Raw genomic sequence first — 494,433 nt, 5'->3', positions numbered from 1 at the left:
ACCATTTTTGTAAATTGTATTTTCTTGAAGATACATGCATCACAAAAAAGATACATTAAAAAAACATAAGAGGTTTCCATATACCCCCCACCCCACTCCTCCCATACCTACAAACTCCCCCATTATTGTGGCACACTCATCATGCTCGGTGAACACATTTTGGAGCACTGCTGTACCGCATGGATAATAGTTTACCCTGTGGTTCACACTCTCCCCCAGTACACTCAGTGGGTTATGGCAGGATATATTATATCCAGCATCTGACCCTACAGTATTATTTAGGACAACTCCAAGTCCTAAAAATGCCCCCACATCACATCTCTTCTTCCCTCTCCCTGCCCTCAGCAACTACTGTGGCCACTTTCTCCACATCAATGCTACAATTTCTTCTATTACTAGTAACAATAGTTTTATGGTAGAATATCGGTAAGTCCACTCTAATTAATATTTTATTCCTCCATTCTGTGGACCCTGGGATGGTGATGTCTAGATCAAGAGGGGGCTTAGATTACATATGGATAATGAATGCAATTCTTCTGCCTGCAGTTGTAGGTACTCTTGGTTCCCTGGTGTGGTGGTTGACCAACTTCACCTCCCTGACCTGGGTAAGTCTAATGAAACTGAGAGCAGGAGTTGCAACTCTGCTGAGGCTCTGGGCCTAGCTGGCACATGTGCAGTCCAGAGATTCAAGTTCCCTGAGTATACACCATCCCTAGCACCAACCACAGGTTCAGTAAAAGTAACAGAAGAGGCATGTGTAGAAAGGTCACATCTGTGTGCAGCTCCATCACTCTCAGGAGCACAAATTCCAAAGTAGGGCCCATTGACATGGCACAGAACTCCAAATCCATCTGCCATGACCATATACCCTGTGGGTCTCCATAGCCTTCAGGAAAACCAATACCTAGGGTTGTATGTACTTTGGCTTTTTCTGAGGTCCTGCTGAGGCGTGCATAAATGCAACCCCTCTGATGACCTTCCAACTCTTTTGAAGACTCTTAGCCATATAAACTCATTTGTCTTTGCCATTTCCCCCTTTTATTCAAGGTCAAAAAGCAGTTTTTAACACATGATCATACATGTAGGCTGAGATATTCTGCTGGTCTGAGTTGACCCTTTTATTCAAGGTCTCTTTCTAGTTGCATCACCAGTTAGTGATTGGTAGTAATCCCTCAGTGCCAGGGAGGTTCATCCCTGGGAGTCATGCCCCACACTGGGGGGAAGGTAATGCATTTACATGCTGAGTTTGGCTTAGAGAGTGGTCATATTTGAGCAACATGGAGGCTCTCAGGAGGAAACTCTTAGGCACCCTGCAGCTCTAGACCTAGTTCATATTGCAGGTACACAGGCTCATAAGTATAGTCATCCATATCAAGGGCTCATCATTGGACCATCCTTCCTTTTTGGTCTTTGCCATTGCACTTGGGGGATTATTGTTGTTCCATTGGGGAACTAAGTAGGAGCCCTCCCTCAGTTGTCATTTGTAACTGTAACTACTATGAAAATACCCAACATATATTAGAACATTTTTATGTCCCCTATATACATGCCCTGGAGAACTCCTATGTGCGCCTCATCAATAACTCCTCACACCAGTGTTCCTCCTCTGCCATAGTTGAACCTCTCTAATGTGCTTTTTATTTCACCTATTGTGTCTTTCATTCCCTTGAGCTCTGTTACTTTATTGCTCAGGATTTCTTTTGATTTGTTTTGTTTTGTTTTGTTCAGGATTTCAAATTCTTCTTTGCAGTTGCTCAGGGTCTTCTTGATATCATTTATCTCTTTAGTCATATTGTATTTCAACTCATTAATTTGCTTTTCAAAATTTATGATCATCTCTCTAGTTAGTTCTCTCAAATCCTGTGTCTCTTCTGGGGCTGTGATGTATTCCTCTTCTTGGGTCATTTCTTCCATATTCTTAGTATGGTTCATAATGTTTTGCTGATGTCTAGGCATCTGATTAGGATGTAGTTAACTCAGATGCACAATTTCTTTCTCTTTTGTAAGGATTCAGTGGCAGAGGCTGTGTGTTACCACTGCCCTTTGATTCTTGACTTGACCTGGGTTGTTAGGATTGTCCCTGCTAGTTGCTCAAAACTGGGCACTGGACCCAGTAACTGGTTTTAGACTCACTTCCTAGGGCCTTGGGGAGGGAGACTATAGAGACCAGAAAAAGCCTCTTTTACTTATTAATTTTCTCACTTGCACATCCTTCATCTGCCAGCAGATGGCACTCTTTGACTGCTTTAGCTCAATGCCTGGTCAGAGTGTGTTACAATACAGATCAAATCAATGTGATAGAGCTTCCTCTCTGGAGGCTAGGAGCCTTGTAACTCAAACTTTCCCTCAGGCAGTTTTCTAGCCTTCTCTAGCTGCCGCCTCCCTTTTCCTGGCTAGGAAATATTTCCACTCCCCTCTAAGTCCTCAAAAATCAGTCCTTGCTGGCTCCCAAGGCATACAATGGTATTGCCTCATCTGGCCTGGAAGGGCTCCTGGGACACAGCAGACCAAATTCGTGGGTCAGAAGCTGAGTCGGCCTTAGGCTGTGTCCCTCTCTCTCCCCTTTCCTGGGGAGGTGCATCCTGAACAGTCAGTCCCAGCTAGGAGGGAGGGAAATTGCAAAGATCAGATTTCTCCAGTCCTGTGCCAGCTCCCAGGACAAACCATGGTGTGGTCCCACCCGGCCTGGAAGGGCTGGTGGGTCACAGCAGACCAAATCTGGGGGTCAGAAGCTGAGTCAGCCTTAGGCTGTGTCCCTCTCTCTCCCCTTTCCTGGGGTGGTAGATCCCTGGAGCTCCCTTTGTCTAAAGCACCCGGCCCAGAGGTATGAGAATTCTCAAGTGTCTTTAGTGTGGGGAAGGGTGCTGGCAGCATCCGCTGGTTTCAACTCAGAATTTTGTAGTTGTAATTCCCATAATTTGTTCCTCTTTCATCTGGGTGGTGTCCAGCCTTCGCCTCGTGTCCTAAAACCTAAATGATCTTTTTTTTCTAGGCTATTTCAGCCTGTCCTCTAGCTATTCTTTTGGAGAAGAGAGTCCCGTGTTTTTCTAGTCCATCTTCCTGCAAGTCCCATTGTTCCCATATACCACTCTATTATTTTATTAACACCTTGTAATAGTGATGTACATTGTTTTTTGGGTTTTTTTTTTTTTTAAGTTCCTTCCTTCTTTCCTCTCTCCCTCTCTCCCTCCCTCCTTGTTATCTGCTCTCTGTGTCCATTTGTTGTGTGTTCTTCTGTATTTGCTTGTCTTCTCTTTGGGTGGCACCAGGAACCAATCCTGGGACCTTCCAGAGTGGGAGAGAGGTACTCAATCTCTTGTGCCACCTCAGCTCCCTGATCTGCTATGTCTCTCCCCTCCTGCTGTTTTGCTGTGTCCCTCGGACCTCCGATGTGGGAGAGAGGTTCCTTGTCACTTGCGTCAACTCAGTTTCTGGTTTCTGCTGCATCTTGCTTTGAGTCTCCCTGAGTCTCTCTTTTGTTGCATCATTATCTTGCTGCGTTGCTTGCCGTTGTGGGCCTGGCTTGCCACATGGGCCTAACTTGCCGTGCAGGCATGCCTTTACCAGGATTAAACCTGTGTCCTTCCATTTGGTAGATGCTTCCCTGCTGAGTCTCTTATTGTCTCTCCTCTATATCTATTTTTTGTTGTTGTTTTTGCATCATCTTGTTGTGTCAGCCCTCCATGTGTGTGGTGCCATTCCTGGGCAGGCTGCACTTTCTTTCGCGTTGGGCGGCTCTCTTTATGGGGTGCACTCCTTGCGCATGGGGCTCCCCTACGTGGGGGACACCCCTGTGTGGCAGGGCACTCCTTGTGTGCATCAGCACTGCACATGGGCCAGCTGCACACAGTTCAAGGAGGCCCGGGGTTTGAACTGCAGACCTCCCATGTGGTAGACGGAAGCCCTAACCACTGGACCAAGTCTGCTTCCCTCTATGTCTGTTTTTGTTGCATCATCTTGCTGTGCCAGCTCTCTGCTCAGGTGAGCTTGTTGCAAAGGCCCATGCACTTGTGTGTGGGCCAGCACTCCTGTGCAAGCCAACAGTCTACTTGCTGCATGGGCCAGCACTCCACATGGGCCAGCTCTCCCCTTGGGTTACCTTGTCACATGGGTCAGCATGCCTTCACCAGGAGGCCCTGGGAATCAAACCCTCAGCCTCCCATACGGTAAGTGGGAGCCCAGTCACTCGAGGCACATCCACTTCCCCGTTTGTTTTTGTTTTTGTTTTGTTTTGTAAGATTTTTTAAAAAATTTCTCTCCCCTTCCCTGCCCCACCCCCCAAGTTGTCTGCTCTCTGTGTTCATTTGCTGAGTCTTCTTCTGTGTACAGTTGTAGTCTGAGGTAACAAGCATGCTACCATCGTTGGGCAGGCCCAGCACGTTGAGATGAGGCCTCGTCTCCTGCTGGGTGAGTGCTTGGCGCGGGTAGATTGTCGCCCCCCTGCTACTCTTGCCCTTAACGGCTGCCTCCTCTATCTCCACCCAGCATCCGGTCTCCATATGGGCCGCCCTAGGGTAATCGGCCTGCCTCTCTCGCGCCTCACCAGAACCCAACCCACAACTTCCCCTTATCTTCTGCCCCAGCCCCCATATACCCCCCGCCAGAATGATAACCTCGCCTCTGCCCCTTTACCTAGCAACAGCCTCCAACAACCAATCGGAGGTCGCCTTCAGCTTAAGCCAATCCGCACCCCACACGTCGCCCCTTACCCTCGTACCTCACCCCCAACCGTCCCCCAGCCAATTAGCGGCCTCCCCTCACATACATTGCCTTATTTGGCTTAGCTTTGCTACCGCCAGCCCCTAGCCTATATAAACGCTTGTCTTCCTCAATAAAGCAGACGCGTTGCCACCACTCTCTGTCTCCGCAGCATTCTTCGTGCCACTGTTCGTCTGCCCTTGACACCGCCCGCTGTCCGCCGTGCACCCTCAGTAGTCTTGTCAGCGGTACCTGGAATCTGTGTCTCTTTATGTTGTGTCATCTTGTTCTGTCAGCTTTCCGTGGGTGCGGCACCATTCTTGGGTAGGCTGCACTTTCTTTCGTGCTGGGCGGCTCTCCTTATGGGGTGCACTCCTTGTGCATGGCCTGGCACTCCTGCGTGCATGAGCACTGCGCATGGGCCAGCTCCACACGGGTCAAGGAGGCCCGGAGTTTGAACCGCAGACCTCCCATGAGGTAGACGGACGCCCTAACCACTGGGCCAAGTCCGCCGCCTCTTACATTTTTTAATGTAACATTTTTTGTGATCTATGTACCTTAAAAAAAGACAATTTAATAATAATAAAAAAAATTAATATTACAAATCTAATTCTAAAATGAAAAATTCAATAGTAAGGCTAAAAGGAAAAGTCAAGGAAATCTCCTAGAATGTAAAACAAGGGGACAAAAAGATCAAAAATAAGAGAAAAGTTGAAAGACATAAAGGACCCATCACGAAGGGTCAATATCCACTTAATAGGAGTTTCAGATTGAGAGTAGAGATAACAGAGAGAAGGAAATATATAACAGAACTAAAGAGAAATATGTCTTTGAATTGAAAGTTCTCATCAGCTGTTCGTCATATGAATGATAAAAGAAAACATTACTAGTCATATCCTGGAAAACTTCACAAATCCAAAGATACAAAGAAGCTTCTAAAAGTTTCCAAAAAGAAAAAAAAAGAGGCACCATCAAAGGAATGAGACCTATGTTGGCATCACACTTCTTTTCTTTTTTAGGTACCAGGGCTGGAGATTGAACCTGGGACTCATATGTAGAACGCTGGTGCTCAATCACTGAGCTACACTGGCTCCCCCAAGCTAGTTTTTCCCTTTGTTTGCTTGTTTGTTTGTTTTTAGGGGGTACCATGGCTCAAATCTGGGGCCTCCTACATGAAAAGGCTCTCAACTGCTTGAGCTACATTTGCTCCCCATCATTATACTTTTTATGTTACATTGGATGTGATTAAAGAAAAATTTCACTTGATATCCTCCACCATCTGCTATCTCTCCTATATTCCATCTCCCTTTCTTTGATCCACAAAGTGTCTAACTCTTAATTTCTAATACCTTTGTTTAGTTTTCCATCTGGTATTCGTCCCTGAAACTATTACCTTTCTTTTCTCTTTCCCTCTCTCACGAAAACAATAGCCTCTTAGTACGTACCACATTCCTCCCATATTCAGTCGTCTACCTCATTATAGGTACTTTCCTACTACTATAACTCTACACAATTTACATGATCTAACCTCCATCCTCCCAGAACTCATATTGTTGCTTTGTAAACATATATTACGAATACTACTTCACACTTTTTCCTTCCTTACACAATTGACTTTCCCCAGCACTAATACTTTCCTTTAAAGTGAGCTTAACTAGCAATAAGAAATTGGAATAAGAAGAACAAACTGACAAAGAGAAGATATAACACTTACGCAAAAACAACAGCTAATTAATCTCCAAGACTAGACAAAGAAGCTAAGGAACTGATTAAACCCGTCAAGAAAAAATGTTGACAAGACAGCAACAAAAATCTACAAACCAAACCAGTAACCAGGAAAACATGGCTGAATCCAATCAACAAACTGAAAATCAGGAAGGGGGGCAGGACTTCGCACAAGCAATGAAAGATCTCAGAACATTTATCACCGACAAATTTGATGAAGTAATGAAAGAGGTTAACAGCGTGAAGACAACACTTGGAGGGGAAATTGCAGACATGCGCAAAAAAATAACAGATATGATGGAAATGAACACCACAATTCAAGAAATCAAAAATACACTTGCAGCAAATATCAGCAGACTAGAAGAGGCAGAGCAGAGAATTAGTGATGTGGAAGACAGTGCATTGGAAATCAAACAGATAGTAGAAGTGGTCAATAAAAAGGTAGAAAAAATCCAGATAGGACTTAGGGACCTGAATGATAACGCAAAACGCTCAAACATACGTATTATAGGCATTCCAGAAGGAGAAGAGAAGGGAAAGGGGTCAGAAGGACTGTTGCAGGAAATAATGAATGAAAACTTCCCAAATCTACTGAAAGAGACAGATGTACATATCCAAGAAGCACAGCGCACTCCACTGGTCATAAACCCCAACAGGCCCACCCCAAGACATATACTTGTCAAATTATCCAATGCTCAAGACAAAGAAAAAATTCTAAAAGCAGCAAGAGAAAAGAAAACCATCACATACAAGGGAAACTCCATAAGATTAAGTGCTGATTTCTCATCTGAAACGATGGAGGCAAGAAGGCAGTGGTATGATATAGTCAAGGTACTAAAGGAAAAAAATTTTCAACCAAGAATACTCTATCCAGCTAAACTAGCATTCAAAAATGATGGAGAGTTCAAAATATTCACAGATAAACAGAAACTGAAAGAGTATATCAACAAGAAACCTCCCCTTCAAGAAATTCTTAAGGGAATTCTGCAGGAAGAAAGGAAAAAACAGGACAATCAGAGATGGAGGAGAGTGTAAAAGCAACAAGAAAGACAAAAATAGAAGGGGAAAATAAAATAATACAAACAAAATATAACAAACACAAATCCAACCAAAATATGGCTACCATAAATAACTCTCTAAACGTAATAACACTGAATGTCAACGGATTAAACTCACCTATCAAAAGATTCAGACTGGGACACTGGATAAGGAAATACGACCCATCTATATGCTGCCTACAAGAGACACATCTTAGACCCAGAGACTCATGGAGGTTGAAAGTGAATGGCTGCAAAACAATCATACAAGCAAACAACAACCAAAAAAAGGCAGGAGTAGCTATATTAATATCAGACAAAATAGACTTTAAATGTGAAACAATTGTGAGAGACAAAGAAGGATACTATATTTTAGTGAAAGGGACCATTTGTCAAGAAGATCGAACAATCATAAATATTTATGCTCCTAACAAGGGCGCCTCTAAATATGTGAGGCAAACGCTGGAAAAACTAAGTGAAAGAATAGATGCATCTACAATTATAGTGGAGGATTTTAATACACCACTATCAACTCTGGACAGAACACCTCAAAAGAGAATCACTAACGAAACAAAACATTTGAACAGTATATTAGAAGAGCTGGATCTAATAGACATATATAGATCATTACACCCAAACACAGCAGGATATACATTTTTCTCAAACGCACATGGAACATTCTCCAAGATTGACCATATGCTAGGCCACAAAGAAAGGCTTAATGAATTCAGAAAGATCGAAATCATACAAAACAATATCTCTGACCACAGTGGAGTCAAGCTGGAAATTTGCAAGGGACAGAGACCCAGACTTCACACGACAATTTGGAAATTAAACAGCACACTCTTAGAAAAACAGTGGGTCAAAGAGGAAATCTCAAAAGAAATCAATGACTACCTTGAAACAAATGATAATGATAACACAACATACCAAAATTTATGGGATGCAGCAAAAGCGGTACTGAGAGGGAAATTTATAGCCATAAATTCATATATCAAAAAAGAAGAAAGAGCAGAAATTGAAGAATTAACTGCACATTTGAAGGAATTAGAAAAACAACAACAAAGTAACCCAACAGGAAGAAGAAGGAAGGAAATAACAAAGATAAGAGCAGAACTAAATGAAATAGAAAATAAGAAAGCACTTGAAAAAATAAACAAGACAAAGAGCTGGTTTTTTGAGAAGATCAACAAAATTGACAAACCTTTAGCGAGACTAACAAAAAAAAAAAGAGAAAAGATGCAAATACACAAAATAAGAAATGAGAAAGGTGAAATCACCACTGACCCCACAGAAATAAAGACTATCATAAGAGGATACTTTGAAAAACTATATTCCAACAAAAATGACAATTTAGAGGAAATGGACAAATTCCTAGAAATACATAAGCAGCCCATACTGACGAAAGAAGAAATTGATGATCTTAACAAACCAATCACAAGCAAAGAGATAGAATCAGTCATTAAAAATCTCCCAACTAAGAAGAGCCCAGGGCCAGACGGCTTCACAGGTGAATTCTACAAAACATTCTGGAAAGAACTAACACCAATCCTGTTGAAACTATTCCAAAAAATCGAAACAGAAGGAACACTGCCTAATTCCTTCTATGATGCCAACATTACCCTAGTACCAAAGCCAAACAAAGACACCACAAGAAAGGAAAATTACAGACCAATTTCTCTAATGAACCTAGACGCAAAAATACTTAACAAAATACTTGCTAATCGTATTCAACAACACATTAAACGAATTATACGCCATGACCAAGTGGGATTTATTCCAGGTATGCAAGGATGGTTCAACATAAGAAAATCAATCAATGTAATACACCATATAAACAGATTGAGAGAAAAAAACCACATGATTATATCTATAGATGCAGAAAAGGCATTTGACAAAATACAGCACCCCTTCCTGATAAAAACACTCCAAAAGATCGGAATACAAGGAAACTTTTTGAACATGATAAAGAGTATATATGAAAAACCTAAAGCCAACATTGTTTACAATGGCGAAATCCTGAAATCCTTCCCTCTAAAATCAGGAACAAGACAAGGATGCCCATTGTCTCCGCTCCTATTTAACATTGTCTTGGAAGTACTGGCTCGAGCACTGAGACAAGAACCAGATATAAAAGGCATTCAAATTGGAAGGGAAGAAGTCAAACTTTCATTATTTGCAGATGACATGATCCTATATATAGAAAACCCTGAGAGATCTTCAACAAAGCTCCTAGAACTCATAAATGAGTTTAGCAAAGTCGCAGGTTATAAGATCAATGCGCAAAAATCAGTAGCATTTCTATACACCAATAATGAGCAAGATCAGGAGGAAATCAAGAAACAAATACCATTCACAATAGTAAATAAAAAAATCAAATACTTAGGAATAAATTTAACTAAAGAGGTAAAAAACTTATACATCGAGAACTATACAAGATTGTTCAAGGAAATCAAAGAAGACCTAAATAAATGGAAGAATATTCCCTGTTCATGGATAGGAAGACTGAATATTATTAAGATGTCTATCCTACCAAAACTGATCTACACATTCAATGCAATCCCAATAAAAATCAACACAGCCTTCTTTAAGGAACTAGAAAAACTAACTATGAAATTTATTTGGAATAAAAAGAGGCCCCGAATAGCCAAAGACATATTGAAAAAGAAAAACGAAATAGGAGGAATCACACTTCCTGACTTCAAAACATACTACAAAGCTACAGTAGTGAAAACAGCATGGTACTGGCATAAGGAGAGACACACAGACCAATGGAATCGAATTGAAAGTTCAGATATAGAACCTCATGTATATAGCCATATAATATTCGATAAAGCCACCAAACCCTCTCAACTGGGAGAGAATGGCCTATTCAACAAATGGTGCCTGGAGAACTGGATAGCTATATGTAGAAGAATGAAAGAGGATTACCATCTCACACCTTATACAAAGATCAACTCAAGATGGATCAAAGACCTAAATATAAGAGCCAAGACCATAAAGACCTTAGAAAGCAGTGTAGGGAAACATCTACAGGACCTTGTAATAGGAAATGGCTTCATGAATATCACACCAAAAGCACGAGCAGCAAAAGAACAAATAGATAAATGGGACTACCTCAAAATTAAAGCCTTCTGCACCTCAAAGGAGTTTGACAAGAAAGTAAAAAGGGAACCCACACAATGGGAGAAAATATTTGGCAACCATATATCTGATAAGAGACTTATATCTTGCATATATAAAGAACTCATAGATCTCGAAAACAAAAAGATAAACAACCCATTTAAAAAATGGGAAAAAGATTTAAACAGACACTTCTCCAAAGAAGAAATACAAATGGCTAAAAAGCACATGAAAAAATGCTCCAAATCCCTAGCTATCAGGGAAATGCAAATCAAAACTACAATGAGATACCATCTTACTCCCATAAGATTGGCAGCCATGAAAAAAACAGTAGAATACAAATGCTGGAGAGGATGTGAAGAAAGGGGAACACTCATCCATTGCTGGTGGGAATGCAGAAGGATCCAACCATTCTGGAGGACAGTTTGGCAGTTTCTCAAAAAATTATCCATAGATTTGCCATATGACCCAGCAATACCACTGCTGGGTATATACCCATCAGATCTGAAAACAAGGACACAAACCGATATATGTACACCAATGTTCATAGCAGCATTGTTCACCATCGCCAAAAGTTGGAATCAATCCAAAAGTCCATCAACAGATGAGTGGATCAATAAAATGTGGTATATACACACAATGGAATACTACTCAGCTGTAAGAACCAATACACTACAATCGCACGTGATAAAATGGATGAACCTTGAGAATCTTATGTTGAGTGAAGCAACCCAGGCATTGAAGGACAAATACTATATGACCTCAATGATATGAAATAAGTTAACTGCCTCAGAGAGCTAGAGTCTGGAAAAGTGGCTCACTGGAAATCGGGGGGTGGAGGAAGGATGTGAGTTAATGTCTGTAGGGGTGGAATCTGTGATGAGCTGGGGGTAAGTATGAGCACAAAGAAGGGACAAAATGGGGGCAAGGGGTTACCTTCGGGTGGGGTTTTCTGGGTTTGAGGGGGGCTGGGGATGGGAAGAGGGGTAATATGGTCCAAGAAATAGGTGGGAGGGAGGGGCAACATACAAACATGGGAGAGTGCCAGAAGTTCATTGAGAACTAAATGTTGAGTAAAACGTATCAAAGTATAAGTAGGAGGGTTACCTGGTTAGGACGCTCAGGGGGTATGGTCTGATGCGGGAGGACTCCGGAGGGAATAGCTGAAGGCTCATTTCGCCAAGGTGGGTTCTACCATTGGGTGGGGTGGACCCATATCCTGGGGAAGACTAATGCCGTCGAATAGAGAGAACTGTATCTCTTGTGAGAAAGGACGGCTCCCAGGGCATTAGATTGGCAGGCGTTGTGGGCCCTAAGGGGAGGGGAAAATGGACGTGCAATGGATGGAACAAAGGTAAATAAGGGGGCAAAAGAGGAGTTATGTGAGAGTACACGAGGATGAATATATAACAGCTAATATTACACCAAAAACATATAGGGGACGACAGACTAATAATGAAAACCATAAGACAAAACATAGGATAACTAAAAAATTTAGAAAACTGTACAACCTAAAATATGGACCACATAGTAAGCACAAATGTTACCTTGTTTGAAAACTATAGTTTCGGAATCTGTACATCAGTTTCAGGAAATATGATATGAATAAGTTAAAAGATTATTGCTGTGGAAGGGAAAAGGTTTTGTGGTGGATCTGGGGAAATACTGTATATTGTATATATGAATTTTGGTGATCTAAGACTCTTCTGAAGCTGACATTATGTTGGGATTCACTTTACGGGAAGTTTTGGATCACAGAGTGGTTCAACAATGGCAGCGGAGGAATACTGATATGGGATGTTATTGACAGGATATATATGGTTGACAGGAAGTTATACAGGGCATATGCCCAGGGTATATGGTAATGTCTATATATACTCATAGTGGAAACAATTAAAAACAACAGCTGGGGGGGTACTGGGCTCCTGGCCGGGGGGTCACTGTTGTGGGCCCTGGGAGAGCAGCGGCAATCCTCCAGGTGCAACGGCAAGAACCAGGAAGGAAGGAGGGCCCAACAGTGGGCTCTTGATACTAATGGCTACACTTTTGAGCCTATGCACCTGCAATAAGAACAAGGCCTAGAGTAGCATTGTGCCTGGGGGTTTCCTCCTGACAGCCTTCATGTTACTCAAATGTGGCCACTCTCACAGCCAAACTCAGCGTGTAGATGTGATGCATTCCCCCCAGCGTGGGACACGACACCCGGGGATGAGCCTCCCTGGCACCGAGGGATCACTACCACATACCAGCTGAAGAAGCAACTAGAAAATGACCTTGAATTAAAGATTCAATGCGGAACAGCAGAATATACCTATCTACATATAATAACATGACTTCGGGAAGCGGTTTGACCTAATGTAAGGGGGAAAAGGAAAGGAGAAATGAGATTATAAGGCTGTGAGTCTCTAAAAAAGAGTCTGGAGGTTGTCAGAAGGAATACCCCTATGTACAACTGAACAGAGTCTAAGAGACAGATAAGGTAGATACAACCCCAGGTTTTGGTTCTTTTGAGGGATAAAGAGACCCACGGGTTCTATGGTCATGGCAGAAGGGGTTCACTGCCACGACAGATGGCCCTTCTTTGGAGCTGGTGTTTCTGCGTGATGGAAATGGACTCAGAGGGGATCTCTTTTCACAAGACTTGCATGTTACTTTATTGGAATTGTAGTTGGTGCTGGGTTTAAGATATATGTAGGGGATTTGAATCTCTGGACTGATAATATGACACCCAGGCCCAGAGCCTCAACAGACTTCAGCTCCTACACTTTGACTTATTGGACTTACTCCACTCAGCTAACATGGAGTTGAAGGTCAACCACCACAACATGGAGCCTAGAGTGTCTACAACTAGAAGCGGGAAGAGTGCATCCAGTACCCATGTGGAATCTAAGCCCTCACTTGACATAGGTGTGCAATGGACACAACCAATCCAATGTCCACAGAGAAAAGGTGGAATGGGTGTGGGAACGGTAGCCATGGGGGCTGCTGGGTGTGGGGAACGGGAGGAAGAGATGAGATGTGGAGGCGTTTTCGGGACGTGGAGTTGTCCTGGATAGTGCTTCAAGGACAATTACGGGACACTGTAGATCCCCCCAGGGCCCACTGGATGGAACGTGAGAGAGTCTGGGCTATGATGTGGACCATTGACTATGGGGTGCAGTGATGCTCAGAGACGAACTTACCAGGTGCAATGGATGTATCACGATGATGGGAGAGAGTGTTGCTGTGGGGGGAGTGGGGGGCGGGGGCGGTGGGGTTGAATGGGACCTCATATATTTTTTTTAATGTAATTAAAAAATAATAATAATAATAATTAATAAATATTAAAAATAAAATAAAATAAAAATAAATAAATTAAAAAAAAAAAAAGAAAACTTTTCATGCAATTTAGGATATCACAGCTTGGTTGAGTGATTCATGAATCAGGCAGCATCCCATTCAGAAAGTAGAAGGGAGCTCTACCAAGAAGTAGAAAGGGAAAGTTCATACAGGGTGAATGTAGAAGCAAGTGAGGAAGTGTTCTGATTGTCTGACATAAAGTTTCCATTTTAAATAGGAGGGTCTTACAGAGAGGGGAGCAGATATACATAGATTAGTTTGGTATGCTTGTGTATTCTGATAAGCTGCCCGTACTGGACCAAAACTAGTTTTATAACCTGGTATGGTATGTTCCCTTTTCTCTGAAAACCTGTGCAGGTCAATTGCTCTTGCCTTCTGAAAAAGCCCTTCTTGGAAAGGGGTCTTCTTCCAGCAATGCCTAATGCAGGTGGCTATTTTATTTTATTTAACAGTGTTCATGGAAACATGGCCAAAACACTTCAGTTACCACCATTGATTTTCTTTCCTGCCAGGTTGTTGAGAAGGCTTGGTGAGTCGTTTTGTTCCATTTTTCCTTTTTATTTTTCACATTGATTTCCTTTCTAGATTGCAGTGAAGTTTGTTGAGTGGCTGTTCAATTACATTTAAGACCCTTGGAATGGGGTTACTTACTCAGTTGGGTTTTTCAGTGCAGTTTTCTCTCTGAGTCAGGGTGTTTACTATTTTTATTTTTAGTCTCGGTCCATTAGAGACAGCCCTTTTCTATCTCATTTTCCTTTTGATTATCTATCTTAAGAGCAAACATCTGCTTGGAGGGTGAAAAGGAATTTGAAAAGAATCATGAAACACAGTTTGTACCAGAAATAACATGTAGACAGATAATAACAATTAAAAATATAAATACAAATAGTACTATTAATAGTTTGTCCCCATATTCCATTAAGTCAAGAATTTAGGTCAGAAAATAGGTCTGTCCGTTGATATGCTTGAACTTGTCTGATATAATGAAACACCTTAATCTGGTACTTTAAAATTTTTAGGTTAATTTGTCCCTGTGCCATATTTATGAATATAAGTGCAACATTGTACACAGATAGCCAGGGTATCTAGAGTCTGTCTGTTTTGCAAGAACACTGATGCTAAGCTACTGACTTCAGCCTGGAGGGCCTGATGAGCATTTAGATTAGTATTAAAGCTCTGTTTCATAACCTTAGGTATATTTATAACTGCTCATTCTAAGCTATATGTTCCTACAGTAGGACAAGAGATTGGGGCCCAAAGTACAAAAGATCCCAAGTTAGCTTGACTGGCATTTGGGGTAGACAATATATGCAAGGACACAGGATCTAGTCCAATTTACAAGTAGGTAGCAAAACCCATGCAGTTATCTGCAGTTTGCAAAGGGGATGCAAAATAGCTTAGACAGTGAACAGGAGCAGAATCTGATAACCTATATTCCTATAGAACAGGAATATTCTATAGTTTTCCACTGAAACATAAAATTTCTCTCTACAGTCCTCCTCCTTTTGACCAAAGATAACCCCAATGACAGATTATTCTTCATCATAAAATAAAGCTCATTTCATTAGATTTGGGCTCTTTATTTACCAAAATGCAGCAGGAATGGTGTTTAACCATAGAGGAATTTTATTTTTAACTCCCCCCCTTGCAGCTTGCTTGCTGTCTGCTCTCTGTGTCCATTCGCTGCATGCTCTTCTGTGTTTTTTTTTTTTTTTTGCTTGTCTCCCTTTTTCGTTGCATCACCATTGCTGAGTCAGCGCTCCGCGGCGCTTGTAGGGTGGGCGGCACTCCACAGCACTTGCAGGCCGGGCGGCGCTCCACAGTGTGTGGGTGAGCCTGCCTTCACAAAGAGGTTCTGGGATATGAACCCAGGGCTTCCCATATGGTAGACAGGAGCCCAACTGACTGAGCCACAGCCGCTTCCCCATAGAGGGTTTTTAAAGTTTGCTTTGATGATAATTTTCATAAGGAAATTCTGACTGGACTTTTAAAAGCCTCTGGAGGCTAGGAAGTCAAGCCAAGATTCCACTTGTAGTACCTATAGATTTGAGTGAATTCCTCTTTCTCAAGGTCCCCAAAGTATCATATGGTTCCTATGTTTGTCAGGAAATAATCTTTTTTACTAACCTGTAAGGCTGGGAACCCTGGAGACAGGTACTAGATGGGTTTTGTAACCATTGGCTCCTTAAAGTCAACCTTAGTCCCTTAAAAGTCTCTAGTCATGTTTAATTAAATGAACATCATTCTCAAACATGACATTCCAGTCAAAACAATGGTTTTATAACCATTGTTGCCAATGGTTATAGAGATCCTGACTAAACCTATGCAAATAATTACATTACCATAAAATATGAATATTCAATAAGAGTTTCTGAGTACTGGGGAGGTCAGGCAGGGAGAAAAAGCTTTTTTATGAATTATAGATAGCTTAGGGGAAAAGAGTAAGGATTTCCTTGTATTTAGAAAAACAGAATATTAAAACATGAGCAATAATCCAAACAAAACTATAATGACTGTGTATCAGTTCATTCAGTCCTCAGTAATCTTTGTCCTGCTCAGTCTGGTTTTGGCAATTTCATGAATTCACTGTCTTCACTAGAAGTCTGGAGATCTTGATTCAGGCCAGTGGTATAGTCTCAAGGATATTTAAACAATGTCATTAGTAGCCTGTGCCTCAGAGTGCCTGGTATAGTCCTTTCCATGGTTCTCTAAGACAGTCCTTTTTTGTTGAAGATGATGCAATGTGGTCTGTAGCTGATTGCACATAGTTTCAAGGAAGCATCAGAATAAAAACTATCTGAGGTAAGGAGAGATTTAAATGGCCATAGTTAGGGGAGCCAAGGTGGGTCAGTGGTCCAGCGCTGGCTTCCCACATACAAGGTCCCAAGTTCAATCCCCAGTCCCCAGTCCCTCAAAAAAAAATTGTCATGGTTAACTTATTGCTATTTTGCAAAAATGAATGATCTGATGAGATTATTTTATGAAGAACTGAAATTATGACCTATAATACTACTGTTGTCTAATATTGGGCAATCAGTATTAGGACATCTCTTGGACAGTGAGGATGCTGACAAATTTCTAGGAACTGTATACAATTTCTGAAATGTTTATATTAAAAACATTTTACCCATACCAATTTAACCAGCAGGTTGAATATCCTGTTAATTTGACAATATTTCCCATGAAATGCATAAAATAACAAATAAACCTATTTCTAGCCTCTCTTTTTACAAGGTAAAAGAACAAATCCCCTTCCAGGGTGTGATGGTTAGGCTATGTGTCAGCTTGGCCAGATAACTGTGCCCAGTTGTTTGGTCAAGCAAGCACTGGGCTAACTGTAATACAAGGCCACTTATGGACTTTAGTCACCATTGACTTTACTGCAGTGGTAAATCATAGATAGCTGGTTATAATTACATCAGTCAGGGAGACTGCCATCAGCTTAACCCCATCAGGTGAACGCCTTAAAAGGGGAAGTGATTCTAGCATTGAGAGAGAATTTCCCAGCTTGCCTTTGGACAGCCAACATCTCCCAGAACTCGTCAAGAACCTTCATTGGACTTTCATTGCAGCCCCTGGTTGCAGCCTGCCTGTGGAACTTGGACTTGTGAATCCCCATGGCTATGTGAGACTCTTATAGAATCGCATACTGTTGACAGATATCTCTTGTTGATTCTGTTTCCCTACAGAACCCTGACTAATACACAGGGTCTCTCTAATAAATCCCAAAGGCAGTTTGCAATCAAAAAGACATCATATTTAGGGTTTGATTTTGGAAAGGCAAAATGTTAAGAGTTGTCAGGATTGAACATAGAAATACAGAACTCACTATTTATATAAATGATTTTAGAGTCTTGAAATTTCTTGGTCCTTTTCTTGAATGCACCTCTGAGATGAGTAAATTTGTCTAATTGGAACATGTCCTATAATGGCCATGTTAACTCAAGGTTGACTTTGGTGAGGTTTTGCTATTTTGTTATATAGAGATAGCTTCTGGCCCCATAATTTCTGAACATGTAATATGTCAGGGTGCCAGAGGGTAGAGAATCAAAGTTTTTAGAGGTTTAGAATCTCATCTTTACCTTTTCACTTCTTACCTTATGTATGGGACAAAGAAGCTGGCAGTAGCAAAAGTGAAACTGCAGATTACACCAAAAGGTTAGGAACTTGGTGTTGGGATCCAGGGTGACCCTAAGTCTTCAGCATGTAGCCACCTGTGTGACCTAGGCATAAAGGTTAACAACCCTCCTCAGAGGGGAGACAATGCATAGATGATATCATAATCTATAATCTCCTGAAAGCAGTTAGCGCCCTTCATAAACGTCCTTCCTATGGGCATAGTGAAAACATCACCAAAACCCATGTGCACCGTCCAGGACCATAGCAGGATCTCTATTTTCCTATCTTATGGAATGTCCTTGTTATCACCCCCATGGAATGTCCTTGTTCTCAAACCCCTTATATCACCTCTCATTTTTCTTTTCTCTTTGCAGAGTGCTAATTCATTCATTTTTTGACCTGCCGCCGTCAAAGAATATCTCCTGTCCATAAGTCCCAATAAAGCTTATGCCTGACTAAATGCCAGGTGTGTTCTTTGGTTTTGTGGTCTCACCAACTCATGACGTTCACGAATTGGGTTGTAACTCTTGGGCTCAAATTTTGAGACTTTTTGTCAGTAACATTGGGTTGTTAACCTGGATACAGCATTTCCTAGCTTGTGTACAGAACAAGTAAACCAGCAGTAGAAAAATGAAACTGTGGACTTGGGCTTAACAAGATTGGCCCACTAACCTTTGGACTAAAAGCTAGTGAGATTGGGGAGTTCATACACAAAAGAGAATGGAGCTTGAATCCAAGAGGGACTCACCCACAGCTCTTGGAGATGGTAAGGAGGACAGGGAACTCAAAGGGTACAAAATAAGTGCTTTTGCCCATCTGATTGTATCCAGAGTCTTCAGCAGTAGCCTTCAGATCCTGTCCTCGTTGCCAAAACTGACAAAAGAAAAACTTTTTATGCAATTTAGGATCCCACAGCTTTACTGAGCAAGTCATGAAAAGTAGAAGGAAGGAGCTCTACCAAGGTAGAAGAAAGGGAAGCTTGAATAGGGCAAACTTGGAAGCAAGTGAGGAAATGGTCCGATTGGCTGGACACTAGGTTTCCATTTTACATAGGGTAAGTCTTACAAAGTGGGGAGCAGATATACACTAATCCATATGGTATGCTTGTCCATTCTGATAAGCTGTTTTTATAAAAAGCTAATTTTCTCACCAGTTGTTGCTTATCAACAACCCTGTAGGGTGTGTTCTGTTTTCTCTGAAATCCCTTGCAGGTCAATTGCTTTTGTCTTCTGGAAAAGCCCTTTTGGAAAGGGGTATTCTCCTGGGAATGCCTAATGCAGACAGCCATTTACTTAACAGATGCTAGAAAACTTTTTGAAATTCTGAGAGAGAATGATTTTGAGCCTAGAGTTCCAAAACCGGCAGTGTCAACTTCCTGTGGCTGCCATAACAAATCACCACAAACTGGATGGCTTAAAACAATGGAAATTTATTCTCTCACAGGTCAGGTGACAGAAGCCCACAATCCAGTTGATGGCAGGGCCGCATCTCTGGAGGCTCTTGGTAAGATTCCATTTCCTCTTTTCTTCCAACTTCTGGTGGCTCCAGGTGTTCTTGGCTTGTGGCGACTCCAGTATCTGGCTCTATGATCACACTGCCATTTCTTCTTTGTGCGTCCCTATAAAGACATTTGGATTTAGGACAACCCTGAATAATCCAGGATGATCTTATCTCAAAGCTCTTAATTTAATTATATTGGCAAAGACCCCTTTTCCAAATAAGTCAAGTTTACAGGTTGTAGGGATTCGGAACTGGACATATCTTTTTAGGGTCTACCAGTCAATCCTCTATACCAGCTGTCTTAGTTTGCCAGGGCTGCTATGACAAATACCACAAACTAGTTTTGGCTTAACAACAGGAATTTATTAGCTCACAGTTGTGAGGGTGGAAGTCCTAAATCAAGATATAGCAAGGTTTGCTTTCTCCTGGAGTCTGTAGTGTTCTGGTGGTGGCTGCTGGCAATCATTGGGGTTCTTTGGTTTGTATCTTCTGCCTCTCATCCTAAAGTGATGTTCTGGTTCTCCCTTCTTACGCTTCTCCCTGAGGTCTTCTTCAACCTCTGGCTTCCAGTTTATTCTCTTTATGAGGAGTCATAGTATGGATTAAGACCTACCCTCTTTCAATTGGGCCATTTCTTAAATAAACATATCTTCTATTGTTTAAAAATGGGTTTGTACCTACAGGAATGTGGGTTAAGATTAAAAACATGTCTAAATTGGGATACATAATTCAGTCTATTAGTTAGCACTTAGGTGGGGAGCAGAATTTTTTTTTTCCTTCCAAGGACGAAAGAAATATATCATTCCACACTCTTCCTGAAAGAATTGTTTAAGGATATACTGCAGCATGATGTAACAGAAATCTAAGAAAGAGGAAAATATCAGATCACCCAAACAGGGTAATCAAACTAAATCCTGGAATGCTAGTTGTGCAATAAGGTCTGAAAAGCAAATAGGGTGAAGAGAGTATATTAAGATTTAAAAAAAAATATTGAATTAGAAAATCACGATAAATTCTAATTTTCTTTCAGGAGATATCATTTTAGTGATGTGTAATTATTTCTCCTCTATAGGTCCATTCTAGTTGATTCTGGTATGATTTTTTTTTTTTTACATCATTAGCACACTACAGATAATTGTCCTTGATTTTCAGTTTTAAAGAACTTTAGAGAACAGAGTAGACATGTCATAAACAGTGCCAATGACGAAGAAATGGCATGCTGAGAGGTAGAGATGGGGAGAAAAGATAAGGGGATGTGTAGGGGTGCCGAGTCCCTCATCTTACCCGCAGTAAATCAGGCTATACTACCTGTGGGGTGAGGGACTCGGCCTGACAGGCAGGGGAGAAGGCAGCTTGGAAGGGGGTAGGAAGTGGCCTTACGTTGGGGGTGAGATGGGGGAGGAATGCAGGAAATAAGGTGGGGGGTGCGGGGAGGGGGGCTGAGCGGAAGGGGCGGGGCTGAGCGGCGGTGGGAGGAGCGTGTGTGCGCGACGCCGGAGCTGACCTGTTTCCTCGTGAGCCGCAGAGCGCGTGCCTGCCGCCTCGCCTCGCCGTGCGCTCCATGGCCCTCGTGCGCCGCCTGACCGTGTTCTGCCCGCTGTCCCGCCGCCACATGGCTCCGGCGGGCCTGCAGCTCGGCAACCGGCTCATTCACTCACAACCCCCTCGCCAGAAGCTGTCGGCCGCTGTGAGTTGGGGCTCCGCGGCAGGAGGCGCGGCCCAGGCCTCGGTGCCCGAGGGGGCGGGCGGTGGCTCCGAAGCCTCGGGGCGTGGGGGGGACTCGCCTTGGCGGGGCCGCCCTTGGAGAGGCTTGGACGCCTCTCGGGGTCGAGGGCCCCGCGGGGCGGGGGCTGGAGGGCGCCGTCGGGGGCTGTGGCGAGGGCCTGCTTGGGCCCGAGGGGCGGGAAGCGGGTGGCCCCGAGGAGCGCGCGGCCTCCTTCGGCCTCCTTCGGCCTCCTTCGGCCTCCTTCGGCCTCCTTCGGCCTCCTTCGGCCTCCTTCGGCCTCCTTCGGCCTCCTTCGGCCTCCTTCGGCCTCCTTCGTTCACAGTCTTCCAAGGCCCTCTTCAGCCTGAAGGCCAATCGTTTTACCTAAAACGATGGAAATCGTGGGCCGCACCTAGGTTTCAGAGTCCAAGGGTCGGAAACCGAGAACCGTTAGGAGAAAAAAAAAGGTTTCTTTAAAAGTTCAGTTGGGTCATCCAAGAAATAAATTCCTGCAAGAGCGTGAGGCTTCTTAGATTTCATCAGGCCACGGTTTCTAGGACAACTGCCAAATTCTTCAGAAAGTTTTAGGCGGTTTTTGTTAGGCAGCGAGTGAAGTCCAGGAATCCACACTCCTTATCAACGGTTTTCACCCTCTCTTCCAGGACCTGGGTGCTGGAGTTGTGGTGCTTTTCACCGGCGTGTTAGCCCCGATGGCCTGGGTGTTGAGCAACCTGAAAGAGTTCAGAAGACAGTAAATGGAAGAAGATATAAATCAGCCCCTAATGCCCCAAAGCTTTCAGACTCTGACTTTTTAAAATGAGCAAAAATGTTTACTTGAGTTAATGATGCAACCATTGTGGGTATGCAGTTTCATAACCATATGTTTATGATAAATATTTTGTATGTTTTTAGTTCTGTGCATTATATAAAGATGAACTGCAGTCATTTAAACATGTTCAGTTTAAGTTTCATAAATTGAACTACCTACTCATGCTTGGTGTTTCGTGTGATCACGAATTCTTTCCTAAACATTATAAAGGATGCTGAAAATTTACTGATGAAAAATACAATAATGAGAACCGCTGTGCAAGGGCAGACATAGCATTTTTCTGACCCAGATAGTGGCATCAAGTGATATTTTGTAGGAACAAATGCTTGTATTTAGTGTCATCTGCCTTAAAAGATTAAGTATGTAGCTGTAAGGTAAGAGTTGTGAATTTAGCTAAGTGATTCTTCATACTGTTTTATATTCTACTGGTACTGCCATTTAGAGAACTGAGATCCACACTTTATTCACTGTGAGAAATAGAATTTTTAAATTAGTATCTTAAGTTTGCCTCTTCAGATTTCTACATTTTAGGATTTAATGAGTAAATACATTCGTACTAGTTGTAATTCTATTAATTTGGTTAATCTCCCTTAGTCCTACTTAAGATTTGAAGAATCATATATGCTTTTGTTTGAATTCTTTCTCTGCATTTATGGTGTGAGCTTAGCATAGTTCAACTCTGAGCCTCAGCTTACTTATCTGTGTAATGGGGACCTAAAATTACTATCTTGAAGGAATGTGTGGGGAATAAAACATTGAATAAAGATAAAGCATCTCCCAGGATAGTGCCTGAAACAGAGTAGTCAATAATTAGAAGTTTTCATTACTAGAGTTTGTTTACTAGTCATAAATTGAAGTCACTGTTAAGTTTTCTAATATTCATTCATTCAACAAATACTACGTTCCTGTGATATACCAGGTATCCTCAGAAGTTAGTAAACCAAAAATAATTCCCTGCCCTTTTTGGGTTTACAGGGCTTAGAGGATTTACGTTCTACTTACTTGAATATTGTTATATTTTCCCTTCAGAATCAGTATTGGCTAAAATAATTTTTCAGAAGATCATGAAAAGGATGTGTGATAACTCCTAAAATTTAGGATGTAGGTTCAATGGCTAGTGGAAATCTTACCAGTTTGTTTAGATCCACCTTCCCAGTTCACTGGGGGTAAACCTGCTCTTACACATTGTAAATGAACTCTGGCCCATCATGTCACAGACTCGCTTACCTTTCTGATTTCTTGTATTCACCAAGACCTCTCTCATGCTGCCCGTTTTGAACTGAGTTTTGCCGTTTTTTGATTCTGTTGGCATTGTACTTCAGCTTCTGACACCTGCATGATCCAAGTGAGAACAAAAGACAGGATTACCTTCATGCTGGCTAGAAGTTTTCATAGAATTTTAGTGCCTAATATTCTGAACCATTTATTTGACACTCAAATCTATTTATTGAGATACTCCCATGGAATAATGTTTTGTATAAGGAAATGGTAGCTCACATTTAGATGAAGGAACTTTGATACTTTGTCTTAATTTTTTAAGCATAAAGATGTCACATGGAAAGTAATTCTTAAAGTAGGTCTTATTCCCAGTGTATGAAACATTTTGGGAATTTCTCTTTTGAAATTATTTTAAGAATAATATAATTTCTTAAAAATAATAGTATTATTTTGCAGATATCTTAGGTGTGGCTAAATCTTTATTCCTGGAGGTTGGATTTTGTGGAATAGCAAAACGTGAGATAAGTTTGGGGAATAAGTGAAGCATTAAAACTCTTGCTTTAAAATTGAGGCTTCCTTTTTTTTTTTTTTTTTTGGTGAAACAGGGAAACTGCAGAAGATGAGATTATGAAATTTTTTTTTTTTTTTTTAAAGATTTATTTTTATTTATTTAATTCCCCTCCCCTCCCCTGGTTGTCTGTTTTCTGTGTCTTTTTGCTGCGTCTTGTTTTTCTTTTGTCCGCTTCTGTTGTCGTCAGTAGCACGGGAAGTGTGGGCGTCGCCATTCCTCGGCAGGCTGCTTCCCTCCTTCGCGCTGGGCGGCTCTCCTTATGGGTGTACTCCTTGCGCGTGGGGCTCCCCTACGCGGGGGACACCCCTGTGTAGCAGGGCACTCCTTGCGCGCATCAGCACTGCGCATGGGCCAGCTCCACACGGGTCAAGGAGGCCCGGGGCTTGAACCGCGGACCTCCCATGTGGTAGACGGACGCCCTAACCACTGGGCCAAAGTCCGTTTCCCATGAAATGTTTTGATAGTGATGTCAGTGCTAGATTAAGTTTAGAGTTTTTCCTGTGTGTCTCATCTCCACCACCAGATTTCAGATTCCTTGAGGAAGGGAATGACATGGTATTTTTTATTCCCTAAATAAAGCACAATAGGGAAGCAGATTTGGCTTAATGAATAGAGTGTCTGCCTACCACATGGGAGGTCCAGGGTTCAAACCCAGGGCCTCCTAACCTGTGTGATGAGCTGGCCCATGTGCAGTGCTGATGCACACAAGGAGTACCGTGCCACGCAGGGGTGTCCCCCGTATAGGGGAGCCCCACGTGCAAGGAGTGCACCCCATAAGGAGAGCCACCCAGCATGAAAAAAAAAGCGCAGCCTGCCCAGGAGTGGTGCTACACACACAGCTGGTGCAGCAAGACGACGCAACAAAAAGAGATAGATTCCCAGTGCAGCTGACAAGAATACAAGCAGACACAGAAGAACACACAGAGAATGGACACAGAGAGCAGACAACGATGTGGGGGGAGTGGGGAACGGGAGAGAAATTAAAAAAAAAAAAAACAATAGAGAAACTAAACTATTTACTATTTGATGAGGAGCCTGAAATTGCGCCTTCATTTGGCAAAGATTTAGTGAACATCTATAATGTATTCTGTTGTTGAGAATAGCAACATACAGTTCCTATTTTGTTTTCCAACACTTAGCTCAATACCTGGCACATACTCTGAACTTTTTTTTCTTTTTAATTTTACTAAAGTAGATTTAAAGAAAAATCATGCTGAAAAAAGAGAGGTCCCACATGTGCTCTTATTAACACCTTGCATTAGTGGGTTACTATTGTTATAATTGACGAAAGACTATTATAATTGTACTATTAACTACAGTCCATAGTTTATGGTTCACTGTGTTGTACAGTCTTGTTTTTTTTCCTAAATTTTTATTCTGGCAGCATATACAACCTAAAAATTTCCCCTTTAACTGCATTCACGTATATAATTCAGGGCTCTTAACATGTATTCACAATGTTGTGCTACCATTGCTGCCACCCATTACTAAAACTTAATGATCAACTCAAATAGAAACTGTGCAATTTAAGCATTAATTCTCTATCTTCTACCCAATCCCAACTCCTGATAAACTATATTGTAATTTCTGACTCTGAATTTGCTTATTTTGATCATTTTTTTTAAAAAGATTTATTTATTTCTCTCCCCTTCCCCCTGCCCCAGTTGTCTGTTCTCTGTGTCTATTTGCTGCGGGTTCTTCTTTTGTCCCTTTCTGTTGTCGTCAGTGGCATGGGAATCTATGTTTCTTTTTGTTGGGTCATCTTGTGTCAGCTCTCCGTGTGTGTGGCGCCATTCCTGGGCAGGCTGCACTTTCTTTTGCACTGGGCAGCTCTCCTTACGGGGCGCACTCCTTGCACGTGGGGCTCCCCTATGCGGGGAACACCCCTGTGTGGCAGGGCACTCCTTGCGCGTATCAGCACTGTGCATGGGCCAGCACCACATGGGTCAAGGAGGCCCGGGGTTTGAACCGCGGATCTCCCATGTGGTAGACAGATGCCCTAACCGCTGGGCCAAGTCCACTTCCCTCTTTTTTTTAAAAAATTTCTCTCCCCTTCCTGTTCCCCACCCAGTTGTCTGCTCTCTTGTGTCCATTCGCTGCATGTTCTTCTGTGTCTGCCTGTATTCTTGTCAGTGGTACCCGGAATCTGTGTCTCTTTTTGTTGCATCGTCTTGCTGCATCAGCTCTTAGTGTGTGCGGCACCATTCCTGGGCAGGCTGCACTTTTTTCATGCAGAGAGGCTGCACTTATGGGGCACACTCCTTGTGTGTGGGACTTCCCTATGCAGGAGACATCCCTGCGTGGCAGGGCACTCCTTGCGCGCATTAGCATTGTGCCTGGGCCAGCTCATCACATGGGTCAGGAGGCCCTGGGTTTGAACCCTGGACCTCCCATATGGTAGGCGGATGCTGTATCCGTTGAGCCAAATCCGCTTCCCCTGATCATTTCATAACAATTGAGATCATAAAATATTTGTCCTTTTGTGTCTTGCTTATTTCACTCAACATGATGTCTTTTGTGTTTACCCATGTTGTCACATGTATCAGAGCTTCATTCCTTTTTCATGGCTGAATAATATTCCATTGCATGTATATACCGCATTTTTTAAAATCCATCAGTTGATGGGCACTTGGGTTTCTTACATTTTTTGGCAATTGTGACTAAAGCCACAAGGAACATTTGTATGCAAGTATTTGTTCAAGTTCCTGCTTTCAGTTCTTCTGGGTATATAATTAGAAGTGGGATTGGTGGGTCATGATAATTCTATGCTTTTATTTCAGAGGAACCATCAGAAATTCTTAACACTGCCTTTGCTGAATTTTATAGGCTTTGTTATGTTGTGTTTTCATATCCATTGGCCTCCAGATATTTCCTGATTTCTCTTGTGATTTCTTTGACCCATTGGTTGTTTAAGAGTGTATTATTTAATTTCCATATTTGTGAATTTTCCAGACCTACCTCTGTTACTGATTTTTAGCTTCATTCCAGTGTAGTCAGGGAAGATACATTGAATAATTACAATTTTTTAAAACCTTTTTATTTTATGTATTTATTTATTTTTGGGTACCAAATAACTTTATTTGAAGGATTGGTACCAATGAAAGAACTTGGTAGACGTTGATACAACTTATAGAAAAGGTCAACCCAATACACGTGCACTACTACCCTGTGGCTCTGGGGAAGCCAACAGAAGGTTTAGCTCTCATCACTGCTTCCCAGAGTGTGCTTGTCAAAGAGATACTCTGCCAAGCCAGAATCCGGGCCCCCATCTTGCGCAGGTTGGTTATGTAGTCACCCAGTTCTTTGATGGACTTCACCTGCTCATTCAGGTAATGGGTCTCAATGAAGTCTCACAAATGGGGGTCATTTTTGTCAGTAGCCAGTTTGTGCAGTTCCAGTAGTGACTGATTCACCCTTTTTTCCAAGTGTAATGCACACTCCATTGCATTCAATCCGCTCTTCCAGTCATCTCGTTCTGGTTTCTTGATATCCTGAAGGAAGATTCGGCCGCCTCGTTGGTTCTGCAGCTTCATTAGTTTCTCAGCATATTCCCTCTCCTCATGAGATTGGTGAAGAAAATATTTGGCAAAGTTCTTCAAAGCCACATCATCACGGTCAGAGTAGTAAGACATCGACAGGTAGACGTAAGAGGCTCCAGGTTGATCTGGCGGTTGATGGCGGCCTCCGAGTCCTGGTTGTAGTTCTGGTGCACCTGCGATGGGGATGTGGTCGTCATGTTGGGCGGTTGAGAAGCGGCGGCTGCGCGACACTGGACGGACGGTGGCAAGCAGCTGGGGGTGTTGGCCGACAGGGGCGAGCGCCGGGTTCCGTTCAAGCACTGTTGAAGCAGGAAACCACGGCGACTCTCCACGAAGACGTCTGGCCAAAACCTTTTTATTTTGAACAACTTTCATAATGTCAGGACAGTTACAAAAATAATAATACAAACCTGATACAAAGGACTCCCAACATATTCCCACCCCCCCACCTGGATACCCAGCTCCACCAGTTTTAAAAGTTTGCCATATTTGTCCTGTCATTCTATCCATCTCTGTCTATCCATTTATCAATTCCTTTTCTAAACACTGGAGTGTAGGTCATATACATCCTGCCCGTTGAATACTTGATCCCGCCACGTATGTTTGCTGAGAAGGATATTCACTTGTGTAGCCACCTTAAGTACAGTTACCAGGTTCAAGAAATTTAACATTGATATAAAGCTTACATTGATGTAAAGTCTATATTTCAAGTTTTTCATACGTTCCATTCCTTTGAGCCTTTTCTCCTCCCTTGTTAGATCCCATATAGGATCGTGTATTACATTTAATTGTCAGTCTCTTTAGTTCAGGGGTTCTTTACCTATTCTGTTCCACAGACCCCTTTGCTAGTCAGGTGAAAACCACAGACCCCTTTTCAGAATGGAGCGGCAGATAGTTTTTTGACACTCAACTAGCACTGGGTCTAACTACTGTAATTTCTAGGTATGGATGAACGTAAGTGATTTTTTTGAGATATGCCAACAACTGTAATATGATATGAAATGAATACTGTAATTTATTGTATACATTCATAAGTGAAGGAAATGTTAGATTTCAGTTAGAGGTTAGAGGAAATAAAGACAATAAGTTGATTTTTTTTCCAATTCAATGTCATGAACCTCTGGTTAAGAATCCCTGCTTTAGTTGCTTTATTTTTTTAATTGTACAGCATATAATTTTCCCTTCTCAACCACTCCTAAGCATACCATTCAGTGGGATTAATCACATTCACTGTATTGTTGTGCTCTCACACTTACAACTAAAATTTTCCCACATCCCCAAACAGAAATCCTACACTCATTATGCACTAAATCTCCATTTCTTCTGCCTCTTGCCCCTGGCAACCTGAACTCTTAACTTCTGTCTTCATGAGCTTGCATATTCTCCAATATTTGCTTTGTAGTTACAATGGAGCTTACATTTTAGCTCCTCATTCTAACTCTTGCTTGCTTTGATACCAACAATAACTTTAATAGTATACATACGCTATGTTCCTATACTCCTCTGTTCTTCCACCTTTATGTAGTTTCTTATCACATATCTGTACATTATGAGTATAAAAACCACTGATTTATCATTACATGTTATGCATTTACATTTTAGATCCTGTAGAAAGAAAAGTGGAGTTTACAAACCAAATATGCCATAATAGTGCTATTTTTATTTACCCATGTTACCCTCAACTGGAGATCTTTATTTCTTCATGTGGCTTTGATCAGTTGTCTACTGTCCTTTCCTTCCAACCTGCAGAACCGAACCACAGACCTCCCATGTGGTAGGTGGGAGCCCAGTTGCTTGAACCACATCTTCCCTACCAGTTGTTAAATAGACTGTTTTGACCCAGTTGGGTGCGTTTGATAGCCTTGTCAAAAATCAATTGACCATAGATGTGAGGGTCTATTTCTACACTCTAAATTTGCTTACATTGGTCAGTACGTCTATCTTTATGTCAGTTCCATACTGTTTTTATCACTGGAGATTTGTAATATACTTCAAAGTCAGGTAGTATGAGTCCTCCAACTTTGTTCTTCCTCCTCAAGATGTTTATGGTTATTTGGGGCCCCTTACCCTTCCAGATAAATTTGGTAGTTGGCTTTTCCATTTCTGCAGAGAAGGCTTTTGAAATTTTTTTACTGGGATTGCATTGGATCTCTACATCAGTTTGGGTGGAATTGACATCTTAACAATATTCAGTCTTCCAGTCCATTAGTACACACTGTCTTTCCATTTATTTAGGCCATCTTTGATTTCTTTTAACAATGTTTTGTAGTTTTGAGAATACAGGTCCTTTCCATCCTTGGTGAAATTTATTCTTAAATATTTGATTCTTTTTGTTCCTATTGTAAATTAATTTTTCCCTTATTTCCTCCTCAGATTGCTCAGTACTAGTGTATAGAAACACTACTGATTTTTTTGCATATTAATCTTGTATCCTGGCACTATGTGTAACTTGTTTCCTAGCTCTGTTTTACAGTTTTCAGGATATTTTATATACAGGATCATATCATCTGCAAATAGTGAAAGTTTTACTTGTTCCTTGTTAATTTGGATGCCTTTTATTTCTTTTTCTTGCCTAATTGCTATAGCTAGAATTTCTAGCACAATACTGGAATAACAGTGGTGACACTGGGCATTCTTGTCTTGTTCCTGATCTCAGCGGGAAAGCTTTCAGCATTGTTCATAGGTTTCTCTGGGGTTTTTCATGTATGCCCTATATCATGTTGTGAAAGTTTCCTTCTATTCCTATCTTTCAGAGTGTTTTTATCAAGAAAGGATGCTGGATTTTGTCAAATGACTTTTCTGCATTGATCGAGATGATCATGTGATTTTTATCCTTCAATTTATTAATGTGGTGTATTACAATAATTGCTTTTCTTGTGTTGAACCCCCCCCCCCGTCACACCAATTTATCATGGTATATACTTTTTTTTTAACAAATCAATTTTATTGATACATATTAATAAAGCATAAATCCATCCAAATGTACCAATCACTGGTATTTGGTATAAACACATTGTTGTGCATTCATTGCTTCATTTATTATGAGAGCATTTTCATTATTCCAGTAATTATAATAAAAAAACAAAAACAGACAAAACTCATCACCTCTTAATCTATGCTCCTTCTGCCGTACATATCTATTTCATTTTTCTCTCTCGTTTAGTAGTATTTACATTTTGTAAAAACAGTCTTATATATGTAATATTACCCATATTCATATCTCACATGAGGTTTCACCATGTTATACTGTCCAATGTTACATTTTTTTAGCTTTCTTTCTAATAATATACATGACCTTAGACTTTCCCTTTCAGTCATTGTCATAATCATATAATAGCTCTGCTAGTTGCAAATACTATGATGTCTTTTCACCATTTCTATTCATTTCCAAAGATTTACAAACAACCATCTACTAATTCTGCACAGATTAACTCTCAGCTTTTCTTTCTCTATATAATTCTTTTAATGTGCTGTTGGAATCATTTAGCAAGTATTGTGTTGAGGATTTTTGCATTTATATTCATTAGAGAAATTGTTCTATAATTTTCCTTTTTTTTGTAGTATCTTTACTGGCCTTAGAATTAGGGTGATGTTGGCTTTTAGAATGTGTTTGATAGTGTTCCTTCCTGTTCAATTTTTTGAAAGAGGTTGAGAAAGATTGGTATTAGATTTTCTTTAAATGATTGGTAGAATTCACCTGTGAACAATCTGGTCCTGCTTTTCATTTTGGGGAAGTTTTTGATGACTGTATCAATTTTTTTACTTGTGATTATTTTGTTAAGGTCTTCTGTTTCTTCTAGGGTCAGTGTGAGTTGCTTATATGCTTCTAGGAATTTTCCCATTTCATCAACATTGTCCAGTCTGTTGGTTTACAGTTGTTCATAGTATCCTTTAATGATCTCTGTTATTTCTGCAGAGTCAGTGGTAATGTCCCCCTTCTCATTTCTGATTTTATTTATTTGCATCTTCATCTTTTTCTTTTTTAGTCTAGCTAATGGTTTGTCAATTTTGTTGATCTTCTCAAAGAACAAACTTTTGGTTTGTTGATTCTTTATATTGTTTTTTTTTTTTTTTAATTCTCTATTTTATTTATTTCAGCTCTAATCTTTGTTATTTCTTTCCTTCTGCTTGCTTTGGGATTAGTTTGCTGTTCTTTAAACTAAAAAACTAGAAAAAAACTAGAAAGTTCCTTCAGGTATGAAGTTAGATCTTTGATAGTTCTTTCTTACTTTTTTAATACAAGCATTTAATGGCTATAAATTTCCCTCTAAGCACTACCTTTGCTGTATCTCATAAGTTTTTATATTTTGAGTTCTTGTTTTCATCTTGAGATATTTACTGATTTCTCTTGCAGTTTCTACTCTGACTCAGTGATTGAGTACATTGTTTAATCACCACATATTTGAGAATTTTCTTTTTCTGCCTCTTATTGATTTCCAGCTTCATTCAATTATGATCAGAGAAAGTGCTTTGTATAATTTCAGTCTTTTTAAGTTTATTGAGATCTGACTTAATACCCACCATATGGTCTAGCCTGGAGAAAGATCCATGAGCTCCTGAAAAGAATATATATCTTGCTCTTTGGGGATGTAATGTTCTATAAATGTGTTAGGTTTACTTCATTTATCATGTTATTCAAGCTCTCTGTTTCCTTATTTATCCTCCGTCCAGGTGTTCTAACTATGCAGAGAGTGGTGTATTGAAGTCTCCAACTGTTATTGTAGAAACATCCATTTCTCCCTTCAGTTTTGCCAGTGTGTACCTCATGTATTTTGGGGCACCTGACTTAGGTGCATAAATATTTTTTTGTTGTTATTTCTTTTTTGAATTGTCCCCTTTATTTATATATAATGACCTTCTTCCATCTCTTGTAATAGTTTTACATTTAAAATCTATTTTATTTGATATTAGTATTGGTACTCCACATCATTTTTGATTATTATTTGCATGGGATATTTTTTTCTAACCTTTCACTTTCAACTGATAGTCTCTTGTAGACAACAAATAGATGACTCGTTTTTTTTTAATCCATTCAATCAGTCTGTACCTTTTTTTTTTTTTTAAGATTTATTTATTTATTTCTCCCCCTACCCCGCCCTGTTGTCTGCTCTGTGTCCATTCGCTGAGCGTTCTTCTGTGTCCACTTGTATTCTCATGAGGTGGCACTGGGAATCTGTGTCTCCTTTTGTTGCATCATCTTGCTCTGTCAGCCCTCCATGTGTGTGGCACCACTCCTTGGTGGGCTGTGGTTTTGTGCAGGGTGGCTCTCCTTGTCCAGTGGCCACTCCTTGCATGGGGGGGACCCTTACGTGGGGGCATCCCTGCGTGGGCCAGCATTCCTTGCATGCTGCAGCACTGTGCATGGGCCAGCTCACTGCACAAGCCAGGAGGCCCTGGGTATTGAACGCTTGGATCTCCTATATGGTAGGCGGATGCTCTAGCCGTTGAGCCACATCCATTTCCCAGTCTTTGTCTTTTGATTGGTGAATTCAATCCATTAAGGTTCAATGTAATTACTGTAAAGGTGTTACTTTGTTTTATCCTCTGGCCTTCTTTTGTCACATCTTACTACTAACTGTTTTTTTAACCCTTTTAGTTACCCTAACTTATAATCTTCATTTCTTCACTCTTCTCCAAGCCTCCTGCCCTTGTCTTTTCCCTCAGGCTGCAGCGCACCCTTTAGTGTCTCCTGTAAATCTCTGTGCAAACTCTCTCAGTTTTTTCTGCGAAGACTTTTAAACTCACCCTCATTTTATTTTAGGGTTGGCAGGGAAGTAAAGAAGAAAAGACGGGAAGCGGACTTGGTCCAGTGGTTAGGGCATCCATCTACCACATGGGAAGTCCACGGTTCAAACCCCAGGCCTCCTTGTGTGGAGCTGGCCCATGTGCAGTGCTGATGCATGCAAGGAGTGCCATGCCACGCAGTGGTGTCCCTGCGTAGGGGAGCCCCATGCACAAGAAGTGCACCCCGTAAGGAGAGCCGCCCAGCGTGAAAGAAAGTGCAGCCTGCCTAAGAATGGTGCTGCCCACACGGAGAGCTGACACAACAAGATGATGCAACAAAAAAGAAACAGATTCCCGTGCCGCTGACACAATAGAAGCAGACAAAGAAGAAGATGCAGCAAATAGACACAGAGAACAGAAAACCAGGGTGGGGGAAAGGGAGAGAAATAAATAAATAAATCTTAAAAAAAAGAAACAAAAAAAGAGATAATATACACCCAGACATGGGCGTGGATGTGCCACAGGGTGAGACATGAGTGTAGGGCCCCAGGGTAGGTGGTTTTTAAGGTCTTTCCTCCTCCCTGTTCACCACATTAAAGAGGGATTTCAGCTATCTGCTGTTCCAATTGGCTGCCTTCCTACCTTTACCTGTTAGCTTTCTTTTTTTCCCCCCTATTTATTTATTTATTTTTCTCTCTCTCTTTTTTTTTTAATGTTACATTCAAAAAAAACAAGAGGTACCCACATACCCCCTATTCCCTTCACCCCACTCCTCCCACATCAACAACCTCTTTCATCATCATGGGACATTCATTGCATTTGGTGAATACATTTTGGAGCACTGCTGCACCACATGAATTTACATTGTAGTTTACCCTCTCTCCCAGTCCACCCAGTGGGCCATGGCACTTAGTCTTCTTGAGGTTCCCTTGTGTTACATTGTTTTTTTTCTTGCTGCTCTCAGAATCCTCTCTTTATCTCTGGCATTTGACCTTCTGAATATTAGGTGTCTCAGAGCAGGTCTGTTCAGATTTAATCTGTTTGGGATGCATTGTCCTTCTTGAATACTGATATTCATGTCTTTCATAAGGGTTGGGGCACTTTCTCAACACTAATTTTGCCCCCTCTCATTTTCCCTAGCTCTCTCTCACGCACATGCATACATATATATGCAAGCAAAGAAATTGTGATAAGAGTTTTTCCTTTCCCTTTATGGAAATAGTAGAGACCTGATGAGTAGAGGGAGTCCATTGATAGTCAGCTCCAGCTGAGGCTGTGGAGTTTGGAAGGGAATGAGGTGACATCATTTGTTTTCTGAAGGAGATGGCAGGTAAACTGTAGCATTTGATGTAATTGATGAATTCCAAAAGAAATATTAGATTATGCTTGTAATCTGATCTGTACCTGGGCATGATTGAGTTATGATTAGCGTGTTGTGTACCCACCCCTTGGTGGGTGGGGACTCACAGATAAAACGCATGATGAAGAACAGAGTTGGGGATTTCTGAAGTTAGAGTTTGATGCTGACGACCTGGGAAGTCAGCATGCAGAGGAAAGAGAAGCCAGGACCTGGAAGGAAGGAACCTTGAAGCCAGAGTAAAGCAAGCTCCAGGAACGTAGAAACCCAGGAAGCCTGAGACCTTGCAGACATCAGCAGCCATCTTGCTCGAAATAGACTTTGGTGAGGGGAGTAACTTATGCTTTATGGCCTGGTACCTGTAAGCTCCTACCCCAAACAAACACCCTTTATAAAAACCAACCAGATTCTGATATTTTGCATCAGCACCTCTTTGGCTGACTAATACATAAATCAAGGAGTGAGGTCTTAAAAAGAACAACTTCTTAGGAAAGAGGAAAGTTATTGGAGAGAAGGCAGGAGTTGGGGAAAAATATAGTGATTACCTGGGACACATTTTGAAGGCTTGACCAGTGAGATCTTGCTTATATTATATAAAGGGAGAGAATTAGCTGTAATGGAGCACAACTCCCAATCTTTCATCTTCACATTTTGGTACACATTTTTGAATCCTAAACTGCTTTAAACCTCTAGTTGAATCCAGTACATATTGGGTGGAATGACAAGCAATGCAGTTTTTGGAAAGGGACAAACTCTTTGCGTACCCCCCGGCTCCCTGCCTTCCTACCCTGATATGTATCATGTGGAGATATATCGTGATCATCAGAATACTCTCCAAAATGAAAGACCACAAGAACAACTCCCCTCATTCTCACCCACTCCCACAGGGTAGCTCACAATACTTCTCATGGAACCAGAAGGACCCCTGCCACATTGGGATGTATTTACTCATAAACACAACAAAATACATCTTAGCCTTTAAATGTTGAAGAAATTGGAAAATACTTATAAAATCAGATATTCACACTTTTATTTGTTCATTCATTAAAAATTACTACAAACCAGCTTATTAGTAAAATAAGTAGTGGACAGAAAGTAAGCCACAGCAATTGGACTGTCAACTAATTCTGGTTATATTGTATCTACTTCCTGTAATATTTATGCCCTGGAGACCCCTGAAGTTTTTCCAGATGCTTTTATCTTCTTTACTAAAGCTTCCCTCCAGGGACAAGACTAACACTTCTCAGTCTTATACCTTGTGGGAAAGCCAGAACAAACTTCTCAGAGGCTTGTATTGACTTCTTTTTTAGGATTGGCACATGTACTGAACCTTTAGGTGATTACAAGAGTTTTCAACGCAGGAAGAGAAACTTGTAAATTTTAGCCTTTGGGGAACTTCTTCCCTGGAATTAGAGAATGTAGGATGAATGATACTGTCTTGTTAGGGGTAGCACTATATACTACTCAGTGTGGTTTCCAGAATTATGTCCTCATTTCAGAATAATCTGTTGGAAAAGAGGAAACTCTGGAGAGATGCTGCCCTTGAGGTCTGGGGTAGAATAAAGAAAGAAGAATGGTGTGGAAACTTGGATTGGTATATCAGGAGGCAAAGTCAGGCACTAGAAATGTCACCATGCATGTCTAGCTACATCCCTTTCTAATGGAAACTACCCCAGACTTAGGTTTAGGTGAGGAGGCATTACTATACTTTGTATCATTTGACCCAATTTTCTCCTTGGATATATATTGATTGGACTAGTTGCTCATCAAATATAAATCAAAGATAAACTGGGCCTATCAGAGTCTCTCTCTTTTTCTCAGAAATTTGAACTTAGATACAGGGACAAAACTATATAATAAGCAGTGGGAGATGAAACTCATAAGCCAGAATGTGGAGGAGCTGGAGAGGCTGTAAGAGGCCATATGAAATCCAGCCTTAGAGAAGCAGACTCTAGAAGAAAGTAGAGAAATCCAGGACAAAGGAAGTGAAAGAGTGTATGAGAGTCATGTTCACACTAGCACACAGGAGTGAGGACTCCTGGACTTTCATTGCTGTGATCTCTGCTTTAAATCTAGAACTTCTTCCAGCCTGCATCTGTACTTGGGTTTCTGTGTGTGTATATCCATGAGAGTCTTCTTCTTATTTATAAACAGCTTTTACTAGAACTAGGTGGAGTGTGTCTTTGTTAGTTTTCAAAAAAGCTAACTAAAACAGGTAAGGTTATACACTGGTGAAGACTGAAGCAAAGTTGGAGCAGGGTATAGATACCCGAAATATCATCATTTCTAAGGATTTGGTAAACAGGCTAGTAAACTTTTTCTAAAGTTGGTGAATTATGGAGATTTCTGTACTGAGCCATAAATGTTAAAAGTTTCATGACTTTAAATCCAAAGATTCCCTTACATCCTGCAGACTTTTATACTACACCTTATTTGGTGTATTCCGATTTTAATAAGGTTAAAAATTGTCTTGGCTGTCACCCTGACCTACTTTATCATGCAGCTTGTATTTAAAGTTATTCATTAAATCAATTGTTGTGGCTACTTGGGATTTTAATTTGCAGAAGCAGATTTTAGAAATCTGAATGCAAGATGTCATTAGTGATTTGGGGATTCTCAAATATTGATATTATCTTACATTATTAATCTCATAATGCAGAAGTTTATACAGAGCAGAATTTTAATCCCAGCTCTTTCACTTTTCAGTTTTGTGAGTTTAGGCAAACTACATCACTTTTCACAGAAAATCTTAGAACTAAGATATAATATCCAGTTCCAAAATCAAAGTAGTTAATCATTTTATAAAGATAGTACATTAATAAATTTTGCTGTAAAAGATTCAAATTATGTAGAGATATGTTATAAAAAAACATGACGACTACCTTCCCTCATTCCTTATCTCACTCCCCTACCCAGATTTAGGGCCTTCTCAGAGCTTTTGCACAGGCTTTTCTGTCTGTCTGAAAGACTGCTCCACACACACTTTCTACCCCCCACCCCCCAGTGGCTAATGTTTATTTTCAGGTCTCAGCTTGAATGTCATTTGCTCAAGGAAATCCCCATTGTATACTATCTAAGTAGGTCTTTCTGCCTCCTTCTGTCATTCTCTACCAGTGTACCCTTTGCATTTTCTTCACCATTTTTTACACTAAATTGAAATTATATATAAGTATTTTTGTTTGTCTGCTTCCCCCATTTGACCATAAGCTCCATGAATGCCAGACTTTGACTGTTTTGTTCATCATTGTATACAGTATCTATCTAGCACAGTGCTTGGCACATAGGAGGTACTCAAAGAATATTTGTTGAAAAGGACATTCTGGGACATATGAAGAAATTGGAATATAAACAGTTTTACTGCAATGCTAACTTTCTTGAACTTGATCCTTAACATGGTTACATAAGTGAATATCATTGTTCTTAGGATATATTTATGGAAGTATTCAAAGAACATGATATGTACAACCTACTCATATGTTTAGAAAATGATTGGACAAATAGGTGATAAACAGATAAGTGGATAGATAGAATGATTCAACAAATGTGGAAAAATGTTAAAAGTTGGTTGATCTGAGTTTCTGGGTGGGAGATATATTGTGGTTCTCTGTATGGGTTTTCTTTTTTGTAACTGAGCTGTAAGTTTGAAATTATTTCAGAGTAAAAAGTTAAAAAGTATTTGTTGGGGTGTGGGTGTGGCTCAAGCAGTTGAGTGCCTGCTTCCCACATGGGAGGTCCTGGGTTTGAATCATAGTGCCTCCTAAAAATAAACAAACAAAAAAAGCCCAAACAAATTAAAAAACCAGCTCAGGGGAGCCAGTGTTGCTCAGTGGTTGAGTGCCTTCTTCGCACACACAACGTCCTGGGTTCAATCTCTGTCCCCCCACAAAAGTATTTGTTGAATTGAATCAAAGATACTTGTATGATGTTATGTTTTAGATTGCATTCAATGCATAAATTTTTAAAATGGGTTATAATGCAGTCACACTGTAGAGATATTCTGGAGGAATATGAAAATGACATACAAATGTACAAAATTAATATGGTTTCTAGAATTTTGAGTTTTGAAATTTTAATGATTTGTTGATATTTGTTATTTAATATATATTTATTGTGTGCCTTAGAGTGTCAGTGGTCAGCAAAACATGTGATCTCTGCCCTCATGAAATTATATTCCATGTGGATGAAAGACAAAGGTGTTAACTACCTCCAACAGAATGAGCTGCAAGAGCATGAAGCAGGATTTGCAAAGCAGGTAAGTGAGAACTGGTTTTGGAACTTTTATCTGACCATGTACCTCCAGCCTATAAAAGAAATTAGAGAGGGCAAGACGTGTTGTTGGAGGCATGAAGGGGCTATTTGGAGACACATGTCGATGTTATGAATCCTACCACCTCCCCTGCCGTGAAGCAGTATGTGGGCTTTTCTCTCACAGGTAGGTGAGAGAGCTTTAATGGAATCAGTCACTCAGCTTCCTGAAGCTTGGGGTTCACACACCTAAGAAATTGAAAGAGGAAATCTAAAGTCTGGAGCTGCTCTGCCAGGGGGTTTAAATGAAAAAAGGACTGAATTTGGAAAGTAACAACACTTCTACCAATAACAAGACTAAGGACTAGACTAAACGAAGGCTACCAGAAGAAGAGAGACAAATGAGGCTGTCTTAAGATTCTGCCTTAAAGTTACTCCAAGAGTTGAGAAGATGTCCATAGAAAGGAGCTAGATGTGTACCCCCAGGTGCCTAAAGGAGGAATACAGCCGGAAGAGATGTTTTTCCATGTGTCAAGGAAACTGACAGTGAATGAATTTCAAAAGAAACTACAGCAGTGTCCTCTAGAAAGTGTCAGCTCAGAGAGATTTAAAGCTAGATTTCCAGGATAGTATGAGTCAAATAAGACCTTTTTTGTACCTTAACTCTTCTCTGCCTCTTTTAGGACAACCAGGGGCAATTAACTGAGAGAGAAAGAAGGAATGGACAAGGTAGGCTAGGAAATGAAATGGTCAACCATGCTGCATTTCTGGGAGAAGGGAAAACCTTTAACTGTAAATAAAGTTAAGGTATTTTTTAAATGGTCTTGGAGTGGACATTTTAATATTAATTTCTGAATTCAGTTTTCATTGTCAATATGTATATGTGTATATGTTTGTGTATATATATGCATATGTATAATATGTATATATAAATAAACTTCTGGTTCTTAGTAATATAGGGTATGTAATATCTGTCTGTGCCTCTGACAGAGAGGTTTATTATTGGCCAAGTGTGACACTCACATATCCCAGCAGGCTGCAAATTGTCTGAGATATTTACTCCTATACCGTTCCATGCCTTGGTTTTTAAAATGAACTTCAGAGCAGTTTTGAGAAGAAGGGAACATTATTTCCCTACTCTGAATGCGTAATAACATTTGCCAGATGTGGTAGACAAAATAATGGCCCCCTGAAGATACCCAGGTCCTAATCCTCAGAACCTGTGAATGTTACCTTACATGGAGTATTAGTCAGCCGAAGGCGTGTGGGCTCAAAGTACCAGAAATCTGTTGGCTTTTATAAAAGGTATTTATTTGGGATAGAAGCTTACAGTCAACAGGCTGTAAAACATAAGTTACTCTCCTTACCAAAGTCTGTTGCCACGGGTTGGAGCAAGCAGGCTGCCAATATCTGCAAGGGTTCAGACTTCCTGGGTTCCTTTCTTCCCGGGGCTCTTTTGTTTCTGGGCTCAGCTGCTCTGCTTACTCCACAAGGCCAGCTGTAAATCATCAGGCTAATGGCTCATCTCTCTTCCTAGGGCCTCTGCCATGTCTAATGGAACTTTCTCTCTTTCCGCACGTATCAGCTTCTCTATGTTTTTACTTCCCGGGCTCCAGAGAAATTCCCTTCTCTGTGGTGTGGTTTCTCTGTGAGACTCCACCCACAAGGGGGGCGGGGACTCAATGTCCTACTGATGTGGCCCAATCAAAGCCTTAATCATTATTTAATCAAGTAAAAGCAAAACATCTGAATCCAATATAATCTAATATGCCAGAGGAACAGAACAGTTTACAAACATAATCCAATATCTATTTTTGGAATTAATGAACAATATCAAACTGCTACACACAGGGCAAAAGAGACTTTACTGATATAATTAACTTAAAGATCTTGAGATGGAAATATTATCCTGGACTATCCAGGTGGACCTGAGATAATCAGAAGGGTCCATATAAGAGAGAGACAAGAGGTCAAAGCACAGGTGGTGGAGACAACAGAAGCAGAGGAAGAAAAGGTGATGTGATGCAGGGCCATGACCCAAAGAATGAAGTAGGCCTTCAGAAGCTGGAAATGCAAGGAAACAGATTCTCCCCTAGAGTCTCCAGAAGGAACCAGCCCTGTTGAGACCTCGATTTTAACCCTGTAATACTTGTTCTCTATTTCTCACATCCAGAACTGTTTCAAGCCATAAGTTTGTGATAATTTGTTACAGCAGCAATGGGAAACTAATACACTGTATTTTAGTGTTGATAAAAAGATGGAAAGAAGCCTAGAGACAATTCTTTAAATATTTAATCTCATTCATGGTTAAGCATCCTGGCTTACTTTGGAGTGACTCTAGGAAATTTAGAGAATTACTTGGAATTCCATTTACAGGTAAAATTGGGAAAAAAAATTAAAAGAATCTTCTTATAGATGTAGTTCTATGACTTGACTGTAGAAGAGAAGTATATCTGTCCCATGCCCATGCCCATATGCACACATCTTGCGTATAGGAGAATATACATGTGGTAGTCATCTATCACAATAGTAATCATTAATGCTTATATAAGACCTAACGGTTTCATGTCATTTTCACATACATTTTTCATTTTCTTATTCATTCATTCAGTATTTAATGAGTACCTTCTAGGTACTAAGGACTTAAAAATGAATGACATTTCACATTTATGAGGTAGTTATTATCTCCATCATGCAGATGAAGGAACTCAGGCTCTGAGAGACTGACTTCCCAAGGTCCCATATTCAGTAAGTGGAAGAGTCATTTCTGGAATCCATTACTTCTAATGCCAAATCCCATCCATTTTATCTTCCTCCTCGTCAATTAATAAAAAAAGTTACAACTGACTTTCATCAATAGTAAACATTCTCTGAACTCCTTCGTGTTTAGTCTTAAATAAATTTGGGAGGTTAGACATGGTAGAATATCTAATCTTCTGTTTTATAAATTTTTTCAAATTCCCCCCGCCCCCCTTGCAGCTTGCTTGCTGTCTGATCTCTGTGTCTATTCACTGTGCATTCTTCTGTATGTCTGTATTTATTTTTATTTATTTCCGCCCCCTTCGTGGCTTGCTTGTTGTCAGTTCTCTGTGTCCATTTGCTGCGTGCTCTGCTGCGTTTTTACTTGTCTCCCTTTTTGTTGGGCCACCTTGCTGAGTCAGCTCTCCATGGCACTTGCGGGCAGTGCTCTGCAGCGCTTGTGGGCCAGCGGCTCTTCACAGCATGCAGGCGAGCCTGCCTTCACAAGGAGGCCCCAGGACACGAACCCAGGGCCTCCCATTTGGTAGACGGGAGTCCAACTGATTTAGCCATAGCCACTTCCCTAATCTCCTGTTTTAATATGCTAAAAGCTGCTGGGAGCAATATACCAAAAATGGGTTGACTTTTTTAAATTAAAAAAAAATTTTTTGAGGAGGTACTAGAAATTGAACCTGGGATCTCATACATGTAAAGCAGGCCCTCAACCACTGAATTTCACCTGCTCACCAATGGGTTGGTTTTTACAATGAGAATTTACTAAGTTAAAATCTTACAGTCCTAAGTCTGAGAAAAATGTCCAAATCAAAACTCAAAATCCTGGACTCCTGCCACCCAAAAGGCACAGTGGCAGTTCTGCCAGTCTCTGTCTTCTCCTCCAGGCTCACTTTCTCCCCCAGCTCAACTGTTGGCGATCAGGCACATGGCAGGGTTCACTCATCTCTACCCTCTCCTCTGGGCCTTGTGGCTTCAGCTTCTTGCTCTCCATGGGCTTTCTCAACCCCTCAGGGACCCCTTTCCATGCCTCCGTGCTCCTCTGATTCCAGCCTTCATCCTTTGGGACCTCTTTCTCAGTCTCTCAGGGTTTCTCTCTACCTCTCTGTCCTTTTATTCTGCATCTGAAGTTTTTTTTTCTCCCTCTTTTATAAAGGACTCCAGTAAGAAGATTAAGACCCACCCTGGGTTATACCCTACTAGAGTAATCTAATCAAATGGCCTTGAACTGATCTAATCTAATCAGAGTTTCACAATAGGTTCAGTTTAAGAACATAATTTTCTGGAATCCACAAGACTCAAACCAACGCATCTTCCAATTTTATTTCAGTATATAATGCTGATACAGATTATAATACATAATTCAAGGTAGAATATGATGAATATAACAAAAGAAAGATGAATAAAATGCCTTAATATTTATTTGAAAGGCTGAAGAATATCTAGCTGGGGTAGAAAATCAAATAGAAACTTCTCTTTCATGGAGAATGTGACATTTGGACTGATCTGGAAAGATATTGCTATTCAAATGTCCCTAAGACAATCCTCAGGTTCAGTGATTCACAAGAAGATCTCAAAGAACTCAGAAAAGTCATTATTCTCATGGTTATGTTTATTACAGACTAAACTCCACGAAGGGAAGAGATTCATGGGGAAGGGTCCAGGAGATACCAGGTGCAGTAAACCATTTGTCCTCTTCATAAGGGAATCATGTAGACAGAGCTTATGCTACCAGCAATTATAGGTAAAAACATGCATGGAAGGTCATCTAGGGAATATATCTGAGCCTTGGTGTCTAGGGTTTTTACTGGGGGTCTGTCACACAGTCATGGCTGACTGTCTGCCTGGCTGACCTTAGTCTCCAGCACCCCCAGAGGTCAAGCTTGATATCTGATACCAAATGGCCTAAGGCCCCCACCATAAATTTCATTGTTAGCATAGACTATCTGGCATGGTAAACAAAGATACTGTGGCCTGGCAGGACATTCCAAGGGCGTAGAGGTTACCTTTCAGAAGCTGGATAAGGGCCAAATCTTTTTTTGGGCAAAATTAATCACATATTGCACAGATGGTGTAGAAAAATTACCTTCCATATGCTGGGATATTTTTGGATCTTTCTCATGGCCATTTTATTTTGTGAAAGAGATTATGGGTTCTTTCTTTCTTTCTTTTTTAAAAGATTTATTTATTTATTTAATTTCCCCCCCTCCCCTGGTTGTCTGTTCTTGGTATCTATTTGCTGCATCTTGTTTCTTTGTCCGCTTCTGTTGTCGTCAGCGGCACGGGAAGTGTGGGCGGCGCCATTCCTGGGCAGGCTGCTCTTTCTTTTCACGCTGGGCGGCTCTCCTCACAGCGCACTCCTTGCGCGTGGGGCTCCCCCACGCGGGGGACACCCTTGCGTGGCATGGCACTCCTTGCGCGCATCAGCACTGCGCATGGCCAGCTCCACACGGGTCAAGGAGGCCCGGGGCCTGAACCGCGGACCTCCCATATGGTAGATGGACGCCCTAATCACTGGGCCAAAGTCCGTTTCCCTATGGGTTCTTTCTATGCCTAGCATTTACCATGGCCTACTCTGCATCTGAAATATAGTTTCTACTCTGTTGCTTATATGAGAAATACTTTTAGTTTGAGACTACTTTCCTGACGGAAAAAATTTTCCTTTCCTTCCGGTTTTGCATCCCTAGTACCTGGATAGGGTCACTTCTTTTAAAAGATATTGAAGAAGTCTTAAGCTTCTTTCTTATGAGGAACCTTGATCATCTTCCTCTTTCACTCATAGTTGTATAGAAGAACAACTGGAAGTAATATATCTTTACATCTCAGATTCAGAGAAGAGTTGATTAATTATTTTGTGTTCCAACTTTAGATTGGCTTTTTCCAATAAAATCCTCCTTGTGTAAGGAATAATGGATAATCTCTTTAGGCAAGCATTTGAATGGATCAATTCTAACTTTTTATCTTTTTATCAATGAGCTTATGATTCATATTCTCAGGAAAGAGAGAGTCTGAACAACATTTTGAATCATGTTACTTGGTCATGGGAGGATGGGTATCTTGACAAACAGTCCCATTAAGACTACATGAGGGTGGTGGACTTGGCCCAGTGGTTAGGGCCGCAGAGGTCCGCGGTTCAAACTTTGGGCCTCCTTGACCCGTGTGGAGCTGGCCCATGTGCAGTGCTGATGCTTGCAAGGAGTGCCATGCCATGCAGGAGTGTCCCCCGCGTAGGGGAGCCCCATGTGCAAGGAGCGCACCCCGTAAGGAGAGCTGCCCAGCGCGAAACAAAGTGCAGCCTGCCCAGGAATGGCGCTGCCCACATGGAAAGCTGACACAAGATGACGCAGCAAAAAGAAACACAGATTCCCGTGCTGCTGACAACAATGGAAGTGGACAAAGAAAAAGACGCAGCAAATAGACACAGAGAACAGACAACCAGGGTGGGGGGGAGGGGAAATAAATAAATACATCTTTTTTTTTTTTTTTTTAAAGACTACATGAAATAGGTGTGGATAAGATGATTCCCCAAAATAAAATCTAGTAAAAAAAATAGGTAACAGATATTGGGCCTGCCAAAATAAGTTGCTTAAACCTGAAATGACAGAAATAAAATTAAGAATTCTTCAATTTATGATCAGGAGAGAGTGACAGGGTCAGGATTTTCCACGTCAGTGTAAAAAGCTAGAAAACTAAAAAAAAAAAACAAAAAACCACAGAAAAACTGTTTTCAGACACTGTTCAATATTCAGTGCTGAACTCTTATCCTGAGTGAAGTGGAACAAACTGAACAATAGTCTTTGTTTTCTGCATGGAGACAATTTCCAGATAGTGATAGGGAAAAGGGATCCCAAACAGAGCCTGGTGGTCTTGCTGAATTGAAAAGACAGAGATTGGAGTTCACGGAGACTCAGCAGCAAGAATTTGTGGGGGAGATTATCAGAGATGAGGGAAAGTTTCAGAGAGAGCTCCAGAAATCTGCAAATAGCTCATGTTAAATCTGGATGAATACCAATTTGAGCATGTTAGGCTGAAACTCAGTGAGGGTAGGCAACGGAAAACTTCTGGGGGAAAATCAGTTACTTTAGAGTTGCAAGCCAAACAATTTTTAGAGCTCACACAGGGATGGGGATTAAGTTCCCACCAGTCAAGTGAAGAGACTGGTTTGAACACCTAGGGGATTCAGTAGAGACCCCGGAAGGCTCAATTGTTATTGATGAGGCTAAACTAGTCCAGAGTAAATGCTCCCGAGCACCTGTCCTAAAAAATCTTAAAAACTAGCCTCCAAAAGAGCAAACCAATCCACCAGTAACTTATTGCTTGACAAAAAAGGCCAAACTCTTTAAAAGAATATAACAAAACCAGCACTCAACAAGGTAACACTCCAATGTCCAGTAAAAGTCCAGTAACTTTATGTCAAATAAAAAATAACTAGACATGAGGAGAAGCAGAAAAATGTGACCTATATGTAGAATAAAAATCAGTCAATAGAAACAGACCTGGAAATATCAGAGATGACAGAATTAGAAGAAAGGGATGTTACAAAAGCTATTATTAGTATTCTCAATATTCTCAATGATTTAAAGCAGAGGTGGTTAAACTTTTTCTTAAAGGGTCAGAAGGGAAATATTTTAGAGTTTGTATGTCATGCAGTTTCTGTCACAATTGCTAAACTTTGCTATTGCAATATGAGAACATCTATAGACAAAATGTGAACAAGTGGATCTGGCTGTGTTCCAGTAAAACTTTATTTGCCAATAAAGGCAGCTGGTCTGTGCAGGCTGCCTTTTAAGGAAAACATGAGCATAAAAGGATAGCAATTGAACATATAAAATGAATCAAATGACTGTTCTGAGATGAAAAATGCAATGCCTGAAATGAAAATTTAAGGAAAGATTAATGGCACATTATACACTTCAGAGGGAAAGATCAATGAACTTGAAGATGTAGCAATAGAAAATATATAAAATGAAGCACACAGAAAAAAAAATGAACAGAGCATCCCTGACCTGTGGGACAATATAAAAAAGTCTAACATATACAAGACAGGGGCTGAAGAGAATAGAAAAATATTTGAAGAGATATTTAAGAAGCTGAATAAACACAAAGCAAACCACATCAAGGTACAAGATCATCAGATTGCTGAAAACCAATAGTAGAGATGAAATCCTAAATACAGCCAAAGGAAATAAGGCACATTACAAAGAGAGGAAGAAAGATAAAGAGTGACTGCAAACTTCTTTTCAGAAACAATGAGTATAAAAGAGAAAAGAAAACTAAATAGCAAAACCCAAAATAAAACACTGGATGACAACTTTAAAATCTTGTTACAGGAAACAAAAAACAATAGTTGCTCACCTGGGATTTTATACGCAGCAAAAATATTTTCTAAAACTGAAGGTGAAATAAAGACTTGCAGACAAACAAAAATTGGGAGAATTAGTTGCCAGAAGACTTGCACTTAAGAAAGTGATAAGGGAATCTCTTCAGGAAGAAGAAACATAATGCCATATGGAAACTTGACTCTACTCAAAGGAAGAAAGCACAAAAATGGGAAATATGGAGCAAATAAAAAGACATTTTTTCTCATTTAAAAACGTCTTTAAATGATAATTGATCTTGGGTCAACACTTAAATATAAAACTATAAAACTCTTAGAAGAAAACAGGAGACTATCTTCAGAACTCGTATTAAGTAATGGAGTCTTAAATATGATAGGAAAAGCGTAAGTAACAAAAGAAAAAATAGATAAATTGGACTCTACCAAAATTAAAAACTTTTGTGCATCAAAGGACATTATCCAGAAAGTGAAAAAGATAACCTACAGAGTGGGAGAAGATATTTGGAAATCAAATATCTGACAAGGATTTAATATCCAGAATATAGGGAAGCAGACTTGGCCCAATGGATAGGGCGTCCGCCTACCACATGGGAGGTCCACAGTTCAAACCCCGGGCCTCCTTGACCCATGTGGAGCTGGCCCATGCGCAGTGCTGATGCGTGCAAGGAGTGCCCTGCCACAGCAGGGGTGCCCCCCGCATAGGGGAGTCCCACGCGCAAGGAGTGTGCCCTGTAAGGAGAGCCACCCAACGCAAAAGAAAGTGTAGCCTGCCCAAGAATGGTGCCACATACATGGAGCGCTGACACAACAAGAAGACGCAACAAAAAGAAACGCAGATTCCCGGTGCTGCTGATAAGGATAGAAGCAGTCACAGAAGAGCACACAGCGAATGGATACAGAGAGCAGACAACTGGTTGGGGGCGGGGAGGAAGGGGAGAAAAAAAAAAATCGTAAAAAAAATCCAGAATATATAAAGAATTCTTACAATTCAACAATAAAATGCAAATGACTGAATTTAAAAGTTTGCAAAGGATTTGAATAGACTTTGTTTCAAATAAGATCTACAAATGCCTAATGAGTACAAGAAAAGATGCTTAACGTCATTAGTCATTAGAGAAATACAAATAAAAAATACAGCGAGGGGAAGTGGAATTGGCTCAACTGATAGCGTGTCTGCCTACCACATGGGAGGTCCAGGGTTCAAACCCAGTATAAATGCTGTGAAAAACAGTTTGACAGATCCTCAGAAAGTTAAGTAAAGAATTACCAAATGACCTGGCAGTCCTACTTCTAGGTTATTTATCCAAAGACTTGGAAGCAGGGGCTTGAACATATATTTGTACACTTATGTCCATAGCAAGTGCCAATCAAGGGATGAATGGATAAATAAAATGTGGTGTATATTTACAATGGATATTATCTCTGCAGAAAGGAATTAAATTCTGACACATGCTATAACATGGATGAAACTTGAAGGCAGTGAAATAAGCCAGACAGAAGAGGACAGTATTATATGATTTCATTTATACAAAATACTTAGAATATATAAATTCTTTGAGACAAAAAGTAGATTACAGGTTTCCAGGGTAAGTGGGAGGTGGAAATGGAGAGTTAATGCTTAGTGGGTGCAGTTTCTGTTTGGGATGATGAAACCTTTTGGTAATGGAAGTGGTGATAGTGGTATCACATCATGAATGTAATTACTACCACTGAATTGTCCACTTGAAAGTGGTTAACATGGGAAATTTTATGTTATATATGTGTATATATATAAATAATAAAAAAAGTCACATATTGCCTGACTCCATTTACATAAAATTCTAGAAAATGTGAACTAATCTATGTGACAGAGAGCAGATCAGTGATTGTTTGAGAATGGGGAGTGTGGAAATATGAGAAGGAGGCCTGACAAAGGACACCAGGAAACTTTTGTGGATGATATATATGTTCACTTTCTAGATTATGGTGATGGTTTCATGGCTGTACGCATGTCAAAACCTATCAAATTGTATACATTAATATGTGTAATTTATTGTATGTCAATTATACCTCAATGAAGATGTTTTTTTAAAAATTAAAAAAGTATAATTTATCATTTAAAGCAAATAATATATTGTGGGGTTTGTAACATATATAGAAGTAAAATATATGGCAATGATAGCAGAAATGATGGGAAGGGGAATAGAAGTATACTATTGTGAGATTTTTACAATATGTGTGAAGTAATATAACTTTATAACTGGAAGGTAGATTGTAATAACTCAAAGATATGTATTGCAAACCATAGAACAACTGCTAAAAACACAACAGCAGCAGCAACAACAAAAAGTATAGCTTATAAGCCAATAAATGGAAAAAATAAGATGTATACAGAATGCAATTGAAGGCATGAGAAAAGGATAAGGTAAAAATGATCCCATGGAACAAAGGGAACAGAGAGCTAGGTGGTTAATTTTCAATCCAACTGTAGTGATAAGTATATTCAATGTCAAAATTTGAAAAACTCCAATTAAAAGATGGAAATTTTAAGACTGGACGTAAAAGGCAAATTCAAATATATGTTGTAGCAGTTTGATATAGTTATGAATTCCAAAAATAGATATTGGATTGTGTTTGTAAACTGGTCTATACCTGGGTGTGATAAAATTATGATTAGGGCTTTCATTGGGCTATATCAATAGCCACTGGTGGGGACTCACAGGTAAAAGGAGAGATTTGAAGGGTTTTTAATATTGGAGTTTTGATGTTGGAGTTTGATGCTGAAGTCTTAAGCTGGTGCCCTGGGAAGTAAGCACACAGAGGAAAGAGAAGTAAGCCCCAGGAAAGGAGGAACCCTGAGCCCAGAGAGAAGCAAGACCTGGGAAGAGAGGAAACTGGGAAGCCTGAAACCTCACAGACTTCGGCAGCCATCTTCCTCCAACATGTGGAAATAGATTTGGTGAGGGAAGTAAACTATGCTTTATGGCCTGGTATCTGTAAGCTCCTACCCCAAAGAAATACCCTTTATAAAAGCCAACAGGCTTCCGGTATTTTGCATCAGCACCCCTTTGGCTGACTAATACATATGTTTTCTGTAAGAAACACACTTTGAGTATAAAAGCTAAGCTAGATTAAAAGTAAAAGGAAGAGGGAAGCAGCTGTGGCTCAATCAGTTGGTCTCCCGTCTACCATATGGGAGGCCCTGGGTTCGTGTTCCCGGGGCCTCCTTGTGAAAGCAGGCTTGCCTACATGCTGCGGAGGGCTGCCTGGCTCGCCAGTACTGTGGAGTGCTGCTGGCCTGCAAGCGCTGTGGAGTGCCGACTTAGCAAGGTGACACAACAAAAAGGGAGACAAGTAAAAACACAGAAGAGTGCGCAGTGAATGGATACAGAGAGCAGACAACAAGCAAACAAAAGCGGGGGGGGGGGGGGCGATAAATAAATAATAATGCAGACCTGCAGAAGAACGCACAGCGAATGAACACAGCAGACAGCAAGCAAGCCGCAAGTGGGGGGAATAAAAAAAAGTAAAAGGATGGAAAAAGTATACCATGCAAACATTAAATATAAGAAAGTTGAAGTGGCTATATTAATATCAGATATAGTATTTCAGAACAAGAAATATTATCAGAGATAAGGGAGATTTCATATTGCTAAAGGAACTATTATTCAAGAATACATAACAATCCTAGATCTGAATGCATTTAATAATAGCTCTTCAAAGTACATTAGGTAAAATTTGACAGCTCTGAAAGGAGAATGAGTAAATCCACAATTATAGTTGGACGTATCAACACTCCTTTGTAAGTGATTGATAAGACCAATTGGACGGGAAATCAGTAAGGATAACATATTTAAAGCAACACTCTCAAACAACTTGGCCTAATTGACATTAGGTTAATTTACACCCAACAACTCTGAAATATGCATTCTTTTCTGGTATACATGGGACCTTTATCTTAGATCATATTGTGGACCATAAAACAGGTCTCATCAATACATGTAAAACAACTGAGGTAGTAAAGAATATGTTCTCTGACAACAATCAGACTTTAAACATAATGCTTCTAAGTAACCCATGAGTCAAAGAAAAATAAAAAGAAAATTAGAAAAAAATCTTGAACAGACTGAAAATGAAAACAGCATATCAAAGTTTGTGTGTTTCATGTAAATCCTAGCTTTGGTGAAAGTTTAGGATTTTAAATGCTTATTTTTGAAAATAAGAGTCTAATATCAATGGTCTAGGTTTCTACTTTAAGAAGGTAGAAAAAGAAGAACAAATTAAACCCTAAGTAAGTAGAAGGAAGATACTAAAGTTTACAAAGTAAATACTAAAGGAAAGAGTGGAAATAAATGAAATATAAAATGAATAAACAATAGACAATATCAATGAAGCCAAAGATCAATACAATTGATAGACCTCTAGATAGATTGATTAAAAAGAAATAAGGGACAAATTACCCATATCAGGAATAAAAGTCCAGCTATTCCAAAAGATCCTTAGTCATTAAAAGAATAATAAGGTAATAATTTGAACAACTGGTATGTCAATAGATTCGAAAACATTGAGGAAATAAGCAAGTAGTTTAAAAAACACAAATTATCTCAACTGACTCAAAAGAAATAATAAACTTGAGTAGCTGTATATAAATTAATAAAATTGAATTTGTAATTAAAATCCTTCTACAAAAGAAAATTCTAGGCCTAGATGGCTTTACTGGTGAACTCTATCAAACATTTTAAGGAAAAAATACCAATCCTACTCAACTCTTTTGGAAAGCATAGGAGTAGGAACATACTTCCTAGCTTATTTTATGAGGCAAACATTAACATTTTTAACAAAACCAGACAAAGACATTGCAACAAAAGAAAACTACAGATCAATATCTCTTATGAACACAGGCTCAAAAACCCTTAGCAAAACATTAAATAAAATTCAGAAATATTTTAAAAGGACAATGTTACACAATCAAGTGGACTTTATTCTAGGAATGCAATGTTTGTTTACCATTCAAACATGAATTATTATAATGTACCACATTAACAATAAAAGAGAAACAACATAGAATTACATGAATAGATGTAGAAAAATTTTGACTAAATACTAAATTCATTCATGATAAAAACTCTCACAAAACTATGAATAGAAGGAAACTTTCTCAGCATGATGCGGGCATTTACAAAGAACCAACATCTAATACCATATTTCATGGAGAAAGACTGATTACCAAGACTAGAAATAAGGCAAATATGTCTTTCTTAACTATTTTAATTCAGTATTCTTCACAAAAGCTACTAAAACTAATAATTGAATCTAGCAAGGTCATAGACTATAGGGTCAACATATAAAAATCAATTATATTTCCATATACTAGCAATAACCGGTGCACTCCTTGCGTGTGGGGCTTCCCTATGTGGTGGACACCTCTGTATGGCATGGCACTCCTTGCGTGCAACAGCATTCCGTGTGGGCTAGCTCATCACATGGGGCAAGGAGGCCCTGGGTTTAAACCTTGGACCTCTCATGTGGTAGGTGGATGTTTTATCCATTGAGGCAAATTCTCTTCCCCATCCAAAATTTTAAAGCCTAAAATTTTTAGACCTAAATTTAACAAAATAAGTATAATTCCTATACTCTGACAACTGAAAACACTGCTGAGAGAAACTAAAGACTTAAAATGATAGAGAAATATATTATGATTAATTTGAAAATTCAGTATTTATCAGAAGTTAATTCTTCCAAAATTGATGTATAGACTCAAAACAATTCCAATAAAAACCCCAGCATGGTTTTTTGGAGGACATTATATAGTTCAATGGGTTTTGACAAATGTATACAGCTGAGTAACCACACCCTAAATAAAGATACAGAGAATTTTCTTCATTCACCAATATATCCTGTGCCACTTCCCAGTGGAACCTCCCCCTCAGAATGAGTCAACCATTGAGTTTCTGTCACTACAGAGTAGATTTGTCTTTTTTAAAAGAGTTTTGTGTAAATGGAATAACAAAGTATGCATTCCTTTGAGTTTGAGATTCACCATATTTTATGTATCAGTGGTTCAGCCATGCATGTATCAGTGGTTTATTTTCTTTTAATGTTTAATAGTATTCCACTGCATGGATATATGAAAATTTGATGGACATTTGGGTTGTTCTAACGTTCTGGCTGTTATGAATTAAGCTGGTATAAATACCTGTGTAAAAGTCTTTGTGTGGACAAACGTTTTAGTTTAGTTCAGGTAAATACTTAGAAGTAGGATTGTTAGGCCATATTGTAAGTGCTTATTTAACTTTAAAAGAATTAGCCAACTGATTTCCAGTTTATCCATGGCACTTTGCATTTCCACTATCAATCAGTAAGAATTGCAGTTGTTCCATATCCTTGCTAATACTTGATATTGTCATTTTAATTTTAACCATTCTATTGTGCATCTTCTGGTTTAAATTTGCACTTCTCAAATGGCTAATGGTTTTATGAATCTTTTCATGTGACTTGTTGGCCATGTATATATCTCCTTTTGTTAATGTCTGTTCAAATCATTTACCTCTTTTTAAATTGAATTGTTTGTCTTTAGTGATTGAATTTAAGGCTATTTGTATTTATATTTCCTTTGTTAAATTGATAACACAGTGAATATTTTCCCCTGTCCATAGCTTGCATTTTTGTTTTCCTAGAAGTATCTTTTATACAGTATAACATCATTCTAATCCTCAAATTATTTCTACAGTTTTCAAAAACAGTGACACACAACCATAGATATCATAGATACTAGAATGTGAAACTAGCATAAACAAAAGACCACAGTAAAACACCTAGGAGCTCCAGAATGTAGAAGTAATGGATTCACAGGGTAAAATTACTGTGCCTTCTGAAAAAAAATTACTGTGCTTTCTATGTTAAGTAGATAAAAGAAAATTGGAAAATTTCAGCTAAGGGATGGAAACTGAATTAGTGCTACATCGCAAATTTGAGAAAGAACCAAATATGAATTGTAAAACATAAATGCAATAATCTAGATAAGGAACTCTGTGGATGGATTTAACAGAAAGTTGATCAAAATTCAAAGTAGAATTAGTGAATTGGAAGATAGGCTGGAGGAAATGGTATAGAACAAAGCACACAGAAACAAATTTATGTAAAATACAGAAGAGTACATAATGGACATAGAGGATATCTTGAAAAAAAAATGTAACATACATGTTCCTAGAATCTCCAAAGATAAGGAGAGGGGAAACAGGATATAAACAATATATGAAAAAAGCCAAGGAATAAACATCAATTGAGTTCAAAGAACATTAAGGAGGATAAATTTTAAAAAGTCCACATACTATTATCATAAAATTTTAGACAATGAAAATGTCAAGAGATTGTTAAAAGAGCCAATATTATCTTCAAAGGGATAGCAATAAGACTGACAGATGACTTTCCACAGGAATAATGGAAGTAAGAAAGAAAAAAATTTAAATGATATAAAGACCTGAAATAAAATAACTGCCTATTTACAATTCTATTTCTAATAAAAATATTCTTCCAGAATAAAGCTGTTCAAACAAACAAAAACTGAAATAATTTGTCATAAGTAGCACAGTAATGAAATAGAGAGGGTATTCTTTATGCAGAAGGAAAATGATTCTAGATGTTTGTTAACAGATTTAGGAAAGGTTTTAGAACCCTACAAAAATGGTCAATATTCTAAAGAATATGGAATGATTGAAAAAGTAATCATAATGTAAAGTGGAGTTTAAAAAATATATGGAGGAGAGAAGTCCCATCTCTTCTTCAGATAGCCAGTTCTCTTGGGGCTCAATGAGGACCTTCATCAGAGTCCATGGCTTGCAGCCTGCCCCACGGAACTTGGACTCATGCATCCCCATGATTGGGAAACTCCATTTGACAGAAAAGGGATGACTTCAAAGCAGGGTATTTTTGAGAAGGAACTGTATCATAGCTTGAAAATGCGAAGTTTAATGGATGATCCCTGCTTATTTTCATTTGGAGAGTTATGGCATAAAAAATTACAGGTGAGAAACCAGAAGGAAAGCCATTAGAAGGATTTAAGCCAAGTATTACATACCCACAAGAATGCACCCACCCAGGAGCAGAATTTTTCCATAGTAGAAGGCATTTCCATAAATATGACTTACAGGATTATAGTTTGAAAAGTCCATTTTGAACAATCATCATTGTTTCATATGGAGACAAAATGTATGAATGTAACCAGTGTGAGAAATCTTTCAATTGGCACTCCCAGCTTATTAAACATTACAGAATTCACACTGGAGAGAGTCCCCATGGATGTTATAAATATAGGAGAGTTTTCAGCTTGATGCCTCAACTCATTTGGCATCAGAAAACTCACACTGAAGGAAAACCATTCTTTGGCAATCAAGGAGAGAAGTCTTTCAGTCACATCTTTGATTTTAATGTGCATCAAAGAAAGCATAAAGGAAAAGTCAATAACCAAGGATTGCCAGCAGCCAGACCCAGAATGCCACATTCTTAGGAGAGAAAGCATTATTTGTGGGTGCCTCAATTTTGGACTTCTCGTAGACTCAAAACCAAAGCTACATGATAAAGATGATGAGCTTATGTCAGCTTGAGGCACTAAGTGAATGCAACTGTGAAGAACTGCAGAACACTTTCCTCCGGACTGGGATTAATGATGAAGTAGATGATGAAGACCTGTGGGATGGTGGAACAAGACCTTAAAAGTCTTGTCCCTATCTCACCATTTGGAGAAAAGTTGAAAGCTCCTTTTTGACAAGACAATGAAATCAACAAACCTTTAACAATGGCAAAGGGATTTTAGTCCCAGCTGACCCCACCCCAATTAATATATTGGAGTGATAGCTTTGGGGCACCATACCCCCAAGAAGCTTTTAACAAACAGCAAGAACTAGAAGAATCATTTTTCTCAAAACTCCAGAAAACAGTTAAAGGGCTGCAGGAATAGGGTGGGTGCTGAATCAAGAAAAAGGTTACTTAAAAGTGGATCTTGTGGTGGCCTGGCTGGCCCTCTCCCATTCCCTCATTGGCTCATTTTGGAGCCAGCAACATTCCCAGTACAGATCCCTGGTTCTGGAGCCAGCAGGAGCAGGCTAACCTTTAGGCACATATTGGATTATGTATGTCTCACCCAAAATGTCTGGCAGTGGCTTGAGGAACTCAATGTACCAGAACTTGCCCTGTGTATTGAAGGCAACTAAGTGAGTGCTCCTACAGAATGCTGTAGGAAAGCAGTCAAGTAGCTTCCTGGGGCAAGGTATTGGTGGCTGTAGGGCATACAGTGTAGTGCCTGGGACAATGAGGAAACTGTTACCTAGAGAAGAAGAAACATTCATATCCATGTAAATGGGGGAATTACTAGGGTCTCACATGCATGTCCAAGTCAACACACATGCCCAGAAAGGATCAGGGGGGTTGCTATGCTTGGCTTGGAGCTACTTTACAAACTCATAATATGGGTAAGCTCTGAAGAAGAACACTTGCACAGGTCAGTTTGTAAAGACTAGCAAAAGAGCTTTATTTTTTGTTGTTGTTGTTAGCTCCTGGCATTCAAGGAAAATGTTGTCAGAACACTAGCTGGATACAAACTTAATGATCAGATGCCTCAGTGTCTAAATTCCAGTGATAATACATTAAAATAACAAAATTTCAAGGTTTTAACAAAAGGTTACAAAGCATACAAAGAGACAAGAAGTGATGGACCAGGCAAAGGAGAAGATTAAGCCATTAGAAAGCATCAGTGAGAAGGCTCAGACCTGGACAATTCAGACAGACTTTTTAAAAAAAGGAATCTAAATATGCTCAAAGAGCTAAAGGAAAACATGGACAGAGAAATAAAGGAAATTAGGAAAACAGTAGTTGACCATAAAGAGAATATCATTAGAGATATGGAAATTATGAAAAGGAACCAAGGAGAGCTGAAGACCACAGTAGCAGTAATTAAAAAACCCTAGATGGGTCCAATAGCAGATTGAAATTGGCAGAAGAAATCATCCAGTCTGAGGAGCAGAAAGAAGAAAGAAGGAAGAAAAATGAAAAGAGCCTGGAAGACCTGTGGGATACAGTTAAGCATACCACAGTATGCAAGAGGAAGGCAAGAAAGCAGTGAGACTATTTGAAGAAATAATGGCTAAAAACTCCCCAAATTTAACGAGAGACATGAATATACACATTTGAGATGCTCACAGAACTCCAAACAGGATAAACCCAAACAGACCCACAGCAGGCCATGTTATAATCAAACTTTTGAATGCCAAAGGTAGAGAATTTTGAAAGCCACAAAAAAGAACCAAGTCACACACAAGGCCTTGCAAAAGAATAAATGCTGATTTCTCATCAGAAACCATGGTAACAAGTGGGAAGATATATTTAAAGTGCTGACAGCAAAAACTGCCATGATGAATTCTATATATGGCAAAACTGTCTGTCAGAAATGGAGGAGGGATTAAGACATTTCCAGATAAACAAAATCTGAGGGACTTCATTGTCAGTAGATAAGCCTTACAAGAATGCTAAAGGCTGAAAGTAATGGACAGTAGAGAATTGACTGATGTCACATGAAGAAATAAAGATCTCCAGTAAAGGTAATGACTTGCAAAATGTATTTTGCATTTGTAACTCCACTTTTTACTACCTACAGGATCTAAAAGGCAAATGCATAAAACAAACAAAAAACGAAATTAAAATTTGTGACAACAATAACATAAGTCAGGAGAAAAGTAAATGGAGGGAAGTGGATGTGGTTCAACTGATAGAGCTTCCACCTACCATATGGGAGGACCTGGGTTCAATCTCTGGGGCCTCCTGGTGAAAAAGAAGAAGAGAAAGTGTGCCTGCGTGGTAAACCAGTGCCTATGTGAGTGCCCACATGATGAGCCAGTGCCTGCACGAGTGCCTGCGTGAATCCCCGCGTGGTGAGCCAGATGCCCTGCACAAGTGAATCATGCAGCAAGATGATGATGCATCAAAAGAGAAACAAAGGGAGAGAGGACTGGGCAGCGCCCTGGGGGGGCTGGCCCTGGGATTAGAGCTGCGGGGCTCTGCACGGGAACGCTAACCTCGCCCAGGGTGAGATGCTGTCGGTGCCCAGTAGTTGTCTCTTAACAGGTCTTCAAGCTTTCAGACAAGATGAGTGATAAACCAGACTTATCCGAAGTGGAGAAGTTTGACAGGCCAAACTGAAGAAAACTAACACTGAAGGAAAAAATACTCTCCCATCAAAGGAAACTATCCAGCAGGAGAAAGAATGTGTCCAAACATCATAAAATGGGAATCTCCTTGCAAGAGCAAATTTCAGCATTGTCTGGATGTCTTTGTTATAGGATTGTTTTTTGTAAACTAACGTGTTTGTAGAGAATTTAGGCATCTTTTTCAATCTTCTCATCCATACTCACTAGTTAAAGGGTATGGGGTAGCCAATGCTCCATTACTCTCATTTTAAAACTCCCATTGGTGCATAAATTCTGATAGCTAATGCTATCAGTAATCTCTCCATTGATGATCTTGGTATATGTAGTCCTTGTACTCCCTACAAGTTAGGTCACTTTTAACATCCTCCAATGGTTGCCTCCATTGTTCCATAATTTTCAGGAAGTTGCATGCCCTAGCAGCTTCTTAATTTATTTTCCTTTCAAATGTAGCAATAAAATAATATAATAATTAAAAAAAAGAAAGGAAAAAAAAAAAAAAGAGAAAAAAGGGGAGAGTCAAGGTGAAGCACCACAGAAACCAGGAATTGAGGTGGTGCAATTAACAGGGAAACTCTCTCTCAATCAGGTCTCCAGGACCGAAACCAGGGAATCCTAGAGGAGAAAAAATGAGAAAACAACATAGACAGCAAAAACAGCAGGGCAGGAGGAGGGGAGGGGGGAAAATAAATAAAAATAAATCTTAAAAAAAAAACAGTAAATGGAGTTAATGGTTTTTTTCTAGATTTATTTTTTATTTCTCTCCCCGCCCCCCAGTTGCCTGCTCTCTCTGTCCATTTGCTGTGTGTTCTTCTGTGATTGCTTCTATCCTTATCAGCGGCACCAGGAATCTGCATTTCTTTTTGTTGTGTCATCTTGTGTCAGCTCTCCATGTGTGTGGCGCCATTCTTGGGCAGGCTGCACTTTCTTTCACACTGGGTGGCTCTCCTTATGGGGCGCACTTGCTGTGTGTGGGGCTCCCCCACACAGGGGACACCCCTGCATGGCATAGCACACCCTGTACTCATCAGCACTGCACATGGGCCAGCTCCACATGGGTCAAGGAGGCCTGGGGCTTGAACCATGGACCTCCCATGTGGTAGATGGACGCCCTATCCATTGGACCAAGTCCGCTTCCAATTAATATGTTTTAAAGTACTTGTATTGCCCAGAAACAGGTTTAAAGTATCAATTAACTTTAGACCTTGGTAAATCAAGAATGTATATGGTAATATTTGGACTTACCACTAATAGAATAGTAAAATATTGTATGCATTTTAAACAAACAAAGATGGAATAATAAAAATTCTTTAATTCATCAGAGTGGGCTATTTATGCTCTAGTAATATTCCAAAATCTTAGGGGCTAAGAGAAAGCAAAAGATTTATTTTTCACTCATGTTAGATGTCCATCATGGATTTTCATTTTGTAATCTGGGCTGATGGAACAACCATTATCTGAAATATTGATAGTAAGAGGGAAAATATGACCTTGGATGGTCTCATAGGAGTAATTAAAAACTTGGACCAGAAGGGATGTATATCTCTTCCACTCACAATTCATTGGCCCAAACTTACTTTATGACCCACCTAATCACAAATGTTCCAGGAACTGCAGTCCTACTAAGTGCCCAGAAATAATGAGTGATAGAATTGGAATATTTAGCATCTGTAATAATGACTGTCAGAATACTCAATATAGAAGAAGAGAAGTAAAGAGAGAGAAGAAGGAAAATAGAACAGAAAAATGAATAGAAAACACAATAGGAAGACAATATATTTAGGCCTAAATATACTAATAATTATACTAAATGTAAATGGGCTAACTTCTCCAATTAAAAGGAAAAGATTTTCAAACTTGATATGAATCCCAGCTTCTATGCTGTTATATAAGCAATATGTAAATTAAAATGATGTAAGAAGTATATACTATACAAACACTGATGAAAACAAAACTGGTATAGCTATATTCATATCAAAGTACTTTTTCTTAAAGATTTATTTTTAGAAATTTATTCCCCCCATTGTCTGCTCTCTGTATCCATTCACTGTGTGTTCTTCTGTGTCTGCTTGCATTCTTGTCAGTGGCACCAGGAATCTGTGTCCCTTCTTGTTGCATCATCTTGCTGTGTCAGCTCTCCATGTGTGCGGCACCACTCCTGGGCAGGCTGCACTTTTTTCACATGGGGCGGCTCTCCTTATGGGGCACACTCCTTGCATGAGGAGTTCCCCCCCCCCCCATACACGGGGACACCACTGCATGGCATGGCACTCCTTGCGTGCATCAGCACTGCATGTGGGCCAGTTGACCACATGGGTCAGGAGGGATTTTTCATGATAAAAGATTCAACTCACTTGGAAGATTAACAATTTAAAATTTGTGTGCACACAATAACATAGCCCACAAATATATAAAACAAAAATTCATGGAAATTCAAGAGAAAGAAATCCACAATAATAATACTGCATTTTAATAAATTTTCCTTAGTGATTGACAGGACAAGCAGACAAGAATTAATTCAAATTAGAGGTGATTTAAACACAAGATCGATTAAACTTGACTTGATAGACCTACATGAAACATAATACTCAAAACTTGCTGAATACACATTCTTTGCAAGTACACACAAAAATTTATCAAAATTGACATGCTGGACTACAAAGAAAGCCTTAAAATGTCAAAAGATTGAAACCATACAGAGTGTATTTATTCTGTTTTAGAGATCAATTTAAAAATACTTAGACAATTTCTATATATTTGGAAATGAAGGAAAGTTAATGCTTTTAAATAACCCTGGATCAAAGAAGAAATCATAACAGAAATTAGAAAATATTTCAAATATTAAAAACTGAGTGATAAGGAAAATATATGTCAAAACTTTTTTTTTTTTTTGAGGTACGGGGGCTGGGAATTGGACCCAGGGCTTTATATGTGCGAAGCTGGCACTCAACCACAGAGCCACATCAGCTCCCCTGTCAATACTTTTTCATGCAGTTATAGCCTAAAATACTATATAATAAAGGCTAAAAATTATTAAGCTAAACACCCATGTCCTAAAGTTAAAGTAAGAAATGCAAAATCAATACAAAGAAAGTATATGGAAGAAAATAAAGATAAAAGCAGAAATAAATGAAATAGAAACCAGACATATATAGAATACCAGCAGGTTTTTCTCTGAAAAGATAATAAAATTGTTAAGCCTCTTATGAGTTTGCTAGAGAGAGATAGTGAGAGACAAGCAAAGAGAGAAAAGGAGCGAGAGGTCAGAAATAACCAATGAAAAGAATGAAAAAGACAGGTTATAATAAAGTATTATAAACATCTTTGTGTCAATACATTTGAAAACATTTTATCAAATGGCCCTATTCTGAGACGATATAACTTAAAAAAATATATACACTAGAAGAAACAAAAAATCGGGAAAGTGCTATACCTATTAAAGGAAATTGGGGCCATAATTAAAAACCTTTCCACAAAGAAAGTTTAAAGCTCAAATGACTTCATTGGTAAATTCTATACAAGACTTTAGGAAGACATAACACCAATTTTACAGAAATTATTTCAGGGAAAAAGAAAAGAAGAGCACTTCCCAATTTACTATCTAGAATTGCCTTGAAACCAAAACTGGTCAAAGATGTTAAATGAGAAAAAAACTATGAGCCACTCTCACTCATGAATAATGGCTTAAACAAAATCTAGCTAACTTCATTTAGTAACACATAAGAAGGATAACGTGTGAAGACCAAGTTGATTTTATTCCTGAAATGATATATTCATTTAACATTGGAAAAATCAATGTAATGTGCTACCTTAAAAGATTAAAAGAAAAAGATTGAAGGAGAAAACAATCATGCAAACATCTCAATAGATATATTAAACTATCTGATAAAACTCAGCATTTATTCATGAAGAAAACTTAACAAATTATGAATATAAGGAAACTTCTTTAACCTGATAAAATATTTCTACATAAACCTCTAGGAAACAGCATGTTTAGTGGTGAAATTTGAAGCCTTTTCTGAAATTGGGAAAAAGACTAGCATGCTTTTCTTCAATATTATACTGGAAATCCTAGCTAGAAGAAGGTATACAAATTGGAAATGAAGAAATAAATTGTCACTATCTTTTAAAACAATTTGTTTGGAACAGAAGATATCCATATAAGAAAAAAATAAAACTTGACATCTGCCTCATATCATAGCACAAAATCAATTTCACTGGATCAGAAGATGTAAATGTGATGGCAAAACAATAAATCTTTATAAAATAAAGTAGAAGAATATAAAAATGACTTTAGTGTAGGAAAGATTTTTAAAAACAAATAAAAAGTAGTAGCCATACAGGAAAAGACTGACAAATTTGACATTAAAATTAAGATTTTCTTTTCATCAAAGACAAAAGAGTGTAAACCTAAGTCACATATAACTGACAAATGGCTTGTATGTAGATGATATAATGTACTCCTACAAATTGGTAAGGAAAACAAATACAATCTAGAAAAAAAAGATCAAGGAGTTTTGTAGGAATTTCAGAAAGAGGATATCCATATGTCAAATATATGAAAAAGTGCTGAACTCATTAGTAATTGGGAAATTGTAAGTTAAAAGAGAGTTGCTGCACAATTGCCTGAATTGGGTTAAATTTAAAAGACTGACAATATCAAATCTGAGCAAGGATATGGAACAACAAAAACTGGCAGGAATATAAACTGGTACAACTATTGGGAAAACAGTTTGATATAATGCAGTACAGTTGAAGACGAGGAAGTCCTGTGACCAGCAGTTTTATTCCTGGATATGAACACAACTGCCATAATAGAGTACTACAAACTTTATTCTGGGTGGTTTAAAACAACACAAATTTATTCTCTCACAGTTCTGGAGGCTAGAACCCTGAAATCAAAGTGTTGACAGAGCTGGGCATCCTCTGAATCCTGTAGAAAAGAATCTTTCCTCTTTTTTTTTTTTTTTTAAAGATTTATTTATTTATTTAATTTCCCCCCTCCCCTGGTTGTCTGTTCTCGGTGTCCATTTGCTGGGTCTTGTTTCTTTGTCCGCTTCTGTTGTCATCAGCTGCACGGGAAGTGTGGGCGGCGCCGTTCCTGGGCAGGCTGCTCTTTCTTTTCACGCTGGGCGGCTCTCCTCATGGGCGCACTCCTTGCCCGTGGGGCTCCCCCACGCAGGGGACACCCTTGCGTGGCAGGGCACTCCTTGCGCGCATCAGCACTGCGCATGGCCAGCTCCACACGGGTCAAGGAGGCCCGGGGTTTGAACCGCGGACCTCCCATATGGTAGACGGACGCCCTAACCACTGGGCCAAAGTCCATTTCCCAAGAATCTTTCTTTGCTTGTTCCTAGCTTCAGGTGGTTTGCCAGCATTCCTTGGCATTCCTTAGCTTTTTTTTTTTTAAAGATTTATTTATTTATTTCTCTCCCCTCCCCCTACCCCAGTTGTCTGTTCTCTGTGTCTATTCGCTGGGTCTTCTTTGTCCGCTTCTGTTGTCAGCAGCACGGAAATCTGTGTTTCTTTTTGTTGCGTCTTCTTGTGTCAGCTCTCCGTGTGTGTGGCGCCATTCCTGGGCAGGCTGCACTTTCTTTTGCACTGGGCGGCTCTTCTTACGGGGCGCACTCCTTGCGTGTGGGGTTCCCCTACACGGGAGACACCACTGCGTGGCACGGAACTCCTTGTGTGTATCGGCACTGTGCATGGCCAGCTCCACACGGGTCAAGGAGGCCCGGGGATTGAACTGCGGACCTCCCATGTGGTAGATGGATGCCCTAACCACTGGGCCAAGTCCGCCGTCAGCATTCCTTAGCTTGCAGCTGCAGGATTTTAATCTCTGCCTCGGTTGTCACCTGGCATTCTCCTCTGTGTCTATGTGTCTGAATTTCCCCTTTATAAGGACACCAATTATTTTGGATTAGGGCCCACCCTAATCCAGTTTGGCCTTATATTAATTTAAATAATTCTATCTCCAATGACCTTATTTCAAATGAGGTCATATTCTGAGGTTCTGGGTGTTAGGACTACAACATATCTTTTTGGGGTACTCAATTCAATCCATAACAGGAAGCATGGGAACCTTCTGTGTACTGCCATGTATTTAAACAAGCTAAAGAAGTGATTTTTCTCCCCATAGCCACAGAAAGTTTCTAACTTAATTGTCCACCTCATTTTCTTCATTTGGTCTAGTGATTCCTTATTAAGCATCTTCTATGGAGAGGACTGGGTGTTCTGTTTGAAACATTGGCCTCTAGATGAGTGAAGATCCAGGTGCCCTGTGGGTTTACCTTGAGAATCTTGTGTTTGTACCATGTATAGTAATCCATGAGGGAATGAAGAAACATTTCATCACTGGGGATTGCTATGTGCCATATGACACAAGAGGGGATAATTTTGAACATCAGTAAAATTATAAAAATTATTGTGGCAACAATTCCTTTAAAATGTTTTTGACTGTATTCTCAGATAGAATCTAGTGACAAATTTTTTTAGTTTCCATTCTTATTTATTTATTTATTTTATTTTATTTTTTCCCCTTGTGTCAAGGGCTGACTTTCCATAGATCGCAGCGAGGGAGCTGCTCTGCTACTTATGAAACTCCGACCCAGGAAGCAGGTCGTCTACGAATGGTTTAGCACCAGGTTCCCCACGAACGTGCGGTGCGTGACGGGCGCCAATTATTTTTTAATCACCCTTGTATTCATATAAGGAGAAGTATGAAAGTAATTACCCTAAATAAAAGTCAAGTAGGGAAGTGGACTTGGCCCAGTGGTTAGGGCGTCCGTCTATCACATGGGAGGTCCACGGTTCAAACCCCGGGCCTCCTTGACCCGTGTGGAGCTGGCCCATGTGCAGTGCTGATGCCCGCAAGGAGTGCCCTGCCATGCAGGGGTGTCCCCCACACAGGGGAGCCCCACGCGCAAGGAGCGCGCCCTGTAAGGAGAGCCGCCCAGCGTGAAAGAAAGTGCAGCCTGCCCAGGAATGGCGCCACACACATGGAGAGCTGACACAAGATGATGCAACAAAAAGAAACACAGATTCCTGGTGCCGCTGATAAGGATAGAAGCGGTCACAGAAGAACACACAGCGAATGGACACAGAGAGCAGACAAGGGAGGGGGGGAATAAATTTTTTAAAAATCTAAAAAAAAAAGTCAAGTAATGGTTGTCTTTGGGGGCAAGGGAGAGAGTTCTGATACGGAAGGGCACGTTGGAGGCTTTTGTAGTGTTGGCAATGTTCAGTTCCTTGGCCTGGGCAGTGGTTGTAAGGGTGTTTGCTTCTATAATACTTTATAAAACAACATATCTATGTCTTGCATACTTTCCTGTATGTGCTATCTTTCACAATAAAAATGGTTTTTAGAAACCTGGGAGAAAGTAATAACAGTTTATGTATTTTATAAGTATCTTCTGAAAGAGGACAGAGTGTTAGAAAGTTCCCCGAGACCTTTGAATTTGATTAATTAGAATCAGTTTCATCAAGGATTAGGAGATAGAATGGTAGGTTTTCTTAAAATATGAGCGTTCTTTGAAGAAAGAGATCGATAATAACTGGCATGCCCACTTGTGATTTGACATCTACATACAGAGCAGTAGAGAGGAACTATGATGTTTCAGGGAATGGGGGTCAGAACCTATTGTACACAGTAGGATTCAGTAAATGTTTCTTAAATTAATCTAGGGCTTAGTCATTAAATGGGAATCTTTGTAGAAACTTGTCCTTATTTCATGACTTTCATTAATATTTTATTTAGAATAAAGATTACAGTTTGCTATGATTAACATAGGGAATAGGATTCTCTTCTTTACCAAAATGAGCAAAATGATAAAGACTTAGTTCCAGAAGTTTTAGCTGTCATGAGTAATTTAGAGATAAAGCTATTAAAGCATTACTCAAGTATGCTTGCTATTTTTCTAGGTGAAATTACATTTCAGAAGCACATTCGAAGGAATTTTGTGTAAACTCTGAATAGACTGGATAGAATATTTTATTTCAGCATTTTCCTTAGAATGTTCTTTTTATAAAAAATAATTTTTAAAAATCGGTTTAGGGAAGCGGACTTGGCCCAGTGGTTAGGGCATCCGTCTACCACATGGAAGGTCCGAGGTTCAAACCCCAGGCCTCCTTGACCCGTGTGGAGCTGGCCCGTGCGCAGTGCTGATGCGTGCAAGGAGTGCCCTGCCACGCAGGGGTGTCCCCCGTGTAGGGGAGCCCCACGCGCAAGGAGTGCACCCTGTAAGGAGAGCCGCCCAGCACGAAAGAAAGCGCAGCCTGCCCAGGAATGGTGCCGCACACATGGAGAGCTGATACAACAAGATGACGCATCAAAAAGAAACACAGATTCCTGTGCGGCTGACAACAACAGAAACGGACAAAGAGGAACACGCAGCAAATGGACACAGAGAGCAGACAACCGGGGCGGGGGTTGGGGGGAGAAGGGGAGAGAAATAAATAAAAAATAAATCTTAAAAAAAAAGTCAGTTTATTATTAGAAATTCAATAACTCTTTTTCATTGGGTTTTGTCATTGGATATTTTCCCCCTAAAAAATATTTACACTTTTGTTGGATTTTTTCCCCATTCTTTAGTTTTCTTTTCTTTTTTTTTTTTTAATTGACTTTGTAATAATATTACATTAAAAATATATATGTGAGGTCCCATTCAACCCCACCCCCCCACCCCCCCTCTCCCCCCCCAACAACACTCGTTCCCATCATCATGACACGTCCATTGGATTTGGTAAGTACATCTTTGGGCACCTCTGCACCTCATAGACAATGGTTCACATCATGGCCCATACTCTCCTCCGTTCCATCCAGTGGGCCCTGTGAGGATTTACAATGTCCGGTGATTACCTCCGAAGCACCATCCAGGGCAGCTCCATGTCCCAAAGACACCTCCACCTCTCATCTCTTCCTGCCTTTCCCCATACCCATCGTCCACCATGTCCACTTTTCCCAATCCAATGCCACCTCTTCTATGTGGACATTGGATTGGTTGTGTCCATTGCACCTCTATGTCAAGAGGAGGCTCAGATTCCACATGGATGCTGGATGCAATCCTCCCATTTTCAGTTGTAATCCCTCTAGGCTCCATGGTGTGGTGGTTGTCCTTCTTCAACTCCATCTTAGCTGAGTGTGGTAAGTCCAATAGATCAGATTGTAGGTGCTGGAGTCTGTTGAGGCTCAGGACCTGGCTATCACATTGTCAGTCCAGAGATTCAAATCCCCTAAATATATCTTAAACCCCAACATTATTTAGTTTTCTTTTCTGTCTCAATCCTTGGTCCTCTGTTACTCTGTCTGCATGCTATTGCGCTTATTGAGTTACTATTGTCCCTCTACTTTAACCAGAATTTTTTTTTTTCTTTAATGTACTGTGGCCAGGGAACTGAACCCAGGACCTCATATATGGAAAGCAGGTGCCACATCGCCACAGTGGCTTCCCTGGGTTGTTTTTTCTGTTTGTTTTGCTTGTTGTTTGTTTTTGTTTTCTTCAGGAGCATCAGGAACTGAACCTGGGACCCCCCATGTGGGAGGTGAGTGCACAACAATTTGAGCCACATCTGCTCCCTTAGCCATCATTCTTATGACGACAAATTTACAAAATGTGTTTCCAGTCTCTATCTCTCATACAAACTCCAGTCCAATATTGCCAGATTCCTTTAGGATATTTGGATGTTTCACCATTACTTCAAACTAAGTGTATCCTAAATAGAATTCCTAGAATCCCTCACTGACTTCTCTAAAACTTCCAGTTTCAAGCAGTAGACCTAACACATTTTTGGGGGGTGAGTGTGAAGATTATTTGGCTGTGAAATCTGTTACACTATTATCATCATGTTTGACTTGCCTCACCTAACTCTCACTTCCCACTGAAGTTGCATACACATTGGAATAGTAATAATAATATTTAACATTTAGTAAGTATTTGCTATGTGCAAGAAACTTTCCATTAGCAATAACTCCTTCTTTCCCTCCTCCAGCAGGCCCTGGCAACCACTAATCTACTTTTTGTCTTTCTAAATTTGTCTGTTCTGGACATTTCATATAATGGAACCATGCAACATGTGATCTTTTGTGACTAGCTTCTTTAACTTAGCATTAATGTTTTCAAGGTTCAACCTTGTAGCATGTATCAGTATGTCATTCCTTTTTCTATTTGGAGAACTTGTGGGTTTATAGAAAATCATATATCAAATACAGGGTTCCTCTATACCATCTTATTATTATAACACCTTGACTTAGTATCAGTACATCATTCCTTTTTATTGTTGAATATTATTTTGCTATATGGATATACCACATTTTATTTATCCATTCATCACGTTGTGGATATTTGGGTTACTTCCATTTTTTGGCTATTTTGAATAATGATATGAATATTTGTGTACAAAGTTTTTATGTGGCCATATGCATTTGTTTCTCTCGGGTATATACTTAGGAGTGGACTTGTTAAGTCATAGGATAACTGTTTAACTTTTTGAGGAACTGCTAAACCATTTTCCAGAGCTGCTGCAACATTTTATAGTCTAACCAGCAATGTAAGTGTCCCAATTTCTTCACATCTTTGCCAACACTTGTTATTGTCCATCTTTTTGGTTATAGCCATCTTACTGACAGTGAAGTGGTATCTCATTGTGGTTTTTATTTGTATTTCTATAATGACTAAAGATGTTGAGAAACTTTTCAGGGTTTATTAGGTATTTATATATCTTATTTGGAGTGAAGTCTATTTAAATCCTCTGCCCATTTTAAATTTGGGTTATTTGTCTTTTTGTTGCTGAATTGTAAGAGTTTTTCATAAATACTAGATACTAGATTCTTATCAGATATATGATTTGCAAATAATTTCTCCCATTCTGTGGGTTATCTTTTCATTTTCTTGGTAGTGTCTTTTGAAGCACAAAATTTAAAAATTTTGATAATGTCCAATTTGTCTAGTTTTACTTTGCTTGTACTTTGATTTTTGTAAACAGTGTGAGTAGGAGATCCATCTTCATTCTTTCACAGCACCATTTGTTGAAGAGACTATTATTTCCCAATTTAGTGGTATTTTCCCTCTTGGCTGTAAATGTGAGGGTTTATTTCTGAACTTTCAATTTGATTTTATTGTTCTTTATAGCTATCCCTATGACAGTGACATGCTGTTTTGATTACTGTGACTTTGTAATAAGTTTTTTTTAGGTACTGGGGCTGGGGATTGGACCCAGAGGGACTGGACCCCTTGTATGTATGAAGGTGGCACTCAACCACTGAGCTACACCAGCTCCCTGTAATAAGTTTTAACATGGAAGTGGGAGTCCTTCAACTTTCTTCTTTTCCGAGATGGCATTGGCTATCTGGGGACCCTTACCCTTCCATATGAATTTGATGCCTGAAGTTTCTATTTCTGCAAAAAAGGTTGTTGGAATTTTCATTGGGAATGCATTGAATCTGTAACTTGCTTTGGGTAGAATTTACGTCATAACAATATTTAGTCTTGCAATCCGTGAACATAGAATGTCCTTCTACTTATTTAGGTCTTCTTTGACTCTTTTAGCTGTGTTTTGTAGTTTTCTGAGTACATATCCTTTATTTGTTTGTTTGTTTGTTAATTATTTATTTATTATTTTTAAAGAAACTTTAGATTACATATATGTTACATAAGAAAATATACGGGATTCCCATATACTACACCCCTACCCCTCACACACTTTCCCACATTAACAACATCTTTCATAAGTGTGGTATGTTTGTGAAAATTGATGAACACAGATCAAAGCATTGCATGGACTGTAATTTACATTATGGTTTAAAGATGTAATATGCATAATGGGAATACCAGAAACAGAGAACACCTAGCTGGGTAAATACCAAAAAGTTTACACCTTGGCATGTCATACTCAAACTGTAGAAAAACAAAGACAAAGAGAAAATATTGAAAAAAATCATAGGGAAAAAACCATCATTCCTATAGCAGAACAAGGAGAAGAGTCACATCAGACTTCTCTTCAAACACCATGCAATCAAGAAGAGAGTAAAGTGAAATATTTAAAGTGTTGAAAGGAAACCATGCCATTCTAAAATTCCATATCCAGTGAAATTATTCTTCAAAAGTGAAGGAGAAATAAGGCTTTGTCAGACAAACAAAATCTGAAGGAATTTGTTGCTAGTAGATTTGCCTGGCAAGAAATGTTTTAAAAAAAATTTATTCAGAGAGAAAGAAAATGATGCATTTTAGAAACTCAGATCTACCTAAAGAAAGGAAGCATGTTAAAGAAAGAATAAATTAAGGTGAAATGAGATATTTTATTTCTCTTATTTTAAATTGACATAATAGATACCCATCTGTTAAAAATAACAGTAGTAACAATGTATTGGGTGGCTATAGTTTATGGATAAATGAAACTAATGATAACAATGATATAAGGGAGGGATTGGTAATACTCTGTTATGTATGGTTCCTGCATTGCCTATGAAGCATTATAGTGTTATTTGAAAGTAGTCTTAATTTAGTTATAAACTAAACTAAGTTTAGTTTAGTTTCCTAGGCTGATGAAAGAAGATACTATGAAATGATCAGGCTTAACAATGGGAATTTATTAGCTTACAGTTCTGAGGTTGAGAAAAATGTCCAGATCAAGGCATCGTGAAGGCTATCTTTCTTCCCAAAGACTGGTTGCTGGCAGTCCTTGACCCCTTTGCCACATGGCAAGGCTCATGGCAGTATCTGCTGGTCTCTCCCTTCTCTACTGGGTTTTCTTGCTTTCAGCTTCTTGATTCCATGGCATTCTCTCTTTCTCTGTGCATTCATTCCATTTATAAAGAACTCTGTAAGAGGATTAAGACCCATTCTGAATTAGGTGGGCCATACCTTAACTTAAGTAGCCTCTTCAAAAGTTCCTACTTAGAATGGGTCCATAACCACAGGAAATTTAATAACATGCCTTTCTGGGGTACACAGAGCTTCAAATCACCAAAACTGCAAACTCTATATCGCAACCACTAGAATATTGTTTGAAGATGTATAATTGATATGAAAAGAGAGGAGTAAAAATGGAATCGTATAAAATGCTCATTAAAACCAGAGAAGGTAGAAAAAGAGGGGAAGATAAAAAAGCAGAAAAAAACAAGTGCAATGAATAGAAATAGTTACAAATATGGTAGATATTTATCAAACTATATCAATAATCACTTTAAATGTGAATTGTCTAAATATATTAATTAAAAGACGGAGAAGAGAGAGTGGATTAAAAAAATAGCAATTGTATATGTTCCCAAGAAATCCACTTTAAATATAAAGACACAGATTAAAAGTAAAAAGATAGAGAAAAATATCCCATACTAACGCTAATAAAAAGAACGATGGAGTAGCTGTATTAATTTTAGCAAAGCAGACATCAAGGACATTTATTAGGAATCAAGAGGGGAATTATGTAATGATAAAAGGGCTAGTTCTCTAAGAAGATGTAACAACTCTTAATGTGTATGTGTCTAACAACGGAGCATTATTGTATGTAAGGCAAAACTAATAAAACTGCCAGGAGTTAATGGACAAATCTACTATGATGGTTGCAAACTTCAACATACCTCTATCATAATTGGCAAATCCAGCAGGCAGAAAATTATAAAGATATATTGGAACTGAAAAGCACCATCACTCAACTGGATTTGAAGAATATTTCATCCAACAACAGCAGAATACACTTCTCAAGGTCACAAGAAATGTACAAGATAGACCACATTATGGCCCATAAAACATATCTTAACAAATTTAAAAGTATATAAATCATACAAAGTATATCAGACCACAATGGGATTAAACTAGAAATCAGTAACAGAAAGCTTAAAAAATCCCAAAATATTTGGAGCTAAACCTACACACTTTAAGTAGCACGTGGATCAAATAAGAAGTCTCAAGATAAATTTAAAAAATGTTTTGAAATAAATGATAATGAAAATTAAACTTACCAGAATGTGTGGGATGTGGCAAAAGCAGTGCTTAGAGATAATTTATAACATTTAATGCATATATACAAAAAAAAAAAAAGATCTAAAATAAATAATCTAAGCTCTTATTTTAGGAAACCAGAAAAAGAAGAGCAATTTAATCCTAAAGAAAGCAGAAGAAAAGTAATAATAAAAATTAGAGCAGAAATCAGTGAAATTGAAAACAGGTAAACAATAGAGAAAATCATAGAACCCAAAAACTTGTTCTTAAAATGATCAAAAAAATGAATAAACCTCTAGCCAGGCTAACCACAAAAAAGGAGAGAAAACATAAATTATTAATATCAGAGACTATCTACTCAATAGACCTCCACCAAACCCAATGCACATTTGTGATTAAAAACTCTTAACTCTAACAACAAAAAGACAACCCAATTAAAGAATGGGTAAAACACTTCAGTAGACATTTGTGACAGTTTGAATTTGATGAATCCCAAAAAGAGATACTGTTTTTGAACTAATCCATTCCTGTGCGTGTTGGGGTCATTTTGGTTGGACTTCGTCAGTGAAGGGTGATACGGGTTGGGTTTCTGCTTCCTTGCTGGGCCTTCTATAAACAGAGACACAGAGGGAGAAATATACAGAGAAAGGAAGCTGCCATTTTTTTTAATCCTGCTATTCAAGAGAGGAATTGAGGATCACTAGCAGCCAAAGCGTAAGCATGAAGCCCCCAAGAGGGCTCAAGGCTGAAGAGTTGGGCCTTTGCCTGATAGCCCAGAGCTGAACTTGGGCAGATGGTGGAGCAGCCAAGACTGTGAGAGGAGGCATGGAAAGAGACAAGCTCTATGCCTGGTTGTACACAGCTGAGCTCTGGGATACTGAAGATTCTAGAGGGGAAGGCAGGACCTCGCAGAAATCAGCTGCCATTTTCACTATGTGGCAGGGCACCAGGCTCAGCAGTATCTGACTTTGGTGAGAAATTATCTCTGATGGTGCTTTAATTTGGACATGTCATGGCCTCAGAACTGTAAGGTTTTACTCTAAATAAATATCCCTTTCTAAAAACCAACCTGTTTCTGTACTTTGTATCAGCAGATTTGTGGCAAACTAAGACAACATTTCTCCAAAGAAGATATACAAATGTCCAGAAAGCATATGAAAAGATGCTTAACATCACTATCTGTTAGGGAAATGCAAATCAAATATGCAATAAGATACCATTTCACACCCACTAAAATGACTGCTATTAAAAAAAATGGAAAATAACAAATGTTGGAGAAGATGCAGAGAAATAGAAACATTCGTTCATTGCTGGTGGGAATGTAAAATGGTGCAGCTGCTGTGGAAGACAGTTTGCAAGTTCCTCAGAAAGCTAAGCATAGAACTACCATATGACCCAGCAATCATATTACTAATTATATACTCAGAAGAATTGAAAGCAGGGACTTGAACAGATATCTGCACACTGATGTTCATAGAAGCATTACTCACAATTGCTAAAAGATGGAAGCAACCCAAATATCCACCAACTAATAAACAGATAAACAAAATATGTTAAATACTTAAAATGGAATACTATTCAGTCGTAAAAAGGAATGAAGTTTTGATACATACTATAACATGGATGAACCTTGAAGAAATCATGCTGAGTGAAATAAGGCAGACACAAAAGGATAAACATTGTATGACCTCACTGATTTGAAACAATTAGAATTTGCAAACTCATAGAGTTGAAATCTAGATTATAGGTTACGAGGATATGGGGTGGGGATAGGGAATGGAAAGTTAAAGTTTAAAATGTACAGGGTTCCTCTTTGGAATGATGGAAATTTTAGGTAATGGAAGGTGGTTGTGAGAGTATAACATTGTGACCACAATTAATAGTACTGAAATATGTATCTGAATGTGATTAAAAGGGGAAATGCTAGATTGTCTATCTAGATGGTAACAGGAAAAAAGTTAAAACAGAAATCCCCAGAACTACACTATACAAACAGGGAACCGTGAACTTTAATTAATAGTACAATTATTTAAAAAGTGCCATCATCAATTGTAACAAATGTTCCATATCAATGAAGGGTGTTAGTGGTGGGGTGGTGTATGGGAATCCTTTATTTTATGCATGATTGTTTCATAAAACTACATGTTCTCTAATATAGAAAACCTCTTAGGTAAATATGATAGGAAGAAACTTCCTCAACTTAATCAAGTGTATCTATAAAATATCCTACAACGAACATAATAAATTTAATGGTGAAATTTTGGATACATTATAAATAAAATTTGGAATAAGGTTACAGTATCACTGGTTTTTAAAAAATAGTAATATATATTTTTAAAAGATTATTTATTTATTTATTTCCCCTCCCCCCTCCCCTGGTTATCTGTTCTCTGTGTCTATTTGCTGCGTCTTCTTTGTCCGCTTCTGTTGTTGTCAGTGGCACGGGAATCTGTGTTTCTTTTTTGCTGCATCATCTTGTTGTGTCATTTCTCCGTGTGGGTGGTGCCATTCTTAGGCAGTTCGCACTTTCTTTGGTGCTGGGCGGCTCTCCTTACAGGGTGCACTCCTTGCGCATGGGGCTCCCCTACGTGGGGACACCCCCGCGTGGCACAGCACTCCTTGCGCGCATCAGCACTGCTCATGGGCCAGCTCCACACGGGTTAAGGAGGCCCGGAGTTTGAATTTCAGACCTCCCAGGTGGTAGACAGATGCCCTAACCACTGGGCCAAATCTGCTTCCAGTATCACTGGTTTTTTTTTTTAAGATTTATTTATTTATCTGTTTCTCTCCCCTTCCCCCCCACCCCGGTTGTCTGTTCTCTGTGTCTTTACTACGTCTTCTTTGTCCACTTCTGTTGTCAGCGGCACGGGAATCTGTGTCTTTTGTTGCATCATCTTGTTGTGTCAGCTTGTTGTGTCAGCTCTCCGTGTGTGCGGCACCATTTTTGGGCAGGCTGCATTTTCTTTTGCGCTGGGTGACTCTCCTTATGGGGCACACTCCTTGTGCGTGGGGCTCCCCTATGCAGGGGACACTCCTGCGTGGAAGGCACTCCTTACGTGCATCAGCACTGCGCATGGGCCAGCTCCACACGGTCAGGGAGGCCTGGGGTTTGAACTGCGGACCTCCCATGTGGTAGACAGATGCCCTAACCACTGGGCCAAGTCCGCCGCCTGGTTTTAGTCAACATTGTTCTGGAGATCCTACCAAGTGTAATAAGATTAAGCAGTAATTATAAGAATTGGGATGAACGAATCAAAACTTTCATTATTTGTAAATGCTAAATTTGTACACATAGAAAATTTAGAGAATCTGCAAAGCATCACAATCAATAGAAGAGTTTAAGAAGGTTGCTGGACATAAGATCAATATAAAGAACAATAGTCTTCTTATATGCCAAAATAATAACAGAAAATGTAATAGCAAACAAGATCTCATTCAAAATAGCAGTAAAAATTATACAGTACTTAGAAATCAATCTGACAAAGATGTTCAGGATTCTTATGGGGAAAGCTACAACATATTGTTGAAAAACTAGATTCACTGAAAGTTAAATCATTTTTATGGATGGGAACACTCAAGATAGCAATTATCTCTAAATTATTTTAGAAGTCCAATGCAATTCCAATAAAAATATCAACAAGATTTTTAGGTAATTTGATAAGTTGTTCTATAATTCACATGGTGGCCCAAAATGTTAAGAATAGTCAAAGCAATTTTAAAGAAGAAGAAGGTGGGGGAACTTGCCTTATAAAGATTTATAAACCTATAGTTATTAAGGTAGTGTGGTTAAGACAGGGACATATGGCTAGAATCATGGATCAGAATAGAGAGTTGTCATGCAGTCTCATGTATATATAGAAAGTTGATTTATGACAATGTTGACCTGGAATTACAAATCATTGGGAAAGGATTTAATAAAAGGTATAGGATGATACTTACTCATATGGGAAAAAGTAGACCCTACCTCACACAATACAAAAAATAAATTTAAAATGAAATGAACACTTAAATGTGTAAAGTAAAACTTTAAAGCTTTTGGGATAAAACATAGGAATTTCTTTATAACCTGGAAGGTAGGAAAGAATTTGTCAAAGTATAAAAAGGACAAATTATAAAGAAAAATATTGATACGCTTGGCTAGGTTTACATTTTAAAATTTTTGTTCACTAAAAGATTGGGAGAAAGTATTTTCAATGCATATAAGTGACCAGGGTTTAGAATGTATAAAATATTCATACAAATGAATAGGAGAAGGATAAACAGCCCATTGGAAAAGAAGGCAAAGCATATAAACAGATGATTCACTGAAGAGGAAATATGAATGGTAAATAAATGTCAGAAAACATAGTCTCCCCAGTAAACAGGCATAATAAATGAAAACAATAAATTACCACTTAAATCTAATAGAGTGACAAAATGAAAAAAATAAGAAAATCCATATTTAAAGAGGATATGGAACAAAAATGGAACCTTCTTAAATTGATGGAGGAAGTTTCTTTTATCTGATATTAAAATAGTCCCTTTATCTGATATTAAAATAGGGACTATTTGTGTCTTATGCTTATTGTATGCATGACATATCTCTCTTTATTTCCTTGCTTTCAAGTTCTTTGTATCTTTATATTTAAAGTTTGTCTTTTTTTTTGACAATATATTTTTAGATTTAAAAAAGTCTCTGCCTTTGAGTTGCAGTACTAGAGTTTATTTACATTTAATGTAATTATTGGTATGGTGGGATTTAGATCTACCATTTTATTATTTGCTTGTCTCCTCTGAGCTCTTTTTTTTCTGGTTTAAAACAACAGAAATTTGTCTCATAGGTTTGGAGCCTAGAAGAATGAAATCAAGGTGCTGGGAGGGCCATGATTCCTCTATAGTATGTAGAGCTCTGGTTCTGGCTTACCAGTAATCTACGGCCTAACTCAATTTTTTTCTGAAAATGTATGTATGTATTTTTTATTAGAGAACCTATAGGTTTACAGAAAAGTCATGTAGAAAATAGAGTTCCCATATATCCCCTCTATTAATATCTTGCATTAGCCTTGTTACCATTGATGAAGGAATATTATTACAATTGGACTATTAACTATAGTCCATAGTTTACATTAGGTTCACTGTTTGTTTTGGATGGTCTTCATTCTTTCCTGAAGATCTATGTTTTCTTCTGGTATCATTTTACTTCAGCTTGAAGATCTTCCTTTGTCATTTCTTGTATTGTAGCCTGCTGGTGACAAATTCTTTTAATTTTCTTGTATCTGATAGTGTTTTTATTTTTCCTTCATTCTGAAGGATATTTTTCTTGGATTTAGAATACCCACTGGCAGTTTTATTTTTCCTTTCCCATTTTAAGATGTTCGCTACTTGTCTTCTGATCTCTATTTTTTCTGATTATGAGTCAGCAATAATTCAAATTGATGTTCCCTTACATGCGATGTGCTAGTTTTCTCTGGTTGTTTTCAAGATTTCTCTTTATCTTTGGCTTTTAGAAAGTTTAAATTTAATATACCTAGGTTTGACTTTCTTTGTATTTTTCTTGCTTAGGTATATGCATGGCTTTTTTTAAAAACATTTATTTATTTATTTATTTATCTCCCCTTCCCCACCCCCCCATCCCGGTTGTCTGTTCTCTGTGTCTATTTGCTGCGTGTTCTTCTTTGTCCACTTCTGTTGTTGTCAGCGGCATGGGAATCTGTATTTCTTTTTGTTGCATCATCTTGTTGTGTCAGCTCTCTGTGTGTGCGGCACCATTCCTGGGCAGGCTGCATTTTCTTTTGCGCTGGGCGTCTCTCCTTATGGGGCGCACTCCTTGCCCGTGGGGCTCCCCTACATGGGGGACACTCCTGCGTGGCACGGCACTCCTTGTGCGCATCAGCACTGCTCATGGGCCAGCTCCACATGGGTCAAGGAGGCCCGGGGTTTGAACCACAGACCTCCCATGTGGTAGATGGATGCCCTAACCACTGGACCAAGTCTGCTTCCCCTGCATGGCTTTTTGGATCTATAAGTTTTTCTTTCATAAAATTTGGAAAAATTTCAGTCATTTTCCCCTTAACTATTTTTTTCTGCCTGTCTTTCTATCCTCTTCTTATGTAATTACAATTACATCTATGTTAGACCTTTTGCTATTGCCTCAAAGGCCCCTGGTGCTCTTTTCATTTTGTTCCATTTTTTTCCCTCTCTTTTCTTCAGACTGGATAATTTCCATTGCCTTACCTTCAAGTTTAGTAAATATTTCATCTATTTTCTGCATTCTGCCAGTAAGCATATTCAGTGAATTTTTAATTTCAGATATTATAAATTTGAAAATTTCTTGTTGGTTCTTTTTTAAAATAAATAAAGTTTATATTTCTTCTGCATTCATATCTTTTCAGTCATTATGAGAATGTTTTCTTTTACACCATTGAGCAGAATTAGATGCTTTAAAATCTTGGTCTACTTATTTCAAAATCTGGGTCACATGGGTTCATTTTCCATTGGATATCTTTTTTTCTTGAGAATGTATCACATTTCCTTATTTCTTTATATGTCAAATCTGTTTGGATTGTATTCTGAACATTGTAGGTATTATGCTGTGGAGACTCTGAATTCTGTCATTTTCCTCAAAGTGTGTTCTTTTTTTTTTAAACACCTATCTAATTTAATGGACTTAAACGACAAACTAACTCTTCTGTGGCAGCTCAAATCTCAGTTTCGTTCTTTTATCCCTGACTGGGTTGTTGTTGTTTACATGTGGCCCTGCACATGTATGGTTTAGGGATCAGCTAGAGACATAATTTATATCTCCTCCACTCTGGTTCTTTCTTTCTAGTAGGTCCTGCCTTACGTTCTAGCAGCTCTAAGCTATGTGCTTCGGTAATTTAAACCAAAAAGGTTATGAGTATGCTCCTGGAGTTTTAGCCACCTTTTGTGACACCAACTTTGTCCAGCACTCAGGCTAAAAGCCTTAAGGAATGGGATGTACATGCCATGCATTCTTTTCTTCGAAGTGTTGATGTTTCTCCAGAAACTGTTTGCTTTTGTTTGGTCTCCAATTCCTTTAGTTTTTGTTTTTTCTTTTTCTTTTCCTTTATTTTTAGAATTTTATCTAAGTTTATAGTTGCTATCTTTGGGAGGGTAGGTCTGACAGTCATTATTTGTCCATACTAGAAGAGGAACCTGGAAGGAGTATGAATTGGTACAGTCATTTTGGTGAGGAACTTGACAGTATTTATTAAAAGTTGAAGTTGAGCATATCCTAGAGAAGTTCTTGCACATGTATAAGAATGTTGATTGCAACTTTAAAAAAAATAGCAAAAAATTGGAAATATCCTAAACATCCATTAACAAGAGAGTGGATTAATAAATTATAGCATATTTATAAAATGAAATGCTATACAGTAGTAAAACTGAACACATTAGTGATATATATATTAAGTCAAGATGCAATGTTGAGTAAAAAGTGGAAATTTCAGAAATATGTAATCAATGTGGCACTACTTACATAAATTGAAAAAATGTGAAATGATACCTAGTGTAGGATACAGGCATATATAGTGTGTTTGTAGCCACCCTATCTAAAATTTTACCCTATCCAAAATTCCAACCACCTCAGTGTTCTTATCCTTTTTCCCTTGGTTTACTATTTTTCCTTTTTAGTATTTATCAGTGCTTAAACTACTATACATTTTACTTATTTAACCTGCTGGCTTTTTTGTTTGTTTGTTTGTCTTCCTCACTAGAACATTCGCTCCCTGAAGGTAGAGATATTTGTCTGCTTTGTCACAACAGTATTCTGAATGCCTAGAATAGTGTTTGGCATATAATAGAAAATATTCCTGAAGGAATAAATGAATATTATAATATATGAGGGCATGATTAGCCATAGATATAGAATATGTTTTATTGGGGACTTCTAATGTGTCTAAAATGTTTTACTTCTGAAAAATAAAATAATACAAAGACAACAAAATACTAATATCTGTTGGAGGCAACAATGATGTTCATGATAAATATATTTTTATATTTATATGTTTGAATTACTTTATTAAACAAAAGAAGCAACAAAAAGTTCAGACATGATTTTGCAGAACATTATGCCATAGTAGTCAAGGGAAAAAGAGGGATTCATTAAGGAATTGGGAGATATTTCAAATGCTATAATTAGTCACCAACAGATAAAAGTCATTGTAATGGTCTATTAGGACATTATTAGTGACTACTGAAAAAAACTTGTTCCAGCAAGAGGCTGATAACATGTAGGTAGAGAAGAAATAGAGGCAGTAGGTGGAAAGATGGAGACATTTATTCAGTAGGATGATAGGTATAGCTTTTCCAGGATAGGGAAAATTTATCCATATTGGTGAACAGCCTGGAATGATCCACTGAAAAGGCAGGGACTTAAAATGCTGGAAAGGGAAAATATAATTAAGGATCAAGTTCTAGAATAAATGGGAGTGTTTCTAATTAGAGGCATAGATTAAGGGAAAAAGGGCATTTCATCTGGCGGTGAGAAGAATCACTACCTCTGCAAAAGAAGAAAAGGAAGAGAGAGATAGATGGGAATAAAGAGAAGGAAATTTGGTGTAGTTCGTATTTGTTTCATTAAAGTAGTAAGTCAGGCCATCTGTTGGAATGGGGAAACTGGGTAATAGTGAATTAACTTAATGGACATTTCAGAAGGTTGAAACTTTGAGAGCCTAGTTGATGATCAGGCATCAATTATATGAGTGATATCAGGCTTTGTAGGGGCTGCAACAGTCAGAACTAACCGCAACGGAATGGGTGCATTTGAGTGGCTTGAGCAGTAATACTAACAACAACACTTATGTACAATTTTTTTCTCTCTCTATTTTTTTTTAAATGTTACATTCAAAAAATATAAGAGGTCCCCATATACCTCCCACTTCCCTCACCCCACTCCTCCCACATCAACAACCTCATTCATCATCGTGGCACATTCATTGCATTTGGTGAATACATTTTGGAGCACTGCTGCACCGCATGGATAACGGTTTACATTGTAGTTTAGACTCTCTCCCAGTCTACCCATGTGGGCCATGGCAGGACATACAATGTCCAGCATCTGTCCCTGCAGTACCACTCAGGAAAACTCCAAGTCCTGAAAATGCCCCCCCATCATATCTCTTCTTCCCCCTCCCTACCCTCAGTATTATTAATATGTGCCAGTTATTGTTCTGGATTCTTTATGTATACTCACTTAATCCTGACAGCATCCCTTGAGATAGCTACATTATTATGGCCATTTTGCAGGTGAGGAAATTGAAGCATAGAGCAGTTAAGTAACTTTCCAAGGTCACAGAACTTATAATTTATTCCAGGACTGGAATGTAAACCTGGACAGTTTAACACCAGAGTCTGTGCCCTTATCAGCATTATACTCCTTCTCAAGGGGGTAAAAGGAGGTTTGGTGACAAACAACAGGATTAGTAAACTGGTGGAGGGAGGGTAGTTTTTCGAACTCATAGTATGTCACTTTGTTTCTGGGTTATTCAAGATGCCACATTTAATTTTTTTCCCCAATTAGTCCTTTCTTTATAAAAGCCTCAAGCCTCTCAGAAATTTCTGAATTAATCTTTGAACTTTCTTTTAATTACACAAAATGTTTGTCATCTTCTCAGGAATTTTCATCATTTTCCTATTTTCTTTGAAATAATTCCAACTTGTTTTTATTAAAAATTAACTCTTCAGCATCATTCATCCCTTAATCACTTGTCTTTGGGTACCTGTGACTAAAGAATGGGATTTCTCTTCAAGATGTGGTTTTGAGAATGAACTATGATACATGATGACCAGCCTGCTCAGCCAGACCAGCCTGCCAATCAGCCACGTGACAGAATCCAGTCACACAGACATCCAAATCACTTTTTAACCCTTTATAAACATTTTCACAAATACCATGAAAGTTGGCTGCTTTGTATCATAGTGACATCATAAATCTATATAGCCTTGCTAAATCAATCTGCTTTATCATTGCTCCTCAGCTTTTACAAACTTTTAAAATTATTTGAATTAAAAACAGTCTTAATGGTTGGCAATTTTACTGTAATTTTAAAAGGACTTTCACATTCATTATAACGATTTGATCCACCCAGTAACTCTTACAGGGTAGGTTTATCATTCCGATTTTACAGATAAAGAACCTGGGGCTTGGGGAGATTAAGATTGGAGTGAATGAGTGTAGACCTGAGTGTTGTATCTTTTTTTCTTATCCCATGCCCAGGCTCAGAATGTCTCTCCACTAAGTAATTGATTCCATAAACATCTCCCATAAATATGCATAGTTTCCTTTTCTGTTGCCTTCCTTCTCTATTGACTTGGGTCAATACTGTGCCCGTTTCCAGCCTGGGTGGTGTCAAGGAAACGCCTCAGTCCCTCCTCTCTCCTGTCTTTCACTCTCATTCTCTGGCCCTTTCGGCTTCATCATCCGTGGAAATCTCCGCCTTTCCCTAGCCCCAACTTCTAAAGTCTAACCAGAGCCCCCTGGCCGTGGGCCCTCCCTCCCCTAATCATCAGCAGGAGAGCCCATCGGAAGCGGGAGGCAGAGGGCACCGAGCGCGGCTCGCCGGGGAGCCCTGCGCAGGGCTCCTTCTGCAGGTCCTCCGTCGCGGTCCTCGGGGGCACCCTCGTCGCCCTCCGGCCTCGGCGCTCTCCACCCGCCCCGGACCCTCCTCCCGCTCCTTCCTCTCGGAGGCTGAGACCCAGCGTGGGACGCACCTGTGCTTCTCTCCGGCCACCCCGTTGAGGCACTGGGGGCTGCTCCTGGAGCAGGATTTACAGGCCCGGAGAACGCCAATGGGAGATCCAAATGGTCGGGGACTCCGGCACTTTAAGAGGCTTTTCTCTGGGAAACACCCGTCCCCTCCGAGCGCCTTATGAATGGAAATACTCCTCCCCCGGTCGAGCCCATTTTCCCATTTCACCAGGAGCCGCAGCTGGCTCTCTCCTTTCGGTCTCCCCGCCCACATCCACGCGGGCAGCTCCAGGAGGGGACGGACAGGAAGCCTTTGGCCGCCTATTAAATCCCACCCATTTCTCCGGGGGCGATTTCCTAACCTTCCGGGACCGAATTCTGCAATTTGATGTGCGTTTTGTCCGAATGGTAGCGACACGGGCCTAAGGGAGGGGGAAAGCGAGGGGGTGGGGGGTGGGGGGTATGCGCTCTTTTCCTCGCAACATCGCTGGCGGAGCGAGGGAGCTCACACGACACAGATTTTGGGGCAAAGCCTTTCCATCTGGACAGCACCATGTCCACCAAAGCGGAGCAGTGTAAGTAGCAGCCGGCGCGGCATTCCGGCCCGGCCTCCGGCTGGGAGCTATCGCAGTTGCGGCGTTTGCGGCTGCTGGGAGACCTTGGCATTGTGCTGGTGCGGGGGTGGGGGCTGAGGCTGGGGCGGGCTGGGGGTGCGGGGTGGAAGAGGTGGTGGGGGAGGGCGGGCGTTGCTGGCAACGCGGCGCTGTCCCTGGTGCTGAAACATAATGCGGGCTTCCTCCGGCTGTGGTGAGGTTCGCAAGACTAATGCAATTAAAACGGGATCATTATTGGGAAAAAGAGGCCTCGTATCTCTCAGAAAAACATTTCAGTATCTCTTGTTGGAATGGGGGAAGGGGGGCAGCGGCAAATCAGGGGCGGGGAACTGTCAGTTGCGACCAAAGCCTGCCTGGCCTTCTGAGCATGCCCAGTTCTTGGTGCTGGAGCCATAGGGGAGTTTGAGTCTGCAGTTTCTACTTCGGGTTGAAGAGGCAAGGGAGGCAAGGGGGAGGGAGCGTGGAGCCAGGAAGAATTCTGGATTCATTATGAGGAAAATTAACTCACTAATGCCAACACTAATGCTAAAGCCAGACACCACCTTAGGTCGAAGGAAGAGCCAGTGCCTGCAAGAAAGTGAGAGGGGCTCTGGGAAAATGATCCAATAATTTTTTCCAAAGAGCAGGTTTCATTTTTACGGCAGTTCATACAAACTATAACGTTTAGGGGGATGTTAGTTGTCCCAGTAACGTTTAACTGTGTGCCTGGTTGGAAACAACCTGCTGACTCCTTGAGGACAGAGGAAGTTTCTAACACAGTCCCTATGGCCTCTCTAATTGCAGTGCGCATATGTAGGCCTTCCATATGTGCTTGGAAGGTTGATTAATGTGAAATCTTTTCACTAGTGGACTTGAGGGATTCAGGAACTTAAACTTCTGACTGTAAATAAAAGAGACTTTATTAAGCACATATGTTTGAATTTTTAACAAATGCACTAGAACTTATTCATCTAAATGGCTCCTTTTTTCCTCAAAGCAGTATACTTATGCTGATAATGCTGTCACTACTTAAAAGTCTTGGTAATTCTTTGAAATGGCTATTAAAGCCATTTGATGAGACACACAAAAAATATTCTTATTATTTTTGGGCAATATCTTGTATCTGATAAAATGCAGTATGTCATTTATTTACTAGGTAGTTCTGAATGAACTGTAGGCTCAGAGAATTCCCAGGTTGTTGGTACATTAGAGATTATTTTTGCCCACCTATCATCCTGTGATTGTATCTCTTTGTGTTATATTTTGGAGTGTAGTTCTCTCACTAACTCTTTGACCTTGGGCATGATAATTGACCTCTCTGAACTTTATTCTCCTCATCTGTAAACTTGGAGTAAATACTGATGGGGTTGTTATGATTATAAATGGGGGAATACATATAAAAGATGAGCCTAGTACATAGCAAGTACTCAATAAATGATGACTATGATATTGACAATTATTTCTCCAGGCTTCCCACTTAATACTCCATTCCTTCTAAATATTTAGCAAGTTCTTTTGTAGTTTTTTGCCTGTTTCTGAAAGTTAAATCTAATCTCAAAGATAAAATTTTCTTCTACAAAGGCTTTAAGAAAAAAAAAAGGATACATTCTGCTTTAAGATATGGCAACATAGTTGGAATCAGTGTAGAACCTTCCACTTGAGGATATCACATCCTTGAAGGTTTTATTATAGTATCATTGTTAAAATACCCCACCTCCTGCCATTTGACTTTATAGTTACATATTACATAAGTAATTTCAGGTTAAAGCCAGCAAATTTCTTGTGATTTCTCTTCCTCGTTGTTTTTGAGATGCTCTGAATGCTTTGTCTTGTCTTTGCCCTGGAAATTAATGGCAGGATGAATAAAATCTACATATGTTCTTCGTTGTGTACTTCAAGTAGTGGGCTTCAGTACCTATTTTAGACTTGTTGGTAAAACAGATTTTTTTTTTCCATCTGTAGAGGATGTAAAGAACACCATATTTGGATCTAGAGAATGTGGATCTGAGTTTTGCATGCCTTTCTGATTAACTATGAGACAATGGGCAGTTAACTTACTAGTTTTGTACCTCAGAGTTTCTATCTGTAAAGTAAGGAATAGTAGTAGTAGCTGTTTTTGTTTAGTCCTAAGGTTTTTGGAGGGCAAAAGGTAAATGGGAGTAGGTTGTGAAAAGGATAAGGATGCTTTGGGTGTTTTTAGGTATCTTCATTTAGAGTGAAGGGAAGTTAAGAATCTGTTTTATTTCTTTCTTAAGTGCACTAACATGAGTGGGGTGATAATCAAGTGCACATTATGTACCTGAAAATGGAGCAAAAATATTAGAGGCTGCATAGTTGATGTTCACAAAGGATGAACACTTTTTATTAAAGATAAGCTGCAGATCTGTAGTAGTTTTTTACTGGACTCTGCAAGAATATGGAAGGAGAAAGGGAAGGGAGACACACTGTGTATGAAGACTTACCAGAAGAGAAGAGAATACAAGGGGTTATTTTTCTTTTGCATTCAGGACTATGAACAGTAACAGTTTTAGGACCAAAGGAAAGATTAAGCTTAATATAATGCCAAAACATCATTTCTATTACACTTCTTACTGGGGCCTCTTCCTGTAGGTATGAGTTTCTCTGGTACAGGAAGTGGACATAGTTAGGTTGAACCAGCAAGAGGAAGCACCTGCATTTCAATTCAAACAGATTACGTGATTTACCTCTGAAATATACTGTATCACAGAGATAGGCATAATGGTTTTAATTTTGTGTAATGGCATTTTCCTTTATAAAATAAGTGATAAAAGGCTAGTTTTAGCAAAGATGCAGTCTGTTTTTATATATTTAATCTGTTTTCTGTGCTAGGTGCAGAACATTACAACAGAAGGCAAAAGCCTCCTGGCAATTTCTCAGGTGACTGCACAAGAGTTAAATTTCTTTTACCCTTCAAATGCTTCTTTTTCTTACAGAGTTCCTAGTGAAAATGTTTATGTAGCTGCTGTAGAATCTGGAATAGTAAAAACTAGAATTTATTGTTCTTTAATTTGGGATTCTAAAGAAGTCTAACTTTCCCCCCAAGCTTTCTCTGTCTTCCTAGAGTTACAATAGACCAATCTGGAGTGCTTCGGGTGTGCTCTTTTAAAAGAAGCTCTGCTTTTGATGAGCTCAGAAGACTTGGGGTTCTAGAATCATGCTTAGGTTTGAATCCTGGCTCTGTCCCTTGCAAGCTCTGTGACCTTAAACAAGTTAACTAAAGTTTTCTTAACCTCAGTTGCATCATCTATAAGATGGGGATAGTAATAATCATTCTGAAGATTAAATTATGTCATCTGGAGAAGTGATTAGCAAGAATCCTGGCATATAATGAGGAGTTAATATATGCTAGCTATTATTATTATTGCCATCATTAAGTATAAAACCTGTTCTTGCTGCCAAAATGAGGATAAGTATAAATTTTGGTCTAGTTTCCTAGAGTGTAGCAGAAAAAAAAGTAGCCACGATATTATTTAAATGGGACATGGGCTATTGGACTATTTTTTAAATTCTTCTTACCTTATTCCCAGGCATCCTCTACAGCAGTCAGTCTGACCCAGTTTGGATGGGAAAGTGTATTAGTTTGCTACAGGGCTGCCGATGCAAAGTACCAGAAATTGGTTGACTTTTATAATGGGTATTTTATTTAGGGTAAACGCTTACAGTTCTGAGGCCGTGAAATGTCTAAGTCAAAGTGCCATCACAGATGGTTCCTAAGCAAAGTCAACTACTGGTGAGCCCGGTGTCCTGCCACATGGTGAAGATGGTCTCCCATCTCTGCCGAGGTCCCTGCCTTCCCCTCCAGAATCTTCCGTCTTCCACGGCTCAGCTGTGTGCAACCAGGTATAGGGCTTGTCTCTTTCAGGGCCTCTCTTAGTCTCGGCTGCTCTGCTTTCTTCTCTAGTCCAGCTGTGGGCTGTCAGGCATATGGCTAGTCTCTTCAGCCTTGAACTGCTGTGTATCTCTTGTATCTCTGTGTATCTCTTCCTCTGTGTCTCTGTTTATGTGAGGCCCAGCAAGGGAGCAGAAACCCAACATGGGTCACACCTCTGAGGAGGCCCAGTCAGAAAGGCCCCACACCCACAGAATGGGTTAGTTAAAAAACATAATCTTTTCCTTTTTGGGATTCATAGAAGAACTTCAAACTGTCACAGAAGAGATCCATGCATGGCAACTCCTTGACCTGACGTGTCTATCAATGCACTGGCTAACTACCTACACAGAACATTTCTAAGTCATGAACTGCCTACCTGTCACCTTTTGTGTTATATCATTGTAGCAGCTGGTAAACATAAATCACAAGAAACTTCAACATGCTTGTCAAACTAGAAATGGTTCATTAGCAGGTTATGCTAATTTGGATATAAGCTCAAAATAGCTAATTATATAAATGTGAATGTATAGTATTATTCATGCATTCACCTTACTCAACATCTTTATCCCAGTAACGAAGAATCTTTTTTATTACATTGGAAACAAACACTTTTAAGGGTAGAGGTAATTAGTATTACACTTTGAAGCTGAACTTTTCTCTCTCCCATGCATATTTAAGGGCTATGCTTGAAGAAATCAATAAAAGTTTTCTTTATTTTATGCATTTTATACAGTAATATTACTGAAATAGAAAAGTACTTCTCCCTTTGAATGGCATTGCAACCTGTGGTCATTTAAAAATCTTTGCACACATTGATAATTCTTATAGAGGAAACTCTAGTTTTATTTAAATACGTGAAAATTAGAGTATAGCTAGGAACCATATCTGTGGTAGAAGAAGAGCACATGGGTAATTTCTCCCCATCATTTGGTATCAGCTGCACAGTCCTCATTAAACTTGCCTCCTTTGGCTTCCATGACACAAAGAACTTGCTTTTATTCTTTCTGTTTTGGCTGTTCTAAAAAAGATTATTTTCTTAAAACTGTCAGTTCTTCCCGCCCTTTAAAAATTGGGTTTCCCTGGGATTCTGTCCTCATTTTCTTCCTGATCCCACTGAATCTTGATCTCATTCATTTTCATAGTATCAGTTATCTCTTCTATGCTGATGACTTCTGAATACACTTTTCTCATCCAAACATGCCTCTTGGACTATAGCCCTTTATCTCTATCCAGGCCTCTACAGGTATCTCAACTCCAAACTCATTGTCTTTTCTGCCAAACTTGTACTTCTTTTTATATTACCCATTTTAGATGCACCACAAGCTAATCATTTACCCAAGTAAAAAAATTGGCAGTGTTTCTTGACTTTTTCTCGTCCACTGTTACTCATCAACAAATCATCAAGCCCTGTTGGTTCTAGCTCATCCAAATCAATCCCTGCTATACCTCTTTGATCTAGTTACAGTGAACTATTTTTTCCAGTTTCTCTAATACATTATATTCTTTCTGCCTGAAATGCTTTCATTCCCTCTTTGATGCTCTTTTTTGCCTGCTTAATGTCTACGTATTGTTCAATATTTAACTTGGAAGCCCTGCCTGATTGCCACACTTTCTCTGTGTGCCCACTTGTGTGCTCACACTGTACTCAATAATTCATTTTCTTGTTAGTTGTCCTCCCATTTACTTTGTGTGTGGACTATGTTGTGTTCATTTCTGTGTTTCTAGCAGGCAACCTGTTGTCTAGTGTACAATGTTTGCACAAAACATGTTAATTGAATAAGTAAAATGATCAAGGGCTAGTGAAATGTCTTTTACAAAGGATTGGATAATCAAGTTTTTAGATATCATTAATTTGAAGATTTTACATTTTTGTTAATGTGAAGTTCTGCGTTCTGTAAAATTGTAGAACATTGTATAGAATGCATGTTTTTCAAATAGATTTACAGGTAAATAAAAATACCACTGTCAAAAGTACTTAAAATATATTTGCTAAATCAAATTTTGTAGTATTTATATAAAAGTCATGCTTTTTCCAAACATTCATTGTGATTTTGGCTCTTTTTGATTGGTTATATTTTTTATTACTATATTTAGAATAAATAATTATGATTCCTAATTGGTAAGCACTCTTAGCACCCAGTCCACTGTTTTTCTGAAGATAAAGTGACAATATATCTGGGACTTCTCAGTCAGTAGTTTAACTTGGATCCTTTGACAATACGTCTCTTCAAGTTTTATGTATTAATTACTCAATCAATAAATGGGACTTTCATTTTGTAGTTTTGTTATATTGGAAGTGTGCAAACATTTATTTCTTCCCAGAACAGATATGGGTATATTTGCATAAATTAACACATGTATTAGCTTATAAATAAAATGTTTATTGCATCAAAAAGTTCATTAAGCAAAAATAAATTCTTTCAGTAAACTAGCTTTCTGTAATGTGGACAGCTCAAGCATTTCATTTAGAATTTTTAGCTTCCTTCAATCCATAGGTTTTATTACTGTCTGGTTTGTCTCTCCTTTTGTTGCTTTCAAGACCAATGCATATAGTTTATTATGTGAGTCTCATTTAACTTTTTATTGGGGATTAATATTGGAAGTGTGTTTAGCATTTCATGTTATCTTTCATTTTCATTGGTCTCAGAATCTTGGTCTCCCACTAGAGTAAAACTGTAGTAAATGTGTATATTTATATCACATACTCATAGATATAATTGCTTACATGTACATATTTGTTTTAAGAAGTGGGAATATATTATAACTCATGATCATATAACCAATTTAGCATATCAGAATTATATGAATTTGAATCTTCTCTTCAAACTGTCCAGGAAGGAGCATTTATATATTTATTGTTTTGTAACTACTATTTGCTATTCATCTTCACATATGTATTTCATTCTTTTGATAACTTTGAGAGACATGTGTATTATATTAGTACCCTGTTTCATCTCTTCAATAGTCCTCAGAAACCTCATTTCTCTTTATTCTTACCATAAACATCCTAATCAGGGGATATGTTATCTCTCTGTTCTAACAGTGTTTTTTTTTTTTTTTGAGGTACCAGGGGTTGGGGATTGAACCCGGGACTTTATGTGTGGAAGCTGGTGCTTAACCACTGAGCCACATTAGCTTTCCTGAATTGGTTTTCTCATTTGTTTTGCTTGCTGTTTGTTTTTGTTTTTTTTTCAGGAGGCACTGGGAACCAACCTGGGTCCTCCCATGTGGGAGGCAGGAGCTCAACCACTTGAGCCACATCTACTCTCCCTATAACAGTCTTTTTTTTTTTAATGGTCTTTTTCTTTTTAAAGATTTATTTATTTATCACCCAGCCCCCCTGTCATTGTCTACTCTTTGCGTTAATTCACTGTGTGTTCTTCTATGTCTGCTTGCCTTCTATTTAGGTGGCCCTGGGAACTAATCCTGGGACCTTCTGGAGTGGGAGAGAGGTGCTCAATCTCTTGCGCCAGCTCCCTGGTCTGCTGCATCTCTTATTGTCTTTCCTCTGTACCTCTTTTTGTTGCATCATCTTGCAGCACCAGTTCTCTGCTTGGGCCAGCACTCCCTGTGGGCCAACTCCCTGCTTGGGGCAGTTTGCTGAGCAGGCCAGCCTGCCCTCACCAGGAGGCCCTGGGAACTGAACTCTGGACCTCCCATATGGCAGACAGGAGCCCAATCACTTGAGTAACATCCTCTTCCCTTAACAGTCTTTAGATTGGTTTCCCTGCCTACGTTTTTGCTTCCATCCTGTCTATCCTCATGTGGCTGCCTGAGAGACCTATATAAAATACAAAGACCATGCATGGCATTCTTTTAGATGTTAGAACACATATCATATGTGTTGAGGAATTACTCAAAATGTTAGCTATCATGCTTTATTTCCTGACTCTTTCCTTTCCTTTTCACATCTCTGTTTTTAAATGCATTCCAGGTTCTCAATGTCTTCCTTAAAATGTGGTACTTATAAAAGGACTCAGTCCCTCATAGGTATCCTCACTCGTGCAGAATATAGGACTTATATTTCAAATTGTAAAGATTTCTTTAGTTCTTTGTAAAATACGCTGGTCCACCAAAATTGCCAGATGTTTTCCGTAGGAATAGTCATAATGCTTGTTTTTCTTCATCCACTATCTGTGCAGTTGACAGGTATAGGGCTTTGTTTAACTCTATTAAATTTTATCTTATTAATCTTATTTTATCAGCCAACAGATAAGCCTTTCCTCCATTAGTTTTGTGTCAACTACCAAAATGATATCTGTTCCTATATAACTATACAAAATGAAAATGCTGATGAGGAGAAAAGAAACATAAAAGTCCCTTGATATGCCATTAAATAACTTGGTTCAAGTTTATGTTGAGCCAGTACATTTTAATTATGATTGTCATCAACTACAAATCCATTGTATCTTAGTACTGTACAATCTATATTACATTGTGTCCATTCATTTATTTAACAAATTTTTATTGAGTGTCTACAATGTGTCAGACACTGTATCTGGCACTATTGGAGAATATAGTTGGGTCCTTAAAGGAATCATAGTTTTCTGAGATGTATGTGCTCCTCAGCTCTCTGGTCTGCTCTGTTTCTTATTGTCTCTCCTCTGTGTCTCTTTTTGTTGTATCATCTCGCTGTGCCAGCTTTTCACGTGAGCCAACCCTCCTGTGCAGGCCAGCACTCCTGTGTGGTCCAGCACTCCTCTCAGACCAGCTTGCTGTGTGGGCCAGTACTCGGCATGGGCCAGCTCTCTCCTTGGGCCAACTTGCCCTCACCAGGAGGCCCCAGGAATTGAACCCTGGACCTCCCATATGGTAGACAGGAGTCCAGTCACTTGAGCCACATCTGCTTCCCTGTTGGGAGATTTTTGATAACTGATTCAATCTTTTAAAATATAATTAGTTTGGTGAATTCTTGTATTTTTTGTAGAGTCCATGTAGATTTTTTGTGTTTCCAGGATATTGTCCATTTCATCTAGGTTGTCTAGTTTGTTGGTATACAGTTTCTCATAATATCTTCTTGTGATTCTTTTAAAAATTATTATTGTTTTTATTTTTATTTTTTATTTATTTTTTAAAATATTTATTTATTATTATTATTTTTAATTACATTAAAAAAAATATATGAGGTCCCATTCAACCCCACCGCCCCCGCCCCCCACTCCCCCCACAGCAACACTCTCTCCCATCATCGTGATACATCCATTGCACCTGGTAAGTTCATCTCTGAGCATCACTGCACCCCATAGTCAATGGTCCACATCATAGCCCAGACTCTCTCACGTTCCATCCAGTGGGCCCTGGGGGGATCTACAGTGTCCCGTAATTGTCCGTGAAGCACTATCCAGGACAACTCCACGTCCCGAAAACGCCTCCACATCTCATCTCTTCCTCCCATTCCCCACACCCAGCAGCCCCCATGGCTACTGTTCCCACACCCATTCCACATTTTCTCTGTGGACATTGGATTGGTTGTGTCCATTGCACACCTATGTCAAGTGAGGGCTTAGATTCCACATGGGTACTGGATGCACTCTTCCCGCTTCTAGTTGTAGACACTCTAGGCTCCATGTTGTGGTGGTTGACCTTCTTCAACTCCATGTTAGCTGAGTGGAGTAAGTCCAATAAGTCAAAGTGTAGGAGCTGAAGTCTGTTGAGGCTCTGGGCCTGGGTGTCATATTATCAGTCCAGAGATTCAAATCCCCTACATATATCTTAAACCCAGCACCAACTACAATTCCAATAAAGTAGCATGCAAGTCTTGTGAAAAGAGATCCCCTCTGAGTCCATTTCCATCATGCAGAAACACCAGCTCCAAAGAAGGGCCATCTGTCATAGCAGTGAACCCCTTCTGCCATGACCATAGAACCCGTGGGTCTCTTTATCCCTCAAAAGAACCAATACCTGGGGTTGTATCTACCTTATCTGTCTCTTAGACTCTGTTCAGTTGTACATAGGGGTATTCCTTCTGACAACCTCCAGACTCTTTTTTAGAGACTCACAGCCTTATAATCTCATTTCTCCTTTCCTTTTCCCCCTTACATTAGGTCAAACCGCTTCCCGAAGTCATGTTATTATATGTAGACAGGTATATTCTGCTGTTCCGCATTGAATCTTTAATTCAAGGTCATTTTCTAGTTGCTTCTTCAGCTGGTATGTGGTAGTGATCCCTCGGTGCCAGGGAGGCTCATCCCCGGGTGTCGTGTCCCACGCTGGGGGGAATGCATCACATCTACACACTGAGTTTGGCTGTGAGAGTGGCCACATTTGAGTAACATGAAGGCTGTCAGGAGGAAACCCCCAGGCACAATGCTACTCTAGGCCTTGTTCTTATTGCAGGTGCATAGGCTCAAAAGTGTAGCCATTAGTATCAAGAGCCCACTGTTGGGCCCTCCTTCCTTCCTGGTTCTTGCCGTTGCACCTGGAGGATTGCCGCTGCTCTCCCAGGGCCCACAACAGTGACCCCCCAGCCAGGAGCCCAGTAACCCCCCAGCTGTTGTTTTTAATTGTTTCCACTATGAGTATATATGGACATTACCATATACCCTGGGCATATGCCCTGTATAACTCCCTGTCAACCATATATATCCTGTCAATAACACCCCATATCAGTATTCCTCCGCTGCCATTGTTGAACCACTCTGTGATCCAAAACTTCCCGTAAAGTGAATCCCAACATAATGTCAGCTTCAGAAGAGTCTTAGATCACCAAAATTCATATATACAATATACAGTATTTCCCCAGATCCACCATAAAACCTTTTCCCTTCCACAGCAATAATCTTTTAACTTATTCATATCATATTTCCTGAAACTGATGTACAGATTCCGAAACTATAGTTTTCAAACAAGGTAACATTTGTGCTTACTATGTGGTCCATACTTTAGGTTGTACAGTTTTCTAAATTTTTTAGTTATCCTATGTTTTGTCTTATGGTTTTCATTATTAGTCTGTCGTCCCCTATATGTTTTTGGTGTAATATTAGCTGTTATATATTCATCCTCGTGTACTCTCACATAACTCCTCTTTTGCCCCCTTATTTACCTTTGTTCCATCCATTGCACGTCCATTTTCCCCTCCCCTTAGGGCCCACAACGCCTGCCAATCTAATGCCCTGGGAGCCGTCCTTTCTCACGAGAGATACAGTTCTCTCTATTCGACGGCATTAGTCTTCCCCAGGATATGGGTCCACCCCACCCAATGGTAGAACCCACCTTGGCGAAATGAGCCTTCAGCTATTCCCTCCGGAGTCCTCCCGCATCAGATCATACCCCCTGAGCGTCCTAACCAGGTAACCCTTCTACTTATACTTTGATACGTTTTACTCAACATTTAGTTCTCAATGAACTTCTGGCACTCTCCCATGTTTGTATGTTGCCCCTCCCTCCCACCTATTTCTTGGACCATATTACCCCTCTTCCCATCCCCAGCCCCCCTCAAACCCAGAAAACCCCACCCGAAGGTAACCCCTTGCCCCCATTTTGCCCCTTCTTTGTGCTCATACTTACCCCCAGCTCATCACAGATTCCACCCCTACAGACATTAACTCACATCCTTCCTCCACCCCCCGATTTCCAGTAAGCCACTTTTCCAGACTCTAGCTCTCTGAGGCAGTTAACTTATTTCATATCATTGAGGTCATATAGTATTTGTCCTTCAATGCCTGGGTTGCTTCACTCAACATAAGATTCTCAAGGTTCATCCATGTTATCACGTGCGATTGTAGTGTATTGGTTCTTACAGCTGAGTAGTATTCCATTGTGTGTATATACCACATTTTATTGATCCACTCATCTGTTGATGGACTTTTGGATTGATTCCAACTTTTGGCGATGGTGAACAATGCTGCTATGAACATTGGTGTACATATATCGGTTTGTGTCCTTGTTTTCAGATCTGATGGGTATATACCCAGCAGTGGTATTGCTGGGTCATATGGCAAATCTATGGATAATTTTTTGAGAAACTGCCAAACTGTCCTCCAGAATGGTTGGATCCTTCTGCATTCCCACCAGCAATGGATGAGTGTTCCCCTTTCTTCACATCCTCTCCAGCATTTGTATTCTACTGTTTTTTTCATGGCTGCCAATCTTATGGGAGTAAGATGGTATCTCATTGTAGTTTTGATTTGCATTTCCCTGATAGCTAGGGATTTGGAGCATTTTTTCATGTGCTTTTTAGCCATTTGTATTTCTTCTTTGGAGAAGTGTCTGTTTAAATCTTTTTCCCATTTTTTAAATGGGTTGTTTATCTTTTTGTTTTCAAGATCTATGAGTTCTTTATATATGCAAGTTATAAGTCTCTTATCAGATATATGGTTGCCAAATATTTTCTCCCATTGTGTGGGTTCCCTTTTTACTTTCTTGACAAACTCCTTTGAGGTGCAGAAGGCTTTAATTTTGAGGTAGTCCCATTTATCTATTTGTTCTTTTGCTGCTCGTGCTTTTGGTGTGATATTCATGAAGCCATTTCCTATTACAAGGTCCTGTAGATGTTTCCCTACACTGCTTTCTAAGGTCTTTATGGTCTTGGCTCTTATATTTAGGTCTTTGATCCATATTGAGTTGATCTTTGTATAAGGTGTGAGATGGTAATCCTCTTTCATTCTTCTACATATGGCTGTCCAGTTCTCCAGGCACCATTTGTTGAATAGGCCATTCTCTCCCAGTTGAGAGGGTTTGGTGGCTTTATCGAATATTATATGGCTATATACATGAGGTTCTATATCTGAACTTTCAATTCGATTCCATCGGTCTCTGTGTCTCTCCTTATGCCAGTACCATGCTGTTTTCACTACTGTAGCTTTGTAGTATGTTTTGAAGTCAGGAAGTGTGATTCCTCCTATTTCGTTTTTCTTTTTCAATATGTCTTTGGCTATTCGGGGCCTCTTTTTATTCCAAATAAATTTCATAGTTAGTTTTTCTAGTTCCTTAAAGAAGGCTGTGTTGATTTTTATTGGGATTGCATTGAATGTGTAGATCATTTTTGGTAGGATAGACATCTTAATAATATTCAGTCTTCCTATCCATGAACAGGGAATATTCTTCCATTTATTTAGGTCTTCTTTGATTTCCTTGAACAATCTTGTATAGTTCTCGATGTATAAGTTTTTTACCTCTTTAGTTAAATTTATTCCTAAGTATTTGATTTTTTTATTTACTATTGTGAATGGTATTTGTTTCTTGATTTCCTCCTGATCTTGCTCATTATTGGTGTATAGAAATGCTACTGATTTTTGCGCATTGATCTTATAACCTGCGACTTTGCTAAACTCATTTATGAGTTCTAGGAGCTTTGTTGTAGATCTCTCAGGGTTTTCTATATATAGGATCATGTCATCTGCAAATAATGAAATTTTGACTTCTTCCCTTCCAATTTGAATGCCTTTTATATCTGGTTCTTGTCTCAGTGCTCGAGCCAGTACTTCCAAGACAATGTTAAATAGGAGCGGAGACAATGGGCATCCTTGTCTTGTTCCTGATTTTAGAGGGAAGGATTTCAGGATTTCGCCATTGTAAACAATGTTGGCTTTAGGTTTTTCATATATACTCTTTATCATGTTCAAAAAGTTTCCTTGTATTCCGATCTTTTGGAGTGTTTTTATCAGGAAGGGGTGCTGTATTTTGTCAAATGCCTTTTCTGCATCTATAGATATAATCATGTGGTTTTTTTCTCTCAATCTGTTTATATGGTGTATTACATTGATTGATTTTCTTATGTTGAACCATCCTTGCATACCTGGAATAAATCCCACTTGCTCATGGTGTATAATTCGTTTAATGTGTTGTTGAATACGATTAGCAAGTATTTTGTTAAGTATTTTTGCGTCTAGGTTCATTAGAGAAATTGGTCTGTAATTTTCCTTTCTTGTGGTGTCTTTGTTTGGCTTTGGTACTAGGGTAATGTTGGCATCATAGAAGGAATTAGGCAGTGTTCCTTCTGTTTCGATTTTTTGGAATAGTTTCAACAGGATTGGTGTTAGTTCTTTCCGGAATGTTTTGTAGAATTCACCTGTGAAGCCGTCTGGCCCTGGGCTCTTCTTAGTTGGGAGTTTTTTAATGACTGATTCTATCTCTTTGCTTGTGATTGGTTTGTTAAGATCATCAATTTCTTCTTTCGTCAGTATGGGCTGCTTATGTATTTCTAGGAATTTGTCCATTTCCTCTAAATTGTCATTTTTGTTGGAATATAGTTTTTCAAAGTATCCTCTTATGATAGTCTTTATTTCTGTGGGGTCAGTGGTGATATCACCTTTCTCATTTCTTATTTTGTGTATTTGCATCTTTTCTCTTTTTTTCTTTGTTAGTCTCGCTAAAGGTTTGTCAATTTTGTTGATCTTCTCAAAAAACCAGCTCTTGGTCTTGTTTATTTTTTCAAGTGCTTTCTTATTTTCTATTTCATTTAGTTCTGCTCTTATCTTTGTTATTTCCTTCCTTCTTCTTCCTGTTGGGTTACTTTGTTGTTGTTTTTCTAATTCCTTCAAATGTGCAGTTAATTCTTCAATTTCTGCTCTTTCTTCTTTTTTGATATATGAATTTATGGCTATAAATTTCCCTCTCAGTACCGCTTTTGCTGCATCCCATAAATTTTGGTATGTTGTGTTATCATTATCATTTGTTTCAAGGTAGTCATTGATTTCTTTTGAGATTTCCTCTTTGACCCACTGTTTTTCTAAGAGTGTGCTGTTTAATTTCCAAATTGTCGTGTGAAGTCTGGGTCTCTGTCCCTTGCAAATTTCCAGCTTGACTCCACTGTGGTCAGAGATATTGTTTTGTATGATTTCGATCTTTCTGAATTCATTAAGCCTTTCTTTGTGGCCTAGCATATGGTCAATCTTGGAGAATGTTCCATGTGCGCTTGAGAAAAATGCATATCCTGCTGTGTTTGGGTGTAATGATCTATATATGTCTATTAGATCCAGCTCTTCTAATATACTGTTCAGATGTTTTGTTTCTTTAGTGATTCTCTTTTGAGATGTTCTGTCCAGAGTTGATAGTGGTGTATTAAAATCCCCCACTATAATTGTAGATGCATCTATTCTTTCACTTAGTTTTTCCAGCGTTTGCCTCACATATTTAGAGGCGCCCTTGTTAGGAGCATAAATATTTATGATTGTTCGATCTTCTTGACAAATTGTCCCTTTCACTAAAATATAGTATCCTTCTTTGTCTCTCACAATTGTTTCGCATTTAAAGTCTATTTTGTCTGATATTAATATAGCTACTCCTGCCTTTTTTTGGTTGTTGTTTGCTTGTATGATTGTTTTGCAGCCATTCACTTTCAACCTCCATGAGTCTCTGGGTCTAAGATGTGTCTCTTGTAGGCAGCATATAGATGGGTCGTATTTCCTTATCCAGTGTCCCAGTCTGAATCTTTTGATAGGTGAGTTTAATCCGTTGACATTCAGTGTTATTACGTTTAGAGAGTTATTTATGGTAGCCATATTTTGGTTGGATTTGTGTTTGTTATATTTTGTTTGTATTATTTTATTTTCCCCTTCTATTTTTGTCTTTCTTGTTGCTTTTACACTCTCCTCCATCTCTGACTGTCCTGTTTTTTCCTTTCTTCCTGCAGAATTCCCTTAAGAATTTCTTGAAGGGGAGGTTTCTTGTTGATATACTCTTTCAGTTTCTGTTTATCTGTGAATATTTTGAACTCTCTATCATTTTTGAATGCTAGTTTAGCTGGATAGAGTATTCTTGGTTGGAAATTTTTTTCCTTTAGTACCTTGACTATATCATACCACTGCCTTCTTGCCTCCATCGTTTCAGATGAGAAATCAGCACTTAATCTTATGGAGTTTCCCTTGTATGTGATGGTTTTCTTTTCTCTTGCTGCTTTTAGAATTTTTTCTTTGTCTTGAGCATTGGATAATTTGACAAGTATATGTCTTGGGGTGGGCCTGTTGGGGTTTATGACCAGTGGAGTGCGCTGTGCTTCTTGGATATGTACATCTGTCTCTTTCAGTAGATTTGGGAAGTTTTCATTCATTATTTCGTGCAACACTCCTTCTGACCCCTTTCCCTTCTCTTCTCCTTCTGGAATGCCTATAATACGTATGTTTGAGTGTTTTGCGTTATCATTCAGGTCCCTAAGTCCTATCTGGATTTTTTCTACCTTTTTATTGACCACTTCTACTATCTGTTTGATTTCCAATGCACTGTCTTCCACATCACTAATTCTCTGCTCTGCCTCTTCTAGTCTGCTGATATTTGCTGCAAGTGTATTTTTGATTTCTTGAATTGTGGTGTTCATTTCCATCATATCTGTTATTTTTTTGTGCATGTCTGCAATTTCCCCTCCAAGTGTTGTCTTCACGCTGTTAACCTCTTTCATTACTTCATCAAATTTGTCGGTGATAAATGTTCTGAGATCTTTCATTGCTTGTGCGAAGTCCTGCCCCCCTTCCTGATTTTCAGTTTGTTGATTGGATTCAGCCATGTTTTCCTGATTACTGGTTTGGTTTGTAGATTTTTGTTGCTGTCTTGTCAACATTTTTTCTTGACGGGTTTAATCAGTTCCTTAGCTTCTTTGTCTAGTCTTGGAAATTAATTAGCTGTTGTTTTTGCGTAAGTGTTATATCTTCTCTTTGTCACTTTGTTCTTCTTATTCCAATTTCTTATTGCTAGTTAAGCTCACTTTAAAGGAAAGTATTAGTGCTGGGGAAAGTCAATTGTGTAAGGAAGGAAAAAGTGTGAAGTAGTATTGGTGATATATGTTTACAAAGCATCAATATGAGTTCTGGGAGGATGGAGGTTAGATCATGTAAATTGTGTAGAGTTATAGTAGTAGGAAAGTACCTATAATGAGGTAGACGACTGAATATGGGAGGAATGTGGTACGTACTAAGAGGCTATTGTTTTCGTGAGAGAGGGAAAGAGAAAAGAAAGGTAATAGTTTCAGGGACGAATACCAGATGGAAAACTAAACAAAGGTATTAGAAATTAAGAGTTAGACACTTTGTGGATCAAAGAAAGGGAGATGGAATATAGGAGAGATAGCAGATGGTGGAGGATATCAAGTTGTAGGGGAAAGGGGATAGTGTAGATAGGTTAAATCTATTCACAGAGAAATGAGGCAGTGGAGGGTGAGGAAACCCAGCAAATGTGAGGTATTTCCTGTAGGACCTATTGTATTGTTAAGGTAAAATAGTATAAGAAGAATATTGGGGACAAGAAAGAGAGGATTGAAAAAAAAGAAAAAAAAAGAACAACAACAACAAAAAATAAAAAAGAAAAACAAAAAAAAAACCAAAGAACAGAAACCCCGCCTCCAGGCTCGGCTGGGCTCAGCTGGGCTCCGGTCCCCCGCCTGCCGCCCGCCGCGGCTCGGCTGGGCTCGGCTGGGCTCGGCTTTCCCGCCCGCTGCCCGGCGGGGCGCAGCGCGGCCCAGCTCTCCTGCTCGCCGCCCGGCGTGGCGCGCTCGTCCGAGCTCAGCTGGGCCCCGCCCCCCCGCCCGCCGCGGCTCAGGCGGGCTCGGCCGGACTCGGCTACCCTGGCCGCCGCCCGCCGGGGCTCCGCGCGGTGCTAGCTGCCTCGGCTCTGCCTACCCAAGGAGGGAGTCCTCCACACGTAGCTGAGATCTCCGTGTATATTTCACAGATGGATCCTCTCTGTTACCTTCCCTCCAAATCGATGTCCAGACACCTCCGGACCAGGAAAAATCCCGAAACAGCCGGTCCCAAAGAGTCTCCGACGCCTCCCAGCCAATTCCCCCCAGGAGCTAGTAACCGGGAAGTTCACTCAGCCGCCATCTTGCCTCCCCCTCCTGAAAAGTCCCAATTTATATCTTATAGATCAGTCCTTTCCGTTACCTTCCCACCAAATCGATGTCCAGACACTTCCTGCCCTGAAAAAATCCTGAAAAAGCCTGGTCCCGGAGAACCTCCAGCGGTGCCCAGCTGCCTCTTCCCAGGAGAGACGGCAAGGCAAGCTCACTCAGCCACCATCTTGCCGGAAGTCCCTTGTTTTTATTTTTAAAGAAGCTTTAGATTACATGATCCTTTTTATTTCTGCAGGGTCAGTTGTAACATCACCTCTTTCATTTCTGATATTATTTATTTGCATCTTCTCTCTCTGTTTTTGTTAGTCTAGCTAGGGATTTGTCAATTTTATTGACCTTCTCAAAGAAACAGCTTTTGGTTTTGCTGATTTTCTCTATTGTCTTTCTGTTCCTCATTTCCTTTATTTCTGCTCTAATTTTAAAAATTTCTTTCCTTGTGCTTGTTATGGGATTGGTTTGCAGTTCTTTTTCTGTCTCCTCCAGGTGTTCGTTATGTCTTTGATTTTAGCTCTTTCTTCTTTTTAAACATAGGGGTTAACAACTATAAATTTTCTTCTCAGCACTGCCTTTGCTGTGTCCATAAGTTTTGATAAGTTGTTTTCTAATTTTCATTCTTCTTGAGATATTTACTAATTTCTCTCAAAATTTCTTCTTTGACCCACTGATTGGTTAGGAGTGGTTGTTTAGCCTCCACACGTTTGTGAATTTCCCCCTTTCCCACCCATTATTGATTTCCTCTTTCATTCCATTATGATATGAGAAGGTGCTTTGTATAATTCCTGTCATTTTATATTTATTGAGACCACTTTGTGATCCAACATGTTATCTATCCTGGAGAAAGATCCATGAACATTGTGAAGAATGTATAACTTGCTGATTTGGGATGCAACAATCTGTAGCTTGTTTATCAGATTTTTCAGGTTCTCTGTTTCCTTTTTGATCTTCTGTCTAGTTGTTCTAGTTAATGATATGAGTGGGGTGTTGAAGTCTCCAGCTATTATTGTAGAGATGTTTACTCCCTTCAATTTTGCCAGAGTTTGTCCCATGTGATTTGGGGCACCCTGGTTAATTAGGTGCATAGACATTTATGACTATTACTTCTTCCTGGTCGGTTGTCCCTTTTATTAATATATAATGACCTTCTACATCTCATATACTTTTTTTGCATTTAAAGCCTGTTTTGTCTGATATTAGTATAGCTATCCCTGCTCTTTTCTGGTTACTGTTTGCATGGAGTATCTTTTCCAACATTTCACTTCAGCTGATTTGTATCCCTGGGTCTAAGGTGAGTCTCTTGTAAACAGCATATGGATGGCTCATGTTTTAAAAAAAATTTTAATCCATTCTGTCAGTCTATATCTTTTGATTGGAGAATTTAATCTGTTCACATTCAATGATATTATTGTAAATGCATTATTTACTTCTACCATTTTATTCTTTGGTATCATTTTTCATATCTTATTTTCATATGTCTTTTACTATTTCGGTTATCCTTTCTGATAGTCTTCCCTTCTACAATCTCTAAGCCTCTCTCCTGTCTTTTTCTTTAGGGCACTAAGGCTCCCTTTAATGCTTCCAGGAAAGGTGGATTCTTTTTTACAAACCCTCTTAGTTTCTGTTTATTTGTGAATATTTTAAACTCATTTTCATATTTGAAGGACAATTTTGCTGGATAAAGAACTCTTGTTTGGCAATTTTTCTCTTTCAGTATCCTAATTATATCATGCCACTATCTAGTTACCTCCATGGTTTCTGATGGGAAATTCACACTAAGTCTTACTGGGTGTCCCTTGTATGTGATGGTTTGCTTCTCCCTTGCTGCTGTCAGACATTTCTCTTTTTCTTGACATTCTGAGTAGTATATTTCTTAGAGTAGGTCTATTTGGAGCTATTCTGATTGGGGTATGCTATGCTTCTTGGACAGGTAAATTCATTTCTTTCATAAAAGTTGGGCAATTTTCAGCCATTATTTCCTTAAGTGCTTATTCTGCCCCCTTTCCCTTCTCTCTTCTTTGGAGCCTGAACGACATGTACATTGTTGTGCTTCCTCCTATCACTAAACTCCCTGAGCCCCTGCTCAAAATTTTCCATTCTTTCCTCTCTCTCTGTTCTTCTGTCTCTTCAATTTTAGCTCCTCTGTGTTTTGCATCCTTATTCTTTCTTCTATTATTTTGAGTCTGCTGCTGTATGCCTTTAATGTGTTTTTTATCTCACCTGTTGTTTCTTTCATTCCCATAAGCTCTGTTACTTTTCAATTCAGGTTTTCAAATTCTTCTTTGTGCTTGCCCAGTGTGCTTTTTTTTTTTAAAAAAAAGATTTATTTATTTATTTATTTCTCTCCCTCCCCGCCCACCCCAGTTGTCTGTTCTCTGTGTCTATTTGCTGCGTCGTCCTCTTATGTCCTCTTATGTCCGCTTCTCTTGTTGTTAGTGGCACAGTAATCTGTGTTTCTTTTTGTTGCGTCATCTTGTTGTGTCAGCTCTCCGTGTGGGCAGCACCATTCCTGGGCAGGCTGCACTTTCTTTCGCGCTCGGCTCTCTTTACGGGGCTCACTCCTTGTGTGCGGGGCTCCCCTACACGGGGGACACCCCTGCATGGCAGGGCACTCCTTGCTCATATCAGCACTGTGCATGGGACAGCTCCACACGGGTCAAGGAGGCCCGGGGTTTGAACCGCGGACCTTCCATGTGGTAGGTGGATGCCCTAACCACTGGGCCAAGTCCGCTTCCCTCCCAGTGTGCTCTTGATGTCCTTTATCTCGTTATCCATATTGTCTTTCAACTTGTTGATTTGATTTAGGAGATTTGTGTGAAACTCATTGATTAGCTGTCTCAAATCCTGGGTCTCACCGCGTCTTTGATATATTCCTTTGCTTGTGCCATATTTTTTATTAAAAAAATTTAAAAAGATACTCAGATTATACAACTATCACATAAAAAATATAGGGGATTCCCATAGACCTGGCTCCCCACACCTCCCACATTTTCCCACAATGACAGCATCTTTCCTTAGTGAGATACATTTGTTGCGATTGATGAACACATTTTGGAGCATTGCCACTATGTGTTGATAAAAATTTACATTTTAATTTACACTCTCTTCCAGACAATTCTGTAGCTTATGGCAAGATTTATAATGGCCTGTTTCTTTCCTTGCAATGTCATTCAGGACAATTCCCAAGTTCCAAAAATGCCCTTTTTCCCTTCTCCCTGCCCTCAGAACCTCCAGATCAATGATATGATTTCTTCCATTGCTAAAATTACAATAAGTCTATAGTAGAATACCAGTAAGTCTACTTTAGTCCATAGTCATTCTCCAATCCTGAGGATTCTGGGATGGTGATGACCATTCCATCTATAATTGAGAAGGAGCTATGAACCCATAGGGCCAATGGATGGGACACTCTTGCTTGCAGTTGTAGACTCTTTTGTTTCCTTGGTATGGAAGTTGGCCATCATCACCTCCATGTTAGTTGTCCTGGGTGAGACTAATGAACTGAAGAGTGGGTGTTGCAACTCTGATGAGATTCAGAGCCCAGATGGCACATGGACAGCCCAGAAATTTAAGTCTCTTGGATCTACACCTACTAACTCTATTACTAAGTATAGGTTCAAATAGAAGGACAGAAGAGCCATGTTTAGGGAAACCACAACTGAGTCCAATTCTGTCACTCTGGGGAACATAAATTCCAAAGTAGGGTCCACTGGCAGGGCACCAAACTCCTGAGCTAGCTGCCCTGACTATAGTGTCAGAATGTCTCCAGAGCCCTTAGGTGCCCTGCTATTTGTGGGAGTATCTACTTTGGCAGTGAAAGAGATCCTACTGAGATGTACATAAGCATAATTTCTGGAATGACTTCCTGACTCATTTTGACGTCTCTTAGCTATATAAACTCATTTGTTTTTACCTTTCCCCCCTTTTGGTCAAGGTCTTTTTCTAGTTGCACTACTACTTAGTTCCTGGTAGTAATACCTTGGTGCCAGGGAAGCTCATCTCCAGGAGTCATGTTCCACGCTGGGGGGAAGAAATAATGTATTTATATGCTGAGTTCAGCTTAGAGAGAGGCCACATTTGAGCAACAAGGTGGCTCCCAGGAGGCAACTCTTAGGCACCCTACAACACTAGGCTAAGTTTCCATTTCAAGGGTAAAAGATCATAAGCAGTCATTAATATCAAGGGCCTGTCAATGGACCATCTTCCTTCACTAGTCACTGCCCCTGTACTTGGGGGATTCTTGCTGATCTATTAGAGAATGTGGCAGAGTTCCCCAGGATGGGAATTGATATTCCTTTGGTTATTGTGTGAATCTCCACCTGCTGTGACAATGCTCCATGAACATTGGAACACATTCATCTGTCTTATATGTATGGCCAGGTGAGTTCCTCCCATGTATACCCATCACTGACACCCTGTACCAATGATCCTCCCCTGCCACAGTTGTATCCCTTCAGTGATCCAAAACTTTTTAAAAAGTGAAGCCAATAAAATAGCCAAATATGATTAATAAGAAAATGAATAATAATGATAGTTTTTAAAATAAGAAATAAAATAAAAAAATTTGGAACAATAAAAAGAATGAAAAAACCTTAAGATTTTTTGACATTTTCCCTTTCTTCACCATAATATCTGTTGTCCTCTATGTACAGTGGCACTGTCTTCCATTTATTGCCCCAGTGTTTTACTTTTTTTTTTCATTTTGTCCTCAAAGAAATTTTAGGTTACAGAAAAGGCGTGTACCGAGTACAGGGGACTCCTATATATCCAACATCCTCCCCCTTTGCTCCCTTCTCCTATTTATAACATTGTATATGTGGATGGTACATTTGTTCCAACTGATGTACAAATATTGAAACATAGCTACCAACGTGGTCAATGGTTTACAATATTTTACATTTTGAACCATACACTTTTATAAACTGTGATGCAATTCAACATGGCCTGTATCCATCTCCCCCAAAATGCCTCTTGTTCCATCCCTATTCTATTCCTCCCTCCGCCTCCCCTGGGGACCCACGGCACCCACTAGGCTTCACTCCTTGAAGGGAAAAATTCACTGTTACTTGCAACAACTCTGAGGTCTTTTTTTTTTTAAGATTTATTTATTTTTATTTAATTCCCGCCCTCCCCGGGTTGTCTGTTCTCTGTGTCTATTTGCTGCGTCTTGTTTCTTTGTCCGCTTCTGTTGTCAGCGGCTCGGGAAGTGTGGGTGGCGCCATTCCTGGGCAGGCTGCACTCTCCCTCGCGCTGGGCAGCTCTTCTTACCGGGCGCACTCCTTGTGCGTGGGGCTCCCCTACGCGGGGGACACCCCTGCGTGGCAGGGCACTCCTTGCGCATCGGCACTGCACATGGGCCAGCTCCACACGGGTCAAGGAGGCCCTGGGTTTGAACCGTGGACCTCCCATGTGGTAGACGGATGCCCTAACCACTGGGCCAAGTCCGTTTCCCCAACTCTGTGGTCTTGACACACTGGTCTGCCCTCCTTCTTTAGGCATTGCCTGTTATCTTGAAAGACTCCTGCCCCTCTATTTGAGAACATAGCAGGCCTCCCCAGGATGGGAGTCCACCACCTTGTTGCTCATTATGTGGGTCTCTACCCACTGATATAAAACACTATGGCAAGGTGAACACTTACTCCCTAGAAGCCTGTCCCAGGTACGCCCTGTCCCAAATGCCTTCCACATCCAACACACCATACCAGCAACCCTCACTTGCCATATTGCCAAAAGAGCCTTCCAAACATTGTAGTTTCAGCCATGTACCTGCCAATCTCCACTTTTCACCTACTCCCTCTCCCAACCCTCCGCCCAGTTCCATGGACAGTCCAACCCCCTCTCCCCACCCCAACCCCCCCTCCTGAAAAACCAACACCATCTAACCTAAAATTATCATTATACCACTATCATGCTGCCCCTCCACTGTACAACTGCACACTTACCCCTTATCATAGATTTTCCCCATAGGGGTGCTGGCTGACAACTTTCTTCTCTTTCTATTTTCTGTAAACCTATCTTGCAGACTCTAGCTCTGTGAGTCTGCTTGATTTGCTTGATTTATATCAGTGAGGTCATGTAATATTTGTCCTTCAGTGCCTGGCTTGCTTCACTCAACATAAGGTCCTCAAGATTCATCCATGTTATTCTGTGTGTTAATACTGTATTCCTTCTTACAACTGAGCAAGATTCCATTGTATGTATATACCACAATTTGTTTATCCATTCATCTGTTGAAGGGTATTTGGGTTGATTCCAAGTTTTGGCAATAATGAATAAGGCCACTATGAACATTGGTATGCATATATCTGTTTGTGTCCTTGCTTTCAGTTCTTCTGGGTATATACCCATCAGTGGAATTGCCGGATTGTATGGCAGTTTTATAGTTAGTTTTCCGAGGAACTGTGAAACTGTCCTCTACAGTAGCTGCTCCATTCTACATTCCCACTCGCAGTGGATGAGGGTTCCCATTCCTCCACATCCTTTCCCACACTTGTAGTCCTGTTTTTATAATAGCCGCTTGTCTGATGGGTGTAAGATGATATCTCATTGTAGTTTTTAGTTACATTTCCCTAACAGCTAGTGATGTTGAGCATCTTTTCATGTGCTTTTTAGCCATTTGTATTTTTTCTTTGGAGAAGTGTCTATTCAGATCACTTGCCCATTTTTAAAATGGATTGTTTGTTTTTTTATTTTCTTTTTTTTTTAAAGATTTATTTATTTATTTATTTAATTCCCCTCCCCTCCCCTGGTTGTCTGTTTTCTGTGTCTTTTTGCTGCGTCTTGTTTCTTTGTCCGCTTCTGTTGTTGTCAGCGGCACGGGAAGTGTGGGCGGCGCCATTCCTGGGCAGGCTGCTCCCTCCTTCGCACTGGGCGGCTCTCCTTATGGGTGCACTCCTTGCCCGTGGGGCTCCCCTACGCGGGGGACACCCCTGCGTGGCGCGGCACTCCTTGCGCGCATTAGCACTGTGCATGGGCCAGCTCCACACGGGTCAAGGAGGCCCGGGGCTTGAACCGCGGGCCTCCCATGTGGTAGACGGATGCCCTAACCACTGGGCCAAAGTCCGTTTCCCGTGTTTTTTTATTTTCAAGGTGTAGGATTTCTTTATATATGCTGGATATTAGGCCCCTATCAGATATATGGTTACCGAATATTTTCTCCCATTGAATAGACTACCTTTCACTTTCTTGACAAACTCCTTTGAGGTGCAAAAGATTTTAATTCTGAGGAGGTACTATTTATCTATTTTTTCTTTCATTGTTCATGGTTTGGGTGTAAAGTTCATGGAACCATTTCCTACTACAAGATCCTGTAGAGGCTTCCCTACATTATCTTCCAAGGTTTTTATGGTCTTGCCTCTTAGATTTAGATTTTTGATCCATCTTGATTTGATTTTTGTATAAGGTGTGAGATGGTGTTCCCCTCTTATTCTTTTGGATATGAATATCCAGTTCTCCAACCACCATTTGTTGAAGAGGCCATTCTCTCCTAGTTGAATGGGCTTTGTGGCCTTGTCAAATATCAGTTGACTATGCTTGGGAGAATCTACATCAGAACTCTTGAGTTCCATTGGCTAGTATGTCTATTCTTGTGCCAGTACCATGCAGCTTTGACCACTGTAGCTTTGTAGTATGTTTATTTATTTATTTATTTTTTTTAAAAGATTAATTTATTTATTTAATTCCTTCCCCCCTCCCCGTTTGTCTGTTCTTGGTGTCTGTTTGCTGCGTCTTGTTTCTTTGTCCGCTTCTGTTGTCGTCAGCGGCACAGGAAGTGTGGGCGGCGCCATTCCTGGGCAGGCTGCTCTTTTCTTTTTCGCGCTGGGCGGCTTTCCTCACGGGCGCACTCCTTGCGTGGGGCTCCCCCACGCGGGGATCACCCTTGCGTGGCACGGCACTCCTTGCGCTCATCAGCACTGCGCATGGCCAGCTCCACACGGGTCAAGGAGGCCGGGGTTTGAACCGCCGACCTCCCATATGGTAGACGGACGCCCTAACCACTGGGCCAAAGTCCGTTTCCCTGTAGTATGTTTAAAGTGTAGTATGTTTTAAAGTGTGATTCCTCTGATTTAATTTTTCTTTTTCAATATGTCTTTTGCTATTTGGGGCCTCTTGCCCTTCCAAATAAGTTTCATAGTTTTTCTAATTCAGTAAAAAATGCTGTGGTGATTTTTATTGTGATTGCATTAAATCTGTAGATCAGTTTGGGTAGGACAGACATTTCAATAATGTTTAGTATTCCTATCCATGAACAGGGAATATTCTTCCATTTATTTAAGTCCTCTTCGATTCCTTTTAACAGTGTTGTATAGTTCTCTGCATATAAGTCATTTACATCTTTAATTAAATATATTCTTAGGTATTTGATTCTTTTAGTTGTTATTGTAAATGTTTTTTTTTTCTTGATTTCCTCCTCAGATTGCTCATTATTGGTGTACAGAAATGGTACTGATTTTTTCACATTGATCTTACAACCTTTGACTTTACTGAACTCATTTATAAGTTCTAGAAACTTTGTTGTGGATTTCTCAGGGCTTTCTATGTATAGGATCATGTTGTCTGCAAATAGTGAATTTTTACTTCTTTTTTTTTTCTAATTTGTATGCTTTTTTTCCTTTTTCTTGCCTAAATGCTCAAGCAAATACTTCTAACACTATGTTAAATGGAAGTGGTGAAAGTGGGCATCCTTGTCTTTTTTCCCAATCTTAGAGGGAAGATTTTAGGATTTCACCATTAAATATGATGTTAGCCGCGGGTTTTTCATATATTTCCTTTATCACGTTGAGGACATTTCCTTCTATTCCTATCTTTTGAAGTGTTTTTTATCAGGAAATGTTGCTGTATTTTATCAAATGCTTTTTCTGCATCTATAGAGATGATAATGTGGTTTCTTTTTTCTTTGATCTGTGTATTACATTGATTTTCTTATGTTGAAACATCTTTGCATACTAGGGATGAAACCCACTTGGTCATGATGTATAATTCGTTTGATGTGTTGCTGAATTTGGTTAGCATGTATTTTGTTAAGGATTTTATCATCTAGGTTCACTAGAGAGATTGGTCTATAGTTTTCTTTCCTTGTGACATCTTTGTTTGGCTTTGGCATTAGGGTGATGTTGTCATCATAGAATGAATTAGGCATTCTATGATGCCTTAGGAGTAGAGGAATTCCCCCTACTCCTATTTTTTGGAAGAGTTTGAGCAGGATTGGTGTTAGTTCTTTCTGGAACGTTTGTTACCAGTGAAGCCATCTGGTCCTGGGCTCTTCTTAGTTGGGAGACTTTTGATGACTAATTCTATCTCTTTACTTGTGATTGGCCTGTTGAGTTCATCAGTTTCTTCTTTTGACAGTGTAGGCTGCTTGTGTGTTTCTAGGAATTTGTCCATTTCCTCTAAATTATCCATCTTGTTATCATTAATTTTTCAAAGCATCCTCATATGATACTCTTTATTTCTATGGGGTCAGTGGTGATATCCCCTTCCTCATTTCTTATTTTATGTATTTGCATCTTCTCTCTTCTTATCTTTGTTAGTCTAGTTAAGGGTTTGTCAATTTTATTAATCTTTTCGAAGAACCAGCTTTTGGTTTTATTTTTTTTGAACGCTTTCTTATTTTCAATTTCATTTAGTTTCTGCTCTAATCTTTGTTATTTCTTTCTACTTACTTTGGGTTTGTTATTCTTTTTCTAATTCCTCCATGTGTGCAGTTAGATCTTTGATTTTCACTCTTCTTTTTTTAATATAGGTATTTATGGCTATGAATTTCCCTCTCAGTACTGATTTTGCTACGTCTCATAGGTTTTGATACATTGTGTTGTCATTTTCATTCGTTTCAAGGTAGTTACTGATTTCTTTTGAGATTTCCTCCTTGACCCACTGTTTGTCTAAAAGTGTGTTCTTTAACTTCCATAACTTTGTGCCTAATCTGGTTCTCTGACCCTTGCTGATTTCCAGCTTGATTCCATTGTGGTCATAGAAATTACTTTATATAATTTCATTCTTTCTGAATTCATTTAGAGTTGTTCTGTGGTCTAGCATGTGTTCTATTCTGGAGAATGATCCATGAGCACTTGAGAAGAATGTATGCCCCACTTTTTTTGGGTGTAATGTTCGGTATATGTCTATTAGGTCCTTGTCCTTTAATGTAGTATTCAAAATCTTTGTTTCTTTATTGATTCTCTGTTGAGATGTTCTGTCTAATGGTGATAATGGTATGTTAAGTCTCCCTGCTATAATTGTAGAGGCAGCTATTTCTCCACTTAGTTTTTCCAGTGTTTGCCTCATATATTTTGAGGCACCCTGGTTAGGTGCATAAATGTTTATGATTGTTCTTTCTTCTTGAAAGAACAGATTTCTTGGCAGATTACCCCTTATATTAACGTATAGAATCTTTTTTTTGTCTCTTACAATAGTTTTGCATTTAAAGTCTATTTTGTCTGATATTAGTATATCTACTCCCTCCCTTTTTTGGTTATTGTTTGCTTGTAAAATTGTATTCCAACCATTTGCTTTCAGCCTCCTTGCATCCCTCGGTTTAAGGTGGGTTTCCTGTAGACAGCATATAGGTGGGTCTTATTTCCTTATCCATTCTGCCAATCTGTGTCTCTTGACTGGTGAGTTTAATCCAGTAACATTCAATGTTATATATCCTGCCATAACCCACTGAATGTACTGGGGGAGAGTGCAAACTACAATGTAAACTATAATCCATGCAGTACAGCAGTGTTCCAAAATGTATTCACCAAATGCAATGGATGTGTCACAATGATGAAAGAGGTTGTTGATGTAGGAGGAGTGGGGGTGTGAGGTGTGGGGTTTATGGGAACCTCTTATATTTTTTAATGTAACATTTTTTTGTGATCTATGAATTTTAAAAAAATACAATAAAAATATAAAAAACAAAAAAATTCAATATTATTACTGTGAGAAATAACATGTTAGCCATATTTTCTTTAGGTTTATGTATGCTATATGTTGTTTTTATTTCTCTTTTTAGTTTTTACACTCTCCTCCAACTCTCTCCTGATTTTAAATTTCCACCTACAGTTTTCCCTTTAGTATTTCTTGAAGTACAGTTTTCTTATTGACATATTCTCCTAATTTCTGTTTCTCTGTGAATATTTTGAGTTCCCCCTCATTTTTGAATGCCAGCATTGCTGGACAGAGAATTCTTGGCTGGAAGTTTTTCTTTTAGCACCTTAAATGTATCATACACATGCCATCTTGACTCCATGGTTTGAGATGAGAAATCAATGCTTAATCTTATCAAGCTTTCCTTGTATGTGATGTTTCTCTTTTCTCTTGGCTGTTTTCAGTATTCTGTCTTTGCCTTGCATATTTGACAATTTAACAAGTATGTGTCTTGGAGTAGGCTTGTTAGGATTTTTACTATTTGGGGTGTGCTGCACTTCCTGGACATGTACGTCCATCTCCCTCAATAGGTTGGGAAGTTTTCAACCATTATTCCCTCTGACACTCCTTCTGTCATGTTTCCCTTCTCTTCTCCCTCTGGGATGCCTATAATGCATGTGTTTGTCCAGTTCTTGTTGTCATTCAAATCCTTAAGTTCCTGATGAATTTTTTTCTATCTTTTTATCTATCTGTTCTACTATATGTTGATTTCAGATGTACTATCTTCCACATTGCTGATTCTTTCCTCTGCCTGTTTAAATCTGTTGTGTGCCTCCAGTGTATTTTTGATTTCTTGGATTGTGTCATTCATTACCATCATATCATTATCTTTTTATGTATGTTTACGATTTCTTCATTATGTTCTCCTAGTGTCTTCTTAATATTCTTAATCTCTCCCTTCACTTCATTAAGTTGATTCATGATATTTGTTTGGATATCTCTGATTAGTTCTTCCATGTTCTGCACCTACTCCTGATTTTTAGTTTGTTCATTGGACTGGTTGAGGTCTTCCTTTTTCTTAGTATGGCTTGTAATTTTTCAGTGGTGTCTAGGCATCTATTTATCTTGATGGGTTTATTCAGTTGATTAGCTTCTCTAGTCTGTGGTTTTATTTTGTTGTTTTTGTGTGTGTGGTAAGGTGTCACTTTGACACTTCATTCCTCTGTTTCTATTTCCTTGTTGTCTATGTTCCTTTGAAAGAAAAAAAAATCAGTACAGAGAAAAGGGAAGAGAGAGAAAGAGAAAACAAATAATAGTATTAATAATATTAAAAGTAGGAGAGCAACTGTATCAGACCTAGGAAATTGAAAAATTAACATAGAAAGAAGCACAGAGGAATATGATTAGAAAAGTATGTGTGATAGACAATGAGGCGAGAAATAGAATAGAGAAAAATATATAAAATGAATTAAAGGGCTGGAATGGTGAGAAGATGGGGAAAGAAAATACAAAAGAAAGAAAAAAGTAAAAAAGGAAGTAAACAGAAAAAAAGGAGAGACAGAAAAATAAAAATAAGAAGAATTGGAGACCAAATTAAAAAAAAATGAAATGAAGGAACAACAGAAAACAAGAGATAGAAAATGAAGGAGAGAAAAGAAATAGTGTAGGTAGAGTAAATCAGTAAACAAAAGAAAAATAGAAAAAGAAAAGAAAGACAAAGAAGCAGAGAAACAAAGGAAGGGGATACACAACAAGCAAGAAGCAGGACAGCAGTGACTCATTTAAAAAAAGGAGTCAGAAAAATAAAAAAAAATTAAAAATCACAGGAAAACAGCCTTTTCTCTTAGACACCTAAGGATCTTCTCAGGTTGCTATTGTTCATCAATCACTCACCCTGCAGCCTGCCCTCAGCAGGGTTTTAACTGGGTTTTAGTGAGTATAATAAGGGACATTCAAAAACAGGAAACTCTTTTTTTTTTAATTTTAAATAAGTGATCCAAGAAAAGCTAGTACAAAGAGAACGTCTGTATGTTCCCTGTCATAAAGTTCCAGGTGGATGCCTGATAAACTGGTAGGTCACTTCGCAAGGAAGAGCCAGGAATTGAATTAGAGATCTTGTATATGCTACGCAGGAATTCTTTCACTGAGTTATTCTGCCTCCTTAGGTTTATGAGCCTTTTGGAAGGCTACCTGCCCTTTCCCCTCAGGCAGGTTAAATTCCCTGCAGTCGCTGGAGTCCTGCTGATCAGCCGCCTGTCTGCCCCCTCTCTGAGGTAATTTCTCTTTATCGAGGCAGCTGGGCATGACAGCCTCCCTGAGGAGATCCTCTCCCCTCTCCCTGTAGAGTAGGCTTCTGCTCAGTATTCAAAGGGGTCCCAGCTGGCTAAACTCATGGCAAAGAAACCACTGTCCACTCTCCCAGACCTCCTCTTCCTCCCAGGGAATCTGCTGTCACACTCCTGTTTGGAGCAGGGGGTCAGGGGCTCCACCAAGTCTGTCCTCCCTGAGGGCCGGGTATGTGTGGTGGTCCCAGCTGCTGAGGTAAGCAACCCACGATCTCCCCCTGGCTCTCCTCTGTCCAGTACCCTCCTAGATGACTCAGAGCACTTTCCGTGGGGGTTGACTTCTGCTCTCCTCTCAATTAGATACAATTTGCCAGGAGTTTTACCCTCCATTAATATCTTATGGGTGGGGGAGGGGAGCTCTTCCTGGCAGCCTGGGGTTTAATAACTTCTGGGAGTTGTGAAGCAGTGTCCTGGTTTGCTGTATCCTAAGGTAGGTCCCCAAGGCAGCCTCTGGCTTTTTTTCTGTTGTTTTAGTGAGAGCTAAGTATTACCTGCCTATCCCCTTGGCCATCTTCCCACAATTCAGGATTGTGGACCATATTTTCCATTTTTTTAAAAGTATGGCTTGTAAGTTTTTGCTGATGTCTAGGCATCTGATTATGATGTGAGTTTAATGCTCAATTTCTTTCTCTTGTGTAGGGATTTAGTGGTGGGAGGCTGATTGTTCCTGCTATTCTTTGATTCTTAGTTCAACCTGTTTTAGCTCTTTAGGATTGTCCCTGTTTAGTTGCTCAAATCTGTGCCATGGACTAAGTAATGGGTTGCAGACCCATTTCCGAAGGTCTTGAGGAGAGAGGCTATAAAGGCCTGAAAAAGCCTCTCATTTATTGACTTTTTATTTTTTATTTTTATTCTGCCCCAACCCCCCACCCCCAAGATGGCTCCTTCATCTGTCTACTCGTTGTTTGCTCCTCTTCCTCAGGAGTCACTGGAAACTGAACCCAGGACCTCCCATGTGGGAGGTGAGTGCCCAACTGCTTGAGTCACTTCTCCCTTTATTTAAATTTCCTCGCATGCACTTCCTTGGTCCACCAGCAGATGTTGCTCTTCGGTGGCACTCAGTTCAAACCCTGGTGGGAATATGTTCATTGCAACATCACATGGAACAACGTGATAGAGGATCCTGCCTCAAGGCTATTCAGAACCTTGCGAATCAAACTTTCTTAGACTGTTCTCCAACCTTTGCCGCAGCCCCCTCCCTTTTCCTGGGTAGGAAATAAATTCCATTCCCCTGTGTGTTCTCAACAACAAGTCCTGGTCAGTAGGGAGAGGGTTAGATTTCTTTAGTCCCCTGCGGGCTCCTGGGCAAACAAGGGTGCAGCCCAACCTGACCTGGAAGGGCTGTGTCCTGTTGATGTCCAAATTTATTGGCCAAAAGCTGAAACAGCCTTAGGCTGCTTCTCTCTCTCTCCCCTGTCCTGGGGAGGTGGATCCCTGTGGCCCTTTCTGTCTATTACTGCCAGCCAGAGGTTGGTGAATTCAAAGCTGTCTGCTCTAAGGGGGTACTGGCAGCTGTAGCTGCAGCTTTTATTCACAGTTTTCTCATGGAGATTCTTTCCTTTGCCCTTCTCTCTTCTAGGTGGTGTCCAGCATTCCCTGGTGTCTTGACCCCTAAAACATGTTTTTTTCAGTCTGTTTTTTGCTTGTCCTCTTAGCTATTTTTCTGGGAGAAAAGTAAGTCCTGTGTCTCTTATCCTCCATCTTCCTGGAAGCCTGGATTTTTTTTTTAAAGATTTATTTATTTATTTAATTCCCTCCCTCCCCTGGTTGTCTGTTCTCTGTATCTATTTCCTGCGTCTTGTTTCTTTGTCCGCTTCTGTTGTCATCAGCAGCACAGGAAGTGTGGGCGGCGCCATTCCTGGGCAGGCTGCACTTTCTTTCGCGCTGGGCAGCTCTCCTTACGGGCGCACTCCTTGCGCGTGGGGCTCCCCTACGCGGGGACACCCCTGCGTGGCAGGCACTCTTTGCGCGCATCAGCACTGCGCATGGGTCAGCTCCACATGGGTCAAGGAGGCCCGGGGTTTGAACCGCTGACCTTCCATGTGGTAGACGGACGCCCTAACCACTGGGCCAAGTCCATTTCCCTGGATTTTTATTTAAGTTTTTTTTTGCCTAGTATTTTACTTTCTTATCTTTTTTCCCCTATAATAATTGGGGTCTTCTTCTGTTACATATTTTTGTTTTTACATTGAAGTCTTAATTTTTATGTTAATTTTATAACCTTACTTTTCTAAATTACTTTCCTTTGTAATAGTTTTTTCATTGATTCTTTTGGGTTTTCAAGATATATAATCTACAAATGGAAAATTTTATCTTTAATTTTTAATTCTTAGTTGCTTTCTCCTTTCTAATTGCATTGCTGAATATCTCTGATACAACACCGAATATAGCAGAGATAGTGGCTGGTCTTGTCTTGTTTTAACTTTAGAAGGAAAGTCTCTATTATTTCTCTATTAAGTAAGATATGCTTTTGGGAAAGGTAACATACAAAAGAAATATCCATCAATCCCTATTGTATTGTTTTTGTTGTAACCTGAAAGAGTGTTAAATTTAGTCAAATTTGTTTTCTGCATCTGTGGAGACCATATGACTTCTTAAGTTTATCAGTGGGGTGGATTGGATTTCCTCATGTTTTATTTAAGAGTTTTAAAAAGATTTATTTATTTATTTATTTATTTATTTATCTCCCCTCTCCCCCCCCAGTTGTCTGCTCTCTGTGTCCATTCACTGTGTGTTCTTCCGTGTCCACTTGTATTCTTTTTTTTTTTTTTAAAGATTTATTTTTATTTATTTAATTCCCCTCCCCTCCCCCGGTTGTCTGTTTTCTGTGTCTTTTTGCTGCGTCTTGTTTCTTTGTCCACTTCTGTTGTCGTCAGCGGCACGGGAAGTGTGGGCGGCGCCATTCCTCGGCAGGCTGCTCCCTCCTTCGCGCTGGGCGGCTCTCCTTATGGGTGCACTCCTTGCGCGTGGGGCTCCCCTACGCGGGGGACACCCCTGTGTGGCACGGCACTCCTTGCGCGCATCAGCACTGTGCATGGGCCAGCTCCACACGGGTCAAGGAGGCCCGGGGCTTGAACCGCGGGCCTCCCATGTGGTAGACGGACGCCCTAACCACTGGGCCAAAGTCCGTTTCCCTCCACTTGTATTCTTGTCAGTGGCACTGGGAAACTGCATCTCTTTTTTGATGCATCGTCTTGGTGCGTCAGCTCTCCATGTGTGCGGTGCCACTCTTGAGCAGGCTGTGCTTTTTTCACGCAGGGTGGCTCTCCTTATGGGGCGCACTCCTTGCACGTGGGGCTCCCCTACGCAGGGGACACCCCTGCATGGCATGGCACTCCTTGCGCGCATCAGCACTGCACATGGGCCAGCTCCACACATGGGTCAGGAGGCCCTGGATTTAAACCCTGGACCTCCCATGTGGTAGGTGGATGCTCTTATCAGTTGAGCCAAATCCTCTTCCCTAAGAGTTTTTAGACTGATAATCATAAATTAGATTGGGCCATACTTTTTTGTTTGTTTGTTTTGGGGAGGGCAATTCTAGTCAAAATCTGGAAATAATATCATTCTCACTAGATAAAATGACTTAGAATTTTGCCTTTTTCTATGCTCCTGGACAATTAAGGTAGCATTTGGTTTATCTGATCTTTAAAAGTTTGTTAGAGTTCCCATGTGAAACTATCTGACCTGGTTCTTTTTTGTATAGAAACTCTAACTTTTTTCTCTATTTCTTCTATGACACTTGTTCAATTTAGACTCTCTGTCTCAGGTCAATTTTGGTAAGTTTTTTTCTAAAAAATTATTTATTTCATCTAGTTCTTCAAATTTGTTTGTATAGAACTATGCAAATGACTCTTAGAAATTTTAAAATTTCTTCTGTTTGTTGTTTATTTTTCTTCTCGGCATTTCTAATGTGGTATATTTAATGTTGTTTATTTGTGCTTTCTCCCTGGCTTTTTTTTTAAGATTGGGTTTGCCTATTTTGCAGATTTTTCCTGCTAAGGAACCAGTTTGCTTGTTTGTCTCTTTGTTTATGTTTGTGTATTTATTTATTTATTTATTTAATATTTCTACTGTTTTCTGGGTTTCTAACATTAATTTCTGCTTTCCTTATTAGTAATTCCTCTTTTCCTGATTTCTTTGTTTTACTTTACTGCTCCTTTTCTAGATTTTTAAAATTGGATGTTAATTTGTTTATTTTCATATTTATTGATATAGGCATTATATGCACTATAGTTTTCTATGACATTTCTTCTAGTTGTAGCCTACAGGTTCTAATAATGCCAGGTTTTATTATCAATTATTTTAAAGAAATTCTGCAATTTCATTTGTATTTTGCCTTTGACCTGAGAGTTGTTTAAAAGTGAGTTTGTAAATTTCTTTGTGGAAGATCCTTTTTGTTGTTGTTGTTACTGATTTCTAGTTTATAGCTTCAGAATGCTAGTTGAATTATTTATATTCTTTGGAACTTATTGAGGTTTTCTTTTGTGGCCAAGACTTGGTCAATTTTTGTATGTTCCATGTGTAATTAGAAGAAGTTTTAATAACTATTGTTGGGATTTACAGCTTGTTTACGTATAAGATCTATATTATTTATGTTATTTAGGTCTTCTATACCCTTATTAATTTTTGGTCCACTTCATCTTGGATTGTGAGAGGTATGTTAAAGTCTCCTATTAGTGTATTTCTGTTTCTCCTTATATCTCCTGTAGGTTGTCGCTTAATGAAAGTTATTGCTGTATTATTGGTTGCAAAAATATTAATAACTGTAATATCTTCATTATGAATTATAGCCTTAAGTATTATAAAGTGTCTTCCTTTTATCTATTTTAATGCTTTTTTTGGCCTGAATTCCACTTTATTAGATATTAATATTAGGAACCCTGTTTTTTTTTTATTTGCATTTGCCTGATATGTCTTAATCCATCCTTTTATTTTTAACTCTTTTGAATCTCTTTGTTTTAGGTGTGTCTCTTGTATTCTGCATAGTGTTGGATTTTGCTTTATTAGCCAATCTGAAAATCCTTTTCTTTCAATAGGTGAGTTAAGCCCCTTTACATCTATTGATATGATTAGTATGTTTGGCCCCATTTTTATTGTCACATTGTTTTATTTTCATGTCTTTTATAGCTATGCTTCTGCATTATGGAGTTGGGTTTATTTGCTCATTTGTTCTCTTGGTTATCTTTATACTAGTATCTTTATTAAAAAACCATTAGTCCACAATATTTGGTTGAATGTTTTTTTCCTAGTTTCCTACAATGAACAATATTGAAATTGTAACCACTTCCCTTTCTTATTTCCCAATATCTGATGTAAAAGTAATATCCTTTATTCCCAATTAATACCTAGAAGACAATTAGCAATTTTCATATATGCTTCTTGTTCTCTTGCCAATTTCTGATAATTGTACTGTGACTACTATATTCTCTCCCTTATAACTGTGGTTTGGCTTTGTTCTACAGATATAATTAGATTCAGTACTCACTAAGTTTTCTTATTTGCCGTCTCTTGGTCTTTTTGCTTGTCTGAAGTTCTTTTTCTATTTTTCTAAAGATTCCTTAGGAAAGTCTCACAGGATCACTGTTCCTTGAGTTCTAACATGTTCCTAATGGTTTACTTGCAACTTTGTGCTGCAGGTCAGTTTGGGTGGGACATAAAGCCCTTGACTCATATTTTTCTTCCTTGAATATCTCGAACTTATTAATCATTTTCTTCAGACATTAAGAACTGTTAAAAAGTCTAATGACAACCTTTTTAAAATTAACTTTTATTTTCATTTATTATATGCTGAATTTATTCCCAAGCCATAATTTTTTGTTTCTTCAGTTTCTTCTGGGATATCCTATTCTTCTGTGCAGCCGTCCTCTTCTGGTTTAGGAACAATTTGTTCTTTTTCAGGAAGGATTATCTCCACGTGGCAGAGGGTGCTTACATAGGGGTTAGTCCAATGATGAGCTTTCTAAGTATGGCGATACATCTTGGGGCTTTGTTCACCTGGATGTGGTCAATGATCAGAGACTCTATGTCTGAACCCTCCAGTTCAGCATTCTTTTCTGCATTTGAAGCCTGTCCAACAAAAAGTCAGCACTTTTTTGGGCCACTGACCCTGTGTGCCTACTTTCTGACCTGTGCATCCCCACTACCAGCTACACCATTGCAGTGACGGAAAGGCATGTACTGCTTCTGTAAAGTGACAGCTTTCAGATACTTGGTGGCTTTTTGAATATGCATGCCCTTGATGGCCTGGGCAATGTCTTGTATGATCTGAAAGTGAACACGGAGATTTAAATCTCTTGATTTGCATGATTTTGGGGGTTTTCTAGGTCAAATGAGTAACAAACCATTTTCAGAGATCACCTCAGGCCGCTTACGAGAAGTGGAAAGTTGATGACAGTCTTGTTTTCTTTCCCTCATTAGTGACTTGGTCTTTTGCCTGATTTCCAAAATGATTTTAAAATTTTATTTAAAGTAGTTTTACTAAAATATGGTTCAGTGTTGACCATACTGAAATGACTGCAGTGTATCCTTTCCATATGCAATTTTGAGATGCTTTTATTTTAGAAAAGTGTTCTAGAATTATGGTTCTTAGTATTTATTTTGTTCTGTTGTTGGACATTCTTTCTTAAAGACCCCTGCCAGACATCTGTTGGGTTTTTTAGGTTATCTTCTTTGTGGATTTTGTTCTACTGGATGCTTTTAAAATATCTTTCTTCATTTCTTTTGTGTATTTTTCAGAGGCACCTATATACCATGACTTTATTGCTCTACATGTGAACTAGCCTATTCATGGTAATTCCATATATATAGCCCTTCATTTGAAATGTCAAATATAAATAAAGAGTTGATAGCATTCAGTTGAATGTTATCTTATTTCTGAAAAATCCAAACTTATTCTTTGTTAATAAATATAAGCATATGATGAGATGATATCATTATGTCTTCCAGTGTAGACATGCCTAGTATCTGTGTATTGGAATATGTATTACTTTGTCTTCTTTTAAAAATTATGTACTTGGTTATATATAATAAAATTCACTAGTTTTCAAAGCACAAATTGATGAAGTTTGCTAATGATATACAATTGTATAACCACCAAAATAAACAACAATTCCTTCATCCTAGAAGGATTCTTTGTGGACTTTGTCCTTGATCCCTTACCCTATCCCTGTCCCAGGCATACCTTGATGTACTTTCTTTCACTCTAATATGGCCTCTTCCAGAATTTCCTATAAATGGAATAATTCAATAATTATTCCTTTTTATTACTTCTTTTATTTAGCCTATTGTTTTTGAGATTCATTCGTGACATTGTGTGTATTAACATTTCATTCCTTTTTATTGCTCTGTGGTATTCCATGGTATGTGTATATCATAGTTTGTTGATCCTTTCATCAGTTGATTGGCATTTGGGTTATTTCCAGTTTTTCGCTATTATGAAAATTGCTGCTATGATATTTACATAAGTGTGTTCATATGGGCATATGTTTTTATTTCTCTTGGATGAATACCTATGAGTGGAATTTAACCTTATAAGGACTGGCATACTGTTTTACAAAGTGGTTGTAACATTTTGCATACCCACCAGCAATGTAGGAGAGTTCCTTGTACTCTACACCTCACCAGCAATTGATAGTTATAGTCTCTCTTTTTTTTTTTTAAGATTTATTTTTTATTTATTTCTAGTCTTTTTAACTTTAGTCATTCTAGTGTTTACGTAACATTATCTCATTTGTGGTTTTAATGATCATTTTTCTGGTGACTGGTGATGCTGAGAAACCTTTCTTGTCTTATTGGCCATTTGTATATCTTCTTTTGGGTAATATATGTTACAATCTTTTGTCCATTTTTAAAATTGAATTCCCCCCCTTCTTTTTACTGAGTTTTAAGAGTTCTTTATATTTTTATATGTTCTGAATACAAGCTCTTTATGGATATATATTGAAAAATTTTCTTCCAGTCTTTGCTTACCTTTTTGATTTTTTCATTAACTAAATGATTTTTAAATAAAATTTATTGTGTTAACATATATACAACTTAAAATTTCCCATTTTGAACATTTTAAAATATACAATTCAATGGTATTAATTGCATTTTCAATGTGTGTGTGCTACCTTCACTGTACCCATTACCAAAACTTTTGATCACCCTAAACAGAAAGTCTGTACCAATTAAGTAAAAACTTTGCATTCCACTTTGCTTTATCCTTTCACTCCCCCAGCTCCTCATAACCTCCAATTTACTTTCTGTCTCTCTGTATTTGCTTATTCTAGGTATTTCATATAGGTGGAATCATAAATATGTTTATGTGTATGCAAATACCATACCATCTTTATTGCTGTAAGTTTGTAGTATATCTTGAAGTCAGATAGTGTAAGATCTCCAATTTTGTTCTTCTTTTACAAAATTGTTTTTTGGTGTTCTCAGTCCTTTGCCTTTCCATATAAATTTTAATATCAACTTATTATATTTTCCCAAAGAAGATTATATGAATTTTGATCTATTCATCAATTTGGGGAGAATTGCGACCTGAACAGCATTGAGTCTTCCAAACTTTGAAAATGTCATATATGTGCACTTACTTAGGTCTTGTTTGATTTCACTTTGCAATCTATTGTAGTTGACACATCTTTTATTAAATTTATTCCCAAGGTTTTTTTTTGCTGCTATTGTAAATGGCATTGTTTTTGAAATTTCATGTTGGTATAGAGAAATACAATTGATTTTTGTATATTGTACTTCAATCCTGCCTCTTGCTAAGTTTACTTTTTAATCTAGTAGCTTTTTTCAAATGTTTTGCTTAAGGCTTTCTGTGCATGTAACATGTTGTCTGTGAATAAAGATAATTTCACATCTTCCTTTCCAATCTGAATGCCTTAAAAAAACCCACCTTAATGCACTGGTAAGACGTCCAGAACATTGTAAAATAAAAGTGGTACGATTGGAGTCAATTTGCTAAATTTTTTTTTGTTTTTTTTTTGAGGTACCAGAGGCTGAACCTGGGACCTCATATGTGGGAAGTTGGCACTCAGTCACTGAGCCACATCAGCTTCCCTGTGTTTTTTAAATTTTATTTATTTTATTATTTTATTATTTTTAAATTTTTAAATTTTTAATTCATTTTTTAATATTATATTAAAAAAATATGAGGTCCCCATATACCCTCCACCCCCCTCACCCCACTACTCCCCCCATAGCAACATTCTCCTCCATCATCATGATTTCTTTTGTTTTTTAACTTTATTTTGTATATTTAATAATTGAAAATATAAGCAATAATTAAAAAATAAAAACACAGTTGAATGAAAATATGCATTTCTCAATTAAATGTACTGGATACATATACATTTTTAAAAAATCATACAGTAAGTTACAGGATGTATTTGGTTCATAGTAATGCAATTATACAGTATTTGTCCTTTTGTGTCTGGCTTGCTTCTTTCAACATAATGTCCTCCAGGTTCATCCATGTTGTCATATGCTTTACAATTTCATTTCTTCTTACAGTTGCATAATATTCCATCTTGTGAATAGACCACAAGATGGTCTATTTATCTGTTCGTTTATCTGTTCGTTAGTTGATGGACACCTGGGTTGTTCCCAACTTTTGGCAAGTATGAATAATGCTGCTATGAACATTGGTGTACAGATGTCTGTTTGTGTCACTGCTCTCAGTTCTTCTGGTAAATACCCAGTAGTGGTATTGCAGGTCATGTGGCAAATCTACATTCAACTTCTTTAGGAACTGCCAAACAGTCCACCACAGTGGCTGGACCATTCTGCATTCCCACCAACAAAGAATAAGTGTTCCTATCTCTGCACATCCTCTCCAACACTTGTAGTTCTCTGTCTTTTTAATAGTGGCCATTCTGATAGGTGTGAAATGATATCTCATTGTAGTTTTGATTTGTATTTCCCTAGTCATTAGTGATGTTGAGCATTATTTCATGTGTTTTTTGCCATTTGTATTTCTTCTCTGGACAAATGTCTATTCAAGTCTCTAGCCCATTTTTAAATTGGGTCATTTGTCTTTTTATTATTGAGTTGTAACATCTCTTTATATATTCTGGATATTAAACCATTATGGGACATGTGATTTCCAAATATTTTCTCCCATTGAGTTGGCCGCCTTTTCACCCTTTTGACAAAGTCCTGTGAGGTGCAAAAGTGTTTAATTTTGAGGAGGTCCCATTTATCTATTTTTCCTTTTGTTGCATGTGCTTTGAGTGTAAGGTCCAAGTAAATCACCACCTACTACAAGGTCTTGAAGATGTTTCCCTATATTTTCTTCTAGTAGTTTTATGGTCCTGACTTTTATGCTTAGGTCTTGATCCATTTTGAGTCGATTCTTATAGAGGGAGTAAGACAGGATTCCTCTTTCATTCTTTTGGTTATAGAGATACAGTTCTCCCCACACCATTTGTTTGGGAGACTGTTTTGTCCCATTAACATTAACTTGGTAGGTTTGCCAAAAACCAGTTGACCATATAGGTGAGGGTTTATTTCTGTATTCTCAATTCTATTTCACTGATTGATGTGCCAGTACTGTGCTGTTTTGACCACTGTAGCTTTGTAATATGTTTCAAGGTCAGGCAGTGAAATTCCTCCCACGTCGCACTTCTTTTTTAGAATGCTTTTGGCTGTTCAGGTACACTTTCCCTTCCAAATGAATTTGGTAATTGCCTTTTCTAATTCTGTAAAGTAGGCTGTTGGAATTTTGATTGGTATTGCATTGAATCTATAAATCAGATTGGGTAAGATTGACATCTTCATGATATTTATTCTTCCAGTCCATGAACACAGAATGTCTTCTATCCATTTGTTCAGGGGTTTTTTGACTTCTTTTGGCATTGTTTTGTAGTTTTCTGCATATAAGTCCTGTCCTTCTTTGGCTAAATTAGTTCTTAGGTATTTGAATCTTTTTGTTGCTATTGTGAATGGAATTTCCCCCCTGATTTCCTCCTCAGATTATTCAGTACTAGCATACAAAAATATTACTGATTTTTGCATATTGATCTTGTATCCTGCCACTTTACTGGATTCATTTATTAGCTCAAGTAACTGTCATGGATTCTTCAGAATTTTCTAAATACAGTATCATGTCATCTACAAACATGGGAGTTTTACTTCCTCTTTTCCTATTTGGATGCCTTTAATTCTTTTTTCTTGTCTAATTGCCCTAGCTAGAACTTCTAGTACAATATTGAATAACAGTTTTGACAGTGGACATTCTTGTCTTGTTCCAGATCTTAGAGGGACAGCTTTCAACCTTTCCCAATTGAGTATGATGTTGGCTATGGGTTTTTCATACATGCTTTTTATCATTTTGAGTAATTTTCCTCCATTTCCTATCTTTTGAAGTGTTTTTATAAAAAAAGGATGCTGGATTTTGTTGAATGCCTCTCTGCGTTGATTGAGATGATCATATGTTTATTTCCCCTTTAATTTGTTAATGTGGTGTATTACATTGATTGATATTCTTATGTTGAACCAGCCTTGCACACCAGGAATAAATCCCACTTGGTGTTGATGCACAAGTCTTTCGATAATGCTGTTGGATTCAATTTGCAAGTATTTTGTTGAGAATTTTTGCTTCTAAATTCATTAGAGAGATTGTAATTTTCTTTTTCTGTAGTATCTTTATCTGGCTTTGGTAATAGGGTGATGTGGGGTTCATAAAATGTGTTGGGTAATTTTCCCTCCTCTTCAATTTTTTGGAAGAGTTTAAACAGTATTGGTGTTATTTCTTCTGAAATGCCTGGTAGAATCACCTGTGAAGCCATCTGGTCCTGGACTTTCCTTTGCTGGGAGGTTTTTGATGGTGAATTCAATCTCATTAAATGTCATTGGTTTCCTCAATTCTTGTATTTCAGTGTAGGTTGTTTGTGCATTTCTAGGAATTTGTCTATTTCATCTAGGTTGACTTGTTTGTTGGCATACAGTTTTTCATAATATCCTCTATGATCCTTTTTCTGTCTGTGGGATCAGTTGTAACTTCCCCCCTTTCATTTCTGATTATATTTATTTTCATCTTCTCTCTTTTTTTATTTTCTTTGTTAATCTAGCCAGGGATTTGTCTATTTTATTGATCTTCTCAAAGAACAAACTTTAGGTTTTGCTGATTTTCTCTATTCTTTTTTCCTTTCAAATTCATTTATTTCTGCTCTAATCTTTATTATTTCTTTCCTTCTGCTTGCTTTGGGATTGGTTTGGTTATTTTTCTAGTTTCTCTAGTTTTTCAGTTAAATCTTTGAGTTTAGCTCTTTCTTCTTTTTTATATAGGTGTTTAGGGCTATAAATTTCCTTCTCAAGACTACCTTTGCTGTATCCCATAAGTTTTGATAAATTGTGTTCTCATTTTCATTTGTCTAAATATGTTCACTGATTTCACTTGCAATTTCTTCTCTGACCCACTGATTATTTAGGAATGTGCTGTTCAGCCTCCATGCATTTGCAAATTTACTTTTTCCTGTCTATTATTGATTTCCCAGTTTCATTCCATTATGATCTGAAAAGGTGCTTTGTATAATTGTAATCTTTTTATATTTATTGTGCCCTAACATGTGGTCTATACTGGAAAAAGATCCATGGGCACTTGAGAAGAATGTATAACCCTCTGAGTTTGGATGTCTGTTATGCCTAACTCATTTATCATGTTTTTCAAGTTCTTTGTTTCCTTGCTGATCTTCAGTCTAGTTGTTCTCTCTAATGATATGAGTGGTGTGTTGAAGTCTTCAGCAATTATTGTAAATATATCTATTTCTCCCTTCAGTTTTGCCAGAGTTTGTCTCATGTATTTTGGGGCACCCTGGCCTGGTGCATAGATATTTATGACTGTTATATCTTCCTGGTGGATTGTCCCTTCTATTAATGTATAATGGCCTTCTGTATCTCTTATAAATGTTTGCATTTAAAGTCTGTTTTGTCTGATATTAGTATAGCTATCCCTGCTCTTTTCTGGTTACTATTTGCAGTGAGTATCTTTTTCCAATTATTTCACTTTCAGCTGGTTTGTATCCCTGGGTCTAAGGTGAGTTTCTTGTAAGCAGCATATTGATGGCTCATGTTTTTTTTATCCATTCTGTCAGCCTTTATCTTTTGATTGAGGAGTTTAATCCATTTACATTCAATAATAGTACTATAAATGCATTATTTACTTTCGCCATTTTATTTTTTGGTTTTCAATGTTATATTTTTATCTGTCTTTTTTACTCTTTTGGTTATCCTTTCTCTAATCTTTCTTCTATATTCTTCTCCAGTCCTCTCTCTCCTGTCTTTTTACTTCAGGTTCTAAGGCTTCCTTTAATATTTCCTGCAAAGGTGGATTCTTTTCTGCAAACTCTCTTAGTTTCTTTTTGTTTATGAATATTTGATACTCACCTCCGTATTTGAAGGACAGTTTTGCTGGATAAAGAATTCTTGGCTGGCAGTTTTTCTCTTTCACTATCCTAATTGTATCACACCACTGTCTTCTCACCTCCATGGTTTTTGAAGAGAAATTCACACTAAGTCTTACAGTGTGTCCCTTGTATGTGATGGTTTGCTTCTTCTTGCTGCTCTGAGAATTTTCTCTTTATCTTTGACATTTGACATTCTGAAAAGCATGTGTCTTGGAGTAGATCTATTCAGATTTATTCTGATTGGGGTATGGTTTGCTTTTTGGACATGTAAGTTCATTTCTCTTATGAGAGTTGGGAAATTTTCAGCTATTATTTCCTCAAAAACTCTTTCTTCTCCTTTTCCCTTCTCTTCTCATTCTGGAACTCCTATGGCATGTATGTTATTGCATTTCACGTTGTCATTCGAATTTCTGACTCCCTACTCAATTTTTCCCATTATTTTCTCTGTCCTTTTCTCTCTTTAATTTCAGCTATTCTGTCTTTGGTATCACTTTTTCTTTCTTCTATCATTTCGAGTCTGCTATTCTATGTGTCTAATGTGTTTTTTATCTCACCTATTGTGTCTTTCATTCCCATGAGCTCTGTTACTTTTCTGTTCAGGATTTCAAATTCTTTGTGCTTCCTTGGTGTCTTCTTGATGTCATTTATCTCTTTAGTTATGTTGTCTTTCAACTCATTAATTTGATTTTGGAAGTTTGTGCACATCGCGCTAATTGGATCTCTCAAATCCTGCTTCTTTTCTGGTCTTTGATATATTCCTTTTCTTGGGCCATATCTTCCATTTTCTTAGTATGGTTCATAATTTTTTGCTGATGTCTAGGCATCTGATTAAGATGTAGTTTACTCAAATGCTCAATTTCTTTCTCTTTCTTAGGGATTTAGTGGAGGGAGGCTGTGTGTTACCACTGCTCTTTGATTCTTGGCTTGACTTGGATTGTTAAGATTATCCCTGCTGTTTGCTCAAAACTGACTCTGGACCCAGTAATTGGTTGCAGATCCACTTCTTAGGACCTTGGGGAGTGAAGCTATAAAGACCAGAAAAAGCCTCTCTTACTTATTTTTAATTTTCTCGTGTACACTTCCTTGGTCTGCCAGCGGATAGCGCTCTTTGGCAGCTCTCCTTTCAGTGCCTGGTCAGAGTATGTTTGTTGCCACACAGAGATCAATGTGATAGAGCTTTCTACGTGGAGGCTATGAGCCTTCTAAATTCAAACTTTCTCAGAGACAGTTCTCTGGCTTTCTCTGGCAGCCCCCTCACTTTTCCTGGGTAGGAAGTAATTCCACTCCCCTCTGTGTCCTTAACAATCAGTCCAGGTTAGTAGAGAAGGAGATTGGAAGTGTCATAAATCTTTAGCCCCTTGCTGGCTCCCAGGGCAAGCAATGGCACAGCCCCAGCTGGCCTGGAAGGGCTCCTCGGACACAGCAGACCAAATTTGTGGGTTAAAAGCTGAGTCAGCCTTAGGCTGTGTCCCTTCCTCTCCCTTTTCCTGGGGTGGTGGATCCCTGGAGCCCCCTTTGTCTGTGTGACAGGCCCAGAGGCCTGAGAATTCTAAAGTGTCTTTAGTGGGAGGGAGGGTGGGGCAGCAGCAGCCTCTGGTTTCAACTCACACTTCTGTCTTCCTGATTTCCCTCCTTGGTCCTTCTCTCCTCAGGGCAATGTCCGAAACTCTAGAAGATTTTTTTCAAGGTTGTTTCAGCCTGTCCTCTAGCTATTTTTCTGGAGGAGAAGAGAGTCTCGTGTCTTTCCAGTCCACCGTCTTCCCAGAAGTCCCCTGCATTGGCTTTTTGTTTGATTTGCTTGTTGTTTTATTTTTGTTTTTTTCAGAAGGTACCAGGAACTGAACCCAGAACCTCCCATGTGGGAGGCAGGAGCTCAACTGCTGGAGCCACATCTGCTCCCAATTTGCTAATATTGTGATAAGGACATTTGCATGTATGTTTACAAGAGATATTAGTCCATTGTTTTCTATTCTTATGATATCTCTGTCTGGTTTTGGAATCAAAGTAATAATTGGCCTCATAAAATGAGTAAGGAAGTATTCTTCTTTTTTCTGTTTTCTGAAAAAGTATGTGCAGGAATTATATTATTTTTTATTTCAGTTTTTGATAAAATTCACCTTTGAAACCATTGGGGCCTGGAGTATTTTTTTGTGAGAAGATTTTTAAATTTCAGGTTAAAGTTCTTTAATTAATATGGAGCTGTTCAAGTTTTTTCTCCACCTTGGGTCAAAGTTATTTACTTGTGTCAGCACTCAATCTAATCGAGACTCTTGTTTACATAGCATATTGCTCTTTTCTTAAAATATTCAGAACTCTCTCCTTGTCCTTTGCATTTGACAGGGTAATCATCATATGATATATGACAGGGTGGTGCCTCAATGACCTACTAATGTGGCTCAGTCAAAGCCTTAATCATCATGTAATCAGTAAAAGTGAAACTTCTGAATCCAATATAAACTAATATGCCCAGAGAAACAAACCAGCTTATAGACATAATTCAATATCTATTTTTGGAACTCATAAATAATGCCAAACTGCTACACTCCACCCTCTAAATTCCAAAAAGACATTACAATATTCAAAAAACCTTATTTCAGTAGCAATGCTAAGTACAAAATCATGTTATAATCAGTTTAAAGAAATACAGTTTGTCTTGGGACAAAATCCTGTTTGGTGTAGACCTCTGAAAACAATTTATCTGCTTCCAGTACACAAATGGACAGGATAAACGTTTCTGTTATCATAAGGGGAATTTGGGATGGAAACATGAGTCATAGGTCCTCTACAGTTCAGTAAATCTGCAGGGCATGCTTCAATAGATATCAAAGTCTATTTCTTCTCCCTGGGGCCACATGGGGACCCACCCTTTCCACAGTCTTGTCCAATAGCCATTTTCTTGGTTCCACCCTCATTAGGCATCTGGGTGTTGACCAAGCTCCAGATCTCACCCTCCAAAGGTGTTGAGGTGAATGGCACTTCTTTACCCAATCTTTGGGTAAGAGTCTTAACCCTCCAGTACAGTGAAGTGAAGACAACATCCTCCCTAAACTTTGGCAGACAGGCTCAACCCTCTCAGAGCAATGAATTGGCAACCTGGCCTTTCGTAATCCATAGGGGACAGGTCCACCTCTCTTAGACCTATGGGGTGGTGACCTTAAACTCCGTAATCCTTGGGAAATGTGCTCCATGCTCTCTGTACCCTGAGTTGGCAAAACTCTCTCTGAATATCAGGCAGGAACATCCACCCTCTTCAACTGCTGGGACAAACTTACCCTCTCCGTACACATGGGTGGGGTTCCTCTCTCAGCCCAAGGTGATGTCTTAATTCCAGACCTCAGCTTCCATGGTTTTCCCCTTAAATCTGTTTCTCCTTCACGCTCTCCTTTACATGTCCCTTTTAGTCTAGCTGACTGATTTTGTTCATACAGCTTTCTCAAAAAGCTTGTTGGTTTAGCATGCAAGAAGCAGGGGTCCAAGCCATCAGACAGTAAGATTTTCCACAAATCTTTCCTAGATAACTGCATCTTCAATCCTGATTTACAAGTTCCATGTTTGGTTAAGTCCTCAAATGGGGCACTATCATCTGGGAGCTTGATTTCCAGAGGCTTAGAATTTCTAGAATCAGTTTCTGTTTTCTTTGTGCCCAACAGTTCAGACCTCAGCTTATCTCTCTTGTCTAGCCTTTTACTATAAGTTGCAAGGAGAAGCCAAGCCACATTCTCCAAGTTTACTTTGGAAAGTTCTTCAGCTAAATACCCAGGCTTGCCATTTTCAAATTCTGCCTTCTATAAAACACCAGGAATTAATCTTGCTAAGTTCTGTGTAACTTTAAAACATGGATTGCTTTTCTTCCATTTTCCAATAATAGTTTCATCAGTTATTTCTAAATCCTCATATAAAGTCTCTTTAGAGTCCATGCTATCAACAGTCTCTTCAAAGCACTGTAGGTCTTTTCTACCAAGCATCTCACAATTCTTCCAAAAATTATCCCAAACCTGTTTATAAAACTGTTCCAGGATTTTGGTAATTGCAAAAGCACGACCCCAGTCTTCAGTACCAAAATCTGTATTAGTTGTCAAAGGGGTGTTGATGCAAAATACCAGAAATCAGTTGGCTTTTATAAAGGGTATTTATTTAGGGTAGAAGCTTTCAGTTTTCAGGCCATAAAGCATAATTTACTTCCCTTGCCAAAGTCTGTTGCTATATGTGTTGGAGCAAGATGGCTGCAGACATCTGCCAAGGGTTCAGGCTTCCTAGGTTCCACTCTTCCTGGGGCTTATTTCTCTTTGCGCTCAGCTGCTGTGCTTTCTCCACAAGGCCAGCTGTAGTCTATCAGGTAAACAGCTGGTGTCTCTACCAGGGACCTCTGCTGTGTCCAATTGAGCCTTCTCTCCCTCCTCACATATCTGCTTCTTTGTGTATTTACTTCCCAGGCTCCAGGATCAAAAATCCAACTAACCAAGGGAGTGGGGACTCAATGTCCTACTGATGAGACCTAATCAAAGCCTTAATCATTATTTAATCATTCTTTAATTATTGAATCCAATATAATCTAATATGTCCTGGGAAACAAACCAGTTTATAAACATAACCCAATACCTATTTTTGGAATTCATAAATAAGGCCAAACTACTACACAGAGTGTATTTTTCTTCATGTGTATCCTGTTTGGTGTTCTCTGAGCTTCTTGGATATGCATATTCATGCCTTTTGCTAAGTTTAGGAAGTTCACTGTCATTATTTCTTTGACTATTCCTTTTAGCCCTTTCTCTCTTTCTTATCTTTCTGAGACTCCCATAATGCATGTAGCGTATGCTTGATGGTGTCCCATCACTGTTTTAGGTATTTTCACCTTTAATATTTCTTTTGTACTTTCTGCTTTTTGGCTTGATTCATATCAAGTGATAAAAAGTATGGCCTTGTACTTTCTGAGATCTGCTTTTATTTTGACTTTCTTTTCCCTTTGCATTTTTTTTATGCATTGTTTTTTTATTTTATTGAGACATATTTACATACCATACAACCCATCTAAAGTGTACGTTCAGTGGCTTTTGGTATAATCATAGAATTGTGCATTCATCACCATAATCAATATTAGCGTACTTTCATTACTCCAAAAAGAAAAACACCCTACCCCCTAGCAGTGACCTCTCAATCCTTCTATCCATCCCCTGCCCTACATATCTGCTAGTCTAATTCCATCTCTATAAATTTATTTATATATGCAATTTTTGTGGATGGAGTCAAACAATATGCAGTACTTTCTGTCTGGTTTCTTTTACTTAGCTTTTTTTTTTTCAATTGTTGAATAAACATTAATGTATTACTATTCATTCACTATAGTCCATAGTTTACTTTAGGTATATTTTTGCCCAAATACCACCCTACTATTAAAATTTTATAATATTAATATATACTTTTTCTGATTCATGGAAGAATATTTTTTATTTTTGATATTAACCATACTCATTATCCACATTCATTAAGCTTTACAAGTCCCATGTTTCATCCTTTAGCTTTCCTTCTAGTAACATATACAACCCTAAACTTTCCCTTTTGACTACGATGATATGCACATATTGGTTGCCTTTACATCTATTTTGAATTTTATTTCTAGCAGTTTCTTCTCAGTGAAGGGTTTTATCATGGAAGGTAGCCTTTGGTTTGTTAGTTTTTAGAGTTTAGAGTCTGCTCTGTCACTATTAGATCTTATCACCTGCAGAACCCTCTCCTTGCTTAATCTGTTTTCAGATTGGGCCACTACATTTCCAGTGAGTCTCTGTTGAAATTTTGGGAATTCTCCTGTCCTGAACACTATTAGAGGCCCAATTGCCTTCTCTTTGGTTCTTCTTGCACAGCTGCTGCTATCGCATGGGTGTATAGCTGTCAGAAGTATGTACCTGTCCCCTCATGTTTGGTTCATGTGGATACCTTTTCACCTAGTTTTACTGCAGATATTGTCAGTGAGTCTTTGGTCTTGTTATCCTCATTGCTCTGATTTTAATGGAGGGACCTGGGTTGATTCAAATCTATGCTGCTGCCCTTGGACTCTTCCCAGAATCCTCCTGTTTTAGCATATTTAAGCTATGCTATGCTTACTCTTTTTTTGGTGCTAAATCCTATTTTTTGGAACTTAATATCTATTTATCAAATAAATGGCTGCTGCCTCTAGAACCAGATTTATGACTGTTTACTCCCTGTCTGTGGGTCAAATTGAAATCAGGATAACCCTTTATTACTACTTTACTTTTTTCCATTGTTATTGAGAGTATTTGATCAAAACTTGTAAAAACAAGAGACTTCTAACAATGGCAATATTGTTCTTTTTTTTTTTTTTACATCACTGGGTTTGTGCTTGCTATTCAGTTTTCTTTAAAAACAAATCAATTTTATTGATAGATATTAATAAAGCATACTATTAATTCTGAGTGTACAATCAATGGTATTTGGTGTAATCACAAAGTTGTACATCCATCGTTTCAATCATTATTAGAGCATTTTCATTATTTCAATAGTAGTAATAAACAAAAAACAGACAAACAGGAACATTCCTCACCTATCAATTTCTCTCTGTTTCCTGTGCTGTACATAGCTCCTGTTTCTGGCTATTCTTGCACAGTTATTTGTTTGTTTATTAAGCAGTTTTATTGAGATATAGTTACATACCATTTGATCTATCCAAAGTGTATAATCAATGGCTTTTAGTATAATCACAATGTTGTACATTTGTTATCTCAACAATTTTAGAACAATTTCATTACTCCAAAAAGAAAGACTCCGTGCCCCTTAGCATTCCTTACTCAGACCTACATAACCACTAATCTAATTTCATCGTTATAGAATCTTTTACATTTTATATACATGGAATCATACAATATGTAGTACTATGGTGTCTAGTTGTTTGGTCAAACAAGCCCTGGGCTAACTGTAATACAAGGGCATTTAATGGACTCTAAACAATTAGTGAGTTGATTGCATAAACGGCTGGTTACATCTTCAATCAACTAAGGAGATTGCTGTTAGCAATGAGGGATATCTCATTCAATCAGTTGAATGCCTTAAAAGGGGAAGTGATTTCAGCCTTCGGACAGAGAATTCCAATCTCTACTTCAGACTGCCAGTGTCTCCTAGGAACTCACCAAGGACCTTCATCAGAGCCCCTGGTTTGCAGTCTGCTCTGCAGAATTTGGACTTTTGCATCCTCACGGTTGCCTGAAACAATTTTATAAAATGTCATACTATTTACAGATATCTCCTGTCAGTTCTCTTTCCTTAGAGAATCCAGACTAATAGTAATGCCTTTTATTTCTTTTTCTAGCCTAATTGCTGGGGCAAGAACTTCCAATACAGTGTTGAATAACAGTGGTGACAATGGGCATCCTTGTCTTGTTCCTGATCTTAAAGAAATAGCTTTCAGCCTTTCACCATTAAGTAGGATGTTAGCTATGAGATTTCTATATATCCTTTTTTTATGTTGAGGAAGTTTCCTTCTATTCCTAGTATGCTAAATGTTTTTTCAATCAACAAGGGATGCTGAATTTTGTTAAATGCCTTTTCTGTATCAGTTGAAATGATCATGTATTTTTTCCCCCTTCATTCCTTTAATGTGGTGTATTGCATTAATTCATCTTCTTATATTGAACCAACCTTGAATACAGAAATAAATCCCAATTGATCATTGTGTATATTTCTTTTAATATGATGTTGGGTTTGATTTGCTAGTATTTTGTTGAGGATTTTTGTATCTATATTCATAAGGTATGTTGGTCTATAATTTTCTTTTCTTCTGGTATCTTTACTAGCGGCTTTGGAACAAGGATGATGTTGGACTCGTAAAATTTTTTTTGGAAGAGTTTGAGCAGTATTGGTGTCAGTTCTTCCTGGAATGCTTTGTGAAATTCCCCTGTGAAGCCACTGAGTCCTGTTTTTCTTTGTTGGGAAATATTTGATTACTGATTGAATTCCCTTACTGATTATTGGTTTGTTGGTATCTTCTATTTCTTCTTATGTCAATGTTGGTAGTTTGCTCATTTCTTCTTGGTTATCTAATTTGTTGGCTTATAGTTGTTCAAAGTATCCTTTTTTAAAAAATATATTATTATTATTTTTATTTATTTCTCCCTCCCCCCCCAGCTATCTGCTCTCTGTGTCCATTTGCTGTGTGTTCTTCTGTGACCGCTTCTATCCTTATCAGCGGCACTGGGAATCCGTGTTTCTTTTTGTTGCATCATCTTGTTGTGTCAGCTCTCCATGTGTGTGACGCCATTCTTGGGCAGGCTGCACTTTCTTTCACGCTGGGTGGCTCTCCTTACGGGGCACACTCCTTGAGCGTGGGGCTCCCCTATGCAGGGGACACCCCTGCATGTTAGGGCACTCCTTGTGTGCATCAGCGCTGCATATGGGCCAGCTCCACACAGGTCAAGGAGACCCAGTGTTTGAACCGTGGACCTCCTGTGTGGTAGGCGGATGCCCTATCCATTGCGCCAAGTTCGCTTCCCCAGAGTATCCTTTTATAATCCATTTTATTTCAGTGGCATCAATAATAATGTCTGCCTTTTAAATTTCTGATTTTAGTTATTGTGGCCTCTTTTATCCTTTGTCAGTCTTCCTAAATTTTGTCAATTGTATTGATCTTTTCAGTAAAGAAAAGGAACAACTTTTTGTTTTATTGATTCTCTTGTTTTTTATTCTCTATTGCATTTTTGTGTGCCCTAATGTTTATTTCCTTCCTTATGCTTACTTTTGATTTAGTTTGCTCTTTTTCTAGACCCTCCAGTTATGAGTTTAGGTCTAAGATCTTTATTCTTTTTGTTTTGTTTTGTTTGTTTGCTTTTGAGGTCCCGGGGTTGGTGATTGAACCCTGGACCTTGCATGTGGGAAGCCAGTGCTCAATCACTGAATCTTCTCAATTCCCCTGAGTTGGTTTTTTCATTTGTTTGCTTGTTATTTGTTTTTAGGAGACCCTGGGGACTGAACCTGGACCTCCCATGTGGGAAGCAGGTGCTCAACCATTTAAGCCACAGTCACTCCCTGATCTTTATTCTTTTATAACTTTTTATTTTGAAATAATTTGAAACTTTCATGAAAGTTACAAAAATAACACAAACCACATGCAGAGAACTCCAACATATCCTCACACACCATGAACCCAGATCCATCAGCTCTCTACCTATCTATCCATTATCCATCATCTATCTATCTATCTATCTATCTATCTATCTATCTATCTATCTATCTATCTATCTATCTATCTATCTATCATCTACCTATCCTATATATTTTCTGAACATTTGAGTGCATGTTGCACACATCATCCTCTTGAACACATAATCCTACCATGAGCATTTCTTACATACAAGGATATTCATGTATGTAATCATGTTAAGTGCACTTACCACGTCTAAGAAATTTAATGTTGATATAAACCGTACATTCTTCATTTCCATTTTTTCTTACATCCCAATTATGTCCTTTTCAGCCTTTGCCCCTCCATTCTTAGTTCCATCCTGTATCAGTGATTGCATTTACCTGTCATTATCTCTTAGTCTTTCTTTTAAAATTGTGGAAACATATATATAACATAAATATTTCCAGTCTAGCCTTCCCAAGCATACCATTTAGTTTAGAGTTTAATCAATTTATGTTTATAGTAACTACTGATAATGAAGGCCTTTCTTCTGCCATTTCGCTATGTGGTCTTTGTCTTATACGCTTTTTGTTCCTCAAATCTTCCATTAATGCCTACTTTCATATTTATTTGATTTTTTTGTATTGTGCCATTTTGAGTCCCTTCTCATTTCCTTCTGCCAACATATTTTTCAGATATTTTCTTTGTGGTTATTATGGGGCTTACCTTTAACATCCTAAATCTATAGCAATCACTTTTTATTTGGTGTCAACTTAATTTCAGGGGCTGGGAAGTGGATTTGGCCCAACAGATAGGGTGTCTGCCTACCACATGGGAGGCCCAAGGTTCAAACCCAGGGCCTCCTGACCCATGTGATGAGTTGACCCACACGCAGCGCTGATGTGCACAAGGAGTGCCTTGCCACACAGGGGTGTCCCCTGCATAGGGCAGCCCCAAGCTCAAGGAGTATGCCCTGTAAGGAGAGCCGCCCAGCATGAAGAAAGTACAGCCTGCCCAGGAATGGTGCCACACACACGGAGAGCTGACACAGGAAGATGACACAACAAAATGAGACACAGATTCTGGGTGCCGCTGACACAAGTGGACACAGAACACACAGTGAATGGACACAGAACAGACAACTGGGGGTGTGGGGAAGGGGAGAGAAATAAATAAAAAAATAAATCTTAAAGAAAATTTCAGTGGCATATCCATACACTGCTCCTATACCTATCTATCCTCCCACCTTTTTGTAGTACATGCTGCAAATTATATCTTTGTATGTTAAATGTCTCCAACCATGGCTTTGTTATAACTTGTTATGTATCTGCATTTTAGAATCTATAAGGAGTAAAAAGTGAATTTACATACCAAAAAATATAATACAGTAGTACTGGCATTTATAATTATCCGTATGGTTACCCTGCCAGAGGTCTTTATGCTACTTTGTTCCACTGTCTAATGTCCTTACCTTTTAGTCTGAAGAGCCCCCGTTAGCTTTTTGTAGGGAAGGTGTAGCGATGTTGAACTCTCTTGCCTTTTGTTTATATGTGAATGTTTTAATCTCTCCTTCATTTGTGTAAGATAGTCACTGGATATAGCATTCATGGTTGGCAATTATTTTCTTTCAGCACTTTAAATATTTCAATTCACTGTCTTTTTGCCTGCCTGTTTTCTAATGACTCTTACTGAGCATCCCTTGTGCATAACATATAGTTTTCTCTTCCAGTTTTCAGAACTCTCTCTTTGACTTTGGCATTTGAAAGTTTTCTACTATGTATTTGGTCGTGGTTCTCTTTAGGGGTATTCTGTTTGGGGTTCATTGGGATTCTTGAGTGTGTATATTCATGTCTTATGTTAAATTTAGGATGTTTTCTGCCGTTTTTCTCTTTGAATATTCCTTCCTCTCCTTTCTTCTCCTTTTTGACTCTTCCATATTGCATAGGTTGGTATGCTTGCTTGTGTCTCATAGGTTTCTTAGGCTCTGTTCACTTTTTTCATCTTTTTTCCTCCTGCTCCTCAGCCTGAATCATTTCCTTTTCTTGTCTTCAGGTTCACTGATTGTTTCTTCTGCCAGCTTCAGTCTGCTATAGATACCCTCTAGGGAATTTTTCATTTCAGTTATTGTGTTCAACTTCTGTATTTCTATTGGGTTCCTTTATAAAATTTCTCTCTCTTTTTTTGAGATTTTCATATTATTACTTCATTGTTTTTCTGATATCCTTTAGTTCTTTCTCCATGTTTTATCTCCTTGAGCATACGAGGGTATATTTTTAAAAATTTTTGTGCAGTATATTCAAAATCTTGTCTTTTTCATTGTTTTTTTCCGGGTTTTTATCTTTTCCTTTAGATGGGTCAACATATCTTGTTTATATATTCATCTTGTAATCTTTTGTTGCACAATGTATATTGTAATATTTTAAATGGTAGCTCTCAAATTTAGTTCCCGAGCTGTCTGTTCCTTAAGATTGTGTGCCAGCTAATGACATGACAGAGACTTCTTTGAGATACAGGAACTTTGAAAAACAAACAAGTGAAAACAAAAAACAGTTTTCACAATCTTTGCAAATTAGCTTTGCCTTGGCTGGTATTCTTCAGAGTTTAGTTTTCCTGTCAAAAAAATCAGCCCAAGGTGAAGTGAAGTGAAATGTCTCTTTTATGAGCCTGTGTCTTGGCCTTGACTTGTGCTTACTCCTGGCCTTTGTAATTGCTCTGTTTGCAGGAATTCTAGTGCCCCTTCTACTCCTCATGGAATAGCCCCATCTCCTCCAGGATTCTCTATTGCATTTCTTTTTTCTTTTTTTTTTTTTATAGTTCACCTAGTTTATTAGAAATGAAAGTTTATGGAAAAATTTGCAAGAAAATAAAATGACATGGAATAGGGGAAATGTGATGGGCCTGTGTAGGAAAATAATTGACTTGGATACTCCTTCAGAAATCATTTTGCAACTTCCCTTTGCTTCTTGCCTCTGCATCTTTTGTTGAAGTACCCACAGGACTTAGAATAAGAAAGGTTTATTCAAATTAAATAGTTAAGAATTAAACTTTTGTTTTATCAGTCAATCTCTGTTCTTTTATCTGTTTTTCCTAGTCTGCAAATCCTATCAAAAGGGCCTGTTCTCTAGAATCTTTTGCAACTCTTTTGGCACTTCTCTCTATTCTTTAACATTCCACATGATTATTGGAGATTATTGCTTTTTTTTTTTTTTTTTTTTTTAATTTTTTTATTTTTTATTGACTTTGTAATAATATTACATTAAAAATATATATGTGAGGTCCCATTCAACCCCACCCCCCCACCCCCCCTCTCCCCCCCCCCAACAACACTCATTCCCATCATCATGACACATCCATTGGATTTGGTAAGTACATCTTTGGGCACCTCTGCACCTCATATACATTGGTTCACATCATGGCCCATACTCTCCTCTATTCCATCATGTAGGCCCTGTGAGGATTTACAATGTCCGGTGATTACCTCTGAAGCACCATCCAGGGCAGCTCCATGTCCCGAAGACGCCTCCACCTCTCATCTCTTCCTGCCTTTCCCCATACCCTTTGTCCATTATGTCCACTTTTCCCAATCCAATGCCACCTCTTCTATGTGGACACTGGATTGGTTGTGTCCATTGCACCTTTATGTCAAGAGGAGGCTCAGATTCCTTATCTATTGCATTTCTTAAAGCACGTAATCCTTTGCCCGAGGCTGCTTTGATTTAATTTTTTCTTACACTGGTTTGGGTTTCCACAATCTGCTTCTGCCTACAGGGCACGTTCTGGGAAGGCAAGCCAGAGATGAGTTTCCTGCTTCAGTCTTTCAGGCTGCCATTAAATAGGCTGTATGCCTGTACCAACATACAGGCACCTTAGTATGCACATAAGTTACTCTGTTCCCTCCTGAACAAGGTCAAGGACCCGCAAGTGAATGCAGGTTGGCTCCACACTTTACCATGGAGAGATTGGGGAAGCAGTGAACAAGGGTACTCCAACCTTCTTTTACTATTTTAAAAGGCAGGCTTTACTTCAAATTCAAAAAATGAAACAGCAGACAAAGGCAGCTTAACAAGTTATGGAAGCATACTCCAAAAATTCTGTCCAGACACTTTTATCTCATCTAATCCTAAAAACAAACTCAGTTGTTCCTACAGTGTTCAGAAGGACACAGATGAGCACAGATTGGTTAAATGACATGATCAAGTGCTCCCTGTTAATGAAGAAAATGAAGAAGAAAAAATGCATAATCATACTCATATCTCATAAAATTAAACCCCATATTCTTTTTTTTTTTGTTATCTCATTTTTTTTTCTTTTTTTTGGTCTTTATTTTTTTAATGTTACATTAAAAAAAAATGAGGTCCCCATATACCCCCCACCCCCCTCACCCCACTCCTCCCATAACTCATGGGACATTCATTGTGCTTGGTAAATACATCTCTGAGCACTGGTGCATCACATGGTCAATGGTCCACATTATAATTTACACTCTCCCCCAGTCCACCCAGTGGGCCATGGGAGGACATACAATGTCCAGTAACTGTCCCTGCAGTACCACCCAGGACAGCTCCAAGTCCTGAAAATGCCCCCACACCACATCTCTTCTTCCCACTCCCTACCTTCAGCAGCTACCATGGCCACTTTCTCCAAATCAATGCTACATTTTCTTCAATTACTAATCACAATAGTTCATAAATAGAATATCAGTAAGTCCACTCTAATCCATACTCCATTCCTCCGTCCTGTGAACCCTGGAATGGTTGTGTCCACTTCACATCTATATCAAGAGGGGGCTTAGATTCCACATGGATGATGGATGCAATTGTCTTCCTTTCAGTTGTAGGCACTCTTGGCTCTCTGATGTGGTGGTTGACCTTCTTCACTTCCATGTTAACTGAATGGGGTAAGTCCAATAAACCAGAGTGTAGGAGTTGCTAGTCTGTTGAGGCTCAGGGCTTGGCTATCACATGGACAGTCCAGAGATTCAGGTCCCCTGAGTATACACTAAACCCCAGTGCGAACCACAGGTCTGGTAAAAGTAACAGGAGAGGCTTGTGAACAAAGATCACATCTGAGTCCAACTCCATCACCCAGAAACACAAACTCCAAAGTAGGGCCAACTGACATGGCACTGAACTCCATCTGCCATGACCATAGAACGTGTGGGTCTCTGTAGTGTTCAGAAGAACCAATACCTGGGGTTGTATCTACTTTAGCTGTCTCTGGGACTCTGCTGAGGTTGCGTAAGGGCGACCCCTCTGATAACCTCCCAACTCTTTTTTGGAGACTCATAGCCATATAAACTCATTTGTCCTTTCCATTTCCCCCTTTTATTCAGGTCAAAAGCATTTTTAACTCCTGATATTCTATGTAGGCCGAGATATTCTGCTGGTCTGAGTCAACCCTTTTATTTAAGGTCATTTTCTAGTTACATCATCATCTGGTACTTGTAAACCCCATATTCTTTTGTCACCTTTAGTATTGATATAGTACCTTCTTTGCTTTTGCTACAAAATATTACATATTATTGTTGGCTATAGTCTATAAAGTACATTAGTTATATTTTTCCCGTGTATCACCATATTCTTAATACCTTGTAGTAGAAGAAAATTCCTGTATTTATATTATTAAATACAATCCTCATCTACTACCAAAATCACTGTTATATAGTCTCTAGATTATCCTCCAGCTGTCCTCTAACTAACATTAACCTCCCTAGATGGCCCGTTTCAGACACAATCACATCCATAAATCAGAAGTGTTTGTTATACCTGTTATAATGTGCTACCCTAAACTCTATCCATTACCACATATTTACAATTCACCCTACTAAAATTCTACATACTTCCAGCATCAGCTCACCCTTCTCAACTCACATTCTGTCTCCCACCAACCTATACTCCATAGTCCAACTCTATGAATCTACTCATCATATTTGCTTTATGTCAGTGAGACCATACACTATTCTTCCTTTTATGTCCAGCTTATTTCTCTCAATATCCTCAAGATTCCTCCATGTTGTCATGTGCTTCCCCAATTCATTTATTCTTACAGCTGAATAGTATTCCATTCTATGTATAGACTGCATTTTATTTATCAACTCGTCGGATGCTGGCACTTAGGTTGTTTCCATCTTTTAGCAACTGAGAATAATGCCACTATGAACATCGGTGGCGAATATCTGCTTTCGTCCTTTCTGTCAGTTCTTCTGAGTATATTCCAAGTAGTGGGATTGCTGGACCATATGGCAGTTTTATATTTAGCTTTCCGAGGAACCACTATAACATCTTCCACAGAGGCTGCGCCATTTTACACTCCCGCCAACATTAGGGGCGTATTTCCATTCCCCCACATCCTCTCCAGCACCTGTCGTTTTCAATTTTTTTTTTTTTGACAATGGCCATTCTACAAGGTGTAGATCTAAATTGTAGTTTTGATCTAAATTTCCCTAATAGCTAGTGACCTTGAACATCTTTACGTGTGCCTTTTGGACATTTGTATTTCCTCTTTGAAAAAATGTCTATTCTTCTGCCCATTTTTCAGTTGGGTTGCTTGCCTTTTTGTTGTTAAGTGGTGTGATCTCTTCATAAACATGGAAATCAAACACTTGTCAGATATGTGGTTTCTGAAGATTTTTTTTTTCCCATTGAGTTGACTGCCTTTTCCCTGATAGCAAAATGGTTTGAAACACAATAGTGTTAATTTTGAGGAAGTCCCCTTTATCTATTTTCTTTCATTGCTGGTGCTTTGGGTGTAAGGTCTAAGAAACCACCCCCTACCACAAGGTCTTGAAGATGTTTCCCTACATTTTCTTGTAGGAATTTTGTGTTTGTAGCTTTTATATTTAGGTCCTTGATCCATTCTGAGTTAATTTTTGTATAAGGTATGAGATAGTAGTTCTCTTTCTTACTTTTAGATGTAGATATCCAGTTTTCCCAGCACCATTTATTGAATAGGCTGTTCTCATCCAGCTGAGTGGGTTTGACAGTTTTGTAAAAATCACTTGACCATGGATGTGAGGCTATATTACCTATCTCTTGATTTTATTCCATTTGTCAATCTATCTGTATGCCAGTACCGTGTTCTTTTTATTCCTATAGCTAGCCAACATGCTTTAAAGGAGGAAATGAGAGTCCTCCAACTTCATTCTTCTTTTTAAAGATATTTTTTACTATTTGGGGGCCCTTAAACTTCCAAATAAATTTGGTAATTTGCTTTTCCAATTCTACCAAGAAGGTGTTGGAATTCTTATTGGGATTGCATTAAATCTGTAGATCAGTTTGGGTAGAATTGACATTTAAGTGATATTTAGTTTTCCAATCCATGAACACAGAAGATCCTTCCGTTTATTTAGATCATCTTTGTTTTTCTTAGCAAAGTTTTATAGTACCCTGAATAAAAGTCTTTTATGTTATTAATTAAGTTTATTCCTAAATATTTGATTCTTTTAGTCTCTATTGTAAATGGAATTTTTGATGACTTCCTCAGATTGCTCATTAGTAGTGTATAGAATTGCTATTGAGTTTTATCTATTAATTTTGTATCCTGCCACTTTGCTGAAATTGTCTCTTAGATATAATAGTTATGTTTTTCAGGATTTTCTAAGTATAGGATCATATCATCAGCAAATAGCAAAAATTTTACTTTGTCCTTTCCTATTTGGGTGCCTTTTATTTTATTTTTTAATCTTGCCTTATTGCTCTAGCTAGAACTTCTAGTATAATACTGAAGAACAGTGGAGACAGTGGGCATCCTTGTCTTGTTTCTGTTTTCAACAGGAAAGCTTTCAGTCTTTCACCATGGAGTACAGTGTTAGCTGTGTATTTTTCATGTACTTTATCATATTGAGATAGTTTCCTTCTATTCCTATCTCTCAGAATTTGGTTTCCAAGAAAGGATATATTCTGTCAAGTACCTTTTCTGCTTCTATTGAGATGATTATGTGATTTTTCTTCTCAATTTATTAATGTGGTATATTATACTGATTGTTTTCTTATGTTGAACCGTTCTTGCATACCTGGTATAAAGCCCACTTGATTGTGATGTATAATTTTTAATGTGTTTTTTGATTCAGTTAACAAGTATTTTGTAGATTTTTGCATCTATATTCATTAGAGAAATTGGTCTGTAATTTTATTTTTTCATAATATCTTTATTTGGCTTTGGTATTAGGGTGATATTGGTTTCTTAGAATGAGTTTGATAGCATCCTCCCTATTCAATTTTTTGGAAGATTTTGATAAAGATTGGCATTAAATCTTTAAATGATTGGTAGAATTCACCTGTGGGGAAGCGGACTTGGCCCAGTGGTTAGGGCGTCCGTCTACCACATGGGAAGTCCGCGGTTCAAACCCTGGGTCTCCTTGACCTGTGTGGAGCTGGCCCATGCGCAGTGCTGATGCGCTCAAGGAGTGCCCTGCCACACAGGGGTGTCCCCCACGTAGGGGAGCCCCATGTGCAAGGAGTGCACCCCGTAAGGAGAGCCGCCCAGCGCGAAAGAAAGTGCAACCTGCCCAGGAATGGCGTTGCACACATGGAGAGCTGACACAGCAAGATGACGCAACAAAAAGAAACACAGATTCCCAGTGCCGCTGATAAGGATAGAAGCAGACACAGAATAACACACAGGATACAGAAAGAAGACAACTCAGGGGGTGGGGGCGGGGAGAAAATAAATAAATAAAAAATAAACCTTAAAAAAAAAAAAGAATTACCTGTAAAGTCATCTGGTCCTGGGCTTTTCATTTTGGAGAGATTTTAGATAATTATTTCAGTTTCTTTACTTGTGACTGGTTTGTTGAAGTCTATTTCTTCCAGAAGGGGGTTGTTTGTATGCTTCTAGGAATTTGTTTATTTCATCAACGTTGTCTATTTTGTTGGCATACAGTTTTTCATAGTATCATCTTATGACCTAGTTTATTTCTGCTGGTTCAGGGGTAATAAACCCCTTCTCATTTCCAGTTTTATTTATTTGCACATTCTCTTCTATTTTCTTAATTCAAATTTGTTGATCTTCTTGAAGAACCAACTTTGAGTTCTGTTGATTCTCAATTGAAAAAAATACCCCATTTCCTTTATTTCTGCTTTAATCTTTATTATTTCTTTCATTCTGCTTGCCTTGGGATTGCTTTGCTATTCTTTTTTTAGTTCCTCCAGGTGTGCAGTTACGTCTTTGATTTTAGCTCTTTTTCTTTTTTTTCTTTAAGATTTATTTTATTTATTTACCCCTCTCCCCCTGACACACCTTGTTGTTTGTGCTCACTGTCTGCTCTCTGTGTCCATTTGCTGTGTACTTGTATTCTCTTTAGGAGGAACCTGGGAACTGAACCCAGGACCTCCCATGTGTGAGAGAGGCATTCAATCTCTTGAGCCACCTTAGCTCCCTGCTTTTGTTGCGTCTTTCATTATCTTTCCTCTTTCTGTCTCCTTGTTACTTCATCTTGTTGTGTCAGCTCACTGTACCTGCCTGTCACCAGCTGCCTGTCTTGCTCGTCTTCTCCAGGAGGCACCAGGAACCGAATCTGGGACTTCCCATGTGGTAGTCAGGAGCCCAATTGCTTGAGCCACATCCTCTTTCCATTTCTTTTTTAATATAAGCATTGGGGTCTATAAATTTCCTTCTCAGCACTCCTTTTGCTGTATTCCATAAGTTTTGGTAAGTTGTGTTTTCATTTTCATTCATCTTTTTATTTGTTTTTTTTCTTTCACTTTTTTATTTTTTAAAAGATACTTCAATGACATAAATGTTACAGAGTATATATAGGGGATTCCCCTATGCCCCACTCCCCATACCCCCCACATTTTTCCACATTAGTAACATCTTTCATCAAGGTGGTACATTCATTGCAATTGATAAACACATTGCATTGCCACTAAGCATGGATTATAGTTTACATTGTAGTTTACACTCTTTCCCATTCGACTCTGTAGGTTATGGATATATAATGGCCTGTATCTGTCATTGTAATGTCATTCAGGGTGATTCCCAAGTCCTGGAAATGCCCCCCTATTACACCTGTTTTTCCCTCTTACTAACCCCAGAATGTCCGTGGGTCACTGCCTCCACAACAGTGGTATTTCTTCCATTGTTAGAATCACAATAAGCCTATAGTAGAGTACTAGCAAGTTTATTTTAGTCCACAGTTCATTTCCCAATCCTGAGTACTCTGGACTGGTGATGCCCACTCCACCATTAATTGAGGGGGGCTTTGATCCCATACATCCGATGGATGGGACTCTCTTGTTTGCAGTTGTAAGCACTCTCGGTTCCTTTGTATGTTGTTTGTCCACCATCTCTTCCCCATTCATTGTCCTGGGTGAGTCCATTGAAAGAGAGTAGGTGTTGCAACTCCATTGGGATTCAGGGATCAGCTGGCACATGGATAGCCTAAAGATTTAAGTCTTTTGGATATACACCTCCCAACTCTAGAACTAATTATAGTTTCAGATAGAAGGACAGAAGAGTCATGCATAGGGAAACCACTGCTGAGTCTAACTCTGTAGCACTGGGGAGCATAAAAACCATTACAGGGTCTGCTGACAAGGAGACAAATTCCTGAGCTATCTGCCCTGAATATAGTGTCTGGATTTCTCCATATCATTAAGAAGCTTTGCTATTTGGGGTAGTATCTACTTCAGCTGTAAATGAGATCCTGTTGAGATGTGTATAAGCACTATCTTTGGGATGGCCTCCTGATGCACTTTGAAGTCTCTTAGCCATTTGTCTTTAGCTTTTCCACCTTTTGATCAAGGTCTCCTCTCCCCGCACCCCCCCCCCCCACTACCAGATGCATTGCTTGTTGGTACTTGGTAGCAATCCCTTGGTGCCAGGGAGGCTCATCCCCAGGAGTCAGGTCCCATGCTGGGGGGAAGTTATTGATTTCATATGCTGAGTTCAGCTTAGAGAGAGGCCACATTTGAGCAACAAAGAGGTTTCCAGTAGGTAACTTTTAGGCACCCTACATCACTAGGCTAAATTTCAATTTCAAGAGCAAGGGCTCATAAGCATTGACATCAATATCAAGGGTCCTTCAGTGGACTATCCTCCTTCATAAGTCATTTTCCCTGTACTTGGGGCATTCTTGTTGTTCCATTAGAGAATGTGGCAGAGCTCCCTGGATAGGAATTTGGTATTCTTTTGGTTATTGTGTGATTCTCTACCCACTGTAACAATGCTCCATGAAAATTTGAGCACATTTATATGCCTTATATGTATACCCAGGTGAACTTCCTCTCATGTATCCTCCTCACTGACACCCCACACCAATGATCCTCACCTGCCACAGTTGTAACCCTTCTGTGATCCAAAACCTCTTAAAAAATGAAGTTAACAAAATAGCCAATTTGATTAATATGAAAATGAAATATGATAGTTTTATACATAAGAAGTATAAAACAGGGAAACGGACTTTGGCCCAGTGGTTAGGGCGTCCGTCTACCATATGGGAGGTCCGCGGTTCAAACCCCGGGCCTCCTTGACCCGTGTGGAGCTGGCCATGCGCAGTGCTGATGCGCGCAAGGAGTGCCGTGCCACGCAAGGGTGTCCCCCGCGTGGGGGAGCCCCACGCGCAAGGAGTGCGCCCGTGAGGAAAAGCCGCCCAGCGTGAAAAGAAAGAGCAGCCTGCCCAGGAATGGCGCCGCCCACACTTCCCGTGCCGCTGACGACAACAGAAGCGGACAAAGAAACAAGACGCAGCAAATAGACACCAAGAACAGACAACCAGGGGAGGGGGGGGAAATTAAATAAATAAATAAATCTTTAAAAAAAAAAAAAGAAGTATAAAACAAAAAATTAATAAAAATGAAATTATAATATTTTTAAAAATTGGGATATTTTCATTATTTTTATAATGAAAAAATATTTTTAAAAAAACTTTTTTTGACATTTTGCCTTTCATCACTGTAAGAGTGTTGTTCTGTATGTACAGTGACATTTTCTTCCAATTATACCCCCAGTGTCTGTCTGTCTTTTTTTTTTTTTTAATTTTTTCTTCAGAGAAGTTTTAGGTCACAGTAGAGTCATGTACAGAATACAGGGGATTCCCATATACCCAACATCCTCCCCCTTTTCCCCTTTCCTCCGTCAATAACATTTTATGAGTGGATGGTATGCTTGTTACAGTTGATGCACAAATATTGAAACATAGCTACTAACCATTGTCAGCGGTTCACATTATGGTTTATATTTTGGACCATATACTTTTATAAAATCTAATAAAATTTAACATGGCCTATATCCATCAGCACAAGATCATGCAGAACACTTCCATCACCCCCAAAATGCCCCCTGTTCCATCTATTTTTTTCCTCCTTCCCCCTCCCCTTCGGACCCATGGTGACTACCAGCCTTCACTCCTTGAAGGACAAGATTCATAGCTACTTGCAGCAATACTGAGGGCTTGACACACTGGTCTGTCTTCCCCTATTAGGCACCGCCGAAGCTCTCAAGTGACTCCCGTCCCTCTGTTTGAGAACATAGCAGGCCTACCTAGGATGGGAGTCCAACACCTTCCCGCTCATTATGTGGGTCTCTACCCACTGATGCAACACATTATGCCAAAATGATCACTCACACGCTCCCTAGAAGTCTGCCCCAGGTGTGCCCTGGCCTGAGTTCCCCCCATCCAACACCCTAAACAAGTAATCCTTCCTTGTCATATTGCCAAATGAGCATTCCCAACATTGTAATTTCAACCATGTACCCATGAATCCCCAGTGTTCACCTGCTCCCTCCCCCACCCCTCCCCCCAATTCCATGGACTATCCAATCTACCCTCCTCACCCTGTCCCCCTGTCAAACTTGCACCACCCAACCCAATATTATCACTTTACCCTGTCCCTTCACTGCACAACTACACAACTACATGCTTCCACCTTGTCATAGATTGCACCTGAAAGGGTGTTGACTCACAACCTTCTTATCCCTTTCTATTTCCTGTGAACCTCTCTTCCAGACGCTAGCTCTGTGAATCTGCTTTTGCTTGACTTGTATCAGTGAGGTCTGTAATATTGTCCTTCATTGCCTGGCTTGCTTCACTCAACATAAGGTCCTCAAGGTTCGTCCATGTTAATCTGTGTGTTAGTACTATATTCCTTCTTACAGCTGAGTAATATTGCATTGTATGTATGTACTACATTTTGTTTATCCATTCCTCAGTTGATGGGCATTTGGGTTGATTCCAACTTTTGGCAATAGTGAATAATGCTGCTGTGAACATTGGTGTGCATATATCTATTCGTGTCCTTGCTTTCAATTCTTCTGGGTATATACTCAGCAGTGGAATTGCTGGATCATATGGAAGAGCTATAGTTAGCTTTTTGAGGAGCTGTCAGACTGTCCTTCACAATGACTGGACCATTCTACATTCCCACCAGCAGTGGATGAGGGTTCCCATTCTATCTCACTGCTTGTGATTGGTCTGTTGAGCTTATCAATTTCTTCTTTAGTCATTGTAGGATGTTTGTTTGTTTCTAGGAATTTGTCCATTTCCTGTAAATTATTCATCTTGTTGATGTACAATTTTTCAAAGTACCCTCTTATGATCATCTTTATTTCTCTGGGGCCAGTGGAGATATCACCTTCCTCATTTCTTTTTTTATATATTTGCATATTCTCTCTTTTTACCTTTGCTAGCCTAGCTCTAAGGGCTTGTCAATTTTATCAATCTTCTTGAAGAACCAGCTTTTGATATTGTTTATTTTTTGTATTGCTTTCTTATTTTCAGTTTCATTTAGTTCTGCTCTAATCTTTGTTATTTCCTTCTTTCTACTTCCTTTGGGGTTAGTTTGTTGTTCTTCTAATTCCTCCAGGTGTGCAGTTAGGTCTTTGGTTTTAGCTCTTTCTTCTTTTTTGATATAGGTATTCATGGCTATATTCCTCTCAGTGCCACTTTTGCAGCATCCCATAGGTTTTGATATGTTGTGTTGTCATTTTCATTTGTTTCAAGGTAGTTACTGATTTCTTCTGTGATTTGCTCCTTAGCCCACTGTTTGGCTAAGAGTGTGTTTCTTAACTTCTATATCTTTGTGCCTAATCTGGTTCTCTGGCCCTTGCTGATTTCCAGCTTTATTCCTTTGTGGAATCCTTTGAGAGTTGTTCTGTGGTCTAGCACGTGGTCTATTCTGGAGAATGATCCATGTGCACTTGAGAAGAATGTATATCCCTCTGTATTTGGGTGTAGTGTTCTGTATATGTCTTTTAGGTTCTGCTCCTGTAATGTATTATTCAAAATCTTTGTTTCTTAATTGATTCTCTGTCGAGAATCTGTCTAGTGGTGATAATGGTGTATTAAAGTTCTCCACTATAATTGTGGAGGCATCTATTTCTCCACTAGTTTTTCCAGTGTTTGCCTCATGTATTTTGAGGCACCCTGGTTAGGTGCATAAATGTTTATGATTGTTCTTTCTTTTAGAAAGATTACCCCTTTTATTAATATATAATTATTATATATTTGTCTCTTACAATAGTTTTGCATTTAAAGTCTATTTTGTCTGATATTAGTATATCTACTCCTGCCCTTTTTTGGTTATTGTTTGCTTGTAAAATTTTTTCCAACCATTCATTTTCAGCCTTCTTGAATCCCTGAGTCTAAGGCGGGTTTCCTGTAGACATCATATAGATGGGTCATATATCCTTATCCATTCTGCAGTCTGTGTCTCTTGACTGGTGAGTTTAGTCCATTAACATTCAATGTTATTGAATGGAATTACTTAGATTAGGCATATTTTCTTTGGGTTTATGTATGTCGTATATTGTTTTTATTACTCTTTTTGTCTTTTCAGTTGTTCTTACATTCTCCTCCAGCTCTCGCTCTCCTGTTCTTTTCTTTCCACCTGCAGAACTCCCTTCAGTATTTCTTGAAGTGCAAGTTTCTCATTGACATACTCTCTTAGATTGTTTGTCTGTGAATATTTTGAACTCTCCCTCATTTTTGAATGCCAGTTTTGCTGGCTAGAGATTTCTTGGCTGGAAGTTTTTGTTTTAGCACATTAACTATGTCATACCATTGCCTTCTTGCCTCCATTGTTTCAGATGAGAAATCAGCACTTAATCTTATTGCGCTTCCCTTGTTTGTGATGTTTCTCTTTTCTTGGTGCTTTCAATATTCTCTCTTTGTCTTGAGCATTGGACAATTTGACAAGTATGTGTGTTGGAGTAGGCCCGTTTGAATTTATACTGTTTGGGGTGTGCTGCACTTCCTGGTATGTACATCCTTCTCCTTCAGTAGTGTTGGAAAGTTTTCAGCCATTATTTCCTCCAGCACTCCTGCTGTCCCCTTTCCCTTCTCTTCTTCCTCTGGGATGCCTGTGATGCATATGTTTGCACACTTTGTGTTGTCATTCAAGTCCTTGAGTCCCTCCTGGATTTTTTCTGACTTTTTTTCTATCTGTCTATGATCTGTTTGATTTCAGATGTACTATCTTCCACATTGCTAATTCTTTCCTCTGCCTGATGAAATCTTCTGTTGTGTACTTTCATTGTATTTTTGATTCCTTGGAGTGTGCCACTCTTCACCATCATATCCATTATCTTTTTATATATACTTATATGTTCTCCCAGTGTCTTCTTAATATCTTTAATCTCTTCCTTCACTTCATTAAGTTGATTCATGATATTTGTTTGGACAGCTCTGATTAGTTGTTCCATGTTCTGCATCTCCTCTTGGTTTTGAGTTTGTTCATTGGACTGAGCCAGGTCTTCCTGTTTCTTAGTATAGCTTAAATTTTTTTTTGTTGGTATCTTGTCATCTGTTTATCTGTTTATTTAGCTGTTTATTCAGTTGATTGACTTCTCTGTCTGCTCTATGTTTTTTTTTATTACCGCCCCCCCCCACCCCAGGCTTGCTTGCTGTCTGCTCTCTGTGTCCGTTCACTGTACGCTCCTCTATGTTTTTTTTTTTTTTTTACTTGTCTCCCATTTTTGTTGTGTCACCTTGCTGAGTTGTCTCTCTGTGGTGCTTGCAGGCTGGACGGCACTCCGCAGCACTTCTGGGCTGGGTAGCATTCTGTGCTGCTTGTGGGCTGGATGGCACTCTGCAGCGCTTATGGGCCGGTGGCTCTCTGCAGCATGTGGGTGAGCCTGCCTTCACAAGGAGGCCCTGAGACGTCAACCCAGGGCCTCTCATATGGTAGACTGGAGTCCAACCGATTGAGCCACAACCACTTCCCTGCTCTATGGTTTTATTTTGTTGTTTTTGAGTATGGTGAGGTTTGACTTTGTTCCTCTTAGTCTATTTCTTTGCCATTGTCTATGTTCCCTTGAAAAAAATGTTAGTACCAGAGAAATGGAAGGGATAGGAATAGAAAACAAGTTATAGTGGTGATAATAGCAAAAGGTAGGAGAGGGACTGTACAAGATGTAGGCAATTGAATAATTAACCTTAGTTAAAAGTACAGAAGAATAAGATTAGAAAAGTGGAAAAGAAACAATGAAACATGAAACATAATGGAGAAAAATATAGAATGAATTAAAAGTCCAGAATGAGAAGAGGGGAAAAGAAACAGTAGAAAAGAGAAGGAAAGAGGGAAAAAAAAAGTAAAAAAGAAAATAAAATGTGGAGTAAGTAGGAGAGAGAGAAATAAGTACAAGAAAATTTGAAGACCAAGCCCAAAGAGGTGGAATGAAAATAGAAAGTATAAGGATGAGGGAGGGAAAAGATATAGCATAAGTAGAGAAAATTGGGAAACAAAAAAATGAGAAAAATCTAAGAGACAAACATTGTAACAAAGGAAGAGGAGATACAACAACAAGAAATCAAGACAGTAGCTACTTTTTTTTTTTTTAAAGAAAAAGGGAAAGAAGGCAGGAAAAGGATAAAAAAGCCAAGATAAACATGGAAAAAAGCCTTTTCTCTTGGACCACTAGTATCTTCTCAGGCTATTGCTAGTCAACAATCACCCTGCCTATCTTCTGCAGGTTTTTTTTTTTTAAAGATTTATTTATTTATTTCTCTCCCTCACCCACCCCGGTTGTCTGTTCTCTGTGTCTATTTGCTGCATCTTCTTTGTCTGCTTCTGTTGTTGTCAGTGGCATGGGAATCTGTGTTTCTTTTTGTTGCATCATCTTGTTGTGTCAGTTCTCTGTGTGTGCGGCACCATTCCTGGGCAGGCTGCACTTTCTTTCACGCTGGGCAGCTCTCCTTACGGGGTGCACTCCTTGCACCTGGGGCTTCCCTACATGGGGGACACCCCTGCGTGTCACGGCACTCCTTGCGCGTATCAGCACTGCGCATGGGCCAGCTCCACATGAGTCAAGGAGGCTCAGGATTTGAACCGCAGACCTCCCATGTGTTAGACGGATGCCCTAACCAGTGGCCAAGTCCGCCGCCATCTTCTGCAGGTTTTAAGCCAGGTTTTAGTGAGTTAAATTAGGAAAGTGAAAAAGGAAACTTTTTTTTTTAAAGAAGAGAGCCAATAAAACCTAATACAGGGAAGCGGATGTGGCTCAATTGATAGAGCATCTGCCTACCATACAGGAGTTCCAGGGTTTGGTACCCAGGGCCTTCTGGCCTGTGTGGTGACCAGTGCTGCTGTGTACAAGGAGTGCTGTGTCATGCAGTGGTGCCCCCCAGCATAGGGGTGCCCCTTGTGCAAGAAGTGTGCCCCACAAGGAGAGCCACCCTGCACAAAAAACACTGCTCACCCAAGAGTGGCGCCACACACACACAGAGCTGACGTAGCAAGATGATGCAACAAAAAGAGACACAGATTCCTGGTGCTGCCTGGCAAGAATGCAAGCAGACACAGAAGAACACACAGTGAATGGATACAAAGGGCAGACAACAGTGGACAGGGAGGGGAGAGAAATAAATAAAATATATCTTGAAAAAAAAAGCTAATATGGAGAGGTTGTCAATATATTCCCTGTCATAAAGCTTCACTGGATATATGATGCTTGATAACCTTGTGTCACTCCTCAAAGAAGAGCTGGGGATTGAACCAGACACCTTGTATATGTTAGGCAGGAGCTCTTCCACTAAGCTAATGTGCTTTCTTAGGTTGGCAAGGCTTTTCAGAAATATATCAGCCCATATTCCCTCCCTGCTATCTCTGCCTCCTTTCTGATGTAAATTCTCTGTTTACCTGGGCTGCTGAGTGTGGCTGCCTGCCAGAGGAGCTCTCCCTCCCCTATCCCTGTTGTTTCAGGGTCCCTTTGAACATCCAAGAGGGGCTTGACTGGCTAAAATTACCACAAAGAGACCACTCTTCACCCTCTCGGACCCCTCCTCCTCCCAGGGAGGTCACTGCCACATTCCTTTTGGAGGAGGAAGCCAGAGGCTCCACTTAGGCTGTTTGTCCTAAGGGTGTGTTGTAAGCACCACGTCCAGCCACAAGTGGGAGAAACTCAAGATTTTTCGCAGGCTTCCTTTTCTTTCTAGCTTCCTCCTAGATGACCCAGAGCACCTCCCCCTCCCCCTGTATATCTTGAGGTGCTGCCAGGAAGGACGAAGTCTGTTCTCTCAGTCAGATACTTTTTGCCAGGAATTTTACCCTGGCCTGATATCTCAGGGATGGGGGAGGGGAGCTCTTCCCAGGCTGCTGGGAGGATCGATAATTCACAACTCACGGTTTGCTGATTTGGCCTCCTATTTGTGCCCACTCTCCCATGAGTTGTGAAGCAGTGTCCTGGTCTGCTGCCCCAAAGCTGGTCACCAAGGCAGCCCTGGACTCCCTCTCAGTTGTTTTAGTAAGAGCTAAACTTTATCTGCCTATCTGCCCCATGGGCTGTGTTCCCACAAACTGTTTTCATTCATCTTGAGGTATTTACTGGCTTCTCTCACAATTTATTCTTTGACTGATTATTTAAGAGCATATTGTTTAATTTCCACATATTTGTGAATTTTCCTTTTTTCTACCTGCTATTAATTTCCAACTTTATTCCGTTAAGATCAGAGAAAATGTTTTGTGTAATTCCAATGTTTTTTAAATTTATTGAGATCTGACTTATGTCCCAACATATGGTCTATCCTGGAGAAAGATCCACAAGCACTTGAGAAGAATATATATTCTGCTGTTTTGGTGTGCTGTGCTCTATTATTGTCTGTTAGGTCTAGTTCCTTTATCATATTATTCAAGCTGTCTTTCTTCTGTCCAAATGTTCTATCTAATGCTGAGAATGGTGTGTTGACCTCTCCAACTATTATTCTAGAGATGTTTATTTCTCCCTTCAGTTTTGCCAGGGTGTGCCTCATATATTTTGGGGCACCTAAGTTAGGTACATAAATATTTATTATTGTCATTTTCTTGGCGAATTGTCTCTTTTATTAATATATACTGACCTTCTTCATCTTTTATAATAGTTTTGCATTTAAAATCTATTTTATCTGATATTACTAACAGTATCAGTAGTCCAGCCCTCTTTTGATTACTATTTGCATGGAATATATTTTTCCAATCTTTAACTTTTAGCCTGATTGTGTCCTTGCATCTAAGGTGAGTCTCTTGTAGACAAAAAATAGATGGTTTATGTTTTTTATCCGTTTTATCAGTCTATAACTTTTGATTAGGTAGTTCAACCCATTAACATTCAGTGTTACTACTAAAAGGCATCACTTACTTTGTCCATTTTACTCCTTGGCTTTCTGTTGACGTATCTTGCTATTGCATGTCTTTTAACCCTTTCACTTTCTCTTATTTAAATCTTCATTTCTACGTTCTTCTCCAGGCCTCTTACCCTTTTCTTTTCCTTTCAGAGTGTAACACACCCTTTAATATCTCTTGTGGACCCAGTCTCTTGGTAATACACTCTCTCAGTTTTTGTTTGTCTGTGAAGACTTTAAACTTTAAACTCACATTCATTTCTGAAGGATTGTTTTGCTGGATAAAGAATTCTTGGTTGGCAATTTTCTCTTTCAATACCTTAATTATATCCTACCACTGCCTTCTTGCCTCCATAGTTTCTGATAAGAGGTCAGCAGTTAGCCTTATAGAGGCTCTCTTGTAAGTGATACATAGCTTTTCTCAGGCTGCTTTCAGAATTCTCTCTTTATCTTTGACATTTGACATTCTGAATAGTAGATGTCTTCGAGTAGGTCTGTTCAGGTTTATTCTCTTTGGGGTACATTATCCTCCTTGAATATTGATTGATATTCTTGTCTTCCGTAAGGGTTGGAACTTTCAGTCAATATTTCCTCAAATATTCTTTCTACACCTTTTCCATTCTCTTTTCATTCTGGGACAACTAAAACACATGTTTGTGCATTTGCATTGTCATTCAGTTCCCTGAGACCCTGTTCAATTTTTTCCATTTTATTTTTTTTTTGAGATACTAGGGCCCGGGGATTGAACCTGGGATCTCATATGTGGGAAGCCAGTGCTCAACCACTGAGCCACATGGCTTCCCTGAGTTGGTTTTATCATTTGCTTTGCTTGTTTTTTGTTTTTATTTTTTTCAGGAGGCACCAGCAACTGAACCCAGGACCTCTCATGTGAGAAGCAGATGCTCAACTGCTCGAGCCACACCTGCTCCCTTTCCATTCTTTTTTCTGTCCATTCTCCTATATTTTCAAGTTCAGATGTTCAGTCCTTGATTTCACATTATTCATTCTTCTAGTATTTCAGATTTGGTGTTTTATGCCTCTAGTGTATTTTTAATCACATCTATTGTGTCTTTCATTCCCATAAATTCTTTTTTTGCAGGCTTTCAAGTTGTTCTTTATGCACAAATAGTGTCACCTTAATTTCCTTTTTCTCTTTAGTCATATTTTTCTTCATGTCCGTAGGGAGATTGATGTGAACATCACTAATGAGTTGTCTTAAATCTTGTGTCTTATCCAGATTCTTGGCTGGACCATATCTTCCTGTTTCTTAGTATGGCTTATTACCTTTTGTTGATATCTATGCATCTGATTGTGTTAGTGATTATACTCTGTTGTTCAACTTATCTTTCTTGCCTAGTGGTTTTATTTCAGGACTCCTCTTTGATTTTTCATTCAGCTTTTTCTGAAACATTAAGATTGCTTGCTTCGAGTAATCAAAACAGGGTTAGGCATGTGGCGAGCTGGCCCATGCACCGTACTGCCATGCGCAAGGAATGCCGTGCCACACAGGGGTGCCTCCACATAGGGGCGCCCCACATGCGAGGAGTGCGCCCCACAAGGAGCCGTCCCACGTGAAAAAAGTGTTGCCTGCCCAGGAGTGGTGCCGCACACATGGAAAGCTGACACAGCAGGATGACACCATAAAAAAGAGATGCAGTTACCCAGTGCTGCCGGATAATGCAAATGGACGTAGAAGAACATACAGCGAATGGACACAGAGCAGACAACTGGGGGTGGGGGGTGGGGGGAAGAGGAGAGAAATAAATAAAATAAATCTTTAAACAAACAAACAAACAAACAAAAAATAAGGCTAGGGAACTGCTAACAAGGCATAGACAAGATCTATGGTGCCTGGAAAAGGGAGGAGAGACAGACTTGTTTTCCTTCGCTTTCCCAGCTGGCCAGCAGCAGGTGTTCTTCAGCAAACCTTTCCATGGAGATGACTCCTTCAGTTTTCATTGACTAGCTCTTCTGAACTGTGATGTGAAACTGATTTATAGTGGTTCTATTCACCAAAGACAAACCACATTCAGCTCTCAGCCCCACCCTCCCTCTTCCCAGGAAGGAATATGTCCTTCCCCCTCTCCGTTAGCTACTTAGCCACAGGTTTTACTAGGGCTGTTTGTCTTGGGGGTGGGGGTGGGTAGCACTTAGGGGGGCAGCAACTCAGTTTCCCTTTGGCCTCCTGGTCTCTCCACCCTCAATTCCTCCTTGACAATGCTTATGGCACTCTCCTGGTCTGCAGGTCCCCAAAGTGGCTCTTTTGGATGCCTTCTATGCTTTCTCCTGTATTTTACAAGAAGGCTGCACCCTGCCAGAGCTACTTTGATGCCATCTTCCTTCCAGCCTCTTTCTTTTACCATTGTTAAAGCTGAATGTTATGGACTTGGTACTTGCCCAGTTACTACAACCCTTTAACTGTTTTCCAGAGTTTTGAGGAAGATCCCTTTGCTAGCTTTTGCTAGTGGTTCAAATATTCTAGGGGCAACAGCACTCTGGATTGTGTTATGCCACTATGTTTGTTAACTGGTAGCTTTGATCTTCTTGTCTTTAAAATCCTTTGACTGTAACTTAGTTCTATTTCCGAAGTGTGTGATTTAGATGATTATTTCCATTGACTGTTTTAACCCAGAGATTCTTTCCCCCATTTTTTCATGACTAACAACTTCTTAATACTTTTTGTTCCACCTTAAATATCACATCTTCTCAGAGGTCTTTCTCTCCACCCTTTATGAAAAAAGCATTCCTTATCCCCTTCTTCATTCTCTATTTCATCTCTCTGTATGTTTCCTTACAGACTTCGAAAAATTATTATTTTAAAATTCGGCACATAGTTGTCTTTCAATTATTTGCTGAGTGAATGAAAGTAAACATTATATGTATACTACATGAATTTTAAAAATTAATACCGATTTCTTCAGTTTCGTTATCTGTAAAAAAAAAAAAAGGAAGGGAGAATGAAAATAGCACCTACCTTGTAGGATTGCTGAGAGGCTTAAAAGTTAAAAAAAGATAAAGTAATGAAAATAGTGGCTGACATAGAGAAAGCACTATAGTAATGTTACTTATCATATTTTTACGAGTCTTAAAATAGTTCTGAAAGGGTTATAGTTTTATATTGATTTATTGTCCAATTTTCATCCAGTTATGGAAAATGTTATATAATGGACTGAATTATTCTCGGATCCTGTGTGCTCTGAATCACAACATATCTCATTTCTAACTCCAAGAAGATTATGCATCTGAACTTGGATTTTAGCACTTTCATAGAAGAGAATGTACTTTCACAGAAAAAGTATGATCTGAAATATTGCCCAGAGTTTGTCCACGGAATGAAACATTTCAGAACCAGGCTGGCTGGCTTTTTATTTAGTCAATTCCTGGTTTATCTGTGTTTTCTTACTAAGCATAATTTATTTTCAGCACAATCATTTTGTTTTGAAATTTGAGTGACATTGACTAGAGAGATGATTGATAATTCAGATATCTTAAGTATTGCACTCAGCTGGCAAAACTTAAAAAATAATTCATAGTCATTAATCTTTGTGTATCTCTGAATTATTTAGTTTCCACCAAGTAACTCCTCAATTCTTAAAATATCTATGACTATAAAGAGCTCAATAGAGATTAGTAATAGAAATTAAAACAATGTAGTTTTTACCTGCTAAATTCACGACTGGTTTCCTTGAATAAATCAGTAGTATGCTTTTGTTTTTTTCTCTTAGTTTCAAGTACAGTGTTTTCAGATGTCTTGTCATCAGTAAGAAAGTACAAGTTTGTGAGTCACTCTGGGTGAGGTTAGGAAGTACTTAAAATTTGGTCTCTTAAATTGTTTAACTCTAAAATCATGATCTTAAGAAACTGCTCAGTAAAAGTTTTTTAAAAATAGTCTAAACTTCTGATTACAGAAAGCTAATATATAGCTTCACATTCCATTTTAAATTATTTGTAAAATCCAACAAAGAAGCAACTTGGAAAAAATTCACTACCTTTTTTTAACTTTCTCCATCAGAACATGAAATGAATCTGACTTTCAGAGTTCTTAACACAAGTTCTCCTTATCAATGGTACAATAGAAGCCAGTAGAGCAACCTTCTCTTTTGACTTGGATGAATGGTTTATTCCATTCATCTATCTCTGGCAAGTGAAGTATTTGCACATTTTGACTTTTTTTCCCCATTTGGTGGGGAAAAACCACATATTTTTTTGTGTTAAAAATGTGATTTGGGCCACAGTTGTTCAAGTGCTTCTCTATATAGGTGACAACAGAAAGAGGCTCTATCATTTACCTCCTATGTGACCTTGGGAAAATTATTTAACCTCTAAGCCTCAATTTTCTCACTGTTTATATGGGAATAAAAATAATAACACTTATTTTTATATTAACTGACATACAGTAAAGAGTCAGAATTATGCAATTATTATTGTGGTTATTTTGACCTTTTAGAAATTGAGGTTTATGCTTTATTTATTGTTTTATGAACACCTCCAAGTATAGCATAAAGTGGGTATTCAGTCAATACATGATAAACGAATAAGAAAACGGATGTATTTCCCTTCACTTTGCTGCTTAACTTGTCGTTTAATGTCTAAAATTCCCTACAACTCCTGACCTATTGCTTTTGACAAATTAAATTTTCAAAAACTTACTTGAATAATGCAGTGGAAGTGCTTTAAAGAATGTAAATGACTATACAAAGGTAATGTAAGATGAAAGTGATCATGATGATGATGATGGTGGTCATGATGATGGTGGTCGGCATCATTTACCCAAGAATGGGGGTATTCTTCACTGACCTCTCCTGTCTGCTGGAAATGCCTGGTAAAGTTTGCCACCTAGAACTAAAACTGACTGAATTATACGTATGTAAGTATACAAATATTTTGAAGAGCTTAACAATGCAATTCGTGACATCTGATATCCTTTTGCTTTTGAGGGTTGATTTGACTATTTTGGCTTTCTAGGTATGTGTACCCTTTTCTTTAACCTTTAATTTACATCTTTTTTGAGGTTTTATTTTTATTTAAAGAGGGTGACCTTCTTCAAAGGAAGGAGATCACCCTTTCATCAAGGATTTACAAAGAACCCTACTTCTCTGCTCGAACTTCCAATGTATTATTTTTTCACATCCCACTTCTGAATATTTTTATTATTTCCTGTATCTATTTCTTATTATTTAAAAAAGATAAGTCTCTGAATATGGAACTGGATTTCAATATGAGATGAAATATAGTTTTTTGGTATTTTGTGTGTGTGTGTGTGCACACGCGTGCTGTGTGTGCGTAGGGGTATTGTACTTGATTTTGTCCATGAAAGATCACTGGTCTGTTTTACTCACTTTACAGGTTGCTCTGTTTTAAGGGATATAACATTGAACTGGTGTTTTAGTTTGCCAAAGCGGTGCTGATGCAAAGTACTGGAAATGTGCTGGCTTTTGTATTAGTCAGCGAAAGGGGTGATGATGCAATGTACTAGAAATCTGTTGGCTTTTATAAAGGGTATTTATTTGGGGTAGAAGCTTACTGTCACAAGACCCTAAAGAGTCCAACTCAAGGTTACTTCCTTACCAAACTTGTTACGTGTTGAGCAAGCTGGCGGGCGATGTCTGCAAGGGTTCAACCTTCCTTCTTCCTGTTGGGGCTCTGTGGTCCCAGCTTCTTCTGACCTCAGCTGTAGGCTGGCATAAGGCTCATCCCTCTCCCTGGGGTATGTTTCTTTCTGGGCTCAACTGCTCTGTTCTCTTCACAAGGTCAGCTGTAGACTATCAGGCTCATCTCTCTTTTGGGGACCTCTGCCATGTCTAAGAGCTGTCTCTGTTCCTCTGGATTCTTCTTCTCTGTGTGTCTACTTCTGTGTGAGAGCCTGTTTTATCAGCCTACTGAGGGCATGGGAACTCAAGGCTGAGTCGCATTCTAATGACATGGCTGAATCAAAGCCTTAATCTTAACATAATTTAATTGGACATCTCAGCAGAATCTGATACAACAAAGGATTTTTATGCCCAAAGGAGCAGACCAGTTTACAAACATAATCTCTCTTTTTGGAGTTCATAAATAATCTCAAACTGCCACAGCTTTTATAAAGTATGTTTATTTGGGGTATAAGCTCACAGTTCCAAGGTTATGAAAAGTACACCTCAAGACACCATAAGAGGGAAGCAGACTTGGCCCAGTAGATAGGGCATCCGTCTACCACATGAGAGGTCCACAGTTCAAGCCCCGGGCCTCCTTCACCTGTGTGGAGCTGGCCCATGCGCAGTGCTGATGTGCACAAGGAGTGCCCTGTCATGCAGGGGTGTCCCCCGTCTAGAGGAGCCCCACGCGCAAGGAATGTGCCCTGTGAGGAGAGCTGCCCAGCACGAAAGAAAATGCAGCCTGCCCAAGAATGGCGCCACCCACACGGAGAGCTGACACAACAAGGTGACGCAACAAAAAGAAACACAGATTCCCGGTACCACTGATCAGAATAGAATTGGTCACAGGAGAACACACAGCGAATGGACACAGAGAGCAGACAACTGGGGGAGGGAGGAGGGAGAAATAAATAAAAAATAAATCTTAAAAAAAAAGAAAAAAAGATACCATAAGAGGTACTTTCTCACCAAAGTCAGCTGCCATATGTTGAAGCAAGATGGCAGATGATCTGTGCCTGGTCTCTGCCTGACCCTCCAGAGCTGGTATAGGGCTTGTTTCTTAGGGCTTCTCACAGCTCAGCTGTGGGCAAAACGAGTCTTTTCTTTCACATGGCAGAACAAGCATGGCAGTTCTCTTTTTTTCTGTGTCTGTCTGTATGAGTCCTTTTATCTGATCCAGCAAGGGGGCAGACACTCAACCCGAGTCATGTCTCACTGACATAGTCCAATCAAAAGCCCTAATTTGATTTTATCAAGTAAGCTAATCAAAGACCTCTCAACTGAATTCAATGCTATCAAAGGGTATCACACCCAGAGGAGTAGATTAGTTTAAAAACATAATTTTTCTCTTTTTGGGATTTATAAAATAATCTCAGACTGCCACAACTGGCAAGGGGGAAAGAGAAGAACTAATATGTAATTGGTAATTATGGCAGTGTAATTATAGTAGAGTAATTTATAATCTACTATGTGCCAGTCATTGTGCTAAGTGGTTTATATATGTAGTATTTTTTTTTAAGATTTATTTTTACTTATTTCTCCCTCCCCCCCCCCCCAGTTGTCTGCTCTCTGTGTCCATTCACTGTGTGTTCTTCTGTGACCACTTCTATCCTTTTCAGTGGCACTGGGAATCTGTGTTTCTTTTTGTTGTGTCATCTTGTTGTGTTAGCTCTCTGTGTGTGCGGTGTTATTCTTGGGTAGGCTGCACTTTATTTCATGCTGGGTGGCTCTCCTTACGGGGTGCACTCCTTGCGTGTGGGGCTCCCCTATGTGGGGTACTCCCCTGAGTGGCAGGGCAATCCTTGCGCGCATTAGCACTGTGCATGGGTCAGCTCCACACATGTCAAGAAGGCCCAGGATTTGAACCTTGGACCTCCCATGTGGTAGGCAGATGCCCTATCCATTGGGCCAAGTCTGCTTCCCTATATGTAGTATTTTAAAGTCCTTTTAGCAGCCTTATGAGATAGATATCACTACCCCTTTTTGTAGGTGAGGAAATTGAGGCTCAGGGAAGTTTATTACTTTACCCAAGTTCTCATAGCTGGTAAGAAGAAGTACCAGAATTTAGGTGACACGTGGGTCTTAGTGTTGGTTGTGACTCACATTTTCTGTATGACTCTGGGCATGTTTCTTGACTTCTTGGTTCCTCCATTTTCCATCTGTAAAATGGATTTTTTTCTTTTTGAGAAGCTTTGATTTTTGCAGGTGGGGGTGAGGAAAAGGATTGAGGTGACGCTTGTAGTAGCTGCGGAAAATTATATGTTTTATACTGAAATAAATGATGAAAGGTGTGGAGAGGCTGGAAGGCATGGGTAGAAATGGATATAAAGAGACCACAAAGCCCATACTCGGTGTGTTCTCATGTCTTCCTCAGGAGCCTGGTGAGTGAGAGTTCCAGTTGTCACACTGGAAGGAAATGAGCAGGGGTGCATGTGGAATTTAGAAAAAGCCTCTCACAATTCTTGTTTGGTTCCTGATAATAAGGGATTTATGTGATAGTCTTGTTAAGTGTGATAATAGTAAATGTGTTAAAAATATTTTTGTTGGTTAGAGATTAAAGTATTTATAAGTTAAATGGTATGTGAATAGGATTTGCTTTAAATACTCAAGAAAAAAGTGGAAAGGGATAGATGATGACTGTTGAAATTGGGTGATGGGTACACCGACTTCATTATACTTTTCTCTCTACTTGTGTGTGTTTAAAACTTCCATAACAAAGTAAACAAACACACACATATACAAACAAAGGACTCCATGTGAAAATAAAAAATGATTAGAAAAGAGGCTAGTTTGCTCCTAAGGACTTTTAAATGTGGTGGGCTGAAATGACACAAATAACCTGAATTTTAGCTTTCGTGGATATCAGACAGGACTCCAGATTCTGGTCTAATTTCTATAACATCATTCTGCAACCAAAGTCCCCTCAGCCTAAGTTCTTTACAAGTATCAGGAATTCAAGTCGTGTCCTCACCTGGGGTAGCCTGGGCACTTGCCAGCCTTGGGTGTTCTTGTGGTCCTTATTGAACAGAGCGAGGAAGCCTAACTCATTCTGAAGGCAATGGGGCTCATTTTAGCTGTGTGAAATCCTGTATATTCTCCACTTTGTAATGGTCTTCTCAAAAGGTCTTTCCCAGAGGTGGGTCTCTCTGAGAGTGTTCCACATTCCTGGACTCAGGGATACATAGCTCTAATCTTCATTCAAGACTAACTCAGAGAATGAGGAAGGTTTTTATTCCTTGACTCTGTCTCTACTGTTTGAGCTCATCAGGGTGAGAGTGGGACACAAATCATTCTATGACCAGAAGGCCATGCCTGGTTTCTCACATCGTCAGTTCCCTGGGAGCAGGATCTTTGCCTGTCCCTCTGACTATTGGATAGATCCTCCTTGCTCTTGTTCCATCCATACAGTCGTAACCCTTCTTCAGCTCTTCAGTCAACTTTCAGCCAGACCAGCTCCACACACCAAAATGGATAATAGTGAAATTGGAGGTTTTGAAAGAAAGTGATACAAATAGTTCTTATGATACAAATTGTTCTTCCTACAAGTAGGAAGGAAACTTCAGCGTCTTATCCAAGGTCCAAAACTAGTCCATGAAAGGAAATCAAATTTGAAATAACTTTATTATACCAAATCATGTGATATGTGAATTCATTCATTCATTCATTCGTTCATTCATTCATAACAAACATTTATTTAGAACCAGGCACTTACTGAAATTCTGGGTATATAAAAATAAGAGACTGTATCTGATCTCAAGGATCTGATAGCCTAGTGGAGGAGACAGCAAGTAAGTTAATAACTATAGCATTTTGTGATAAATGCTACGCTAGTGCTGGGTGCGGGGTGGTGGTAGGAGAGTACCAAGGAGAGGTATCTAATGCAGCTTGTGGTGAAGTTAGGGTTAAGTATCTATACATTAAATGAATAGAGCTCAGCTTTGAAGAAGTCTTTGGAATTGGCCAGGCAGAGAAGTACGGATTGCATTCCTGTAGAGAAAATATTGTGCAAAGTTATGGAAGGGTAAGAACATTGTGATTTGGGGTTTTTGCAATTTGCATTGCTGAAGTGTGGTATACATGGAAAAAATTCAGAAGATGAAGCTTGACCAGTGAGCTGAGATCTGTTCATGCTGGACTCTACATGCTAAGTTAATTGTGTTGATTTTTAACCAGCAGGAAATGAGGAAGATTTGCATTTTAGAAAGACTGCTCTGGTATCCATGTGGAAAAAGGATCATAAAGGAATCAATCTGGGGATAACTGCAATAATCTAGGAAAGAGGCTGAGTTGGAGTGAATCAAGCTGATGTCATTGTGGATGGAAAGAGAGTAGATTCTAGAGGTAATTCTAAGATAGAACCAGCAGGACCATGAAGTAGAATCTATTGGATATAAATATACTTTGAGAGACACAAAAATAGTGAATAAAGACAAATGGTGATTAAGAAGGAAGTATGAATTCCTTATGATACTGTAATCAAGAGAAGAAATAAAAAGGTACCAGGGACAATTTACTTAAAGTATTGTGGGACGATTTATAGCAATCCAGATAGTGACATATGTCTAAATGCCCTTTGTTTATGCCTGTCATTTCTCAATGGAAGGCTAAAATGGAAAGAAAAGAGTACCTTAAAATGGAGCAAGGACAGCAAATCCAATAAATCTCATACTTTATATAGTAGAAGAAAAAACAATGAAAAATAAGGTAAAGTTATGATATATGCTATCAAATCTACAATACTAATAGCTGAAGTTTGCAAAGAATATGGTGGAAGTAAAAACAGAACAAAACAAGCAAACCAAAAACCCCAGAGAGTGAGAGATATTAAATGATTTGTTTGAGGTCATACCTAGCTGTAGGTGGGAATGCACGCTCCATCCCAGAGCTCTCTGCAGGATACTGGTAATGCAATACCTACCCAGTATGTTTGGGGTCCAAGTCAAGATAAACGAAATCGGAGTAACCTATTTGAAAAGAGAAAATGAGTAAATACTGGAAATGATAATTAAGAGGCTATAAAAATATTTTAAATATATTTCCAATAAGGTAATTATTTGGAGCTATATTTGAATGAGAGATGGGAGGAAAGTAAATCATAAAAAAGTGTACTGCATTACTTATGTGCTATACAAGCAAATTTTGTCTGGAAATTACTTCTTTGTGCAAATGATAGTAGAAATTTTAAAGAATTCATTTAGAGAATATTAATAGCAGTATAAGATGGTTGACATTTTACACTTCCACTTCATTTCAACCACTGTGTTACTGCCAACCATCTGCCATGTACCTAGCATTGTGACAAGTTCTAAGGGGTTGCAAATGAAATGTGAGCTAGCTCTGTCTTCAAGGGTCTTGAAGCGTTGTTAAGAGACTTGATTTGCAGACATGAAACTAATTTAGGACGATCTAGGACAATTTATAATTCAGTGATAAATTTATATAATAAAATGCCAAACTTTTCAAGACAGATGAATGCTCTGAATAGACAGAAAAAGGAGATACTAAGATTGTCTAGAGTCAGAAGTCTTCACTAATGATATGACTTTCAAGATGGGCCTTAAAGGATTAAAGGGATTTGATTTTGCAAGGAAAAAGGGGTGGGGCTAGTGAATTAACCATGTTTTCGTTTTGTGTTTTCTAAAAAAAAAAAGAGATTATATTAGTCCAGTATCTCATGTGTTATTACAATGTTACTTGATGAATTATTAAAAACAACCTAAATGACAACAATAGGGGAAGTATAATATTTCTTGGTATACCCATAAAAATGTGGCCCTGTGGAAAATCATGGTTTATAGTCAGTTAAAATAGCAGTTCCAGCACTTACTAGCTTTGTGCCTTTAGCCATATCCTTACTCTTCTGAGTTTTGCTTTATTCAACTTTAAATGGCAATGATAATAACCACCTTGCAAAGTTATTGTGAGGATGAAACTAATGTATTTAGAACATCTGATATATGGTAGGCATTCAATAGACATTGCTACTATTCACATTTAGTGGTATATACACAACTGGTCTTTAAAGAGGTATTATCTTTCTGGATGGCAATTTCTCAATTATTATCAAAAGCCTTAAAATGTGTATTTCCTGTTTGACTCAGCAATTCCGTGGCTAAAAACTTATTCTAAGGAAGTAATTAAAGATGTGTGCGCATATTTAAAAGGAAACTTTTTGCAGCAATGATTAGAGTAGTAAAACTTCACAAATAGGGGATTGGTGAAATAAATTATGATCTACTGACATAATGGAAATCTATAAAGCCACTAAAGTGATGGTATAAAAATAAATTTCTGATACAGACAGTGAAGAAAGCAGATTACAAAATAAAAAACAGTAGAATCCCATTTTTGTAAATGTGTATTTATGCAGATAAAGTTTTCTAGAAGGATAATACACCATAATGTTAATTATGGTTGTCTCTGAGTAATGGGACTTTAGATGACTTTTATTTTCTTCATTCTGCTTACCTAAAGTTTTTACTTTTGTTATATTGATCATATATAACTAAATTTTAAAAGATAAGAATGGGTTGCTATTAAAAAATTTTTAGTGATAAAAAAATGCTTATAATTTCAAGAAAAAAGATTTAAAATTTATGTATTATATAATCCCAATTTTGTTAAAGTAGTTTTATATCTATGCCTAAAATGAATGAATTTTTTCTTTTGTGGCTTTTTTTCTCAAAATATACCAAAGCTTATAAGAAATGCTGGGGCTAGGATGGGGGGTGAAATAGAAGAAGTAAAGATTAGACTTGTGTATGCCTGGATAATTATCATCACTTTCTTAGACCCTCTCTTTTATTCATTGTCATCACAGCTTATCTTTGCCACTCTTGGTTACTTTTATGAAGAAACAAAGTTTTAATCACTGCATGAAACTGCTCTCTCTCTCCCTGCTTTTTTTTTTTTTTTTATCTTTACTAGGATGAACTCAATAAATTCAGTACCCACCAGACACTGGGTATCTACAGTCTGAACAAGAGACCTAATTCTTGGAGCTTACTGTCTACTTGGGAGGCATAGTAAACACCATCCAAATAATACACAATTACAAACTGTGCTACTTACTATAAAAGAAATGGCAGGAAAAATGGGGGTGAGGTCTAGGAAATCAGTTTATACTAGGAAGTCAGCAAAGGTCTCTGTGAGGTAATGTTGTTTAAATCCAACCCTGAAGGTTGTATTATGATTATTCCCGATATAGAGATGAGGAAACTCTCCAGAAGAGAGAGCCTAGACTTTATCCAGAGCTGCTGATTTCAGAGCTCATACTTTTAACATTTACTCATACTCTTATAATAATTCCTGTATGAAGACTTCTGTTTTCTTAAAGTGAAAGGAAATAGGTGGGCATGGGGGTTTTGAGGAGCCTGGAGAAGTGATGAAACAGTAAGTGAATTGAGTGGAAATTTACTAGAGAAACGTAGGGTTGGTTGGGGTTGGAGATCATTTGTTCCTATCAGCCCACCCAGTTAACTGAGTTTCTGCAACAATATTCAGCTCTATGGGTGGAGTAAAGAACAAGAACTCTGTGCTGCCGTGAGGGTGCTACCAGAGTGACATGTAAATGGATTATAGTCACATCCTTAGCACAATTTCAAAGTACTGTACATCAGGACCTTTCTGGTTGTTCTCAAAAAGTTGGTAACATGAAAGTAAAATCATGCCTTCTTAGATGTAGCTGCATTCACCAATGCACAAAGTAGTTTGAACGTTTCTTCCAACCTGTTCTATAAATTGTCTTTTATGATTACTTACCACTCTCTTTCTCTCTCTTCCCCTTTTTTTCTTCCTTTTTCCCCACCTTCACTCATCTGGCACTGATGAGTGTCTTTTAAGAGCCCACAATCTAGTGTAGGAGACAGATGTATAGATGTATAAAAAAAAGGTGATAACTGCTATGATTAAAATATTAATTCATTTATTCATTTAACCTGAAATATCTCAAGTATTTACTAATCCCTGGGCTGTTTGTTAGGCTTGTGAGAGAGAGGCGAGTAAGATACAGTTTCTGCCTTCAAGAAATTTACAACCTGGTATAAAAAAATAAAGAGGTAAGTAAACAAAGGCAATATAATGTGAAAGTTTGCAAAATATTAAACTATTTCAAAGAAGGGAGTGAGTCTAGTCTGTTTTCTCTTAATGTTTGGGTACTTGAAAGGAGCTCTTGCTGTATTTAACAAAATGAACTCTAAAGAGAACATTCATTCATTCATTACACAACCTTTTTGAATACTGGTTACTGTTTTGTAGTGACAATTTCATAGCTCTTGAATTATGAGCTAACCAATGGGTTGAGGGATCTATGACTTTTCTCCTCATTTGAACTTATTGTCCACACCTTGCAATCTCATTGACTCCTTTTTCAGGTGTGGAATGATTAATGGTATTCCTGAAATACTCTGCGAAATCTGCTGAATAGTAAAACTTGGGAAAAGTCACAGGAAGCAAGCTTACTGTGATGGTGGATGGGCAGAAAGCATATGTTGACCTAGCACACATCTCAGATATTTGGAACTGTAACTATGTATTAATGAGGGGTTCCTTGTAATGTGATTTTTAAAAAATGATGAGTAGCCAATCAAAAACATTGAAAAGATGGGGAAACAGACTTTGGCCCAGCGGTTAGGGCGTCCGTCTACCATATGGGAGGTCCGCGGTTCAAACCCCGGGCCTCCTTGACCCGTGTGGAGCTGGCCCATGCGCAGCACTGATGCGCGCAAGGAGTGCCTTGCCACGCAAGGGTGTCCCCCGCATGGGGGAGCCCCACGCGCAAGGAGTGCGCACGTGAGGAAAGCCGCCCAGCGCGAAAAGAAAGTGCAGCCTGCCCAGGAATGGCGCCGCCCACACTTCCCGTGCCGCTGACGACAACAGAAGCGGACAAAGAAATAAGACGCAGCAAACAGACACCAAGAACAGACAACCAGGGGAGGGGGGGAAATTAAATAAATAAATCTTTAAAAAAAAAAAAAACACATTGAAAAGAAAATGGGTTTTATAGATGATGTACTTTAAACATTTTAAAGCAATCCTTAATTTCTACCTTATCTCAGGAAAAGAGTTACTTACAACGGAACACTGCTGAGTTATTTGAGACCATGGATATAAACTTGTTGCTTTCTTGGGTATTATTATCTGCAATCTAGCTTTAATTTTTGGGGAAAATGCCAAACGTGTTTTGGAAGTAGTGCAAGTAGTAAAAGGGAGAAAAGGGAAATCTGATACATGGTGTATGTGGGATTTAGAATCAATGATTTACCTAATAACAGCTGAAAATTACTAACTGCTTTGATGTTATGGAATATAATTTCACTTTCTTCTTATTAAATTCATTTCAGAATTGTGTTCTGAGAGTATGTCATAGTGGCAAGAGCACTGAAATGGGAGTTAAGGGATCTAAGTTCTAGTCCTAGTACTGCCGTTAATTACCTGTATGCCTCATATCCCCAGTCTTTAAATGATGTGGTTTTGGGAAAAGGTCTCTAAGGTCCTTCTAGTTCTGATATTTCCAACGTTTTGTGATTCTATGTCTCACACCTCTCAAAAGCATTTTGACTTTATTTAAGTTGCTTAAGACAGCGTTTCACTTAGAATTCATCCAGGAGCTTATTTCCATTGGGAACAGCAAGGCCTTGCTTCTCCAGGACTTGATATGTCTTCTGTTAACTGCTGACAGTGAGCCATACCACCTAAAAGGCTCTCTTGGTAGCCTTAAAGATTGAAAGGACCAGTGGACAGTATTGAGACCTCTGTGGAAGAGGAGACCAGAGAGACGTTGATCATCATGGCTTCTTGGGATTTGCAAAGAGGAATGACTAGAACTGGGCCATTCACTACAGCCAGGTCAAAAGTCAGGTCAGGAATGTGGACAATGCTGGTGACTACAGGTAGGTCTAGGAGGGTAAATAAATCTACTTAGACCCTCCTGAATCCTGAGAAGTCTGAGCAATCAAGCTCAGAAAGCTATTAGGAAGTTTCCTAATTTATGAAATTCTTTGGAAGAAATGTGACCTTCATTTTTAATATTTTTATTACCACACGATTGTTGTATTCTTATTTAACATTCATTAAGTTATTCTACTCTTAGCATACTCCCATAATTTAAGGATAAGTTTAAACACTTTCTTGATCACTTATTGAAAGAAGTTGCCTTCAGCTGATGCCATTGTGCAATGGACTCCTTTTTTTTTTTTTTTTTTTAAATTTTTAGACTGTCGCAAAAAGATCTTTGAAACTTCTCCTTCAGTTTTAGTTAAACAATATTAAATATAATTCTCTGGTGGCAGAGTTATATATATATATACTAATACTTTGCTATAATAAGTTAATGTGTGGGTGATTATAAGGTGATTTGGAGCACTGCTTTCCTTAGTGATAAAGAAGTAATGGATTCTTTGCGAATAGGATATTAAACTAGATAACTAAAAATAATTTTGTGGGCTGAATACAATTATAAAAAATTAAAAGTCTTTTGTAATTATTTCTACCATGGAATTCTAGTAAAATTTTCCATATTTTCCATAAGATAAGTAGTAAAGTCCAATATCTGATCTTTAGAAAAAATAACTGTATGCCTAATACATATTACAAGATAATTCTCTCTTTTTTTTTGTTTTTTTGTTTTTTTTTGCTTTTATCTAGTTGCTTCCAAGATCCGGTACTTGCAAGAATATCATAACCGGGTTCTTCACAACATTTATCCTGTACCTTCAGGAACAGATATTGCAAACACCCTGAAATACTTTTCTCAGACCTTGTTAAGGTAAGCTTTAAAATATCCTCTACTTTGAAAGAGTTATTAGGTAGTACTGCTGAATTTATTGGGGCCTAAATTTGTATTGAACTGAAAGTATTGAAGCATCTTAAATTTTCTAATGCTCTGCCAGAAGAGTCTGGACTCAGTTCTCTGGGTGTATATAGCATATAGGATCACAGACCTCACTGAAAATAATGGTGTGCATGGCTATTGCCTGCTTAAATCAGTTGAACAAATGTTCAAGAGATTTATAAAATGATAAAAGTTATAAGTTTGGCATGAATATAGAATGGTGGTCAAAAGAGAACGTGTGTGGCTTAAAATCAAGAACAGGAAATACTTTTGGTATTCAGGAAAATCAGAATTATGTAGCATTTTAGGCTCATCACTTGTCTCTCTTATTTCCTGAAGTGTAATATTTTTAAGAACAATTTTTTTAAAAATCTCCATAACTCTTTAGAGGATAAGGAAACAAAAACAAGGGAGCTCTTTTCTTTTTCTGCTTTTACCATAAAGTAGAGAGAAAAGGGACTTAGCTGCTTCATTTCTCATTCAGAAAAGCAGAAAAAGATAAGTCTTTCAAGTGATATCTCAATTGCCTTGGAAATAACATTGAAGAAATGACACTTCACTTTCCATGAAATCCTACCTTGGTCTCTTGCATTACCAGGATCTTCTCACTCCAAATCTGACATAAGTTGACTTGAACTCCACTCTTTCTTTTAGCAATACAACAGCAAAAAATTCATGAAACATGTATCATTCCTGCTATTAGGAAAAGAACACAAATTCAGGAATGATTGTAGTGGTGCTGGATTTTTCCAGAAGTTTAAGACTTTGCCACAGTCAGATTGAAGCTTTGTAGAAAGAAGCTGCACATGGTCAAGTCAGCTACTAGCCTTCTGTGGATCTGCTGCCTCAGTTTTCTTGATATTCTTTGGACTATCTTTTCTTCTTTAGAATTCTCATGGACTTTATTCTATATTAAAAGGATTCTGATGATCATATTTATAAATTTCATAATTGCATAATAAGTTTAGGACCCTGTGAAAAGATGTTTTCTTTCCTTTCAAATTGCATTGGAAAAATGAGCCGAATTTTCATCATTATAATCACAAAAGTTTATAAACCTGAGCATATAATTCTGATCTCTTGAGTTCTTCTTTTGTACTTCAGGTCAGGCTTCTCCTTTATCACAAATTCTGAAAATTCTCAAAGTGAGGAACACTTTTCAGTGGGAAGCAGATTGTGAATTCCATTTGCAGAGAAACTGTGATATCCAAGTGGGCACTTCTGAGCTTGCTGTCTAGGTTTAGTTATTGTGTCAAAAAGTTAAGAAATTTAGGATACTGAAGTCATGTTTGCAACATGAAGATTCCATTTTCTTGAGCAATAGATCATTGGAATATGGCCATGGTGATCACATTTTAATGCTGAAATTGGTGTTAAGGTAGTTTCTTCAAGGGACCTATGAAGAAGATTCTGTACATTTGAACTGATTTCATTTTCAAAGGGAGACAACTTCAACAACAACTACTAATGATATTACTAGCAATAATTATCATTTTAATAGCAATATTATTATAAAGTAAATTACTATGTGTCAAGTGCTGTTCTAAGCACTTTACATGGATCATCTCATTTAATCCCTCATAATATTAATAATTCTGTAAGTGTACTATTGTACCCACTTTACAGATAATGTAACTAAGGTACAGAATGAGTAAATGAGTTGCTCAAAATTACATATTTCATAAGTGGTGCAACCAGGGTTTTACCCTGCTAGTCCTAATTCACAATACTTGCTTTCAACAACTATGTTCTACTGCTTCTTTTTAATACTACTATTTACCATATTCAAGGGGCATTTTTAGCAAAAGCTTAGTTTGGCCATTGGGAATTTTGGCATTGATTATGAGTCCATGCAGTAGTTTCAGCTCTCTTTGAGATTAGAAAAAGAAGGGCAATATTTAGCCCCAAGTTTCCTGCCTTTTGGAAAGTTAAGCTGTACGTGAGATCATGTGGATCGCATTTCAGTTCCCGAGGGTTTAGCTGTATTTCCCACTCAGCAGTTAGTTGTGGATAAAGGGTCAATGCAGAGTTGAAAGCCTATAATGAAGGCTACACACCCACACATACAGACACACAAATTACATGTAGAGAGAGAGAGGAAGAAAACATTGAGGAATATGCAACGTGTGTGAGTTGACTTTAATACCTAACAGTATTAAACTGTGGGACTGAACCAAATACACTTTTTTCTTCTTTTTCTCTACTTCCATGTCCTATATGTTGGACCAAGTTGCAATCACTTTCACTGTTGATATATACATCCATAAAATCATATTTGTGCATAATTTTATTTATGCTCTTAGTTCAAGACAAATAACATGAGCCAGGTATTTGGCATCCAAGATTACTGACAGTAAGATTTTATACACAGAACAAAATAGTTCCCTTTGTATTTTTATTTTTTTGTATTTTTTGTATTTTTATTATTCAATTTTAAACATTTTATTTTGAAATACTTTAAAATTTCCATGGCAGTTACAAAATAATTCATCTCCCTACAGAGAATTGCAAAATACCCCTATCGCCCAGATATCCAGATCCATCAATTTTAATATTTTTCCACATTTCCCCTATTATTCTATCTAATCATTAATCTAAAAATCCATCTATCAATCCATTTTCTGAACGTGTGACTGTAGCTTGTATATGTCATGCTCCTTGTAATGCCATGTACATTTCCTAAGAACAAGAATATTCACTTATATATCCACCTTAAGTGCAATTATCAAGTTCAAGCATTTTAGTATGCATAGTAAGCAAACAGTGTATATTCCAATTTTTTCATATGTCCCAATAATGTCCTTTTTAAACTACTTTATTTTTTATTTTTATTTTTTAAAGATACATAGATCATACAAAATGTTACATTAAAAAATATAAGAGGTTCCCACAGACTCCACTCCCCACACTCCCCACTCGTTCCCCATCAACAACTTCTTTCATTAGTGTGGAACATTCATTGCATTCGAGGAATACATTTTGGAGCACTGCTACACAGCATGGATTATACTTTACATATCCATTCCATTCAGTGGGTTATGGCAGGATATATAATGTCCTGCATCTGTCCCTGCAATATCATTCACAACAACTCCAAGCCTTGAAAATGCCCCCGTATTCACACCTCTTTTTCCCTCTCCCTGCCTTCAGCAACTCCCATGGCCATTGTCTCCACATCAGTGATACACTTTCTTCCATTGCTAGAGTAACAATTATTCTATAGTGGTGTACCAGCAAGTCCACTCTAATCCATATTTTCTTCCTCCATCCTGAGGAATCTGGGATGGTGATGTCCACTTCACCTCTAAATTGAGAGGGGGCTTAGATCCCACATGGCTGATGGATGGGACTCTCCTGCTTGCAGTTGTAGACTCCCTTGGTGTGGTGTGGTGGTTGACCATCCTCACCTCTTTGTTAGCTGATCTGGGTAAGTCCAATGAACCGGGCAACTCTTCTGAGGCTCAGGGCCCAGCTGGCACATGGACAGCCCAGAGATTCAAGTCTCCTGGGCATACACCAACCCCAGTGCCAACCACAGGTTCAGTAAAAGTGACAGAAGAGGCATGTGTAGAGAGGTCACATCTGAGTCCAACCCCATCACACTCAGGAGCACAAATTCCAAAATAGGGCCCACTGGCAAGGCACCTATCATTACTCTTTCATTTTCCTATTAATTGAATTTGGCAATATATTAGGCTTCATTTTTGAAGAAGTTTTGGATACCGAGGGTTTCAACTATGGCAGGGGAGGAGCATAGGTTTGGGGTGTCATTTGTGGGGGATGCATGAGTGGGAGGGAGTTCTCCAGGGCATGCATGTAGGGTATATAGATACATTCAGATGTTTGTTGGATATTGACATTGTGGGTAGAATTTCACATGACAACTGAGGGAGTGCTGAGTTCCCATTCTGGGAAATTCTATTGCACTCCCCAGTGGAGCAGCAACAATACCCCAAATACAAGGGCAAAACCAATGAAGAAGGATGGTCCAATGATGGGCCCTTGATATTGATGACTATGCCTATGAGCCTGTGTACTTGAAATTTCAACTGGGCCTAGAGCAGCAGGGTGCCTAAGAGTTACTTCCTGAGAGCCTCCATCTTGCTCAAATGTGGCCACTCTCTAAGCCAAACTCAGCATGTAAATGCATTGCCTTCCCCCCAGTGTGGAACATGACTCCCGGGTTATGACCCTCCCAGGCACCAAGGGATTACTACCAAGCATCAAATGGTGATGCAACTAGAAAAAGACCTTGAATAAAAAGCGGAAATGGTAAAGACAAATGAGTTTATATGGCTAAGAGACTTCAAAATGAGTCGGGAGGTCATCAGAGGGGTCTCACTTATGCACATCTCAGCAGGATCTCAGAGAAAGCCAAAGTAGATACAATCCCCAGGTAGTGGGGTTCCTGAAGGCTATGGAGACCCTTAGGTCCTATGGTCATGGCAGATGGCTCTGGAGTTCAGTGCCTTGCCAATAATGTCCTTTTGAGCTTCTCTCCTCCCTTACTAGATCCCATTCAAGCTCACATATTTGCCTTTTACTGTTGTTGTCTCTTTAGTTGCTCTTTCTTTTCCTTTTTTTTTTTTTAATAGTGGGAATATACGTGCAACATAACTTTTCTCATCTCATCCACTCCCAAATACCATTCAGTGGCATTGCTCATATTCACAATGTTGGGGTAACTTCACCAGCTAAAACTTTCTCATCTCCCCAACAGAAATTCTACATCCATTTTGCATTGGCTCTCCAGTTCCCCTGCCCCCTTCCCCTAGTAACCGGTACTCTAATTTATGTCTCTATATAAACTTTCATATTCTCCCATATTTTCTTTATTATTTACTATAGGGCTTAAATTTAACATCCTAAGTCAGTAACAATCTGATTTGCTTTGATCCCAACTTAACTTCAATATCATACATAAACTATGTTCCTGTTCTTCTCCAGCTCCCCAACCTTATGTAGTTCTTGTCTCAAATTACATGTTTACACATTATGAGTACCAAAGCACTGATTTCTCATTACTTTATACATTTGCCTTTTAGATCCTGTAGGAAATAATGGTTCCCTTTGTATTTTGTATAATTTTCACGTTCAGAAGAACTTCTTGCTTTCAAAATTCAGGTTCTTGGAAAGAAATGAAAAGAAAGAATTAGAGATGAGTTCTTACGGAATAACCCCCTGTCTTTCTGTTTGGATACTCTAAATAACGTTAAAATTAAAATTTTTTTTGGTTAAATATGCAACATGAAATTCCAACAGGTTCATCTAAGTCAGAATTGTTATTTTCGGAGTAATAGCCCATTGGTGTTCATGTGTGCACTCATGAATCTCACTGATTGCAGCAGATTTTATACATATTTCTAAGGGGATGTATTTAACTTCAGTTAATTTAATCCACAGGAGTGGAAAGATTATAAATCACTACGATTGAGTATGTCAGCAGTTGAAGAGTTCACACATGTCCACTTAAAGTAGGCTCATATTTGGATTCATAGAGGCAAGTCCCGTGTGTTATTCAACTTGGTCATCCTTGAGCCTAGAGAAGTGTTTGGCACACAGGAGGGGATCAGTTTGTGTTTGCTGAATTGCGTTGACTGTAGCCCAAATTTCCATCCAATGCAAGAACCCTGTGAGAACATTTATTTACTCCAGCGTTGACCTGGGGTCCTGTGTAAAATTTCATCTGAATGCTGAGTTGTACTCATTTTAATTTAGCAAGTACATAGGTTTAGCAGATTTTCAGTTTACACACAACTTTAGAGTTCAGTTTTTTGTTTGTTTTTGGCATTAGAAGGAACTACAAAGATGGTCTAGGTTAATTCCTCTTCAGCCCTACAGAGGAGTCTGTTCATTTTATATTAGAAACATCCCATGGCCATATCTTAAACCTCAAGCGTCTCCTTTAAGGATCTTGCCTTTTACCTGGCAGAGCATTTAAAGGTTCCTAGTCTTCTTCCTATGTCAAACATTCTTTTGAAATGTCTTTGCTCAGACCTCTCTTCTGATGCCATTTCAATTGTTTGCATGTAAAATATTTTAAAAAGTCATTACATTTGGGGAAAACTGCTTCCTGCTGACTCTTTAGAAAATGTTAAATGTTTTTTAAAGGGATTCTGGTCTCAGCCCAATAATTTAAAATAAATTGTAATTTCCAATTTCTAATTGCTTAGAAAGAATACATATACCTTCATATTATAGATCTGAAGTCCAGAGAGTAACGTTAGAGCATAGCATAGTCAAGTAATCTTTGTTCAATGTATAGAGTCTATTCAAATGTCAAATTCGTAATCTTATAGAAACTTAATTTTGTTGTATTAATTTTCTCTGCTATATATACCTCAGGACAACTTCTCATCTTTCCCCACACCTACAGAGGTCCTCTTTCTTCCCCCTTGAGGTAGAAAACAAATGCTTGATAAAGGAGGATCTCATGAAGAAAAAGGAAAGGTGAAAAGTTGGCTGCTGGGTCTAACTCTTCTGAGCAGACTTCCCTAATATTCTTTTTGGTTTGGTCTTCAATCACTGGGAAAGAAATTCAGATGGGGAAAATGGTTTTATCTTTCCCAAGTTAGACAGTTTGGTTGGGGCAATAAGTATTTTTTTCTGAATAAATTTCACGAAACATCATAAAATCACAATGCATTGTACATTTATTCATGAGCCCTTCTTAAGTTTTTTCCACAAATGAAAACATTTCCTTACATCGAAACATGAGTGGTAACTTAAAATCAGTTTCATAGAAAAACTCATTTTCAGTCATTTTTTCTCAACCTCACCTAATTATTAAATCAAAAGGCAGCGAGAAGGAAGCTTTACTGTTTCAATACTGATGTTCTTCCCTCCCTGCATGCCTGGAGCTGTTGCTGCTGTCATTTGGGAACCCCACATCTGCAGGGAAAATATCCAAATAGAGTCTCCAAAGTGGATTTGATTAGTATTTGCTGGTTTATATGAAACTTTGGAAATATACTAATATTTTAAAAATAGTATGTTATATTTCCCCCATCAAGGAAAATTTGATCAGAGCACTGTACTTAAAGGAGAGCATTCGTTTCAAAATTCAGCTAATTTTATTCTCAAAGGCAAAGTGTTCTTATTATTCCACTTTAAAGAATATCCACATCTTGTAATTTTGAAAAGATGTTGGTAATAGGCTAATCAAGTACTGAAGTTTGGGAAATAATATATCTGATTTTTATCCATGGTGATTCTAAAGCGGGGGTTCTTAACCTTTTTGGTTCCATGGATCCCTTTGCCAGTCAGGTGAGAACCACGGGTCCCTTACTAAGTCCACAGTATTACTTAATAAATATATCACACCTGCACCAACATGTCCCCACAAGAATGATGTTTTTTTGAATTTCAATTCAAGCTCACGGACCCCTGGTTAAGAACCCCTGTTCTAAAGGAATTTTCAGTGGGAAAAAATCCTACAGTATTAAAGCTGATTTTTTTGGTGATTGATCTTGCCAAGAATATAATGTTTAATGGTGATACTTTCAGAAGTAATTGTGTTATATGAGAAAAATATAAAGTCTGATGGAAAATCTGATGTCATTTACTGTAGATGTAGGCAGATGGGAGTAGCTAGTATGTTGACATTATCCCATTGTAAAGTATGAGCTTACAAAATCAAATAAATCACACACAAAAAACCGTAAATTAAATCCCTTTAAAAGTAAAAAAAATACACCAATCTTAAAAGTTATCTATTGCTAAGAAGTATTTCATAACTATTCTGAAATTATTTTTATTATCAATTGTTTTTCCCTGGACATTGGGTAACAGAAGACAAAGGAAATTGAGGTAATTTAGGCCCATGGAAAATAAAAAGCATGTAGTCATTTTTCTTACATTGCAACATATATTGCAGTAAGAGTAAATAAAAATAAATGTAAACTTGACATAGCAAGCATGCTTGACACTAACCAATTCTTCACGTAACCGTTAAATTGTAAGTGTAACATCATTAACTAAGAACTTAGAAATGTTTGATGCACTTAGAATAAGTGTAAGACAAGTTTATTTTAATGTAATGAAATATTTATAAATTGTTATATATTTTGATTAGCATATAAGTATACTATATTAAAGCACTTTTTAAGTGCAGTAGATATTATCATTACAATGCATAGCAATTGTCTTGAGTGATAAATAGTATAACCTAATTTTAACAAACCTAAACATTTGGCTAAGCAGTGATTTGTTCTATTTTTAAATTAGCAACTTTTCTACTTTTCACTTTTTCTAAAAGGTTTTTATTTTAAAATTAAGGCTAAAAGAAAATCAATTTATTTGTAGAATTATTTTTATTCCCATTAAACTTCTTTTGACTTTCTAAATTATCTTTCCTTTAGTTTTTAATGAGTTTTGTTGAATAGTAACGTAAGTAGCAGCAGTAATATATTAGATCATAATGTATGCTGTGCAGCTATATGGCAGATTCTGATTGCTTAGTCCTTAGAATTTTGAAGGTAACTATTTAATAGAACACTGTTTGTATTACTAAAATAAAATGTTTCTTCCCCAACATGCAAAATTAAAAAGCACACATAAATAACCATTATCATTAGCTCACAAACATATGCTACAGACCATCTACTATATATTATTTTATAGCTTTTCCAATGTAGTTTAGCTAACATTTTAGAAATATGTATTATTTCTAAATTCATATGCCTGTTTAAACTTCATTATCTCAAATGATACTGACAGAATGTCATGAAACAGTATCATGATATACATATAGACATTATTTTGGTGCAATAAACATGTGCTTTTTAAGACTTTCTTAATAAACACACATGTTTATTCTTTGCTAAAACATGTTTCTGCAAGTGCCATACCTATATTTTGCATGTTTTTATTTACCTGATTAAGACTTCCTCACTGAAAACTTCTTTTCTTTTGAAAGCACATTTTAATTAAGAATAAGAGCCCTTATTAATTAGATAAAGCCATTGTTTTTCCTGCCAGGAATCCTCTCCTTCACCAAATTGATAAACTGTAAAACATAGGTTTGGCACTGAAACATGCATTTTTATATTTTTGCTCCTTATTAACCAGATAACACATGAGATGCAATGAGACTTCCACAGAATAAACTTCGTATTATTGGTATCTCTGAGCCTGATGCTCTATGACCAGTACTAGATTTGTAGACGTTGCTGGTGTGGTGATTGCATCTTATGTGGGGTGTATCTGGTGTTTTATTATTTGTTTTAGAGTGTCATTTCAATGTAATGTGCTGTTCTTTGTGTCTTTGTTGTCTCTTTTTTTTCTTTGTCCCCCCAACAGCATTTTGTCCCGCACAGGGAAGAAGGAAAACCAAGATGCCTCCAATTTGACAGTGCCCATGACCATGTGTCTTTTTCCTGTGCCATTCCCACTCACCCCATCTCTAAGACCGCAGGTCAGTTCCATCAACCCTACTGTTACTCGCTCCCTCCTTTACAGCGTCCTGCGAGATGCCCCTTCTGAACGCGGTCCGCAAAGTCGTGATGCTCAGTTGTCAGACTACCCTTCTTTGGACTATCAAGGCCTCTACGTGACTTTGGTGACTCTCCTGGATCTAGTTCCTTTACTACAGCATGGCCAACACGGTGAGCAATTTGATTGAAACCATTGACGAGATACATGTATATTTATGTAGGTGGAGCAAGGGGCTTGGAGACTTGTTATTCATGCTACAAATCACTTGAAAGGGCTTTGTGTTTCTTACACTGAAACTTTATGGTATTTCCCTGTTCTGTCACTTTTCACTGTTTTATTGCTGGAGGTTTGTTATCCAAGTGAGACTGTGTTGGGGAGAATAGGCTGGAAAAAGGAGGAGAAAGATAACAAGACAGTATCTCCTCTCTCCTGATGTGCTTATCATGGGCGCTTTTGTTTAAATTTTGATTTGGGGGCTTAGATTTTAAAACATAACCCCAGAAAATGTAAGAGGTGAAGCTGGAAGAGCAGGCTCCAATCCACTGACAGATCTGTGCTTTGGAGAAATCACAGAATCTCTCTGGGACTCATTTTTTTCCTGTCTTTAAACTCAAGAGGTTAGATAAGAAGAAAGCTCTAAGGTCTCTTTGAAACTTAACTATCAATAGTTATTACAAATTGCTGTCTGCGGGGTACAGTATGAAGTGGTGTCCTATGTGGTATACAGTAAATGCTCTCAGGGCTGTTTCAGAATGGATGCCTGAGAAAACGGTTCTTTTCTTAACTCTTTCCCCTTTCTACTCTGTGTCTTTACTCAATTTCATTATCTTGCTGGTTTACCAAATTCTTCTAAATCTAAATGGGAGTACAGTAATAAATACTGAATTCCCAATATTGTTTTTGGAAGATCAAATGGATAATCACAGAGCGAGAAAAGAGATTTTTGGGGGGAACATGCCATTTTAAAACATTAGTTGTCTTAACTTTAAAGCACTGATAATTTGGTCCCTGGAAATATGATAACCAAAGTGTCCCTATATGGGAAAATCGGAATTTTGGAGAATTAGTGAGCAGTGGGGATTATTTTGCCACATAGTTGCAGCTAAATCTCCCAGATAATGCTTAATGATTTATCTAGTACAATGTGTTCCTAATTTTAAACTTTTTTAAAAAGTGACTTTCATAAAAATGATGAAATAATGATTATTGTGTTTGTTTTTTCTTATATTTGTAATTCTGTATTATAATGAATATGAAAAATGTAGAACTTTATGAAGTTGTTTTCTTGTATAATTTTGTAAAATTCTTAAGCCTAGCCACTTTTACTGTGATCCCTATTGCAGCTCAGAACTTAAATGAAATAAATCTTTGAACTTGAGGTTGCCAGAGCTTACCGTGGTGGTGAGCTTGTCAGTGACTGATTGCAGGCCTTTCCTTTATAACTACCAATTCTGAACTCACCGTGGACCTGCCTTATCCTAGGACGGGCCACTGTGTTAGGGAAGCTATCCTCATCTCCAGAGGCCCTTGATTAAGAGAAAGGCATTCACTTTGGTAAATCGCAACCCATTTAATTGCAATTAATACGTAAAATATGACAATTTCAGAGGGATGCTTTTATACCTCTAACTGTTTTGTGACTTTACTCTTCATTGTTGCCTATATACTGTGTTCTGCGTGATGGAAATTACAAGATAAGAAAAATCTCAGCATACCATCCCTTGGAGGTTAAAAAACAATAGAGCGGGAAACGGACTTTGGCCCAGTGGTTAGGGCGTCCGTCTACCATATGGGAGGTCCGCGGTTCAAACCCCGGGCCTCCTTGACCCGTGTGGAGCTGGCCATGCGCAGTGCTGATGCGCGCAAGGAGTGCCGTGCCACGCAAGGGTGTCCCCCGCGTGGGGGAGCCCCACGCGCAAGGAGTGCGCCCGTGAGGAGAGCCGCCCAGCGTGAAAAGAAAGAGCAGCCTGCCCAGGAATGGCGCCGCCCACACTTCCCGTGCCGCTGACGACAACAGAAGCGGACAAAGAAACAAGACGCAGCAAATAGACACCAAGAACAGACAACCAGGGGAGGGGGGGAAATTAAATAAATAAATAAATCTTTAAAAAACAAACAAAAAAACAATAGAGCATTGTTTCTCCAGGTGTGTTTGGAAGAACATCGGTATCACATAGAGAACATGCTATGTAAAAACTAAGGAATTCTGGGTCACTTATCCCAGCACTTCTGGATAAGCATCACCAAGGGATGGGCCCTGAGAATCTGAATATTTAACAAGCTCCTTGGTGATCCTCTTGCACCCTGCGTTTGAGAACTGTTGCGCTGAAGCCAGAGGCTGTCCTCACGCTGGGGCTGTGTGGTATAGGCTATGTTTTGCCATAGTGCAGCTACTAACTCTCGGGTGATCTTGGGCAATCATGTCTCCTCTCTGAACCTCAGTTTCCTTATATGAAAAATACTCTAGGTGGCTTTCTGGCCGCTTTTAGTGCTAATGTTCTGTAATTAAGTTAAAAGGATCCGCTTCTGTGGCAAGTACCCAGGTGTCTTTTAGGCACAGCCTCAGTTATTTCTCGGTAAAACATCAGTGAATTTTCCATTTTGTCTATTTGAACCCAAGGTTGACTTATCCTTGCCCTCCAGGATGTGGTCCTGAGCTGTCCACTGTCAGCTGCTGTGCCTGTTGACAGGGCATAGTAATTTCAATAATAATCAGAAATAACATTAGGAATCAAATTAACACTACAAAGGTACATCTGCTGCTAAACAAACAAATCTACTAACTTTTTATTATAATGGTTACTAAAATCATTGCAATCTTTTTCAAGTCTTGTCTGATGGCCTTTATATTTGGAGGTCCAGAGATAGCAAAATATATGTTCAATGTAATGGGATTTGGTCTAAATGTATTCTAAAGCTAAAGAGTTACGGTTTTTTGAATGTCCTCTATTTTTACTCCTTGTGCAGGTAATAGTAACAGTAACAATAATAATATTACTAAAAATGGTTAATATTTGAGGAGCACACATTATGTGCTATGCCAAGTATTTTACATTTATCTCCTTTAAACCTCATAGCAATCCTTCAAATGATGTAAGGTAGGTACTGTGATTATCCCCTTTTAAAATATGCTCGGACAAAGGCTTTATTAGGTGACACTTCCTTCCATGATCATTGATAACTAAAGTACAGGGTCATGCAGTATCAGTTTATGGTTTCCTTCCTTTAGTGTATACTGAATCTGATTCTGTGCTGGAGGATGTGAGTCACCTCATTGCCCAAGAATCTACTTTTAGGAACCTTGTGGTTTGGTTGATGGAGCCAAAGTAGCCTCGTTTTACTTCCAGACCTTCCCTTGGGCAAATAATTCAGCATCTTTGTGCCTAAGTTTTCTTGCATAAATTGTAATGGATATAAGAATGTTAGAGGGATTTAAGGAGCTACTAGCCCATGGAAAGAGCAATAGGAATGCTAAGTATTACTAAAATTGATAAGGTGTTGAGGAAAAACTCTTGTAATAGATATTTATATTTCTTATTCATCAGTCATTTACTGAGCAACTACTATATATATAGAGTCCACTATACTAAGCAATATGTTTCAAAACTCTTAATAGGAAAGGAAGAATAGTTGCTTATAATTTAAACCAGTTCATAGATACTTAAAATGTAAAATTAGCATATTTTGTTTATAGCAAAATATTCAGTGACTGATTTTTCAATTTTGTTTTGTAGATCTTGGACAGTCAATATTTTATACAACTACATGTTTGCTACCCTTTCTCAATGATGATATTCTGAGTACTCTGCCCTACACGATGATATCAACGTTAGCTACCTTTCCTCCATTTCTGCACAAGGATATTATTGAATATCTTAGCACATCTTTTCTACCAATGGCTATATGTAAGTTCAATCTTTAATACTATACTGTTTTTATGTATTGTACTAATGGAAATTACTTTTGATGTTATAAGCTCTAGATTTTCAGGATTATAATGGAATTATTAGGTTGGTGCAAAAGGAATTGAGGTTTCGGACCATGAATTTTAAATCATTATAACTAGGCTCAAACAGATCTTTATTAATCAAAATAGGAACCATTACAATCAACACATTTTTGCCAATGAGAAATAAGCTTGCTTATTCCTGTAGCATAAAAATCCATACTTCGGGATTCGGTGAACTCTTGGAAAGCATTTTTTTACATCCTGCTGGTTGTGGAAGCGTTTTCTCTGCAAAAAGTTGAGATGCTTGAAGAAGTGGCAGTCGGTTGGTGAGAGGTCAGGTGATATGGTGGATAAGGCAGAACTTCTGAGCCCAATTCATTCAACTGTTGAAGTGTTGGCTGTGTGATGTGTGGTCTGGCGTTGTCATGGAGAAAAATTGGACCCTTTCTGCTGACCAAAGCTGGCTGCAGGCATTGCAGTTTTTGGTGCATCTCATTGATTTGCTACACATACTTCTCAGATATAATGTTTTCGCCAGGATTCAGAAAGCTGTAGTGGATCAGACCAGCAGCAGACCAACGAATAGTGACCATGACCTGTTTTTGGTGCAAGTTTGGCTTTGAGAAGTGATTTGGAGCTGCTTCTTGGTCCAGCCACTGTGTTGGTCATCGCTGGTTGTCGTGTAAAATCCACTTTTCATTGCACATCACAATCCGATTGAGAAATGGTTCATTGTTGTTGCGTAAAATAAGAGAAGGCAACACTTCCAAATGACAGTTTTTTTTAACTTTCTGTCAGCTCATGAGGCACCCACTTATCAAGCTTTTTCACCTTTCCAATTTGCTTCAAATGCTAAAGGACCATAGAATGGTTGACGTTGAGTTCTTCGGCAACTTCTCATGTACTTTAAGAGGATCATCTTCGATGACTGCTCTCAATTGGTTGTTGTCAACTTCTGAATGCTGGCCACTACGTTCCTCATCTTCGAGGCTTTCATCTCCTTTGCAAAACTTCTTCAACCACCACTGCACTGTATGTTCCTTAGCAGTTTCTGGGCCAAATGCATTGATGTTGCAAGTTGTCTCCACTGCTTTATGACCCATTTTGAACTCAAATAAGTGAATCGCTCCAATTTGCTTTTTGTCTAACATCAATTCCATAGTCTAAAATAAATATAAAACAAACAGCAAGTAATAAGTCATTAGCAAAAAAACATAAAGCAAGAAACGCACGTTGAAATGATGTATAACATAACCACATTTATTTAAGAACGTATGCCATTATCAAATGGCAAATTTCAACAATGTAAAACCATAATTACTTTTGCACCAACCTCGTACTTGCTTTACATATGCTATGATTTAAAGTATGAATCTTATGGTGAAAATCAAAGAAATGAAAAGAAAAGAAATGAAAGCCGAATGTTCCTTATGAATTATTTTATACACACAGTTTGATCTTATAGAATAGGGAGAAAGAACAAATTGCGGGACCTTTTCTCACTTAAAAGAAAGCTGGTGAGAGTGTGGCCTCAGGTGTAGAAATTCTTATCTTTTGCACCTGAAGACACTAAGGCGTGATGGGAGAAGCGATAAAGAGTCAAGATGTGCAGATTCTGGTCCCAGCTCTGCCCCTAGTTTGCTATGTAATATCGGGCAACTCACATAGTTGAAACCTCATCTACAAAATGATAACACCAGCATTCCCTCACAGGGAATGCTGTGACCATAAGGTGAGTCAAAATTTATGAAAACACTGGAAAAATTTAGAGCATACAGTTCGTGGACTAACTGGTGTTATAAAGCATGGAACTGATTTGAATTCGATTTTACTTTTGACTTTTACAGATTTTACAGACATGAAAGCAAAGAGAGAAAAAGGTTGGGTATTGTGATTTTATGGTCACAATTCTTCTAAAGTATTTTTAAAAGAAATGGATTATGAATTAATCCATGTTTCAGTGGATAATCTGGAAAGATTATGGGTTTAGAAGTCAGATCTAGATTTGAACAACCGCTCTGCCACAAAGTTCTATGTGATTTTAGGCAAGTTACTTAATCTGTTTCTAATCTGTAAAAGAATATTAATAATATCTACCTCATAAGGTTGTCTAATAATTAAAATTATTAACTCGGAACATTGTTAAGAGCTAGCACAATGCCTTGTCAATAAACGTTAGTTTATTTCTTTCCTTGCCTCCACTCTTGTTCTATAAAAATATCTTTTTGTCCACATTCAGTTCCTAGCAATTATACTTCACCATTTTAATTTGATCTATTTATGATCTTATTAAAGTTATTGCTTTCTAATAACAATTGGTAAACATACATAACTTTTCACTTACTTTTACTTACTTTATGGTCAAGTTTAGTTTCAGTTATGGTATTGTAATTTTCATATATTTAATCAGAGTCTGACTTCTCTGCTTAAATTATATGGAGATTTGAAAAAATTAGCAGACTGACTACACTATTCAAGTAATAGAATATTTGATCATTTTCATTTTTGGTACTGTGTAACCTTACCATTTAGACAAGTGCTTGTTTAAATTAAGGAATTACTGAGATTTGAAAAATCAAAGCTACAGTTTTAGAATCAACTAGACATATATATTCTTCTAAGTAATGTTAACTGTTAAATTTAGGCATAGGATTTCTTGGTTTTTGAAGCATAGTGGGTGAGGCTGCATCTTTCTAGCAATCTAATTTAGTGTATCCCTATTTCTTAGGAATAAATAATTTTTGGAGAGGCATTAAATGTATCAGGCTGCTGAAGTTATGCAAAGACTCTTAAAGCATTGAGACACCTGGCAGTTTGTTTTTTCACACTTGATTATAAATTTATCCTTAATTAGAAACATAGACCTCCAAAGGTGCCTTGTACTCACTTTAGAAGCCTTTCTTATTTAAACGTGTGGACCTTGGTAAATGAAAAGAACAAACTAGTGTTGAGTTTACAAAATGTTTGAATTTTAGTGTTTGTTAGTTGAGTAATGGTGTTCATTTAAAGATACAAACAGATCACTTCCTGTCTTTGGAATGCCATTATTTTCAGCTATACAGGAGGTTATTTTTGGCTTAATAATTCAAAGTTAAACAACCAACTGTCTTTCATGTAAGAGACACATATCTTCTTTTAACCCCCTGGTTGAACTGGTTCATTTGCTTATGTTGTTGCTCTCGGTTTAGTTTTTATAGTTCAGACTTTCATTTCTCATCACCATACCTTTAGTTCAATAGTGGGCAATCTTTGTCATCTTTAAATCTTTGAAAATAAATTGTAGTACCAAATTCTGAAGCCAAATTCTATTAAACTATTCGTGTGTTTCTATTGTACTTGTTACTTCACAAGTTAGATACAAAGACACAGACCTAAAGATAGAGAGAATATGGTTTTAGATTAATCATGTTATAATGGATTGATGTAAGTATGTGTGTCTGTTTATTGCATCCATGTTGTCTCTATTTTTGTAGTTGTTTCAGTATCTAGATATTTTGACCTAAAGAAGAGAGGAGCATTTAACTTCTTTGAGAATATTTTTATTTCAGGACTAATTAGATGTTAGGATAAAGGATACTGCATTTTCTGAGTCCTTGATAAAAAAAAGTCTTTACGACAAGAAGACTTTTATCTCTTCAGTGTGGTGTTCCCAAGTTCAAATGTAACACATGGACAGCTTTTCAGGTGTTAAAGAGATTATGTCATTAGGGACTAAGAGGATGAAGTTCTGAGTTTTGAAGTGGCTCTAATGAGGTATTGCAGCTCCTTCACATTGAGGCTGGCATGTATATCAGATATGTCCTTCATGTCATCTTTTTCAATAAAGCAAGTGCTATACGTTTGTTTGCAAATAACTCTTTTTGAGGTTCTGCAGAGCAAAAGCAGTTTATTTATTGTAAAATTCTCCTTTGGTATAAGCTTTCCTTTTTAACTCCTTCCATAAATAATTGATATACTTTTAAAATTCCAAATGTGTGCAATGAGCTTTGGTTATAAAAAAATAAATTAGGGAGTTACTGAGTATTGAAAAATCGTGTACGTTTCACTGTGGAAACCTCTCTTTTTCTAGTAAACAAATTGTGATTTGTGGATGTGATTGAAAATGGATGTTTGGAGGATGATGCTGTGGTAGAGAAGAGAAAAAGCTAATTCTAAATGAACATTACTTGATGTAGGCTACATTATTTTAAGGATATTAATAAAGCAGATCAGTTATATCAAATAGAAGCTTTTCTGGTATGTTTTTGAAGAATTTGGACTTCTTAGCATCCTGGACTGTGCAATTTCATGTATTTTTGTTTTCAACTTCAATTTCCTCGAAAAGTCATTTACAATCAGTAAAAATAAATGTTCATTCAGATATTTGCATGGACTTAAAAGCAACAGTATGACTTAGTTGAATATCTGGTTCCACACCATTGGTGCTAGATCTTTTTTTGTCTTATCAACAAGTGGGCATGTTATATTTCTATGATCTTCTGAAGACCAAAAATAACATGTGAAAATCCAACACAAGATGTTGGTGGTTTTTAAACAACCTTTAATCTATACAAGCTGTTTTATTAGTTATTATTATTTTTATAAAATAAGCCTTACCATGTTTTAAGAGCTCTATTGTTGAATCGTGGGAAATGTTCTGGAACAGGAATCCAGAAGAACTAAATTCTAGTCCTTTGACAGTTGGCAAATCTCTTAACCTCTCTGAACTTTAGTTTCCTTGGCTCTAAATGGTGAATAATCATAGCCTGCCCTGTCTACATCCCATGTTTGTTTTGAAGATCATGAGATTACATACAGGAATGGCCTTTGAATATTGTAAGATGTTATACAAGCATCTAACAGACTGAGGGCGTAGTCCAATCCAAGACATCTCAAATCCCATTGTAACTAAAACCAACATTCTACCCCAAATCACATATTGTCCTGAAATTTTAGTGTCTTAATTATTGCTGAGATAAGAGGCCATCCACTGGGATTTGGAATCTCTGTCCCTGTCTCCCACCGCCCAGTTGGTTGTATCACAATAACAGTTGTTATTACAGGTTTTGATCTCATAGGACTTGACAGAACACTTAAACAGTGTTGATGGACATCTTATCTCTATGACTTTTCATTAATCTATCAATCCACAAATATTTTAACACAACTTAATTACATTTAATGTTAAATTTAATATTTAATAGACTTCAGGGTCACTTTATCCAGTTTCCCCTTTATGTTTAACCAAAACATCCTTCTGAAGGTATGGATATCTTATGCTCAAACCTCATCTTGTGGAACACAGTTACTTCTGCTTACATACGCAGAAGACGCAAGCAGAGGAAGAACTCATTACCAAGTAATGCATTCCAGCAAAGCACAGGAAATGGTACTCTCAATTGGAGAATGGGCATCAGAATGTGTTCCTTCTTCCCAGGTGACTTCCTTACATTTACCCCCTAAAAAAGTATAAGGCTAGTGGGTTTTATTTAAATATATCCCAATTCATACCCCTTTTATACCAGCATCTCTCATCTGGACCACTCCAGTAGCTTCCAGGCTGGTCTCCCTGATTCCCCCCTTAGCCCTCCTAAAGACTATTCTTCACAGAAAAGCCTGAGTGATCCTCCAAGCATGTAAACCAGAGGTTACTTTCCTGGCCAAACCATCTAGTAGCATTCTATCACTCTTAGAATGTTCCTGCTTGGCCCAGGCGGCCCTCCATGATCTGGCTGTTGTCTACGTTATTACTTTCATTATCACCTCTCTTTTCATTCATCCTGCCCTATTCACACTGGCCTTTCTGCAGTTTCCTGCATTGATGGAAATATTCTTTAAAATCCTGTGTTGTCCAATATAGTAACCACTGACCCCATGTTGAAGGCTATTGAGCACTTGAAATGTATCTAGTGTGACTGAGGAACTGAAGTTTTACAATTCATTAAATACTTATTTTATTGAATTTTAAAATTGTAATTAATGTAAATTTAAATAGCCTCCTGCAGCTAGTGGCTACGATATTGGATAGCACAACTCGAGCATCTAATCTCCATAACAACAAAGATTTTTCATAAGGACAAAGGCTTGGCTATCTTGTTTACAGCCGTATTCCTGGGACCTAGAAGAATGTCTGTGGATAGTGCATAGGAGGTCCTGAAAAAATAACTGTTGAATGAATAAGTGATTAGAGTGTTAGTTATATGGTTAAATGGGTTGGGCTGTAGACCTAATAGATTGATTGGTGATCTCATGCAAGTAGTTTGACGTTTTATAATATATATTTTCTTGTCTATATACATTTTAAAAATAAGTCTCAAATGAGAGCTGTACATGACAGTACTTTAGAAACTATAAAATACAGGCAGAACTTAAGGAGTTGTTACTGCTCATGGAGGAAGGGGGTGGTAGTAGTGATTGTTCTGGTGGTGCTGGGAGGAAAACTTTTTATTATAGTTCTTAAGCACAATATTAAATGTAAATTTGTCTTATTTTGATTAATTCTCTTCTTCCTTCTATTGTATGTATTTTTGGCTTTATATACCCTTATGGAGACAAGTTACACATCTGTTTACATCATGCCTTTTTACAAGATTCAATAAATGATGTGTGCCTGTGCATGTTTATTAAATTAGAATTGTGCTGATTTTTTTCACACTATTAGAAGGCTAGGAAATGTCAAGGCACTGTCTGTTTATGTAAGTATTGGAGCCAATTTCCTAGGCTTGAGCCAGGGGAATGCTTTGGCTTTGTGGCTTACTATACTTGAGGGAGAGCATGGATTTATAGGGTGGAAGAGACAGCCAAAGGTCACTGAGCCGTTTGGGTTATTCTCCAAATAGATGTCACCTAAATCATCGAAGACATTTGGGCATCGATCCCATTTTTAAAAGGCTTCCAGGAACAGTGATTCTCAGCCTCCCTTACTAGTAGTTTTCAGCATTTAGAAATGCTTATTATTAAAATTGGAGATGAGTTTAAACAAAAGTGTAAACACTCATCCCAAAAGGAAAGGCTAAAAAATATACATATATATTTTTCTTCAGTATGTGTGAAACTAGACATTTTTTTAAAAACAAAGAGTCCAAAGAGCATGCAATTATCCTTCCCACACTTGTCGACATGTTGTTTTCCTTTCTTATTTCTCATCCCTCTGGTAGTGCTTCTTAAAGGGTGGCCCAAGGCCAGCTTACATCAGAATCACCTGATATGCTTATTAAACACACCACTTTCCTGCTTCCCAGGCAGATGGAGTCGGAATCTCTAGATGTGGGCCCCAGGAGGCTGCATGTGAACAAGCTCCTTGGCTAATGTTTGAGAACACTGCGTCTTGTTCTTTAGAATTTGTCTCAAAGTCCTTTTCCCTTTATTAATCATATTTGATTACCACTTAAAAGCAATGAACTGATATTGTATCTTTGTATGATTATTAATACTTATTTATATTGTATAGCTAAACTAATTTCCCCTGACTATCACATGCTTGGTGGGTAGGAGGCAGCCCAGCTGCAAGTGATTAATAAAAGTAAATTAAGGGGGTAGCTGATGTGGCTCAGTGGTTGAATGCTGGCTTCCCACATATGAGGTCCTGGGTTCAATCCCCAGCCCCCAGTAACTCCAAAAAAAAAAAAAAGAAAAGTAAATGAAAGGAAAATGGAAATTAACTGTGATGTTTTATTTACTTATGTGCTTGTTTCTGTAAAGCTGTTGTTGAAACCACTGTCCGTTATGATATTAAAATTCTTATGTAAAAAATAGCATCATGTTAAACTACTTTTTATTATATGATACATCTTTTATTAGTGTTTTAATGCTTCTATTTTACATGTGTTTTATAAGTTGTCTTCTTTTTAAATGTAGAAGAGAGATAATTCCCATGCATTGTACTTTAATGCAAATAAAATTAATTTAATTTTAAAAAAGCATATTTTGAGGTTATCTGCTTTTTTGTTGTTCCCCATGCCAGTGGTCTCCATGATGTGTAGGAAATTGACAGTTGACTTTGTTGAGGGTGTTATAATGACTATGAAGCAGTAGCTTCTGGGAAACTAAAGAGGAGGTTGTGGTAATTATGAAGACACTGGTGATGAAGGTTCGAATAAAATTGTTTAATGATATGAGTGTGGAAATAATTTTAAAATTAGGAGCTTATAATAACTTATAAATTTATAAATTTATTTGACAACCTACCACACAAAACCAATGAAAAGAAGAGGTTCCTCCCACTTATACAATTATCAATGAGAGAAGAGGGATTCATTTTATATTTAAGTCCTTATAATCTCTTTCCTATTGTGGGCCTTTCTCTGTATTACCATATTTGGAATAATAAAATACTCTGGAGACAGCATATTACTCCAAATGACCTCCATCAATTTTAGTTTTGAATACTTATAGGGGTTACCTGATATAATCTATTAAAAAAGAGACTGAGAAATTTAATATAGTGTTGGATGTCATTGTGAACAAGCCATTTAAAGATCTCTTAAAAACAGAACAGTAAGTGGTTATGATGTAGCGATCACAATTATATAGCTAAAAGGTACGTTTTGAAGAAATCAATTTGCTTTGTGATTGAATACTTGTGGCATAGGATAATATGTCTAGTAAAGCTTTATTCACAGATTCAAAAGTGCTTTATTTCATACAATTTAGATGGATACGAACCAGTAGGTTCTGGAAAACTAAAAAAGTGGTTCTGGTAATGATGAAGACACTGGTGATGAAGATACATGTGAAGGTTTGAATAAAATTGTTTAATGATATATGAGAATGGAAATAATTTAAAAATTAGCATGTTATTTCTTATAACAAGTGCTTTAAAATTTGTATGTGCGATTAAATTAATAATGTGCGATTACACATAATAGCTAGGCTATTATTTCTTCTCTCTCTCTAAAAGTTGACACATCCAAGTTAGGTTACATGTTTTATTTTTACTTTTCTTATTGGAATAGCTTTCAACATTCCTTTCTATCTGGACAAATAGAGAATTCTGGTTTTTCTTTTCTACCTGGATATAAACATCTTGGGAGCAGAGATCACATCTAAGTACAACTCTGACAAAGCCATTACATCCTTTTCTGGCATTGTTCCTTCTCCCTGTAGATTTGCGCTAACTGTTTGCTATCAATGATGGCAATTGGAGTATCTGTATGTTAAGACAAATTTTGTTGTTTTATTCATGCAAAAATTCCATTGACTTTGACTTGATTGGAGTTTTTTTTTTAAGTTCTTTCTCAGCTCTCATGCTCTATGCAAAGTAGCAAGTTTATATATATAGATTAAACTGTGTCTAATCAAAAATTTTGGTTGCAGTAGGTTCCTCAAGGAGAGAAGGTGTCCCTGCCCATGTTAATCTCTCTGCATCATCCATGCTAATGATTGCAATGCAGTACACATCCAATCCAGGTAAGTGGGAATATGAATTGCTTGGCTAATTCTCAAACCAATAATTAAACAAAACATCAAACAAGCAGGCTAGAAATTCTCATGTAAGAAGGACTTCTCTTGGTGAACTGGACAACTGGAGATGTGTTAGAAAACAAATGTTTGAGATGAAATAAAATTTCTCTTGCATACTGCTACTGGCAGTAGTCCTGCTGGATGGTCATATTTTAGGCTGTTTGAGGACACAATTTTAGAATGCTGACTGGAAATAAATTGAGTGGATGTATATAGACCTAGTTAAATTAGATTTATGAAAATCACCTGCAGTTCTAGCAATCAAAGGTAACAACTCTTATTGATTTAGCAAATTTGCTGCTTTAATGGCACAGGTATCACTGAACATAAATATTTTACATTTATAATGTTTCCTTGGAATAAATTCATAAAAGAGGGATTACTGGATTAAAGTGCTGGAAAAAAAAAGTCACTGGGTGTATATGAAAGGTCTTACTCTACTGCAGCATTACTGAATATTATCATAAAAATTTTATTGAGTTGGACAGATGAAAAGTATCTCATTGTTTTACTTTGTATTTCTTTGATTACTAGTGATATGGAACAGTTTTTCATATAATTTCCTTTCTGTAAATAAATCATCAGTATAATTGCAGATGAACTTGGGAAACTGATCTAAAAAGGGTCTCACTGGAATCACGTATTAAGATATGAACTCAGTTTTAATTTTTGTATAATGCTCATTTGTTAAGAGAACAGATATTGTGGCACTTCTTTCAACCTTTTACTTAATTGCATAATAAATTATTATTGGGCTTTTGATTCTGGATGAGGAAAAACAAAATTTTCATTTAAAATCTACTTCTTGGGAAGCAGATGTAGCTCAGGCGACTGGGCTCCTACCTACCACATGGGAGGTCCTGGTTCAGATCCCATTGCCTCCTAAAGAAGACAGCGAGTTGGTGTGGTGGGTGGGTGCAGCAAGCTGATGCAACAAGAGACACAAGAAGAAAAAACATTATGAGAGACAGAGCAAAGCAGGGAGCAGAGGTTCCTGGTGCCTCCAAAAGATGACAGCAAGCTGATGTGATTGGGTAGGTGCAGCGAGCGGACGCAACAAGATGATGCAACAAGAGATGTGGGGAGGAGAAAACATAATGAGAGATACAACAAAGCAGGGAGCAGAGGTGGCTCAAGCAGTTGGGTGCCTCCCTTCTACATCATGGGTCCCAGGTTTGGCTCCCGGTGCTCCTAAAGAAACAAGACAAACAGACAGAGCAAGTGAAAAACAACAAGGGTATGGGGAGAAATAGATAAAATAAATCTTAAAAAAAAAAATTCAACCTCTTAATCTGGAATGCCATCCTGTTAAATATGAAATTCCTCATAATTATTATGTGATATGATTAAAATATATGAATTTATTTTATGGGAAGTTATCTCATATCTTACTTTGTCTGATTTAAACTATCAAAATATTAATATTTTTTATATGTTCTGAAAAAAAAACCTTTTTGTGAAACCAGTTTATAAATGCCTTCATGTATGTAAATTATTTAGTCTCCTTAAAACCAAGTTTTCACATCTCTAACATGAGAATAGTTTTTCCTGTAGTACTTCTAAAATGTTAGGATTAAATGAATTAAGTTATTTGAGTTAAGTATTTGTCTAATGTTTACTTAATATAGTGACTGACACATTGTAAATGCTCAATAAATAACAATACTAATATCTATAACTTGCCATGAATTTTTTGCTGGAAAACCACTGTGAACAGATAGAGTTATATCTGTTGCCTCCAAATATGTAGCTTAATTTGGTTATTGGGGAATGCTTATTTTATACTAGGAGTTACATTTGGGACAACACTAGTCGTATGATGTGGGAAACTGTTAAAAAGTGAGGCAATATCCACCAGGGACTGCCTAGGAACACATCATTCCACCATTCAGATTTTTATTGGGAGCGCTAGCAGGTGGCAGCTTCATCTTTGTGGCTGATTGTATATCAAGGATATAGCATAGTCCTTGCTCAAGTAATAGGCATTGATTAAAGTAACTCCTATGCACAGGTACAGCTTTGTACCAGGTATTGTGAAAACCATACAGAAGTGTAAGATATGGTGCTTGCTATGGCATTTCTGACTAATTGGGAAGATTGGGCATATTCACATAAATCACTAATTAAAAATGTAGGGTACTATATGAAAAGTACCAAATAAATACTATAGACAGTGTTAATTTACCAGAGGGAGAGAACTCTCTGGATTGATCGGGAAAGGTTTTTTGCCACTTGAACTGAGTATGGGTCTTAAAATATGGATAGAATTTTGACTGATGGGATACATGGGACATTTTCAGAGGGTGAAGCAGTTTAAACAAAGGTCTGTTTGAGAGGCAATCAGTGGACATCCCTGGACAAGGTCTGGAGAGCAGATTCCTATCCAGGATGGCAGGCGCTGTTTAAGTGAAGGTGTCCTGGAGAACATAATTCCAATTTTAGAGGGTCATTCATAATTCAGCAAGTAGTCATTGAGTATTTACCATGTGCCAGGCACATGGTTAGTGAAACAGAACTTACCCCTGCCTTCACCTCATGACACTAGTGGTGGGTGAAGAAGACATTAATCAAAGAATTATAAAGTGTATAAAATTTCAATTATGATAAGTCCTTTGAGACCTTACAAAAGGGGATTTTTTTGTTTGTTTTTGTTTTTGTTTTTTTGAGGTCAAGGAGAGCTTCTCTAAGAACTGACAAAGCCTACAGGGGAGGGGAAGCTTCAAGTAGAGGAAATCATATGTGTCAGGAGGAAGCCGGCAAGCGAGTGGAACTGAAGGAAGATGAGTGTGGCTGGAGTTTAGAGAGTGAGGGCTGCCTGGTGTGAGACGCAACTGTAGATTTCTATGGGCAGGAACACAGTGTGCTGTGGGCACTGTTAGGGAGTTCTGTGTTTATCTCACACCCAGTGGGAAGTCACTGAAGGGCTTTGAGTAGGTATGTGTGTGTAATCTGTCTGCAGTTGAAAGATTGAAAAGGAGTCAGAATGGATGTAGATTGTTCACTAAGGAGGTCACTGTATTTGTCTAGGCATCTCAAAGGTGAGATTTATTCAGGAAGTAAAATTGATAGGAGTTGGCAACTTATTGGATATGGTGGGTCTCTGGTTTGCATAACTGGATGCATGGTAGGTACTGTTCACTAAGAATGGAGTCACTGGAAGAAGAAAAGGGTTTTTTGGAGAAGAATATAAGGTCCATTTTGGCCATGTGTTTGAAGTGTCTTTGATATATCTAAGAGGAGATGGTAATTAGGTAGTTGTGCATATGAATCTGGAGCTCAGAGCAGAGCTCTGGGATAGATCCTACGTGTAAGTGTGCAATGACCACCATTGAGATGCATATAGACAGTAATTGAAGCTGTGTGTGAATGTAACTTTCCTTAGACAAAAGCATGGAATGAAACAAGGAGTGGTTCTATGTCAGGCCTTCAGGAACTCCAGATAATGGCAGAGTGGAAGAAGATGAGCTTGCCAAGGAGACAGAGATGTATCTGTCAGATATATTTGGTTGACTAGCAGAAGCTTAGACGACCAAAACATTTATTGCTTACTTAATTGGAAATCTTGAAGATGGATCCACAATATCAGGGTGCTGAGATGGCATCTTTGTGTTTCTCTTTTACTTCCTCTCATGTTTGCAAGATGGCTGCCACAGTGGAGGTATTATATCCTCACACTACCACATACAAAAACAGATAATATGGTCAATCGGGGTAATTATAGAAAGATCTCCTAGTGGGCCTCTCTCTTTTTATCAGAGAGAAAAAATATATCCCAGGAGCTCTCCAGCAGATTCTCCCTTAGGTTTTCCTGGCCAGAACTGAGTCACATGACCAACGCTAGCAGCAGGAAAGTCTGGGAAAGTAAGTATCTTGCTTTTGTAGCGTATATCATGGGAGATGGATAAGGAAAAGGTGATTGATAACCCTGTAGTAGCCAACGACAGTGTCCATAGAGATGATAGAAGAGTGTCATGTAGTGAAGCTAAGGGAAGAGAATGTTTTATGAAGGAGACAGAGGTAGTAAGCATACTGACTGCTGCTGAAAGGTTAGGTAAGATGCAGACTGAAGAAATGTCCAGAGGTCATCATGACAAAAGAGCCCTGTTTCAGTAACATGATAGGGTTGGAAGATAGATCAGGAAAGATATCAAATAGGAATCTAACTAGGGTGAAAATATCTTTTTTCCCCAAATAAGCATAGCCAAGTCAAGGAAGCTTGCTGTTGTGTAACTTTTAAAAATTCCTCCCCAAGATGTAATTGCTGATTAAATGATAATTCTTCCATTCTGTTGCTTCTTACTTGCAATCTGTCCAACCTTGGGCAAGTTATTTAACTTCTCTAAGCCTCAGTTTCCTAATTGCAAAAATGGGCATATGGTGATTGAGAGACAATACATATAAAGTTTCAACACAGTACCTGGCATATAATGAATGCTCAATGAATGTGAGCTTTTATTATATTGATGATTTGGTGCTTTTGGGCTAGTTTTTTCCTAGGTAGTTCTTGATTACTTTGATATATACTAACGTTAAAGATTTATGCTTCCTAGGGATTTAAAAAATATTTCTTTTGTTAATACAATTAATGACATACTTCTTAAGGAACTTGGAATAAAATTTTATGAAGTATGATTTTTGAAAAATGTGACTATATGAAAATAAGTCATTTCTAGTTTAATGATGAGTTAAAAGTTATACTAATGTAGTTTATTATATCTAAAAAGATAATTTGTTTATTTACATTTCATGTTCAAATTATATTTTCTTCCTTACAGTGTATCATTGTCAATTATTGGAATGCCTCATGAAATATAAACAAGAAGTCTGGAAAGTAAGTTTTGGCCAAATTTAACTAATAGCCACTAACTTCATTTACATACTGTAGTAAAAATTATTTGCATACTAAAACTATTGTTTAGGTTAAAGTTATCAATACCATTATTTAGGCATGGAGAGCCTATAATTCTTTCCTCATTGGCTAATTATTTATCATTTGGAACAGAAATCATACTTTAAGAACACAGTGTCTTGACAGAAAAAGTAATTGGATGTATCTTTTCTTGGAATTTAGCAACTGTTATATTAAGTAATAAATAATTCTATTTATATTGAAAAGTTCCTTGAGTAGGGTTATGAGTTGTTAAGAAATGTGTTTTATGAAAACATATTTTATAATGGAGTGTTTGGCACACTAGAATGTTATTCTAAAAAACTTTCTTTAACATTACTCAGATTCAAAAGAAATTTTTAAAAAGACAGTGTACTTTTGGACTTTACCTGGGCGGGAGCTTATTTACAGAAGGAAAAAAAATTCTTGAATGTGATGTAGTCTATGAAGACACGCCTGGATCATAGATGCTGAGAATGGCCATATGGGAAGATTCTAGGGAAACTACTCACCTGCACCCTTTCATTGGAATGGGTACTGCTTTGGTAATTGAATGGGCTTTTTTTATTTTTATTTGATGACTTAAGCTTATGCTTCACATTTCCTTTAGGATCTTTTATATGTGATAGCCTATGGGCCTTCACAAGTGAAACCTCCAGCTGTGCAAATGCTTTTCCACTACTGGCCCAATTTAAAACCTCCTGGGGCAATAAGCGAGTACAGGGGGTTGCAGTACACAGGTAAGAAGAGAACTGCCCTGTAATGCTCTACTGCTATTTTTCCTATGCCACATTTGCATCACCTATTTATATATGTTTTTAGATCTTCCTGGATTATATTAATTATGCCTTTAGAAATTGTGATAAATCCTTCCTGAAACTAGGTGGCATATAAATAAACTGAAATTCATTTAAAAAATATTTATGACACCATAGCAAATTGTGTAAGCCCCAGTCCCATTTGCTAGCTGGCTGACCTATGGTCTTAACTGCTGGTCACACTAACTGCTCTATGGGTTGTGAGCATTGAGAACCATGCTGCAAATTGGTTCATCATTTAGCAAAATCCCCAGCTGGCTAATCCTGCTCTGATAAGAATACTTGGGGCATCTTCACTAATACCAGTTCATGTGCTAAATAAAGATTAAATGACCTAATGTCCAGTTTGTGAGGAAGAGTCAACAATTGATGAATATTGATATAAGTGATAACTGGGAAGTAAACATTGGACTTTAAGTATAAAGATATATATATATATGTTAAAAAAGCACACACTAAAAAGAAACAAACCAACCAAAAACAAAAACACCAAAACCAACCCAAAGAAAGAAAGAAAGAAAGAAACAAACAAACAACAAAACCCACCCCAGATCCCAGGTTGCTATTTATGTTTATATATCACAAAATCAAAGAAGCAGCTTGTGGCTAATGGAGCTTTTGAGCACCCTGCCCACACTTTCCCCTTCCGTATTTGTATACATATTTTTCTGAAAATGAGAGAGGTAAGTCTGTTTGCAAGATTAGCTCTTATTTATATGTTTGTAGGATTACATACTGGTGTTTTGAGAATCTGTGTATTTCTTGGCACCACTCCTCTTTACAATGGTATTTTGAGGTAGTTCTGTGGGGATTTAACTTAACTCAGGTATCTGATTTATATTCTTGATGAAAGATGTTAATAATTGCCTGGGATACTAATACCTGTGTTTTGGGTCTTGATGATTTTAAACCTAGAATAATATTGACCTTATTGGTAGCAATAATTATAATAAAACAATGAGGTAGATAGTAATTTTTTAAACTGGGAATTGGTATCATTGGTGCTATATATATCGTTGATGGTAGGGAATGTTAAAGTATTGCCGAATGGATAATTTGAATGTAAAAGCCTTAAAAAAGTCGAGAGAGTTAAAGAATAACAGGTGAAATGACTGAAGTATTTCAACCAATGCCTTCTTATGAGATCCCTAAAAAAGCACTTAAATGATGTATGAATGAGTAACCCAAAACAAATGAAATGTCTTTACTTGAGAAATATTTGGTAAGTCTACTTTGTGCCAGGCACTGTACACTTTTTGTTGTCTTTGTTTTTTTTTTTTTTGTTGTTGTTGATGATACAGTGTTGAGCAAAACTGACACAGAACTAGACCTCATGGAGTTTAATACAATCTAGATCTGGAAATTCATTCATTTATTCAACAAATACTTATGGAGGGTCTACCCTTGGTCAGACATTATTCTAGGCACTGGTGGTAAAGTAGAGAACAAAACAGTCTAAAATCACTAATATTTGGAACTTCCATCCTAGCTGTTGGGGAAAGACCAGGTAATTGCCATATAGTGTGGAAGTGCTCTGGGTAGAACAAATACAGAGCTGTGGGAACACGGGGGTGGGATGGGGTGGGAGAGGTCCTTAACCTTGCCCTCAAGGTAGGGAAGTTTGGGGAGGGCTCATTGGTCAAGGAAGGGTCTCCTGAGTCAGTGACATCTATGTTAATACCGAAAGGATGAAGTGGGATTAGCCATCAGAAGGTGAGCGAATCATGAATAGATAAATGTGTGTCTGAGGCAAAGGAATTGCATGTGCTCAGACTGGGTGACAAGAGAGCATGACAGTGTCTAGGAACTGTAAAAAGTCGAGTGCAGCCATAGAGCAGAGCGAGAGGAGAATAGTAGCCAGAGGTAAGGTGAAAGCCTGATAGAACCGGGAATGACTGTGGATTTTATCCTAATGGTAAAGGGAAACCAGGTACAGGTTTTAAATGGAGAAACCACATGCTGCACTTTGCCTATTCTGGGCATCCAGAAGCCTGACAAACCCACAGCCACTTCTTTCACTTGTGGGCATAGCCAGCCAAGCCTGTCTGCACTAAAATTGTCCCGCCTAAGCCTACTTGCTAAGATGAGAGCAACTCTTTCTTTTTCTCTTGGGCTATCTGAACAAGATACCTCTATCTAAGAGCACTCATTCTTCAGCTCATCCGTGTAATCATACACTCACACTTGCATTCTTTCAACAGTTGGTAATTATGTGTCTCCCGTGCGCCAGGGACTATCCAAGGCACCAGGGAAGTAATTCTCTGGGAACTACTGTTCTAATGGACCATGGTATTCTATGCAGGAAACAAAAGACCACGGAAAGAGTGAATCATTCTGGTCCTTGTATTACTATTAATTTAGCGCTTGATGTTTGTCAGATATTGCTCTAGCTCTCTATTATCTCATTAAACTTTTTAACCTTTTCTTTATTGAACATAGGGACCAAGCACCATATTAGGGTTTACAGACATTTTCTCAATTGACCCTCTCCTACATTTTAAGAGGTAGGTTTTATTATTTTGATTTTACAGATGGAGTGGGACACATAGTTTAAGTAACATGCCTAAATTCATACAGATAATAAAGAGGCAGAACTTGGATTTGAACCCAGAGTATCCTAATGGAAAACTCTTATTTTTCTGCTATAAGTGTGACGGCACTTCTTTCAATTTAGTTCTTTCATTAAACTTCAGCCAGAGCATTAGAATTTTTCTGCTATGACTACTGCAGTGAAAGACACACTGTCAGTATTTAGATGGCACTACAACCCCAAATAGGCTTAATAACTAAAATTATATCGAGACAGAATTTTATGGGTTTGGAAGCTTATAGATGAAACACTTTCTAAGGGTAGCAACTTTTGTTGATTTTATAAAAAAAGGAAAATTTGCTTATAGAGAATTTATAGAAATGTGTAAGGAAGAAAAAAATTTCCACCACACAGAAATGACCATTGTTAACATTTTGGTATATTTTCCCTCCAATTAATTTTGTTCTTTTATTTTATTCTTCTTCTAATATTTTTGATGCACATTTAAAAATAAAATTGGGATTATATTGTATATAATTATACAAGATTCCCCACAGCCTTTTTTTTTAAACAAATCTATTTTATTGGTATGTATTAAAAAAAGCATAAATCCATCCAAAGTGCATAATCAGTGGTATTGGTGTAATCATGTATTTGCGCATTCATCATTTCAGTCATTCTTAGAGTACGTTCATTATTTCAATAATAATAAAAAACAAACAAAACTCATCACCTCTCAGTCCTTCTATGCTTTCCCTGCCATAATAGTTGCTATTCTTTTTGCTTCTCTCTAGTATCCCCACAGCCTTTTATTATGAAAATTTTCATGTACAGAAAAGTTGAATGAATAATACTATAAACATCCATATGGCCTTAACCTAGATATAATAATTAACAATTTACCATACTTTTATCTCTACATATTAAATTATGTGTTGCTTTTTAATCATAGTAACTGAGGTATATTCACAGGTCTTGTGAGGAAGGGAAGATTCAAATAAGGAAGAGCTGGTTATCTATAACACTTGCCTCTTTTGGGTTTGTTAGTTTTTTTCAATAATAACAACTGCATTTATTTTGGTCATTAAATATGAATCTTAAAATTCAACAAACTGTAACTTGAGTTTCTTGGCAATGAAAATAGCCATTATGCTATCTTATGCAACTCTGCCTCTGTGGGAGAAATAAACTAACAATTTTCTTGTTACAGTGCCCCAACTAGTAAATAATTTAGCCTTTGTTAGCAAAGAATAGTTCAGTTATTTTTCAGTTTCCATGTGAACTGTGAGACAAAAGATATGTATTTCCAATATAGCACTGGTTGTAAAAGCAGATAGAGAATGACAAAATATAGCACTACAAGGTCTAACTTTGGTCTAGGCTACCAAGTACCTAAGCCCGTATTAGCACATTTGGATTCTTGAGTTCAGTGTGCAGGTTAAGTATGAGAAATACCAATTCTTTTATGTCAAAACTGCCACATTCTTGAATTCTTAATTCTTAATGATTTTTTTATGATCCTGATTATATCTCCACCTAACTTAAAAAAAGACTTTAAAACTTTTTTATTGATGTATTATATACATGCAGAAAAACAGTGTGCCCCTTCGCAATTGCCTCCTCCCTCCACCCCAAGGGTGGTAGCCACTAACATGACTTCCAATACTGGAGATTAGTTTTGCCTGTTTTTGAATTTTATATAATGGAATTGTACATTATTTGTGTGTGTGTGTATGATACTTACCCATGGTGTTGAGGAGACTGGTACTTTGCTAATTTTCATTGCTATATATAACTCAGGGAATGAATGTACCACAGTCTATGTATCCATTCTACTATTAATGGATTTTTGGGTTGCTCTCCATTTTTGGCTATAAAATAATGCTGCTCTGAACATCCTTCCACGTGTCTTTTGGTGCACAGTTCTTTAGGCAAACACGTAAGGTGGAATTGCTGGGACAGAGTGTCTGCCTGTATTCAACTTTAATGGATGTCAGTTTTCCAAAGTGGTTAAATTAATTTGTACTCCCACTAGTGGTGTAAGAGAGTTCTTTTTGCTCTGTATTCTGCATTTTGGCCAACGGTTTTTGTTGTTGTTGTTAGTCTTTTAAGTTTTAGCCATTTTGGAAGGTGTGTAGTATTTCATTGTGGTTTTAATTTACATGTCTCTGATTACTAATGAAGTTGAACATTTTTCCCTGTTTTTATTAACATTTGGCTATCTTAAAATGTAATCTTGTCAGTTATATATATTATGAATATCTTTCCTTACTTTGTGGCTTGCCTTTTTATTCTCTTGGTGACTTTTGATGAGCTTAAGTTCTTATTTTTACTGTAATGAAATCAGCAATCTTTTAAATTTAGTGCTTTTTGTGCCCTGTTTATGAAAGATTTTCCTACCCGAAAGTTATGATGATATTCTTCTTTAGCTTCTAAAATTTTTATTTTTTTAGCTTTTACACTTAGATGTATTTGGAATTAACTTTTTTGTATGTGTGAATAAAGGTCAATTTATTTTTCTTATGGATATATAATTCATTTACTGAAAATATTTTCCTTTCTTTACTGCTCTGTAGTACCTACCATTTTTGTTCGTAAATCAAGTGTAGGAATGGTTCCATCTTTGGATTCTTCATTTAGTTAGTTGGTATATTTGTCTTTTATCAATACCACACTGTATCATAAATATCATAACTTATTTAAAATTTTTAATATCCAGTAAGGCAAGTACTCCCATCTCCTTGTTGCTGTTTCTCTCTTCCTCTTCTTCCTCCTCCTCTTTCACCTCATTCTGTTTCTTCTTATTTCCCCCCTTCTCCATTTCCTCCTCTTTCTTAAAGTCTATCTTCCTAATAATAGCTCTTGGTCAAGATAAAGAATTTGTCAAGTTATCACACACACATCTAAACTGTTAGGATTTTGATTGGGAGTGCCTTGGTGCTATAGATTAATTTGAGGAACTGACATCTTAATAATATTGAATCTTCTAATCCATAAATATGGTATATCTCTCCATTGATTTAGGCTTCAGTTTCCCTCAATGTTGTTTTATAGTTTTCTATGTAGATGCCTTACATACCTCTCATGTAGCTTATCCCAAGGTATTTAAAGTTTTTATGTTACTGTCAGTGATATATATATGTATCTATATATATATTTAGAAAACATATTTTCTAGCTCTTTGTTGCTAATACATATAATTATTCCCAGTGTATTGGTCTTTTTTCCAGAAACTGAGCTGACACTTTTATTTCTAAGGTTTTATTTGTAGTTTTAGTTCATTTTTTTTCTATATGCACAACTGTATTACTCATTAATAATAATTTGATTTCTCCCTTATAATCCTTAAACCTTTTATTTCTTTTTCTTTCCTTATTACATGGGCTGGTACCTCCTCTACTGTGTTAATTTCTAAGTTCCCTGTGGTTTCTTCTTTGACCTATGGATCATTCAGAAAGATGATGATTAATTTATTAAAAATATGGGGTTTTCCTTAGCTATAATTTGTGTTGATTTATAACTTGATTCCTCTGTGCTCAGACAACATACTTTATCTTATTTAATTCTTTTAACATTTTCTATACCTTCTTTAGGGCTAAATATATTGTCTTTTTTATAAGAGTTCTTTGTGTACTTAGAAAGTATATGTGGCAGATGTTGGATATAGTGTTCTTTGTCAATCAAATCAAGTTTGTTAATTGTGTGACTCAGTCTTCTACATCCTCATTGTATTTTTGTCAGTTTTTTTTCTTCTATTAGGTACTGAAAGAGGAGTGTTAAAATCTCCCTCTATGATTTTATACTTGTCCATTTCTCTTTGTAATTCTGTCAATATTTGCTGTATATGTTTTCCTTTTTTTTTCCCCCTGAGGTACTGGGGCCAGGGATTGATCCTGGAATCTTTTTTTTTCCTTCTGTTTATTTTTTTTAATGTTACATTAAAAAAATATGAGGTCCCCATATACCCCCCAACCCCTCAACCCTTCCTCCCCTCATAACAACAACCTCCTCCATCATCATGAGACATTTATTGCACTGGTGAATACATTTCTGAGCACCACCGCACCTCATGGTCAGTGGTCCACACTATAACCCACACTCTCCCACAGTCCACCCAGTGGGCCATGGAAGGACATACAATGTCTGGTAATTGTCCCTGCAGCACCACCCAGGACAACTCCAACCCCCCTAAATAGCCCCACATCACATCTCTTCCTCCCACTCCCTACCCCCAGCAGCCACCATGGCCACTTTCTCCACACCAATGCCACATTTTCTTCGATTACTAATCATAATAGTTCATGAATAGAATATCAGTAAGTCCACTCTAATCCATACTCTATTCCTCCATCCTGTGGACCTTAGAATGGTTGTGTCCACTCCACATCTATATCAAGAGGGGGCTTAGATTCCACATGGATGCTGGATGCAATTCTCCTGCTTTCAGTTGTAGGCACTCTTGGCTCCCTGGTGTGGAACCTGGGATCTTGTATGTGGGAAGCCGGTGCCCAACTACCGAGGCCACATTGGCTCCCCTGAGTTGGTTCCCTCATCTTTTGCTTGTTGTTGTTGTTGGTTTTTTTTTTTTGGTTTGCTTTTAGAAGGCACTGGGAACCAAACCTGGGTCCTCCCATGTGGGAAGCAGGAGCTCAACCACTTGAGCCACATCCATTCCTTGCTGGATATATTTTGAGGCTGCATTATTAGGGACCTACAAATTTATAATTGCAATGTCTTCCTGGTGGATTTAAATTTATACACTATTAATGCATATCTTTATCTCTAATAATGCTTTTTGTTTTAAAATTAATATTCTCATGTTAATATAGCTACACTAGCTTTCATGAGTGTTTACATGGTATAACTTTTTTCATCCTTTTATTTTCAACTTTTTAATATTCCTGTATTTCATGTGGGTCTTGTAAGCAGTACATTGTTTTGTTTTTAAACTCAGTTTTCATAATCTTTTTCTTTTAATTGGAATATTTAGTCCATATATATATATATAATGTGATTATTGGTATATTTGGCTTTATATCCACCATTTTTCCTTTTGCTTTCTATTTCTTTTGCCTTTTCTGTGTTTCTTTTTGACTTCTTTCTTTGCTTTCTTTTATACTGATTGATTATATTTAAATATTCCATCAATATCATCCTTAGTTTAAGTTATTCAGTCTTCTGCTATTTCTTCAGTGGTTATCCTAGAGACTATAACATACATTCTTGATTTATAAAATAGTGAAAAATAGTAATTTTATCTTTTCCTGTAAAATGACAAGACCCTTAGAAAATTTTTATTTCTTTTACTCTCTCCTCACTTCTGTCCTCTGCTACTATGCTGTGTATTTTTAATAATTCTATAAGACAATTACTACTGTTCTATTCAGTCAGAATTCATTTGACTTTCTCTTTTTTTGTTGTCCTCTTCCTTTTTTCTGTAACTCCAGGCACCCAACAGGCTTTTATGTATTTTTTTCCCAAATACCTCCCTTTAATATTTCCTTAATTGCAATTCTGCTGGGGACAAATTTTCTGTTTGTGTTTGTCTGAAAATGTCTTTGTTTAGCCTTTATTTTTAAAGGGTATTTTCTCTGGTTATATAATTCTAGATGGCAGTCATTTTCTTTCTACATTTTGAAGATATTTCATATATTTTCATTTCCATTGTTTCTTTCGAGAAGTCAGCTGTCAGTTATTGTTGCTTTTTCGAAGATAACTTAACTTTTTGCCCTATTTATAAAAAAATCTTTAATTTTATTCTTAAATGTTTTCATTGTTTTTGGCTTTTTAACAGCTTTATGATGATATACCTAGTTAAGATATTATTTATATTTGTCTTTCACGGGGTTCATGAGACTTCTTGAATCTGTGGCTTGATGTCTTTTGTCTGTTTTGGGGAATTGTCAGGCATCATTTCTCTTTTATTAGTGCTAACAGTACTTTATCAAGGTATATTTTATATTTAGTAAAATGCACAGATATTAAGTATACAGCAGAATGAATTTTGACAAATATATAATCCTCATGTAATCATCACTGAGGTAAAGATGATAGAATGTTTACAAAGCCCCAGAAAATAATATCACATCTCTTTCCAATCAGCTCTCCCCTCCACCCTGAGGCAATCACTACTAAGATTTATTTTTTTAAGATTTATTTTTATTTATTTCTCTCCCCTTCTCCCCCTGGTTGTCTGCTCTCTGTGTCAACTCGCTGTGTGTTCTTCTGTGCCCTCTTGCACCCTTGGTGGCACCGGAAAACTGTGTCTCTTTTTTGTTATATCATCTTGCTGTGTCAGCTCTCTGTGTGCAGTGCCACTTCTGGGTGGACTGTACTTTTTTTACGAGGGTTGGCTCTCCTTGCAGGGTGCACTCCTTGTGTGTGGGGCACCCCTACATGGCACAGTACTCCTTACCCTTGACAGCTCCGCACATGGGCCAGCTCACCACACGGGTCAGGAGGCCTGGGGATTGAACCCTGGACCCTCCCGTATGGTTGGCAGACACTCTATCAACTGAGCCATGTCCACTTCCCTGCTATGATTTTTTTTTATCACCATAGGTTAGGCTTCACTCTTCTTGAAATTCATATATACAGGATCATACAATGTATACTCTTTGTGTCTGCACCTCATTCACTCAACATATGACTGAGATTATTCCCCACTGTTGAGGATATTATTCATTTTTTTTCATTGCTGGATTAGTATTCATTGAATGAATATAACAGTTTATCCACCCTCCTATTGATACACATTAAGTTGGCTCCAGTTTTTGCTATTATGCATTAAGCTGCCATGATCATCTTGCACAAGTCTTTTTTGGGCATACCCATTCATTTCTCACTGTTAGATGCCTAAGGATGGAATTGGGTCATAGAGCTTATAAGAAATGCCTAAACAGTTATCTAAAGTGGTTATCATATTTTACAGTTTACAGAGTTTCAGTTACCCTCTACCCTTATTAACACTTGCGATTGTCACTGGTTTTAATTTTAGCAGTTCTGATGGGTCCGTATGTCATTGAGGTTTTAATTTACATTTCCCTGATAAGTGATGTTGAACACCTTTTCATGAGCTATTGGCCACTAGAATCTTATTTTATGAAGTACTTGCTAAAGTATTTTTTGCCCATTCATGAATTGGGTTGTTTGCCCTCTTATTATTGATATGTAGTTGTTCTTTATGTAGTCTGGTATGAGTCATTTGTCAGATTTATGTATTGCAAATAGTGTCTTTGGATGACCATGAGTTTTTCATTTTGATATACTCATATACATGATTTTTTTTTTCCCAAAGATTTATTTATTTTATTTAATTCCCCCCCTCCCCCGGTTGTCTGTTCTCTGTGTCTATTTGCTGCGTCTTGTTTCTTTCTCCGCTTCTGTTGTCGTCAGCGGCACGGGAAGTGTGGGCGGCGCCATTCCTGGGCAGGCTGCTCCTTCCTTCATGCTGGGCGGCTCTCCTTACGGAGCACACTCCTTGTGCGTGGGGCTCCCCTACGCGGGAGACACCCCTGTGTGGCAGGGCACTTCTTGCGCGCATCAGTAATGCGCATGGGCCAGCTCCACACTGGTCAAGGAGGCCTGGGGTTTGAACCGCGGACCTCCCATGTGGTAGACGGACGCCCTAACCACTGGGCCAAGTCTGCTTCCCGATTTTTTCTTTTATGGTTAGTGCTTTTCATTGTCCCGTCTAAGAAATCTTTGCCTTCTCCAAGGTTGTGAAGATACTGTGTTTTCTTCCAGAAGTTTTAGAGTTTTAACTTGCATATTAAGATCTACGATAATCTTAAATTTAATTTTTGTGTATGGTGTTTATGGTTCATTTGTTTCCTTATGGGTTCTTCCAGGACCATTTGTTGAAAATATTATCCTTTCCCCTTCATATTCCATTGACCTGTTGGCCATATATATGTGAGTATAGTTCTGGATTCTTGGTTTCATTGACCTATATCTCTATCCTTAAACTAATAAAAACTGTGTTTAATACTTTGGTATTATAATAAGTGTTGAAATCAGATAGTACTAGTCTCTAACTTCTTCTTTGATCATTAGGCTATTTATTTTAGATCCTTTGCATTTCCATATAATTTTTAATATTGGCTTTCAATTTCTGCAAAAAAAGCCTCCTAGGTATTTTTTTTTAAGATTTTATTTATTTATTTTATTTATGTATTTACTTATTTATTTCTACCCGCTCCCTCCATTGTCTGCTCTCTGTGTCCATTTGCTGTGTGTTCTTCTGTGTCTGCTTGTCAGCTCTGGGAACTGATCCTGGGACCCTCCGGAGTGGAAAAGAGGCAATCATTCTCTTGTGCCACCTCAGCTCCTGGTCTTCTGCATCTCTTATTATCTCTCCTCTCTGTCTCTTTTTGTTGTGTCATCTTGCTGCACCAGCACTCCTGCAAGGGGCAGCACTCTGCATGGGCCACCTTGCCACGTGGGCCAGCTTGCCTTCATAGGAGGCCCTGGGCATTGAACCCTAGACCTCCTATATGGTAGACGGGAGCCCAATTGCTTGAGGCACATCAGCTTTTCCCTCCTGGGGTTTTGATTAGGGTTGTGTCAAATTTATAGTTCCATTTGGAAAGGATTATATACTAATAATATTGAGTTTTCTAATCCATGAACTTGGTATAACTATCCATTATTTAAATCTTCTTTAATTTCTTGCAGAAATGTTGTATCATTTTCAGTGTAGAGTTCTGGTATATCTTTAGTCAAATTCCTATGTATATGATGGTTTTTGATGTTATTGTAAATTTAATTTCTATTAAATTAATTTCTATTTTCTAGGCTATTTAAAATTTAATTTCCATGGGAGGAATGGGGGTGGGGTGGGGAGTTGGGTATATGGGTACCTCTTATGTTTTTTAATGTAATGTTTTGTATGATCTATTTACCTTTTAAAAAAAGACAATAATAAAAAATAAAATAAAATAAAATTAACTTTAGCTTACATGTATTTTAAATGTATTCCTTAATGTGTTAATAAAAAATAACATATATTACAAAAAAATTTATTTCCAAATGTTTATTGCTAATATAAAGAAGTACAATACGATTGAGGTATGCATATTTTAAAAAATATTTTGCTATATTCAGTTACTAGTTGTAGGGGTTTATTGATTAGTTGAATTTTCTATATTCATGATGATATGATCTGTGAATAAAGGCAATTTTTGCCACTTCCTTTTCAATCTGTATACTTTGTCTTGCTTTTCCTCTTGTCGCACTGCTTAGGACCTTCAGAATAATGCTGACTATAAGTGGAAAGAATGGGCATCCTTTTTTGTTTCTAGATACTACTTGTCCTAGGGACTATTTTACCATTAAATATGATGTTAGCTGTAGGGCTTTTGCATATGCCCTTTATATGAGTTTGAGTGTGTTTCATTTCATTGTAGTTGACTGAAACTTTTATCCTGAATGGGTCTTAAACATTATCAAATGCTTAGATAACTTAAAAAACACAAAGAAGAAAATGATAGAAATTATGTTTTTCATTTATTTCATTAATTTCTGCCTTTATGTTTACTATTTCCTTCCCTCTGCTTTCTTGCGTTTAGTATTTCCCTCTTTTCCCCAGTTTCTTGGAGGTGAAAGCTTAGATTGTTGATTTTCAACTTTTAAAGTATTTGAGTATATCAATTTAAAATTATCAGTTTCTCTTTAAGCTCTACTTTAGCTGCATTCACCTACATTTTGATATGCTGATTTTTTACTTTCATTCATTTAAAAAATTTCATAATTTTCAGTGGTATATCTTCTCTGGTCTATGTATTATTTAGAGTGTGGTTTAATTTTCAAATATTTTGGGATTTTCTCATCTTTTTGTTTTGAGTTCTTCTGTAAGTCCATTTTAATAGGGAATTTAGTATTTTCTCTTTTTAAAATTAATTTTATTTATTTATTTTTATTATAAAGTTATAGGTTTATAGAAAAATCATGCTTAAATAGAGTTTCCTCCCTATTATTTATACCTTGCATTAGTGTGATACATTTGTTACAATTCATGAAAGAACATTTTTGTAATTGTACTGTTAACTATAGTCCATTTTCACAGTAGGGTTCACTGTGTTGTAGTGTCCTATGTTATTTAAAAAACTTTTTATTTGTAGCATATTTACAACCTAAAATTTATCTTTTTAACACCTTCATATATGTAATTCAGTGCTTTAAATTACAATTACAATGTTGTACTACCATCACCACCACTCATTACCAAAACTTTATGATCAACCCAAATTGAAACTCTGTATAATTAAACATTAACTCCTATTCATTTCTGCCTCCTCTGACCTATATTCTAGATTCTGACTCTATGAGTGTGCTTATTCTATTATTTCATATCAGTGAGGACATAGCATATTTGTCCTATCATGTCTGGCTTATTTAATTCAACATGATGTTTTCATGTATCAGACGTTGCATGTATCAGAACTTCACTAAAAGAATGAACTATCTAGGAATATATTTAACCAAGGATGTAAAGGACTAGTACACAGAAAACTACAAGTCATTGCTGAAAGAAATCAGGGACCTAAATAAATGGAAAGACCTTTCATGTTCTTGGATTGGAAGACTAAATATTGTCAAGATGTCAATTCTGCCCAAAGTGATTTGTAGATTCAGTGCAATCTCAATAAAAATTTCAACAGCCTTCTTTGCAGAAGTGGAAAAGCCAATTGTCAAATCTATATGGAAGGGTAAGGAGCTCAGAACAGTCAAAGCTTTCTTGAAAAAGAAGAATGAAGTTGGAGGACTCATATTTTCTGATATTCAAACTTATTACAAAGCTATAGTAATCAAAACAGCATGGCAGTGGCAGAAGGACAGACATATAGACCAATAGAATTGAATTGGGAGTTTAGAAATTAACCCTCTAGTTTATGGTCAACTGATTTTTGACAAGGATGCCAAGTTCCCTCAATTGGGAAATAACAGTCTTTTCAACAAAATGGTGCTGGGATGTCTATGTGCAAAAGAATGAAAGTGGACCCCCGCTTCACACCATATGCAAAAATCAACCCAAAATGAATCAAAGACCTAAATGTAAAAACCAGAACTATAAAGTTTCTAGAAGAAGACATAGAGAAGCATCTTCAGGACCTTGTGCTAGATGATGGTTTTTTAGACATTACATCCAAAGCAAATCAATGAGAGAAAAACCAGATAAATGGAACTTCATCAAAATTAAAACTTTTGTATATCAAAGGAATTTATCATGAAAGTAAATTGACAACCTACCCAATGGGAGAAATATTGGGAACCATATATCCAATAAGGATGTAATATCCAAAATACACAGTGATAACCTATGACTCAACAATAAAAGGGCAAACAACCCAATAAAAAATGGGCATTTTGGCAGTGGTTTCTTAAACCTTTCACCCAAAGCATGAACAATAATAGAAAAAAATAGATAAATGGGGCCTCCTCAAATTTAAACACTTTTGTGCTTCAAAGGCCTTTGTCAAGAAAGTGAAAAAGGAGCCTACTCAATGGGAGAAAATATTTGGGAACCACATATCTGATAAGGGTTTGATTTCCATGTTACTTAAAGGGAATATATGGCCCAACAGTAAAAAGACAAGCAACCCAATTAAAAAATGGGCCAAAGACTTGAATAGACATTCTCCATAGAGGAAATACAAATGGCCAAAAAGCGCTTGAGAAAATGTTCAACATTATTAGCCACTGGGGAAGTGCAGATCAAAATTACACTGAGATATCATGTCACAGCTTATAGAATGGCCATTATTACAAAACAGAAATTCGTAAGTGCTGGAGAGGATGTAGAGAAATAGGAACACTCCTTCACTGATGGCGGGAAGTAGAATGGTACAGCCTTTGTGGATGACAGTTTGGTGGTTCCACAATAATGTAAATATAGGACTGCCGTATGATCCAGCAATTTCATTACTAGTAATATATTCAGAAGAACTGAAAGCAAGGGCATGAGCTTACATTTGCACACCAATGTTCATAGCAGCATTATTCACAATTGCTAAAATATGGTAACAACCCAAGTGTCCATCAACTGAGGAATGGATAAACAAAATGTGGTATATACATACAGTGAAATGGTATTCAACTGTAAGAAGATAAGAAATCAGGATGCATATGGCAACGTGGATGAACCTTGAGGACATTGTGTTGAGTGAAATAAGCCAGATACAAAAGGACAAATATTGTATGGTCTCACTAATATGAACTAAATGTGATGAGTAAACTTACGGAGGTAAACTCTAGAGTATAGGTTACTAGGAGATAGACTGTGGGTTGAGAAAGGGAGCTCATGTTTAATGTATGTAGCATTTAAAAAAAATTTTATCCCCCCCTTTGTGGCTTTTGTGCATGCTGTCTGCTCTCTGTGTCCATTCGCTGTGTGTTCTTCTGTGTCTGTATTTATTTATTTTATTTCCCCTCCCCTCTTGTGGCTTGCTTGCTGTCTGCTCTCTGTGTCCATTCGCTGTGCATTTTTCTGTGTTTTTGCTTGTCTCCCTTTTTTTTGTTGTTGCGTCACCTTGCTGAGTCAGTGCTCCATGGTGACTGCAGGCCAGGCAATGCTCCACGGTATGCAGGTGAGCCTGCCTTCACAAGGAGGCCCCGGGACGCGAATCCAGCGCCTTCTATATGGTAGACGGGAGCCCAGCTGATTGAGCCACAGCTGCTTCCCTGTAGCATTTTTAATAAGGTTAATTTTAAGAGGGTGGAAATGAATAGAGTTGATGGTAATGCATTATAGTGAGTATAACTAATGCTGCTGATTTATAAGTGTGATTGTGGCTGAAAGGGGTAGTCTGTGGATATAATATTTCAATTGAAAGGAAGCTAGAGATTAATGTAGGGGCTGTATAACCACGATTTGGGTGGTAGATGAAGATTGTGGTTAACAGTATAAGAATGTTTTTCCTTTACAGATTTAAGTATATGGCGATATGTGGAAAAATTACAACTAATGTGACTTATGGATCATATTTAAAATAATATTGTAATACGTTTGCCTCAATGGCAAAGAAGATATTATATCAATTCTAAGGGACAACAATAGTGAGGTATAAGGGGGTATGGGATTTTTCCTTTAGGAGTAATGAAAATGTTCTAAAATTAACTGAGATGATGACAGCACAACTCTGATGAATATGAGAGCCACTGAGTGTTCAGATTGTACAAAGCATGGGTCTGTATAACACAATGAATCCTGTGGTGGAAGATGGACTGTGTTAACAAATATGAGAACTTTTTCTCATGAACTATAGTAAGTATATAATACTAATACAGGGTGTCATTAACTGGGTGGATTAGGGAAACTATACTCCAAATGTAAAATATTGGCTGTAGTTAGTAGTAATGTTTTGGCAATGCTCTCTTTCATAGTTTGTAACAATTGTTTCACAACAATGCAAGGCATTGGTGGTGGGGTAATGTATGGAACCTTGTATGATGAAATGCATGTTTGTTTTGTAAATTCACAACTTATTACTATACACTGTTTATGGATGTTCATGTATGAATGATTAACTCCAATAAAAAAGGTTAAAGAAATGAGCATAAGACTTGGATAGACATTTCTCCAAAAAAGATATGCAAATGGCCGAAAAGCATATGAAAATGTGCTCAACCTCACTGGCTATTAGGGAATTGCAAATCAATACCACAATGAGATACTATTTTATACCCACTAAAATGATTGCTATTAAAAAGAAAACCCAGGAAATAACAAGTGCTGGAGAGGATGCAGAAAAGTAGGAACACTCATTTATTGTTTGTGGGAATATAAAATGGTACAGCTGCTGTAGAAGACAGTTTGGTGGTTCCTCAGAAAGTTAGGTACAGAATTATATGACCCTGCAATCCCACTTCTAGGTATATACCCAAAAGATTTGAAAACAGGGTCTTGAACAGATGTTTGCACTCCAATGTTCATAATGCCAAGTGTCCATCTACAGATGAACAGATTAAAAAAATGTGGTATATACTTACAATGAAATGTTATTCAACTTTTAAAAGGAATGAAGTTTTATTTATTTTAGTAGTTTCACTATGAGATGCTTGGTCTTTTAATACTTGGTCTTTTGTTTTTCTTCTGCTTGGTATTTGCTGAGCTTCTTGAATATGTGGTTTTAGTTCTCCATCATTTTGGAAAAAATTTTGGATATTTTTCTCTCTATGTATTTCTTCTGCTCCTTTCTGTTTTTCCTGTTCTTATGAGATTTGTTAAAATGTTTGATATTGTTCCAAAGTTCTCAAATACTCCATACCTATTTTGAAAACTATTTTTCATTCTTTAGCTTAGATTTATATTGACCTGTCTTCAAGTTCAAAGAAATGTATTATATAAAAATATATAATATATGTTTATATAAGTTATATATTATATATATTTATATTGCTGTAGTCTAATATAGCAATATATATATATTTTCATTTTTTATTTTTTTAAAAGATACATAGATCACACAAAATGTTACATTAAAAAATATAAGAGATTCACATATATCCCACTCCCCACACCCCCCACTTCTTCCACATCAACAACTTCTTTCATTAGTGTGGCACATTCATTGCATTTGATAAGAATATTTTGGAACACTGCTCTACAGCATGGATTATAGTTTATGTTGTAGTTTACACTCTCTCCCAGTCCATTCAGTGAGTTGTGGCATGATATATAATGTCCTGCATCTGCCCCTGCAATATCATTCACAACAACTCCAAGTCCCAAAAATGCCCCCATATTACACCTCTTTTTCCCTCTGCCTGCCTTCAGAAACACCCGTGGCCACTGTCTCCACATCAGTGACACAATTTCTTCCATTGCTAGAGTCACAAAAATTCTATAGTAGAATACCAGTAAGTCCACTCTAATCCATATTATATTCCTCCATGCTGAGGACCCTGGGGTGGCGATGTCCACTCCACCTCTGAATTGAGAGGAGGCTTAGATCTCACGTGACTGATAGATGGAATTCTCCTGCTTGCAATTGTAGATTTTCTCGGCTCCCTGGTGTGGTGGTTGACCATTCTCACCTCCCTGTTAGCTGACCTGGGTAAGTCCAACGAACCGGAGAGTAGGTGTTGCAACTCTGCTGAGGCTCAGGGTCCAGCTGGCAAATGGGAAGTCCAGAGATTCAAGTCTCCTGGGCATACAACCACCCCAGTACCAACCACAGGTTCAGTAAAAGTGACAGAAGAAACATGCATAGAGGTCACATCTGAGTCCAACTCCATCACATTCATGAGCACAAATTCCAAAGTAGGACCCAATGACCAAACACTGAACTCCAGAGACATCTGCCAAGACTGTGGGACCTGGGTGTCTCCATAGCCCTCAGAAGCACCCCTACCTGGGGTTGTATCTACTTTGGCTGTCTCTGAGATGCTGCTGAGATGTGTGTAAGTGCAACTCCTCTGATGACCTCCCGACTCATTTTGAAGTCTGTTAGCCATATAAACTCATTGTCTTTACCATTTGCCCCTCTTATTCAAAGTCTTTTTCTAGTTGCATCACCAGTTGGTGCTTGGTAGTAATCCCTCGGCGCCAGGGAGGCTCATCCCCAGGAGTCATGTCCCACCCTGGGTGGAAGGTAATGCATTTATATGCTGAGTTTGGCTTAGAGAGTGGCCACATTTGAGCTACATGGAGACTCTCAGGAAGTAACTGTTATGCCCCCTGCAGTGCTAGGCCTAGTTGAAATTTCAAGCTCACAGGCTCATAAGCATAGTCATCAGTATCAAGGGTCCATCATTGGACCATCCTTTTTCACTGGTCTTTGCCCTTGTACTTGGGGGATTGTTGCTGTTCCATTGGGCAGTACAACAGAGTTTTCTGGAATGGGAACTCAGCACTCCCTCAATTGTCATGTGAAACTCTACCCCTTTGTCAATACCCTATGAACATACAAACATATCTATATACCCAATATGCATGCTCTGGAGAACTCCCTCCCACCCATGCATCCTTCATCAATGGCACCCCACATCAGTGCTCCTCCCCTGCTATAGTTGAACCCCTCTATGATCCAAAACTTCTAAAAAATGAAGTCTAATATATTGCCAAATTGAATTAATAGGAAAATGAAATAGTAATGATAGGTTTAAAGATTGGAAATGGAATACACAATAATTTAGAAAAACTACAATAAAGTAAAAAATAAATTGGGGTATAAAAAATGAAAAATAGCATAAAAATTTTTTTGACGTTTTGCCTTTAATTGCTTTAATAGGTGTTGCCCTGTACATACAGTGGCAAGGCAATCTCTTCCACATCTTCCTCAGTGTCTACATCTCTTCTTCTTCTTTTTTTTTTTTTTAATGTCTTCAGAAAAGTTTTAGATCACAGTAAAGTCACATATAGAATATAGGGAACTCCCATATAACCAACCTCAAACCCTTTCCCCTTTCCCCAGCAATGATCTTTTTACATGTGGTTGTTAAATTTGCTGCAAGTGATGTACAGATATTGAAACATAGCTACTAACCATGGTTCCATTATAGTTTATATTATGGTTTACATTTTAGACAGTATAATTTTATAAATTCTTGGTTACATTATAGTTTACTTTATGGTTTACATTTTAGACTATATACCTTTTATAAATATAAATGATATTTAGCATGGCCTGTACCCATCATGCAGGATCATGCAGAACACTTCCATTGCTCCCCAGTTACCCTCTTTTTCAACTATTCTATTCCTCTCTCCCACTCCCCTCAGGGTGCACAGTGACAACCAAGCTTCACTGCTTGAAGGACAAGATTCCTAGGTACTTGCAACAATGCTGAGGACTTAACACACTAGTCCGTCCTCTCCCATTGGGAGCCACTCATGCTCTCAAGAGACATCCTCCCCTCTGAGAACAACAGGCCTCTCCAGGATGGGAGCATAACACCTTCCCCCTCATTGTATGGGTCTCCACCCACTGATATACCACAATGTGACATGATGAGCACTCACATACTCCCTAAAAGTCTGCCCCAGGTGCACCCTGTGCCAGATGCCCCCTGTCAAACACCTTATACCAGTGACCCCTCCTTATTATATTTTCTTAAGAGTTTTCTCAACATTATAGTTTGAACCACATACCCAACAACTTCTCGTGTTCACTTGCTCCTCCCCAACCTTCCCCCAATCCCTTGGGCTATCTAACCCATCCTCCTGAGGTACTGGGTCCAGGGATTGAGCCTCGGACCTCATGTGGGAAGCTGTTGCTCAACCACTGAGCTACACTGGCTCCCCACAATATATTTTAAAAGGCTATACAGTGTGTTCTTTTTATTTATTATTTTTTGTTTTTTTTTTATTTTTTATTTTTTAAAAAGTGTTCTTAATTTCTCCTGACATGAGTCTATGGACATTAGCAATCCATCTCTCCTCAATGTGGCTCAGAAAATTTTGTAGGTTCTATAATCCTTTCCTGAGATGATTTGAAGTTTGTCTTTAGTCTCTGTGGGGATTATTGGTCTATTTTTGGCTCACCTTTACTACATACTACATACTAAAGGTATGGCCTTTAGGGACCCCACAGCACACAGCCTATGGAGATTTTCATATCTTCTACTTCTTGGTGGTCCACAAATTCTAACTATTGTTCCCTTAGTCCAAGTAATCTGTAGAAATCTCTGCTCATTTCATGGAATTTGCCAATAGCAAAACAGGCAAAGCATTAGGAGTGACCAGGCTCATGTTTTGAAGTTTCCTTTTTATGGATCATGGCCCAATATTCTCCCATAAATCTATATATATTTTTTCTTTTGATCTTGTCCAATTTTTCTAGTTCTTTTCTGAAGGAGAATTGGCCTGAATTACCTTAGCTGTCATTTCTGGAAATGGAACCCTGTTTTTTCTGTATTATTTTTGACAATAGAATGTAGGTCATATTTTATTTTTTAGCATATTTAAGGATATCTTTCTGTTGCTTCACACATGACAGATAAACTCCGTTTCACTGTGGAAAAATATGTAAGTATTACTTAATTGTTTTCTAGCATTTAGAGTTATAAAAGAGAAGTCTTAGGCTAGCTTTTGTAGGAATTCTTTTTGGTTTTCTTAATGTTTAGAGATATTTACTTATGTTTATTTATAAAAACTTTCCTTAAGTGCTTCTATTTTTTAATTTTTAATTTTTTGTCTTTATTTTTTTAATGTTACTTTAAAAAAATATGAGGTCCCCATATACCCCCCAGCCCCCTCACCCCACTCCTCCCCCCATAACAACAACCTCCTCCATCATCATGAGACATTCATTGCACTTGGTGAATACATCTCTGAGCACCGCTGCAGCTTATGGTCAATAGTCTACACCATAGCCCACACTCTCCCACAGTCCACCCAGTGGGCCATGGGAGGACATACAATGTCTGGTAACTGTCCCTGCAGCACCACCCGGGACAACTCCAACCCCGTAAAATGCCCCTACATCACATCTCTTCCTCCCACTCCCTACCCCCAGCAGCCACAATGGCCACTTTCTCCACACCAATGCCACATTTTCTTTGATTACTAATCACAATAGTTCATGAATTGAATATCAGTAAGTCCACTCTAATCCATACTCTATTCCTCCATCCTGTCGACTTTAGAATGGTTATGTCCACTCCACATGGTCATGGTAGATGGAGTTCAGTGCCATGTCAGTTGGCCCTAGTTTGGAGTTTGTGTTTCTGTGTGATGGAGCTGGACTCAGATTTGATCTTTGTCCACAAGCCTCTCGTGTTACTTTACCGGATCTGTAGTTGGTGCTGGGGTTTAGTGCATACCCAGGGCACCTGAATCTCTGGACTGACCGTAAACAGACTTGCAACTCCTACACTCTGGTTTATTGAACTTAAGTGCTTCCAGATATGAATGTCTCTTTATTGATTTTGCCTATAATGTAAAGAGCCCTTTCAATCTTCAAATTCAGGTCCTTCAATCTTTTTTAAGAATTTCTCGTTAATTAGGCTTTAAATTATCACTTGTCTTCCAGTTATTTTTGTATATTCCTCAGAAATAGTATAATTCTTAGGTTAGATTCTGTTTTCTGTGTTTTGTAGCTATTGTAACTGATTTTTCCTATTTTTGTCTTTTCTTCTGTATTCTTAACTTCTCAGTTTGGTTTCTGCCATAACTTACTTGATTCCCCACCCCTCCCCAAATCAGCTCTGCTATTTGCCACTTTGAGTGAGGGTTTCTAATTTTCTATTTTATTTTTTATTTGCTTACACTTGTTATTTATGTTATCCAAATCCATTTTTATCTGATTCTGTTTTCTTCCATCTCACCTTGAATTTCTTTGGCTTTCTTCTCCTGTTTTTATAGAGGACATGTGTTTTTGTATCATGTTTCAGTTGACACACATTCCTGAAATCTTTTGACTAATAGAGTAGATAATTTTCAGACTTGCCTTTTCTTTCTTTTCTCTCTTTGGTATGATGTTTCCTTTCCTTTGCCTGAAGTATATTTTTGGTTGACCCTTCATTTTTTTTTTCCTTTTAAAATTAATTTTGTTGAGGTGTTATAAGTTTTATGTAATAAAATGGACCCATTTTAGGTACAGATGATGACATTTTACAAATGAATACAGCAACTAACCAACAGCACACTCAAGATATAGAACATTTCTATCACCCAACAAATTTCTCTTGTGACCCTTTGTAGACAATCAACACACATACCCAACCCAGGTAACCACTGACCTGCCTTTTGCAATTATAGATTAGTTTTGCCTGTTATGGAATTTCATATCAATGAAGTCATATGGTATGTTCCATTTTTCTCTACTACTTTCACTAAGCATAAGGTTTTTGAGATTTATTCCTTTTTTTTTGTTTTATTTTTTGTTATTATTAGTAGTTTATTCCTTTTTATTGGTAACTTGTTTCCCATTGTATGTCTATATCACAGTTATTTCATCCATTCACCTTTTGATGGGTATTTTTTTTGTTATTATGAATAAAATTAATATTCATAAAAATGTTTTTAGAAAGATATGCATTTATTTTTCTTGATAAATACCTACAGGAAGAAGTTCTGGACCATTTGGTAAAAGTATGTTTAATTTTACAAGAAATTTCCAAACAATTTTTCAAAAGTGGTTGTACCATTTTATATTCCTTCCAGCAATGTACGAGTTTCAGTTTTTCTGTATTATTGTTATATGTTCAAAATATGCAAGTTTTGTCAGGTATATTTATATATAGGTTGCCTCATACATGATCTCTCAGTCAGGGGCTTTCCTTTTTAGGTATTTCAAAGAATAGAAGTTTTAAATTTTAATAAATTCCAATTTATCAATTTTTAAATGGCTTTGTTTTTTTTTCCCCTAAGTTTGTGAAGAAATTCCTGTTTTCTACTAGAAGTTTTCAGTTTTCTCTTTTATATTAAATCTATGATTTATTTGGAATTAATTTTTGTATATAATAGGAGGAAAAGGTTGAAGTTTATTTTTTTTCCCATGTGGACATCCATTTGTTCTGATATTATTTGTTGAAAAAAATATCTTTTCTTCATTAAATTACCTTGACTCCTTTGTTGAAAGGTAGTTGGCCACATATGTGTGGGTTGATTTCTAAACTCTATGTTTTGTTCCATTTTCTATTCTTTTACCAATACTGTGCTGCCTTGATTATTGTAGTTTTATACTAAGTCTTGAAATCATGTAGAGTACATTTTCAAAATTAGTTCTTTTCTTTTTTTCCAAAATTATTTGGACCATATTAGGACCTTTGAATTTTCATACAAATTTTAGTCACAGCTGGTCAATTTTTATAAAATAATCTGCTTGGATTTGGGGAGAATTAACATCTTAACAATATTGAGTCTTCTGATTCACTAACATGGCATATATTTCAATTTCTTTAGATCTTTAATTTCTTTCAAGAATGCTTGTTAGTTCTTTTATTAAAATTATTCCTAGGGAAACGGACTTTGGCCCAGTGGTTAGGGCGTCCGTCTACCACATGGGAGGTCCGCGGTTCAAGCCCCGGGCCTCCTTGACCGTGTGGAGCTGGCCCATGCGCAGTGCTGATGCGCGCAAGGAGTGCCCTGTTACACAGGGGTGTCCCCCGCATAGGGGAGCCCCACGCGCAAGGAGTGCGCCCATAAGGAGAGCCGCCCAGCGCGAAGGAGGGAGCAGCCTGCCGAGGAATGGCGCCGCCCACACTTCCCATGCCGCTGACGACAACAGAAGCGGACAAAGAAACAAGACGCAGGAAACTAAGACACAGAAAACAGACAACCGGGGGAGGGGAGGAGAATTAAAAAAATAAAAATAAATCTTTAAAAAAAAAAATTATTCCTGAGTATTTTATGTTTTTGGCTGCTATTGTAAATAGTGTTTTAAACTTTTAATTTTGTAGATGTTTATTGTTGCTATATAGAAATAGAATTGATTTTCGTATATTGACTTTATATCCTGCAACCTTGCTACATTAACCTTACTAATTTTTGTAGAGTTTTTTGGTAGGTTTCTTAAGATTTTCTGTATACATGATTATGCCCTCTGCACATAAAGATAATTTTTCTTCTTTCTTTCTAATTTGTATGCCTTATCTTTCCTTCCTTCTTTCTTTTGTTTTCTTCCTCTCTGCCTCTCTGCCTCCTTGCCTCTCTTCCTCTTTCTCTCTTTTCCTCTTTGCCCTCACTTATACTGCCAGCCAATTCAGTGTAAGTGCTGAGAGTAGACATCCTTGTCTTATTCCAGATCTTTGCAGGAAAGTATTCAGTCTTTCACTATAAAATATATCAGTTGTAGGTTTATCCTAGATCCCCTTTATAAAACTTTCTTTGGAAATAATTTCAAACTTATGGCATAGTTGTAAAAACAGTATTTTTCTAAACACTTGAGAGTAGGTTGCATCATATGTCATGCTCCTTGAACAGTTAATACTTCTGTATATATTTCCTAAGAACAAAGAATTCACTTATTTAACCTCATCCTAGTTGTCTTTTATCAGATTGAAGATGTTCCTTTCTATTCTTGGTTTGCAGAGTTTTTATCATGAATAGTTGTCAGTTTTGGTCAAATGAATCTTTTCCTTCTGTTGAGATGATCATATAGTATCCCACCTTTATTCTGTGACTGTGGTAATAAATTACATCAATTTACTTTGCAATGTTAAACCAACCTTGCATCCTGGGGATAAACTCCACATTGTTATGCTGTGTTTCTATTGTCAGATTCAATACGCCAAATTTTTGTTAAGTGTTCTTGCTCCTACATTTGTGAGGGATATTGGTTTATTTTTTCTTTTCTTATAATGTCGTCACTGGGTTTTACTTACAGAGTAATGGTGTCTTTGTAAAATGAGTTAGGAAGTGGGTCTTCCTCTTCTATTTTATGAAAGTATTCATGTAGGATTTATATTGTTTATTCCTTAAGTAGTAGAATTCATCTAAAGGCATTGGACTTGGGGTTTTCTTTGTGGGAAGGTTTTACATTACAAATTCAATTACTTTAATAGTTATGGGGCTATTTAAATTTTTTAGTTTATATTGAGTCAGGTTTTGTGATAGATATCTTTCAAGGAATGTATGCATTTCTCCCAAGTTGTCAAATTAATAGGAATGTAGGATCTGTCATTATGTCCTACCTTTCACTCCTGATATTGGTTATTTGTGTCTTCTCTATATATTTTTCTTCATCAGAATAGCTAGGGGCTTATCAGTTTTATTGAACTTTCCAAAGAACCAGCTATTGGTTTTATTGTCTTTTTCCATTGGTATTCTGTTTTGAATTTCATTAACATCTGCTTTCATCTTCATTATTATCTTTCTTCTATTACCTTCGAATTGAATTTGTTCTTTTTCTATTTACTGTAGGTGGATGCATAAGTAATTTGTTTTGGATCTTTTTCATATTCTAATATAAGCATGAAAGGTATAAATGTCCCTGTAAGCATTGCTTTAGTTGCAAGCTGCAACTTCGAAATGTTATATTTTTGTTGTATTTCAGCACAGAATTTCTAATCTTCCTTGTGTGTTTGTTTATTTTTATTAATTGAGCTCATCTGCACAAAATCAATAAATTTTTAGGAAACATAACTTATTTTAATAATATAGTATTATTTAGAAAAATGTTTTACATTTTTAAAGTAACTGCATTACTAAGCATGAAAATGAAGAAAAATTCCCAGAATCCCATCATTGTGAGTCAGTCACAGGATTGTTCTAGTATATTCCCTTAGAAACTTATTTTTATTATAGCAGTTGTAGGTTTACAGAACAACCATGCAGAAAGTACAAAGTTCTCATAGTTTTCCCTATTACCATTTTGCATTAGTGTGGTACCTTTGTTACAATTGATGAAACATTGTTATTATAATTATAATATTAACTATAAACCATGGTTTATATCAGGGTTCACTCTTTGTGTTGTACAGTTCTATTCTGGTATCATGTATACAACCTAAAATCAATCATTTTACCATTTTCAATATAAAATACAGTGGTGTTAAATAACATTCACAATGTTGTACTACCAATATTGAGCATTAACTCTCCATTATCCACACCAAGCCTTGCCCATGTAACCTGTATTCTAACTTATGACTCTATGACTTGCATATTCTAATTATTTCAAATCAGTGAGATCATACAGTATTTGTCCTTTTGCTTCTGGCTTATTTCCCTCAACATGAAATAAGCTTTCAAGGTTCATCTATGTTGTAGCATGTATCAAAACTTCATTCCTTTTTATAGCTGAATAATATTCCGTTGTATGTATATACCACATTTTGTTTATCCATTCTTTCATTGGTGGATGTTTGGGTTGCTTTCACATATGGCAATTGTGAATAATGTTGCTGTGAACAACAGTGTGCAAATATCTGTTCAACTATCTCCTTTGAATTCTTTTGGGTATATAACTTTAAGTGGGTTTCCTGGGTCATCTGATAATTCTACACTTAACTTTCTGAGAAACCATCAAACTGTTTTCCATGGCAGCTAGAAACATCCCTATCAACAATGTGCGAGGGTTCCTATTTCTGCCTTGTGTATTTTTTTTTGATGCATGGATTGTTTAGAAGTAAGTTTTTAAAATCAACAAATATTTGAGAATTCTTTAGATATCCTCTTGTTATTCATTTCTTGTTTTATTCCTTTGTGGTCAGAGAACATACTCTATGATTTAGTTCATCCAAATTTTTGAGAGTTGTTTTGTTGATCCAGAATATTGTCTATCTTGTAAATGTTACATGCGCATTTGAAAAGAATGTGCATTACACAGAGATTGAGTGGACATTTCTATCTATATCAGTTAGGTTAGGTTGTTTGAGAATGTTTTTCAAGTCTATTTTTACTGAGTTTATATCTTCTGCTTGTTTTATCAGTTACTGAGAGAAGATTGTTGAAATTTACAATTCTAATATGGACTTATCTACTTTTCAGTTCTCTTAGTTTTTGCTTCATGCAATTTGAAGCTCTAAAATGAAAGTATGTACATAAATATGATTGATGCATTCTTCTAGATAAATTGACCATTTCATCATCGTGAAATATCCTTCTTTATTTCTGGTAATATTCTTTATTTTGAACTCTACTTTGTCTGATATTTATAGAGATACTCCAGCTTCCTTATAATTAGTATTTACCTGGTACAGTCTTTTCTGTTTATGTTTAATTTATCTGAGTTTTTATAGTTCAAGTGCATTTTTCATTGCAGTGTATAGTTGGGTCATGCTTTTTAAAAACTTTAAGTCCTATTTGACAATCTCTCTTTTAGACCATTTACATTTAACACAATTATTGTTTAAACCATTTACATTTAATCTAATTATTGATATGATTTGGTTTAGGTCTATCATCTTGCTACTTGTTTTCTATTTGTCTCATCTATTCTTTGTTCCTTTCCTTTTAATACCTTGCCTTCTTTTGGATTGAATATTTTTAGTATTTCATTTTATCTCTTGTATTGGATTATTTTTTGTACCCCTTTTTAAAAATTGCTCTGACATTTAAAATATATGCTTTTACATCATAGTCTGTCATCAAATAATATTATATAAGTTTACATTTAATTTTAAGACCCCTCTATACTTTAATTTCCCCCTTCCCATCCTTTTTGTTCTTGTTATAAAAAATTTAACTTCAGTATATATTATTAGTTTCATAATACACTGCTACTATTTTAATTTTCAACAATCATCTTTTATCATTATGTTAAAATGAATAAAAAGCCTTTTGTAGTTATTCACCATATTTACCATGTCTAGCACTCTATTATTTTTTTTGCATAGGTCTAAGCTTCCATCTAGTGTCATTTTCTTTCAGCCTGAAGAACTTCCTTTAATATTTCTTGTAGTAGTGCTCAGCTGGCAATGAATTCTCTTATCTTGGATTTGTCATTTTTGAAGGATATTTTCACTGGGTATAGAATTCTAGGTTGACAGTTTTTTTCTTTCAGCCTATTAAAGATGTCGTTCCTTTGTCTTCTGGCTTGCATTGTTTCTGACGAGAAAGCAGCGATCATTCTAATCTTTGTTCCCCTGTAAGTAATGTGTCTTTTTTTTTTCCTGGCTGCTTTTAAGAATTTCTGTTTATGGATGGTTTCCATTAATTTGATTATGATGAGTTTTCATTGTTTTTGTTTTTGTTTCTTTTTCAGTTTATTCTCCATAGGATTCATTGAGCTTCTTGGATCTGTGGGTTTATAGTGTTCATCAAATTAGAAAAAAATTGGCCATTGTTCCTCAAATATTTCCCTCTTCTGCCCATTCTTGGCCTGTAGTCACACATATTTAATATTGCGTGACATTTTCCCACAGCTCACTGAAGCTCTGTTTTTCTGCTAGTACTTCCATTTGGATAGTTTCTGTTTTTATGTCTTTTAATGCACTGATCTTTTGCTCTGCAGTGTCTCATCTGCTATTAAGCCCATTCAGTGAATTTTTCATTTCAGATATTGAATTTTTCATTTCTAGAACTTCCATTTGGTTCTTTTATTTTATCATCCATCTCTCTCTTCATTATGTCCATGTTTTCATAATGGCTATTCTTAATGTCCTTGTTTGCTAAATTACCACATATTTGTAATTTCTGGGTTGGATTCTATTGACCAATATTTTTCCTGCCTATGAGTAACATTTTTCTCCTCTTTCAAATATCAAGTAATTTTTGACTGGATGGTAGACTTTGGAAATATTATGTTACTGAGTATCTGGATGTTTTTGCCTTCCTTAAAGTGTGTTGAAACTTGTTTTAGCTGTCAGTTACATTACTTGTGGGTTAGCTTGATCCTTTCTAAGCTTTCTCTTAAAGCTTTGTTAGAGTAAGCTTAGAAAAATCTTTTCCCTAATGCTAGTTTTGCTCTATTAGTAGGATATGGCCCTTCTGGAGTCTTCTCCTGAATTTCCTGGGTGTTCAACTAATTCCCTCCACTTTGGCTGGTGAAAATTTGCATCCCTTTATGAGACCTAGGAATTGTTTAGCTTATTCATCCCCCAAAGTTGCTCTTTCCTCAACCTCATGGAATTTTGCCTTATATATAGTCAGCTTAATAATATAAAACCAAAGTCTCAAAAGGACAATTAAATTTCTGGAGCCTTTTCTTTCCATAGCACCCTCTACTTTGTTATCTTACCCAACAAATTCTGCCATGTTGCCTCTCCAAACTCCAGTTTCTGTCCCCTCTGCTCAATGAAATCACCCTATTCTGCTTACTTTTTCTCTTCTAGGCTATGGTGAGGAAATTGCTTCCAGAAAGGAAGCCAGGGTGAATGTAGGGCTTGCTTCATTGTTTTGTTTCCCTCCAGGATCACCATCTTGAAGAACCTGTTGTCCAATTTCTGAAAAATTGTTTCGTATATATTTTATAGGTTTCTAGCTGTTTGTGGTACAGTTTTTGAAGTACTACTTATTCCATCATAGTTGGAAGCAGAACTCATGTCTGCCATATTTTTATGTTGTATTTTTTTGTTTATTTGTTTTTTAGATAAGGGAGATCTATATTGACTATAATAATATTTGATATATGATAATATATGTAAATTGTCCTTATATCAGAATCAGTTGCAGTGCTTTCCCCAGGTACAAGTGCCTGAACTCTATCCCAGGGATTTGGATTCAGTAGATCTAATATGGGTTCCAGACATCAGTATTTTAAAAACCTTGACAGGTGATTTTGATATACAGCAAAAGTTAAGAATCACTGGTCTAGGGGAGTGGATGTAGCTCAAGTGGTTGAGCACTTGCTTCCCATGTATGAGGTCCCAGGTTCAATCCCTGGTACCTCCTAAAAACAAAAACCAAGGAAAAAACCAACACTCACTGGGGAGTGGATGTAGCTCAGTGGTTGAGTGCTTGCTTGCCATGTACAAGGTCCTGGCTTCAATCCCCAGTACTTCCTAAAAAAAAGAATCATGGCCTAGAAGGCTTAAATATAAGGTAGCTTTGAGGAACTTAAATGGAATATCCTGCAACTTTTTAAAAAGCTCAGTTATATTTTGTACAAATGTAGTGAAAAATTACCGTACTACTGTGGCTAGATAGCCCTATCATCTATATCTAAAACATTAATGACTGGCAGAACAGATGCCTCTAGAGCCCTGATTACATGCTGTAGCTGGTCTATGTTCTGATTCTTTGATGCCTCTTACATAGCAATTGTTATATATTTTGAATTTTACTCCTGCTTATAAGTGTCAAGAACTTTTTCTCAATATTAATAAAGCAATTTGCAAACATCCCCATAATATACTGATTCACAGATGGTTAGCAGATTTCCTATTGTTTGCCAACTCTGATTAGTCATGAAAGCTTGAACCTTGGTGTTTAGAAGGCCACTTCTGGACTCAGCAAGAAGAATGCTATAATGGATTAGTGATATCTGTAATGAGTTTGGGCTTGGGAATGGGACACCTCTCATGTATTTGCAATTCTTGAACTGGTTAAAGGTAACTTCTTCTCTAAACCCATTGAATTGTACAAGAAAACTTGCTGCTACTTTGTGTTTTCCTCTTGACTTTTCTGCATGTAGGAAACAAATCTCAGTTATGGGATGCCTGTGCCCACATTATTTCTTCATTTATCCATTCATTTATTTACTCGATTATTTTGTCTTTCTCTCTTTCTAAAAACAGTATAATCTGTATGATTTTACATTATTAGAGTAGTGCTCTCTGGCCTGTACTTTTTGCCTTCTTTTTGAATAAATAGACTGTATATTTTGGAAGGTTAATGACTCTGTTGACTGTATTTTCCTGAATCCCAAAACAGATAATTGGTCTGATTGGTCTGAAGAATAGAAGATTTGAAATTAGGACACTGCTAGAAAATTTTGTATAAAATGTTTGGAGCATGAATTTTGACTGGGTCATTAATAATAAATAATTTTACATTATATTGGATATTTGTCTAAGTAAGAATATCTTCTCATCTTCCAACTCATATGTTAGGCAAACCATAGTTCTATAAGATTAGAATATGATAATTTATAAGTTCTAATTTTAAACATACAAGCCTATTACATTTGTTTAAATGATGGAATGTTGTTGACTAAGTGCTCTGGATGACAGAATCATTTGGATGATGCTGATTACTGGTTGTGAATATTGTTCTGATTGATTCCAGGTCATTTAGTTCTTGTCTGCATTCTGTGTGTATAAGGAATCAAGGAGTTGGGTATTAGCAAAACAACAGAGGTTTAGTCAGTGGGTGATGTGTGAGACAGAAGCATTTCGTCTGGGCAAGACCCTCACTTTTCCAGCCTCCGCTTTTGATGGGGTTGGGGTAGGAATTGGAATAATGGAGGATGCCACATTTCAGTCATTATCACTTTGAAGTTCTTCCTGATGCCCAAATCTGGAATGTTTAACATAGTAAAAATAGTGAAAAGAGCAGTGTCAGGAACCAAGAGCCAGTATGTTCTAATCTCCAGCTTGTTACTACTAATTCTGTGACCATCGTAAGCTACTTAACCTTTTAAATTTCATTTTACTCTTCTGTTAAATGACATTAATAATCTTCTGTACCTACCCCACAGAAATGTTGGGAGTATCAAGTGAAACCAGAGATGTGAAAACCTTTGAGAACTTAATGCTATGTTATTCTGATGTAATATTATGGAAGCCTTCTGATGGTTCTCTTTAGGGACAAAAAGCTAGTAAAGTATCTGCTGTTTTTTTTTTTTTGTTGTTGTTTGTTTGTTTACAAGGGCATGAATAATTTCTGTGAAAAGTATTCATCTACTGTGCTTTGCTTTACAGCTTGGAATCCCATCCACTGCCAGCACATTGAATGCCACAATGCAATTAACAAACCAGCTGTGAAGGTAATATTTTCTTAGACCTGGTGCCATTTGTACTGCCAGTGGTCAAATGATGAGGAACAAATTGCTATGTGAGATGGAGTACATGGCTTCCCAAATTCAAGGGTTGTAGGACACAAATAGATGAAATTCTTAGCTCAGATTTCGGCTATGACTTAGTTGAAATGCCTGAGAGGTAGTTGGGCACCAAATGCATAAAAAGTTGCAATGGAGGTAAAGAAACTGGTTTAGAGAAGTCAAGCTGTTTTCGTCAGGCCACACAGTCAGTCAGTGGGCGACCTGGAGGCAGAACCAGAAACCCTACGTCTCCTTTCCATTCTCTTTCTACCACATCAAACTGGTCTGTCCTGTTTCCACCCTGAATAATTGAGATTGAACATTAAGCAAAATAATCACACCTTTTACAAAATTGCTCATAATATGTTTTTACTTTCTTAATTGAAGTTTATCATTCATATATGAACATTGGTAAACAGTTAGTGTATAGTGTAAGCTGTGAACTTATAAAACTAACATGCATATCATCATACAGGGCCCCGTACATTACCCCATCACTACCACCTCGTTATGGAACAACTGTTACAAACTATGAAAGAGCTTTGCCAAAACATTACTACTAACCAGAGCCAATATCTTATATTTGGTGTAATGACACCCTGTATTAGAATGAAACTTATCTAACACGTGTATTTTCTCCGTTAGGGCACATCACTGTCTTCTTGCACTTAGGAACACTAGTTTTCATTTCAGTACTGCATTTGAGGGCAATTTTAAGTACCAAAACCACCAAGAAGAAGCTTCAAAATGCAAACTATGTGGCACTAAATATACCATGACAAGGGCACTTGCCTACAGTATAAGATCTGAAATAAGAAGGCACGGTGCAATCCTGTTTGACCTCAGCTGAGAAGATAGACATTGGGAAACGCAAATTCTTCTGCCACTCTGCACATGTCTACAAATTATGGGGAAGGTACCATGAGTAGTGATTTCGGAGCTACAATAAATTTTAGCACATTGGTGAATTCATGAATACAGAATCCACAAATAATGAGATTCAATGGTATGTCACTATAAAAGAACATCCTTATATTATGTTGAGTGATAATAAATCTTCATTATTTGCCTTAAGGAAGCCAAATTGAATGAATTTATTTTGAGAAACACCAGGTAGGGGTAATGTACCAATGGTAGTGTGGTCCTCTCTAATTCTTCCATGCACGCCCTTCTTCTGAAGACCTATGTGGCTCAGAGGCACTTTTCTATAGTGTGAGGACAGTTTGGGCTAAACACATGTAAGCTCATATATCCTATACCCTGGAATTCAGCTTGATTCCACATGGTGGTGAGACCTTAATGGTTCTCTCACACTTTAGTTTTTATATCTTTCCTTTCCTCTTACTGCCTGAGGATATACAAAGGGAAGAGTCCCCTCTTCTGGTCCATCCAGACAGTAAAAGAAAGACGGTTCTTTTTGTCTTTTTTATTTTCTGGTTATTTTTTCCTTGATTTTATGTCAGACAGCATTCCCAGAAGCCCTCTGACATCTGCTTGGCAGTGCCTTCTGGCCTCCCACTCCTGGAAATCATCATACATTAGTTTTTCTCCTTCTTTTCTAGGTAAACAGCCCAACCCACTGCCCTCGGATGGCCTCGCTTTCCTCACAGGCTGTTCCCCACAGTCAGTCCTCCAGGATAGGCCAAACCTCCCAACTTTCTGAACCTCAGCTTTTCTTTTTTTTCCTTTTTATTTCTCTCCCCTCCCCCACCCCCCCCCCCACCGTTGTTTGTTTTCTGTGTCTATTTGCTGCGTCCTCTTCTTTGTCCACTTCTGTTGTTGTCAGCGGCACGGGAATCTGTGTTTCTTTTTGTTGCATCATCTTGCTGTGTCAGCTCTCCGTGTGTGTGGTGCCATTCTCGGGCAGGCTGCACTTTCTTTCTCGCTGGGTGGCTCGCCTTTTGGGGTGCACTCCTTGTGTGTGGGGCTCCCCTATGCGGGGACACCTCTGTGGGCACGGCACTCCTTATACGCATCAGCACTGTGTGTGGGCCAGCTCCACACGGGTCAAGGAGGCCCTGGGTTTGAACCCTGGACCTCCCATGTGGTAGACGGATGCCCTAATCACTGGGCCAAGTCCGCTTCCCTAAACCTCAGCTTTTCAATTTTCTGTTTTCATCCTACACTTTCCAGAAGGGAGCACTCTTGTTAATAGTTCCTGTGCCAGGGTTGTGGTTTTACTACAACACATCTGACCCAGTATTGTTCTTTCTTTACAATACGAGCAATCCACAAACCCGTACTGGTATCACTATGTGACATTTGATCAAGGGTATCCAACATCTAGATGCTTCCAAAAGCACGTTAATTGAGAGGGAAAAGTTGTGAAATTGTATAATATGATGTCAACTAAAAAATTATGTATGTATATTCATATTGATAGTGAAAAACAACTGGTGATCCTCATCAGAAATAATTGTTGATGCTACTCAGCAGTAATTACATCTAGAGGGAGGGTTCGTGAGCTATTTAAATTTTCTTCTATCCTTTTCTACACTTTCCTAAGCCTCTTCATTGGGCATATATTGTATTTATAAATAGAAAATTGCCTATTTAAAAAATGTGATAGCCAGATATGAAAACATCCATATGGGTGTGAACTGACCTGTTTGGAGCAGAACAGAACTGACACTTGTAGCCACAAACTTGATGGCTCATGTTAATTGAGAAATTTAACAGGTCAGAGATCAACTAGCTAATCTCTGACTCTTGACAGTTCTAGCAGTGCAGGGATTTTTACTTTTGACTGGAATGAAGAAACTCTTTACTTGGCAGAAATGTCATTGACTCATTAGAACAGAGGGTAGAGTAACTCCTCTGAGGAAGAGGTCTAGATGGGGTGCAGAGGCAAGACTCAGGGAAGATGGATTAATCCTGACAAAAAGCCCATCTCCATAATAGCTTGATCACTCAGGCAAAAGGGAATGGCCAAATAGAAAAGCATTACCTATGCTCATGGCAGTAGGCTTTTTAAAAGTACTTAATAATTCTTTATCTCACACTCTGCTTTGGGTTTTACTTGTACTGTTTGAAGATCACTTAAAAGAATACTTTGGAGCCCAGATGATTATCTAACACAGGAGTCAGCAAACTGTGGCCCATGGGCCATACCTGTCCCGTTTCCTGTTTTTGTAAATAAAGTTTTATTGGAACACAGCCATACTCATTTGTTTACATATTGTCTGTGGCTGCTTTCATTCTTCACTGGCAGAGGTGAGATGATTCCACAGACATTGTACGACCTGCAAAGCTAAACTATTTACTCTGGCCATTTATAGAAAAAGTTTGCTGATCTCTTATCTAACACACTAAAGAATATTCATTCACTGTACTTAAGGAAGTATGAAACTTAATTTAAGGAAAATTTTCACTTTGGGTCTTTAGCATCAAGGAATATATAATTTACAAACTTTTGATGATATAATTATTTGAATTTAACAATTGTCATTCTTTTTTCCTAATAATTGAAACTCCTCAGGATTTTAACTTTCAATAACAGGCTGTTGGGTATTAGGGTCTGGTGATTTTTCCTCTTTAAATCAATAAAAACAATAAAGAAAAGACAGAATGAAACTGCAGAAGAATGTGTGTACTAGGACTATTAACTGCATAATCAGCTATAATTGATTATTTCTTAAAGGGTAGGAACAGAATTCAAAATGACTTTGATAAATCAGAGAAGCTTAAATTGATGCAAAGTATAAAATTCAGGTGGTCATCTGGATGTTTGGTTCACATGATTTCAAACATCTAGATACTTGAAATATCCTGCTGATTGTCTGTGACATCAACACTTTTCATCTCTGTATTTTTTGTAAAAACCCAGCTATAAAAATGCAAAATTGAACAAGGCACAGCAGAGTTAAATAAATTACAGGGTGTGTATAGAAGAAAAAAACGCATGAAAATGAAGCTTTGGATGATTGATATAGAACTTAGACTGCAGATTAAGGAAAAGCAAGCCACCCAATGTTAGATTTAATGCTTAACTTTCTGAATGAGGTCTATCTTAAGGAGCAAAAGTCTCTATTGTTAGAATTTTGTTATCAGTTGTGATTTTAAAAATTTAATAGCATATTTTCCTTTTCCTCAAGAGAGAGAACTGTGTTTATCACTTTAGAGAAGGAACTGCCCTAGGAGTAATAGTCTGTTTGAACAGCTGTTGAACGAGATGATTTTTTATCCCTGTGGAATGGAGGGTGGATTTCCCGACACTATTTGTTATTTGCATTGCAAATGACAGGAGAAAAGAAAAACCAACATTAGTTACAATGAGTCCAGTGTGGACTCATTGGCTAGTGCAGAAAAGACTGTTACAGGTTGCATGGGTTTTACTAAAAACATTTATTCCTCTTGAAAATCTGTCATTGCTGATACGTTTGTGCTCATGACATACGGAATGTGATCAGCAGGAGCAGGAGTGTTCATTCTGTCTCTTCTGTGTGTTTCAGATGTGCATAGACCCCTCCCTGTCGGTAGCTTTGGGTGACAAACCACCCCCACTGTACCTCTGCGAGGAGTGCAGCCAGAGGATTGCGGGGTAGGTGTGGAAAACACTGAGAAAAGGCGGTCGGTGACAATGGGAAGACCAGATCAGTGGTTTGGCCTTCAGTTGGTTACATTACCCAAGTTTCCCATTAGCCCCTCTGTGTTTTTTAAAGGTAGTTCGTCTGAGATTTAACATATAGCAAACTTCCATCTGGAAGAGTTCAGCTTCAAAAAGTTGCAATATTTCTCTACACGTGACAAGAGAGAGCAATATGTATTTAACCAAGAAGCTCTGTTTTGAAGTAACCCTGTTTAAAATGCTACGGAGAAAATTAAATTTGAAAGGAAACTGTGGCTTCTAAACATGGCCTAAAATTCCTAGAGGTTTTCTTTGCTTGTTAGTTTTACAGAATCATACCCAGCTCTGTACAGATCATGTCGTATTTTGGTTGACTTAATTAGCATCTGGAGACTATCATATAAAAGTAACTGAATATGATGAAATGTCTGTAATTTATAACTTAGCTGAAACGCATTAGACATTTAAAAAGTTTATTATCATTGTGCCCTTAATTATGCATCCTTTCTATTAAAGCCTTTCAGCAATAGAGTGCAGTTTATAAACACTCATGTGGAAGGGTAACATTTCAGTGAGGTTCAAAAATGAATTTTGTTTTTATTTTCAGGGACCACAGTGAATGGTTGATTGATGTTCTTCTACCACAAGGTATGGTTTACTTCAAGAAGGATGAATAATGAGTAATCATGACTAATGACATGGTTCATTTATTTTCTTTTGTACCCTTTTATTTTATAAAGGCAGTAACCAAAGTGTTATAGTCAATGATATTTCATTGATATCAATTACTATGTCAATGTCTTGCTGATAATATACCCACCCATTTAATAATGAGGGAAGAGGTACAATGTCTACTAAATAAAGGGTAGATGTTGGAATTCGGATTCCGTATGACTAAAGCTGTGCTAAAAATCCATGTCTTCAGGGGTTTTCTGTACGTAGAACAGGTGTTGCCACTGACACATTGCTATGCTAGATTTGAAAGGGATTAAGGAACAGCAGTGGGAAGAAAATTGAATAATGGGCCTTTTTCCTGCCACTATTACTGGCTCTGTCTTTCGGGGAAGCATCATTTAATTGCTTTGAGCCGCAGTCTCCCTATCAGAAAAACAGGGATAAAGCATATCTAACTCATCTTGGTGAAAAGACAAGATTGTAATGGGTATTTTTTTTTTTTAAGTTTTTTAGAGATCTGAAAGCTATACCTCATGAGTTGGTGGGTCCCAGACAGTTTCTGTGCCCACAGGAAAGGAAGGTATTCTTGGCACCTAATTGAAGGCTGAAATGACAAGGGAAGGTACTCAGGAAGGGCTGCAAAGAGGAATTGTGGGAAAGGCTGGGGATATACTGAGTACAGGTTGGCATGCAGACAGAACTTGATATAATACTTCAAATGTAGGTAATAAAATAATTCATATGGAAAGATCTATTTAAAACAAATGTAAAAATCTTAATGTTGACTAAATTCTTCAGGCATTATTTTTAACTTAAGGCCTTTACTTAATGAAAATTACACTACTTTTTTATTTTGCAGCCTAACTTTTAACATTGGGTCGTCTCAACCATAGGAGAGAAATTGATATATAATGGAGCAATAATGTCAGCCTCTACATCCTTCAAAGAAACATTTTGAAAATTTATAAAAGACTATCTGGATCTATGTATCTTTAAAAAAAAAGACAATTAAAAATTTTTAAAAAATAGTGAAAAAAAAAATCTATGAAAAGATTTGGGCTTGTAGGGGAAAAATAAATGTTTTTTCTTCAACTTAAGACATCTTATTAGCGAACCTCCAGTGCCCTGAGTTAAAACTCATAGCTGAGTTCTAAAATATATTTTTAAATATTAGATATGTTGCTGAATCCTGGTTATCATCTCCAGATGATAATCATTTTTGGAAGAAAAATGATAATTTTTCATTTTTTTATCTGGAGATGTGACACTAACCTCAAGTTATTTAAGACGTAGGATGTATCTAGGATATCAAACTGTTAAATAGCCATTAATTACACAAAACCATTTCTAAAACTGAATTCTAAATTTCATTATTTGGAAACAAACCATTCATAATTTCTATGCAGGGTGTGAGAGATGTTTACCTTTGATTTTTAAAAATAAATTGTAAAACAGACTATACTATGAATAAGATTTTAGTTCATTTTTAAACAGTTATTTGAGGGGAAATGTTAGATTCTTGGAAAAATTATTTTCAAATACTCTCAAGCATTAATTTTCATGGAAATAATTGATATTTTCACTAAAAATAATTCTTGTCTATTCACCAAATCAATCCCACTTGTAGATAGTAGTGTGACATCCTTGCTACAGCTAGTTTAACTATGGATTTGAAAGTTTGGCTTTCTCTTAAATAACTCTACAGCTGGTTTTAAACTAGTTAAGACTGATATGAATTGATAGTTCAAGTGTAAGTAGTCGACTTAGTAAATTTTTTTCTGTAGTTTTGATATAGCAAATGATCCCCATGGCAAAGTTCTAAACAGCAAGTCAGTGTCACAGTGTAAAGGAAAGGACATTAAACCGGAAATTTTAAGACTTAAGCTCTAGATTTGGCTCAACCATTAATATCTTATATGCTCTTGAAGAAGTCGTACATCCACAGTGGCTCTCAGTTTTGTTCTCTGTGAAATAGGGAGGTGAGATTAATGTTATTTGGCTTTGACATGATATGATTTCTAAGCCAAGTCTGAGAAGGTTGAATTACTTGTAAAAGTAGGTGAAGTATTTTCTGTGTGCAGTTTCTTATTTACCCCATTAAAAATAAACCCTAAAGTCACTACCAGATGAGACAGAGGTATTTTCTGTGCCTTTTGAGGAAAACAGAGACCAATATAAGTGGGTGTCAATTTGTGAGACAAGTCAGAAACTGTTTTGGCCAAATCCGGAGGTGTTACTAAGCTTGTGTTTTATTCCCCTTCATGGTTGCCCTTGCTTAAAATGGGCTCTCCTTTTTTTTGATATTTTGTATACCTTCCTCTTACAGCTGAGATATCTGCTATATGTCAGAAGAAGGTAAGAGCAAACCATCTGTTTGGTGGGGCATGATTTATTGTGTTTGTATGTAACTCCATTCATCGACATCTGCCTCATTTCTATACCATGGTTTCCCAGTGTGTCCGTGTCACTGTATTTGTGAAGAAAGAAAAGAAGTAATTTGGCATGCCGTATTGCTGCATCCAAACGTTCTCTATTTCCGCTTCTGCTTTTCTCACTCCTCTTATGCACAATGCTTTTGATAAGTCATCTGAAATGAAAGCATATGTATAACCTTGGGATAGGAGTCTAATTACAAAAAGATTTGAATAAAAGTGCCATACATGGGACATAATTTTAGTAAAGGAAGCATCTTGTATGCTAAAAAGACTTATTTTAAAAAGTGGAGTACAAATAGTCCTATATGTGTGTGTCACCCACACATATATACCCAGACTAGTTATATATGGAAAATATTCATTTATATGTAAAGCTGAATGGTTTCTCTAGCTAACGACCCCCCACTGAAGAGTTCCTTTAGTCGTGTTTCATAACAAATTCCTTAACCCATTTCCATCTTCTTTTCTTGATCTAGTGGTTGAAATGTATGAGAGAAGGCAGTATAGAGTCATACAAAGAGCTGTGGACTGGTTGAGATAGCTGGGTTTTGGCTAGCTCTAGTCTCACCTACCTATGTAACTGTATAAGTCATTTAAGCTTTTTTGGGATATTGGTATAAGTGGGAACATTTGGAGGGTTATCTCAGTTATCTTTTGCTAGAAAACAAACCATCCTAGTAGCTTACAACAACCACTTATGTGCTCACAGTTCTGTGATTTGGGAATTCGGCTTCTGCTCATCCTGGCAGTTCTGCTGCACTCTGGTCTTAGTCATGTATTTGCAGTAGTTGAGGGGTGTTGGCTGGTCCCAGATGGCCTCACTCATGTCTGGGACTTCAGCGGGGGATGACCGGAATGGTTGGGATGACTGGGGTGCTTGGCCCCTCTTTTCATGAGGTGTGTCAGAGGTGTCTCTAGGAGGCTAGCCTGTACCTGGTCACAAGGCAGCAGTGTTCCAAAAAAGCAAGAATGCAAGCTGCAGGGGCCCTTCAGACAGAAGCCTGGAGGTCACACACCACCTCTGCTGCATTCCACTGATCAGAAGCTAGGCCCCAAATCAGCCCGGACTCAAGGAGTGGGGAATGGAATCCTCCTCCTTATGAAGGAGCTGAAAAGTTTTTGTGGCCATATTTAATCTACCATGATCTTCCCTCTGGACACAATTATTTACATTCTATCCACATTCAAAGTACACTTGCACCTTCTAAGACCCCCAAAGTCTTATCCTTTTGTGGCATCAGGCTTAAAGTCCAATATCTCCTGATCTGCATCTGGTATTGTCACTGATAAAGCTCCTTGGAGGCAACTTCTCTTGATTCAGAGACCTGTGAACTAAAAAGGCAAGATATTGTCCACTTACACATCCAGCCTACAATGATGAGATAAGAAGAGGATAACAACAATAGACTTGTGTTCAAAAATAGGAAGAATCAAAGCAGATAGCAATTACTGGTATATAACAGTTCCATCCAGGAATATGTTAACGGTTCCTCTTCTCCAGGATAGTGAACACATCTTGATTGAGATATGGTTGTGCTTCCTGGGAGTAGTTTGCTAATCTGTTGTTCTCCTTCTGGACTCTTGACTGTATTCTCTGAGACATCTTTCCTTTTCAAAAAGAAATGTGCCATGTTACAGCTATGCAGCTCTCTGTTTCCTGTGTGTAGAAGTTGGGGGTCCCATAGGCCTCTTCATGTCTTAAGCTGTGTCTGTTCCCTTTAGTCTAAGCTGGTGGTACTTTTGCTAGTACAAATTTCTTAAAAACTTTGTGGAATTTCAATGAATCTTATTGGCATTCACTCCATGCCTCAAAAGCCATGTCTATAATTCTCTTTTTCTTTTGCTCATGTATTTTTGATTATTTATTTTTAATTGTGGTAAAAAAAAATATAACAAAAATAATTTAAACTATTTTAAATGGACTATTCTTTGACATTAAGTATATAGACAATTCTATATAACTTTCACTATTATCACCAGACTATTTTCATCATCCTGATGAAAGCAAAACTTTTCATGCAATTTAGGATTTCACAACTAAATTGAGTGGCTCATAAATCAGCAGTATCCCATTCAGAAAGTAGAAGTGAGCTCCACTGAGGGAGTGGAAAGTGGAAGCTCATATATGATCAACATGGAAGCAAGTAAGGAAATGTTATGATTTGCTGACATTAAGTTTCCATTTTACATGGAGGGGGTTTTACAAAGTGGGGAATAGATATACATAGATTAGTATGGTACACTTGTCCATTCTGATAAACTTTCTCTACTGCACTGAAACTACTTTTATCACCAGGTGTTGCTTATCTGCAGTCCATTTTCTCAGAAAGTTCCTGGAGGGCAACTGTTTTTGTCTTCTGGAAAAACAGTTCTTAGAGAAGGGTCTTCTCTCTCACTAATGCCCAATTCAAGTGGCCATTTTATTTACTTAATAATCCTAAATTAAAAACTCATGCTCATTTAGTAATAATTCCCCGTCTCCCTTTCTGCCACCTCTGATAACCACTATTCTGCTTTCTGTCTCTTTGAATTTAGAAATCATATAGTATTTGTCCTTTTGTATCAGTCTTATATCACTCAACATGATATCTTCAAGGTTAATTTATGTTGTAGTATGTATAGGAACTCCATTTCTTTTTATAGCTGAATAATATTAACTAGTATGAATACCACATTTTGTTTATCCATTCATCTGCTGATGGACACTTGGGTTGTGTCCACCTTTTTACTATTGTGAATAATGCTACATTGAACATCAGTGGGCAAATATCTGTTTGAGTCCCTGCTTTCGGTTCTTTTGGGTATATATATATATATAGGAGTGGAATTGCTGTGTCATATGGTATAAATCCTGTTGAGACAGCCATTTTTCTACTTTTCAGTCTGCCCCTAAAATTATTGGGAGCCCTGTCGATTTGAGAGGGTCTATAGGCACTACTTTGTATCTTTCTGAAGTCTTAACAAAGGATCTTACATCATACTCTTGATATGATCTTTATCCTGAGGCCATTTCTTATTTTAAGAATCTTTTACAACTAAAAGTAGCACAGGACAAAGCCACTTACATCAAAACTCATCTCCCAGCCTCATGTTTCCATGGATGAGATCCCACACTCTGGGGCAGCACAGTGGATGGCAAACTTAGAGCCGGTATCAGACTTTGGAACTAGAAAAGGACTTTCTCTTTAAGCTTTATTTGACACAAAAGCCCTGGATTGAAGCGCCTGCTCATAGGCATGAGACATCTCAGGGTTTCCTAAGAGGTGAATGACCACCTGAGAGACAAGCGAAGATCTGGTTCCAGAACCGAAGGATGAAGTGGAAAAAGGGGAATGACAAGGATAAACTGCCCGGAGCCTGAGATGAGAAGAAGGTGGAGGAAGAGGGAAAGGAGGAAGAGGAGAAAGAAGAGGAGGAAAAGGAAGAAAACAGGGACTAAGAAAAAGGAGATAACTCCCCTTCCCCTTTGGCAACTTTTGTTTTTATGGTAGCCCATAAATTGAGAAGTTTACGACTGTCATTTGCATTTATAGAGGATAGAATGACAGTCACAACTCTACCTGTCCACGACTTGCAGCTCTGGTTTTATTGCCTTTGGACTTTGCCCACTCTTTGAATGGGAGCTGGAGTGGGGAGACCAGAGATGCAGCTCAAAGTCTGGGCTCTGTCCCAGTCTTGCCCGTCACACACATACTTGTCCTTACTCACCCCTCCCGAGTCCTTCCTGGATTTTAAGGTCGAGACCTACTTACCCCTTCTCTCAGCCCTTCTTACCACACTCCCACCCCCTACTTCTTTGGTATTTATTTTAGAGGGGAGGCCCCTCAAAATGCATGGCTTTGTTTTTGTTTTTATGCTAGGATTAGACTATTACATTTCCTTAAAAAAAAAAAAAAAAAAAGAAGAAGAAAAGGAAAGAAAAGGAAAAAAAAATAGCAAGAAGTACATCCTGCTCCTGCTCCAGGGATTCCGCTTCAAATGACCCCTCTTGACTTTCTTTAGGAACCTGATAGAAACCTGAAGGAGATGTGGGTCTCCTCCCTTCCTGCCTTCCCAAAGGTAGCTAGGAGCTGCAGTCACCCCTAAATTCCTCCCAAGCCACCCCGAGCCTTCCTCCCCTTAGCCTGAGTTCTGCTGTGTTGGGCCCAGCTTTCTCGGATGTGCATTACTGTTAGCACTCAGAAATGGCCATTTCATGAAAATAGTAATGATAATACTGATAATAAATCTTTAACATACTGCCTAAAGGGAACCTGCAATAATCTTGAAAAAACAAAAGAGAGAAAAAACCCTAATACAGAAGAAAAAAGAAGAGAGAGAAAACTTAAAATGGAAAAAAAAAAAGAAGGAAAGAAAGAAACCTCCAATGTATTTTATGACTACCTGTAGGAAGAAATCCTGCTTTGGGAGCATTTGTAGTGCGGTTTTCTTGTCATTTGTTGCTGCTTATTTCACTAAGAAAAACCCAACAACTGAGACTGCTTACACGATCGATCCTGTGCACTTTTATTGTGCTTCTAACCACAGCAGAGTAGAACTAAATTGCTCTAACATATAGGTAACTCTGTCTTGAATTCTCTGTTTATACAATATGCTCAAAAGAAAAAAAACAAAATATATCTATAGTAATCGTTTTTGGTCATTTGTCTTTATGTCTGTCTATGAGTGTAGATTTTGTGTCCCGACAGCCCTGTTCCTGGTCCGAGTACTTTGTATTGTTTACATGAGACATAATAATAAAAAAAGAAGCGGGGGAAGAATAAGAATCTTATACATGATGGAGAGAGTAGGATGAGAAACAGTTTCCCCTCCTAAATCAGCACGTCCTGGTTCTGGTGGCATACTGAACCTCTTTCACCCTCAGCATAGGTCACTTTTTAAATACTCCCCTTCTCTATATGATAAAATTATTTTTGATAATAAGCTTCAAATTAACCCACCTTTTTATTACTTATCCTTTAGTAAGATTGTATTCTTTTTTATTTTTAAGAATTTATTTTATTTTATTTTATTTCCCCTTCCCCCCCATTGTCTGCTCTCTGTGTCCATTCGCTGTGTTCTTCTGTGTCCACTTGTATTATCAGGCAACCCTGAGAAACTGCTTCTCTTTTTGTTGCGTCCTCTTGCTGCGTCAGTTCTGTGTGCACAGCGCCACTCCTGGGCAGGCTATGCTTTTTTCATACAGGATGGCTCTCCTTGCAGGGCACACTCCTTGCACGGTGGACTCCCCTATGTGGGGGACACCCCTGTGTGGCACAGCACTCCTTGCGCACGGTAGCACTACATGTGGGCCAGTTCACCACACGGGTCAGGAGGCCCTGGTTATAGAACCCCGGACCCTCCATATGGTAGGCAGATGCTCTATCAGTTGAGCCACATCTGCTTCCCAAGATTGTATTCTACATGGAACTTAATTTGGAGAATTTCTATTATGTTCATAACATTTGGAATTGTTTGAGCTTGCTTTGGGCATAGTTTGTGTCTCTACCTCCTGTGGTACTCCATTTTCTGCAATTAAACAGCATGTTTGAAATAAACAATGATACCATCATGATTGTAAAGATAAAAAAAACTGACCTTAAGTTACTTCAATTCTGTCCTTCTGTATGACCACTTTGAATTTTAACTTTGTGTTTAGGATGCAAATCAGTGAAACAGAGTAGCTGGAGTGATCATTTGAAAACCATGCCCACTTGAATCTGAATCTAAGGGAAATCTCTTTAGTTTAATTTCAAAATTAATACATGTAGTTGAGTCCACATGTATTGGGGACTGACTATAGCTTGCATATCTCTATTATTAAAACTCAACAGGAACCACAGCAATTGTTTAGAACACAGACAAAAAAAGTATTTTTTTGGGGAAAAGTACTTTATTACTGATATTGCTTAGAATTGATGGTATATGGTGATAATAAAAAGTAGATCAACTTAATTGGTACTCCAGATATTATTACTACCTAAGAAAACACTTAGAACTTAGCAGCATAAAACAGCAACCATTTCATTATTCACTCAGATTCTATGGGTCAGGGATTTGCCTGTATGCTCTACTCTATTGGTTGAATCAGGCACAAACCCATCCAGATTCAAGGGGAGGGGAATTAAACCCCACTTCTTGATGGGAGGAGTGTTGAGGACACTTCTCTGGCCACACATTATTTACATTCTTCCCATGTGCAAAATCCTGGCTTGAGGTCCAAGATCATCTCATCTAAATCAGGTCCAGGTGTGGATGAAGCTTCTTTGGGTTCCTCTTGAGATAAAGACCTATGAATGAAAGAGATATGTTGTCTGCCTCCCACACAGCCAACATACAGTGCTGATACTGGGATAGGATCAATGCAGTAGATACTCTCGTAGGAGAGGGAATGAAGGCACATACATAGTCAATGGTCCATAGAAATTCTGAAGTTCAGCAGGGCATGTGTTGCCACTTCCCTAGTCAGCACTCAGTTCTCCTTCCTGGGAGTTGTTCTCTGTGGCTCTAGGCTCCATTCTCTGGACTCTTGATACCTCCTGTAGCAGTTTGATATAATTGATGAATTCCAAAAAGAAATATTTTTTAAAAAGATTTATTTATTTATTTATTACTCTCCCCTTCCCCGCCCCACCCCACCCCGGTTGTCTGTTCTCTGTGTCTATTTGCTGTATCTTCTTTGTCCACTTCTGTTGTTGTCAGCGACACGGGAATCTGTGTTTCTTTTTGTTGCTTCATCTTGCTGTGTCAGCTCTCTGTGTGTGCAGCGCCATTCCTGGGCAGGCTGCACTTTCTTTCGCGCTGGGCGGCTCTCCTTACGGGGCGCACTCCTTGCGCGTGGGGCTCCCCTACGTGGGGCACCCCTGCGTGGCAGGGCACTCCTTGCGTGCATCAGCACTGCGCATGGGCCAGCTCCACACAGGTCAAGGAGGCCCAGGATTTCAACCGTGGACCTCCCATGTGGTAGGCGGACACCTTAACCACTGGGCCAAGTCCGCCACCCCAAAACGAAATATTGGATTATGCTTGTAATCTGATCTGTACCTGGGTGTGACTGAGTTATGATTAGGGTTTTAATTGGGCCACGTCATTAAGGTGCTGAGTCTCCACCTCTTGGTGGTTGGGGACTCACGGATAAAAGGCATGGCAAAGGACAGAGTTGGAGCTGTTGATGTGAGGGTTTTTGATGTTGGAGTTTGATGCTGAAGACTTAAACTGGAGCCCCAGAAAGTCAGCATCCAGAGGAAAGAGAAGCCAGCCCTAGGAAGGAAGGAATCTTGAATCCAGAGAAAAGCAAGCCCCAGAAACGTAGAAACCCAGGAAGCCTGAACTCTTGTCAACATCGGCAGCCATCTTTTTCCAAATAGACTTTGCTGAGGGCAGTAATTTATGCTTTATGCCCTGGTATCTGTAAGCTCCTACCCCAAATAAATACTATTTCTAACGCCCAGCAGATTTCTGATATTTTGCATTAGCACCTCTTTGGCTGACTAATACATTTCCTTCTGAATTATCTTCTCTTTTTCATAAAAAGAGACTGCTGGTTATTTGCTGAGTTTTCTCATTCTACTTCTTACTCATAGAATTTGGAAGTTGAAAAGCCTTTTCTTTTTGAACTATCTATCTCTGTTCCTTTCCATCTATGCTGGTGAAATTCCATTAAAATATTGTATGCTTTTATGCATCAATTTATAGACTCACTTCATTAAATAAAAGTCAAGGGTAAAAATCTCTTTGGGATAAGTTCTTCTATACCTTGGGCTGTCCAAGAATGCTGGGGACAATGACTTTAAGATTCTTAGAATCCTTATTGTTTAATGGAGCTGGTGAGGCATCCCCTTAATTTCCTTAGAAGACCTTTTGTCTGTCTATAGGTGGTCAGGTGGTACCTTCAACAGTTGGCCTGAAAATGTCCTCATCTAGATCTTGAGTCCATTCAGTACATGTTTCCTAGTTGCCACTTCCAGGGCAACATTGCAGCCACATTTCTCACCATTGCATAATAAGGGTCCTCTTGGCTTCATCTGCCAATAATATTTTCCTCACTTTCCTTTAAGCCCTAATCTAGGGCCCATCTTTCTTTCACTGACTGTCTCTTCCAGGCCCTTCCAGCTTCTTTTGGTCACAGAGCCAAAGTCTCATGTTTTAGGTTTTTATTACAGCAGCTCTTCACTTCTGGACTCTAAATTCTGTTCCAAGTTCTCCATAACAATCCACTCCAAACTTTTTGGAAGTGAGGACTATTTTATTATGATCATGGATTCTGTGGGTTGGGAATTTAGAAAGGCAAAGTGGAGATGACTCATCTCTGTCCTACAATGTTTATGGGAATCATTACAGTGAAATTTTGGGGGTTCTTGGGAGGGAGGAAGTACATTTTGGATGTGGGAGGAAAAGAAGTAAGTTGTGGCCAAAGGGCTGACTCTGAAAGTAGCAAATTCTTTGATTCTATTCCCATTGAGAGATGGAGTCTAAGTCTCCTGTCCTGAATCAGAGCGAGCTTGTGTCTGCTTTGACCAACAGAATATAAAGAAGTGACTCTGTGTGGCTTCTGAGCCTGGGTCATAAAAGGTCATGCAGCTTCCTCATGATTCTCTTGAAGCACTTGCCCTCAGGATGCTCCCTCTCAGAAGCCAGAGCCACGTTCCTATGAAGAGGCCACATGCAGCTGCTCTCCTGAAGGGTTCTAGTAGAGCCCATCCTTCAACCTTCCCAGCCCAGGCACCAGAATGGGAAGGGAAGTCGTCTCAGAAGTGGATTTCTGGTACCAGCTCTTCTAGCTCCAAGCTGTTAGAATCATCCCCAGGGATATAAGTCTTCCTAGTCAAGACCCCAGATACCAAGGAGCAGAGAAAAGCCACTCTGATCTGTGCTCTGTCTGAATTCTTGACCCACCGAATCCACGAGCATAATAAATGGCTGTTGTTTACACCACTAAGTTTTAGGGTGATTTGTCATGCAGTTGTAGTAACTGGACAAATCAATTTTGTTATTGTTTTTTGTTTTCCTTCTGTATGGACAGTGTGCCTCTTTACTGCTTTCACCTGGGTTGGACTATTCCCTCCACCTTGTCCTTGAGGTCTACATCTGGGCCCTTCTTCTCCACATTTCGTCTGCCAATTGAATGGCTCTCTCTAGCCCAGGCCAGACCAGAAGAATTGCCCAGATAATCCCAGGCCAAACTGCCAAATCAAAAAGCAAATAAATGGCTGAAGTAATAGCCAAAACTAGGTTTGGGGATGGGTTTTTTAAATGACATGATTGAGACAGAAACTGGCATGGAAGCAGGTGCTCTAATAACAAAAACTTAAACATGTGGCCTTGATTTTGGAAAGAGGGAGGAGGTAGATTCCGGAAGAACAGTGGAAAGACTGATGATAAAAGCTGGAGGAATGCCAAATGAGCTGTTAAGGGAAGCTAGAAAAGGCAGTGAAAAAATTGCCACTGGAGGCTTGAAAAATGGAGCGGTATATTTTGTACTAGTGAACAACTGGCAAAACTGTTACCTGCAATAACTTGGAAGGTAGAAGATATTCCTAACATCTTCTGAGATGTGACTAAGAAGATTTCTAGACAGAAGCCTGAAAGGACAAATTCATTTCTTTTAGGTGCATTTGAAAAGGTATGGGAGAAAAGAGAGAAGCTGAAGAGAGAGCCATTCAATAACAAATCTCCTTTGTTGATTATAAATGTAATCAGCCCTGCATGCAATCAACTAACTAATGATTTAAATGTGTGTGCTAAATATCCTCCCAGTAACAATCAGGCCAGGGCTTGCTTGACCAAACAACTGGACACTGTAAGCTAGTCAAGTTGACACATAAAATTAACAATCATAGGCATACTTTCTGACTGTCCTCCAAATTGCTTCACAGGCATGCTGCTTTATCCCTCTGCCTACTTGTCAGGTCACCTCTGAATATTGAATCTCTTTTGTGCCACATCACATTCATTCCTTTCCTGTAGTTGATGCCAATGGTTGATTCTTTGAATAGGTCTTGCTGTGTTTTGGTATGTCCTTGTGATAGCAATTAATGTATTATTTAGGTCTTTACAGAGAGTGTACTGGTGGAAGTGGGAAGGCCTGCTTTGGGGTCATCAGCTCAGTGCAGCATAAGTACCTACTTGTCCTTGAATCAGCAAGGAAAGAGGAGCTTCAATGGAAATCTGCTGTTTTATTGGTAGATAAAACACTTTTGAAAGAGTTAATTATTCCTTTCCTTCTCCAAGGTGCTGGGATGCTCTTCTCTCTTGACTACTATTTTAGTTATTTTCTTCTAAAAACTCTTGAAATACCACCTCAAAAATCCAGACTATAACTGAGTTAAATTTACAGCAGGTTTTCCAACAGAGCTTCACTGATATTTTGAATGTCTCTACCACTCACACTAATAGAAAACATTTCTCACCTTTGTTGTTAATTATTACTGAAAGCTAACTGGATTAGATACAGCCTGTATGTTGGAAACTATTGGCACTTTAGAAATGTCTTGTCATTTCCTGTGGCCCATTAAAGTTTCCATTTGTTCCAGTTACCACCCACATTTACTTCAGTGATGAATTTTAATCGATTTAACTTTTTGCTTCTAGAACTGCAGTTCCCATGTTAGAAGAGCGGTTGTCACCTGCTTTTCAGCAGGGTGCTGTGGTCGTCATGGAAATAGGCCTGTTCGGTATTGCAAAAGATGCCACTCAAACCATCACAGTAATGAAGTGGGTGCCGCTGCGGAGACCCACCTCTATCAGACGTCCCCCCCGCCCATCAACACTAGGGAGTGCGGTGCTGAAGAGCTGGTTTGTGCCGTGGAGGCCGTGATAAGGTAACGTGCAGCTGATTTGTAGCTTACCCTGAAAAGCGCACCTTGGCTTTGACCTCTCTCCACACACTGAGATTTGTAAATTTAATTCAACTGCAAATGCCCTCATGCTAGTGTCTCACCTTCCCACAGTGTTACAACGGTGATGTTTTAATTCATTCATTCAATAAATGCTTTTTATCAAATGACAGCTATGTGCTACTGTGTTAAGCACTTGGGAGACAAAAGAGAATGAAATGTAGTCTCTGCTGTCAAGTTCCTCCTGGTCTAGTAGAGACCATGAAAACTCAAGGGTGTAATTGTAATCCAGTTGGATGAGCACAGTTATAGCACTGAGTCCAGAAGTGTTAAGGGAAGGAAGGGGAGATGCCAATCAAAGTGAAGGGTGGGGCATAGGAGTATCTGGGTTTTTACTGACATGGGTGCTAGCCAGTGGGGAGAGGGCAAAGACGGCAAGTCAAACCAACCTGTGCACTACTAGTATGGAACAGGAAAACTCCAGGTAATTTGATATTGAGGAAAACCAGAGACTGTGCAGTAATATCCTGGATGGTGCTGGGATTTTCCCTTTTTATCACATGGCAGAAAAGGGAGTTTTAAAAATAATGACATCTACTTCCAGGAATATGGCATTGGAGTAGGTTGGCAGGGTTAAACTCTCTTATAAAAACAAAAGAAAGAGCAGAAGCTGCCTGAACTTGCTGCTTTGGGGATCAGCAGACCAGGAGAGTGTTGCACGCATTATCCAGGAGGGAGAGGGACAGAGAGATGAGGGGACTGAAATGAAAACCATGACTTACTTGCCCCTTGGCTGGCAATAGTGTCCATCCTCTACTTTTGAGGCAAACAGCAATGATAAAAACTGTGGCTGAGAATGGTCAAGAGGGAAAAAGACATTTTCCTCCCTGGGAAGAGGGAAGGTATGGTGGAGGGCTGAGTATAATTATTTCCTTAGGTGAGTTTGAACAGCAAGGTCCTGCTTTGAATCATGGATCTAGCTGGCCCAGAAGCACCAGCAAGTGGAAGTTGAAAGAGTCACCTCCATGGAAAGGTTTTCTGAAGAGCACCATCTGCTGGCAGGCTAGGAAAGTCAAGGAAGAAAAAGGCTTTTTTGGAGTCTCTCATGTACCTATCCCCAGGCCCCCTTGACTCTGGTCTGTGGGTACCTGGCCTATCTTGATAACTTAAGTAGGAAAATTAAAAGACTTAGAATAAGCTGAACCAAAAATCAAAGAAGAGCCACAAACAAAACCCTAGGAAAGAAAGAAATTAACCATCAGAGTAAATTCACAAACATAATCAGATGGCTAGATATCAGCAAAAAACTACAAGCCATACTAAGAAATAGGAAGCTATGGCTCAGCCAAAGGAACAAATGAAAAATCCTGAAGAGATGCAGGATTTAAATATAACTACTCAGTGATGTTCACACAAATCTCCTAAATCATTTCAAGGAATTGATGGAAAATATGGTTAAAGAGATAAAGGATATTAAGAAGACACTGGGTGAGCATAAAGAAGAGTTTGAAAGCTTGCAAAGAAAAGTAACATAATATGGAAATGAAAGACAAAATGAATGAGATTACATTAGAGGCATAAAAGAGCAGATTTGAAATGGCTGAAGAATGAATAAGTGAATTGGAGGACAGAGTATCTGAACTTGAAAAAATAAGAGGACAGAGAAAAGAATGGAAAAAATTGAACAGAGTTCCAGGGAATTGATTAACAGTGCAAAATGCACAAACATATGCATTATGGGTGTCCTGGAAGGAGAAGAGGATTGAAAAGAGTTGGTAAGAATATTTGAGGAAATAATGTCCCAAAATTTCCCAACTCTTGTGAAAAATATGAATATCAATACCCAAGAAGGATAGCGTACTAAAAACAGAATGAATTCAAAGAGACTTACTATGAGACACCTACTATTCAAATGTCAAATGCCAGAGATAAGAAGAGAATTCTGAAAGCAGAAAGAGAAAAGCAATTCATCACATACAAATAAGACTAAGTGCTGGTTTCTCATCAGAAACTATGGAGGTGAGAAGGCAGTAGTATGATATATTTAAGATACTGAGAGGAAAAAATTGCCAGCCAAGAATTCTTTATCCTGCAAAAGTGACCTTCAAAAAATGAGGTTGAGCTGAAGTCTTCACAGATAAAAAGAAACTAATGAGTTTATCACCAAGAGACCAGATTTACAAGAAATTCTAAAGGGAATGCTGCATCTTGAAAGGAAAAGGCAGGAGAGAGAGGCTTGAAGAAGACTGTAGAAATGAAGATAATTAGTGAAAGTAACTAAAAAGTTTAAAAGGACTGACAATAGTAAGATATGACAACAGAAAGCCAAAGGATAAAATGGATGATGTAAGTAATGCCTTTACAATAATAGCATTGACAGTAAGTGGACTGAATTCCCCAATCAAAAGACACACTGGCAGAATGGATAAAAAATATATAAGCCAACTTTATGCTGTCTGCAAGAGACTCACCTTAGAAACAAAGAAACAAATATTGTGAAAGTGAAATGTTGGAAAAGATATTCCATGCAAATAGTAACCAGAAAAGAGCTGGAGTAGCTACACAATAGAGGACAAAATAGTTTTTAAATGAAAAACTGTTTTAAGAGATGAAGAAGGTCATTTTATATTAGTAAGAGGGGCAATTCACTAAGAAGAAATATCAGTAATAAATATTTATGCACCTAATGTGGGTGCCCCAAAATACATGAGGCAAACACTAGCAAAACTGAAGGAGAAATAGACGTCTCTACAATAATAATTGCAGACTTCAATACAGTATTTGCATCATAAGATAAAACATCTTGTCAGAAGATGAATAAGGAAACAGAGAGGTTGCACAATATAATAAACGAACTAGACCTAAAAGACATATATAGTACATTGCACCCCCAAACAGCAAGTTATGCATTCTTCTCAAGTGCTCATGAATCTTTCTACATGTTGGGTCACAAAACAGGTCTCAATACATTAAAAAATATTGGAATTATATAAAGCATTTTCTTTGATCTAATGAAATGAAGCTGGAAATCAATAACAGGCAGAAAAATGGAAAATTCACAAATATATGGAGATTAAACAACACACACAAAGAAGAAATTGCAAGAGAAATCAGTAAATATCTTAAGACAAATGAAAATAAGAACACAACATATCAAAAGCTATGTGATATAGTGAATGCAGTGCTGAGATTTATAGCTCTCAATGTTTACATTATAAAAGAAGAATGAGCTAATTTCAAAGATCTAACTGCACACCCAGAGGAACTAGAAAAAGAACAGCAAACTAATTCCAAAGCAAGCAGAAGGAAAGAAGTAAAAGATTATAGCAGAATAAATGAATTTGAGAATATAAAACAAAAGAATTGGCAAAACCAAAACAAGACAAAATCAACAAACCCTTTGCTAGACTGATGTAGAAAAAGAGAGAGAAGATGGCAAATAAATAAAATAAGAAATGAGAGGGGGCCATTACTACTAACTCACAGAAGTAAAAGAGTTCATAAGAGGATACTGTGAACACCTATGTGTCACTAAACTAGACAATGTAGATGAAATGAACAAATTCCTAAGAATACACAAACAACCTACACTGACCCTAGAAGAAATAGGGAGACCTTAATAAACTAATCACAAGTAAAAAGATAGAAACAGTCATCAAAAACCTCCCCAAAATGAAAAGCCCAGTACAGATGGCTTCAAAGGTGAATTCTATGAATCATTCAAAGAAGATTTAATACCAATCATGCTCAAACTCTTCCAAAAAAATTGAACAAGGGAGAATGCTATCAAATTCATTCTGTAAAGCCAAGATCACCCTAATACCAAACACAGGTAAAGATACTACAAAAAAAATTTACAGACCAATTTCTCTAATGAATATAGATGCAAAAATCCTCAACAAAATACTTGTTAGTTGAATCAGCATATTAAAGTAATTATACATCAAGACCAAGTGGATTTTATGTATGAAACAGTGTTTCAACACAAGAAATCAGTGTAATAGACCACATTAATAAATTGAAGAAGAAAAATCACATGATCATCTCAATTGACCCAGAACAGGCTTTTGACAAATAGAGTATCTGTTCTTGATAAAAACACTCCAAAAGATAGGAATAGAAGGAAACTCTCTCTGTATATATGAAAAACCCACAGCTACCATTGTATTCAATGGTGAAAGACTGAAAGCTTTCCTGCTGAGATTGGGAGCAAGACAAGAATGCCCATTGTCACCACTGTTATTCAGTATTGTGCCAGAAGTTTAGCTACAGCAGTTAGACAAGAAAAGGAAATAAAAGGTGCCCAAGTCGGAAAGGAAGAAGTAAAACTTTCACTATTGACTGATGATATGATCCAATACCTAGAAAATCCTGGAAAATCCACAACAAAACTACTAGAATTAATAAACCATTTCAGGAAAGTGCAGGACACAAGATTTTTATGCAAAAGTCAGTAGCATTTCTATACATTGTTAATGAGCAACCTGAGGAGGAAGTCAGGAAAAAATGTCCATTTGCAATAGCAACTAAAAGAATCAAATATTGGGAAACGGACTTTGGCCCAGTGGTTAGGGCGTCCGTCTACCACATGGGAGGCCCGCGGTTCAAACCCCAGGCCTCCTTGACCCGTGTGGAGCTGGCCCATGCACAGTGCTGATGCGCGCAAGGAGTGCTGTGCCACACAAGGGTGTCCCCCGCAGTAGGGGAGCCCCACACGCAAGGAGTGCACCCATAAGGAGAGCCGCCCAGCGCGAAGGAGGGAGCAGCCTGCCGAGGAATGGCGCCGCCCACACTTCCCGTGCCGCTGACGACAACAGAAGCGGACAAAGAAACAAGACGCAGCAAAAAGACACAGAAAACAGACAACCGGGGCAGGGGAGGGGAATTAAATAAATAAAAAAATAAATCTTTAAAAAATAATAATAAAAAAAAAAAAAGAATCAAATATTTAGGAATAAACTTAACCAAGGACATAAAAGACCTACATTTAGAAAACTACAAAAATTGCTAAATGAAGCCAAAGAAGACCTAAATAAATGGAAGGGCATTCCATGTTCTCGAATTGGAAGACTAAATATTATTAAGATGTCAATTCTACCCAAAATGTTTTATAGATTCAGTGCATCCCAATAAACCTTCCAAAAGCCTTTTTCTTGCAGTAATGAAAAAGCCAGTTATGAAAGTTATTTGGAAGGATAATGGGCCTCAGTTAGTCAAAAATATCTTAAAGAAGAACAAAGTTGGAGAACTCTCAGTTCTCTACTTTAAAACATATTATTTAGAAACACTTGTAAAACCAGTATGATTCTGGCATAAAGATAAACAGATTGATCAATGGAATTGAATTGAGAGTACAGAAACAGACCCTTAAATCTGTGGTCAAGTGGTTTTTGACAAGGCTGTCAAACCCACCCAGCTGGGTCAGAACAGCCTATTCAACAAATGGTTCTAGGAGAATTGGATATACATAATCAAAAGAAGGAATGAAGAGCCCTTCTACAAAAATTAACTCAAACTGGATCAAAGATCTTAATGTAAAAGCTAGACTCATAAAACTCCTTGAAGAAAGTATAGAGAAACATCTTCAAGATGTTTGGTAGGTGGTTGTTTCTTAAACCTGACACCCATAGCATGAGGAATGAAAGAAAAGATAGATAAATGGGACTTCCTCAAAATTAAACACTTTTGTGCTTCAAATGACTTTGTCAAGATGGTGAAAAGGCAGCCCACTCAATGGGAGAAAATATTTGGAAACCACATTCAGTATGGGTCTGGTTTCCATGTTATATAGAGAGATCATACAGGTCAATGATAGAAAGGTAAGCAACTCAATAAAAATAGTCAAAATACCTGAATAGACATTTTTCCAGAGAGGAAATACAAATGCCAAAACCACATGAAAAGATGTTCAACATCAATAGCTGTTAGGGAAATGCAGATCAAAACTATAATGAAATAACATTTCATACTTTATAGGAGGACCATTATTAATAAAACAGCTGTAAGTGCTGGAGAGGTTGTGGAGAAATAGGAACAGTTCTTCACTGTTGGTGGGAATGCAGAATGGCGTGGCCTCTGTGCAAGACAGTTCTGTGGTTCCTCAGGGAACTAAATATAGATCTGCTGTATGATCCAGTAATACCCCTACTAGGAAAAACTCCAAAGAACTGAAAGCATGGGTGCAAACAGTTATTTGCAAACTGATGTTCATAGCAGCATTATTCAAACTTGCTAAAAGATGGAAGCAATCCAAGTGTCCATCAACTGATGAGTGGATAAACAAAATGTGGAGTCTACATACAATGAAATACCACTCAGCTGTCAGAAGAAATCAAGTTGGGCTGCATATGACAACATGGATGATCCTTGAAGATATTATGTTGAGTGAAATAAGCCAGACAAAAAAGGACAAATATTGTATGATCTCACCAGTATGAACTAAGTATAATAAGAGAATTCATGGAGTTAACCTCTAAAGTATGGGTTACTAGGCAATAGAATGAAGGTTGAGAAGGGGGAGCTGGTGTTAATGTATGTAGAATTTTTAATAAGGGTGTAAATTTGTGGAAATGGATAGAGTTGATGGAAACACATTATGAGTATAACTAAAAATACTGATTTATAAATGTGATTATGGCTAAAAGGTGTAGTCTAGGGATGTAAATGCCAATTGAAAGAAAGCTGGAGGATAATCTAGGGCCTGAATAAAATTGTGAACTTGGTGGTATGAGGATTGTTGTTTATAGTACAAACTCAAGAGTGTTCCATGAGCTAGAACAAATGTATGTCACTATTACAAGGTGTTAAGAATATGGTGATACATGGGAAAATACAACTAATGTAACTTATGGAGTATAGTTAATTACTGTAAAATTTTTACATCAGTGGCAAAGAAGGTACTATAATCAATGATGAGGGTCACCAATGGGGGTATAAAAGGGTATGGGATATTTTCTTTAAAGATTTATTTTAAAAATTTATTTCTTGCCCCTTCCTCTGCCCGCCCCCCCCCCCCTCGCCCCAGTTGTCTGTTCTCTGTGTCCATTCACTGTGTGTTCTTCTGTGTCCGCTTGTATTCTTGTCAGCAGGAATCTGTGTCTCTTTTGGTTGTGTCATCTTGCTGAGGCAGCTCTCCATGTGTGTGGCACCACTCCTGCGCAGGCTGGACTTTCTTTTGCACTGGGTGGCTCTCCTTATGGGGTGCACTCCTTGCACATGGGGCTCCCCTACGCGGGGGACACCCCTACTTGGCACAGCAGTCCTTGCATGCATCAGCACTGTGTGTGGGCCAGCTCCACACGGGTCAAGGAGGCCCTGGGTTTGAACTGTGGACCGCCCACGTGGTAGGCGGATGCTCTATCTGTTGAGCCAAGTCTGCTTCCCTAGGGATATATTCTTTTGGAGTAATGAAATATTCTAAAATTGACTGAGGTGAAGGTAGTACAAATCTGATGAACTTGAGTGTACATTGTAGAAGGGTTGTATGAGGCATTGGACTGTATAACACAGTGAACGCCATGGTGGATGATGGACTGTGGTTAACAGTACAAATATGAGATCCTTCTCTCATGAACTGTAGCAAATATACAGTACTAATATATGGTGTTAGCAATAGGGTGGTTTATGGGGAAAATACACCAAATGTATAGTTGGCAGTAATGTTTTAAGGATGTTCTTTCATAATCTGTGAAAAATGTTTCCCAACAATGCAAGGTGTTGATGGTGGGGTGATGTATAGGAATCCTGTATGTTATGCATAATTATTTTGTAAACTCACAACTTCTCTAATAAAAACAAAATGAATTAGCTCAATATTCTTTTAAAAAATGATGACTCTACAGTTCTCTTTTTGTATAGTATTCATTGAAGCAATATTTTTAAAAGTTAAAAAATAGTATTAGCCTGTACGTGTTTAAGGTTAGGGACTCAGTTTTTCATTTTTCTTTTATCCCAGTGGTTGACATATTGTGATTTAAATACTATAAATATTTGCCAAATAAAACCTTACAGAATGTTTGGAAAAGACTGCTCCATCCCCCAGGATAAAACAAAAAGCCAAAACGAAAACCAAATCACCCCTACTGCCATCATCATCATCAGTTTTGCACAAGTTCTAGTTTTAGTCAAATGCATGTTTTGTTTATGTAACTGTAATCCCTGTGTAGCCATGATCCTTTTTGGTAAAACATGATACCATTAGTTCTTTTCTATGTTTCCATATAGTTTCCACATTTATCATTTTTTAGTGGATACATAATATTTATCTAAATACATCTTATTTTTCTCTTTATTTTCTTCTGTCATTAGTCATTTAGATTACTTTCATTTTTTTTCTATTATAAATAACTGGGAAAATATTTTTGTGCAAAGTGTTTTTCCTGTATTTTTAATTTATGTAGGGTAGATTTGAGATGTGAGTTGACTGGGTAAAAGGGTATGAATATTTTACTTCCTCTTGATATATTACCAAATTGTCTTTTAAAGTGTGCCTGTGAATTTACAGTGCTGCAAGAAATTGCTAGGTTTTGCTGGCCAACATTAGGTCTTATTACTATTTTTAATGATTATGTGTTTAGCAGATTGAAAAATTAATCTTCATTGCTTTACTTTCAGATTTTCAAGTACTAGATATCGAATATTTTCTGTTTGTGTACAAGTTGCTCAGTTTCTCCTTGAATCGTGCATTTTTTTGTCCACTTAGCTTCAAGATAGATATAGGAGACACGATAACTTGTAGTGGGATAGCTGGTGAACCAAAAGTCAAAGTCAGAAGTCAGTTCTGCTTGACTCTGATTGTAGGAAGTAGCCTTTTTGTACTTCAGTTTATTTATCTTTGAAATGGAAATGGAGTACAAAATAATAAAGAAATGGAAGTAGTCCTCCTGGACTAACTCCCACCCATCTGGAAGAGAGCAATTAGTGATGCTCGAATATTCAGGAAGTAATCGGCTTTAGACTAGGTGGCAATCTATGATGTGTTTCAGAGGGTCTCATTTGAAATAACTCCTCTCTTGCAGCTTGTTGAAAGAAGCCGAGTTCCATGCAGAGCAGCGGGAATACGAACTGAACCGCCGGAGGCAGCTGGGGCTCTCCTCTTCCCACCACTCCTTGGACAATACTGACTTTGATAACAAGGACGATGATAAACATGACCAGCGACTACTTAGTCAATTTGGAATATGGTTCTTAGTAAGAAAAAGAAGTTAACTATTCTCCACTTTCTTATTTCTCATTCCAAGATTGCACCGATGAGGAATGTCTTCTGTTCTTTTTAAAGAAGTAAATAGTAGTGACAAATTGAACTTAGAAATGTGACTCTGTACTCTAGGGCAGTGGCTTTCAACCCTGGGCTGCACATTAGATTTACCTGGGAAGCTTTAAAAAAACAAATAAAACAATACAAAACAAAACAAAAAACGGTGCCCAGATCCCACCCAGACAAATAAAACCAGAATGTTTGGTATTAAAAAAACAAAACAAAACAAATAAAACTCCCCGGCTGATTCTAATGAATAGACAGGTGTTGAAACCTACTGTACCAGGGCATAGATGGATTGAAATGCGCATTTTGGCAGGAAACAAATGGGAAAGTTGCTGGATATAATGTCAAACACTGGATTTGATGTAATTTACAGATAATTCATATCCTGACATTTATATGTATGGATTAAAAAAAAAGTTCAGTCCCTTTGGAGCTTTTTGTGTGTTTAGACAATGTCTGTGAGAGCAGCTAAATAGAAATTACAGCCAGACTAACCAGTGTGATCCTTTTAGCAGGGAATGTGCTTGCTCTTGACTTATTCACCTGCAATATGCAGTCAGTCGAGATCAACATACAGCCCCAAAGTCCCAGGCAAGCTGAATCTACCAGTCCTACAAAGAAGCAAGATACTGTTTTTGCTCTTTGGAGACATGAATTAAGTCACCATTGTGGTGCATCTGTCTTATGCTTTCACACGGTTCCCTGAAAAAGTTTTTACAAAATTAGGCTTTAATTGTTGATTTCTTCTGTCTTGCTACCTGGAACTTATGAGCTAACCACAGTGACTGTCACTGTGAACGCTTTTGAAGGCAGAGACAGTGTTTTGTTTCTTTTTTTGTGTTCCTGGAGCCTACTACAGTGCTCAATGAAAGTTTATTTCAGAATGAATGAATGAATGATGAGCTATTTTAAGGTGGCTGTTGCAATGTGGAGAGTTCGGAGGAGGTGGTTCATAGTGACAGAGTTATTACTGATAGAGAATTCTTAGCTAAATCTGATAATTTTAGAACTGATTATTATTTTTTAACAGAAGGCTTTGATGAAATATTTTATAGACAACTTGTTAAAAGCATTTATCTTGTGTAGATTACATAATAGGTTTTTTTTGATTAGAGAAAAGGGCTTATTGGAAGGAGAAATATAGAGGTGAAATTATTGTTGCAATCCCTGTCTTCCTGTAGAAGGGAACACGGTTTCCAGGATAAGCACCTTATCATTTATAAAACTGCCTATTTTGAATGGATTTTTCTGGGACCTTTTTTTCTTTTTTTCTGTCTTTTGATGTGCATGTACTAATTACGTAAAGAAGGATGGAGGCTGAAGCAGGGCTCTAATCTGCCCATTTCCAGGTGAGCCTGTGCACACCCAGTGAGAACACACCCACGGAGAGCCTGGCCAGGCTGGTGGCCATGGTGTTCCAGTGGTTTCACTCCACGGCATATATGATGGATGACGAAGTTGGGAGTTTGGTGGAAAAACTGAAGCCTCAGTTTGTCACCAAGTGGTTGAAGACAGTATGTGATGTTCGCTTTGATGTCATGGTCATGTGCCTTCTTCCCAAACCAATGGAGTTTGCCAGGGTAAGTGGAGACCTAAGGCTTCAACCCTGGTGGAGAGAAAGAGCACTGCTTTCGCCATTAGACCATTAGTGTCTGTAGAAAAGGAACATCTCTCCTTATTTTAGTCAGTGCCGCTCAATGGATCTATTTTAGGAACTATTTTACACAACATGCTGCTTTGATGTTGGTTTGGGATTGGGAAAGGATGGATGGCAAGACAGTTTGTGGGATATCTTTAAGAATTTAAGAGAATATTTTTTCTTGATACAGATGAATATTTTTGCTAAGAACCAGAAAAAACAAGAAGGGTCTGTATGAGATTGCTAGGGCTCTGTCCTTTTCTGGACACCCTTCACTGGCTACCCTTCAGTAAGAGGCAGTTCCAGTGGTTTCACATATACTCCTGGAGATGAATGGCAGGCATTCCTGCCCTGCCATTTGAAATGCCAAAAAGGTTCAGGGACTGCCAGAATGTTCTTTTACCTCTGATTGGTAGGACAAATACTTCTTGCTTTTGCTTCAGTGGATCACAGGCTTCAAATGTACTGTGGGGAAGAACCTATATTTCTGGAATACAATATAATTTATGTCTAACCTAGCAAGGTGGGTACCCAGAATCAGTTTTCAGAAGCAATACATGAAATTTTTTTTCAAGGTATTTTCTAAGTTTTATTTTTATTTGTAATCTTCAGGTTACTTTCAAAAAGGTTTTGAGACAATTTTCAGTTTAATACAGTTTTAAAATAAGGCATTTAAGGAACACAGACCATCTAAAGGAGTAGCTTTTATTTGATTTCCGAGACCCAGAGCATTCTGTGCATTTGTGAAAACGTACTTCTTTCTTCTTTGGTGCCACCTTCTGACCGTATATAAAATGAATTTTTGCATAATGGAAATATCCCGTTTCCTGACATTCTTTGTTTTCTGTTATTATTTCTTTTGGAATAGTGAAGGAGTGGTGTGATCTGAAAGACAAGAATAAATGATTATGTGGCCAAAGGAACCTCAGCTGTGATACATCCCAGGATCTCAACATTATCAGTACCAGCTCCTCTGAGTCTGTGCTGTAACCACCACAAAAAAATTCTGGAAATAGTCACTTCTTTAAACTGTTTAGTCACTTATCTAGGATTTTGGTCAGTATGGCACCAAAGAGATATTGAGATTTAAATTGAATATTGATTTGATTCTTTGAGTTAACTTAGAATTCTAGATGCAATAATAAAAATTTTAAAATTAGGTTCATTTAAAATAAGGTAATTTCCCACATATTTTGTGTTGTGTGGAAAAGACTCAAGATCAGCAACCTTTGCTCCTTTGATGCTTACAATAATCCATATTGTAGCAGTTTGACATTATTTTTGAATTCCAAATATAGCGATTGGATTATGTTTGAAAAAAAAAATTAGAGGCTCTTTGTCTAAGAGCATGATTGTAAGCAGAACTTAAATTCCTCTTTTTAAAGTGTTTTTCTGCCATATAAAATGAAGATGCTATCTTAAGTAGTAAAACATGCCAGTCTTTTTTATTCATGGATTCAATCAGCCTTTGACATTCTTAGGAAAAGATATAGTGGCAGAATATGCAGGATACATGTAAAAAAAGCACTCTATTCTGTTTTATTTTCCATAATGAAAAATCTTCAATACAAAGTGTACAGTAGTAGAAACCCGTGTTCCTCTGAAGCACAGGTTTAACTGCACATATTGTAATGGGTTTGTCAGACTTAGGAAATAATAACGTTCCAGAAGTACGTTCATCCTGTCAAGAATAAATCTTTGGAATTTTAAGTCATGTGTTTCGGAGAATCTGCAGTGCAATAGTCCAAATTTAATTGGGTATTAATACTTGGGCCTACTCATAGCTACTTTTCCCTTTTCATAACTAATTGATCCTTGTGGTTCGTCAGTTCTTACAAAGCTCACTCTGAAGGTTTTTGTCTTAGCATTCAGATGTAATGGATCTTGGTATTTTTCTGTACTCATTTCCTGTAGGAAGTCCTTGAGTAATAAGGACATGTAACAAGTGCATTTTTTTGTTCTTCTCTGTGGCTTTGGAAATCCTAGGTTGGTGGATACTGGGATAAGTCCTGCAGCACAGTGACCCAGTTGAAGGAAGGTCTCAACCGCATCCTCTGCCTGATCCCCTACAATGTGATCAGCCAGTCCGTGTGGGAGTGTGTCATGCCTGAGTGGCTAGAAGCCATCAGAACAGAAGTCCCAGATAATCAGTTGAAAGAATTCAGGGAAGTATTAAGGTGGGTAAGTAGTTCGATGAACTCCTGTGATTATACACTTATCATTCATTGAGCACTTTCTGTGTGCTTTTTAACAACCCTGTGGAGAAATTTAAAACCCACGCCACCCAAATGAAATAGCTGCTAGAAATCATGATGATTTAGAAGTGTTCCAAAAAGATTTTGCTTTTGTGGAATAATAAGTAGGCACACCATATTGTTTGCTTTTTTTTTTCAAATATAGTTATGATTTGGACCCATGGTGGGGAAAGTGCAAAAGGAAAATGTATTTTTTATTTATTATTTTTATTTTATTTAATATTATTATTTTTTAAAAAGTACTTTTTTTCTCTGCCCTGCCCCCTACCCATTGTCTGCTCTCTGTGTCCATTCTTTGTGTGTTCATCTGTGTCTGCTTGTATTCTCATCAGGCGGCACTGGGGATATGTGTCTCTTTTTGTTGTGTCATCTTGCTGCGTCAGCTCTCCATATGTGTGGCACCACTCCTGGGCAGGCTGTGGTTTTGTGTGGGGTGGCTCTCCTTGGACAGGGGCTTCTCCTTGTGTGGGGTCACCCTTAGGCGGGGGCATCCCTGTGTGGGCCAGCACTCCTTGTGTGCAGCAGCACTGTGTGTGGGCCAGCTTACCCCACGAGCCAGGAGGCCCTGAGTATCGAACTCTTGGACCTCCTATATGGTAGGCGGATGCTGTATCTGTTGAGCCACATTCGTTTCCCTATTTATTATTTTTAAAGCATTGAGGTATATTCACATACCATACATTCCATCCATGTGTACAATCAATGGATTTTGGTATAATCATAGTGTTGTGCATTCACCTCAACAAAAAATTTTAGAACAATTTCATTATTCCAAGAAGAAAAACTCCACACCCCTTAGCAGTCACCTCACAATCCCTCTATCTTTCTGCTTCCCTACATAACCACTAATCTAATTCCATCTTTATAAGTTCATTTATATTTACATTTCATATAAATAGAATAATACAACATGTAGTACTTTTTTTTAATTTTTAAAAATTTTTTCTTTATTTCTCTCCCCTTCTGCCCCCACCCCGGTTGTCTGTTCTCTGTGTCTATTTGCTGTGTCTTCTTTGTCCGCTTCTGTTGCTGTCAGTGGCACGGGAATCTGTGTTTCTTTTTGTTGTGTCATCTTGTTGTGTCAGCTCTCCATGTGTGCAGCACCATTCCTGGGCAGGCTGCACTTTTTTTTCGCGCTGGGCGGCTCTCCTTACGGGGCGCACTCCTTGCGTGTGGAGCTCCCCTACACGGGGGACACCCCTGCATGACAGGGCACTCCTTGGGCGCATCAGCACTGGGTGTGGGCCAGCTCCACACGGGTCAAGGAGGCCCGGGGTTTGCACTGCGGACCTCCGATGTGGTAGATGGACGCCCTAACCACTGGGCCAAGTCCGCTTCCCAACATGTAGTACTTTGTGTCTGGTCTCTTTCACTTAGCATAATGGTGTCATTTTCTTCTGACATTAACATCTTGTAACATTAACATACATTGGTTCAATTTCAAAGAAACACCTTCTATACAGGCTATATTACCTATATTCATATTTCACATGAGGTTTCACAATGCTATACAGTCCTTTGTTACTTTTTTAGCTCTCCTTCTAGTAATATACATAACCTTAGACTTTCTTTTTCAACCATTGTCATCCCCATATAATAGCATTGCTAGTTAGAAACACTGTGATGTGCTTTCACCTTTTCTATTCATTTCCTAAGTTTAACAAACAATCTTTTTACTAATTCTGCACAGATTAATCCTCAGCTTTCCATTCTCTACCCTCATTCTATTTTCTGGTGTTCTAGTTATTAACTCCATGAGTTTACACAATGTATATATATAGTTCATAATAGTGCAATCATACAGTAGTATTTGTCCTTTTGTGGCTGGCTTGCTTCACTCAACATAATGTCCTCCAGGTTCATACTGTTGTCATATGCTTCTTTCAGCTGTATAATATTCCATCATGCATACACACCAGAGTTTGTTTATCCATTCTTAGGTTGATGGACACCTTGGTTGTTTCAATCTTTTGGCAATTGTGAATAATGCCACTATGAACCTTGGTGTGCAGATGTCTGTTCGTATCACTGCTCTCAATTCTGCTGGGTATATACTCAGTGGTGGTGTTGCAGGGTCATATGCAGATCTATATTCAACTTCCTTAGGAACTGCCAAACAGTCCTCCACAGTGGCTGTACCATTCTACATTCCCACCAACAGTGAATAAGTTGTTCCTATCTCTCCACAATCTTTCCAACACTTGTAATTTTCTGTCTTTTTAATAGTGGTCATTCTAGTAGGTGTGAAATGATATCTCATTGTAGCTTTGATTTGCATTTCCCTAATGCCTAGGGATGTTGAACATTTTTTCATGTGTTTTTTCACCACTTGTATTTCTTCTCTGGACAAATGTCTATTCCCACCTTTGGACCATTTTTTAATGAGGTCGTTTGTCTTTTTATTGTTGAGTTGTAGCATCTCTTTATATATCATGGATATTAAGCCTTTATTGGATATGTGATTTCCAAATATTTTCTCCCATTGAGTTGGTTGCCTTTTCACCCTTTGGACAAAGTCTTTTAAGGTGCAAAAGTGTTGAATTTTGAGGAGGTCCATTTACCTATTTTTTCTTTCGTTACTTGTGCTTTGGGTGAATAATCCAAGAAACCACCACCTACCACAAAATCTTGAAGATGTTTCCCTACATTTTCTTCTAGTAGTTTTATGATCCTGGCTTTTATATTTATATATTTGATCCAATTTGAGTTGATTCTTGTATAGGGAGTGAGATGGGGTCCTTTTCATTCTTTTGGTTATGGATATCCAGTTGGTCCAGCACAATTTGTTGAGCAGATTGTTTTGTCCTAGTAAGGTGGACTTGGTACGTGTGTCAAAAACCAGTTTGGGGAAATGGATGTAGCTTAGTGGTTGAGCCCCTGCTTTCCATGTGTAAAGTCCCAGGTTCAATCCCCAGTACTGCCTAAAAAAACCCAAACAAACCAGTTGACCTCAGAGGTGAGGGTTTATTTCTGGACTCTGAATTCTATTCCGCTGGTCAATGTGTCTATCTTTATGCCAATACCATGCTGTTTTGACCACTGTAGCTTTATAATATGTTTCAAGGTCAGGCAGTAAAAGTCCTCCCACATTGCTCTTCTTTTTTAGTATGATTTTGCCTATTCAGGTGCACTAAAGGGAAAATGGTTTTAGATGTGGGGGAACAACTCTAATTCTTTAGATATGCAGTTCCTTCTGTTAGACCTAATATGAGTAGCACTAATGTTATTAACTACCATATGAATTATTTATTTTGCAGAGATATTCCAATGACGTAAACTATACTACAGTGAAAGGGGGCATGCTAGCAATTCAGAACACTGATTAAAGTGCTTTGACTCTCCAAACAGGTTATAGTCAGAAATGTTTTTGTGGCAACAGTAGACCCTGATATATGCCCATTGGTCATTTACTTTTGTTGCTCTGTTTTCCAGCAAAATGTTTGACATTGAGCTCTGTCCTCTACCCTTTTCAATGGAAGAGATGTTTGGTTTTATTAGTTGTCGCTTTACAGGATACCCCTCCTCTGTGCAGGAACAAGCATTACTATGGCTTCATGTAAGTGAATGATCCTTTCAATCATTTTGGGCAACAGCTCTTAGTGTATGGGCTTTAGATCCCAGGGTGGAAGAGGGGAGGGGCATTATTGCAAAGTGTACATAAATCACTGTTTTTTCCCAGAACTGTCTATAGACTAATTTCTTTATATGCATAAATAAATGATTATGTTCCAAATATATGTAGCCACAGCTGTGATTAATAAAATACAGATTTATGCCATAGCATTACTAAATTCGTAGTAGCTTTTGCTCTGTATTTTCCTATCTATGGATATTAAAAGTATAATAGCTGTCTTGTAGGATTTTGATCAGTCTTTGGATATGAGCCAGGTCCTTTATGCAGAAAGCTTGAAAACTAGACTTAGGGAAGTAGGTCGTGCTGTTTCTTCATCCTGCAGTGCCCTTTTCTCCCTTCTCCATTTATGAAGTCCAACTTACCCTTTAAAGCTCAACTCACAAAGCATCTCCTCTATGGCGTTTTCTATTTCATACCCCATTTACCCATCAGAATTCATTCTTTCTTCCCTCAGTCTTCATGCAGGTTCTCTGTGTGAATTGTATTCTATTTCTTTCTTCCATTATAGCTAGTTTTTGTTCGTTTCTCCCCCTGATTACAAACTCCTTGGGTGCAGGGACCACATCATACTCATTTTAAAATTTATAACCCCCTTCATCCTTTCCTCCCAGCATCTGGCACATGCCTTGAATTTAGTGAATATTCAATAAAAGTCTGTTAAATTGAATTGAATACCTGACATAATGGTTGGGCAATTTCAGAAAATGAGGACAAAAATCAATGTTAAGTTTAACTATGGGTATAAATGCATTTCTGGGAATCTCAGGAGGATACGATACCATTAGCTCTTGGGAACAATATTTTTCACAACTGACAAAGAGTAAAGGGGCCATTTTTTCAAAACTTGCCTTTAGGGCCCAGAATTTTAACTTTTCACCCCCAAACAGATAGTCATAAGATAAAATCTCATTTTAGGAAAGCCAGTCCTTCTATAGATGGCTAAATATTGGCTCAGTTTCTATTTTAAGGGATTAAAAGAGAAGTGGTTTTCAAGATGTGCCGTTGGCGGGGTGAACAGGCAGGGCTGTGAACCTGTGCAGTGCCAGCTTTCATGGCTTACAGACTGGGCTTTGACACGGCTTTGGTTTGAAGTAAGGGTATTACAGTTGAAGACAGTTTTGAATCACTGCTCCAGTTTGTTTCATGTGGGGAATAGAGTGAAAAATATAGTGGTCGAAGTTACTTCATTTATCAATTAAGCGTGGAAACATTTATAGAGCTTCCGTGCACCAGGCACTGTGATTGGCACTGGGACAGTGAAAAGAATGAGAAATAGTCCTCTTCTCCCCTTCCTTTCTTCTAGGAGCTCACAGTGGGAGGGATGGTGTCAGATCATTCAATATAGTAAAAGTAAAAATTGCTCTAATAAAGGTATGTACAAAGTTCTAAGAAAGCAGTGATGAAGGATGGATTAGTACTGTCTGAAAGAAGGAGCTATCTGTTTCCAGAAAATTTATGGCAGATAAGGTGACTTGATTTTGGCTTGGAAGGATACTTGAGATTGCATTAGATGGTAAGATCAGATGGAACATTCTAAGCAATGGAGAGGGCAGATTGGACTCAGGATGGCCTGGAGGGAGGGTGGTTGTTCGCAGATTAGGAATTGTCCAGGGGAGAAAGGTGATGCACTAAGGTAGTATCAGTGGGTATAGAGAGGCAGCTATAGTGTCAAGAAATACTTACGAGGTTTAATAGACAGAATGTGGTGGCTTGGATGTGGGAAACTGGGGAAAAGGTGGTTTGTTTATAACTTTGATTTTCTTAGTATGAAAAACTGAGGGTGACTGTGCTGATATTCAGAATATATGTAAGACTAAATGTACTTATTCAATAGTTTGCTTTGAAAAAAAAATGTCAAATGTAGTTTTGTTGAGTTTTAATATTTATAATTTTTTGATGGGGGGTATATGCCTTTTTCCCTCAGGTATTATCGGAGTTAGACATCATGGTTCCACTCCAACTACTAATAAGTATGTTTTCTGATGGAGTTAATTCTGTCAAAGAACTGGCAAATCAAAGAAAATCAAGAGTCAGTGAACTGGCAGGGAACCTTGCAGCTCGAAGGGTAATTATTGCCACAAGTGTTTTTGTCTTCTTGTTAAGATTTTAGAAAGTTGTCAGTTATGCCAGATCTAAAAATGGCATCATGATAAACTTCTCAGAAAATGCTTTTTCACCCCGTCTCACTCCATTAATCTTTTAATCACATTCAATATTAGAAAACATTTGCCTAAATATGTTTAATCTGTAATCAGTTAAGTTATTGAAAGTTATTTTCCTTCGAATTTTTCTCCTATACATACCTATTATATTAGCTATCTCTCACACACGATGAAAGGAAAAGGAGTAGCTTTTTGTTGTCCCCTAGCAAATAAGAATTCTTTACTAATAATTCACTTTGGGGTTGAAGAGACTGGATTTGTTTATTTATTTGCTATCGTGTTTTGGGAAGACCGGATCAATGGGTAGTCACTGAGTGTGACTATGAACCAATGAAATCCATTTTATCGACCTGTTTGGACCTTTGTGAGTGGGAAAAGTCAATGTAGTTTGGTCTGAAGTGTGTGAAATCTCTTGGGAAGTTTTGGTAATTTTTCCAAGGAGGACCAGTGACCTGATAAGGTTTCTGTTGATGGACTGACATTCTCAGACCATGATCAGTATGGGAGCTCTTGACACTTACGTGATGGTTGGAAAGAACTCTTCTCAACTCTCTCTTTGTCAAGTATCTCTCCATAAAATTTCCTTTGCCCTCTTCAAGAGGCTTGTGGTTATTCCACCTGATGTCTAGTGGCTGGAAAATATAACATAATCAGGGGGCTATAGTTTGTATTCAGTGCTGCTGCTTCTTTTTTAATCATTACTGCTTTCCTCGTCTGCCTATTAGAAATCAACTGCCAAACATTTATATTTTATTTATTTCTTCTGTAATCTTTAATATTACAATACCTTTTAAATAAAATTTTATTGAACTATATCATTCACACATGGACATATAAAAAATAAAAGTGTATAATAAAAGTTGTGAACTTGCAAAACAAACATATGTATCTTCATACAGGGCTCCTATACATCACCCCACCAGCAACACCTTGCATTGTTGTGAAACACGTGTTACAAACTAGGAAAGAGCATCATCAAAATATTACTACTAACTGTACCTCACATTTTACATTTGGTATATTTTTCTTCCAATCCAACTGATTATTAACATCCTATATTAGTATTATACATTTGTTATAGTTATTGAGAGAATGTTCTGGTTGTCCTGTTAACCACAGCCCATTTCCCACCACTGGATTCCCTGTGTTATGCAGCCCCATGTTTTGTACAATCTGTTCAAAGAATTTTACATTACTTTTATAGAACTTTATACTGTGCCGTGTTTTCACAATTAATGATATCATTTGATGCTCACAGAATTGTGTAAGGCAGCCAGGGAAGAACTCGTTATCCCAGTTTTACACCTGAGGTTCAGTGACTGTGAAGTGACTTGCTGTAGATAACACTGCCAATATCCAGGTATTCTGATCCTTAATGGACTGTCCTTCCTCTTTGTCTTAGAATCACTGCTCTAGGCACTTGTGGTTCCTAGCAGGATCTTAGAGAGAGAAGATATGATTTGACTGTGATGTGTTATATCAATCAGTGTTCTGCTAGAGAATTTATCCCAGATGGTTCAAATGAAGAGACTTTAATGGAGACTGTGCTTATAAAGTTATCGGAAAAGTTAAGGGAGAAATAAGAATTGGTGAGGCACCCAGACTCAAGCAACAGTAGGAAGCCGTTATACCAGTAGGGCTGATAGGACAAGGGCCAGAGTTCCTGGACTCCAGTGGGAGCTGAAGCTATGGAGGAAGGGCTGGCTAGTGGACCTGTAGAGTGATGGAGATACTGCCAGAGTTGTAGCACCAAAGCAGGCAAGGGGTGTGGAAAATATGCCTACTTCCCTCTCCTTCTGCTTCAGGTCTTCTGGTGCCTCCCATTGACTGAACCCAGGTGGAAGCCAGCAAGGGAGCCAGGAGAGAAGCGGTCCAGAGCATGCCAGGGCAGAGAGTAGGGCAAAGGAGGCAGCAAGTACTGGCAAATGGAGACCAGCCAGTACCATAGGCTTGACGTAGATTATGTTTTCACGTGATGGTTTAACAGTTGAAATCCCCAGAGGCCATTCTTATTTAACCAGTCATATCAATCTGAGAGTCTGTGCTTATGATTCTAAAAATCGTCTTGCAATATTTTACTTTTGTAAGTTTTCATTTTCAGTTTATGGTGTTTGGTAGATTCAGACAATTTAGTTTAATTTGAAAACTTTCATGGGATGAAAAATATAATGGCAAATACAACTGCCTTCATTTTTTTCAGAGTGCTTGTTTCATTCACCTGATAATTAGTCAGGAAATTTAGATGGTTTCAGTTCTTATTTTTATATTTTGAGAGGATCCATAGCATTTGGAGGTACTAATGCCATTTGGATAAGAAAAGGAAGTCAATGTTAACACCTAGAAATGCTTTCCACAGAGTCCTTGAAGATTTTATACAGCCATTTGAGCTTCTCTGCCAGTTCATTTGTAAGTGTGACGTTCTTTCTTCTAGGTGAGTGTTGCCTCTGATCCTGGCCGACGAGTTCAACACAATATGCTGAGTCCCTTTCATAGTCCTTTCCAGAGTCCATTTCGGAGTCCCATGCGTAGTCCATTTCGTAGCCCTTTCAAGAATTTCGGACACCAAGGAGGAAGGACTATTGACTTTGATTGTGAAGATGATGAAATGAATCTGAATTGTTTCATCCTCATGTTTGATCTTCTCCTAAAACAGGTAGCTGAAGCATGAGCTTCATTTAGTTCGGAGGTGAAGAATGAAGGAAAGCATATAGTGATTCTTTCTATATGTTGGGCATCTGCACACTTACTGAAGTGATGCAGCACTGCTAAAGACATTTTGCAAACTTGGAATAATTCCCTAAAGAGTCTGGAATGTACTTGTATGTATATTTGCAGTGATATTGACATATGAGAATGGATTTGAATTTTAGAAATATCTAGCATCATTAGAATTAATTCTGTTGAATGTATAGGGCAAATAAACTGGATATTATTGTTAGGAAGAGCAAGTTACAATTCTAGTGTGATGGGGATGATTTTATTATATTTTATAAAATGATTTTTGAAGGAGATTTTAAAGGAGATATGAAAAGGCTTTGGTGAGGAAAGGAGAACATTTCTTTTTTAACTTTAAAAAAATTTTTATTTTTTCTTGAAAGATTTATTTTATGTATTTATTACCTCCAGCCCTCATTGTTTTTGCTTGCTGTCAACTCTCTGTGTCCATTTGCTTTGTGCTTTCTGTGTCTGCTCATCTTCTCGTTAGAACCTGGAACCTCCCACGTGGAAGAGAGGTGCCCAAATTGTCTGAACCACCTCAGCTCCCTGCTTTATTGTATCTTTCATTGTTTTTCCTCTTTGTGTCTCCTTGTCGCATCATCTTGTTGTGTCAGCTCACCATGCCTGCTCATTGTGCCAGCTTGCTGTCTTGCTCATCTTCTCCAGGAGCACCGGGAACTGAACCCGGGACCTCCTGTGTGGTAGGTGGGAGCTCAATCACTTGAGCCACATCCACATCCTTCTTTTTAACTTTTTATTTTGAAATAATTTCAGGCTTAAAGAAAAGTTGCAAGAATAATACAAAGACTTCCCAAATACCCCTCCCTCAGATTATCCAGATGTTAACATTTTACTTCATTTACTTTTCTTTCGTTGTATATGCTGCACATATATGTATATTTTTTTATAAACCATTTGAGAGTAAGTTGCAGACATGATGTCCCTTTATCCCTAAACAGTTCTGTGTGTATTTTCTAAAAATAAGAACGTTATCTTACATAACCACAGTCCAGTTATAAAAATCAGTAATATAACATTGTTATAGTACTATAACAATAGTTCTCACCTATGGAACGTGTTCATTTTTAAATTGAGTTAATAATGCCTTTAAGCAAAAGAAATAACTTTTTTTGATGCAGAATACAATCTAAGATCACTCATTGCAACGATATATACTGTCTCCTTAATCTTTTTTATTCTGGGGCAGTTTATTTGTCTTTCCTTTATCTTTCACATTTTTGACATTTTTGAAGAGTACAGCCCAGTTATTTTGTAGAATGTCCCAGGATTTGAATTTGTCTGATGTGTCCTTATGAATTGATTTGGATTATTCATTTTTGGCAAGGATTCCAAAGAAGTGATGCGGTGTTCTTTTCAAGTGTATCATATCAACAGGCACATGATGTCAATTTGTCCCATTAACATCTATCACTTGGTTAACTTTGATCACTTGATTAGGGAGATTTCTACCATGCATAAAGTTACTGTTTTTCCCTTAATGAGTAACTTATGAAGAGATACTTTCAAACTATGACATTTCATGTGTTTCATCAGACTTTCATCTACTAGTTTTAGCTTCAATGGATAATTCATGCCTGAATCAATTATGATTATGAAGGGGGCTAAATGATAATTTTCTAATTCCATCATTTCTTCTAAATTTATTAATTGACACTTTAATAAAGGAATAGCTTTCCATTCTCTCCCATTTATGTATGTATGTTTTTAAATGAGCATGTACTCATGGATTATTTTATTTGATGGATTGTAATCAGTTAGTATGGTTATATACTTTAATGCACATATTGATCTGTATTCGGCCAGTGGGGAGGCCCTTCAGACTGGTTCCTGTGTTTTTGGTTTTTTGTCTTTTTTTGACATGTCCTCACTGTTATTTGAATACTTCTTTAATTTCTGGCACAACAAAATGTTCCATTTTTTAAAATGTGTAAAATCTCGCATGGTGAGGAGTTTAAAAGACAACTGTTTTTAAAATGTCCTACCTGAGTTTTTAAATAATTCTTACCACTTTGTCTTATATTTATATTTGTTTTAGGTTAATCCATGGAAAACAATGTATATTTATGGTCTAGAAATCTGTGTTGTCTTTAAATAATTTAACGCTGTTGCTAATTAGTGAAAATTCTCCCCAAGTTGTGTGCTAATGGAATATGGGACAAAAGAACCAAAATCCTTCTTCTTTGGCTTTTTTTTGGGTGTCTTTCAGATGGAGTTACAAGATGATGGGATCACGATGGGTTTAGAGCACAGCTTGTCAAAGGACATTATTTCCATTATAAACAATGTCTTCCAAGCCCCCTGGGGAGGCTCCCACACCTGCCAGAAGGATGAAAAAACAATCGAGTGTAACTTATGTCAGTCTAGTATTCTCTGCTATCAGCTTGCTTGTGAACTCCTGGAGAGACTAGCTCCCAAAGAAGAAAGCCGGCTGGTGGTAAGCAGTTAAAGGAATGAGATGACTCATGTATAATTGTAATGAAGACTGCAGTAGCTTGTGTAATCGAATCTTCCTTCAGTATTATCTTATGCTCCATGCTGTGAGACGGTGTTCAAAGAAAGTTTTCTTGTTGCTTCTTCCAACTCAGGATCCTGGAAAGGGTTATGAGAAGGAGCCACACTGCAGAATTCTATTAAGTAGCTTGAGTTAGGATGGTAGCACCTCCAATAATACAAGCATTTTTGGAATTTTTGAAAGAATGATTATCACAAAGTCATATTATAAAGTTTAAATAATATAAAATATACATATCAAATATTAAGTAAATAGATGGTATATGGAAACTGAAAATTCCTGGGTAATCTCAGTTTGAAAACCATTGACTTCATCAGCAATCAATAAAACTTCATTCCTTTTTCTGGTTGCTTTCATTTTCTGTTCTTCATGAAAGACATCTTAATAGGCAACAGCTAATACATGCCATAGATTAGTTACACCACACATTAGCTATTTCTTGTTTAGCCTATTTTCCATCTCCAACATACATAACACCAAAATACCCTCTTTCCATTTTAGGTACTTGAACCTAAATTATTGGAGCTGGTCATTGCCATCTTTTCTTTTTCTTCCTTTCCCATATTGTTTGTCTAGGACAGAAAATGACGTCTTTTTGTTTTTCCAAAGTTTTTGAGACGTAGCATACGTCCAGTAAAGTGTTTCTTTGGGTTCTAAGTACTTTTGTCCCACTTTACTTGCTAGTCCTGTGCATCTCTATATAATATCCCCGTAGTATGTTCTTTTAACATAGACATTGGACCCATATTATGAAAGAGTTAAATAATATTGAGAAGACAGAAGTCAAAGCCAAGAAGCTTAGAGTCTAATAAGGAAGTCATTTAAGTCAATGAAAAACTGTAAGACAAAGCATTATGATAGAGGTCTGAACAGGTAGCTGTGTGAGTACAGCTACCTGGAGAGGGGCGGGGGGGTCTGGCTTAAGGGTAAGTTAGAGGTCGGCAAGTTTTTCCTGATGGAGGTGACACCTGAGTGTTAAGGGGGAAGTGGGAGTTAATGAAGTGAAGACAATAGGGGAGAGGGACCTTTCAGACAGAAAATAGTATGTTTAAATGATAAAGAGAAAGGAAGGAATGATATACTCAGGAAACTGCAAGTAGCTACTTACTCCTTAGAACAGTATGGAGGATGTGAAAGTGGTGAAAGTTGAGTCTGGAAAGACAGGCTCAGTTTTATATTCACATTTATTCAGGGCTTTGTCTGCAAGACTAAGAAGTTAGGTTTATCTTGGAGACAATGGGGGAATCCTGAAGAATTTGAGTCAGGGAAGTGATATTTCAGTGAATGTGAGAAATTCATTCTACCAGTGTATGGGATAAATTGGAAGATTTGGATACTGAAGACAAGGATCTAACCAGAAGGCTAATGCGGTAACCTAGGGAAGAAAAGCTGAGCGCCTAGACTAACCCAGGGCTCGTGGTGGTGAAGAGAAGGGGGAGGCCTGGAAGACATTCAGGAAGAGTCAACAGCAGAAGGTGTTTAGTCTCTGTTTACACGGAAGATTTAGGGCAACTCTCTATTTTTTGGCTTAGGAGGTGATATCGTCAGTTACAGAAGATTGTTCTTGTAATAGGAGCAGTGCTTTTTTTTTGCAGGAGTGCCATATAGTGCAGTCACATTGAGATGCCTTTTAGATAGCCAAGTGGAGGTGCTGTGTCCCATGGGATATGTGGAGCTGGTTCTTAAGAGCAAGGTGGGAAGGAGCTGTAAGTTTGGGGTCATTAGCATGTTGTGGTAGGTGAAGACACGTGGATTACAGCACAGAGAGGAAGTACAGAGTGGGAAGGGAAGAAAGCTAAAGGTGAATTCTGAGAAGTGCCAACACTTAAGAGGGAGAAAGGGGAGAAGAGATAAGAGACACACTGCGAAGAGGCCAGAAACATAAGAGGAAACTGAAAGAGCCATCAGTCAGAAGCCAAGGTAAAGGCAGTTTATAAAAGGAGGGAAGTGTCAACGACGGCAACTGTTGAACAGAAGAAAAGTAGAAGATGGAACAGTGCCCAGTGGATTCTGAAGTCAGGAGCTCCTTGGTGACCTTTGTGATGAGAATAGCTGTGGAGTGAGGGCAGGTGACAGTGGTTTGTGGTTTGAGAACAGAACCAGCCAAGCCCGTGGATACTTTGAGTATCGGCTTGTCTTTCAAGAGGGTGAGGGGGACTGATGGAGATGTGCCAAGACTCCCTTTACTCCGCTCCAAGCAGGCTTTCTAGATTGTGTCTGTTTGGACATCACCATCTCAGGAAACAAGGAGGAATAACCATACGTGTTTTGCAACCCAGCCACCAAAGCAGTTCCCTGTGTGTGTAATTCTTTGGACATTTGTCATGTGCTTAAGATAACAAATTTAGAGGTCAAGCTAAAAGATTTGGTTTTCCTCTCTTATGGGGAGAGATACTCATCAGTGCAAAAGGACTGTGTCTTAGAGCATGTGGTCCCCACCCACATACACCAGCCACCTTAGCAGGGACGAGAGGGTGGCTAAGGAGATGAGGGATGGGCTGGCAGCAGGCTTAGGCTGGGATGCAATACAGGTAACTCCAGCCCCTGGCACCTCAGAGGTCAGTAGCCAGAAACGGAAGTCGCTGGGTGCACGTAGAAGATTCATGACACGGGAGGCAATTTCACCATGACTAATTGTGTGAAACGCAGCTGCTAATTTGGTTTGGTGTCCTGTTCTTGGGTGAACTAGGAGCAGCGCCATCCTCAGCACAAGTGTGAAGCTGGCTAACACATTCTTCACGCCTCCAGCCTCTGTTTTAGCATTCGTTTCTTCATTTCTTCCTCCCTGATGTCCTTTTGTAGTGCATCAATCCTCACCTTCTTGCTTTTAGCTGGCTGTCAAACAATTCTTGAAAAAAATAATGTTTATTGGCTAAGATGTGAGCCAAAAGAGTATAGTTTTAAGGAGGATATTTGAGATGGAACCTCAAAGAAAGGATAGCGTTATCGTAGGAAGATAATTAGAGCTGAATCGTTTAAATGGTGGCCATGCCCAGCTCTCTTCTACTCACACACACCATAGCAACTTCTTGCTCCAAATAATTGTATTTCACTGGACAATCAGTATTTGGATCTTGATATATTGCTGCAAACTAATTAGTATCCCCCCTAATTAAGTAAGCTGTTGAATAAACTGCATGAATAGGAGTCATGGGTGGGGTGGGATATTGATCATGGGGATTAAAGCAGAGATGGGAAAGCGGCCAGTGTTTTGGTATTTTCCCATGTTTATTTCTGGTAAATGACAATGTTTCAATAACAGCTGACACGAGTTTCCTTGGCAGTGAGCTCAAGTCTTTTCTGAGGGCTCAGCGCTCTTCGGGGCGCGGCCAGGCCTGGGGACTCAGCAGGCACTCCAATCTGTGTTGGACCGAGCTGAGCTGTTCTCGACATCCCTAAAGCCTGCTTATTGGATGCTTGTCGTATTTGTTTCAGGAGCCCACAGACAGCCTTGAAGACAGCCTCCTTTCCTCCAGACCAGAGTTTATTATAGACCCCGAGGGTGAGGAGGAGGAGAATCCGGCAGCCAAGCACGGGGAGAACCCAGGCAATCGTGCTGAGCCGGCCGAACCTGCTGGTAGGTGAACTCTGGCTGCATCGGGATGCATATCCCAGTTTGCCCTGGCCTAATGTTCAGAAACTTGCTTTCTTAGATTATTTCCAACTTGGGCAAGTACAGGCTTAGCTTCCTTAGTACAGACACATGGAAACGAACCATTTCCCACCAAGTTATGAAGTGAACAGATCCATTATATGGTTCCAGCAGAACGAAGTTCACCAAACGTATTTCTGGCAGCAGGGAGCTTGTTACCAGCAATAGCCCATTGTGTTAGTGTAGAAAGCATCTTCCCTACTTAAGATGTGTCATGTTTTCTGTGGCAAAGGAGCTGTGACCCAAGTCTGAGTGACTGAAGCAGAGGTGGTAACAATCCCAACAGCCACTCAGGGCGGTTGGTAAAAGCTGAGAGCTGCTGGGCAGAGGCAAGGAAACTTGCAGCCTCTGCTGTCCAGGCTCGCTATGCATGTGTGCCTCTGGAGGTTGTGTCCAAAGCTGGCTGGCTTGGCTCCCAGCTGGAAGGAAGAACTGTGTGTTTTTAATTTGCTTAAAGGCTCTGTGTGGGAGACACAGGGACAGCAAGGTGACAGACAGGCCCTGAAATTACACTCTGAAGGAGTTTGAGGAATGCAAGAAGTGACCCCCATGCCCCAGGGAAAGCCTGATCTCTAGATCTGGACTGTGACACTCTGGGGATTTGTACTGGACTTTGTGCAAATTTGGGTAGCTTTTCATTTTCCTGTTTCCACTATCCACTCTGCAAAACTGGAGTATGGAAATTATGCGTGGGCATAAACATTATTGAGAGCAACAGCTTTTTTGGGGGGTGTGGGGGTTGGCGGTTATTGCAGTAGCTGGTATATCCCATCCAGACTAACTACATCATTACTTCAAAATTCTTGGTCAGAGCCAACTACTTCTACTCTCCCAAATAGACCATCCAAGTAGCCAGTTGAGCATGATTATCTCAGTTCACGTATTTAAACCTAGAATTTGAAGGAATGCCTGAGATTAGCTCCTTCCTTGATTTTCAGCATGTTACTCTTATTGCTGCCAGGGCCCTGGGTTGTTTCCTTTGGATCTTCCTTCATGGCAGTGGCGATTGGTGGAAAGATGGGGCCAAATGATAAGACTAGGTTCTTTACCCTGCTTCAGCCACAGTGCTCTGTCTTGTTCTATTTCAAATGTTGGAGTTCTAAGGAAGATCTTCTTTAAGCAAAATATACCACAGTAAAGAAGGTAGAAAAATGCTGATCTTGTTCAGCCTTCTCACTTTGTAGGTGAGGAAAATAAATCCCAGATGGCTTAAATGACTTGCCCTTGGTCATGTAGCTATTCACACTGTAGGCTGTATACTTAGCATGCTTCCAGAAATGTAGTGGACTCTCAAAACCATCTGAGAGGTTTAAACACAAACACAATAAATTAGCGCCATGCCTCGCCCCACCCACCCATTATGATGCAGTGGACCTGATGTGGGTTGGAGGTGAGGGTCTAGGAATTGGAAGTCCAAGTATTGCACATTTTGTGGCAGGGTTGGGACTAGAACCCAGGTCTCTTGCTTTACTGAAAATTAATGAGCGTGCTTTAGGTGCTGCAGCTGTGGGCCCCAGAGAGCCCCAGGCCCATGGGTTGTGTTCTTAGCAGGCATTAGTGCCTAAGAGAAGCCGAGGTCGCTCATGATCCAGTAACCTCTACTCTTTATAGGTGAGAGTATTTTTAACTCATGTAGGGCATAAATCAATGCACTTTTATGCCTCTCTTATTTGTATGTAGCATTTTATTTGAAAAATGGTTAAAATTAAACAATTTTTATAAATTACTCTTTTCCTTGCTTGTTATAAACACCACTTATTGAAACATTTGCTCTATTCATCTCTCCCAGAAGACTACTTCAGTCTCCAGGTCACTTCTGACTTCTCTTTTTTCTCTTAATCTCTGCTGTCATGCAGGACTCAAGTTCTGAATTGCCTGCAGAGCCCTGCTGTGCTGTGCCGGCCTCCAGGCCATGACCTTGAGAACTAAGTTGAGAACTGAGTGGTGCTTCTGGAGACCTATGCTCAGGGATTTCCCCATTCCTTCTAGACTTTTTCCTGTTTCTGCATTTTGCAGTCTAGCCCCTATTTCTTAAAGGAGTCAGATATATACTCCGCTAAATATTTTTAAGGCTTTCTCCTTAAACCAGAGTCAAGTGCTGAAATCAAGTGTATAAAATACATTAGAATGGAAGACTCTCAAAAAAACCTACTTATTAGTTAAGCAAAGATTAACTAATAAGTATGAGACTAGAAATTGCCAAAACTTACGATACTGATTTCAGCAAACTAGCTTTGCTGTCTAGTTAACTTGTGAATTCTCATCTCTGGCATACCTCTGTTCTCTAGCATACCTCATGTACACTATGCCACCACTCCCTATGATGGGGGCCAAGGTTTTAGAAATCCTTACAAGAAGATAAAACTGTGAGTGGCTGTCCTGGTCTGAGTAGGCTCAACTTCTTCAAAACGCTCCCCTCTTGCTTCAATGCATGGGATCAATCCTTCCTTAGGTGTTGATTCACCTGGGGCATCTTGTTTTAATACCTTACCCCCTTTCAGTTAGGAAGGCATGCCTCACTGGGCTCCAGGTCCCCTTCAGGCAACAGCAGAGCTAGCAGCCCACAAGAGGATAGGGCTGGGCTGGGGGCATCCCAGGGAGCTGGAGGTAGCTGAACACAGGTGGGCTACACAGGGAAAAACTAAGCTGAGAATCCTAAATCTAGGTTTCCAGCACTTGCATTATAGAAAGGACGTATACTCTCTTAAAGAGCACATAAAACATTACCCAAATACTTTTTAGTAATTCTATATCTATTTCTATTCTTCTTGGTTTTATGTCCTGGATTAGCTCATGGTGGGGAAGAGGAGGAATTAGGCTAACCTTTGTGCAATTATTTCTTCACAGCAATAAAGAATGATACTGAAAGAAAATTTTGCTACCAACAGCTTCCAGTAACTTTGAGACTAATATATACCATTTTCCAGGTATGTTTTCTGAAATATTTGGACATTTGGTTTTATAATCATGCTGTTTGGATAACTCAGTAACCATGAGGTTCTTTGCACAGGAAATGGCTAAATTTGAAGAGCCAGACATTCTTTTTAATATGCTTAATTGCCTGAAGATTCTCTGTCTACATGGAGAGTGTTTATACATTGCCAGAAAAGATCATCCTCAATTTTTAGCCTATATTCAGGATCATATGTTGATTGCAAGGTATGTCTTGCAGTTCATTTTTTATGTTAATATAATAGCCTTAATTATGAAAATTAAAGTTAAAATAAGACATTAGCAAATTTGCATTATGTTTCTTAGCCAGGACAGCCTCACTGCCAATGGGAGCTGCTTCCTTTCCTCTATTTAGTGTTATTTTAAAGTATGTCAATGAAAGGAATAGTAAATTTCATTTGCTAAATTCTTTATAAATAGAAAAGGTAAATTAAGGATTTTAAAATGCCTTTCAGCTGTTAGGTGACTTAAGAAAAATATCAGTGGATAGTAAGGTAATATTTATCTAGTGTAATTGAGTAAAGACTCAATTTTCTTCCTTGAAATGGAACTGTTAGTAGACACCTAAAACTCTCTCCATATATTGTCTGATAAAGTATTTTTTAGAGTGCTGAGGTATTTGAGAATAATAATGCACAGTGATTTTCTTCCTGAGAACCTTAAAGTAATTTTTACGATCTTCCTGAAAAGAAGTTAGGAAAATACTATCCTCAGTTTATATGGCTTGGAGAAAGTAGTGGGAAACAGAAATGAATGGGAGCAAGTGAAGACGAGGCAGCCTCGCCGAGAGGGTGGAGGCAAAGGTGTGTTGCCAGGAAATGTCAGGCATCAGCTCAGGTGAGGAGGGAAAAGAGCGTGAGCAATGTGGGCATCCGCTGGAATTTCCTCCTAACAGAATGGGGTCGCAGGTGCGATGGGAAGATCTGGAGGAAGGGTAGTCAGGGCTGCCCTGGATCGGAGAGGAGTGGAAATAATCTGAAAGGATGAGTGTAAAGGCCGAGACGAGCTGCAAGTGAAGGACCAGGTCAGGAGTTGGGCAAAAGTTCCCTTCATTCCGGGGGCGTGGAAATGCTAAATGGGCAGACTCGTGTTGTTAAAGACAACCCTATCAACTAGGTCCCCATGCCAAGTGGATTGTTGTGGTGGCATCTCTGACTCAGCCTTTGGCATACATAGTCCAGGTTTTTTCCATAAACAACTCCCTTGACACAACACCCATGCCAGACAATGATGGGGTCTGGGAAAAGAACCTTCTTCCATTTTTCAAACAAGGCTGCCTGGGATCCAACCTTTAGAGAACCAGAAAGCCACTGGTCACTAAGATAGTTTTCTAGCAGTGCCATATATAGTCGGCTCCTGCAACTAAATTGAGAGCTCCCCAGGGCCACAGATGATGTCTGCTCTTTTCCTTTGAATCCTTCCTAGGCCTGTTGTGCTTTGGAAGAATCACCATCCTTATCTTCACAATAATAAGAGTAGCTTCAAGTGGTGGACCAGCTACTAGGAGTCAAGCACTGTGCATCATCTCAGTTAATACAGCCAGCACCGGGAGCAAGCTAAGGTTCAGCACGTTAAGGAATTTGTACATGATCATACCATTTATTAATGACAGGATTGGAATCAGATCCATATTTGCCTGACTTCCACTACTCAGATTAAGTATAAGCTATTTGAAAGTTGTTCCTTTCAATCCTACAGCTCCAGAATGTCTTCTCTCAACCACAAGCAGCCCCAGTGGCCTCAATATGCCACCTTTAAAATGGAGAAAGTGTGTGCCATTTCTCTTATCTTCTAGCATTGTATTATGAGTTTTTAAAGTCACAAGTAGTTTTGATTCTGATAGTAACTCTGGAACCAACTACAAAACCAAACCAAAATTCAGGTGTCTGCTAAACACCTGAATAAAATTTTTGAAACCAATAATCTATTCTTACCCAAAGTGTAAGTTTGCAGTTATTCGATTAGTAGTTGATAGAAACATAGCTTAAACAAAGGTGAATGTTTGACTAGTCGTGGTCTAGCTTTTGGGCTGGCTGGTACTCACAGTGACTAGGGATCTTTCTCCTTCTCTCCTCCTTGCCCTCTCTCCCCATCACTCCCCTGTTCTTCCTTCCATGTTGGTCTCTTCTGAGGCAGGCTGTCCCTGTGAGGTGGGACAGAGTGTCCCATCGTCCTTCATGCCTGAGATTTCAGGAGAACGGTTCTCTCTCTCCCAGTGTCCTTATCAGTCTTTGAAAAAAGGACTCTGGCGTCCCGCTGCTTGGGTCGTATGGCCGCTCTGACTCATTACCCTCTCCACAGGGTTGGAGTACTCTGACCAGTCTGGACTTTAATTTCACCCTCAGGATGGAGAAGGTGCGGGAGCTTGATTGACAGCCCTGCCAGTTGGGGAGAGACTGTTCCTAATAAAGAATGGCTCATTGCCAGAATAAGGAGGATGGGCCACTGGGCAGGCAAAAACAACACAACTCCCTGGAGTTTTCTCCCAAGAGAAAGGAAATTTTTAAGAAATCACTTATTACCCATTGTCCTAATGTGACTGTCAATTTTCTACGTTAACAGTCATTATTAATTTATATAGTTAAATTTATATATCTGAATTTATAATATACAGTTCTCAATTTTTATTTTAAAAAAATGTAATGTTAATTGGTGTTTTCTATGTTGTTAAATAAAAGTAATTTCTTTTAAAGAAGCATTAACAGAGCACAGGAAAAATTTATCGGAAGATTATAGTTTTGTGAATGAGAGTGATTTCACCAAAAGCATCTCTATCAGCCACCTGCTGACTACATTTACCATAAATTAAGATCATAGATTTTTTTTTCCTGGAAAAGTCATGATAACTGTAATCACTTTGGCTTCTTCTTGATCTGCAGTCTGTGGAGAGTCGTCAAGTCTGAATTTTCCCAGCTGTCCTCATTGGCAGTTCCTCTTCTTCTCCATGCGCTGTCACTTCCTCATGGTGCTGACATCTTCTGGACAATCATAAATGGCAATTTCAACAGCAAAGACTGGAAGATGAGGTTTGAAGCAGGTACCTCTGTATTAGCTTTAAAATTCTTTCTGGGTCACAGGTAAACATAATCTAGCCATGACATCTGTTTTTGACCTTCCTTCCCCCCCCCCCCCCCCCATATTCTTAGATGTTCTACTAGCTAAGCTTGCTCTACAAAGTGTTTTGCAGAGTGGTCTTTAGGTAGGGTGACCATGTCCAGGTTTACTTAGAATAGTCCGAGTAATTGTGCACTTATTCACTCTTAAATAGGTTGGATGATAAATGATATGGTCAAGCTATTAGATTACCTGCCTCAGAATACCTGGGAATGATTAATAAAAATGCAGATTATTGGACTTTCCCACAGACTTACTAAATCACAATCTTTGGGGGTGAAGTCAGGAATCTACATTTTAACAAGCTATCCAGATAATTCGTTCATGTTGGAAACTCTCTGCTGCACATCCTTGCCGTTTGAGCATCTGGGACCAAGTTTGGTACAGTGATAGGTATTTTTTAGAGCAAAGAATGGCATGCTCCCAGCGGCGGTGACCTGCTTGTGTTCTTCTAGCCTTCCTCCTGTTGGCTGCCTTGCCATTGCACTTTGCTGGTCCTCTCATTCCCAGGGACAGCATGCAGGTGGATATGCCATAGTGTGACTGTTCAGAGCAGTGCCCTATAATTCATGGTCGCAAAAGTTTATAAGAAAAAAAGGAAATTCTATCAGGCAAGTTAACTTGTGCTTTAGAATGTGTTACCTCGAAGAGTTCTTGCTTTTTAATGCCCACATAAATCCCATGGGCTAATTCATTTATATGCCAGCACATGATGTTATAGGGAATTAGATAGGGGTAACATTTTCTAGCAAAAAGGTACATAGTCTTAGCAACATTTTATAGGCATTTAAATAAAAATAAAGGGGATAAATATTTAACTGTGTTCTTTCATTCCAATTTAAGGATTTTAGATTGTTGCCACATTAATCTTCTGAATCACAGCTCTGTTTATGTTGCTTTTCTTCTCAGAAGCCCTTAACGGGTTCCCAATGCCTAGAGAATAAATTCAGACTTCTTAAACTGACATTGAAAGCCCTCCTTGATCTAATTCCAAGTGTTTGCAGCCTGGTTCCTCATTCCTCTTTCAAATCAGACCATTGCTATTTTTCCACTGATTCTTGTTTTCCCTCATCCGTGCCTTTGGCCAATCTCTTTTCTCCATCCTAATTTAATTGATAAGACCAAATATAGACATGTTAGAAGTTAAAAAAAAAAAGGTATAAGTATAATTCAAGACCACAAAATAAGATATGTCATATAATATATTTGAACTCACGAAAGCTGTATGTAAACAAATGGCATATAAATGAATAGCATGTAAAGGAATGGTAGGTGAATGAATTATATGTAACGAATAGTATTTTTACAGGAGTTCTTGGGATGGAAGGGTTACTCTAGGAGGTCACAGTAGACTTTACAGAATACATCGAATTTCAGCACATATTTTCAAGGAAGGTAGAATGTCAAGAAGCATCTAAGAGAAGAGAATATTCTAGGCTACTGAATCAACTTAAGCAGAATCCTGAAACATCTCCATTCACATGGCACTGTGTTGTTTAACCAGCTATTATAATGTTTTATAATGTTAATGTTTAAGAGTTTAATAATGTTAATGTTTAAGAGTGACTGGGATAATTTAACATAGATTGGCAGAATAATTAGAACTCTGTCAAATTAGGGCACATCTATTTCATGGAAGGAATAAATATGCTCCCCTAGCCCCAGGAAGAGTCTCTCTGGTTCTGTCATTTCACATCATGACACAGTCAGGGCAGAGTCAGGGCTAGAGCCCTACTGTCCACTTCCCTTGGTGGTCTGCAGAGCTTCTAGGCATCAGCCACAAGACATGAGCAGAGAGGCATTTGAATCATTTGAAATTCAGCGGAAAGTTAAGTTAAACAATGTTAAACAAAGGGAAAGATCATCTGAAAAAAACAAGACTGCCTCGCAGAAAAGTGCGCAGAGGGGAAATGACACTTACTGTGCTGGCGACCCAGAACACCTGAGAAGATGGCATTCCAATTTCCTTTTGGAAGTTAAAATACCACGTGGGGGTGTGATCAGTGTGAACTTTTTCTCAGAGTGTCTCAATAAATGTCACGTTCTTTTTGTCCCGTGTGCTTTAAATTGCAGTGGAAAAAGTGGCTGTAATTTGTCGATTTCTGGATATTCACTCAGTGACCAAAAACCACCTGCTGAAGTACTCGCTGGCACACGCCTTCTGCTGCTTCCTGACCGCTGTGGAGGATGTCAATCCAGCTGTGGCCACCAGAGCCGGCCTCCTGCTTGATACTATAAAGAGGCCAGCCCTGCAGGTGATGCCCCTCACAAGCGTGGTCTCTGCTCTGCGGGTGGTCTGTGTCAGCACTCCTGAACCACGCGACGATTTGTCACAGAAGCCTGGAATGAAGATGTCAGTGACGCAGATGACGATGACTACAGCAGGGAAAGCATAGCTAGTGTCACACCTTATTAAGATATTTGTCAATATTTTCTTTTCAGTCCTTGTCCATATGCTGACATCACTTTCGTATAGATACATTTTTTTGTGAGGCAGATTTTAAAATAAGGCTGGTTTTGCTTATGCCACTTAGCTGGCTCCTGGCCTTCCAGCCCTTGTCATGAGAGGCTAGGTGCTGAGATAATTCAGAGGACATATACTATTAATCAAAGCAAAACATGAGAAGGTAAATATGCTATCAAAATGAAATGTCATGGAACAAAGCCAAAGAGACATAAATTATGACACCAGGAGAGGGTTGTATGTTTATCTTGTTTGGACCCTTTATTTTAGAGACACAATCTAATTTATCAGAGGACACAGAGTAAATTAGTAGGAGAATAAAAAATAGAACGTAAGCCTCCAAAATGCTCATCTACTGTTTTTCCGTATTGACACCTAATTTATTATTATTATAGTAATAATAACATTTATTAATAGCTGCTACATTGCCAGAGCAGTGTATTAAAAGTGTCCCATTATCTCATTTGATCTTCACAATTACCTTTTGTTGTTCCCAATTTACAGATAGAGAAGCTGAGGATTAGAAGGGGTAAGTAAAGTTTCAGAGTCACACAGCTAAGGAATTGGCAAAGCAAACTCAGGACCATCTCATAAAATGTCCATGTTCTTAATTATCTCTCTGTGTGTGTACACACTGCCTCCCAATCCAGTAATATAAAGCTTCGTCCTGCTTTTAAGACCAAGAAGAAAGAGATAGTTATGCAGGATCTGTAAAAATTATTGCAGGGTTATGATGCCTGTGGACCCACATCCTTCCTTATGAAATCCTCTGTTGTCTTCTGCATAGGACTTCTCTGTTGGTCTTAATAAAACTATGTAGTTGTAAGTCCTACCCCTGCTCAGGGCCTAGAACATAGCAGGCAGTTGTTGGATAAGAGGGAATGGTCTTCTCTTAATGGAATGGGTGGGATGGTCTTCTCTTAATGGAAACTATAAACATAAAAAAGAAAATTGGGTTTGAGGACATTTGGATTACGTGGTTATTATTTAATGCATTAGAAAAGCAATAACATATTTAGTTCAGATTTCTGAACAAAAATTCAAAGGATACTCTACAATTAGGAGAAACTCCTCTTCTGAATTTTTTTTCTGCTGAACTGCAAACTTTAAAATTTTAATTGAGTTGTTCCACATTATAAGCAAGAATTGAGGCAGTTGCTTCATTGTCTTTGCCTATTGCATTTACTTAAATGTCTATGCCTGATTTTCCTTTTTCTTTTTCTCTTCCCCAGGGCCTGTGTCTTTGTCTTGACTTCCAGTTTGATACTGTGGTTAAAGACCGACCCACGATCTTGAGCAAACTCTTACTCTTGCATTTTCTTAAGCAAGATATTCCTGCTTTGAGCTGGGAGTTCTTTGTCAATCGATTTGAGACACTTTCTTTGGAAGCTCAGCTACATTTGGATTGCAACAAAGAATTTCCTTTTCCTACAAGTAAGTATAACAAAGAAGTTGCTTTAAGCAGTCACAGTTCCTATCCTTGTATTTGCTAGATAAGCAGAAGACACCCTGAATGAATTTTAATTTCCCTTTTTGCAATGTATTAGTTTGTCAGAGCCACTGTGACAAACACCGCACAGTGGGTTGGCTTAGACAACAAGATTTTATTAGCTCATGGGTTGGAGACTAAAAGTCCAGAATCAGGATGTCAGCAAGGCCATGCTTCCTCCCAGAGTTGGAAGCATTCTGGTGCTGGCAGTCCTCCGTCACATGGAGATGTCCTTGTCCTCCGGTTGCTTTCTCTGACTGCATCTGAAATGCCTCTCTTTATAAGGATACTCCAGGGATACTAATTGAGGCCCACCCTGATTCACTTTGGGCACACTTTAACCGATCTTCAAAAGGGCTGTTTTACAAATGGTTTCTTACTCCTGGACATGTGGACTAAGATTAGGAACACATCCTTTGTGGGGTACATGACTCAATCCCCAACATGGAGGATACTAAGACCTCATGTTCGTGATAAGTATTTTTTTACTATCTACTATAATAACTCATAGATTTGATTATATTCTGACATCAAAATTAGAATTCTTATTTCCTCGAGTACCTATGATAGCCATTTGTGACTGTGCATCTAAAATGCTATTCAGTCATCATGTTTGTGGTGTTGTTCTTGAACAATTTGTGAAATACGTTTGCACCTTGCACACTCGATCTTGCGTGCTTATTGACCAGTTACCTGGAGCTCTAAATAGATGGGGAAAATATTTTAGTCCCTGATCTATGCTTCCGGTGGTAACAAAATGACATAGTTTAGTCTTATTCATCTAAAGAGAAAAGTGATAAGCAGTAGTCATGCTTTTCATGTGGCTCATCACAGAGGGAGAAGAATGACTTGGGTACCCATGAGAGATGTATTTTAGTATTAAAATATACAGAGGTGGATGACTTCAAACTAGCATAGCCGATTAAGGAAAACTGTGCCTTCTTTCATTCCTTCTGCAAAGCTATCACCGCTGTAAGGACCAATGTCGCCAATCTCAGCGACGCTGCTTTGTGGAAGATCAAGAGGGCTCGTTTTGCAAGAAACCGCCAGAAGAGCGTGCGCTCCCTGAGGGACAGCGTGAAAGGGCCGGCGGAGTCCAAGAGGGCGCTCTCCCTTCCTGAAACCCTAACCTCCAAACTTCGTTGAGTATCTCCTTCCATTCTAACATTGGCTCTGTTTAATGTCTTCCTGAGGCTGCCTTGTCTCGTTGAACGTTCACAGAGAGTAGCACATTTAGCAGACTGAAGTCTTTGAGCAGGCTTGGTTTTCAAATTCCTCGGGGGGTAAATGCCTGGGGTGGCTTTTTCCAGTTTGGGGATGAAGCAAAGCACTGATCCTGCAATAGATAGTTTTTAAATACAGAAGGCAGCAAACTTGTTGACACTTGGGATAAAAATTAGGAGACACATTTACTCCTAAGTCCTAGAAAATGAAATTTGCCATCACCAACCTTGTAACCTAAGTACTTTCTTGAATAAGATTTTCCAATGGGACCTGTGATAGCTTAGGAGGCATAGTTGGGGCTCAGAATACATTTTTTTTTCCATGTGTGATAGAAGCAGTCAAACAATCCCCCAACAAACCAGTAATATGTGTTGCTTTTGAAAAAGAAAAATCAGGCTGAGGAGAAGGTGAATTCCTGACTGGTGTCACCTGATAAGTTATAATTGAAAAGTATATCGCCAATAAAAAGAAAAAAAAAGACCATACATACTTATTTTCTAAAGGTCTTTCTTTATATTGCACTTTTAAAGAGAACAGAAGTCTCCTTAAATTAATAATGAATAGGTAAACTAACAACAATGGCCCATGAATGACAAACAACTAAAACTTTAGAACTGAATCATCTTATTAACTAATGAGTATATTTAAACCTACTAGTAACTTGTGAAAGTTAATAAATTAGTTAATCTTTAATTGCTCTGAAATTAATGAAATAGCACCATAAAGCATATTTCTTATCCTGTTAGAAGCAGAAATGTTTACTCTTTCAGTAGTGTTTATTAGAGGCACAGTCTTAGGTCACATAACTATTTTCTTCATAAATATGGTTTGATTTCATAAATATGGTTTGATTTTAGTTATTTTATTTTCTCTATTTTATGACAAGATATGGAAGTGTGGTATTTTGAACTTTGGAAGAGTCAGTGAAAGTCCTTTAAGCAATCAATAACCCAGTTTTTCAGGGAACAAAGCTTGTCAAAGGGGTCATTTAAGAATAACCTGCAGTGGCGCTAGGCCCCAGGTGAAATTAAATCAGACCCTCAGAAGCAATACCTAGATTAAATAAACTACAATTTTTGTCTGAGTTTCCCACTATTATATAAGATATGCAGCTTATTTATTGCTATTTTCTTGTTAAATTGTTCACATGGCAATTTTGAAGATGAAGAATTGAAGCAAAATCTAAGGATGTTCTTGAGGTTCAAATAAAACTCCAAAAAACTTCTGTGACATAAAAATCATTTATGTGATATTAATTACAAATAGGAAAAATAAACCTGCCCTACTATCCAATGCAGTTAGCACTGAGTATATTTTCTAGACGGAAGTTGTCTTTAATGCTTATTTAAATAGAGTTGTTGTTGATTTTTAAGCTGTGAGGTTGACCAGGCATGAGCAGTCTGCTCCAGCTCTCGGTGGAACCCCCGAACAGACACCAGGTGGGTACTTCTGACGTTGAAGGGCTGTGTGCGAGTATCTATCACAGGTGGACAAGGTAAAGAATGTGGTGTCTCTAACTGGACCAGAGTGATACACTTCAGCTTTGCAGGCTCAAAAGGGTCTCACCCCCGATTTTCAAGTGTTTGTTCCCCTGACCTAGCAATTCTTTCCATTTCAATATTGGCATATTATTTTTGGCCCAGTTCAGTTTTGGTCCAGTAAGAAGCACCATGTTACCCAATTGTACACCTTTCCCCAGAGAGCCAATATGACTAGAATTATATATAGTACTTATATTTGTATGTGTACTTACACATATAAATATGTATGTTCATATATCTCTGCTCTACGAAACACATACATTTCATTTACATTTTAAAAGGTTATGCATTTGAACCGCTGTCATCCACTCATCCCCTTAGCCATTCCTAATTCTTTGCAACTATACATGCATTTCTGTCTCTCAGAGAAAGGAGGATTTCCATTATTGGAAAGACCAGAGAGTCATATTCACCTCGGTACAGTGTAATAATCATTTGATGTTTCATGATATATTATAGTTTATCATGAGGGTTAAAGGGACAATGGCAAGTAGGAAAACTTTAAGACCATGTGTATTTGTTATAAGGAGGAAGTCAGAAAGAGAGATTTAGGGATGGAGAGCAGAAGAGAGAGAGCCCCAAAGATCACGAATGGCTGCAGAGAGCAGATGTTGGTCAAAGGGTATTTTCTTCTTTAAAATTAAGATGAGAAAAAGAATGAGAAACATTTGGCAGAGTCCCTCTACTTTGTTTTACACATCATTCATGCCTCTACTGTGTTAGATTAAGAAAAAGGGAGTAAAATTAAGAACTTCTGATGTTGATCTTCATTAGAAATGTGAACTCCATCCAGGTTCCCTCTTGTTAGGTTTTTTTTTGAGATTGTTTGTGTGCAATTTCATTATTTATCTTTAATTTACCCTCCTCTTGTCTTTTTGTCTGAGGGTGTCCTGGAAAAACTAGTCTTTTATTATTATCCATTTTAAGAATCCAGTCAAAGGAGTCCTTTCACATCTTCTTGGAAAACATGTATATCCATTTTTGAAGTTAAGCAAAACCTTCAAGCATCTAATTTTCCTCTCAGAGATGACCAGATGGAAAAGGGGCAAATAGGTTTTAAGTAAAATACGAGCTAAAACTTCTAGAAAGATGATTTACATGGCACCAAAATCAGCAATGCTTGCTTAGATTTGGAAACGTCTGAACTAGCTTATAAAGCAATTTCAAGCTAGTTTTCCATTTCTGCATTATTATTTATTGGACATTGAATGCTTAAACTTGGAAGCAAAGATGTGCCAGGATAATCATATGATTGTGTGGGATGGTTTAAAATAGTAATTAAGTGGAAACTGAAGAACTTAATGATACTTAATGATCATGCTTTTGTTTGGTGCAAGTAACGAGCTCTTCTGTTTAAGACCTCTTATTGATTAAGCCTGAAATAAAGCAAATGCCCTTTAGTTATACAGCAAGACTTAAAATTTTAATTGCCCTTTAGACTGAAGTTTTTGGCATTAGACTTACAACTTATAGCTCTCTCATTTTAGCCTTTACACATTACCCACAGCAAATCTTGGCAACAAAGGTTAATAGAGAGCTGTGTTCTATGATTTTTAGGAACCAAATAAAAGGCCTTTGTGCATATAAATAAAATTCATAGAATGTTACAGTTGAAATATATGTCAATATTCTTATTTTATGGAAGAGGAAACCAAGGTTCCTGGAAAGGAACAAGTTTCGCGAACTTTTTGGTAATTGATCTGGGTCTCAAACCTGATTTCCTCTAGAAGGCACCTATGATAAATGTTAGTAGGAGAGCACCTTTATTTAATTCTAATTGATGGAATATAAAACCTTTTCACCTGCTAATCTGACATTTGTATAATTATAATTTAAGGTGTATTTTCACTGATGCTTTAGGAACTAGGAATTTTTTGTCTTTGGACACCTAGAACACTTGTTGAAGATTGAGTATAAAGTAGCAATTGTGGTGTTTTATATTCGCATAATACTGAAAAATGTTTTTAACCCCAAGTGAACACAGGAATCTTAATGATATCTTGTTTCTCAACACATGGGATGAATAATTAAACAATAGTAGGTAATAATAATAATATTACTTCATAGCGTATATTACTTCTTTACCTACAGAGAGTTTCATTTCAACTTTCACAACAATTCTTGATATATTTAAAATATTTTTTCACTTTACACATGGACACGAAAACTGTGGTACTGAGGGATTAATGAAATCTGCCTAGGTGACTTTCTCATGATTACCTGTGCTTGACTTTTTAGGGACAGAACTGATACTACACTTGACCTGCTTTCTTTCCACCCCAGTTACCTGTTGATAAACTGTTGCCAGGGTATTCCTGCTCTGGGGGGCATGGCAATGCCAGTGGGTTATGGAGCTGAGCTGGGCATTTGGGTCTGCTAGTCAGCTGGGTCCAGAGCCATCCCAAACCCTCAGGCAGCTCCCAGTGCTACTCCAGGCTACAGGGAAGCCTTGAGATTCTTTGGTCTGAATTTGTATCACAAGAGTAGGTGCCCAATGTTAGGAAGCATTGGTAAAATGCTCTCATATTAGCCTTTCCTGCCTCCCTCTTAATGTTCTGGCCTAGAATTCCAAATAACTTCCCTTTGAGCTTTCTTTTTCATTGTATAGATGGTATACAATTCACCCATCTTAACCACTTTTGAGCATACAATTCAGTGGTATTAATTCCATGCACAATATTGTGCTACCATGACCACCATCCATTACCAAAACTACCTTTCCATCACTCCAAGCAGAAGCTCCATGCCCATTAAGCAGTAACTTCCCCTCCACCACCCTCTACCCTGGCGACCCTGGTAACCTGCAATCTACTTTCTGTCTCTATGAATTTGCATATCCTAGGTATTTTATAAAAGTGGAATTCTACAACACTTGTCCTTTTACAGTTTACTTCTTCACTAACCTGTAAGATGCCTATCAATCACTAAGATCCAGTACATCAAAGGGTACATTTGCTGCTATAGGAATGCTCTGATCCGAAATTTGATTTTGGAAAAATGACAATGGTTATTTAACAAATCTTCCTGCTCTGCTAGGAAAGATGAAGAATACAAAGATGTGTCAGAAATTACTATACTTCCGGCGTGCTTAGTTAAGTAAGGGGGATAAGGCCTGAATATAAGTAAACTGTCACCTAAAGTGAAAATGTTAGTGTCACAGCATGGCTCACACCACATGCAAGGGCAGCAGGATGTTCTGCCCACTGGAGGCATTAGGGGAGGCTTTGTGGACAAGTGGATTTTCAGCCAGACTTTGACTGGCAGGTAAGAAATCAACATATGGTGATAGCACATGGGATAGGAGAAGACAAAGGCAGGAGTGGAAACATCCGTGAGATGGAGTTAGACCCAGGCCCCAGGTTACAGCCTTCTGTGGCTGCATGCACACACAGCAGAAGTGCTATGAGCTAAGTTTTAAGTTGAGTGAATGAGCTAGGGAGATCAGTGAGCAGGGAAATTAGAACTCCTCTCATAAAGCGTAGTGTTTGATGGTTAGCTTCTCTGGACCAAATGCAGAGTAAGCTTGTAAAAGGGGTCATTGCCTCTCCTACCAAATTGTCATTTGTTGGCTTGGAGTCAGCGAGACTCCAGAGGAGTGAGTGAGACCTTATACAGACTAATGCTCCCTGTTTTCCTAGCTACTCCCCTGCTGTTTTTGAAACTTTATCTGTTTTTCTACTTATATGCAAGACAAAATCTGAAATATCTATTTGAAATTTTGTTCAATTAACAGACATTTATTAATGATAAGCATCTATTATATATTGACTCTGTCACATATTCTGCAAGGGCTATAAAAATGGGCAAAACATGGCCCTTGCATTCAAGGACCCTGTGTTCTGGTAGGGGAAATTAGACAAATGAATGAGTAAAAAGTTCTGTCTTGCATTATAGTTATTTGCCATGTGAGAGTTAGGAAGTGCTAAAGGAATTCTTCCTTTGTTCTGCCCTGTCTCCCTCCCATCTTCCCTTCTTATCTGTCTTTAGAAATTCAGACTCCAGGGACCACATCAAATTGGTGAGAGGAAGGTGGGCATATGCACTAAGAATGGCTTCTGGGGACCAGGTTCATAGACTAAAATGGGAGGGGCAATTGGAGGACCACCATGCACGGTGAAGGCAGCATCATAAGCAAGGGCAGAGGTGAAAAAATATTGGCTACACTTAGACCCACGAGTAGTCCAGCTGGTAAGAATGTTGAGTACTTGGGGTGGAGAACATAACATATTTGCAATAGAGAAATAGGAGATAAGTCTGGAAAAGCAGATCCTGATCTTGCCTGGTTTCAAATAATCTAAATGCATAAAATTGTATTATAGTTTGGAGTTTTAGTCAGTTGTGTAACTAGGTGAACAGATTGTGGTAGACCCAGTTAAAGTTATGAGTGGAATATTTCTGCCTTTATCTTGATAAAAATACTTACATATTTCTTTATAGAAATAGTCAAATTAAACTTCCTTCACATGTTAAATCTCTGGTTAAGATAGAAATTGAAATTTTATAGACTAGAATTCAGTATTTTAATTGTCATGACTTAGAGAAAATATTGTAGGCATTTAGGTATAAAATGGAAATTTCATACCCTTTATAGATTAATATTGTCTTTATGAATTATAAAGGAAATTTCCAATTTTAACTTAATGGAGTTAAGATTCTTGGCCCAAACTTGTTTGAAACAATAACTTCCTTGTAGTTATAAAGTAAACTTGGGGGAAAAAATCAAAATTAAATATTTTTCAATGCTGAAAAAATAGTTCTCTAAACTTTTTCAATTTTTCCCAAACATTTAATTTTAATGTATATTGATTCTTCTCATTTCTGGCCTCTTGTTAAAATAAAGTATTCCACAGAAACTAATTTTTTCCTGGTGACTGATGCATGCCTAATAATAATGATAATATTAACAGTTTATTTATTGCTTTCTGCATGTGAAGCACTGTAATAAATCCTTAGGTTTTAGTTTAGCAACTCTTTTGGTAAAAAAATTTTAAGTACATTGCACTTATTCATTCCTTCATGAACAGGCTCTATGAGACAGAAAATGTTATTAATGTCCCAGGGTTGTATGAAGTATGTCAGGTGGCTTCCCACATATTAGAGGTCTTAGACTAAGTTGATTCTGCTGCTTCTTCACTTATTGTCAGCCATTCTACATCAGTTTATCACTTTTGAACAGACCTATTTCCTTCTGATCATCTAGGGAAACTAGACAACCAAGCCTGTTAACCATACATGCAGTCTTAAACCAGTTAATTCTGAATTTGCGATTACCTTCATGCCATTCTTCATTGCTTCAGAGGAAAGTATGTGGGCTTGAGACAGTTAATTTCCCCCCAATTTCCAAAATTTTTTAATATCTTAACTTCTCTTGTTGGTGTCCTGGAAGATTGAGTTTTTGCCAAATGAATTGAGGAATTAATGGATACAAATTAGTACCCAGCTCTTTGTCTCATCTTTTGTGCCATAATTATAATGGTTTGGTTTATAATGGTTTGTAAGCAAAGTTTGTTGTCAAGTAGATGATTTCCTCTCAGGATGAGAGATGAGGGTGATAGCATGCTGATCTAACTCATCAGGCAAAAACTTTGTTTTCCATGTACAAGTTCTGATGTTTGTCAAAAGAATACAAAGGGTCTGATTTGAGTAAGCCCTGAAACATAGAAGGGCAAAGCTCACTCTTCCTTCACCAAAATTCCTAAAGCCAAACCATATTAGAAAAGGCTAAAAAACAAGGAGAGATTAAGTATAAGTTCTGACTTTGAAAAATAGCAGAGAAAATCAATGCCTGGTTGCTGCTCAAATACCATTATTTATTAGATTAAAGGGAAGCCAAGTGCTAAGATAGTTTTTCCTTTCATGTGAACTTTCAGCTCACCTTCATGTGGTGTTTTTCTTTGTTTTTCAATCTCCATGCTTCTCTCTTCCTGTCCTCCCCTTGTATGTTTCTCATTACATACAGAAGGGCTGATAATTTGCTATTTATAATTTTGACTATCATTCAAGGAGTACATTCTGCTACTATATCTTTCTTAGCATTCAGAAAAGAAAACTTTTTTTATACCAGCTGACTTATGAGCATAACTAAATTGAGATGATAATTTAAACAAAATAACCCAATGAATGTTTTTTATGTTCAGTGGATTTTAGAATATTATTATTATTATTATTGTATTTTGCTACTTATATGTGCTTATTTTACAGAACTGGAAGGGAAACTTCTCTTTTATTATCACTGAGAATAAAGCTTTGCCAAGATATTTTTAAACCTTGTTAAATGCAGAGTTTATTTGGGTATTTGTCTTGCTGTCAGAGGATAAAATTCCTTCATAGTACCCTGTTTTTATCGCCACTACCTTATGGTTCCTGAATTACTTTTTTGTTGATGAACACAATAACATAACCCCCTGACCTAATGTTTTGTTTAGTAGGTAAAATTGTATCTTAGTTTCTTGTCTAGGATAGAAACCTTAAATACTTAGTGGGAGCAGAAAGTGTGCTGCTTTATCAATATCTAAGTGAAAATTCAGTTTAAACTTACTTGTGGGGGAGACCCCCACTGACGACCTTTTCTTGTACTGACAGGACAACAGTCTCCTGAGAACGACAACACCATCAAGGACCTGCTCCCAGAGGATGCTGGGATCGACCACCAGACAGTTCACCAGCTGATCACAGTGCTCATGAAGTTCATGGCCAAGGACGAGAGCAGTGCCGAATCAGACATCAGCAGTGCTAAGGCCTTCAACACGGTCAAGAGGCATCTGTATGTCTTACTGGGCTATGACCAACAGGAAGGTTGCTTCATGATTGCACCCCAAAAAATGCGCCTGTCAACTTGCTTTAATGCATTCATTGCAGGAATTGCCCAAGTAAGTTTAATAGCAGCTCTCGGAGGTCACCCCATTACTAGAAGCAAGTCGTTGAATTTCATTTAGCCAACGTTTGTTGAGTGTAAAGGTCTATGCAAGTGGGAAACCGACTTGGCCTGGTGGTTAGGGTGTCCGTCTACCACATGGGAGGTCCGTGGTTCAAACCCCGGGCCTCCTTGACCCGTGTGGAGCGGGCTGATGTGCGCAAGGGGTGCCCTGCCACGCGGGGGTGTCCCCTGCATAGGGGAGCCCCACGCGCAAGGAGTGTGCCCCGTAAGGAGAGCTGCCCAGCGCAAAAGAAAGTGCAGCCACCCAGGAATGGCGCCGCACACATGGAGAGCTGACACAGCAAGATGACGCAGCAAAAAGAAACAAAAGAAACACAGATTCCCGTGCCGCTGACAACAACAGAAGCGGACAAAGAAATAAGATGCAGAAATAGACACAGAGAACAGACAACCGGGGTGGGGAGGAGGGGAGAGAAATAAATAAATAAATCTTAAAAAAAAGGTCTATGCAAGTGACTTGGTATTAGGCAGGGGTCTGTGGAGGCGAATATAAAGCTGTTTAAACTCAGTGGCCTGGGGTCATGAAAGGAGTGGGGGATTTTTTGTTTGTTTTTCCTTTTCTTTCTTGGCCTCAAATGGAGAGTTGAGTTAATCATACAGCGTCATGTCACACTATCATCATTGGTTCATGCAAGTCTTTTCTCATGTTTGCTGCTGCTTTTTTTTTTTTTAAAGATTTATTTATTCATTTCTCTCCCCTTCCCTCCCCCCCCCCCACCCCAGTTGTCTGCTCTCTGCGCCCACCGGCTGCGTCCTCCCTGTCCACTTCTGTTGATGCCAGTGGCACGGGAATCTGTATCTCTTTTTGTTGCATCATCTTGTTGTGTCAGCTCTCTGTGTGTGCAGAGCCATTCCTGGGCAGGCTGCACTTTCTTTCGCGCTGGGCGGCTCTCCTTACGGGGCACACTCCCTGCGCGTGGGGCCCCCCCAGGCAGGGGACACCCCTGCGTGGCACGGCACTCCCTGTGCGCACCAGCACTGTGCATGGGCCAGCTCCACACGGGTCAAGGAGGCCTGGGGTTTGAACCATGGACCTTCCATGTGGTAGACAGACGCCCCAACCACCGGGCCAAGTCCACCGCCTGTTTGCTGCTTCTAAACAGTGTATTGTAGGCCATTGCCTACAAAAGGGTTGAATAGGGTTACCTATTCATTTGCCCATAATGAATACTTAACTGCTTCCAACTCCTTATTACCCCAAACAGCTCAGCAGTGAACATCCTGGTACAGGCATCTATCAAGCAATGTCAGAATTCCTTTGGAATATGAATCCAGGAGTAGTATTGCTGATTCATTGTGGTATCTGTATGCCTAATGTGACCAGTGCTACAAACTGCTCTCTAGTATGGCTGTACAAGTCTGCAAAGAATGTAGATTTGGGGTCAGAGAGAGTGAATGTGAATTTTATTTCTGCAACTTCTTGGCTATCATAGCTTTAGGTATCTGCTTACTTGCTCATTGGTCAGGTAGAGTTTTTGAGAGATTAGCAACAACATGTTGCAAAACACCTTAATCAGTGCCTTTCTCATGGCAGGAACTTAAGCGTTATTATCAATTAACTCAAATAGACTGTAGTATAATGAAAACAGGCAAAGTGTTGGCAATATGCATACAGTTGTCTCTAACTGATGCTGATAATGAGGTGCATCACCATCAAAACTCTGATATCTGTGACTAAGAGCAGATACTTCATTTTAGATACTGAAATCAGGGATGGGCTTTAACTCTGGGCCCATTAATTGTGTTTTATTTGCCTAAATTACTAAAAGAAGGGGGGGAAAGATTATTAATCAGCCTGTGCATGTTGGGTGTGCCTGGAGACAGGAGTTCCTACTTTATTTAAAATTTTTTCAATTAATTTTTTCAAACACTTAGGAAAGTAGAAAGACTGGTGCAATGACTCTCCATGAATATATTTATCACCCAGACGTAATTTTATTAAGATGTTGCCACATTTGCTTTAGTCTTGTAACCCTCTCCTTTCTTTCCCTCTAACTCTCCCAAAATTACTTGAAAGCAAACCCCAGATTTCATGTCAGTTTACTCCTACATTCTTCAGTATGCCTTGCTAAAAATATTTTCTTACATAACCAGAAAGCCATGATTTCTCCCGTGTTAGCAGTACTTCCTGGATGTGTGCGTGCCTGTGTCCACATAGTTGCGCCTAGTCCACTGTCCATGTGTCCCTCATTGTCTCCAAAATGTCTCTTTTGCAGTTGGCTTGTTCAAATCAGGATTCAAACAAGGCTGTCTTGCTCTTCAATACTTTTTAATCTGGAGCAGTTCCCACCAACCCACCCACCATTTCTCATACCATAGATTTGTCAAAGGAACTAGGCCAGTTGTCTTACAGAAATTCTCCATTCTGAATTTGTTTTCTTTCTCGTGGGTCATTTAACTTACTTCTTCCCTTTCCTGTGGTTCCTATAAATGGAAGTTGATTCTAAAACCTGGATTACATTAAAATTAAAACTTTTGGCAAGAATACTTCCTAAGTAGGTTGTGTAGTCCATGCTGCATCTCACCAGGAAGTACCCAATGTCTGCCTGTCCCACTTGGAGGAGTGCTGAGATGGACTGTTGGCTCAGGTCATGGCAGCTGGATCCCTCCTTGTAAAGGTCCTCATCACCTATTAATGGTCATGGCCTAAATTTGTTATTTCATTAGAGGTTGCCAAGTGGTGATCTTCTAATTCTCTTTTCATTTTTGGATGTTTGTTATCTGGGATTTTTCTGAAAAGAATACCTTTCCTTTATCACCTAAGGTGATCTGTTGACACTGAAGAACAATTCTTACAGGAAAGTCAAGATAAATGTTTATTTCTTGCCTTTGCTTCCTTCTTTGTTACTTCCAGTTGTGCCCAATGAGTTTTTTCTTTTTGATTAAAATTTTTTTTTATTAGAGAAATGGGTTTACAGAACAATAATGCATAAAATACGAGATTCCCATATACCACCCTACTACCAACACCTTGCACTGGTGTGGAACCTTTGTTGTAAAAGATGATAGCACATTTTAATAATTATATTCTTTATTAAAGTCCAGGGATTAATTTAGGGTTTACTGTTTGTGTGGTGTAGTTCCATGGATTTTTTTCTAAAAATTTCATTGTTACAATACATATAATCTAATATTTCCCCTTCTAATCATACTCAGATATTTATTTCAGTGCTGCTAATTGTGTTCACAATGTTGTGCTACCATTATCACCGTGCACTGCCAAAAACATATCCCTCATTCCAAATAGGAATCCTGTACATTTTAAGCCTCAACTTCCATTCCCTATCCTCACACTGTTCCCTGGTAACATATATTCTAGATGCTGACATGATGAGTTTGCCTATTCTAATTGTTTCAAATCAGTGAAATCATACAATATTTGTCCTTTGGTGTCTAGCTTATTTCACTTAACATGAGAGCTTCAAAATGTTGAAGATCTTAAAGAGATGTCATTACATGCATCAAGACTTCATTCTTTTTAAAATATTCCATTGTATGTATATACCACATTTTATTAATCTATTCATCAGTTGATGGATGCTTGGGTTGCTTCCATCTTTTGGTGATTGTGAATAACGCCACTTATGAACATTGGTGGCAAATATCTGCTCAAGTCCCTGCTTTTGGTTTTTTGGGGTTTATACCTAGATTTGGGATTACCAGGTCACATGGTAGCTCTACACTTAGCTTTCTGAGAAACCACCAAACTGTCTTCCACAACAGCTGCACGATTTTATATCACCACTAGCAATGAATGAGTGTTCCTATTTCTCCATGTCCTCTCCAACACTTATTTTCCATTTTTTAATAACAGCCATTCTAATGGGTTTGAAATGGTATCTCCTTGTGGTTTTGATTTGTATTTCCCTGATAGCTAATGAGGTTGAGTATCTTTTCATGTGATTTCTGGCCGTTTGTATTTCTTCTTTGGAGAGATAACTATTCAAGTCTTTTGCCCATTTTTTAATTGGGTTGTTTGCCTTTTTGTTGTTAGGTTAAAGTGTTTCTTTTTGTATTTTGAATATTAAACCTTTATCAAATATGTTGTTTTTAAATATTTTATCCCATTGTGTAGGTCATCTTTTTACTTTCATGATAAAGTCCTTCGGGGGACATTTTTAATATTGATGAGGTCCTGTTTAAATTTGTCTATTTTTTCTTTTGTTACTTATGCTTTGGGTGTAAACTCTAAGAAACCACTTCCTAACACAGGACGCTGAAGATTCTTCCGTATGTTTTCTTCTAGGAGTTTGTAGTTCTAGCTTTTATATTTAGGTCTTTGATCCATTCTGAGTTCACTTTTTAAAAAATATGGTATGAGGTAGTGGTCATCCTTTTTTTTTTGCAAACGTACATCCAGTTTTCCCAGGACCATTTGATTCTTTCACAATTGAGTGGTCTTTGCCACCTTGTCAAAAATCATTTGACCATAAATGTGATGGTTAATATGTGAACTCTCAATTTGATTCCATTGGTCTATTTGTCCTTGTGCCTGTCCAATGCTGATTTGATTACTATGGCTTTGTAATAATTGTGTTTTTGTTGTAGTTGTTTGTTTATTCATGAGCATTTAAAAAAATTTATTGAAGTATATCACTCATACATTTACATACATAAACAATAAGTGTATAGTAATAGTTGTGAACTTACAGAACAAACTGTATAATATACAGGGCTCTCATACCTCACCATACCACCAATACCTTGCATTGTTGTGAAACATTTTTAACTAATAATTTAAGTACATCCTCAAAATATTACTATTAATGCTAAGCAAAGTATCTTATATTTGATGTATTTTTCCCACAACCTGCCCTATTATTATTATTATTTATATTATCATTTATACATGAACATACATAAACAATAAGTGTACAGTGAAAGTTGTGAACTTACAAAGCAAATATGCATGACATCATACAGGGGTCCCATACATCAACCCTCCACAAACACCTTGCATTGTTGTGAGACATTTGTTACAAATTATAAAAGAATATCATCAAAATCTTATTACTAACTTTAGTCCATATCTTACATTTGGTGTATTTTTACCCCAACCCACCCTATTACTAATTTTTTCAATATATTTTTATTGCTGAAGTTGTGAACGTACAAAACAATCATGCACATGTGCAGCATTCCCATCCAACACCCCTCCATCAACACACTACATTGTGGTGGAACATTTGTTACAGATTATGAGATATTATCTTCAGACTGTTAAAACCAGGGCTATGATTCCTCCAACTTCATTCTTCTTTTTCAAGGTGGTTTTAGCCACTCTGGGCCCCTTACCCTTCCATGTAAATTTGATGGTTGGCTTTTCCATTTCTGCAAAGAAGGTTGTTGGAATTTTTAGTGGAATTGCATTGGATCTACAAATTTCTTGGGTAGTATTAACATCTAAACAATATTTAGCCTTCTATTCCATGAACACAGATTGTCCTTGCATTTATTTAGTTCTTCCTTGATTTCTTTTAGCAAAGTTTTGTAATTTTCTGTGTACAAGTCCTTTACATCCTTGATTAGACTTATTTCTAGACATTTGATTCTTTTAGTTGCTCTTATAAATGGAAATTTTTTCTTGTTTTCCCCTTCTGATTGTTCCTTGCTTGTGTGTAGAAAAACTATGATTTTTGGGTGTTGATCTTGTGCCCTGCCACTTTGCTGAATTCATTTATTAGCTCTAGGAGCTTTGTTGTAGATTTTTTCAGGATATTCTGTATATAGGATCATATCATCTGAAAATAGGCCAAGTTTTACTTCTTCCTTTCCAATCTGATGCCTTTTATTTATTTTTCTTGTCTAATTGCTTGGGCAAGAATTTCCAGTACAATGTTGAAAAACACTGGTGACAGTGGGCATCCTTCTCTTGTTCCTGATCTTAGATGGGTAGCTTTCAGCCTTTCATCATTAAGTAGGATTGCTGGGTGTGGGCTTTTCATAGTTGAGGAAATTTCTATCCCTAGTGTTCTAAGTGTTTTTATTGTGAAGTGGTGCTGGATTTTGTCATATGGCTTTCCTGCATCAATTGAGATGACCAGGTGTTTTTTTTTTTTTTTTTTTGATTGTTTGTTTCCTTCATTCTGTTAATGTGGTGTATTACTTTAATTGATTTTCTTGTGTCAAACCTTGCATACCTGGGATATATCCACTTGATCATGATGTATAATTCTTTTAATATGCTGTTGGATTCAGTTTGATAGTATTTTATTGAGGATTTTTACATTTATATTAATAAGAGATATTGGTCTGTAATTTTCTTGTGGTATCTTTATTTGGCTTTGGTATGAGGGTGATGTTGGCCTTGTAGAATGAATTAGGGAGTGTTCCCTCCTCTTCACCTTTTTCGAAGGGTTTGAGCAGAATTGCAGTTAAGTCTTTTTGGAATGTTTGGTAGAATTCCCTTATGAAGCCTTTGGGACCTGCATATTTCTTTGTTGGGAGGTTTCTGATTACTGATTCAATCCCTTTACTAGTGTTTGGTTTGTTGAAATCTGTTCCTTCTTGAGTGAATGTAGGTAGTTGGTATATTTCTAAGATTTGTTCAATTCATCTAGGTTTTCTAATTTATTGGCATACAGTTGTTTATAGTATCCTCTTACAGTTTTATTTTAGTGAGTCAATAATAATGTTCCCCTTCTCATTCCTTAATTTAGTTATTTGTATCCTCTCTTTTTCTTTGTCAGTCTAGCTAAAGGTATGTCAATTTTATTGCTCTTTTCAAAGAACCAACTTTTGTTTTTGTTGCTTCACTCTTTTTTATTTGTTAACTGAACTCCCTGTTGTTTCGTTTGTTTTCTATTTAGTTTATCTCCACTCTCATCCTTATTATTTCCTTACTTCTGATCACTTTGGGTTTAGTTTGTTCTTTTTCTAGTTCATCCAGTTTTGAGGTTAGGTCTCTTATTTGAAGTCTTCTTCTTTTAAATGTATTTAGAACTATAAATTTCCCTCTCAGCACTGCCTTTTCTGCAGGCCATAAGTGTTGGTATGTTGTATTTTAATATTCTTTCTCCTGAAGATATTTCTTAATTTTGCTTTGGATTTCCTCTTTAACCCATTTGTTGTTTAAGATTACGTTTTGTTCAATTTCCACATATTTGTGAATTTTCCCTTTCTCCCTGTGTTATTGATTTCTGGTTTCATTCCATTATGGAAGGAGAATATGCATTGTATGATTTCAATATTTTTTAATTTATTAGGACTAATTTTGTGACCCAACATGTGGCCTATCCTAGAGAATGATCCATGTGCGCTTGAGAAGAATGTGTATTGTGTTTTTGTTGGGTGAAGTGATCTGTATCTGTTTATTAGGTCTAGTTGATTTAGAGTAGCATGCAAATCTTGTACTTCCCTAATGATCTTCTGACTAGATGTTCTATCTATTATTGAGAGTGCTATAATAAACTCTTCTACTATTTCAGTAGAACCATCAATTTCTCCCTGCAAGTAGGTCATATATATTTATAATTGTTACATCTTCCTGTTGAATTGACCCCTTTATTAGTATATTATGACCACCTTTGTCCCTCGTAACTGTTTTTGACTTAAAGTCTATTTTATCTGATATTAGTATAGCCACCTCAGTTCTCTTGGTTACTACTTGCATGGTAGTAACCCATCCTTTTTTCCCGTCCTTTTACCCTCAACCTACTTTTATGTTTGAATTTAAGGTGAGTCACTTGCAGACAGCACTTAGTTGGTCATGCTTTTTTTTATCCATTCTACCTATCTCTGCCTTTTGACTTGAGAGTTTAATATATTTATGTTTAAAATCACTAGTGGTAATACAGGACTTTCTTCTGCCGTTTTGCTATTTAGCCTTTGTAAGTTTTATACCTTTTTGGTCCCTCACTTCTGTTAATATTTACTGTTAAATTTATTTAATTTTTTGTGTTGTGCCATACTGTGTGCCTTCTCATTTCTAACTGGATACATTTTTCTTCCTTTTTTTTTTTATTATTCATTTTTTTAAAATATTACATTCAAAAAATATGAGGTCCCATTCAACCCCACCACCCCCAACCCCCACTCCCCCCACAGCAACACTCTCTCCCATTATCATGACACATCCATTGCATTTGGAAAGTACATCTCTGGGCATCGCTGCACCTCATGGTCAATGGTCCACATCATAGCCCATACCCTCCCATGTTCCATCCAGTGGGCCCTGGGGGGATCTACAATGTCCCGTAATTGTCCGTGAAGCACCACCCAGGACAACTCCATGTCCCGAAAATGCCTCCACATCTCATCTCTTCCTCCCATTCCCCGCACCCAGCAGCCACTGTGGCCACTTTTCCCACACCAACGCCACATTTTCTCTGTGGACCTTGGATTGGTTGTGTCCATTGCACATCTATGTCAAGAGGGGGCTTAGATTCCACATGGATACTGAATGCAATCCTCCTGCTTTCAGTTGTAGGCACTCTAGGCTCCATGGTGTGGTGGTTGACATTCTTCAACTCCATATTAGCTGAGTGGGGTAAGTCCAATAAATCAGAGTGTAGGAGTTGAAGTCTGTTGAGGTTCAGGGTGTGGCTATCATATTGTCAGTCCAGAGATTCAAATCCCCTAGATATATCTTAAACCCCAGCACCAACTACAATTCCAGTAAAGTAGCATGAAAGTCTTGTGAAAAGAGATCCCATCTGAGTCCAGTTCCATCACGCAGAAACACCAGCTTCAAAGAAGGGCCAACTGACATGGCAGTGAACCCCATCTGCCGTGACCATAGAACCTGTGGGTCTCTTTAGCCCTCAAAAGGACCAATACCTGGGCTTGTATCTACTTTATCTGTCTCTGAGACTCTGCTCAGGTGTGCATAAGGGCAATCCTTCTGATAACCTCCAGACTCCTTTTTAGAGAGTCATAGCCATATAAACTCATTTCTCCTTTCCATTTCCCCTTACATTAGGTCAAACAGCATTTTAAACTCCTGCTATTATATGTAGACGGGGATATTCTGCTGATCCGCATTGAACCTTTAATTCAAGGTCATTTTCTAGTTGCATCATCAGCTGGTATTTGGTAGTGATCCCTTGGTGCCAGGGAGGCTCATCCCCGGGTGTCATGTCCCACACTGGGGGGAATGCATTGCATTTACATGCTGCATTTGGCTTCGAGATTGGCCACATTTGAGTAACATGAAGGCTGTCAGGAGGAAACTCCCAGGCACAGTGCTGCTCTAGGCCTTGTTCTTATTTCAGGCGTATAGGCTCACAAGCATAGTCATTAGTATCAGGAGTTCACTGTTGGACCCTCACTCCTTCCTGGTCCTTACCGTTGCACCTGGGGGACTGCCGCTGCTCCTCTAGGGACCATGACAGAGCACCCCCGGCCAGGAACCCAGTACCCCCCCCCAGCTGTTGTTTTTAATTGTTTCCACTATGAGTATATCCAAACATTACCATGCACCATGGACATGTGCCCTGTATAACTCCCTGTCAACCATATATCGCCTGTCAATAACTGGATACATTTTTCATCTGTTTTCCTTATGATTACTTTGGGGATAAAATGTAACATCCTAAATATATAACAACTATATTTGGTCTGATTCCAACTTAACTTCAACAGCATGCACATATACTTTTCCTGTACTCCTCTGTCTCACCACCATTTTAAAAAAATTCTCATTAACACCTACCTTTGTACATTGAGATATATGTCAAACTACATAGATTTATCATTATGTTTTATGCATTTGCATTTTAACAACTGTCGGAAATAAGACATGGAGTTATACACCTAACAATATACTACAATAATACTGGCATTTATAACTACCGAAAGAGTTACCTTTACCATAGGTCTTTATTTCTTTATTTCACTTTGAACCACTGTCTAGTATCCTCTTCCTTCAATCTGATGAACCCTCTGTAGCACTGCTTATAGGGCAGGTCCAGTGGTGATTGAACTCCTTCAGTTTTTGCTTATCTGCAAATGTCTTAATCTATCATTCATTTTTAAAGAAAGTCTTACCAGATATAAAATTCTTGGCTGGCAGTTATTTTTTCTCAGCACTTTAAGTATTTTAACCCACTGCCTTCTTGCCTTCATGGTTTCTGATGAGAAATCAGCACCCAATCTAGTTGGGACTCCCTTATATGTAACACATTGCTTTTCTCTTGGAGCTTTCAGAACTTTCCCCTTGTCCTTCACATTCGATAGTGCAATCAGTATATGACAAGGTGTATTTTTCTTCATGTTTTTCCTGTTTGGTGTTCTCCAGGCTTCTTGGATGTGCAGAGTCACATCTTTTGCTAAGTTTGGGAAGTTCTCTATCATTATTTCTTTGAATATTCCTTCTGCTCCTTTCTCTCTTTCTTCTCCTTCTGGAACTCACATAATACATATACTGGTGTACTTGGTGATGTCCCAAAGGTGTCTTAAGCTGTTTTCGCTTTTAATAATTCTTTTTTCTTTCTGCTCCACAACCTGACTCCTTTCAAATGTCTTGTCTTCAGGTTAACTTACTCCTTCTCCTGCCACCTCCAATCTGCTCTTAAACCCCTCCGAGGCATTTTTCATTTCAGTTATTGTGGTCTTTAGCTCCAGGAGTTCTGTTGGGTTCCTTTTTAAAATTTTAATTTCTGTGCTAAGACTCTCACATAACCCATTCATTGTTTTCCTGATATCCTTTAAGATTGTTTTTCAAAGGCTTTGTTGTATGTCTGCATTCTCATATTCAATTTTTTAAAAAAATTTTTATCCTTTCCTTTAGTTGGGCCATCATTTCATGTTTCTTTGTCTTGTACTCTTTTGCTGAACTCTCTACACTTTCATATTTTAAAATATTAACTCTGGAAGTCATTCCCTGAGATGTCTGTTTCTTGGTTTTCTTACCAGTTGGTGGTAGGACAAAGACTCCTACCCTACTTTAAGCCCTACTTTAAGAGAGTCTGCCCAAGACAAAGGCAGTGTGCAGGGTTCTCCCTGTCTTCCGGGGCCCCTGTCTTGTCCTGGCCTTTGCTTGTTAGTTGTTTTGGAGTCCCCCTGTTTACAGGAGTTTGGTCGTCCCCTCTGTTTCCCAAGAGACAACCCTCCCTCTCCCATGTTTGAAGCCACCAGGTCTTTGTCCCAAACTGTCCTTCTCTATAGTTTTTTTATACTCCTTTCCTGGTCTCATGCTGCTTTGCCTGTAGGGCAAATTCTGGGAGGAGAAAGCTGGAGAGGCCTTTTCCAGCCAAAACAGGGCCTGGGACCCATGAAGTAGGTGCAGACTGGCTCCAAAGTGCCCTGGGGAGGGGGTCAGGAAGCTGTGCCAAGGGCATCTCCAAGAGCTCCCCAAAGCTGAGCATTTCTGGCCTGCCCAGCAAAGGCAGCCCTTTAACTAAGAGTGCCCTGCAGCCCTTAGAAAGCCCTGCATCTTTAAGTTTCTGACACTGCTGCCCCTTTCAAGGGAAGTGGAAACAATGGCTGTGGCCATTTTTGTCTGGAGTAGGTTGAAACAGTGGGTGCTGCTAACTTTGGGTGGGCTGAATCAATGGCTGACCTGAGTTGGGCCCCCCGTGATCCAAAGTCACCAATCAAAAGCCATGATCACAGATCAGCTGAGCCCACCCCTAGTCTTGGGAAAGAGGGTTTTTACGTCCCTTTCTGTCACCAGCAAGCTAGCCACGGGCCGGACCCCAGGGTGCGCTGCAGCAAGAGTGGGAGATCGGTGCTGGTCGCCATGTGCAGAGAGCATTTTACTGTTCCATCCCGCCTCTTCCCTGGATGCTGCACATTGTTCTTCTGGCCTCTAGAGTTTCAAAATAGTTGTTTCCAACAATTCCTGCCTGTTGAATAGCTGTTTTGGTGGGACGACTGAATCCTGGAGCTTTCTACTCTACCATCTTCCCACAAGCTTCCTTCCTCTTTTAGCTTTTTAAGGTATTCCTAGAAACTCATAGTTTTTTTTTTTTTTTTAAATATGCAATCAGTTGCGTTCATTATTCTTTGTGATGCTCAAATTAGCCCATCTTTGATTAATGGAAGCTCTTTCTGGCTGTGTCCTATGTCTTTTTGATATAGACCATCCTTGACTTCTGACACAAGGTATTACAGGCTTATCTTATATATTTACTGCTTCAGATCTGAAATTAGTCTTTATTCCAAGGAGTTATGGTTCCTTTCAGTGGGGAATGGTATTCAGAGACCACCATCTGCACACCAGGTATGCTCATTGATATTGGGTTGTCATTGTTCCTAGCATTAGATGGTGCTGGAAATATGTATTTTTGAAAGGAAAAAGTATGATGAGTTCATATTGATAGTTCCTATTCAAATTTAATATTAAAGGTTTAAAAAATAATCTTTTTTCACCTCTGCCACAGTTTGCTTCCTAAGAACATTTATATAATTACTTTTTCTTATTCCAATATGATCTATACATGCATATAATAAATTCAAAGTAATAATACAAACATTACCACTATCAATAAGCCCACTGAATGAAATTTAAAATTTATTTGAGCCCAACTTTTCCTTAGAAAGTAACCCACTAAGGATATTAGGTCCAAGTACAATATTCTATAGAAATTTTAGATACTTAGTGTCTCTATGTACCAATAGTTAAGTTCATTTGTATTAGTTTATTTTTCATTTTTAGGGAGTATTAAATTTTATTTCTTAATATTTAAAACTGTTATCAGATTCCAAAGTTAAGACTATATGACAAAGTTCATTCAGAGAAGTCTTATTTCCATCCATTTTCTCCCCCTTTTCTCCCCCTTTAGGTAAGCATTTCTGTTGATATTTTTAGTCTTCCAACATTTCTTTTTGTAAATATAGCAATATTAGCAAATATGAATATATATTAATATGCTTCTTTACACAAAAGGTATATATATACTCTGCTGCACCTTACTTTTTCACTTAACTAACATCCTTGAGATTAATCCAAATGTATAGAGATCCTCATTTCTTTTTTTTATATTCTAATAGCTATATTATTTTCCATAGTGTGACTATACCACAGTTTATTCAATTGGTCTCCTGCTTGTGAATATTTAGCTAGTTTTTATATGGCTACAAAATAATATAAATAATGCTACAATAAACCTCATATATAAGTGAATTCATATTTTTCCAGTGTATGATTGGGAAGGAGTCCTAAAAGTGAAATTGTTAGTTCAAAGGGTAAATACATATGTACTTTTATTAGACAATGCCAAACTCCTCTCTGTAGAGTCTGTACTATTTTACATTTCCACCAGCAATGTCTGATAGTGACTATATTCCAACATTCCAACCAAAAATATGTTGAATATGTTGTCAAGCTTTTGACTTTTTGCCACTTAAATAGGTGAAATATGGAATTAAATTGTAGTTTTAACTTGTGTTTCTTTTATTAATAATGAATTGTATTTTATATATTTAAAGACCATTTATATTTCTTCTTTTGTGAATTGTCCATTTCTTTTGCCCTTTTCTCTCTGATTTGGGTCTTTAATTTTTTCTTCTCAAATTTTAGGAATTCTATATGTAAGGATAAACACTTGGTGATATATCTTTTCCTTTTTTGTCATTTATCTTTTTGACTTTTCTTATGCCTTTTCCCCTTGTAATTAAAAATACTACATAGTTTGAGTATATCAGTATTTTCTTTTATTGCTCCTTGAATTTGAGTCACTTGGAAGGTTTTCCCTACTTCCTAGTTTTGAAGGGATTTACCTGTGTTTTTTTCTCTTATTTGTATGCTTCCTTCCTCCTTTCCTCCCCTTTCTCCCTTTTTCTTTCTTTCTTTCCTTTCTTTTCTTCCTCCCTCCTTTCCTTCCTTCCTTTCATTTAGATAATGAGCCATTTTCTAGCAGTATTTTCTCAGGCTCCATCTTTGAGTCTCTTCTTTATCTTCACTTAGGTTTTTGGTGATTTCTTTGACTCATGCAAGAAACCTTGGTGTTATCCTTGATGCCTCTCTTTCTTTTCTACCCTGCATCCAATCCATCAGAAAATCCTAGTAACTCTACCTTCAAAATATATCCAGAATTGGACTAATTTTTACTGCTTCTACTGCCACCATCCTGGTCCATTACTTCTCACCTGGTTTACTATTTATAGCCTTCTCATTCTTCTCCCATTTTCTACCTTGGCCTTCCCACCCCTGGCCTGCTCTCACACAACATCCAGAGTGATTATTTAAAATGTAAGTAAGATCATGTTGCTACTCTGTTCTAAAATCTGTAATTTTACTCAGAATAAAAGCTTACATCCTTACAAGGGCCTATTAACTTCCCTCTCTCCTTATGATCTACTCCCCCATCCCCACCTCCTCCCTGTCCCTTCTGACCTCTCCTTCCTCTTCCCTAGTCCCCGTTCACTCCATTCCAGCTGCTCCTTACACTCACTGCCACTTATACTCATATATATCTCAGGGTCTTTGCACTGGTTATTCCCTCTACCTCGAAGGTTGTGTTCTTAGATAACTGCATGACTTATTTTCCCCTTCAAATCAAAGGTTGCCTATCAGTAAGGGCTAACCAGTCTACTTTATTTAAAATTTTGACCTTCCCTCCCCAAAACTTTTCCCCAGTTTTATTTTTTCATTGCCTTTTGTGCCTTCTATTATAAAATACCATTTATTTAATATATTTATTGTCTGCTACTCCAGTATAAAGTAAATCTCACAATGGCAGGGATATTTGTCTATATTGTGTATTGCTGTATATCCCTAGTACTGGTTGGCACATAGTAGGTAAATATATGTTGAATAAATGAATGAACCTAACCCCTTGTATATACATAAAACTGTGCAGAGCCATGTATGGTTTAGAAAGAAGCTTGAGGGAATTTTGAAAAAATATTAACAATATTTATAGCAAATATATTTTAATATGCTTATCAAAAAGAAAAGGAAATATTACCCACTGAAAACTGGGCCAAATAGCCAGTTTATAGACTTTGAGTTTCTAAAGGCTGCCCTTGCAATATATTAGAAATGGGTTGGTTTTTCTAGTGGGAATTTATTAGGTTAAAATCTTACAGTTCTGAGGCTGTGAAAATGTCCAAATCAAGGCATCATCTAAAGATGCTTTCTTACTGAAGGTCAGCTGTGGGCAATCAAGCACATGGCAGGGCATAATGGCAGCTCTGCCCAAATCAAGGTTCTCTCCTGGTGCTCAGCTGTGGGCCATCAGGCATATGACTCATCTGTTTTCTTCTTCACCCTCTCAGCCTCTTGGGGGGCCTCTGTGCTCCACTGATTCCAGCCTCCTGCCTCTGGAACCTCTCCCTCAGCCACTTGGGGTTTCTCTGTGTTTGCTACTTTTTTCTGTGTGTGTCTGTGCTCACATCTCTGTTTATAAAGGACTCCAGCAAGAGGACCAAGATCCTCCTGGGTCATGCCTCGCTCAAGTATGCCAATCTAAGGTCTCCAGCTGAATCCAATCCAATCAAAGGTTCCCACACCCACAGGAAATGATTAGCTCCAAAAACATGATCTTTTCTGGGATCCACGGAAAACTTCAAACTGTCACATAGACAAAGCAATACAAATGGCGAATAAACATATAAAGAGGTGCTCAACCCCACTCTTTTTTAAAATAAACCAAATTAAAACATAATGAGATTTTTGCCATTGATCGTATCTAATGTTTGACTAAAGTATAAGTAATTAGGCACTCTTGCATTATTATTGATTATATAAATCAGTACAATCTCTTGTGAGGTTAATTTTGCAATATCTATCCTCTGAGGGGTAGAACTCAAGGGATAGACACTAAGATGAAATAGAGATTTGTTGTACATGTTTTGGTACTGGTTGCATGTTTTATCAGGTGCACATATTAGTTTAAAATAAAAATTTTAAAAATTTAGCATATTTTAAAATATTTAAAACATAATCCTGTCATCAAGGATATAATAATCTTGTTGGCAAACCCAACTCATAGACATTAAAAGTTAAACCACAATATAAGCTATTCCTATGGCCTTAGGAGATTCAGTTAAATACAACTTTTCAGTGAGAGCTTCTATTCATTGATTCATTGAGTCAGTCAGTCAAACAATCAAAAGTATCATGCACATTCAGTATTTGCCATGTATTCCAAATTTCCTCCCTCCCTCCCTTCCTCCCTCCATCTTTCCCTCTCTTTTCCCTCTCTAACTCCTTGTTACGGATGTTTATTTTAGGAATATAAGCAAAAATTTAAAAATGAAAATAAAAATCTCCAGAAAATTCATGAAAAAATAACTTACTGACATTTTAGTGGTAGATTGCTCCAAATTATATATATATACATATATTTATATATAATCTATATATAATTTACATATATAAATATACATATACTTTTTTACTCTAATGAGATCACATTAAATATACTTATCTATATGTAACCTTTTAAACCTAAAACTTACTGTGACTTTCATATCATGTAAATAAATTTGTATCTTTTGTATCATGCTTAATGGCATAGTATTCTCCTGATATATGACCCGTATTTTATTTTACTGTTCTCATATCGTGGAGTATGGGGGTTGTCTTCAATTTGGGATATCTATAAGCAAAGCCATGATGAATACTTTTAAACGTACATCTTGGAAAACTTGATTATTTATTTAGAATATATTTAATTACTATATTAGAGGTGTATGCTTTTTCGTACTTTTAACACCCATGGCTCTTTGCTCTCCTGAAGAGTTGTACCAAGTTACAGTTTGTCATCAGTGCATGAGAATGCCCATTTCCCCACATCTGTACCAACACTAGGTCTTTTCATTGATTCTAGACTTTGCAAGTTTATTAAATAAAAAATGATTTTAATCTGCATGTTTTTAATTTCTTATGAGGTTGGACTTTTCCCTTTCTGTAAACTGGCCATTACTGTTAATATTTTGTGAGGTGCCTGCTAAATATTTTACCCATTTTCGTTGAGATGGTTCAAATTTTTCCTTTTGATTTGTAAGTGCTCTTTGAAGTATTCCTTCGATTTTTTTTTTTTTTTCTATTTCAGGTTATGGACTATAACATTAACTTGGGAAAACACCTCCTTCCTTTGGTGGTTCAGGTGCTCAAATACTGCTCTTGTCCTCAGCTACGGCATTATTTCCAGCAGCCACCTCGTTGTTCCCTTTGGCCCCTAAAACCTCACATTCGGCAGATGTGGTTGAAGGCTTTGCTCGTCATTCTTTACAAGGTGAGTTACTATCATCACTCCTGTTTGGTAGGAATGATTCTCTTCCAGAGTACAGCATTAGGAGAACACCTAAGAGGACTAAGTTGAGAATTTCCAGAAGGATAATTTCAGAAGAAGAATCACAGTGTACAATTAGCGTTCAGAAGCAAAGAGCTATTGCAATGAAAATAGAAGTGGAGACCATGCCAGTGTATGCCCTAAAAATGTTTCAAATAAAAAATGATTGGTTGTAGGACACTGAACAGCACTCTCTGTTTATGCTCTGAGTCTCATATTCAATCTAAGTATTGTTTATTATATCTGTCAGAAAATGAAGAAGATACATAAAATGGTATTCATGCACCAAATGTTTATGCCAGGTAATTATCTTGAAAGGAAGTGTAACTATGAACCAGCATGTGTCACCATTAGTGATGTTGGTACAGGAAGAAAATAAGGTCCCTTGTAAAATATTAGGCCATAAGAATCTATGCCTTTGCTTTTCTATATGTTTTTTTTATCCCCAACAAATCATGAGAAAAACTAGCTAGCAAGATCAAATGGAAAAACTTACCCTTAAAAATAACGATTTCTATTTTTCTTCCTGCATTTTACTGAGCAGTATCCATACCGAGACTGTGAGATCAGCAAGGTCCTGCTGCATCTGATTCACATAACTGTCAATACTCTCAATGCACAATACCATAGCTGCAAGCCCCATGCCACGGCGGGACCTTTGTACAGTGACAACAGTAACATAAGCAGATACAGCGAAAAAGAAAAAGGTACTTGACGTCTGAATTCTGTCCCAAACTTAGCCTGAATACATAATACCTTTCTGGACAGTGTTTTTCTTAGGAGACAGGGGAGAACCCCCTTTTTGATTTTTCTGGAGTCAACAAGTCCCTTATCAAGTCATTAATTTTCAAACTTTCTCAGGAATGTTGCTCCTTGAATTTTGAAATGAGCATGCAAGAGAAATATTTGATATGCTTTAAAGCCCATTTCATAAGAAATAATGTTGTGTGAAAAACTGTTTGCCATTTGGTTATGGAGCCTTTGTAAACCTTCTCTTACTTATTGAAAATCTTGCTTTTGGGTTGTGAAGTAAATCTTGGTTGACACTCAATGGAGACATCATCTTGTAGGTTTCTAGTGCACTCACAGAATTTGAATGGAATCTAAATCTGATTAAGTGTTCTTTCTAATCTTTGTTATTCAATAAGAAGTGATTTAAGGCAACAGAAATGGAACATATTTTCTGCATAAGTTTAAATTATTTCTAATATCAGTACCTGTTCTATAACTAGCTTTTCCTCAAAGAAGGCAATAGAATTAAACTTTAGATAGAATAAAATTACAGCCTGGATGTTTTCAGGTGAGAGCTAAAGAATCAAGGTGGATGCTGCAGGGTGACGAGACATGAGAAATGTGTCTGATGATCCTTTGTGGTGTCGGTACAGTCTGATGTGGTGTCTGTTAGTCTGCTCTGGAAATATCTCAGTAGGATGGACTGTAGCCAATGTTCTGCTCTTTGTTGCTGCAAGGTCTAAGTATCTAGGTTGGCAACAGAAGGACCTCTGAGGTCTAAATTCTTTAAATTCTGGTACCATTCAGATCTTCCCTGAAGAATATCTTATCTACCAGTTTAGTTTCTGGGAAAATGGGTAGATTTGGGTGAACTATGGATTTCCTCAATCTGGGCTTAGCATTTGGGCTAGTTCCAGATGAAACTTTCTGGATGAGAGTTGCCCATCTTGAGGTCTTTCCTACTATTCAGTACATTTTGGAAATTATTTCTGTAGGTAAAGGAAATACATAAATATTTTCTTAAAAAACTATTTTTTCAAAGGAGATTTTTTTTTTTTTGACAAAAGAAAATAATGAAAACATATTGTCTTGCATCTCCTCAGGAACATGGGGATTTAGTAGGCTTTCTTATCTTTGGTCAAGTTCACTGGGGGGTTTTGTGTTCATCCACTCCAAAAGGTGACTGGTCATTAGCATTTATTTTTCATTTGGCTACAAAGATTGGTATATTTATTTCATCTAATGTTTACTGTTCTACGTTTCATTTACTTGTAGAATCATGTGTTTTAGAACAGGCTCAGTCCTTAAACTCAACTCTATGTGTTGTTCTCTTACAATCAAGAAGTTTTAAATAATCATACTCATCCATGAGCTTCATTTTGTCATAGAGTTAGACATGAATATTGGCAAAATATTATTATTTTGGTGAGATTAAATTTGAATAGCAGCTTAATTCTATTTACTGTGGTATTAAATGCATTTTAGTATTTTTTCTCTTGCTGCTTTGCATGTGACTTTTGACCTTTCAAAAGAATGAAAGAAGAAAATTTGTTAAGTAAACTTCATGGGTTGCAAAGTAGCAACCATTTCCTCATTAATTTGTTTTTGGGTTTCTCTTTGTTTTAAAAAGTGGCCCAACGGGGTTAGAAGAGGACATAGACGCAAACTCAATAGGCACTCTTGATGACCGATTTTTTATGATGCCTTAGGATCTTAAAGAGTCAAAGATTCTTTATGGGATTCATGGGCTCCATGATAGTTACACATAGTAAACTGCTCACAGAAGAGTCTTACTTCAATAGGAAGAAATGTTTTTTTTCTGTTTTCTTTTTCCTTTGTTTACTCTTTCAGTCCATGATCATTTGTGGAGCTTTTGAGATGACCAATGGCTTTTCTAAGCTTTTTCTGTGTGTTGTGTGTTTCATTATCAAATGTAGAGTACAGTATTTTGCATTCACGAAGTATAAGGTGCATGTGCTGTTAGGCTGTGTCTATGCTGGTGCCCAAATCCCAGGAAGGCATATATTTTTGGAAAGGTCAAGATCCTCCCGTTTTGTTTAACTTTCTTTTGTCAAATTAGCCTGGAAATTCATCCAAAGCAGGCAAGTTCAAGCAAATGTCACAGGCTCCTAGAAAAAGTAGCTATCATCTATGTTTCATCTAGGTTTAAATGCATTGGAAACATTTCCCCAGGAAGGTCCTATTGGAATATTGAGATGCCTCTCTTCAAAGTGCTGCCAGTCATTATATGGAAAATTACAGGCAACCTTGTTACGGTTGCTCTCTCCAACATATGGAAAATTTGAAGCCTGGAGGAATTCCAAGCCATGGCTAGACTTGGGCTGGTCTAGAAGCCACCCCAACTTCTGTTCCATAATGCTTTCATTGAAATGCTTGTGTAGACACAGCCTAAGAGAGAATAACCTCTTAAGTGTAATTTTGACTTTCTCTCCCCAATTAGAAGAAGATAGTGTTTTTGATGAATCTGATATTCATGATACACCTACTGGACCCTGCAATAAAGAGTCTCAAACTTTTTTTGCAAGATTGAAAAGGATAGGCGGCAGCAAAATGGTGAAATATCAGCCGGTTGAGATGAATGTTCAGAGAAGTATGAATTTTTTCTTTTAGTAATTTTATGCAGAAATGTTGTACTCTACTGTTTGTTTGGGGTGAAATCTTAATTTTGTTACTACACATTTTGATATTGTTGATTTTTATATATATGTATGCACAAACAGTATATATATATACACGTTTATATATATACGTGACTTGACAGATACATCATTGATGTCATGATCGTCTTAGAGGGCCATTGCTTTATTTGATTTGTTGCAAAATGTTTGCTTCTCTTCCACACAATTTGAATACAGTTTCTTAGATTTACCTCAGCCAAAACTGACCCCCTCTTCTGTGCACAAATGAATAGAGCTGAGGAATTATCCTGAAGCCTGATTTTTAGAAATAAGACCTTAAACTGCTATTTTGGGTGTGTTTTTTTTTATTACAAAGTTTTCTGGTTTTTGAAATTAGAATGAACCTTACAAAAACTTGGCCAGAAAGTCAGTTTTCCCTTCTGATGGAGCTTGGATTGTGATTATGATTGATGCCAATTGTATGCCCAAATAGCAGGGGGGAAAAAAAAACAGTGAAATCTCCAAGTAAAATAGTACTAGCTTTTTCTGTTTTAATCAGGTGAAATAGAACTGGCTGAATATAGAGAAACTGGTGCATTACAAGACAGCATTCTACACTGTGTGAGAGAAGAAAGCATTCAGAAAAAAAAGCTGCGCTCTTTAAAACAAAAATCTCTTGATATAGGGAACGCAGACTCCCTCTTGTTTACGTTAGATGAGCATCGCAGGAAGTCCTGCATAGACCGCTGTGACCTAGATAAGCCTCCTGCCCAAGCCGCTTACGTCACGCAAAGGCAAAGCGACCACGGACGTCCCAGGCAGAACTCTGCTACGAGGACTGACAATAACGGAATCCCCGAGAACCCGGCGGTGGAAAGTTTTCAAGAAATTCGAAGGCCTGTGATCCCAGAGGTCAGGTTAAACTGCATAGAGACGTTTGAGGTGAAAGTGGATTCTCCAGTAAAACCTGTTCCCAAAGAGGATCTAGATCTGATAGACTTGTCCTCAGATTCCACGTCTGGGCCTGAAAAACACTCGATCCTCTCAACCTCGGACAGCGATTCTCTCGTGTTTGAGCCTCTTCCCCCTCTCAGAATTGTCGAAAGCGATGAAGAAGAGGAGACGGCCATGAATCAAGGACACGGTGGCGCCTCGGGTCCCAGCGCTGTCTCGTCTCCTTCCAGCCCCAGCCTCAGCACAGCTCCCCTTGTGCAAGTAAGTGTGGAGGATTGTTCCAAGGACTTCTCTTCCAAGGACTCAGGAAGCAGTCAGGCTGCAGGGAACCAGGACTCCTCTGGCATCGCCCTGGAAGGCTCTGCAGACTCGGAAGAGTTGTCAAGGTCAGGGGAGCTGCAGGAACTTTTCTCGGGCAGCCCGCTCACGCTGAAACAGAAGCGAGACCTCCTACAGAAGTCTTTTGCCCTGCCCGAGCTGTCCCTGGACGACACCTCTGACCTCAGCACTGAGGATGGAAAGCCTGGCGGGCCGACCCCCAGTGCTGGGGCGAAAAGTGTCCTCCTCAAAGTTCCTGAAGATGCCGAGAATCAGACTGAAAGCGAGAAGCCCGACACCAGTGCTGAATCGGATACGGAGCAGAATCCCGAGAGGAAGGCGGAGGAGGATGGGGCAGAGGAGTCAGAATTTAAGATTCAGATTGTTCCCAGGCAGAGGAAGCAGAGGAAGATCGCTGTCAGTGCCATCCAGAGAGAGTACCTCGACATTTCCTTCAACATTCTAGACAAACTGGGAGATCAGAAAGAACCAGGTAAGCCCCGCTCTCTTCTTTGTCCCAGCCTTCCCTTAGAGTTTGTGCATCTCACTTGTTAGGGTATCGGCAGTGAATACGCATCAAACTAGTTCTTATAATGTCAGAGTGACATTATAATTGCTTCACAATCACTCCGAATCCTTCCTGCTCACCAGAGTATGATGGATTCAGATGTGGTCCTACGGGCTCCATAAATGTTTCTGTGTCTGTGGTCTCTAAAGACTGCAATCAAGTCTTGACCACACTTGGCTATAAAAGGCAATGGTTAATTCATGTTGGAATATTCCAAATATTCATTTTAACCTTCCGCAAACAGCAAAACCATTAATTTGAGTGTTTTCTTTTTCTTTCCTTCTGTCTTTCTTTTTCTTCTTCTTCTATAGTGAGCTATGACACAACCCAAAGGAGGAACGAAAGGCAAAGGCCTAAACTAAGGCAATGAATGCTTGGAAAGATTAAGAGTTAGCTGTTATATGGCAACCTCATATTTTTGAATGTAACATTAAAAAAATAAAGACAAAAGAAAAAAGAAAAAAAAGGTTAGCTGTGTACCACTTTAGGATCCACATCTGATTATATGAACTAATTAAATATCAGCAGTCTGGTGGAAATTCTGTGCTCCATGGAACCAAAAAAATGCCAGTTACAGCCTAAACTCTCATCCTTGAATATGCTTTGTAAAAATCTGCTGATGGCACTTTAGTTTTTGGAAAGAGTCATGTGCCAGCCAGGCAGGGGGAAGGAAAGAGGTCCTACTAATAATGAGAAGGCCTCTAGGGAAGCTGGGGTGCCCTTTAGGTGCTTGGAGCCAGGAAAATTGTTGCGTATGAATGGAAGACAGTATTGGCCTAGGAACTATAGTGTGCCAAGATTTACAGGTTGCATATATATGGTATATAGGTTGCATTCCTACAGCAGTGCATGTGTTTGTGTTGCCTTCTTTACTTGTCCTTATGCCAGCTTATTCCGTGGCTACCAGAGGGCAAACTGCTTTTGTATCAATACATTTGTTTCCAGAACAAGAGAAAAGTGTGGGACAATTATGATCATATGCATTTTAAATTTTCATCATCTATATTATACTGATAGAATAATTTTATATTTGTCTAGTGCCCAATCTCCCACAGAGATATCAATCTGCCATCCTACCTTGCTGGGCATTGGAAGGTAGCCAGTGTGCTCAGAGTAAGACTCAGCCTCCTGCAGACTTTCCTGTCTCAGCAGGAGTCAAGAGAAAGGCTCAGACTCACAGCCTTGCCTCTGCTAATTGCCTCGAGTCCACCAGGACTAATCTCCATGTGCATTTCATCTCTCTCTCTATGCCAGTCACTGCAAGACGCCCCAGATTGTCAGGTCACCCTTTGTGACCCGCAGTCTGATTTCCATAAGGTCTTGCACATCTCCTGTTCTGAACCTTTCTTCACACTACCCTATGCTAAAACCCTTCCCTGTGTTCTCAGAGATTCATGGTCCTTCGGAGCAAAATCCTGTATGTGCTCAACCTTTCTTCTGACTGTTTCCTTTACCTTCTGACTTCAATGGAAAATCAGATCTCCCCCGAGGACATCTCTTGTGCCACTGGGCTTAGGGCTGGGGATGGGCATCTTCCTTGCTCATCATTGCCACCTCCAGGCATGCCCTCCTCGTCTCTAAGCCTCCCAGGGCTGAATCACATGTCATCAGACCATGGTCCCCGCTACTTTCATTGTTGCTGTCATTACCTACCCTGACCCTTCCTCCCTTGTTGACAGTGTTGACTCCTGGCTCTTCTTACTCTTTCCTAAATTATTCCTGTTTTAATTCTTGTTGATTTCAATATTAGTAGAGATGACTCTTCTGATACCCTGGTTTCTCAGTTCCTTGAATTCATCTTCTCCCCTGATATTTTTTGCCATCCACCTTATCTCAGCTACTCATTCCCCTGGTCATATCACAAACTGGGCTCTCATCAATAACTGAAACCTTTCCATGTCTCCATTTCTCTCCCTAGACAATAGCGATTTGACTCTACTGTCTTTTACTGTCCCTCACCTACTTCATGTCTTTTATTTTTTCCTTATTTAATGTAAATTCAGTGGTCCATCAGTATAATCCCTCCCTGCCACACCCTCCCTGGCCCTTGCTTGTTCAGACTTGCTTGGCTAAACAAAACCCTCATTAAACCCAACTCTCCACCTACTGGCACCTCTAACCATCAGAAGACAGTGGTGACTGGTCTCATTTTAAATCCCTCTTCAACCTCAGCTGGGTCCTTAAAGCTCCTGGCAGCCTTACCCTAGTTCTATGGTCCATTCATGTTTCCATATCCTAAATGACTGTTTCTCTTCTAGACTTTCAGCCCCTCTTCCTATCTAATGCGAAAGGATAGAATTATACAGCCCTTACCATCCCATCATCCCACCTGCCTCCCAGCGTCTGTACTCATACTCCAGATTTTCCTGGCTGGGGCTACCAGTGAGCTGTCTGAGCACCTGTCTGAAGCCAACCTTTCCACTTGTGGCCTAGATCCCATTTCTCACACCTACTCAAGGACATAGGTCCAGAGATTTCCCTCTCTCCTACCTCAGTGTTTCATTCAAAAGAAGCCTTTCCTTCAGCATACAAACATAATCTCATTTCTCTCTCCTTGAAAAAAAAAAAAAGCAAAAGCTCTTGATCCCAATTCTATTATCCCGTTTTACTCCTCCCATGGAGCAAAACTTTTGGGAAGAATTATCTATACTCACTATCATTTTTTCCTATTCCACTCTTAAAATTATTCCTGTGAAGCTTTCGTGCTTGCTCCTCTACCCAAGCTGTACGTGTCAAGGTCACCAGTGACTTCCACAGCTAAATCCAAAAGTCAGTTCTTAGGTCTTTTCTTCCAACATTAGCAATATTCATACAATATTTGTCGAGTGTTATAGACAAGGTTTGACACAGTCGATCACTCCTGCTTCATGTGGCTTCCAGGAGGCCCACTCTCTTGGTTTTCCTCTTTTTCAGGGTTCACTCCTAGCTCTCCTTACCTGGTTTCTTGTTATCTCCCTAATGAGGAAGTTCTGTGGGGTCTTGGTCCTTGGTCCATATCTCTTCTCTCTCTCTCCCCCTTTCTCTCTTCTCTCTCATCCCCTTGGTGATCTCATCTAGTTTTAAGGCTTGAAATATTGTCAGTAGGGTGAGATCCTTGTATCAGTTACATCTTCCTGGAAAAATACTGTGTAACAACTACAAAATCTATTTAGTTTGAGCATCTGTTGATCTGAGGGGGTCAGCTCATCTAGACTGGGCTTGGCTGCGTGGCTGGGCTCTGCTCCTCTCATTGCCCAGCCTCCTCCGGGGGCCTCTGAATGTTCTTCAATCGTGATGGCAGAGACACAGGAGGACAAGCCCAACTGCCCAGGTGCTTTTCCAGCCTTTGGCCCTGTCATGTGTGCAGATATTCCGTGGGCCAAAGCAAATCACATGGCTGTGCTTAAAGTCAAGACAGGAAATATGCACAGTCTCTGTAGCAAGAGGAACTTCAAAGTCAAATGGCAAAATATATAGACTCAGGGATTAATGAAGAAATATTATATGGGACGTCGTCATACTAAAAAGTTATCTGTTGTTTAGCTGAAATTAAAATGTAATTGGGAAGCCTCTATTTTATCTGTCAGTCTTAATCTTCCTAGAGTCTGGGCCTTCCCACGACCTCTACTGTTTTCACCTTAGTCTGAGCCACAAAGATCTCACCTGGATTAACTACCTACCCTCCTGACTGGTCTCTTTACTTCTCCCCTTCTCCCCAGTGGAATCTTCCCAACGCTGCCACCAGAGTGATGCTTTACAACACGAGATTGCACCATTCCTCTTCCTAAAACTCCTATGGCTCCCTATTTCTTTCGTAATAAAAGCTCAGATCCTGTAAATGCCCGGAGACCTCTCTGCGTGGCCCCATCCTTCTTACCTCTCTGGCTTCACTTTGCACTGCCCTCTGCACATTTCTTCTCCTCAGTCACCCTGGCCTTTTGCTAGTTCTTGAACACTCTCTGCATATTCTCTCCTCAGGGCCTTCACACCGGAATTACCTTCACAGACAGGTATCTGCGTGCCTCTTCCCTCACTTCTTTCAATTCTTTGGTCAAACATCAGATTCCTGCTTAGTCCTGTTCTGTTCTCAACCCCACATTCCCACCTGGTCTTGGTATCTTGGTATATCTCTTTGTCTTCTCTCTTTCTGTCTTACAAAGACTCTCTCTTCTAACATATCATATAACTCACCTTTTTATTATGTATACTAACTATTGTCTGTCTCACCACTAAAATGAAAGCTCCCGAAGGCAAGAGTTGTTGTTTAGTTTGTTCACTGATTGTATTCCAAGTGCCTGGTAAAATGTTGGCAAGTATTCAATGAGTGAATTAACTAATAGTATAATATTTTCTGTACATCAATATAAGAAAATTGGATGAAAATATTTTAAACTAGAACATAGAAATGTAGAGCTATATTCAAATATTTGTTGTCTTAAATTGAATACAAATGGAAGGCTTCAGTAAATGATTGACAACTGAAAAAAATTACTTGGCCTAAAGAATCTTGTGACACTAATAATTATTATTAATCATCTTATAGTAATGACATTTTGTTAAAAGCATAACTATGCCAAGGATTTTAATAAACACACCCAAGCTCTCAATAATCTTCCAGATAATTCTTAAATGAGCTCCAAGCTTTCCCACACCGTTACAGGTGGAATTATAGTAGCCTGGCCGCAGAACATGGAACTGAGGCAAATAAGGGCAAGAGGGATAACCAGGTGTGTTTTTGAATAGTAGTTTGGGGAGAGCACCTGAGAGAAAAATAGTAGCCAATCTTTAATATCTTATTGAATGAAGTAAGTACTGAATAAAGTCAGTAGTTTTAAGAGGGTTTGGAAAACTTGGTTATACTTTTTTTCTTATCAAGAAGTTAATCTCACAACCATATCTATTTAGACAGACCTCTGAGAATCAGAAACAGATGTTCCAAAATCAGTACTCTAAAGCATGTCTTTCAAACCCTCACTTAGGATCTATTTTTACTTCTGTTTCTGACAATTTAACAAGTTTCGTGATCATCCGATAATTATATAGAATCTGTGTATGTAAGTTGTATGTTTGCATGAATGTGTGGTGACTTGCTCTGTGGCAAGAGAAAACAATTGACAACATAAAAAGGATGAGGCAGAAGTATTATTCAGCTTAACAATCTGAGACCTTTTAGGGTGGGGCCGGTGTGGTCACGTAGGCCCATGACGCTAACTCCAAGCCCTCAGGATGCTCATTATGTTCGCTGTGTAGTGCTGCTTAAGACGGCAAGAAGGTTTATAAAGCAGTTCAGGCGGTGTGCTGTGACTAGCCATTAACATTTTCAAAAATTTAAAAGGATAATCTTCAATTACCTGGAATGAAGTAGGACAGCTCATTCTCATTAATGATAGGTCAATAAGACAATATTAAAAGCAGAAAGTATTTCATCTTAGGTACAAAATTTGACAAATAGAAGTAAATGATGCAGTCTGTTTCTTGCTCAAGTAATAAAATGTAAACACTGGATTAGTAGTGAGTATTTATTCCGAATTAGATATAGTTCTTTCCCTTAAAGAACTATGGTTTAGTAAAGGTTATAGACAAGCAGAAGGACAACTGCATTCTATTGTGATATCTGGAAAAGGTTAAGGACATTTGCTCTCGAATTAACATAAGAGGAACACCTGACCCAGTTTTTCTGTTTCTATTTCGGGGCAGGGGAGAGGCCCTGGAAGTCTTCCTACAGGAGGCATTTTCTATATAAATTGAGATATACATTAGGAGTAGAAATTGCCAAAGATGGAATGGTAGAATGATATAGATTGGAATGGACTATTAAGCATCTTTAGGTATTAGATGAAAAGAAATTCACTTATGGAAAGGTTAAGTGACTTGTTCTGGGGCAGGCACTGTGAGCATGCCGAGTTTTATTGATAATCTCTAAGAGATATAGCCACAGATGCAGAATGTAGTTCAGAAACAGCTCTCCATGGGACTTTGAAACCAGTGTGTATAAAATTCCATTAAAGCAATTAGTAGGGCCAGAAAGTATATAAAGATTTGAATGGATATACTTAAGTAGGAGGGGAAAAGATTATAGGAAATTGTTCTGGAATTTGCTTTTCATCAGTCATGTGAGTTCTAAATAATACTTCTGTTTGTAGATCCCTCTACTAAAGGACTTTCAACTTTGGAAATGCCAAGAGAATCCTCATCTGCCCCTACGTTAGAAGCTGGTATGCCAGAAACAAGTAGCCATTCCTCAATATCAAGTAAGATTTCCTCCAGTGGTCATTTCACCAGTACATTGACTTTGGAACATTATCTGCTGCATTGTTTTCAAGTTAGCCCTCTTGCAATTATAATTTTTCGTGTGTGTTTCATTAGCTTCCTAAGTGACACTATTTTCTGTGCTATTGGGGACTGTGAGGCCTCGCATGGCTCACTTTTGTCATTATCTCAAGTGTTTGATAAATCCATGGGATTACTAATTGGCTAAGAATACCAATTTGTTAAGGAATCATTGCTGACTTCCATCATTCAATGAAATAACAGTGATATACTAGTAACCTAAACACATTACATGAAATTGATTTGGAGACAAATGACGAGCATTGTCCATGGGAGAATTTTATACGGAATGCCCTTAATTAATTCAAATCACCTCTATCCTTGACAAAATTCTATCTAGATTATCGTAAAATCAATGTATCAGATATACCATGATCCTAAAGTTATGATTGGACTGGAAAATAAAAAACGGCATGAAATTTTACAGGACCTTTACAAGGCAAATATTTTACAACTGCCCTCTGTCGTTCGGTACTAGGAAACTTGAACATGAGGAGCTTGAGTTCTGCTGAAATAATGCTGAGTGACAGCCAGGCTCAGTGGAACCAATTAAGAGGCTTTAGTATGGGAAATTCTTAATCGGAATCGGAGAGACAAGCAAAGGTGCAACTTCTGCAAACCCTCGTCACATGTGCTACTATATTTTGTGGTCCATGTGGATGGGGCCTGAAGAGCTGAATTAATTTTTCATGTGCTCACTGTTTGCAATGAGGATGGCCCTGAAAACCCTTAATTATAAAGAGATCTTACTTATAAAGGCTGGACTGGTAGTATGGAACATCATCATCTTCATCATTCATTCATTTGTGCGTTTGTTCATTCAGCAACCATTTATTAAGTGTCCGTTGGGTGCCAGGCACTGTGCTTGGCACTGGGGATCAAAATGAATTACACAGCCCTTGTTCTCAAGTTCTCAATCGTAATGGTCATGAAAGCTGTCATTAATTCAAAACTCTTCATGTGCCAGGCACTGTGTTAACTGGGTTACATGCATTGTTATCTTATTCAGTCCTTGCATCCACACTGCATATCAGGTATTAGTGTCCTATTTTATCGATTAGGAAACAGGTTCAGAGGCTAAATGACTTGCTTAAAATCATACTGCTCCTGAGGGATAGAGATAGGAATTGATGGTAGATCTGTTTGATTTTAGAGCCTCTGCTCTGTTTTAGTATATCACGCTGCTTTAGAATAATTCAAATTTGGTTCTAATAGAGATCATAGACGTTCTAAGAAATAGTTTCCAAGTAACAGTTATTTGCCCTTTTGGTAGCAAAGAACTGCTAGTTCTGAATCTAATTAGTCACCTTTTATCACAAAAAAATCTGCACATGATAACAGTCCTTTTTAAGTCCACATACTAAAATCAGGAAAGGGTATTTTCTGCCCCCAATTCTCTGTGAGTCACCTAAGAAAAAAGAAGGTAGTGAATGACAGCAAGAATTCCGAGTTGGGTATAATTTAAGATAGGAAGATTAAATCAGTTTGATTTCAGTGCTAGTTAATTATATTGTCAAAAAATTGTACCAAGTGTATCATGATCCCAAAGTCATGACTGAATTGAGCCTTTTAGGATTCAGCTTAGAGCATCATTAGATTTCCACCTTGCTCTTCCTGTCCATTAAAAGTACGTCTTGGATCACTCCTGGAGGCACAAAGCCAGGTGCCTTTCACACTAAGCTCAACATTAAAGGTTTTTATTCCCAGGGAATTCTGCTGTCTTTAAAAACAATGTTCCTTTGATTGCGTCTGATAGATGCTGTTACTTTTTAAAATTTGTTAAATCTTTGAAAAAATTTCCGCTTTTGAGTTTCACTGAAGCTATACTTTTCAAGTAAGTCATAAATTCGTGAATGTTACCAATCAACCATCAAAATCAGACTCTTCATATTAGTTATTTCAGTGAATTTAGTTAATATGGATTCCAAGACACAAGAATTCCCATCACATCCCTCACTTTTGATCAGTTTGTCAGCTGATGATTTTGTAGCTGATCATGACGTGACCACCATTAATCAAGCAGCATGCTGATTACATGAAAACTAACATTATAAATTGATTTCACACCACACCAAGGAGACGCTTTGGTATCATGATTGTGAAACTTGCATATAACATTTGCGACTCTCAAGTGACCATACCATCATCCCAGTGTCTACCATCCCTTCTGGGGTATGTAGTTAATGGCTTCCATGTCTGAAATTGTCCTCATAGCCACAAGTTCTCGACTATCCACATGTTTGGGGTCATGTAGAAGAGGGACATCAGTGGTGCCCTGCCTCCTGCTGGGCTGCTTGTGAGTGGTGGGGTGCTGGCAGTGGAATCGGAGATGAGGAGGCAGGTTGCTTTCCAACGATGCAGTCTACTGGCAGAAATGCTTTTTGTTGTTTTTCTGGTTTGGAAATGCTTATAACTTGACATTTCACCAGTGAGGTATTTGCCGATGCAATTAAGCAGGATAAAAATGTTACCACTGTTTTCTAAAACAAAGATGTATCCTAGCCTATGCTTGTGGAATGTTATCTGGTTCACATTTTTCCAACAGTAGGCAGAGGTTCACACCAAGATTTAAACCAGCATTGACTTTGGAGTCAATGTTTGGTTTTAGGGCCATCTCAGTTGCTGGTTGGTTCCAAGTAACATAATTTCATTTGCTTCAAGTTCTCTGTCTCAAAATTGGGGTTAATATATGTCATCCTATCTAAAATAGGTGTGCACGCATGCACGCGCGCACACACAGGGACCTTATGGGGATATAATGAAGACTGAAACTAGTATGCGAAGAAGGCTCACAAGCACCATTACAAAAATGAAGCTGTAAATTCAAAATAGCATTATCTGTCTTAATTCTTTTTTTTGGAACAAGGCAGAGTTTATAAGTTAAAAAATTAATGAAATGATCATATTGTAATTGCAATAATTATTTACAGGTTCCAGACAAGTGCAAATGGGCACTGTGAGTTTTTTACTGAGTCAAGAAAAGCACCCAGAACAAACAGTGCAGTGCATTAATCTTTCATTCGGTCAGGAGCACACAGTTGATCGAACAATTACAAATACCTATGGAAGGTTCAATTAAAATTCTTGTATGGATGCATAGAGCCTTTGTATGCTGTGGAAATTTATTCCCCCTAGTAATCATCTCCCAATTTCCTCCATATAGCTCAGTATAGGCAGATGAAAAGGGGATCACTGGGCGCTCTGACAATGAGCCAATTAATGAAGCGACAGCTGGAACATCAGTCTAGCGCCCCCCAAAACATCAGCAACTGGGACACTGGTGGGTCAAGCTTTTTCTTCTCATTTTGCCTCTCAGATTAGTAATGCCACTTTCTTTGTGTCCACTCTGCTCCCTCGTTAAAGAGTAGATTTTTCTCTTGTGTTCTTTGGTTCAAATAATTTAAAATCATACGGTACTCAGTAAGTCTGTTCAAACTTTCTAAGTGTGCTAGAGCCACACATTTTTCCATCGAGGCTGGTCCAACTCTTTTTCTCTAAAAGACCAAGAGTCATGATATTAAGCCATGTATCTGGGGCTTAGATGATGTAAATGCTTGAAGGAGGGAATGGATCTATGATCTCATGATGCAAATTAAAAAAAAAATAACCCACCAGATTATCAATATTCTCTAAGGAGATCATATATGTGATAATGTTTTACAAACGATCAAGTACCAAAAAGAAAAGGGTAAATAACAATAACAATAGTAAAACCACAGCCATAACAATAACTGTCAGCTTAGTGACGTCGTGATCTGCCGGTAGGTTTGGGAATATGAGTTGTGTGTTTTAGTCAGCAGGGTCACCGGGTTGCAGCCGCACACCCTCATGCTCATTTGATGGAACTGCATCTAACCTCAGTTTTAAAGTAAGAATTGACTGCCCCAACATGTCTCCTTTAAACATGCTCACTCTGCATTTTCTCAACTTTGTCACCATGTTCTGCACATGTGCTACTTTCTCAAGCCAGTAGTACCACCACAGTCCTTCTCTCTTGAAGTGTCTGCTTTTCTTTTTCTTTTTTTCCATTAAATGGGTCATTTGAGATAGAAAATTACATTTGTGAAAGTACTTTGCAGCCTGCGTGCACTAAGAAAATGTAAGGCTTTATTTTGGTGATAAGTGCTGAGGCCCAACATGTGCACCAGGCTATTTCCATTTCCTGGCTGCAGTTATTTGAGGGTATTTTAATATTCTTCCTTATGACCAGGAATTATAATTTTCAAAAGCAAATTCTTGAGACACTGTCATTATTTTCAAAACCATAATATTTATTTACATTTCATGTTAATTTTTCCACTATTCTTAAAAAAACAAAACAAAACAAAACAAAAAAAGTCTAGATAACCAAATCCCATAGACCACAGCCAATTTTACATTTAGTAGCTAGTGTTAACTCTTCTGGCCTTTGTAAAGTTCTTAACATTTTAAAGTTTTAAAGTGTTTTATCTGCCTTTCGGTAATAAGTGATACCTTCCCTCCCCCGTGCTTTTTCAGTGGTAGTAAGTTGTGAAATGGCCAATACCCAACAGGCACGGCAGAGAAACAGAAAGACGCTAGAGAACCAGCCTCAAGAGTTTACTGGGCTTGGGTTCCTCTCTTTACTGAGATGAAGCTATGTAAGAAACTGAGAAATGCCCAGCTTCTGTTAGGCTGACTGGGGGATTCTGAAGATTATTTTTCATCAGGCTACTGTTTTCTGTAGTGAGTAGCTCAGCCTCAGCTAACCCTTTTAAATTCTGATAGTCATATCCTTATTTGATCGACTCAGTAGAATTATAAAAAGGCAAACTGATCTCACTTTTCAACCCAAATTTTCATTTCAAAAATCTGCATGATGCCAAATTACCCATTTAACTTATTTTTTCACTTTTCAACCAAACTTCAACCTTGTTCATGTCACTCTAAATTCTCATTTAATACTTCCCGTTTACATGCTGTCTGAATTTCTTTCACCTGGAGTTTTCCTGGGCTTGTTATCCATCCTCCAAGTTGGTTCTCTAGTTCTCTAGTTCTCAAGTACTAGAGCCTTTTCTCAATATTCTTGTTTTTATTAGTGCCATGAATTATTTCCCAAATCCAAGCCCCGAGGAGTGTTTATGACTGTGTAGTTCAATGTTAATTGGCATGTCGCTTTTATGCCACACATGCTGATTTAGTGACTCACTATTGTGCATAAGAAAGATCCGTTGGTGCAGGCACACTGAAAAGGCAATCCAAGACATGGTCACGTTGGAGTTACCTCTGCATGCACCAGCTCACTCACAGAATACCTGCCTCCTCTCCATCCGTGCGCACCCGAATCACGTGCTTCTTTATTTACCTCACCTTTCATGTACAGCAGATGTTCCTGAAGCACCGCTCCTTCCTCCATTTTTGTCAAACATCCATCATTTCCTTGCTACCAGTGCCACATGTTTTCTCTATGACCTTTCTGGCCATTGCCCCAAATTATTGCTTATTTATTGAATGATTTGCATAAAACATTTCTTTCATACCCATGACATTAGCCTTTCATTTCATATCAGAAGAAATGGGGTTTGAGCTTTTTCGGGGAGGAAATTCTGAACTTTTTTTGGATGTCTTTAGAAGCTTTCCTGCTTTCTATTGCATTTCAAATACATGAATGGCAGGTTTGTAGCAAAAATTCCAAACAACCCTACCCTCAAATCTAGGATGTGTCTGTTAGATATTAATAATCAACAAAATAACAATGACCAATAGTGGCCCCAAGAAATTATTGGTTAAATTCTTTGTACTGTGACTTGTGCTAAATTGACCACACTGAAGACTGAAATGCTCTATTTATCCACAGAACAGATACAGCCCGGAAAACGCCAATGTAATGTGCCAATGTGCCTAAACCCTGAGCTGGAGGGACAGCCATTGAGGATGAGAGGTTAGTTCCCATGCTGACTCTCACTGTAGGAGCTGAAAGAGGCTGTATATTCAGTCTCATGGTCCTCTAGCATGGGCTGAAATCTCTTTTTCAACAGCGACATGAAGTGGGCTTCACCATTGCACAAACACCTCCAAGGACTGGGAGTGCCTAACAGCTTGACTTTGAACATGACTGACAGAAAAGTCTTCCTTACAGTGACTTTCTAACTCTCGGAACCTGTATTAATCAGCCAAAGGGGTGCTGATGCAAAGTACCAGGAATCTGTTGGCTTTTATAAAGAGTATTTATTTGGGGTCAAAGCTTACAGTTACAAGGCTCCAAAGAGTCCAGCTCAAGGTTCCTTTCTCACCAAGGTCAGCTGCCACGTGTTGAAGTGAGATGGTTGCAAGGGTTCAGCCTGCTTCTGTCTCAGGCACAGGCTGGCAATAGGGCTCGTCTCTCTTCCCTGGGCTTTAGCTGTTTGAGGCTTCTCCTTTCTGTCACATGGCAGGATTGAAGTGACCAAGTTGTCTCCTCTTCCATGTCTTCTTCCTCTGTATCCTCTTCTGTGTGTCTTCTTGAGTGAGTGTCCATTTATGCCCACCAAGGAAGTAGGAACTCAACCCTGGGTTATGCCCTACTGATGTGGTCGAATCAAAGCCTTAATCTTGATTTAATCAAATAAATGTAAAACCTTTGAATTTAATGCAATCGAAGGGCATCACACCCAGAGGAACAGACTAGTTTACAAACATAGTCAATGTCTTATTTTGGAATTCATAAGTAACATCAAACTGCTACAGAGCCACATAGAGCAAGTGCAATTTTTCTCACATAAATTTTTGGACATTTGAAAGTAGCCACCCATTGCTTGTTTCCTCTATCTTGTGTTGTCTTTTCTAGACCAAACATCCCTGGGTTCTTCAATATTCTTCCTATTACCTCCTGAATCTACTTGTCTTAGCTTGACTCAGTTTATTTGTGTTCCTTTTAGAAAGTTCAGTAAATAGGTGAACAGCTTCTTTTTAGCTATCTGAAATTATACAAAATATGCGCTTGATTTCATGCTGCTTGTGGGAGCAAGCTGAAAATAAATCTGTGCTAAGATCAGAAGAATGTTTTTTTTTCAATTCATCCCATGGCCAACTAATCATTTTTTTTTTGTTCTTTTTCAATTCAAAAAGCAGGTCAATCTATAGATTGTAAAAAAAGAAAAAATAATGATCACATCTCATATCTAGTCCCTTATATCAGACAGACCTATTTTTCTAGACCATATCACTCTTCTAATTTTTCTAAGGAATGAAGAGAAATTATCTTCAACTTATAAACATTTCTTTGGCATTGGGTAGCAATTTTAGCCCCTTTATCTGATGAGATGATCTGTGGGGTAGAGGAAAACCTTTGTGACTAGAAGTCAGTGTGGTAGAACCCTGAGTTGTAGACACAATCTCTGGTGCTTGTCCATGATCTAGTAACTCAATTAGGAGGAGCAATAATGGATTGAGGAGATGGGCATGGAGTTAGGAAGTGAATTTCTTCCAGAGGAATCTGAAGAGGCCAGGGTGATGTGGCAGCTGGGCAGCTGATGCATGCTTTCAGGCTTTGAACCAAGTAAGCAGCTTTGTAGTTTTTCTTATCTCAAAGGTTCCCGAAAGGGTTTTGTCAAAATCTCCAGCTTTGAAATTGGGTTTTGGAAGTATTCCTCTCCTTATTCAAGTTTCTGAAAACTCTACTTCCATTCCTGGTTCTGTATGGAGGCCACTTTGAATATCCAGAAGGGGAATCAGCAGTGGTGGCATCAGAAGTGTTGCCATCAACTTGGGGGGTAATGGGTCTGCCTTTAAAATTGCAGGCTCATCGGGAGCAAGTAGAGCTCAGTGGCTGAGTGCCTGCTTCCCAAGTACAAGGTCCCAGGTTCATACCCCAGTGTCTGAAAATAAATAAATAAAATAAAATAAAATAAAATTGTGGACTCAGTTGTGACTCAGTTAAAATAGAAGGAAGTTGAGGTCTATAGCTTTCTTTTTCCATTTCCCACCTTCTCCTTATACTTAATTATTTGCTCCCATTCAATAGCAATATTCAGGAAGCCATTGGATTTGCTAATGTTGTCCTATGGAGGCCAATGCCCCAAAACTTAACCTTACTGCTTCTCTCAACTGCTGCCATAAATATTACATCATATCTTCTGCGTTATGAAAGTACCTATTCCTTGACAGATAGCAGGTCACTGTATTAGAATGCAGTGAAAAAACTGATGCCATTTGCATTATGTAATGATTGGTTTGTAACCACCCAAATGTCTTTGATTCCCTTCCTTTTCTTGAATTTAATCTTCTGAAAGCCTTGACTCAGTTTTGTTTTGTTTTTTAAATCATCAATTCCTCACACTTCTATTAAGACTGTGTACATATCACCGTATATCTTATAGGCTAAATTTTATTCCACTTTAACACAGGTGTTTTGGCATCTGATAGACATGAAGTATGGAGTATTGAATTTAAACATTCTGTGTTTTGATTTCTTGAAGCAACTTCTTGCTGCTTACCTTACTGTTTAATAATCAAACATGTCTTCTTTTATCTTGGCCCAGTACGTACCTTTTCTATATTAATCAATTTATACTTACAATAAACACTGTTTCTTCTACTTGAAACAACATTTCTGTGAAACAAATAAAAGTTCTTTCTTAATGATACACTTAGGTATACTTAAGAGTGTTATCTCAGAGATAGCTGATAAATACTGCAGTAAAATTTGGATGCCCACTCAGGAGCTTAGGTAGTGACATAAAAATATTGTCAGACACTTAATCTTGCTGTTTGGAATCTGCAGGCATACAGCTTCTCATAAATACATTTTGTGGCCTTCCCTCATGCAAGGGAGTCTATAGAATGGAAGCATCTTGATTCTTCAGAGGCTTGGATAATATTCTTTATTCTCTCAGAGTGAGACACATTGGCTACTTGTTTCTAAAAGTCTTGTTTTGATTTCTTTAGAAACCAGTCCTTTGAATCATTATCCTTCTGTTTAAGGAAAGCTCATACCATTTTTCTCTCCCACCCCCAGCATCAAGTTATCAGCTCCTTGATGAGAACAGATTCTTTAACAACCCTTGGGTTTTTTAGCCTTAATTCCTAGTTGAAGAACTGAGTCTCAGTTATCACTTCGTAGGACGTACCATTGTTCTGGATTGTCCCTTTGGGATTCTTTTTTGAGTGTCTCATTCCCACAGCTCCCAGAGCATCTGTCTAGCACTGATGACTTTCTTAATGTAGAACGACCTCCTGGCCCTCACATTTACTTATTACTGGAGCATATGCAAAAATTCCTGCCTCCTATCTCTTTGAAGATCAAAGCCCCAAATCGTAAACACTGTGAAACTGATTGACTGAAGTAAGTCACTAGATAGTTCCTTTAAGACACTTGATATTTCATTCATAAATATTTCAGTTGGAAAAAGGAAATCTTTTGCCCTGGGGCTTATGATATTAATTCTGAGTAGAAAACTGCCCTGATATTTCTTAGCTCAAACATCTCCTCTTGCTTAGGTGGGTGGAATTCTGGGATCTTATTTCCTTCCCAAATTGGCAACATTTTAGTTGGAGCTAGCAGGGGTTGTAACTCATTTAAGGGTGCCCATGAATAGATTTCCCAGTTTTTTTCATCTTGGCCCTAACACCTGTTGGCACACCTGAATTCTGTCTGATCGTTTTCCAAGTCAAGAAGCAAAGGAAGAGATAGGAGTCCAGCTCTTAAAATCATACAAGCAAAAACACATAAATCATAACCTTTCTCAAATTCCTTTTTCTATTGAGGGTTTTCATAATATAATTGGGGTGGCCAAGTCACATCTCTCTGAATGTGACCTTGGGAGGGTTTATAAGAGGAGAACGGGGTCTTTCCTGGCCCCCAGAAGCTGGCCTGTATTCACCAGTTTTCCCTCTGCTGCTTACCCAGGTGCCACTAAATCCAGCCTGCTGTCAGCACCCAGCATAGTCAGTATGTTTGTGCCCGCACCCGAAGAATTCACTGATGAGCAGCCCACGGTGATGACTGACAAGTAAGCTTACACCTTGATTTTCTTCACCACTTTGGTGGAATTAGTTTGGTCACAGTGGTTATGAAATAGCATGGGAGAAGGCATGCTTGACTTTTAAACCATAATTTGTCCTTCAAGTGGGTGTAGGCATAACTGTTGATCTGTATTTGAGTCTTTAGGAACACAGTCTTGCATGGTCAGCTTCCATTTATGCTTCACCATGTGGTTTTTTTAATTTGGGCAAATGCAAAAAAATACTCACCAATTATATCTAGCAATAATTTCACATGAATAAAATTCCTCTACCAGAAACTTCAAGTTTTAGGCTGGGAATAACTATGCAACTTGACTTTTATTCCATCCTGCCAGCAGAATCCTTTCTCAGATCGGTTCAAACCAAATTGCAAACTGGTTATGTCGCCCTTCAACTTGCCAACCTTTAGTGGCCTTCATATTCATATAGGATTAAATTCAAATGCCTTAGCTTATCATACAAGACCCTTTAGATTGTGACAATATGGCCCTACAACTCGCACTGGGAACCCTTTCTCTAGCCCTCTCACCTTTTTCAGAACATGCCTGATCTTTCTCTCCTCTGGGATTTCATATATGTCCTTTTCTCTGTACTTTCTGTGTGGTGAACTCCTATTCATGCTTTAAGACCCAGCTGAAGGCAAAGTTTCCCTGACTTCTCTAGGCAGAATTCATCATGCCTTTCTCCAGATTTCCACAGCATTTCTACTGTATATTTCTACTGTACGTTTTTCATATCGTATTTTAACTATTTATGTGTTCATATGGGGATGTACTATAGTAGATTGACTTTCTTGGGGAATGGGAGCATTTCTTCAACTTTCAGTTCATTGTCAACTCCCAGTACAATGCTTGTTCAGGGAGAATGATAAAGAATTAGAGTTGTAGGATTTCAAGTTTGCAGAGATCTCCATGGGCCAGGACAGCGTCTTTGAAAAAGAACACACCTGACAAATTGTATAGGCTACTGGTAAAAGGCAAGGTGGGCGAGTTGGAAGGGGCTGGTGTGAGCAGCATGCTCCTGGCCATAGCCGATGTTCATGAAAAGTACTGAGGCTGTGAGGTAGGCCTGTCCTGTACGGCTGCCTCGTGGAGGGCTGTGATCTTGGCTCCTCCTTTCGTATAATGTCCCCATTTTTTGGCGTCTTCTAAGTCCTAGTCCTTCCTAGTTGCCTGTATATACTCCATTTCTCTTCTTTTTAGTTCTAAGAGGAAATCCTGTATTTTAAAAAATCAACTGGTAAGGAATTTCCTTATATATTTATATATATTGGCTTGAAAGTTCTCAAAAGCCGTGGTAGCTCTGGCTACCTCGCTATGCCCAGCAGACTTTTTCTTCACTTTATAAAGCTGCCCAGCAGTGGCTGAAAGGAGGAGATCCGGCTTTGGTTGAATTGAGTTAAGGCGATCCTGCATTAAGACACTACAAATACACTACGAAATAGGTTACTTAAGAGGAGGTGTCATTACTTGTGTTTTTACATCTTAAATTCACTAGGCATGGTGAGTTTATAAAACTGATCTAAATAAGTGGTAGAGGATAGTCTACAATCCAGACTCTCACCGCTTCCTGTTAATGCTCTGTTCACTTGACGGCCCTGCCTTTCATCTACAAATAGACTATTTTTCTATATTAAAGCTTCAGAAAGCTTCCATTTATGCTTAGGCAGTTTTCCTTTTTTTTAATTTGGACATATGCAAAGTCTATCTACCTACTGATTATCCCTACCAATAATTTCATATGCATAAATTCCTCAAGCAGAAGCTTCAAACTCTTAATGCAGTTGGTTCTCCCTATAAGACAGAAAAAAAATTGTGTGGGCCACATGTTTATGAGTTGAAAGAACATTTTCGGTTATCAAAGGAACCTTCGTGATTTCTGTAAAACATGCTCTTTCTGTATCTAAGGCCATGGTAGCCCAGGATCCTCCTATTTGTTGTTGGAGTGGAACAATTGGCCTCCTTTTCAAGACTTTTCCAGGGCTCACCAGAAATGGCTGTGTGTAGTTGGGTGTATGATGAAACCATTGCTTGGTTTTCATGGAAAGCATTGCTGTGTTTTATCTGCAGATGCCATGACTGTGGGGCCATTCTTGAAGAATATGATGAAGAAACTCTCGGACTGGCCATTGTCGTTTTGTCAACATTCATTCACTTAAGTCCAGATTTGGCAGCCCCGCTGCTGTTGGATATCATGCAGTCTGTGGGAAGGTGAATATTGGCCTCTTTGTTTTGTAGAAGAAGTCTTGTTTAATCTGTATCTTGAAATAAAGACTCCCGGTTCAAAAGAGGTATTTGTGGGATCAGTTCAGACTATTTTAAAAACCGAAAGAACTGAACTTTGGTTGAATTCCCCAGCCGTGTAGTGTTATGAATCCTCATTGTCAGAGTGAAGTTAGAGGAAAGTGCACTAAGAAAACCCTACTGCTTGTTCTCGATTACTGTATGAGCTAACGTATGTAAAAGTGTCTGGTTCATGGTAAGCACTTCGTAAGTATTAGCTGTTAAGCTATTGTTATGTTATTATTATTATAGCTCTTCACCTGCTTTGAAATGGATTCTCCAGGTATTTTGTAATCTTGGTGGATCTTCACTTAACTATGCAACTAAGGACGTTGTCATATGATGGGATAAATGGAAATAGAGTAGGTTTCACGTTTCTGACTGAGATAAAGGGAGAAGGAGCACATTTGGGGAATAAGAACTTCAGCCTGACTGGATAAAGATTATGCTCAGCTGCTTTAAGAGTGTCCATGCTGAGAAAATTCCTCTTAGTGGTAGATAGTTCATTAGAAGATAAAAGATGTGTTTCATGGATATGGAAAAAGTTAAAATTCAGTTCTTGTAGTCCTAGCATATCCAACTATAGGAGAGGATATAAATAACACATGGATTTATTAAGTAAAGGGCTAGGTGCTCTAGGCTGCAAGCATTAGCCCTAGCTCTTGCCCTCAAGCACTTGGTGGACCATTCTGGATGGACTAATTAAGTAGCCATACACCAGGGGTCATGATTCAGTTCTGTGAGGAGTGGTATGGATGCTAAGTGCCATAGAAGTTTAGGATGGAAAACATTTCTCAGTAAGGTTCACATGTAGGAGGTAGTATGAGAACTGGACTCTGCCTGTTCCTGATTTTTGAGGAGGGAAAGAGAATGGATCTTTTTGTTTTATCTTGTTTTCCTTTTCTTTTTCTTAATTAGAGAAGTTGTAGGTATGCAGAAATATCATGCAGAAAATACAGAATTCCCAAATACCACCCCCTCACATAGTTTTCCCTGTTATTAACATTTTGCGTTAGTGTAGTACCTTTGTTACAACGGATGGAGCAACGTTATTATAATTATGCTATGAACTATAGTCCATAGTTTATATTAGGGTTCACAGTGTTATACAGTCCTATCGTTTTTTTAAAAACTTTATTCTTGTAACATATACAACCTAAAATTTCCCATTTAACCACATTCAAATATAAAATTCAGTGCCGTTAATTATATTCACAATGGTGTGGCTACCATCACCACCAAAAAAGGATCTTAATAGAGCAAAAATTTAATCTTTTTTTTTCAAATAAAGAAATGCGATTTCCAAGTTAAAGACAAACAGGAAAGCATTAAAAATCCCTCGACCCCATTGTATATGACTCTCTTAGCCCCTCGCTCCCTTTTCATTCTATTTTAATTCACCTCTGACACTTAGAAATAGCTAATGTGTGAAATAAGTGACTGATACAGGGAGATGGAGAGATAAGAAAAGAGGAATTGTTTGATTTAAGCCCTTGATTTTTGCCTAATCATAATAATTGTGGAATAAATGTTTTATCAGCTATCTGCAATACTTGTGGAGTCGGGGATTTTTAGTCTCATAAGGTCACAGTTCCTACTATCAATGCTTTTTAGTTCTGGAACAGAGAATTATTGCTCTGGCCTCTTCTCCTTGAAACAGCTGATCTAAGTGATAATAGAGGAAGAAAGGGACTTTGTTTTGTTTGTGTTTTTTGTTTGCTTTAACGTAAGCAAGAATAAATCCCGTTCAAGCATTGCCAACCGTTAGGATGGAAACACAGACGTTCTGAAGAAAAGCAAGGGAAAACAGTAGCAGATGCCTTTTTAACTTATTTATGTACACATATATTTACATCTCTACCTCCTTTGATGGACTAGCAAGGAATAGGAGGAGCATTTCCGGCAAGTTAACACAATTCTTAGCAACCTAAGCCTAATCACCAAAGCTACCAAGAAAGCATGTTCAGCACTCACCTGATTCGAGGCTTCCTTGCTGCCTCTGTTCCACTACAAAGAACAGATACGGCAGTGTGGATTTCCACACACAGTGGATTTTCCTAGTCACGCGCACAGGAGCCATCGCAGGTGTTCTAAGAGAATGCAAGCTCAGCATAACCCTTTCGTTTACCTCCCAGGCCTTTCCTTATACAATTCCACATCCTCTTAAAATTTACCCCATCCTTTTTTCTAGGTACACCTTTAATCACTGTTATTTCATTGGCCAATGTTTATTTGTGGTAGTGCCATTAGCACGAGTGCCCCATAAGCAAAGCAACGGGGAACTGTGCCTGGTGTTAGCTGCTGGGCCTTCTAGTCTTCTCTTAGGTTGTTAGCTTTGCTCTCTTTTTATAGTCTTAAAAAGTAAATAAATTTGCAGCATTTTCTTTGTTTCTTCAGTATCTTACTGACTGGGATATGTTCTTGCAAATCCACCAATTTAGTATAGTCTCTTACTGCATGATAATATACAGAATGTTTCCAAGCATACGTAGCCATATAGTATTACTTAAAAATTACAAGTTGCATATGGATTACTTAACCAGTACATGTCTCTTCTCAATATAATAGATTTCCATGCTCATCACTACAACCTAACAATTACCTGACAAATACCTCTGTTACCTATTTTACCATATAGAGGCTTTTATGGTTTGCGGTTTGTTTGTAGTTATGTCAAAGGTTGTATACAAATAAATGAATTTTGAATTAATACAGGGATGAGCTGGGTCAGTGTTCCGAGGTTAACCTGACTGCAGAGAGCGTTTTGTAGACTGGCTTGGTGGCACTTAACTGCATGCCTCTCCATGGACATGGCTGATAGGGCAGAAAGCAGATGTCAGGGACTGGGCTAAATTCAATCCTGGAGAGTGACTACTGAGTGGGCCCTCTGCCCTTGCCAAGGGAATTGTCAATGGTTAGATATGTCACCCCGTCTACTTCTGAGCCGCGGCAGCCCCTAAAGCAGTGCTGGGGCATCTCATCATGAAAACGCAAGATATTCATGTGATTCTGTTTCCTTTATTTCCTAGATTGGCATCCAGCACTACTTTTTCTAATCAAGCAGAAAGGTAAGGTCCTAAAGGGAACCAAAATCCTTCTTTCTTTTTGTACCCTGTGCATGTTCATCCCTTTTTCTAAACCTGTAGAGTATACCCCGTGGAAGGAACACTGTTAGGTTCCAGTTGCAGCTCCAGAGAACACTAGATGTTATTTTTTTGTTAATTTCATCATCCATTAGTTCATTCATTCATTCATTCAGCCAGCCAATACTTTCAAGTCCACCCTGTGCTAGGCACTATGTTAGATAGTTAGGATATAATTGGGGACAAAAGTGACATGATTCCTGCCCTCATGGGGCTTACTATCCACTGGGAAGGCAAGCATGAATAAACTACTGATACAAGTTCATATCTGTAAACTGTAGTAAGTGCTATGAAGAAAATGTACTGAGAGCTGTGAGGCTTGCATAACATTCATTCAACAAGTATTTATTTAGTGACTACTAGGTACTGAGACTATAGTGGTTAACAGAATGGCAAATCTTGGCTCTCACATGTCTTATATTCTAATTGAGGATGCAGACAATGAGCAAATTAACAGACAAGAAAGCTGATGATATAATTTAATTTAACTTAGTGCTATGAAAAATAAAGCAGGGCCAGGGGATAGAGAGTGTCCGGAGGCAGCATTTTAGATATACTGGTCAGGGAAGGTTTTTCTGAAGAAGTGATATTTGAACAAAAATGTGGATTAAGTGAGGGAGTGGTCCAAGTAGTAATTTAAGGAACGAATATTCCAGGCCAAGGGAGCAGCAAAAGGAAAGGCCTTCAGTCACGATGTGCATAATATGTTCCAGGACCAGGACCAATGTGACTGGAGCAGAGTGAGCATGGAAGAGGGTGATGGGAGATGAGATCAAAGAGGCAACGGGGAGGCTGGGTCAGGTGGAGTCCGTGGGTCATTGTAAGGAGTTTGGCTTTTACTGAGTGGAACACAGAGCCACTGGAGGGAGATGCAACATGATTTAACTTAGGTTTTGAAAGGCTCTTTCTGGCTTCTGTTTGAAAATAGGCCATGGGAGTGGGGTAAGAATAGAAGCAGGGACACCAGTTGAGAGACCATTTCAGTAGTGCAGGACGAGACATCAGTGGCTTGGTCTAAGATGGTGAGAAGTGGTCATGTGAAGGGGATATCCAGGAAATATTTTGGAATACAGTCGACAGACTTTGCTGATAGATTGGATGTGCACGCGAGAGGAAGAGAGGAGGCAAGAGTGACTACTCCCAGGTTTTGATCTGCACAACTGGGTGGATGGGTGTGCCATTTATTGAGATAGGGAAGCTTGGCTCAGAGCTGGTGCTGTGAGTCCATGTAACAGGCAGACTTGACCTATTCTAGGTGGTGGGAGGGAGAAAAGGGAGGAGAGGACTTCCCTGAAGAAGTGATGTTTAAACTAAGATCTGAAAAATGAGTTGACTTAACTGGGCAGATAGAAGAGCTTGCACAAAGGTCCTGTGGTGGTAAAGAACACAGCATGCAGGAGGAACTATGAAAAGGCCATTGTGGCTACAGCACAGAGATGCAAGGTCTCTTTGGTCTTGGCCTGCCAGATTGCTCAGGGCCTGTAAACCACATTAAATAGCTTGAGAGTCCTCCCAGCAGCAGTGGAAGCCACTGAAGGTTTTTAAGCAGAGAGGTGTGTGTGTGTGTGTGTGTGTGTGTGTGTGTGTAAAACATGATTGGATCTCTATCTTGGGAAGTAACTGTGGCTGCAGTGGGGGAAAGCATCAGAGAAGAGCAAGAATGGATCATGTGTGACTTTGGGCATGTTGATCTTTCTGCCTTAGTTTTTCTCATCTGTAGAAGATAAATGCTAATGTTGGCCTTTCTTGGGCTGCTGGGGTACTTGTTGTGAGATCCGAGTGAGGACTATATCTGATGGTTTAGCTATAGTAGGTCCTACAAACAAAAGGCAGTATTTACTGCTGTTATTCCACTTTTACCAGTTAGGGTGTTTATGTTGTCTCTTCTTTCTCATTCTCTATTTGGTTGTAGAATTTCCTTTTTTCTTTTATTATAAAAACTTTTAAACATCTCGCAAAGTCAAAAGAATTTTACAGTGAACACACATATACCTTTCACCTAGATGCTGCAATGAACATTTAACTGTCCTTGCTTTCTTGCCTACCAGTGCTCTGTCTCTCTATTCATTACTTTATTCATCCACTAATCCATTTTATTTTGAGATGTATTTCAAAGTAAATTGCAGGCATTAGTATACTTCTGTATTAGTCTGCCAAGAGAGGTGCTGATACAAAGTACCAGAATTCTGTTGGCTTTTATAAAGGGTATTTATTTGGAGTAGAAGCTTAGTCACAAGGCCCTAAAGAGTTCAACTCAAGGTACTAGAAGAGGTACTTTCTCACCCAAAGTCTGTTGCCACATGTTGACACAAGATGGAGGATGATGTCTGCGAGGGTTCAGCCTTCCTTCTTCCTCTCAAGGCTCTGTGGGCCCAGCTTCCCCTGATCTCAGCTGTAGTCTGGCATAAGGCTCTTCTTTCCCCCCAGGGCTAATTTCTTTCTGGGCTCAGCTACTCTGGTCTCTTCACAAGGTCAGCTGTAGACTATTTGGCTTGTCTCTCTTCTGGGGACCTCTGCTGTGTCTAATGAGCTGCCTTTCTTCCTCTGTGTTCTCCTTCTCCTGTGTATCTACTTCTCTGTCTTTGATTGAGCATCTGTTTATATAGCCCATAGCTGTAGGCTACTTATAAGTGGGGACTCAAACTGAGTCTCCCTAATGACGTGGTCAAATAAAAGCTCTAATCTTGATTTAATAAAGTAAAAGTGAAACCTCTGAGCCTAATACAATCTAATAGGCTTAGAGGAATAGACCAGTTTACAAACCATCCAATATCTTATTTTGGAATTCATAAACAAATACCAAACTTCCACAACTTCCCTGTATGTACTTCAGCAAAGTTATCATTAATTAAAGTGTGATTTTTGTTTATAGATTTTTTCCCTTTGAAACAAAATTTACATACAAGGAAGCACACACATTTTAAGTGTACAGTCACTGAGTTTTGACAAATGCATACATCTGCATAACCTAAACCCTGTCAAGATATAGAACAACCCGTTACTCCCAGAAAGGCCCCTCATGAGCCTGCCCAGATAATCTCTACTCCCACAGTGGCAAATTCTGTGTGGTTTTCTCCACCACAGATTAATTTTATCCATCCTAGAGCTTCATATAAATTGAATCATTCTATACGCACTCTTTTGTGTAGGGTTTCTTAGCATAATGATTTTGAGATTCATCCATATTCTTGCATGTGGTGGTTCCCTGCTTTTCTAGAGCCGAGTAGTATCCCATACTTTTTATTCACATTTCTACTGATAGACATCTGGTAGTTTCCAGTTTGGAGCTTGGATTAGTCAGGGTTCTCTAGAGAAACAGAATCAACCTGAGATATCTGTCAATAGTATGCGATTCTAGAAGAGTCTCTCATGCAGCCGTGGGGATGCACGAGTCCAGGTTCCGCAGGCAGGTTGCAACCAGCGGCTGCAATGAAAGTCCAGTGAAGGTTCTGGATGTGTTCTGGGAGACACTGACTGTCCAAAGATGAACTGGGAAATTCTCTTTCAATGCTGGAATCACTTCCCCTTTTAAGGGATTCAACTGATTGGATAAAGCGTCACTCATTGCTGATGGCAATCTCCCTGATTGATGTAATTGTAATCAGCTATCTATGATTTACCACTGCAGTGAAGTCAATGGTGACTAAAGTCCATAAATGCCCTTGTATTACAATTACCTGGCTGAGTTGGCACAATAGCCTAACCATCACAGAGCTATTACAAATAAATCTGCTATGAAAATTCTCCTACTGGTTGTTTTGTAAATAAATAGTTTTATTTCTCTTGGGTAAATACCTAGGAATGGAATTGTTGGGTCGTAGGGTAGGTGTAGGTTTAATTTTATAAGAAACCATCAGAATTTCTCTTAAAGTGGTTGTGCCATGTTATATTCCTACCATCTGTTTCTGAAGCTGCTGGTTCTATACCTGTGAAAAAATTTGGTCATTTTGGTCTTTTTAATTTTAGCCATTCTAATGGGCATGTAGTGGTTTTTTTCATTGCAGTTTTCATTTGCATTTCTCTAGTGACTAATGCTTTTGAGCATTTTTTCAGGTACTCATTAACTCTTTGTATATCTTCTTTTGTGAACTGTTCAAATCTTTGGCACATTTTTAATTGGGTTGTTAATATTTTATTATTGAGTTGTAGGAATTCTTTTATATCCTGATTAACAGTGCTTTGTTAAATATGTGTTTGAGAATATTTTCTTCAAGTCTGTGGATTGCCTATTTCTTTTCTAATGGCATCTTTTGGTGAGAAGATTTAAATTTAGATGAAGTCTAACTTATGAAACTAAAATTTGTGTGATTCTACTTCCTGTTGTTTTTCTAAGAAACCTTAGTCATGAAGATAATCCCCAATGTTTTTTCTCTAAAAGATTTTTGGTTTTAGCATGTATATGGGGGTCTATGATACACCTCAGATAAATTTTTCTATATGGTGTGAGGTAAGGATTAGGGTCGTTTTTTATCCATGTGGATATCTAATTATTTAAGTATCATTATTTCCCCCATTGGAGTTCATTGGATCATCATTTTTGGTATAAATTTGGATATTCCATATAAATTTTAAAATAAGCTTCTCAATTTTGACAAAAGCCTGCTGGGATGGTATTGAAACTATAAATCAGTTTGGGGATGATCAACATCATAAAAATGGAGAATCTTCCAATTCATGTATATGGTATATTTATTGCCATTTCACTAAGTCTTCTTTAATTTCGCTCAGCAGTGTTTTGTAGATTCAATTATAGAGGTAATAAAAAATTAGTAAATTTTTAATTTATTCTCAGGAATTTTGTTTTTTGCTGCTAATGTAAATGGAATTTTAAAAATTTCATTGTTCAATTTTTGGGGGCTGATATATAAAGAAACGATTTTTGTATGCTAACATTTTAGCCATCCTAAATTCATTTATTATTTCTAATAGTTGCTTTGTAGTTTCCTTGGGGTTTCATTCAATATATAAAAAACACGTCATATCATCTGTAAACAGTGACTGTTTGCTTCATCTTTCATCTTTTTTTTTTTATCATTATGCCTTTATTTCTTTTTATGCCTTATTGCAATGTCTAGGACCTCCATTACAGTAATAGAGATGAGAATGTGGGCCCCTTGCCATGTTCACAATTACAGGGAAGGTATTCAATATCTCACCATTAATTGTTAGTGTAGTAGTCTACCAATGGACTGTCGATGCAAAGCACCAGAAATCTGTTGGCTTTTATATAGGGGGTTTGTTTGGGATAAAAGCTTACAGTTCCAAGGCCATAAAAAGTCCAACTCAAGGTACCATAAGAAGTGCTTTCTCATCAATGTCAGTTGCTATGTGCTGAAGTAAGATGGCTTCCAGTCTCTGGCTGGTCTCTCCCTTCCCCTCCAGGCTTACCCTTTCCTCTTGAGCTCTGTGGGCCCAGCCTCTTGAGGCTTCATGCTTGAGTGATCCTGTAGTCCTCTTTTTCCTGACATAGGGCTTGTTTGTTTCCCAGCCTCCTGTATCAGTCTCTTCCTAATCTCAGCTCTAAGCTGTCAGGCAAATGGCCCATTTCTCCCTGGGGCCTCAGCTGTTTGAGCATTCTGCTTTATGTCACATGGCAGAATAAAAAACAACAGAGCTTTTTCTTCCTGTGTCTATGTAAGTGTCCATTTATATCAGACCCAGCAAGGGGGCAGGGACTCCACCTCAGTCATGCTCACTGATATAGTCTAATAAAAACCCAAAGCAGTCTTATCAAATTATCTAATCAAAGTTCCCTCAGCTGAATTTAATGCAATCAAAGGATATCACACACAGAGAAATAGATTAGTTTACAAACATAATCTTTCTCTTTTTGGGAGAAAAGTTGCCATAGTTAGCTTTAGGTTTTCATAGATGCCCTGTATCAGACTGAAGATGTTCCCTTCTGTTTCTAGTTTGCTGAGAGTTTTTATCACGAATGTGTATTGAATTTTGTCAAACATGTTTTCTACTTCTTATCAAACAAGTCTGTGGTTTTGTCCTTTACTTTTTAATATTTTGAATTCTGTTGATTGATTTTTGAAAGTTAAACCACTCTTACATTCCTGGGATAAACCCTACATGGTCAAGAAGTATCATTGTTTCTGTCTACAGTTTTGGATTCAATATTCATGAGGACTGTTCTTTTTCTTTTCTTTTTTTGCTCCCTCTTCCTCCTCCTCCTCCTCCTTTTTTTTTTTTTTTTTTTTTTTTTTTGGTAATGATTCTAGTTTTGGGGCTATACTAGCTGTATTTAAAAATATTGGAAGGATTCCCTCCTCTGTTTTCTGGAAGAGTTTGTATACATTTGGTGTTATTTCTTCCTGAATTGACCTAAACATTTAAACCGGCATTTCAGGTTAGATATGGCATAATGAAACAGTTTAGGTAAGAGTGACTTTTCATCCTTCATCCTTTTGAGTTCTTTGATTGTTTCTTTCTTCCTTCTAATAACTTAACCCATAACCTTCTCAAGGAACATCCCTTCTGGTACTTTGGCCCAAGAGGCAGGATCATGTAGAGATCTCTTGGATCCTCTGTTGACACGTGGAGGTTGCACAGGGAATCAAGGGAGGGCTGTGCTTGACAAGGTCCTGTCCTTTTACGAGTGCCAGCTCAGATGCCCCAAGGAGACTTCCCAGATCTCCAAGGGAGAATGAATGTCTCCTTCCCAGCACTTTTCCTCAGAGACACTCTCTCTGAACCAAAGACAATTTCCTGGGAGGATCTTGCTGATAATCACCATCCCAGGCTCTGACCCTGATGCCTCCATTCTCTAAGCATGTGGCCTTTGCAGGTCACCTTTTCTCTCTGGGTCTTGGAACTCTCACTGGTACATCGAGGAGCCTGGAAAATATGGGACAGTGCTGGAATTTCATGGTTCTCTCTAAAATCTTATTTTTAACAGAGGTTAGTGGTGACCAGATTATTTCATCTCACTGACAGAAATGACCATGAGTTATTCTATAAGAGGATCAGTGTGTCAATGCCTAAGCTCTGAAAACCTATACAAGCAAATGTCATAGTTCGTAGTGGTTCATAGTGTCTTGTCTTTTCTCTTCCTGTTAAACCCCAGCATGATGGTTCCTGGCAATGCGGCAGGGGTAGCCAAGCAGTTCCTGCGCTGTATCTTCCATCAGCTGGCCCCCAACGGCATTTTCCCGCAGCTCTTCCAGAGCACTATCAAAGGTAATTCACCCATTCAGGAGCCAGATGCTACGAACTCGGCTAGACCTCGAAACTCCGACACTACTAAATCTGATTGTTGGCTTTCCAGATGGGACTTTTTTACGGACCTTAGCCACGTCTCTGATGGACTTCAATGAGCTGAGCTCTATCGCTGCACTCAGTCAGCTCTTGGAGGTGGGTTTGCTTTAATATTACTCTAAGTCCCAGCTGAAATCACATGTCATGTTTCTGGGCTTTCTTTTGACAACTTACGGAGGTGAGATTCATGTAACATACAATTAACCATTTAAAAATGAACAGTTCTGCTGTTTTAGTATGTTCACAGTGTTGTGTTGCTACCACCTCTATCTAGTTCCATCACTCCAAAGTAAAACCCCTTACCCATTAGACAGTTTCTCCCCATTGCTCCCTCCCCCAGCCCCTGGCAGCGACTAACTGTGTCTATGGAGTTCTCTATTCTGGGTATTTAATATAAATGGAATCATATTCTATGTGACCTTTAGTGTCTGGTTTCTTTAACTCTGCATGATGTTTTGGAGGCTCATCCACACTGTAGCATGTCCCACAACTTTGTTCCTTTTTATGGCTGGATAATATTTGTTATCTATGCAATTTGATGGATATTTGAGCTGTTTCCACTTTTTGACTCTCATGAATAGTCCTACTATGAAAATGCAAGTGCATGTACCTGTCTGAGTCCCTGTTTCCAATAATTTGGGGTATATACGTAGGTGGGGAATTGTGGGGACATAGGATTCTATGTTTAACTTTTTGAAGAACTACCAAATTGGTTTCCACAGTGGCTGGACCATTTTCATTCCTACCAACAGAGTACGAGGGTTCCTGTTTATCCACATCCTTACCAACATTTATTATTTTTTGTTCTTTTAGTTATAGTCACCTTAGTGGGTGTGAAGTGATACTTCATGTGGCTTTGCTATACATCTCCCTAATGGCTAATGATATTGAGCAGTTTTGCACGTGCTTATTGACCATTTGTATATTTTCTTTGGAGAAACATCTCTTCAAGTCCTTTGCCCATTTTGAAATGAGATTATTTGTCTTTTTGTTGTTGAGTTGCCATGTTTCTTTCCATCACTCCACTTAATACTACTGAAGAAATTCAAAGTCATTTAATTGAAAATTGCCAAAGCATAGGAAAGTGTCAGTGAGACATTGCTATTTTGTATAAATGTACTATTTAGTTAAGACTTCTACACTCTCAGCTAATTGATGGGTGTCAACCATCAAGCACTCACCTCCAGAGAACTGGCAGGCTTTTGAAACGTGGGCTGGCAGGGAAGAGCAGTGCACACTGTATCATGAGCCTTGTGTTCACGTTTCAGCTCCACTGCTTATGAGCTCTCTCAGCGTGGTGCAGGGAGGGGCGTTGCTGATGGGTACGGGGAACCTGCTTCTCCTCTAGGCCTTACTCCCCATCTTTGGTCTGGATAATTCTTTCCACCAAGCTTCTTATACATCCTCATGCCTTCTTAGCACCTAACCAGTTCTTTAGAGGATGGTTTCTTTTTCCCCCAGTTTTTATTTTATTTTTTTATTATCTTTTTAAAAAAAGTTAATAGATTACACAAAACGTTACATTAAAAAATATAAGAGGTTCCCATATACCCTACTCCCCATCCCCTCACCCCCATCATTTTTCAAGTGCATTTTTTTGAAGATACATAGATCACAAAAAATGTTACATTAAAAAATATAAGAGTTCCCATATACCCCACACCCCACCCACCCCACTCGCCCCACATCAACAACCTCTTTCATCAATGTGGCACATTCATTGCATTTGGTGAATACAATTTTTAAAAAATTTTATTTCCTAATTATCTTTTTTTAAAGTTAATAGATCACACAAAACATTACATTAAAAAACAAGATGTTCCCGTATACCCCACTTCCTACCCCTCACCCCCATCATTTTTTTATTGTATTTTTTTTTGATGATACATAGATCACAAAAAATGTTACATTAAAAAATATAAGAGGTTCCCATATACCCCCACTCCCACCCCACTCCTCCCACATCAACAACCTCTTTCATCATTGTGGCACATTCGTGGTATTTGATGAATACATTTTGGAGCACTGCTGCACCGCATGGATAGTGGTTTACATTGTAGTTTACACTCTCCCCCAGTCCATTCAGTGGGATATGGCAGTGTATATAATGTCCAGCATCTGTCCCTGCAATGTCATTTAGGACAACTCCAAGTCCCGAAAATGCCCCCACATCACATCCTTCTTCCTTCTTCCTGCCCTCAGCAATTACCGTGGCCACTTTCTCCACATCAATGATACAATTTCTTCCATTACTAGTCACAATAGTTCTATAGTAGAATGTCAGTAAGTCTACTTTAATCCATATTTTGTTCCTCCATCCTGTGCACCCTGGGATGGTGATGTCCACTCCACCTCTATATTGAGAGGGAGCTTAGATCCCACATGGATGATGGATGCAATTCTCCTGCTTGCAGTTGTAGGCATACCTGGTGTGGTGGTTGACCATCTTCACCTCCCTGTTAGCTGACCTGGGTAAGTCCAACAAACCAGAGAGTAGGAGTTGCAACTCTGCTGCGGCTCAGAGCCCAGCTGGCACATGAACAATCCAGAGATTTAAGTCTCCTGAGCATATACCAAGCCTAGTGGTAACCACAGGTTCAGTGAAAATGACAGAAGAGGCATATGTAGGAAGGTCACATCTGAGTCCGACTCATCATACTCAGGAACACAAATGCCAAAGTAGAGGAATTGGGGGGAGGAGTGGGGGGAACAGTTGAACATGGAAGATTGTCAGGTATGTGGTAGAGACTGTTTTTTACTTGCTCACATTCCATCTTCTCTCACTGAGCCGAAGATCACCAGTTCTTTTCCCTAAGTTTATCTGAAAGTGAGCATTTTTCTCTGGATCCCTTCTTTCTATCACAATAGTTGGCTTATAGTCGCCACTCACTATATATTTATAGCATGAATATGCGATTTCTAAACTGATCTTCACCAAATAGCTATATGAATGCCTGGGCCGTTTCAGCAGTTGATTGCCTATGCTTTTGTTTTTAGGGTCTAAATAACAAAAAGAATTTACCAGCAGGGGGTGCTATGATCCGCTGTTTGGAAAACATTGCTACCTTCATGGAAGCGCTGCCCATGGATTCTCCCAGCAGCCTCTGGACTACAATCTGCAACCAGTTTCAGACATTTTTTGCCAAGCTGCCTTGTGTTTTACCTCTGAAGGTAAGCCAGGATTTCATTTTATACTTTCCTACCTTTTACAGATGTCTTTAAAGGACCTAAGGAATTCCACTGAGATCATTTGCTTACAGGGGACAACACAAGAGTAGGGTGTCGGGGGATTTAATGTATCACAAAAGGCTATAGCTATAAAGAATCTGTTTAGCCACAGAGAGGGGAGAATAATTTAGGTTTTCTTTCCAAATATTACAGAAGGACAATATGTGGTGAGCATTTTGGCTCAGTGATTGTCTATGTTCCTCATTGATCAGAAAAAGTTCTGGAAAACTTTAGTAGATTGTGTTTGTCTAGAAAATTTTCTCAGGTGGATATTAAATAAATAAATAAATAAACAGCTTTGCCCAGAAGGACCCCAAACATATGATGTAAAGTTTCAATTTTAGAGAAATTATCTAAAGGGAAGTGATTGCTGATATGTTTGTGAGTAAAGAACTTGCAAGACCAAAACGATAGTTCTGTTTGACTGCTTATTCCCGACCCTCACCGTGCTACCCTCAAACCCAAAAGCAGAGCTGGAAATTTGGTGGCCCAAGGAACATTTCAAAATGAGCCCACTACATGCGGAAACAGAACCTATCCCCTTAAAGCTAGAAGAGACCTTAAAGAATAATCCATTCCAATGCCCCCATTTCCCAGATGGGGTCGGCAAATTCAGAGAAGCCACGTGACTTCTTCAAACAGCTCAGTGGTGGCAGTGTGAGCATTAGAGCTCAAGTTTCCTGACTCACTGTTCAGTGCTCTTTGCACTAACAGATTTCTTAGAATCCTTCTAAAACAGGGGTAAGTGGAAGGCATTCATGTGTGTAGCACGGGGTAAGGAGGTGGCTGGCAGTGGCCACTGCTGTCTTTGAACCTCATTTGCTCCTCAAGGATTTTTGTACTTCCTCTATGCAGATCACAGGGCAAATACAAATATTTAATTTGTAATAAGATGAATCACTTGCTGATCTTACGAATGAAGGTACGTGTTGGTAGCTCCATTTCTGAAAGGGCCACTACATGTATATGAAATGTTTTATAAAAAACAACTATTTCTGATGGTGCTTCTTTCCAAATTGGCAGATACTACTGATAGGATCTGAAAGGGTGATAATTCAGGGACTCTTAGCTCAGTGTGTGCTACTTTGAATTTGAAGTTAGTTTGAGAGACAGGTATACCAAGGAGGAGTCTTTACCATCTCTTCCAGTCTATGATTCTTGTCTACCCACAAATCTGTAGTAGCTGAATGCAAGCAATGAGGCTCTGGACTTTGAAACCATGTTTGTATATAACTACCGTACATACCCACGTAGGAAATCAAGTACACATATTTTAACCTCATGGGACCTCCCTAGGGCCAGGGTGTCATTCACTGCTAAAGAACCACACACTAAGAGATGGGGCAGAGCAGGCAAATTCAAATGCTATAGGCAGGTGCCAGAGTCAAAATATTTAACCTGAACATCCACCAGTTAGAAAGGTTGCCAGCTATAAACTGGTAAGCCTCGCTGGTGACAATCAGCCCTTCCCATAGGGACTCTGCCTGCAAGTTTAATGAGTGAAATGGAGTGAGGTAAGGTGTAATGAGAACGGAGGCCCTTGAGGATTGAACTCACCAGTCCCTTCTGCAGCGGTCAGCAGCTACTCCCGTCCAGCCAAATGTTATACGGGAATGCAGGCCTGGTGATGCCAGATTTCCCTTGTTTTTAAGATGATTTTTTAAATTGGCGGTGCCGAATGAGCAGCCATTTCTTAGCCCCTGGTAATGTAAATGTCACCTTAACTCTGTTGGGTGTTGAGCAGATTAAATAGACCCTTAGAAGGTGCTTGTGAATTATGTGGGCTTTCAGAATTCATGCAAGAATCTGCCCTGCTAGGACAGATGTGGGATCTGGGTGCTGTGTCTCATAACTTTTTGCCCTTAAAAAAAAAACAGTATCTCTGGGAAAAACATTAAGCCATTGAAAATTTTCTTTAGTTTGTTCTTATCAATTTAGAGAAGTGGTTCTCAAACCATGTACATCAGAATGCCTGAAGGGCATGTTAAAACACAGATTACTGGTCCCAGCTGCCAGAGTTTTTGATGTAGTAGATATGAGGTTGGGCCCCGAGGATTTGCATTTCTAACGAGTTTCCAGATAATTCAGATGCTGCTGCTGGTCCTGTGATCCCTCTAGGAGAATCACCGGCTTAATGTCTATGATCTTAAACAGGTTAATATCGTACACAACTGCAGAGATTTAACTGTATCCTGTCACTGTAATATTTTTAATATCATATTTAATAATAAAGTTCTTTATTCTTGCTGTAACATTTATCCCCAATCTCAGAAAATTCGATTTTCAAAGGACATTTCCATGTTGGAACCCTGCCAAAATAGAACTCTAATAGGTTTATGAGGCATGATTTTTCTATTGTAGAAATTTTAGTGCTTTTTCCAAGGTTTTGTCATGTCTTTTAGTATTAGAGAAAGGGCAAATGTAACTAGTTCTTCACTGGAAAAATAAACATAATGGTTTTAAATAGATCTAAGGGTTTTTTTTTTCAACATGGCCTTTCACAAATTAGCATACCTCTTTAGAATTGCACATATTTAATATCTACCTGCCCATCTATCTATCAGTCCATTCATCCATCCAATTATCTAACTCCCTATCTGATTTAATTTTAGGCACATCTTTGAGAAATTGTTTAGGAGCAATGTTTAGGTATTTAATTTTTGATATTGTTTAGTTATTTATTTTTTTGAAATCTGAGAATTATTTTTTCAACATAAGTAGATAGCATGGGACAACTGTTATATTTCAGATTTTTTTTTTGTTAAAATAAATGCTTATGGGAAATATTTGAAGCCAAAGATATATTAAGAAAGATACCAACTTTTACCTTTTTTCACGTTTGTTCCCAGTGTTCTTTAGATTCCAGTTTGAGAATTATGATTTGCCTCTTGAAGATACCCTCTACCAATGCCACAAGGGTATGTATATTTCAGAAAAAATAACCACTTAGTTATTCCATTACTTGTAAACCTCACAAGGTAGGCATGTAGCAGGACTGAAGACATAGTTATTGCCTCCGGAACGCCTCACTCACAGCCTCTTTTCCTCCCCTTGTGCTCGGCCAGGGCCTAGTTTGTAGAACTCTAGTACATCACAATATCGTTTTCTGTACTTGGTCTTCCTAGTCCTGGACTGTGCCCACCGGACTGTCCTCCATGCTATGGATAAGGCGATCCTTCCAAACTCGCATCACATTGTGTTAGTTCCATGCTTAAAGGCCTTTGATAACTCCTCGTTTCTTTCAGGATAATGTCCAAAGTCCTTAACATGACATATAAGAAGGTACTTCCTAACTTGCCAGCCTGCCTTTCCAATTCAATCTTTGGATCCTTGTCTCATTCCCCATGCCTCCCGTGCACTGTCATCATCATCATCATCAAACAACCGCCACTACCATTTGTTGTGCACACACCATACGGCAGGCATTGTGCTAAGTGTTTTATATATATAATCTAATTATTTCATACCTCCTTGCCTTTTCTTAAGCCATTTCCTTTGCCTGAAATGCTTTATTCCCTCTTCTGTGTGGTGAATTCCTTCTCATTCTTCAAGGCCCTGTTAAAATGAAAAATGCTCCTATCCTATGCAGCAACTTTCTCCTGTAGCAGATTCCCCTTGAGAGATTCTACTTGAGAGAACTCTCATCTACATTAACACTGATATTTACCGAAGCCTCTGCAAGGAGACCCCGAGCTTCACGAAGGGCTGTATTGCACCTCATTCACTTTTGTACTCCTTTTATTTCCGGGCTATAGTATATGACGGTGCAATAGTTTGTAATATTAGATAATATGCCAACAAGGCTCATCTCCTGCAACTATTTTCCTTGACTGTACTTGCATAGACTCATGAAATATTTGTACTGGAAAGTTGCTTAGAGGTATTTTGATCCAACCTGTTCATTTATGGGTATGGAAACCATCTCAGAGACATGAAGTATCTTGGCCAAAGTCACATAGTTGTTTAGTGGAATTTGTGAGACTTCAACATAGGTCCTTTGATTCCGAGTTCCTCACTTTTTCTGTTGTACCATATTGCCCCGTCATCATGCTGCTCTGCTAGATATAACAGCAAGTTTCTATACAGGCTTGAATTCACTTTCTCTTTTTGACCAATAAAGATATATTATGTATCAGCTGGAGACATATTCCCACTCCCATTCCTCCATAATCAATGTTTTAAGGAAACAGCATTCATACAGAGAAAATACTGAATGAACAGAACTATTTCAGAGTGTCTAAGATTCTCTAAGTGGAAAGCACTATAACTAAAAGACATAATTTCTCTCTGCAGGGACAATTAACATGTAACAAAATCATTTTTGTATCAATATGAAAAATGCTCATATCCTTTGATTTTGTCACTTTTTCTACTCCAAGGAAGAAAATGCAAATGCAAAATTTATGCAAAAACATATTTATTGGGCTATTATTTATACTAAAATGTGACTTTTTTGGTCACTAAAATGGATGAAAAATTTCATATTGAACTTGAAAAATTCTTTTTATTGTATTGTTGATAAAAAATAAAACATAGAATTGAATATGTATAGGATTTAAATAAACTGCTACTTATAGAAGAAGGGAAATCTATCAAAATGTTATCACTAGATGGTGGGATTATAGATAACTTTTTATTTCCTTATCAGTACTTTTCTTTATTTCCTAAATTTGAAAATTAAATATGTTACTTTTATATTCAAGAGAGTAAGGACTAAAGAGGTAGAGAAGTAGAAGATACTACTATGGGCTGGTGTGGAAGATTCAGAACCCGATTAAAACTCTGACTTCGCTACAAAGCAATTTTATGTCTGGAAAAGAGCCCTGGAATTTGGATTTGAGTTATTCAATAGCTGTATGACCTAACTTCCTACTTAATAGCCTTATCTGCAGACTAGGGATGCTTGGACTTTAGAAGGTTAATGATGAATATCATAGCTAACATTGGTGGAGGGCTCACTGTTGCTCAAGCAACATTACCTCTTTTATTCTCACAACAGCCCTAATGAGGTAGAAGCCATTATTATAACCACTTTACAGTGGAGAAAACTAAGTCTCAGAGAGGTTAAATCGTTTGTTCAAGGTCGCAGAGAGCTAGAATTTGAACTGATTGGTGTCAGAATTTTCGGCTTATTTCACGAAATATTATAACATAGTATGCTTCCAGGATAGTTATAAGAAATTAGAAAGAGATAAGCTATATGAAAGCATCTAAATCTGCCTGATACTTAGGAGGTGCTCAATAAATCTTTGTAAATGACTTAAGAAAGCATATGGGACTAAAACTCACCCTTTATAGGTAGGATTGAGATGGGGTAACCAAAATGGCCAATGCCTTCCCTGTAAACATGGGCAGGAGGATGGTTTGAGATGAGAGTTCACTATAGTAGTACTTCAGGGTGGTTTGCACTATTTAACTGAGTTGACAGACTTAGAGATTTATGTGCATCTGAAAAACCCATAGATACTTAAAGTTCCTGAGAAATAAAATGGAAGATCTTAATGTCAATCTCACAGAGTCTTTGCTGTTTTGATTATTGGAGAAGAGCATGGGGGTGGGGTGGAATTAGGTAGGTTTGCAAGTGATGCCACGTAGAAAAGTGGATTTTTCTCTCCTGAGCAATAAAATGATTTAACCATGCTCTTACCACCATTGATTGAAGGTTCAAGTCTATTCTTGTTAAACCTATAACTAAGTTTGCAATGGTAATCTCCTGGTGACAGATATTAAATAAAAAAGAACGACGCCATTATGTTAAAGTATGAGATTTCAATACTTTTGTTTTTTATGAAAGAATCACCAATTGATTTTATTTGACCCCAATCTCATTGCAGAGTTTATTGGAACCATTTTCAAAGCTAATCAGCTTTGTAATTCAGAATGCTGTCTTCACTCTGGCTTACCTGGTGGAATTGTGTGGCTTATGTTACCGAGCTTTCACTAAGGTGAGGTTGCATGTATGTGTGCTCTGGTAAACCTAAAAACTGGCAGACATATGTGCTTTCTAATCAATGTCAAATACCTGTTGGGCTAATTGTTTTGATGTACTTGAAAAATGAATAATTCTACTGGGATCTGATAAATATAGAAAAAAACAGTTGACACACATATGTAAATTATGTTCAAAATGTGCAAATCTGAAAAATTGAGGGTCATATAGATGACAGGTTTAGAAGAGAAGAGGTATTTTGAATGAAATGAGATGATGTTCTAAATGACCTCTTAAAGTCCTTTCAAGTTCACTACTCCATGATTAGTGGGAAAGCCATCACTGCATATCATTTTTATACCTAAAGTAGAAAAATCTCAGTTTGTCCTTCATAAGAACCTGTGGGAGACAGCTTTAGTGCTCATCATTTGTCTGTCTCCCTATTTCTGGGCTCTTGGCCTCTGAGGTTATAATCTCATCTCTTATCATCTTGTCTTAATTATGCTTCTTTATTACATTATCTTTAGCACCCCCTTCCCCAGCACTAAGAAAGTGGAAAATTTCTGCTTGCCCAGTGAGATAACAGCATTGTGTAGTGCATAAAAACTGTCCTAATGGAAGAGCAGAAGGCAGGATGAGTTAGCCACATGTCTGTCCTTAAGAACAATGTGCAAATATTACCCTTCCAATTTCCAAATCTTCCTATTTTATTTTCATTGAGGGCTTTATTTCTGTTGTTTTCTCTTAAACATTCAAAATGTTCTTTATACATGTTCTCCACTTTTACAAACCTTTTATTTTTCTCATAAAAATCGAATCAAATATCAAGCCTTTTGTTCTATTTAGAATACCTTCTCCTCCTTTCTCCCCATCTTGTGTCCATTCTGCCGTGTTCAGTGTTCCATGACAATCTTCTCTTAGATCTTTCTAATTATAAACTATTTATTACTCCACCTGAAACAAAATGTTTTTTAACAGCTAAGATAATCAGCATTTTTTCTTCTTTCAAATCCTCCCTAAAAAATACTTTCTTCTCTTCTTTGTTCACTTAAAATAAATAGATCTGAAAAAGATTGCCCCAAATACAATGAAAAAGATGTTCTAGTTTTAGAAGACATTTTATTTCTTAATCTTATTTACATCTGATTGATTTGAATTCTAATTTTTGTGGAAAGAAGAACCACAATGAGTTTGTAGTTCCTATGCTGTACACTGTAAGTATTGATTATAGGGAACCTTCCAGAGTTTTAAATTCAGAATATTCATGGATTTTAATATTATTGGTACATTCTATCCCCTCATAATCTATCATAACTTTAGTGACCTCTCAATTCCCATTGTTAGCCATTCTTTTTTCTTCAACACAAAATGACTTTTACTTGTAGAAAGCTTCAATTCAGGGTATTCCTCAAAAATAATGAAAACCAGAGGATTGTGGGAAGATGGCATCCAATCAGGCAGGCAAGGCTCAGCTCTCTCCCCAAAACAGGGGAGAAAGAGCCAAAACTGCCTGAGGGACCTATTTTGGGGGTCAGCAGACCAGGACAGTGCTTTACAACTCCCAGGAGGGTGAGGGACAGAGAGATGAAGAACATGAAACAACAGACTGAGTTACTAAACCTCCCCGCTGCTGGGAAGGGCTCCCTTCCCCCACCCCCAAGATATTAAACTGGGGTAAAACCCCTAGCTCATTGCAGCTGAGAGGGTACGACATCTTCCTTCCTGTCTGCTGTTACAGGGGAAAAGTGAGAGAAGTCAGGAAGCTTTTCTTCAGTAAATTCTGCCAGCCTGCTTTGAATCTTGGCTCTAGCCAGACCAAGACAAAGGAAAACCAAGATAGATACACCACCATGAAAGGTGTGCCAAGGAGCGCCATCTGCTGGCCGGTCTGGAAATTACATGGACAAAAACTGCAATTGGGTCTCTCTGTTCCCTAACTTCTGGGAGAAAATCTGTGCCCTGTTAGCAAGTCACTGCCATAATTATGATAACTTAAACTGGGCAATTTTAAAGACTTAAGATCAGTTGAACCAAATTTCAAAGAAGACCATGAAAAAATAATAATAGGCAAAAAGAGAGAGAAATTAGCTACCAGAGTAAATTCACCAACATATTCAGATGCCTAGACATCAGCAAAAAATTACAAGCCATGCTCAAAAACAAGAAGAGATGGCACAGCCAAAGGGAAAAACTAAATATCCTGAAGAGATACAGGATTTAAGGCAATCAATGATAATCACACAACTCTCCTAAATCAATTTAAAGAATTGAAAGAAGGAAGCAGATGTGGCTCAGGTGATTGGGTTCCTGCCCACCACATGGAAGGTCACTGGTTTGGGTCCTGGTGCCTCCTAAAGAAGACAGCAAGCTGGCACAACAAGCAGACATGGCAAGCTGACACAACAAGAGATACAAGAAGAAAAGAACATAAAGGGAGACACAAAAAGCAGGCAACAGATGTTCCCAGTGCCTCCGAAAGAAGACAGAGAGCTGATGCAATGGCAGGCACAGCAAGCTTATGCAACAAGGTGATGCAACAAGAGACATGGGGAGGAAAAACAGAATGAGAGACACAACAAAAGGAGGGAGCAGAGGTGGCTCAAGTGATTAGATACCTCCCTCCCACATTGGAGGTCCCGGGTTCTGCTTCTGGTGCTGCCTAAAGAAACAAGGAAGACAAACAGACTCAGCAAGTGCAAAAACAACAAGTCAACAAGGGGGTGGGGAGAAATAAATAAATAAAATAAATCTTAAAAAAAGAATTGAAAGAAAATATGACTAAAGAGATAAAGGATATTAAGAAGACACTGGGTGAGCATAAAAAAGTTGAAAGTCTTCAAAGAAAGTAACAGACCTTATAGGATGAAAGACATGATGGGTGAGAGTAAAAATACATTAGAGGCACATAACAGCAAATTTGAATTGCTTGAACACAGAATTAGTGATTTCAAAGACAAAACATCTGAACTGGAAAAGACAGGAGAACAGAAACAGAATGGAAAAAATGGAGCAGGGTCTCAGGGAATTGAACAGCAATGCGAAATGCAAAAACATATGCATTATAGATGTCCCAGAAGGAGAAGAAAATGGAAAAGGAGCAGAAAGAATATTTGAGGAAATGTCTGAAAACTTCCCTACCTGTGTTAGTCAGCCAAAGAGGTGCTAATACAAAATACCAGAAACCTATTGGCTTTTATAAGGGTATTTATTTGTGGTAGGAGTTTACAGATTCCAAGCGATAAAGCATAGGTTACTTCCCTCACCAAAGTCTGTTCCTATGTGTTAGAGCAAGACGGCTGCCAATGTCTGCAGGGTTCAATCTTTCTGGGTTCCCCTCTTCCCAGGACTTGCTTCTTTCTGCATTCAGTGTTCCTCTCTTCCCAGGGCTTGCTTCTCTTTCTTCTGTGTGCTTACTTCCCAGGGCTCCAGCTTAAGACTTCAGCATCAAACTCCAACATCAAAACTCCAACATTAAAAACCCTCCAACTCTGTCCTTTGCCATGCCTTTTATCTGTGAGTCTCCACCCACCAAGGGGTGGGAACTCAACACCCTACTTATGTGGCCTAATCAAAGCCCTAGTCATAATTTAATCACACCCAGGTACAGACCAGTTTACAAACATAATCCAATATCTATTTTTGGAATTCATAACTACATCAAACTGCTACACTACCCTTATGAAAGACAAAAATCCAAGAAGGACAACACACTCTAAACAGAATAAATTGGAATAGACCTATCTCAAAACACCTACTATTTGTCAGAATGACAAATATCAGAGATAAAGTGAAGATTCTGAATGTAGCAAGGAAATAGCAAAGCATCACATCCAAGGAAACTCAATAAGATTAAGTACTGACCTCTCGTCAGAAACCATAGAGGAGAGAAGAAAGTGGTATGATATATTTAAGGTCCTGAAAGAGAAATGATGCCAGCCAAGAATTCTGTATCCAGCAAAGCTGTCCTTCAAAAATGAGGGTGATTTCAATGTTTTCACAGACAAAAGCTGATAGAATATTTTACCGATTAAGACCAGAATTACAAGAGATACTAAAGGAAATGCTGTAGTCTGGAAGGACAAAACACGAACAAGAGACTTGGAGAAGAGTGTAGAAATGAACAATATTAGAAAGGATAAATTAAAGGGTAAAAAGATAGACGATAGTATGGTATGACAACAGAAAGTCAAAGGTCAAAATGGATAAAGTAAGTAATGCCTTTTCGGTAATAACTTTGAATGTTAATGGATCAAACTCCCCAATCAAAATATATAGAATTGATAAATGGATGAAGAAATATGGACCATCTATATACTGTCTACAAGAGACTCACCTCAGATGTAAGGACACAACCAGGTTAAAACTAAAAGGTTGGAAAAAGATATTCCATGCAAATAGTAACCAAAAAAGAGCTGGAGTAGCAATACTAATATTGGACAAAATAGATTTTAAATGCAAAACTGTTATAGGGGATGCAGAAGGTCATTATATATTAATAGAAAGAGAAGTTCAGCAAGAATAAATAACTATACTAAATATTTGTGCACCTCACCTCAGTGTCTCAAGATGTGTGAGGCACACTTTGACAAAACTGAAGGGAGAAATAGATGTCTCTACAATAATAGTTGGAGACTTCAATACACCTCTCTCAGTATTGGATAGAACATCTGGACAGAGGATAAATAAAGAAACAGAGAGCTTGAATAATATGATAAATGAACTAGACCTAACAGTCATCTATTGAGCATTGAACCCCAAAACAGCAGGATATACATTCTCTTCAAGTGCTCATGTTTCCGTCTCCAAGATAGAACATATGTTGGGTCACAAGACAAGTCTCAATAAATTTAAAAAGATCGAAATTATACAAAGCACTTTCTTTAATCATAACAGAATAAAACTAGAAATCAATAATGGACAGAAAAAGAAAAAGGTCATAAATATATGGAGATTAAACAATACACTCTTAAATAATCAATAGGTCAAAGAAGAAATTGCAAGAGGATTCAGCAAATATATTAAGATGAATGAAAATGAGAGCACAGCATACCAAAACCTCTCGGACACCTCAAAGGCAGCCCTGAGAGGAAAATATATAGCCCTCAATGCTTATATTAAAAAAAGAAGAAATAGCTAAAATTGAAGACCTAACTGTACATCTGGAGGAACTAGAAGAAGAAGAGCAAACTCATCTCAAACCAAGCTGAAGGAAAGAAATAGTAAAGATCAGAGAAGAAATAAATGAAATTGAGATAAGAAAAAATAGAATCAACAAAACTAAAAGTTGGTTCTTTGAGAAGATAAACAAAATTGACAAACCCTTAGCTAGACTGGCAAATAAAAAAAAGGAAGAAGACACAAATAAATAAAATCAGAAATGAGAGGGAGTCATTTCCACCGATCCTGCAGAAATAAGAGAGATCATATGAGCAACTGTATCCAAAAATCTAGAAAATTTGGATGAGACGGACAAATTCCACACAAAAAATCTACACTGCCCTAGAAGAAACAAACAATAACAAATGAAGAGATAGAAACAGTTATCAAAAACCTCCCAAAGATGAAAAGCCCAGGACCAGATGATTTCACAGGTGAATTCTACCAATCATTCAAAGACAACCCAATACTGATCTTGCTCAAGCTCTTCCAAAAAATTGAGTGGGAAAGAATTTTACCAAACTCATTCTATGAAGCCAACTTAACTCTAATACCAAAACCAGATAAAGATACTCTGAAAAAAAGAAAATTACAGAATATTTCTAATGAGTATAGATGCAAAAATCCTCAACAAAATACTTACAAACAGAACCCAAAAGCATGTTATTTCAATTGGGTTTTATCCCAGGTGTGCAAGGGTGGTTCAACACACAAAAAAATCAGTTAGTGTAATAAACCACATAGATAAAGTGAAGAAGAAAAATCATGATTCTATTGATGCAGAAAAGGCATTTCACAAAATTCAGCACCCTTTCTAATAAAAACACTCCAAAAGATAGGAATAGAAGGAAGCTTTCTGAATATGGTAAAGTGCCTTGTACTCAATGGTGAAAGACTGAAAGCTTACCACTGAGATCAGGAACAAGGAAAGGATGCCTACTGTCACCATTATTATTCAATATTGTGTTAGAAGTTCTAGCTAGAGCAATTGGGCTAGACAAAAAAATTAAAGGCATCCAAATAGGAAACGAAGAAGTAAAACTTTCACTATTCTCTGATGACATGATCCTGTATCTAGAAAATCCTGAAAAATTCACAGGAAAGCTACTAGAGTTAATGAATGAATTCAGCAAAGGGCGGCATACAAGATTAATAGGCAAAAATCAGTAGCGTTTCTATACACTACTGATGTGCAATCTGAGGAGGAAATCAGAAAAAAAATCCATTTATAATAGCAATTAAAGCAACCAAATATTTAGGAATAAACTTTATCAAGGACATAAAGGACCTGTATTCAGAAAACTACAAAGCATTGCTAAAAAAAACTGAAGAAGATTTAAATTAATGGAAGGATATTCAATGTTCATGGATTGAAGACTAAATATCATTAAGATGTCAATTCTACGTAAAATGATTTATAGATTCAGTGCAATCCCAATAAAATTCCTAAAACCTGTTTTGCAGAAATTGAAAAAGCCAATAATCAAATTTATTTGGAAAAGTAAGGGGTCCCAAATAGCAAAAAAAAGTCTTAGAAAAGAAGAACAACATTGGAGGACTCTCACTTCCTGACTTATTACTTAGCTACAGTGGTAAAAAGTGTGGTACTGGCCTAAGGACAGACAGATTGACCAATGAACTGAATTGAGAACTCAGAAATTGATCTTCATATCTATAATCAAGTAATTTTTGACAAGGCTGTTAAGCTGGACCAGAACAGTCTATTCAACAAATGGTGCTGGGAGACTGGATAGCCATATCCAAAAGAAGGAAAGAACACCCCTATCTCACACCTTATACAAAGTTAATTCAAAATGGATCAAGGACCTAAATATAAAAACAACAACCATAAAATTCCTAGAAGAAAATATAGGAAAACATCTTGAAGTTCTTGTGGTAGGCGGTAGTTTCTTAAACCTTACACCTAAAGCACAAGCAATAAAAGGAAAAATAGATAAATGGGACCTCCTCAAATTTCAACACTTGTGCACCTTAAAGGACTTTGTCAACAGGGTGAAAAGGCAGCTGATTAAATGGGAGAAAATATTTGGCAATCACATACCTGATAAGGGTTTAATATCCATGATATATAAGGAGATCATACAACTCACCAATAAAAAGAAAAACTATCCAGTTAAAAAATGGGCAAAAGACAACTGTCCAAAGAAGAAATACAAATGGCAAGAAACACATGGAAAAAATGTTCAACATCACTAACAATTAGGGAGATGCAAATCAAAACTACAATGAGATATCACTTCACACCCATTAGACTGGCTGCTATTAAAAAGTCAGAAAATTAAATGTTAGAGAAGATGTGGAGAGAGAGAGAAATACTTATTCACTGTTGTTGGGAATGTAGAATGGTACACCTACTGTGAAGGACTGTTTGACACTTCCTAAGGAAATTGAATATAGACTTGCCATGGGACCCTGCAATACCATTGCTATATATATACCCAGAACTGAGAGCAGTGATATGAATAGACATCTGCACAATGATGTTCATAGTAGCATTATTCACAATAACCAAAAGATGGAAACAACCGAGATGTCCATCAACTGATGGATGGATAAACAAATTGTGGAGTATACATATGATGGAATGTTATGGAGCGGTAAGAAGAAATGAAGTCGTGAAACATGTAACAACATGTATGAACCTGGAGGACACTGAGTTTAGCAACCCAGACACAAAAGGATAAATTCTGTATGATTGCCCTGTTATGAACATAGGAAATATAAATATATTACATGTAATATAAATATGGGTAAAATTGCATATAAGACCTTTTTTCCTTGAAACTCTACAAATGTAGGTTAATACTATAAAATGTTAATATCAGACCAAAAAAATTATACTAAGCGAAGGAGACCCTAACAGAGTACTACATATTATATGATTCTATTTATATAAAAAGTAAATATAAATCAATTTATAAAGATGAAATTAGATTAGTGATTATGTAGGGGTGAGGAAGGAATGCTAAGGGATGTGGAATCTTTCATTTTGGAGTGATGAAATTGTTTGAAAATCTTTTGTGATGATGAATGTACAACATTGTCTAGCTAACCTGGAAACTATTCCACTTAAAATACTAGAAATGCTGGATGGAATGTAATAAAATGATTTTAAATGTGTAACTTATTTTATAAGACTGCAAGGGGTAAAAATTATGAGGGGCTTGAGAACCAGAGTGGCAAGCATCGCAGTTGGTATTATAGCAATCCTGGGCAGGGGTGGAGGGGGTAAGAGGAAGAGTTGCTTTTGTTACTAATTTAGTAGCTTGAATTCTAAAGCTCACATTCTGAAAAGAGATGACTACTCCAATTTGGGGATGGAGCTGAGTCATGGCAGCATAAAGTCAGAAAACTTGAAAGGGCTATATATGCACTTAATAAAATAGTGATTTAGAAAAAAAAATATTTATATGTAGGTGATCAAGAATGGTATATTTCTTAGACTAGGAACTGGGGAGAAAAAATTTAGTCACGCATGAAAATTAGTAAACATGGGCCTGTCTTCAAACAGTTTTAGAACTTGAATTTACAATATCTGTGTGCTTTGTGAACTCCCAAGCTGAAAAGACAAGTAACATTTGCGATGAACTGTTACTAGCCTTGGAGTCTCTGGAAGAGGCAAGCTCAAAAACAAGCTTCAAACCTCTCTGGAGGGATATGTCTTTGACTGAGGTCCAACAGGATTCCCATAGTTAAAATCCTGATGATTGTGAAGTCACAATCTAAAATTACAAAACACATGAAGAAATAATGCACTATGAGCTAGATTAGCAAAGTTAACAAACAGCAAGGTTTTTTCTCCAATAACTTACAGTATTAGAACCATTCAATAGAGTCTATGAAGACATATTTTAAATAATAAACTCATAAAGAATGACTCAAACACATGGGAAAATATCCCCTACCCTCCAAAAAAGAACAGATTTTAATTTTTAAAAAAAGGCAGATTTGAATCAAGTGGAAATTCTAGATATGACATAAAAATAAAAATCTCAATAGACAGGTTAAACAGAAATTAGACACAGCCAAAGAGAGAATTGGTGATATGGAAAATAAATCTGAGGAAATTACCTAGAATGCCCAAAAAGAGATGAAGAGGCGAAGGATATAATGAGAAGATCTAACATATATCTAATAAGTATCTCAGAAAGAGAAAATAGACTTTTTATCAATTTCATTTTTTTTAAAAATTAGGAATCCTTTGATTCAGGAAGTACAGTGGGCTTTAAAAGTATCAAAAAATAAACCAAATCAGTACTTGCACATGTTATAATCTACTTGTAGGTACAACTTGGCAGAACAACCAAAGGAAATTAAAAAAAAAAAGGGAGCAACAAAGAGAAAAGGCACTAAAGAAAGACTTAAACTACTCACTAGCACAATGGAAGGCAGAAAATAATGGAAAAAATGACTTTAAAATGATGAAAAAAAGTAACTGTCCACCTAAAATTCTCTAGCAGCCAAGCTATCACTCAAGAGTGAAAGCTGAAAAAATATACTATTAGGAAAATAAAGAATTTAGTCCTAATAGATTCTTGCTGAAAGAACTCTGAAAAGACTTAGTACAAGAAGAAGAAAATTGAACCCAGAAGGAAGAAGTGAAATATAAGAAGGAACAAAGCTCAGAGAAATTGGTAATTTAGAAATACAAGTTATTATTTACAGTATAATATAGTAATAATAATGACAAATTAGATGGTTAGAAAAACAAGGTGACACTAAAATACAGGATAGCAATAACCTGTGAGATGGAATGGGTATTTGTGTGTATATGGGGGAGGGGGAGTTGAAGTTAAAATATTCAATGTATTGTTAAGGAAGGCAGAGATGATGAGTGGCTTTAAACTCTTAAGAATATATGTAAATATTTTAAGTGCAAACCTAAAGACTATAAATAGATTATATAAGTTTCAAACAAGTAGAAAAACAGGAATAAAAAGTCAGTCAAGAGGGGAGTGGATGTGGCTCAAGCAGTTGGGCACATGCCTTCCCACATGTGGGGTTCCTGGTGCCTCCTAAAGAAGTTGAGCAGATGCAATAAGCTGACACAATGAGCTGATGCAATGAGCAGATGCAACAAGCAGACACAACAAGCAGGGAGAGGAAGAGGATGTGGCTCAAGCAGTTGAGCACCCACCTCCCACATGGGAGGTCCCTGGTTCAGTTCCCAGTGCCTCCTAAAGAAAATGAGGAGACAATGAACAGGCACAACAAGCAGGACAATAAGCAGACACAATGAGCAGACACAGTGAGCAGACAGATGAGGGAGCCATCTCAGGGGAGGGAACAAAATCAATCAAGAAAAAAAGAAAATTGTAGAACAAGCTGGAACATACACAAGTAAAATGATCAAAATAAATTCCACATATTTCAGTAATCACAATAAATATAAGCATACTAGATTCACCAATTAAAAGGCAGAAATGGTCATATTGGATTTAAAAATCCAGGTACATGTTATCTATAAAAAATATACCTAAAACACATAGACACAGAGAAAGTTTGAAAGAAAATGGGTAAAATAAGATATACCAGGCTAATACTAATTTAAAAAGCTGATGTCAGTACACTGATTTTAAGGTGAAAAGCCTTAAAAATAGGAAACCATGTATTGATAGAAGAAACAATTCGTCAGGAATACGTGATAATCCTAAAGCTCTGTGCACTTAATAATATAGCCTCAAGATATATAAAACTAAAATTAATATAATTACAAAGAGAAATTGACAAATTCACAACTATAGTTGTGAAATTTTAACACCTCTTTCAGTAATTGATAGATCATGTGGATCAAAAATTAATAAATCCATGGAAGATTGGAATAATCTTGAATTCACTAATCTGAGCATACACTTTAAAAAAGTATATGGAACATTTGTAAATAAATGTATTTGTAAACAGTGTATCATAAATCAAGTCTCAACAAATACTGGGGAATCAATTTCAAAGAGACCAAGTTCTCTAATCAAAATGCAATAAAATTATAAATCAATAACAAGACCATCCCTGTATATAGGTGTTCATGAGTGACCTGAACAAGGGCTCTACAACAAGGTGGCACCATTCACATCTTAGATGTATTAAATTTAAGTGAGTAGTCAAGCATGTGTAGAGATATGGGGCCTTCTGGCCACGTCCTAGAGCAGTGAAAAGAGCCACCTCTACATAAAACCACAGCAGCTCACAGGATCATGCATCCACAGAGAGGACTGCATACACACTTGCTGGTGCACACATGTGCACATGACTGCGCCCTGTCCCAAATACCCTCCAGGACCGCGAGAGTCTTCTCTCAACTTCTCTCTATACTCAGAGGTCTTATTCCTGTCCCCTAAGAGGTTTTGACTCTGGCACAGTCACTACCTATAGCAGCAAGATGTGTGTAGTGTGTGTGCAGTATGTGGAATCAAGTGTGTATGTGAGCAAATGATAGCACATATGCATACGTGCAGCCAGGGCTATCAAGTGCCAAATTTCTGAAAATTCATATAGATGTTTCCAAATTTTGCAGTAACATATATGTGCAGTAACATATATGTCTATGTATATATCTACATACATATCTACGTATATTTATTTCATTCTAAGGTACTTCATGGGTTAATGGTCCCTGGGCCTTGCTATATTTGGGGATTAAAAATATACTTTTTAAAAATTCATAGATCAAAGGATATAAGAGAATTTGGAAAATATTTAGAACTAAACAATCATGAAAATAATACATTCCAAAATTTGAGACATACAGATACAGAGACATTTAGAAGAAAATTTGTAGTATTAAGTGTTTTTTAAAAGAGATTTATTTATCCTCCCTCCTCAATATGGCTTGTGTGTCTGTTCATTCTTTGTGCTTGCTGTCTGCTCACTGTGTCTGCTTGTCTTCTTTGAGTCACAGCTTCTCTCTGCTTGTTGTGTCTCTTGTTGTATCTCCTCATTGCATCAGCTTTTTGCATCATCTCATTGAATCAGCTTGTTGCATCATCTCGTTTGTCAACTTGTTGTCTGCTCATCTTCTTTAAGAGGCACTGGGGACCAAACACAAGACCTCCTATGTTGGAGGTGGGCACCCAACTGTTTGAGCCACATCCACTACCAGTGTTAAATACTATTATTAGAAAGAAGAAAAAAAACCTAAATGCAGAAAAAGTTGCTTCTTTGTTTAGACTAGTGAAGTAGGCAAAACTTGGGCAAGACCGATCATGAAAAGTAGAGAAAAGGCACAAACAAAAAATATCAGCATGAAAAAAGAGATGGAACTGCAGATGGGAGATTTAAAAATAAAGAGAGAATACTAAGAATAACTTTAGGCCAGAAAATTTGAAATCTTGGACAATAGGTATAATTTTCTTAAAAATATGTAATATGTGATAATTTTAAAAAAAGAAAAAAGAAAAACCTGATGACTTAAATTATTAAAAAATAGAATCAGTGGTTTTAAAAAATTTACGCAGGGAGTGCATGTGGCTCAAGTGGTTGGGCACCCGCCTCCTGAATGGGAGGTCCTGGGTTCAGTTCCTGCTGCCTCTTAAAAGAAGCAGAAACAAGCACCAAGCGAGACAGACAAAGGGACCAACTCAGGGGAGCTGACGTGGCTCAGTAGTTGAGTGCCGGCTTCCCATGTGTGAGGTTCTGGGTTCAGTCCCTGGTCCCCCGGTACCTTAAAAAAAAACACCTCTACCCACAAAACCTAGAACATTTAGGGAACAGAGTAAGCTCTACTTTGTACAAACTGATACGGAGAATAGATTAAGAGGGAACACTTTCTGATACACTTTATGGGACAAGTAGGATCTTGATGCCACACAGAGAAAGACAGTAAAGGAAAGGAAAATTATAGGCTTGTTATACTTCATAGATGCAAAAATTTAAATGAAAAATATCAAATAATTGTATTAAAAACAATGCATCATGATTCAATTGGGATTTTCTTGAAATACAAATATTAGTTTAAATATTAGACCATCTATTAATATCACCACGTTACCCGATTAAAACAGAAAAAAACTATCATTATCTCACTGGGTACAAGAAAAGCATTCTATATAAATCAATACCTATTTGTAATAAACTCTTATCAAACTGAGAGTAGAAGGGAACTTCCTTAATAGATAAAGTGTACCTACCCAGAACCTTCAGCAAACATTATACTTGATGGGGAAATGCCAAGAGTAGACCCTTAAAAATCATGAATGACAAGAATGGGGAAGCAGATTTGACTCAACGGATAGAGCATCTGCCTACCACATGGGAGGTCCAGGGTTCAAACCCAGGACCTCCTGACCCGTGTGATGAGCTGGCCCACGTGCAGTGCTGATGCACACGGAGTATCATGCCACGCAGGGGTGTCCTCCATGTAGGGGAGCTCCACGTGCAAGGAGTGCACCCTGTAAGGAGAGCCACCCAGCGTGAAAAAAACCCTGCAGCCTGCCCAGGGTGGTGCCGCACACACGGAGAGCTGATGAAGCAAGATGATGCAACAAAAAGAGTCACAGGTACAAGCGGACATAGAAGAACACACAGGAAATGGACACAGAGAGCAGGCAACTGGGGGTGGGGGGGAAGCGGGAGAAGGGGAGAGAAATAAAAAATAAATCTTAAAAAAGATAATAAATAAAATAATAAAATAAAAAAATAACAATAAAAAAGACAAATCTTAAAAAATGCCTATTATTACGGCTTCCATTTACCATTGCACTGGATGCCCTATTCAGTTCAGCAAGACAGGAAAAAGAAATTAAAGGATTGGAAAGGAAAAATAAAATTCTCATCTTTCTTAAATGGTGTGATTACAAATGAACACATGAAAATCGAGGCACTTTGTTAGAATATATAAGAGAATTCAGCAAAGGTGCTGGATACAAATGAATAAGTAGAAATGATATTACCCTTACTATTCAGCTATGCAGGAACTATAAAATGTCATTTATATACCACTTATAACTATGGACTGTAGCCAGCAGTAATATTAGATGAAGTTCTTTCATCATCTGTAACAAATGTGTCACAATGTAAGGTGGTGCTGGGGCAATACATGAGAATCATATATGGTATACGTGATTGTTTTGTAAATTCATAATTTCTCAAATTTGAAAAATGCCATTTATTATGGCAACAAAATATAAATCTAACAAAATGTGTAAGAATTTTATAGAAATAAAAACATTTTATTGAAGAACATTAAGCTCTAAATCAATGAAGACAGATCACATGCTCATGAACAAGGACTTAGTAGCAGAAAGACAGCTAATTCCCACAAAGTAACCCAAAAATTTATATAATCTCAATAAAAATCCTAGTCTTTCTCTTCTGGTAATAGTGGGCTGCATAATTCAAACCCAATCTCCCACTTAATTTAGAAAGTTAAAAAAAAAAAAGGGAAATTGTTTTTGAAAACTTTGTGAAAATATCAAGATGCTAACCAGACACAGAAGAATTACCAGGCCAAGATCTGGGAGAGCCCTGAAAAGCAGAGATATTTTTGCCCAGCACTAAAGGGTAGTTTTTGCCATGGAGGTGTTTTCCAATCTTGAAGATGTGACTGAGAGGCTGAGCTCAATGTTGGAAGCCCCATGAGCTTAGAGGGTCAAAAGTCAGAATCCAGGACTTGTAAGGGGGGGTACTCTGATAACTGCCCTTCCCCCTCCCCACTTCCGGCTAGGACCTGTAAAATAAAGATACCCTAGAAGCAAGCTCACCCTCACGCGGGCACAGCTCAGTGTCGTGTGGGTGGCCTGAGATAAGCTATTATTAATATATTGCAAGCCTTAATTCCAGCAGTCCTTGGATCCTGCTGAATAAGAGGCAAATCCTATGGTATCAATAATTAGCAGAGAACTTAATTTTGTCTTATCCACTAAATTATGTGTTCTCAACTCTTCGGTAACCTTGTTACATACAAAAATGCCTTTTCCATCTTTTCTTGTTAGTTTTATTTCTTGAGGATGGTTCATTGTATTTAAGTACATTTGAAAATAAATTTCTGATCTGTGAATCTTTTGAGAGCCCTTTTGGACACAGGTTTATCCTAACTGAATATTAAGAAATTGCTTACATTCTTCTATTTTGTTTCGTTTAGGAGCGAGATAAATTCTACTTGTCCCGTAGTGTTGTCCTAGAACTTCTGCAGGCTCTGAAGCTCAAGTCTCCTTTACCAGACACAAACCTTCTTCTGCTTGTCCAGGTAGGGTGATGAGTCATTTCTAATGCTTTTTCACAAAGCTGCGTGGCATATCGGTAACACCAAATGTCTCTGCCTGAGATAGGCTATTATGTATCTTCTGTGCATCATGATCCAGCTAACACGAGGTGCTAGGCACTTCCACTTGCTAAAAACCACAACACAGGAGGATTTATTTTGTTCCTACTGTTGATCTAGTTCTGTGGGGTAAAACCAAGAAGAATGAGACATCGTTTCTGTCCTCAAGAAATGGCAATCTAGCAGGTGCATAGGGCAGCTCACAAACAGCTCCCAGACTGAGGCAAGACAATGAAATAAAACCTGGGAGACCACACGGAGAGCAGAGGGCAGGTGGGAGGAGTGTGACTGGGGCCCAAGACCCTTGTAAAGTAGAAGTGGAGGTGAGCGAGGGCCAGGCCAGGGAGCCAGTCGAAAGGCAGAAGGTGTGGAGCCCAGCCAGGGTGTGACAGATCGGCACCCAAGGGGGTTCGGAGGTGGGGGCCTTGACCTCACCCCAGGCCGCCTCTGGAGGGTTTTCAGTGTGCCCTTGGTTGGGGGTGTGCTTCTGAAGGGGCAGAGCCCTCCCTCCCCGGCATCCCCAGCTTGGCATCGTAGGACACCGTGCAGGTTTTGATCATCTGAGCTAGGCTGTGACTAGTGCTGAGAAAGAGAGAGACCTGGTGGGCAGCTGGGAGCAGGCTGAGTGCCGCCCCATGCAGGGAAGTTTCGCCAAGGAGATGGGATTTGACCGGGGTCACGAGGGAGTGGTGGCTATAGGCAAATGTCTTTGCCCAGGATTGGAGTTCCACATCAGGAAAACACTGAGTTTTCCTCCGAGGTGGAAGGGCCACTGACTGGCTTCAAGCAGTCAGAGGAGACTTAGGCAGCAGGAGGGGGGCGCCAACCCCGTGGAGCAGATTTCAGGGTAACGACACACGAGGGTGGGGTGGAGCAAAAGCGGCTGACGGCGCCCAGGAGCCAGCCGTGGGTCGGGTTACCTGGAGCCCCCACGCCCCCAAGGGCGGAGGCTGGTTTTAAAGACCTGGTCATGAGCGACAGCAGCATCGGGGCATCAGCCAGCCTGCCTTGGCGCAGAGGGCCCAGCTACTGACCTACAGCCCCTTCCGTTCTCCCTGCTGAGCAGTGACGCCAGTTCCAGTGTCTGAGGTCTACAAGTCAGAGGTTAAATGACTGAAGGTAAAATGAGAGCTGGGTATCAAGGAACTAGACAGGCTTTCCCTAAATCTTAGGTACCGTTTGGAGTGATGAGGGAGAAGGGAATATTCATCGAGTGCCTGTTATGTGCTCGCAATCTAAGGGGGTGTTCTACGTATTGCCCTTGAGTGATCTTTACAACCAGGTGAAGTAGTGGTTCTGTAGTGCTGATAAGATGGGGGCTCAGGTAGGTCCAGCGACTTGCCCAAGATCGCTCAGCTGGTGTAAGTGATAATGTTACCATCTCGCTAGAGGGCTTTAAGACGCCAGCGCGCAGTCCTATGCAAAGAGAAGAGTCAGGTTCTTTTCAGTACTTGCCCTTAGCTTTTTACACTGCCTTCATCTCTCTCCACATCAATCCAATCTTTCTACTTAGGGCTGCCCAGAGGAATTTTCTTAAAACTCTGTTTTTAATCAGAGCACTCCCTGCATCAAAAACCTACAGTGAGGGAAGTGGATTTGGCTCACCTGATAGAGCATCTGCCTACCAGGATTCAAACCCAGGGCCTTCTGACCCATGTGGAGCTGGCCCATGCACAGTGCCGTGCCGTGCAGGGGTGTCCCCCGCGTAGGGGAGCCCTGTGCACAAGGAGTGCACCCTGTAAGGAGAGCCACCCCATGCGAAAAAAGTGTAGCCTGCTCAGGAGTGGCACCACACACACGGAGAGCTGACGCATCAAGATGACGCAAAAAAAAGACATGTGGTTTCCCAGTGCCCCTTATAAGAATACAAGCAGACACAGAAGAACACATAGTGAATAGACACAGAGAGCAGACAACTGGGGGAGGGGGGAAGGGAGAGAAATAAATAAAAATGTAAAAAAACACAACCAAACCTATAGTGAGGGGAGCAGATGTAGCTCAAGTGGTTGAGCGCCTGCCTCCCATGTACGAAGTCCTGGGTTCGATCTCCGGTACCTCCTAAAAACAAAACTAATGGGCGAAAAAACCAACTCTCACTGGGGAGTGGCTCAGTGGTTAAGCATCTGCTTCCCGTATATGAGGTCCTGGGTTCAATCCCTGGTACCTCCTAAACAAACAAACAAAAACATCTGCAGTGACCTTGTAGTGCTTGAACTATCAAGGTCTTCTGTCACCTGGCCACATTTGACTATCCACCAGTTTTTCTCACTATGGTTATTTACTGAACACATATCTTGGGCTAGGTTCTAGGATATAGAGGTGTAAAGGGCATCGACCTTGTCCTGGTTTTCCAGGCAGCTAGGCCAAGTCCACACAGTGGGTTGGCTTCAACGACAGGAATTAACGGCTCACAGTTTCGGAGTCTGGAAGGATTGCTTCCTCCCAGGTCTGGTAGCGTTCTGGCTGGCCAGCCCTTGTTGAGTTCTTGAGCTTTCCCATAAACGCATGTATCTCCTTCTTTCTCTTAGGGTTCCCACTGATTTCTGGCTTCTAGCTCTCCCCTATGGCTTTTTCTCTCTTCTGAATTTCTTTTGCTTATAAAGGATTCTGGCAACCCAGAGTAAGACACAACCTCATTAAGTTGGGCCAAACCTTACTTAAAAATAACATCTTCAAGAGATCCTATTTACAGTGGGTTCATACCCACAGAATGTGGGTCAAGACCAAGAACATGTCTAAACTGAGACACATAATTCAATCCACCATAAGTGCTCTCCTGATAAGGCTTACTACTATGAAGAAAGTCTACGCAATATAAGGGGGTGGCTTGCCCAGCCTGGGAGATAGGTAAAGACTCATTAAGTCATTGTGAGCTGAGAGTGGTCCAGGTGTTGTGCAGGTGCAGGTAAACAATTGAATAAGCCATGGTTCCTGCCTTCAAGGAGCTTACAATCTTGTAGGTGAAGTTGGAAAATTCTACCACAGTATGTGTGCAGTAGTAGAAGTATAAGAAAGGAAGTGTTGTAGAAAAGGGCCTGTGTGGACCTACAAGGTTGCACAGAAGTTCTGGAGTTTACCCAGTAGAGAAGAGAAGAGGAGAAGCACCTGTAGATCCACTGCCTTGTCCCTTCTTCCCCACCATAGACTATTAATCATTAAGACCAGAATTGAGTTTTTCTCAAAGGTTTTGTATATTTTCAATGAGATAGTGTCCTCAGCTGTCTTTTAAAAACTTCCAGGGGCATATGGAAGCTCTCTGTTATTGAAGCTGTCTGTGACAATGTGTGATGAGCTCATGACTGTGGGAAAATGATAGCAGTGGATGAAGGGCATGATCAGGTCAGAATGCAATGGCTCCTCTTGTACCAGGATGTTAGCCTAGTAGGAAGACAGAAGCAAAATCACTAATCAGAAAAGTATTGGGGCTTCTGGGAGAGACAAACTTTGAATTTCTTTCTGTGGCTTGCCATTGGCCTTTTTATCCTCTTCTACTCATACATCAGTAGCAATATTGTCTTTGAGTTCAAGAAACTTTGACACAACTGACCTTAAGGATTAATGGGGGAAGCAGGTGTGGCTCAAACAATTGGGCTCCTGCCTACCATATAGGAGGCCCAAGGTTCGATGACCAGGGTCTCCTGGTGAAGGCAAGCTGGCCCGTGTGGTGAGTTGGCCCATGTGGAGTGCTGGCCTGTGCAGAGTCCTGCCTCATGTAGGAGTGTTGCCCTGCACAGGAGTGCTGGCCTACGCGGAAAGCTGGTGCAACAAGATGACACAACAAAAAGAGACACAGAGAAGAGATAAGGAGATGCAGCAGATTAGGGAGCTGATGTGATGCAAGAGAACGATCGCCTCCGCCATTCTGGAGGGTCCCAGGATTGGTTCCTGGAGCTGCCTAATGAGAATACGAGCAGACACAGAAGAACACACAGTGAATGGACACAGAGAGCAGACAGTGGAGGGGGGGGATACAAATAAATAAATAAATCTTTAAAAAAAAAAAAGATTAATGGGATCTACCCTGGCTTGGAGGAGGGTCAAGTGAACTGAGCTTAGTGAAGCAGCCCATGAGGAATTTAAAGTTTGCATGTTTGCAGTGTCTGGAGGTCACATTTTTTCCACTAGTGCCACCTCAAAACAGCCTAGGTTCCAGGGAGCTGCAGATGCCTTCCTCTGGTCATGGGAGAGATTTCCCTTAATTGCTCTCAGTCTTGAGCAGAGAGGATCTGCATGGCTGATCTTGGGACTGGTACCCCACGTTGTAACCGCAGGTGGGGGCTGGTTTCCTGTGAAGTACATTAGTCAACCATAATAAGCACTTGCCTCAAGACAGCAAAGGAACATTGACAGTTTAAATTACCCAGTGCTGAAGGAAACCATGAAAACGGTGATTATTGCATCACAGTTAGGTGAATAAATAACAAAAACAAATTAGCTTTAGGAAGAAGGCAAAAAAGTAGATACTTTGAATTGCTTTATGGATTCTCACATGTTACTTCAAATGTATACCTATTTTCCTCTTTTATAAGGCAAATATATATATGTTGTCATTGAGACATTAAGTTATGTTTAAAAAGTAAAGTTGTGGGAAACGGACGTGGCCCAGTGGTTAGGGCGTCCGTCTACCACATGGGAGGTCCGCGGTTCAAGCCCCGGGCCTCCTTGATCCATGTGGAGCTGGCCCACGCGCAGTGCTGATGCGCGCAGGGAGTGCAGCCCCACGCAGGGGTGTCCCCCGCGTAGGGGAGCCCCACGCGCAAGGAGTGCACCCGTAAGGAGAGCCGCCCAGCGCGAAAGAAAGTGCAGCCTGCCCAGGAATGGCGTCGCCCACACTTCCCGTGCCGCTGACGACAACAGAAGCGGACAAAGAAACAAGACGCAGCAAATGGACACAGAGAACAGACAACCGGGGGAGGGGGGAATTAAATAAATAAATCTTAAAAAAAAAAAAAGTAAAGTTGTAAAATTATTTAGATTGGAGAGGTAGATTTCAGAGACATTTTGTGATCATGCCCTGGAGAAGCAACTTCATGGAGAATGTTTCAGCCTTTTCCCCTTGTGTAAATGGCAACTTACACAAGTTCACACAAGTTCACACAATTTCAAAAATGTTAACTGCCGTGCCTATCTGAAGTAATAGTACAGTAAACCATTTTTGTTACTGAGAGAAATAAAAAAGAGGCCTTCTTAAAAAAACACACGACAGAACGGAAGCGCTTTGCTTTTCTGCCCAGTGGTCCTGGCAGAGCCCTGGAGGGATGTCCTCCTTGGGGGTGCTCAGGGATCGGGGGTGAGGGGGCAGCATCTTTCCTTGCTCTTCGTGGGTAGAGCATCTTTCAACTGCTGCCCAGTTCCTTTTTCTCTTGGCCTGGACTGCCTGGGTCCTCCAGGTGTCCCCTGGAGGGTAGAGGGGGTGCTGGCCTGTTCTCTTCTGCTGGCTTCACTTAGGCCTGAAGGTCTAGCCAGGAGTCCCAGGGACGCTTTGCCCTTCACTGATGGGAGGTAATAAAAGACCAAGTTCAAGGTCCAGACAGTGTGCCTAGGGCGGACAGCGACTTCCTCCCTGGATATCCGTGACCCTCATCCGAAGGCTGGTGGGTAGGTTTGTTCAACTGAAAATGCAACTCGGAAACAGACAAGGAAACAAGTGGAAGCAAACACTCCCCAGACATCCAGAGAGGGAGCGGCTTCTATTCTTCTCATAGATAGACCAGAGCAAATGCTCTGGCAGGAAGAGAGGACCCTTTAGAGGACAGTGGAATATTTGCCCAAAATGCAGGTTGCCCAGATTCTAAACATTTCAAGGCAGAGACAGATACCAATCTGTCAATTCCTAGAATTTTTTCCAGGGGAGCTGGCATCGCGGGGGATTTCCCAGCCTGCCATGCTGTGGCTGACCAGCCATGATTCTTACTATTTGTTTTTACTTACATATAAAGTCAGGTGGCTTTAATGGTCACATGGATTGTTTTAAGGAACAAGAGGCACGGAGAAAAATAATTTGCCAACTAGAAAAATAATTCTTCAGAGTTTAAATTGTCAACTGCCAGAGCACAGTTCTCCTCCTGTTTTTGCACAGACGCACTGTCATGTAGTTTTAATTCAGACATATTGAAATCTTTGCTCTGGCCCAGCATTTTCTCTTCTGCTAGTTTGCTGTAGCTATTTTATTGGCGCACAAGAGGTTATTGTCCTTAAAAATTTTCACAATAGAGTAATAACTCATTAAAAGCCACCGTAGGGAAGCAGATTTGGCTCAACTGATAGAGATCTGCCTACCATATGTGAGGTCCAGGGTTCAAACCCAGGGCCTCCTGACGCGTGTGGAGCTGGCCCACACACAGTGCTGATGCGCACAAGGAGTGCTGTGCCACGCAGGGGTGTCCCCTGCATAGGGGAGTTCCACACGCAAGGAGTGCGCCCCACAAGGGGAGCTGTCCCGTGTGAAGAAAGCACAGCCTGCCCAGGAATGGTGCCGCACATACGGAGAGCTGACGCAGCAAGATGATGCATCAACAAAGAGACACAGATTCCCAGTGCGGCTGACAAGAATACAAGTGGACACAGAGGAACACACAGCGAATGGACACAGAGAGTAGACAACAGAATGGTGGGGGAGAAGGAAAGAGAAAATAATTTTTTTAAAAAATCTAAAAAAAAAAGCCACGGTAGAGAATATTTAAACTCAAAAAGAATTTCCTAGGCTTCCATTATGTGTCAAGGGTAGATATTCTGCTAATCTGCATATAAACACCCCCACTGTGCCGGGGCGTACCTGCACAATTAAGTTGTGAGATAACAAGTCAGGGAAAGGTTTTCTTTTAAAGACAGGTTAGTTGTAGGCTGGAGGACAAAGAAATGGCAGAGGCGCGGCTGGCGTTTTTAATTCACAGAGTTGCTATTGACATGGGTTTATTAATATTAGTTGAGTTAGTAATAATCTCGTCACTCTGTGGGGTGAGAGGTGGAGACACTATTTTGGGTATTTCTGGATAATGAAGTTAGTAATGACACATAATGGATATCGTGTTTCTTTTGTGCTCCTTTGTATTCATGGGGGAGTGCATCTTTCAGTGGCATTATTACTATTTCTCTTTGAAAGTTACAGAAGAATTCTCCCTTCTACAGCAGGCATCATTTCCCCCTGCGAATTTAGTCACATCTTTATATTTTGAGAGGTTCCTTAAAATGGTAATGGATTTTTTCGGTTCACGATTGGCAGCTATCTGAAGTGAACATGGAAAAGTTTATTAAGATTTTAGTCGTACGTATGATGTAGAGATATACTGGATTAAATGCACTGATAAAAAGTAAATAATGAACGCGTTTAGAGGGTTATGCCCTTTGATGCCCTTTAATGTGGCAGACATTCTGAGGCCTGCCCAGTAACTTCAGGGCGATTGTTGGATCAATCCTGCCCTGTGAGCATTATCACAGGTGAGACTCCTCTCTCGACACTGGCGGCCGCCAGCCGTGCTGACCTCACGCTTGCGTTACGCTTTGCTGAGGACGTGGTGGAGAGGCATCCGCTGACGCTGGAGGTTTCGCCCCTTCACAGATCTTATCTTTCACTGAAGGGCCCAGCCAGGCCATCCAAGAACATTCTAGAGGGGCAAGGGCTTTAAATCCTCCTTAAATAACCGGTGTGTCTGAAGGGGCGCACGCAGGCGCCCTGTGCTCCCCGTACCTGACTCGGTTGACGCCGTTGTCTTCCCATGTGGCCTCGCGTAGCTGTGGAGTCTGATTTCTGTGGCCAATTAATTAAAACGTTGGCATCCTGACAGAGGCTTTCATCTTAAGAGAGTAGACTCTGACCCTTCTGGAAATAAATTTTATGTGAAAACATGTAGTATCTGCCAGGAGGTTGGTCTCTCCTTTTCACTGCATACTACTATCCAATATTAGGGATTTTGCTTTTTTACTTAGGGGTTTGGCTGACGTTGCAGGTTTTACACTTTTTTTACTTATTTATTTACTTTTCCTTTTAATACAAAGAATTCCAAGTGAGGTGAGCAGACGTAGACATACCCGAATAAAATAACAGAAACTTGCAGGTTTTCCCTGCATGTTACCAGCAGGTACTTTCTTTGCCAGATTCAGAGTTAATGGCCACGCAGACTCTTCAGCTTTCTGCAGCTGTGTGGGAGGCAAACGGCCATGGCAGACGTGAAGCTGTAGCTCGTCTCTATCCTGTCGTGTGTCTCTGCGGGGCAGCTCTGCTGGCTGCGCTCTGCGGCGCATCAGGGCGCCTGGCCTCTGCAGGCTGATGGCACGGAGCTTCACCTTGTTAACCGAGCCTGCTCCCCGTGGGTAGCGCGGAGACTGAGTCCTGGTGAGCCGGGCGTGACGCTGCTTTTGTTCCTTTGGTCTGCAGCTTCTCACCTGGCTTCCTTGGGATTTCCCCCACTGCCCTAACCCGGGCTGCTTCTCCCCAGTTTGGCTGAGATCGGGCCTGCCTTGCTGAGCCGGCGGCCTCGGCCTCCGTAGCTTCCCTGTGTTCTTCCAGAACGAAATGAATTGGCAGGGAGAGCTATCACTGTCAAAGCTCCTTTCAGAGCCTCGCAGCTCTGCCTGGCAGCAGCTTCGGGTCCCGAAGTCCTTAAGGCCAGTGGCCAGGGGCCAGGAGAGAGAAATTAAATAGGAGTTAATTGCTCTTTACAAACTCTATCCGCTTTATGTTTCCTTTTTTTTTTTTCTAACACCATTAAGTAGTTGGATATGCGTTAAGTGGGAAGCACCTATAAAAACCTGTAATGAGGCAAGTGAAATTGTACCCTGGCAAATTCACCCTCATCGTTATCTCAAGTCACAGTGGCTTAATGGATCCATTTCACAAACACTTGCTGAGCGCCCCTAAGAGGCCAGGAGCTAAGCCAGTGCTGGGATGAGGTGCATCAAGTGTGCTTGTGGCAGCTTGGGAAAATAGACTCCCAGGTCACTGCAACCTGATGGGATGACTGAAGGCGAGTGTGTGAAAAGTCCTCTGGGGGCACTCAGCGGGAGTGGAGTTCGTTATCAACACAGAGGAGGAGACTTTTGAACTTAATCTAAAAGAAAGTCAGCCTTTGCAAGGCAGCAGCTGGTGGAAAGCCCCAAAGACCTGTCTCGTTGATGAAGGGCAAATGGATTTTCAGGATGTAGGCGAGTGAAGTGGGGGGAGCAGACTGAAAGGGTAGGTAGAGAGCAGCCACTTGGGGGTCCTGAGGGGATGAAACTGAATACTCACTCTGAGGCTGATGTTTTCTTTTTTTCAATATAAACATATGATATAATGATGAAAGTCCTGAAAATATGTGAACGTGTGCTTACTGTCAATAAGGGCTCAAGGATAAAGAGGATGACTTCAGAATAAATCTGACAATACTGATGTCTTTTACTTCTTTGATTGAATGTATCATTTCAATGCTGCTTAGCTGTCTGGATAGAGTAAGAATTTTTTTTTTGTTAACCTCAGTACTGACAATGTGTAACTTCACCAAAGATCTGTATTTCTGTAAAACAGCTAAATTTAAGAAATCCACTACCGCCACCTACTTTGTGTTCCAGAAAATGGCTTATTGCAAAGACTTACCTTTCCCCGTGTGACTACATGAGCATCACAGATGCCCCCGTTTTTACCTATGACAAGGCCAGACAGACTCCCACATTCCCGTTCTTCTCCTCATAAATTATTAGCTGAACTGCTTGCCCTGCTGAACAATGGGAACAAAATGCTTGTTAACCAAACTTTGATTAGGTTTTCTTTCCTTCCTCCAGCCTCCTGAACTTTAAGAGCACTTCCAAGAGTTTTCTCTGTCTTTTTTCTCTTCCTTTTTAGGTTGTTTCAGCATGAAATATTCCCTGATCTCCTGTCTGACCATGCCATTCTTATATTCCTCTTTCCTACCGGTTATTTCCCCCCTCTACAAGAAAATCCATTTTTGCCGAACTCTTGAGGCTCTTGGGGACCTTATGGTCAGAGGTTCTCCCTATTGCAATAGTTGCCTTCCTCTGTTGGAAGAGCCTCTTTACCCACTACAGTAATGCTTTCGAGTAAGGCTTCTCTTTACTAACTCTGGATTTGCTTTTCATTTGACAGTACTCTGATTCTGAATTTCTATGAGAATTGAACTGTAATGGTGAGCAAGCTTGATCTGCCCAGGGCAGATTGCCATGAAAGTAGACACTAATGAATTTGAGCCAAGTTAATAAAATTATAAATTACTCATTGTGTCCAAGAGCTCTTAAAAATAATTATTATCTCAATTTCTTATTAGTTTATTTGTGCAGATGCTGGAACCAAACTAGCTGAGTCAACAATCCTGAGCAAGCAGATGATCGCCTCTGTACCTGGGGTAAGTCTTGACCAAGTTAATTGTCTATACTTTATAGTTCCTCTCCTTTCCTCTTTTAGCAAAGAGGTAGTTTTGGCCTATGCTCTGGTTCACTTTTGATAGACCAAATATCGCAAAATTGAATATTAGTATCATGTTTGAAAGAACACTAGTAACATTAAATTAATTCCTGCTACTGGAAACTTTTCATTCCAGGGAGTATGAATAAAATTGAATCAGGCAGTTAAGGAGAGAAAAGAAATGACCAGAAATACAGAATAGATTTGAGTAAAGCTCAATTTTTCCAGAATCAGTTTTCTTATACTGGTTCCAGTTAACCAATTTGATTTAACTATTACCAGAAGAAAATAAGCACTGTGATTAACATTGCGTCCTTTTATAATATTTTCTCTTAAAATGTGTAAAATTTGTATTTTCATCCACCAGTGAACTATTTGGTAAAATATGTTGAGATTTTCATTGATAGGGTTGAGAAACTGCAATAACTTATTGATAGCAAGTTTGCTACAATAAACTCAGAACCTGTAGAGATAATAATTGTACTGGAAAACTTTTTTAAATGTTAAATAGAGAAAAATTTTAATAAAGAAAAAGGATCATAATCTCACTGCCCTAATATAAGAATGATATTGCCTTGGAAATTTTTTCCATGTTTTGATCTATTAAGTACCCTAATTTGCTTAGTCTCACATTGTTGGACAATCATCTACTTTCCCATTTCTTTGAGATACACACACCTAACCTTAATACTTCTATTGAATTATATCCGTGGGATAAATTCCTTAGTCAAAGAGTAGAGATATCTTTATGTTCCTTGGTAAGTATTCCCATATTGTTTTTCCAAAAGGGTTTTATTAATTTACATTTATAAGTATACCAATTTTACCCATAACATGAAACATCATTTTAAACAATATGTTTTTAAAATTTTTATTTGGGAACATATAAGAAAGGAAAAGACAACAACAACCAATCCTTCTACCCAGAGATAATTTTACTGCTAACATATTAATGTATTTTCTTTCTTGTTTATATACACATATATATATATTTGTTTGTTTAAACATAGTTGAAATCATAAAATTAGATATAGCTTTAGCTTCATATGTCATAAGTCTTTTCGCCAAATTGTAGTAGCTGCAGAGTATTGCCTCATGTAAATGTACCATAGAAAAGTGGTTAAGACTGTGGGGTTTAGACTTATACCAGGTTTGGTGCCTGATGTTTACTAGCGGTATGATTTCAGGAAGGTTGTTCGACCTGTGATTCCTTGGTTGGTATTTTCTGTAGAATTCGATATAATAGGTCCTAGTATACAGGCTGAGGATTAAATGAGATAATGCATATAAAGCATGTTTGCATAATGCCTGACCCATAGTAAGTGCTGAATAAAAATTAGCTATTAAAAATAATGTTAACAAAATTATCTGTTGTTGGATATTCACATCATTTTCAGTGTTCCATTATAATTAATATGCAGTAAACATTTTTGTGCTTCAGTCTTTGTATTTCAGATTGTTTCTTTATAATACATTTCTGGAAATGGAATGGGATTGTAGGCTGTGGATATTTTAGGCTAATTCAGGGTGCTGTGAGATAAAATCCCAGTTCTCTGTGACTTAATGCCAAAGTTTATTGTTTGCTTATATGAAGTTTAAGCTGAAGTCTTAATTAGTGTAGGGAGCAGGGCTTTCACAGGGACAGTCAGGGGTCGGTTCCTTCTTTCAAGCACTTGGACTTCTCGGGGCCATGGAGTCCTCTGCAGTCAGCTGGTGGCTGAAGAATGGGGAGAGACTATGGTAGATGGAGGGTTTGCACAGGCCAGATCTCAGTGGTGCATATTTCTTCCACTTGCTCTATATGACCATACCTAGCAGCAAAGGACCCCAGGAATTGAGGTCAACTCGTGTGCTCGGGAAAAGAAGGGAGGAGCTCGGGAGCCAGTCTCTGCTGCATGCACTCTGGTTTCCTTATTGTTTAATTTGTTGGCACTTGTAGCAGTTTGACATTATTGATGAATTCCAAAAAGAAATATTGGATTATGTTAGTAAAATGGTCTTTTCCTCTGGGCATCTTAGAGTGTATTGGATATATGGGTTTTACTTTTACTTGATTAAATAGTGATTAAGGTTTTGACTGGGCCACTTCAGAAGGATATTGCATCCCCACCCCCTTGGTGGGTGGGGGACTCATAGAGAAACCGCACCGCAGTGAAGGGAGATTGGAGTTTCGAGCTGGAGCCCCAGGGAGTAAGCATACAGGGGAGCTTGGTCATGAGGAAAGAGAGAAGGCCCCGGGAAGAGGCCTTGAACCCAGGAAGCCTGAACCCTCGCAAATGTCAGCAGCCATCTTGCTCCAACACGTGGCAGGAGACCGATGAGGGAGGTAACTTAGGCTTCATGACCTGGTAACTGTAAGCGTCTACCTCAAATAAATACCCTTTATTTAAAAAGCCAATGGATTTCTGGTATTTTGTATCAGCACCCCTTTGTCTGACTAATACAATACTCAATTTTGCTACATATGTGATAGACCAAAAATAGTATCCCTAATATACAAAGGATTTATATAAATCAGCAAGTAAAAAATAAACACCAAAACATAAGCAACAGTTAGGATTCCCCTCATAGGACCTCTTCCAATGACCAATAAAGGATTCAAAATAAACCATTTACCCTCACTAGCAATCATTGAACTACAAATTAAAAAGTAAAAACGAAAATATATGAAAATATTATTAAACTAAAAATATAAAAATTAAAATCAGCTAACAAATTTGCAGATAAAAAAAACAACTTGATGGTGAAGTGAAATAAGAATTCTTATAAACTCCTGGTTGTAGTGAAAAATGGTCCAACCTTACTGGAGGATAGTTTGATAATCTACTTCTAGGAGTATGTTTGAGAAAATAATTAAATATGCATATAAAGACATTATATGTAAGAGAGCTAGATAGCTCTATCTATAGAGAGATTTATTAATGCATCATTGAAAATGGCAAGAATACAGAAACATGATAAATGTCCAATATTAGGATATTATTTAAATAAAATAAGATACATCCATAGATACTATGGATGTGGTACCAAATCACGTTTATGTGGCTACCAAATCACGTTTTCAAAGAATATTTAATTAATTGGAAAATGCTTATGGTTTTAATTTTTAAAAAAACAGGTTAGAAAAAACATGATCTCAGTCTTCTAAAAAATCGTGTGTGTGTGTTATATACATTCAAAAAACTGAGGAAAGGTTAACAGTGATTTTTCTCAGAGGTGGGAGTGGTAGTTGGGATTATGGTAATTTTAATTGTCTTTTTTCTTAATTTGTATTTTATACAAATTTTCTACATGAAATATGTGGTACTTTTATAATCTAAGAAATGCAACTTTAAAATCAGATAAAAATTTTGAGGAAGAATTGCGTTTGACTTGCTTCAAATCATATATTTAATATTACAGTACCTGTTTTCAGCTTTTATCATCAGCTTTCCTACTGAAATCCATATAGGACTTCTGAAACAAATGGAACATGACTCTTTATGCTGTTGTTTTTAAACAAACATCTAAAGTTACACTTAGGTTTTGCAAAGTGCAAAAGGGGAGGGAGGGATTAGAAATGATGTGCTTTGCTTTATGAGTGTAGATGGCTCATTAATATCCTGACTACAGAGTGCATTTTAAGGCTCTTATGAGGTGTAATTGCTGTGTCTCTAAACCAAAAGTAACTACCACTGGTAAATTCTTTGCTCTTATAATTTTAAAATTCAAACTTAAAAAACAAATATTGAACAATACTCCTAGTAATCATTTTCTGTGACATTTGCCTAGTTGAAATGGTATAAAATATTGCCTATGAAAGAAACAAATCCCTTTCAAGAAATTCAAGAACGGAGAAAATGTTCCTATTTGCATGACATGTGAAAGGTCAGAGAAAATGGAATAAATCGTGGGGAAAATCCTTTCTTGCACGAGAGGATTGATATTCCAAAAGCAGAAACACAATAACCTTTTATAATACCTTCACTTGATTTAAAGTAAAAGAAGAAAACCTTAGAACATATGAAATGCTTGGAAAACACTCTGACAGAACTGCCAATGACCTTATTTTACTGTTTGTTACCCTGTCAGAGGAACTGACAGGCGTAACATTCTAGAAGAGATAGAAGGTGATATAGTTCAGTGCTGTGCACATTTACATGAATACGGGGAAATGAGAGCCTCAGGGTGAGCTGGTTAAGTATGTAATGTTCCAGATTTTCCTAAACAAAGCCAAGAAAGGCCTTTAGCACCGTGTTCACGTGGCTTCAAAGCCTGCCTACTTTTGATCCACATTATACACAGCCCAATACGTGGGTTCTCGCAATACGGCTTTGATGTAGCAGCCTGTCTGTTCATTTTCCTTTTCTTTACTCATAATCCTAAATTCGCTGTATTGTGCTGAGAGAGCAATAACCTAAAACACAAGAATGCTTCTTTTTTGTAGAATTGCTTCTTTTCCTTTAAAACTTCCCAAGCATACTGTTAGGTGTGTGGGGAAGAGATGACCACTTTTGTTTCTTTCTTTCTTTTTTTTTTTCAATCCTTTAACAAGAACTAGACAATAATTCGTTATCTATTTAATAGTGTTCCTATGATGTGTAAAAAGCTAAGTTGTAAGTGACTTGACTCAAATATGAGAAATGTTTACTCTTTCAGTAAGCCTGATATTTGTTTATACACTTTCCTTTGATAGAAAAATATTTAAGGTTCTGGTAGTAGAATTTGGTGGCGCATATGAATGTCTAAGCATTTCTACAGTGGAAAAATGTTACTGTAGAGTGGAAGGGATTCATGTTGCAAAGACTCTGATATTAATGGATTTACACAGGCTAAATATTTGTATAAAAACCAGTTTACAAACAAGCACATGAAACATTTTCAGTTAAATGACTTTGCTGGAAAAAAGCATGAACCCTGTCTCCCTCTGGCCTTCCCTGTTTCCTTGCTCGCCACCACAAACCTTTTTAAAAATTTTGTCCCAACTGGCTTATGTGGGCAGACATAGTCACAGACTATGCGGAGAGTAATGGAGTGAATCAGAAATCCAGAAAATGAAACAACTCATGGCTAAACGGGTGAAATCAGAGCCAGACAGTCTTTGCCCTCAGCGCAAAAGGGAGAGGCCCGTGGCCGGCGCGCCCAGCGGTGTCCTTGTGTTTCAGTGTGGGACGGCCGCGATGGAGTGCGCGCGGCAGTACGTCAGCGAAGTGCTGGACTTCATGGCCGACATGCACACGCTCACCAAGCTCAAGGTAAGCTGTCCCTGCTGCTGACCTCGGGTGTCTTGAGGATTTGTTCACCCTCTTCGGTCGACAAAACGCAGATTCATAATACGCAGGTGGCGTGGGAATTCGTTGTCACCCGGGGAGGCAGCTGTGGCATCGTCGAATGAGCCCATTTCTTGGAAGTCTGAAGAAGTGGGTTTCTGCTCTGCAAAGAGGGAAAGGAGAAAGGAAGGGATATTCATTTGGCAGCAGTAATGTGCCTAACTTTACTGTTGCCATTTATTCAATTCCCCCTTTTACAAATGAAGAAACTGAGGCTTGGGGTGGTGAAATAATTAGCTCAAGGTCACACAACTAATAAGGGTTGGAGTTAGGAATTGAATGTAAGGCTGACCCCAAGCCCGTTCTCTTTTCACTGTACCACACTGTACAACTTTAGCTTCCTTCCTCACTTAACTCCCTTGAGTCTCAATTTCTTCATTTGCAAAATAAGTCTAATAACACCTACCTTACCTGACTGTTATAAGGTTTAATGTAAAAATATGTGAAGAGACTCTCACAAATTTAACACATGCAAGCACGAGTCACATTTTTTTTCCCCCGTGGAAGCTATCTTCTTCAAGATAATAATGAAAGAAAAGGGATAGAACAGAATTTAATTTGCATATGGACAAAATCCAAGTGAAATCATTGAGCTTATTGATTGTTTTGCAGGATGAAACGAGTTGCTGATGCAAATCTGCTTCCCTGTCGTGATCTGGCTAGGGAGCTAAAAGATTGATGGTCTGAGAGATTTGAGGAAGGCCCTGGAGAGAGGGCAGAAGCAAATCCAAATATGGTCCAAGGAATAGCCAAATTACAATTTGGCACTAAATGGTTCCTTTTTGATAAACAGGAACCAGTGACCCAAGAAATTCATCAGCTAAAAATATGTTCCTTTAATCACTGGATTCAGTTTCCAGATTCTTCTCAGATGGTCCAAGTGTTTCTTGGTATAGTGATAAGTTTGAGAATGCTAAGTGAGAAGTAGAACCAAAATTTAAACTGATAATTTCTCATGCTATCTAAATCCAGTAATTTCCAAGTATACTCCCCTAGCTTTTGACTGTTCTTTGGTTATTGACTACTGACTCAGGTTGCCCACAGTAGAATGACTTGGACATAAACAGAAGAGGAAACAATTATTACGAAAAAAGTATAGGGGAAAACAATAAAAGGGATCTGTGATGATCAAACTGTTGAAAATTATAGACATAATCCAACCCTCTGGCTTTACTTATTGGGAGACAAATAAAAAATGTAAAGGGGTATGTGGCTTGTCCAAGGCCATGCAACTAATTAGGGCAGAATTGGATCTAGAACCAAGCAAGGTCTGTCAACTTTCAGTTCAGTGTTCTTCCCACCCTGCCACATTGAACAAAGGAATCCTTCCTATTAATTCAAGAAATATGTACTGAGCACCTACAGTGTGCTTGGCTCTATTTAGGCTTTAGCTACAGAAGTTAGTCCAGCATTTGCCCTCATTTAACATACAGTCTAGTAGGTGAGGCTAAATTTAATGAAAGTTGGACACAGACAAAAGTCAAATTGTGACTTGGAACAAAAATCTTCTAATAGGAACATTTGACCTAGCCAGGGAGATCAGGGAAGACTTCCTGGCAGAAGTGACACTTGACCTGTTAATTAGGTGAATTAATTTTCTAGGCAGGAAAAGTGTTTCAGTCAGATCAAACTGTGAGCAAAGACCCAGCAGTGGGAAGGAGCCTTGGCAAGCCAGTGTGGCTGGAGCCACAAGGATGAAGAAATGATGTGTAGAGGTCTGCAGTAGCTAGAACTTTGCAGGCTTTTTGAGCCGTGCTAAAAAAGGTTTTGTTTTTGTTTTGTTTTGTCTTTTTTTTTTGTCCTGAGAACAAGGAGAAGCCATGGAAGACGTTTATGTGGTGTGTACATAGGAGCGATGATGGGGTGGGAATGACTACCCGGTCTTTTAAAAGACTGACCTGGGATGCCTCCAGGTACTGCACAAAATTACAATATACCATTTGGTTTTGTAGAGCCACATGAAGACGTGTTCCCAGCCGCTACATGAAGATACATTTGGTGGACATCTCAAAGTTGGGCTGGCTCAGATTGCAGCCATGGAAATTTCACGGGGCAACCACAGGGATAATAAAGCTGTGATTCGCTATCTGCCTTGGCTCTATCATCCTCCTTCTGCCATGCAACAAGGGTAAGACCCTTATTGTTTCAGGGATGAAGGTAAATAAGGCAGGAAACGCCGCTGAGTTTCCTGGGGCTCAGGTAGGGCAAATGAATGCATTGAAGGTATGTGGAAGTAGAATACTGGGAAGATGGCAATTGAGGCCCACCTCCATCCTTGCTGGCTGACCCAGCAGCATATTAAACACAAGCGCTTGTGTCATGTTGCCATTAAAAGAAACTTGCCCGAGTACAAAAATCACAGTCATTCTCATGGATGAGGAGAACTCGGAGTTTAGAACTAAGAGGCTAACTCCTAATTTCAACTTCCTAAATAAATCAGTAAATTTTTGTTGGGCACTTAACATGGTCTCTATCTTCAACCTTAGAGTTTAGCTGGACCCAAATCAATAGCAGAGATGGAATAGAGAGCAAGGAGCTGCAACCCCCTGATCTTGCCTGTAAGTGAGGCTAAGCAAGAGAGGGGGCCCATGGGCTAATTTAGCTGGGAACTTCAAGCAGGATAGAGCCATGCCTTCTCGGCTAGAGGCATGGTTTGGAGTGGGGGGTGAGAAGGGCAGGAGGTGAAAATTATTGATAAGCAGGAAAATGAGTGTTCATGTGTTAAATTTCCACCCCCATACCCCTGCCCTGGTCAGGATGTCAGAGAAGAACTTTCCAATGAGAGGAAAGTGAGAAAAGTTTAGACAGAGAAGCGGTCAGAGAGGCAGGCAGGTTTGTGGAAGAATGAGGTGGAATGTTTAATCCTGTGTCACCACAGGCTGCTCCTTGTTCCAGAAGCTAAGATCCAGGATTAGAGCGAGAAATGAGAAAAACATATACATCATTTTGTTGGCGCTCTGTTGCCTTGGTGTTTTGTCTTACGTCATTGCCCAAGAGACCACTCATTTAATTCCTTCCTTCAACAAGCATTTATTGAGCACCCACCGAAACAGAAAACATAAAATCATCTTTAAAATTCCTTCTTCTCTAATAGACCTAAAGAATTCATCGAGTGTGTCTCCCACATCCGCCTGTTGTCTTGGCTGCTTCTGGGTTCGCTCACTCATAATGCGGTCTGTCCAAACGCCTCCTCTCCCTGCCTGCCCATTCCTCTGGACGCAGGTTCCCACATTGCAGACCATCTTATTGTTATCCTGATTGGATTTCCAGAGCAATCAAAGGTAAGTGATTTCTGCAAGATTAGGACCATATGCATCGAAATTGCTAATGGAGCCCCTTATCAGCCAATTATGTTCCTTCTGAGAAGCAAATGCATCTTATCACTTGCCCTCCTGTGGCTGTAAGAAAAGCAACTTTGTGCTAATGTCTTATTTAAAGTTGTTTAAATCCCAGATTACCTTTTTTTCCTCCTAAATTGTTTTTCCACTTACTTTTATGAGGATAAATTATGGAGGCAAGCATTTCTTTGAGGCATATCTGTATCAAAACAAAGAAGAGAAGCAAAAAGCCAGAAATACAATAAAAATTCCGTGATCAGTTTTTAGAACCAAATACGAAGCAGAGGGAAAGCAGTGCTTTAATTCTTCATACACTATTTTTCTCAACTCAAATCTGTAGAGATACAGGAAGATACAAAATGAAAAATAAGAAGGCCGTTTGGGAACGTACTAAAGCACAGATTGGAATCACCTTCCCAGAGGAATTTTGTAAACTGTAGAGACAGATGATATGCTTGAGAGACTAAAGTAAACCCAAGGCAGGCTCCAGTCATGAGCCCCACGAGCAGACCAGACACAGTCCTACTCATCAGCCGAGAGGAGCCAGGGGCCCTTCACAGAAGCTTAGGCAAGTTCTGGGAGGTCCAGGTGGGTTTGGGGACAGCTGGGCTTTAGGTCAGAGCAATCTGGCTAAGAGATAAAAGAGATCACCCATCCAAATGACCTGAATGATGTTTGCAGAAAGGAATTAGGCAGTAAATTCCTACCATTTCAACCAAGATCTGTGTCTGACTCCTAATTAGGTGCTTTCTAATTTTGTGACCTTGGAGAAGTTATGTAACCTCTCTGTATAAAGTAGGTGAGGGGATGGTTTGAGAATTGTGGAAGGTGATATATAGAAAGCCCTTCGCCCAGGTCTGGCCCACTCCATAAAGGCTTCCTCCTAGTATGAGTACGACCGCTGCTGCTGCTGCTGCTACAACAACTACGACTGTGAAGTGCTGGGCAGTGCTTTCATGTATAGCACCTCAGTAACTCACTAGAACTCCTTCCACGGGGTGCTACTATATCCATTTTACAGATGAGGAAACACCCTAAAATGGTGGAATGATTATTCTTCTTAATCCAATTTAGGAATGGGAATGTCAGTTTCATCAAAGGGCAGGGGCTATGGGTAGATTAATTCTGCAAATTCAAATGTCTTTCCTTCAAGTCCATGCTTTGTTTTCTGAGCACTCTCCCACAGCCTGAGGTGAGAGCAGATTGTTTTAAGGTGATGAATCACGAGGTTGTAATCCTGAAGGAAGGCTTTCAACCTCAGACCTCTTGAGTTAGATATGCTTTGGCTGTGCTCCTTGGCAAGGCTGAGCTACCCTTGGAAGGTTCCGTGCAGTGCCACACCCCACAGGAAGGTGACGGCTGCCTGTCTTCCTTTTCAGACCTCCGTGCTGCACATGTGTTCCCTCTTCCATGCATTTATCTTTGCTCAGCTCTGGACGGTATATTGTGAACAAAGTGCGGTAGCTACAAATGTCCAGAATCAGAATGAATTCAGCTTCACAGCGATCCTGACAGCACTAGAGTTTTGGAGTAGGGTGACACCCAGCATCCTTCAGCTAATGGCCCATAACAAAGTGGTGAGTTCACCAATACATTTCTCCTCTTAGATGGAATCTCAAAATGTCTAACTTCCACTTCCAGTCCTCATGTTATTTATATATGTATTTAAATTTCTTGTGGATGAATGATTTGTTATAAATTACATGTTCTGCTTGCATAAGAATTTCAATTAAAGACAAACCAAACAAGCAAATTCATTAAAAACCATTTTTGAAACAAAAAAAAAACAAAAAAAAAAACCCAGCAATTTTTGTTTTCTCTACCTAATGCCAAATAAAATTCATATGAAATTTTCCCTTTAAGGGGTTTGTTTTAGTCATGGTTCTCTAGGGAAACACAATCAACCAGAGATATCTGTCAATAGTATGTGATTTTATATGAGTCTCACATGACCGTGGGGATGCACGAGTCCAGGTTCCACAGGCAGGCTGCAACCAGGGGCTGCAATGAAAGTCCAGTGAAGGTTCTGGATGAGTTCTGGGAGACATTGACTGTCCAAAGATGAGCTGGGAAATTCTCACTCAATGCTGGAATCACTTCCCCTTTTAAGGCATTCAACTGATTGGATAAAGCATCACTCATTGCTGATGGCAGTCTCCCTGACTGATGTAATTATAATCAGCTATCTATGACTTACCACTGCAGTAAAGTCAATGGTGACTAAAGTCCATAAATGCTCTTGTATTACAGTTAGCCCAGGGCTTGCCTGACCAAACAACTGGGCACAATTACCTGGCCATGTTGACACATTAGCCTAACCATCACAGGGTTGTCTTGGTGCTATAAAGTCAGAGCCTAGGAGTGAGATTCATTTTACTTTTGGATTCTAAGCAATTTAGTAAAACCTTACTTAGCAAACTGGGTCTTCTTTTTGTGGTGGTTTAAGAGCAGATCGACCCCATGAGTTCATTCCACTCAGGACCCAAAACCTGTTGTCCTTTTTAAATGGCATAAGTATGGCTACCTTTTTCCATAGAGGATAAAGGCTCAATGCCAGATCTGTAATAAATTTAGCAGCCATTCCTGATGAAGAAACTGTGGAGAAAGGATCAGGATGGAAAATAGGAACTAAGCCCAAAATTGTACAGCTGGAAATGAAGAAAGCAGAAGTACTGATGCTCTGGCCTGAGTCACAGTGCAATGAAGATTAGCTAGGTCCTCACCCAAGTCCCATTGGCAGCTCTGAGTTAAATGAGGAAGGCAAGACAATGCAAAACTTCTGGAGCATCTCTTTACAGTTTCTGGAGTTTTAGAGGTGAACAGACACCACTCCTTGTATTCCCCAGGAGTCATTTTGCAAAAGGACCTCATGGGCACAGCACAATTTAGTTTGCAAGCTTTCTGGATCACTGGGAGTGGAATTGATTTTCATATTTGTTGTTTCAGATGGTAGAAATGGTGTGTCTCCATGTGATTAGTTTAATGGAGGCATTGCAAGAATGCAATTCAACAATTTTTGTCAAGGTAGGAAAATCTTACAATCTTTATAGACCCTTTCTTGTTGCTAAAAACAAATGTGGATTTTATTTTGAATGTACCTTCTGAAGAAGAAATTAAAACCGATGGAGTTTCAGTATTCAGAGGTAGGGGTAGAGGCTTCAGGCTGACATGAAAACCCTTCACCAGATAGTTAGTGAGCTGTTTCGGCTCTTGCTCCACTGTAACCAACTGCCTGGGCCAAGTGTCAGACCTAGATCTCATCTAACACCGTAATTAAAGTACTCCTGGGGAAAAGTTGATCTGAAAATGACTCTCTAGTAATGTGAATTGGTTGGTGGCCCCTCATCTTGCAGAAGATACCCAGAAAACCAAGGAAAATATTTAGTCTGTAATTGTTTGACTTGGTAGCTGGTGCTTTTATCTAAAATAAGTTAAATTCAGTTTCAAGTATTGTTCTAAGTCATTATTCCATGTATGAAAATTACTTAAGCATTTGTAACCTGCCCAGGGACATCAGAAACTTACTATTGCACTAAAAATTAAAGGAGTAGAAGAGAACTTGGTTTCTCACTCACTCAATCTTTCTTTAACTCCTGTCTTCTTTCTTAATTCCCGTCTTTCTCTCCTTCCTAGTCTTGCTGCTCTTCATCTCACTGATTCTTTTTCTTTCCTCTTCATACACCTTTTCCTTCCTTAACCTTTCACTTCTCTATTCTATCATCTTGGGCATCACCACCACCATCAACCAGTACAGAGGGCATCAATTTGGAGCCTTACACTTGCTATTTCTTTCCTAGTCGACTCCATCTGTCAGCAAAGGACACTCACCAAGTTAACTCACACTGTGCTGGAAAAAAGCAGCCCATTTTCAGGGAAGGTGACTGTTACTAGAACACTCCGAGACAGTTGATTGAAATGGGATAGAGAGATATCTCTCTAGCTGCAGTCATTATCAAAAATAAGCAGTTAGGAGAGTTACTATAACTGGATGATCACAACTGTTTTTATATTTTACAGTTTATTTATTTATTTTTTTGAAGATTTATTTATTTAATTCCCCCCCCCTCCCCCGGTTGTCTGTTCTCTGTGTCTATTTTGCTGCATCTTGTTTCTTTGTCCGCTTCTGTTGTCGTCAGCAGCACGGGAAGTGTGGGCGGCGCCATTCCTGGGCAGGCTGCACTCTCTTTCGCGCTGGGCGGCTTTCCTCACGGGCGCACTCCTTGTGCATGGGGCTCCCCCACGCGGGGGACACCCCTGGGTGGCACGACACTCCTTCCGCGCACCAGCACCGCGCATGGGCCAGCTCCACACGGGTCGAGGAGGCCTGGGGTTTGAACCGCGGACCTCCCATGTGGTAGACGGACGCCCTAACCACTGGGCCAAGTCCGCCCCCTATTTTACAGTTTTATAGAAATATTATTTACATACAGTAAACTGTACTATTTAAAGTATTTAATTTGGTAAGTTTCTTATCTGCTTTCTGTCATACAGATTACTGTGTACCTTCTAGAATTTTGTATAAATGGATTCTTATAGTATATACATTTTTTGCCTCCTTTCACACAGACTCATTATATTGAGATTAATCCACGTTGTTGCATATATCAATAGGTCATTGCTTTTTGTTTCGGAGTAGTAGTCCATTAATGGACATACCATATTTTGTTTATCCATTCATCAGTTGATGAACATCTGGGATGCCTCCCGTTTTCGGCTGTTGGAAATTAAGCCGTATAAATTTTTATGTAGTCATACGCTTCCATTTATCTTGGGTAAATACCTAGGAATAGAATGGCTGAGCTATATAGTAGAAATATGTTCAATTTTTAAAAGAAGTTGCCAAAACATTTTCCAAAATGCTTGTACCATGTTCCATTTGCATCAGCAGTGCATGAGAGTTCAGTTTTCTCCATATCTTTTCAATACTTGGTACAGTCAGTCTTTAATTTTAATCATTCTAAGAATTGTGTACTGGTATCCCATTGTGGTTTTAAATTACATTTCCCTGTTGTAAGCATCTTTACATATATGTATTTGCCATCCTTATATCTGCTTGCTGAAATGTCATTCAAATTATTTGCCCATTTTTAATTTTTTTCAATTCCTTATTATTGGATTTTGAAATACAAGTCCTTTATCAGATAGATATTTGCAGAGGTTTTCTGTGGCTTGTCTTTTCATTATATAAAAAGTCTGCCTACTCCAAGGTTATAGAGATATTTGCCTACGTTTTCTTCTAGAAGTTTTATAGTTTTGGTGTTTTTTTAGGTCTATGATCCATTTTTAGCTAATTTTTTATATATCATGTGAGATATAGATCCAGGTACTTTTTATGCCTATAGATACGTAATTGTTCCAGCATCAATTGTTGAAAATACTATCATTTTCCATTGAATTGCCTTTGCACTTTTGCCAAAAATTGACTGTATGGGTATGTTTCTAGTTCTAGACTCTATTCCATAATTTCTTTCTTTACCCTTACACCACACTGTCTAAATTACTATGGCTTTATAATAGGTCTTGAAATCAGGTGGTGCTCCTCTTTTTCAAAGACGTTTTGACTATTCTAAGTCTTTTGCATTTCCACATAAATTTTAAAATCAACTTGTCAATTTCTACAAATATATCTGCTGGCAATTTGATTGAGATTGCATTCGTTCTATTGATCAGTTTGAGAAGAACTGACATCTTATCAATATTGAGTCAATCCATGTACACATTATATCTCTCCATTTACTTATATCTTCTTTAAATTTTCTCAGAAATATTTTGTTGTTTTCCATATACAGACCAGTATATTTTTTATAAAGTTTATCAATCAGTGTGTTACTATACTATTGTAAATGATATATATATATTTTTATTTTAAATTTTTTGTTGCTGGTATATGGAAATGCAACTGATTTTTATTCTGACTTTATACCCCACAGCCTATTAAATTCACTTATTAGTTCTAGTAGCTGCTTTTGCAGTTTTCGTCAGATTTTCTATATATACAATCATGTTTGCAAATAAAGGAAATTTTAGTTCTTCCTTTCCAATCTTTATGTTTTTTAGTTCTTTTTCTTGTCTTATTGCTCCGGTTAGATCCTCCAGTACAGGTTGAACAGAAGTGGTGAGAGTGGGGATCCTTGCCTTGTTCCTGTCTTAGGGATAAAGTATCTTATCTTTCTTCATTAAACATAAATGTTAGCTGTTTGTTTTTCCTAGATACCTTTTATCAGGTTGAATAAGGTTCTCTTTTATCCCCAGTGTACTGAGAATTTTTATCAGGAATGGATGTTGAATTTGTGAAGTACTTTTTCTACCTCTACTGAGATGGTCATGGGACTTTTCTTTTTTCCGTGCTAATATGGTAAATTTCATTGATTAATTTTTTTTACTTTTACACATTGCTTTATTTTAAATGTTTATTGTAGTGACAAATATACAGCTCAAAATTTCCCATTTTAACCACCTTCAAGAGTACAATTCAGTAGGATTAATTAGATTTACAATATTGTGCTACCATTACTGATATTCATTACCTCTACTTTTTCATCATCTTAAACAGAAACTACTCACCTACTTAGCTCTAACTCCCTCGTCATGGCACAGCCTCCACCCCCACTCCCAGCCATTGGTAACCTAAAAACCACCATCTGTCTCTAGGAATTTTGCTTCTTCTAGGTATTTCACATGAATGTAATCATGCAATATTTATCTTTTGGTGTCTGGTTTATTTCACTCAACATGATGTCTTCACGATTCATCCATGTTGTAGCATGCATCAGAACTTCACTCCTTTTTATAGCTGGGTAACGTTCCATTGTGTATATATACCACATTGTATTTAGCCATTCATTGGTTGATGGACACTTGGGTTATTTCTGTCTTTTGGCAAATGCGAATAATGCCACTATGAACATCAGTGTGCAAGTATCTGTTCGAATCCTTTCAATTCTTTTGGGTATATTTAGTTCCTTCTTAAAATTTCTATGTCTTTTGCTTAGACTCTCATATTATTCATTCATTTTTTCCTGATATCCTGTAGTTCTTTCTTTGTATCTTCCTTAAACATTTTTTATGATCATTTTTTTAAAAGGCTTTGTTTGCTATGTCCATATTCTCACCTTCTACATTGGTGTTTTCTGTATTTTTATCCTCTTCCTTTGATGGGTACTCATTTCCTCCTTCTTTGTCTTGTACTCTTTTGTTACACACTGTACATTTTAATATTTTAAAATGTTAACTATGTGATTCACTCCCTGGGATATCTGTTCCTTCCTATCAGGAAGGTCTGCCCAAGGAGAATGCAGTGTGCAGGGTTTCCCTGTCTTATGGGGATTTTGCTTATTAGTTGTTTTGGATTTCCTCTGTTTACAGAGTTTACGTGTCCCCTTTGTATTCTAGAGGACAAACGTCCCTTGCCCTTGTCTCTGAAGCCCACAAGTCTCTGGCTGTCGCCTCCAGAGTTTTTTACACTCCATTTGTTGTCTCACTCTGATTTTGTCTAGAGGACAACTTCTAGTAGGAGGTCACCCCAGGGAAGACTCCCCATTTGGTCTTTCCAAGCCAAAACAGGGCCAGGGACCCATGAAGAGAACACAAACGGTTCTAGAGTGCCCTGTGGAAGATGTGAGAAAAGGCGCCACAAGCTTCTCTGATGGCTGCCCAAAGCTGAGCTTTCTTTGCCTGCCCCCGAAATGCAGCCCTTCAGCTAACTTTCCCCTGTAGCCTGCCTCTTTAAATCTCCACTGCCCCCACCTCTGTCTGGGAAGGGTTGGAACAATGGCTGCTGCTGCTTTTGTCCAGCGCAGGTTAAAACAATAGTGCTCTCAGAGCCAGCATCTAGCAGGCTGAATCTGCTAATCAGAAGCCATGTTCGGTGATTGGCCATGGTCACCCTTGTTCTCGGGGAAGATTTTTATGTCCCTTTCTGTCAGCAGCAAACAGCCGGGGACTGGACCCTGCAGTAGCCTGCCACAGGAGCGGGGATGGGTGCCAGCAGCCACCGTGCAGAGAGAGCAACTTAGAGTTCTTTTTGTAATTTATCAGCTCTTCCTCCCACTCTTTCCTGGGTGCTGCACAGTGTTTTTCTTACCTCTGGAGTTTCAGCACAGTTGTTTCAGACAGTTCCTGCCTGTTTAATAATTGTTTTTGTGGAAGGACAGGGTCCCTACTCTGCCGTATTTCTTGGAAGTCTCAGCAATCTGACAATCCATTCCTTTTTCTTGGGGGGGGGGAGGGGGAGGCGTTTAATACCATTTTCATTTAATGAGTTTCCTGATATTATTAGGTTTAAACCCATCATTTCGATCATTGTTTTCTATATTTCTCTACTGTTCTTTGCTTCCTGTTTCATCTTTCTGCTTTCTTTTAGAGTGATTGAGTCTTTTTATGATTCCTTTTTGATTATAGTTTGTTTTTCTAGTTTCTTAAGATGGAAGTTAAGGCCATTGATCTGAGAACTTTCTTACTTTCAAACATCAGGTTTTAGTACTTTAAATTTCCTGTAAGTATTGCTTTAGCTCCATTCCTCCAAATTTTGATATCCTCTCATTTCCATTCCATTCAAAATACTTTCTTGTTAGAGGTTTGCAATAATTAACAAGCTGTAGCTCAGTTTCCCCTGATATGCACTGGGGAAAGGCTGACCCCATCTCCCAGAAGCCTACGTATCCAAGGGCATGGCGCTTCCCCACGGGTTAAATAAAGAAACCACATAGAGACAGGAGTAGAGGGAAATGGAAACCTTCCCTACCTACATATCAGAGGGAGATAAAATTCCTACAGAAAAATGAAACCTCTGCTCCTGCAGCATTCCAAGAAACCAGACCTCCCTAACCCACTATCTTCTAGTCACTATCAGGGAAAGTTTTCATCATCTCTAGGACTTCCTACTGGCCCCTGCATTTCACTCAGACCTGCAACCCCCTCCCACCAACTATCATTTTCCTGCCTAGGAAAGTTCTGTATAAATTCAAATCCCCTCTCCCAGGACGGGGCTGAAGTCTGTTCTTCAGACCCCCTTCGTTGGGAAAGCTTCTCAATAAATCTTTCTTTGTCTATAGTCCTTTCAGTCTCTGTGTCCCAGTAAGCGCCATATTTTCTCCAACATTTCTGATTATATTTTCAATTTTTTCTTGAATCCATGTGTTATTTGGAAGTGTGATTTTTTTTAGTTAGCTTACTAGCTATATATCTTAGCTTTTGTTTTGGTGGTTACTTTAGAGTTTATACTACACATTCTTAACTTATCACTGTCTACATTGAATAATATTATATTACTTTATGTGTAGTATAAGAACCTTACAATGGCACACTTCCATTTCCCACCTCCTGGCTTTGTGCTATTGTTGTGGTACATTTTACTTCTACGTATGTTATAAGCCAAAAATGCATTGTTATTTTTGCTTTAAACCATCAATTGTCTTTTAAAGAGATTTAAAAAATTATTTTTCTCATTATTGCCATATTTGTATTTGCCATTTTTGGTGGTCTCCATTCCTTTCTATAGATCCAAATTTCTGTCTGTTATCTTCATTCTGCCCAAAGGACTTCCTTTAATATTTCTTGTATAGGTTTCCTGGTGATTAATTCCTTCAGCTTTTGTATGTCTGAGAAAGTTTTTTTTTCTTTAAAAAAATTTTTTTAGGAGGTAACAGGGATTGAACCCAGAACTTTGTACTTGGGAAGCAGGCATTCAAACCACTGAGGTATACTCGCTCCCATTTCTTTTCTTTTTTTCTTTTAATTCATATTTTTTTAGAGAAGTTGTGGATTTATAAAACAGTCATACTTAAAATACAGGATTCCCATATATCATGCTATAAGTTATACCTTGAATTGGTATGATGCAGTTGTTACAACTGATGAAAGCACATAGACTATAAAGTATAGTCCCTGGTTTAACTTAGGGTTCATAGTTTGTGTTATGCAGTTCCATGGTTGTTTTTTAAATTTTATTCTAGTACCTTATATACAACCTAACATTTCCCCTTTTTACACTTTCAGGTATATATTTCAGTGTTGTTCATTACATTTACAATGTTGTGTTACTATTGCCACCATCCACAACTAAATGCTTTCATTTTTGAAAGACATTTTCTGTGGGCATTGAATTCTAGGTTGACAGAGTTTTTGCTTTATTCAGTACTTTAAAGATTTGTTCCTCCATTATCTTCTTGCCTACATTGCTTCCTACAAGAAATCTGTGTCATTCTTAATCTTTTGTCATCTGTATATAAATGTCTTTTTTTCTCTGACTGCTTTTAAGATTTTCTCTTTACCATTATTAAGCAATTTAATGATGATGCACCTTGAGGTAGTTTTCTTCACGTTTCTTGTATTTGAATTTGCTCTTGGATCTGTGTATTTATACTTTTTCATTATATTCAGAAAATTATCGGACATTGTTTCTTCAAATATTTTCTTCTATGCCTTTACTTAATATGCTCAATCTTTCATCTACCTTCTTGACTATATTGAATATTGTATTAGTCTGCCAAAGAGATGCTGATGCAAAGTACCAGAAATCTGTTGGCTTTTTCATAGGGTATTTACATGGGGTAAAAGCTTACAGTTACAAGGCACACAAAATGTCCAACTCAGGGTTCCTTTCTTACCAAAGTCAGTTGCCACATGTTGAAGCAAGATGGTCGCTGATCTCTGTGAGGGTTCAGCCTTCCCCTCTGGGCTTCCTCTCTCAGCTGCAGGCTGGCACAGGGCTTGCCTCTCCTGGCATAGGGGCTTGTGTCTTTCCAGGCTCTTTATATCAGTTTCAGGTGTCTTTCCAAAGTCAACTGCAAACTATCAAGCCAATACCTCACCTCTCCCCTGGACCCAGAATCAGAAATGACAGAGCTCTCCTGTCTGTTTATATTGGCCCACCAAGAGGCTGGGGACTCAGCCTAAGTCATACCTTACTGATGTGGTCGAATCAAAGCCCTAATCTTAACAGGTAACTTAATCAAGGGCCCCTCAATTGAATCAATATAATCAAAGGGTATCACACCCAGAAGAACAGGTTAGTTTACCAACATAATCTTTCTTTTTGGGGGATTTACAAAAATAATCTCACGCTGTCATAAATATGTTTATAATAACTGTTGTAATGTCCTTGTCTACTAATTTTGTTTGTATCATTTTTTGGTCTGTTCCTATTGATTGATTTTTCTCCTTACTATGAGTCACATTTTCCTGCTTCTTTTCATGCCTGGTAATTTTTTATTGGATTCTTGGCCTTGTGAATTTTGCCTTTTTGGGTGCTAGACATTTTTGTATTTCTGTAAATAAATATTCATGAGCCTTTTTCTGGGACATAAAGTTATTAGAAACAGTTTTATCCTTTTGGGCTTGTGTTTAAGTTTTGCTAGGTAGAATCAGAGCAACACTTTCTCTAGGGCTAATATTCCTTTACTGCTAAGGCAATTACCTTCTGAGTACTTGATAGTCTGTGAATTATAAGGTTTTCCCACTCTATTGGGAACACCAACTATTTCTAAACCCTGTGTGATCACCAGGGATTGTACCCTCTAATCCTTCTGTGTTGTTTGTCTTTGGCCTCAGGTAGTTTCCTTAACACACATGCATTGGTCAGTTCTCAGCTGAAGAGCAAGGGGATCCTTTGCAGATCTTTGGCATTCTCTCTCTGTGTGTATTTCCTTTCCAGTATTCTGCTTTGCAAACTCTAGCCACCTTGGCATCTTGGGACTCCCACTTCAGCTCTTCCACTCAGGCAGACTGCCAGGCTCCACCTGGGCTCCTCCTGCCTGTGCTGCTGCCTGGAAACTCTCTCTAGGCAGTTTTCTGGGTAATTGTAGAGCTTACCTTTTTTATTTCCCCATCTCAGTGACCACTATCCTGCACTGCCTGATGCTCAATGTCTGAAAACCATCGTTTCATACAGTTTGTCCAGATTTTTTAGTTGTTTCAGGAGAAGGGTAAGTCTAGTCTTTGTTGTTACTCCATCTGGCTGAAAGAGAAAGTTTCACTACCAATTTTAATTTATTTGAGGGCTGAAACAAGTATGGAGTAAAATGAACACAGCATCCAAGCAGGAAGCATTTGACTTAGTCTTTAGCATAAAACAAGATAAGGGAAAAGATATCTCTTTTATTTTGGTGAAAAACCTATTTTTCAGAATGTCCCTCTGTTTTCTGGTTGTTGTTTGTGGAGAGGAGAAAACAAGCCCAACCAACTTTACTCTATTATAACATTACAGAGCCCCAAATAAATTACATGTAATTTGTACTGACAGCTTTGGAGGAACCATGAGCAAAAGGGAACTGAAATGAAGGTTATTCAATAAGTCAAATTAGTATTCTTGAAATAGGATGACTGCTGGGTTATATAATGCTATCAATAATAATGAGCTTTAGCCTGAAACCTTCAGTCATGTGATTTGTAAATCACAGAAATGAAGGTCCCTTGAAGGTATATTTTAGAATCATATGGCCACATGTTACATCAATGGGAAACAACAAAATTCCTCTAAAACCAGCATATCCCTCCTCCCCTTCTTGTCTTCTTCAGGCTCTTAGACCCAACGATAGCATTGGGAGAAGGGTCCACCTGGGTGCTCCCTGGTCCCTAGCCTTCCTTGGTCTCTTGGGATTCAAAGTAGAAAATTAGTTCAGATATTTCCCAAATATCCAGAGACCTGTGGTTCTGCTTCCTTATTTCATAGCCCAACAGTCAGCAAACGTCTGTAGGCATTAGGATTCCCGGGGTTTGCTTTTGGCTGTTCATCACATTTGGGTGAGGCAGTTGGATTAGTTAATTTTTTCCCATTTAAATTGTCTAGATGAGCCAGTCCCGCTGAAGGCCAGGGGGCATAGCTTCGTTTGGCACCCAACCTTTGTCATCCTGCAGTTGAGCTAAGGGAGGGCAGGGAGGAAGTGCCGTTTTCTGATCTCTTTAGGTTTCGTCCAATTCCATTTTCTGTTACACACCGTACACCATTTCTAAACACCATATTCATGTTAGAGACAGGGTATTCACTGGCTGCAAGGTAAGCAAGCGCTGTGTTTAGGAATGTTGTGGAATAAACATCAATGGACGTCCCATCAGCAGATTGTATACGTCAAGAGCCAGATTTAGCCCTGGGAACACAATGCAATTTATCACCCACCAAGTTTATTTTTAAAAATTGTTGAGATGAATTAAATAAGACCAGCAGCCTATGGCTATGGCCGGCCATGAACAGACGGGCCATTTGTACCCTGATCCCTGTCCCAAACACGCTCTCCTCCTGGTTCCTCGTTTTGTGCACCGCACCTCCAGTCTCCAGTTTGCCCCAGGCTAGAAATCGCACTTCTTCTTTGGCCTGCTGGCTCCAAAGAGCAACCTGGTCCTGAGACCTTCCAGGGAGCTCTAAAGGCACCATCGCTCTCCAGTCCCAGAAACCATTCCCGGCCATCGAGACAGCCTCATCGCCCCCGTGTCCTTCTTCACCCCGGGTTACAGGGCGCTGCCACAGTGATCTTTCTGGGGCACAAGTCTGCTCATGGTTTATGGGGCTCCCTCTTCAGAAGTTTTATTTAATTTGGAATAAAATCCAAACCCCCTAATTTGGCATTCAGGTCCTCTGGGGCTTGATGGCGAGAGGCTCCAGCCTCTGCTTTTCTAAGAACGTCATGCTGCCAGGTCCCCTGACGCTGCCCTCCTCCCTCAGCCCTCTCCACCCTCCACCGCCCGATCTGGGCTTTGCTCATCCTCTCTCTTTGCTTCCTGGGATGCCCGCTACCTCATTTCTACCTAGTCAAACCCTGCCCATCATTCAGATCCTGCTCACCTTACTTTACCAGCCCCTATTGTGGTGTTACAGCTCTCTCTTCCCTATTCTCTCCAGTACTTATATGAAAAGTTAGTCAAACTGAAAATCTCTGGTGAGGAGGGGTTGCCTTTTTAAATCTTTAAACCCATAGCAAGCACCCTTCAACAGTGCTTGGGAATCGGCCCCCAGCATCTGAAATCAGACTGTTAGTGTAACTCACCAATGAAATTCCCATATTATCTGACATTGTTGTTTTCAAAGGTTTATTCTATGAACACTCATCTGGAGCTATGCCCTGTTTTTTAAATCTGTAGTTAACTGTGGGTAAAGCTGAACACTCTGCCCCTTTATTGGAATAGAGGGTAAGAAGGAACATGAAGTGAAATGATGTGATGTCATATTAGCATATTAAAGGGCTGAGACGTGGTGACATAAAGAAACCAGCATCTCCCAACCTATTTGACCATAGAACCGCCTCTCTCTACCCCACTTAAATCCCACCAAAATAGAGTTCATGGAACACAGTTTCTGAAACATTGTGTTCTGTCCCTGACTTCTAGATTCCCAAGGCCGTGGATGCTCATTTATCTTCCAAAGGACTGAAAGGGCCCAGAGACCAGTGAAGAGAAAGGGGCCGCTGCTGGGGCACTTGAGCTGCGGCATCCTGTGCCCCCTTCAAGGGCCCATTGCAGGGGGGGATTAAAGGCCAATCAGAGAGGCAGCAGAGGGGACCCCTCATCTGTACCTACCAGTGCACTGTCCTGCTGCTTGTTTTGGGGTACACCCACATTGTATAATGCCTGGCCTCTTTGATTCTTGCTGTATTTCGCCTGTAAATCACAGCCAGCCAACCTCAGGAGTCTTTTTTTCTCTGTCACTGAAACATTCCAACCACTTTCCAGTGGTTTTTCCTTAATGGCTGTGGGCAAATCGAGTCACCATTCTACTTGGAGTCTCAGTTCTAAAGATCCTGTGCAGGAAATTCTATTTCAAGAAAGCGAGGACTTAATTAAATAAATTCACATTTAATTTCCCTTGCTTGGTAGCTTTCCATAGACAATCAGTCATTTAGTCTGAAGTGTGTATTCAGGCACTCACGGGGCGCCTATTAACCTCCAAATGCCACCAGCTCAGCAGGGCTTGGCCTCAGAAAGACATTTTTCTGATAATGGGTAACTCCGCAGCAGGTGCCCCCGTCCCTGCATGATGTAAAAGGGACTCAGTGTGCCCTGTTTTCCCTCACCGCTCTGGAAGCTGCTGTGGGAAAACGGAGACTAGTAATGACAAGGCTTCTGTGTCTTTCCATACAGCTGATACCCATGTGGTTGCCAATGATTCAGTCCAATATCAAGGTAAGCCCCCCCCCCACCTCCCCCCGGGCTGCTCGGGAGCTCGCTTTCCTCCAGAGAACATCGTAAGGTTATGAGGTTCATAGAGCTTGTGATGCTCCTCTAACCAAGGAGAGTGACAAATGCCACCAGCCCCTGGGCTCCGGGAGCTGATAACACAGAAGGGGCAGCGGGGTGGAAGGGAGGACCCCCGTGACTGAACCAGGCTCAGCTCATTGATTGGAAAAGCAACCCTGCCTCCAGGGGATACCCATGGGATCTGATTTCAGGCATGCCAAGTACATTTCCTGGGCACCAGGATTGATTTCCTGCAATGGGGAGAAATCTATTAAGAAAGGATAATATTGAACAAATGACCAGATTGAGCTAGAAGGGACCTATCCCTTGTTTTACATATGAGGAAAATTAGGATCAGAAAGGAAGAGTAACTTGGCCAGGTGCCTCCAGCCAGGAAGGCAGAACCTGTCCAAATGGATTTCCCACTCCCAGCTGAGCCTTGAGTAAAGCTTTGGCAGTGCCAGGGCAGACAGATTCCCTGAGGAGTAAACACTGTTATTGGGACTTGACATTAAGACGGCAAAGCTAGTCCCAGCTCCGTCCCAGACTGGAGCCCATCTTTGCCACTAGCAGTTTTAGGGGAGTGGGCATCAATGTTCTTTGTGGCCACCGGTGGTGACTGGCACTCCTGAAAACTTCTTCCCTGGGCTTGCTTTTCTTGTGAAAAGCAAGTTGTTCGTACTCCCACCTCCAAGCATTCCAAATTGCCCTTCCCACCCGCCCCTTGCTTGTGGCAATCTCTGGCAATTTTAAGTTGCCCACAATGCCAAGAGGAGGTCAACAGAACCTGATGAAAAGCGCGGAGAAGGCTAAGATAAGCATACAGTCTAGCCTCTTCATATACACTAACATAAGAACTGAGGTCACGGCGATAATTAAAATGGCACAAGCATGTACTGTGTGCGGAGGTCCGATCTAAACACTCACTCATCCTCTCGGCTGCCCCATGGGGTAAGTGCTGCCATCCTCCCCAGGACGCCTACAGAGGACCTGGGCTTCAGACCCAGGGAAGCGGGCACTAGAACCTGCACTTAGCCCTGCCTCAGGCCACGTGGCCGAGAGCTTCTGGGCGAGCAGCATAGGATTCTCAGAACATCCACCCAGAAGACGGTGTGTCAGCACTAAGTCCCTCTTGAAACGAGGCCGTCCAGAAGGGCATGTCATTGTTTGGGTATATGGGGTCTGGGTGACTCTAGAAACAAAAGGTGCTGGGACGTCTCCCCAACCCCCATTCTCTGCCTGGAGCACTGCTAAATTTGAGTTTGCCTCCCTGGGGCCAGCCAGCCCCCTGTGCAAGCCTGCAGCTGCCTGCAGAAGCAGCGGCAGGCTGGAACCCCCGGGGGCACGGCCGGGGGAAGAAAGGCCTTCAACGTCTTGCCCTTTCTCCACAGCACTTATCCGCGGGGCTCCAGCTTCGCCTCCAGGCCATCCAGAGCAACGTGAACCACCACAGCCTCAGGACGCTGCCCGGCTCGGGACAGAGCAGCGCCGGCCTGGCCGCCCTCCGCAAGTGGCTGCGGTGCACCCAGTTCAAAATGGCCCAGGTGGAGATCCAGTCCTCGGAAGCGGCCTCTCAATTTTATCCTCTATGAGTGGACTCCTCGGCTTTCAGTGTCAACACTCTGGTTTAGCAATAATGGGTTTAAAAACAAAACAATTTGATCCGAGCAGGTTGGGGAACATATTGGTACTGTACATTCTCTTTCTAGTTTAGTAAAAGACGTGCAAAGGCCGGAGAGGGCCGGCAACGAAGCTTTCTTGCTACACATATTTCTGATGACTCCTTGGGCTATCCGATTAAGTGTTTCCTTACATTATTTTTTAAAAACCAAATCATTTTTCTTTAACTAACTTCTATTTTTTTTAAGAAAAAAAAAATAGACTGGTGGGTACTCCCAGAAAAGTTGTATAAGTCCCCCTGTTGCTATTTTTGATGATAGAGAATAAATAGGGTTTTTGAAACCTTTGTAGTGTTTTTTCTTAAAAATCCACTCTTGGCAATGCAATAAAAACCCGTCACCATAAGCCAGTGACACTTGACTGAAGCTTTTTGTCATTATCCTGGGAAAAGTGGCAGCTTGCAAGGAACATTACAAAGTGCACTTAGAAATTAGGTGGTTAAACTGTGCCAACTGTTTTCTTTGTTTTATAATCTCATTTTCCAAAACTGTCCAGTACGTTTTATTAGTTTTAAAACTAGTTTTTCAACTCATTCGTTCTAGGCTGTACTTTCTTGTAAGCTTTATGATAATCACTTTAGTTTTGTGAATAATAAATTTTATTCTTTTGTTAATACTTGTATACAATTCAATTTGAAACTGTAGATTGCATATTGGACCAAACAGGTCCTCCACTGGCACAGAACCCTGCATCTGGAGTTATGTTTCATACAACTGAATTTTAATAGTGTAAGAGCACCGAGATTTATCAGCACTTATACTTAGCATTTGACTGTGCATTCACAAATGATATTTCTCCTCTTTATCCCTGTAATGCACTGACTAAAACAAGAATTAATACACATTTAAGCTGTATATTGACATGCTATTAAATACATTTTTTATTATCTTTGTGAGCCTGGGGTTTTTTGAAATCAGTTTATAGAGCTAGAGAGTAGTTCCTGATAACCATTTCTTCCTAACTTTTAAAATTCTAACTTCCTTTCAAAACTAAAGTGCTGTTATTAAGAGGAGGTGGCTTTCATTCAAGTCACTTGGAGAGAGAAATGCACAGCATGTATTTGAAGCCCATTTTCTAGGAAGGGCTTTGAGGGTGTGAGACAATGACTTGTTTAATGTTGATTTTTAAGAGGCTTCTCTTCTCTTGGGAGGTCTAATGCCTTGATGCTTCTCAGGGGAAAACAAGTCCTCAGATGCTTAAGGGTTTCCAGTGAGTTCTAGAAAGACAGGGTGGCAGATCATCATTCTTAGGAAAACTTCCAGGAAACCACTAGGGTCCCCGTATTAAGAGTGTAGAAATAATCATTCTTCATACTTTACTCACGGACATCCCCTCTCCCGAGAGGTTTCCCCGGTCAGAATGCTCCACAGTTCCTTCCAACAGTGCTTGGTTCTGCTTCCATCCACATTTCACCTTGCGCTATAGGAAGTGGTGCATGGATTCATCGCTCTTGTGAACAGTGAGAGCTTTGAGGGCAGTGCCATCTCTGTGTCCTCGGGGTTGGGCACACCGCACGTGCTGGATTAACGTCTGCTGAATTGAATGGATTCAGTTCGGCAACAGGTCTCGCTTGAGCTTTGTGGCGGAGATGGTTACGGCGAGGGGCTGGAGGATGAAGTTCTTGCTGCTCTCCCTGTGTGGAGTTAGACTTCCCTGGCCCCGCTCAGCTGTAGGCCCAGCTGTCTCCTCATCCCAGCCCACCTGCCCCAGGCCCCATCCTGCAGGTGGGCAAGATCCAGAGTTACCCACAGCCTTTTTGCCAACGTGTCTTCTTTGCCCAGTTCTTTGAATAAACTTTCGCCTCAATTTCCCTTTGTATTCTTATCTCCCCAAGGGCTGGAGATGTGCCCCTCACCCAGCCTTCTTTCCTCACCCCCATCTAATGCTTCCTGCTATCTGGGCCTGTTTCCTTTACCCCAGTCACTACCTGGAGTCTTGAGCCCACCCAGTTACATCTTCCCCCTTGCCTCTGAGAACGATGACCCTTTTCCTTGCCTGTCTGACACAAACACTGTCCCTGCTGGCCCTCTGCCAGTTTACTGGCTGCGGGAGGCCAACAAAGCTGCTCCAGCCTACACTAACCCCACGCCCAGGTCCCAGGGTCCTCTCTGTCTTTGGCATATGTCAGCCAGGAGAAGAGAAGACAGTTGCAAGTTTATTTAGCAGGATTGGCTATTTAGCAGAAGCCATTCCCTAGGTCAGGGGTCAGCAAACGACAGCCCCTGGGCTCAATCAGCCTGTTGCCTGTTTTGTGAAGTTTTACTGGAACACAGCCATTCATTTACTTACTGTCTATGGCTGCTTTAGTGCTGCAGTGGCAGAGTTGAAGTGTTTTGACAGAGACTAATGGAATGCAAAGCCTGAAATATTTACTCTGTGGCCCTTCAGGGAAAAAGTTTGCCGATTCCTGACCCAGGCGAAGGTCTCTGAGGAGCACTGAGCTGGACCCCTTGTCTGTGTATGTTTTCCCTACTGCCTCAAGGTACTGAGTTTCATTATTAGTGTATCCTAATCTATAAAATGGGGACAGTGATACAATCTGCTTCACAGTGTTGCTGAGATGATAAAAATAATGCAATAAAAGAGCTTAGTGCCACGCCTGGTATATGGTAAGCACTCGATAAAAGTTATCGATTACTATTTTTATTCTCATGTTAAAGCCTAAAGAAGTAAACCTACCTGCCCAAGGTCACACAGCTAGTAAGGGGCGGAGCCAGGACTTGACCCCAGGCTGTCTGACTCCAAAGACCGTGCTCCCCATCACTGCCTCACATTAACTCCTGCTACACAGCACGTCAGTCCCAGGGGATAGCCACTGATGGCAGCACAGAAAGCAAAGAGAGTCCAGCAAAAACTACCTAATCCATTTTTGGGCAGCACTAATTATTAGCTTCAAGAAGGGCCATGGAAGAGACTCAGTTCTCTTTCCCTCACAGTTTCCAAATGGTTTCAGAATGCGAACAGAACATTTGGAAGTTCCCAAGGGTGGAATAGGTCCAAATCCTCCAAATGCATAGATTCCGTTCTCCCTGATTTTTCCCAGTGGGCATGCCTCTTACTAGTTGGGTGACCTGGGACAAGTTAGTAAACTCTCTGAACATCTGTTTTTTCTTGTCTGTAAAATGGAGCTACTCTACCCATCTCCTCCGGGTGATGAAAAGCTCAAATGGACTGAAGACTATGATGATGTTTGGGAGACTGTACGAGAACCCAAGGACCTCTGGGAAGACCAGTGCCACCTTGTGAAGACCACATGTTGGAATGGGCAGCTCCCAGCTGTAGGCTCAGTTGATCTCTCTTTCAGCCCATCTCTCAGAAACAAGACCTACAGACCCAGGGGGCCAAAACCCGGCCATTAGCCAAAGGTTTCTTTCTCCATTGTATGCCATCTCTTTGCAAGCCTACCTCGGGACATTTTCAGCAAATCTCTTCCCTGAGGGTCTCATTGAGACCAAATGGGTGCAGCAACTTCATCTCCATTTCCACGCTACAGGCCAAATGAGATTGGATTGGCTCAGAGAAGACTGGTTTTCCACCAAGACTCTTTCACGGGCTGGGATTGAAGGGCCTCTGGCATTAATTGTACAATGCAGATCATTTATTATACCTCTTCACTAGAATTAATTTGCAAATATGTATACTGGGCAAATTGGGTGTTTTGACAGTAATGGTAGATGCTTAAGAAGAGTGAAGGCATGGTTGGAGCTCAATGGAATTGTGCCGCCATGTTATTATGAAAGTTGAACCATTTGGGAAATGATTGAGGGTTATTAGTAAGGGGCTGGTTAGTTCCTTCTACTCCCAGGAGCAGCATCAATGAGTTTTACATGAGGAGATTCAAGAGAAGCCACCATATCCCCCCCTTCTTGGGTGTCCACTAGTTACTAAGCACTTGACATACAGGATCTTTCCTTCTCTTATCCTTGTCTCCTTCCATAAGACAGGTGTTAATATTATTCCCATTTTTCAGACAAGGCAACTGAGGCGCAGAGGCTCAGTGACTTCTCCAAGGTCATGCAGGTGACTGAAAGCAGCACTAGAACTTGAAGGCCTTTTGACCAGCAGGCAGAGCTGCACTCCCGCGGTGTTCATTTCTCTTCAATTTCCCTAATTTTGGATGCTGTTGGCTAAAGGATGGCAGAAACATGGGACAGGGAAACCTGAGAGCTTTTTGGAGGCAGCCCAATCTTGCTGGCTTCTCTGTTTATTGATCTTCTAACATAAATTTCTATCAACAAAGGTGTTTTTCCCACCTTTAGGAATTCATTTCTGTGAAACAAATTATAGCTCTGTGAAATTAAATCTCATTTAGTTTCATTTTTCCTATAATAGTTTTATGGAAAAGAATAAAAGTTCATGAACTAAAGACTGTGATGATGAACTCTATTAGACTGGGGGTCAAGCTAGTGTTAGCTCAGCCCGATGAAAAGTGTGACTCTCCCCTAATTCATTATAATCATAGCTACCACATATGAGGGCTACCTCTATTGGGCACTTTACTGTAATCTCACTCAACCCCATGTTACAGATGAGGAAACTGAGGCATAGAGAAGTTAAATATTTGCATGGGTCACACGGTAAGAGATAGAGCAACATTTGAATCAAGATACTGCTGACTCAAAAGCCCAGGCTCTTTCTATTGTATAAAACTGGTGGTTAAATGACCGGCAGAGTCCTGGCTACTCACTTGACCAGCAAGTTCACCTAGAATCAGTTCAACTAGAGTTCAACAACTGGCAGTCTGTGGGCTGAACATGCTCCACAGCAGATTTTGTTTGATGGACTTGAATTCTTAATTTCTTCTGGTTTAAATACCTTCCGGGGAGCATCCAGGCTGACCCACTGGCCTCTGCCTCCCAAGCAAGAAGAACCCAACAAGGCCTGGCTGGCTCCCTTCATTTAGCCTGGGGGCCCTGCACATCCCCGCTCAGGCTGACCCTCTCACTTAGTCGATTCACGGTAACCCAGAGTCCTCAGCAAGCCTCTGGTAAGGCAGGACCAGGGGCCGTGCTCTAGCCCGACTGGCTGCCCTGTCCTTGGCGTCACTGTACCCCTCTGCCCCGCCACTGGCCCAGGCTGAGGGCCCTGTCCCTCTGTGCCCATCTACCTGTCAGTGCCCACCTGGCTGTTTCCTCCAGTCCCCCCTCCATCCTGTTTTCTCTCAGCTTGGAGCTGCTGAGGACAGGTGGGGAGGGCAAGGTGAGTGCCTGGTACTGGCGCTTCCCTGCAGGAGCAAAAGCCATGGATTTGACTGTCTCCGGAACCAAGAGCTGGCTTTAATTATACAGCGCAGACAGGCCCCTGCCGGCGCCGATGGAGCAGGAGCCTCCCAGGGCTGCTTGGCAGATGCCCTGATTTCTGCTCCTCGAGTGGCCACTTGGAAAAGAAAGGAGCCAGCAAGTAATCAAGCATGAAGGACAGAAGCTCTCCAGGTGAGGACAATCACCCGGTTGGGGGTGGCGAGGAAGCAGCCCCCGCAGGAGAGGCATCAGGCCAATTCCCCACAACGGCGTGTGCCCAGAGCCTGGGGGCGTGCCCTGCGCCGGGCTGGGGCCCCGCAGGACATGGGGTGCAGCAGGCAGATGGAGGGGAGCATAAGACAGGCCTGGCAGCCAGCTCCACGTGGGACTGGAGGCTGGTTCTCTCCCTGACCACGGTCCAGCCACTTAATCTCACTCTGCCTCAGTTTCATCAGCTGCAAGATAGAGGTGACAAATGCCCTGTCCCCTTGTTTTTGTGAAGAGTAAACGGAATGGTGCCTGGCAGGTACTTAGAGCAGAGAAGGAATCATGGACAAGAGTAAGAGCTGGCTTTTACAGAGCACGTCTTACTCCTGGGTGCCTGGCACTGTGCTGGCCACTTGCCGTGCATGCAGCCACCGTTTCTTCAAATTGTGGTGCAGTGGGACAGATGGTGTTTAGCTGAAATGAAATCACAGCTTGCAACAGGAATCTGGCTCCTATTCTGGGGAGTGCGGCGCTCTTGTGCGGCTGTGATTCGTGGGGTGACTCCGTTCCCCACATTTCTGTTTGAATGAGCAACTGGGAAATCCTCCTCCATCTGGTGCATTGCGTCATGTGGACTTCACGTGGTGTGAGCACATCGTGGTGTGGGTAATGGAGATAATATTTTGAAAATAATAAATGGCTGTGTTCTTTATTCTTTTCCAGGAAGCTGTGGTCCACAGGCACGCTCCGTGGTGGCAGGTGGCCTGAAGAGCCCATGCAGGTGAGAGGTCAAGAGGTAGGAAAGTGCAGGGTCAGGCAGGATGGGGAGCTGGGAGCCCTCTTCCAGCCCAGGGTGGATGGCTGGCAAAAGAGGGTGGGAGACAAATGCAGGGCAGGGCCGAAGGGCCAGAGGCGCGCATCCTCACCTGTCCTCTCGGGGGTGAAGGTGCTGTAGAAACGCCCAGATCGGCAGGAGGGAGCACGAGACCACAGTGGCCTGCAACCCACCAGGAGAAGTCCCCACAGCTGCAGACGGCCTGGCGGGAGCTGCCTGCACCCTGGAACCTGCGCCCCCACTCCTCCGGCCCTCCCTGGCCTGGACGGAGCTCTGTGGGTCTGGTGAGGAGGCCCGCTATGCAGGGAGGGCAGGCAGAGGCCATGGCCACGGCTAGTGTGGTGACACGGCCACGGCCTGGGCATCTGCCACTGGAGTGGCCTGGGGCCAGCCACACCACAGAGACCTGCGAGGGCCCAGAAGACACCACGTCTGTACCAGAGATCATAGACACCTGCTCAGGTGCCCACCCACGATCTCGCAGAGGGAAGCAGGCCGTGGGGCAGGAAGTCTTTAACCAAATGAGACTGAGTCATCCAAAAGAGAAGAGGCTAAGCCGGGAGAGTCCAAAATACCGTAAACTTGCAAAGTCAGGTGTTGCTCCTACACCCCTTCTCCTGCACACACCCAGTGAGGTGGGGACTCCGAACAGTTTTGTGAAATAAAATGTTTTATTCTTTTCTTTATGCCTGGCTGTTCTGTGTCAAATCTGTAACCCACGGTTAATTAATTAACTCAACAAATAGTCACCGTGCCAGGCATGTTTGGGGTCCTGGCGATTTGGTAATGAACAGAACAAAACTAGAGGAGGCCTGTTCTCACGGACTTGACGTTCTAGTGGAGGAGAGAGACCGGGCCCTCGTGCCCAGATCCCCTAGAGTTCTCAGTGTGAGGAGGGCTGTACCGGACACAGCTAAGGCGCTCAGGCGGAGGGGACTAGGGGTGGCCAAAGAGAGCCCACGAGGTGAGAGTCAGGGTGCATGGGTGGCTGCACCAGGGCCCCATTGGGAAGGCCCTGGGCTATGTGGGGAAGGGCAGGGAGTTGGGGGACAGGGGCTGAAGTGAGGGGACAGCAAGGCCTCTGAGCCAGGGGCTGGAGCTGGGCTCTTCTTTCCACGTGCAGGCAGCCGTGGGTAGATTTTCCCATTGGGTAGGACCTGACTTGCGCTCTGTAAGGACCTTCTGGCCTTGTGGGAATGGATCGTGAGGGCAGCAGGAGTGAGAGCAGAGAGACCAGGCGGGAGGCTGAGCAGGGGTGCGGTGGCCGAGGCTGCGTCCAGCCCACGGATGTGAGGTGCTTTGGAGACAGAGCGGCCAGGACTTGCTGAGTTACTGGTCATTGGTTCAAGGGAAGGAGGACTAGAGAATGACGGGTTTGGGCTGTGAAACGGTGGATGACGAGGCATCGTGCTTGCAGGTGAGGAAGACTGGGTGATGAGGAGGTCTTGGCGGGGGAGCTAAGAATTCTGTTTGTCCAGGATGAGGGGGTGTGCAGCCGGAGAAATTCAATTCTGGGGACCAGTGGGGAAGTTGGGACTGGATGTTTAAGTTCGGGAGTCATCGTTTTTGATGGCATTTAAAGCAATGGGCTGGGTAAGATCACCTAAGGAGAGAGTGGGTAGACAGTGGGGTGGGGGCTCCAGGCAGAGCTGGGCACACCAGTGTGGGGGCAGGAGGCAGCAGGGGCAGGTGAAGCAGCAAAGTTGCCCTCCTGGCTTCTCTTCGCATCACCCGCAGCCGTGAAAATAGCGCTACTGGTCAGCCACGGGCTGAGGCCCCAAATGGCACTGGAGGCTCGGTGTGTACTCCAGCTGTCCAGATTCTGCTTACAGGCCGTTTTTTTTTTAAGTCTAACACTGAAATGAAATACAAAATTAAGTTCTCATAGACAACACGTGGAGCCCTGGTGATGTGGCCCGCTTGGCAGGTGCAGGGCAAACCTCCAGGCAAGGCCTGAAGCAAGCCCGCCTGGAAGTTCACAGAACTGATCGCCACGGCCTGATCCTTCCTTAGGTAGGGTAGGGGTCTCTCCACTGAGCATCAGTTCCGCTCTCCATGGCCAAGTTCAGGACGGCCTCGCTGAGCCCTGCCCGCGTCCCACTGGGACACGCCGTAGCCCTCTCAGGACACTTCTGTGTCCTGGGCAGGCTTGGGTCCTCTCTGGGCTGGGCTCACGTCAGGGTGGGCGTTAGGGTCGAGCTCACATGGGCAGAGCATTGTCCACCTCAGAACCCACCCTCAGAGCTCTGTTGTCCTTTGGGGCAGGGCCTGATAGCACCAGGAATCCCTTTTCAGAGTGGCATTACCCCCCTAGGTCAGTGGGAAGCAGGCATTCTTTTAAATTAAGGGGTACAGTGTGGGGATGTGAGGAGCAACGTATGAAAGTTGCCAGTTGCTTCTCCATCTAATGGTGGAGACCGCAAGTCTCCTCAGAGCAGATGGCGGTTCTGGAAAGAATTACTGGAGTGCCCCTCTTGGCCAGTAGTTAAGCAGATACCCATTGCCTCAGGGTGAGGCAGGGGCAGGGTAATTGGCAAAGAAGATAAGAATGCTTTTGCCCTGAAGGCTCCTGGGAGAAGAGAGATTAAGCCTGGACCCCATCCCTTTTTTTCAAAGATTTACTTATTTTTATTTATCTCCCGACCTCCCCCAGTTGTCTGCTCTCTGTGTCCATTCGCTGTGTGTTTTTCTGTGCCCGCTTGCATCTGTCAGCGGCACCGGGAATCTGTCTCTTTTTGTTGCATCATCTTGCTGCGTCAGCTCTCCATGGGTGCAGCACCACTCCTGGGCAGGCTGCGCTGTTTTCACGCAGGGCGGCTCTCCTTGTGGGGCACACTCCTTGCGCATGGGGCTCCTCGACGTGGGGGGCACCCCTGAGTGGCACGGCACTCCTTGCGCACATCAGCACTGCGCGTGGACCAGCTCCACACGGGTCAAGGAGGCCCAGGGTTTGAACCCTGGACCTCCCATGTGGTAGGCGGATGCCCTATCCGTTGGGCTAAGTCTGCTTCCTGACCCTGTTCCTTTTTAGATGCCTCTGGTGGCCTGAGATGGTCCTGGGCTGAGGTTAGCCAAGAGAAAATGACCCCTACTCCCCTGGGGAAATTTGCTGAGGGGGGAGTAGAGGTCCACCCTTGGACCAAAGACTTGTACTGAGGGAAGGATGCCCAAGGACCCAACAAGTGTGGCCAGGACAGTGGTGGCTGTGCTTGGACAGCAGGAGCCAGGGGTGCTGTGTCGACGAGAGCCCTGTGCAGCCATTGTGGGCGTTCCATCTCCTGCTCCCACTCCGGGAAGGCCCTTCTTGACTCTGCATGGCCACCCAGAGAGACATCTGGTACCCTGAGGGCACCTTACCCCACCACCTGAGAGAGCCACGAGGCGGACAGGTGCATCCAGCTGAGGGAGGCCCTTTGTTCTGGGGCAGCCCTGCAGGCCCCTCTGTCCTCAGGGAGCCCTGCCTGCTGCCTAGGGTCTGACATGGTGCCTCACCTTGGGTAGAGGGGTTTCCCGAATCGGTGGCCAGCACGGGGGAAGCGGGTAGTGAGGCCATCTTGGAAGTGTGAGAAGAGGGCCACCTGTGTGTCTGGCTCTTCTCTGGTTCCATTCCCAGGGCTGGGGGATATTTTCAGAGCACAGGTGTGTGGTGTTGAGTGAGAAGTGCCCTCCACTTGAATGTCTCATGAGACCCAGAGATTCCCGTGTGAGACTGAGGAAGCAGCGCTGAGCGCCACGTGAGGGTCAGCCAGGCTGCAACCACGACAGCCATGCAGAGCCTGAAGTCCAGAGCCAGAGGGGAGCCCCGGGGCGCCTGCAGAAGCATCAGGGTTAAGGACCCGGGCTGCTCCACCCTGGCTCTGAGGGTGCTGGACTCCAGGTGACCACTTCTAGGTCCTCACTCTGGGGAGAGCCCCCACTGTACAAGTGAGGAAACTGAGGCTCAGGGAGGGGAAAGGCTCTGCCAGAAGTCATATATGACGTGATGGGTGTTAGACGCGTGAACCCTGACTCGAGCTCCCAAGGCTGGGCAGGCCTCTGCTTCTGAGGTACAGCCTGGGCTGAGGGGAGGCTGGGCCAAGGGTGGGGAGGATAACAGGGTGTAATTCCGGCTGGAACGGACCACCTGGAATCTGATGGCCTGTCCAGGCCGGGAGGTTCTGGGACTTGTACCCACAGAGAGATAGGTGTGAATTTTGCGCTGCCCTTTACTGCCTTTTGGGTCATTGGTAAGCCTCTTAGCCTCGTGGACTCGGTTAACTCACCTGTCAAAAGGGGCTGATGCTTTGTACCTGCTGGGCTTATGGAGAGGGATACAAGGTAATGTCTAGGGAGCTGGGGACGCTGGCCCTGTGCATCTCCCCATCGCCACACTGCGCCACTGCCTGTGTACACATGAGGGGTGTGTTAGTCAGCCAAAGGGGTGCTGATGCAAAGTGCCAGAACTCTTGTCGGCTTTTATGAAGGGTATTTATTTAGGGTAAAGCTGACAGTTACCAGGCCCCGAAGAGCCCAACTCAAGGTACCTTGAAAGGTGCTTTCTCACCCAAGTCAGTTGCCGTGTGTTGATGCAAGATGGTGGACGGTCTCTGCCTGGTCTCCCTTTCCTTCTTCTTCCTCTTAAGGCTCCGTGGGCCCAGCTTCTTCCGATCTCAGCTGTAGGCTGGTGTAGGGCTCTGTCTCTCTTCCCGGGCCGCAGGATCAAAGTTCTCTCCTCCGGCATCATATAGTGCTCTCTCTCCTTTCTCGTTCTTGAGTGAGTGACCATTTATATCAGCCCACCAGGGCAGGGAGGGGCACTCAACCATGGGTCACACCCAACTGATGTGGTCGAATCAAAACCCTAATCTTAACAGTAGTTTAATCAAAGACATCTCAGCTGAATCTAATACAATCAAAGGGTATCATGCCCAGAGGAAGAGACCAATTTACAAACATAATCCTTATCTTTTCGGGGTTCACAAATAATCTCAAACTGCCCCAGGGGCTCTGTCGCCAGCACTCACCTGTCCTGGAGGGACAGTCTCTGCATCATCAGGTGCAGCCTGGGGCCTTGGGCACTGTCCAGGCTCTCAGGGGCCAACAGCTAAGGAGAGCAGCGGATACAGTGGCCAGAAATAGCCCCAGGGAAGGCAGACAGCAAAAGCCACACGTTCACAGCTGTCTCGTACCACCCAGGGAAGGGGGCACCGTGCTGGCTCTGGGCGTGTGTGCGCTTATATCTGCCTGTGGGTCCAGGTGGACTGGGCAGTGGCCAGGAGCCAGCGGGAGGGAGAGGCCACCAGGCCAGTGGGCGGTGGGGAGCAGCCGAGAGGCAGGAGGCCTGGGGTTAGTTAACAGCGGGGAGTGCACGTGGGGTGGAAGGGGGGGAGGAGCAGGGAGGGGAGGGGCCAGGGAGAAGGACAGCAGGGCCCGAACAGGGTGGGCCTACAAAGCCAGAGTAAAGCCCATGACCTTGGATGGGCCCATAGCAGTGAAAGGGCAGGCTGGAGGAGACTCTTCTGGGCAGATGGGGTAGGTAAAGGGGGGGATGCCTGGGGGGGGGGGGGCAGGAGGGGTAGGGAGGGGTGGGAGAGTGGAGGGGGATCAGAGAGCATATGGAGGGACGAGGAAGAATTCCAGGGTGGGAGGAGTGCAGGACCCTGCGGTTTCCAGCTGGGACCCTGGGGAGACGGGCAGCTGCGTCTCCAGTGTCCAGGTGGTGACTGCATGCGCAGGTACTCTAAGTACTTGGGGAATGAATGAATGAATGAATGGTGAGAGCCCGGCCGGGTGGGTCCAGAGAGGAGGGGTGGGTGGGGCCTGGAGGACTGCGCCCCCCACCTGCAGAGGAGGGGCAAGCCTGAGGGGCCTCAGAGGGCCAGGCCTGCCGGGGGAAGGCAGAGGGGTCCAGGGTGGAGACCGCGTCCCTCCTGGGCCAAGGGCTTTGTCAGACACTGTGCCGAGGGCTGATTTCGGAACAGTGAGGAACGAGCATCAAGGGCCTTAGGGCCTGAGTGGGGGGCCGCGGGGGAGGGGTGGGCAGGTCCCTCCAGGGGGTGGCATAGGCGAGCGTGCTCAAAGGGGAAGCCACGTTAGGAGCAGCCATCACTTGGTGTCAGGCCCCAGGACTGTCTTTGGGATGCCACATGTTGACCATCTGGGTGTAATTGCTCAGGGGACGGAAGGAGGAGGAACATGCCTGCCACCGCCCTCCCGACGGGTGGAAGGTTCCTCTCCCAGGGCAGCGGTGTCACCTCCCCTCCAGCTGCTGTGCAGGGACCCCCGGGGTGCCACTCTGCCTCACACCTTGGTGGCTGCAGCAAGCTCCAGAGCAGGAGGCCGAAGTCGGTAAAGCAGTTCTGGGGTCCGTGACTCCTGCAGCTGGCCGGAGCCGTGGGTGCTGCCCGCATCGGCCACTGGAGCTGCGACCAGGGGCCGAAAGCCCCCGAGACACGAGGTGGAGAGGCTAGAAGTGGGGCCTTGGAGGCGCCTGGCGCTGCAGCTCTGTGCCAACAGCACTCCAGCATGCGGCGGGACACAGCACCCTCCCCGGGTTGGTGGGGACCCCCGTCCCCAGGTCGCCCGCAGAAGTGGGCAGAGTGGGCTCTGCGGGCCTCGCTCATAGGCCCCTTGCTCCCTGCCTCATCCCCTTTGGCTGCAGGGTTTGTCCTTGAGTTTGCCCAAGGCCTGAGCTGTCCAACCGAATTCCCACTGGCCTCCCAGGAGGGCCGCAGGGGCAGCCAGTGGACAAGGGGCCCTCTCCCCACTGGGATGGCATGGCCTGCCTTTACTAACCACCACTGCCACCGCCTACTGCCACCTGCTGCATGCTAGGGCATGCCAGTGTTCTCAGGGTCCCAAGTAGGACAGCCCCCCTGATGGGACTGCCTCTGGGCTCCTCTCCTTTTCCCTTACCACAGATCTCTGGGATGTGGGCCCTTCACCCAGAGACCTGCACTGGGCTGACCTCCCCTGGACCATGGGTCAGGTTGGAGAAATGCCTACCCCCGGCTCTGGGCACACAGGGCCCCCCAGGCTCCCCTCACCCATGCTAACTCTGAAGCCCTGGGGAGCCCAGGCTGGGGGCAGTGGGGCCCACCCAGCAGCACCCCAACTGCGCAGACACACCATCTGGGTAAGGGGTCCTTCAGTCATTTACATCTCTGGGTGCTGAAGGCCCCAGGTCGGAGCTCAGGTCCATTGGTTTCCAGGTATCTGGATGACCTTGGCCTTGGTGCCTGTGTGACCTTGGCCACCACACTCCATCTCTGCATTTTCTCCTCACTCGTAAAATGGGGGTGCTGCTGCTGCAGGGGCAACTGGTTCCTCTCCCTTCCAACCCCCCCTCTAGGCCCATCAGAAGGGAAGGAGACCTGGGCTGGCAACACTGCCCAGATGGCAGCGCTGGAGGAGGAGCGAGCCCCAGGCAGATGGCCGTGCTTCTCGCCTTCCGGGGCGAATGAGGGTGCCTGATTTGTCCCGGTCTGCCTGGGACTAGCCCAGCTTTAGCACCCAAAGCCCTGCATCCCGGGACATACCTCGGTCTCAGGCCAAGGAGGATGGCTGGCCACCCTGTTCTCAGAGGGTTCAAGGACCAAGGCAGGTGGGGGTGGACGGCCACCATAAAACCCCACAAGTACCGACCCGGTGGTGGGACCTCAGCAGAGGGCCGCCGGACCCCTCCTGCCCACCCGAGGCCCAGGGCCAAACACCCGCCACAAACGACAACTTGCAGCCATCTTTAGAAGTATATTTTTATTGAAAATAAAAAAGTCCTGGTGCTTTTTTCCTCGTATGACATGGTACACCACCTCCACCCCCCCACGCGGCTGGTCCTGCCCCCTGCACAGCAGCCTAATTACAAAATCGACAGTGACAGCTCGTCGGAAGACAGGGGGCCTTGACGTGGACATTTGTCCATTGAGGCAGAATCCTGGAATGAGCATCATCTTCCCGGGCAGGTGGCACACGGACAAGGCAGATTTCAGGATATTTACATTCATGCATTAATATCTCACACTACCTGGCCTGTTGAAATTATACTTTGTACAGATGCAGGGAGTATAGTAATTATGCATATATGATTTTTCTTTAAATATATATATAACTATATAGATGTGTGTGTCTATATTTTTACATCTATGAGTCTTTTCCTCCAAAACTTGCTGAAGATGCTTCTAAGGAACGCCTGAAAACTCTGGGGGATCCTATTTACCTTTCAATTCTAAAGGCGGCCTCAGCTGTGAGGTGGTTGGAAAGCATCTATTTGCTAAATTGCAGAGGAACGTGTATTTCATTCCCCACCTCAGGGCTTGGTCTAGTCTGAGAACTGGTCTGTTTTTAGGGGCTGCAGAGACATTCCTTAAATAAAAAGTTTCAAGCTCAAATATGAGGCAGGCGTGGTTTTATGTCCACGAAGGGTATCATCTTTCTATGGTAAAAATCTGGAGGAACCCTCTTGCCGAGCTGTGTATGTCTTCTGAATGACCGCTTTTGGGTTTGGGGGATTGTTTCCAAGTGAGGCCTTTTTAAAAAGCTTGATTCTTCCCCTTGTTTTCCTTAACTGGGAAAGAAGGGATTGTTTAAGCCCAGTTTAGGGGGAGCTTAAGCACAAACACTCGCCTTTCCCCGAGCCCCGGATGTGTCAGTGGAAGGGGACGCAGCCCCCGAGCTGATGGAAGGCTCAGCTGTGTCCTCGTCCTCAGGGGACCGGATGCCGTTAATTGCAGAATCAAGAGGGGCGTCCAGGGTTCAAGCCCAGGCCCGGGGATGGTGGGAGGGCTGCTTGTGGGGAGCTGAGCTGTGCCCCCACCCCTCGCGGCCGACCCTCAGGGCTGACCCCAGTGCTCTCTGGAGACAGACAGAAGGCGTCCCTCTGGCGGGAGCGCCCTCTGACCACTCCTGCTCGTCTCTGGCCCCGGGCCCCTGGGCCCTCCCCACTGGATAGGCCCAGGAGGTGTGCCCAGGGCTGGCTCCTGCGGGGCAGCCAAGGGCAACGACCAAGAGCATGCACACTGTAAAGGGCTCGCTGGGCCGCGGGAGGTGGCAGCGAAACTCACATCTACACAGAGACCAAGTCCTCAGACAAAAGAAACCTTTTCCAGGGGGTGTGCTCTGGGTCTGTCCTCGGCCTGCACCCACGGACCCTGGGTTAGGGTCACAGAAAACTCTGCTGCCCTTTGTGCTCCAAAAGATGATGATCCATAGACAACTCCACAAGCTGGGCTCTGGGAGAACGGACATGTCAAGATTTGGCCCCAGGGGGGACTGGTTTTCAAATCTGTCAGTCTCACTTGCATTTGAAAGAGGGACAATTTATGTGGCCCAAACACCCGCTGGGGAACTCGCTGGTGCACACAGTGGCTTAGAGGGGGCAAAGCAGACACACCCAGCTAAGTCCCTACATGGGCAGAGAGTGGACCCGTTAAAAGTATTTGGTTCTTTCTGAGCAATTGTGGGGTTGTGGGATCATTGTCCTCAGGAGCCCAGAGATGTGCCCAACAGGGTGGCAGCCACCTGGGGAAGAGGCCAGCTGGGCAGGGGACAGCCTGGAGCCTTCCTCTCCACTTTCCCTTCCCATCTTCCCCCATCAACCACTCTGCAGCGTGCAGCACTTTCAGAACGTTAGACAACACAGAGCGACATTCTGTGAGTGGAGACACTGGAAAACCCCACATCCTTCAGGATGAGGGGAGGGGCTCTTGGGGGGCAGTCAGGGGCCTTGGACATGTCGGGGAGGCCCAGAGCTGGGCCCAGGCGGCCTCAGCCCTGTGGGTTTGGCACAAGCGTAGCCCGTGCAGGACCAAGGCCGGGCCCAGCTCACACGGAGGCATGGGTCCCTACCAGGGCGGGTGGGCAGGAGTCTGAGAACAGGTGTAGGGGTCTCGGTCCTTCCCAGCGGCCCTGGGCTGGGGCCTGGCGAGATGGTTTCACCCACGGAAGGCCAGACACGACCCCTGGTGTAAACTGCTCAGGAGAGGGGCTTTCACAGGCGGGGCTCACGGCCCTTAGTGGCAGGCAGCCGGGTGTTGGTGGGGAGAGGGAGAAGGCAGGCAGTGAAGACAACTGCGGGTGGGGCCCGGGGAGACAACAGATGTGTGGGAAGCACCTTTGAAAGGGAAGTCCAATGGCTTTTGTTGGGAACTGCATGGTCAGCAGAGAAGCAAGTGGGCTTCCTGGGTGGGGAGAGGTTTTCAGCCAGCCGATGTTCCCCTCCATCCCCTCCCTTTCGGCTGAAAGGGGGACACCTCCCATCCCAGCAGACGCCCCTGCCTTCTTGTCCGAGCTTTGGAGAGCAGCTGGGGGACAGTGGTCAAACACGAGACAAGGACGAGGATGCAGAAGAGCCTCTGGTGGAGCCGCTGGCCCTGGGTGCGGCGTGCAGGGTGAGCCCCGCTCAGGCCCGATGTCTGAGTTGCTGCTGTCCAAGGGCTGACCGGGGGCAAGGCCAGGAAGTGGACGGTTTCTCCTTCGGGGGGCTCAGGGCCTGCGAGGCAAGGAAGTCCTGGACAAACCCAGTGTCTGCTCGTGTCCACTGGTCACCATGCCCCTTTGTGCCACCAGGGTGTCCCTCTGGCCAGCAGGTCCAGGGCCCACAGACTCACACCACGGCGTTGTTCACGTCCACCCCTTTGCTGCCCTGGGAGGAGGTCATGGGGTACTCCGAAACGCTGGTGCCGTTCTCGTCTTTTCTCAGGGGTTTCCTGGAGGGGGCAGAGGGGGCAGGGCAGACAAGGGAGAAGGAGGCGGGGAGCCCATTAGTCATCGCTGGGTGTGGGGGTAGGCCACGCCCTCTGAGCCGCCTCCACCAGGCTCTGTTTGGAGTTAGCATCCTTGGGCTGCTGGTCCTTACAGAGTCAATCGGAAGCTGGGGGCGGCCTTATAACTTGTCATTCAAATGTGGGTACAGTTGAGAGTGAAGGGGGGCGGGGTCTATTAATAATGAAGTAGAGACAACAGGCACCATTCTGGGCAAAATAGCATGTATGAAACATCGTGTATGGTCAGGCTAGCGTTAGGCTTTGCCTGATCTCTTTGACTATAAACTACCAGACTTGAAGATGGATATTTGAGGGTGTAGGCAGTTAACAGGAGAGGTGCTAGAGGTTGGGTTTTGCAGTCTTGACTCAGTGTGGTCAAAGGCAAATGGAAAATATGATAGAGGGAATGGTGGTGGTGGTGGTGATGTGGTAGTGAAATAACAGTAGAGCTAGTACTGGTGGTGAAGGCAGTAGCGTGGTGGTGCTGATGGTGGTGGAGGTGATGGTGCTGGAGGTGATGGTGGTGGAGGTGGTGGTGGAGGTGATGGTGCTGAAAGTGATGGTGGTGGTGGTGATGGTGGTGGAGGTGGTGGTGGTGGTGGTGGTGTGGTGATGGTGGCGGAGGTGGTGGTGGTGTGGTGATGGTGGCGGAGGTGATGGTGATGGAGGTGGTGGTGGTGGAGGTGATGGTGATGACTGATGGTGCTGGAGGTGGTGGTGGTGGAGGTGGTGATGGTGGAGGTGATGGTGCTAGAGGTGGTGGTGATGGAGGTGGTGGTGGAGGTGATGGTGATGACTGATGGTGCTGGAGGTGGTGGTGGTGGTGGTGGAGGCGGTGACGGTGGAGGTGATGGTGATGACTGATGGTGGTGGTCATGTGATAATGGTGCTGGGGATGATGGTGATGATGATTGTGATGATGGAATTTTGGTGGTGGTGACAATGGTGTTGATGGTAGTGAGGCTGAAAACAGTGGTGATGGTGGTGGACTGATGGTGACGGTGGTGGTGATGATGTAGTGAACCTCCAAGCTAAATGAGTTAGCACTGGCCAGTGATTTTCAAACACCTCATGGTGAGCCATTTGACGCTCATTCCAGAGGCTGCTTAATGCCAGCAGCCATCCCCACTACGAGTACAAGGGATCTGGAAGGCTGGAGGGAGGCTTTGAGAAGGCCCTTGCTCATTTGCTGAGGTTCTGATTCACAGTACTGCTCTCTGGACTGGCTCAAATCCCACCTTCTCCTTCAAGTCTTGCAGGGGGGCCTTGGTCCCCAGCCCTAGGCCTGTGTGGGAACAGTCCTCGTGGTCTAGGTGGCACACTATACACAGCTTGAATCCATGCCACACTACTGCTGTCTCCTGGGCAGATCTGGTCCCCATGGGGCCACTGCTCAGGCACCTCCTGTGCCCTCAGTGACCCAGGACTAAGCCTGAAATGGCCCTTGTTGTCTGATTTCTAAATTGAACATTTATGGCCATTGTTATAAGCCTGGGAACTGATGGCTTCTGTCTTCTCAAATGTCCTCAAGTCCCCCAACCCCAGTGGGAGAAGAAATGGGACCAGTGTGGTGCTTATGGGCGAAGGCCTGTGGAAGTTAGTTCAGGGAAGGAGGGTCTTCGGTGATTGTCAGTAGGTTCAGTGGGTTCACAAGGCCTGGTTATCAGAAGCAGCACATGGCCACCAAATCTGTTAACGGCTCCCCTTGCTTTTGCATCGGGAGAGCTCACAAAGCACATGATGAGGCCAAGTGCACTTGGCGTAGGTGGACGAGTGCAGCTACGGTGGCTTCTAGAAAAAAGAAGCACAAATCACCACTCCCTCTCATGGCCTTTGTGCAAAGCACTCTCAACCACAGGGAGTTTTCACAATGGTCCCCAGAAGAAGCCAGGCTTGGAATCTGGAGATTCATTTCATGGGGAAACTGAGGCTTAGAGAGGGCTATGACTTACCCAAGGCCCCCTGGCTGGTTTGTGGTGGGGTCTGGACCACCACCCCCTACAACCGTTTTCTGGCACCAACGTCTTTCCATTAAATTAGCATTCCCAGCAGGCGTTCCCCTAAACGTGAGCTCTGTGGTCCAACCTGCTCGGGAAAGCCTTCCTCTGCCTTCTGGGGAGATTCACAAAAGTCCTGAAGAGCCCTCCAAGAAGTCAGGCTCATCATGCTTTGAGCCAGCACGCCCCTCCCGATGGGGCCTGAGGTCCTCATTTGCGCAGATGCCCACTTATACCTTTTGGGCCTTTAGGTGCTCCAGGCTCCAGACATCTTGTCTCATTGGCAAGGGGGCTCTTGAGAAGAGCCCCTGGGCTCATGGGAAATGAGGGGCCCTGAAGCCTACCTCTGCCCCTAGACTCTCTTCTCCCTTCTTCCTCATCCCTTCTCATCCCACCCACTCCTTTCCAGGGAGCCTTAGGCAGCTCCGACACTGCTGGGAGGTCTTGCCTTCTGACTCAGCAAATCTGCAAGGCCTGAAAATCTGAAAGGGATTTTTAAAATTCCAGTGGGAGCCCATGCTGTCCCCCACGAGGCCACTGATGGACTTGGGAGGTTCCTAAATATATCATTAATACACAAGGAGGAGGTTGGACATGAGAATCAGGATTCCAGAAAATATTAACAGGCAAAAGCTCTAGGCCCAAGCCCACATGACATTTCTCCTTCATAAATACTGAAGCTTTGTCTTAGGCCTACGAAACAACCACAGCAGGTCCGGGTCGTGGAGACAGGTTCAAGGCCTTCCAGGGCAGATAAGGAAGGAGTCTGGGGCTCCCGTGGAAATGGGCAAAGACTGGAGGATACTGACTTTTCCCCTCCTTTTAGGGTGAGGGAAGGAAAACGGCAGGACTCTTCTTGGCAAGAAGAGAGGAGGAGAGCTTCCTGAACCCAGGCTGCTGGCTGGGAGGGCTCTGTGCAATCCTGGGGTGCCTGGGGGAAGCGATGGGTCAGGAGGAGGTAAGGCTGGCTGGAGGGAACCCGGGAAAGCAGGGCAAGGACACAGGCCTCGTGGCTTCTCGGCTGCCCAGCCAGCTTCCCAGGCAGGAAGAGAAGCAGGGCGTCGGGGGAGACCCTCTCCGGGTGGCAGGGTCCCCAGCCTGGTCATGGCGAGGGGAAAGGGTAGCTCTCAGGAGGGCTTTGATGAGAAGTGGATTTGGTCAGCTCCCCTCCTGCTACCAGGTACTGTGCCCCCACCCACTTTGCTACCCATCCTGCTCCCCGAACCCGCTCCCCAAGTTTTCCTGGAATTCCCTGAACCCAATGGAATTTGGATTTTACCTACAGCAGAAGATGGCTTTCCCTTTGTCCTCCCCAATCCTGTCCCCTGCAGAATTCCTGGGAGGCAGATGTCACAGGTCAGTAAACCCCAGCTCCACCACCTTCCAGCTGTGTGACCTTGGGCAGGCTACTTAACCTCGCTATGCCTCAGTTTCCTTGTCTATAAAATGAGCACAATAGTGGTGTCCATTTCACAGGGTTGTTGTGAAGATTCAGTACATCATGCATGTCAAGTGCTTAGATGAGAGGCTGGCATACAGTCAGTGCTCAATAAGTGCCTGTTAGCTGATCGTTATTGCTCTTGGCAAGGGGTCGGCGGGGAGCTGCTCCTGTTGGCTGGCAGCATTTCCAGTCTGCACAGGCTTCCTACCATGTGGGAGAGCTGCTAGGACCAGCGAGGCCACGGGCTCGGGGAGCCACCAGGGCTGGCCCTGCTAGACCAAGGACAGGCAGCTCCACCTTGGCCCTGGCAGAGATGGCTACAGACGGCTCCCTAAACGGCATGGTTCCTAAAACCAAGAGAAAGGCAAGTGAGCTTTTCCTTGGCTGTGTCCATGCGTTGGATTCACCAAGATCTACTTGACCGATAAGAAATCTCCCACCTGAGACCTCTCCTTCCCTCCCAGGGCCGGGCAAGCAGCAGGTGCTCCGTGTTCTCTGCCCTGAGAGCTGGGCTGACAGCCCTGGCCTGGGAGAGAAGGGCCAGACCTCGCACCCCTGAGGCCCTGCTGAGTGGTGTGGCAGGAATTGGCCCTCAGTTGGCCGCTCTGGGGGGCCGCTGGGCTCTGAGGAGACCGAGGAGGGGGCTGCCACCTCTTCCTGTTTCCTGCAAACCCTGGAAGGGTTTGTTTTCAAGAAGGGAAGGTTCTTGAAAGTTCCCAGCCGTTAGTCCCTCTTTCTACAGTATCCATCCTCTCCACCACCCAGCCCGACACACACGCACATGCACACGCACACGCACACGCACACACACACACACACAGCTCAACGGCGAGGCCCTCTGCGGGCTGTGGACTTCCCCGAGCCTGGGGCAAGATGCAAGAAAGAGCCTTTAGGAGCCATTTCCAGCCTCTCCCTCCATCATCCAGGCCCAGGGGAGTCTGCCCAGCTGATGGAAATCCGCACACTTCCACGGAGCCGTCTGTTGTGGCCGTCTCCCCAAGGCTGGCTTTTAACCGTGTCTGCTGAGCAAGTCCCAAAACGGGCCTCTGTGCGTTCCCTCGGCTGGCATTCTCCCTCGGGAGCCGAGCAAAGAGGAGCAGCGGAGAGACCAGCTCAGAGGCCGACTGGGCAGCACCGCTCTCCCATGGGGGTTTGTCCTGGTGCCAAGGCCCTGCCTGGAGGCCAGAGAGAAGATTACAGGGTCATGCACAGAGCCCGGGTTCCCGTCCTTTATGCCCTGTGGATGCCAGGTGGGCTGTGTGGAGGTGACCCTCTCCTGAAGGGCCTCCGTCTCCCTGGGCACCCAGGCATCCGGCTCCCCAAGGCTCCAGAAGAACTCTTTCCTGCAGCCCCATTCTAGGTGACATAGAAGCCGAGGTCTGGGAGGTCCCAGACAGCAGAATGGCAGGGCCAGGCGGTCACAGAATGCAGACATGTCCCGGACTCCAGCCCCATCGTGCCATGAAACCTCCCTTCACCTGGTTTTACTGATGCCAGAGGCTCTCCCTGGCAGCAGGGGCACATGAATGGAGTACCTGTCCCCTGAGAGGCTGGGTGAGCCTCAGAGCAGTCCGGGAAGGCTGGTCCTGAGCTCCTGGACGCCACCAGTGGCAGGAGAGAGGGTGGGTGGGGGGAGCACGGCTCAGATGCCCCGAGCCAACTCCTCCCGCCTGGTCCCACAGGGCGCCCACAGCATGCCGGGGCATCAGGCCCCACCCAGGTAGACACACGGGGTTTCCTGAAGCAAATGAGAGGTCTGAAGATGGCGGCGTCAGCAAGCAGCGGCCTGCCCGCTGGCCTCCCCGGCTGCAGCCTCAGGCTGCCATGCTCGCTTCGTGGAGAGGTGCGTTACCAGGTGGCAGCACCCCAGAGTCCTGCGGGCTCGCCCCTTGTGAGCCAAGGTGGGCTCACCTTTGTGGACCAGGATGCTGACCCCACCCTGGCCCCAGGTGGGCAGCTATTTGACGGGCAGTAAGTAAACAAGTGACTATTTTACAGCAAATTATGAGAAGAGGTATCCAGAAAAAGAACAGAAGGGAGAGAGTGATGGGGACCTAGTAAAAGAAGAAGGTGGACCAGACACGGATAAGCTCCGAGGATAACTTTATCCAACACTGCTGGAGCAGGGCAGAGAGAACTCAGCTCTGAGGAGGGCCGGGGTTGGTTAGGTTTTATGGTCTAGGCAAGGGGGGGTGGCAAGGACTCGTGGACTGACTGCTGAAATAGGGGAGGGGGTGCTGGATCCTGGGAAGAGCTAGTGCCTGGTGTCTGCTGACGTTTAACCCCTGAAGTCCAAGTTTCCCTCTACACTTTTGGGAAAATCAGGGCAAGGGGAGGCAGTGGGCAGAGTGGCGTGAAGGGTGCAGCCTGCAGCTCCATCGAGAGGAAAGCAACCTCGGTCAGACCCCAGGCTGGGGGAGCAGGGCAGAGCTCTCCACGGAGGTGACACTGAGACCGAGGTCCGAGTGACGAGGAGGATCTTGCGACACAAAGCCAGGGCAGGAGCCAGGCAGGAGGGCAGCAGGGGTGAGGCTCAGAGCTAGAACGGGCCTGGCCTGCTGGGGACTGAGTACCCGGCGAGGGGTAGGGATGAGGGCAATGAGAGCGGGGAGGAGCTGGACCCGGCGGCCCGCTCAATTGTACCTCAGGTACGTGGGGAGCCACTTAACCAGGAATCCAGCCCCTCGCCCTGCCCCGTGACCTTGACCCAGCGTATCTGGAGAGATGTAGCTTTCTGGTGGCAAAAGAAAAAGGCCCCCAGAAGCGGGCCCTGGACCCACCCTCCACCTGCTTAGCTTCCTGCCAGTCCCCTGTCCCCAGTCCCCTGGTGGCCTGGACTCCCCAGCCCTGCTGCGCCTCATCCCTGCCGCCTGCCTGTGCTGCCAGGTGGGATTTCCATTTCCGGCCCAGGAGCCAGAAGACTGAGGCTTGGTTCTACCGCCTCCCTGAAAGCAGCTGAGGTCCCAGGGGAAGGAGGATGGTGTCTGAGCAGCCAGGGCCGCGCAGCGACGCCCGGCCCGAGACCAGAGAGGCACTTCCTCGGAACTACCAGCTTTGCCCTCCTTGCACGCAACCAGGCTGGAGATCGGGGTTCCTGGCAGGGGAGACCGGGCAGGGCGGGGGTCGTGATGGGCACCCACGCGGGCAGCAACCAGAAGTGGCGTGGGGCAGCGGCGGGGTCTCGAGCACCCAGTGACACTGCAGTGGGCCCCAACCTCAGGCCTGAGATGAGCCCTGTCTCAAGACCACAAGGCTCCCAGGTGCCTGCCAGGTGCGTTTCTTGCTACCAGACATTTATGATGAGTTGGGGCTGGAAGGAGGCCCCCGAATCCCCGTGCCTCGCTGCGGGCCGCTTGGCCCAGCCCACCTTCTCTTCCTTGTGCCTCTCATTTATTTGACCTGATTCTGGGGTTCAGCTGGAGGCCAGAGGAGGACCGGGCTGGCCCCTCCCACAGTGGACGTGGCCTGTGGGCGGAAGAGAGGATGGCGAGCGTGGGGGCTGAGAGGGTGTGGTGCGCAGGCGGGCGGGGGCCGCTCCACCTAGAGGCCCCCCGAGAGGCAGTTGCCAAGTCAGTGTGCACAGAGAAGGCTGAGGGAAAGGGGGCTTGGAGGGAGGGGGCAGAGGGTCAAGGAAACCCAAACTGGGCAAGCGGGGGGCAGGCCTTTAAAATTGGGCACAAGTTATTTATTCCAAAAGTAGATTTTATTTTACCTCACCCAGATGGAGGGGGGAAAACGAGTTTCCTGATATCCTAAATAGAATTTGTCGATTTAAAAGGTAGGATCTGGCAAGTCTATACAAACAAGCCTCCATTCTCCAGAAAGTCACCAAACAGCTACTCGATGCCAGGCGCCAAGGGAGAGTGAGGAGCGGGACAAGACCACTGCTCCATGCAATGTGTGTCTGCACGTGCACCTGCAAAAGCACCCCCTTACACACGAAGGTGCGTGCACGTGCGTGCCAATACCAAGATGACATCTTCTATAGCAGAAAGCAGGAGTGGAAATTCAGGGAGGGCTGTGACTCTGGCACCTGGGCAGGGAAGAGAGAGATCTACACCAGGAGGACATCTCAGAGGAGGTGGTGTTTGAACTGAGTCTGGGGGCAGGAGTGGTAAGGACACAGATGAAGAGATCCGGGCAGGGCACTGGCTAGAGGGAGCTCCTCTAAGGCTCAAAGCACACAAGAGGAGGCGGCCGGCCAGTGGAGGTGGGCCCTGCACTGGAGACCTGCCATGTCTCTTCCCCAGCCAGGGCTCAGTTTCCCTGGGTGTAAAACAGGAGGTTGGCATGACCATGAAGGCTCCTTCCGGCTCAGATGCCACAGAAAACTCACTTCCCGCCCATCCGGGGCATTTCCCACCATGCTGGGTAACCAGGGCTTTCCTGCTCGCCACACACTAGAAAGAACTAGTCCCTTTCTGGGCCCCCCCGAAGTCTCCAAAAGAATATAAATTCTAAAAGGTAAATTAATTTCACGGCCTATTTGAGTCCATGATTTGGGAAAGATCTTGGAAAAATTCCACGATGGGGTAAAGGTAAGGAACTGAAGTCCCTCCCCAAGAGGGGGGCTGCTAGGACCATCGGGCCTGGAGAAATGTTGGAGAAGAGAATGCAGGAGCCTCCTGTCCAGCAGGAGACTGGGGTGGGGTCTCAGGGACACCCGTCTCGAAGTGACGTGTAGGACTGACAGATGGATCACCTGCTGAACCTGCCCACATTGAGGAGAGGCAGTGTCAGGTTCAGGAAAGGACAGGAATCATCATCCGGAAACACGGTGTGGCTCAGCTGTGACCAGTGTTCACGCTGACACGAGAGCCACTGAATGCCGTGGTGGACAGAGGTGGAGGACGGGAAGAGGGGCCGCTGGCTGCCCATGGGCCGTGTGAGCGTTCTGAATCCTGCCTCCTCCATAGTGGAAAGTCATCGGATCGTGTTTAAAATGGAAAACACAAGAAACAGAAGCATCACGTGGGATGCGGAGAGAAAGGCCAGAAGAAACAGCGAACAGAAGCGGTGGCCTCTCCCCTGGGGGAGAGGAAGGGAAAGTCAGGGGGCTGCTGCTTTTCTTAAAAGCCTGGAGGCACATTTGACTTTTTAAACTATGCGCATGTGTTATTTGATAAAAATAAAGATTACGTTAAAGGGGGTAATGAAGGTACAAAGCTGTACCCACGCTTTCTACTCCTAGAACCTGCACTTTCCCCCTGCTGCCCTCAAAAGACATGCAAAACCACCCTGGCTCTGCATTAGGGATAGATCACCACCTCTTTCCTGTCTCTCTCCCATCTCCTTGTTTTCCCTCTTTGTCTCACTTACCAGTCTCTTAAATCATCTCATTTATTTATCTGCTGGGGCGCCTGTGTTTAATCTGCCTTCTCCGTTAGCAGGGGAGGACAGGGGCTGTCTTGTCTGATTCTACGCCCCCAGCGCCCAGTCTGGGCCCTGGCACACCGGACATGCAAACTAAATCTGTGGACTGACACTGACTTGCCGACTGCACCAGGCAGTGGATTTCTAAGGCGTTCAAAGGCGCCGGGTCCGCTGCGAGAGGCCAAAGCTGACGAGCACGAGTCGGGCACTAACGCGCGCGCACAGGCCCATGCGGGCGCGCACGCTCGCTCGCTCCCAGGGACAGCACCCTGGCTGAGGGCCTGCAATTACCCATCGGCAGACTCCGCCAAAATGCTCTGCGGCCTTTTATTGGTCTCTCTGCCTGTAAATTAGAAGGAAATGGCTGTCAAGTGGCTTAATGGCAAATCAATGGCAGAGGGTGAGGGCCGGACCATGGAAGCCAAAGAAGGCCAGATGCTCCCCTGTGACCAGAGGTGAGGGCTGGCTCCAGGGAGGGGGCTGGCCGGGGTGGGGGGGGTCACCTCTCCTCAATGCAGGCACTGCCCTGCACGAAGCCGCACGGGCGTGGGGCCTCATCATCCTTGGCAGTCTGGGGCTGGGGGTGTCCTCCCCCAGGCCTGAGGTCTGGCCCTCGTCCTTGGGCGGCGGGCACCTGCGCCCTGACCTCTCGCGGGTCTAGGATCTGCCTCCCGCTCTGGGTAAAGGGCCCTTTCGTTGTCTCCACTCACTGAGCCCTGCCCTCCTTCAGAGCCTCCTCTCAACTGTAACACGTGGTTCTCTGGGGGCGTCTCACTAATGCCCAGTTATCCCCCAGAGGGTGTGCCCGGCAGCCGCCCTCACATGGGCTGAGCAGCGGAATAACTTGGGAAGGGGAAACTGAGGCCCAGGAGGGAAGTGTCACCCACCGAGCCATGCTGGAAAAGGAATGGAATGTGGGGGCCTCCGGGCTGATGACACACATGCACCGGGCCAGGAGCCGGGGATGGGGTCTTGGGGGGTGGGGCACATGGGGACAGGGCATCCGAGAGCTCTGGACACGGCTGCGGGTGGAGGAGCTTGCTCACAGCAACGCTACCTGCACAGGTGTCCACAGCTGGAGGTCTCCGGAGGGCAGGGCAGCTGACCGTGGCTTTGTCCCATTGCGAGCCCCACCCCTCCTGGGCCTCTTGGCCTGGATGACGCCCACCGGCCCCCAAGCCTGGGTGGGGCGTTCCTGTACCCCCATTCGCAGACTTGGGACTGGGGGGACATTTGCTGTGCCTTGAGTCACTGATTCTGAGTCTCGGGAGTGCAGGGGAGGTCGAAGACCCCCTCTAGCTGTCCGTCCCTGACACTGTGTCTGTCTGTCCGTGTGCGTGTGGCGGGGGAAGGCCGTGTTGGGCGCTCATGGCCTCGCGCGCTTTGGTCTCCCCCCACTCCCACCACGGCCCGTGGCCCTGTGGCCGACACCCCAGAGGCCAAGCGGGCACCTCCAGAGCACCTCCACCCTACCTGCCGGTTCTAGAACCATCCTCCCGGCAGTCCGGTTCCGAAAGGCTGCACGTGGAGGCCATGTGCAAAGATCTTTGACAAACCTTCCCCTAGGACTCGGGGCTGGGCATGTCCAAGAGAAGGGAAAAGAAAAGTTTATCGTTAACCGTCCTTTCCATGGTTTTCCAGCGACATGGGATGCTTTTGTTTCCTGAAAGAAGAGGCATGTTGCAGATGAATTATCGACCAGAAGGACTGGGCTGTGAGCACACCAGCCTCCACTTCCTCTGGAGAGCAATGCAGACAGCTCATTTGCAGGCAGCGACCTTTTCCAGTCCCCAGCTGAGGGGGGGCCCCGAGGCCTGCAGGGGTCTGAGCTCCACACCGGGGGTCCTCCCCTGGGGGCTCAGCCTCCCTCCCAGCTCAAGGTCTCCTCCCGGGGGGCGGGGGCGCCTGCGCCCCTGCTGCCTCCACCTGGCCCTGAGCCTCCTTGGGGCTGACGATGGGGGGGCGTGTGCCAGGGCCCCCCTCTGGAATACGGGCGTCGTGGGGGCAGAGGCTGGGTCCCAAGTCTTGGCACCCACAGACAAGGAGGCACCCACGGGAGACAGGGTAGATCAGAGAGCATGGAGAGAGGTGGGGATTTCCCTCCTCTTCCCCCTTTTTGGGGGCGCTTGGGGCAGTTCCACTCCAGCTTCTGCTGGGCGGCCCCTCTTGGCCATTTCTCCCTTTGCCCCATCGGCCTTCGGGGTGACGCCAGCTCCCACTGCAGCTTGTCCCCGAGTGCCTCACAGGCCCGTGGAGTCCAGGCCCCCCAGACCCCTGCAGAGGCCCGGGGCTGAGGCCTCTGGGGAGAGTTCTATTGCTTTCCAGGGTACAGCAGACCCAGGAACCAGCGAAGGGGAAAGAGAAGGGCCGGGAGGTCCAAGTGGCTGCTGAGAGGGGAGGCGAGGGGGGTGTCCCACCCGCCTCCCTTCCCAGGACACCCGCAGCCCGGCTGGAACGAAGCCTGGCCCAGCCGCGGCTCCGGCCACGACTGCGCAGGGCGGGATGGATGCGAGCCTGCTCCCCTCGCCCCCTTCAGTTGAAGCGGGCAGCGGGTTGCTTTAGAGGGACGTTTGGGGCAGCGAGGGAGGCAGGAATGGCTCTGAGTAAGAGCCTGAGCGCATGGAAAAGGCTAGGCTCAGCGCCTCTGAGGGGACAGGGACCCCCACTTCCTGGTGGTGCATGCTCTTGCTCAAAAATCTTCAGTAGCTCCCAGCGCCTCGAGTCACAGGTAAACCGCTCAGCTTGTGTCAAAGGCCTCCCCAGTCAGACTGCCGGCGCCTCCCAGCCTCACCACCCTGCGCGGGGGCTTCCTGGGGCCTGGGGACCATCGGCAAAAGGCGATGCACTGCTCACACCAGTGCCTGTGCCTGGGACACTCCGCCGGGTCCAGCAGGCGCTCAGCTCAAATCAGGATGGATCCTGACACCCCTGGGCACCCGCAGGAGGCTGCGGATGACTCTCCTGCAACCTGCTTCCCACCTGCTTTTTTTTTTTTTTTTTAGGTACGGGGCCTGGGATTGAACCCCGGGCCTCATATGTGGAATGCCAGTGCTCAACAACGAGCCACCTCAGCTTCCCGGAGGTGGTTTTTTCCTTTGTTTTGCTTGTTTTTTTAGGAGGCACCAGGGACGGAACCTGGGCCCTCCCATGTGGGAAGCGGGTGTTCAGCCGCTCGAGCCACGTCGGCTCCCTTCCTGCCTGCTTTTTAAGTCATTCGTGCACCTGCCCATTCCCCGGCTGGTAGGTGAGCAGCCCTGGGCACGGCTGGAAACTGGCCACAGTAAGTGCCCGCAGCGCCCTTGGGAGCTGGACTAGCTGTGACCCCGGAGACCCCAACGCACCACCTTGCTTTCCAGCACAGAGTGACAGGAGCCTCGGGGCTTTCTGTCTGTCAGTCCTTCTGGCCTCAAAGGGGCACAGGCATGGCCACACCCTGGGCCCCTCTCACCTGGGCACCCCTGAGGAAGGTGAGACAGGAACAGCGGGGTCCCTTTGGCCAGGGCTCTGGGGTCGGGTGGTACTAGGTTAGGATTCTGGCTCCACTGCTCTCTGGCTGTGCCATCCTGGGCCGCTCCCTCAACCCTTGGAACCTCAGTTTCCCCGTCTGTAAAATGGAGTTGGCTGGGAAGACGTGGCGAAGCTGAACCGGGAGAGAATGCTGGGGAAGAGGCTGGCACAGGAGAGGGGTCCCCGTTTATTGCTTTTGGAGATGCCCTGGCAGCACGAGCGCTGGGGACGGCGCCGCGTGGTGCCTGCAGGGCCCTTCCCCAGGCCCCTGCTTCTTCCGCCCCTCACCTGGACGCCCGCAGGCTGACGTCCCACGCGGTCCTTCGCCCTGAAACCTGACTGCACTCGTTTTAGGGGTTTTTAAGACTTTCAACTTGATATTTTATTCTTTTTGCTTTCGAATTATTAAAGTGAAATCACACAGAACAACTGATAAAACAAGTAAAATGGAATATTTCGGGTGCTAGGATTGCTCACGTAGACCTTCTAATTTGGGGCCTCCGGGTATTTTTAGAAACTTTCTTAGAAATATATTAACAACCCCTATTATCTTTCAGTGTTTTGCAATACCTTTGACTTTTGACCCTGTCTTTTTCCAATGCCCTGTGAGCTTCGGAGGCTACTTCCAGAGGAGGCTGCTACAGTTATCAAGGGTCACAGCCAGAGCTGCTTGTTGTCTAACTCTAGGGGGCGCCACTCACCATGGCCTACTCCGCCATACTTAGGGCCCTGGGCACTGCACAAACTTCCTCAGGCCCCTCCAACAGTCACACTGCTAACAGATCCCAGCTCTGACTCTCCTAGAAGCCAACAAGAGGAAGGCAGGTAAACACTTTTTAAGGAACAGTGAGATGGCAACTATGCAAGTGTTACCGAGAGATAGCTTGCTGTTTGGATCATTCTTAACCCCGCTGGAACACTCCTATTCATCCTTCAAAACCCAATGCTGGTGTCACATCCACTGAAGACCCTCTCGGAGGCACCTCGGCCTCCTGCTTCCCCTGAGAGAATTATCATGCCCTCCTCTGTCATCCCTCTACCCCACACCTGAGGCTCCGCTGAAACACCAGAAGCTGGCACGGGCTTGGGGAGCACAGACTGTATGCCCGGCCCTGCGGAGTACAGATACTGTGTATACTATTTACAGAAGACTTCTTGCCTCTCTTCAGAACAGTATGAGGTGACTATTCTTACCCCATTTTACAGAAAGGGAAACTGAGGACTAGAGAGGTGAAGTGATTTCCTCCTGCTCACCACCCTTGGAAGAGGCTGAACTGGCATGTGAATTTAGATCTGACTCCAAAGCCTGGCTTCCTGTTCCAAACCAGCCGGTGCAGCCCGGGGGGTGGCTCCACTGCCACCTTCCCTGCAAGGATTACTTCCCCAATCACAGGCTGCGAGTGAGCGCCCCACGGCCCTGGGGTCACTTTGTGTTTGCATACGTATAATTGCCATTCATTCCGCTTGCTGGACCGAATTCCCTGAAAACGATGGGGGCATCGTGTCTGAGATCAACTTTAAACTACGTTAGTAAAGTGTAGAAGGAAAAAGTAGATGCAGCCAATACAGCAAAGCCTGGACAACTGTTGAATCAAGGTGAGGATAGGTGGGAGCTCATTGTACATAGAAACATTTTTCATAGGTTTAACAGATTACATACTTAAAATAAATGTGGGTGGGGACGGGCGGAGGAGCTGGGACAGCAGGTGCACACTCACCTTTTGATGGCCTTGTAGCAGATGATGACGAGCACGCTCAGGAACACCAGGGAGGCAGAGCAGACCGCCACGGTGACCACCAGCCCCGACCACCAGCTCTCCTCAGCGGGACACGGGGTGGAGTTGGGGGCTGAAAGAGACAGGAGCAGCCTGAGTCTCCCCCGGCAGGCGGGCCACGGCCGGCGTCAGAGGCTGGACCGCCGTGGGGGCCACCCGTGGGGGCCTCTCAGCAGCCATCACCCGTGACGAAGGCTTTCTGGCCTTCCCTGCTGTTCCCGCCCCCACCCTGGCGGCAGGTGACATCATGGCTGGCCCCCGGCCAGGCTGGCGTTCTCGGAGCAGAGGGTAAGCGCTGCGCCTGGGGCTATCCATCCTCACTTGGCATGAGCTAACTGACAGCAGGGTCAGGTTCAATTTCCCATGAAAAATAACAGAACATCTCCTTCTCTCAGTTGAGGCATTAAATCCAGTTTCTCTGAAGGTGGGGGCGGGGGGCAGGCCCTGCAGGGGCCTCCTGGGGACAGGGGGGAGGGAAGGAGAGGAGAAGGGGACGCCCATCGGTGTCAGTGTCTAAAGCTAATTTCTTGAGAGAGGCAGGCTCTCCCTCCTAGATTTGGCCGATGTGGTCTTAGTTTGCAAATCTGGAAAAATGTGTCATCAACAAGGCACCTGTACCACGGGCCCGCCCACTGCTCAGTCAGTAGACTTCCTGGGGTGACCCTGTCCTCTTCTCCTGGGCAGGGGCTGTTTTGGGTGGACCTGCAGCACGGGGGCAGATGAGGCGCACACTTTCCTCTAAGCAATGGCACAGCCTCACCCCAGAAGCTCTGGGATGACCCAGACATAGCTGGAAAGAAGTGCCCAGGGTAGCAAAAGGACTAAGGTAGAGACTGACAGACACTAGGTTTGGGCATGCTGGTATGTGAAGAATGGAAACTATGCCCCAAACCTGTAGCCACTTAACGACAGGCACCTTACGGGGAGCAGCCCCAGGTCAGGAGCAACTTGGATGACTTGCCAGGGGACACCAAGAATGCTTTATCATTGCCACCATCATCATCGCGGAGGTGCGATTTACATATAGTGAATGCACCTGTCTTAAGTTGACCTTGACATCCATGAGCAGCAGTGATCCTCACCTCGGTCATGACACGGAGCATTCCACCTCCCCAGAAAGACTCCATGGCCCCCTTTTGAGTCAATCCCCACCCCAGAGGCAAACCACCATTCCGACTTTTAACATCGTAGATTAGCGTTTCTTATTCTTCATCGTCATGTAACAGAACCACGCTGTGTGTTTTCTTTTCTTCCTTTGCTTCCTCTATGTAACCTAGTGCCCTTGCGATGCCTCCGTGTTCCTGCATGTATCACATCACTAACTCCTTCCTTTTTATGGCCGAGGAGTCCATCGCCTGAACACACCACGATGTGTTTATCCAGTCGTCTGTTGATGGACACCTCGGCTGTTTCCAGGTTTGACCACGGTGGATAAAACTGCCATGAACATTTGCACACAAGTATTTCATAGACACATCTTCATGGCTCTCTTGGGTGTGTGAGTTGTTGGATGTGTGCGTGATTAATGTTATAAGGAATTGCCAACCTCTCTTTCCAGAATGGTTGTACTCTCATACACTCCCGTGTGGAACGCAGGAGGAGAGAAAAGGTGGAAGAAATGAGCCATTGCCAACTGTCGCATCTGGATTTGGAGGCCAAGGAAGCCTTCACAGGTCTGTCAGGGAATGGGGGCTGAAGCCCCATTAACAAATGTGGAAGTCCTGAGGGGTGGGCTTCAGAGCGTCACAGAGACCAATCGGAAGAAATGCCTCCGGAGGGAGGGTGGGGGTGAGGGTGCCACTCCCAGCCAGAGCTGGATCCAGTCTGTGAAACCCAGCACCAAGAAGACAAAAGGTACAGCTCAAAACAGGAAGGACCTCCAGAGGGCCAAAGGATTTCTCATATGCCCCACGATGAACTTCTTCAGGACTAAATGCAAAATCCTTCCCCCAATTCCTCAATTTGGGACGTCCCCGGCTTGGCCGAATCTGCCCTGGGTGACAGGGCAGCAGTCACTGCTAGAGAGTTAGAAATACAGCCAGATCATCCACTGTCTTGTCTGTCTCCTCTGAGCCCCCAGAGTTTGCCTCCTTCTCGTTTTCACAGCAAAATGCAACCATTTTGGTCTCGTAGATGCCACCTCAAGCTGTAACACCTCCAGGCAAGGCCCTGGATGTGAGCCTACCTTACGTCTGCCCACCAATGGTCCAGGAAAGAGCACCCAGCACTCCTGTGTCTAGAGGTACATCAACCACTGTGTGGCTCTCAGCCAGGGGCAGCATCAGGTCCTGGGGGCAACTGGAAATAGGGGAAGCAGCTGTCTTTGGTTTTTTCAATGAGCGAGGTGTGCTATGGGCATCAAGAGCCCAGTGGCTATGGGCTATGATGTTAAATATCCAACCAAGACTGGGATATTCCTCACAAAGTGGAAGTGTCCCTCTAAAAAGGCCAACAGGCCTCGTTGAGAAATTGCATCAAGTTAAAAGGGTTGATTCCAAGCCTCACTTGGGATTTGACACTAAATTTTGTATATGCCTCTTCCAATGCTCTTTTCTTTATGATTTCTGTTAATGAGGTGGGAATTTCCTTCCTGTGATTAGTTTTTCAAAACACAATTGACGCTGAAGGCAGTGAGATGGGTTTGAGAGGGTCCTTCCATCTTTGCTAATGAATATGAAAAGAGGGAGGTATTTTGTGACACTTAGTCCGAGGCATACATCTTAGGTTTTGCTAAGACTATGGCTGTTGTGTTCAAATAATGCATCCTTAGTTATCCTTGCTTGAGTCATTCTTTTGACATCAAAATGGACCCGTGAATGTGGGGGGATGGAGGAAATCTAGGAGGTGCCATTTCAGAAAAGAGAATAAACACTGTGGCTCAGGGTGTGGAAGTGACTTTCCCAGGCACCAGAGCTGGGATCCAATGTTTGGTCTGCCCCTGCCCAAACCTCCATCTCCCTCCCATGGGGCGTGGCTAGTACATCTTTCCAGATGTGATAAGACAGCCTAGCATATGGGCAGAACGATGGCTGCTATTTGAGAAAATGGTATCACAATGGTGCTCATTCATCGAGTTTTCATTCATTCATCAAACATTTACTGAGCACCCTCCATGCCAGGCACTGGACTAGGGGCTGGGAGTACAAAGATGAATCAGACATAAACTGTACTTGTACCAGGCCTGGTGCCAGATGCCCCATGGATAATCACAAAGCTGACAAACACCTGATTGCCCTGCTCAGGGAGTCAGCAGTCTCCAAGAGGAGCCAAGACATGCATAAATTGCTAATATACAAGATGGGAGATCATTGGTGCCTGAAGAAAGCAAGCCATACAATACAAAGGTGGTTCAGAGATGAGGGCAATAGCTTGCGAGAGACTGATAGAGAAGGCTGAGGCAACTCAGAGAATGTCAAGTCCCAGCAGTGGGGCTGCCAAAGCTCTCTATTCCCTCTGTCAATCCCTTTGCTCATGGCCAAGATTCTGCCAATGTGACAAAAAGGCAGGTGTAATCATGGTATTATAGGGGTCATCAGACCCTCGCTCCTGAGTTCAATAAGGTTTTACCAGCTGTATTCATTAAACAATCACGATGGGACTGGCAACAAGAGAGAGACTAATTTAGAACTACCCAGACCCCGTTTTGCTTTATTAAAGAAGCTGCATTCTTGTCAGTGAAGAAATGCACCGTTACCATGTAGGGCTGTGCTCTTGGCCAAGACGGATTAACAGGAACCAGATTTGCCCTCTCACCAGACACATCAAAAAGACATACCAAATATGCAAAGCAATGGTTTTCCAACCAGTGGACATCAGGCAACAAGACACTGATCCCTGAGTGACAAGGAATAAATGGGGTGATTTCTAAGATTGTCCCAGATTACTGCCTTGAGAGAGTTTCCAAACAGTGGTGTAGGGAGGGAGAAGTCAGAGAGAGCCTGTCTGAACCCCTAAGTTGGGAAGGGGAAACAAAAGCAGCTGGCATTTACAAGACAGAGTACCAGAGAGGTGAGAGATGCACAGAGAACACGACAGAGCTACACAGGGTCCTTCTCTAGCATTCAGCAGAATACTGATAAATACATGCATGTGAGGAAACTACCCAAGGCCAGGGAAAGAACCTGAAAGGATTGGAGGTAACAGTGCCCAGTGCTCACACAGGGCCAGGGATAGTTCTTGTTCCCATTAGCCATTTTGACAAATGAACAATGGTAATGTAAGACATTAGCAAAGGGAGAAAATGGGTGAGGTATATATAGGGACTCTATTATCTTTTCAAGTTTTCTGTAATTCTAAGCTTATTCCAAAATAAAGCATTTATGTAAAAAAAGTTACATAGATATATGGAGTATATTTACTAAAAAATACCCAAATTGAACTCCTAAAGTTGAAAACTATAATGTGGGAGATGAAAAATACACTAGATGGGATTAGGCACAGCAGATTAGACATAGCAGAAGAAAAGGTTATGGACTTGAAAATACAGCAATAGTACTATCCAAAATGAAACTTGGAGAAAAAGCAAATTAAAAAATAAACAGCATCAAAGAGTGGGACTACTCCGACATATGTATAATTAGAGTCCTTGAAGGAAAGGTAGGGGGGAGATTAAAATATATATATTTGAAGAAATATTGGCTAAAAATTTTCAAATCTGGTATAAAATATAAACCCACTGATCAAAGAGGCTCAACAAATTCTAAGCACATAGAGCATGAAGAAAAATACACCAAGGCATGTCATAATCAAATGGCTCAAAACCAGTTGGAAGAAAGAATATAGTAAAACCAGTGAGAGGAAGAAAGATATATTAAGTACAGAGGAATGAAGATAAAGAACAAACAAAGTAGATTTCTCAATGCAAACAATGCAAGAGAGAAGACAATGGAGCAATATCCTTAAGTATTGGAAGGAGAAAAAAACGGTCAAACTAGAATTTTATACCTAGGAAAAATATCTTTTCAAAATATAGGTAAAATAAAGGTTTTTTTTCAGACATACAAGAGCTGAAAGAATTAATCACCAGCTGACTTGCCCTATGAGAAATGCCCTATGAGAAGTCCTTTAGATAGAAGTAAATGATATCAGATGAAGTGCAGATCTACAAAAAGGAATGAAGAACAGTGGAAATGGAAACTGCAAGGGAAAACACATATTTTTTTATTGCCTAAAATTGCTTTAATGGATAATTGACTGTCAAAAATAATCATGTAATGTACTGTTGATAACATACACAAGAGTGAAATAAATGAAAACAATGAAGGGAGAAATGGAAGTATACTATTATAAAGTTCTTATACTATATTGGAGGAAGCATATCACTTATAGATAGGCTATGATAAGTTAAAGATGTATATTGTAAACTCTAAAACAAGTAAATTTGAGAAGAGTTACAGCTAATAAGCCAACAAAGGAGATATAATGGAATCATAATACTCAATTAATTCAAAACAAAGCAGAAAACTAGAAAAAAAGTATCAAAGACATGATGAAACAAACAGAAAACAAATAGCAAGATGATAAATTTAAAATAAACCTTATAAATAATAATTACATTAAATGTAAATGGTCTAAATACTACAATTGAAAGGCAAAGATTGTCAGATTGAATGAAAAGGCAATGCTCAACTACATATTGCCTATAAGAAATACTTTAAATATAATAGCACTAAGAAGTTAAAAGTAAAAGGACAAAAAGATATACTACATTAAAACTAATCAAAGGAAAGTTGGAGTGTCTGTATTAATAGCAAGAAGTATATTTCAGAGCAAATAATATTATCAGGCATAAAGAAGTTTGTTTCATAATGATAAAGAGGTCAAATCATCAAGAGAACATAACAGTCCTAAACATGTGTATACCTAATAACAGAGCTTCAAAGTACATGCAGCAAAAACTGAAAGAACTGCAAGAAAGACAAATTCACAATTATACTTGAAAATTTCAATAATCTCTTTTGACAAGTGACAGAGCAAGCAGACAGAAAATCAGTAAGGATATAGAGCAACTGGACCTGATTAATATTTATAGATCAGACCACCCAAAACAGAAGACTAATCATTGTAAAAGTAATACACATACTAAAGTAACAAGTGAGTTTACCAAGGGTGTACTATATAAGATCAACGTATAGAAAACAACTGCATTTTTACACAGTATCAATGAACAACCGAAAACTGAAATTGAAAAAAAAAAGCTTTTAAAATAATATAAAAATGTATCAAAGAAGGATAAGTTTGACAAAAGATGTGTAAGTCCTCTACAATGAAAACTTTAAAGTACTGAAAAAGCCCTAAATAAATGGAGGTGATCTGTCGTGACCATGGACCTTAAGACTGTGTTGCCAAAATGCCTATTTTTTTCCCTAAATTGATCTAGAGGGATATGTAAAATTGTCACTTTGGAAAGCAGCTGGCAGTTTCTTAAAAATTAAAAAATATATTTATTATATGATTCTAACATTCCACTCTATGTATGAAAGAAATGAAAGCACATGTTCATACAAAGGTTCTTATAATTAATGTACATAGAAGCTTTTCTGTTATAGTGAAAAACTGGAAATCCCAAAAGTCTATCAACAGGTAACTAGATAAACAACCTATGGTACACGCATATAATGGAATAGTACTCAGCAGTAAAAATGAATCAACTATTGGTACACACAACAACATAGGTGAATCTAAAAAATGATTAAGCTGAGTTCTAGTTGACAAAGATGGCAGCATAAGATGCTCCAGGGTGCTGTTCCCCCAAAGAAACTTTGAACAAAGAGTGAAATCTGGCAGAGTCATCTTCCCTAAAAACTCCAGAAAACAGTTAATAACCGTAGTTACTGGGAAAGAATGGAAACAAGAAAACACAGCTTTTAAAATGGTAGAAGTTCCTTGCTGGTCCCTCCTTGACCCCCTCCCCGGATCAGTGTGGGGCCAGCCTGCACTCCTGTTGTGAGTCCCTGGCCCTGCTCCAGAGGAGACAGGCTACTCTTAAGTGTATATTGGGGTGCCTGCAGGTCACTGTCAATCTATCTGGTGGCAGTTTGTAAGACTGAACTGAGAAAATATTCTGTGGCTTGCTCTCCCAGAACTTGACCAACAGGCAGAAGCAGTTTGCAGACAGATAAGCGGCATAAGAAACTATTAAATCAAAGCAGCCCGGGGTAAATGATGACTGGCTTTAAGACGTACAACAGAGCATCAAGAAGGCAGGAGAAGTCGATTTCATAGGAAGTAAAGGGGATATTCTGATTTCTGTAAATGGGGGAATTCCTAAGGCCCTGAGTAAGCACATGCCCAGGAAAACATCCAGGCTCAGAAAAAGCGAGAGGACCCTGCACTTCACTTTTGCCTTGGACTGATCTTGGTAGGAAGACTAAACTCTAAAGGACAGCACTAGCCATTGCAGATTAGCAAAGACTGCAAAAGGTGTTTTTCTTGCATGAGTTTGTTTGTTTTTGTTGGCACTTGAGGAAAATCTCTGTCAAACCAATATCTGGATAAAAACTTAGTGAATAGATAGCACAGGGACTAAATCCCGGAGCTAACACATTAAAATATTAAAATGTACAGTGTACGACAAAAAATTACAAGACAAAGAAACAGTAAATGATGGTCTATCCAAAGGAATAAGGTAAAAATCCAGAAACACTCAGCAAAGAATACCAGACATTGGGCATAGCAGACAAAGACTTTAAAAAAAAATGATTTTCAATATGCTCAAGACATTAAGGAAAACACAGAGCAAGAACTAATAATATCAGGAAAATAACAAAAGAAAAACAACGAGACTCTCAAAGAGATAGAAATTTTAAAAAGAAAACCCACAGAAATAAAGGAGTTGAAGAAGACAATAACTGAAAGAAAAATTCCCTAGAGGGTTTCAACAGCAGACTGGAGCTGGCAGAGAAAATACTCAGTGAACTCAAAGATAGGAAAATTGAAATGATTCATGCTAAGGAGCAGAAAGAAAAAAAGAATGAATAAAAGCAAACAGAGACTAAGAGATCTGTGAGACACATCAAGCTACCTATATATGCATTTGGGAGCCCCAGAGGAGAAGAAAGAAAGGGACAGAAGAAATATTCAAAGAAATAATGGCAGAAAACTCCTCAAGTTTAATAAAAGATGTAACTATACACATTTAAGAAGTCCAGTGATGGATGTTCTAGGGTAAGGGAGAGGGAAAAACAGGTGTAGTAGGGGGCCATTTTCAGGACTTGGAAATCACCCTGAATAACATTACAATGACAGATACAGGACATTATATATCCAGCCATAACTTACAGAGTGGAAAGGGAGAAAATGTAAATTACAATGTAAACTACAATCCATGCTTAGTGGCAAAGTTCCAAAATGTGTTTATCAATTGCAATGAATGTACCACACTTATGAAAGATGTTGCTAATGTGGGAAAATGTGAGAGGTGTGGGGAGTGGGACATATGGAATCTCCTATAGATTCTCTGTAACATTTATGTAATGAAAGTATCTTTAAAAAAAAAAAAAAGTGGAAAAAAAAAACCAACAGAAGTTCAATGAGTCCGAAATAGGATAAACCTGAAAAGAATTCTGCCCAGAAACATGGTAGTCAAAAGGTCTAATGTCAAGGACAAGGAAAGAATTCTAAAAAACTGAAAGAAAAAGGCAACACGCTATGTACAAGAGCGTCCCAATAAGATGAAGTGCCAATGTCTTATCACAAACCATAGAGGCAAGCAGCTGTGAGAAGAAATATTTAAAGTGTTGAAAGAAAACAAATGCCAATCAAGAATTTTATATCCAGTAAGACTGTCTTTCAAAAATGAGGGCACGATTAAGACATTCCTAGATAAACAAAGCTGAGGGTGTTCATTGCCTACAAGCAATGCTAACAGGAGTCCTTCAGACTGAAAGGAAAGGACACCAGAGAGTGGACCAAGATGGCATAAAGAAATAAAAACACCTGGGATGGGTAACCATATGGGTAATTATAAGTACCACTACTGATGTATTTTTTGGTGTATAATACCATTATTTACTTCCTACAAATTCTAAAGTACAAATGCAGAGAAAGTAATGATGAATCTCTGGTTTGGGGTATATAATGTAAAAAGATATAATTTATAACAAGTATGACAAAAAGGTGGGGGGAGAGGAGCATAGGAACAGTTTTTCTGTGCTATTGAAGTGATTATCATGTATTCTTTAGATACACACAGTAACTCCCAGGATTCAGCTGCCTTTATGGAGTGGAACTTGGGTGGTAGATGGAAAGGATGCATTGCAGTTTTTCATTGTAGCCTTTGAGAACTATTTAATTTTTAAGCTATCTGCATCTTTTATTTTGTTGAACAATAAAATGAAATAAAATAGTCAAGAGATTAAACAAAACAAAAGCAAGAAAACAAGTGCCACGTGTCCCGAAAGCAATGTTGCACACTTTTTCAATGGTGGCTTGAAAAATGAATCCACTCATTCAGCACATATGAGCAGCTAATATGTGCTGGCACCACAGTAGGGAAAGAAGTTCTACTGGTGAACACAAAAGATGTGGTCCCATCCCCAACCCCCTCTGGAGCTTGAGAAGAGTGGAGGAAGCAATAGCAAACAAGTAAAGCTGCTGCTGAATGCGTAATTGCACACGGAGGCGAGTGCGATGAAGGAAGTGGAAAAGAGGTCTCCACCCCCGCAAGCGTCTGGAGAAGAGGCAGGTCGTGGTGGTGGCGGGGTAGCTTTGGATGCGTCCATCTGAATGGGTATTCAAGGCTGAGGAGCCCACGGAGTTGGCAATGCCAGAACTATCAGGGCAGGCCAGCCCCCCGCCCTTCTTGGTGACAAACGCCCTCCCTATATTCCTTTTGTCACAATGTTCTTGTCATTTTTGGGAGTAGGAGCCGTCACTTACTGAGCAGTTATGTCAAGGCACTTGACTAGACACACCTCTATAAGTGGGGAAACTGAGGCCACACAGCCAAGGGCCTGTCAGGATTTAAACCCAGGTGTGCCTTGCGGCAACACATAATTCTCTCTGACAGGGGAGCCTGCTACGCCCTCCTCATCAGCTCATCAGAGGAGGCCGTGCGGAGGGGATGTCTGCCTGATGGGGGAGACTGGGCGAGGGCTGCACGGAGTCAAAGGAAGAGAGAGTAGGCTGGAAAAATTTTTGCAAAGACCTGAAACTGCAATGTGGTCTGGCTTGTAGAAGGTTGGATCGCCAAGTGCTGTGTTTTAAAATTACTTTTCCATTGTGCGACGGCGGCCATGGCTTTGTCCGTGGCACCTCATGAGATCGGCCACCTGCTCACGTGGCCCCCCCATTTCCCGAGTGCAGCACCGCGGCTGACACCAGGCCTCCAGACTGCAATGGCATCCTTGGACGTCTCTCCAAACTTTCAACGTCTTTGGTGACTCACGCCCAGACTGCCTGAGTGGTTTCGTGGACTTAACTGGCCTTAAGTTACCATCGGGGGCAGTGGCCCCGCCCCCTGGTACTTCTCTCAATGCTTCCAGCTTCCTCAGAAGCCCAGCTCCCAGCTCTCCTGCTGACCACAGCCCCTCACCAGCCAGCCGAGCTGTCCTGGGGGTGCGGGGGGTGGAGCTTGTCTAGGCCACATCCCACCCCCACCCCACGCTGAAGGGATCAGCCTCCTCCACGGGCTAATGTCCATGGCCGTGCTTTCAATTAAAAAGTACAGACTGGATCAGCACGTGTTGTGCGAGCTCAAGTCAAGCTAGCTGGGGCTGGGGGTCATTATTTGCCTCGGGGCTAGCAGGGGCTTGGTGACACCGCAGGGTGCGCTGCATTACTGCGTGTCCGGCACTGGGCTGGGCACTGGGGACCCCTGCCCCAGGGGACAGCCCGATGGCACAGTCAGCCCTGAGAGTCTATAGGGCCCCCTTTCCATACACCCCTCCTGCCAGCACAATTTCCGGTCTTGGGGAGCTTGTCGGGCACGTCTGTGAAAAATGCCTGTCCCTGGGCCTCGAGCACACAAGGCAAGCGGGGTAAACATTTCAGTTTACTTCCGAGGGTGCTTACTCTCCTCCCCGCCTCAGCTTGCTTGCTCCGAGTATGCGCCGAGTTTCTTCTGGCTCACAGAGATAGCGAGGGGTCCGGGAGCTTTGCTGAAATATTTACGCGGTGGCAGACCCTATTTCAAGTTTTTGCACAAAGGAGGGAACTGGGGCTCAGAGAAGGGGAGGAACCTGCCCCAGGACACGGCTCAGTCCTCCCGTCTCCTGGCCCTGCTGCAAACACGGCCCCAAAGTACCGTGACAGACTTGGGCTCTGGAAGTTCCTTGGGGGGCTGGCCACCCATACTTTCCCTGCCTCGGTGCCCTCCAGCCCCGCGCCGGCGGAGCTGCCAGATGCCAGCGTCACAGAGGGCGATGCCCCACGCCCGCCCCCGCACAGAGCCCTACTGTCTACAGAACACAAGGCGCTCCTCTGCTGCCTGCTGCCCTCCACACACAGGCAGAGCGCGTCAGCGGGGAGGCCCGTGCCAGGGGCGCCCACCCTCCCCAGGGGGCCAGGGAGGCCCGGGAAGGCCAGCTCAGGCGTGGGGCTACTCAGTCATTTTACACCGAAGGTGCCAGAGTATGTGGGCTGGATTTTAAAACAAACATGCCTATGTCTTGGTGTTTTACACAAATCTCTGAAATAACCCAGTATTTCTAGAGAGAAGTCAGGGTCCCCTCCGGAGTTGCTTTTGATGAGAACATCACCTGTGTGTGCCTCGGCTTGGGGGGCCCTTCTGCCACGGGCAATCCGGCTCAGGTTTCTGGGAGCAGCACACAACCCCCCTCTTTCATAAGTCTTTCCTGATTCCTCCCCTGAAACCAGGGGCTTCTCACAGCAGGAAGCCCCTGGCTGTCCAATACCCATAGGTCCAGGCTATGAACTGGGGTCTGCCCACACTTAACAGGAAGACAGGAAGGCTAGTGCAGCCTCCCAGAGGGCGCAGAGGTCCTGCAGGTGTCTCCGCTGCCTGCCTTTTCCAGGAACAGGGCACCCACCCTCCTCCACCCTGCAGGGGGGAAGCAGGTTGTGGACATGATAGCTTAAAGGGGGGTGCATCACCTCCAAATGGGGGCGGGGCCTCCCTGGACCACGAGGGGATGCGGTGCTTGGCCCGCGTGGGGGACGAGCAGTCTCTTGCCCATCATTCGTCCTCCCACCCTTTTGGAAGTCTCACATGGCCCCCCCAAACCCTGTCCAGGGCCCTTGCCTGCTCCAGCCAGCTGGACTTTGGTGGGCTGCTGTGGCTGAGGAAAGAGCATCTGCACCTTTCATCTGCTGTGGATGAAGACTGCTGGTCCACAAAGTGCAGAAGGCTTTGGTCAGCCTCTGGCAAGGGGCTGGCCGGCAGACAGAGGCAAGCATGCTCAGGTCTGGCTCAGGCCTCCCAGGTGGCCTGAGTGGCAAAAGCTGCCCAGGGTGCACCTGCCTGGCACTCCGAACCTGCCCTCACCACTGAGCAAGAGGCCCGACCACGTCCTCTCTCCCTCTGCCTCTTCTCAGCCATGGCCCCGTGGGCAGCATCCCTCAGGTCCCTACCCCGCCTGGCCTGGCCCCTGGCCTGGAGGCAGCCAGCAGGGAGTGTACTGATCCCCGGCTGCCCTCTTCTTTTTCCTGCCAGGGCTTGGGCTCCATCTGGGGTCAGCACCCCCTCCGTGCTGCCTGAGCCCCCACTAGGCCATCCCTCTGAATCCCTCCCTGCCTCCTGCCTCTCGCCCCACTCCTCCCTGGGGCACCTCCGGTTCAGCACAGGGTGATCCACATTGGCTTTGAGTCAGGAGTAAACAACCCAGATGCTGACCTTGGCAAATCATTTCATCTCTTTAATTGGATCTCGGCTTTTTCCACTATAAATGGGGGAAGGCAGCAGTACTCTTCCACGAGGTCGGTGCCAGGACCAAACGACACGTGCAGTCTGAGAGCTGGTAGCGGCACCCTTGGCTGCCCACCACCTCCTGTCTCTTCTCCCTGGCAGGATCCCGATTCTCCTCTTGTGCCCCCCACCCTCGACAGGGCCCAGGCTTTGGGAAGGCTGACCAGTCCAGGAGGTGAGTTCTCGGTGGGCTCGGCCAGGCCTGGTGGCTCCAGTCCCTGCCAAGGACACGAGAGGAAAAGTCTGCTAGAGGCTTCCAGAATGGTCTCCTTGCTCTTAAGGGAGACACACAGGAAAAGGCCGTTCTCTTTCCCTCCTGACCTTCCCTTACTCCAAAACTGAGCAGCCTAAGGGGCCTGGGGTGCTAGGGGTGGGGCAGGCTGTGACTAGGTGGTCAGGGTCACTTCCAGAGGGCGACGTCTGGGCAAAGACTGGAAGGAGCCAAGGGAGTTGGTCACACAGATATCTGAAGGAAGAACATTCCAGAATGCAAAGGTCCTGCAGTGGGAGAGGAACTGGCATGTCTGAGGATCAGCGAAGAGGCCTGAGTGGCAGGTGTGAAATGGGCAAGCGAAGAGCAGGAGATAAGATGGGGTAGGGCTAGAGTTCACGACCGCTGGAGGCGAGGGGCACGGGGAGGTGTGCCCCGCCTTACAGGTGGGCAGGGCCACTCTGTCTAGAATGGGGCACTACCCCAGGAGAGGGGTGAGGGTGTGAGCATCAGAAATGGTGAGACAGGGTCAGATTCGGGGGCTGCTTTGCAGGCAGAGTCGACTGGATTCGCTGGTGGAGCGGATGCGCGGGGCGGGAGGCAGAGAAGAGCTGGGCGGATGGGTTGCTGTCCACTGATGGAGAAGACTGGGCAGGGCAGAATGGGGGGGGGGGCAGGAGTTAATTTGAAATTCCTATTACACATCCGATTTCGATTCTGAGCCCAGAGGCGAGGTCTGGGTGGGAGTTGTCAGCACCCAGGCCTGAGACAGGATGAAATCACCCAGGGACAGAGCGTGGACGGAGAAGGGAAGATGGCCAAGGCCTGAGCCCTGGGGCGCCTCAGTGGGGGGGGTGCCCGGGTGCAAGAAGGAGCCCAGAGCAGGCTGAGGAGGAGAGGTCAGTGAGCACAGGGGGGCCTGTGGCCAAATCGGGAAAGGACGTTAGGGAGGAGTGAAGGGTCAGCTGTGTCCAGCGTAGCTGGTGGGTCAAGTTCAACAAGGGCTGAGACCCGGTCACTGGACAGAGCCACATGGACTTCGCCAGCCCCATCCTGGGGCAGAGACTGCAGGAGAGGAAAGGGAAGCGGCAAGCACATGGGCCCGTGGTGCAGCCAAGAGAGCAGCAGCGCAAGGCCACTGCCGGTGGGAGACATCGCGACAAGACAAGTGTTTCAAGGTGGGAGAAACAGCACGCAAGTGAGTGACGCAGGAGAGAAGGGGACACGGGGGAAGAGGAGAGGGGCGAGGACCCTGAGCAGGCCAGATGGGGTGGGCCCAGTGCTGGGGGCAGGTGGGTGGAGGGACGCGGGTAAAGGCGCTGGAGGGTAGACGCAGGGGTGGGCGCTGGCCCCCGGTGGTGCTGCTGTCTAGTGAAGAGAGAGGCAAGGCCAGCAGCGGAGGTGAGGGCTAGGGAGTGGGTGGAGGAAGGCAGGAGGGTGAAGGGCCGGGAAGCTCAATGTCATGAACACAGCGCGAGTCCTGCTGGTCGGCGGTGGGGGGTGGGGAATGGCCACTCTGCTCCAGCCACTCCCGGCTGCAGGAAGCCAAGTGAGCACTCAGGAAGGGAAGCTCATGCTTGAGCATGGAGTTTATGCTGTCAGTGTCCCCATTTTACAGATGAGGAAACTGGGGCACACACAAAGGAAATGTTACGCTGTCAGTGTTCCCATTTAAAAATGAGGAAACTGAGGCACACACAAAGGAAATGTCACTTGGGTGGGGTGGTGGGGCTGGGATTTGTACCCTCACAGTCCAGCTCCAGGGCCAAGCTGTAACCACTAGACAGGAAAAAAAAAACCAAGCAAGCAAGCAAATGCAGGGAAACGACTAAAGGCCGAAAGAAACGCTTTGGAGAAAACCCGTCCGGGGGTGTGAGGGGGAAGGGGAGGAGGGCTTCAGCAGCCTGGGCCGCAGCGAAGCCACTCTTTAAGTCCTACGGGAGGGTGGGGGACAGCCCTATGGAAGCGTCCTCTCAGGCTGGTGGGGGAAGGAATGGGAGGCGGGGGCTCCCTAAGCCTCTCTGCCCCACCTTGCCCGCGGCGGGGACCTCCCCGCTGAAGCCCTGGCCGAGGCTCCGGCTCCTCCGTGGCTCTGTGACTCTCCGCCCGACGCCTGTGTCCCGTGGGACACTCGCTCGGCTTTACATCTGCCCTGCGTCCTGGGCACGGAGCCCAGGATGGTGGCAGCGTGGCTGCTTATCGTCAAGGACACCACTCTCAGGCGCAGCTCCCGAGGGGGTCATTGGGAAAAAAAACCCCAGTACATTATTAATAATTTTCTCCATCGTTCCTGTGGCTAATTGGGAAAGGAAAATTATGAAGCGGGCTCACGTCTTTACGGCGGGAGCAGTCACAGCCTCTGCGAGGGATGCGAGGAAAGATGCAGTGGAGGCCGTGGCAGGAGCCGGGAACGGCAGGGCGCTGCCTGGCGCCGGTTCTGCTGCTGGAGGCGGCTGCAGAACGCCTCCCCCGCCCCCAGCCCCCTTGTGCTTCACCCAAACTGCCCTCTTCGTTAGACTCCTAACGCAAGGGCTTGTTCCTCAACAGAATCCACTCTTTTGGTCATCGCAGCCCACCCTTCTTTCTGCTGCCCGCCCTCGGTGCCCTCCCCGGACCTGCCACGTCTTTCGTTCCCACCCAGGGCTGCGGACGCAGTTGTCCAGAGGCCTGCACGCACGCCGGCTTCAGAACCGCGCGGTGCCCAGAGCGGCGACTCAGCGGTGCCGTGTCTGGAAAGTTTGGGGGACCACTTGAGTCTACACTCATTGACCTTAAGCCCAAGTGCTAATCCGTTCACTCACTCAACAAACACGCTTCTAACTAGCATCTACTCTGTTCCGTGCACATGTACTGAGTGTACGATGGCCACCAAAACAGCAGGGACGCTGCCCTCGTGACACTGTCCACTGGGGGATGACATTCATCAGAGAATCACTGAGTAGATGCAGACTCTTGATTCCCACCTCAGAGACACTTGAGCGTGCTTTGACTTTGGTACAAACAACAGGAAATGAAAACAAAACAATAATAATTCCCTGAGCATGCGGAGGCAACGTGAGTTCACGGCGCAGCAGCAGCTTGTTTTCACTTGTGAGGGGCTCACAACCTTGGGGCAGGAAATGGTCCACATGGTGTACAGCATGCACCCAGCAGCGCCCTGGCTCCTAGTTGCAGCCCAATCAATGTTTCTTCCCTTTGGAGGGCAACAAACAGATGAGGAGAGCCTCAGGAATGCCTTGCCAGGTAGAATGTGCTTTGTCTAAACAGCTGTAAGTTTGAAGAGCAGTTCAAGTTGAACTTGGACTGGTTCAAATTGAACTTGGTCCCCGGGGCCAAATCCGGCCCACTGCTTGTTTTTGTAAATAAAGTTTTATTGGAACATGGCCATGCCAGTCATTTACATATTGGCCACGGCTGCTTCTGTGCAACTTTGGCACTAAAATGCTTACTATCTGGTCTTTTACCGAGAAAAGTTTGCTGAGCCCTTAAGAACCTCAGGTCAACCTGAGATTCTTAGACCAGCTTAGCAGAGCAGTCTTGGTGTTCCCTGACATTATACCCCAAGTTGATATTTTAGAACTATACATTCCACTCCTTCCACTTTAGCTTTTGGGGGTCCCTCACCGCCAATGCCTACTCCAGTGTGCTGAGGGAGGCCTCAGGCACATGGCTCTGTCCTGTCCAGGATTTTAACAGTGACAGTGCAGTGAGGCAGCCAAAGCACAGCCAACAGTCCCAAGCTTGATCCTGGTTTGGCCCCTCCTGCTAAGCGAGCAGCCCCGGCTTCCTCATCAGATGACGGGGTGACCCGCAGGCTGGTGGGGAGGATCGACCAAGGCAATGTGTCCAGAATGGTCCTGGGGTCCTACCTGCAGTGGGCAAATGGATAAAGGGCAGGCGGGCCATGACCATGCATTCAGTGGGTCACCAAGGGGAAGATGTAGGGCCTGCAAGTAAAGGCAATGGGATTTGGGCAGATTTAGGACTGACATCAGCAGGAACCGCCTACCATCTCTAACTGCCCGACACTGAAACGGGCTGTTTCCTAAGGTAGGAAATGCTTCAAGACTCTTTCTGGGGAAGCGGACTTGGCCCAGTGGTGAGGGTGTCCATCTACCACATGGGAGGTCCGCAGTTCAAACCCCGGGCCTCCTTGACCCGTGTGCAGCTGGCCCATGTGCTGTGCTGATGCGCGCAAGGGATGCCATGCCACGCAGGGGTGTTCCCCGCGTAGGGGAGCCCCACGTACAAGGAGTGCGCCCCGTAAGGAGAACCGCCCAGCGCGAAAGAAAGTGCAGCCTGCCCAAGAATGGTGCCGCACACATGGAGAGCTGACACAACAAGATGACGCAACGAAAAGAAACAGATTCCCATGCTGCTGACAACAGAAGCAGACAGAGAAGAACACGCAGCAAATAGACACAGAGAACAGACAACTGGGGCGGGGGTGGGAAGGGGAGAGAAATAAATAAACAAATAAATCTTTGAAAAAAAAAAAAGACTCTTTCTGGCTCCCAGTTTGATGCAAGGGGCGCCCTCTGCTCGGCCACGAGGCAGGCAGCTTTGTACCACTCCTTCTCTGGCAGTTTAGGAACAGAAGAGCCATTGTCCCCTCCTCTCTCCTGGGGCGCCCATCCTCTGTCCCCTCTGGGGACACTATGGGGTCTCTCTATTTGCTTGGCAGTAGGCTGTCTGCTGCTGCAGCCCCCATGCCCAGGCCTGGCTGCTGAGGTGCGAGCAGCCAGGAGGGAGTCGCTTCCCACGTGCTGGCTGGCTGCAGAAGAGGGTCAACAGAAACCCCGTCCGACTCCCCCTCACCCCACCTTGGGAAGACTGCCCTAGCCTACCAGAGGAGTAATGGACAAGCCTGGGAACTTCCTCCCAGCATTCCTCTCCCACAGCCCTTGGCCAGTGACTGGCTGGTAAGGACTGTGGAAGCGCTATCCAGGCCACTCTGGGCCACGAGCAGCCCTCCAGAGCTGCCCGCCCTGCCGGGTCAGGCCAAGCGGGCCTTTGCAGGATCTGGCCTGAGCCTGCTCTCATCTGGCTTCCTCCCCTGGCTGTCCCGTCTCCCCGAGGCCTCCCCAGTCTCCCCCGGGAACGTCCTTTAAAGTTGCTCGTCTCGGGGTCCGTGCCAAGGGAACCTCAGACTCTAGTCACCGAGGAGCCAGAAGACCCCAGCCTGCCTGGTTATCCCCCGAGGAGATTCACGTGAGCTTTCTGCATTCTGGATGATTCTTTCCCAGAAGCACCCTTTGCTAGTTCTCTGGACAGAGCCTAAGCACCGTTGCAAAGGTCGCTTCTGGGTAAAGTTAGGAATGATTTTTGTCCAGGTTAAGGGACCACAAAGGTCAGCAGAGACAGCTGAGAAAAATCACTGCTGCTCAGTTGGTCTTTGTTACAAAAGGAAACTGAAAACCCTGAAATGTCTGTAGTCTGGAGAAAAAACTATAGTAATAAAGATGAAAAACAAACCAACCATAGTAATGGTCCAGAGCTGCACTGCCCCATAGAGTTGCTCCTAGCCACATGTGGCCACTTAAATGTAAATTAATTAAATAAAATAATAAAATAAAAACTCAGCCCCTGAGTTTCACTCGCCATATCTTAAGCATTCAAGAGCCACACTGGTACATAGAGGATGGCGCATCATCAATCCAGAAAGTTCCATTGGGCTGCACTGGTCCAGGGTGAGGGGAGTTGGGATGCTCTGCTTTCCTTTTAAAAAAGATGCCCCGGGGAGTTTTCTTACCCTGCTAAAAGCAAAATGAGAAAGCCACGTGAATGCTGATGGTGCTGCCGAGTTTCAAAGCACCTTTGTCTCGGATTCTTTTATTTGATTCTCATACCCTTTGCCTCTGAAATAGGCAAGGTAGGAATTATTAGTCCCATCTTACAGATAAGACAACTGAGGGCTCTAAGGGTCCAAGAGGCCAAGTCACAGCACGGCTAGTACCGTGAAAGGCCGGAGGCAGCACCTTGGGGGTTTCTGAGCTGAAAGCCTGCTCAGGCCACCACTGGGTGGTCCCAAGGCAGGAGCCTGACACTGGGAAGCCCTCCTCCCACAGTGCATCTTGCTGATGAGCACCGAGTGTGCCAGGGCATGTTCCCAGCCCTTCACGTGGGGCACACATTCACTCTTGTACTAACCTCACGGCTTGGAGAGCGGAGCCCTTAGGATCTAAAAAAGTGCTCGCTGTGTCTTTGAGATAATAACCAAGGCGGGGGTGGTGGGGGTGGTGGGAGGGCTGCCCGTGGCCTCTGTGCCACTGCAGTGAGAGAGGGCCAGGCCCACGGCATGAGAATCCTGCTGCCACAATGCCCACGGACAGCCTCGGTGGCACTGGCCTGCCTGAAGGACCGGGCAGGAGGTCTCACCTCGGTGAACAGCGCCTGCCCTGGGAATGTCATTTGCTTCTGAACAAGGAGGTCATTCTAAAGACTTGGGTTAAGGGCTGTGTCATTGACACCTGCGGAACTTTTGCAAGCCATTTCTGCTGTCTGACCTCAAGGACCTATCTGCCAAATGGGAGTGGTGACCTTGGGATGCAGCAGGGTTCCAGCCTTGGCGCTCTTGATAATTCTGGATAATTCTGTTGGGGTGGGGGCAGGAGGCTGCCCGGTGCATTGCAGGAGATGAGCATCCTCCCTGGCCTCTACCCTCTAGATACTATCAGCACCCCCTCCCCAAATGTGACAACCAAAAATGTCTCCAGAACTTTCCAAGTATCCCCTGGGGGACAAAATCACCCAGGTTGGGAACCATGGGGCTGGAAGATCTCCAGGCTCCTTCCTGGCTCCTACCCTGGCTACAGGCTGACAGCTTCCATGCAGGCACAGCCACCAGCTCGGCTCTGATTCCGGGGTCTGGTGAACCATGTGGTACGACACCCTGGGCCTCCTTGAGTGTATGGCACCAAGCACAGGCCACTGAAGGAGTTAAACCTGATGGCCTTCCAGCTGGAACGTTCTGAGATTCCAAGCCAATTGCCTTCAGGATGACCCCCAGCTACTCGCAGGCTACACAGCGGAACGCTCCGTATCAGGGCCCAAGAAGAGGCTAATGCATTATTTTCCAAGGCACCCACAATGCTCTCTGCCAAAGCAGGAGACAATGCGCCTTTGCCACCCACAGTCTAGTTCATTCTAAATCTGGGAACAACGAATCCATTCAGTCTTGGGGTGGAGGGGCAGGGGACAGGCCAGCATCTCTTCCAGGAAACGGTGGCCTCTGGCCTTCTCTGATTGCTGGCAAGGGTGACAAGGAAACTTGGGAGCTGGGAACAGGCACTGCTCATATTGCCTTGTTTTTCTCTGGCGGAAGAAGGGTGAGCAAACCACTGGAGGGGCCTCCCTGACCTGCCTGGCAGAACCTCATCCCCCTGCCTGGTGGAAGGCCCAACAATCGGGGTGCTTCTCAAAGGACGCTGGGCACTGCCCCCGGCCTAGCTGGAGAGATGATGACTCCCTCTTTCCAAGTAGAACTTCCTTGATAAATGGAAGATGCGGTGGAGCAGGGCTTCTCTGACTTGTTCCGGGCAGAGCAGCTCCAATTCCGAGCGCAGGGAGCCATATCTCAGCACCATCCCATACCCTGAACTGAAAGCAATTTTCCCACCATAAAAAGACGGTGCTATCATCATCTACGGCCACCATTGCTCATGTTCACGCAAAACACCAGCCACGGGACTGTGCCTGCCAGGCTGCTCTGGGCCTCCTCAGTGCTCCTTTACTTATCTGTTGGCAGAAAAGCAACTGCCCAAGGCTTTAGGAGACTCTGTAGAGGAAAATCTTTATATTCAGAACATTACCCCAATTGCTTTTTAAGAATACAAAAATACCAGCGGCACCCCTTAGCTACGAGCCGGCTAAGTCCCCTGATCCATCTGGAGACTGGGTGTCATCATTCCTGTTTGCAGAACTGAGAACAAGCTCAGTGAGAAGTCAGTGGCAGAGCCAGGATTCCCACCCAGGGCAATGTGATCCCAAAGCCCATCTTCTATTGCCTCCTTTTGCGAATTAGGCAAAGACCCCTGCTCCTTGAGGTTGGTGGCAGAGGCCCACCTGGGGCTACCCTGATCTCGCCCTTCTGGTCTCCAAAAGGGTTGTCCCTAATCATATTCCCAGCCTCTTCTGGCCCTTTATTTATCCTTCCCAAGGTCAGAGGGCAGTAGGCAGGACTTACTCGACTTTAGAGTTTGAGAGCAAGACCTGGGAGCATAAAGCTGGCTTCATCCACCCCTTGGACCCCAGGAGTGAGCGAAACGGAAACAATTCTCAGGGAGAAGTTGAGGAGTAACTTTTTAATATCATTTTAAGGATGATGTTACCACCACCACCCCCTTTAATTCCTTATAGTCATGATCTCCTGGGACACATTGTTCCAAACTCCAATGGATGGTGAGCGCCTCGGGAACACAGCCACTGCCGGCTTGCTCTTTATTTTCCATGACAGCTGGGCCACACGGGTCACCGCCATCGGCTGATCCATCATCTTCCTTTGACAGGGACATAAATGGGGCCTCAAAGGTGAGGACTGCCTCCTACAGACAGGGTGCATGCCAGGAGCTGGCCATGTCTACCTACTGCACAAAGCCGACGTGCCGAGAAACAAACCCCTCTGCAGCCCGTGGGCAAGGCATCGCCCACTCTGCCCTCTGCCCTCTCACTGGAAGGGAGGTGGGTCTTGAAAGCTCTTCTGGCTCTGACATCCTCTGAACCATAAAATATGACCAATAATCCCGAAGCCTCTAGAGACATCCAGAAACAGAGTCTTAAGGGTTATCCTGGATATTGAGTTCCATTCCCAAAGGTCAACCACTACTGAAACCTATTTCAGAGACAGCGGGCCCTATGTATTTATATATATCCCAATACACACACACACACACACACACAAGCACACTATCCACATACCAGGGAATGCTACCACTTGTGAGATATAAAATATATTCCACTGAATATGTTTTGACAATGCATTTACATCAGTATGAAGAGAACTGCCTTTTTAAAAAGAGCTGAATGGCATTCCACTGTATGGCTGAACCACAATTTATTTAATCGGTTCAGGAGAGGCTATTTTTCAGACAGGATCTCAACACTTTATCTGTAAGTTCCAAACCCAAAGGGTGGTTTGTACCAAAACTGAGCTGGGAGCAAAACCAGACGGGAGCAGAGGTGGGGTGGTTTATGGTCTGGATTCGTCTCAGTGTGAGAGCCACACATTTCCCTGCAAACCTCTTGTTGGGTGCTGACCGCCTGGTGGTGTTACTTAATCTACAGCACATACAGAGAGTATCACTTTCCTCAAACCCGAAGCATTTGGATTTCTGAAACACAACCAAAACAGAGTCCATAAAGGATGGGGATCATTTTGTTAGATGGACAAACAGCAAGTCAGAAGTGAAGGGCTCCCGTGCCTGGGGCTCTTGTCCCAAATCCACCCCGAGGCCAGCTCAGCCTTGCTCCACCGCCCAGGGCCCACCACCAAGGAAGGAATGAGAAGTAGATGAGGTCCCAGATTCCCAGAGCCAACAGGGAGTGGAGCTCGCTCTCATCTCTCCAGGCTGCCTGCTCTTTCCTCACCCAGGGTTCTCACTCCATGCAGACAGCTCCCCTCTTTTCCTCCCCTCCCCAGACCCCACAGCCTCAAACTCCTCTTGTCACCTTGAGAATAAGCTCACACTTGCCACTTGTCAACACTGTGAGACCGGGATTTGTTTCTTCGAGAATACAGAAGTCGGGATTTTAAAATTGGTAAGTATTTTTGATCGTTTAATATTGTTTCTTCCTTTTTTAACATCAGCCAGGGTAAACCTAACTGCATGCTGCGTTCGGCCGTGCCCCATTAGTGTGGCGTCCAAAACGGGCACCATTTCTGTTCTTGGAGGGTGACCCGGGCGAGGGTCTCACGAATAAATCTGCCACAGTTTTCAACCATCTCCAGGGCTAAAGTGGGGAAAGGAAACCGTCCTCTTGAAAAATGGAAAGGAAAACAAATGCAGGGTTCTTAGGCCTTGCCTCTCCCTGGCCCGCTGCAGCTTTGTTACCCTAGGGTGGGCAGGTGGAAAGGCCCTGCAGCTGCCGCCCTTGGCTCTAGCTCTGTGTATACTCTTTCCCCAGGAGAGCTCATCCAGTCCCATGGCTTCAAATACCAGCCAGACGCCAGCAGCTCCCAAATCAGATGCTGCAGCCCCAGCGCCTCTCCCCAGCTCCTGACTTATCTACCCAACTGCCTGGGTGGTCCCTAGGCCACCGCGGGCTCTACCTGTCCAAAACTGAACGCTTGGCCTTTCACCCCTCCACCTGCTCCTACCCCAGCCATCCATTCACCCAGCTGCTCAATTCAGAGACCCAGGGCTCTTTCCTGACAGCCCCTCTCCTTCAGCCCCACCCCCCACTCAATCCAACAGCAAGTCCCAGGGGTTCTTTGTTCACACGTGCCTGCCTCCCCGCACCCCCTCCACCGCCACCTGCATCATTGCACCCACCTCCTAAATGGTCTTTCAGCTTCCTCTCCCGTCCTCTTCCTCCCAACCTATCCTCCACCCCGTGTCCAGTGTTCTTCGTAAAAGGCAAACCAGATAGCGCATCCTTCACAACGCCCCTCAAAGGGCTCTTGCCAGACATTGAATAAAACTCAATCTTTCGACCACGGTCTTGGCTAAAGGTTGCTCCTCGTCTTATCATGCAGGTTCAAACTCTGGCAGGGAAGACTACAGAAACTTTCCAAGCAGTGACACCTGCTGGAGCCAGCACAGGGTGTCATAATTTCCAGGGGGAGGATGGGTAAGTTAGGGGATGTGTGTTTAAAAAAAGGTACTAGTCCTATTACTTAATGGCCGCCCCTCAGAGCCAGCAGCACTTAATAAACGCCAGCGGCCATCATCTCTTCCTCACACGCTCGTCACTCTCTCAGTGAATAATGAGCCGCTCGGTGAAAACGTCAGAGCAGACTAATCCCACAGGGCCTTAAGTGGCCTGTGGAAAGCACCTCAGAGTTGAATAAGGAGATAAACGGCTTTGCTGGTTATAAAGTCCAGAATGTTCTCAGAGATGAGAAGAAAATCCTTTGTGTATTTCTGACCGGGAGGGCACGCAGGGTTCCGGCCTGGGGATGGGGACTGGGGGATCGGGGCCTGTCTCGGCAAATCGTCTGTGGCTTAGCGCCTTGTGGTCACTAATCCTCCCCTACCACGGGGTCGATGAAGCTCTCCAGGGCTCGGAGGTGACCTGGACATTTCAGGGTGATGGGCTCTGTCTCGGTGGGAATAGAAGACAGGAGAAATGTGGGAAAAAGAAACGAAGAGTGGACAACTCAGGGAAATTTTAAAATTCTCGAAAATCATACGATAAAATTTGGTAGGTTTTTACTCCATGGGATTCTGTCATATTTGGCCAAGAAATTCAGAGTACTTTGTGGAGTATCCCGGGGGATGGAGATTTTCCTCACTTCTAAAAGGAAATCGCTGCCCATACTGTTGCTGCCCCCAGACCCCGTTCCTGGGGCAGCCAATGACTCGCTGATAAGATCTGAGAGGCTGGCCCCTTGCCTCAAGGCAGAACGTTCTCTGAGGTGCTGCTGACACTCCAGAGCTCCCCACGGGTAAGGCTGAAGCTAGACTCCAGCTGAACCCACGTCGCCAACGAGCTCCTTCCTCTCCTGCTCTGCTTCTCTGGCTTCCCCACCTCTTCCTCCTCAGCACAGTCCCTCAGTGCATCACACACACCTGGATTCTTGCCCCCAGCTCCGCTTCTAGGAACCCACCAAAGACGGACGGATGAAAATCATGAAAAACATGAAGTCTTTTAAGACACAACCTAAGGCAGGTACCTGACCACGGAAGACCACGTGAAGAAAGTTCAGTCCTAAATAGCAATATTCAAAAGCCCTGGGGAAGGCCACAGCAGGCCCTGTCCTCCAGCCACCCAGAATGTCAACAGCCACAACGACAGAACCATCGGTTCAATTCAATGCACCAAAAATTGACTGAGCAGGCAGGATGAGCAAGGCACCATGCAATAGGCTTGGTGGGGCGGATTCAAGGGTGAACTGGACTCGTTCTCTGCCTTCGAGGAGCCCACCGGTTGGCGGGGTCATTAAAGACCTCTAGAGTCCACTTGGTGATCCTAACCATGAGCTCGCTAAGGTCCAGGTCTTGCACATGTTGCAGGTCTCCACTGCTGGCAAGTAAATGGTTGATGAATGAATCTGGAGTAGCCCAAAGCTAGCATACAACAGAGAAAAAACATCATCAAAAGAGACTGTAATTGCCTTGCACAATAGAAACGCAGGTCATTGAATTTTCCAAAAGTAGAAAGAATCAACTCATTGGGGCACCGGGATGGAGCTTGAAATCTGGCTGCTGGGAAAGGTTAAGCAGTTTCTCAGCAGAGTCCTTATCGGCATGATGAGAGGGATGATCCCACAGCAGGAGCCAAGCACAGACACGCCGACGTGCAGTAGACTCGGCCTCCTTCCCATCCCTGTCGGGCCAAAAGCCTGAAAGCACCGCTTTGGCTGGTTAAGTCAACTGCTCAAAAACCGTTAGCACTTCTGGAATACCATCCAAACTCCTCAGCCCATCCACCCCGAGACAGTTGCTGCTTCCCATGACCTTCCCTTGGCATTCTATACTCCCAACAGGTAGGCTCAGACTTAGGCATCGAAAACTGGACTTTCCTGTCTCCTCAAATTCGTGCCATTTCTTCTACCCGTAGGGCTTCTTCCACTAACCCTTCCACTCCTCCCCATATCTGTTCTTCTAAATCCTAACTGCTCTTTAAGACCCAGTTCCATGGCTCTTCCTCCAAGCAGCCATCCCGGATGGCTCCAGGAAAGACTCGCTCCCTCTGTGCTCCCACAGCATCTGTATCCATGTCACTCTCCACTGGACGGCAGCTTGCACCCTCTTCCTGCCCCCTCTATCCTGGCTGGTGAGCTCCTTGCCCTGGTGAGCTTCTCTAGGGAGCCAACAGGTCTTAGCCATTTCTGGGATGCACTCTCCTGTGACCTGCTCAGCAGATGGCCCCAGGGGCACAAAACCATTAGCATCAAGTCCTGGTCTTTGTGTCTCCTCCCACTGGCTCCTTCCATTCCCTCCCCATCCTCCTCTGGCCCATCTGTTGGCTCTAGCTCCAGACTCTATCTGGAACCTGTCCACCTCCCTTTCTCTGCAGCCTCCGCCCCAGGCCAGGCCTCTTTCTCTCCCATCACCTGGACAACCACCAGAGCCTCCAAACTGGTCTCCCTCCAACCTTCTTAGCCTTTCAACCCTTTCTCCATGCAGCTGCAAAAGCAAACTGATTGGTGCCATCTCTGTGTTCCAAACCTCTTCAGTGGCTTCCGGAAGCTCAGTGAAGAAGTCCAGCTCCGGACCACGCAAACCACATACCTTCTGCAAGGTCCTGGAGGGTTTGGCACTAGCCTCACCAACCTCGTTTGGGGCCCTCCCTCGCTCCATCCCTATGCCCCAGTGACGCGATCTTCCTCGGGAGTCCCAAATCATGACGTGTGGCCCCACCCCAGGACCTCTGCCCGGAAGGCTATCCCCCAGACTTCCCAGGGCCACGTGCTCCGCCTCCTTCGAGTTATCAGCCAGCTTGGTGAGGCCTTCCTGGGTCGCTGTATTGAAGGTCAGGCCCCCTCCAAGCTTTCATTTCAGCCCCCAAGCCATCCCTGGATTCGCAGCTCCTACCACGGCATCTGGCCCAGGGTAGGCGCTCAGTGATGTTTGTTGAATGAATGAATACCCGCATGAACGAGGGGAATGAATCCCTCCAACACCTGCAGGTGTTGGCATTCGGACTCTCGCTTCATTTGGTTCTTAACTAAGGCCGTTAGAAGAGATTTGGGCTGGGACCTTTTTTTAGCAGAAACCAAGAGTGGCTTCCTGCTTCTGCGCATGGCCTCTTTATTGTTTTCTTCTGCACTTGTGGGCGTTGGTTTACTTCAGAGAAAACTACCACCACGTTTACTCCAGACTCCGAGTCTCTCCCCACAGTCACAGGGGCGACCCTCCACGACAGTCAGATGCGCCTCTGCCCACGTGGTTGACCGCAGGCGCCAGCGTGGGGGGCCTGAGGCTCAGCTTCCAGAAGGCCAGTCCCAGGGCTCTGGGCGGACGCAGGTGGGGCCGGCCCCGGCCTTGGGCCAACTGCAGCACTTAAGAGCCGGGGCAGAGCACTCTGGGTCACCCACTGCGAAGCCTGGTGTGACAGACATTCGTCTCCACCCCAGCAAATGTACAAATGATGTTCCCTTTTAATTATACCAACGCCAGGCCATTAAGAGGCTGCTCCATCCCCACCTTGTTGGAAGAGGAGCTGTCACTCAAAGCCTGGCTGGGAGCTCAAGTCTGAGGTCTGTCCTGCCTCCAGCAAGCCCATCCCCTGGGGCCACTGGGGACAGAGCCCACTGCTGCTAGCTGTGGAGTGACCGTGGACTGCAGGGTCCTGCCTCCCCACCCCGCTCCTGGTTCCCCTGGAGATTACCCGCAGGGCTGCCCCAGGGGTGCCGCCCTGTTCTGAGCGTCCGTCCAGTCACCACCCACCTGGGTCACTGGTCTCCTTGCTTCTGCCCTTGACCCCACCCAGCAGCCAGCGATCCTCCTGTGATCACACCCACCTCAGCCTGCCAGGGCTGCTGCAACAGAGTGCCCCAGGCGGGGGGCTTCCACCCCAGGAATGCGGTCTCACAGTGAGACTAGATTCCAACACCTGTTTAGTCAACACCTGGAAGTCCAAGGTCAGGGTGGCAGCGTTCTGGGGTGGCTTGCCGGCCACCCGGAACTCAGTCTCTGCTTCCGTCCCGTGGCCGTCTCGTGTCCTGTCTCTCCCACACCGCACCGTGCCCAAACGCCCCCAAACGCCCCCTGCTCGTAAGGACTCCAGCCACAGGGTGAAAGACCCACCTGATGCAGGTCGGCCCCACCTCCACCAGTTACACCTTCCCAGCGCCTCTTTGCGAATGGTTACCACCCACAGGCCACGGGTTAGGGCCTGAGCGTGTCTTTGTGGGAGACAATCAATCCCTAACACCCCTCCTCAGTGCTCAGCCCTGCACGGGCACCCCACACCACACTCCGTGTAGAAATAATCCCCTGCTGGTGGCCTGCAGCCTCCCCTCGGTCGGCCGCCCCCCATCCTGCCTCCTTGCAGCCTCCTTCCGGCATTGCCCCCCCACACCCTCGCTCTCTGGGTGCCCCTGGCTGGGTGTGCTCAGCACTGGCTGTCCTCTCGGCCTGGGACACTCTCCCCCAGATAATGGCCTGGCTCCCTCCCTCCCTACCTCTGAGCCCCTGCCCCAACGCCGTCCTCCACCCTGAACCCCCCATTTCAGCTTGCCTCCAGCCTTGTCTTTTGTTTTCTTCCACGGCACTATTTCTAGTGTACTACTACGTGACTCACTGGTTTATTGCGTTTATGGGTTTCTGGTCTCCCCACCCCCCGTGAGAATGTCATCTCTGCATGGGCAGAGAGCTGACCCACCTGGCTCACCGATGTACGCCAAGCTCCTAGAACATAGACATGCTCAGGAAATGTTTGAATGAATAAAGGACTGCCCACCGCACACGCCTGTGACCTCACCGACCACACCTGCCCATCGGGAGACCCTTGCCCACATGCCCATGCCAGCTTCCTCATCTTTGCGCACACCATTCCCACCTTCTTGAAGCCACAGGAGCTTCCCAGCCCACGGCGAGCTCGTCGCCTCCCTGCAGCCTCCCTGGGTTATGCGAGGTCACATCACCGCCTGCCTTCCGGAGCCGTGATGGCCCCCAAGGGTGGCACTGCCACTCACTGGGCTCCAATGCTCCCTCGCCTTCACGCCTTTCCACGTGGCAGCTGGTGGGCCCGCTGCTGGGATGCACAGGCAGGCGGAGGGCAGCTGAGGCGGGAGCAGGTGAACCGATACTGAAGGGTGCCAGGGAGCTCCTGGTGGCTGATCCCGGGACCACGTCCCTGTCCCACTCCTCCCCTGAGCACCCAAGTGGCAGCACAGGTGCCAACTTTCCTCCACCCAGGCTGGCCCTGGCCTCGGGCTGCTCGGCCGCCTCTCCCCAGGGGCCCGGGGCTCTGTCCTCAACCCCCTTGTCTCCCCCCCAGGCTCTCCCTGGGTGAGCTCTGCTGGCTTTGGCCACCTCCTGGCTGTCCCACGGGCCCGGCCAGCACCCATGCGTGTTAACTCCCGCCCATCACGATCTCCCTCCTGCATCCCTGACTCTGTAAGAGGTGTCTGATCTGACGCCCACCCCATTTCCCGCATCCCCACAGCTGGAGGGTCGGGAGTCCTAAAGCGTCTCCAGGCCCCCTCCCCGCCATCACAGCCACTGTTCTGCGCAGCCCACCGCTGTCTCCCTGGACCACCGCCTCCTCCCCGCCCTTTGCTTTCATCTCAAGCTTCTGGCCTTGATGGCAGCTCTCCCAAGACCCTTTGGGGGCACCGTACCACCCAGGCCACTAAGTCCAAACTCCCCGCCTCACCGCGCCTTGTCTGCTCCAGCCCCTCTCTGTGCCTCCCAGCATGGCAGCCCTGGGGTGTGGCAGGCTCTGCGCGGCCCCCAGTCCTTGCCTGGACTACACCCCTCTTTCCCTCCTTCACCTGGAGAATGGCTCTGCCCAGCTCACCCAGCCGTGGCCGGCTCCAGGACATCGGCTCTGAATCCTGCACCTAGCGAGGCGTGAGCCCCCCTCAGCAGACCCCAGGGACCTCTCTGTGCTTGTGGCCTGTGACTCTTGGTGCTCTGTCTCCCCCAGCCATGCAGAGGCATCTCAAACTCCACCGAGAGCAAGAACCCCGGCCTCCCCCCAGGGACGTCCCCTGTTAGTCCACCCGTCTCGTCTACCGTGTCACCCCAGACTGTGACCTTACCGTCGTGCTTGGCACGCTCAGAGCCCTGTAGATGTCTGTTGAATGAATAATTGTTGGCAAGCGATGAATGTTCTTTAAATACGTAAATTACGTCTCTATCGTAGGAGAGCACAGGTGTGCTTTCTCGCGCAGGACAGCGAGGGACGGACTCCCAGCGAGAGCCCCGGAAGATCTAGACCCACTTGGCTACCACCAGGGCAAGGTCACCCGCGGACGTCACGGTGGATGAAGGTCACAGTCTGTAGCAGATGTTGCTGGCGCCCCTCCAGGGCCCGCTGGCTTGACTCCCGACCGCCAGTGCTGCATCCTCACCTGAGCGCTGGGGAAGGGGGATTCCCACTCTTCCTGGGGCCAGCTCTGAACAGTGAGCCACACACACCCCAGCCCCTGTGTCCCTCAGGTGGGACACGGTTCTACAGTACTTCTCCACGTTCCCCGGCAGGACTGAGCTCCAGCCGCCCATGGGGTAACAGATGCAACAGAGCACACTTTCCTGGCTGCCGTCCCCTCCTTGTCCCAAGCCCCCACTCCTATTCATGTTTCCTGGGATGACCTCCCAAATAAGCCACTTCTGCTTGAGATCTTGTGGTGGGGTCTGTCTCTGGAGGAACCCCAACTAAGACAAGGTCCCAAGTGCTCACTGGCCAATGGCAGGCAGGCTCTTACAAAACATCAGGCTCGTTGCTCTCACAGCGAGAGTGTATCTTTTGTCATGTTTTCAGTACCTACTCGAGCATGCCTTCATTTACCCCAACACAGACGGCCACTTTGCTTGGGTCATGCCCTGTGCTATCGCTGGACACAAAGATGAAAACACACTCAGGCCAGGTCCTCAGGGCTCAGGTCAGAGACCTAACAGGTCAGACTGGACGCTCTGTTCTGGACACAAGTGGGGCACCATAGAGGAATTCTGGAATTAAGTGGAAATAGCGACACTGGCAGGGGGCTCCCCCTGTGGCCACTTTTCCAAGCACCACTACCCTGGAACCCGTTGGGCCCTTCCAACAGCCCTACAGGGAAAACAAGAGCTGGATGAGAGGAAGGCGTTTCTCCAAGTCATGCCACATGGGTTCCAAATGACTCGAGTCTGGAATAACAGGTCTCAGCTTGCCGCATCGGTGCCATGGCATGACAGGTTGCAAAACGTGTTCTTGCTTCAAACCATGTCTCTTTGCTGGGGCATACATATTTCTCTCTCTCTCTCACTGACCTCCTGGGACCCTTGTGCTGCATCCCAGCCGCCCCTCCAGAAGCCAGGTGGGAGTTCTCCTCTCCAGACATGTGCTCTTCCTAAGTAGTTTACTTTAATTGATGGTTTTCTAATTTGTCTTAATTTATAACACATATAGGATGAGGACAGCAATGTAAAATGGAGCCCAGAAGGAAGCAGGAAGGAAAACGAGAAGCCAAAAGCCCTTTGTGCCTGGGGCCAACCATTTGTCTCCATGCTTCCTAAGAGCCAGCGCAAAGAGGGAACCAGATCACTTACCCATTCGTGGTGGCTGTAAGATTTTAAAGGACCTCTTTGTCTGGAAACACCGGTCTATTTTCGATAGGAAGGTGAGAAGGCAATGCTTCCTCTTAGCTAAACGTAAGGAACTGTGTCCCCAACAATGCCCTGCCCTGAGCCCAGGCTGGGGAAGCTCGTCATGTCCACAGCCGCAGAAGTGAAGGGAATGAGACCCCGATTCAGGAGACCCGGATTCAGGAGACCTGGGTCTCGGTCCCAGACACCTCGCCTGGTGGGCAGCGGGAGAGAGGCACTCGGCACTTCTGCGCCTGTGTCACCCCAGGTGGAAAACGGGCTGCTGCTGGTTCCACGTACCGCTCAGAGTTGCTGGGGGAGAAGGACTTGATGGTGGGTTCCCAGCCTCCCAGGTGCTAGCATCAAGGGATACCCAAAGAATGCCTGATGCACATCGAGGCCGAAACCTCTCCCACCCAACCATGGAGAAGGGTGCCTGCCCAGGTGAGCTCCCCGCTGCCCACCGCAGGCGCCAGTGATGTCAGACCCTGGGACGGAGCTGGGTTTCCCACGGGCAGGGGCTTGCTCCAGGCGTCGACGCATCCCTGGGCCTCACACGGAGCACAGCACCCCGAGTTCAACAAACATGGGGTGACCCAACTGCACACTCCCCTTAGGCCTAAGCGTGAACAAACCCACCTACACGTGCGGCAGGGAACCCCTGCGGGAGCCCCAATTTAGTTTTTCTCATGAACACAGATTTCACGACCTGAGCTACAGACCACCAAGTCACGCACTGGACCCAAGAGGCAGAAAAGGAAGGAGGAGAAAGAGGGCACAACCTTAGGAACGATAGGACCGCGTCTTTATCTGTACCCCTCTCCTGCACCTGGAACATGGTGGATAAATTGAATGAACAGACGGATGAACAAATGACAGAGCAGCAAGCCCCGGGACCCATCGATGGGCAGAGTGGGGTGGCATGCAGCCCCTCGGTGGTGCCCGCGACTTGTCCAACCCCACGTTGCCCTGGACAGCTTGTAGCAATAACTAACAAGGCAAGACCCTGCAGGCAGAGGCTGGTTGTGCCGGGCAGGGAGAGGAAGGGCCCTGAGGGCGTGGGCAGGCCGAGAAGGTAAGCCTGACCAGGAAGAAGGGGTCTCACCCCTGCTAACGTCTATTCAGAACTTACACATGCCAAGCCTTGGACTGGCTGAGTGACACTTCTATCTCAAGCCCTACAGAGTAAGCGAAGGGTGGGTTCCCATTTAATAGACTTGGAAGCGGAGGTTGGCTAGGCTGAGAGATTGTCTTGGGTCGCACAGCTGGCTAACGGCGGAGGTGGGAATGCGAACTGCAGCAGCCCAATGCTGGGTCCACAGGAGGGCAGAGGGAAGCAGGAGGCGAGGGATGCCCTGCAAGGCCCTGTCCCAGAACCCAGGAGCAAAGGCGAGTGTGACTCTGCCCACATGGTGCAGGGCTCTGGGAATCTGAGCAGCTGATGTCATCGGGCAGGGCCACAGGGTGCCAGAAGCAGGCCTCGATCCCAGCGCAGCCAGGGCCTTCCCCTACCCTGCAAGACCCGCTTGCGTGAAGGGGATACACAGGCCCTACCAGCCCCCTCCTTAGTCCCAACAACACTGGGAACCGAGGCCTCGCCCCCTCCCGGAGACAAGGAGGCTGAGGCTCAGCTGCCTAAGAGCACCAGGTCACCGAAACGCCCAGGAGACGCAAATCTGCAGAGACAGCAGGTTGGCCGTTGCCAAGGGACAGGGGAAGGGGGAAGTTGGGAAGTAGGGAGTTTCTTCTGGGGTGATGGAAATATTCTGGAAAGAGATAGGGGTGATGGATGCATAGTGTAAATAACTAACAACCACAGAATTGTCTGCTTTAAAATGGTTACAAGGTGAATTTTATGCTACGTGAATTTTATCTGAATAAAAAGTTGGAAAATGAGAGAGAGCATCCAGGAGGTCCAGGCTAGCCTGGATAGGAGAGCTCGCTGAGCGCTGTGCTTCCCTTTCTCCTTTCCCTCACAAGGCCTGGAATTCCTGGAGGATGGGATCCAGTTGGGACCCTGCTGGGACCCAGGAGGACACTGATGACTTCTGCTCCCCCCTCTCCCGCCACGCAAATCCCACTGGCCTTCTGGGCCCACCTCAAACCCAAGAAGCGCCTGAGGTCCCGCCAGTCGCAGAGCAGTTTCTCCTCTGAATTTCCACCGCCCTCATCTGCTGCTCTCTTTTGGCCTCGATCCCTTTCCACCTGATGTCTTGCGCTAATAGGGGAATTTCTCGACCTTGGTGCGCGTGAGAAGCCCTGGGCAGCTTCTAAAGTCCCCCTGCCCGGGCTGCAGCCCAGACCCATGAAAGCCGACTCCCTAGAGAGTGGACTGGACTTGGGTCATTCCTAGGTTCGGCCAGGGCTGAGGCGCCAAGGAGAGGTGGCCCCTGTGACAGGGCCATGGTCAATCTCTCTCTCCAGAACCTGCTGTGCCATAACCGTTTGGTCATGCCTGTTCAATAGACCGATGAATAAAGGTCCATTGAGTAAAGTCCACATATATTTGCACTCTTCTATCTGTGGGATCCAAGGAAGGAAGACTGAAATGCTTCTGGGTACGGGATGGGGAAAGGGCGGTGGGAGCCCTCCTCTAGCTTGCTTCAGAGGCGGGGCTGCTGGGACTCAGGGCTGTGGCTGCAGGGGAGGGAGAAGCAGCAAGGATGTGGCAGGAGCCGATGCAGGAGGCCCTTGGTCGTCGCTCACCCCACTCCCTGCACCACCAAAACCCACGCCTGGGCCCCAGCGGCAGCCTCCCCGTGGCCTCCCGGCCTCCACACTTCCCCTCTCTCTGCATTCACTCTCCAGTGGGGTCCACCACTCCCTGCTCAGAACCCTCTAGAGACTTGTAGCTGCACTTAAGACCAACCCAAACTCCATCCCGGCCTCCCAGGCTCTGCAGGGCTTGGGCCCCACCTCCTCCATGGCTTCCCTCTCTCCCAGCAGCCGTGCTGGCCCTTCCCACCGAGCCAAGTGCTTCCAGCAGGAGCATCTTGCACTTGCCACTCCCTCTGCTAACAATGCACCCCTCCTCCCCAGAGCTTCCCCGTTGCTTCCTTCTATTGGTTCTCAGCTTAAAGGTCATTGCCTGTCCCCCAACCACTCAATCTAAGTGGCCCCATTACCCTCTATTAGATGACATTATTTTCATGATCTTCCTAGCACACATTATCTTCTATTTTTCTCGTGATTTTTTCGGCCTATACACACACTAAAATTATAAGGTCTACGACAGCAGGGACCTTTCTGCCCTGTTCACCATGGCATTCCCAGAACCTAGTACAATGCCTGGCATATAGTAAATGCTCACAGATATGTAAAACATTCATGGATAAATAGCTGCTGAGAACCCAGGATTTTCTAGACCTGTGCTAAGAACTGGGGCTTATGGAGAGCACAAGCAACACACAACTGTTATTTCTGTTTTACCAGCAGGGACAGACGTTCCAGGAGGAGCCTGGCAGACAGAAGAGCTAGTATATGCTAAGGCCCGGGGGCAGGCTGGAGCAAGGCCATACAAAGAAAAGAAAGGGGGCCCCGAAGGGGCAGAGCTAAGCAGGGGATACAGAGAGAAGGTGTCAGATGGCCTTAAATTACAGCCCCTCTCCCTTTGCCAGCTGGGTGGCCTGAACCCCAGGCTCCTTACAGAAATTGGGGATAACACCAGCTACTACAGAGGGGTGTTTGAGGATCAAAGGAGATGAGGAAAGCCAAGCTTTTAACCTCAGTTCTTGATTTCCTTCAAGTTTTCTGGGTGAGTTAAAAAAAAAAGAGCATTCTAGAACTTCCACGGTCCCATTTGTTTCTCTGTTAAAACTAGGTCCTAGGCACAGAGGCAGGGAACCAGGCCACCCCATTCCCAGCTCCACCGCTGCTGCATGATTCAGGGAGTCACTCAGCCTCTCGTCTGATTTTTCTAAGAATAAACTAAATGCAAAAACTAGAATCTACACTCGTTCTTTCAGCTCCTTCAAGCCCGGCACTGTGGAAATGGAGGCGCCCGCCTCTGTTCTGCCACTGCTATTTTTGGCCCGAGCAGCCCCGGGAGCGAGTCCCACAGAGGGGGTGGAAGCGTACCCGTCTTCCACGGTCTCAGCGGCCTGAGTCACCCGCGGGGACGCGCGGGGCCATCCCTGACATTTGCAGAGCAAGGCCCTGAGCTCCGGCCGCTGCTGGGGGCTTTGCCGGCAGGCCTCGGCCTCAGCTGGGGTTCGCCCCCACCCGCGCCTTCCAGAAATACCTTTTCCCGAGGGACCCCGCTCAACACTGAGGCTCAGAAGTCTGACAACAGCTCCCTGGAAGGACAACCTCCTCTTGTTGAAGACGGCACACCCTGATAAAGAGAGCATCTGCTCCTCCAGTCTCTAAGCCGACACTCCTTTCTCTGCAGAGATGCCCTACCCGTGTCTAACCAACTCCGGTCTGAAGGTCAGGGACCCGTTATTACTACTGCACTTGTTATCACTTAGCAGCAGCGTTCACGGAGTGTCAGCTGGGTTCCAGGCTCCGTGCCCTGTGCTCTGGGGACCTCCAATCCTCGCGATAACTCTCTGCACAGGTACTGTCGTTAGTCCCATTTCACAGACCAGGCCACTGAGGCTCCGAGCAGTTAAGGACACCTTGCCCAAATCACTAAGCAAATGAGCAAGGGCCGGAGGGCAGCCAACGCCAGGCTCAGAGCCACTGTGCGGTCACACCGCCCTTTGGCCCATATATGCTTTCCCTTTGCCACAGCAATCCTTCCTCAAATAGGTGTCATCAACCCCACTTTACAGATGAGGAAACTGAGGCTCTGAGAGGAAAGTGACGTGCCCGGGATGTCCTAGAGTCCCTTGGCCTGACTGTCATGCTCTAGGGCCCTGGTTCTCCAGCGTGAGAATTCTCAGCTGCTGAGAATTTACTAGAGATGAAAATGCTCAGGAATTCTACTGTATCAGGAATGCTGGGGTGGGCGGTGAGCAATCCCTCCAGGGGATTCTGATGCTCGGAGTTTGAGAACCTCAGGTCTAGTGCCTGCCTAACCCTCCCTCCCTCCACCCCCATGGCCCACAGCTTGCAAAAGTTTACGAAAGTGCAGCTGTCCCAGCAGACGCCACCTAGGCCTAAGTGGGGGGCTTGTGGGCAGAGGTTGAAAAGCTGGGGACAGGGGGTGGTGGTACTGCTCAAGAATCCCCCCCACCCCCAAAGAGCCTTTCTCCCCTCCTGCCTGCACTGGGCTCAGGGTCGGCTGCCCACTGGGAGGCACGATGCCGGGTCCCACCCCCCAACCCTGGACAGAGGAGGGCGTGGCTGAGCCGGCCCCAGGAGCAAAGAATTTCCAGGTGGTGTTTGGGGAGCTGATGCTCTTGAAGCTTCCATGGTAAAACAAAAAACAAACCCACCAGAAGCAAACATCATTTTTTAAAAGTTTTAAAAAATCTGTCACCTTTGCCAGAAGAAGAGTGGCCCAGCTGTGGGGTGACAGACCACCCCAGGTTTCCCAGGGCTGAGGGTTTCCCAGGGTGTGGGTCTCTTGGGGCTAACACCAGGAGAGTCCTGGGCACAGTGAGACAAGTGGGTCACCCTGAGCAGCAGGCAGCAGGAGGGCCCTGTAGGGATGAAGGGGGATGACGCCTCCCAATTCTCCAACCCACCACTTCCACGGGACATTAGTCAAAATGTCTTAAAAAAAGAAGAATGAAGTTGGAGGACTCTCGCTTCCTGACCTTAAAGCATATTACTTAGCTACAGTGGTAAAAAACATATGTGGTACTGGCATACAGACAGACAGATTGACCAATGGAACCGAATAGTGAACTCAGAAACAGACCCTCACATCTACAGCCAAGTGAATTTTTGACAAGGCTGTCAAGCCCACCCAGCCAGGCCAGAACAGTCTATTTAACAAATGGTGCTGGGAGAACTGGATATCCACATCCAAAAGAAAGAAAGAGGACCCCTATCTCACACCTTATACAAAAACTAACTCAAAATGGATCAAGGACCTACATATAAAACTGACAACCATAAAACTCCTAGAAGAAAATGTAGGAAAACATCTCGAAGATCTTGTGGTAGGCGGTAGTTTCTTAAATCTCACCCCAAAGCACAAGGAATGAAAGAAAAAAGAGATAAATGGTACCTTCTCAAAATTAAACACTTTTGCTCTTCAAAGGACTTTGTCAGGAAGATAAAAAGGCAGCTGACTCCCTGGGAGAAAATATTTGGAAACCACATATCTGATAAGGGTTTGATATCCATGTTCTATAAAGAGATCACACAACTCAATGATAAAAAGACAAACAACCCAATTTAAAAATGGGCCAAAGATTTGAGTAGACATTTTTTCCAAAGAAGAAATACGAATGGCCAAAAAGCACATGAAAAAGTGTTCATCACCAGCGATTAGGGAAAGGCAGATCAAAACTACAATGAGAAAAGCAGATTTGGCTCAACTGATGGGATGTCCACCTACCACATAGGAGGTCCAGGATTCAAACCCAGGGCCTCCTGACCCGTGTGGTGAGCTGGCCCATGCGCAGTGCTGATGCCCACAAGGAGAGCCGTGCCATGCAGGGGTGTCCCCCATGTACGGAAGCCCCACGCGCAAGGAGTGTGCCCCATAAGGAGAGCCGCCCGGAGCAAAAAATGCGCAGCCTTCCCAGGAGTGGTGCCACACACACACAGAGCTGACGCAGCAAGATGACACAACAAAAAGAGACACAGATTCCCCGTGCAGCTGACAAGAATCCAAGCGGACACAGATGAACTCACACAGCAAATGAACAGAGAGAGCAGATAATGGGGGGGGGGGGGGGGGGGAGAAGGAGGGGAGAGAAATAAAACAAAAAACAAAAAACTACTACAATGAGATATCATTTCACACCCTAGAGAATGGCTGATATTTAAAAAAACAGAAAACTACAGGTGCTGGAGAGGCTGTGGAGAAATAGAAGCACCCCTTCACTGTTGGGGGAGTGTAGAATGCTGCAGCCCCTGTGCAGGACAGCCTGGCAGGACCTCAAGAAGCTGAACACAGAACTGCTGTGTGCTCCAGCAATCCTATCACTAAGAAGCTATTCAAAAGAACCGAAAGCAAGGATGCGAAATGACATTTGCACACCGATGTTCACAGCAGCATTATTCACAATTGCTAAGCTGTGGAACCAGCCCAAGTGCCCATCGACCAACGAATGAACAAAATGTGGTTTATACATATAATGGAGCACTATTCAGCTGTAAGAAGAAATGAAATTGGGATGCATATGACAACATGGATGAACCTTGAGGACATTATATTGAGCAAAATAAGCCAGACACAAAAGACAAATATTGTATGGTTTCACTAATATGAACTATATATGACGAGTAAATGCACAGAGGTAAAATCTCTAGAGTATAGGTTACAAGGAGGTAGAATGTGGGTTGGGAACGGATGCTGATGCTTAACGTATGTAGCATTTTTAAAAAGGTTAATTGTAAAAAGTGTGGAAATGAATAGAGTTGACGGTAACACATTATAGTGAGTATAACACTGCTGATTTATAAATAAGATTATGGCTGAAAGGGGTAGTCTGTGGACGTAAATGTCAAGGAAACTAGGGAATAATCTAGATAATATATAACATAGTGATCTCGGTGGTGGATGAAGATTGTGGTAAGAATGTTCTTTTACAAAGTGTTAACAAAACAGTGATGCATGGGAAATTTACAACTAATGTAATTTATGGATAAGAGTTAACAGTAATATTAAAATATTTTGCAGCAACAGCAAGAAAATATATCAATTCTAAGGGACAATAACTGGGGGGTACAAGGGGGTATATGATTTTTCCTCTTGAAGTAAGGAAAATGTTCTAAAATTGACTGAGATGATGACAGCACAACTCTGTGATGAAAATGAGAGCCACGGAGTGCACACTTTGAATGGACTGTACAAAACATGGGATTGTATAACACAGGGAATGCAGTGGTGGAAGGTGGCTGTGGTTAACAGGACAAGTATGAGAACATTCTCTCATGAATGAGAACAAATATTATGTATAATACTAATACAGGATGTTAATAATTGGGTGGGTTGGGAGGAAAATACACCAAGTGTAATATAAAGGCAATAGTTAGTAGTAATATTTTCATGATGCTCTCACAGAATGTAACAAATGTTGCACTACAACACAAGGTGTTGGTAGTGGGATGATGGATGGGAGCCCCGGAAGATGATATGCAGGTTTGTGTTATGAGTTCACAACTTTTACTACACACTTATTCTTCATGTATGTTCATATATGAATGACATACTTCAATAAGATTTCATTTTTAAAAATCCATCACCTTTACCAGAAGGGTGGCCCAGCTGTGGAGTGACAGACCATCCCTGTTTCCCCAGGGCAGGGGGTTTCACAGGTTGTGGGACTCTTGGGGCTAACACCAGGAAAGTCCTGGGCACAAGGGGTCAAGTGGGTCACCCCGAGCGGCAGGGCAGCAGGATGGCTCGGCCTGGCCACGTGCAGGACACCTCACAATTCCACAGGACATTAGCCATGGGAAGCCATGGGAAGGAAACACGAGCAGAGGCCCCTCCCAGGTCTGCCTGGACATGTGCAGGGTTTCTCTCCCCTCCCCTTTCTCTGCTATCCCAGACACATGTGTGGCAGCTCCCACCCCTGCAGGGGCAGCTCCTTCCCACCTTTCCTTTCTACTCCCCACCCCTCTCTCTTGGAGCAAAGTGCCCCCTCTCCAATCCCCTTTTTACTCCAAGTCTAGCACAGGCTGCTCTTTATCAGAACTGTTTTCACATGGTGATTAGCAGTAATGGATGCCTGGCCAGTTTACAAAAGCAACTCAGTCCTCAGGTCAACCCTCGAATGGACCTTATAGGAGAAACTGAGGCTTCAGTTAACCAGCCCTCTTGACATCAAATAGAGGAAGTGGCAGGGCTAGCCCCCTCCCGGGCTCCTGGAAGCTGGTCTCTCACCCCGCGTCCCCTGTCTTCTCTTTACAAGGCCCTGCCGCCCAAGCACAAGCCCCTGTGCATCTTGGTCTCCCTCCAGTGTGCCCAACACAGGGCATTCCACAAATGTCTGCTGGGTGAAGGAAAGGCCCGGGTGAGCGATGGGGAGGCAAGGTACATCAGATGAACAAATGGGGCCAGGGCTGACCTGGGCCTGGACCAGCGTCTCCAGAAAGAGGGCAGCAAAGGACAGTCCCGCAAGCTCTTTCTGCAGATGACCATCCTCTGGAACGTGAGCTCCTGGAACAGAGCTGTCTCTCCCTTACCTCTCAGCCCCTGGCCCGCTGCCCAGCACCTGGGGAATGCAATGCACACCTGGCGAGTTGAGGGCACACCTGCTGAATGACAATGGAGCTTCCAGGTGTGGATAATTCCCTTGGGATGATAAGACAAGCACTTGCATTTTAAGACTGGCAAGAATCCTCCATGCAGCCAAAGGTCTACCTGGCACTTTTGGGCACCGCTCATGTGCAGGGAGACGGACTGAGCACCAGGAACACCTGGCCTGATGTGCCGCCCACCTCCAGGCCTGCCATGGCCAAGGGGCACACCTGCTGTCCTCCCGGCCCAGTCTCCATGCCCTCGTCCTTGGGTTGGTGCCCCTCCACTGTGACTTTCCTTTGGGGAACCAATGCTCCCTTGATTCCATCTGTCGACTCCGATGGGATCGAAGCCTTTTCTATACTCCATATCCCGGGGCAGGCACGTGGCCCAGGCCTGACCAATCAGCATCTTCCATCCTGGAGGCCACCACGATTGGTTCAAGGATGGGCATGTGACCGAAGCTGGCCCAATGGAAGTCAGCCCAGCACTCTGGCTGGATGACTGGGGAAGTGAAGTCTCTCTTTAGGGACACGGCTGACCTAAAGGCTGATGGAATCATGGAGCCTGGAGCCATAGGGGCTGGGCAACCCAGGAGAAATCAGAAGAGAAAGACAGAGAGGCAAGTACAGAGACAGATAACTGAGACCCCAAACTATCACCACTTGAGACCACAGATTCAACAGATTTGCTGCTGGAATATCCTGTTAAATGAACAAAAAACCCAAACACCTCTCCACTTCTTTTGGAATTGTTTAAGCCACTTTAAGATGGGTTTCTGGGGCGGCAGACTTGGCCCAGGGGTTAGGGTGTCTGTCTACCACACGGGAGGTCCACGGTTCAAACCCCGGGCCTCCTTGACCCGTGTGGAGCTGGTCCATGCGCAGTGCTGATGCGCGCAAGGAGTGCCCTGCCACGCAGGGGTGTCCCCCACGTAGGGGAGCCCCATGCGCAAGGCGTGCGCCCCGTAAGGAGAGCCGCCCAGCGCAAAAGAAAGTGCAGCCTGCCCAGGAATGGTGCCACACACAGAGAGAGCTGACACAACAAGATGACGCAACAAAAAGAGACACAGATTCCTGTGCCGCTGACAACAACCGAAGCGGAAAAAGAAACAAGACGCAGCAAATAGACACAGAGAACAGACAACCAGGGTGGGGGGGAGAAGGGGAGAGAAATAAATAAATAAATCAATCATAAAAAAAAAAAGGTGGGTTTCTGTGACTTGTACCAATTGAGCTTACTCTCCCCTCAAGCCCAAAGGTCAACCTGAAGCCTCCATCCTCTGCCCTCTCCCAGTACTCCCCACCCCCTCCCAATTGCCGTCCTCTCAGCCTGGCGGCGAGAGGCCCTCCTGGGTGGCCAGAATTATCCCAAGAGCCTCCTCCTTGACTCCAGTCTGGCAGCTCATTCCAGTCCACCCTCCACGCTGCCCCCCAAAAACACTGCCCCCCAAAACAGAAGCAGATGATGCGGGGTGATATTGCTTAACACCTGCTCACCACCTTCCGTGCTCATCACTGCCCACAGCAGCGTTTCCGCAAGGATGGATGCCCGTCCCGGAACTTAAGGGAGAAGATTTTAGGTGGGACCTGGACACAGCCCTCAAAAACATCGAAAGCAGCTATACAAAGAAACTTGGGCCCCTTTGAATCCTCTTGCATGCTTCCTGATACTTTGTGAAGAAATTCTCAGCATGTGCTACCACGGCTTTGACACCTGTCACTTGCTCCTCTCCCTTTAAAGCAAAAAGAGAGACGGCCTCAAGGTCAAAACCTTCTGCAGCAGGCTAGAATTTTAAAACATTGGTTTGTTTTCAGGGCCTTTATTTTTTGTGGCAAGTGGTACTGGTTTTTCGTTTATAATGGTTATATAAAGTTTTCTTGGAAAACTAATGTGTATGAACACAAAGGTGAATCTATTAAAGACGAGGCTATTCAAAGAAAAATAAAGCAATCAGCTATACTCCCAGAAGGAGAACGACGTTTGGCCAACGGTGACCCCCCGGCAGGGAGTGTGATTTCCTCAGCCAGGCACGCGAGGCCCTACACACCTGCCTCTGCCCATCCCTCAAAGCCTGCCCCCAGCATCTCACCCTTTCAACCCAAGGGAGAACAAAGGCTCCCCAGACGAGTCTCAGAGAGCCATACCGCAGGTCTTTGCCCAGGTTGAGCCTTCTGCTGGGACGCCCTTTTCCCAAGCCCCCTTAGGAACCTGGAACAATCCCATTGCTTCTCTAAGGTCAATGGAAACGGGCACTGTGGCCCAACGACTGGGGATTTCCACTGCACCTGAGAACCATTTCTGAGCTTTCTCTGGCCACACTTGACAGGATGCTGACCCAAGGCCCTCACTGTGGCCTGAGCAATCCCAGAGGACCTGCTCCTCCTCCTCTGTGTCTCTGGTGCCTGGCACAGACGCTGAGTAATGAGATGGGCTGAAGGGACCCACCTGGGGCCCAAAGGGTGGCAGGAGGAGGAGGGCCAAAGGAAGGGAAGCCAGTGATCTCTGGGGCAGGGCCGGGGGCTGGCCTCACCGTACTGGCCCAGGGAGGCCTCCAGGAGAGGAGAGGAGGGCGAGCACCCTGCAAGCCGGGGCCTGGAGCCCAGGGCAGGTAGGCCTAGGGTCTCAACTTTCATGTGCATGTGAATCCCCTCGGAACTTGTCACAGTGACAATTCCCCAGCTCCGTCCCAAAGAATCTGACTCGGTGGGTTTGAAGTGGGGCCTCCAGCCTGCGCCTTAAAACAAAGGCTTCAGGCGTGGCAGGTCATTCGAGGGCCGCACTTGGAGGTAACTCAGCCCACTGGAGAACAAGCCACGTCAAGGGTAAAATACACCCCCACTAATTCAACGGAGACGCGTTTAATGAGGTCGATCTGGGCATGATCATGGGCACACTACAGGCTGAAGCTTGAGCCATCCACCTAAAATGTGGCCTCTTGTTTTAATAACCTTATCAACCAGAAATAGTAAGCAGGGGACTTAACTACGTGGCAGGCAGGGCTGAGGCCATTTCTGGCTAAAGAATCCTCTTTTGCCTGAATGACCAGGCAATCAAATTGTCCAGAGATGAGCTTGTCCAAGGCAAATAAGGCAGAGGAGGTTTTAGCAGAATTAGCTGCAAATGGACAAACGGTCTCTGTAACTTTGCTCCAGGAGCTTCGACTCCAGTTTTGTACTAACGGCTTCCTTAAAGGTGAATTACAAAAAAACCCCACAAAACTAACACTGTGTGTGTGTGGTGAGGGGTATTTACAGCCAGGGCCCAGTGGCTGCCCCCTTTCAATTGTCTGGCCTTCCGAACAGTCCAGGCAGAGTCACTCATCAAATGGAGATTGACTTTTATCTGATTAACCAATGGAGAAACATCCTTCTCCATCTCACAGGAACACTCTGCGGGAAAACGCATTTTGCAGACTGCAGGGAAAAGTTAGGCCTTGGCGTCCCTCCTGCTCGGCCAGTGGAAAATTACAAAGGAAGCAGGGCTGCCCTCTGCCATGCTCACCGCTTCTTCCCCGGCCGGCAGGGAATACACAAACAGAAACCCCCAAATGCAGTGAGCCTTTACTTACGTGGGGCAGAGAGGAGTCTGGGAGGCGGCGGCGGCGGGGGCGGTGGGGGCAGCGGGGGCGGGGGCCGGCACTGGCAGACGTGCTGGCAGCTGTCTGTCACCTTGGAGCAGGACTTCTGGGGCTCCCCCTGCGTCACCTGTGGACATGGGCACACGCGCCCGAGAGACGCAGAAGACAATGAGGCAACGGGGAGCCGACGCGGGCCCACCCCACCCCCCGCCAGCCCGCGACTTTTGAGTTTTTCCCTAAAGATCAGGGCGAGAAGAATGGACAGGGAGTTGGGGGTGGCTCAAGGGAAGATGTTGTGGGAGGCTGAGCTGGCGGGTCTGAAGACCGGGTTTTATCTCTGGCTCTGCCTATCACAGGAGGTAGGTGAGGATTTAGAGATTATCTCATATACTGCCCCTCCTACAAAGGAGGAAACTGAGGCCCAGGCAGGGAATGTGCCTGCTGGAATGCTCTCATCAGAAACTGACCAAACCAGGCCCCCTCCCCGTGACCTCCAAATGTCACGGGGTCCGTGGCGCAAAATGTCCTGCTCAGAGTGGCCCAGGACAGTTTCCAGCCCCACCTGGTCCCACATTCCCTGCCCCCCGCACCCCCGCCCTTGCCCAATTTCAATTCCTGAACCCCAGCCACGTTCCCCCCACTAGAGGCCTTGTGTGTACTGTTCCCCTGGCTGGAACTTCTTCCAGCCCCTTCCGGTTGCTTTGCCAGGACTCGGCTCGGTGAGCACCTCCCCGCTTGGCACCTCTGACCACCTGGCCATGCCACAGGCTCTGCTGGCACCAGGTTCCATCTCCAGGGCAGAAATCTGCATTTGGATGAGTGCCTGGTGCCCATCCGACCTCATCAGTGGACTGTAAGCTCGATGAGGGCAGGCCCTGAGCTGCTTCTGGTTTTCTTTTCACTATGATAGCACAGCAGCTAGGCAGATGCCCGGCATTCGAAAAATACTTGGTGAGTGAATGAATGACTATTAACAACTGGGCCGGAAGCCATGCTTTTGAATCCCGGGCTGGTGTTTTTTCTTTTTCTATGCGATTCATTTCCTTGTCTGCCTGCTGGGAAGGGCAGCAGGAGGAGATTGGGCCTGACCGGCTGTTCTTGACCCGGCTGTTCTTTTATTTATTTATTTATTGATTGATTGATTGATTTTGTAAAAATATTACATTAAAAAAAAATATATGAGGTCCCATTCAACCCCACCACCCGGCTGTTCTTGACCCTGCTACGCATTAGACTCTCCCAGGCAGCTGTGAAAAACTACGCCTGCCTGAGCCCCACCCATGACTGATTAAATCAGGATTCCTGCAGGTGGAGCTGGGTATCGGCATTCTACAGAAGCTTCCTGGGTTAAGCTCATAATGTATAGCGAGTGTGGGAACCACGGGTCCCTCCCCTAAACCCAGGAATTCGGCGCTGTCAGCCTCTCCCAGCAAAAAATTGATTTAAAGGCACAAAGGGAAGAACTGGTCACCAGCTCCACCCCCGCCCCAGTGATGGCTCTGGTTAATTTCCCTGGATGTCACTTTCTAGTGAGTAGAAACCCAGAAACCCCTGCAGCCAGCTATGTGTCCTTGGCAGAGAGAGCCCGCAGGCCTGGGGTGCTCCCTTCACACGTGACTGAGCAGGCTTGTGGGGGGGGGGGGGCACGGGGATGGCAGCAGGGGGTGGGGTGACTGACAGCCCGAACCGAATCTGCACGAGGCCAAGAGGCTCCTACTTGCCACCTTTTCATGTTCTGGAAAGACCACTAACTGCATCTCAAACTCTGGAAGGCAATCTTTCCTGCCACTGGGAAAAGCATCTCCTCGGATGGTGAGTGTTTGCTCGATTGCTTTACAGAGATGATGAACTCCTTACTCATCTCCCTGGACAACTGTTTGATCTCCCATCACTGCTTCTGTCCTCCTCTGGGTTCTGACCTTCTAAGACCGTGGAGGTTGCTCGAAAGCTCCACTCTCCCAATGGCTGGCCTCCGAGACGGCCTCTCCGCTGAACTCACAGTGTGTGAACTTCAAGCAATGCCATTGCCAAAGCAATTACTTTCCCACTCTCCAAGGTGCAATTTATGCGAGAGTTCGAGAGGAGCACGTTTGCTTAACCTGGCCCGACACAATGACCTATTTTCGTGAGAGGATATAAGGGCACAGATATATTAGAGTGTTTAACGCGATGAAATTACAGACAGGGAAATTGGGGCCAAGTTTCAAGGCTGAAGGAGGAAGTGAAGGAATGCACAGCGTTTTAAAAATCTAGTCTCCTGCAGAGAAGCCCCACCGAAAGGGCTTCAGTAGCCATTGTCACACAGAAGGAGCCAGGCTAGTCCAGATGTCCTTCTCCCTGGACAAGGAAGAGGCTTATTCAGACCCCTTACCCACCTGCTGGCTTCTATCCCTCCTTCCAATCCAGCACTTGCACAGCCTTCTCGGGCAAGACATGCTGTACCCTGCAGCCCCCTGGATTAGAGCCCCCTGCCCTGAGCTGCTGTTTCACTTTGTAAACACTTCCCTTGTAGCATCCTCCTCACTGTTTCGTGATGTGTCTCCTTACAATCAGTCATGGGCATCTTGAGGGGCAGGCTTGGGTAACCTGAATTAGCATGACTTCCAGAGCCCTGAGGGGTCAGGCATGGGAAACCTGCTCTCGTTTCATCTTGAGAGTAACCCAAAGTTGCAGAGGGTCTGTTGTCCTGCTGGAGGCCTCAGGCTCCATCCCATTCCCCAGTTCTGGTTCTGCTGACTGATGGTGGTACTGACACCAGTGAGGAGGAAACCTCAGTTACTGGGAGCTTGTCTCAGTCCCTCATTTCCTTGGCTTATATCTTGGGGAGAAGAAACATGTCCCCTGAAGTCATCTGTTCTTTAACTGGGCTCGACTAAGAAGGAGCAGAGGCCCAGCGAGGTCAATGACTTGCTTACAGCCCACAGAACGAGAACTGTTCTCGTTGTCACTTCCTGAGACCGCTTCTTGCTCCAATTTTGCCATGGCTTGCCTGTCCGCTCCTGCTCTATGGCGCTCTTGCAGGGCCAGAGCCTGGGGCATTCTGTAATCACAGAGAGTGGCCCAAAGGCATAGGTAGGTCCCCCTGTCACCTGGACTAGTACCTGTCGCTGAGGTCTTGGGGACCTGGTGCCGGTGGCTCCAGTTCCCAGCATCAGTACCCACTTCTTCAACCACTCTCCCACTCCTGGCCAATCAGGGCAGCTTTCTGCTTTCTGGCTCACCTGGTCCTGTGAACGCTGCCGCCTAAATAGTCCTTGGGTCCATCCACTTTTCCCCATCCCCACTGCCACTGTCCTTAACCGGGCCACCACCATTTCTCCCTAGGCAGCACTTGCCTCTTACCTCTGGTTACCAGGAAAAATACAAAACAGCCCATGGATTTTGAATTTCAGATAAACAACAAATAAGTTTTAGAATAAGTATGTCCCAAATATTGGATGGGATATACTTACACTAAAAAAAAAAGGTTTCATTGTTTATCTGAAAGTTAAATTTAATTGGATATCCCATGTTTTCATTTGTACAATCTGGCAACCCTACCATGACCAGCCTCTTTGCCCCTTGCCTTGTCATGCTCTCCAAATCCATCGTTCGTGCTAGAGCCAGAGTGACTTTCTAAGATGCCAATCGGAGATCCCGTTGTCTGTGGCTTAAACCCCACAACAGTCTCAACAGCCCTCAGCATCAAGCGCGAACTGCAAGACACTAGGCTAGCAGCTTCCAGCCCTTGGTTCCCCAAATGCCCCTTTCTCCCCTCCCTCCTTGGCCCAGTCCCTCTGCCAGGGTACTGTGACTTCACCCTCACGTCCCAGCCTGACTCCCCATCCTGCCGGTCCTGGCTTAGTCATTGCATCTCCGACTGCTCAGCCAGGTCTTGTCTCCTGGATATTTGCACCCACTGAGCTCTCTTGCCCATAATTAATTGTTTAATTATCTCTCCACTGCCAGTCTCTCAGCCCCATGGGGCCAGGGGCCACTAAATCCCTTAGATTTAACACACAGCCCCGCAGATAATAGATGCCTGGTAAATTCTGCTGAGTAAGTGAGCAAAGCTGGCGTCGCTGACCACAGGGGTCTCAGCCACTCTTGGGTCTGGGGTAGCCACTGCCCGGCACACGCAGACCCGTGAGCCCAGAGCAGAGCCCGTCTCCCAGACGAGAGCATGAGGAGGGCGCCACAAAGAGTTTGGCTTCTGGCATCTTTTATGGACACAGGCCAGCAGCACAGTAACTTGATGAGCCGCACTCCTGTCACACCTAATAAATTTGCCAGCCTGTCATCCTCTTTGCTTGCAAAAGAAGGAATCATCTGGAAGTGAACTTAGAAGAACCCTAAATCACAAAAGCTCAAAAGCTCAACTCCTAACACGTCAAAGAAAAAAGGAAGAGAGGTTAAGAAATGCCCCCCACCAGCACTTCTGGCGATTTAAAGGTCGCCTGACTTTAAAGATTAAATTTCTTATCATCTAGGCCAACAGCCATGGGCTTCGGGCTGATTTCAAGGCAGGATCCTGATGCTTTGGGGGACCGCAGGCCTCTAGCTTCACCAGCTACCCTATTAATTATAGGACTTGATTACGTTGGCCCCACCCTTCCCAGTGATTACCACTGTGGGGGCTTCTCCTGGCAAGACGCTCATTAAAGCCCAGAGACCGCTGACTTCTTTTTCTGTATTAGAGAAATGCCTATGATGTGACAGATTTTTCCTTCCCTCCACTTAAAGAGAAACATATGGCTTCATTCACTTCCATTTTTCTCCTTCTCCGCTACATTCCCCTGGTTTCAATTATTTTGCTCAAAGACTAGATCTATTCATTCCAAAGCCCTCTTTCCCTATTATTTGTAGATTAATTTTTCTAGAGCCCGAAGCCAAGATTTTACCCATTCTACTGATCTGAAGGATTCCTTCCTAATTCAGTTTCATGAAAATTGGTTTGTATTGAGAATAGCATCTGAAATCCTTTCTCACACACACACACATATATAAAATTGTTTGTGTAAGGACACTGTTAACAAAACAAAAACAACTGGGCTGATTTCACACAATCATTTCTTTGCCAGGGGTGGGTAGTGAGTGTTCTCCTTCCATCTTGCTAGTTCATGCAGCAGAATTCTAGTCTTGGAGATTGGCAATATCATCATACTGTGCTCCATACTAGCTGAAAAACTCTCACAGAAGAGAGAACCGTAAACAAACGAACATATAATCTGTAAGAAGTGGACTCAACACCTGAGGCTCAGCTAAAAGTTGAACAAGGGAAGCTGGTCCCAACCCGCCAAAGTGTTTAGAAGTGACAAAAATCCTGAATCCTGAGGAGGCACAGCTGAGTTTAATAACGGCTGTTTCACACATTAAACAAAGCTGTCAATTCCGAAAGGAAAACAATTGTGAGTGAGACAGAGGAAGCCAGAGAAGAGAACAGAACGGGAGACAGGAGCTGGCGGCGGGGGTGTACCCGGGGACCGCCTAGCCCTTAGCCTGACACGCTTGTTCCAGGGTCAGAGGCCCTGGCTCTCTCTGAGGGGCTGCCCAGACCCCTATGCGAGCTGAGCTGGTCCCCAGAGGGCCCCATCACTTGGGACAGCACAATGACCACAGCTGACCAGCAAGTGGCCCTGCCCCATCCCTTCTTCTTTGCACTGCCACCACCTACTCAGGGCAACCATCTGAACAGCCAGTCCCCGAGCCCAAAAGTGCCACCAGGAGAACAAGAAGCTGCAAATACCCCAGCGCGGGCCCTTCAATGCCTGAAATAGTGGAAATGTTCTCCGGAGTCTGCTGAACCGCTAACAACCCAAAGATGCCAAAAGGGCCGTTTAGTAGCCAGGGTGCCAGGCAAGAGGTAACTCTTACTAATGCTAGCAATGGCAGGGCAGCTGCCATTTAGCATTTATTATGATCCACTACATCTCACTACACTGAGATCCTGACTTGCTTTATCATCTCATCAAATGTAATAGCACAATAAGGACGGAACTGAGGCTCAGAGAGGTTAAGAGAATTGCCCAAAGTCCCCCGGCTGGCAAGGGCTCAAAAAGTTCAGTGCTGCCACCAAGTCCACCACTGTACCACTGACAGCAAACGTGGAGGGAGGTAGTGGGGGCCATCTGGTCTAACCCTCTCTCCAACGCTAACAGTGAGCTCCCGCTGGTGGCTGCCTGGCCTCAGCCCTGGCTTTAGGAGATGAAGAGCCAGGATTCCATCTTCAGGATGGAAAGTTCCTTTTTACATTCCACGAGTGGCCACATAATCTGTCCACATCCCCAGCCCCACAGCTGACAAGAAACAGCTCCCTTCTGTGCGGAAGACCAATTTAAGGCGAACTTGAAACTCACCGGTGGTTCCGGTGGGAAATAAAGAAGGGAAAGCCCTGGAACTTTGGTTTTTAAGTTCTCAAAGCCCTAGGGTATCTTTCCCCACATTTCTGCAAAGAGAATCAGGGAAGGCATTCCTGAGCCCCTCTCTGTGCCAGTGCCCTGCTCTGCAGGCCTTAGCAGGGTGCACAGGCCTCTCCCTCTCCAGGGGATGAGGGGCCCGCGCATCCTTTCTTCTCCTAAACTCTCCAGAGGACCAATCAGAGGGGTCGCTGCAGGAAGCCAGGGTCACCAGAGTCAAAGAGAGCGAAGTGACATCCTCCCCCCACACCACCAACCCGGTCCCGGCCCGAAGGTCGCCCCGCCCGCTCCTCGGCTCACCTGCACGAAACCCCAGAGCGGGTGGAGCGCGCAGTGCAGCAGCAGCGAGGGCCAGCAGCAGCCACCGCGCAGCACCAGGTCCCGGAGGTACATCTCGGCCCCGGGCGCCCGCTCGCGGGGTCAACTGTCAGGGGAGCAAGGCCAGGGTCAGGCGGCCGCGCGGGCACCATCGTCGCCGCCCGCCTGCACACGTACCTGCCTGGGCAGGGCGCGCCCGCCTCGCACCCTGGGGCACCCTCTTCAACGAAGCCCGCATCTTGCCTCAAGCACTGCACTCCCGCTGACCCTGCGAGCACACCCCCAGAGTCCTGCGTGTACACCTTGGCTCCCTGCACACCCCCAGAAACTGCCAGGCACACTTACTGAGCGCCGTGCACACCCCCAGGAACAGCCAGGCACACTTACTGAGCGCCGTGCACACCCCCAGGAACAGCCAGGCACACTTACTGAGCGCCGTGCACACCCCCAGAAACAGCCTTGCACAGCTCACTCCCACTAGGAGCACCTTCAGATCCAGCGGGCGCCACTCACCCTGCGTTCACACCCGCAGAACCAGCCGTGCACACCCACCGACCCCCAAGCACACCCACCGACTTCCACCTGCACGCTCGCGGACCCCGCGTGCACACCACCACGAAATCACATGCTGCGTGCAACCCCGCTGCCCCGCGGGACCTCACTGCGCACACTGCAACAGACGCACCTCCGCGCACCCCTTCTGGCCTTCGCGCACCTCCCCCCGCCCCCCGGAGCGCCGGCCTCCCGCCCCGGGGCATCGACTTCCCCCACACCCCCATCTCCTCCCGCACCCCGCCAGTGCCTCACGCCACCTTGCCTGGAGACGGCCCCAGCCGAATCCTCGGCGCGGGGAAAGGAGGTCCAAGCTCACCCCGCGGCAGCTCTGTTTCCGAGACGCCTGGCGGCCCCCATTTAAAGCCAGCCGCTTCCCCAGTCCCCCGCCCTCTAGGCGGGGCCTCGGTCCTCACCCCGGCGGCGGCGCGGGGGCCGGGGGTCTTCAGTCGCCGGGGAGGAGCGCCTGGCACTGGAGCAAAAGTTTGCGCGCGGCTGGGGCCTCCCGGGCGGCGGAGCCGGGAGTGGCGCGCTCGCACGGGCGCAGGGCGCGGTGGCTCCCGCCTGCGCCTGGTCGCGCGCGGGGCTGGAGGCGGCACCCCGAGCCGGGGCCCGGCCGGCTGCCGACGCGGAGGCGGAGGGCGGGGAAGGTCTCTTCCCAGCCGCCCGGAGCCGGCAGCGCGGAGCCTTCTTGGAGTCCGCCGCGGCTCCCCGCGCCGGCCGGGGGTCCCCGCCCTTCCCGAAGGCGCCGCGCGGCTGCTCCGGGCGCGGGGGTTGCCTGAGACTCCGCGCCCGTCAAGCAGGCCCGCGGGAGGCGGCGGCGCGGGGCCACGGCCGGGA

At 41.3% G+C, this 494,433-nt stretch overlaps 2 protein-coding genes, 2 long non-coding RNA genes and 1 pseudogene across 13 annotated transcripts; 2 read left to right on the top strand and 3 right to left on the bottom strand.

The window, feature by feature from the left end:
- Positions 1-19,450: 19,450 nt before the first annotated feature.
- Positions 19,451-21,132, bottom strand: LOC139437850 (uncharacterized). Its single transcript, XR_011647769.1, has 2 exons — positions 21,046-21,132; positions 19,451-19,659 (listed from the first exon to the last, which is right to left on the bottom strand). It is a non-coding gene; the product is annotated as an uncharacterized lncRNA (long non-coding RNA).
- Positions 21,093-22,237, top strand: LOC131278107 (uncharacterized). The gene is made up of 2 exons (XR_009185360.2): positions 21,093-21,228; positions 21,909-22,237. It is a non-coding gene; the product is annotated as an uncharacterized lncRNA (long non-coding RNA).
- A 4,757-nt stretch (positions 22,238-26,994) lies between these two features.
- Positions 26,995-27,736, bottom strand: LOC101424008 (ferritin heavy chain pseudogene; annotated as a pseudogene).
- A 54,732-nt stretch (positions 27,737-82,468) lies between these two features.
- On the top strand, positions 82,469-411,736 carry UNC79 (unc-79 homolog, NALCN channel complex subunit). 8 transcript variants are annotated; one of them, XM_071213721.1, is made up of 52 exons: positions 82,877-83,191; positions 172,401-172,521; positions 182,047-182,192; positions 185,757-185,927; positions 195,269-195,358; positions 200,188-200,243; positions 200,911-201,040; positions 232,839-232,903; positions 237,409-237,497; positions 238,132-238,172; positions 240,526-240,554; positions 251,204-251,433; positions 260,466-260,637; positions 262,060-262,290; positions 264,336-264,526; positions 268,037-268,160; positions 270,163-270,303; positions 272,832-273,053; positions 275,346-275,573; positions 279,087-279,228; positions 282,151-282,230; positions 282,314-282,462; positions 285,135-285,292; positions 287,443-287,624; positions 289,066-289,267; positions 290,284-290,463; positions 291,920-291,985; positions 298,670-298,956; positions 315,968-316,150; positions 316,752-316,914; positions 319,401-319,550; positions 320,138-321,343; positions 327,541-327,648; positions 330,891-331,007; positions 333,543-333,626; positions 337,572-337,674; positions 339,757-339,897; positions 342,999-343,037; positions 350,185-350,297; positions 350,386-350,471; positions 353,373-353,546; positions 356,453-356,521; positions 359,438-359,548; positions 374,786-374,890; positions 385,222-385,299; positions 390,503-390,592; positions 392,620-392,795; positions 393,762-393,948; positions 395,385-395,582; positions 396,952-397,029; positions 409,075-409,116; positions 410,562-411,736. In XM_071213721.1, exons 1-52 carry the CDS (start codon positions 83,170-83,172, stop codon positions 410,760-410,762), a joined length of 7,947 nt encoding a protein of 2,648 aa, XP_071069822.1. In that variant the 5' UTR covers positions 82,877-83,169; the 3' UTR covers positions 410,763-411,736. The 8 variants fall into 8 exon arrangements, with proteins under 8 accessions (XP_058148321.1, XP_058148317.1, XP_058148332.1 ...); XM_071213720.1 differs by having other exon boundaries at positions 82,977-83,191; positions 181,888-182,192; positions 195,266-195,358; XM_058292334.1 differs by lacking the exon at positions 291,920-291,985 and having other exon boundaries at positions 82,825-83,191; positions 195,266-195,358.
- Positions 411,737-424,851: 13,115 nt separating this feature from the next.
- Positions 424,852-494,132, bottom strand: PRIMA1 (proline rich membrane anchor 1). Of its 3 annotated transcripts, XR_011648274.1 has the most exons (6): positions 493,854-493,944; positions 493,024-493,147; positions 486,320-486,455; positions 441,908-442,037; positions 431,518-431,656; positions 424,852-427,814 (listed from the first exon to the last, which is right to left on the bottom strand). XR_011648274.1 is itself a non-coding variant. In XM_058292290.2 (5 exons), exons 2-5 carry the CDS (start codon positions 493,114-493,116, stop codon positions 427,712-427,714), a joined length of 462 nt encoding a protein of 153 aa, XP_058148273.1. In that variant the 5' UTR covers positions 493,117-493,147; positions 493,854-494,132; the 3' UTR covers positions 424,852-427,711. The 3 variants fall into 3 exon arrangements, 2 of the variants coding, with proteins under 2 accessions (XP_058148273.1, XP_058148282.1); XM_058292290.2 differs by lacking the exon at positions 431,518-431,656 and having other exon boundaries at positions 493,854-494,132; XM_058292299.2 differs by lacking the exons at positions 431,518-431,656; positions 493,854-493,944 and adding an exon at positions 494,010-494,072.
- Positions 494,133-494,433: the final 301 nt, after the last annotated feature.

Source organism: Dasypus novemcinctus, chromosome 3 (genome assembly GCF_030445035.2).
Source record: "Dasypus novemcinctus isolate mDasNov1 chromosome 3, mDasNov1.1.hap2, whole genome shotgun sequence".
NCBI lineage: Eukaryota > Metazoa > Chordata > Mammalia > Cingulata > Dasypodidae > Dasypus > Dasypus novemcinctus.
Note: the sequence above shows the minus strand (reverse complement) of the source record. Positions and strands in the feature narration are given on the sequence as shown.

Excerpts from the sequence above, each read along its gene's own strand:
- UNC79 (XM_071213720.1), top strand. The coding sequence starts at position 83,170 with ATGTCCACCAAAGCGGAGCAGT. Across the intron at positions 279,229-282,150 it reads TGAGCCGGCCGAACCTGCTG|CAATAAAGAATGATACTGAA; the intron begins GTAGGTGAACTC and ends ATTTCTTCACAG. Across the intron at positions 353,547-356,452 it reads CTTGTGTTTTACCTCTGAAG|TGTTCTTTAGATTCCAGTTT; the intron begins GTAAGCCAGGAT and ends GTTTGTTCCCAG.
- PRIMA1 (XM_058292290.2), bottom strand. The coding sequence starts at position 493,116 with ATGTACCTCCGGGACCTGGTGCTGCGCGGTGGCTGCTGCTGGCCCTCG. Across the intron at positions 486,456-493,023 it reads CGCTCTGGGGTTTCGTGCAG|GTGACGCAGGGGGAGCCCCA; the intron begins GTGAGCCGAGGA and ends CCATGTCCACAG. Across the intron at positions 442,038-486,319 it reads CAGACTCCTCTCTGCCCCAC|CCCCCAACTCCACCCCGTGT; the intron begins GTAAGTAAAGGC and ends TGTCTCTTTCAG.